The sequence below is a fragment of the Monodelphis domestica genome, chromosome 5, assembly GCF_027887165.1.
Source record: "Monodelphis domestica isolate mMonDom1 chromosome 5, mMonDom1.pri, whole genome shotgun sequence".
In the NCBI taxonomy this organism is placed as follows: domain Eukaryota; kingdom Metazoa; phylum Chordata; class Mammalia; order Didelphimorphia; family Didelphidae; genus Monodelphis; species Monodelphis domestica.
The window spans coordinates 110,699,668-111,172,668 of record NC_077231.1 but is presented as its reverse complement, the minus strand read 5'-3'; the positions used below and the strand labels follow the sequence as shown (position 1 = coordinate 111,172,668).

The following is a 473,001-nucleotide window of genomic DNA, read 5'->3' as shown; positions in this document are numbered from 1 at the left end:
TCATTCTTTATTTCTGAGCAGACACTGAACTTTCCAAATAGAGACAACAAACAACAATGGCTTGCATATGTGTACAATTTTAAGCAAGACATCCCACTGCATGTCTGTTCATTTCTAAGACAGGAAAAATGCTTCAAGCTCTTTGGATTCAAGATTAAGGAGAATGTAGAGCACTGATGTTAGTTTCTTGATAACCTGCTGCCCAGACTAGCTCTTGTACAATATGAGAAGCAACAGAAGAAACACAAAATCTGGACCAGGGAGGTCTGAAAAAATCAGAAAATGTAGGGTTAAATCTTGACTTTGCTGTTTCTTTATGCCCTGGGTGACCGTGGGCAAGTGACTGACCTGTCTGAACCTTAGCTCTCCAGATATACAGCAATAGGGTTGAGCCAGTTGATATCTCATATCCCTTTCCAGCTCTAGATCCTATCAGAGTCTCAGACAGAACCAGAACTATCTGAAGGGCTCTTTCCCCTCTTCCATGATGCCCTCTCACAGAAACTCAGCAATATGGGTTGTGACACACGGTGTGTATAAAGATTTCTGGACTCGATCTGGTTTGAATGCATGGCTCGTAGATTGCTTCCTTCCTCTTCTTACATCTTCCAAGCTCTCATCTCCTGCCCATGCTTAGCTTCCACTAGTTTTTCTCGTCTATAAATTACACGTGTTCTTATTACCCTACTATCATTTCAAAACTGGAAGGGCTTTCAGTCTTATCACATGGTAATACCAAAGAGCCCTGGCAAAATGCCTCCCTAAATGCTTCCCTGGAGTGAACTTTTTTTTTTTATCAGTCATCCCACATCACACATGCATGATTCAGGAATAGGATCTAGGAAGTTGTCTTGTTATCTCATTTTACAGATAAAAACCAGACTCAGTAGGTGAAATGAATTCCTTAGGGCCATTGGCAGATAGGATTCATTCCCCTGCTCTTGTGCTCTCTCTTGGGCCAGGCTGCCTCGATTCGATCTGACACACATTTATTAAGCACCGATTATGTGTGGGGCAGTGGGCCAGGTGCTGGGAATGAAATGATGAAACATGATTCAACAAAAATTTATTCATTGCCTATAGCTTCCGTGTCTCTGTTAAGGATACAAAGATAGAAGCAAAGCAGTATTAGGAATCTTCCATTCTACTGGGGGCAAGTAGGCAGAAGACAGTATAAATATAAAACATTTTGAAGTGGGAGAGAGAACTAACAACTGGGAAGATTAGCAAAGGCTTCATGGCCCCTGTCTGAGTCCTTGAAACAAGATAATGATTCTGAAAAGCAAAAATAAGGAGGGAAGCCTTTGAGGGCATGGAGTATGGTGTGTACAAATGCATCCAGGTGGGGGATGGAATGCTGAGTTCAGTGAACTGCTAGTAATCCAATTTGGAGGGTACTAAAAGAACATGACAGGGGATAATGTAAAACAAGGTTGGAAAGGTAAGCTGGAGCTAGATTTTGGAGGACCTTAAATAGCCATCTGAAGAGTTTATAATTTATTCTAGAAACAATAAGGAAGTTTTTTAGTAGGAGAATAATAGTGAGATTTGCCCCCTTATTCATAGATAGTTATATTGGCTTCAAGGTAGAAGATGGGTTGAAGAAGAAATAAGATGGAACCAGAGAGAACAATTAGATGCCTTTTTACAATAGTGCAGATGAGAGGGAATGAGACTTTATGCTAGGGTGGTAGCTATGTGCATGGAAAACAAGAAGTGGATGCAAGAAATATTGTGAAGCATCTAGAGAAAAAAATCCAGAAGAAAACATGTGATTTATGATTTGTTTATATGGGTTTGTGATTTAGGGTTTTGATTTTAAAGGATTGCTCTTTTACAAAAATGAATAACATGGAAATGGGTTCATGTGATAATCTATCTATCTATCTATCTATCTATCTATCTATCTATCTATCTGGATAATCTAGTGGAACTGCTTGTCAACTCTGAGAAGGGGGAGAGAGAAAACATGAATCATGTAACCAAGGAAAAAAATTAAAATTAATTAATTTTAAAAATTAAAAAAAAAGACTGTGAGGGTAGATTTGGAAATACTTGGTAACATAAAATAGAAGACATGAAGGAAAAGAAAGAGTAAAGGCTAACTCTAATGTTAGTATAGTTAGTATAGAGAAGTTTAGGGATCTGGGTTTAAGACAATTAACAGTTCTGCTGCCAGAGGTGTCCACCTGGTACTTGTCAATGTGGAACTGAGTTCAGGAGGAAGATTAGAGTTGGATATATTTAGACTTAGGAGTCATCTGTGTAGAGATAAGAATGGAATCCATATTGGCTAGCAAAGTCCCCAATGAAGAAAGTATAGAAAGAGAAAGAAAGACAGCTCAGGACAGAACCTCGAGAGATAATCACATATAGAAGGAAGAAGATGGATGGTGAACAGCAAAGGAGTTTGAAAAGTAATGGTCAGATAGGTAAGAGAAATACCAGGAAAGAGTAATATCTCATAAGCCAAGGAAAAAGAGTACATAGAATATTTGGATTGGGAAGAGGGAATAGATCAGAGTGTTAAAAGTTGAAGACATGTCTACAAGGTTAAGGGTGGTTAAGAGGTAGGGGAAAACCATTTGATTTAGCAGTTAACTTAATAATCACTAAAACTTATATAGCACTTTAAGATTTTATAAGAGGCCTTACAATTATCTTATTTTATCCCCACAATAACTCTGGGAGGTAGGTGCTATTATTATCCCCATTTTACAGATGGTAAAACTGAGGCGAAGGAAAGTTTAGTGACTTGCCCAGCATCATGTATTATCTGAGGGTAGGTTTGAATTTATATCTGCCTGACTCCAAGCTCTCTAGCCATTGCTCTCCCTCACTTTCTGACACATTTTCTTTTTCCTTATTTCATTTTTTATTGTGCAAAACAGACTTCCATATTGGTCATTGTTGAAAGAGCAAAGCCATACATAACCAAAACATCAAAATAGAACCAAAAATACACTTGTGTGAAAGACGACTCCAATGGTTCTTTCTCAGGAGGTGGACAACATTCTCCATCCTAAGTCCTTCAGATCATTGCATTGCTGAGAGTAGCCAACTTAACAAATTTTTTAATGAAAGTCCTATGATGTAAGCAGTGCAAGTGGTGTTGTCCCCTTTTGTTGATGAAGAATCAGTCTTAGAAGTAAAGTGATTGGCTGTCACATACCTGAAAGCATCAGGGCAGTGATTTGGAAAACATGGTTCTTCTTACTACAAGTCCAGTACTTTTTCCATTACAGATTCCTACCCTGGCTGTCCACCCTCTCTCACCACCTGCACTATATACTTATATGTTTAATCTGTATTATTAACATTTTCTCTAGCTCTTTCTTAAGTCTAAACAATCAACAAATAAATCAATAAATATCAATATCAATTCATCAAGTGAAATAAAAAATTAATAAATTGTCATATCTTGTAGGTTGGTAATTTTTATTGTATAAATAAATGTTCACATTAAAAATTTAACAATCGGCTCTCCAAGCGGTTCAAGATAGTCCAACCTCTTTCACAAATCATCTCTGCCACTGAGTAGCTTAAAAGTTAGTAGTACTTCTTAATAGGTGAAGTAAAAACCCTTTATAAAACAGAATGAGAAGGGAAGCTAGGTAGCACAGTAGATAGAACACCAGGCCTGGAGTTGGGAGATCCTGGGTTCAAATATGGCTTCAGACACTTCCTAGCTGTATGACACTGGGCAAGTCACTTCCAATTGCCTAGCCTTACCACTCTTCTGTCTTAGTGATTCTAACACTGAATTACCAGTCTTAGGTTTAAAAGGGTTAAAAAAAAAAACCAACTAAATGAGAGTGAGGGAGGTCTAATACCCATTCTTTTGGCTGAGTTCCATTAAACTTTTACTGCATTTAGTTGTAATTATCCAAAGTCAAATCAGGTACTTCAAATCGATCTAATAATGAGCTGTTTTGTAAGGAATTTTGACTCTATAGACACATATGAGCTGTAGTAATTCTGTATTGATTTTTGTTTGGAAGGACTGACCTGAGTTTCCCAAGCTCATTTCACATAGACCTCTGAATTGCCATCAGTGAGAATCAAGTTTCATACATCACCAACCAAAATTGGCCCCGAGCCAGTGACATTGAGAAGAGCTAGATCCCATCAGTCCCCAGAGCAGTACAACTACCTCTGGCATTTTGCCTTTTAGTGCGGTTGAATTTTAGCATACATATGATTAAACCCTTGGCATTCAAACATGCTGAGTTTCACAATGAAGGTGTTCATGCTGGGTTGATTAAGGACTCTTGTCCTTTCTGCAGAGTTCACATTGGCTCTCCATAGCTCACCGTGCCATGTGTGAATCAGAATCTGAGAATGCTAAATAACCCAGTAGTGATTTATAAACTCAAGAATTCCCTAGACATATACATGTGATGAAAAGCCACCACTTGGGTAACTTTCTGTTGCCAGGAGGCGGTGGATTAGGCGTTTCTGCTTGAAAGACTTTCTGGTCCTGGGACTTTAACCTTTCTCTTTTGTCTCTCCGACTGAAGGTACCCCTCCCCGTCCCCCGCCTTGTCTTCAGTACACTGCAGGCATAGTCACAGGATCACAAGATATCAAGGCAGTCGGGGACCTTAAAAGTCATCTCATCAAATCCCTTGATTAGATGAGATGACTTTTAAGGCTTCATTTTATAGATGAAGAGAATGGTGCCTAAAACAGTAAAATTTATCCAAGAACACACAATGAACCAAGATTTTTCCAAGTCCTATATTCTTTCCTCCAAACTGCATAAATTATTATGATACAAGCGAATCCTAGGGTATAAATCAGAATCAGATAGTCTCAGAGTTGGGAAGGACCTCAGAGGGCATCTCATCGAGAATCATTTCTCTGACATACCCAACAAGGGTATCTTAAAGAAAATGCTCATTTTTAGGAACTTTCTCCTTACTTCAGACCTAAATGTATTTTGGGGGGGCAAAATCTTCCCATTGTTCCTGTTTCTTCCTTCTACAGTCAAGGAGAACAAGTGTGATACTGACAAAATACTTGAGTTCCATCTAAGTCCACACATAACTCCCTTAAGTCTTCTCTTCTGGTTCTTTCATTTTATGCACAAATTTCCACTCATTGCTCCTAGTTCTATCTTGAGGGCCAAACAGAAAAGTCTAATGATTCTTACATGTGACAGTCCTTCAGGTAGTTAAAGACAGTAATCATGGCTTCCCTAAGCCATTTCTTTTCTGCACTATTCACTCCTGGTTCCTTCTATCAACTTACAACTTTCATGAACTCAAAGCCTACCATACTAGCTTCCCTCCTCTGGACACTTTCCAGATTACCAATATCGCCTTAAATGAGACATTTAGAACTAAAGACAGTACTCTGGATTTCATCTGACCGGGGCACAATACTGTTCTGGATGCCTCTCAATGCAGTCTAAAATTACTTTACTATTAACTTTCTTGGCTGCCATATAATACTGTTAACCCATGTTGAGTTTGCCATCCCCTAAAACCCCCAGATTTCTTCTCAGATGAGCTACATCTAACTATAGATGTTGGACTCATTTACTTGATTTTTAAAACCAAGGATAAGAGAGTATATTTATGCCTATTAAATTTCACCTTCTTATATTCAGCCCAATCTTTCCATATACACAGAAATGTTTATAGTGTCACTTTTTGCAGCAAAAAAAAAAGAAAGAAATAGGAGGAAAAATAGGTAATCATTCATTGGAGAATGACTGAACAAATTGTAATCAATGAATATAGTGGAATATTATCATGTCCTAAGAAATTAAAAACATGAAGAATTCAGAGAAACTTGGAGAAACTTGCAAGAAATGTTACTGAACAAAAGTTAGAGAAAGGAGAATAATATATATATAATAACCATAGAAAAGGAAAACAAGACTGAAATACTTCAGAATTCTGATCAAAGTAGCAATCCATCCTGACTTTAGAAGACTGGTGGAAAAGCATGATCCCTGCCTTTTGGTAAAGAGGTGGTATACTATAGGTACAAAATGAAGCAAGTATTTTTCAGATATGACCAATATATTTATTTCTTTTCCTTTAATTCCCTTATTTGTATGACTCTGGCAAGTCATTTGACCCTGTTTGCCTCAGTTTCCTCATCTGTAAAATGAACTAAAGAGGGAAATGTCAAATTACTGAAAGCATCTTTGCCAAGAAAATGTCAAAAGGGGCCACCGAGAGTTGGATACAACTGAAAAATGACTAAAAACAGACTAATAATCCTGTGAAAAAAGAAAATAAGGTTAGTCTTGTATGACCTGTTCCTGATGAAGTCATGCTGACATTTTTTGATCACCACTTCCTTTTCTAGGTGTTCACAAACTTTCCTTTTAATAACACCTCTGAGATTGAATTTTAGCAAGAATCAAGGTCAGGTTCACTAACCTAGAGTTAGTATTCTAGGCTTATTCTTTCTTTGTTTCTTCCTTCCTTTCTTCCTTCCTTCCTTTCTTCCTTCCTTCCTTTCTTCCTTCTTTCCTTCCTTCCTTCCTTCCTTCCTTCCTTCCTTCCTTCCTTCCTTCCTTCCTTCCTTCCTTCCTTCCTTCCTTCCTTCCTTCCTTCCTTCCTTCCTTCCTCCCTCCCTCCCTCCCTCCCTCCCTCCCTCTCTCTCTCTCTCTCTCTCTCTCTCTCTCTCTCTCTCTCTCTCTCTCTCTCTCTCTCTCTCTTTCTTTCTTTCTTTCTTTCTCTCTCTCTCTCTCTCTCTTTCTTTCTTTCTCTTTCTCTCTTTCTCCCTTCTTCCTTCCTTCCTTCCTTCCTTCCTTCCTTCCTTCCTTCCTTCCTTCCTTCCTTCCTTTCAAATCAGTACACAATTTCCCTTTCTCTCAGAGATTCTGGTATCTCTGCTAATTCTTTCCTAAAGGACAGTAATGGCTCAGCAGTTACCTCTGGGTATATCTGGGCCATTTGAAAAACTAAATATCAGTATTACAGAAGAGACAGTGGAGAGTTGCATGCACTGTTAATAGGAAGAGTAGATGGGATGATCATGTGAAAAGAGTGAAGGATGACTTGTAGAAATCCAGAATGCTTCAAAGGTATCCTTGTGATTGAATGTTAGTGGACCCTTTATACGTGGAAAATGTTTGGAAGCACTTTTCCATCACTAATCCACATCTGTAAAATTAATATCCCTAAAGTACATGTCTTGACCATGTCACTCTTCTGCTTAAGAATCATCAGTGGCTCCCTAGTGTCTTTAGAATAAAATAGATTCATCTTGGAATTTAAAGTCCTTCATAAGTTCTAGTCTACCTTTCTAGACTTATCACATGTTACTCCCCTGCACAGATCCCCAGAAAAACTGACCTACTTGTGGCTCCTTAAATTTGATATTCCTTCTCTCACCTTGATAGTTTTACATAAGCTGTCTCACATACCTGAGGATACATGTCCTGCCACCTCACCTCTACCTCTTAACTATCTTCAAGGCTCATCTTAGTTGCTGCACACTATGGAAAGGCTTTCTTGATTGCTGTAGTTCTTTGAACTTTATCCCTCCTCAAATCCTGTTTTTTTTTCTTTGTGTTTAACTGTTATTATTCCCTGGTTGACCATAAGCTCTTTGAGGCAGGAGCCATTTTCCATTTTGCCTCTGTGTAGCACAGACTCTCAAACTCACTCTCCTTCCACCCCAAGTTCCCCTAATCACAGAACTCATGGATAAAGTCCCTAGAATGTAGATAGATCTCCTCTCGGGGTTTTAGGGGCATACCTGAAGAGTTATGGGTGATTATCTAGTATTATATCATTCATAAACCTTGCCTGTCCCAATGTGTTTCCAATTATCAGCTATCAATTAGCCAGTAGAACTTAATTAGTGTTTAGAAATAGATATTTAATAGAATGGTTTAGTAAGAGAAGTTGGTATCAATATCTCCCCAAACCAGTGGCACCCTTTTGTACAAGTCCAAATAGAGTTCAGGGGAAAAGTGGGCTACAGCTTGGAAAGCATCTATAACAAAAGGGGTAACCATGGGTCCTGATTCCTAAACGCCTTTAGAGGGCCCTCATAAAGTTGCCTTAGGCATGGAATAGCTATCTGCTGGACTCCTGGTTCAGCCATGAAGCTACTTTTCCTCCATGTACCTCATTTGTTTACAGCTCCTGGGCCAGACAATGCTCCTAGCCACTGCTCTTCTAGGAATACTTCTGGGATTCCAAAGACAAGTTGAGCCTTTCAAAATTCTCAAGCTCATCCCCTGGGCAAGATGGAAAGAGAAGGCAGAAGAAGCTTTCCTCTTCCCTTGCCCACCACTTAGGGACTTGGCTGGACTCTTTCCTCCTCTAGGATGGCTCACCACTGAAAGGCTGAACTCAAACCTGACTTGCTATTGTATACAAGACAACATAATGTGACTGAGTCCCCTAATACATTTCCTTTGTACCATCATTTCATTTTATCTAGTGGCTTGAAGCACTCTATTCTTTCCCAACTTGATTAACTAGGTTCTTCACTCTTAGTTTAATGCTTTAAATTTATTTATTTATTTATTTCTTACAGTAAAATACCCAGTTACCTCCTTCTCTCCCTCCCCTCACCCCCATTGGAAAAGGCATCATTTGACAAAAACATACATGTATATAAAATTATGCCTTATTTATTTCTGTTTATCAATTCTTTCTCTGGAAGTGGTCATACACAAGTCATTCTTCAAACAATATTTCTGTTGCGATATATAATGTTCTCTTGATTCTGTTCATTTCACTCTTCATAATTTCATGTCTTTCCATGTTTTCCCAAAATTAACCTATTTGTCATTTCTTACAACTCAATAGTAGCTCCCAATTCCCCAACTTATGAGTATTTCTTCAGTTTCCAGTTCTTTGCCACCACAAAGAGAACTGTTATAGATATTTTAGAACATATAGGTTTCTTTTCTTTTTTTTCCCCTTATCACCTTAGGAAATAAACTTAATATTGGTATTTCTGGGTCAAAAGGTATACACAGTTTTATAACTCTTTGAGCATAATTCCAGATTGCTCTCCAAAATGATCAGATCAGTTCAGGATTCCTCAGCATATTAATGGTCTCATTTTCCCACATCCTCTCTAACATTTGTCATTTTGCCCTTTTATCATTTTAGATAATCTGGTAGGTGTGAAATGATATCTCAGAGTTGTTTTGATTTGCATTGATCTAATTAATAATTTAGTTCATTTTTCCTATAGTCATATATAGCTTTGATTTCTTCATCCAAAAACTATTTGTTCATATCTTTTGACCCCTAACATCATCAGCTGGGGAATGATTGAGACCTCTATATAAGAAATTGTCCATTAAAAATCCCCCCCCCCAATTTACTTCTTCCCTTCTAGGCGTGGCTACATTCATTTTATTTGTATAAAATCTTTTCAAATTAATATATTAAAATTGTCCATTTTGCATCTTACAATGCTTTGAGCTCTTGTTTATTCATAAATCCTTCTACCCATATATCTAATGGGTAATATATTCACTGTTCTTTTAATTTGCTTATGATATATCCCTTTATGCTTCTGTCATGTATCCATTTTGATCTTATTTTGGTAAATGGTGTAAGATATTGGTCTAAATCTAGTTTCTGCCAGACTGCCTTAAACTTTTCCCTACAATTTTTACCAAATATTGAATTCTTCTTCCAAAAACTTGGATCTTTACTTTTTTCAAACACAAGGTTACTGTAATCTTTTATGACTGCATGTTGAATATCTGTTCTGTTTCATTGATCTCCTTTTCTATTTCTTAATCAGTACCAGATGGTTTTGACCATTACTACTTTATGGTATAGTTCAAAATATAGTACTGCTAAACATCCTTCCTTTACATTTTTCATTAATTCTTTTGAAATTCTTGACCTTCTGTTTTTCCAAATGAATTTTTTAGTTCAATTAATTGACTAAATAGAGGTGTTCTTACCTCATCAAAGTAGTTATTTTAAGTGGGTTAGGATATTTGACCTAGTCATTCAATTAACAGATTTAGTAGAGATGCTTTTGCCCAATAAAGTTCATAAGGCAGACTAATTGATTGATTTATCCATTCTAACTCTACTATTATATTTTTATCCTCACACTCAATTGTGCTTAATAAATGCTTGTTGAAATGAATAAGTCTTTTTTCACTAAGCTTTGATTTTACATGAGGTTAGATTTGCCTTCTTGTTTTAGTATTTTGCCCCAACGTCCACATTATTTCTAATTCAATAACTGGTTCCTTTTTGTTGTTGGTAAATCAGTTCCATAATTTCCCCCTTATTGGTTTTTCTATTTTTGAAGAATGAAATGACCATTAAAGCAAATCAAGAAAATGATAGCTATTCTGCCATTGGCAGAATATCTCCAGGAGATATCTAGATAATTGAGAGTTCCCATTTCTGCCCTCACCACTACCTTTATCACTTGTTGCCAAAATTGAGATCTTTTCCCCAAACATATCATCTTTTCTTTTTGTGCAAGTAGTCTGTAGTACATTCTGATGACAATATTGCTTCTATTTCTGCCTTGATTGTTTTTTTTTGCCCAAACGATCTGTTTCCTTCTCTAACTCCTGAATTTTTTCCATGTGGGTATATTTTAATATACATTGTTTCTTTGCATCCAACCCCATTTTACCTATCCTATTTCTTTTGGGCAAGAAGCCAGAAGGTCCAATTTGCCTTCTTGTGCAAGGATCTCTATTTTACTTTATTACTCAACCAGAATCTAAAAGATGACAAACTTTAAAATTACAAATATGCAAAAGTAACAGTCTTTGTATATTTAGACAGTGTGTCTCAATTTAAAGCAATAATTAACCTTTACCTAGTCTTTCATTTTTTTTCACATTTAAGTTGCCCAGTTGAGTATTTCCGTCCTTCCTTATTAGTCTGTATTTTCCCCTATTCTGCTCCCAGTACTGGATCTTATTTTCTTATGGACAGATTCTTTGTATCTGGGACCTAAGTCCACCTTTGGTTCCAGATAGAAACTATTTTCCTTGTAGCCACCTGATCCTTGATTCAAAAGATATCTTGGTTTCTGACCACAAAGTTTGTTTTTCAGCCACTTAATCAGTAAACACTGTGTTAAATGCTGGGAAACGAAGATAAAAGTGAAACTGTGTCTGTTCTTAGCTAGGGAGATTACATGCATTATATATATATATATATATATATATGCACATATATATTCTCAACATGTGTATATATACATCTATGTATGGTTATATGTGTATATTTATATGTGTGCATGTATATGCATGCTTTGGGATTGTGTGCACACATGCATGCATATATGTATGTATACATGGCTATTTACAAAATGAATGTAAAATAATTTGTGCAGAGACTGTACTAGTAGCTAGGGGGATGGGGAGGGGAGGGCTAGGGCAAGATCAGGGAAAGCTTTATGAAAGAGGTGTCATTTGAAGGAAACCTGGAATTCCAAAAGGTAGAGGTGAAGAAGAAATGCATCCAGGTTGGGATAAAGCCAGTGCAAAGACAGAGACAAAAAGTAAAATCAACCTGGTGTGTGTGTGTGGCATAGAGGAGGTCAGTATGGTTGTACCACAGAGTGCATGGAGCGGAATAATGTGAAGAACACTGGAGAGGTAAGAAGAGGACTTGATATTTGATCCTAGAGGTCCTGGGAAGACAGTAGAGTTGTTTAAGGAGTAACTTGCTCAGTGTCTTGGAAAAATCACTTGGGTGTCTGTTTGGAAGGTGAATTTGAGAGGAGAGAAGGTTGAGGTAGGCAGACTAAAATGGAGGTAATATGTGATGAGAGAGCCTGGACTATTTGGAGGCTGAGTTAGTGGAAAGGAGGCAGTGTGTGTGAGAATTGTAACAGAGATGAAAGTGACAATATTTGGTAACTAATGGAGAGGGGGACTAAGTAAGAGTGAAGAACTGAGAATGATCCTGAATTGTGACCTCATGTGTCTGGAAGGATAGTGGTACCCTTGACAATGTAAGCTTAAAAATTAATATACAATAACTCCAAACATTATACTTAATAAGATTATTAGTAGTAGTAATAATAATAACTAAAATAAAAAGCTAGAGTAAAAAGGGAGCTAACTCAGCCACGGTTACAAGAGAAGAGAGAGACCGTAGGGCAGAGCTACAACTTATTTTTAATGCATAAAGATACAAGTAGGGGATGAAGGGAAAAGGATTCTGGAAGATGAAGTCCAAGGGTTCAAGATTTTCAAATTACACAACAATAATAGAGATGTATGGGAAAGAAGTAGATTTGAGAGGAATGATATTTTGAGTTTGGTTTTAAGATGTCTCTAGGATATCCAGTTCAAATTGTCCAAAAGGCAGGTGCTGATGTAGAAGAGAACATTAGGAAAGATACTAAAAATGGATCTCCATCTTTATTATCTCTCTCTATTGCTATCTCGATTTCCATCTCTCTATATCTAACTAGGAAGGCACTGCTTAGAGATTGTAATTGTACCCTGTGAAGCTGATATAGTTTCTCAATGACCAATAAACATTTATAAAGTGTAGGCATTAGGCTAAGGGAATGGGAAGGAATAAAAAAAAAGCAAAAAAAAATAATCCCTGCCCTCAAGGAGCTTATAGTATAATGGAAAGGGAGATGATATGCAAACAGATATGTACAAGCAAGCTACATATAGAATAAATAGGAATTCATTAATGGAGGGAAGGCAGTAGAATTAAAAGAGGTTAGAAAAAGCTTCCTGTAGAAAATGGAATTTTAGTTGATACTTAAAGCCAGGGAAGCTTGGAGGTAGAGATAAGGAAGGAGGGCATTTTAGATATGGGAGATAGCCAGAGAAATTATGCAAAATTGAAAGCTAAAACTTTAATAGTGCCGTACCACTGGATTGAAGAATATATTGCAAGAAGGAAGGTAGAAGAATACTGGAAAGATAGTAGGAGATTTTACTCCCTCGAAATTCACCAGTCCTCTCTCTCCTGATTTTTAAAAACATTTTATGTTATCTTCTAACTTTTAAATTTCATATGGTATCTTCAAGCTTTGTCCATATGCCCATAGCTGTTTCTTCTTCCTCAATTTTCTAATGATTCTGAGTTATTTCTGTATCAAGTTCATATTTTTTAGAAAAAAAAAATCTTTACTTTTTATTTCTCCATGTTGTTTCCTTTTCTATGTCTGTTATTTCCTCCTAATATGAACAGCTTCAGGAAGTTATATTCCCAATCTCAGGAAGAAAAGAATTAAAGCTAGAAAGAGAAGGAAAAGCTAAAAGGCTATTCTGTGGGCAGCAGCATGCTGGCAAATGTTTAATAACCAATTTTCAGTAGGGTTTTCTCCATCGCTTTCTTTTTTTTTTTAAACCCTTACCTTCAATACTGTGTATTGGCTCCAAGGCAGAAGAGCAGTAAGGGCTAGGCAATGGGGGTTAAGTGACTTGTCCAGGGTCACACGGTTAGGAAGCTTCTGAGGCTGACAGAGACTTTTTCTAGGAGTTCTAGTGAGAACTATTGCCCTTCAGCACCACCCATCATGAAAGGTGACACTTTCCATTAGGGTTCCTTGCTCTCTGCTGCCATTTCAGGCTTAAGAAGGAAAAGCAGAGCAGGATATTTGCACCTGCTTTGGTATTCTGGTGAGCTGACTGGACTGGACAGCACAGCATTCAGTCAGTGAATGTGACAGTGAAGAAGTCAGGCTGATCTGGTCTGTACAGCCCAGAGAGAGCCAAACTGATAAGCTTTGCAGTTCTGTGGCTTAAAGAGAAACACATTTTCTAAATGCCCTTTTAAGGGTGATGGCTCACTAAAAGAGCTTTAAAAAGCCCTGTTTGAGGAAAGAGGAGGAAGGGGTTTCCCCAGCTGAAGAGAGTCAAGCAAGCACAGAAGTCGTGTCCCGTGGTAAAGGATTCCTGAATGGGCAGCTCCCCAGAGGAGGGAATTAACCTAAGCATATGAGTGCTCCTTCTTCATGTGCTTCCTTGCTAGGTGCTTAGACGTAGGGCTCCACTCTTCATCCTAGCTTTTGAGGGGCTTGGTGGAAGAGTCCGATCTGAATACATGTGAGTATTACAATGTGGTTTAGTGTTTGCATATGGTATCTGTAATGTTTCTTTTGCCACATTAAGTAAATGGCGAGGTTTACCATCTAGAGGCATTGCTCTGGGGAGTGCCTTTTTGTTTAAATATCATACATTGCGTGGGTGTGTTATCTTGTGAGAGTCCAGCTGTGGAGGCAGAAACCAAGCTAGAAAACACCTTATAAAGGGGCTGAAGAGTGAGAGTAGGAAGCAGGGAAACACGATTCTGTCCCAAAAGGGTGAATCTGTGAGAGAAAGTGAATGTAAGAATTGTGATGGTCTACCTTTGGGAACTTAGACCTGCCAGAGTGAGAGCAAGTTGGAATGAGTAAGGCAAGCCTAGAAACAAGTAAGGTGTTTGATCTGCCCTGAGAAGTCGCACAGACACACACACCTATTTCTTGTGTGACATCTTGGGGAAGTATCGATGCCTCGCTTGTCTCTGATACCTGACTGGTAGGAACAATGCCCTATTCTTTCCATGCTACAAAAGTAAGCAATTATTAAGCAAAAACAACTACCCCACAGACCACATCTGACAGAACATATAACATTCCACACCCATATTCCCTCCAATTCTCTGCCAAAAGGAAGGAGAATGAGTTTCATCATTTGTTTCCAGGACCAAGATTGGTCATTATAATTACTCTATAATTACTCAGAGTTTGGCTTCCTTTTAGTGTTCTTTTCATTTACATTATGGTAGTCATTGTGTATATCATTCTCCTGGATCTGCTTACTTCACTCTGTGTCAGTTCGTACGAGTCTTCCCACTGCATGTTATTTTGAGGAAAGGCTTTTTTAGCTTATTTATTTGCTGGGTTTTTTCTCCCCACACTACCTTAGTCATAGAAACCAGCCCAAAGGGTGGAACTTATAGAATACAGGTTTTGACTCAGTATGAAAATGGATTTCTTAACAATCGAAGCTGTCTAAAAATGGAATGAACTGCTTTATGAGGTAGTGAGTTTCTCTGCCACTGGAGACATTCAAGAAGAGAGTGGACAGCCACTTATTGGGATGTTTTTCAAGGTAATTCACTAATGGGTAGAGGACTTGGACTGAATGACCACCACCCTTCTATTCTAAGATCCTACATCCCTATAATCATAGAACCATAGATTCTTGGAAAAGACTTAGAGATCTCATTTTGTGGATGAAGAAGATGAAACTCATAGCTATTGGAAATCTGATATCACTGTGAAGTTAACTCATTAAAAAAAGACCTTAGTTCATTCTAACTTTAACTGGAACTACTTTCAAATATCTTGTAAGATTTTTGGTGCTTTACCAATATGTTCAGTAGCCTTGGTGAAAAAAAAAATTTAAAGATGAAATCTTGCCCAGCAAAAGAGTTTTCAGAAGGGCTTTAATTATAAAATAACAGGTTCCACATCACACCCCACCCAGGCTAGCCAAGGTTACATTTCTGAACTTCAACTGAAAGCAAGAACTGGCTATAAAATTCAGTGAGATCATAACCAATTTAAGCTATACTAATAAAGGAAATTTGATCATCAAGCTTTGACCCTAGCATTAATGGGAAGCCTTCATTGGTGAAGAGAAACTTTGGGGGGAAATTTCAAAAAAAAAAAAACCCTCCAGTTAGAGGAAGTCCACTAGAAGCCTTTACAGTATAAATGAATTCCACAGAGAGTCTTTGGAGAAACAATTGGACAAGCAGGAAAAGGAAAAATGTTTCCAGGTGTAAGCTAAAATGGGGAAAGGAGGATAACAGAGCTGTAGGTGAGAGGAAGGAACAGAGAAGGCGGATGAGATTATTTACCTGGGCAGAATAGGGAAGTGAGGTAGGGGGAAAGGAGTAAATGAGCAAAGTGATCTTGGCAGAAAAAGAGGGTCGAAAGCCTTTGAAGGTGTGGAAGTGTCTGAAAATAGAGTAATGGGAATTGTTGACTATGGAGGTTTTAGGTTCACATATGGTATCCAGCTGTTTTGTTGCTATTTGGCTGCCCAGCACTTTACCCAGATGTTTGCTTAGTGCCCAATGCAGTATCTCACTGACTCTCTGAAACTATCTGAAGCTAAAACTACTTCCTACAAGGTAGTTAGCTATGAATCTGATAATGAATAGATGGCATTAATCTTTCAGATAATTAATAGAAAGGAAATAAGACATAACTGAATAAATAGAATTGAATTCTAATTCTCTCTTTGCCATGTGGCCTATACCTTTCTTTGCCAGTTCTGAGCCATAGGAATGTGATAAAATTCCCTTGGTGATGTCATTGAATATAAAAAATGAGTGTTGAACATTAAAAAATATACAAAATACCAAGGGAATTAATTACAACAGAAAATTTCTTCAAGAATATAGTGTGGACAGATTGCACTATTGGTATTCTTTCTTGAATCTATCATCAATTTCAATTCAGTTCAACAAAACATTAGTTCTTTGACAGAAAACTAGTCATGTAGCTTCTCCATATCTCCATTTTTTCAATTATTAAAATACATTTAAAAATGCAAGATGCATTAATCTTGCTGAGATATGATGACCAGCTGGATAATACCTCAAAATATCCTAGAATAAATATAAAGATTTGTAATGTTTTAAATCAATATATACAGTTTTTAGTAATACCAATATGTTTATCCCTTGCTTTTGGCTGTAGTTTGTTTTTATCCAGAAAGATCTGTGAAAGTCTCAGACCTCAGGCCATGGAAGAAAATGTAGCAGCAGACATGACCACTCTCCTCAAGTATTCGAAGAGCTGTCTCCTGGTAGAAGGATTATTCATGAATGTGGCAGAGAGGCCAATATTGCCTTAATGTAAGGTAAAACCTTACAATTAGAGATATATAGAAGTAGAACAGGCAACCTCAGGAACAGTCTTCTTTTTTCTCTTCTACTTTGTATGTGGAATTTAAATTAAATTAATTAAAAATTTAAAAGAAATGTATATTAAAGATGTTTTTCAGAACCTTTTTTAATATAAAAAATGTAAAGGAAAACCTTTTTAAGAATAGTGAAGCTGTGTTCTTCACTTAGCCCTAAGGAACCAATTTCATTAGTAGTGAAATGAACTTGAAAGAAGTAAAAATGTCAAACATGAAAATTAGAATCCTTATGTTAGGAGTATCCTGGATAACTCCAAGAGCATGAGTTGTTGTCTTGAGAATATCACTGTCTATAAAAGAGAATGATGGTAGAAATATACTGTGTGACTGTTCAGATAAATCAGAGAATTGTAGATTAGATCTAGAAAGATCCTTAGGAACCATCAACTGCAGCTTCCTCTTTCTAGAGAATGAGTCAAACTGAGGCTTAGAGAGATTTACCTCTAGCCAGTTAGTAAACATTAGAGGTAGGATTTCAATCCAGGTCATCTTGATTACAAGTCCAGTATTCTGGCCATTGGACCCTTTGACCTTTTATTTGATACAAGGATTTCATATAATCTCCATGGAATGTGAGGTCTTTGATGATTTGGGGCTCTTTCTCTCTTTTTATTCCCAGTGCCTAGCATAGCACATAGAGGGTATTTAATAAATATCCAAGAATTATTTCATGGATTTTTATTCTTATCTTCTGTCTTAGAATTGATATTACATATTGGCTCCAAGGCAGAAGAGTTGTAAGGGCTGGACAATGGGGGCTAAGTGTCTTGCTCAGGATCTCAAAGCTGGGAAGAGTCTGTTCAGATTTGAACCAGGACCTCCCTTTCACACTTTCTAGCTATGTGACCCTGGGCAAGTCACTTAATTCCCATTGCCTACTGCTCTTCTGCATAGAACAAATATATAGTATTGATTCTATGATGGAAGGTAAGGGTTTTATAAATAAATAAAATAAAATGCAAAATCAGGCACAAATCCCAAATGTAAGGAAGCTTGATTAGCTCTCTGTTACTATTCAGGCTTGCTGTTTCTCATTTAGTAGGACACTAGATTGTCTTAGCATAGTATCTTTCATATCAACTGTAAAGTTGTGCTGTTGAAAACTTTTCATTGTAGAAAACATTCTAGGTGATGTGTCTTCTACCCTGATATAAGCAATATGGAAATATTTATCACAAAGAAGAATGGGCATTACCACATGAGACTATTTCGCCACCTGGGGGTGCATTAGGGAGGGAGAAAATCTGAATTTGAAAATGTCAAAAACAATTGTTAAAAAGTATTTCTCCATATAACAAAAAATAGAAGGAAAAATATTTTAAAAAATAAAGTACATCTTCTCAAAGAAAAAACAAACCATTCTATATTAATACTGAACATGTCTGACCCAATATTGATTCTTTCCAAGTGTTTAATTTTCCATTCCCCTTGTCTTTTTATATGCTTTCAAAATTCCCCTAATTTGGGACTCAAAAATCCTATAATCAGGGCAAATATAATTTAGAGTGGCCTGGCATGTGCTTGGCTGATATGTTTCCAAATAAGAACTCATGGCCGAAGACCCAGACAGGAATTTTAAGTTGTTGGTCTTATTTACTGGTACCCTTACCAAAATCTTTTTAATAAACGAAAAATATTAATAGCATAACCATCTTAGCTAGGCTGTCTTTGGGAATGATCAAGCTTTGATTCTAGCTGTCAAGCAGGAAAGCAGAACCTAGGGAGGGAGTTTCAGTCTCTTTAAGTGAAATATTTCTGCTTTTTTCATAATTTAATGTGTTAGATAATAAAAAAAAACCCTAGCATTTATATAGTGCTTTAAGGTTTGCAAAGCACTTTACAGATATTTTCATAGTCATACAAATATAGTCAAGACTAGAAATTGATCCTCACAATAACCCTGGGAATTAAGTACTATTATCCTCATTTTATAGATGAAGAAACTGAGCTTGAGAGAGGTTAAGTGCTTTGGCCAGGGTCATACAGATTGTGTTTGAGGTAGAATTTGAACTCAGGTCTTCTGACTCCAAGTCTAGTACTCTAGCCATTTTACTACCTAGCTGTTTCCTTGTCCTAAGTCATGCTCTACATAAACTTTTTTTTCTCCTTTCTTCCTTGTTTTCCCTCTTTTCTCCTTTGTTTTCTCTTATTGTAACAACTGGTATAATAAGCAGCAAGATGTATCTTTCTCTTAGAAACTGTAGCTCTTCAATAGCTGATTTTCATGTCATCTCCCCATGCTACATAGACTGCTGACCTCTCAGTCTCTCTTCTTGACCTATTTCCATATTTTCAGAATGCTTGTGCCATAATTCTTGCTAATCTTTCCTTCTCTCACCTCACTTCCCCTCCTAGGAGGGGAATGATATAGGAATGTATCTAGCAGGAAACTTAGAAATATGTGTTTTGAGATAGGCATGATTTATTTAATAAATCATATGATAATAAATAAATGATAAGAACTCAAGGTTTTGAGTCAAGATAAGCTTTTGTTAAAATACCTACTATGTGCCAAGCTACAATGTGCTCTGTACTGAGGATACAATGAGAGACAACAAAATAGTCCCTGGCTTCAAGGAGCTCACAGTCTAATGGAGAAACAGCATGTAAACAGTTATGAACAAACAAGATATATGTGTGTTTACATATATATGTTTTGGGGTATGTTTTTCATGTATGTGTATTTATACACTAACTTGGAGATAATCAATAAAGAGAAAGCACTAAATTAAGGGAGATAAGCAAAGGTTTCTTGTAAAAGGTGAGATTTTAGCTAGGACTTGCAGGAAGCCAGGAGATGAGTAAGGAGAGACTTTCAGGAGCGAAGGATAGTCATCAAACAAAGTGTGAAGTCAGGAGGAGTCTTAAGGGAGGAATGGCAAGAAGGCCAGTGTCTGGATCACTGAGTACCAGGAGGGGAGTGGGGTGTGACATAACTGGAATGCTAGGAAGGAGCCAGGCTATAAAGATTTTTAAAAGATGAACAAAGGATTTCATATTTGATCTTGGAGATAATAGGGAGTCCCTGGAGGTTATTAAATGAGGAGGTGATATGGTCAGCCTTGTGCTTTAGGAAGATCATTTTGATAGCTATGTGCAGGTGAGCCTCCTGTGGGATAGATGAGGCAGAGAGATCACCCAGGTAGGAGGCTTTGAGGACATGGGTGTACCAGCGTGAATGCAGTATCAGAGTAGAGAAAAGGGAATCTATGAGAGATGTTTTGAAGGTGGAATGCCCATGGCTTTGCAATAGATTGGATTGGGGGTGGGTGGGGGGGGTGAAGTGAGGAATTGAGGAGGAGGATGAAATTGTGAGTCTGGGTGGAGTGGGAGGGTCATGATTCCCTTTGATAGCAAGTTAGTGGAGTTCAGTTTTAGGCATGTTAAGTTTTAGATAGATGCCTACTGGACATCAGTAGTTTGTCCAGCCTGAGATGTCCATTGGGCAGTTGGAGATGAGAGACTGGAGGTTAGGAAAGAAAGTACACAGAGACTGATACACTGTGGTACAATCGAACATAATGGACTTCTCCATTAGTGTCAATGCAATGTCCCTGAACAATTTGCAGGGATCTAGGAGAAAAACACTATCCACGAGCAGAGGACAAACTGTGGGAGTAAAAACACCGATGAAAAGCAACTGCTTGACTACAGGGGTAGAGGGGATATGACTGAGGAGAGACTCTAAATGAACACTCTAATGCAAATACCAACAACATGGAAATGGGTTTGGATCAAGGACATGTGATACCCAGTGGAATCGTGCATCGGCTATGGGAGGGGGAGGGGGGAGGAAAAGAAAGTGATCTTTGTTTCCAATGAATAATGTTTGGAAATGACCAAATAAAATAATGTTTAAAAAAAAAGAAAGAAATTAGAGCCATATAAACAGATCTGAGATTTATCAGAAAGAAATGATAATTGAATCCATGGGAAATAATAAGTAATTAGCATTTATATAAAGCAAGATGACTAGCTGGTTTCTAAGATCCTTTCCAACTCTAAGTCTTGTGATCCTATAAAAGCAAATTTTATAGCTAATAATCCCTCTCAGTATTATTTTATTATGTACAGGGCAAAGAGGTATAGTGGATAAAGAGCTGGCCTCAATACTAGGACACCTGCGTCCAAGCCCTGATTCTGAAACATGATGGTTGTGCGATCCCAGTCAAGTCTCTTGGCCTCTCAGTGTCCTAGGCAGCTGTAAAATGCAGAAAAGGTGCAGACCTATAAGCAGAAGGAGATTCTGTATTCATCAGTTCCCTACGTCAATTAAATCACAGTTCTGGTCTTTTATGTATAGAAAAAGGGCCACTCACTATACTGAACTATCCACCTGCTTACTACCTCAGTTGTATCCTGATTCTGACTTAGAGACTTCCTGTTAGTAATGCCCACCCTAACTTAGTCAATTTGTGGAAATGGATACTAACATGTTTAGTCATAAGATAATTGTCAGTGAAGTCAAGCCATTGACTAGTTAGAACAAAAGTCAAAATCAGTATCATAGCTGTGTGACCCTGGGCAAGTCACTTGACCCCCCATTGCCTAGCCCTTACCACTCTTGTGCCTTGGAGCCAATACACAGTATTGACTCCAAGACGGAAGGTAAGGGTTTAAAGAAAAAAAATCAGTATCAAATTAGAGGAAAGGATAATAAATTTAAGAAGATGAGAACATTTGGATTAGTTTAAATTTTATCTGTACAAAACTACTATCTGTATCCCAAACTAAAGAAATAAAAAAAACACAAAGATATTAACTTTTATTATCTCCAGTCCCAGCAAAAGTTAACTGATAAAGCAATCATTACAGTGAGGAGGCCAAAAGAGCCTGGAACCAGTTTCAACCAGCAAACACCTGACATTTTTGCCGAGACATGGCAGCCAAGAGAAACACTATTTTAGAATACAAAGTCAGGTATTAAACAATAAGAGGAAGATGGTGAAAGATTACAAGTACTATTCCATAGTAGTAGTAGTAATCTCTCGGTAATTTGTGCGTTTTTGTGCACAAAGACACTTGTGCATGAAGATTTAAGTGGAGAAGTCGATGCACAGAGATAGTCCCACTCTCTCGGCGTTGGAAGCCTGGGTCCAGTGGCACGAAAAGTCGTTACACCTGGAGACTTCCTCAGCTGCATTGGATGGCCGTGTTGTCTTTTGTGCTCCAACACGCCGTAAGCACTCCACAGTGCTTAAAAACCATAAAAACATAAAAACCAGCAAAAAGCAGTGGAGCCAAAAGAAGGTCTTCAGAAAGATTGGCATGAGGTTTTCACCACTGTTGTGGACTTTTAAAAGATCTAAATAGAAGAGGGATTCCCTAAGAATGGTACGGTTCTCCAGATGTGATGTGCTTGTTTGCAGATGATATTATATTATTTACATCAAGCTCCAGAACATTACAGGATTTCCTTGATGATGTTCATGATTTTTTCAGAAGAGACAGTAGAGAAACATCTATGCAAGGAAAATAAATGGATGAAAGGTGCTTATTTGTTCAGACTTGCTATTGAATGAGCTACTAATTGAAATAATTCCTCAGTACATTCGTTATCTCTAAATGGCAGTGAGCTGGGATCAGAATAAATAGGAGTTGTCTGGATTGACCTGTTCTTTCAGTAACCCCAAACTACTCATTGACATAAAACACTTATTCTTCTAACAGAAATGTTTTCCTGATGATGTATGGCTGTGTATATTTGAACACCACAATCATCAAAGAAGTAAAGCTGCAGATGACCCAGAGAGCAATGGAAAGATGCATGGTAGGTGCAAATAGTCTTTAGCATATTTCCAACAATGCTATTAGAAAGGAAATGTGTTATTGGAAAAAGAGGTGGGTTAGTCATATAGCAAGAGTGAAGACTAGTATATAGGAATCATGAAACATCTGGAGGAAGACGTCTGTGAAGGATCATAAATGAGAATGAAATAGGAGGAGAATATATGGATAGGCTGTTGTCTCTACCAATGGAGGAAATACACAAATTCATTGAATTATTACAATAATTATTGCTAGTACTAAATAAACTAGTAGAAACATGATCTAGATATAGCTACTATCCCTTCTACAGTGTGGATTGAAACTTATCCATACTTTCTTATCCTATATGGTTCTTGTCCATGTTTTTCCACCTTTCAGTGGTCCTTTTAACATTTGGTAGGTACCAGTGCAATACTTAGATAATCCATCAGTTATCCTTCATTCTTGATATGTGACTGGCCCACCTTATTTTAATACCTAGAATTATAGGAATGGAGATTTAGAGCTTGAAGGGCTCTTAGAGGCCATTGAATCCAACTCCCTTACTTTGCATTTGAGAGAATTGAAGCTGAGAGAATGTTAAGTAATTTGCCAGGATCACACTGGTTGTTTCTGAAGTAGAATTTGAATTCAGGTCTTCCTGACTAAGCCCAGCACTCTATTTGTGTCCTATTTATGTCCTCCTGCAAATAAAATTGACCACTGGAAATAGGTTGCATTTGATTTTTTTTCCCAACATGCTTTTGTATTACCTGTGAATGTGATTCTTTGGAAGCTATGGTTTTTCAAAACCATGTAGTACTGTTAGGAGAATATCAGTGTTAAAATGATGGCGTTTTGTAACTGGGAACAGATGAACGGATTGAGATCATTTAAAGAGCTGTGTAATTTCTTCAATGCAATTTAGTTCAATGTCTTCCTTCTATTTCATTCTGAGGCCAAATTCTTTAGTGCTTTTCCAAGATTAAGTCAATGAATTACCTATTCAACTGTGTGTCCTAAGAGAGGCAATACGTATTTGGGATCTATTTTATTTCTCCTATTTAGCTATCGAGGCCAATCTCTTTTGAATTCCCATAGATTTCTTTGAGGAGGCAACACAATATCACCTGCAAACAAAAACATCTGTAGATTCTATCCATCATTAGGGCAATCCTCTTCTATTGAACCTGGCACATGTTATCTATGACAGTCACAAATGTTTTTGTTCAGCATATGCCCCTGTTTGCTGTCCCTGTAAATGCAGATGCTCAGGCTTATGATGCTCACATGTTATAGAAGAAACTTTTATGATTTTGAGACATGTTAAGTTCTGCATTTTTCTCCACAGAATCATATTCCTTTTTTTAAAATTAGTAAACAATAAACAAAGTTGTTTACTTTGTATTTTCTTTTCCTCTCTGCCAAATATAACTGTTAAAAGCAAAGTCTGTAGAAAATTAATTAGAGAAGTCTGCTTTCTTCTCATTTTTTTAAACTTTTGTTGAATCTATAGACATTACAGAAATGAGAAAGTAGGCTCGAAAATTGGGAGCTGAGGAGGTCTTCATGGTTGCTTATTATTTTGGTAATAATTTGGTAACATGATTTTTTCCCCTTTTTTTTTACATACTTCCCTTTGACTTCTCTTGAACATTGGTCCCTGTTTGACTTTAAAATTATTTGACCTCCAGCATTGATTAAAAAAAAAAGCAAAACTTTACTTTCTGTCTTAGTAACAACTCTAAGACAGAAGGGCAAGAGCTAGGCAAAGAGGTTTGGTTAAGTGACTTGCCCAGGTCATATAGCGAGGAAGTATCCAAGAGACCATATTTGAATCTAGGTCCTCCAAGACCTAGCATTCTATCCACTATGCTACCTAACTGCCCCCGAATTTTTCTTCTTGAATGAACGAGTCAAACACTTATTAAGGATTTACGATGTACAAAATACTATTCTAAGTGCTAGGGATAGAAACAGTAAAGTAAGACAGTCCCTACTCTTAGAGTTCGCATTCTAATGAAGGAAGCAACACATATGGAAGAATTTAACTGTGAGTCTCATGGTCATTAAGGTACAGCAGCAAAGCAGATGGTAATGCCTCTTCTTCAATGTCATTTCCATGGATAAAATCAAACAAATTTCTGATGTTGACAGTGCCAAGGACTGTGGTGGCAAGAACTTTCCTTTCTGGTTCTTTAATAGATGTGCCTATAGCACTGGCAAAAGCAAAAGCAGTTGGAAGTATTTGCACTAGGATTGCTTCCCAGGGTGATGGCTGAGGACTGAGCTAAAAGTAGTACCATTCTCAGAGTTCTTGGGTTTAGGGTTCTGGACTGTCTCCATTAGGGTCTAGGGAGAGATGTTGGTAAAAGTGGTAGTGGTGGTTTGATCTGCCTGGTCTTTGCTCCTTTCTATCTCTCTTCAGCTAAGCTGATTTACCTTCCTTGTAGGTTGCAATCAGTGAGAATGCCTGAGTCCTTCATCGTAGGAGCTGGCTCCCTAGATGTTGACCATGAAGTCTGGGCTAGAATCTGCTGTGCCTAGGGCTTTTGTGACTATCTGCCTTTTGATGGCATTTGGTTTTGCATAGTGATAAAAAAAAATGAGCTCCTTCTCCAGAATGATTTCCTCCTTCAATGATGGCTATGGTGACTGGGCTACAAGTAGATCTGGTAGTTTGGGGGAACAGATTGTATCCATCAAGGTTCAAAGGAAGAAGGCAGTTAAGGTGGATATGGGGATGGTTCAAGCCTGGCACAAGCTGTCATCTGTCTCTTCCACAGGCTGTCCTGCTGCTTCAGCTAAGCTGGTTTGCCTACTTTGTATATATTTCTTCTGTGTATTGAAACAAATGATAAAAATTTTTACTCCTTGAGGAAAAAATGTTCCACACTTGGCCAAATATTTTTGAAAGGAAATATAGGAAGGAATGAAGGAAGAAAGGAAGGAAAGAAAGAAAGAAGGAAGAAAGGAAGGAAAGAGTAATTCAAATTCCTGATTCATGGTTTGCTACTTCTAACAAATTAAATTCTCTGGAGGCTATATTTTTAGTTTTAAAATATCAATTTATTAGTCTGCAGCTCAAGAAGGTCCAGCTAACCAATGGACTCCCTCATAGTTCCAATAAAAGCCAGATTGGGCCAGAGAGAGAATAGAGAGCCCCAAATTCTGAGCAAAATCAAAAGTTAGGCAGGAGAGCTGGCTAGAAGTTTAAGCAAGAGGAAAATCAGCAGCTAGTCTGAGCTAGGAGAGAGATAGTGGCCAGGAGAGAGGGGTAAAAATGCAAGTGACTAGACAAAAAAGATTTGACTTCCTGTCAGGCAAGCCAATATATATATATATATATATATTCTTTCTGCCATCATCATTCAGTCCCTCCTTAAGATATCTCTGTTTGGAGAGTAGATATGTAAGGAGTGGCCTCAGAGACCTCAACTCCTCCCTTACCATTGATCCCAGGCAGAGGTGGGTCTTAGGAAGATGACAAGAAGCCCTCTTGCCCCCTGCCATGTGGTGGTTGCATACTTCCCCCAATATGGCAGCTGCCTAGCCAATTTCATTATCTAATCAAGCCCTAGTTTACAATGTTATAAATAAAAATTAATTTTGGTGATTTTATACTAAATTTATAAATATTTATTAGTAAAGATAAAGAAAGATAAAAATAAGGTTTTCAGTCTTTTTAACTTAAAGTAAGATCAGATCCTGGATTTCACCCCATCTCTGCTTGCCAGAGATGGCCAGATAGATGACCGGTTACCAAGAAAACTCAGAGAAAGAGCAAGACCAGGGACCCAGGAATGGGAAGGAAGCCAAGAGGAAGACTGAGCTTCTAGGCTGGCTTTTCAAACCATGTCTAAGATCTTCCCCTGGATACTTTAATTGACCAGTGGCCTTCATGGTTATATTTCTTGACCTCCTTGGCACCATGCTGGCAGACACATGACTCTGTGACTCCTATGGTGAGTCTTTTCCTGGATTGGACTGGGTTGGAGGTCCCCCAAATATTTAATTCACACAAAAGATAAATAAGGAACAGGTTTCCACCCTGCCAGTTTTTCCACCTATAGAAAAGAAGGGAGGACCCAACCCATTTCAAAGCCTGGGGGAAAGGTGGTTTTATAGTTTAAAAAATCAAAATTTTCATATGGGCCAAAAGGAGAATCATTTCCCAAAAAATATTCCAATTCATTATTAAATTTCCAGAGTATATTTCATTAGGTGCAGACAGCTTTTAAGCAAAAAAAAAAATCTTTTTAATGATAAAACTTAACACAAACATTCCAATTTTCAAAGAATAAAAATGGGCTCACATATAAAACTGACATACAAACTTCTAATAATTGCCTTATTTGTGATCCCTTGAACTTATTTTTATTTCCTTGATTTTTAAAAATGTTTTATTACCTTTTATTTCTTTTTTTTGCATCTCTCACTCCCCACTAATTCATCTCCCCTCCCTGCAAGCCATCCTTTGTAACAAAAAGCATAGTTATTGTTATAAACAGCCAAATTCTTCCTAATTGCTTTTTTTAAATGCCATTTTAATTTCTCCTCATATAGTACACTTGGAGTTGCTGAGTTCCAGATATGACGTTTCATTATCTTTTCTGGTGAGACTAGATCCTCATAGAAGTGTCAGCAGTTCTATTCCATTTAATTTCTATTTGTTTTTCTCCTTCCAGTTTTAGCCACAAATGTCCTTGGGATATGATTTGATTCACCCTTACACTAAGTTCTCTGCCTGTGCATACATCTTCTTTTCCCATCAAAAACTTTTTCTTTCTCTCTGGTAAGGGGACCACATCTTTATGATTGACACATGGTAAAGGTGATAAATATTTCTGACAACAACAACACTTTCAGATCATACGTTAAGGCAATGACTAAGCATTTTCCTTTGGTGACATGGTTTATTAAACATAAAAAAATTATGAAGGAAATCATTAAAGTGTTGTATTCTAAATTGGTCAAAGAAGTACTCAGGATAATGAAATTTCAGATTCTTAAAGTCTTAGAAAAACTAAGGTGATGGTCTTCTAACATATCCCTTTACATAGAACTAAAAGAATTTATAATTTCATCTATCCAGGAACTTCCCAGTGTGGGAAATTCTTTTTAGTAACTGCATACATAGCTACCTAGGGCATAATTAAAACGTCTTAAGGAGTCCCCTTAAGTCTCAGAGGTTAACAGACTCTCCCAGGGCCATACAGTTCATAAATGTTAGAGGAGGGAAGTTGAACTTAGCACTTCCTATCTCCAAACCCAGCACTCTATTCACTATAACATTTTCCAACTGAAATAGGAATTGATAGATTCCATGACAATACTTAACATTTTTTTATAGTTCAGCTTGTGCTTGCACTTGCTGGGTATCCAAGATGCCATTTGAGGAGCTACAGTAGGAGCAGCATCCCACCCTGGCCACAGGAAGATGGCATGTCTCTTGACCATTGACTAGCAAGGTAACACAGTTTATCATTTTGCCCAACAGGTGGTGCTATACTTGAGCCATCAACCTAGTGCTGTCATCAAGGTCTCCAACCTATGCTCAAAGGCACTAGCCATTTACTCTGCCAAGGGAATTCCTTCAAGAGGCTGTACAAGAAACAAAGCCTGCTGATTCTCAGCCTAGAGCAGGAGAAGATGACATATGTACCTGCTTATTTGAAAAAGTATAGGAAAAATCTACTCACCCTACATCTAGGAAATTTCCCAGTACAATCTTGACCCTGTATATTTATGGTGTGTAGGCAAGCAATTTCTACTGGTTACATTGTTTATTAAACATTACAAATTACAAAAGAAACCACTAAACACTCTCTTTCCTCAGTGCTTATTCCAGGTCTTCTCTTTACTACTCTTTACTTGTTTTAGTTTGAGGGACTGCTTCTGTCCAGAGCCTAGCTCCAGTTGCCAAACTGGAACATTGAAAGCCATTGAAACAGAGATCAGACTGGTTTATTAGGCTTCTCACCCCCAAAGCGGTTTCATAGCAGCTACCAGTCCAGTCCCAATGCATAATTCCCTCCACAAAGCTTTGGCCCTGTCTTTGCCCAAAGATCTCAATGTCTACAGCCCTGTATCCCCCTAAGTGGTCCATCTCCACTTCTCCCAACTTGGGCTAGAGCAGCCATCAGCAGAAAAATGGCCTCATGGCTTCCAGTAGTTCTCTGAAACTCCCTCTCTCTTCTTGTCATTCAAATCAAATTGGAAGCCAGAAGTCCTCCTCAAGAGTAAAGAAAGACAAAGGCGATAGGACCAACCTGTATGACTGCACACAGAATCTCATCTGTCTTCCCACTTGTTACACAGGCAGGACCTTCTTCTGTGTGTATGTGTGATTAAGGTGGTCCAGCTTCCGACTTAGTTCCCTTGGGAATTCTCAGGACCTCTCTGACTCCTACAGAGATAAAATGCATCATAGATCCTGCTATATTCCTATCTATGAAACATAATCTTCCATAAGGTTTTCCAGATATTACCTTCAACTCCCATGTCTCTAAGAAAGCCCTATTCTAGTCATAGGTTCCTAAAGGCTAAGCCAGTGAAGCATAATTTCTGCTATGCTGGGAAGGCTTCAGATTTGGTGCTGGCAATAGAGTTCACCTGTCGTTCAAAAACAAGGCTTGTTGTTGTTGTTTGAGAGTGGCTGAGTGACTTAGTGGATAGAGTACTGGGAATGGATTCAAGAAGACTCATCTTCATTAATTCAAATCTGACCTCAGACACTTACTTGCTTGTGACCCTGGGCAAGTCACTTAACCCAGTTTGCCTCAGTTATTTTAAAATGAGCTGGAGAAGGAAATGGCAAATCATTCTAGATGCCAAGAAAACTCTACATGAGGTCACAAAGAGTCACATACAACTGAAAAACAACAGTTGTTAAAAAAAAAAAGCTAGTTAAGTACAAAATGTTTCATTATCAAAGAAGACTGGCTCCCAAGTGATGGGTTTTGGGTTGTTTTTTTTTTATTTTTGGTTCTGATATCAAATAAAACAAAGAAAAAATATAAATCAATCATAAGTCTTATGAGACCCTCTTCCAGTCAGTCAATAAGCATTTATTAAGTGCCTATTCTGTGCCAAGCACTGTACTAAGCACTTAGATGAGGTAAAAATCTAGTCTCTCCTCTCGAGGAAGTCACAGTCTATTGGAGGAAACAACATAAAACAACTATATGCAAATAAAGATAAATTGGAGATAATAGAGGGAAGGCTCTAACATTAGGTAGAAATCAAAAACCTTCTAGCTTCTATCTATCTATATTATCAACATGGAAATCTAGAAGTCTCCAGTTTATTTAGTTTAAAGATATAAACCCCAGGCTTTGACTTTGTCACAGGAGAGGTTTCCCCCTGAGGGAAGGTCCCACTTCACCAGACAGTAGACATCCACTTCAGCTTTGGCGCAGTAGGTAGCACGTCAGTTGTGCAAGCTGAAGGTCCTGAGTTCAATTCTCTCACCCTCGGAAGGAGGATGTGATATACTGGGAAAGGCTTCTGGAGACAAAAGAGCTACTTGACTTCAGATGGGGTCTACCTCCCCACCTGAAGAGGAATTGAAGTACATGCACGTTTGAAGTACACGTTTTCTTTTGAAGGTGTTTTGAATGAGTCCATACACTCACGCCTTTAGGGTCTTGCCATTAAATTCATCCAAATTTTAAATGTGCCTCAGTTTTCCCACTTTCACTCAAAAGTTCATCCATCTATTGGCTTCTTTCCACAAGACTATCTGGTAATTCGCTCCACCCTCAACACAATGTCTGTGCTTTTCCCCCAGGAAGAGAATGTTGGCACGTGTCCATGTTCTCTGTCATATTAGCTATAGCTGACAGTTGTGTGAACCATTCTTCTGGGCTAATTTCTTTATATTGGAAAATGGAGTTTGTGTTCTTTATGATCAGACAATTTTCTTTGGTTGGAAATGCTACTTCTGTTTTTGATTCTGATGGTAATAAGCAGGACTCCTGTGATCTCTGCACTGTCTTTCTCTCTTTGGAAGTTCATCAGTGGAATAAAGATACAGTAAGAAGGAAGCAGCCCAGAGTACTTCACCTTTCTTGTAAAACCTGCCTAATGTTTCTTTGTCTAAATAGAGATGGATATGACAAATCATATACAAGGTTAAGACATAGCAAAACAAGCTTTTTTTTGTTGTTTGCATATAACTCTCCTTGAAGGAGGAAACTTTCACCATTTGATCTTCTTCCCACAAAGCCTATTCTCTAATAAAAACAAAATTACTAGAGATTATGAAATGGGGAACATTCAATCAAAAACACGAAACACAAATCAGGAACTTGTTGTAAATTACCCCTAAAGGATTTTTCAACTTCAGCTTGGGTGAAGGCTAGGCATTCTGACTTCCCTTGATATTCAAGGCTGTCTCTAGGTGGCATTCTAACCTTAGCCATCCCTTAGAGGTTGGTCCTGGCTAGATCACACTGTCACATTGGATAGTCAACTTACAACCTTTTGCACCCTTTAACGTTTTCATAGAACAAGTCGGATTTAAATAAACATCAAGATCAGCCTTGGAAAAAGAAATCACAAACGGACATTTTGAAGGAGAGAAGTAGAAGGAGGAGAGAAATATCCTGCTCTGCCTTGGTGGTTTGGAGGGAAGAAAAAAACAGAATGCATACATATGACCTTCAAGGTTCATTTTTTTGAACACTGCTTAACAAGCCTGGTTCTTCTCCCTAACTGTTTCAACTTCCAAGCATGTCAGCTTGTTAGGTAGATATCTGCTCTTGGGACAGCTTATAGAGAAGGGATATTCATAACATTTTTTAAAAAGATGCTTAGAATGTCTAGAATGTTGTAAAGAGTATGATCTTGGGCAAGAAATTAAGACCATGGGAGTTCATACAGTATTTTCTTCACTGTTGCTGATTAAAGAGAAAGGAAGATTTGGGGAAGTAAATAGAGACCTCAGAGAACTCCACTAGTACAAGGACCTAAGCAACAATATCCTCTGCGATATAACTTTTAATGGAAAACATTGAGTTATATATAATCATGCCCTAGGAAAAGAGTAGGTCTTTCTATTGTTAATAGGAAAAAATAATTTTTAAAGGATTTGCCAGGGATGTTGATCACAAGAGCTCCTATCAAGAATGACAAAAAACTGAAGACTGCCTCCAGAAATACCAATAGGCAGGGATAATTTTCTAGGGACCTGCATAGAGTATATGGTATTTGTCTTTCTTTTGTGACCAAGTAACTGTTATCTATTCTCAAGATATAGGCTAATTTTCTGGAGGAGAAGGTAAGGGAGTTTGAAAAGTTCCTTTTTAAACTCTTCAGAAAGATTAGAGTTTTAATTTTTTTTTTAAATGGAAGAAGTGTTTCCATGTTAAAACAAAAAATAAGAAGAATCTCAAGAGACTGATGGAGGAATATAGACCCACAGAGGAGCAAGTAGCAGCTTTTTCTTCAAGGAACAATGATGTAGATTCAAAGTTGCTCTTGAGAGATATTCTTTTAAGGGACAAAAAAAATGTACAATAGTGGTTGGTGATTTCCTCTTGTGGAGTACTGATAAAGACTTCCTGTGACATATCCTGTGACAGAAAACTACCCTGTGGTTGTCAAATTAGAAGACTTCTACTCATGCCATCCAAGACATGACAGAAAATCTCCAAAGAATTGTCAAAGCAAATGATTGCTACGCATTCTGAATGAGCAAGATTATATTTCTAGGCAAAATATCAAACACTGACAAAGGGTATGATCTTGGGCAAGAAACTGAAGACCTTGGGAGCACATATGGCATTTTCTTCACTGTTGCTGATTAAAGGCAGGGTCTTTAGAAGACAAAGGTAAATTTGGGAAGTGAATAGCTAGTTCAGAAAATGGTGTTGAAGAAGGGGACTTAGAACTCTTGACAGTTTAAAATTGAGGAAAGATGGACTGCTAAGCAAAGTATACCCAGTGGTTCTGGAGTTAGGAGGTCCTGACTTCAAATATGACCTCAGTCATCTCAGAATATTACCAATGAAGAATTGCATAAATGTAAATAAGGATGCTGTCAAAGAGATGAATGCCCAGAAAAGGAAAATGACCACTTAACTAGCAGGAGAGAATAGTTATTGGAGACCTACTCTATTAGTATACAGTATCAAAAGATCTGAAGTAATTTTTAAAAATTAATTTGTTGGTTACACTAAAATTCTTAGATCTCTCACTCCCTTTCTCTTCTCCCTATACCATTTAGAAGGCATCACCTGACAAAAAAAAATTATGCATAAATTATGTCTTTCAGATTTCTGTTAATCAGTTCTTTCTCTAGAAATGGACATTCAGAAGTTATTCTTCAAATATTAATTCTGTAGTGGTATATGGTGTTCTCTTGGTTCTATTCATTTCACCCCTCATAGGTCATTCCACGTTTTTAAAAATGAACCTGCTGATTGTTCCAGAGCAGTTTTTTTTATTTATTTAATTAATTTAGAATATTTTTCAATGGTTACAAGATTCATGTTCTTTTCCTGCCCTCCTCTAATTCCCCTCCTGTAGCTGGTAGCTGACGTGCAATTCCTCTGGGTTTTGCATGTGTCATTGATCAAGATCCATTTCCATGCCATTGATATTTGCACTAGGGTGATCATTTAGAATCTAGAGCAATTTTTAATCTTTTTTGTGTCACACACATTGGGCATTCTGTGGAAGCATACAGTCTCCTCAGAATAATGTGAATTTTTAAAAAATCACAATTGAAGGAAATGCCAAATTTTAGTTAGAGGTCAATGAAAATAAAGATGGAATATTTTCCCATCTAAATCCATGGATTCCCTGAGATCTATCCATAAACTGCCAATGGGGTCCATGGAGACCAGGTTAATAACCACTGATCCAGAGGAATATTTCCAGCAGATTGGGAAGAGAATTTATCGGAGGACACAGGCAAAAGTACAAGATGAAAAGGCATGGATGGGTGGCAAGATGTCTACACTCTTGGAGAGAGTCCCCAAGTGGATGAGATCACAAATCCATCAAAAATATTTATGGCCAAATATCTTTGATTAGAAGGATGAGATATCTTTTCCAGAGAATCCTCAATGTGAATATAGAATAAGATGTTTTTATAGCACTAAAAGGTATATTATCTATTCTTAATGAATACCCCATTGTGAAACATATAGAAGAAATTTTACAAAATATAGGGAAGGCAAGATCACTTCCCAGTAAGCGCTTACTGGGCCAGTGTGTAAATTGTTAAGTTTTTATAATGTAATCCTTTATATATGTTGTTTTTAATGTTCTTGGGATAGAAGAGAGCAATAGATAAATGCTCAGTAAGGGTGGGAAAACTGTATATAGGGGGGAAAAAAGTCTCTCTGACTAGAGTAGGAACATGACCTTTCACCCCAGAAGCTTGGGAAGATTAAGTTAAATCTCCCCAGTTATCTTCTTTCCTATAGTCACACGATAAGAACCTTTCCTTCAGGTGACCCATAAAGGTTAATGGAAGAATGCTTTCTCCACACATTTGATTCTTTTGGAAAAAATAGTTTTTATAGCTTAGTTCTGGCATGAGGTCAGCTCATATACAGGCAAAGATGTCTAAATTATTTTGAAATTCTGCAATAACATTTTCCATTCTTTTCTCTAATGACAATAAACAAGGTAAAAGATGTGTGAAGTTTGATTAGAGACTTTTTGAAGTGAAGGCAAAGGTCTTTGCCCATTGTGTTCAGACCTGAAATATCCAGCTGGGATTTTTTTTTTCATGAAAAGAGGATTTTAGTAAAACCATTATCAAAGGTTTAAAGGCGGAAAAGCAGTTGGGCTGTAAGTGAGGGGCAGATTAACATCAACAGATTTGTTCAAGCCCTAATGGCAGGGTGGGAAGTCCTTCTCAACTTCTTAGTCTCTCTAGGAGTTTCAGACCAATGCAGCTATGAGATATGTCAAGAGCTGAAATGTGCTGAGGAATGGGAAATAATTGGCTCCAAGGCTTGGTGATGACATACAGAGACTTCACCTCTAGGGTGACAGTTAAAATGGTGGTCATGTTCTCAAGGTGTTGTCTAGAAACCGGGGGAGTCATTTTGCTAATTCCAGGGCACAGCTCACTTAAAATGTGGTGATCACATCAAAGGTCAAAGGAAAACCAGTCCAAAACCAGGAAGCAGACTGAGTCAGATTACCTAATCTGGGTGGTTGGTGTTTCTTTATTCCTCTAGATAATCACTTCTACTTTTCTGGAGTCCAGAGAAAGGAGAGGGGAAGGAAGAGGTAGCAGTGGCCTGCTAAGCTTGAAACTGTACCTAGCTTTCTTTATTAATTTGTCAATTAGTCATTAAGAATTTCCCTAACCTGGTTTATGGAATTTGTTAAACCTGAAGGGTCTGTCCTTTACAAACAGAAATGAAGAGTTTGTGTTGGAGCAGAAACACAGAAGAGAACATATGATTTATCACTTGTTTACATGGGCATACAATTTGGGGTTTGGATTGTAAAAGATGACTCTATTACAAAAATGAATAATGTGGAAATAGGATTTGAGTGATAAGATGTATAAACCAGTAGAATTGCTTGCCAGCTTCGGGAGGGGGGAGGGAGACAACATGGATCATGTAGCCATGGAAAAATACTTTAAAAAAATGAACAGTTTAGTAACATGAAGTAGGAGCTTCTGTCTCCATGTGGCTCATTGATTTTATCAGCAATATAGAATCAGTACTAAATTCTTTTAGAGAACAAAAGGATATTGAAGTAGAGGAATCTGTGGTATGTGGAAGTCAGTTTGAAATTTCTCATGAGGCAGAGTCAAATTTTACCTTGACATAAAGGTAAATTTCCTTACAGTGAGTGAGAACTTTCCATAAATGGAATGGGCTACCTGAGCAGTCCCTGATTGGAAGTATTCAAAGAAAATCTAGAGGACTTCTCAGCAGGTATGGCACCGGGAAATGCTGTTTTACTACTACAGCTTGGGCTAGATGGCCCCTGAGAATTCTTCTGTAATGTAACTCTTGCAATTCTCTCTGCTGCTCAGCTTCTGCTCAGCAAGGTTGACACTTTGCCTACAACAGACGTTGTGTGGCAGAACTTCCTCTCCTCTCTGTCCGAGTGTAAAATGATTAGGTGCTTGTTGTATAAAGTGTTTTCCAGGTTCTGTTCACTTTATTCCCTATCAGTTAATATAAGCCTTTCCAGGTTTCCATCATTTCTTTTTGTCATTATTATTCAGCCATGCCTGACTCTTCAAGACTCCATTTGAAGTTTTCTTGCCAAAGATACCAGAGTGGTTTATTTCCTTCTCCAGCTCACTTTATAGATGAGGACCTGAGGCAGAGTTAAGTGACTTGCCTAGGGTCACACACCTAGTAAGTGTCTGAGGCCAGATTTGAATTGGGCAAGACCTTTTCCTGACTTCAGGCCCAGGACTTTATTGTGCCACCTTGCCGCTGCCCCTCATCATTTCTTTGGGTTACATTTGAAATGTACCAATTACCAATACTAACAGGTTCCACTGAAATCTTATTTGCTACTGGATTTTAAGTGGCCAGCTATGTAAAGAAAGTTGACTTTATTCCTTTTCCCTATAATTTTACATCTATAACAAACAAGACCCTGTGCTGCTAAATATAGGCAGACTCTTCAGAGGATGCTGCCTTGCTAAAGGGGCATTGTCTCTTGATAGAAGAATTATTTTTAATTTTTTTCTCTCTAAGGCAGAGTTGTATCATGATCAAACTTGGTGTCAAAAGACCTGGATTTCTTTTAGATAATGGATTAGCTAGCAACTTTTGTGACTCTGGACAAGGCTGAGTTTCCTTATCTTTAAAATGGAGATACGATAGGTGGCACGATGAACAGAGGGCTAGAACTGGAGTCAGGGGGACCTGTTTTCAAATCACTTCTTAGCTGTGTGACCTTAGGCAAGTCATGTAACCTCTTTTGCCTAGTTCTTGCCCTTCTGTCATAGAGTTATTACTAAAACAGAAAGTAAGAATTTAAAAAAAAATAAAATGGAGGTTAAGAATAGCACTTACCTCACATGGCAGTTGTGAGCAGCAAATGAGATGATGTATATAAAATGCTTTGCAAACTTTAAAGTACATTGCAGAGAGGAATCAATATTAGTCAGTTGTTCATACTTGAAGAATGTTTTAAACTTGCATGATCTCATCTGATCCTCACAACAGTCTTCTCTGTGCTCAATGTCTCCAAATGTATAATAGGAAAAAACTGTTGACTACTAGGTCATCCAGGATACCTCTGAAATGCTGAAACTGAATGACTGGGAAGATGGTAGCGCTCTCACCAGAAATAGGGAAGACTGGAAGAAGGACCAGTTTAAGGAAGGAGATGATGATATATATTCATAAGTATTATATTTATATGCACATATAAATATATAAATATTTCTCCTAATTATTTGTAACCTCAAGCTTCTCATGGCAAAAAAGGCCAATCTTTTGTTTTTATTAATGGCACCTTATCAGTGGGGCTGATTGGCAGCAAGACATTGAATAACACTGTGAAATAAATGAAAAACTATTATCACGCTGAAAGCAATAAAGAGATGTGTGTGAGTAGAGTCCAGTGAAAAACTTCAAATATGAACAGAAGGGAAAGGTGTCATCAAGGAAATGTATGAGAGGAAGAGAAGTGTTTCAGGAAAGGAATGACAGACAAATGGACAGCCAGGATACCTACTGGATGCCTGCAAAATCAGGAAAAAGCAACAAAAAGTGTCCAGTGTGTATTAGCTAGACTCTGTGGCAACTTATGGGAAGAAATAGTTAAGAGACACCAGGCCACTTTATCCCCAAATGTGATCTTCTTTAGAAACATTTATGGTTGAAGGTGGTCTTGGAGCCTCCAAGTGAAGTGAGAGCCCTTGGGTCCAAATCCTATCTCTGACACTGATATCTACAAAAGGAGGGATCTGTACTCAGTGATCTCCAAGATCCTTTCTAGCTCTACAGCCATGATCTTAAGTGCTAGTCACTAAATGGCATAGTTTTAGGTTGACTTTATATATATAAAACGTAAGATAGACTATAAAGCCCTATCCTTAGTTTCATTATCTTTACCTTTTTGGAATGATGAGATTTCTTAAGCTGACATCCTGTTGAACCCTGATACCATAAAAATGATTTCACAAAAAGAAGAGGAAAGCAGGAGGAAATTATTCTAAAAAGATTTAAGATTTTGAATAGCAAATGAATGGCTGCTGAATCATAGGCAATGTTGCCACCTGCTGACAGTAAGCAGAATCCATAGATTTCTAAAGACTTTGATAAGAACTTATTTAAATTTCATCCTTTTCTTTTCTACATTCTTCCAGTTATATCAAGTATTTGAAACTTTGAAAAGACCAAATTTGATCCTTTCTTTAGAAACATCCCCTTCATTTTTAGGAACTGGTAGAAAAGAAACAAGACAGGGCTTTTGGCCACTTCTTTTATTAGTATCAAAACAGGAGTGAAACTAGTTGTCTTGGTGGAGGAAGGAATATGGTAAAGCTATTTAATTGAAGGAGGGGAAATTCATTTTTTCCTTTAGAATAATCTGTGCTCCATCACTAACACATACCATAATTTGCTCAGCCATTCCCCAATTGAAGGGCATCCCCTCCTTTTCCAATTCTTTGCCACCACAAAGAGTGCAGCTATGAATATTCTTGTACAAGTCTTTTTCCTTATTATCTCTTTGTAGAAAAAAAAAAAAATATATATATATATACATACATACATATACCAGCAGTGGTATGGTTGGATCAAAGGGCAGGCAGTCATTTAAAGCCCTTTGGGCATAGTTGGTATATGTTGGTGAGGGAATACTATTGTGCTCAAAGGAATAATGAACTGGAGGAATTCCATGGAGACTGGAATGACCTCCAGGAAGTGATGCAGAGTGAGAGGAGCAGAACCAGGAGAACATTTTACACAGAGACTGATACACTGTGGCACCATTGAATATAATGGACTTCTCTACTAGCAGCAATGCAATGATTCAGGACAATTCTAAGGGATTTATGAGAAAGAATGCTACCCATTTTCAGAGGAAGAACTGTGGGAGTAGAAACACAAAAGAAAACCAACTGCTTAATCACATGGGTTGATGGGGACATGATTGGGGATGTAGACTCTAATGATCATTCTAGTGCAATAATAACATGGAAATAGGTCTTGATCAATGACACATGTAAAATCCAGTGGAATTGCATGTCAGCTATGGAGGGCATTGGGGGAGGGGAGGGAAAGAATATGAATTTTGTAACCATGGAAAAATATTCAAAATTAATTAATTAAATAAAATTTTCCAAATTAAAAAAAAAAACAGAATAATCTGTGCTAAGGTCCTGACTCTTTTAATTCTCCACATGCATATATATTTATAATCTCTATTTCTTTTTTTAATCTTATTTACTTAATTAATTTAGAATATCTTTCCATGTCCACATGATTCATGGAATCTCTATATTTCTGTGATGTATGTTTCAAATTTTCAAAGATTTCAGTGATCCTGAGGCTAGGATCTCCAACCTTAGCTAGGCTGCTCTTTGGATAATAGACATATGCACAGGCTGTCACCAGGTCTGACCTTGAAGTCTTTCCGCCTTAGTAATATAGCATGGCCCAAAGCTGGACTTTACTTGTATGGTCTCTGAAATCCCAGCACCAGCCCCCTATTGTAGTTAGACCAGGATTTGAGTTTCAAATACAGAGATAAAGTAAGGCTACATATAGATCCAGTACTGTGTAAGATATTTCTTTCACTAAAATGCCTAATTCTAGTAAGATAAAGGTATTACTGTATAAAGAAAGAGGATTGGGCAGACTACATTTCTTCAGGTAAAAGAAATGCTCCATTTGTTGACATTTGCCTCTGAGGATAATAATGGAACATTTATCTCCAGATCACTGATTTTCACTAGAACTAGAACATTTTATCCACCCTGAGGTCCAAAAATTGGAGAATATATGTCTTTCCTATATAAAAGAGGTTTTTAACCTGCGATCTTTGAAATTTAAAAAAATACGTTGACCACTATATTTCACTAAAATTTGTTTCTTTTGTAAACCTATTTTTACTTTATGCATTTAAAAACCTTCTGAAAAGCAATCCAGGAGCTTTACCAGACTGCCAAAGGAGTCTATGACACAAAATGGCTAAGAGCCCCTGCTCTAAACTCCTAAAACTTGAAACTCAACTCCTGTAGAGAGAACCTTGATAAAATCACATGAAATGACTATTCCTTTTTTGGACTATAGTAAGGAATGCTTTATTCAGTAGACAGCTGTAATGGTAATCATAGTAATAAAAGTGTTCCTGAAAATTTTGTGTATATCATCATAGTTTAAATTTTCTAGAGAAGACTAGCTGTTTCAGAGAAAAAATAATGAATATTTTTTATATTTATCTTGGTGTAGGGTGTAAGATGCTGATCTAGACCTAATCTCTCCCATACTGTTTTCCAGTTTTCCCAGCAGTTTTTGTCAAATAGTGGGTTCTTATCCCAAAAGCTGGGGTCTTTGTTAAAGCAAATAATTGTCTCCTAATTTATGTGTACTTCTAGATTTTCATACTAGGTTTGCTTAAAGCAAGGCAACTGGACTCTTTCTGCTATTTTAGAGTTGTTGACTGCTAACAAACCTCTGGGAGATTATGGCCTGAGAATGAAAAGTAATGGAATTGGAAAGTTACTTTATTTCTAAGATTCTTGAAATTTTTATTTGGGAGTTTAGTATTATTGTAGGTTTCCTTTATCCCATCTACCAGCATATTTCTTGGTTTAGTAAGTTTGTTTCATATTAGAGCTAATTTTTTTCCCTCCTCATAAAAAATTTGCCCTGACACTCATAAGTTCAGCCTAGGAAAAAGAGGGAGAGACAATGACCAATAGGAAAGTGTTTTGAATGATATTAAAATTTAAATTAAAAAAAAAATAAGAGGTAGAGAGTTGGGGTTAGCTGGGTAGCTTAGTGGATTGAGAGCCAGGCCTAGAGATGGGAGATCCTGGGTTCAAATGTGACTTCAGACACTTCCCAGCTGTGTGACCCTGGGCAAGTCACTTAACCCCCATTGCCTAGCCCTTACCATTCTTCTGCCTTGGAACCAATACACAGTATTGATTCCAAGATGAAAGGTAAGGACTTTAAAAAAAAAAAAGAGGTAGAGAGTTATCCTAACTATAGCTCAATATGATTTTTGAAGCAAGATTACCAAAGGAAGGAAGTATGGTGGGAAATAAGAGATTTTGTTATGGAATTTTATTTCCTAAGGAAAGAGAAGAGGAAGATACCATTATGAAATTCCATCTTAAATGACTTCTTACATCTCTTGTACATAGGAAAGAATTGCTTTCCATGCAGTTATGTGATTTAGAAAGCCATCTTGGGGAAGGATCACCTCCAAGCACTACCCATTTGGAGAACAAATCTATCATCAAAGCTTCATCATCTAAGTAGCAATTATTACTCTGCTAGACCCTGAGCTTCTTTGGGAGCATGAAAATTGAAAGCTAGCATGCAGAAGGTGCTCTGCAATTATTAAATCCTTACAAATTTTAGTCAAGAAGGATTAGCAACAGAATATCTTTTAACAGTCCAAGTATCTTGTGTGTTTGCTGAGACAACGTAACTTACTCCTTCATCTTCTGTTTCTTGGAAGGATAAGGATTACAAGTATTCTGGTATGCTTCTCAGTCTTTCAGAGCAATTTAAGCATGCACAGGATGCTAGTTTTGTGGTTATCCTAAGTACAGACTTCCAGGAGATTCTTCTCCAAATGGAGATGGGGTGGGAGGAAGGAGTTTGTGTTGGCTTAAGTTCTCTGAAGACAACTGGTGGCAGATTTAACACTAGAGGGTACCAATAGCCCCATCTTCCATTTGCCCACTCTCTTAGCATCTCCAGGAGTTGTCTGTGTGCACGAGATGGGGACCACATATGTCTAAGAGAGTCTGCTGCATGCTGCTTGCTGCATACCAAAAATTTTCAGCAATGGCTTTTTCTGTCACAAAAAGAAGTCAGGATGGTATAGTTGTTCTCTCCCCAGTAAAATGGGGCCAATACCCCAGGCTTCCCAGAGATGTTGAGAAGATCAAGTGAATGTGAAATGGGCTTTAGAGCACTATGTAAATGTGGGCCATTAGTAAGTACCATTCTAAGGAGAAGGGGAAGAGGTGGCAGCAGTGCAGTAAAGGAGAGCAAGATCAAAGAACTGCCTGCATGTTGGATACCCTCTGAAGTGGTTATTAGAGCAAGGTTTGGAACAGAGGCTCTAGTAGTGGTCCTCATATGCCCTAGGCACAATCTCTTAACCCTTTAGTGTATCATTTGTCCTATCTGAAGAACTGCCAAAAATATTGGCTACCATCTCATCATATTTGTGAACAAAACCAAAAAGGCAATTCTTTGAGAAGCTTAGAGTGTTCTAATATAACTAAGACCATTCAGTTAAATCATATTCTGGGATACAGTCTCATCCTGCCTAGTCTTGTTATTCCAAATTCTTTGGGCCCTTTGTGATTTTAATCCACTGCTTTTTTCCTTCACAAAAATGTATTTATAACATGTCCTTTAAATCAAATTATAGAAAGAAAAAGACTTTTTCAGTTTATTTTGGGGAGGGAAGATGCATGATTTCTCTTGGAACAGATGGAAAGAGATAAGGATAGGGACTGGTCCTGTGATTTCACTGATCCAGAGAATGCCTAACTGAGACTTCCTTTACCAATGCAGTGTGACACCTTTTCCAAAATTAATCTTGTAAGAGACTTGCCTAGAGTCCTAAAAGTTTAAGTCACTTGCATACAAGCAAAATGGGTCAGAGGCAGACTTCCTAACCCCAAGGCAAGCCTTTGTAATCATTATGCCATGCTGCATTTTCTAAGTGAATCTATCTGAAATAACTTGAGAAAATGCTTTACAAACACCATATAAGTGTGGTGTGATGGAGAGATTGAATTTGGAGTCAAGGGGTCAATTCCAGTTTCTGCTACCTTGTGTCTTCATTTCTCTGGCCTGTTTCTGTATCTGTAAAATGAAGAGGTTTAATTAAATGGTCTCTGTGGAAACTTTCAACTCTAACTTCAATATTATGAACTTTTTATAAAGCTTAAAATAGCACATATTGATGCCACATAAATAAGGTCTTTAATTATATTTCCCTTTTCCATTACCTGAAAGTTAGCTTTTCAGAACAAATGATTAAGATCAGTTTTCACAACAGGCAGTATAAGTCATACTCTTGTTCTTCTTTAATACTTGAAGGAATTGTAATTTCAACAGTGTGGGCCCTTCCTCTGATACAGAACCGTCTTCAGAAGCTGCCTTGGCTAACTTTGTGATGATCCTTTCAGAACTTAGCTACACTGGTACTTGAGCAAGGGTAGGCCCAGCCTTTGAGGATATAGGGTCACCCCCATATCCTCCGAAGGTATGGGAGTAGTCTGTCTAAAGAGGAAAAAAATGCTGATCAGTAGCAATTTCTGCAGCCATTAATATTTACTAATTGTCCAAAAAGTCTAAGAATTGAAAGCCCTTACTTCAAGTGTGCACTTGATTTTGGTTAATTAAGAAATACTTTGCATTGATTCAAATGCTTTTCCTCTAGTTAAAGTACTTTAGCTTTGCTACCCTATATTGACACAGAGGTAAATGTGTTGCTTGAGGCATTTCAGTAGTGCCACACATAAATTTTGGTGTTAGGTTCCTCATTCCAACTCCAAATCCTAGCATTATCCATAATCCATATGATTTTGTCGAAAGGCTTCACTTTCTGACTCCAAAGTGGTTCATGATGGCACAAAATAGATTCACTTTTAAAGAGTGTGATGTCAGATGAAAGGAAGAAAATGAGAATAGACTTGCCATAAGTCCCTTCTTTCTAACATCAGAACAGTGCTAAAAAAAAGTCAAAGGCCAAGTTGGCCTCTCTTTTTCATCTAATTGAGAATCAAAACTTGTTAGAAGCTGAATAAGATCTTAGTTTTGTTTTACCTTTTAATCAAGAGATCCTTTTGGTTTGGGAACAGTAGATTCTTGCTTCAAGTGCCCCTTGACCTTTGAAAACTTGAGTTCACATCCTCTAAGTTAAAATTTGAAAGCATTTATTTCTCTTCCAAAGCCAGCCTATTTTGGGTGGCTCTGTTGAAAGAAAAACTGTAAAGGAAACTGCCTTTTTTCAAATCATTTCCCTCTTTAAAGAAATCACTTTTGATTTTTAACAGTGCTTTTAAAAGCTGACAAGGACTTTAGTTTTGTTAATACTACCAAGCCTGGAAGTTTGAGGGTTTTTTGTTTGTTTTAACAAGTTGAATAAAATACTTCTAGGTACATAGGAAGAAATTCCTCCTTAAGGCTGAGGAATTCAGTGGAGAGGAAGGACTCTATGGCTGGGAACATTATGCAATAGTGCCAACAACCTTGGCTTAGCGCCACACTTGGTGTCCTTGGGGGGCTGCAGAAACCATCTCAGCCATGCAGTTGAGTTTATCGATTACCTTTTTGTCACAGACTGCAATATTAAAGGGATTTTGCCTGAAGAGGTAGGATCTGTTGAAATTGTTCCTGTGGCAATGTGATATTCCCATCAAGGCTATCAGATTTACAAAAATAGGTACTATACCTCAATTTTCGATCAATTTTATTCTAGTTACTACTTGTTTACTTTCCAGATGTTTAAGTTTAGGGCTTCTTTATTTACATCATTTCTGCTCTCGATCTTAGGACAGATTCTGCCCTTTTCCTTTTAACCTACCAAAAATATTTTATCATTGTTTTTTTTCCTTTGTATTGTTCTTTTTCCATGTTTCTTTGCCTTTTTATAGCCACTCACACAGACCTAATCCCCAAAACCTCATGCATAGACCCATATCATTTTTCCTTCTAAAGATTTAAGGAGATGGGGTTTAAAAAATATAGACCATTCAACTTATTAAGTTCAAGTTATTAGTAAAATGTAATGGACTCTCTGTAGCATGGCAACTAGCTTTAAAAAAAATGGAATCACTCAACTTATCCTAAAATGTTTTTAAGAACCAAATTATATTTTAGTATAGATAAAAATTTGGTCTCATTTTAAATCTTAGCTTATCTTAACCTAGTTATAATGAATGTTTCTTTCGATAAAAATATAAAAATTAGATGCATGTTTAGGGGTCCTTACTGGTTGAATCCAAAGGGAAAGAATGCTTGTATAGTTTATTTCTATATGTATGGGAAGACTTCTAAAAATCAAACTGGGCTAAAATTGTTATATAACTCATGAGTCGTAATGTGTTAAATTAGATTTCTGACACTTAAGTTTCTAGTTTTTATTTGGGGTTCACACATCATCCTTTTTTAAAAAAAGTAAGTATTGTAAACTTCTAGCTGGGAAGAGATCCACACCTCCTTCAAAGCAAAGGAAGATGGATATAGTGTCAGGCTCAATTAGACCCAATTGTGCTGGCTTTCCTAAAGGGAACAATGCAGCTTTTGTGATATACTCAAGCAGAAAGCTTGGAAATTTTACAAAACAATCTTACCCTAGCAGAAGCCTAGATGCTGGCCTCTCCCTAGCAAGGGGGCTGATCCAGAGAAGTTTTGTACTCCTCTTCTACATAGATTTTATAATTGTCAGTTCCTTTATCATTCTAAGAACAGTATGAACGTTAGCCAGAAACTTCATATCCATATTCTCAAAGCAACTAGGTGTCAAGATTCAGAGGTAACTAACTCTTCATTAAAGGGGTAGCTGAGCTGTAAAGAGCCCTCATGCACTGTAAAAACACTCACCAGGGTAGAATCAGGGGCCTGCTTCAACAGTGGAAGTGGTTAAAATGCAAATGTACAAGAACTTCTGGCCTCCCCTCCCCCAGGAAAGGGCTTAAATACAGCCAGGCCTGGAGAGGAATGTTAAAAAGAGGGGATGAACTACCCCACTCTTTTCCTTGGGGACCTTCACACTGTGAGAGATTCAGTATGCATGACTGAACAAGCAAGCAAGGACAGCTCTCTCTTAACTTTCCTGAACAATGGCTTGAGCTCCCTCCACCATTTCACATCTCCCCACACCCAATATGAGAACAGTAAGGGGAACCCACTGCTCCTTCCATTCCTTTAAAAAAAATTTTTTTTTGCCCCATAGTAAACAACTTATTTTTATACCCTACTCCCCCTGAAAAAAAAGTTGGCCCTTCTGTTGGGTTTTGTTTCATTTCTTGAAATTCCCATGTGGATAATATTGTATTTTTAAAACAAACAGAAAAACTGGATTTAAACTGAAGCTCGATATATAATTTCTAGGACCTTTCAATGACAACACTAGCCCTTCTAAAAAGTAAACTTTTAAGTGTAAGGCTATTATTATATATCCACACAAAATGCATATTTCCTTTTACTCTAAAGTATACAAAAATCAACACACAGTGCCTTAAAAATAATTCACAGATAGACTGATTTTTTCAAAAACATATTTCATATTTCCTCTTTTTATTATATAAATATCAGTTTAACCTTTTACTGTAAGAATATAAAATGTTTTTAAGAGGATCTTTGTTATTATTTATACAAATTCACAAACAGTACAATTAATCGATAGGGTCTCTGGGTTTGTTTTAACTCTGTGATCTGGCCTATTACTGTGGAGGAGTCTTAAAAAAAAAAAAAGCCCTCCCTACACAAAAAGTAAACATTTTTTAAAGCCACAATTCCCACCCACCACCAAAAACAAAACAAAACAAAACAAAAAACCCTAAACCAAACTCATCTATTCCTCCATTTAGAAACAGAATTTTAAAAAACCCATGAGCTCCATTTTATTGACTGAACTGAGATAAGACATGAATTTCAGTCTCCTCCCCCTTCACATTACAGCCCCTGGGTTCTACAGGCCAGCTCTGCACCTTTCTCTCCTCCCAATTAGGAAGTCTCTGTGACCTTTTTTTTTTTCCTTAGTAGGGAAATTTGGAAGAAGGGTTTGGGGAAGAGGGTAGAGTTTTTGCATATATAATAATCATTTTCAAGACACAATCTGCATCTCACTTTAAACCAAAAGAACAAACAAACAAAAAACAGTCCAGTCGTCATTTTCCCTATACATTTGTGCTATAAATTAAGTCAAGATTCAGAAATAGAGTTGGGTCCTCCAATCACTGTGGAGGAAAGAGAAAATTATAGTCAGAATATGGAAGTGAGATACACTGGATGGGGGCATTTAGGAAAATGAAAACAAAAAAGACTTACAAACCCAAAGGGGGTCTCTTTCCAGTCTAGGCACAAAAATGTTTCAGTCTCAAAATATCTTTCTTGTAAGAATTCCAGGGCTTCAGAAAAAAAGTAAACTAAACGAGGTAGCCAGACATATATAAATGTATATATTATATATATTTCATACACATATATATAATATATAGGATATACTCAGCAGAAAAGAATGGTACCTAAAAATCCACAAGGATTTCAGATGTCTTCCAAAATAAGAAAAAAGCAAGGAACAATAGCATGGATACCAGATTTTCTATAAAAGAAGAAATAATGAGAAGAGACCAGGATTAGTTAACACAAGTGGAGGAGGATGTAGTAGCTGGGTTTGCTTTTTTTATACACTTCAAAATAAAACCAGATCACAGTATTCAAATAAATGCATAAGTGAAGGCAGAGATTCTTCAGCAACTCCCCTGGTTTAAAGAGACTAGTCACTTTACCCTCCTCCACCCTATACTCCCAAATGAAAGGTGGTATGGGTACTGGCAGCTGAATGAGTCTTCAATTCCTATGCAAAAAGGGTGGCTCTATGTGACTGGGTCTGTCCCCATCCTCAGTGTAAAGGAAATGGCTGGGGAGGTGTAGCAGAGGAATGACAAAGCTGGATCTGTTTCCAGCCTCAAATGCCAGGCTAGAATGGGCTTGAAGGGGCACAAGGAAGGGAAGAGAAAATTAATGTGGTGGCTAGTCATCACCCCCCTTTCATCCATTGGGATATTCTGCAAACAGTCCACCAAGGAAAGGAGAAGGGAAGGGAGTGGGCCTAGCACTGTTGCCCTCACCTGACCTTTTCACTCTCAGTCATCTGCCAGAGTCCCAGGTTGAGCACCTTGAGGCAGGGCAGCTGAGTGATTCGCTCTAGTCCCCGTTTGGTAATTCGAGTGCAGCCATAGAGGTCAATGCCGGTGAGCTGGCTGAGATGTTCAGCAATCAGCTCCAGGCCCTTGTCAGTGATTCGAACACACTGCCCAATGTTGAGGGTGCGGAGCCCATGCATCTGCCGAACCATACGATTGATGCCATCATCACTGATGTGGCAGGAGCATAGGGAAAGGGATTTGAGGCCATCCAGTCCCTGGGCAATGTAAGCTAAGCTCTGGTCGCCCACTTTGTCACAGAAGGACACATCCAGCCCAGAGAGGCGCAGGCTGCCCATGGCCAGATGCATAATGCCAGTGTCGCTGATGTTGTCACAGGAACGCAGGTTGAGGCTCCTCAGGCTCCCCATGTGGGACAGGTGCAGGAGGCCTGCGTCAGAAATGCCTCCGCAGAAGCTGAGGTTCAGCAGCCTCAGCCCGGTCAGGCCTCTGGAGATGTGTTTGAGGGACAGGTCGGTAAGTTTCTGGCAGTCCTGCAGAGTGAGCTGCTCCAAACCCAGGCAGCCCTCAGCCGCACTCCGGGTCATGCCCGCCAGGTGCCCGATGCCCACGTCGGAGAGGTGTCGGCAGCTGCGCAGGTTGAGACTTTTGAGGCGCTGCAGCCCCCAGGCGATGAGCAGCAGGCCTGTGTTGGTGATGTTACTGCAGCCCCCCAGCTCCAGCACCTCGAGGCCTTTGAGGTACTGGGCTATACGGCCCAGGCTGCTATCGGTGATCTGCTTGCAGAGGCTGAGGTTGAGGGCCCGGAGGGAGCCGATCTCCTGCACGAACGCGTGGCCCAGCCCGTTGTCCGTGAGGTTGTAGCAGCCGCTCAGGTTCAGGCTCTCGATGTTGGCCATGCCCTGGATCACGTAGCTGAGGCTGCGGCGCAGGCTGAGGATCTGCACCCGCCGGATGCCGCGGGCCTGCAGGCTGGGGAACAGGGACGGGTTGGCGCGGCGCAGGTGCAGCTTGGCCTCCACCCCCCGCCACACCGACTTGTGGTAGGCGGCGTCCCGCCAGGCTGTGCACACCTGCGCCGCGCGCCCCTTGTCCCGGACGTCCAGGTAGCCGAAAATCATGGCCAGCAGCTCTGGGAACAGGCACGAGATGTGGGTCTCCATCTTCCTCCTCCCCCCTCCACGGGCGCCGGGGGGAGGAGGCGCGGGCCCGGGCCCCAGCCGCCCCCGGCCCGAGGAGGGGCCGAGCCCCGCTCACCGCCGCCGCCTCCGCCGCCGCCGCCGCCGCGGGCCCGAGATCCCCCCCAGCTCTCCCGGCCTTCCGGCTCCGCGCCGCCGCCGCCGCCAAAGCCGCCAAAGCCGCTCCTCCTCTGGGTCCGTCCTTCCTGCCTCGCCGGCCCTGCCCTTCCCAGCCCGCCTGCCTGCCCCCGTTCTCTCGCGGCTTCGCGCTCACATGCCGGGCCGCGGGCTTGTTCGCTCGTTCGCTCGCTCTCACTCACGCGGCCCCGCCCGGCTCTGCAGGGCCCTGCCGCTCTAGCCCCGCTGAGCTCGGGAAGCGAGGCTGCCGCCGCTCCGCCGCCGCCGCTCCCACGCCCCCTGCTGCATCCTCCTTCCTCTGCCGCTGCTGCTGCCGCTGCCGCTGCCGCTGCCGCCTCTGCCTCTGGCGGCCGCCGCCGCCTGGCCGGGAAGAGCTCGGGTGGGGGCGGGAGGGTTGGCAGAGAGGCCGGGCGCCTTGGGCTTCGGGCCGCCGAAGAGGCTTCCTGCTGCCTTTGTCTCTCGCCCGCTTTTCAAACCTAGCAGCCCCGGGCCGCCCGCACTCCGCCGCCCAGGCGGGGGGACAAGGCGGCCGATGGGGACAACGAGGGCCGCTCTTTCTCTCCCCCCTCCGCCCTTCGGCAGTTGGGCGCTCCCGGCTCGCGCAAGGAGACCGCCGCCGCCGCCGCCGCTTCCTCCTCCTCCTCTTTTCCCCGTCTCGGCCGCCGTCGCGCGGCTCCCCTCAGGCTTCGGGGCTAGCGGGCGGACTGCGCACTTGGTAGAGTCCGGGACGTCCCCTGCCACTCGGCGATTTCTTCTCCCTTCCTTCCTGGCTTCCCCCGCGCCCGCCAGGACAGTGGTAGGAGCCAGTGCTGCCGGAACAGTCGGAGCCGTTACCCTGGAAACCGAGTTCTTCCCTTTCTCCTCTGCTCAGATTGTTAACCCCGTAGGCGCCGGACTATGAGAGAACCTATGCCAGCCGTCTCTCCTAGCCCGTCCCCCACTGAGACTCTCCCTCTCTTCACCCAGTCCAAATCCCTCCCAGTCTGCCCTGCCGGTAGACAGTTCCTATGTCTATCTACCACTTCCTCCCTCCTTGCCTCCTGTACCTTTTTTTGTTGGGTCCTTCTCTTAGTCTGGAAATCTTCTCGCTGCCACTACAGCTGCCTTGCCGATGCCACCTTGGTGGCCAGGGCAGCCTTCCCCCCATCCTCCCTGTTCCCTCAGCCAGGTGTCATCTCTATTATCTTCTGGACTCTTCCAACAGGACTGCCTGGCATCTCTGCCTTCCTAACCTTCTCCAGGCTCTTCAGCTAACATTAAGATTTTGTGCCTGGCACTGTGCTAAGCACTGAAGACACCAGTGGGCCAGGAACCCAATGGCATGTTCTTGTCCTGAAAAAAATCAACTGTCTCCTGTGCCATTTCTAAAAAATTTGAGCAATGTTATTTAGGACAGTTTACTATCCTAGGATGTATGACATGGAATCTTCAGTGCACATAGAGCACTCAGAGCCTCAGAACTTAACTTTCATTAACTAATTTCAATGAACAAGAATCCACCTTTTCTCCCTGCTATCCACTCCACTACCATTAAAAAAGAAAAAAGAAAACCCTCCTAACATAGTCAAGCAAAACAAATTCCCTCTTGTCATGTCCAAAAAAAAAATTCTTAATTTTAACTCTGTCTGATGGCTTTAATTTTTACCTCTATGCAGGTGTTTTCCCAAATGTATATATCTGACATCAGTTTCTCCTTTGAGTTTCAGTCCTAAATCATCAATTGCCTATTGGAATTTCAGCCTGGATGTTTGAATTCAATCTCAACATGTAGAAAGTAATTCATCCCCACCCCATCACATCTGTCTTTTAAGTTTCCCTATTTCTGTCGATGGGGATATGATTGGGGATGTAGACTCTAAATGGTCACCCTAGTGCTAATATTAATAATATGGAAATGGGTCTTGATCACTGACACACTCCAGCTACTGGAGAGAGTTGGGGGGAGGGGAGGGGAAAAACATGAATCTTGTAACCATGGAAAAATATTCTAAATCAACTAATTAAATAAAATTTCCCCCCAAAAAAATAAGCTCAGGTTGTTGTGGAAAAAAAATGTCCCTATTTCTACCCAAAGAGAGTACCATTCCTATTTCCAAAGTTCATAACATTGGCATTTTTCTCAAATAGCCAAGCTTCCTCCGATGCTATATATCTAATCACTTGCTAAATCTTGTAGTTTCTACTTCTGATCTCTCACATCCAAACCCTTCTCTCCATTCACATAGCCAGCACTGCAGTTCAGACCTTCATCATTCATTGCCCAGGCCATTGAAATTCCCATCTTCCATACAGCTACTAAACTGATTCTCATAAAGAACAGATTTCATGATACTATTTTCTTAATAAGTTTCTAGGATAAAATATAAATGCTATTTAGTTTTTTAAACCCTTCACAACCTGGCCCCATTCTGTCTTTCCAGCGTCATATATTACTCTCTAATATTTTAAGATCCAGCTGAACTGGCCTTTTCTTGATTTCTCACATAATGGCACTCCATCACCCATTTCCATGACTCTATGTGACCTATGCCTGAAAAATGCTTCCTTACCTTTGCTGACAGAATCTCTCTTTATTTATTCCATAAGCTGTACTGGCACCCCAAATTTTATCTCCTTTAGAAACCAAGATAGTCATCAATCAATAAGCATTGATTAAGCACCAATTTATGCAAGGCATTGTGCTAGTTTCTAACACAATTTCAGGTATAAATGGATACTTAAACAACATTTTTAAATGTTAAGAGAAGCTATTAAGGAATTTCAATCTCTATTTTCTATATGTAAGAGCTTTGAGGGTTTGTTAGCCAAAAATGGCATATTTTAGCTATTATTGTACATATTTAATATAAAATATAAAACAGCCTCCATGTCCCTATCTAGATTATATCCACTGCTGGATAGAATGTTACTTTGTCATTGTATAGTATTTATATATTTCAGTGTCATGTCACCTTCCATCTCAATTAGACCTTTAACACTGTCTTCTATTGGGTTTCTGTAAGTTCATTTAAGTAAATTCAGAATATAAAGCCCAAGGGAATTTCTGGTTTGAGGACCACAGCCCAGATGAAAGGGAAAAGGTGAAAGTGCTACATAAGTAAATGAAGTAGAAAAAAAGGAACAATGATCAGAAGAGAGATGGCCAACTTCAATTAACCTACTATTCATGGAGAAAAGAATATGAAGAATGAGTATTTAATGAGGATTTAGAACTGGAAGGTAATTTAGGGATCATCTGGTCCAAACTCTTCATATTTTAGGTTTGAAAACAATCCCAAAGACTTTCCTTCAACTGTGACAACATTAAACTTGAGTTAGGAATTAAAATCTAGATCTTTTTTTTTTTTAAACCTATCTCTGTACTACAGAAATTTAAGTGAAAAGATTTCTAGTACTATAGAATGTTATTATTGAAATGAAAGTAAGAAATCACCCAGAGCCATAACTAGCAGTTTTAGCATAGAACAAACCACCAAATGTGGCCGGGACAAGCTGCATGAAACATGCCCTGAAATCAACTTTTGAAAGACGAATTCTATTAGGGTCAGGAGAGAAACCTTAGGATAAAAGACCTTATGGAGGGGAAGAGACCCCAGGACTCTGTCCCATGATGGGGACTGTTTTCAAGAAGGGACCAGTTCCCCTGGGGTGTCGCCATAGGAAATGGAAAAAGAAATGTCAACTTGGAAAAACACAGAACCACTAAAATAGTCATAAAACCAAATCTTTAATCAGGAACGTTGCATGAAAGTTTTTCTGTAAGTTAGTGAGGCTATCTCTGTTGAGTCTGAGGCAGGCATGAACATTTCTCGCTCTCTAAATCTTTGGGGACAGTCATCTCAAGTCAGTGACTTGAGGCAGCGCCCCACATTTTTCTCTCAATAAATACATTCCATTTTAAAGATTTTTTTTCTTGGTCATTTTTAATCGTGGTTAAAGAGGGCATTTGACATTCAAGGTCCCCTTAATTTCCATTCCACACAATAGGTACTCACTGATACTGGTTTCATCAAGGGAACATTTTTGCATTTGTTTTCAATATAGAGAGAGAGGCTTTTCTGGGCTTGTCTAGTGCAAATAAGTAACTTGAGGATGATATTGTAGCAAGTTTGAACTATGTACTTCCCAGAAGTAAGTACTGGACTTGACAACTATTCTATATAGAATAAAAAATTTGATTCATCCTTTTTGCAACATAAAGGTTAAAACTGTAAAACTCTAGAAAGATATCTTTTTTATTCTCTTTCCCTGTATTCCAAGAAAGACAGGAAAACAATCTTTACACGGATTACTTCTCAGAGATTAATATTTAAATTATCAATTAACGATTCTATAGCTTCCCTGAAAGATACAGGAAGGGTATCTATAGGAGCTGTAGGAAAAGCTATTGATGCTGGTGTTATATTTCTTTCTCACAGACAAAAATTTTTAGTTCCCTTAATATCTTTTGTGCATACCCTGAATCCACATTAATAGTAAATGTAAAATATACATATCATAATGTATAATACCACTTGATTTTAGATAAGGAAAAAATATATACACTAGCAATAGTACTACTACTAGTAGTGGTTAAATATAATAATATTATTCAAATATAGTTGCATATACACATCAAAAAGTACAGAGCACTACTGAATACTGGATATAATTAATTAATAGGAATTACAAATGTGTGCATGGAGTAACCTCTCTTCTCTTTCAGAAATTTGAATGGTCTGCATTGAGAGCCAGGCCTAGAGACAGGAGGTCCTAGGTTCAAATATGATCTCAGTCGCTTACTAGCTGTGTGACCCTGGGCAAGTCACTTAACCCCCATTGCCTAGCCCTTAACCATTCTTCTGCCTTGGAACCAATACACAGTATTGACTCCAAGACAGAAGGTAAGGGTTTAAAAAAAAAAGAAAAAGAAATTTGAATCGTTCTGTTTCTTTGTGACCTACTGACTTTAACACACACACGTGCACACATACACACACAACCTGTTAAGATGGACTGCTTTATAGGGGTCTTTTTTTCACTAGAAGTTTCTACAAATGAGATTTTTAAGCAAGAAAGGCATACTGCCTGCCTGTTCAAACTCCTTCTCAGCCCTACCCAAAGTTATTGGGTTTTCCTCTATAATATCTTTTGTTAAGATTAAAATTCTCTGGAGATTATATATTGATTTGTAATTAGTTATTAAATAGCAAAAAGCAAGTCAGAGAGAGAAAAGGCATTTAATCACACAGCCAGTTGTCTAGCTAACCCAAATTCACTGTTCTGTTCGCCTGCCTGGTCCAGTTCACTCCCACTGCTTGGAGAGAACAGAGAGAAGACACTTCCTTCAGTCATAACTTCAATCCCTGTGACATCACTTTTTCTGGGTCACCCTGATTGGACAGATGATCTTGGTCTGGGTCAGAGACCTGTCTTCTGGATGCCAGGAATCAAGTGGGACAAAAGGCAAGGGAGCCATGAGGCTTCTGGCTGGCATCCTTCTTACAGGAAAAACTTCAGGCCTTGTTCTTAATCCAATTAAAGAATGGGGACTGAATGGAAGCCCAATTTGCTAGAGAAACACCCCAAAAATGATATTAGGATACCAAGGAAAGGGGTTCATTTCTTATACTTTCTCATTAGAAATATCTAACTCTAGTATTCTAGTTACAACTGGTGGGCAGAGGCCACAATGAATGGTTTGTCATCACTTTCTTCTTATCAGACAGTCTTACTAGCTCCCCTATTTCTTTACACTTTTTTATTCCCCCTACTTTATGGTGTTATTCTATGGCAAGTTGCTTAACAATCTGAAAAAAAGTAAATCTCCCGTCTATCTACTAATTTGTGGATTCTTTGAACTTCAAGATTTCTCAGCAAAACCTCATCTATCTGTTAATAGTTATTGGACATCATATCTTTGTTTAGTTATTGTCAGAATTTTTCTGAGCTAAGGGCATAACTAGTAAATAACTTTTTGGAACTTCACTTTCAACCACAAAATACATAAATTGTGGGTAATTAAATCCTTTCTATCATCTGAGTCTGGAGAACATCAGTCCATAAATTTGGGTGGCTTACCCCCAGACATTAGTAAGTACAGCATAAACTTTTAGCAGTGTCTGGTGAAATTGTGTACATGAACTAAAAATGCCACTTTGCTTTAATTGAGATTGTCATTCAGGTTTCGGGGTTGCCAACATGTTCATCAATATCATGGTTTCTTAATGCCTACTAAAAGCTTTCTTAATTCTAAGGAATTAAGTAATTTGCCTTCAAAGTCTCTACGTTGGTCAGAATAAATATCAGCAGGGAAATATTATATGCCAAACAATATTTCTATAATACTTTAGTAATGGATGAAGTTTCTACTTGCAGGTTGGATATACCTGTGCTTATTAAGTGAAATAAGCAAAAAATACAGGGCAGCGAAGTGGTACAGTAGATAGAGGGCCAGGCCTAGAAAGACTCATCACCCTGAGTTCAAATCTGGTCCCATATACTAATTAGCTATGCAAGTCACTTAATCCTGTCTCAGTTTCCTCATCTATAAAATGAGCAGGAGAAAGAAATGGCAAACCATTCTAGTATCTTTGCCAAGAAAACCTCAGACTCACAAAGATGTGGACATGACTGAAAACACCTGAACATGACTGAACAACAACAAAAATATGGTTTGATGCCAGGACTAATAGTCTCCAAACAACCTCTATGAGTCTATACTATTTTCTTTGCTCAAAGAGCATGTTTCACACTTCTCAGTGATATGTGCAGCCATCATGATATCCCATAAAATCTGATTAAGGGTCTTCTCTCACCCTTATGTCCCAAATCTTGTAGACTAGTATCACAACATTATCACAGTATGTTCTAGGTAATACTATGGATTCTGGCACAATTTTTTGCCTTTGTAGTCCCCTGTCTCTCTACCATGAGGGATGAAGAATATTTCATTATCACCAACCTGGACCTCCATTGGTTTTTCATTTGTTTACAGCTCAATTTCCTTATAGTTATAACACATGTTGCTAATATGGTTCTACTAAATTTCACATTGCATTTTTCATGTTTCCTTGAATTTCTAATTCATTATTTCTTACCACATAGTAATATTCCATTATGTCAATATACCATAGTTTTTGTTTTGTTTTGTTTTAGTAATTCCTTAGCAATGCTAGGTCTTTGCTGCTACAAAGATTCCTGCTGTGAATATTCTATATTGGACTCTTTATCTTCAATCTTTGATTTCCTTGAGGTCTTTGCCCAATTATGGAGTCATCGAGTCAAATGATATGGGAAATATAGACATTTTTCTGGAATATTGAATTCCAAATGGGTATCTAGAATTTTTGGACCTAGTCACAACACCATACATTATGTACATATTCTTTTCTCCTCATAGTTCCTCCAACTATTCTCAATTTTTATTGTCTTTGCCATTTTTTAAGGTGGGAGGTGAAATCTCAGAAAAGTTTTTACATGATTCTGTTGCTTTTAGGGATTTATAGCACGTTTTCCTGCGGTAATCTATAGTTTACTATATAGTTTACTTCTGAAAACTTTGTTCATATCCTTCAATTTTCTTTTGAGGAATGACTTTCTGTGTACATATGCATGCACATACATGACACACAGTTTAAATTGCTGGGAATCCATGCAAAGCAGCAACTTAACCCAGATCAAAAACAATGAGCAGACCCCCAGCTGGCTGGGACCTTGTGGCTCAGCTTTGAAGACTAGAGTTTTTATTATAGAGGGCAGCATTGCTGGTAATTCCAACAAGATACTTGTGGTCAGAGATGGCTTTGATGTGATCAGTAGACTGGAAAAATGTGTACACCTGGAAGATTAGAATACTAGTGGACTTTGATGTAGTAACACTTCATCTGGCAGCGATAGTAGGCTGATGCAAACTGTGGGTATGGGGGTTCTCATTAAAAGATAGGAACAATACCAGAGGCCTTTGAGGACACAGGAATAACAACACTGGTAGGCTCAACTAGGCCCTTACTTTAGCTATCGTTTCTTCCTAATTTATATTATTACTATACAGAAATGATGGTGGTTCAGGGTTTTTATTTGGCATCCTGCTACTTTTTTGATGCTATTGTCGTCTCTATTTTGCATCTTCCTACATTATTGAATCAATTAATCTCTTCAGTTAGTTTATTCACCAATTCTCTGGAGTTTTCTAAGTATACCATCATGTCATTGCAAATAGGAATAATTTTTTCTCCTGTTTGCTGATGTTTATGCTTTTAATTTTGTTCTTTTAACTTACTGCTCTAACATGCATTTCTAGAAGTCAAATGATAGGGTGAAAGAGGTGATCTTAATTACTATTTATACTAGGAAAGTGTTTCTCCATTGGCTCTGGATTTTTAGAATAAAATTTTAAGTTGTCCAAAGCCCTATTCCCTTAAGCCTTTAAAATAGTAGAGCCTATCTGTAAGCAGTAGTTAAATGACTTTTCCGGGGTCCCATAGCTAGTATCTGAGGCTGGATTTGAACTAAAATCTTCCTTACTCTAGGCCTAATACTCTATCTACTACCTGCCTATCTATTCTTGAGCTATTCTAGGGGTAACTGCTCTGACTTCTGGTTCCAAGTCCTTTTTTTCTTTTGAGTAGAGGTAGCTCTACTCACTAGGCCATTTCCCAGCATACCTTTCTGAATATCCTTCAGTGGAGTCTGGTACCAGTGGTACCAAACTCAAACAGGAATGGATACCTATCATAGACTTAGAAAGCCACAAATTAATATTGTCAGTGTTCTTTTGTATTTTTATTTATTTTGTTTAACATTCCTCAATTACATTTTAATCTAATTCCCAGAGTTTGACACCTGATTAACCTCACATTTTGCCCAACTGGTATATGCCTGTGAAAATGTCTTGAAGCTTTTTAAGGGGCATTTAGATGATATAGTAGATAGATTGCTGGGAGTCAGAAAGATTCATCTTCCTCACTTGAAATCTGGCCTCAAACACTAGCTATACAACCTGAGACAAGTCACTTAACCTTGTTTACTTCAGTTTCCTCATTTTTCAAATGAGCAAGAGAAGGAAATGGCAAACTACTCCAGTTTCTTTGTCAAGAAAACCCCAAATGAGGTCTTCAAAAGTCAGACATGAGGGGGCAGCTGGGTAGCTCAGTGGATTGAGAGCCAGGCCTAGAGATGGAAGGTCCTAGGTTCAAATCTGGCCCCAGACACTTCCCAGCTGTGTGACCCTGGGCAAGTCACTTGACCCCCATCGCCTAGCCCTTACCACTCTTCTGCCTTGGAGCCAATACACAGTATTGACTCCAAGAGGAAGGAAAGGGTTAAAAAAAAAAGAGTCAGACATGACTGAAAACAACCGAACAACAACCAAATACACTGTTGATCCAACCATTCTGGAGAGCAATTCAGAACTGTGTGGAGTACAAAATTAGTCTTATTCTCAAGTTATTAATGATTATTGATATCTCCAAAAAGTTAGTAGAGACCAGTTTTCCCCCTCCCCATCCATTTCTCTTCTAGTCCCTTCTAGACAAGATTATCCACCCTTCTCCCTGTAGGGCAGTATTTTGAATTGAGTTTTTTGGGTTTGTTTGGGAATATGCCTAAAGCTGGAGTCAAGCTGGCTGAACTGAAGTGCCCATGCCCATACTGTATCTATGGAAGCTTCTTCCAGGCTTAATAGATCCTCACATCAGCCCCTCCTAGGTATTTCAGTCCTGAACTACTCCCCTCTTTATATCTCCCACTTCCTGATCATTTCTTTAAAATATTGATTTGCTTAAAGATATATCCTCCAATTTCTTGAAGATGTTAATTTATTTGAATGTGTCCATTGTAAAGCCATTCAATGTTTTGTCTCCAACCTCTTGAAATGTTCATTCCATTTGGAAGGGTCTTTAGAAAACCAGGAGATATTTTTAGTATCAGACTCTATTCAGCCTGAGTCAGTCTGTCCTCTGGTCCCTCCGAGGCAGACATGGCTAGATCTCGATCTCTCTCTCTCTCTCTCTCTCTCTCTCTCTCTCTCTCTCTCTCTCTCTCTCTCTCTCTCTCTCTCTCTCTCTCTCTCTCTCTTTCTCTGTCTGTCTGTCTTTCTCTCTCTCTCTCTCTCTCTCTTCCCCCCCCCCCTTTTTGGAGGGGTTCTGCTTTGAGTCATTGACTTGAGGTAGTGCCCTCACATTTCTCTCTCTCTCAGTAAAGTATTACATTTTAAGTGATGGTTCTCCCTGGTCATATTGTCTAATGGTGGTTAAAGAGAGTATACTTTGGGTTTTCAAGGTCCCCTCAATTTCCACTCTGAACAGAACTATGCCCAAAAGGTTATAAATCTTTGCTTATACCCTTTGACCTAGCAATGACACTACAAGTTATGTACCCCAAAGAGATATTTTTTAAAAGGAAAAGGATCTATGTGTACAAAAATATTTACAGTAGGTCTTTTGTGGTGGCAAAAAAAATTGGAAATTGAGAGGATGTCCACCAGCTGGAGAATAGCTGAATAAGTTATGGTATATGATTGTGATGGAACACTATTGTGCTATAAGAAATGGCACACAGGATGCTTTCAGAAAAGAACCTAGAAAAGGCATACATGACTGATGCAAAATGACATGAGCAGGACCAGGAGAACATTGTACATAGTGTCAACATGGAAATCTAGAGATCCCCAGTTTATTTAGTTTGAGTGTAGAAACCCCAGGTTTTGACCTTGTCACAGGAGAGGTTTCCCCCTGAGGGAAGGTCCCTCTTCACCAGACAATGGACAATCCACTTCAGGTGGGGAGGTAAATCCCATCTAAAGTCAAGTAGCTCTTTTGTCTCCAGAAGCTTCTCCCAGTATATCACGCCCTCCTTCTGAGGATCAGCTTGAGAGACTGACTACCTGACCGCACTACCTACTGGCCAAAGCTGAAGTGGATGTCCATTGTCTGGTGAAGAGGGACCTTCCCTCAGGGGGAAACCTCTCCTGTGACAAGGTCAAAACCTGGGGTTTCTACACTCAAACTAAATAAACTGGGGATCTCTAGATTTCCATGTTGACAATAGTAACAGCAATATGGTGTGATGATAAACTGTGAATGACTTAACTATTCTCAGCAATAGTGATCCAAGACAAAGGCTCATGATGAAAAATAATAACCACTTCCAGAGAACTGATGGAGTCTGAATGCAGATCAAAATCTACGTTTTAAAAACTTCATTTATTTTTCTTGGAGTTTTTTGTTTTTTCTTCACAACATGACTAGCATATTTTTATATGATTGCACATGGTTATAACCTATATCAAATTGCTTGCCTTCTCAATGTAGAGCATGGGGATGGGATTTGGAAGTAAAACTTTTTTAAAACGAATGTTAAAAATTTTTACATGTAATAGGAAAAACATTTTTTAAAAAACTAAAAAAAAAGAAAAAAAATAGCAATATACATCATCATAATAAGTTCCAAATGGATACATGACAGAATGAGAAGAGGTACCTTTCACTACTTTGTCTAGGGAAAGAATTCTTAAAAAGGGAAAAAAAATAAAACCCAGTATCCTTGAAGACAAAATGGACAAATTCAATCACATACAATTGAAAAATCATGAATAAAATTGCAAATAGAATTAGAAGGGACAAAAACAGCTTATTGGGGAAAATATTTACAACAAATCTCTTGAATAAATAAGTTATGGGATTTGTTTTAGGCATATAGGAATAAAAGCCATTACTTAAGAAATAAATGGTCAAAGGAAGAATTCAGTCTGCAACAACCACAAAAAGGAATGCTACAAATCACTGATAATAGGAGAAATGCAAATTAAAACATTTCTGAGGTTTTACCTTACAGTCATCAGATTGAAAGAAATGATAAATGGCAAACAACAGAGGGGGCATGGGAGGCTAGGCTCCATGGTGTACCTTTGGTATGTGAATAGATCCAGCCATTCTGAACTTTATCCGTAAAGCTGCTTAACTATACATAGCCTTTGACCTAGTGATACTGTTGTTAGGCATATATTCAGGCATATATTGGTGCCAAGTGTGGACTCAAGAATTTACACACCTTTGGAAATTGGCATATGCTATTAATCAGAGCTCAAGTTATTGTCTTGATTGTCTAGACTCACGAAAATGATGGAGAAAATTTCAATAATGTGGACTAAACTTAAAAGAGTATTATATAGGGTTTTTTTTTTGAGAGCTAGTTATTAAACATTTACCACCACAGAAATGCTGTTATAGCTATTTTTTATGTGCATGACATTTTTATCCCTATCTTTGAACCAACCTAATATCAACATTTGCTGGTAAGTGAGTTAGTATAAAGTGGCAATTAAAAAAAAGAACATCAATGAAAATGAGAAGATGAAAAGACAATTTTATTTTTACCTTGCTAGATTTAATATTTACTTAAAAGATAACACATGGTCATAATTTCATATACTCTTTTGTTCTCTTTTATATTGGAATGTTTGTTGGTGACTGTTAAACTGGTAATGAAAAAAATTTCAGACTACCAGACACTTTCTGGCTATGTGATCCTGGGCAAATGACTCAACCCCAACTGCCTAGCTCTTGCTACTTTTCTGTCTTATAATTGGTACAAAGACAGAAGGTAAGGGTTTTAATATATATATATGTGTGTGTGTGTGTGTGTGTGTGTTTGTGTATGATATCTACCTATCTATTATATCTATCTCAGTTTGTCAGCTGTGTATAAGTTAGTTTAGAGAGGGGGAAAACTAGAAGTCAGAAGACAAGTAGAAGGGTATTATTACAGTGGTCCAGGTGAGACTAAAAAATGAGTGTGATTGGTAGAGATGGGGACAATTGAGAGGCATGGGTCAATAGGATGAACAAGATTTGGCAGTTTATGGTAAATGATGAATGAGAGAATGGATGTCTAAGCTTACAGACTTGGGGATTGGAAGCCTGATGCTGGCACAGTTGTAGTAAGAGAGAAGGCAACCTATCTCCAAAGAGTACAGATCCTGTTGGGGGAGTGGGGAGGAGAGAGAAGTTTCCAAAGAGGAACCCCTTGCTCAGTGCCATATAAGGTAACAGGGTCATCCTGTACCAGACCCCTCAAGGTCTGAGAGACAAAGGGATGATGGTCTTTGTACCACTCCTGAAAGAAATCCACTCAGCCCTACCTTACCCCTCCCCCATGAAAGTAAATTATTCTAGAACAAAATTCTGGTTGTCCTGCCTTAGTTAAGGCTCTGCTGGCACCTGAATTAGGTGTCTCTCCCCGGAATCCTATAAAGCCTGAATGCTTGGCACTTAGTACCCTGGATAGGGCTCTTCACTGTGTGTGGAGTGAGAAATTAGTGTGTTATTCTCAAGTTACTAATGTCTTCAAAAAGTTAGTAAAAGTTGGTGTTCCACCCCTTTCCCCCACTCCAATCCATTTCTAAGTGTTCTGGGTTGGGTCTTTTGAAGTTTTGTTTGGGAAATTGCCTGAGGCTAGTGTCCTAGACTGACCCAAAGACCAATTTTTTTAAACTCTTACCTTCTGTCTTGGAGTCAATACTGTGCATTGGTTCCAAGGCAGAAGAGTGGTAAGGGCTAGGCAATGGGGGTTAAGTGACTTGCCCAGGGTCACACAGCTAGGAAGTGTCTGAGGTCAAATTTGAACCCAGGACCTCCCATCTCTGGGCCTGACTCTCCATCCACTGAGCTACCCAGCTGCTCCCCAAAGACCAATCTTGAGTGCCCTCTTGTTTTGGAAGCTTCTTCCAGGAAGACAAGCCCAGATGGCTGGGCTGATCCTCACATCAGCCCCTCCCAGATAACCCTCTTTTCTTTGTAAAATATTCCAGCACTTTTATTTCTGAGTGAAAACCTTTGTCTCCAACCCTTGACCATTTCTTTAAAATATGAATTTGTTTGAATATACCCACTGTAAAGCTATTCTCTAATTTCTTGAATATGTTAATTTCCTTGAATGTGTCCAGCCTCTTAAAATGTAGATTATCTTGTATCTTTCTATAAGTTGGGAGTGTCTCTGTAAACCTGGGAACATTTTGGATTGGGAACATCCTATCTGGGTTGCTCAGTGAGGCTGTTTCTGGTGAGTCTAAGGCAGACATGGCCATTTCTATCTCTGTAAATCTTTGGGGGCAGTTGTCTTAGGTCAATGACTTGAGACAGTGCCCCCATTTCTCACTCTCTCAATAAAGCAATATATTTTAAGTGATGGATTTCCCAGGTCATGTTGTTTAATAGTGGTTAAAGAGGTGAACTTTGGGATTTTCTAAGTTCCCTCAATTTCCACTCCACACAAGTGTGAAATCCCTTTCTAAAGCACTTGGGTCACACCAGTGTTCCACTAAATGATACTTCCTTTTATTGTGCAGTATCACTCATTGATCTCTGCAGTTTTACTTAGATCCCAGCAGATGGTGCCAACAATTCACTTTTTTCAATTATAAGTCCCAGAAAGGAGGAAGCCTTCAAAGTAACTACATCAGCAGGCTATTTAGTGGTTTGTTAAGTTGTTTTTAAGTCACATATGACACCATTTTGGGTTTTCTTGGCAAAGATACTGGAGTGGTTTGCCATTTCCTTCTCTCACTCATTTAACAGATGAGGTACTGAAACAGATAGGGTTAAATGACTTGCCTAGGGTCACACAGATTCCTGACTTAAAGCCGAGTACTCTTTTCAGTACATCACTATCTGTCCTATAGCAGACTCCAAATGCAATGCTTTATGGGTCTCCCTCTAAAATTTTCCTTGTAATATAATTCTGTAACATCTGACCTCTTTTAATGGTAAGAATACATCATCTTGCATCTTCCAAGAAGCCTTCCAAATATCAGGTTAGTTTAAAGTGAATACCATATTCATTTATTCATTCAATAATTTATTCTTTTTTTTTTTAAACCCTTACCTTCCATCTTGGAATCAATACTGTATATTGGTTCCAAGGCAGAAGAGTGATAAGGGCTAGGCAATGGGGGTTAAGTGACTTGCCCAGGGTCACACAGCTAGGAAGTATCTAAGACCAGATTTTAAAACAAGACCTCCTATCTCTAGGCCTGGCTCTCAATCCACTGAACTACCCAGCTACCCCCTCAATAATTTATTTATTTATTTATTTGTTTGTTTGTTTATTTATTTAATTTTTAAAACCCTTACCTTCAGTCTTGGAGTCAATACTGTGTATTGGCTCCAAGGCAGAAGAGTGGTAAGGGCTAGGCAATGGGGGTCAAGTGACTTGCCCAGGGTCACACAGCTAGGAAGTATCTGAGGCCAGATTTGAACCTAGGACCTCCCGTCTTTAGGCCTGGTTCTTAATCCACTGAGCTACCCAGCTGCCCCCTCAATAATTTATTTTTAAAATTCAATTTTATTTTATTTTTAGTTCCTTTCAGTTGAGTTTATTTTTAGTTCAAATTCTCACCCTGCTCCTTCCCTTCACTCACCTATTGAAAAGGCAAGAAAAACAAAGCTCAATGCAAAAACCTATAGTCATGCAAAACAAATTCCCTCATTATCTATGTCCAAAAGAGAAAGAAAAGGAAAAAGAAAAGGAAAGAAAAAAAAGAAAACATTCCTTAATTAGCACTCTGAGGCCATCACTACTCTATTTAGAGGTGGGTAGCATGTTTCATTGCAGCAGTCAGGGTCCAGCCTCATTTGTGACTCCAGGGTTCCCAGCAGGTGGCGAATGATCAGTCAAAATAAGTAAAATAAAATAAATAACAAATGGAAGACAGCTTAATCATTACGACCATGGGATTGCTTTGCATCTCAGCTGCTCTGCCATTCCCAGGCCTGGGATTTATTTTTATACCCATTTTCTTGGCATGCAGGTATATAAAATCAAAGAGAGATAATTGGAGAAGTGATACATTAACTTTTAACAAATCAGTTGATTAACATTCTATATTTTTGTATTGTGATTACAGACAGAATACAAGATAAATGATTTCATCACAGGTGACTTACTAGGGAGTTTGAGTTACTGATTTGTGTAATTGAGTCACTGAGGCATATTGAAGCTTAGTGTACCTGCACTGTACCTGTACGTATTGTATGGGCTTCTATGATTGATTTGTGTGCTGGCTTCATGAGAAAGTTTTGAGCTTGACCTATAAGCTGCGGTTTTGCTGGAAATTATGTACCTAAGTAAAAGTTTAAAAGAATTAGGGTACAGTGTTTTGCTCTTGCATTATTTCTTTTGAGACTAGGGGGTATAATAATCATGTCAATTCATAGGTAAGGGGCATTGATGAAAGAAGTCATACAAGGGGGATAGAGTGGGCAGTCACATCTCACCAAGAACCACTCTGTGGTCTCCCCAGCTAGCATGTGTGACTCTGTCAAGGCATCATGGACTGATGGCCCCCAGCATTTCATCATGAGTCCTTTGAAATTATGGTAGGTCATGGTGTTCTTAAATTTTTCAAAGTTGATTAGTCTTCTCTGGTTTTTCTGAAACCATTCCTTTCCTTATTTCTTACAGTACAATAGTATTCCATCACATTCACATACCATAATTTGTTCATCCAGTCCCCAATTGATGGGCATTGCCCTTCTTTCCAATTTTTGCTACCACAAAAAGAACTGCTATAAATTTTTTTCTACACGTGGGTCCTTTTCTTTTTTCTTTCATCTTTTTGAGATATAGTCCTAGTAGCAATATCTCAGTTCAGTTGTTTTTTTAAGTATAGTTCCAAATTGCTTTTCAGAACTGTTGGATAAATTGATAGCTCCACCAACAGTGCATAAAATATTTATTTTTAGCCCTTCTAGCACTGATCATTTTCCTGTTTTTTCAACTTAACCGATCTGAAGGATGTAAGGAGAAATCCCAGAATAGGCTAATTTTCATCTTCCAAATATTGGTGATTTATTCATATGGCTATTGGTAGCTTAGATTTCTTCTTCTGAAAACTTTATTCATGTCCTTTGACCATTTATCATTTGGGGAATGAATTACTCTCTTCTCATTTTAGCTACAATGATTTTGTTTGTGCAAAAACTTTTAAATTTTATATAATCAAAATTGGCCATTTTATCTCCTATGAACTTCTCTATCTCTTATTATGCAATTAACTTTTCCCATATCCATAGATATGACAGGTAATTGCTTCCATGCTCTTCTAATTTGCTTATGATGTCATCCTTTCATTCTCAAATCATATCCATTTAGAGCCTTATCTTGCTATCTCATGTGAGCTGTTGGTGTATCCCAAGTTTCTATTAGACATTTGCAGTGTTTCCAACACTTTTGTTCAATAGTGAGTTCTTGCCCCAATAGCTGGATTTGAGTGTTTGTCAAATACTAAGTTACTATGCTTATATTGTGTACCTAATCCATTTCATTGATAAATTTATTTATTTGTTACCCAGTACTAAATTGATAATTGACCATTACAGCTTTGTACTGATTTGAGGTCAGGAATTTCCAGATCCTCATTCTTCCCATTTTTTTCATTGATTCTCTTCATATAATTTGTTCTTTGACTTACTCATTCTTTATTATTATGTTATTTAGTTTCCAATGAATTGTTAATCTTTGCTTTAAAAGCTTTGTTGAATGCAATTTTATCAAATTGTAGTTAGAAAAAAGTTACATTTAATATTCTGCTTTTCTGCATGTTTATGAGGTTTTTATTCCCTGATACATGGTCATTTCTTATAAGGGAGCAATACACAGCTAAGAAGTAGGTATACTCATTTCTATTTCCATTCAGTATTTTCCAGAAGCATGATATTTAACTTTGCTAAAATTCTATTTACATCCTTAACTTTTTTCCCCTTATTTTATGGTTAGATTTATTTAGGTCTGAGAGGAATAAATTGAGGTCCCCTACTATTATAGTTTTACTATTTCCTCTGTAATTCTTTTATGTTTCCCTTTAAGAATTTATATGCTATATCATTTGGTGCATATATGTTTGGTATTGATATTAGTTCAATATCTATGATGCCTTTTAGCAAAATCCCTGTTTATCCTTTTTAATTAGATCATTTTTACTTTAGCTTTAGTTGAGATTATGATTGCTACTTCTTTTTTTTTTAACTTCAGCTGAAGCATAATAAATTTTGTTCTAGTCTTTTATTTTAACTCTGTATGTGTCTTATTGTTTTAAGTGTGTTTTTTGTAAACAACCCAGTGTTGGTTGGATTTTGGTTTCTAATCCATTCTGCCATCCTTTTCCATTCACAGTTCTGATTGCTAACTGTATATTTCCCTTCTATTTTATTATACTTCCCCCTTTTTTCCTCTATCCCCTCCTTAATCTTTAATAATCTCTTTTGCTTTTAACCACTTCTTCCCTTTTATTCCCTTTCTATTCTACTTCCCTATTGAATAAAATATATTTATATACCTAATTGTATGTATGTATATTCTTCCCTCCTTTAACCAGGTCATATGAACATGAGGTTCCATTTCTCTCCATGGCCTCTCTGTTATATACATTCCTTCTTGTTTTCTCAATGTATGTGAGATAATTTCCCCTATTCTTCTGCTCTCTTCTTCCCTCTCCCAGTGTATTCCTCTTCCTCATCCTTCCATTTTTTTTTTGAAAGCCTCAAAACACAACAAAATCAAACCTGGACCCTCTGTCTAATTAGACTTCTTCTAAGATGCCTGCTGATAATGTAATGAGCTTCATGCCTCAGTACTTTAATTCTTTCTTTCTGGTTGGTTGCAGTATTTTCCCCTTGACCTGGGACCTCTGGATTATGGCTATAATATTCCTGGAAGTTTCCATTTTGGTATTTCTTTCATGAGGTAACCACTAGATTCTTTCCAATTTTACTTTGCCCTCTTGTGTGAAGATATCTGGGCAATTTTCTTTTATGATTTTTTTGAAATATGATGTCTTGACTCTTTTTCTTTTTGTTCATGGCCTTCAAGTAGTTCAACTATCCTTAAATTGTATCTCTTTGACCTGTTTTACAAGCCAGTTGTTTTTCCTCTGAGATAGTTTACACATCTTTCTATTTTATAGACTTTTGACTTTGTTTTATTATTTCTAAATGTCTTCTGGAGGTGTAAGCTTCCATTTGGCCAATTATAATTTTCAAGGCATTATTTTCTTTGGCAAGGTTTTGTTTCTCTTTTTCCAAGCTGTTGATTCTTTTTTTCATATCTTTCTCCTATAGCTTTCATTTGGCTTCCGCCCCCCCCCCCCCCTTTTAACTCTTACTTTAACTCTTTGAGGAATTTTTTGCTGAACTTGTCTCTAAGCCTCTAAGCTTCATTTTTCTTGAGGCTTTATTTGTAGATGTTTTCAAGTAATTTTCTTTCTTTATGTTTGTGTCTTGAACTTCCCTCTTACCATAGAAGCTCTTTAAGGTGGGGTTCTTGTTTGTTTGTTTGCTCATTCTTCCAGTCTAATTTTTGACTTCAGACTTTGTTTTAGTGCTGGCTCTGCACATTTCTAGGGGGAATATTTTGTTGGTGATCCTTTCAAGAGCCTTAGGAATGAAAAGCCAGAAATCTATGTGGCAGTGGCATCAGCAGTCAGGCTTTCCTTGGACTCCTCAACTTCTTAACTTCAGGGAAAGAGCCTTTTTGTCATCATCTGTTGCCTGGAAGCTCACACTTGGTGGGAGAAGTCCACCTAGTATTTGTGTGTGTATGTGTGCATGCTTGTGCATGCACCTTCAAGTCTGGCATCTTTGGGGATATTCATCTGATGATCAGTATTACCAATGGTAGAAAAGCCCAAGCATCCTCAGTTGCTGTAAGAGAGCAAACTCTATATGATTCTTCAAGATGGAGTTGACCATATTCACAAGACTTCACCTTCCATCTCCCAGTGTGCCAGCTCCTGCCTAATTTCCAATTTTTGGAAGGAAAAAAAGTGAAATAGGGACTCCTATTTGATCATGGACCCTCAGTCTCATGCTGTACATATTACCTGCCTGATCTTCAATTTCCTTTAAGAAGAGGAAGGGTCCTTTCTACTCAATGATCAACATACTCATACCTGGTTATACCCTACACATCCTAGAAATTCTGAACCCTTCTAGATCATCATCTAAACCTCATTCCTTACCCCTCTGTCCTCTCACTTGGTGATAGTTCCCTTGTATTTGATTATCTAGGCTAATGATTCTCCAATCTATCTTTTCTTCCCAACTCTCTGCTGACTTTTTTTTTAAACCCTCACCTTCCATCTTGGAATCAACATTGTATATTGGTAGAAGAGTGGTAAGGGCTAGGCAATGGGGGTTAAGTGATTTGCCCAGGGTCACACAGCTGGGAAGTGTCTGAGGCCAGATTTGAACCTCAGACCTCCTGTCTCTAGGCCTGGCTCTCAATCCACTGAGCTACCCAGCTGCCCCCTCTCTGCTGACTTTTAATCCCATCTCCAAATACCTTTCAGATATCCCAGATTGGAGATCCTCTAGCCATCTTAAACTCAACATGTCCAAAACTGAACTCATTATCTTTCTCCTAAATTCTGTGTCATTCCAAATTTTCCTATCATTATTGAGGCCATCACTATCTTCCCAATCCCGTAGGGCCTGGCAACCTAGGGGTCAGTCTTGATTTCTCACTATTTCTCACCCTCCATACCCAATCTATGGCCAAAGTCTTTCAATCTCAGCTCTGCAACATTTCTTGAAAGCCTTCTCTTCTTACCTCTGATACTGCCACCACCCTGATGCAGACCCTCATTACCTTATGCTTGGGCTATTGCAGTAACCTAATTGTAGATCAGCCTGCTATAATTCTCTCCCCACTTCAATCAATCCTCCATTCAGCTGCCAGAGTGGCTTTCTAAAGCATAGATCCAACCCTCCTACTCAATAAACTCCAGTAGCTCTCTGGCCTCCAAGATCAAATACAAAATCCTCTGTTTGGCATTCAAAGACCTTCATAACTCCACCTCTCCAATCCAGACTTATTATACATTACCTCCCTTCCTCTTTGATCCCATGACAGTGGCCTTCCTGATGTTCCAAGAATAAGACACTCCATCTCCTGATCCAATGCACTTTCTCTGATTGTCCTTATTGCAGATAATGCTCTCCTTCCTGGTTTCTCTGACTTTCTTCAAGTGTCACCTAAAATCCCATCTTCTATCTGAAGCTTTTCCTAACCCCTCTTAATTCTAATGGCTTTCCTCTATTATTTATTTCTGATTTGCCCTGTACTAAGCACTAGGAATGTAAAAAGAAGCAAAAAATAGTCCATGCACTCAAGAAATTCAAAATCTAATGGGGGAGTCAAGAAGGAAATATAGATATAGATATAGATATATAAATAAGCTGTATATAGTTTAGATGGGTTCCATCAACCCTTTCTGAAGTTGATTTTTAAAAGGCAATGAATTATTCTGTTAATTTATCCATGAAGGTTCTTCCTTTACCAAAATATTTCATATCCCTCCATACCTTAGTAGGTAACTTTTATGGGTTATTGGGTTAAAAATCCCTTTAACCAAGCGGAAAACCTTCCATATGATGAACCTCTCCAAACTTTTAAGTATAGTGTCTGTCTTATTATTCCCCTAGCCTCTACTTGAAACCTTTCATTGAACTGTTAGAAGATACAAGACATTCCCACATTAATGATATAAAGGTTAACTTAGAAAATCTTAAAGAATCAGGAAAGAGACAACAATTTAATTGATATTTTCAGTAACAGGATACAAAATGCTCCTCCTCCTTCCCCATTCAATAGCATTTTTATGTAACAACAAATTCTAGGAGGAAATAATAAAAAAATATTTTATGTATTTTGTACTTATTTTCAAAATAAGTACAAAATACATAAAATATATCTGAGAGTCAGTCTACTAAGGCACATTCAAGACTTGCACAGTTACAATTCTTAGAGAAATAAAGAATGATTTAAACAACAATAGAGGGATATTTAATGCTCATGATTGGGCAATACCAGTATAATGAAGATACAAAAACAATCTATTTACATTAAATTAAAAACTTGAAAAATTCAAAACTTTTATTTTAATAAAAATTAAATTTAAAAATCTGTAAAAATCTACTTAGTGCTTTACATAAAAAGACAAAACAAAAACATTAATTTGGAGAAATAGAAGTTAAGGAATCTCAAAAGAATAAAGGAAAAAGTAGGAATGAAGCGAGAATAATGAGACTTCCAGACCTCATATTATACTATAGAGTATTAAACCTCAAAATTACTTATTATTGGTTTAAAAACAGAAAAAAAACCCAGAAAAATAGATCAATGGAATAGCCTAATTAAGGAAAAATCAGGAAAAAATTGGACTCAATCACTGAGTATTTGATAAACCAAATAATATAAATTACTTGAAAAAACTTCCCATTTTTGCAAGAATTACTGGGCAAATTGAAAAGCAATTTGGCAGCAATTAGGTATAGGCCAAAATCTTATACCATGTAACCCAATAAAGTCAAAATTGATATATGACCTGAATAGGAAAGTAAAACTAGAAGAAAACTAGATTCATATCTTTCACAGCTATGACTAGGTGGTAGTATGGAGGGGGTTTGAATTCCTTACTGGACAAAGGATAGATGTGATCACAAAATAAAAAATAAATTTAATTACATTTAACTGAAAAACTTTTCCATGAACAAAGTTAATTTAAGTAGCATAAGAAAAAGAGTCAATTGGGGAAAATAATCTTTTAACCAAATATCTCTAATAATTATTTGATTTCTAAAATATAATGGGAGGGCAGCCAAGTGGCTCAATAGATAGCCAGGTCTGGGTTCAAATCATACTCATACTTTGTAAGTTTGTGACTCTGGGCAAGTCAATTAACCCCCATTGCCTAACCTTTACTGTGCTTCTGCCTTAGTAGGATTGACTCTAAGACAGAAGATAGAGGTTTTAAATATAAATTATATATATATATATATACATATGTATATATATATATATATATATATATATATATAAAACTAATACAAATATAGGTGGTCAAAAGCCATTCTTCAGTGGATAAATGCTCAATGAATATGAACAAAAAGTTTGCTGAATTAGTGTGAAGTATAAATAACTATATGAAAGAGTAATCCAAATCACTAATAGCAAGAGAATGCAAATCAAAACAACTCCAAGATATTTCCAGAAAATTTGCAATGACAAAAGATGGGAATAGTCAACATTGGAAGGATTGTGAAAAGACAGGCACACTAAAGCAGTGTCAGTGACACTGGGCTTTGGGGCAACCATTGTGGAAAGCAAAAATATTCATATATTTTGATGATTCTACTGCTAGGCATATACCACAAAGAGTTCTATAATAAAAAGAAAGATAAAGAATTAAAAAAATAAATATTTGTGGGCAACTGGGTAGTTCAGTGGATTGAGAGCCAGGTTCAGAGACCGGAGGTCCTGGATTCAAATGTGGCCTCAGACACTTCCCAACTGTATGACCATGGGCAAGTCACTTAACCCCCATTGCCTAGCCCTTACCACTCTTCAGCTTTGGAACTGTGTATTGACACAGTATTGATTCCAAAATGGAAGGTAAGGGTTTAAAAAATAAAAAAAGAAAAAATAAACATTTGTTAGGCACTTATTTTATTCTGGACACTGCTGAAAACTGAGGATACAAAAAAAAACAGCACTTGAAGAGCTCAGAATCTAATGATGGGGACAACCCGCCAACAAATATGTACAAACAAGCTATTTACCACAGCATTTTTTGTAGTATCCTCAAATTGGAAACATAGCAGATGCCCATTGACTATATAATGGCTAAACAAACTACATTGCACAAATATAATATAATAATGCTGTGCTGTAACAGATAGTGAATAATGATGAATACAGGGAAGCACAGGAAGATCCAAAATGAAGTCAGAAGATCCAAGGAGAATAAAAATTTATACACACATAAAGTGTGTTTGTGTATAGAACTACAACAATGTAAACAGAAAAAAATAATAACAAAACAATCAAAACTGAATACTGTGACATTAAAATGACCAACCTTGCCCCAACAGATAAAATATGAGAATATTCCTGCTTTCCTTCTTTTTAGGGGTGGGAAACTATGGGAATGCAATACTGCCCAGTAATCAGACTTTGTGTTGGTTGGTTTTGCTGTCCCCCCTCCCCTTCATTTTTTATGACGCTAGGAGAAGAAGGTCCTATTAAGAAATGTAAATGATATATGAGGGAGAGTTGCTTCCTCTCCAGCTGATTTTCTCCCAGAACGAAATCACTGATGATGAAGTGTTAATGGATGAACACATTGTTAAAAAATCCTGTTATCCCTCTTCCCTCTCTTCTTGCTGCCTATCTGAGCATGGCTTTTCTTTGCCCACTCTGCCTAGAGAATGTCTCTCTCTGCTCTTTGTGAGATTCAAGTGTCTTCTATTGGTTGAGTAGCTCCACTTCAAAGTGCCATGATCAATGGCGGGAGGGAAGGAGGAATAGATGTAGGAGAAAATCCCTTCCTTCTCTCATCTGGTACAGGTTCAGGATTTAACTCCATCCACAAGGCTACTCCCATTGTGAATTGTCTCTAAATTTTTCAACTGTACCAAATGGCTCCAGGACTGGTAGGTTTAACTATTAGAGATTTTCAGGGGGTTTAGCCAGTTTTCTCCTCAACCAAAACCATTATTCTTCTGATTCTGTCAGAGAAAGGTGTTCATATTTAGAGAGGAATAAAAGGGTATTAACATATTAATACCTCTTCAACAATGATTATAAGGAGTGGCAAGTCAGTTGGTCAGGAGCCAATTCCTCCTCCAAGAAATGTAGAAAGCAAAAATATATATTAAAAAAAAGTAAAGAAAAATGTAGGCCATTTCCAAACTGCTCATCACCATAGAACTTTAAAAAGTTTTTTAAATTACCCCCTGGGACAGTTAGGTGGCTCTGTGGATATAGAGCCAGGCCTGAAGATGGGAGGTTCTGGGTTCAAATAGAGGCTCAAATACTTCCTAGCTATATCATTTAACAAGTCAATTAATTCCAATTGCCTAGCCTCTACTGTTCTTCTGCCTTGGAACCACTACTTAGTATTTCTTCTAAGGCAAAAGATAATGGTTTAAAAAAACGAATAAATAAGAAAATAATAAAAATTAAAAGTTACCCCCAAATAGGTCATTATCTTTACACTGTAAAAACTTTTGAAAAAATGTTCCTGAATTTAGTCCCTGCTTTTCCCATATAATATCAATTATACTTCCCCCCTCAACCTGTCCAAGACTGAGAGTATTGAATTGTTCAAGGAAGGTTTAGTTCCATGTAGGAAAACTTCTCAAATCTTGTTTAAGAAAAGAAGAAACTGAATTGTTACCAGAGATGTAGCCATGACAGACATCACCCTGAAAGGAACTCCTATGTCCCCTCTGGAAGTGATGGTCATGCCTCCCTGGTCTTTGTTGCTGTCCTGCCCCTGCCTTAGCTTCCTGTTTCATTGGAGAGCTAGGATGGTTCTTTGCACATCAGAAGCCCTCCGTACATGTTGACTGAGTGGAAGTTGGGTCATTTTTCATAATTTGGGTCTGAGAGCAGGAAAAAAGCAATTTTCTCATCATTTGGTACTACAAACTTGGGCAGATGTGGGAAGCCAAAGGAGAACAGCTATATTTTGATGAAGATGGAAAAATATAGTCACTGCATAATTCCTTAGACTATAGTAAACTGGGTTACCTTATCCTTCACCGTATCATACTACATTATACTATGCTATTTGCCATGGAATTTTGGGGGCTATTGATGTTGGCTCTGTGGTGCTCCTTTCTGGTTTCTTCCGACAAAAGATGAATACCTTTTAAAACTAAAATTTTCCTTGGCCTTAAGCTTAGGATTTGTGTTTATGATTAGGTTTTACATTTCTTACTCCTGTTGTGTATTCAAATCATCATCGTTGAACCTAATTATAAAGGTGGTATTGATAGATAAACATTAGATGAAATTAATATGTATTACAGGCTGTGATATAATGAGAGAGACAAAGGATATTTTAGGTAAAAGAAAATAGTTTTTTTTTTCCTGTCCCACTGACTGGTGATCCTGTCTGTGGACAAATAACAATTGTTTGTAGTGGATTAAGATCTCAGATCATTACTTGAGATTTTAAACAGGACTACAGAGTTGGGACCATTACCCTGGAGGTCCAGAGCTCTTTCCCTTGTTCTTTCTCTTTGGTTGGGCTCTGACCCAGCACTTCTACTAATATTTCCCATATTTGAACTCTATAGGAAAAAATCTTTTTTCCCAAGATTTGAATAAGTAAACAAATCTTTTCTCTTGACTTTTAACTCAATTCCACCCCCAGGTCTGTGCTTGTAAGAGAGACTATTTTCTTTGTCATTTGAATCAATGAGCATGTAGTCTATTACCTAGGCAGAAAAGGGTGATTTCAGGACATTGCTGTGGCCACAAAGCTGCTTAGGTTTGGAAAAGCAAGAGGACAAAAATGCCTTCTGATTCATTCCCCGTATGACTTTAGCCCTTCTCTAGTTACATTATTGACAAAAAAAAAAACAAAACACCAGATTTTAAAAAACTATTCTAAGATAACCCTAACATAGTGTTGGCTATTTAAGTTTGAGGGCCCCTTAGTCTCACATATCATTGTTTGTTTAGGGCTCATGTTAGAATATTTATTCATGGAGAAGTAGGAAAAAGCTGAAAGGACCCAGCTGGATTTTCAGGTCCTGGTTGGAATCTATAAACCCTTTCAATTCTCAACTGAGAAAATTTGATGCGGTTGTCACAAAGAGAGAATAAATATGGAACCCCACAATGCTGGGCCTGCAGTCACTTTTATTCTATTGAACTTAACACATAATGAAAGGCAAGCATACTCTAGTAGACAAAGAGCTGAAACAGTAGTTTCTAACCCTTGGGGTCCTGAGCCAGTTGAGCTGGTAACAACCCTGGAAACCCCTTCAGCTCAGTTTTTCCACCTACAAAATGGGTATTAATATATGCCTTTTCTGATTCTACAAAGGAAACAATTATGTGGAAACGAATGAAAAAAAGATGCTTGAAGAATTTTGAGCTCCAAAGCAAACTGTATTTGTTCAGATAGAGTTCTCCTTTCTGGAATTGCCAATAAAGAAATTAGCCAGTGTTGAGAAAGCCTACCAATGATGGATTCTTTTCCTTCAAATGCCTCCCCACCCCCAGAGTCTACCATTGGATGATAAATGGCACAGCCCATTGGATCTGTATAGGACCTTCCCCCAGTGGCCCTTTCCTATTCCCCATCTGTGCAGATTCCACCAGGATCTCCTCTTCCCAACAGACCTAGGCTTAGACTGCTGTAGAAACCTGGCTACCAGGTGGACATGACCTCATATTTCTTTGATAAACAGAGAATCACCAACTACAATCCTTCCAATATGATGGGGACCGCCATATCCTGGCTTACTTGCCCTGACAACATGCTCTAAGGACCATTGCACCCTTTCACCTTTTCTGCCACTGCACCCCAAGATCTATTTGGTCTTTCCAATGACTCTGCAGCCAAACTCTCCTATATATGTGGTCTCTCCAATGTGAGCTCTGAGAGCTAGAGCGATTTTACTCTCTTATTCTACATGCTTAGCACTTAAATGCTTTCCTATTCCATCCTAATGGTGTTATTTAATTCCATGGTTAAGTCTCAGCAGGAACTGGACTCTTCCCACCCCTCATTTTTTTTTGTTATTCAGTCATTTCAGACATGTCCAACTCTTTGTGATTCCATCTTTGGCAAAGATACCAAAGTGGTTTGCCATTTCTTTCTCCAGCCATTTTACAGATGAGGAAAGTGAGGCAAACAGGGTGAAGTGACTTGCCTAGGGTAACACAGCTAGTAAGTGTCTGAGGCTAGCTTTTAAGTTGGGTCTTCCTGACTCCAAGCCCAGCACTCTGTCCTCTGTGCCACACCTCATTGCCAAATTACAATCAAACCCAAATTACTTTTAGCAACAGCGCATCTGGTCTAAGTAAGAAAGGTGAAAAGGTGCTTTAGCTTCCTTTAGTCCCACAACCTTGCAGGTCTTCTTCAGATTAGAGAGACATAAATTGGCACATAGACCCAAGTTCCCCTTGTTACTTAGCTGAAATTTTTTGGCATCTCTTTTTATTGCTTAGTACCATGAAAAACACTACATAAAGCCATTTTGCTCAATAACCTTAAAGACTCAACTTATAGAGATGATTTGACTGACCAGAAGAGGCCACAGGTTAAAATATATTTAGATAATCAGAATGTTCAAGTTAGAAGGAATTTTTAGAGATAATCTAGTCCAGTTCCCTCATTTGACTGATAAGGAAATAGAGAATCAAAATGTTGATTCACAAACCTAGCTAGAGGCAGAAATACAACTACTTGGTTTGGTATGCTGCAACATCAATCTAGTCATTTTGTGGAAGATTGTTTCTATGTGCTTGTCCTCATTTCAAGCTCTCTGATGTTTTCCTATTTCCTTGGATATACTAAATATCATCTGATACTGGAAATCAGTGGTTATAGGATGTAACGATTTTCTCTGTCACTTTTTTAAAATTAACTAAACAGAAATAATTAATCTCCCAAGGGCACACCCATTTTAACCATACAACAACTTTTCCACAACTGAAAAATTCTGAGACATTGCAGAGGCTGAATAAATCTAGGACACAGTAAATGTTGTTGTTGAGAAGGCACAAATCAGGAGTAGAACAAACTCTGTTCTACAACAGACCACGTCTTTACAGACGTACGACTGACCGAAAGGTGTAGAGAATACAAGATCCCATTGTTGTGCCTTTTGGCATTTCATAAAGTAGAGCAAAATGCTATTCCCTTCAAATGGGAAAATCTCTCATGCATATATAAAAAATAGAGAAGGTTCCTTGAAAAGTTTGTTGTACCTAACTGTAACAATAGGGAAAAACACTAATGACCTTAGATTATTTATATCAAAAAAAAAAATCAGAAGAAAGGCAGATGTTTGCTTGCCAAAAGCATAAAATATAATGTAAGCATAATGATGCATTGTCCTTTGTCCATGAAGATGATTCACCATCAAAAAAGAGATACACTTTGAAATATTTTAATAGTGGTAGTGATAGGCTACTCATGCCAATTTATTGGTAATCTCCCATTAGTCTTCTTCATGACTAGTTTTCTTTATGACAATTCATGAGATAATTGCTGAAGGTTAGGGATGTAATCAATAGTCATGGGGTAGGTCCAAAGCTATAATGGGATCAGATCCCTAAGTGTGATCTCACTTGACTTCCCAACTTAATACTTTCATTCACTGAACATTTATCACATAGCCTACAATAATATTCGGAGAATTCTGTGTGCTAGTAAGACAAAGTTAGATAAGGCATAATCAGTTCCGCCTTCATGGAGCCTCCAGAAGGTCATCACTAAAAGCACAAAATTCCAGCAACTTGTTCTTCCCCCAAGGTCATAGAGTAGAAAAATAAAATTTGCTTTCTTTCCTTCTGCCTGCCTAATTCAAGAGAAATTTCACTCAAGCAGGGCAGTGGACTATCTAGTGAGTCTTTTATTAATAGGCTTCTTCCTTCTCTAACACCTGTCAATCTCATTGGAAAAGAATTTTGATTCCCTAGTCCACATTCCTTAGTTTTTGTATTTTATTTATATTATTTTATATTTTATTTTTATAATTAGGGCTCCAGTTACATGAGCTTCTGGCGATTCGGTGAACAGGGTCAGAGATTCATTGAACCTGGATTATTTCTCTCATCTCTGCACATCTAGGTTAGTTTAGTTGACCACTTCCATGGTCTGGTGCATGAGAAATTGCCACCCACTCCATTAAGGGTATTTTCTGCCATACTTGATTATTAAATCAGTCTAGCATTTGTTATCATTAGGACTGACAATGATGAATCCTTCCCATAAGTGAGAGGTGGCGGACTGGTCTTCTCCACTCAGTAACACTAATTACTGCTCTCCTTGGTTATACTGATCTCTATTTCCTACGATATTCGAGTGGTGCAGCAAAGCAGATAGGAAACCATGGGAGCAATTCAGAGGCAGGATGGAAGCCATATGGAAGGAGGCTTGGCAGAATTATGAAAGGAAACGAAAGAATCCATGTGATGAGCCAGAAATTTTCTTCACCTGCCTAGACCTGAGTTTGGCAATTATGTCTTTTTCCCCCGGCTGTGGCAGCTGCAAAAGAGAGCCAATGCCAAAAAACAGAGGCTGATTGGAAATCGAAGGCCTTTTGTCTGAATGTTGTTAGCAAAGAGTGGAAGGCTGAGAGGAACTGGCGATCTTGCCTTTGGAATGCCCTTATTTGTTTAGGAAGCAAAGATGTTGTGACTGATCTCGGGTCTTTTGTCTGTTCTTCTAATTAGAAGGGGCTTTACGCAAAAGCCTCTGAGAGTCAGTCTACTTCTCTCCTAGAAAGCACATTCTGCCTCCCACAGTCTGAGCTCCACTTTGGGCAAATATCTCGGGATTGTACCAGACAAGTAATTTAGAGCCATCCACTTTCCATAAAGTAGAAAAATCAGATTTCAAGCTGAGTCCCCCATTTCTGCCAGAGGAAAGAGAGGTGATGCCTTTAGGGAGTCCCCTAGGCAACCCATAAGTATGCAAATTAGCTCATAAGCCTTTCACTTCCCACTTTCTTCCTTCAGTATTCTTACGGTTTCCATCCATTGCTACTTGCCCAAGCATAGTCGATTAGTTAGTGGAGGGGATTCCAGACTTTTTTGATCACACAGCCTATCAGTAAAAATCAAAACAAACAACCCCCCAAACTTTTAAGCATGTACCCTCTCATGTAAATTACACACACAGACAACTGTTATATATATGACATAGCTTTTACAAAAATAGAACTTTTTAAAAGGATGAGATGAAGGTTAAATAATACATGATCCTAGAGAAAGTGCAGTTTTTTGAGTGGGAAATGACAAGCTAAGATGATGTGCTTAGGAAACTCACTGGCATTTGGAGGGAGGATGAATTGTAGAACAGGAGACATAAATGGATGTGGTGAGGATAAGAATAAGGCAATTTCAATAGTTTGAAAGGTGAGAAAAGCCTGAAATTAGGAGGTGGCTGTCTGAGTAGAGAGAAAGGAAGAGTGGAGAGATGTTGTGGAAATAGAAATGACATGATTTGGCAATTGATTTGGATGTGGGGGGTAGGGAAAGGGAGCAGACAGGGATAAAACAAAGACTGCTTTGCTTTGCCCAAGATAATCTGGGTCAATAGGGAGCCCTTGGAGTTTATGAAGCAGGGAAGTAACCTGGTCAGATGTGAGCTTTAGGAAAATCACTTGAGCTTTGATGGTAGTGCCTCTAACAGAAATAGGAACGTTCAGAAGAGGGGGAGATTTTGGAGGAGAGGTAGTGAGTTCTGTTTGGGACATAACAAGTTTGCAATAGCCGTGGAATATGAAATTTGAAATCTTTAATAGGGAGTTAGTGATGGGGGATTAGAGGACAAGGAAGAGATTAAGGCTGGATATATAGATCTGGGAATCAGTCGCAGCGAATAAATGATATATAAACCCATGGGGATTAATAAACTCTCTGTGAAAAACTACTGAGAGAAGAGAGGCAAGGACAACCTAGGGGGTGTAACTAGAGTTGGGGGCATAATATGGATGGTAATATAGCAAAGAAAATTGAGGAGCAGTCAAACAGGAAAAATGGGAGAGAGAGAGACAGAGACAGAGAGCAAGAGAATGCAGGTATCACCAGAAACCACAGAGGAGAAACTATTGAGGATAAGGAGATGATCAATAAAGTCAAAGGCTTCTGAGAGGTCAGGAAGGATGAGGATTGAGGAAAGGCATTCTCTCCTTACCTCCATCTCAAAAAAAGCCCTTTCTTCCTTTAAGATGAAGCTCCCAAACCACCTTCTACCTGAAATCTTTCCTGATTCCCCCAATTGCTAATTTCCTCCCATAGTACCCTGTATGTATCCCCTTATCTGTATGTGTGCATATATGTGTGTGTTTGTGTATTTTTTAATTTTAGTGGATCTCCCATTAAAATGTAAGCTTGCTGAAAGAAGGGATCATTCACTCTTTGTACTCATCCAGCACCCAATGTGCTGACTCATGGTAAATAATTAATAAATAGTTGATGACTGATGACTTGATTGTGTGAGAAGTCAGAGATTATGAAGAAATTCAGGACAGAGGAGGCTGGAAGGATAGTGGTATTCTCAGTGGAAATAGGGAAGTTTGAATGAATGATAGGTTTAAGGTGAATGAAAATGTAATCACAACCCAATTGTGACTACTCATCTGTGTGCCCTCTGAAAAGTGAAAAGGAGGGTAGAGCTTTCCCACTGGACACAGAGATGCTGCTGAGGAGTACCAATAGCAGCCAAGAGGTGATGGAAGTGGGGGATATAAAGATGGGGAAATGTGGTCTGCACAGCCACTATACCTGCCTGGAGGGACTGGTGCCTGCTCTAGCCCAGGAAGGCTGGCAGTGGGAGGCTTAGATCAGTGTGGAAGGAGATAGTGTTGTTTTGCCAGCGACAGGCTCAGAGTTAGAAGGTGGGATATGACCCATTTTTGTTGCCTTCCAATCAGTTAATAACACACCCTTTGGAGTCGAACTGTGGCTCCCTTGGGATCATTCTATGGCTCCTCAGCATGCCCCTGTCCACACTTGGGAGACCACTGGGTTAGATGTGAAGAGGTAGTATTCCTGTCTACTGCCACTCACCTTTCAATTTATTCTACTGGTTGTGATCTGATAACTCCACTGCCCATAATACCACATTGCCCACACCCTTTTATCCTCCTTTGGTTGTCCTTATATGCTTTATAAATGAAAAGAAATAATCTAAAAATTGCTAATATTTGAAGCAGTTAGCAGTTTCAACTAGAAGTTCAGAAGAGCAAAGAGATTAGAACAGAGGAAAAATCTTGACATTCAGATTTGGTATCAGGGATTTGCACTGTAAAGCCAGGAGAAAAGCAGAAAGAGGTTAAAAAGCATAAAACTCTATTAAAACAAGTATAAATGGGTTTTAGTCACTTAACCCCAGTTGCCTAATCTTTGTTGCTCTTCTGCCTTGGAACTGATACTTAGTATAGATTCTAAGACAGAAGAGAAGGGTTTTAAAAAGATCAAAGGAAAAACTATTATATGAACATTCAAGTTTATAAAACAAACCAAATGAAAGGATAATTATTCATATGGCAAAGTACCTTTATTTATTTTTTTCAAAGTACCTTTAAAAAATCATGCTCCCCTATATTTAAAATATAACACTATTCACAAAAATTCAATTTGTAAAATTATTTGGGAACACGTCTCCTTTCCAAAGCAAACAACATGTGGCGTCTTTGATTTAGAGTCTACTTAGCCAACTCCAGCATAGCATAAAGCTGGGATCAGCTCCCCATCCCTTGGTGGCATGCTGTGAGGGTTCATTCATTCTTTTTATTCTTTATGACTGAGAAAAAATAGGGAAGATATGTGATAGTAGCTCAGAGAAATAAAGTCCCAACTTCTTGCTATCAGCATTCTAGAGATGGAATATAACAAGTTCTCAAAGCTACCATCCCTAAGGTCGAGTCATACCATTAAAAACCATTTTATGTGCCAGATTTAGCTTGAGGGAAATAGAACTTTTCCTCACTGAATTTCTAGTCCTTTTCCCCTTGGAGTAGGAGCTCTTTCTTCCCTAGGAAACTTTGGCTTACCACATCTTTTTGCCCCAGTATTTAGTTCATAAGATCATAGAATCTGATTTAGAGCTAAAGAGAAACTTGGTTGTAGAAACTGATGTCCAGTGACTTCTTCAAGGTTACAAAAGTACTAAACATCAGAGCCAGGATCAGAACTCTGGTACCATGATCTTATGAACTAAATAGTGAGGCAACAGATGTGGTAGGATCAAAGTTTCCTTTTAAAAAAAAAAAAGGATTTTTAGGTAGGAGAGGTGTTTCATTTTGCTGATGCTTGATATGTGTTAGTCTTTTTAGTAGTTCTTTTTCATCCTCGATTGATTATGTTTATACTATTGGAATTGTAACTCTCAAGGACTCCTCTTCCTTGGTCAACTTACAGGTCAGGGAAACCTTTCTATCCCTTTTCTGAATATTTCACGATCCCTCAGTACTAGACTCTCAAAGTACCTTTTAATGTCAAGAAAATATGATGGAGTCATAATATTATTTAGAATTCCTCCTTATACTTCATGCTCCTCTTATTCCTCTGGAATAAGGCTGGGAAATGTTTGAATTAGTGAACTATCTGAATTATAGGATGCTTTAAAAACAAATACCATTTTATTACTTACAGGCACATGCAATAAACTAGTTAACACAAATTCTTTATAAAGTGATGTAAATACACATGTATTTTAGTGTTGGTGCTGAAATTTCTTCAGAAGGGTCATCACAATTTAAAAGTTTGTTGTTTAAAAATTTTTTTCCACATCAAGTGTTGATCAAAACTGAAGATAAAACACTAATGGATGTCGAATTTTCATGCTTTTCGTGTACCTCCTTTTTAGATTTTTTTTCAGTTTGTTCTCCACTATTTTTACCACACTGTCATTTAAATTTCCTACATGCTAACTTTTCATTTGTGCAATTAAAATAAAATCACAATATATACATGTTGCCAAAAAAAAATATTATTGGATATGGAGGCAGGAAGATCTGAATTGAAATCCTCCCTGTGGCACTTACCACCTAGGTACCTTGGACAAATTTCTGAAATTCTCTCTGAGCCTCAGTTTCCTCATCTGAAAACTATGGGTTTAGAATATATTCTACTTATATCAAATACATAATATAAATATGGCATTTATATTAAAATATAAAATAAACAGAATATTTATATAAAATATATAAAATATGTTTATATACTATTTATATACAATATAATATAAAATTCAGAAATGCAACTAATAACCCATCCATGCTTTCTCACTTGTGGTAGCATAGTGGATAGAGTGCCAGACCTGGAGTCAGGAAGACCTGAGTTCAAATCCGTCCTCAGATACATAAGCTATGTGGTCCTCTTCAAGACATTTAACCCTTGTTTGCCTCGGATTCCTCATCCCCAAAATGGGAATAATAGCAGCATCTACTTCACACGGGATCAAATAAGATAATCCTTGTGAAATATTTAGCATATGATTATGAAATATTTGCCTGGCATACAGTAAGCGTTATACTATCTAATTGTTCACTCTAATGTTGATGATCTTCCCATAATTCTCCCATAGAAGACCTACCCTATGTTCTTAAAATCTTTCACAAAATCTCCTATATTTTGTGGGTATCTTGTAGCACTCATTCTGTTGTCAAACTACATCAGCACACCCTCTTCTTTTTCAGCTATACATTTCCTGGATCTTATCCCTCCTTGCCACTGCCTGTATGAGAGTCATTATTGTTAATATACTACAACTCCTTCATGCCCACCATTTCTTTCGATCAACCTTTGGGTCACCTGCAATTTTAGTTCTTTAGAGATTATGATATTCCATGATTCATAGTCTTGCAACATCCCCAGAGAATCCTGGTATAAAAAGATGGGTTTTTAATGTCAGTCAGCAATTTGGGATTGTGAAAAAGCACAGTATAGTTTTCCAAATGAATTCCAGACTATACTTTCCCTCTCATTCAATTCTGGGTGCAGTTCATTGCCTAGCTGTAGTATATTCCAAAGATATAGATAGATAAATGCATATATACTTATACATGTTGTTGTTCAGTTGTTTCAGTTGTGTCTGACTTTTTGTGACTCCATTGGGGGCTTTCTTGGCAAAAATACTGGAGTGATTTGTCATTTCCTTCTCTAGATTATTTGATAGATGAGGAAACAGAGGCAAACATAGTTAAGATATTTGCCCAGGGTCATAGCTAGTAAGTATCTGAGGCCAGATTTGAACTCAGGAAGAAGAGTCTTCTTGACTCCAGGCTTGGCACTCTACTGACTGATGATTGTGTCTATTATGGCATATAAAACTCAATGGACTCATTTAATTGTATATTACATATTATATTCTGACCAGTAGTCAATGTTAAAAGACTGAGAGGAAGATCTCCTTTATGGATAATATTTTAGAAGATAGGGAAAAGCATTGTAGTATAAAAAGTCAATTTAGGAACAGCTTGGTGGCTCAATGGATTAAGAGCCATGTCTAGAGAAGAGAGGTCCTGAGATCAAATGGGAAGTCAGACACTTCCTAGCTCTGTGACCCTGGGCAAGTTACTTAACCCCCATTGCCTAGCCCTTACTGCTCTTCTGCCTTGGAACCAATATTCAATATTGAGTCTAAGATGAAAGATAAGGATTTTTTAAAAATGTAATCAGTTCTATAAGATCATTTGCTTACAAAAGTAAATAACATGGAAATATGTTTTGTGTAATAATACATGTATAACCCAGATTGAATTGCTTTTCAGCTCCAGGACGGAGGAGAGTAGAAGGGAGAGAGACAATATGGATCGTATTGCTTTTGAAAACTTATGGGGAAATTTGTTAATAAAATTTAATAAAGTAAAAAAGAATGTAGTCTATCAGTGAATTCACAGATCCATCAAAATATTGAAGTAGATACATGTTCTCCCTCATCTTTGCTTACCTCCTCCACAGCTTCCTTGCTTTTCACTTCATGGATCATGCCCTAGTGGAATTTCTACCCTGGAGCCCCACTCATGTAAATGATGGACTACCTCTTTTAAAAACCATTTCAGAAAAGCCCCAATCATGGTTCCCTTCTCTCCTTTCTCTCTGACCACCTTGCCTTTCCTCTCCTTCAACCCTCCACAACTCTCTAGTGCTGGAACTATGATCAACTCTGTCATTATTCCTGGATAAAGTGGTTAATCTACTCTCTTGTGGACCCTTTCACTATCCCTGTCACTTTCTACACTGAAGAAACCCTCTATGGCTTCCACTTATGCATTGGCTCCCCCATTAGAATCTAAGTTCCTTGAGAATGGAGACTATCTGCTTTTTGGTATCCCCAATATTTATAATAGTAGTCAGCATCTATTAAATCTAAATACTTCATTCATTCATTCATTTATTCATTAACTTTCCAGATAGGATCCACATGAGGTTTTCCTCTGGTTCTTTAAAAAACAAACAAACAAAAAAACAAACCCTTACCTTCCATCTTAAAATCAATACTACATATTGGTTCCAAGGCAGCAGAGTAGTAAGGCCTAAGCAATGGGGATTAAGTGACTTGCTCAAGGTCACACAGCTGAGAAGTGTCTGAGGTCAGATTTGAACCTAGGACCACCCATCTCCAGGACTGGCTATCCATCCACTGAGTCATCCAGCTGCCCCTCCTCTGGTTCTTTTAAGATTTCATGGTGATGCGCCTCTCTAATTTTACCTAGGCTGTTCCTTAGAAAGGCTGCAGGAGGACTAGAGGGTGCAATTGAATAGAGTGCTGAATCTGGAGTTGGTAAGGAAGACTTCTCTTCCATAATTCAAATGTGGCTTCAGGTACTTACTAGCTGAGTGATCCTGGGCAAGTCACTTAAACCTGTTTATTTCAGTTTCCTCATCTATTAAATGAGATGGAGAAGGAAATGGAAACCACTCCAATATCTTTGCTAAGAAAACCCCAAATGGGATCACAAAAAGTTGGACGTGGCTGAAAAATTCCTCATAAGACACTGGTATGTTGTACTCAGAGCTTTTGAGCCTACACAGAGAGGTACAAATGCCCCCTTCTGTACTCCCCCCCCCCCAAGGAATACCCACATTGAGATCATGGCACCATTGGTGTGTGTGTGTGTAAAACCACTTGGAGGAGCTTGTGAACCCTTTGAGTCTCACTAGGTTGCTATGGTGTTGTCATTTGAATAACCACACGTGTAGTTGAAGACCTCTCTGTTGGACGGCCACACATGTATCGTTTCCTCACATCCCACCTCCCCTTTCAGAAGTTATTTGTTTTGTTTTGTTTGAAACACAGGAGAAAGCCCTGAGTCAGTCTCAATGAATTGGGAACTTCTATTTGCCTACACTGTGCTGATTTTAGATGGCTGCCTTCTTTACCCAAAAAAGGGACGAGATCCAGGAGAATCTGAGTTTTGAATACTTTGCAGGGTTTTTGAAAATCTAACACTAGACTCTCAATTTCCCTCTCTCTCTTGACTCTCCAGCCCTTTTTCTAGAAAAAGAGAATTTCCTTTTCCTCTCTTATCTTGTCTAAACATTAAGTGACATAAAATAAACAGTTTGAATTTTTGTTGGTCAATGGTTTTTTATCACAATGCATGACTTAGAAATGAAAGTGAACATTTAGGAAAAAGTTTAAAACTTCTTCACCTCCTTCCCTCCTCCCTCCTCTTCCAATAGCCTGGCAGGGATGGAGAGAAACAACTAGTTTACTATCAGTAGATAGCCTATGTTTGGTTTCCCCTGAAAGAAGGGGAAGGAAAAAGGATACTACTATTTCCCTCTTCCTGACTTATGTAGGAGGAGTAGTCCAGATTTTACCCACAGTTCATACTCCAATTGTCCTCATATCCTCCCTGGGCTGGCTTGATCTCTGACATTTCTCAATGTTTCCTCTTAGCAGCCACTCCAAGGGTTTCCATTTAACCTACCCACAATAACATACATAGAGGTCATCAAAAGGGATCATTCAGTTACTACTTCCCGAGTTCATGATGCTCCTTCCCTCAACTGTCTGATCTTTATAACTCTCTGTGGAAACTGAGGTGCCTTAATGGACTTATTGGGGGCTGGTATAATAAAATAGCCAGGTTGCCAGTTCAGCTCCTTATAGCTGAGTGAGGGAAAACTTTAGAAGATGTGTTAGTTTTGAAAAGGGCTGCCCTAGGACTGGATTTGCTTATAGTACTAGCATCATCAACACTACCCAACCCAATTGCTTTCTAGTATTTCAAGTCACACTCAAAGATCCTTGAGGGACAGTGGTCACTCTTTGCCAACCTATCAGGGTACCACCCTCGGAGTGTCTGTCAGCACTGACTGAGCCTTGTTTGCCCCACCTACCTCTGTCAATTCTCTATTCTGATTTCACCAGTTAATTTATCTACTCTTGTATGGTTATATGACTAGCACGACCCGTAGGTAAAATCTAATGCTGTTCAAGAAAGTCTTTACTAACAAGTTAGGATCTAATCCCCAGATTTCTCCTTTCCTTCTCCTCTTCCCACAAACAGGTTGGTCATAGGATATAGCACATCTGAAGAGTGTTACCAAATCTATCATACCAAATTTATTCTAGAAACTTCACTCCTTTTAGACCTCCATCAAGCAACTGAATGCAATAGGAATTCATCTTTATGGGGCTGAGTACCCCAATTCCTCATCTTAGGTACTTAAAAAGGAACAAATGACAGCCTCCAAACAGAGCATCTAACTAATTTAAATGACTCTGCAAAAGTAAGCCCTCTGAATGCTTCCCAAGCTAATAGAAGAATTAAAGCAGAGAGAATATATTTGCTCTATTGGACCACGCTCTCAGCAATCATTGCTCTTGGAACTCATCTTTTCCTGCAACTTTCTCAGTTCTTTGATGGTAAAAGTCCCTCTACAGAGGGAAGGAAGCAATAGGATAAAGCCCATTAGATAGTAAGCATCTTGAGGTTAGGGACTGTCTTTATTTTTATTTGTATCCCTAGAACTTAACACAGTCCATGGCACATAATAGGAGCTTAATAAAAGTTTTTACAATTGAATTTACCAGTGGTTCTGAAATCTCATTCTCATTTCCTTCTCAACCTCCTATTTTATAGCCCAGATTTCAGTGGGATACAGCACATTTTCTAGTGAAACCTCTAGTGTGGAGACTCTGCTTCCCTCTTACCGCTTCTCAGTTTCTGGGCAAGGTAGCCCTATCCACTGTTGCATACATCCTTTCACTTTTGCTGTTCATCATTTTCAGTGGCTGCCCCTCTGATTTTATTGTACAGTGCTTAAAAATCAAGAAACCTGCCAAAGCTACTGAACATTTAGGACAGCTTACTTGCAACTTGCTTTTTAAAAACACTTCATTTTATGAGCTTTTATTTTCTTTCAATCAATAAATATTCACTAAGTTCCACTATATGTCAGAATTGTATACTTCCCTCTCCCCAATTCATTGAACAATTAAAAAAAACCCTCACAGTAAAATGTAGAGTCCAGAAAAACAGATTCTCAACATTGGCCATTTCTCATTCTAGTTTTTAAGTTTATCATTTCTCTGGCAGAACTTTCTTTGTTGGCAAACTTTCTTTGCCAACAATTTGGTTTCTCCATGATGGTTAACAATAACCATCCCTGTCAGCCTCCTCTAGTGCCCACTAAGCTCATCAGTGTAAGTGGGAACCTCTCTCTCCCTCTGAAAATACTCTCTATATGCCACCAAAAAGGCTTTTGCCACATAGTATGCATTGCTCTATTTAGCAATGTGATTATCCAAACATACCATCTATATTTGTATCACCCCCAATTTCCACCATGAAAATCTTGATGCCATTATGTTTCAGCTACCAACTTTGCCAATGACAGCCCAATCCCTGATAGCTTAGACCCAATATTGATTGGAACAAAACAAGATACTTACATGTCATTCAACACTTAATAAGTGGAAGTTTACTTAATAATAATAGCTAATGTGTCTGTATAACTTGCTATGTGCTAGGCACTTGTGCTAAGCACTTTACAAATGTTATCGCATTTGGTCTTCATAACTTTGCTGTCTTAAGGTACTATTATTATCTTCATTTTATATTTTATAGATGAGGAAACTGAGATAGATGTTGTGACTTGACCAGGGTCACACACCATGTCTGACGCTAGATTTGACTTCAGACCTTCCTCTATCCTAGTGCTCTATGCACTTTACTATCTTCTGAGCCATGAAAAAGATCTTCAACAAGATTTTGGTACTTAGTTGTGAAATAAGTGGCCTCCCCCATCAGATAGAAGGAAACAATTTGAGGCAGCAGGTATAGATAGTGATTCAAATCTAAATCTAAAGGGCTGTAACCCCTCATGGTTGAGCCTTTTTATGTCCTTAGATGACCAAGATGTCATTGCCCATCTTGAAGCCACTAGGAAACTGACAACAGTACAAAAGCAATGAACCGTAGCCACTTGAGTCAATCAAGTCTTGGAGATAGCAGCTTCTTTGCTTTTTTAAGGAAAGAAATAGCCTAACCGAAGTGGGAGTGGGATGCAGGGATGGGAGACCCTTTTGATTTTGATCTTATCATAGATGATCAGGGAAGAAATTATGAAGATAAATAAGTCTTGACCTGGATCTTGAAAGAAGTTTAGGATTTATATTCCTGGACAAGACAGGGAGTGGTATAATAAATACCAGGGAGGTAGATTAGTATAAGTGTAGGACCAGGAAAAAGCATGACTTCTTAAGGGGAAAAGTCAGGTAGGAATAGAAAGCTTCTGAGAGACAAAGTTAGATGGACAGAGTTAAAGCAGGCTGAGGCTTGGATTTGTTAAGCAGTGAGGAGCGACTTAAGAGTTTTTCTAGAAGCCAGTTAATATAATGAAAATGGTGATTTTGGAAAGAGCCAACTGTCTGCAGGATAGACTGGAACTTAAAAGACCTTTAGCTTCTAGGCAAATGCTAATTAAGGCTGAGAATGGGAAGGAGGTGGCAGAAATCCAGGGGAAGGACCTAATCAAGAATGCTTTTTAGAAAAAAGGCCAAAAAATAGTGTTTTACCTAACACATAATTTTATTTAACACATACTAGAGTATTTTAAATATAAGACTCCCTAATCAAAATGTGGTGAATTCTGGGGTTGGGGATTTTCTCTTCCATCTCCTTCTCACCCCCTTCTGGTATGCAATAATCAAGCAGCCCTTGCATAAATTAACTGTCAGAGTCAAGATTTCTAGGTTAAACAATTTGCACTCCAACTACTGCTAACATTTTTATCTTGTCTAGCCAGAAATGTTAGTGAAATGCAAATTTATATTTAAATTATGGATGAAATGACTCCCTTTGATGGCTGTATTATAAGCAATGGAAACTCTAGAAATGCTATTCACCTGGAATCCTTGTTATTTCTGGTTTGGTTTCTAGGTGTGACTGTGTCTTTTTTGGAGGTAGGAAGCCAGGGATCTCATAGCATTTCCTATCAGGCTCAGGTCTCTTCCAGACTTTAGAAATATCTGACACACAAACTCCTCAGAAGTTGGACCCTTTATGTACAGTGATTAAAAAAAAAAAAGACTTGCTAATCATTTGAAATGTGCTCCTTTAAGAAAAGCTTTCCCTCTAAAATCAAATCATCGTCTAAGTCAGTTCATTTATACTGAGAAGACCCTGCTTTGAGTTGTAAGCATCAAAAGAACAAGAATAAAATAGTCTAGGGACTCAACTTCTTCCCAAGGTCCTGAACTTTATAAAATCTATCCAAGAAGCTTAAGGGATGCTGGGAGTAGTCCCTTCAAGGACACAAACTTAAAATGCTTGTTGAATGAAAGTTGTTTCTTCTTCCATCCACAAAAAAGGAAGAAAACCCCAAAGTTGCAAGTTTAAGACATATGTAAAGGTTTTTTCCATTGTTCAGATATGAAAGTAGTTCATAGACTTAGAGTCGGAGGGGAATAAGCCATTTATTCCAACTCCCTCATCTTATTGCTGATGAAACTGATACCTGAAGAGATTAATTGACTTGCTCTTGCCCATACCATTTGAAGTCAGGTCTTCTGATTCCAAATTCAGTGTTCATTCTACTATACAACTTCAGTATAGGACAGACTATGTTGTAAGAGATTGTAGCTTTGCTGAACTACTTGGATGACATTCTTGTCTTTTGTTGCTGGAATGCATGTCCTAGAGAAAAAGGCAAAAAAAAAAAGTCTAATGGTGGGAAAAGGAAAGGAGATTGTTGATAGGGCAGTCAACAATATCTCTTCCTAATCCCCAAACAAAACGTAGAGGTGCCATTACTCTTGTTCTTATCATCCTTCTGTATCACTGGCTATAGTTGCATATACCTAGTCTTTTAGGGTTGGGTGATTGGACAACACAGATTCTTGAGAATAGGGGTAGACAAGGAGGATAGATATTAAACAAAGTAGGATAATAGAAGTAGGAGCAGACATTCAACCAACTCATTTCTGCCTAGGACATGGTGAGCACTAGCTAAGAATTTCAAATCCACCTTTTATCTCCACTCATTGTTTAAGAAAAGAAAAAAGTCATTACTTGTTCATACACAGTAGGCAATTTTGGAAATCTATTAGTGTTTTCCACTAGGAAACACTATCAAATACTGTATGAAATTTGTAACTGCTCCCATGGTAGCAGGTTAGTTCTCTTTCCCTATATTTTGGTCAGAAAAGAAAAATGTATTTGCATCTAGTCGTAAAACTGACAAGTGTGATCTTGTTTGTCATGAGTTTATCAGTACATCCTCAGATTTCTCCTAAAAATAGAGAGGAAAAGAGTTGGTATTTCTGCCAAGTCTGCTGCAAATCTCTTATCACATTCCTCCACTTGGCCTTTTCTCACCTCCAACCAAAAGAGGAAGTGAAAGAGTGTAATGTGTTTACCCGTCTGGTTTCTGGGTTATTGAGGCTACCTCGAGACTTGCCACATCTGTCTGCCAGGTGGGAGAGCAATAGGAAAGAAGATTTAACTTCAGGTAAAGTACATCTGGAGGACTGAGAAAGAAGCCACACACAAATGCAAAAAAAAAAATGGGGTTGGGGAGTGTTGTTTGTTCATTTTAATGGAATGACCCAGAAGAAAGACTTAGTGGAGAAGAGCTACTTCTTAGTTCTTCTTACTTGCCTCAGTTGTGTTTATAAGGCTAGGATTGGAGATAATAGCCACAGTGGGCTGACTGGAAAAGCTTTCTGCTTCACTCAGTTCTCCTGTCACTAAGCCACCCAAACACAGTTCGATTTGTAATAGTCAGAGTATTTGGTATCTATGTAGCTTTAGTTGGAGCTGGACCACACTTGGGTGAGAAGAATTTGCCAAGCTCTTGATGAAGGAAGGCATGTGACAGAAGGGAGACTGATCTGAGGGGAAGGAAGAAAGTAGAAAGAACTGAAGACTTCATCAAAAGAGAAAAGATGTGGGCAAGAGTTTTATTCATCCATTAAAAAGATAGCAGAAGGGGAAGAATGATAGAGGGTATGTTGGGAATTGAGCAGAGGTGGGTGTCTTCCTAGTAGAAATCTTTTATTGAAACAGAAACAGAGGAAGGACATGAGAAAATGGAAGGAGATTTAGGTAGGCAGCTCTGGCTTCTTAGTCCCCATAGTGTATTGGTAGGTGGAGTCAAGGATGTTTGGACAAGGAAACCCTTTGAAGCTTTTCTCTTGTCCTCCTGAGCTGGACCTGGTCCCCTCCCCTCCATAAAGCCATTAGCTTCTGGTGCCAGCCCTATCTCTGGTCCATCTCTAGTGGTTCCATTTGGTGCTTTCCCAGACCTCCTGCCCTGAGGGATGGGGGATGATTTATTGGGGGGAGACATCCTTTAGAGGAGGAGAGATGGGAAAGTAGGGAATGGGAAGCTGTGAGTTTGCTAGTATAGTGGCCAGACCATTGCAGAAACAGTTCTGCATGACAAAGAGAAGGAGCAAGTTTCCCCTTTGATGTGCCTCCTGCTGGTCCCACACACCTGCCTGTTGGCTTTCTACTCCCCCCCCCAAGTCCCAAGCCTCTTCTGAGACTGAAGAAGAATCACAAGAGGGGGTGGGGAAGAGGCTGTGTCCCAGCTTCCCTGTGGCCAACCCAGGGCCATCTTCCATCTTCCTGTGACCCTGGGACTCAAAAGCTGCTTCACCTCAGAGACTTCTGACCCAAAGCACCTGCTGCCCTCTCCCGGAAGGCAGAGACCCAGAGCAGCTGGAACAGAATGGTGAGAGGGGGTTGGGGGTGGGAGTGTGTAAAACTGAAGGTGTGAAGGGGACCTGGGAAGAAGACTGCTCATTTGGGGATGTGGAGTCCTGGCCTAGAGGAAGGATATGGGAGGGGAGGAGGAGCGGGGCGGGGGGGGGGGGGGGGCGGTGGAGTGAGAAAAAGGGTATTTGCAGGACTTGCTCCAAGTAGGGACAATATGGAGGTTGTGGTACATTCTCGAGGGTTCAGGGCAAGGGGTTTTAGTTTGATGGGGGGCATCTAGAGAGAAGGCAAGGTGCATTTACCTCTCACCAAGGAGCTCCCAAACTGGCCATTAGACAGGTTGTGCTGCCTCTTGGGGCAGGATGCATTTGTTCTGAGGGAGGTCTGGTTCCAGACACAAGCCCAAAACTGTTGGCATTGAATTCTTCAGAGGTATTCCATAGGGGGCCCCAGAGAGCAGAGTGAGGCAAAGGGGTACCCCGAAAGAGAGAAAACCCTCTACTGTGTACAGTCTACACACATCCCTATGTATAGACACACATGGAATATCATGCATTATACCCCCAAATCAAATTCCAACCACATGCCTCTGTGTCTCTGGATATGTGCATGTGTGTGTATTTCCAGGTGCTCTTAGTGCAGCTTTAAGCTTCACTTTTAAACTTTGGTTTAAAGCTGCACTAGGTGTTCTAGCACATGCTTTCTATAGAAAAATAGAGGTATACCAGCACACATCTCTCCACTTGTCCCAGGGCAGGCACAGTATCACTTCTCCTTCAAAGAAGCTGCTCGGTAAAGATTAGAAGGATCCCAGCTTTCCCCTGAATTCTCAGTTTGAAAAGAATTTGGAGTGAAAGGGGAGGAAATGTTCGATTTTGAAGGGGAGGAAGTTTAAGTATCCCCCTGTCTCCTTTCTTGAGTGGGCTTATTAGATATCTCTGGGCTGGAATTAGAGGTATGACATGGGAATGGAAGAGAAAACTCTCCTCATTTCTTTGCAGCTTTGGGGAAGATCTTGTAACTGCATAGAAGCAGTGCTTCACTGCCTCCCAAGCCCTTGCTTCCCCATTCCCTATTCTCTTTCTCATCCTACCATCATTTCCACTAAAGTCAAACCCTAGGCAGCATTTCTTCATTTCAGGCTATGAGTTGAGGGACAAAGATGTCAACCAAGGTTTCTAAGCTAAATAGAGGAAACGGTTGGGGCAATAGACCCATTCTAGGGTGGCCCTTCAGGAAAGAGGAAGTTTGAAAAGACATCATTTTCTTTGGGGGCAGCAAGACTTAGCTCCAGACTTAGTGCTTTCCGCTTAGAGTCTCTCCTCCTCATTCATTTTTTCCCTTTCTCTCTATTCTTCTCTCTCTCCCTCCTTACACTCTCAGCCTTCTTGTGTTGCCTTCAACTCAGCCATATTCATTAAACTCCTTTTCTGTTTCCTCTAGAGAGCTCTTTCTCGGAAATTGCCAGTCCCAAGCATTTTCCTAAGGCATTGGAGTGGGGCGACACCTAGGATGCCTGGGATGCTGCTGCTATTTTCCACTGCTCTGCTCTCCAGCTGTGTTCAGCTACTTGCAGAAGCTAACTCTTGGTGGTAAGTGAACTGACAATAGAAGTCTCTAGTTCTTTTTTCCCCTCTTTTTAAAAATTGTGAACTCAGTCAACAAACATTTCAATATACCAAGGACAGAAAAGAAGATTGTATAAGAAACTGTAAATTGTTAAATATATATATATACTTTTTAAAATTATAACCCGTGCCTTCCATCTTAGAATCAATATTGGATATTGGTTCTAAGGTAGAAGAGTGGTAAGGGCTAGGCAATGGGGGTTAAGTGTCTTGCTCAGGGTCACACAGTTAGGAAGTGTCTGAGGTCAGATTTGAACCCAGGATCTCCTATCTCTAGGCCTGGCTCTCAATCCACTGAGCTACCCAGCTGGTCCCTATATATAATCTTTTAAGGAAATATATATCAACTTTAACAACACAGTGACAGCTAGGTGGCACCATAGTGCACAGAGGAAGTTCTGAATTCAAGTGTGACCCCTTGACCCTTTCTAGCTGTGTGATCTTGGGTAAGTTGCTTACCTCTATTTGCCTCAGTTTACTCATCTGTCAAATGGAGATAATAATAGCACCTCTCTTTTAGGGTTGTCATGAGGACCAAACAAGATAATATTTATAAAGCGATTAAAGCACAATGCCTGGCACATAGTAAACACTATAGAAATGTCAATTATCATTATTTCTGTCCCTTCACTTCTTTTGTGCATTTTAAAATATTTTATTTCTGTTCCCTTTTTCATGTGTATCATCACATAATAGCTCACCATATATTTGCAACAAAATTCTCTCATAACAAAGTATATGTATATATATATATATATATATATATGCATGAAAAATAAATCAATACATTAACTATAGTTGAGGATACAGGTCTCCTACACTCCTAATCCATCCCTTATCTGTTAAAAAATGGAACATATTTTGTTATTAGTCTTTCAAAGTCACAGTTGGTCACTGCTTTGGTTGGGGTTTGGTTGGAGTATTCTTTCAAAAGTTGTTTCCCTTCACATTATTATTTTAGTAATTGTGTAAATTGTTCTCTTGGTTCTTCATCAGATTCATAGGAACCTCCATCCCTGAATTATTGTTGTTGTTGCCTTTTTGATGGGGGGGTGTACTTGTCCCAGGGAGAGCAGGACTTTTACTCTCTTTTCAAAACACCAATATTAAATATTTCCTAGTGATGAAGAGTTATATAAGTGGAATTTTGGGAAATACTAAGGGACTTCTGGGGGATGAAGTCCAAAGGTTCAAAATCTCCATTTATACAAGTCTGTGCCCCTAACTCTACACCCATCCTGCTTGACTTGGATCCTTGTCTTTAGAAAACATTTCCTATTACCCAACATAACCATTATAGCCTCGGTTCTTGTACCTTTTCAGTTCCTCTTACATTTTAGTGGATTTTAGGGTCTTTTCCTTTTTCTCTTGAATCAACAACCCCCCACCTCTAACACCCCCCCTAAGTTTTAACCATTTTTTTCCTCCAAAACTAATTCATTTAAGAACCAAATAGTTGAGACAAAGAGAGACAGGGTATTGTCCTTTCTCTCCCTCTGCCAGTGGCATATCAAAAGGGCTTCTGCAGGGTATTCTTGTTCTACTTTATCTCATCTATGAAATGCCCATTTTTACTCAGAGAGCAATTTCACTGCCTTTCCTTTCAGCCTTAAAGTTTACATCTGACAGGAAATGAGACAGAAGGTTGGGGTCATCCTTATACTATTTAGGAGTAAGGATGATGAATCAAAAGTTGGAGGGAGTAGAGTGTAAACTAAATTTACAGGTAGAAAATTATATTTTCTAGAAATCTGAATTTTCTAGAAAATTTAAAAGTAGAAAAATCTCTTTTGTCCTTTCTCTTGTAGGTCTTTGGCCATGAACCCAGTGCAAAGACCTGAAATGTTCATCATTGGAGCCCAGCCTGTATGTAGTCAACTGCCTGGGCTTTCCCCTGGCCAGAGGAAGCTATGTCAACTGTACCAGGAGCATATGGCATACATTGGGGAAGGAGCAAAGACAGGCATCAAGGAGTGTCAGTATCAGTTCCGGCAGAGACGCTGGAACTGCAGCACCGTGGACAACACTTCTGTCTTTGGGAGGGTCATGCAGATAGGTAAGGAACAAGAGTGCCTGGTCTGAATCTCAAAATAAATCTCAGACATATATGAGTAAATTCACTCAAGACTGGCAGAAAGAAAATTCAAATACCTGTTGGAGATACCTGTTTAGGTTTGGAAGAGGTCTAGAAGAAGGAGAGCTAGAAGAAACCTTGGAGATCATGCAATGCTCCCATTTTATAAAAAGGAGGAAACTGAGGTCCTAAAAGAAGAAGCATCTTCCCCAAAGCCACCCAATTAGTAGGAGAGCCAGAACTAGAAATTATGTCTTCTGATTCTAGTCCAGTGCTCCCCTAAATCTATTAACATGGCATAGTAGAAGGTTAGTATTAGATGTTAGTGAGTGATATATAAATGATATTTATATAGAAAGACTTTCCATTTGTCTCTAGCCCTGTGCCTGGGGTGGGTAGGAGGAGAGGCTCAGGACAGCTGAAGAAATTGAGTTCTGATGTATTTGGAAATCTGCCTACTGCCCTGTGTGTCCTCTCTCTGGTGCTTCCTTCCGGAATTCTGAATATATGCAGCATTCCTGAGCATCTCATAGGAAGGCTCGAAGAAAGGAAAAGCTGTGATTTATTGGTGGTCATAGTTGTCATTAACTGGCCCTCGATTTGGCTGGCCCTCGCTTTTTTGTTTGGACTCATAGGGGGTGGAAGAGGGAGATCTGAGACAAAGTGAAAAGAGTAGCTCTTCCCTTCCTCTAGTTCTCTCCCTTCCATGGCTGGCCAAGGATGCATCAGTTGTCCTATTGCTTAGATAGAGGTGTGATCTGGGGTTTAATTGTCTTAATTCCTTTTGAAATGCAATTCTCCCCCCAGCAAGAAATTGAGAAATCCGGAGCTATTCTATAGGGTCCTATACTTGGGACCATAAAGAGAAGGTGTTAAAAAGCAGTATTAGCCTTTGCTGGCTTCAACCCAGACAGTTTCCCACACCAATAACTGTGTCAGTGGCAGTAGCTTATCCTTAGGAATGATCATTAGCATATCTTGGGGCCTCTGGGTTTTAGTGATCTGATGCTGTGCCTCAGGAAGGTTAGAAGGTTAGGTCCCTGGGAAGGGGCTACCCTTGTCCTTCCTTCATAGTGTCTCCCTCAGCCCACTCTGTCCTCACCTCCCCTGATCTGAAAAAGCACATTCCCCTCTCTGTGCCTTTCCTGCTTCCTTCTGCACAAGGTTAAGATGAATAAATGAGAGTGTGGGAGCCTTAGGAGTCTAGCTCTTCCAAAGGAGACTATCTGAGGATGGGTAATGTCTGTATTCATGGTGCTAGAGTAAGGGTGACATTTCTTGGGTTTTATTTCATTCATTTGGTCACTCCTCCCATCTAGAACATCCAGAGCCCCTTCCCAGGTTTCTGTCTTGTTAGAGGAGTCAGGCTAGGGGTAGAGTTGGGGTTAGTGAGAATGGAGATTTTGGTGAGATCAACTTTCCAGACAAGAATGATTTTTTGAAGGATGGAGGGTTGTAGGGGGTTTTGAATTTGGGAGGTTTGTTTTTTTACCCACCCTACCACCTAAAGTGGAACACAAAGAATAACGGCTTTCTTAAACCTATCTATTAGTATCATGGTGGTATAGTGGAAACATTGCTAGCCTTGAGAACCTGGAGAAACCTGAATTCAAATTAGCCCTCTGACTATGGGACAAGTTACCTCATCATTAAAATGATGCCAATAATACCTTTAAAAAGCTACCTCCCAGAGGTGTTAAAAAGATCAATTGAGATAATGTGTGTACTCTGCAAAGCTTAAAGTGTTATATAATTATTAACAATTATTTTCTGATATATGCCACCCTTTCTTGACTTTACTTACAAAATAATTCTAAGATTTAGGTCCTTGGAGAAATGATCATACCAGTATACTATAAAATTATATTAAGAGTAAGTATAGTAGAAAGAGCTCTGTTAGAAAACTTAGGGTTCTGATCTGGACTCTGATTCTTATTTTTCCTCATCTATAAGGGATTGACCTGGAAAATCTCTGTAAAGCCTTTTATATCTAATAATGGATAAATGTTGTTCTAAGATTATAGTTATTTATCCCAGGTCAATTCCCTTCTCACATGATTTTTCTCCAAGTTGCTGAAAAATATAGACATTATGAAGCAGAAGAACAGCAGAGAGTGGCCCCCTGGCTGCCTTCTAAATCTGGAACAATCTCCCATATTAATTTTAGAGCACTCCTCCAATTCTAAGCAGTGTTAATGTGGCCCACATAGACAGCATTATATTATATATGTTATATTGTTGAGAAAAGGGCAAACCTGACTACTGCTGATCATTCTAGCTTTGATCCAAAGGACAAATAGAGTTGTCTGAAATTTTTAAAAAATGGTTGCTTTCAGAGGTACTATAAGTGATAAATTACTGTTTCTCAAGTCCTTTATTATCTCTTAAATTCCTGAGAGATATTTCAGAACCATATGCTCACCTGAAAATTCCTTACACACTGAACTGCATCCATAAATATAGTGAAAAAAGCCTTTCTCAGTATAACAATTATCCATTTGTCAGGGGAAGATCTGTTACTAGTAGTAACTGATACATCTTGTATAAACTCTTGGAGTGACTTCTAGGAAAAGGAATGGAGTGAACCATTCACATGGGGACCATAACTTTCTTCCTTCTTCTTCTGAGTTTCTCAGGCTCTTTCAGGGGCCCTAGACTGCCATCTTCTCAATCTCATCTCCCATACTCTACTTTCATGAGACAAGTTCCCTAACTTGGGTGGAGCATCATTGCTGACTCAGAGGGAAAAATACTAGTGGTTGAATCCCAAGAGCTGCTTCCTGAAATCATCTGGGTTTTTCTTGGCTCTCTCCCATCCCAGGACTGGCTAGAACTTGACCCTTGCTTAACTTAGGGAAATTCAATAGTCTAGAGTGGTTTGTTGTCAAATTTTACTACATCCTCCTTTCTTCTTGGATAACCAAAAAACAGGGTCAAGCAAAAAGTGGAAAATTATAAGATGTCCATTAATTGATCACAGAACTACATACCTCTTCCCATCTTTTATTAGGTAGTCAGTCATACATAAGAAATTTGGAATAAAGCAGTGGGGATTATATGTAGGTCCTGATCCCTTGTGACCTATGCTAGTAGAGGAGGATGGCTAAGAATTGCATCACAATTTCATTTATGAAATTTTAAAGTGACTCATTGTACTGGGAAATGGTCATGGAAAGTGGTCTAGTTATTCACTGGGGCCATTCTAAGGAGATACTGGATAGTACAGTTACTATGGGTGTAGTCCAAAAATGTTCTAGTTTGCAGTGGGGATAACTTGTGCTTGGAGGTTAGAGAAACCAGGACTTGGCCTCAGGCCACTGAAATTTAGAGAGTGCAATTAAACTCCCTTAAATCCCAGAGCAGATTTGAGAGACCTTTCTAGCTGTTTTCCCTTTTCAGTCTGCTTGCCCTCAGGTAGTCTTCCTTTGTTCTAGTTCACTTTCCCTCTGACTCTCTCACCATTTTGTTGGATTGTAGCAATAATTAAAAAAATAGATCTGCAGTGACACATAGAAAAAACCCAGTTCGTGGAAAGACCATGAATCATGGAACCATGGAAAATATTCTCAATTAATCAATTCAATAAATTTTTTCAAATAAAAAATGGATCTGTAGTGGGGTATATGAGTGAAGGGCTGTGCATGTAAAAAAGATGATCTGATGTTTCTTGATCCATTACCATTCCTTTAGACCTACTTCTCTAGTCATGGAACTACCTATTCCTTCATCTTCCTACAGATCAGTCCTATGAAATCTCCTGAGAACTCTTCATCCACGAAAATGCCTCTCTTTGTATCTGGCAAGACCCAGCCTTACTCCTCTTAACAACAGCATTGCAAACTAGCCTCTTCTTTGGTATCTTGTGACCATCTCCAGGCTGGCTCTTGGATCGCTTCACCCAAATGCGAGTTTCATATGGAGCTTAATTAAGAATTGGTTCTAGTTGACTTTTCTTTGAGTTCTTAACCTTTATGCTTTTTCCTCTCATGATGCAGGGGAGGGAAAGGAGGTGCCATGTCCTGGGATGCAAGACCTACTGTTTAGTGAAGCAAGTTCATTTTTCTTCTCTCTTTAGGTAGTCGAGAGACGGCTTTCACCTACGCCGTGAGTGCAGCGGGAGTGGTCAACGCCATTAGCAGAGCCTGTCGGGAAGGCGAGCTTTCCACGTGTGGCTGTAGCAGGACTACCCGGCCCAAGGATTTACCCCGGGACTGGCTGTGGGGTGGCTGTGGGGACAATGTGGAGTATGGCTACCGCTTTGCCAAGGAGTTTGTGGATGCTCGAGAGCGAGAGAAAAACTTTGTCAAGGGCTCGGAGGAACAGGGCCGGGTACTGATGAATCTTCAAAACAATGAAGCCGGTCGCAGGGTAAGAGAGTCAGTCCCACAGAGGTAGTGTGATCAATAAGTAAAAAATATACCCCAGTATACCTCAGGAGAAATGTGCTTGAAATGAACCGTCCTCTTGGATTTGTGAGCCGATTTTTTTTTCTTCGAGTGGTGATACATTCGAGAATGTTGTCAGGAAACAGGGTTCTGATTTTCTAGCAGGGTCCTTTTAGTGAAACTAAAGCCAAATTAATGAGGTAAAGTTTCCTGGGAAGAAATAGATTTGAAAGTTTGGTGTTAGACCACTGAGAGGAATATAGTTGTGCCTAGCTTTATGAAATAGGTGAATTCTGTTTGTTCCTTTGTTATTTGTTGTTTTTTTTGTGATTTGCAATTTTTATTTAATTAATTAATTTAGAATATTTTTTCATAGTTACATGATTCATGTTCTTTCTCTCCCCTCCTCCCCCGTAGCCAACGAACAATTCCACTGGGTTTACATGTGTCATTGATCAAGACGAAATAGATGAATTCTTAAAATCAAATTTTTAAATAAATCCATTCATGCTTTATAGTCACCAAGGGGATCTTGACATTTAAGGGAATCCCATTGTGAATACATTTCTAAAATGAATAACTATTCCTAATAATTTATTTTTTTGTGTCCTTCAAAATGTTCAGATATTTTCTTGGCTATGGCAAAGTTCAACCATATTGCTACAAAGTAGGTACACACTAGGACTAATAGTATATATACTATTAGATATAAAATTGAGTTTTCCCAATGTTGTTTCTCACTTCAAGTCACAAGAGTTTGAATCTGTCCTGGCTCCAGTGATATAGATCTAGTTTTTAATAACATAAGAAATTGAAGCCTTGTCCCAGATTATCTCTTATTATAAATGAGATCAAGGGAACCACAGCTGACTCTGTCTCTGGAAGAATCACCTCTCACCAAGAGGGCATCTTTTAAACTCACATCCTTCCAGGACTTCACCTATATAGACTGCCCATTTGGTACCAGAATTTGGGATATTGGAATCTTCAGATGTGGAAGCTGGAGTACTAGGAAGAAAGTAGTTAAGGGGATAAATTCTTAAGCTAAGAGCACATGGGGACTAATGGGACCCACCAGTGGCTCCTAGGAAGGAATTAAAGACTTAGAGGGCTATTTCTGCTTCCTGACTTTGCTCTTAGCTAATGGGACAATGCTTAGTCTCTTGGAATGATAGATCTTGAGGGGACTGAGCTTTCAAAGTCTGTGAGATTCTTGTACCACTAGCAATAGAGTAAAAACAACTGCTATTTCAGATATAGTCTTGACCTATCTACTGCTGGCTCCCCATTTTATTGCCCTTAATTGTTTATTTGTTTACACCAGGCTGTTATCTCAGCAGGACCTTTCCTTCCTTCTGCCTTATTTCTCTACTAGCACACCTTCTTTCTCCCTTGACCCCCAGCCCCCAAACCTCTTCCTGGGCTCTTTATCTCGCCCCTAGTCCTTGTCTACTCCATTTTTAGTACTCTTGTTTCTTCCTACTATTTATTCCCTCTTGGGGGGAATTGGCCTCAGCCATTTATCGCTCTGAGGCTAAAGGCCTCAATGAATTCAATAAACATTTATTAAGTGTGAGGTACTCATCTCCTTGCACTGTTTGTTTGAGAAGAAGGAATTTAAAATTCTTAGTTTATTGCACTTACAGCTTGATTTTGCAGTAGATCAAATCTGTGACTTCTTGATTGTGGGTAAATCAAAGGGCTACTTTGCCCATTAGTCCCTTTTATAGATAACTTCTTTTATTCATTGATAGCAGATTACATTTTACATATTACATAGATAGAGATTATTAATAATTGCTTTGGTACTTAAGAATTTTAAAACACCTTCTAGACTTTGAGATCCCTGAAAATTTCAGAACCACCATGAAATAATAGAAGAAAAGAGGCTTTGCTTTCATCAGTGGTGAGTCAGAAATGGAATATGGACCTACCTATCATCTCCTCTCTCAGTAGAATGGCTCCACCAAAGATAAGCCTAAAGATGTTTAGTGATTTCTCTCTCTTCAAATTACATTATTTATATGTTTTAAGAGTCAGAGGGATCATATAGGAAAGTAGATTTAGAGCTATAAGGGAATGAGAAAATGGAAGTCCAGAAAATTAAATGACTTTCCCTATAATCACATAGGAAGAAAATGGCAGAGCAGAGATTTGAACCTATATTACCTGACTGCAAATCCAGCACATTTAACCTTGATATCAGGCTGCCTCTGATGTGAACTCTTTGAGGGCAGAGATTGCTTTGTTTTTTCTTTCTCCCTATTTCTCCAACTATAATATATACTTAATTAATCCTTGTTAAATTGGATGAATTTATTTGCTTTTACTGATAGATACCAAGAAGGGCCAGAGATCTTAGAGGGTTCAACCTTTGAGCTTTTTCTTTTGTTCTCCCTGAGGAACCTATTTATGGCCCTTAACAGTGAGGATAAATTTTGCTTTCCATTTCTTTCTTCCAGATCTCCCAAAGTTAGTGATTCTCAAAGTGTGGTCCAGGGACCCCTAAAAGTTCCCAAAGTAAAAATTATTTTCATGAAAATACTAACGTGTTTTAATTTGTAATATGGCAAATATTGACAAGTATAATCCACATAAACAAAAGATCTTCGGGGAAAATCCTCAATAGTTTTTAAGGGTGTAAAAGGGTCCTGAGACCTACTGCTGTCTCTAGTGTTTATTCTCGTTAGAGATGGTTATCCTGTCTCTGCCCATGCCACTCCTCTCAGTACTTAGAGATAATGTACACAGAGCTCTAGTCCCTTAATACTTCCTTCCCTTCTAGCCCCTCCAGATAGATCCCATTCCTGTGTCCTAAGGACCATTTCCAGTGGAATTTCAGGACTGAGCCCAGACACTAGGGATTTGTTCCAGAAGGAGTCATTATGGTCCCAAGCTTTGAAGTGCCCTATTGATACAGGGTGTCCTTTTCTTTATGCCTTGTGCCTGGAACTTCCATGCCTAAGCCTCTTGTCTTTAACCTTGAATAGTAGCCTAAGTGGTTTCTACCCACTTTTTCTTACCCCAACTCTTTTTTTTACAGCCAGAGATTGGAGAACAGGATTGATATCTACCCTTAAAGCTCTTTCTGGGTGGCCCTGAGTAGGCTGCCTGGCCTTTTATGATCACCAATTTCTGCATCTATAGCCTAATATTCCAGCAGACAGAATTAAGAAGTGTTTTGACAATTGAAATATGAGTCGATGGTGATGATATTTATATTATTTCCTAGCACCTGCTGGATAGGACAAAGGCACAAGAAGAAATCTTAAGGAAAATTTCCAAGAACTCTGACTTTGGTTATTGGATATTTTATTTTTCATCATGCCAATGTGTGCACATTAGAGGTTGCTGTCCTGCCAAAGTTATTCCATTCAATACATCAGTGATTTTTTTTCATCGAAAGCCTTGTTTTAAAAAAATCTATCTTAGAATCAATACTGTGTATTGGTTCCAAGGTAGAAGAGCGGTATGAACCAATGGGAATTAAATAAATCGTCCAGGGTCACACAGCCAAGAATTATCTTGAACCCAGGACCTCCTGGCTCTCAATCCACTGAACCACCTAGGTTTTCCTGAAAGCCCTTTTAAATCAGCTTTCTAGTGTATATGGGCTTTTTTTAAAAAAAAAAGTTTATTTCTTTAATTAATTTAGAATATTTTTCCATGGTTACATGAATCATGTTCTTTCCCTCCCTTCCTCCCACCCCACTCCTGTAGCCAGTGAGCAGTTCCACTGGGTTTTACATGCGTCATTGATCAAGACCCATTTCCCTATTATTGATAATTGCACTAGGGTGATCGTTTAGAGTCTACATCCCCAATCATATTCCCATGGACCCATTGATCAAGCAGTGGTTTTTCTTCTGTGTTTCTACTCCCACAGTTCTTCCTCTGGATGTGAATAGAGTTTGTACATTTGTTTTTAAATTCTGGTCTGGATGATACAGATGTTGATCTAAACCTCTAAATTGTTTTTGTTCAGCAACTTTCTTTTGTTTAAATTATGCTCTTGATATCTATTGGAAAATACCTGTTAGAGGTGGCCAAGGAGGTTCACCTCCTCTGAGAGGTGAATCCAAGTGGACGTGGGATTTATGAGTCTGACCTCAAAGAGAGATGAGTCAGGCTCAGGCTATTCCCACATTTTCTCTGGCTTGTTATACCGCTACTCCAGAGTTCCAAGGGAACATCCGATAGCAAAGTTTAGGTAATGTCCTTGATAGTAAGAATTATTTCATTTTTTGTGTTTGCATCCCCAGTGGCTAGCACAGTATTTGGCACATAGTAGGCACTCAATAAGTGCTTAGTGTTTAATCAATATTAATTGATTTTGATTTGATTGAATTGATAGTGATTGATAGTGATCTAGGGTTTTCCCTAAAAGAGATTAATAGAGACCTTTTAGAAAAAGTACTAAATGGACAAAGGAGATAACAGGTGTAGAATAACTATTTCTTCCACACTAAAAGAAATACCTAAAGTAATAAACTCATTGACATGAATTGTTGTTGTTCATTAATGACATCATGTCTAACTCTTTTCAACTTTTATTTGGAGTTTTCTTGGCAAAGATACTGGAGCATTTGCCACTTTCTTCTCCAGATCATTTTATAGATGAGAAAACTGAGGCCAACAGGGTTAAGTGACTTGCCTAGGGCTACACAGCTAGTAAGTATCTGAAGTAAGCTTTGAACTCAGGAAAAGAAGTCTTCCCAATTCCAAGCCTTAAACTATCCACTGAGCAATCTAGCTCCCCTTTAGCATGTATTACTGAATACTCAAAACATAAAATCCACTGAGCTACATTTTAAATATTTTACATTTTAAATATTCAGATATACACCCCTAAAAAGAGAGAACAAACGAAAAACGATTGTGCTTAAAAGTATTTCCATGGGACAGTTGGGTAGCTCAGTGGATTGAGAGCCAGGTCTAGAGATAGGAGGTCATAAGTTCAAATCTGGCCTCAGACACTTCCTAGCTGTGTGACCCTGGGCAAGTCACTTAACCCCCATTTTCTGGCCCTTACCACTCTTCTGCCTTAGAACCAATACACAGCATTGATTCGGAGGTAGAAGATAAGAGTTAAAAAAAAAAGCTATCTTCATAATCTATGTACATATATGTATATTATGTTTAACATAATAATAATAAAAATCCCCTATTTATTTCCATATCCTTTTCATTTGGCAACTCTTTTACTCTTGCAAATTAATGACCTGTGTTACTATTTTTGATTAATTAAGTTGTCCCAGTGAGTTGCTTTGAGATTCCCAAGGAAATTTTTGCCATAGTCCAGTGGGTTGAGACCTGAAGCTTTATTTACTTCCTTGAAATTTAAAAGTATTGGGGGTAACTCAGTGCATTGAGAACCAGGCCTAAAGATGAGAGGTCCTGGGTTCAAATTTGACCTCAGACACTTCCCAGATGTGTGACCCTGGGCAAGTCACTTTACCCCCATTGCCTAGCCCTTTCCACTCTTCTGCCTTGGAACCAATACACAGTATTGATTTTACATAGTATTGATTCTAAGATGGAAGATAAGGGTTTAAAAAAAAATAAATTTAAAAGTATGTAGCCCCACTTTTCCTTTTCTCAATCCCTGCTGCCTTTAAAAGTGATATCTTGTGTGTGTGTGTGTGTGTGTGTGTGTGTGTGTGTGTGTGTGTAGATTTCTTGATGTGATTCATGGTGCTATTTATAATATTTTAGAATCTCTAATCCTGTGATAACCAGAAGAGAAGATTGTCCAACCTTTTGTAAGGGCCAGAATGTAAGGGGTTGGACTAGATTATTTAAGAGTATGGTCATCAGTAATTGAATCAATTCCAAATGATTTTTTAGCAATTTATAAAATATAGAAAGAGTGAAAGTAAGAAAATCAGAGAGAGGATAGGGTAAGATATCTAACCTAACACCCTACGTATTTTGCTCCAGCCCCTGGCTCAACCCAGGCAGGGCTAATTAGTCCTCAAACAGAGAGGCCTCAGCCTTGAGCCAAGGACCCGGAAATGAATAAAAGCAAGAGCTTCAGTCACAAAGCCTCTCTCAAGAGGGTAGGCCTCTCCTGAGGCTAATCCCTTCAGAAAATCCAGGAAAGGGATCAACCTTTTTCACTCATCCACATGGTAGTTCAAAGGAAGAGATGTAAGACCAGTCTCACCAAGTCCAGGGTCTTAGGTCCAGTAAGCAGATTCTTCACCAGCCTCCAACTTGAACTCAGAACTCCAAAGAAGAATAAAGAACTCCCCAACAGGAAGTTGTAACTCCTTTTAAAGATGCTTCTTTTGTGTCACTTCCTGTGCCTTCCTCCACTTTGATGTGTACCAATTACAGCTAAAGTTTTGCTTAGGACTGCCCAGGGGGCAGTCATTGGGTTCTGATTTATCACTATCGCGCACATGGGTCATAGACCTCCCTCACTCAAGTGTAAGTGGGGTGTATACGCTTCTGGCGATTAAATCTAAAAATGGGCAAGGGAGAGTTAATCCCATCTTCACACTTTCTAACATGTTTCATGTCACTATTGCTCTATTTTTGATCCTAAAACTTAGTTTTACTCTAACCCCATTGTCCCTTCTAGGTACTTAGCTCTCATTTCAGGGATCATAAAGACATGGTTCATTGTTTTCAATTTACTAATCAAAGGATTAGGAAAAGGAAAAAAATCTCTACCCAAGTGGAGAACTTCTAGATAGAGGCTAGCTTGGCTCCAGGGTTGGTTCACAGTATAATAAGTTTTCTCTCTTTGTATTTTTGATCCTCCTCCTTAACTCTCTTCCTTCTTCCCCATTCCATGTAGGCTGTATACAAGATGGCAGACGTGGCCTGTAAATGCCATGGTGTTTCAGGATCCTGTAGCCTCAAGACCTGCTGGTTACAGCTGGCCGAGTTCCGAAAAGTGGGGGACCAACTGAAGGAGAAGTATGACAGTGCAGCTGCCATGCGGATCACTCGGAAGGGCAAACTAGAGCTGGTCAATAGCCGCTTCAACCAGCCTACCCCTGAGGACTTGGTCTATATAGACCCCAGCCCAGACTACTGCTTTCGCAATGAGACCACTGGTTCCTTGGGCACCCGGGGCCGGCTCTGCAACAAGACCTCGGAGGGCACCGATGGATGCGAGCTGATGTGCTGTGGCCGCGGCTACGACCAGTTTAAGAGTGTCCAGGTGGAGCGATGTCACTGCAAGTTTCACTGGTGCTGCTTTGTCAAGTGCAAGAAATGCACAGAAATTGTTGACCAGTATGTCTGTAAATAATGTGGCATGGGGGCATCACTCTTTTGGCCTCCCCTCACCAGCTCCTCTACTCCTCCCCCCCTCAAAAAAAGTTTTTATTATATAAAGCTATATAAATATATTTTATATTTCTATAAATAGATAAATGGTAAATAATTAAAAGAAGAAAATGGAAAGGAAATGCTTATTTAAGAGGTTCTGCTTCAGGATCTCTCCAAGGATTGGACATGGCTGCTTCACTACTCCTTGTGGAGGTTCCAGACATTAGGAGTGGGGAAAACTTTTTTTGTCTCTTTGGTTGGTATTCTCAGGTTGAGTGGTTAGAACAAACCTACTACCACACTGTCTTAAAAAAAGAGAGAGAGAGAGAGGCATGGAGGGAGTGAATTAATGAAGAAGAGGGCTGTCTAGTAGTCCAAAGTACTTGGGGTTGGGTGGTTTTTCCATCATCCCAACTACAGAGCCAAAGGACCCTTCAGAAAACCATCAGATTTTTTAAAAAGTCTAGGTAGGTCCTCAGGGTTTTGTTCCAAATGTAAATTGCATCAGTAAGAATCCTTGTGATTTCTCACTCTAGATGTGTGTGCATTTGCACACATAGCAGCCCTAGGTCAAGGGTAGAAGTGTCCTCTTTTCCTGATGACTGCCTGGCCTCTAGTACCTAAGAACTATGATTTATATACATTCCAGTCTAGACTCATCTTTTTCAAATTCTAGATTATTCCTTCTCCAAAGGTCTCCCACAAATTCCTTGTTCCAAGAGGAAGAAAGGGCCATTGAGTCTGCCCTGCTAGGAAGGACATCCACTCTGTGTGCCTAGACTGCAAAAAATTAGGCACAGCACAGCTGGACTAATGGAACATTTCACTGTGCTTCCTTATGGGAAGCAGAAACTGGTGATGCTGCTGCTTCCCCCATCAAGAAGAGAGGGAGGCCTTTTTGAACCAAGCACGATGCACAGATAAGTCAGGATTGGCTAGCTGGCCTTAATCCTTGTCTTTGTTCCAGATGTACAATTTTTCTTTGGTATTAAATACCCTTCACTGAGATTTCTCGCCACCTTTAATGAACACTATTGATTTTCATTGTCTCTCTTCATTTCAGGGCCTCTATCTTAGAATCTCAACTACAGAGTTTGCTATCTATTAAGCAGGAAGGGAGATTGAATAAGAAATGGAACCTACTCTGAAACTTTTCCTAATCATCAGAGAGCAAGAGGACAGTGACAAAAAATGGTCTCAGAGATGAAATTCGAGCTTCAATTGCACTTTCCTTTTGGGCTTCACTGTGCAAATTATCTGCTAGTTGTTTAATGAATTATTGGTAAAGCACAAATGAAATTAGGGATTCTCTGAATGTTTTCCTAAGGAAGGGAGAATGCTACCCTGAAACCTAATTGTTGAGGTCTAGGGAAAAAGGGAAGCTAGGTTTAGGGAAATTAGATGAGGAGGAATAGTGCTAGACAGAGACAGAAAAGAATGTTGATGATTAGGAAAGGGAAATGGAGTTTTGAGATTGGGTTGGGGATTGCCTAGATTACAAAAGATAAAAAGAGACTTTGGGGTCTGATTGATATCTAAAAATCTTTTTAGGACGTAATGGGACGAGAAATAAATTTGGGGATTGGTTTCCACACAGATTTCTCCATGTGCGTATATGTGTAGAAGGAGGAATTTTATGATGTACATCATTGGGGTCAAAAGATCTTGAGCTCCTTTTCCTACATAGAGATGCCACCCATACTTGTACAATTTTTTTGACCACTAGCCTACAACATTTGCAAGATGGCTGGAGGGAGTTAGAGTATTGGCTATGGCCATATATCAAAGTAAAGGCAATTGGCCCAGGCAACGATAACAAGCAAGCTATGACTATCAAGTACAGTAACGAAATGCTCTAAAAACCATAGATCTTTTTATGGTTCTTTCCATCTCCTTCCCCCCGCTTCCCACTGCCCCACTTACAAGGGTTTGGAAAGCTTAAGAAATGACAATTTTTTAATGAAATAAAGAGGAAATGTGACTTGTTATAGGACTAAAGAAATCATATGAAGGGAGGTGAATAAGTGAATAGTCATATCAAAACGAATCCTGTAGGAATATGGCAGCAGGAGGAGGAAGATGAAAGTTTTCTTTTCTGACTAGGGCAGCAATTTGTTTTCAGGCTCTTGTGAGATTATTGAACGCCCTGACCCAACTGGGCTGGGAGCTGTTTTGCACTAGGGTTGAAAAACTTTCCAATTTTCTTAGACTTTTAGCAGTTATTTTCACAAGCTGCTTGAACCCAGATAGGAATCATCTGTCTAAAAAAAAGGTTAGATGTGACATTGATACCACTAGAATTGGGGCTAAAAATACATAAAGACGATGAAAAGATTTGACCTTTACTCGGGATATTTATTTATGTCCAATCAGGATTCCTTGGAATACGTTCTAGGTCAAATTGAAGACTGAACAAAACCAAAAAATTTATTAGGTATAATAATGCCTAAGCAAACAGACTTGGCCCTTTCAGACCAAATAGTCCTACCCAAATCCTAGGTGGTAGTGCTGGAAAGAAATGTGTGTGGAAGCATTGCAACCAGCCCCAGAATTCATTTCTTGTTCAGAATTCCCATAACCCCATCACTTCCTAACAAACTGGATATGGAGAAAGTCCTTGGGAATATCCCTAGCCTGCTGAGTTAAAAGCATCCTAAGGCCTAATGAAGGCCAAAGGATCATAGATTCAGTGCCAGAAGGGACCTTAGTTGTCATCTAGTCCAGGCCCCTCCTTTTAAAGATGAAATAATTAAGTCCTGACATTAAGTGACTTGCACAAGATCCAGGATTTGAACTCGGAGCTCCTTTTGGCGCAATAAAGGAATATCCCCTTAGTTCTTTGACCAGGTACACTCTCCTGCTTTCTCAGAATGAAGACAGCACTAGGATGAAAAAAATCTTCATTCAAAACAAAACAAATAAAAAGCATGTGAAGGCAAAGTCCCATCTACTTAAGTGTCCTGAATCAGGCATCCTAAGAATTGGAATTCCAATTCTCGGGCTAAAATGGGAGAGTATCTGTCTTCCCCGCCTCAGTAGTAAAAAAGAAAGTTCTTTCTCTATGCAAGACTCGGGCACATTTCCAATAAATGGGTATTGATTTTGAGATCCTGGCCCTGGTCCACAGTGCACTGTATTCTATGCTGGCTGCTTTATAAATATCTTATTTCATCCTCACATCCTGGGAGAGAGGCACTATTGTTTTCCTCATTTTACAGGTGATAGGTGAAGCCATTTGCCCTGGGTCATAGTGTCCAAGATTAAATCTGAACTCCTGGCTTCTTGTCTCCAGGTGCAGCGTGATGGCACCACCTAGTGGCCATGCTTAATTTCTCATCACCATAGTACCTTAGAATATGGTATCTTAAAATGTTAGACCAAGAAGAGATCTTAGAGATGAGGAAGACAAATGAGTCAAATCTCCTTTAGGGGGAGAATTGGGGAAGCCATTTGTCCAAGGATACACAGCAAGTATAGCGACTTGAATTCTTTCCACAGCTTCACATTTGCCTTATTTCATCCTCAATTTCCCTGTGAAAGAAAAATAAAAGACAATTCTCAAGAGAAAGCAGGATGTTTTGAAGTTAACTTTTCCATCAGAGAAGATCCCCTTGGTCCAAGAATTCCCTGGAAAGAGACCTGCAGGACTTTTCCATCACACACTGCCCTGTTCTGGGCAGGGATATAGTTTCAATTATTTTTATCTCTAAAAAATAAAGAGTTTTTTACATGTTGAAGGACCTTTGGTACACATTCTGCTAATACTCTCTTAGAAGGGGATAGAGGGCCATTAAGTGGCTCAGTGGATAAAGAGCCAGGAGGTTCTCCATTCAAATCTGTCCTCAGGTACTTCCTAGCCATATGATCCTAGGCAGGTCTCTTAATCCTAGTTATCCAGCCCTGTTACTGCCCTTCTGCTTTGGAACTGATACTTTAGAAGGTAAGAGTTTATTTTAAAAAAATACTACCTAAGGGAAAAATAAAATGGGTTTACATGTGAGTGATCAGGTGCCTACCAAAAGGGTTTCTATTTTCACATCAGAAAAAATGTTTTGTTCTATTTTTAAAAGTAATTGTTGGGGGCAGCTTGGTAGCTCAGTGGATTGAGAGCCAAGCCTAGAGATGGAAGGTCCTGGGTTCAAATCTGAATTCAGACATTTCCCAGCTGTGTGACCCTGAGCAAGTTACTTAACCCCCATTGCCTAGCCCTTACCACTCTTCTGCCTTGGAACTAGTACTTAGTGTTGATTCCAAGATGGAAGTTAAGGGTTAAAAAAAAAAGTAATTGGCATCATCTTGGGCAGAGAGATTATAGAACATAAATTAACTAGATTCTGAGTTTGAAAGTTCTGCCTCCTTATTGTCTCTTTCTATATGCCTTTGTATCCCCAATACTTAGAATGTTGCCTTGTATGAGAGTAAACCTCTAATAAATGCTTGTTTTCTAGCAGTGTGACCCTGGGCAAGTCACTTAATCCTTTTTGCCTAGCCCTTGCCCTTCTGTATTAGAATTGTTATTAGAACTGAAAGCAAGTAAAATAAGAAAAGAAAGTAAAATAAATAAATGTTTATCTGATCAGAAGTGAAAGCTTTGTGCCCCTTATAGGACCTTAGACTATGAAGTTGGAAAGGATTTTAGAAATCACCTCATTTTACAGATGAGGAAACTGAAGCCGATCCAACTGGAACTCCTGGGTGAACCAGTAGTTGTGTGGCTTGAAAGCATTATATAATAGAAAAGAGCTCAGGATTTAGAGGGATGTTTGACCTGGGCTGAAATTTAGCCTCTAACATATTAGCTGTGGGATGCTGGGCAAATCATGATCTCTTTGAGCCTCTATTTCCTTACCTGTGAAATGGGTATGTCATTGTTTTGTAGTGGGATTGAGAACTAGATTCAAATCTCTTCCATGTCTTGGAAGTCACTGAATGTCTCCAAGTCTCTGTTTTCTCATCTGTAAAATGAAGGTAATAATACTTCCTTCCTCAAAGTACAATGAAAGGGTTTTATAGAATGTTCTTTGTAAATTCTATAGTGATAAACAAATTAGGATTATTTTCTCTCACCATCCCTCTATGACCCAAAACTTAATAAACAAATGATGTTTTGATTGCAGGTTTTTATATCGCAATGATGAACATTTTGCCAATATTTTTGCAAAATCAGAGAATTTTGGTTCATTTAAGTGAGAGCTGAGTATCAGACAACATTGCCTTCTCTGTTTTTTAATCCAAATTAGCTCTCTAGACCAGTCTGGGGGGCAGGGTTATCTTATTGTACCTCTCTGGGCGTCTTCATCTGCAAAAGAGAGGTGTGGGTGAATTGATCTTTGAGGCCCCCTCCAGCTCTGACATCCTATGTATCTACAAGCCTTTTCCCTACTTGGGTCTCCCTCCTGCTGCCCCACCTTTTGGTCATTTCCCTGTTCATTTGCAAGTTCACAAAAAGCAAAGGCAAGAAGATAAAACTTAAATCAGTTCATTTAGGCTTTGCAGGGAGCCGATAAAAAGTTATGTGGGAAAGGAGGTGGCTAGAGTGAAATTATTGATTATCTGTGAATTTAACTGGATATTTCTGTTTGCTCTCACTTCTTCCCTTGATCACTGAGGATGTACTGACACCAGTCCTTAGCCCAAAGCATTGGGAGGGAGAAGAATAAAGACAGTATGGAAATACGGATTTCTATCACCCAGGTGTCAAAAAAGCAGCTTCACTTGTGCAGCAGGCATCAAAGAAGGAGTATTAAAGCACCTGAAGGCTGAGAAGGCACTTTAGAGTGACTAAAGTATTTCTGTTTGGCTCTAATTTTAAAGACATATTGACATGTGCCACTTTAAATGTAGTCAGTTTCCTCCAATCTACATGCTGTTTGGCTATCCTATGCTTCTTCTAGACCTTTCAACTAGAAAACTCTTGGCTATTATTTTTAAATTTAAATAAACCTTTTCTTGAGCTAGAAAGGAAATATACATTTGAAACTCTGATGAAAATATTTATAGAGCTGCCTGGTGCTCATATCCTTGAACATTTAGATATCAATGTATAGGGAATATGTACTAAAGCAAATTGGTCAAATAAACAGACAGAAACTCATACCTTTAAGATGGTGGACTAGACTGAGCAAATCACTTAACCGCTCTCGTTTTTAGCTTCCCTCTCATGCGTAAAATGGAATAGATGACCTCTAAGCTTCCTTCCAGCTCTAGTGCTATGTATGATCCTATAATTTCAAAACATTTTCATGTCTATTCTTCCATTCGAACCTCACTATAAAAGTGGAAGATAGCTATCAGTTTTGATGTAGTGGAAAAACCACTAGATTTGAAGTCAAAGTGTGAATGACCTCTTAGAGGGCATTTTGTAGAGGAGATCATTATTGTTTAGGTCTAGGTTATACTTCTAGCTGCATGACCCTGGACAAGTCCCTTAACCCTAATTGCCTAGCCCTTCCCACTCTTCTGTCTTAGAGTCAATAGAGGGCAAGTGGTTTTAAAAAAATGAGTCGGTTATTTATTACCTCGGTAAGGATTCATGAGAGATGCTGCCTAGAAGTGGGAGGTTAAATGATGCCTCCAGTTTTTTTTTGGCAATCAAGAAAATTAGTTGCTCAGGAATAGAGGTAAAATCAGTACAATCAAATTTTTCTGTATTAGTCTCCACTTAGCAAAAAGTCCTCTTGCAGGACAAAGCAGCAAACATTTGAAAATGTATAATCCTTGTATTTATGATTTGCTTTCTCTATATATATATATGTATATATAGAAAGCATATACACATATATACATATTATGAAAGCAAGTTACATATGTACATATATATATATACAATTTATAACTTGCTTTCCTTTTTTGAGTCCTAACTACCACTCATTAACTGGGACATCCCTGACGTAGTTTCTTCTTTTTTAAGATGGGAGTTCAGATTGCTAGCTCTACATTTTTTTTACATTGGAGATTATTATATAGTTTTAGAGAACTGCCTGGAGCACTGAGAAGTTAAATGACTTACCCAGGGTCACAAAGTCAGTATATGTCAGTGACATATTTGAAGCCAGTTCTCTCCAACTACCAAGTCAGTCCTCAGTCCATTATTCCTATTTTTTTTAACTTTTACTTTCTGTCTTAATAACAACTCTAAGTCAGAAGGGCAAGGGCTAGAAAGGAAGAGTTAAGTGATTGCCCATGGTCATGCAGCTAGGAAGTGTCTAAGGCTATATTTGAACCCAGGTCCTCCTGACTCCAGATCTGGCACTCTATCCACTGAACCACCAAGCTGCCCCTCTGTCTAGTATTCCTGACTGATTCTCATTAACTGCAAGGCTAGAGATGGTTTCCTCACTTAGTTCTCTCTACTGATGAAAGATCCAAGGGTATGCTGGAATCAGATTGAACTCGCTAGCAAAAGCTGATTGTTAACTTTTTGATATGAGCCTTATTCCTTGAAAACTAGCAAATCAGGGCTTGATTTATTGCTTTGCTATTGTCTAGACTTAAGAAAGTGTTGGAAAAAATGTTAGCAATACAAATTAAACTTAAAAGTTTGTTCTGCATTTATTTTCCCCAGAATCTGTTGTTAAACATTTGCCAACATCACTCCCTCAGAGTGCTATAAAAATGTGAGCTGCCATTATGACTTGATGTGAATACAGATGAGTTAATTGATCTCCTGAGGTGCCTTCCCTCTCAACAGAAGAGAGATTTAAGGTCTCAGCTACATAACATAATAGAGTGAGCACTTATTTGAAGTCAGAGGACCTAGGTTTAAATTCTGGATCTATTACTTGCTCCCTATATGACTCGGGGCAAAGCTCTTCATCTCTCTATGTTCCAGTCTTCTCATTTGGAGAAGGAGAGGTTTGAACCCGGTGATGCTCTTAAGGTCTTTTCCAGCTCTAAATCCTATGAGCTCATTAGACTGGGGAAGAGCAAAGTTCTTGACTCATAACATTCAAACGCCCAATTCCATGCTGAGATTCTTTTCTTTATCTGTAGAGAAATGCCCCCTCTATTGTTCCTACGTTTTAAAAAACCAACCCGTCCAGACCGGGTTTCCTCCATCATCCCACCCGGGAGCCAGAAGTGGAGAGCATCAATCTTCCTTTTCTAGTCAAGCTTCAGTCCCAGCCAAGCGGTCACTTCTTCCATATGGCCACATGGTGTCAGCCTACGCGCATCGCTATCTCATCCATTTCTTGCCTAAACAAATTGGGTCTCTCTAGCGCCTGCCTAAGTTTTCTTCTGGGAATGAGCTGCCTAGAGTTGTTTTAGCAAGCAAGAAAACAAGCTCTTAAGAGTAGGGATAAAATCAGGATGTTAAGATCTCCCAAGGGGAGCCTATTGCAAGGGAAAACAGGAGAGAGAGACAAACAGAGAGACAGACAGACAGAGAGAGACAGAGATAGAGACAGAGACGGAGAGACAGACACAAAGAGAGACAGAGAGACAGAGACCGAGAGAGACAGAGACAGAGACAGAGAGACACACACACACAAACACAGAGACACAGAGACAGAGAAGGAGGCAGGGAGGGAGGGGGAGAGAGAAGGGGAGGGGGAGAGAGAGAGAAAGGGAGGGAGACAGGGAGAGGGAGGGAGGGAGGGAGGGAGAGAGAGAGAGAGAGAGAGAGAGAGAGAGAGAGAGAGTCCGCCTTTTACATACTTCAGGGAGTGTTGGGGGGCGGGGGGGAGCACAAAAAAAAAAGGGCTTCTTATCTCCCTGCTTCAACAATTGATTTCTATCCAAAGCCGCTCTCGTTGGGCAGCTTTTTTTTTTTTTTTTTGGTGGTGGTTCTTTTTCCCCTGTCCTCTGTACTTAACTCCAAGGGCAGAGGCAGTGGGGGAGGAGGGGTGTCTCTCACGATGTCTCAGGATGAAGCAGAAGCCTGGGGGATCTGGACATTTTTGAGCTGAGGGAACTTGATGCACTGGAAAAACAGAGATTCTCCAGGCAGAAGTGCGTTGGATGCTGGAAAACCAGGATGAAGTCAATTGCTCTGTTGAATGTGGAGGTAATAATTCTGAAATAACCAATTCAACGTAAGGAGACAGCTGCATTGTCTCACTCTTTCTTCCCCGGGTGTTCCATGGTGGATTTACCAGTGGTAAACAGTGTGATGATTCCCTGGAACTCTCTTCCCTTCCTCTGTGACCACAGTCTCAGTCCCCCTCAAGTACAAAGTGACCCAAGAGACTGGTGCAGCAGATGTGTGTGTCCTGTGTAGGCAGCGGGATGGTGTAGTGGATTGAGAGCAGATGGAAGGTCCAAGGTTCAAATCTAGTCTCAGACACTTCCCAGCTGTGTGACCCTGGACAAGTCACTTAACTCCCATTGCCTAGCCTTTACTGCTCTTCTGTCTTAGAACCAATACACAGTACTGATTTCAAGACAGAAGGTAAGAATTTAAAAAAAAAGAAAGAAAGAAAGAAAGAAAAGAAAACGAGGCATCCTTTGGGTTATGGGCCAGAGCCTTTTATAAAAGATAATATTAAAAGGTTTCTTGTTATGCCTCTCTATACCTATATTACACAGCTGTGTCTTATCTACTCCCTAGTCATGACTCTGTTCTGTAGAATAGGAGGTTGACATTTGAAGCTGCCTTTTAATCTAGGATAATGTCTGATGGCTTTAAGATCATGTCTATAGAGCCCCCAGAAGCCTAGAATCTATGATTTAATCAGCACCAAGGACTACTGGCTTGGAAAATCTCTCCACCAACACAGATATTATAGCCAGACTGTTGATTCATAGGTCAAGTCCTAGGGAAATGTGAGAGACAATTAAGTGACTTTCCCAAAGACAAATAGCTAGTAAGGGTCCGAGGTAGGACTGAACTTAGGTCTTCCTGACCCCAAGCCCAAGATTCTAGGTCTCCAGTATCTTGGCAAAATGGCCAGATTGAGACTTTTTTTTAGGGCTGAGGAATGAGAGACCAAGTAGAAGCAGGTTAGAGTTAGAGATTAATTGATGAAATTATTTCAACAAAGTTACAGAAATATTATCAGTTGATATAAATAATAATTGAAAATGAGAATGAAACCATGGCCACCAGAAATTGCAGAAGGGTTATCCTTAAAGAACAGAGATGTTGGTCAATGTAGATTATGCAAGGAAACAGTAGGGATTTTACAACACACCACTGAAGGTTGCAAAATCTTTGCACTTACCAAATCCTTAGCAAGAAGTAGCTAAAATATTATACATTAAGGTCACAGTCTTTTATAAACTAACAAATTCCCCCCCATACCACTTGAGATAAGTTTGAGCAAATTCAACAAATAAACTATATTGGAACTGGACCGCCATTACAGAAAAAGCCAAATCACCTAGACAACATTGTGCCATAAAAATTTAAGAATATGTTAGATAGACATTGTATAACGAATGCCCAGAATTTCTAAGCTACATTGAGAGGAAAGCTTCAAAAACATAGATGTCTTTGTAGAGGAAATCAATATCACATGGGAGGAGATAGCTAGGTGGCTCAGTGACTTGAGAGCCAGATCTAGAGAAGGGAGCTCTTCCGTTCAAAAATGGCCTCAGATACTTCCTACTGTGTGACCCTGGGCAAGTCACTTGACCGCCATTGCCTAGCCCTTACGGATCTACTCTCTTGGAACTAACATATTGATGCCAGGATGGAAGGTAAGGATTTTAAAAGAAAAAATAAAACCACATGGGAACAGTATAAAGTACATATGATTTCCATCATCCTTTCTGATATTAGAGTTGTTCCCAAGGTACGAGCAGTGAAACTGCCTTTGAAGAGAATTTTGTGTACCAGTATTTTAATTCAGTAACAAAATGACCTCCAAACTGGTTGTTGGCTACGAGAGGCGGTGGGAGGAGGGGAGGGGAAGAACATGAATCATGTAACCATGGGAAAATATTCTAAGTTAATTAATTAAATAAAATTTTCAAATTAAAAAAATTACCTCCACAGAACACTAAATAGAAAAGAAAAATCACAGGATGGCAATTTGTCCCAGGCTAGTTTCTAAATTCCATTTAAAAATGAGAACAAGATTATTATTATCAGTAATAATATTAATAATATAACCCAACACATATTAAATTACCCCAAACCCCCCACCAATCATTTTACTTACTTGCACAATAGTCCTCTTATCTCAGGACCATTTATATCTTATCTCAAACATCACATGGGATGAATGGGAAAAATAACAGCCCACATTTACATCGCCCTTTAAAGTTTGGAAAGCATTTTATATAGATAATCTTATTTGATTAAGCAGTTGTTAGAGAGATGGGATAGTTTGGGACAAAATAGTAAAGTATTAAATATCTAAGGATGTGATTCTAGAAATCTCCATTTGGATATTCTTAGCAGGAACCTGAATGTGTAAACTCTAAAAGAAATAAGTATGAACTTGAACAAGGAAATAATGATCCTCACAGCCTATGCTTGGGAAGGTCCTCCTGTAAATGAGGACTTTGACCCACCTAAACCTGTTCTTAATCCCTGATATTGTGTCTGACATCAATATGACTCCTTTGACAAGACAGAAGGGCACAGGGCACCCTGGAGCCTTAATCTCGGGATCAAGGGACCCACGTGACAGACCTGGCTCTGTCATTTACTTATCCCGTGACATTCAGCAAGATGTTTCACCTCCCTTGAACCCCAGTTTCCTCCTTTATAAAATGAGTCTTACCATCTGCCCTAGCAATCCCACAAGATGGACTTAAGGATCAAATCATCAGCATTTATAGAGTCCTTTAAGATTTACAAAGTGCTTTACAAATATTATTTCATTTGATATTAACAACAGCCTTGGAAGTTGGGCACTATAATTATCCTCATTTAACACATGAGGAAATCCAGGCAGACAGTAGCTAAGTGACTTGCCCAGGGTCACACAGCCAGTAAGTATCTGAGCTGGGATTTGAACTCGGTCCCTTTCTGATTCTAGATCTACCTAGCTGTCTCATGAGAAAATAGCATATTGCATCTGAAAACTTAAAAAAAACAACACCTTTTTATCTATTTATTTTAGAAAAATGTTTCCCTGTTTCCATGATTCATGTTCTCTCCCTCCTCTTCTCTCCACCACCTCACCCCCAGAGCTGACAAGCAGTTCCACTGGGTTATACATGCATGATCACTCACAACCTATTTCCATATTATTCATTTTTGTAATGGAGTCATCTTTTAAAACCAAAATGCCTAACCCTACCCACGTATTCAAGTGAGAAATCAAATTGTGTTTTTCTTCTGTGTTTCTACTCCAACAGTTCTTTCTCTAGCTGTGGATAAAAAAAGTGTGCAAAGTGCCATGGAAATGCAGGTATTATTGTAATCATTATATGTAGTTCTCCTCTATGTCCCCAGATAAGTTCTTTCTTTTCTCTGAGCCCTCTCTTCTCTGCTGCATAAAAGGAAAGAAAAGAGGCTAGAAATAAATCACTCTTCCTCTTAGAGTTTGTAACATACTGGAGTATGTGGTGTTTCCCTAGAGAGGACTCCTAGTTCTGGTCATTTAAGGGGAGTCCAGCCTAGAGGCAGAGCCCTTCCACCCTTCATGACCCTATTTGGGGTTTTCTTGGCAAAGATGCTAGAGTTGTTTGCCATTTCCTTCTCCAGCTCATAGATGAGGAAACTAAGGCAAATAGGGTTAAGTGACTTGCCCAGGATCACACAGCTAGGAAGTGTCTAGAGTGGTTTGCCATTTCTTTCTCCAGCTCATTTTACAGATGAGGAAACTGAGGCAAATGACATGGCTTGCCCAGGGTCACAGCTAGTAAGCCAAATTTTGAATTGAGGAAAAGGAGTCTGCCTGACTCCAGACTTGGAACTTTATCCATTGCACCACCTAGCTGCCCCTCCCTTCTACCCTTGCATTCTATAATTATTAACCTCCTTTATGGGAGTTAGCCAGAAGCATGCTGGTATATGTTTAACCACCAGGCCCTCCAAGGGAAAAAATGTACATGTGAATACACTTTTAAATTTAATCTTTAGGTTTAACATATTTTCCACCACTTTCTTAAATCTGGAGAATCAACAAAACAAGGAATCAAGCCTTCATTTGTAGCATTTACTAATTTCCTGAGTGTAAATCCTCACACTGAAAATTTAACAATTGGCTGCCTGGTTAGTCAGAGCTGGCTCCAGCCTACCCCTGGTTCAGTTAGCTAATTACTGAAGAACACGAAGAAAACAAATTATTTCAGTCCTAGCACCTGAAAAAAAAAAAAGTTGTGTTTTTTTTTTTAACCAACAAGAACCATTATTCAGTCCTTTAAGGGCTATGAGGGACCTTGGAAATTAGCTACGGATTTTATAGATAAAGAAACCGAGACCTAGAGATGTTAATTCACTGGACCAAGGTCAGTCCACCAATGGTGAGTCTGCGACAAGAACCCAGGTCTCCTAATTGCCCATCTACATCATATTTCTATGAAGTCAGGGGGTTTTGAAAAGCATCTTTTGAAAGCTTTTCTATATCTTAAGCTCGGATATTTGGATTCACCAAGTATAATAATAATAGTTTAGTAAAATAGTAAGTATGATAAGTAATCTTATTTAAATATTTAAAAACAAAATATAAATATAAAACAATAAATAAATAATAAGTATAATAACCATTTGCAAAGCAATTTACATCTATAATATAAATATAAAATAATATAACACAGATAATAAATATAGATTTTTGCATAGAATTGTCTGATCTTCATACAAATCCTGTGAAGTAGATGCTATTATGATGCCCATTTTATTGATGAGGAAACTGTGGCTGAAAGCTATTAAGTGACTTGACCAGGACCACTCAGCCAGTTAATGTGAGGGCCCTTTGAATGGAGGCTAACAAGGCCAGTCCAGTGTTGATGCTTGGAAAGTGCTTGTCTGCTTACCATTTGGCCTCTCCTGAGAAGGGGTGTGTGACTAGTCTGCCTGGAAGCTTGGTTGGGGTTATTCCTTGGTGATTCTTGATTTGGTGATAAAGGTTTAGTCCTCCTTTCTCTCTTTTCACTCAGTTAACATGGGTCAGCCGCAGCTGCTCTCTCTGATTTCAAAACTGAACCTCTATCCCCCCCTCCCTCTCTATGAAGAGAAAAGACTGCTGAAGGGGACTCTGCTCCCAAAGCAGAGCTCATTCTTGACCCCTTTGATGACTGAATCACGACAGAAGCCAGTTTTTTCTGGCAGCTGGGGAGGACTCAGGACCCTCTTCAGCTGTTTTAAATTCCTGATTTATTTCACATAAACTATAATGGCTCCTAACCATTTTGTGATTCACATATTTTAATTCATCAAATACAGAGAAATTGCGTAGGAGAAGCCAATGAAAAGCTTATGGTTTAGAAATAAAGAAAGAAGATAAACTTCTGACTGTTGGAGAGCTGCAGGGAAAAAAAAGCACCATTTTCTACCTCCTTTCTGACTGGTGGGATGAACAAATTGAGAATCTTATGGTTTTGATTTTATTCATAACTCACAAGATCCTGATGATGCTGACCCATGTCATTCGGGGCCATTTGTTTCCTCATTCTAATGACAGCTAAGGGGCAGAGTCACAGGCTTCCAGAGTGAGTATCAAAGTAGAGATGTAGAAAGGTCAAGCCTCCTGGGCTGACAAGTGGAGAAAAAAAGGCCTAGCCTGAAAAGAATCTGTCCTGCCCACATTCAAAAGGTGCCTCTCCCTTTGCCTTTCTGCTTTCCGCTTTCAAGCTCCAAACCTTGCCACATAGTACCACCTTCTGGTTATACCTGTTTGTTAAAAAACAACAAAAGTAGTGATGATGGGGATTAAAATCCAGGACATCTGTAAGGAAAGCAATCAATTAACTCATACCGCTGGTACTATACGTGTCTTCTTCATAGGCAATACCCTGAAGCAGCACTCTTATAGTATATATTAAGAATAACCTAGAGCTAGTGGTTCAGTAGATTGAGAGCCAGACTTTGAGACAAGAGATCCTGGGTTCAAATCTGGTCTTGGACCCTTCCTACCTGGGTGACCCTTACCACTCTACTGTCTTGGAACTAATACACAGAACTGATTCTAAGATGGAAAGTAAAGGTTCTAAAAGAAAAAAAATTTTAAAAAGATGAATCTAATGTACCATGTGGAAATGACCATTCACATGCTGAACTGCTGGGACTCACCATGATCACAAAGATTACAAACTGGTAAACTTCCAATGAAAATTTTTCTAGCCTGCCAATGTCTATAAGACTTACACAACTGGGTGATAGGGGAATCCCTTAGAAATGAGGGAGTTGGAAGCAAAATGTCATTTTTTACTGGTGTTATAAGTAAAAAGTTGGTTAAAGGTTAGATATGCATGTCCCAATCCTGATGTTTATTTATTAACTCTGCAGGAGCACAAAAATGGAGCTAGTTTAGACTAGCCCCAGAGGAACACGCCCTGAGCATGTTTTGGGAACGTGTCTTCATTATTACTTCAGAATTATGAAATAAAGAATTCTAGGTGAAATGTTCCAGATTTGGAGTCAAAAAGTCAGAAAAACAAAATGCCCGAGTTGGAAAATATCTTAGGGACCCTGAGTTTCAGTTCCCTCATTAATTAACCTTTCTCACATTGCTCTTATAAGGAAAACTCTTATTTATTGCTATCAGAAATCATTTAATCCAGCACTCATTTCATCCAATTAGGAAATTGAGGTCTAAGAAAATGAAAGGAGTTGCCCAAGTAATAAGGAAGTGATAGCTATATCTAGGAATTGAAACCAGATCTCTTGACTACTAATCCATCTGGTTTCTTAATGTAAAAAGTCTCTTGAATCATTCCAATATGATTTCTCCATTCAGAAATTGTTTAAATGAGTCCAACACTCTGATTTCACAAGTTGGAAACTTCTAACATGGAAACTTCCTCCACTAATGCAGATTGGAAACTGGTTTATAATTATAGTCTTACAATTTCTGGGTTCAGTAGGTTAAATAAGCAATTTGCAATCCTAAGCAATGGCTGTATGTGTCAGAATCAGAAATCTAGATGTTCCTGATTCTAAAAGCAACTCCCTATCACTTTGTCTCCCTTAGGGAGAAGACTGTTTAAAAGCAATCCACTCCAAAAGCAGTATTTGTTCTTGGATCCTTCTGATACTGAATGAGAATAGAAATCAAGGGATTTTCTGCAAGATAGAGTTCTATCTTCTAGGCAGTGATGGTGAACCTTTTAGAGACCAAGTGCCTATACTGCAGCCCTCACACTGTATGTGAGCCCCATTCCTGAGCCCAAACAGGGGAGGGAGGAAGTGTTCCCATTGGGCTGCTGGGAAGAGGGGCAGGTGATAAGACAAATGTCCTTAGGTGGTAGAGAGGGGAAAGGGAGCAGCCCCCTCTGGCACATGTGCCATAGGTTCACCAGCACAGTTCCAGGGGAATCGGGATCCCTGTGTTTTAAAAGTTATACTTTTTAAAAATTCAATTTTATTTTATTTTCAGTTATGAATTATCCTTCTCCTTCCTTTCCTTCTCTCACCTATTGAGAAGGTAAGAAAAACAAAATTCATTACAAATATATATGTATGCATAACAAATTCCTGCCTTAGCCAAGGAAGGAAAACAAAATATTCTTCATTTTGTATTCTGAGTCTATCTGCTCTCTTTATCTGGAGGTCAATAGTATGTTTTGCTCTGAGTCCTTTGGAATTATGGTTGCTCATTGTGTTGATCAGTTACTAAGTGTTAAAAGTTTTTAGTCTCTACAATGTTGCAAAAGCTATAATTTTTGTTTGGAGGCAATTCACCTTTCTCATCTGAGGAGGTGAAACTAGAATTGTGGGTGGAAGTTAGGTGGAAGCAGATTCTGGCTCAGTTAATATGAGGAAGTATTTTCAAATAATCAGTCATGTAAAAATAGAATGGGCTGCCTAGGTAGAGAATGAGTTCTCTGTCACCAAAGACCTGGAAATGCCTTATTTGGAGTGTTGTAAAAATAATTCTTACTTCAAGGAAGGATTGGAGTAGATAACGTCTAAGGTATCCTCTAAATATGAGAGTCTATGGTTCTGCTTATTGAGTCTGGGGAAGGAGAACTAGAATTTTCAGTATACACAACTAAACTAAGCTTTGAACTCTTCTGTTTTGTATTCAGTCTGAATATGAATATGGAACAGTAAGACTATTAAGTAAGTTAAGAAAGCAAACAAAATACAGTGTGGCTTTGAGTTATCAAAAGAATTGCAAATGGCATAGATTCAATTTACTTATGAAGGCTGGTTGCCTGTCTAGGGAGACTGTACAAAGCTTAGAAACTCATATCCCGGTTCTAGGAAAGAGCACTAGATTAGATAAGAGCTAGGAGCTCTTATAAAGGTACAGCAAGTACAGTCACTTCCTACTATTTTGGCAACTAAATGGCAGGGAGTGGGCAGGCTAGGTAGGTCTAGAGACAGGCAGACTTTAGTTCAAATTCAGTCTCAGATACTCAAAAAAAAAAAAAAAAAACAAACCACAACCTTTATCTTCTGTCTTAGAATTGATACAAGTATTGGTTCCAAGGCAGAAGAGTGGTAAGGGCTGGACAATGGGGGTTAAGACTTGCCCAGCATTCCACAACTAGGAAATCTCAGAGGTCAGGTTTGAACCCAGGTCCTTCTGATTTCAAGCCTGGCACTCTCTCCATTGAGCCACTTAGCTGCCCCCAACCTGGGATACTTTTAGTTGGGTAAGTTACTTAACCTTGGTTTGCCTCAGCATCTATAAAATGGGAATAATAACAGCCCCTACCTCTAAGGGTTGTTGTTGTGAGGATCAAATGATGCAATATTTGTAAAACACATGGCACACTGTAGATGCTTAAAAAATGTTTATTTCCTTCTTTTCTTCCTTCCTCTCTAGCCTGAGAGCTGCCAATAAAAATTATGACAATGTATATATTATGCAGCCACAATCATCTCATGGCTTCATATGGAAAAATGAAATCCTGGGAAGCCCCAATGAAATGACTGATGAAGGGCAAAGGAGTCCTTTCTATTCAATAAATATATATTAGGCATCCTCTGAAACCTTGAGATAAAGACAAAAACAAAGCCAGCCCTGCCCTCAAGGAGCTTTTATTCTAATGGGTGAGAAATAACTTGCACATGGAAAATTAGATTCAAAACAAAGAAAGGATAATTTTCTGGTGAGAAAGCAATAACAACTGGGGTGTGTGGGGTGTGGTGTGGACCAAGATTGGTCTCCTAAAGGAGGTGATGCTAGAAATTCTAGAAGGTGAAGATGACAAAGGAATTCATGTCAGCTATGGGAAGATAACCTCAGCAAAAGCTTGGGGACTTTGTGTTCAGGAGACAGCAAATGGTCTCCATTTTCCTGGAGTATCAAGTGTGTGAAGAAGAGAAATGTGTAATAATCAAGGCCAGGCTAGGCTGGAGTGAGTATGATTGTGAAGGGTTTTAAGAGCCCGGAAGATGAATTTGAATTTAATTCTAAAAGCAAGAGAGAGCCATACCATGGCGAGGTCCTTGAATGACCTGGTCAGCTGAACTTGTTAAGAATATCAATTTGGCAATTGTGTGATGTAGAGTCGGCAGCTGTCCTACTCTGATGCCTCATAGTGGCATGGAAGTGACCTTGACTTCTTGTAGGTTATGCCAGTAGATGTAACTCTGGCAGGCATTTCCCCATTACAAAAGCAGAGAGTGTGGTACTGGCAAGAGCCTGAGTCTGCTTTCTGAGGATCAGCCCCCCCCCCCCCGACCCCCCCCATATAAAGAGGCTCATTATAGTCTGACCAGTTGGTGAAGGATGGTTTAGCCATGGTATCCCTGAAACACAGAAAGCTACAAAATGTTCTTTGGTTCTGTGTGACCGCCAACTGCTTCTGCAGTGACATGTCAGACTGGCAGGGTCCGAGAGTGCTAAGAATCACCGTTTATAAACTTAAGTCTGACTATTGTTAGCTCTCATCCTTGTCCAGTGACTCAGTGAAAATATTTCATTTAATTTGTTTTTTTAATTAAATTTTATTTCATTCATTTACATGTAGAAACACTTTTGGACAATTGTTTTCTAACATTTTGCAAGCCAGACTCTCTCCCTTCTCCCCTCTCTGAGGTTCAGTAGTCTGCTATAGGTTAATATAAGTGCTTTTGTGAAACATGCATTTCTCTATTCCCTATATCTTGACTGAAGACACATATCACATGAAGGAAAAACTCAGGAAGGAAATAAAGTGAAGGAAGGAGTCTTTTGATCTGCAATCAGATTCCAAAAGTTCCTTCTTTAGCTGTCGATGGTATTAGGGTGTTGTGTCGGGGTTTTTTTGGTTGTTTTTGTTTTTATCATGAATCCCTTGGGGTTATCTTGGAACCTTGTTTTGCTGAGAAGAATTTAGACCTTCACAGTTGATCCTTATACAATATTTGTTACTATATTCACTGTTCACCTGGTTCTGCTTGATTCACTTCTCATTAGTTCATATAAGTCTTTCCAGGTTTTTTTTTTAATTCATTCAGTTCATCACTTTTTATGGCCAATAGTTTTCTATTACAACCATACACCATAGCTTGTTCAACCAGTTCCCAATTGATGGACCCCTCCTCACTTTCCAACTCCTTTTCAATACAAAAAAGAGATACTAAAAATATTTTTATACAAGTAGGTCTTTTCCCCCTATCTCTGATCTCTTTGTGATATAGACCCAATAGTGGCATTGCTGGGTAAAAGGATATGCATAGTTTTATGGCTCTTTGGGAATATTTCCATATTGCTCTCCAGAATGATTATTTCAAGTCATAGTTGTGTCAAGGAGGAAGAGACTTGCAGGCTAGGCAACATGTGGTCAGGTTACTTTAGGACTAATTGTCTACCCTTTCTTCTTTTTTCTTCTTTTAAATATTATTTTATTAGGTCATTTTCAAACATTATTCATTGGAAACAAAGATCATTTTTTTCCTCCCCCCCTCCCGCCACCCCTCCCATAGCCAGCGCGTGATTCTTCTGGGTATCACATGTGTCCTTGACCTGAACCCATTTCCATGTTGTTGGTATTTGCATTAGGGTGCTCATTTAGCGTCTCTCCTTAATCATATCCCCTCCACCCCTGTAATCAAGCAGTTACCTTTCCTCATTGTTTTTACTCCCACCGTTTGTCCTCTGCTTGTGGGTATGTCTACCCTTCCTAATGTTAAGATTAAAATTTTGGGGAAACTGAGGCAGGAAGAAATTAGTTTCTCTCTGCAAGGAGTATGATAGTTTTAGAGGTTTATTAAAGGTTGAGAATTTAAGAAAAATACAAGTAAGAAAGGCATGTGCCAGGTGGGCCAAGAGGCCCAATTCAATTTCATTCACATCATGAGACAGGTCTGCTTGCCAGCAGAGACAGGAAGAGAAGAGACCCCGCCTATGGCGGAGACCCTTTATATCATAATTTGCTCTCAGCCCAGGTGAGAATTCAGTGAGATTACAAAGCATTACTTCTGGGGATTGAAGTCCTGGATTCAAGTCTCCATTTTTACACTAATAAACTTTTAAAAATATATGAGTAGAAATATTATTTCAGTTCTTACATAGTTCTACCACCATAGGCTCCCAATTTTTCCACATCCCCTCCAACATTTATCATTTCCTTTTTGGTTATATTAGCTACCCTGAGAGACATGAGGTAGTATCTTAGAATTGTTTTAATTTGCATTTCTTTAATCAACAGTAATTTGGAGCATTTCCTTATGTCTATTGATAGTTTTAATTTTTTCATCTGAGACTTGTCTATTCATATTTTTTGGCCATTTATCATTTGGAAAATGCTTTGTATCCTTATAAATTTGGCTTAGTTTTCAATATATTTGAAAAATGAAGATTTTATAAGAGATACTTGCTATAAAAAATTTCCATACAATTTGTTGTTTCCTTTCTAATCTTAGTTGCATTGGTTTTGTTTGCACGGAAACTTTTTAATTTAATGTAATAAAAACTATCCATTTCATTTTTCATGTCTCCTGTATCTGGTTCAATCGTAAAGTCTTTCTTTATCCAAATGTTTGACAGGTAAACTTTTCTATGTTCCCCTAATTCTTGTATGATATCTCCCTTTATTTCTAGATCAATATCCACTTTTAATTTATCTTGATGTATGGTGTAAGATGTTGGCTTATGCCTAGTTTACACCATATTAGTTTCCAGTTTTCCCAACAGTTTTTGTCAAATAGTGAGTTCTCCCCCAATAGCTCAGATATTTGGGTTTATCAAACACTAGGTTACTTGGGTCATTAACTACTATGTATTGATACCTGAACTTATTCCATTGATCCACTACTGTGTTTCTTAACCAGTATCAGAATGTTTTGATGATTACCACTTTATAGTATAATTTGAAATCTACTACAGCTAGCCCTCTTTCCTTCATTTTTTTCTTTAATTCCCTTAATATTGTTGACTTTTTCCCTTCTAGATGAATTTTGTTATGATGTTAGATATAAATTATAAGAAGTATAATGTTAATAATACACTAATAATAAAATATGTAATATATTGGATATTATTACATGCATTATAAATATATAAAAATAAAATTAAATGGTTAATATATAATATATGGAAATGATATAAAATATAAACCAATTTTAAAGTATAAATATAAAAGTTAAAGTATAATAAATTATTTACTATATCCCTAAATAGGCAAATTATGAAATATTTCTGAAAAGGCTGGATTTTATTAATGCTATTCTGCAACCAAAGAAAGAGGTTGCCACTAAATGGAAGACTCACAATGTGCAATCAGTAGCTATTAAGTACCTTCTATGTGCTAGAGCTATGCTAAACCCTGGGTATATATATATATATATATATATATATATATATATATATATATATACATATATATATATATGTATATATATATATATATATATATATATATATAATGAGGCAAAAGACAATCCCTGCCCTCTATGAGATTACAATCTAATGATATTCTTTAGAGTTGGTGGAATGAGTACTGTTGTACATCCAAAGTCAAGAAGAAATATAATTTCATGGGATAGTTGATTCCCTCCTATCGCAGACCAATAAAAAGATAAATGAAACTTATGCCTCAATATCTATTTACTGAAGTTGAAGAGATAGAGAGAACCTATGAAGAGGTCTTTAGTAGACTCTCCAAATTAAATCATCATATATTTAATACTCTTGATTTCAGGGCAAAGGTGGGAAAAGGAAAAGTTGAAGAGATATGTAGGAAAGTGTAGTTCAGCAAAATATTGAAGGAGGAAAAAGACTTAAAGGCTGCTGAGAAGTCACATGCCTTTATGTTGTGTGAACTTTTTTTCAACAAAAGAATTGATAAGTGCTGTGTGGTAGGTACCAAGGAACATTGAAAAAAGTAAAGGTCATTATATTCTAACAGGTAGGAAAAGATTTATTATTCATGTAAGAGCTATCTCTAAAGTAGCTGTCTGTATACTGTCAATCTGAAAATAAAAAGGACAATCAAAGTAGCCAAAGGGGTCTTTAATCAGGGTAGAGAAACTGTAGTTCAGGATCATCATACTACTGGGAGAGTGTCAGTGCACACTCTGATGCAGAGGGAGAAATTTAAATAAACTTCAACAAGGAAGAGTGATCAGAGAGAGCAGCAACAGAGAGGACTGACTAACATTTAATGAGACCAAAGGCTCTAGATATGATTAAGTGGCTATTGCAATAGTCCAGGTGCTGGGAGCCATCAAATCCACACTGTTTGACATGGTCGCAAGTGGAACCCAGGAAGGATGGAAATACCCACTCAGACCCCTCTGAATGACTTCTCTCACTAACATCCCTTGTTATTGGAATTGTTATTATTATTCTTATCCAGTCCCAGGAAAAATAGATGAGAGAAAAATGCAGGCAGTATTGAAACGAATGTCCCACTTTATTCCCCACAGAATATTACCAAAAGATCCTACTTACAAAATGAAATCTAAGGATTCCTATGTACCCACTTAAATGGGATACTTTTTTCAAGTATAAAAATTCCTAACAAAACTGTGCTTGGATTTCCCCACCTCCATGCCAGGGACAACAGGTATATTAATTGCCTTTCAGGGAGAAACTGGTAGGTTCTACTTCACTGATTTTTTTTTGCTAACTGAAGCCTAGGCAATCTGTCTTGGAAACCTCAGTGAAACATTAGAAAAATGAAGGCCTGATATTGGAAAAATACCTAAACTAGGCCATGTTAATTCTACCCTCTGAGCCCCCAACTTGGCAACAGTGTTTTGTTGATTATCTCCTAAGAAATTCTGATTGATTATGTAAGTTTATTAAAGTAACAGATAATTATTCTTAGTTTGACCACATGTCTGATCATCTCACAAGTTAATGATAACTGACCTCTGCCTGTGATGAAAAAACATCCATCTTTTGTAAAGCTTCATGTTTGTTGTTAGAATCTATAGAAACATAGTATATAGGATAATTTTGAAATGTTAATCAAACGATTTGTTAAAAGTTAATGTATGGCTTATCCAATTATCTGTAAGGAAACATGTATGTTGAAAAATGAAACTGTGTGGCAAGTAGATATGTAACTATGAGGGTATAAATTTAAAGCCAAGCCTGAGTCAAGTGGAGCAGTTTCTTATAACACCTAACTGCAGGCGAAAACTTAACTGCTTCCCATATCTTCAATTACACTGATGCCACCATGCCTCCAAAGACCTCCATTCCCTGCAAGAGGGCTGGCCCTCAAAACTCCACAGCATCCAGGCATAAGACGATGAGGGCTTGCACTAGAATGGTGGCTCTGTCAGAAGGGAGAAGGGTATATATACAAGTGATATTGGGAAGGTAAAAATGATAGTGTAGCATCCCAAGCATATTCACATCTATGAAATATAAATGACTGTATGATTACTGTGTCTCCAAGCATAAGGTTATACCAATGAGGCTTGTGAATGTAACCTTGAACTGGCTATGAGGCCCTTGGCTAAGACAAACTCATTAACATGCTCGGACTCAATTCCCCGGGAAAGCGCGGTTTGCAATCTACACGCCCAAAGGTGTTCCCTCTACCTTGCTACCCAATCTTAAGTGTCTATACTTTGTGCTGTGGTTACTACGTGCTTGGGAGTACCGCCCATGCAGGACAGGATTAAATTCAGAGGCAAACCCATGAACTTCCTCTTGGCTTTTCTCTCCCCTTCCATGGAGCTCCACTGGGCTCCTCAATGACTATCTCTCTCTCTCCTCTTAACCTTCTCCTTCCCCGAGGCTGTAACCATCTTGGCCTGCATTCCCTATCTTAATCTCATCCACCTCCTGTTCCTTTGTACTCATACTTTCCTATCAAAGGGAGTATCATAGGGATTGCCTGCCCTATCCAACCACTGACTTGTCGGTGTCTTTCATTTCCACCCTGGTTCTCGGTTCCTACCTCTCCTCGGGTCCCATCTGGGGTGCCAAGTGTGGGATTTTCCTCAATGGACTTCCCTGACCAGCAGGGTCCCACAAGGGAAGGGGCTCACCTTTGTGATGGGACACTGTAGCGTGGGATGCTACAGATAGAATTTGGCAACAGCTTGGATGTGTGCAGTGAGTGAGAGTAAAAAGTTGATAACACCTTGATTGTGAAGTCTGTATGACTAGAGGATGGAAAAGACCTCAATAGTAGGAAAATTGGAAAAGGGGAGAGTTTGAAGGAAAAATGATGAGTTCAGTTTTGTACATGTTGAATTTAAGAGATATATATGATAACTAGTTCAAGATGTTAAAAAATGGTAGCCAGTCATGTGAGACTGGGGATCAGGAGAGGCATTAGGGCTGCAGAAGTAGAACTGAGAATCATTGACATAGAGAGGGCAATTGAATCCAGGGAGCTTATGAAATCACCAACCAAGACAGTATAGACGGAGAAGAGAAGAGGGCTGGGTCAGAGCTTTGGGGGCCCAGGTTTAGAGTTTATGATATATTCAATAGACATGACCTGGATTAAGATTCAGCAAAGGAAAAGAAAATAGTGTCATAAAAACAAAGAAGAGAATATCAAGCATTGTGTGATTTGACTGTGTCAAAGACTGAAGAGAAGTCAAGAAGGATGAGGATTAAGATAAGGTCATTATTTGGAAAAGAGCAATTTTAGGTAAATGATACAGTGAAAAGCCAGATATCAGACTTTTTAAGAGTAAGAGGGAAGCACTGAATGTAGACAGCTTTTATTAAGGAATTTAACTATGAAATGGAGGAGAGATTTGGTGTAATGCTTATCCAGGTAAGTTAGCAATTGAGAGTTGGTTTTTTTGTTTTTTTAAGGATGGGATAAGTATGTGCCTGTTTGTAAGTAGCAGGGAAGCAAATAGAAAACAAGGAGAGGTTTAAGATTAGAGAAAGTCAGGGTGACCTACTGGAGTAGACTGGATGAAATAGGTTAATGTATGAATGTAAATAAGTTTGTTTGGCAAAGAGAAAGGCTACCTCTTCATGTGAGATAGAAGTGACAGAGAAGGTAGTACATTTAATGTTATGAAATGAGGAAGAATTCTAGATAAATGTCTTCAATTTTTTTTCAATGAAATGTAAGACAAGGTTCTCAGCTGAGAGGGAGAGGGAAGTGGAAGATTTGAAGAGGGATGAAAAGATTCAGAAAAGCTGCTGTGAGGAGTGGGACAATAAATCAGTTAGAGAAATGGAAAAAGATTGCCTTGCTTCAGTGAGGGCCCAGGTCCATTCAACATGTGAATAAGAGCAAAGGCAATAGATGATGGGATAATCCAGGACTGGAACTTGGCAGGGTATGATCTGCACTAGGATAAAGGGGCAATGGACTTGAGTATAGAAGTTAACTAGTTAAAAATAGGGCTCAAGATAGAGAAGGGAGGAGAACATAGCCAGTGCAGGGGTAAGGGTTTGGAAAGAATTTAGAGGTAGAAGGTATGGCAATTACCTCAAGGCCTAAAAACAGGATTAGTTAGGGCAGAGGGAAAAGACTGAATAATAAAAGATTATGATTGGGTAAAGAAATTTCAGAGTTCATGAATATGGAAGTAGGACACTTGTAAGTGATGGCAAAATTATAGATATAATCACCTCTGTGCAGCCAAGGTAGAATGGAGAAGTAGATCATAGGAAATAAGTAAATTAAAAAACTAGGAAGGTCAGGCATCAGAGGATTTTAATGCAAACATTTGATTCTTCTAAGCAAAGAGATATGGTAGTCAAGGCAACAATGTTAGATTATAAACTATGTAAAATCTTATGAATAAAGATAATGGACAAATGTGAGTAGTATCATCTTGGAAAGTAGAAAGAAGCAGCGGAAGGTAAAATTAATTTAAAGAAAGCTTGGCAAGAACTTGGAAATTAATTAAAAATCATATGAGGGCATCTAAGGACAAAAATGGAAGGACAACAATGTAAATTCTGCTAAGATTATTATACTGAACTTTATTCACCATCAAGGATTATGGAATCACCATTTTAAGACCCTGATATCATCATCCTACATGTACTTTTAGGGGAGGTAAAAATGGCACTAAAGCAGTGGTTCTCAACCTTTCTAATGCCGTGACCCTGCAATACAGTTCCTCATGTTGCAGTGACCCCAAACCAAAACATTATTTTGGTGGCTACTTCAAAACTGTAATTTTGCTACAGTTATGATTCGGGATGTAAATACCTGATATGCATTATGTATTCTCATTGCTACAAATTGAGAGGTTGAGAACCCCTGCACTAAAGAGAAAGAAAGAGAGGAAAAACACCTAGATTAGTCCCAAGGAACACAGATGAGATCCACATTAGAAAAAACTCAATTTTTTAGAAAATTTTTATTTAATTAATTGTTTTAGAATATTTATCCATGGTTATAAGATTCATGTTCTTTCCTTACTCTCCCACCACCCCCTCCCATAGTGTGCCATTCCACTGGGTTTTACATGTGTCCTTGATCAAGACCCATTTCCCTATTATTGATAATTGCACTAGGGTGATCGTTTAGAGTCTACATCCCCAATCATATCCCCATCAACCCATGTGATCAAGCAGTAGTTTTTCATCTATGTTTCTACAGAGGAGAATCAATTGTGAAAACACAAGAGGATAACTATTCGAGGTATCTGAAGGAGAAGGCACAAAAGATAGAGAAAAATATCTCAGACCTTATTAATACTAGGAAAAAAAGATTACCAAGAAAATGTTAACAACTATCAAACTCACAAAAGACCAAATAAAAACTCAAAGTACTCAGCAAGGGTGAAGACTTGGCTGGATATATCTATTATAATCATAACAAGGGAAAGAACGCTTTAAGGGACGGAGTCTTAAGAGAACTTACTGGAGTTCCATTTAAGTCTCATCAGTATCAGACTCCTTAGAACTTCAGAAATGGAAACTTTAGGAGGCCATATCATCCAATCCATATGGGAATAGGGAATCTTGTCTATTGTATCCATGATCACCCAGCTTCTTCCTAAAGGTTTCAATTAATGGAGAACTCACTCACTACTTATAGAGACAGTCAATTCGCATTTTGGACACTGTGAAGACATTTTCTTTATATTAAGCAGAATTCTAGATTTTTATTTTCCAACTTCCTCTCTAGGGCCAAGCAAAGCAAGTTTAATCCCCTTTTCAAATATTGGAAGGCAGCTCTCAGATCCACCTACTAAATTGTCCTTGCTACTGTTTAAACGTTCCCATTTCTTTAACTACTACTGCTTTAGTGTGTGTGTCTCCTGACTATACTATTCATTTTCCTTTGATTGTGCTCCAACTTGAAAATGTTCCTCCTAAATACTGAACACAATTACGTGATTAGTGTTGTGTCCTGTTTGGGGCAGAGCCCAACACATGCCAGCTGCTAGGTAAGAAAGGAAGGAAGCAAATATTATTCAATATTTTTTACATTTACATGTTTATTATTTACGTTTTTACAAACTGGCTGCAGCAGGAGAGATTCAGGCTGGGCAATATCAGAGGGAAATACAAGGAGCTTCAGGAAGCTGTTCTCTAATTCAATATGCTTTTGCAGACCTTTGTCTCTCTAATGGTAGCTGTAGGTGTGTCCTCTGCCCTCACACTGTATGAGCACTGCCCCTTCCTGCTTCCTCTATGACAGAATACAATATCAGGGGAGAATGCAAAAACCTATCATTTCCCTCAATTCTTAACAAATTATGGAGGAAAAAAGAGTACTTGAGAGAAAGGAGAACAGATGAAGCTTTCCCTTGTGGATGTTAGGAAGAGTCAGTGAGAGAAATGAGTCCATTTTGGAAGAGTACCTTGGAAAATCTCTGAGTCTAGGGGACCCTGAGCCTTTCATTGACATAGACTTCTTGGCTTTTTTTTTTTAAGCCAAGAGATCACTTTCAAAAAATAGTGTCAGACAAATGTAAAACCCAGTGGAATTGCTTGTTGGCTACAGGATGGGGGTGGGAGGAGGAGAGGGAAAGAACTTGATTCATGTCAAATTAATTAATTAAATAAACTTGTAAAAAAATATGTATATTTTACATTTTTAAAAAATGGTGTCAGAGTGGTAGTCAGGTACCTAAATGGAGAGAGAGCCAGGCCAGAAGACAGGAGGTGCCAGGTTCGAATTTGAATTCAGATACTCCCTAGCTGTATGACCCTGGGCAAGTCCCTTAACCCCAGTTGCCTAGCCCTTTCCACTCTTCTGTCACAGAACCAATATTTAGTATTGATTCCAAGGCAGAAGGTGAGTTGTTTTTTTGTTTGTTTTTAATGGTGTTATAGGACATGGAAGTGAAAATACAGGGAGGGGGGCCTCTGAGCAGAATTGGGGGGGGTTAGTGTGGCATTGGGGGAAACACTGTCTTGACTCACCTCAGCCACGTTCCTGATTTCATAACCTTCCTCCTAAAGCAATTACCTTATCCTTGTTTGTCCCCTTATCTGCCAAAACAGCGACACTGATCTGCCTACCGACCAAAAAAAGAACACTTCATTCTTGGCAAAAGTTCTTGGTTGACAACTTGGATGAGAGCCAGGTTACCCTACAGAGCTTCTGCCTGGGTCAGGCCTGGCGGCTGGAGCTGCTGACCCTGCATTGATGTATTCTGAGCCTCCTGGGAGGGAAGCAAGTGATCAGCCCCAGAATAAGTGCAGTCGGCAATATGATCACAGTTCTATTCAGGGCAGAGCAGGGAAATTGGAAACTACCCCACCATGGGTCATGGAAAGGTGGCCAAGAAAAAGAATATATGTCTAATCCTACTTGACTTTCATCTAAAAAGACCTTTTCTTCTTAGAGCTTACTTGGCTGGTAGCCAGGAGTTCTCACTTTGGGCAGAAGGGAGCAGAGCCAGGCTGAGAAAAGAAGCTATAGAGAAAACTGGAGGAAAGAGCTTTGTACAGTATTTTGGTAACTAGCACTCAGGTACCCTCCCTCCACTGGGCTCTGTTCCCCAGTAATGGAGGACTGATAACAGTTGTGAAAGTTCAAGTATGTATTTTCCAGGGGCAGAATATGCAGGACATGTTATTGCTGATAGCCTGATGGTCCTAAAAAGAGTCCCAGACTTAGGATCTATAACAAAGTCCAAATTTGCCCCTTTTGATTGTTTTTCAGTTAGCTTTTATTTTATGTTGCACATGTTAAATAATTATAATTGTTGAAAAGTTCAAATTCAATCTCTGATCCTTAGTAGCTACATGACTGACTGTGGGCAAATAACTTCTCTCCCAGTCTTTGACAACAGTTATGAGATTAGAGAAGGTTTTAGAAAGAAATCAGAACAATGAATAATTCAGTAATAGAATTTACTATTATACATAATATATGTAACTTTATATAACATATTCTATATTATATATTTAGTAATACTATTGTTGTTCAGTCACATCTGTCTCTTGGTGATCACATCTGGGGTTTTCTTGGTAAAGATACCAAGAATGATTTGCCATTTCCTTTTCCAGCTCACTTTACAGATAAGGAAACTGAGGCAAACAAGGTTAAATGGTTTGCCCCAGGTCACACAACTAAGAAGTAGATTTGAACTCAGGTCTTACTGTACAACATAGCCATGCTAATGTAGTATGTTTCAAGTCACATAAGGTGACAATCTCATTCATTCTGTGTATTATTTATTTATTTTTAAGTATTTTTCCATGATTCATGTTCCTTCCCTCCTCTTTTCCCCTTCCCCTTCCCTGAACCTATGAGTAATCCTTCTGGATTATATAGGTATTATCTCTGTGTATTATTTAGGATATGTTAATCTCTGTGTACTTTCTCTGCTTTCCATTTGTTCTTGGTTTAGATAAATGGGTTTATTTGGTATTTACAATGTGTTCATTGCGTAGCTGACTTTTGGGGAGAAGAATTTGGGATATATAGCTAGGAGTATTCCTTCTCTGTCAAGAGATAGTGGTGATCAGGAGTGGAAACTATTTCCCTTGTACTAACAACATTTAAAGAAGCAGACAGATTGGATTCTAGACTAGTGCTTTTTCCTCTGAGAACAGAGTAGTCAGCCTCTGACCCCCAACCTCCTGCTTCCCCTCTTAGCAGGAATCAAAGTCTCCCTTGGAAAAAAGGTAGAAGGAGAAGCCTCTAGAAATATTCTTTTCTCTCTTCAATCCATACCTGGACGGACACATGTAGATAGGGTCTCTGTGGGCAAAATATATAATATGCACACATTCTATGTAGTGATGTAGAAAAAGAAAACAGAATATGGCTCTGAAATATTAACATTCTGGCAGTTTCTGGTACATGCCTAGGAAACGTTCTTCAATTCGGCTAAATCTCTATGTTTTATATGAAGTAGATAATCCACATAGTAAGCAGCCATGTGCATTTAATTGGACATAATATAGTAAAGCTGAAGACACTGCGTTATCCACAGGCAAACAGGGGATAAGGGAATAAGGAAGGAATGGAATCATTAGAACCCACCAAGATAAGCTCTGAAAATAACCAGAGAAAATAGGTCAGATGAGTGCTTGGGATCTCCTGGCCCGATTTCATCAGTTATGAAGTTTTGTAACAACTGGCAGCCTGGTCTTTCCCAGAATACTGGCCCTGCTTTGCAACACTAATATATCTTGACACCACTGTAACTGGTCCAATTCTGCTGGTTTGACACTGCTTCCTAGTCACCATTGCTCTCTAGGATCTGTCCTAGTTTGGCTTTCACTACACCCAAGGAAAGTAAATGTATAGAAGAAAAAAAGGGGGGAAGTAGCAACTCACTCTAGTACCTTTGCAAGAAAACTTCCAAAGAGAGGCGGCTACATGGTTCAGGGGATAGAGAGCTGGATCTGGAATCAGGAAGACCTAAGTTCAAATCTGACCTCAGACACTTCCTAACTTTGGGACCCTGGGCAAGTCACTTAGCCTCAATTGCCTAGTCCTTATTGCCTTCGAATCCTTACTTGTATCCATTCTAAGACTTCAGAAGGTAAGGGTTAAAATAATTTAAAAAGAAGCAAATGTATCAAGTAGCAAAATAGAGAGCAGCAAAGAACTGGCAGCCAGCTACCTATCTCTCATGAGAGAGAATAGAAAGAAATACACAGAAACTACAATGTAAATAGAAAGAACAAGGATACACCAAAAAATCCAAAGTAAATATAACAAAATTATAAAGATCAAGTGAGACTTAAATGAAGAGATATGAGAAGGACCATCCCTGCCCTTCCCCATCCCTCATGGAGGTGGGAGGTCCACAAGTGTCACATATTGCATTTGTTTTCAGACTTTTTCAAAGTATTGTTCAGTTGGGTTGAGGTGCCCCCCCCCCATCTCTAAAATGCTATTTGTTATATGGGATGGCTTTCTAGGATATGGAGAGGGATACAATGGAGACGTTAAAAAGCAGAAAATATCAATAAAAACTTCTTTTTAACAAAAGATATACATTTCCTAAGATCTCCAAGTTTCTGCTTCCTTTGTCCTTGAAGAGAATACTAGCCCACTATTCTTTGCCATTTCTTTCCATGCTGTCTATGGGATGGGTAACTGTTCTTGTCCTTTGGTCATTTATCTATCTATCCAGGAATGGATATTAGTCATATATATGTATATATATACACACACATATTTATTTATTTAAGGAAATTTTTTAAGCCCCTACCTTCCGTCTTGGAATCAATACTGGGTATTGGTTCTAAGGCAGAAGAGTGGTATGGGCTAGGCAATGGGGGTTAAGTGACTTGGCCAGGGTCACACAGCTAGGAAGTGTCTGAGGTCACATTTGAATCCAGGACCTCCCATCTCTGGGTCTGAGCTACCCATCCACTGAGCCACCCAGCTGCCTCCAGTCATATATATTTATTAATTGTTTATATATCTTGTGTCAACATGGAATCTAGAAACCCCAAACTTGTAACCTATTAAGATATAATGAACCCCAAGTTTAGGACAAGTTTTGGTGTCTCCAACTTACAAGCTAGTGCTAAAACTTGGGGTTCTTCAGATCTTACTAAGCTATAAGTCTGAGGTTTTTAGATTCCATGTTGACACATAGAACCAAACCCTTATCAGAGAAATTTGATACAAAGATTTTTTTCCCCATTCAACGATTTCCCTTCTTATCCCAGATACATTAATATTGTCTGTGCAGAAATTTTTTGGTTTCAAGTTCCCTCTTCTGTCGCAGACTGGATATTATGTTGCTTTAGTTACTTTAATCTTTTTTTTTTTTATAAGGTGGCCCTGTTCCCACTGGCTCTCTTCCCCAGATTCATTCCCTTTCAGCTAGTTCTGTTCCTTCGTTTTAAATTTCAATTTTTTGGGCCCCTTTCCAAGAATCATTTCTCTCGCTCTCATCATTATCTGTCTTCTCTTTCTGTTTACTCTAGATCTTCATTCTCTGATTCATGACCCTTATAATTATCCAGTCTTTCTCTTTTCTCTGTATTTTTCATGCAGTCAAAGCTTTCATGGTGTCCATTATAGCCTGTCTCCTCTAAGTGCTTTCTGTATAACTGCCTCCTAGGTCTTGTCCCATTGATTTCTGTTTCCCATTATGCCTCTCTTCTAGAACAAAGCCAATTATCACAGGTGTCAGAGAGGACTCTGCCCCATGCAGGCCCCTATCCCCACCCCTGATTATATAGCACCCCCCACTGATCAATATACTTTCTTATTGACACCCCCCCATTCCTTGGAAGTCTCTTCCTTGTGTACGTGCTCTCCCACTTCTACAGGTGCCAATAGCACTCAGGGATTCTAACTCCCTCTGCCCACCACCCCCAGGACAAGAAGACTTTTCAAGCCCCAAATTCTCCATGTCTCATCCAGCAGAAGGTCCTCATTCTTTCCAATGACCATCTCTCTTAACCCAAAGAAGTATTCATGGTAGAACCTCCTCTTATCTCCTATGTATTATTACCTTATTACTCTTACTACTTTTCCCCCTTTTCAATATTCTTCCCTCCTCTTCACCCACTCCTATGTAGGCTTTTCTCTTTTTGAGATCACAGAGGTCACCTCCCCTCATTACTAGATTTTTATTTGATCCCTTCTCTCCTCTCTATCCCTGGTTCCCTCTTCCCCTCTTATGTACCCTCAAATGTTGTAATATAGTCCCTCAGAAAAAGCATTCACCTATCAGCAGGGAGTCACCAGGTTCTGTAGACTTTTTCACTGTTACCTTTATCAGATTTCTGACTTCATCCTTGTCTTTGTGTGTATATATTTTTAAATCCCTTATTATCTGTCTTAGTTAAGAGTTCTAAAACAGAAGGGGACAGATTAGGCAATCCGGGTTAAAGTTCCTTGCCCAGGATAACACAGCTAGAAAATGTCTAATGTCAGATTTGAACCCAGGTTTCTCTCAGCTGCCCCCGACTCTAGGCCTGGTACACTATCCCCTGAGCAGCCTAGCTAATTCAGTGTGTACATTTAGAAAAATCAGAAAAGATCTGACTGATCTCTCTGTTGTCCCTCTGTTGTTGCTATTCTTACCTGCTGTATTTATCCACTCCTGCATTTCAATTCCTTAAGTTGTTCAAGAGGCAAAAAAATCTATCTTGTTCTTGTTTTCCAAGTAAAAATATTTCAAACTCTTCTCTACCAGTGAATGTCCTATATATTTTGTCCTGTATAGTTAATCTCAGATTTGCAGGATAAGGTACTCTTGAGCATCATTGCACTTTGGAACATATTGTTCCATTTCCTCCTCCTTTTCTAGTGGGTAAGAAATAGTTTTGCATCATTTGACTGTCCATTCTTTTGTATTTGAAAGTCTTTCTCCTAATGATGCACAGAACTTCTTGTTTCTGAACTGAATTATTAAATTAAACCATTATGTGTCTTGGCATTTTGTAGCCTTGGGTTTTTTTATTTCTGGAAGTGATCTGTGACTTCTTTCAATTAGAATTTTACTTTCTATGTTTAGAAGTTCTATACAGTTCTCTTTTATTATTTTTTTCAATTTGGTGGTGTTTTTTTTTTTGTCCTCATATCTTTGATCTTTAAGTTTTCTCTGCAAAGCCTTTCTTTGAGTTCAATATGTTTTGCTTGCATAGTGAACATTTTAAAAAATAAACACTTACCTTCTGTCTTAGAATTGATACTAAGAATTAGTTCTAAGACAGAAGAATAAAGGCTAGGCAAATGAGGTTACGTGACTTGCCCAATATCACATAGCTAGAAAGGGTCTGAGGCCAGATTTGAACCTAGGACATCCTGTCTCCAGTCCTAACTCTCTGTCCACTGAGCTACCTCATGGCCCCCATATTTTCTTTTAATTTTGCTTTTTGCTTTTCTTCTTCTATACCTCCCTTTGCTTCTATGTATCTGTTTTCCCAGTCTGTTATTCTCTCTTTTGTTTCTTCAGTGAGGTCTGCCATTGTACATTACACTTTTTGTGTTTTACCCATTATTTTTGCTTCACAGGACATAAATTCTGCTCTCATAATTCTCATTTCTCTTTTAAACCATGTAAGGGGTAAATTTTAGGGATTATTGACTGAATATATTATACTAGTGGTTGCCAGGGATTAATTCAATCCCAATAAATTACTCAAGTCAGTTTGGGATTTTTATGGTGGTTTTAATAACAATAGAAGGAAGAAATTAAGAAGAGGAGAGAGGAAAGGGAAATTATACTGCTCTGGCAAGCCAGATAGGAGTTGGAGGTCAAGGAAAGGAAGAAAGGAGGAATCAGTCACCTCACCAAGGACGCTCAGGGAAGATACCTCACCTAACTCATGCTACAGAGCTTCTTCCAATCACCTTACTGGCAAGCTGCAAACGCCAAACCGCCAAGATGCTAAGCACTCCGCCACAAGTTCCCATCGCACAAAAGCCCCATGTCTCCAAGAAACAGCAAGAGTGATAGCGAGAGCCTTAGCGAGCGCACCTGCGAGAGGAAGAGACGTGAAATATATAGACCGTTCTTTACATCACTTCCTGTGTTTCACATGTACCAATGGTAGCTTAAGATCGACTTAGGACAGCCCAGGGGGTCTGTCAGTTGTTTCTTATTTGTCACTTCTTAGCACATGTCGGTCATAGGCCATCCTCCTCAACACTTAGTCCTTAAGAAAAGGTGTATACATTCTTGGTTGCTAGAATTTTTAAAGATTAAGCAGGGTGAAGAAAATCTAAAATTCACCCACAACCACTGAGGAATAGCATGTTATAGTTCTATGTTCTCCTAAATTCCAGAGGATTCTCTCTCTTTAAGTCCTGGATCATTTATCTTTATTTTGCAGGATTTATGCATAGATGCCTGAACTTACTTTACTAGACCTGGAGTCTAAATTTGCTTCTGTTATTAATGTTTTTCTTGTTGATGATATATCTGTTTAAATTCAAGGTCTTTTGAGTTTTTCTTTCTGAAATATTTGGTAATTTTGTTTTTTCTTCTCATTTCCTATCAATCAGTTTCTGACTCTGTCCCCACTAATTATGGTTTCCTTGGGGGCATGTCAGAGCATCTTAGCTTCTTTCCCACACTGGTTAAATAACATTCATCAGGTAGGTGTCTGGTCAGAACTGGCCCTAGCGGGATGCTGTGTTCTTTCCCATGCTTGGTAGGGTGTCACACCACTCCTCACACTCAAGGTGTCTTATCTTGGTGACCTATTCCACGGTCTCTGGTCCTTAGTTATCTGGCCCAGTACCAGAAATTCAGAGACTAATTTCCTTGGGACTGGTAGAACCTGCTTTCCTGGGGATTGGTCTTTCCAGGTTGCAGCCCCTCAGCAGGCCTTTTGCTTCTCAAAGGTTGTAGCCAAATTGTCTGCCAAGGACTTAGCAAATCTCTGTAGCTTGGAGCTAGATGTCTCCTTCTCTCTATTAAAATAGACATCACTCTAGTCAGGTTCTTACCATTTTTTTTCCTGAACTATTGGAATGGCCTCTCCACTGGTCTCTTAAGTCTCTTTCCTCTCCAATTCATTGTTCACATCAGCAGACAAAATGATTTTCCTAAAGTGGTCTGGTCTTGTTACTCTTACTCTATAAATCTCTGTGGCTCCTTGTTGACTTTAGGATCAAATATTATTTCATCTCTATGGTATCCTTTTTAATTTCCTTTTTTTGTGCAAGTGTTATAATCTATGTCATTGTTAGTAAGTAGTATATAATTTATAAAAGCAAATATTCATATACCTGTTGTAGGTATGCTGCAATAATTTTAAATAGAGAGGTAAGCAGATCAAAAGGTTTTGGTGATCACTTCTCTAAACAAATGATTTTCCAAGAGTATGCCAGAGTAATACTTGTGTGCCTCAGAATTCCATCCATATTCCTCAGCCGTATCACCAGTTATGGTTTGCTACCTGCTGTTCTTGACTTGGTGGAACAAGAAAGTTCAGGGGCAAGGGAGAAAGTGACATAGGGATGAGGGAACAAGGATCAAAGGAAGGTCAGAATAACAGATCTATCCAAAGATATATAAAGCTATCTTCTACATCAGGAGGCCTGGGTGGGGAATGTGGAAAAAGACAAGACCAAAGGTAATGGGGATGGAGGAGAAAGGAATAAACATTTATAGAGTCTACTACATGCCAAGCACTGTGCTAAATGTTTTACAAATATTATCTCCATTGATTATTAAGATAACACTGTAAAGTAGAAGCTGTTATTATCTCTATTTTATAGCTATGGAAACTGAGGCCAACAGAAATTGCATTACTTGCTCAGGTCATTTTGAAATGAGGAGAAAAGGAGAGGAGCAGGAATTCCAAGAAGTAGGTAAGGACCAGAAGTCAGGAACCCTTCTATGTGATCAGCATAAATGTCCTGTGTGCTGTGCTCTCCTGATAAATAACACTGTCATGAGCAAACAAGTCTGAGAACCACTGCTCTAAACAGTTGCAATACTTCAAGTCAGCTTTAAGGCCAAAACTCCCATTCAACTTCTTGATGGTAGGGTGCTGAACTTCTTGCTTGTATCCTTCACAATATGTTGCACAGAAAAAGAATTAATGAAACATTTATTAATTTGATTTTCTTTCTCATCACTGATATTGGTGTTGTAAGTTAAGGAATAATATTATCTGACTGTTGAGAGATACTGTTGACTCTCAGCCAAGCCCATAGAGTAGCACTTGCCCATCCACCTGACAGGAGGCACTGGGCAACAAGTTCAATAAATATTTGTTGTGTAACAACCATAAATGTAGCTTAGAGAGGATTGAGCTATGCCAGGAAGCCGGGATGTATAAATTTTAGGTAAGTCATGGTCCCTGAATATGTGGTGTTTCTAGTACAGATAGGGGGATATAAGCCAGCAGATAGCATTTATACCAAATAATAACACGGTTAAGGGCATACACAAGAGTTGTGGGAAGCAAAATGTTGTGTGAGGTTCAAGGACAGGATAATGTCATTACTGAGATCAGGGAAGGCTCCAAGATTTCAAGCCTGGGTAGCCAAAAGTAGTAAATGTCAAAAGAATTAAAATGGAAAGGAGAATTAAGATTTGGGAAGCAATACTGATGAGTGGAAAGAGAGCTATATTGAGCATATTGAATGTTACGGACTAGTGTGATACTTAGGAAATGCCTTTGCTAAAAGTTCATTACATTTTCTGGATGATTGTTGATGGTCAGCATAGTGGTAGAAGGTCATTAGCAATACTGTTAGAAGTATAGCGCTACAGGATTATCCCTAGAATTCCAAGAATAGTCAGCCACAGTTAGGGGACCTAAACTGAAAATATAAGTACAAGTTGAGGTAATAGCCCTCTGCAAGGAACCACAGATAACTTGAAAGGAAGTTAGGTGGTAAAACAGATAAGAGTGGTGGGCTTGGAATCAGGAAGACTCATCACTTACTGTATGCATGACCCTAGATAAATCACTTTACCCCATTTGTCTCAGTTCTTTCGTCTGTAAAATGAACTGGAGAAGGAAAGCGTCTTTGCCAAGAAAACCCCAAAGAAGGTTGCAGGAAGTCAGACATGACTGAAGTGACTGAATAACAGATAAACTTTTTGAGGCTGCTGAACACCATCATTTTGGTTCTACACTGTCCAAGGTTCATATCTTTTGGCAAGCCAGGACATAGTCTGGATTCACTACTCTTGGGGCAGTGATCTTCTCTGAGAAACACTGTAGTAGCTATTAGGAAGTACCTCTTCCTTCCAATCCCTGAGACCTCTGAATGGCTCCAGATCTCTTAAATCCACAAGGTAGGTGTAAGGCTGCAAACATCTTAACTCAGGATTACTTTTTGGTCACCCATGCTTAGGGAAAGAAAAACAAAGCATAAGAGGACTTGCGAGACAGTCTTGGCTTATTGAAATGCTCTTTTGCTCCAGGAGATGCCTTTTGTGAGTATTTGTCAAAGCTTTTGGGAGTAGAGGGGAAATCTAAGAGGAGGACTGAGTTCAAAGCCATATGTTAAGAAGAAAAATGAAGAAAATGAGAACAGAAGTTGTTTCTTCCTTTAAAGTCCTTCAAGGGACAGCTACATGGTTCAGTGAATAGAGAGCTGGGTTTGGAGATGGGAGAACTTGGGTTCAAATTTGGCCTCAGACACTTTCTAACTGTGTGACCCTGGGTAAATCACTTTAACTTAATTGCCTAGCTCTTATTACCACTCTTCTGCCTTGGAACCAATATAGGTTCCAAGACAGAGGGCAAGGGTTTAAATAAAATAAAGTCCATCTAGTGAGAGGCTTCTAATGTTTAGTGACCAACTTCTTTGACACATGTCCTCCCTCCTCTTTGTTATGGAGACCAGTTAGAAACCTCTGGCTGTCCAAGAGGTCAACAAGCAGAGTCTTACTGAAAGCCAAGACACAGTGCTTCAAAGGATTGCTCCTTCATGCTTATCCCTAAGCATACCCCAAGGTGTGAACTCTAATCCAAATCCTCTACTATGCTTCAATCCATGGATGGAAATTTGACTTCACTCTTGTTGACTTTTGAAGTTCAGAGTCCGGTATTGATGCAGGTTGCAAACCATCCATCCCAGGCAATTTTTGTCTGACATTTCACAAATCCTGCAGAAGCTCTATTCATGGCACTGACAGCCTTAAAAGAAGTTCTTTAATATTTGTTTAATGTTTTTGCTTGCCTTTTCTAGTTATATCAGTTTCACAGGCAAAGCATTGCTGGTAAAATGCCACTACTATACTACACCTATGTGTTTTTCCATTTTCTTTTGAGGGACCTAATATGATTCTTTTGCGATTGGATTATCTTGTTTCACTGAAGAGTCTGTTGGTGGATAGGAGGATTTGGGGACTTTTAAAGTGCCAGGCAGTTTCTCAAGTGCAACCTAACCTACTCTTTTATGACTTTTTTTCACAAGCCCAGTTCATCATTCATTTGTAATTCCTCTCCATGATATACATACCAAAGGGCTTCCCAATTGGACTGCCCACTTAATTTCATCTCATAATTTGATCATAGGTATTCTTCATTTTCTTGTTTTTTCCTGTATGGACTAACTATTAGGCCAAATCATTTTAAAGTAGTGATGGCTTTCCCTAACAAGATCCTATAATGCTTTGGGCTCCAGGCTATCAGTTTAATACTTTGTACATACAGGAGAATATGTAAAGAGAAGTTTGCTTAACTAGGGCAGGTTAGAAATGTTGCAATTGCATATAGTATCTTATCTTTAATTTGGCATTAATTTTAAACCTTGTTCTAGCCAGTTCTAAGCAATTGTTCTAAATAATCGGATTGCATTTGATTTGTAAATGATTTCCATGGGAGGTTAGCAGTAGAACCCCTGACTTGTGGGCCTCTCTCCTTTTTGGTGAGGATGAAGGCCCTGTTCTATGAGAAGGGAGGCTGGGGTTGGTGTGTACTGAGTCTTCTGTCTTTGAAAACAGAATCAGTTGTTTTTTGTGTCTGGTTAAATTTGTGTTCCTTCATGCTTAGTGATGACTCCCTGAGCAGAGTATTTGTGATATATAGGAATGAGGCTTCTGAATAATTTAATCCCGAATCATTCCACTTATGTTCTATGTACACCTTACCCTGGGCTCTTCAAATCCTAGGCTGACATCTATTTAGTTCAGTGCCTTTTTATTGCCTCCAAGAAAAAAATGAAAAATGCTCTGTTTGGCATTCAAAACCCTTCACAATCTAGCTTCCTCCTCCTTTTCCAGCCTTCTTATACCTTACTCCCCAATTAATACTCTTCCATCCAGGGATACTGGCTTCCTCCCTTCCCTGAAACAGGATACTTCATCTCTTGGCTCCAGACATTTTCTCTGGTTGTCCCCATGTTTGAAATGCTTTTTCTTCTACCCAGCACAGAAATAAGAAACAAATCCAGACCCAGGGTGTGCTGTAGCCAGCCTGAACCAGCTCAGGAAAGCCGATTGTTAATTTTCAGTGTGAGTGCATTTACCTTTCAGAAATCATCAAAGGCTATAAATTGAGACCTAATTTGTTCTGATTATTTTCTGGACTTAAGAAAATGTTGAGAAAATGTTAATTGTCCAGATTAAACTTAGAAGTAGGTTGTCCATACATTTTCCCCTCCTGAAAGCCGGTTGCTAAACATTTACCAGCACAGCCCTACTAGTTCTCCCCTTACAGGGAGTGTCAACATGGACTCTGGAACCCCCAAACTTGTAGCCTAGTAAGATCTGATGAACCCCAAGTTTTAGGACTAGCTGATAAGCTGGAGATCTCAAAGCTTGTCCTTGTTCCCCTGAGAATCCACCCTGAAGGTGAAAGGGAACTAGGCCAACGTACCCGGTGTAGATAAAGCACCCTTCCTAAGCCAAGGAACCCTGTGTGATAACCACATTGATCTCTCCACCCTGTGTGATAACCACATTGACCCTCGGTAAGCTCCATGGTCAGTCCCAAGGATATATAAGCCTGCCTTAAAAGTTGCCAGGGGAGGAACTCCCTTTGGGCTCCTCCCTGCGTGTGTGAAGTGTGTTGCAGTAAACTACCTGTTCTGTTCCTTTGGACCCCTAAATGGACCCTAACAAAGGGAATCTCAGGCTAGCAGTTTCAGACTGAATAATAAAAGACAATCCACTTGAGGTGGAGGCTAAACCCAAGCCAGTGACTTCAGTCTCCAGAAGCTTCTCCCAGTATCACACCCTGCTTCCGAGGACTTAACTCTGGACCTTTAGCTTTAGAGACTGATACACTGCCAAGTGTATCCAGCTCAAGTGGATTGTCTTTATCTTGGGGTCCATTATTCAGTCTGAAACTGCTAGCCAGAGTTTCCCTTCAGGGTGAATTCTCTCAGTAACCTGGAACAAGGACAAACTTTGGAGTCTCCAGCTTATCAGCTAGTCCTAAAACTTGGGGTTCATCAGATCTTACTAGGCTACAAGTTTGGGGGTTCCAGAGTCCATGTTGATACCAGCACCAAGAGGCCTGAAACCAGACTAGTCTCCAGGACCCCAGAAGTCTTTCAAAGGGTCATCGCAGGTGAAAGAACCAATCATCAAGTGGAGATGATGTGAAAAGAAGGAGAGAGTGACCTACCAAAGCCAGACCCAGCAGTGGACCACCAGGAGACAGGCAGTCAGGGCTGGGCTTCCTCCAAATCAGCAATGGCAGGGAGATCCAGACCACAGAGCTAATGAGATCCATCTCATCTAAGAGGGCAAATTGAGGGCAAAAATGAGTTAACCAGAAAGAAACCAACCAACACAACTAAAAACCAAGGCAATCTGGGTTAAAGTAAAGTCTGAGAGGTAAAGCTACAAGAGTCAAACTATGACTAAGCAGAGCTTCCGAGGAGGAAAAGAACAACGTGGCCAAGAGTAGCTAAGAAAAACAAAGTTATGTGGAACATCCAGCTGGCTCTGAGGATAGTGCCAAGCCTAGAGGCAGAAGGTCAGATTCCAAGCTCAGACACTTCCTAGCTGGGCAAGTCACCTGACCCTTGGCCCTTTGAAGCTGTCCACCCACTGCTCAGTAGAATACTCAGAAAGGGGGAGCAGAGACTGAGAGACAAATGGGTGCCAGTTAAAGTCTAAGGGAAGGAGAAAGACACAAAGACCGGAAGGAGACCGACAGCTCTGATAGGGAAGAGCTTAACCCTTAGTCCCACATACTAGTGTTTTTATTGGGGTTAAAGCAGTATGGGGGAAGGGAGAATGACAAATAGACTAGTGGTCCCCTGATACATTAACATTATGAGGTAATCATCCCAAGGTAGAAACTGCCCACGGGATTTCAAGACAACAATAAGAATTGTCTTAAGCCCAGATCTGGAGTTCCTAGGGCCTAAGGCATTGGAGCAGTGGGTTTCCCAGCTATGTGGATCAATTGTTGTTGGTAAAACCATATGAGATATCGGCTCTGTCTTCTGGAGTTTAGGGCTAGGAATCTGATAAGGTTAAGGCTCAATTTAACTCAAGGTTACAGAAACCAATCCTTGGAAATAATAGAGGAGTCAGCTTTTTGAGTACCCCTAAAATATGCCTGGACTCTTGCACCCTTCCCACTCTTCTGCCTTGGAACAGGTACTTACATCGATTCTCAGGGCAAGGAACTAACTGCCTCCACTAAAGCCCCTTCTCTGCTGCTCAAAGGCATCACTGCACAAAGCCCTGAGAGTTGAAGTGATTTGTGTTGTGGGGTGCAGAGGCGAACCCCTGGGGTTCGAGAAGGGTGCTTTTGACAAGAATGTAAGACTCCGAAACTGAGCTTAAAAATAAGAAGAGGGGGGCAACTGGGTACTGTTAGGGTCCGTTTAGGGGCCAAAGGAACAGAACAGACGCTGCAATCAGCACAGAGAGGTGGTTTATTGTAACTCACTTCACACGCGTGGGGAGGAGCCCAAAGGGGGTTCCCCCCCCACCAAACTTTAAGGCAGGCTTATATACCCTTGGAGCTCACTGAGGGTCCATATGGTTATCACACGGGGTGGAGTGGTCAATGTGGCTATCATTCAGGGTGGAGAGATCAATGTGGATATCCCCCAGGGTTCCTTGGCCTAGGAAGGGTGCTTATCTACACCAGGTTTGTGGGCCTAGTTCCCTTTCAGTACCTCAGTGGATTGAGAACCAAACCTAGAGACGGGAGGTCCTAGGTTCAAATCTGGCCTTAGACACTTCCCAGCTGTGTGACCCTGGGCAAGTCACTTGACCCTCATTGCCTAAAAAAAAAATAAGAAGAGAAATGCATGGATTTAGAACATAAAGTTGAGAATGGCCAGGAAGATAGCTGTAGGCAGCGCAGTAGGTCAGTCTCATCAGCTGCAGGAGGCTGTGATATACTGGGAGAGGCTTCAGGAGACAAAAAGAGACACCCAGCTTGGGCTCCTTCTGGAAGGGAATGATCATCCCCACTCAAGCTCAAAATAAGGTCTATTGTTAGTCTGAGACCAGTAAAGTTGGACTTTCCCTCAGGGAGGAACTGTCTGGTGGCTAAGCCAAACCTGAGGCTTTCACCTTTAAGCTAAGTACACTGGGGAGGGGGGGGGAGGGGTCATTAAATCTTTCTAGGCTACAAGTTTGGGGGCCTCTAGATCCTATGTTGATGGTGGAGGAAAAGCTGCCCCCCCAGACGACCTCAATTCTGGGGATTTTATCCTCTTTACAACAGTGGAGACATGACTGTGCCACAGAGGAGACATGACTAGTGGGGTAAACACTGGGGCATTCCGTGTGGGGTTTGGTCATCTGACCAGGTCTGCCTAGAGACCCTGCTAGGACCGATGGAAGTCTGAGATACAACCTGATGATATTGACTGGGAAAAACACAGAACTATTAAATAGTCAAAATCGCTCTTTAATCAAGGGAAAGGGGTTCAATGCAAAAACAGACCTCGACACAGAGCTGCCCGCCACACGCCTGCACAGAATCCAAGGATTGAACTCTGGTCGCTCTGGACTCTGACCCCTGCGAAAGCCAACCTTTGGACAATTCCAAGGAACAAAAGACTTTGGGGAACCTATATACCATTTGGGAGGGAATCCAGGGACAGGGAAAGATGACAGGCATCACTATAGCTACAAAGGAAGTGGAAGAGTTCAAACTACACAGACAGGAGACAATCAAGCTTGGGAAAGGAATCAGAGCCAGACTAGGGTGTTAGGGAAGGGGCTGCTTACAATGAATATTAAAAGGGTGGTCCCAGCCCAGGTGTGGGTCTTCTTGGAAAAGGGTCTCTGATACAAAGAAGAAGATTACCTAAGACAAAAAGAGTATTTAGCATTTGCTTAGCCTCACCTAACTGGGATTGTCATTTACCTTTGGGCCTGCCAATTTGGAAATCTAGAGATCCCCAGTTTATTTAGTTTGAGTGTAGAAACCCCAGGTTTTGACCTTGTCACAGGAGAGGTTTCCCCCTGAGGGAAGATCCCTCTTCACCAGACTGTGAACTTCCTGGTAGTTTGGGTGGGAACAGCTAATCCCCTCCAATATTAAGCATCCCTTTTGTCCCTATGGTTTCTCCCCCTGGGCTAAGGTCCATGACCAAGGTGACCCAGCCCTGGGCTGAGTCTTTCCCTTTTGTGTCCATTATATAATATATAATATAATATATAATATATATTATAATAATATATAATATAGAGCCCCAGCCCCTATTATTCCTGTCTGGAACTCCTCATTTTCCTTTCTCACCATTGAAAAGTCAATCAACTGTCCCTCTAATCCTAAAGCCCCCAGGTAATTTAGAGTGATATATAGATTCCCCAAATTCTTTTGTTCCTCAGAGTCCATCCTGAGTTGGTGGTACTCCCAGGGGCTAGTGACCAGGATGCCTTGACTCTGTGCAGTCTTGCAAAGCAGCTCTGTTGTCTTATTAGTAGCGCTAACCCCTTTCCCCTTGATTAAAGAGTGATTTTTAACTATTTAATAGTTGTGTGTTTTTTCTAGCTGACAGGCCCATTATTCAGTCTGAAACTGCTAGCCTAAGATTCTTTTGGGGTGAATTCTCACAGGAACTGGGGACAAGTACAAACTTTGGGATCTCCAATCTACAATGTAGTCCTGAAATTTGGGGTTCATCAGATCTTACTAGGCTACAAGTTTGGGGTTTCTAGATTCCATGTTGACAATATCAAGGAGGTGTATCTCTTGGTTCATCTCAATGATGATCCAAGGAGAATAATTCTCTCAGGGTCTTGTAGGAGTTATCAGATGTGGGTTAGGAGTCAAAGGATAGAAGGGAGCAATGGAATTTCCCTGCTTAGTTTGCCTGGTTTTGGGGGTACAATGCCCATGCCAATTTGGTCTTGATGTTAATGTATGTTAGAAGCAGGATTTGAAACCAGGTCTTGGTTCCAAAGCTATCCACTATACCAGTTGTACCTTGGGGAAAATCATTTTTTCTCTCCTTTGTGCAGACCTCACATTCATATGGAAAGAACAGAATAACCTATTTGCAGAAAGTTGTGGGAGATGGGCAGGAAACTAATGACGCCCTCTTCCTGAATGGCTCTTTTGTGAGGAGCAGCGGTCCTTTCCCCTTTTCCAGTTCCTCCCTTCACGCTTGTCTCTCTCTCTCTCCTCACTGCCCTAAGCTCTATCCCTTCAGAAAATGAATTGCCTTGAATTTGTGGTAGTGTTGTGGGGGGCTTGAGGTGAACCCCTGGGGTTTGGGAAGGGAACCTTTTACAAGAATGCAAGACTCCGAACTTTAGCTTAAAAACAAAAAGAGAAATTTATCTATTTAGAAGGTAGTGTTGAATCTGGCCAGGAGGACAGCATAGACGGAAAGCTACCTGCCCCCCCCCCCATGACATCAATCATCAGTGCCAGGTCTTTATAACAGTGAAGCCATGACCCTGTGCACTGTGAAGATGTGATTCTTGAGTGGTGGTGGTGGGGGGGGAGGTTTGCCTGAAGACACAGGGAGTGTCAACATGGAATCTAGAAACAGAACTTATAGCCTAGTAAGATCTGATGAACCCCAAGTTTTGGGACTAACTTTGGAGCCCCCAAAGCTGGTCCTAGTTCCTGGTTACCCAGAGAATCCATCCTGAATGGAATCTCAGGCTAGCAGTTTCAGACTGAATAATGGACCCTAAAGTAAATAACAATGCCAGTTAGTTGGGGCTAAGCAGATGCTAAGTACCCTTTTATCTTAGATAGTTTTCCCCATTGTATCAGGGACCCTTTCCCAAGAAGACCCACACCTGGGCAAGGACCACCCTTTTGTATCCATGGTAAGCAGTCCTTCCCTTTCCCAGCCTTTAGCTATGATTCTTTTCCCAAGCTTGATTGCATCCAGTCTGTATAGTTTACACACTGCCATTTCCTTGTAGCTATGGTATGTCAGTCATATTTCCCTGCCTCTAAATCCCCCCAAATAGTATTTAGGTTTCCCAAATTCTTTTGTCCTTCGGAGTCATCACCTAGTGTGGGGTCACTCCCAGGGAAATGTCCCCAGAGTCCAGAGTGGCACCAGATTTTGAGTAAAGGGCCAAATATTGGATTTATCCCTTTCCTGATTAAAGATGGCTTTTCTATCTACTTTGGTACTTCTGTGTTATTTCCGAGTTAACAGGGGTGACCCTCATAGTTTAGAGGATGGTATCGAGGTGTAGCCTGGAGGTGCATCTCTGTCCATCTCAAATCTAAAAGACTATCCGAGGAGGATAATTCTCTCAGGGTCTAGCAGGAGTTATCAGATGTTTTGGGTTAGGAGTCACAAGGATAGCAGGGAGCAAAGGAATTTCCCTGCTTTGTAGTTTGCCTGGGTCAACATGGAATCTAGAAACCCCAAACTTGTAGCCTAGTAAGATCTGATGAACCCCAAATTTCAGGACTACATTGTAGATTGGAGACCCCAAAATTTGTACTTGTCCCCAGTTCCTGTGAGAATTCACCCCAAAGGAATCTCAGGCTAGCAGTTTCAGACTGAATAATGGGCCCTAAGGTAAATGACAATCCCAGTTAGGTGAGGCTAAGCAAATGCTAAATACTCTTTTTGTCTTCGGTAATCTTCCTCTTTGTATCAGAGACTCTTTTCCAAGAAGACCCACACCTGGGCTGGGACCACCCTTTTAATATTCATTGTAAGCAGCCCCTTCCCTTACACCCTAGTCTGGCTCTGATTCCTTTCCCAAGCTTGATTGTCTCCTGTCTGTGTAGTTTGAACTCTTCCACTTCCTTTGTAGCTATAGTGATGCCTGTCATCTTTCCCTGCCCCTGGATTCCCCCCCCAAATGGTATATAGGTTCCCCAAAGACTTTTGTTCCTTGGAATTGTCCAAAGGTTGGCTTTCCCAGGGGTCAGAGTCCAGAGCGACCAGAATTCATTCCTCAGACTCTGCAGCCGTGTCTGCAGCTCTGTGTCGAGGTCTGTTTTTGCATTGAACCCCTTTCCCTTGTTAAAGAGTGATTTTGACTATTTAATAGTTCTGTGTTTTTTCCAGTCAACACCTGAAATACTTCTATAATTTGGGGGTACAATGCCCATGGGGGTAGGAAGACCAAAGGGACTGAACTTGCCTGAAACAAATGACCTCCAAAGTAGAAGACTTCACTTGTCTTATTCTCCTCCTGCCCACTTGGTTGCTTTGGCTCAGGCCAACATCTTTATGGTTCAGATTCACTAGGCCATCCCTTCTGCTGTTGGAGGAAGTCATAAACTATGGGTCAATAAGAATACAGAGATACTCTTCTTTATTTCAGTCTAATTACAAGCCTCTTTGTTTTGCCAGTGAATACTTCCTGGTTTTAATCACATCTATTAATCTCTCACTATATATACTTGGCCCCCAATTCCTCCCTTTCAGCTGAATTTAATCCCAAAGAGCAAGCATGTGGGCCCACATGCCAGCAATATAAGAAAAGAGAGTTTTTCTTTAAACCCTTACCTTTCATTTTAGAAATAAGGCAGAAGAGTGGCAAGGAGTAGGCAACTGGGGTTAAGGGACTTGCAACCCAGGACCTCCTCTATCTAAGCCTGGCTCCTATTCCACTGAGCTACCTAGCTGCCTCAATGAGTTTCTTTCAAATCAAAAAGCCAAAACAAAAAGCAAATTCTCTCTCAACAAACAAGAATTGGGGACCAAGAAGGACTCTTCCCCAGGAAGAATAGAAAATAGATCAAAGGAACAGATTTAATAAAGAAGAATCAGAAACAATGGAACCCAATAGTGTGTTCAATAAGTCTGGGAAAATTCATTGTTTGAGGGAACTTTTTTATCCTAGAATTACTAGGATAATGGAAGAGCACTACAAGAGAAATTAGGATTAGACCAATATTCATTGTTAATTTTTGTTACCATAAACTCAACCTAATCTAACTGTAACCTAAATAGAAAAAGTTGCATTATTTTTAAATTTAAAAAATTAAGATTTAATTAAATTAATACTTTATTATAATTACATTATGCATAATAATAAACAATTGGTTAAAAATTTAAAATTAAATTGAAATTTTAGATTAAAAATTAAAATTATTTTTTAAATGAGCAGACTATAAGATCAAGTGATCAGGTACCTTTTGTGGTTAGGCCTAGGGTAAAAAAAAATGTTTTGTTTTTTTTTCAGTTTAACCTTGATTTATTGAGACTGTGTGCTTCTTAAAAGGAAGAATTTTTTAAACTTTCTTTTTATCCTCTACACTTAGCACAGTGCCATGTTTTTTAGTCATTTTCTATGACCCTTTGGGGAAAGGTTTTCTTTTTTTCTTTTGTTTAATTAAAAAAATTATTGTTATGCAAAACATACATCTATATTGGTCATTGTTGTAAGAGCAAAGTCATACATAACCAAAACCCTAAAATAATACCAAAAGTACACTGATGTGAAAAATTATTCCAACAGTTCTTTCTCTGAAGGTGGATAGCATTTTTCATCATAAATCTTTCAGGATTATCTTAGGTTAAAATTTTCAACCAAAAAAGGTTTAGTTGCAATCACAAAAGACAAAAGGATGATTTCAACTATAAGATGAAAATACTTTTGAATAAGCAAAGTTCATGCATTTAGGACAAGAGAAAACATCACTCAGGAAAAAAAATACTTTGATCAAATATGTCAAATTTAACAAGGGTCTGATATCATATATATGTAGGAATTAAAACAAAAGTCCAACAAAGATGTATTCAGCATGGGATAGAGGTTCAAAGGATATGAACAAAGAGTTTTCAAAAGAAGAATCACAGACTATTAACAACCATATGAAAGACTGGCTCAAATATCTAAAAAGCGAAATAAAAATAGAATGCCTCTCAGGTTTGACTTTACATTCAGAAGATTAGCAAAGATTATTCAAATGCTCAAATGGATTTGGGACTTCATTATAGAAATTCTCTTCAGTGACACAAATTATAACCCATCTATGCATGTTAATTTGGTGCTACTTTTGTCCACATTCCTCCATAAATTCACCTCAAGAATCTATCCAATGTGGAATAACTGACCAAATTGTGATATTGTTGGTGATGGCATACTATTGTGCTATAAGGAATGATGAAGTGTTTGATTTCTGTGTGAATTGGAAAGACCTCCATGAACTGATGCGGAGTGAAATGAGCAGAACCAGGAGAACATTATACATAGTAACTGAGACATTGTGGAACAAATTAATGTAATAGACAGCTACTAATGGCAATGCAATGATCAAGAACAATCCCGAGGAATTTATGAAAAAGAATGTTATCCACAGCTAGAGAAAGAACTATGGGAGTAGAAACAGAAGAAAAACATAAGATTTATCCATTGCTTATATGGGTATATGATTTGGGATTGTGGTTTTTTTTTAAGATTACTCTATTACAAATATGAATGATGTGGAAGTAGGTTTTGAGTAATAAGACATGTATAAACTAGTGGAATTGCTTGTCAGCTCCAGGAGGAGGGAGAACAAGAATCATGCAACTGAGGAAAAATATTCTAAAAAATGAAGAAATAAATGTAGAATGAAAAATAATGTAGAAAAAATAAATAAAAGGAAAAATAAAAAAGAAAGAGTCTATCCAATGTGCTGGAGGTTTTTCTATTTTTCTTCTGACTATGTGAGAAAAGCAGGAACAATATCCATTCACTAGTCATTTCTTGCTCTTGTCACATAACAAGACATTTTTAGTTGTTATTCAGTCTTGTTCCATAGTTTTCAGTCATGTCTGACTTTTTATGAACACATTTGGAGCTTTCTTGGCAAAGAAAATGGAGTGGTTTATTCCATTTCTCCAGCTCATTTTACAAATGAGGAAACTGAGGCAAACAGGATTAAATGACTTAATGACTAGGTTTGTGCAGCTGCTAAGTGTCTGAGATCATATTTGAACTCATAATCTTTCTGATTTCAAGCCTAGCACTCTATCTGTTGCACCATCTAGCTTCCCTTTAAGAATCTATGGCACCTTCTAGAGGACTAATAACCCAATTTATACTTTCAGGTTAGGTGCCCTAGAAGGTGGCTGACTTCTCTTGGAGTTCTAGGGGTAACCCTGTAGGGCAATAATTCTAAAACTATTGCTAATGATCCTCTACCAGTATGTTGACCATCAAGGACCATCCAGAAAACTTAACTAGCTCTTAAAAAAAGCATTTCCTAAGTATCTCACCAGCACTCACAGCATTCAATATGTTCAAAACAGATCTTATTCCTCCCACCAATACTGCTTCCCAAATCAAACTCTCTTTTCAATGTTAACTTTGTTGACATTTACTATTTTCGGCTACCTAGGCTTGAAATCTCAGAGCTCCTGACCTCACCTCAGTAATGACATTGTTGTGAGGTGCTAGAGGTGAGTCCCCAGGGTTCGGGAAGGGTACCTTTTGCAAGAATTCAAGACTCTGAAACTTAGCTTAAAAATAAAAAGAGAAATTTATTAATTTGGAAGGTAATGTTGAATATGGCCAAGAGGATAGCAAGGTAGGACAGCAAGATGGAGAGCTGCTCCTTGGGAGGACAGCATGGATGAAAAAGCTGTCTCCCTTCCCTCCCCCCCTCCAGGACATCAATTCTGTGACTCTAGAGTGGTATGCACTGGAGCTAGGGGTGAGGGTGGAGGTTTGCCCCAAGGCTTGGGGGTGGTTTTCTTGATTTGGAGGATAGATGAATGAGGTGTGTCTCTCTGTCCATTTCAAATCTATGGGACAATCAAAGGAGGGTGATCCTCTAGGTCAGATGTCCTGGGTTGGGAGTCAGGGGGGCCTAAGGGAGCAGAGGAATCTCCCTGATATTAGTTTGCCTGACTTTCTGGGGGTACAATGCCCATGCCAACAGGAGCCTCACTTAATTCTTGTGTATGCCCTTAACCATGCTATTTTTTTGTATAATTGCTATCTGCTGTTATATCCCCCTTGCTGTGCAGGAAACACCACATATCCAGGGTCCATGGCACCTAACATTTATCCATCCTCACCTCCTGGCATAGCTCAGTCCTCTCTAAGCTACATTTATGGTTGTTACACAACAGATATTTATTGAACTTGTTGCCCAGTGCCTCCTATCAGGTGGATGAGCAAGTGCTACTCTATGGGCTTGGCGGAGAGTCAACAGTATCTCTCACAACAGTCAGATAATGCCATTCCTTAACCTGAAATACCAGATTCAGTGATGAGAAAAAAAATCAAGTCAATAAATGTTTAATTAATTCCTATTTTGTGCAACATATCGTCACTAGCCTGAAGAAGTTTATTGGGAATGTGTGCGGTCTTTAAGTTAACTTGAAGTACTGAAACTCTTTACTAGAGCCTTTGTTTGCTCATGACACAGTGTTATTTGTCAGGAGAAATCACAGCACCTCAGCTTTTTGACTACTCCAAGAGAAGACTGAACAGAGAAGCAGCAGAGGAGCTGAGCTGCCTGTGGCCAGGTAAGCTGCTTTTCTTTTCCATACCTTTGATATTTCCCAAAAGGAGATTTCCTTAGTTAGCCAGAACAGAGGAAGAATATTCAGCAAGGATTTTCAGGGAGGCTACCAGAGCACAGCTTCCCTTAGTTAGTTATACTGTTTATCATCAGTCAATCCATGGTCAGAAACCTCAGAGAGAGAACAGGAGCTCTTTGTGGCATTCTGAATGCAGGCCACTGGGAAGCTCCGTACAGAGACAAAACTTTAGTCCCCCTTGTGCCAACCAGATCCTAAAGTTATTTTTAATACCTTTACCGCAAAACCAGCATAGCTCGTATGGGGGAGTGAGCCTCTAAATTCTGAGGGATTTCAGGCTCCATCTGAGCTTAAACAACCCAGAATGTTTTTATTTGACACTGACCTGGAAGAGGTTCTGGGTAAAAAGGGCAATCAAATGAAAGAGAGAGCCGAGAGTGGGAAGGAATGGAGACTAAGACATTTTCAAGTGGGCTGCATGGAGGGGATGTAGGAGGAAGAAAAAATAAATGCATGTTAATAGAAAAAACTTTAATAAAAAATGTTAAAGGGAATAGTGAAGGTTTCACTGGTGTCTGGGTCCTTGACGGACACTTGTATTCATCTTCTATTCAAGCCGTGCTATTTTATGAACATGTAGAACACACTTTTTGTACTTCAAACAGGTAGTTGCTAAACAAGCAATGCTGTGCAATGTCTAAGTCTATTTCAAATTCTTTTAATGTATCTTTGAGATGATTGCCTGCAGTGCTAGGATAATCCCAGCTATTCTTACACTGCTTGTACGGCATTAAGAGAAAAAACAGTTTATTTGAAGACAAAAAAGAATAATCCCTGCCACCCATATCCTTAGAAAGGACAATAAACTGAGAAGAAGCCATCATCCCCTTCTCTTTGCTCTCAAAGTTCATTCTGGCCTTGATGAGCCTCCAGATGAGTATATCAAGTCCGTTTAAGCCCAGACTGATAGCTCACCCAGTAGCATTTGCCCCCCTCATCTGGTAGTTATCAATGGAAACTATGAGGGATTCATATTTTTTCTTTCTATTATCTATAATCAAGGTTTTTCCCTCCTTCCAATATTGCTTCAGTAATACTCTTACTCTGAAAATTATGTTTCTAAACATTAAAATTTTTATTTTCCTTGGACACCTTTGAGTATTGAACTGGTTAGCTTACTTTTTTGGGGGGATGCTAATTTTTAGGGAAGAATTTCTTTTTAAAAACTGTTTTTAAAATTTGATGCATTATTTCTCTTTAAGAAGGGAAGGCAATGCGATACAGCACATAGAAGGAGCTGGCTTTGGAGATAGGAAATCCTAGATTCAAGTGCAGCCTGGGACCCAAGTGCCTGTCCTCAGCCACATCCAGTCTTCAGAATCTTGAGTCTCTTAACTTCTCCGTTTTCTAGACTCTTTCCCAAAACATCAGAGAAAGCATAGATCTGAATTAATCAAGGAAATCCTCACTGGTGGCTTCCTACTTTCAAAAAACCACAGATGCAGTACAACCTTTTTGTTCTTAGTGAAACTTTATAGCCTAATTTTAAAATAAGTATACATATATAACTTATATATTCCATTCCTATTTTTGTTTGATTTTGTTTCTCACTTGTTTTTTATTTCCTTTTATTATTTATTACATTTTATTGCTATATTCATATGTTGAATAAATAGGAAATGTTCAAATCTGCTAATAATGGCATACATATCTATTCATTGACCTAACCTTCTGGATCAGGGATTCTTATTTTAATGATAGGGTTCACCTCTAACTCAATTGTTGGTATATGACTGTGATCTGTGTCATTATTAATTGCATTTATACCTTATTAGTTTTGTGTTGTGTGCGTTGCATGACTCATGGCTCCACTATGTTAGTACATATGACTAATGTGTAAGTAACAAGCGAATATTTAATGCTTACAGCTGCTTTATTGGGTACTTAACTACTGTCATTATGGATCAATATTTTGAAAATATGGAAGCCAAATGTGAAATGTGTTATATAATGGTCATTAAAGTCCATAGGGGTTTTGTGATATTTGAAGTAGACCCTGTGTATAAAGCTAAGCCTATTATGAAAGCAGTGAAAGAGACATTAAAAGAAGTAAGAGGACTATATGATGGTTTAAAAATAGAATAAGGTCAGAAGTTCTTTATGCTCTGTGATGTGTAGGACCCGTTTGATTACTCAAAAGTCCAGTAGGGGACAAGGCACCTGAGAATGGACTTGCTGACTTCTAGTTGAGGAGGAATTCTTCAAGAAATTTGTAGCATTAATGAGCAAAGGGGGCACCTCAGCAAATGGGATGAAGGACGAACTTAAGACTGAACTAGCCTCTTGGGTGCTGGACGCTAAGTAACACAAGATTCTTTCTTCCAGAATTAGATTCTTTATCCATCAGTGAGGTCAATTCTATATTCTCTTTGCCAAAAATAAAAGTCTTACTTGTAGGTAAAGTGAGGAATTGTTCCCCCAATTGTGTCACAAAAAATAGAAAGTTATGAATGTATGTATGCTACCAGACTTTGTTGAAATAAGGCCAAGTAGACCAGGTCACTTTTCCAGCAGTTCAAGATGCCCATGACTGTTTTTTTAAACTGCTAATCATTCTCAGTATTGCATTGAAGCAGTGTTTACTATTAAATTTCTATGGTAGAGAAAGACCAGGAGGAGAATTCTTTCATCTACCAAGCTGGATTTTATAAGTCTAATTATATGGCACAAGGCATCATAGGTTCGCCTGCCACATTCCAGTGATTAATGAAGAAAGAAGTTAGAGACACAAAATACCTAGAAGTAGATATACCTTGGTGACCTTCAGGAAGACACTGGAAGAACATGAAAATATTGAATCAGGGGCTTGTAGGTGGCACAGCGGACAGAGCACAGCCCTGGAGTCAGGAGGAGCGGTGGTTCAAATCTGACCTCAGACACTTCCTAGCTATGTGACCTTGGATAAATCACTTGACCCCAATTGCCTAGCTCTTCCGTCTTAAAATCAATCATTAGTATTGATTGAGTGAAAGAAGATGTGTTAAAAAAAATTGGATCAGCCAATAGCTGTCTAAAGGTGTCAGTTGACAAGGGATTGGGTTATATGACCAACAAGATGATGGATTAGGTATTTTCTCTAAAGATCTCTGAACAAAGAAAACTTAAAGACCATGCGGATTAAACCAGCCAAAGGATGATATTATTATTAGCAGTAGCAAGAAAAAACCAAAACCTAACATTTCTATAGTACTTCCTAAGTGCCAGGCACTGTATTAAGCACTCTATGTTTCTTACCTCATTGAATCCTCCCAACACCCTGATAGGTAGGTACTATTAGCAGACTTGGTCTATTGCCTCAGGCCTGAGCAGATCCAGACAAGCCTTTTGTCCTCTCCATGGTTGCTAGCTTGAAGAGCTTGGGTATTGCCCTGTGTATGGTCACTAGGAATTTACTGCCTTTGCCAGAACTGATTTACACTTGTCATCCCATTTAAAAATAGGAGTTCTTGGCTTTGAAGTAGGTGTAGGGGGAAGGAAAGGAAAGGGATAAGCAATTATATAGCAAATGCTTTGTGCCAGTCACTGTCCTAAATACTTTACAAATAGTTACTCATTTGAATCTCATTTGAATCTCACAACTACCATGGACCCTTAGCAATATCGTGTTAAATCTCAAGCACGGACTGACAACAATCTCCTGATTTATTTTGACTAAGGCAAGATGCTGTTTGCCAGAGATGAATATACATATTCTATGAATTGGGCATTCACTACTATCCACTAAAGACTAAGGGTCAGAAAGGATTTATCCCAGGAGCAGCTAGGTGGCTCAGTGGTTAGAAAGCCAGGTCTGGAGACAGAAGGTCCTGTGTTCAAATTTGCAGGTATGACCCTGGGCAAGTCACTTCATCCCAGTTGTCTAGCCTTTACCACTCTTCTGCCTTGGAACTGATTTAGTATCAATTCTAAGATATCAGGTAAGGATTAAAAAAAGAAAAGAAAAGCAACTCTCTATCTCAGGGGTCATTTGGCATTTCTGGCATATGGGTAAGCCTCATGGAGAATTATGCCACAGACTTTCCACCATAGCTGCTGAGATTTAGGAAAGAGCTAGGTTTTCCTATCGCCATGCAATGGGGAAGAGACTGCAGTTATTCCCATATGGCACATCGATTGATAAACTGAGAGAAACTTCCTACCTAGCTACAATTCTGAGTATTCCGACAGAAACAAAGAACAGTGCATACGGTCATGGTCAAGACCTTCAACAAGGTGATAGTTTTGATAAGTTTTGGGGTTCACAGGATTTAAAAGTTTGATGAAAAACTACTTAATAACTAATGGCAATCCTGGGCAATGTATCTTTTTCTAAAACAGTCCTAGAGACTAGTAGAGCCACTGTAGGAACAATTATCTGCATTATCTTATCACTTATAAGAGGAGATTTAATTAGGCTCCTTCCTCAGCAGACACTGAGCAAAAGAAACCACCTATCAATTGTGCAAAGACTGAACCAGAAAATGGTTCAGAAATAGACATTTCAAGTGCAGAAACTGTGTAATATAACTTAATAACTAGTTCAGATAGCGGAGAGGTTCAAACCCAGAAGGAAGCAACACCGTTCCTCCCTACGTCTTAAGCCACTGAGACTCCTAATGTCCAGATACACCACACAGAGCATAGTGACACCCATGGTTAGCATGAGTTCAGGGGCAGGACTTTAGCCTATAGTTCTGAATGGGGACTGTGATCAGCCCATACTATCAATTAGCTCAGGGATAGAAGGATTAAGAGAATTGTGGAAACTGAGTAAACCAAACTGATTCCATCTTGTGACAATTCTAGATCTAGCTTAGTTCCCTTTCTATTATGGGTTTAGTCCAACTTCTGCCTAGTGAGAGAACTTTATTTAATTACAGGAATTGTAAGAAAACTTTATTACATTGTTGGAAACCTAGTCCTACATGAGTGAGAAACTGGACCCCCTCTATCTGCTGTTTAGAGATGAAGGACCTAGATTATGCTAACCAGAGACACAGTTAGATTTGAAATTGATGCAAGGAATTTTCTTACAGTTATACATCTCAAGCAACCCATTTATCTTATCTGAAAATTGGCTCTGAACAGTTGCTATGTCCTTGTTCCTTTGATTGAATACAGAAACTTGGGGGTTGGGAGGAATGAGACACTTCGTTTTTTCTGATTTTAGGGAATTGTGTCTGTTTTCTCTCCTCCTCCCAACTTGGAAGATCTCTACTCTTTCCTCCAAGTAGAACTCAGATTATCTGATTTTGTATTCTGGTTTATATCCTGCTGATGGTTTTTTTTTTAATGCGTTAAAATTCACCTTTTGTTTTATGGGGTCCAATGCCAGTCTGAGGAAGCCTGGTCCTGATTTGTTATGCAATTGGCATACATTGCTTAATAAACCAGTAGATTCAGAAGCTTGAACCTTTATTTCTTCAGTTATTTTAGATTCTACCTGTCCCAGCAGATAAGTGAATAGGTCAAAGGAGAATGAAGTCTATTTGTCTCGTGACTATACTAATTTATAATGTTGAGACTGAAACTATAACCAGGTTATAACAATAAAAAATATTTATTTATGCCTTACTTGTCACCACATGTTCATTGATACACATGTTAATTGTTGAATATCCTGTATAATACTGCTTTCTTATTATGTTATGTTGTATTTATTTGAATTACTAATGTTATATGATACTATATTTGCATTTTTTCATTGGCTATATATTGTGTTATTTATGTGGGCATAGGCTAATGCTTAAATGTATTCATTTTTAGACCTATTGATATGATATTGTTAGTTTTCAATATTTACTGTTGTGTTTATTTGCCTGTGTTCTTGCAGATGCCCAGGCTAACACACTGCAACTGATTTTGCAAAGGACTACCAAATATTTTATTCCAATTGACAACTGACCATTTTGGAAATCCTCAAAAATAGACTTGGATTCAGAGCAATGGGACAGAGCTGTTTGTAAGCAGATGAGCCCCCTTTCTAGTACTTCCTAACCTTCAAACATTTTTGGATTTTTCTAAGGGAAAACTATGGAGGCTAATGTAGAGACAAAATAGATAAGCATGTGAATGGAAGACAGAGAAGCAAGGAGTGAGAGAAAGATACTATGACCTAAATGAAAAGAAGAGAATGGCAAGGATTTGGAGCTTGTGGAATGTCCCATCCAGAGTTTCACCATACCTTCATAAACTGACTGATTGATTTAAGGCATTGCTGCTCCCCAGAGATAAAGCATCAGAACTGGCGAATGATCATTCAAGATGAAAGAATAGGACTACATTGCAGTGACTTACCCCTGTGTTTACTTAGGGTGGAGACTCTCTGACAAGCTATCCAATTTGTTTATTCCCTTCCTCAAGTGTTCCCTAATGGAGAAAAAAGTGGAGTGAAATACCATATCACTGCTCTTGACTTTTCTCCCCTCTCACATTGTGGCAGCAGACTATGACCATTTAAAAAATTGCCATAACTATAATCCATATGGTTTAAAAAATATTTTCTCAATACATATATCTATTTGTTAAAATCTCAAAGGTCATTTGAAACTGTCAGATGATGTCTAGGCTATTTTTTTAATCATAGCTTTCATATAGGTTAATAATTCTTAAATTTTCTCTCCTGGATCTATTTTCCAGGTCAGTTATTTTTCCAATGATATATTTCAAATTTTCTTCCATTTTTTCATTCTGTAAAATTAAAATTAGATCTCAATAAATGAAATATTATATTTTAGGAGATTTATTAATGATCATTTGAAATAAAGGAATAAAAAGGATATAAAAATAAACACCACGTGCCCATGGCTAATCAGCCAGTTCAAATGTCCACCTTACCACCATCAAGCTCTTTGTCTCCACCTAATATCCCCTGTCTACAAGAAGAATGTAATGACAGGAAGTCAGTGGGTTCCCCAGAAATGTAGTTCTTTTTTAGGGTAACTGATTTTCAATTATACATTCCTCCCCGAGATTCGTGGAAGATTAGCCTCTCTAGTAGATCTTGTAAACATAACCAACTTTGAAATTACAATAATTTGAGGATAAGAGGAAAAGAGAACAAAACCAATGATTGCTAGGCACATTGACAAAAGGCCAGTTAGGGGGCATTCCCCTTTGGCATAAGAGTATACATACAAAACAAATTCATTCAACCCCACACAGTTCAAATCACCACATCCCAAAGTTCACTCTGGATCTTCTGGTGCAGTGTGTGGTCTGTGGAGGCATCTTCATGGTGCCTTCTCCAAACAGTTCACTTTCTGGATTCGGAGAGGTAGCATGTTTCTTAACCTAAAATTACTCTCAAAAGAAATTAAACTTTGCATTTTAGAATAATTATACAACCTCCCTGAAGAGGGTGTTGAAAAACAAGGGATCACTTAGGGATGCATGGCTGAGTTATGAGGTATATGAATCAACTGACAAGAGAAATAAAAAAATAATTAAAAAATCCAAATAAAGAGAAAAATAACTTCTGGATTAAATATAATGTAACAAAGTCTTATGTGTAAAAATTTTAAGTAAAGGAAAAATAAATCTATAACAGGTCCTTGAATTAGGGCCCAATTAAAGTGATTTAAACAATTATGCATTTATCCAATCAGTAGCCAGGACTATAGAAAGTTTGTCACACTATGAAAGATAAAAAAGGGACCAGATTATAGGAGCCAGGTAGAAGCCAAATTTGGGATACTTGACATATGCCTTTGGCATATTTCAAAACAGCTCAAACAAGTTCAAGTCCTCTTGTCTTGGCTCAAAATTTCATCAATCCTGTTGGGATTGGTTGGTCTCTGACTTATTCTCAATTGACACTATGCAGTTTAGCTTTGTGCTTCTTTGGCACTGTGCAATGACTCTTTTTTGTATTCTCTTCTCCTGGAATCAGACAAAATCATTAAGCAAAGTCCCATAATTTTTTTTTTATTTAAAACCCTTACCTTCTGTCTTGGAGTCAATACTATGTATTGGCTCCAAGGCAGAAGAGTGGTAAGGGCTAGGCAATGGGGGTCAAGTGACTTGCCCAGGATCACACAGCTAGGAAATGGCTGAGGCCGGATTTGAACCTAGGACCTCCCGTCTCTAGGCCTGGTTCTCAATCCACTGAGCTACCCAGCTTCCCCCATCCCATAATTTTTTTAAACAATCAATGGCATCATTTTTATAGTCTAAAGGTTTTTGGGTATGCATTAATATTAGAACAAATGTATTTTAAACTTATATTACTGCAAAATCAAAAAAAAATTAAAGAAAAGTCTTCTCAATACTGTTGACATGCACTTCAAATGCCAAAAGGAGAGAAAAAATATAAAACTCCAGTATATTGCACATGCCAGCAAAAACAATAATAAAAAAAGTTTTAAAAATAAAAAATATGTAGCTTACAATCATTGACACACAATGTCAGCTAAGGAAGGGTAGAATACAAAGGTTTTCCACCCAAAAGTGAGATCCATTTCCTTTTCAAACTTGGCCACTATCCACTGTTTACAAAGTAACAGTTATGTAATGCACATTCAAAGAAGTACCAAAGTCCCCAAAATTCACAATAGCCCAGTTAATTACAATAGCAAACAAACCCACTATCATATTTCATATAAGCTGCTATATGACATTAAAAAAAACAAACTATGAACTGATGGATATTTGTCACAATTTTTACAGATGTAGCAAATCTTTCAACCTTGGCAAACATATTTTTAAACAAAGCAAAACTTATTTGTGTCTAGTACATCATCAAGAAATCTAGATTGTTCTGGTGGAAGTAAATTAAACTAAAGATTTTCACAGGAGCTCTTTTTTTGGCTTTCTGCTTCATAGAAATATCTTGGTAGGAACATCTCTTTGATTCTCTACCTTTAATACAACATTTTTTATAATATAAATTAAAAATGTCATCAATTATCTAAAATTATTTCTGAAGATCCCTTAAAATTACAATTTAAATTCTTAGCTCATTAAATTCTTCAAAGTGTAAATCTTGAAATCTCTCAGACTTGTGAATGTTAAAAATTTTCCCATCGGGGAATTCTTAATTTCAAATTCCCTACTGAGAAACATTCCCCATTTTGATGTGAGAACTCGCCAGGATCAGAAATGGGAGGACCTTTATTCCACCAGTACTTAAGAATGCTTTAGGGCAGAAAACTCCTTGCTAAACAAAGAAAGTACTTGGATCCATGCTTATGGTGGGGCAAGGAGTTCTTTGAGCCAGGCCTGTTTTTAGAATTGATACAATGAGATGCTAGGTACCTAAAAGGGTCGGGCAAGTTTTGTCTTAATGAGATTAGTTGACTCAGCTGTGTTTTCACTGGTTCAGACTTACTGAGGAGATTTGTCGACTTAGCAGGAATTCAGATGGGCAGTCCTTTGGAAAGTGTCTACAGTGATTGGTAGATGTAGGGACTTAGGGGAGGTGACATGGGAGAAAAAACCCCTATATAAGAAAAAGCAGAATCTCTTGAAGATATATCCTTTTGGAGAATTCCTTTTGGAGGATCTCTGATGAGGATCGCTTGGGAAGAATCTCTTGAGAGAGGCTCTGGAGAAGGGAAGCTCTTGGAGGACAATCTCTAAGGAGGTCTCGCTGGAGCTCTCTCTGGTAAAGTCAGCTGAGATGGAGCTGGCCTGGTGTTACTAGAATCCTTGTTTAGTCAGACCTTGTGGTGAGTGTTAAAAAAACTGACTGATTTCTCTCTTAAGACTTAGGTCTAGGCCATATTGGCTTGAGGCCCTTCATACTTATTCCTTTCTTACTCTCTCTCTCTTTCTTTGATTACTCATTGTATTGTTAATTAAAATATCTATAAAAGCCAATTGACTTGGGTATTTGAATAATTGGGAATATTTCCCTGGCAACCACCTTATATTTGATTTAAAACCCAAGACATTGTAGTGAAACATATTTCTGCTGTCAAAATTTACTCACCCTCTCTTATATCTATCACAATTTATATCTTCCACCAATTTAACTCACTACAGTTTAAGACCTCAAGCATTTTAAATCTCACAAAAGGTTGTTAGCCAGGTTGAGTCTATCCATCATCTATGTGACACTTAAGAAATGCAAAATGGAAAAAATAAGCTGTTTATGGGCTTTTACAATATTTTACAATATTTTGTTCAGTAGTCATAGGGGGAAGATAACAGAATATATCTAATAGTTAAAACACAGTAGATTAAACTGATTCAGTGTAATAGATTAATATTGAATACATTAATATATGAATTTAATAGAACAAAATTAATCCTTAAACAAAACAATCAGCAAAATACAATAAAATACAGAGACTTTCATAAACAATGGAGTCTGAAAAGACTTCACCTCCAGTCTCTTTAAAGTTCCTTTCTCTATCCATTCAGATTCCTTTTGTAGGGGCTCTGGGATTTCCCATAGTGAGGAAGGACTCCATACTGAGCATAGTGTGAAGGAATCCCAACTTGGATGAATCTTACAGACTGGGCAGGCCCAAATGGCAAAGGGTTGTAGGGAGATGAATTTCTCCCCTGAATCTCAGGCAAAATAAGGGAAAGGATCAGTGCACTCATGAAAAAACATCCTAAAGCTGGAAACTGTTTTAAATAGGTAATGCACTGCTCTTTCAAAGAGTGTGCCATGCTTGTAATTTACTTCCTGTTTGGAAGAGTAACTTCCTTCTTCTCTTTCCCTTCCCTCCTGAGGTAAAATGCTAGGGAGCAGTTTGTTTTCCCAGCCATGTGGAGAGGGAGTTAGGAGGCTAATTATTGCCTAAGAAAAATACACCCCAGTTTTTACCATCTAGCCCAGAGAGCGGCTGCAAATTTGCGAGTTCCAAAGATACAGAGGCAGCTACCAGCAGCTCAGCAGAATCAACAGCATTTAGGACTGGGGTTGGGGATAGGGCTGGGGCAGGAGCAAGCAGTATCAGCAATGACAGAGGAAGCAGTGAGAAACTAAGGAACATGGGGTCAAGCAGATGGCTGAGAGAAGCAGCTTATCTCTTCCCTGGCAAGTCCATGGCTAAGTCCCTCAAACTAAAGCAGCTGGGCCAGTAGAGAGGCGACTGGACAAAAAGTAGGGAAATAGAAAGTAAAGAGTGTGAAGTTCTCAAGGGTGTGTGGGTGGTGAAAAGCCTTGGCAGGAGAAATGTGGCTTAAAATTTTTTTTTATCTAGGCTATCTTAAAAAATTTGAGAAGTTCTTCTCCAATTAGTGGTTGCCATCATGTAAAAGTTAAAATTAAATCGCAATAATGAAAACATTATATTTTAGGACATTTATTAATGATCATTAGAAATAAAGGAATAAAGAGGATACAAAATAAAGACCATGTACCCATGGCTGATCAACATACCAATTTGTTAATTCCCTATCAATTTCAGTACATATTTTAATCAGATATTTAATGCAAAGAACTCCCACCATTCCATAGTTTTTCTTTTTTATTTTGTCTGTATCTAATTTATTTGTAAAAAAACTTTTAAATTTTATGCTATAAAGTTGCCTACTTTTTCTGTTGTGATATTCTAGATGCTATGACTGTTTACAAATTCATCCCCTCCCTAGAAGTATGTAAAATTTATAATTTTAAGTGATTTTTAATATTTAGATTATTTATTTGTTTGAAATTTATTGTGGAATATGGGGTAAGAAGATAATTCTGACCATTTAAAAGGCAAAGAATAGGTAGCTTCTGCTGTTATTCTTAGCTTCTATTGTTCTCTATTCATACTATATTTTAAATCTTCTTGTTCTGTCTCATTTTCCCTTACTCCCCATTTTTACTTTCTTTCCTTTCACCCTCCTTTTCTATTATTCCATCTCCTTTTCTCTCTTTTTTCTTCAAGCCTGCCTGTAAGTAGTATCTAATGGTATTAAATTAAATCAAATTAATTAATAATTTTAATTCAATTCAGTAAGCATCTACCAACTAACTACCTACTCTGCCAAGCACTGTGCTAAGTGCTGTGGATACAAAAAGAGGCAAAAGACAATCCCTGCCCTTGGGGAATTTATAATCTAATAAGGTAGATGAGGTAGGCAAAGAGATATATACAAAACAAGCTATAATAATATAAAGAGAATTTTAAAAGTCAAAGCACTGGAATTAAGAAGAGTTCTCTGGTGGAAGGGTTTTTTGTTTTTTAAATGGACTCTTTCTATAGGACTATAGGACTATAGGACAGGGAAATAATAGTATATGGCAAAGGGACTTTGGGGAAGTCACTGTAAAATGAAATAACCAGATTTGAACTCAGGAAGATGAGTCTTCCATACTTCAGGACTGGTATTCTATCCACTGGGCCATATAGCTGCCCTTATATATTCCTGAGTGTGTCTTGGTAGGTAGATTCCCAGATTTGAATATTATTTTGAACAAAAAAAAGTTTTTAAAAATATTTTTCTGTTAGGTTTAGTTGGCAATTACTGACTATTATAAGGATGATATTAAAAATTAACTCTTGCTATATTAGTTTAGAAATAAGAAGTAGAGAAGCTGACTTGAGAAAGAATTGAAGTTTGAAGCAGATCTAAGACAGTGTCAGTTTCAAATGTTGACAGTGTGTGGGGCAGGGGTTGCAGGTTGTCTGTGGCAATGGGCACTCTCTCTCAGAGTGGTGGGAGCAGGTGACATCTTTTTTTCTCTCTCCTCACTGACTGAGGTAGAAGGAAAGGAGGGAAAAACCTGAAGGAGTTAAGTGATTTTCCTTTTCCTACTTGGGAAACACTAGTGACTCTTCCTCCTTCCTCTCAAATCACTTCACTATCCTACTCTAAATAGGTCTCTAATGTCTTTCTTGGGAAGGCAGTGTGATGGAATAGGTCTTTGGGGTGACCCACGTAAGGTTCAAGGGATCAGCATGCTTCAGCAGCAGTTGTTGTTCTCTTTGCTTCTTTAATCACTGATTCAAAGATGTAAGGAATCTTCTGTATTCAGGGTAAAGGGGCAATGGAGGCAAGGCTCTGGCACCACAGGTTTGGGATCCCAAGCTCTGGTCCTTAGCTCTTGTCTCTCATGAGTTCACATGGCAAAAGACCCCTCTCAAAGCTCTCAATCCCTCAAGCCTTTTCTGCTCCTCCAACTGCCATTCTCCTTCCTGCCAACATTCTAAAATGGTTCCATAGTCTCAGTTTTCCTTTCCACATTCGTCCCCTTTTTATGTTGTGATCTTCCCGAGGTCACTTACATATACCTATTATACTTACCAATGACTACTTATTCTAATTTCTAACTACTCCCCCCAAAATAATAAGCTTCCCTCAATTATTCTATTGCTATTCTATGCTATCCTTACTTATTCTAAGGGATTATTTGCAGGAAAGTTTTGGGTAAGGGTAGTTTTGGGGTATACAATAAAGCCAGTAAAACAAATGTTTTAACACAACAATTATAAAGAAATGTCAACCCTAACAATAATACTACTTATTCTTGCTAATTTTAAACTAACAGTTTTTCTCTCTACCTATCTATGCTTATTTTCAAACTATTCTATTTATTTCTATGAAGACAATTTCAGCATCAGCTTTACAATAAATAATCAAAACTTTAACTAACTCATCTGCAAATGCAGCTTACTTCTATTCCTATGTAAAGATCACATTCTAATCTAAGCTTAACTTAACTTTAATCCATTCCCTACTTATTATAAGCTATTCTCCAAGTTCTTACATTATTCTATACCCTAACCCTATATACAGGGCTTGTACATACTATGTTACATATCTACAGACTGTATAAATGGAGATTTTGAACCTTTCACTTAATTCCCCAGAAGTCCTTAGTATTTCCCAAAATTCCCTACAATCTCTCCTGCATCTCCATGTTGGTGAGATCACGTTATTGGTACTTAACTGGCGGCAACTCCTCCCAAGTCTTCTTTGGCTTGCAGCCAGAGGTCATGGTGGTAAGGTGGGGATTTTGTAATGGCTAATCAGCCATGGGCATGTGGTTTTTACTTTGTATCCACTCTATTCCTTGATTTCTAATGATCATTTAATAAACCTATTAAAATATAATATTTTTACTATTAAGATTAAATTTTAATTTTTACAAGTCCCTATAACTATGTTGCCAACCTATTTTACAAGTATTTACATTTTTAACAGTGGTTATGCACATATGATACAATATTATACATTGTTCCCTAATCCTGATGTTAGTTAGAAATATATTTTGATCTATCTATTTGATTAAGACCTTATGGAACTACCTAATATAACACAGATATACATTTTGCATAGTTGCAAGTTCAGATTCTTGTTTATTTACACGAGGTCTCCAAATATACATCAGTCTGTGATTTTTTGTCTTGTGTCTTCTGTGTTGTGTTGCATGGATATACTTACTGTTCTTCAGATTTCCACTTCTCAAGTTCCCTGATGGATCCCTTCTTTCTTCCAAGCTATGTAGTGTTACATGTTTTCCCTAATATGTGAAGTTAATTGTGTGTTTTCATGCTAACACCTCACCAGTCTTACATACTACTCCTGTTTTCCATCTGTCCTCTTCTTGTATATACAAATTTACAAAGTTCAAAGTCTTAGCTGTCCATTTCAGCTGGCATTCTTTGTTTCTTCTTTCTGGCAGCTTTTCTTGCTGCTTTTCCTCTGGGATACTTTCTCTTCCTTCATTCTGTCAATGTTACATGCTTGACTGTTGTCTGTGTTGACTGATGGGATCTCCTCCTTGTCTGGAACATTTTGTGGCACTACTCTTTCATTGTGGTATATTTTATTTATTTAAAAATCCTTACCTTCTGTCTTGGAACCAATACCAAGGCAGAAGAGTGGTAAGAGCTAGGCAATGGGGGTCAAGTGACTTTCCCAGGGTCACACAGCTCGGAAGTGTCTGAGACCAGATTTGAACCTAGGACCTCCTGGCCCTAGGCCTGACTTTCAATCCACTGAGCCACCTAGCTTCCCCCTTGTGGTGTATTTTTTTATTTTAAACAGTTTTTGTTTTTATTTCTCAGCACTATCTTTTGTCTACCTATCTTCTTCATCTATCTCTGTTATACTGGTGTTTGATTTTTCAGGTTTTATGTGAGAACAGTGGAACCATAACTTTTCCTGCAACTTTTATGGCACTCAGTGTAGTGAGCAAAACTTCAAATGATCCAATCCATTTTGTGTCTGTAGCTGTGACTGTAGCTGTTTTTCTATTGAAGTTTTTAATGTACACTTTATCTCTTGGTTTGATGTTATATAGATTGTAATTCAGGGGTACTGTTTGTGGAATTAAGTCCATTTTGTGCAATTCTGTTATTCTAGTTTGTGAATCTTCAATGTATTTGGTTATCTGACAGTCTACTTCTATCATGGCTGTGTAAGCTGGTTTGCATGACCTTCCCTGCCAAATTGCGTGTCCACATAGCATATCAAATAGAGATTGTGCAGATCTCCACTTGGTCTTGTTCTAAGATCGAATAGAACTATTGGTAGAATATCTATTTATTTTAGGTTTGTTTCTGCACAGAATTTCCCAATTAGTGTTTTAATATCTTTATTTAATCTTTCCACTTGCCCTGAATGTTGGGGATGATACTGTGTGTAGTAATTTGCTTCTATTCCTAGATTTTTATAAATTTCACTTAGTATTGATTGAGTGAAATGAGTCCCATGGTCTGAGTCCAATTTGCTGGGAATCTCAAATCTAGGAATGAGCTCTCATAACAGGATTTTAACCACAAGTGTTGTGTTATTCTTTTTGGTGGGAAAAACTTCTGGCCATCTAGTTAGTTTATCTATGATTACTAGGTAGTACCTAAACCCTTTGTCTCTTGGCACATTTATAAAGTCAATTTGTATATATTCAAATGGAGTATACACTAAGAGACGACTTCCTCACCCTTAGGTCTTATACACTCCCTGACTGAACTGCATACAAATTTCATATTTCATTTACATATTACATTACATTTTATATCTCATATTGAGAAAGTCTCTGCTGTGTGAATGCTTGTAGAAGACATTTCTTCAATATTGACTGTATTTGGTGTGAAGAGTAGACATTAAGTTTTGAACCTAATACCAAATTGGATGATTTTTGAATCATGGTTGCTGTGACTGCAACTTCTCTCAGACAGGGAATCATGTATTTTTCCAGTTTCTAACTCTGTGCTGTAATATGCCATTGGCCTAAAATTGGGTCCTAAAGTTTGGACTAACATTCCAGAAGCTATGCCTCTTGCTTCATGTACAAAGAGATAGAATTCTTTGTTGTAGTCTGGAATACTTAGGGCTATATTTGTTATTATTGTTTCATTGAGCTGTGCTAAGGCTTGGAGATGCTCTTTTGTTAGTTCCAAAGGTTCTGTGACTGTATTTTTGGTTAATCCCATCAGGCATTTTGTTATTTGGATATATAGCCTGTGATCCATTGCCTACAGAAACCTATCACTCCTAAAAAGGCTCTCAGTTGTTTCTTAGTCTTTTGCATGCTAAACTTTTGGATGTTATCTACCCTCTTCTTAGAAATCTTTCTTGTCCCCTTTTCCAAGATAAATCTTAGGTATTAAACTTTAGGCATGACCCATTGTAGCTTTGATTTAGATACTTTATGGCCTTTCTTCTATAGCTCTATGAGGAGATTTTTACTGTCCTGATAACAAACTTTAGTACTTGGTGATGCAAGAAGAATGTCATCCACATAGTGCACGATTTTGCTTTCTTTGAATTTTTTGGTCTCTAGATCTTGTTGTAGGATTTAGCAAAATGCTGTTGAACTATTGCAAAACCCCTGGTGCAGTCTTCTCCAATTTAACTGAGTTTTGTTCCATGTGAAAGTATTGATTTTTTGGGCTTTTCTTTGTAATTGGAGTGCTAAAATAAGCATTACACAGGCCCACGACAGTGTAGAATCTGGATGTGCTTGGGATGTCTGCAATTGTGCTTGACAGGTTTGGAATAACTGCATGGGACTTTTTCAAGAAATTATTTACTGCCCTCAAATCCTGGACAAATCTCCATTGTATTATGCTTTCAGAATCATATTTTGTTTTCTTTATGGGCATAATTAGTGTGTTGTACTCTGAAATTATTGACATGAGAATTTTCTGTTCTAATAGACTCTGGATAATTGGGGCAATTCCTTCTATTGCTTCTTTGCTTAGCTTATATTGTGGTATCTTTGGTGGTATTCCTTCTTTGACTTCTACTCTTATTGGTGCAGATTTTAGAATCCTTACATCTGTAGAATACCTAGCCCAAACCCCTTCTGGTACATCACTTGGTATTTCAAATATTGTACCTTCATTCTGATCTTGTGCATCATCCACTTGCCCCATGAAAAGCAATGGATAATGTTTTAAAGAGTCTTTGGGAAGATGTAGGAAAATTTTCCTCAATTGATCACATGGGTTGCCCTAATTTTACATAAAAAGTGTCTCCTGAGAAGGTTAGATAGGCATTCTGGGATTAACAAAAATGTGTGTTCTGTTGTTTGAGGTCCTACAGTTACCATCTTTGATATTAATTTGGGTACCCTTTGTTTTTTCCCTGTTGTCTTCATGATTTGTATGTAACTTATAATTTTGCTGTCTTCAGGAGGTGTTTTTAGAATATATCTCATTGCCCCAGTATCATGGTAAAATTCTTTCTCCTGGATCTATTTTCCAGATCAGTATATTTTTTCAATGTGATATTTCTTGTTTTCTTCTGTTTTTTTCATTCTTTTGATTTTTTAAAAATTGCATCTTAATGTCTCATGAAGGCATTAGCTTCTAGTTGCCGAATTCTAATTGTTAATAAATGATTTTCTTCTGTGAACTTTTAAGTCTCATTTTCCATTTGGCTCATTTCTTCTTGTACTTTTTTCATTTCTCTTCCCCATTTTCCCTCTGCCTGCCTCTCTTAATTGATTTTTGAAATTCTGAGCTCTTCTAGAATCTGAGACCAGTTCATATTTTTCTTTGAAGCTTTGCATGTGTTTGCTTTGCTTTCATTATCCCCTTCTGTGTCTGTGCCTTGCTTTTTGTCTCCATAAAATTTTTTCTATCCTTAGGGATGTTTCTTTTTATGTTTGTTCATTTCTCCAGCCTTTGTCTTGACTTCTCCCTTTATTTTAAATACAGACTCTATTCTCTGGGAGAATAGAGTGTGCTCTTAAGCTTCAGTTCTTTCTTGATGCTATGCTTAGCTTTCCCCCCCCTACATATTTCAGTTCTTCTGAGGTGGTATGATGGCCTGTGGACTTAGAGTTCTGAAAGACACCTTCCATTGCTGATTCAATCACTCCCTGAGATTTCCAATGGTTCAATGTCTAGCCTGGACTTGAGTGGCAGCTTTTGGTCTCATGCTAAGGCTGATTAGATCTGTGTACTCCTTTACCCTGGGGCTTTGTCTTGAACCCTTTTGCAAGGGCTAGCTAGGTCTGGGCTCCCACAGGCTAGCACCTGGGGACTGTCTTCCCTGGAGATTTGGGGGCCTACCTGGGTTTACACTGATCTTGAGTTCCCCACAAACCACCTGAAACTGGTATTAAAGTCCTCACTACAAGCTTGGGCAGGGGCTGCTGGTCTAGCTCTGGGCTTAGATCCAGGCACATAGCACAAACTGCCTCCGACCTTATTGCAGGTTTGCTTTGAACTTTCAGGCATACATTGGATTGCACTGCTATTGGCTTAAATAGAGTCTCAGGGTCTGGATGTTGGTTTGGGCTCAGGTTCAGGACTTGGAACAGTAGATGGGTGTGGGGCTGGAGGGTAGTTTGCTATTGACTTGTACCTTATTTCTTATTGTAACCTCCAGCTGGCTTTGGTCCATTCTCACCCCAGTGAATGAGATGTTCTCTGTCTACCTTTCAAGATGTTTTCTGCATGAAAGTTGCTTCACTCTGTCTCCTTGTTGGTTTTTTCACTCCAGTATTCATTTTGTGGCATTATTTTAAGATTGGTTCGAGAAGATTTATTGTGGTGGTTTCTAGATTTCCCTGTTTCTGCTCTAACATCTTGGCTCTGCCTCTCCAATATCCCTTTTAAAAAAATTTTTTTTAAGAACTAGGTACTTATTGGTGTGCATCAGATATTTTCTTGATTTTTCCTACAAAATAAATATAACAGGCATTTTTATTTTTTTCAGTAAAAGTATAATCCTAGTTTGTTTTTGAAAATTCTCTGTTCCCAACTTATTTTCATCCCCCCCCCCCAGTTTTCCTTTTAAAATTGAATCTGTATTCTGAATTAACTGATATGGATTAACCTTTCTGAATTGAATGCTAAATTTTTATTAAGTGCTCATTATGCTCCAGGCACTGTGTTAAATGCTGTGTATACAAAGACAAGCAAAAATATTGTTCCTGCTCCAAATGAACTTACATTATAAAGGGGAAAGATAACACATAAAGGAAAGTTGGAAGGGAGAGGGAGGAGACAAGAGATACCTGCTCAGGTTCGGAAGGAATGAAGCCTTGCCAGCCTGGATCTGGTCCCCAAAATGTAGGCCCTGAAAAAAACTTGCCACTGAGAGGAGAGGGCCAAGATGACTGAGGAATATCACAAGGTCTGAAGGCCTAGTCCTAACAGAACTTCTGGGGTGAGACATCATCAAGCATGGTGGCAAAGTCATTAAGAACAGGGAAATGAATGAAACATAGTCTATTTTGGCCCCTTCTTTATTGTGGCTTATACTTTCAGCACTTTTTAAACATCAAAGAGGTACAGTGGTGCTGTGTTGCTCCTAGATGAAGGGTCCAGGCCCCTTCATTGAGTTCTTGTATGGGTCTAATTACCTAGAAGGGGAGTCAAAAGCTGGGAGAATATGGGTGTAAGGTTTAAAGATTAAGGGAGGAATGGCATTGTAAAGGGTAAAATTAGGGTTTTTGACTGAATATATTATATTAGTAGTCCCAATAAAATACTTGTCAGTTTGGGATTTTTATGGTAGTTTAATTACAATAGAAGGAAAAAATTAAGAAGATGGAGAAGAGGGTAAGGGTAGGAGATTTTCTCTGGCCTGGAGTAAGTCAAAGAGAGTTCAGAGGCCTCAGCCTAGGGGCCTTCTCAGAAGATTAAATCTAGCTTGGCTTCCAGCCACAAGGCCTCCTCAAGATGAGGGGTTTCCTTGGAGGATAATGCCTTTCAGGAGGTCAAGGAAAGGAGGAATCAGTCTTGGTTTACTCACCAAGGTTGCTCAGGGAAGACACCTCACCTAAATCATGCTACAGAGCCAAAAGCCGGAAGCACGCCAAAACGCTACCCAGAGCTCCCAACGCCACTGAAAGCTCCCAACACTGCCGAGAGCTTAATCACAGGAAGTGACACAAAATATATAGGCAGTTCTTAAGATCACTTCTTGCATCTCACATGTACTAATGGTAGCTTAAGCTTGGCTTAGGACAGTCCAGGGGGTCAGTCAGTTGTTTCTGATTTGTCACTTCCTAGCACATGCCACTCATAGACCTTCCTCCCCAACACTTAATCCTTAAGTGGTGGTGTATACATTCCTCGTTGTTAGAATTCTAAAGACTAAGCAGGGTGGAGTAAATCTAAAATTCACAGCATAGAGAGAGAGAACACAAGACACACAGAGATCATCAACATCATATCAGTTTGTAACTGCTTTGGTGGTTCTGTGTTTTTCCAAGTTGTCATGAGTATAGTAGAATATTACTTTTACAAATATTCATAGTACAATTGCTATTGCTGTGTACAATATTTTCTTGGTTCTGCCCACCTTACTCTTCATCATGTGTGAAGTTTAAGTCCAAGGGGATTTTGAAAATAACCAGATATAACTTTTTTAGCCACTTTTCAAAGAGATCAAGGAAATCCATCTTTAAAATGGAATATGTTTATTGAAAGAAAGAGAGAGAGAGATGTGGAGCAATGTCTCACATCATATCATGAATCTGAAGCAATGTTCCCCAGATTTATAGAGAGAGATAATGTGTGGCCATGACTCAAGTCATTGACCTGAGACAAAATGACCCTGATTTTCAGAAAAATTCTTAACTTTTAGGAAAATACAATAGACTTATAGCTAGCCTTCAAATTAATATTTTTAAGAAAATAGTCAAGGATTGGAGACAGATATTTTAATCCAGAAATAAAGACAGGAATGTTACATTGATTAACTTTACAGTGGATACAAAGAGAGGAGGAGTTCAGTGCTAGATTATCTGGGAGAGACTGATGTTTTATAATGTGACAAGAGGATCATTCCTGCTGTCAACTGTATTTTTTTAAACCCCTGGCGCTTAGGAACTTGCCTTAAGGGAAGTCCCAAATTGACCTTGTCTTAGACTGAACCATGGACCATCAAGCATCCATTAAGTATCCTGAATAGGAGTGATAGAATTGCTCAAATCCTCAATCACCCTTTCAGTCTTAGAAGTTTCTCTGATTTGATCAGAGATCCATTCCCAAGAAGGCTAGTACCTGGCTGGAACCATCCTTTTGTATCCATTACTCTTTATGGGAGTAATGATAAAGTGGGGGGTTTGAGGTGAAATCCCTGGATTCAGGAAGGATACCCTTTACAAGAATACAAGACTTCATACCTTAGCTTAGAAATAAAAAGAAAAATTTATTAATTTGGAATTCATGTTGAGTTTGACTAGAAGCACAGCATTGATGGAAAGTCTCCTAGAGGAGATCAATTCTGGGGTTTTTATATTCTTTACAGCAGATGATATGTGACTTGAGGAGGTTATGAACTCAGGCATAATTGGAGGGGGTCAGTCATCTGACCAGGGTAAGATCAGTGTCTTATGTCCTGAAGACATATGGGTGACCCTCATAGTTTAGGGGACAAATAGATGTCTTAGGTACAACCCCATGGTATTAAAGCATAGCCTTGAGGTGTATCTCTGTGTTTTTCTCACTTAGGGGAGAATCCAAAGAGGATAATTCTCTCAAGGGACTTTCTCTTGGATGTCTGGGACCTTATTGGTTCTTTGACATTTTAGGGTTAGTAGTTACAGGAATGCAAGGAAGCAAAGGAATTTTCCTGCTTATAGTTTGCCCTGAAACACTTTTGGAGTGCAAGGTAAACCTAGAGTCCCACATCATTGATACCCTAGCCTCTGGCTACAGTCTTTGTCTCAGGCCTGCTTTGTAGCCAGTCTGTATGTGTTTTCTGTTCTTAGTTTCCCCCAAAGGCAGATGAGAACCCCATGTTCTATTATTCTTTGGAAAATCATCTTTGGCAGTGTGTTTTCCCAGAGATACTGTGATCAGAGTGCAGGAGTCTTGGCTCTGTGTGGTATTAAGCACTGACTCTATGTGGTGGCCGAATATCAAGAGTTGACTCTTGTCCTGATTAAAGATTTAGTCTTTCTGACTACTTTAGTGGTTCTGTATTTTTCTAAGTTGACATATCCATGGGGACTGACCACCTGGGAGAGGCCTCTGATACAATGGGAGAAACTTCTAAACAAAAGGGTACTTAAGACTTGATCATTGGGTACTTTAGGGTTTATGGTTCAGTCTAAGGCAAGGTCAGTTAAGGCAAGTTCCCAGACTTATTAACACCTGTTGTAAGGGATTAGCTTTGCAAAAAGCAAGAAGCAAAAGAGATCTCACAGGGCAATGATAGGACCAACATTCCACTCAGATCTCCCAGGAACTGGGACTGAACACAGAGGCAGTTGGCAGTTGGTGGACTTTGGAGGAGTGAAAGACTGCATTTTCTCTAGCTATCAGGATAACCCAGAGGGTAGCTGTCTGGTATTTTCTGAACCCAGAAAATCAGTGATTCCTTTTCCGCTGGCTGTCCTGATATTCTGTCTGTTCCTGCTGCTGGTACAGAGAAGTGGATTTCTGCTGTTGCTGGTGACATCTTACTGGGATGGCTGTCTGAATCAAAGAAGGACTCCTGTGTTGTTAGATTTCTTTGGTCCTTTTTTGTCTTTGCCCCTACAAATCTCTCCTTAACTTTAATTACTACTTTAATTAGTTAGTTTAGGATAATTTTAGAAAGTTTAGGGTTTTAATATCTGTGATGGGTTAGAAGTAAGTTATTCCCTGATCCCCTATCCCCTTCCCTTTTCCCTTTTAGCTAAATAAACCTTTTATTATATATATATATATATATATATATATATATATATAGCGCTAGTTTTAACCCTTCTTTTAACCTGCTCTATAACTCACCTTAAAGTACAAACTCAAAAGAAACATTTTGTATGGTAAAGACACAGTGTATTTCTCAGACCAAGGGGGACTAGGAGGCTTTTGTCCTGCAGGGAGAAGGATGGGGTAGAAGGACCAACTTTCTACTGGGGTCCTAGGTGTAAGGATAATTTAAGGGTTGTGACCTAATCTAAATTAATTTTGGTCACCAGGGAATATCCCAAATAAAATACCCAAGTCAGTTTGCAAATTTATGGTGGTTTAATTAATATAGAGGGAAGGAATTAAGGAGAAGGGAGAGGGAAAAAAGTGTAGGATTTCTTCTGCCTGGCCTGTGCCAGGGGGAGTTAAAAGTCCTCCGCCACGAGTTCTCTGAAGATTAGTGGCTTTCTAAGAGGATACTGTTTGGAAGGTAAAGGATAAAGAATCAGCCTAAACTCCGAGATGGCTCAGTAAAGATGCCTCACCTGAACTAGGCTACTCAGCCTCCTCCAGTATGGCATCAAGGAAAACTCACCGCTAAACCTGGACAATAGTAGCCACCACCCAAGATGCCAAAACATTCAGCATGCTCCACCAGCCACCTCTCTGCCGCCAAAGCGAGCTGGAGAGAGGAAGTGACGAGAAATATATAGATGGTTTTTACATCACTTTCCTGAGTTTCACATGTACCAATAGTAGCTTAAGGTTGACTTAGGACAGCCCAGGGGTCTGTCAGTTGTTTTTGATTTGTCATTTGCTAGCACATGTCTGTCATAGTCCATCCTCCTAAATACTTAATCCTTAAGTATGGGTGTACACATTCCCGTTTTTGTTAGACTAAGTAGGGTGGAGTAATCTAAAGTTCACATAGGCAAATTGATCTTGGAGATATTAGTAACTATTACCCTTATAATATATTGAAGTTACAAGTCAAAATGTTATTCTGAGAATTATACATACATTCCACCTTAAAAATCAGTTCCTATAGGTCTTTCCAGGTTTTTCTGAAATCATCTTGCCCTTCATTTTTTATGGCATGATCAGTATCAACTTGAAATCTGGGGACCCCAAGTTTGCCCTTATCACATGAGAGTTCGACTCCAGGGAAATCTCAGATTCCCCACTTCAGACTGAACAATTGACCTTAAAGTAATTGATAATTCCAGCTTAGGTGGGGCTAACAGAGCTAAATCAAATGTTAAGTACCCTTTTGTCCTACTAGTTTTCTCCATTATATCAGAGATCTTTCCCAAGAAGACCCACACCTGTGCAGGACCATCCTTTTAATATCTATTGTAATTATACCCCAGCTTCTGGATATGGTTTCTTTCCCAAGCCTGTTTACATTCTGTCAGTGTAGTTTGGGGCCTCTTACTTCCTTGTAGCCATGGTAATGTCAATCAATCATACTTTGCTGTTTTTAGTTTCCCAAAGGCATATAAGTTCCCTAAATTCTGTTGTTCTTCTGAGAAAGCATCTAGCACAGTGTCTTCTCCCAAGGATATGTTCCCAAAGTCCCAAGTGTATAGACTGTGAAGATTGGATTTGGCTCTCCCCTGATTTTAACAATGAAGATACTTCGCTCTTCTTTGATTGTGAAGATTAAATTGTAATCCCCTGTCTATTTTTAGATTTTAATCCTCAAAAATGTAAGCACAGTACTTAAAGTTGACTATGGAGATCTACCCATTTTGGGTTTTAACTACAAAAAGGTATGGACACTCATTTCATACATTGAGTGGGAGGTCTGTGACTCATGTGTGAAAGAGTGGGCAGTTCTGGAGTGGAGTGTCGGCTGTGATTGGTAGATGTCAATATTTAGGGGAAGTTACACAAGAGAAAAAAAAGACTTTAAAAGTGGAAACAGAGACATACACAGACACACTTGGAGTGAAGAGGCATACTTGGAGTAGAGACTCACACTTGGAGTGGAACCTCCTGTAAGAAGCAGTTCTACTGGAGTTGAGGCTGATATAGAATCTGTTGATTGAACTGACACGTGGTGAGTGTAAAGGCTGACTTTAGTAATTCATTTTTGGGATTTAGTAATTAAAACCCTGGCAACCAATTAAATATACTGAGACCAATCATAAATTTAACAAGACTCTGTGTAGTCCTTGGCGAAGGGCTCTGTGTAGTGGTCAACTATTGGACCTGTCCTCCTGATGAAAGACTTGGTCTACTGACTACTTTAATAGTTCTGTGTTTTTCCAAGCTAACAATAGTATTCCATTATACTCATGACAACCTGGAAAAACATAGAACCATCAAAGCAGTTATAAAACAACAAATCTTTAATCAGGACAAGGGAGATATTGCTGTTATGGCCACCATATAGTCATGCACATACACACTAATACCACACCAAACCAAACTCAGTCTCTGGGAACAATATCTTTGAGAAAATATACTACAAATGGGAATTTCCACTGAACTGAGGAACTTGGTTCTATATATACTTGAAGGAATATAACCAAAGAGAAATGACTGGTTACCTTGGGGACTTGGGAAAGAGTTCAACCTCTGAGGTTAGGATATTTGGGAGAAGCCTAAATACAAGAGAAACTAAGAAACCAAAAAAAAAAAAAAGATACTTAAAACTTGATTACATCTACTACTCCTATCCAAGGTGGCCTATTGTTCAGTCTGGGACAAGATTTAGTCTGGAAGTTTATGGAAGGCAAGTTCCCATGGGACAAAGTTAAATTTGGGGTTTTATAAAACCAGGATGTGGCTCATTATGTATTTTTACATGTGAATTGGTCTAAACTTTAAGAAAAACAATCACCTATAACATAGTTGTTGTGGGGCCCATATGTTGAAATATATTCAATTTGCCCAGTCACACCTATGATTGTGTCACTTTGAGAATGACACAGTATCCTTAAACTGATCTCTAAGAAGTGGCAATGAGGAAGGTAACAAGTTAAAATTGACAAAGTTGTCAACTAGTTGCTCACAAAGAATTTAATCTGAAAAGAGCAGAGAATTGATATTAAAGTAGATTCTATATAAGAAAAACTCAAAACTGCAAGAGAGAAGCAGCAGCAATATAGGAAGGAATTGGATAGAGGACCATTCAGAGGGCCTTCAGTAGAATCAGTGTTGAGATTATGACTGTCGGAAGAGGTCATCCACTAGGAACTTGTACACTATCTTCTTCTTCTTCTTCTTCTTCTTCTTCTTCTTCTTCTTCTTCTTCTTCTTCTTCTTCTTCTTCTTCTTCTTCTTCTTCTTCTTCTTCTTCTTCTTCTTCTTCTTCTTTTTTTTTAAACCCTTACCTTCAGTCTTGGAATCAATACTGTGTATTGGTTCCAAGGCAGAAGAGTAGCAAGGGCTAGGCAATGGGGGTTGGGAGGCAAACAGAAAAACACACTGTAAATAGTCTGGGTTAAGTATGCGCCTCGGCCTGGTACGAGGGTTAAGGGACCCTTTCGATTTCATGGTCAGATACCTCCTGGGACTCAACCCGCGAGCCTAAGAGAAGAGAAGGTGGCTGCCAACTGTGGGGTCCGCTTGTGGCTCCACACTTCTCCCCGCCTCCGGGTTCCTACTACATCCTAGCAGCTCCAGGGTAAGCGGGAGCCCGTAACCATGGAGACAGGAAAACACTGCTGAGGCAGTCCCGCCCCCTTATATCCCTGGTTTTTCCGCTTCCGTTGGGAGTGGGGGCTGCGCGCGCCCCCGCTCTCTGAGTGGAACGGAGAAAGGCAGAGAAGGGAGAAAGAAGGAACGCGTGCTTCCTTGTTTTCTAAGATTGTTCTCGGGCGAACCACAAATCCCCAGATGCATCGGGGCGGTCGTGAACCTGGGAAAAAGGGGACTTCCGGCTGTAGGTGGTGCGCCTGCGTAAATGGCACTGTCGTATTGGCCCGAGAGATCTCGTGCGATGTGTGTCACAGCGACGTGCAGCCGTGGGGCGGGGAAGACGAGGCAGCGGCGGTGGCGGCGGCGGCGGCGGTCGCGGCGGTCGCGGCGGCGGCGGCGGCGGCGGCGGCGGCGGCGGCGCGGACACCGACGCGATTTCGCTGGAGTGGAGGCAGTGGCTGTAGCAGCTGTAGCGAGTTCTGCCCCCTTCCCTCCTCCGCTCCCCCTCCTTCCCCCCCTTCCCTTCCGAAGAGGCAGAGCCTGGCTCGGAGAGGCAGCGACAAGTTCCGGGTGAGAGGCTTTGGAGTCCAAACAAACCTCCCAGACGGGGGTGACTGGGGTGGGGGGGGGGTGGCATTGAGGGAACCAGCTTCTCCTGTCTGTCACAGGAACTCCAGGAAGGAGGGCGCCCTTCCTCCCGCTGCAGCCTTTCTCTTGGTCGCAGGCCGAGGTCCCGTTATTTTTTCATCAAGGGGTTGTCACACTTCCCTCCCCCTTCAAAAAGGACCGGGGGTGCCTTGTTCCTGTCTCTGGAGCAGATGATTTCCCTATCCTCCTGCCTTCGGTATCGACTTCCCACCTAGTGATCAGCTTGCCCAACTATTGTCTCCCTAGGATGCTTTGTTTACTTACTTGCATTTCCTCTTTCCCGGGAATTTTGTGGTGCCTTTATTTATTTTTGGGAATGACTGACAATATCCTTCTAGAGTTCCTCCCATCTCCTCTTTGAAGCCTCAGAGAAATATATGATCTCAGATCACTTAGAATTGTGTATAGAGTCCTCTGCTTTCTTATGGGATTTGCTGCTTTTCTTGTTTGACAGATTTAGTTTCTCCTTAAATTGCATGATGAGAACTGGGTCAGAAATGTGTTTTCAACAGATTGAGTTTTGTGATTTTTTTGGCTTCCCGAAGGCATTTCTTTTCTCTATAACTTAGGGTAGTTATCCATACATTAGTAGAGTGTATCTTTCTGGTGGAATCAAGATTAAGTGGATTGATATTGGATCCTAGGAGAAAAAACAGTAATCTGGAGATATTGTGGATTTGATAGAATTGAGTTGAGTGGCTTCAATGTGCAGTATTTCTCAACTTTTCTCCCAATCATCTTCATCAAGAGCATTAAAAACAAATAAGGTAGGCTGTCTTCATTCCGTTTTCCATTTCTACTCCTGGAATGGTTAGGGTTTTCTAAAGTTACAACTAGGGAATAAGGTAGAGAATGGGAATAATGATTACAGTTTAGGGAAGGAAGACAGCAATACAATTCCGGTAATATTTGATGTCAGGTAAAAGCTTGTCTTTTGTCTTCCTTTTCGTCATTGATTCCCATTTCCAAGCACTACTTTAGAAAAGACCACTTAACTTTTCTTTCCTACCGTCCCCCTGACCACTCCAAGAACTGGTGTTTTGGGTGCTGAATTTTATACTCTTTGGATGGGTTGGGGAATCATATACATCTTAAAATAACAATTCTGATTATTGAAATGTGCCTTTACCATAGTTGATTACCTCCTTTCCTTTTTTTCATTAATCTCTTTTAATTTAGGTGATAGGTTAATTTGAGATTCCCTTTCAATTAACCTGTTCAATTAACAGCAGTTAACCTGTCAGGAAAAGTTGAAACTATTTAATATACATTGTCCCATGATAATTAATTTGGTTTTTATGAAAATCGATGAAGTTTTGAAGTGATCTTAGGGAGAAAGTTTCCTTTTCCAGAAATAGGTTGAACTTTGAATTCTAAAATTGTAGTTAATTTTCTTTCCTTTTTTTTAAAACCTTACCTTCCATCTTGGAGCCAATACTATTGGCTCTAAGGCAGAAGAATGGTAAGGGCTAGGCTATGGGGGGTCAAGTGACTTGCCCAGGGTCACACAGCTGGGAAGTGTCTTGAGGTCATATTTGAACCTAGGACCTCCTGGCCCTAGACCTGGCTCTCAATCCACTGAGTTACCCAGCTGCCCCCTATAGTTAATATTCTAAGAAAAAGCAAGATATAAAAAACTTTTATGTTGATGAACCTTCCCAATAATTGTGAATAATAAACTGTTATGCATTAGATATCTGAATTTTTCCAACTAGTGGTATAAATTGCACATATTTCCCAATTTAACTATTAGGGTTAGCTGCCTTATTAGATTATTTCATATTCTCTTTTGCATATTTGCAGTGAACTAATAATAACATGCCAGTTGATTTTTAGAGAATCTTAAATGTAATGACATTCAGTTAATTTTTTCTCCCTTAATTGGTATGCCAGCTCAAATAGGTATTTCATATAGTGCCTGATATAGAATTACGGTGGAGTTTTCATCTCAAAGTTTAAAAATTGAGTTTAGGAACACTTTTCTCATAGGAAATTTGTGTTTTCCCTGTTTCTAATCACCCTAAACTGTGTTGAATTTTTATGTCATTTAGTTCTAATTCTGTTTGTTCAGAGTATATAACTAAGATTCTCAAGACACCAAGCTCAGAACAGTAGTTTTGCAAAAAAAAGAAAAAAATCTATTTCATACCTGTTTAATTCTGTAATAACTTATATGATACTTTAAGATTTGGAAAGTGTTTTATAAACATCAAACAGCCTTGTGAAGGAAATAGCACAGGTATTATTGTCCCAATTTTATAAATGAGGAAGTTGTATCCCAGAGGTCAAGTGATTGCTAAGGAGTCCTACAGCTAATAATCAGATTTAGGAATGTATCCAATATGTTTTTTTTTCCTTCTGTGTTCAGTACTTTTTCTGTCATCCTATGCACCTTCATCACTATGTTGATACTCATTATCCATCAGAAGTGGTTACCAGCTCTGAATTTAATAACTTAGTAAAGGAAATTCCTACACAAGAGTCCTGTCACGACCTAGTGGGGTGTGTGTGTGGACTCTAGATTTTCTAAGGCAATTCTGCTCCCATTAAAGCTGTGGTGTCAATTCAGAGGACCACTAAACCCTACATAAGGATCCTTATGTTGTACATTGACTTAGAAAACCATATATATTTATTTGTCTTTTTATTAACACATCAACTCGTTAAAATCAGAGAGGAACTACATTATAAACTGCTCAGGCTGGTATTTGGGATTGTATAGGCCACATTTGGCCCTGCTTTGAGTTTTAGCACCCTTGGCTTAGAATATGGTCACCTATAGAATATACATTTTTTTCCCACCATTCCTTCTAAGTTACAGAGGAGGTACTGTGAATGCATGCTGGAAGATGTGAAAGCAAAAGTCATCCCTATGTGGATAAAAAAAAATCTTTATTTTTGTTTTTAAAGATTCTGGATGATTTTTCACTATTCACTTCTAAGTGGTGTAGTATTTTGAAAAAAAATCTAAATATATTTAGAGGTGAGAAAAACCTTAATCTATTCTAGTCTAGTTTTGCTAATCAAAACTAGTGCAGACTAGTAAAATATGATTTCTGTGCAGTGTACCTTGCTGCTATGAGTGAGAAGAGCAGAGAAATCTTTTTAAAAAAATTATGGTTTTTAAAAAGTAAGAAACTTTCATTGCAAAAGTTTTATGGACTAGGCCTTTCAGTTTGTGCAACATTGTTGAGAAACTGATAGTTTAGCCCAGCTTCTTTATGTATTCAATTATTCATTTTATATATTCACAGATTGTTATAAAAGGAACCTTAGAGATCCAAGAAAGTCTTGTTTTACATACAGGAAACTAAAGCCTGGAGACATTAAGTAATAGCCTAATGTCTTCATCAACAAATATTTATCAGTTGTCTACCACATACTAGGCACTGGGAATACAAATACAAGGAATGAACATTTACTTTCAAAGAGCTTATATTCCTTTCAAAAAAAATGAATTTATTAATTTGTTACATTAAAATTTCCTTTCTCCCCTCCCCACTGTAGAGAAGGCATTATTTAACAAAAAGATTTATGTATATGTAAAACTATGTCTTGCTTGTTTCCATTTATTAGGTCTTTTTCTGAAGGTAGACATATACAAGTTATTCTCATACAATATTTCCATATGATCTTTTGGTTCTTCTCATTTCATCCTTTACAATTTCATATTCCATGGCTGTTTTATTATAAAATATTAACCTGCATGTCATTTCTTATGGTGTAGTAGTATTTCATTACAATCACACAACTTGTTTGGCTATTCCCCAGTTGATAGACATCCCCCCAATTTCTAGTTCTTTGCCATCACAAAGAGAGCTTCTATAAATATTTTAGAATATATAGGTTCTTTTCCTTTTTCCCTGATCACCTTAGGAAAAAGAATTAATAGGGATATTGCTGGTTCAAAGGATATACACAGTTTTATAACTCCCTTGGCATATCTAAATTGCTCTCCAAAATATTTGGATCAGTTCAGTTTCACTAGAAGTGAATTAGTGTCCCCATTTTTCCACATTTCCTTCAACATTATTTTGTCATTTTATCATTTTAACCAGTTTAATAGGTGTGAGATGATATCTCTGAGATGTTTTGATTTACATTTCTCTAATCAATACTGATTTAGAGCATTTTTTCATATGACTATATGCAGCTTTTATTTCATTATCCAAAGACTGTCTGTTCATTGTTCTCTGACCATTTATCAATGGGGGAATGGCTCATTTTTACAAATTTGAATCTATATTTTAGATATGAAACTGTCATTATCCAAGAAACTGTCTATAAAATTTTTTTCTCAGTTTTCTGAAAGAACTTACATTCCAATGGGGAAGACAACAAATGAATATTTAGAGAATAAATGGAAGGTTAAATCAAAGTAGTTTGGGAGGGAGGACACTAGCAGGTGTGGGGAGGGGAGGAATCAGGAAAAGCTTCTTATAGAACTTGAAATAAAGGATTCCCTGCTGTGGAGGCAGAAGTAGTGTTGTCATATGAAATGTGTGTGTTATTTGTGAGAGACAGGGAAAAGTCCAGTTTGGTTGGATTGCTCCTTGTAGGAAGGGAGTAATAAATAATAAGGTTGGAAAGATAAGTTAGTATCAGGTTGTGAATTTAAAGCTGTTTTTGGTCCTAGAAGCAGAGTTTGGGACCTTAGCTCTTCTTGATTTTTTACTTTACTATTTTGCCTGAGGATCAGAGCAACTTAAGAACCCAAAGTCACAGCTAGCCTGCTAATGTAGAACCCAAACTCCTAGAATGGTGCTTTTCTTTACTTGATGTAAATTTGTTAATTTTCTGTTGCTTTGTGGTTATGGGATGACTGTGTGTTATAATGGAAAGACACCTGGGTTTGAATCAAGGCACTGCCATTCTGTAATTCTGTGACAGTAATTGTGTTTAAATTGAGTTTCTTAATTTGTAGAATGTGGTTAGTAATATTTTACTAAAAAAGTGATTTGTAAACCTTATTTTGGAAAGATCTTCAAGGAATTATGAGTATTATGAAAAATTCATTAGGGAATAGAGTTGAAATAAAGACTATAAAATTTATCTTTCTAAAAAATGTAAAGCCTTTAGGAGGATAAATTTGAAATTTTTTGCTGTCTCAAATATTTTTTCCTGATATTTGCATTCTGACTGAGACCAACCTATTCTTTAAAATAAGATAAGAAGATTGATTTAATTCTGGGATATTATTAGTAACTAAGCATTCAACTTCCTAAGTAACTTTGATACATAGGAATTCAACCTTTAACAACTTAAGAATTTTTCTGATTGGAACTTATAGAAGAATGTATTAGCCAAGCAGTGTTACTACTGGGTATTAAGTATCCAGACAAAAGGAGGACCGACTGCTTTTACACATTTTCCTGTGTATCTTCTTTCCCCTCCCAGAGAGCCAATTCTTTTAATAAAGAATAAAAAGAGAAGAAAGTTCAGCAAAACTAAACAATACTTTGGATAAAGGCCACATCTGTAGTCCTCCCATTGCTACAAAGAAGAGAGGAGCTCCTTTTAAAAATATCTTCTTTGGGATCAAGATTGGTCTTCATAATTTCAAGTCCTTAATTTCAGTAGTTCTGTCTGTGGCTATTCTTTCATTTACATTGTTGTGGTCTTTGTACATATTGTTTTTCTATTTCAGCTTATTTTCATTTTCTGTCAGACACTTCCCATGTATTTATGCTTTATCCATTTATCATTTCTTACAGCACAGTAATATTCCATACATTATCACTGTGTCTATATCTCATAGTAAATGAATAATAATTATTTTTTTATGGACTAAATTAATATACTACAGCTTATTTAGGCATTCTCTAAATCACAGGTCATCTACTCTGTATCCAGTTATTTGATACTACAAAAAGTACTGCTATAAATATTTTGGTGTGTATGGGGCTATCTCACAGTGCTGCCAGGCTACACTCTGGCCATCATTCTCATTTCTCACTCATTCTCCTAGGTCTGATAAGTGAAATTTTGTCTGATCTTGCTAGGAGCTAGGCCACTATACCAGTCATTTTATTTCTTTTTTTTCCTTTTAAACATTATTTTATTTGGTCATTTTCAAACATTATTCATTGGAAAATAAAGATCATTTTCTTTTCCTCCCCCCCTCCCCGCATAGCGTGATTCCACTGGGTATCACATGTGTCCTTGATTCGAACCCATTTCCATGTTGTTGGTATTTGCATTAGGGTGTTCATTTAGAGTCTCTCCTCAATCATATCCCCTCAACCCTTGTAGTCACGCAATTGCTTTTCCTCGTTGTTTTTACTCCCACAGTTTGTCCTCTGTTTGACAGTAGTGTTTTTTCTCCACGATCTCTGCAGATTGTTCAGGGACATTGCATTGCCACTAAAGGAGAAGTCCATTACGTTCGATTGAACCACAGTGTATCAGTCTCTGTGTACAATGTTTTCCTGGTTCTTCTCCTTTCGCTCTGCATCACTTCCTGGAGGTTGTTCCAGTCTTCATGGAATTCCTCTACGTTATTATTCCTTTTAGCACAATAGTATTCCATATACCAGTCATTTCTATCCTACTCTACAACCATCCTGTGGCATGTGATCCCTTTCCAAATCCTAATCCAAATTCCTCCTATTTGCATTAGAAAGTAAAATCTTTGAGGACAGTGACTGTCTCTTCTTTGCGTATATTTGTATTCCCAGTTCTAAAACAGTATCTGACACAAAACAGGTTCTTAATAAATGATCTGTTTCTTGATGTGTTGTTGACCTCTTTTAAAGTATGACTAACAGAGTTAATTTCTGGGTCAAAGGGCATAGACATTTTAGTTTCTTCCTTAATATAACTCCAAATTGCTTTCTAAATATTAAGTATCTAATATATGCCAAGCACTAAATTAGGTGCTAGGGAATAAATAAAAAGACAAAGATGAAATCTAAAAATGCGCCTTAAAAAAAAAAGCTAAAACAGAACTTATATTTTATCTTAGAGGCAATTGGGAGCCCCTCGAGTTTAAGGGAGTGACATAATCACACCTGATTTTAAGTACAATCACTTGGGTAGCTGTGTGCAATTTAGACTTGAGTGGAGAGAGATTTTAGGGTAGGGGGACAACAATCTAAGACAGAATTGATGAGAGGCTGAACTAGGGTGGAGGTGGTCTGAGTTGAAAGAATGGGTCAGAAATGAGATGATGTGAAAGTAGAAAACTGATTGAATATATGGACTGAAAGAGAGTAATAAAGGATAATGCCAGCATTAGGAACCTGGTCTGGAAAAAATGGTGGTACTTTATGTAGAGGTAGAGAAGTTTGAATTGAAAGAGGAGTGAGTTTGGGGGGGGATATAGTCAGTTCAGTTTTGGATATGCTGAGTTGAATTGTCTTCAGGACATTCAAGTTAAAATGGCCAATTGTAGTTGGTGATAAAAGTCAGTATAGAGATTGGGGTTGTATATCTGCAAATCATCTGCATAAAGATAATTGCATTTTCTTTCATGTACTCTTTGGCCTAGCCAAATTGGTCTTCTTGTTCTTTACCCATGACATTACATTTCTTATATCTATGCCTTTACATTGACTCTTGACCATGCCTAAAATGCAGTTCCACCTTTACCTTCATCTCTTAAAATTGATAATTTTCCTTGTTTCTATATATTTGTTTGCTTGTTGCTTCCCCCATTAGATCATGAGTTTCTTAAGGACAGGGACTGTTTTTTGTCTTTTTTTTTCTTAATAAGTGTTTATTATTGACTAACTAGTCTCTTTCATGAAACCTTTCTTGATTCCCTTCTGGTTGCTAGTGCCTTTCTTCCACCAAAGTAATTTATTTAGAGATAGGGACTGGTAATGATTTCACTGGTATAAATGAAGTAACTTCCACTACCATTGAAGCTGGTTGGCCCTTTCTTTGTAGTCTTAAAGACTTGTCCAGGGTTACACAGCTATTATGTGACAGAGGTAGAATTTGAATCTAGATTATCTTGTCTTCAAGAATGGCTATTTTGCCTATACATATACTTTGTATATATTTTGTACATACCATATGTGTACATGTTGTTCTCTAATAGAATGAAAGCTCCATAAGGGTATGGGACTGTTTCACTTTAATTTTTATAACACCCAGTGCCTACTACATTACTTGACACATAGTAGGTACTTAACTAAATCTTGTTTATTTGTTGTCAAATTGATAGGTTTTTAAGTCAATAAGTAAGCCATCATTTATTAATTGCTTATTTTGTGTCATATTTTGCTGATGTGAGATATTATGATATAGAATTGTTCAAAAAAATTAGACTGTGATTTGAGCCTTCTTTGAGAGTGTTTTGAGGCCTGGCCATTAAATATAATGGATCCCTATGGGAGTATACCAGTTGATATAATTTACCTTTAATGGGACTAATGAAGCCTCTGTTAATAGGTGATATTTACCTTGAAGTAAAATTTTAGATAATTACTGAGTACAGTACAGGTATTTATTTTAGTATCTACATAAAGGAGATAGTATTTGCTTTTTCTCAGTTTCATAGGGATATTATGAAAATTTATGAGAAGAATTTAAAAGTAGTTTGAAACTCCATGGAACTGTGTTTTAATAAAGTGTTACTATAATTACCTTCAGCCTGTATTCTTATCATTGACTAGTGTTTGCCCTTGTGTCTTCAGTCTTCTAATCACAGTGATGGATTTAGAGCTTTCAATCCAAAAGAAGAATCTTATGGGGTTACTTGGAGAATGTGTTTTTTGCTTTTCTTTTTTTTTAATTAACCCAAGTCTGGGTTGACATTATTGTTTTTGAGTGTTTTGTAGATGAATTATTTAGTTCCTCAGGACATTTTCTGGTTTTATTTTTATTTTTTGTACTTCATCTCTGATTTTTTAGTAGAGGGAGCTCTGAGTGAGATGGCAGAAGTTCAAAGATACCTGTTTTGCAGTTTATAGTCTTAAAAGAGTTGCCCCTGAGAGGTTGAAGATCACATAGCCAAGATGTGTCAGAGACAGGACTTGAATCCAGCTCTTCCTCACTTCAAGGCCATTTCTCTTAAGTCAGGTTCCTTTTTTTGGGGGGGACCAGACCTTTACTTTCCTCTGTGTAGGGAGCTCCTGGTAAGGATTTGCTTCTAACAATGGTTTATAAGATGCATCAGCATGTGTCTATTGTAACATTTACAGTTATAGAGAATTTCCAGGGGCCCTTTCTGAGAGGTTAAGTGACTGGTCTAGGATCATATAGAAGGAGAAGCTCCTTTGTGTCAGAGATAAGACTTGAACCCAAAGCTTCCTGACAGGCCACTTCTCTTATCTACTGTGCCAGGCCACTTCTCATTTCTATAGTAGATTCTCTATAGCATACAGAAGTATGAATAAGGTGTTTTATTAATAGCACATTATCTATTTTTTATATGTTATTTATATATGCAGTAGCATATAAAAAGCAAATATTACTGATTTGAAGCACTTCCTGTTTTTTAAATTATAGTAATGAAACTATCATATAGTTTGTAAAGATACTGTGCAAATCATGATAAACTTAAAGCTAGAGGGGGGAAAATATAATTTAAAAAATATTTTATTACATAGCTGATATTAAAATGGAATCATAAAATCATTAGAGCCCTTAGAAATAATTTTATCTAGTGATGCTTAATTTCATTGATGAGGAAGTTAAACCTTTAAATAAGGAAGTGAGTGGACTTGCCCAAGGTCATTTAGGGAGTTAGTGGGAAAGCCAGAACAAGAACAGGTCTTTGAATTTTCAGTACAGTATTTTTTATGTAGTACCTAGCTTCCTTTTATGATGATAGCTTTTAAAACTTTCAAGTAGAAAAAATTTTAAAAGAATATTTCCTAGATGACTTGGTTATCTTGATAAGGAGTAGAAATTTGAGAATTAGAAAAGTAATGACATCACTGGGATTATGGTGAAGCTGTAGACTTTTATTTGAAAAACATTCTGGTGGTAAATTGTGATGCTATTTACTTCTATTAACTTCTTTCCTTTTCTTTTTGACAAGGTACTTTATTCCATCTTTTGGACAGCTCCAGTTTTTAGTAGAGTATAAGCTCTGTTAGGGTAAAGACTCTCATTCCAATATATGTTTCTTCAGTGCCAACTAAGCATAGGACTGAACTTCACATAACAAACAGATGTTGCCCTTATAATTTTTTTTCATTTAAATTTAAATTTCAGAAAAGAACAGTTAAATTTCATTTCTTCACTAATGATGAGTTCTAAAATAAAGTAAAATATGTAATGGTTAGGCCAGTAAATACATATTATTTTTGTTATGTTCTTGAGCTCTTGAATTTAAATATATAGACCTGAAAATCTTTGATAAAACTTTACGTAAACCTAATTTTAAGTTGAAGAGGACCTCCAATGTGTACTGTAGTTAATTCTTTGTGTAGTTTATTAATGATTTGGATTGTGACACTATATTACTTGAGAACCATGGAGAATTTAAGGAACTAATTGTGGAATCAGAGAGCTAGGAGAAATCTAGAGATCAACTTCTTTGTGGTTGTATTCCACTGGGAGCATATTGACTTAGAAAACCACAGATTAACATTATCTGTGTTGTATTATGTTTTTATTTATTTTGTTAAAACATCTCATTACCTTTTTTTTTAAACCCCTACCTTCTGTCTTGGAATCATTACTGTGTATATTTATTATTCCAAGGCAGAAGAGCTGTAAGGACTAGTCAGTGGGAGTTAAGTGATTTGTCCAAGGTCACATAGATAAGAAATGTTTTAGTAGATTTTAACCCAGAATTTCCCATCTCTAAGCCTGACTCTTGTTCCACTGAGTCACCTATCTGAACCCCTCCCATTTTTTAAATCTGGCTGGGCTCTACTTGGAGTTTTGTTGACCAAAATGGGTTGCAGAATTTGACTTATATGATCTACTTCAATCTCTTCTTTTTATTCTTGAGCAAACAGGTTTAAAGGTTGATTGACTTAACCTGTCTGGATAAGTCCAAATTTTGAGTTGCTTCTACAATTATTATGTTGCCTGTTATTGTAGTTCTGTACCTCCTAAATGACAGATTCTCTTTAAACTTGAACCTTTGTAACATTTGATCAGAAAAAAATTTCTCATTTTGTCACATAATTTGTGTAACTTGTCACAAATTTGGTTTAGTTTCTTTAGGTCACTTAATCTCTTATAATCTTGGTTCTTTTTTAGAAAAGATGAGTTGAGAGAGATGACATCAAATGGCTTTTAAGATTGCTTTCAGTTCTAAATTTTTGCTTTAATGATAAATAATGTCATTTTCAAGATGGAAAGAAATAGCAATAATCCTAGCCAAATTCTTTACTTATGTTTAAGGTTTGTATTTTATAGGCTTTTCTTGTGTGTGTAATGAATTTTGGATTTTCTTTTTAAAAGCCATTTTAATAGGGTTAGGGTTTATGTCATGCTTTAAGGGTTGCAAAGTGCTTAATAGACACTTCATTTTCTCCTTACAACAATTTTGGAAAGTGTTATTATTATTATCCCCACTTTACAGATGAGGAAACTGAGGTAGGCAAAGATTTAAATGATTTTTCTCAGAATCATACAGCTGGCAAGTGTTTAAGGCCAGGTCTTCCTGACTCTCAAGTCTAGTCCTTTGTATTCTTTGGCTTTCTAGTTTCTATTTGTCAAATATAGCTCTCTAAGAAGAAACTTTTTCCAAGTTGAATAAGCCAGTAAAGGTATACTATCCTCTTTTTTTTTAATTGGAGATATTTTAAAAGTTTTTATTGATCTCTTTTTACTGTATTCATTTCCATTTATCTCCATGCCTTTACCTTGCCCCTTGTGTCAGTGTTAGCCTTACACAGCATTTATGTGTGTAGTTCCATGTTGATTATAATCTGCAAAGTGTAAAGTATTTTATGCTATTTTTAGATGCACAGCCTGGTGATTGGTGAGGCCATACCTAACCAAGTGGTGGTCAGTGTATTTCAGTATCAGTCTTAGAACACTGTGAGTGTAGTCCTGAGTTGGCATTGGTATTGAGTTTGTGTAGAATTCCCCAGTGACTTAAATAATGCATTATACTAACTTGGGTAGAGTTGCAAATATCTTGCTAGATAGACTAGAAAGTGACCTCAACTAATTAGAGAAGGTGTTGGTTAATTATACAGTGAAATTCAATAGTAATAAATGCAAAATGTACTTAGAGTTGAAAATTACAGGTTAAAAGTGAGAAATAATTAAGTAAAAAGTATGTAAAAGGACAAAATGTTTGTATATTACCATTTTAAATAGACTATATCCATGTTGTTTTTGTGCTCGTTTAAAAGATTTTTAAATGGATAGTTTTTGTTTGTTATATCACCTTCATTTCCCAACATACCTTTTTCCCAGAGAGCCATCCCTTAAAACTTTTAACAAAGAAGAAAAAAATTCAGCAAAACTAACCAATATCTTAGTTGAGTCTGAAGTTAGGAAATTTTTCACGTCCATAGTACTCTCTCTGTAAATAATGGGAAGCAGATCATTCTCATATCTCTTTTTTTGGGAGGTCTGGATGTTGTAGTTTCATAGTGTCATTAAAATTTTTTTCTTTTTCCATTTACAATCATTAATCTTTATTTTCCTGATTCTCCTTGCATATGTTATAAATATTTTGGATTTTAACAGAAAAGAACAGACAGAAAACTTCAAGATGATACTGAGATAATAGAAGTATAAGCTATGTAAGAATTAAAGACACTTCTCCCTTTATGTTTACCTTTCGCATAGTAGTGTTCCTTACAAGGGTTTTATTTTCTTTTTAAAATTTCTCTCAAATAACATCCATTTTTAGCCTTATTTTAACTGGAAGAGGAGAAATCGGAGAAGGTCTGGAGTAGAGGTGTTAATATTGCAGCCTCCAACATTCCCGAGTATTGTGCAAATTAAAATGTAAACTAGGAAATGTTTAACAAAAATACAATAGAACATAGATAATATTAACTTGTTTTCTAAGTAGCTATAGGTATGTATGGTTTAGGGGTCTCCATTTTGTATTAAGAGATTGACACCAATTTTCTAGAGAAGAGTATTCTCGGAAGCAGATTAAAATGTAACTGGGAAATGTTTAGGAAAATAAAAATATTTTACCACATGGTTCATATTAATTGTGGTTTTCTAAGGTATAGGGAACATTTTTTCAATAAGTATGTAGGATCAAAAATTAAACCTTTGACAAAAGATTTAATGGTAACGGAAGATTTATCAGAAGACGAACAAAGTAAAATGATGGAGCTGCAAGAGACCTTCTATTCCTATATTTACAGGCGAGAGGAGGGTGAGGCCACTGATTTGCCCTAAGGTCACTATTAAGGTAGTAAACATCAGAAGAGGAATTTGAACCTAGGACTTTGGATTTTAGAGCTATTGCTCTTTTCATTGTACTGTGTTTCCTATTGTAATTTGTGGTTCATTATTTTATTGTTTTTTTTTCTCATTGCAATATAAGTTCTTTAAAGTCAAGGGCTGATTTTTATTATATTTGTATTTGTATTTGTATTCAGTATTTAACAGAGTGTGTAATATATAGTAAGTGCTATCAGTGCTTGTTGACCTGACTCGGAGAACAAACATGAAAAAAAATTTTTGGTTATATCAAGCTAAATAAATGAATTTCTTTATAGTAAGGGATGTTAAATATGAGAATAAACTACCAAAGTTGAATTTCTTCCTTAAATATCTCTCAGAATCAGCTTTGTTCTTGGATGCTTTTGATTCAGTACTATTTAATTAAAATTTGATTTAGAACCTTATGAAACACTGAATGATTTTCTGTTATGACTGTAAATTGGCTGTATCATTATGTATGTATGTTATACTCTGTAGTTGAGGGTTTACTCTACTGGGTCCCTTTTTCAATTTTCTCTTTATTTTATTTGGTGATATCTTTGGCTTCTCTGGTTTTTAGTTATCAACTTTAAGCAGATAACTTCCAAATCAAATTTCTTCTGCTTTGGATGAGTAAATCTTTTTAAACTGTTAATTGTTCTTCCAAGGATCTCATTTAGGTCTAGTATCTGGGGTTTGGCTTGAGTCAGACTCTGCCTACAGCATCATATATGCATTCAGTTGCCAAATCTTGTTTCTACCGCCATCTCTCACCTCACTCTATTTTATTTCAAGACCTTGCAAGTACAGTATCTCTCCAAAACATAACAGTCTTCCACATGATTGTCAGAGTGATTTTCTTAAAGGGCATTGCTTTACTCAGTAAATTGCAACAACTCTCATTGCCTCTGGGATCAAATATAGATAGATAAAGCAGTTATTAATTGCTAATATTTCTTAGATGCTAGCATTCCCCCTCCCATTTATCTTAAAAATATTTTGTATACTCCTATTTATTTACATGTTGTTTCTCTCCATTGAATGTAGTTATTTGAAGATGTGAAAAGGAATTGTAGAATTCTCATAAACTCTTAAGACTTAAAATTTTGTTTGAGAAAAAATTTCAGGGAAAGAAGCTTGCTAACTCCTTGTTTGAAGAAGGTGCCATGAAGATGCCTGAAGAAACCCCCATGGTATCAGAAGACCCAGAATGAACCAGGGACCATAATTGGGGGGTTGAACACATTTATTCTGAATGTAAACTCTTATTCCAATGGGGACTGCCCCCTAATTGGCTTATTGTCAATGCACCTAGCAAACATTGGTTTACTCTCTTTCTCTTTCATTTCCCTCTTATCTCTATTGTAGTTTACTCTTAGAAGGTGCAATATTGTGTGCAACTGTGGTTAGAAAATCTTTAGCTGTATATAAATTGATTATGTAAATTGATCCATTGGGGAGATTAGGCTCCCAAAGGATCACAGAGGGAATTGTGAAAGGGAATTCTTTGTTCTCTTTGCCTATTCTGAATTTACACTTGTAAAAAGGGAATCCTGTATTCTCTTTGCCTAGTTGGAGTTAACACTTTGGTTAACAGTAACTTAAGTACCCTTGCCTGGTACCTCACTAAATTGTGAAAACAGGATTAACTCCTTTATCTACTTTTTGATTGAATCAACACAAGCTTGAACTAGGTGGAAGAGCTCAAAAACCACTTAGAATTCACATCCTCAGAAACTCAAATCACCCAGGAAAACTGTGAATCCTTTTGATGAGAATTCACACCATCAGAAGGTGAGAAGTGGATCCCACAGACACAGCCCAGGGCAATTTGGAAGCTGTGATTGGCCCTTGTGAAGAGGGGAGGGTACATGAAGTCATTATATAAGGTCCTGAATTCCTGGGGCTGGGGAGGTCAGCTTTAAGAGAAGTATGGCTTTAGGAAGGAAGTTGGCCTCAGGAGTCACCTTCAGCTTGAGTTATTGTCTTGACCTGCCTCTGGGAGGGAACTTGGGTGAGTGGATAGCTGGCTTTCCCTTCCTGTCTTCTGGAGAAAGCTTAATTATGGTTGAAGGTCAACAACTCCTGGCTCAGTCAAGCACCAGAGCAATATTTACTTAGATAGGCTAATGTCTTCTCTACCCTTTTTTATTTCTCTACTTTTACTCTTTCCACCTCATTTGTAAATAAAAGCTATTAAAGGTCATTTTGACTTTGAGCAATAATACTTTGAATCTGAGAGTACCATTATTATATATAATTTTAATATTTTAGTCAAACCATTAATTTTTAATTCCTACAAGGGCAAGGTTTATTTTCATTTTTTTTTTAACATTTAGATTTTATAGTAGTGGCTTGCATAGTGCATGGCACATAGTAGACACTTAAATGCTTATTGATTGGTAGTTATGTATTGTTGTTCAGGTTTTGTTTATTTTACTCTGTATCAGTTCAGTCAAATGTTTCTTTGAATTCTTCAAATTCATCATTCTTTGGCAAATGCAGGAAATAATTTTGTTATTATTGGAACATCATTTGCTCACTCAATATAAAATATCCTTAAGTAGGGAATTCATTATATATAGCCTCCGCTATTGGGAATTTTTCATTGTAAAATGGATCCACTTGTGTTCTGTTGGCTTTTTCTGCCTATTTTTTTTTTAGATGGGATGTTAGGTAAGAAGGATTAAATCTGTCATAATGTATATACCACTCCAGACTATTTTTTACTCCAGACTATTTTTTTCTAGACCATATTTAGTGTAGGGTATAATAATCACTCAGCAAAAGAGAAGGAACAATGTAAAATAGAAATTGTATAATATTGTTGCTCCTTTTCTCATAACATGAGAAAAGAAGCTAATTTCCAGATGGAATAATTAAATTGATTTGTTGCATGAGACCAGAACCTGTCAGCTCTGAAGCCATAGTTTCTAAAATCCTTTTTATCTTAAGTTAAAAGTAACCCAAGTTGTAGTAGGAGTAGTATTCTTGTTCAAGTTTGGCTAGTTTTTCCTTAATAGGTATTGAGGATATCTTCAAGGCTTGGTTCTGTTCTTTGAGTTTGGTTCAGAGGACTGATGACTCAGATTTTTAATATCATTTTTTGGTTGCCTGAATATAAATCATTTATGAACTCCTGGAGAAGGAAATGGCAAACTACTCCAGTATCTTTGCCAAGAAAACCTCAAATGGGGTCAAGAAGAGTTGGATATGACTGAGACACAATAGCAACAACAGCAGCAGCAATAACAGGCTTCAGCTACAATGAGCTTCTATAAGTTCTTTGGCTGCAACAAGGGAATTCAGCTTAATCAACTTAAAGATGTTTTTAGTGTTTATTCTTACTGAATATTCTCCTGCTATTACTAAATTTCTTTTTGACCTATGAGTCAGTATCTCATTTTGTTTCAATATTGAACTTTTATTGTGCTCAGCTTTAGATCAGAACATTGGAAAATGTTTTGGTTTCTTATCTTCCTGGAGATGAGGAATGGTTAGGTCCCAATTATTGCAAAAAATGTATCCAGGGAAGTGGTCACATTATTTGAATTCAGACTGCATATTTCATTTGGGCTGGAACTAGCTACAATATTTTGCATAATTACAACTTTGAAGAGTGAATTTGAATACAGTTGACTACAATATTTATTATTCACATAAATCATAGGCCATAGTTTGTAAACTTCTGAAGATGTAAAGAAGTTTTTAAGCTTCTGGTGTCAGGTGTCTGTTTTCCTATGCTTGGAAACTTGAGAGTTATTCAGAATGTTCTGCACAGAGGCATAATTATACTCTTTGTAACTACCTTCCAGATTTAAGTAGAATCAAATATGTTGCTGTGTTTAAACTACTAGTTATGAAATTACGTTTTTGAGAACACATAAAATCTATTGAAATTTAATTTCCATAATCTACTCTTTGTCCTTTTTGAAAGAAGAGGAATTCTTTATTATGGTATCCTAAGGATTTGTCAAGAAAGATTTGTAGAGCTGGTGTTTGGCATTTCATAATTGGAAAACTCTGAACTGGCATTTGGAGAGGGTTATCAGATACTTTTTTTTTCTTTTCATTAAAACCTGTGGGCCTTGAGGACTTAACATTAAACATACCCTCTTTTTTTAATCTGGAACAATCATTTCAACAGCCTTTTCCTCTAAAGTCTTTAAATATCTTTTAAATACTTCAACTACCCTTCCCCACCAATACTCTTAAAATTTTATCCCTCTGCTTACCTAACACTATCAGATCTCAAACTATGTTCTCTGGTTCTAGGTAAGAAATAAAGTGGATGATTAGTGAAATAGATTAGATACACAATATGCAGAATTGAATGACCACAATAATCTAGTCTTTGATAAACCCAAAGATCCCAGCTACTAAGGCAAAAACTTGCTACTGACAAAACCTTCTGGGAAATTGGAATGTAGTCTGGCAGAAATGAGGCAAAAAGACTATCATCTCATACTGTATACCAAGATAAGCTCAAAGTTAATATGTGATTTAGGCATGGAAAACAATTACCTGAAAGGTCTATAGATAAGAGAAGTTTCTGACCAGAAGAGATAGAGAAGATCATGAAAGGTAAAAGAAGGTGATTTTGATTACATTAAATTAAAACGGTTTTGCACAAACCCAATGTTTCCAAAATTATAAGAAAAGAAGGAAATTGGGGGGAAATATGCTTTGGTTTTTTCTGCTAAAGGTCTGATTTCTCAGATAGATAAGGAAATGAATATGGCATACAGAACAAAAAAATTGGTCTCTAGATTCACAAATAGATGAATTGGATGAATTAATGCAGGAACCAATGGAAAGTGCATTTGGTAAAACAGAGAGTAAAATAGGAAATGATGAGCCACAAGATTCTAAAAATCAAACCCAGTGTTGACTATAATAATGCCAAAGACTAGTGGTTTTTAGTTTGCATTTGCCTGCCTTATTTTGTTAAGATTAAAAATCTAGAACTTTGACTTTTCTGTAAATATCTTTTTAAAAATATAGTACAAAGAGGTATGAACAGTATCATATACTGACTGTCTCATTTTACCTTTTTTGTGATCCTAGCAAGAAGTATTTTTTAGCTGCTTATAAAATAACTTTTTCTTGGCCCGTTTGGTTTTATGGCACTGCTGGTTAAAAACTGCTCTAAATTACTATTTATTAGAGAAATGCATATTAAAATATTTTGAGAAACCATCTCATACCTATTAGATTGGATAAGAAAAGGAAAATGACAAGTACTGGAGGGGAAATGGAGAAATAGATACACAACTGGTAATTATGCCCAAAGGGTTAGAAAACTACATACCCTTGATCCAGTAGTCCCACTCCTAGGTCTTTACCTCTAAAAAGATCAAGGCAAAGAATTCCTAAGTATGAAAGTTGTGGTATGTGTTTGTGGTGGATTACTTTTGTTCTATAAGAAGTGACTAAAGACTGGTTTCAGAAAAACCTAAAGAGGTTTCTATGAACTGGTGCAAAGTGAAGTAAGCAGAATTAGAACATTATGCACAGTAACAATAATAGTATAACAATAATTAATTATGAAAAACTTAGCTACTCTGATGTTCAATACAATGATCGAAGACAGTTCCATATTCATAATGAAAAATGCCATTCACCTCCAGAGAGAACGAATTTAAGCATGTATGTATTTTTAAATTTTATTTTTCTTACCATTTTCCCTGCAAAATGGATAAGGTAGAAATATGTTTTATATGACTTCATATATACAATGGGTATCATCATTCTTACCTTTTCAGTAGGTAGAGAGAAAATGTGGAATTGAGAATAAAAAAATTAAATATTCTTATTAAAAAAATAAAAAATAACACTATAAGTCTCATTGTCTAGAATTCTTAAGACATATTCAGATATGTAATATATCTTGCTAGGTCTACATGATACCCCAATAAAGGCAGAAAAAATACAATAAAATAGTTATATATGGCCACACTAGTAAATATATTAGCAAACCTGAAAAATAGTCTGTTAATTCATAATATAATGCTCTCAGTTAATAAAAATTATTTACTGTGAAATTTATAAAATTTGATTATTTCTCACTTATTCCCCAAACGAGGTATACTCAAATGCTGTTTCATTACTTTAGAGAGTAACCTCATTTACACATTTGCAGTAGACGGTTTGTGAATGTCTGTGGACAACAAAATTAATCCCCATGATCATCCTTTTTGTGATTAGCCTTTCCATGATTTGATAAAGCTGCTTCTTGACAGGTGGCTTGTTTTATTTCATTTGATAAGCATTTATTTTCTCTCACATTCCCTTACCCCCATTGGAAATGAAAAAGAAAAAGAAAATACAACTCTTGTAACAGATATGCATAAAACAAATACGTTGGCCATGGTTTAAAACATCTCATTCTGCATTTTGATTCTGTTAAGTTTTGCTGTCAAGAGATAGCATTCTTTATTGTTGGTTCTTTGAAATCATGGTGGAACATTGCCTTGATTTGATTTTTCTTTAAAAAAAAAAATTTCTGTCTTAGTCTGTTTTTTTTTTTTAACCCTTACCTTCCATCTTGGAATCAATACTGTGTATTGGTTCCAAGGCAGAAGAGTAGTAAGGGCTCGGCAATGGGGGTTAAGTAACTTGCCTAGGATCAGACAGCTAAGAAGTATCTGAGGATAAGTTTTACCTAGGACCTCCCATCTCTAGACCTGGCTCTAAATCCATTGAGCTACCCTGCTACCCCTGTCTTAGTCTTAATTGGGGCTAAGTAGCTTATTCAGGATCACACAGCTAGGTCTGAGGTCTGATTTGAACCCAGCTCCTTCGTGCCCTAGGTTTGATTCTCCAATTACTGTGTTACCTAGTTGCAACTTTGAGTTGTCTTTTTAAAGCTTTTATGTTGTTATTGTTTAGTCTTCAGTATTTTCTGATTCTTTGTGACTTCCATGGACCATAATATGCCAGGCCTTTCTGTCCTCCCACTCTCTCAAAGTCTGTCCAAATTCATGTCCAGACATGTTTCTAGGACATTGTATACATCACATCCTCTGCTGTCCCATTTTTCTTTTGTCTTCAATCTTTTCCAGTATCAAGTCTTTTTCAATAAGCCATGTCTCATGTGGCCAATGTATTTAAGCTTTGGATGAGTGTTTGACTTTCCATTGAAGAGTCTGAATTAATTCTTTAAATACTGACTGATTTGATTTCCTTACCATCCAAAGGTCTCTCAGAAGTTGTCTCCAGCACCCCAATTCAAAAGTACCTATTGTTTGGGGCTCAGTTTTCATTGTATTTCACATTGCACACCACAGACATTCATTACTGCTAGAAAAAAAAAGATTTCTTTGACTGTAAAGACCTTTGTTAGCAAGGAGATGTTTTTGCTTTTTAATATATTTCCATAGCTTTCCTTCCAAGAAATGAGCGTTTTTAAAATTTTATGGCTGCAATTGCTATCTTCATTGATCTTTGAGCCCAAGAATATAAAATATGACACTGCTTCCATTTCCTGTCCCTCAATTTGCCAGGAATTGATGGGGGATCCAGTTGCCAGGATCTGAGTGTATGTTTTTTTATGTTGAGCTTCAAGCCAGTTTTTTCACTCTTCTTTCATCCTTATGGAGAGACTTTTAAATTCTTCATTGTTGATATTTCTCCTGGCAACCTTAATTCTGGCTTTGTTATTATATAGCTTGGTCTTTGGGTTTTGCTTAAATTACTCTGCATCATTTCATTTAAAACTTCCCATATTTCTTTGAAACTTGGCCCTTCGTTTTGTATGGTAAATTCTATTCCTGTCATATGCCATGTTTTTTGTTTATCCATTTCCCAATTGATGGCTCCCCCCCCCCTTTTTTTTGTTCATTTTGATTATTGCTTTAGCACAGTTGAAGATAGATTTCCTTTGGTATTTGGTGACCCCTGGGCAATTCTATGTTTGTAATCCAAAGTTTATTCTTCCCTTTTCCAAGGATGGGATGGTCCTGTATGGTATGTCATATGGTTGGCCTATGTCACCCCACTAGTCTTGGTATATAACCATTTTATTGGCCACAGCTAGAAATTTGGGCACTTGGTGGCATACACAGAGCAAAGGATCTAGGCCTAATTCAGTAGCCACTTCCTTTGCAGCGCAGATATTTTTCTGGGCTGCTATACTCCCTTACTCCCTTTGAGGAAGATGGCAGTAATAGATTCTATTAGAAATATCTTTGCCAAGCTATCTCCCGAATTTCTAAGACTATCTCCTTTCTCCAGAAGGAGATTGATCCCTTAACAAAGATAGTCAGACAAAATCAACTGTCCTTTGATATGCCTATAAACTGTTTCTGGGGGTGCCTGTGCTCTTATTAATCAATCATGTTGTTCTTCCATAAATAGATCAGGTGAAATTGTTACTAATGTATATGAGCTTCAAAAAATTTTGAATGACATTCAGCATATGTGACATCTGATAGTGGGTGGTGGAACCTTTCATAGTTTTAGGGCTTTGTTGGAAATTCTAGGAATTTTTGTCCTTTTCAGACTCTACCTTAGTTGTTGTATTCAAGTCTTTGCCAAGATAAAATTTTAACATGGGAAAAATTTATGTATATGTATACTGAAAATCATGAATAGGTTATAGAGATATAGATTTTACTTTTAAGTAATCTATTTTTTTGAAATGCATATGTTTAACTGTTACATTGTTTAATGGAGTTTGAGAAATGATCTTTATGATTTTTTAAAGAAAAACTTGAGTTTATAGAATTATGCCTGATATCTGGTATTGAAGAATTAGTTTACATTGTCTGACGCCCTCTGATAAAATTGAATAACCCAAAGCCTGGACTATTGAAACTTACCATTGGTTATTAAATTTTATGGGATTATAACTAATGTTTGAGTTTGATTCCAGGAAAACTATGGAGGGATTGCTAACTGATCATTGCTCATGAACAGATGCATTGCTCATTGATCATGAATGCCAGTAATCCCTGTAGGGGTGATAAATGTCAGTGTCACGAAGTGGGGGAACTGTCTCAGGGAAGAATTGGAAAAGCAACCATTTAGCAAAGTTCTGAAGTAGGCCTTTTATGATTTACCTTTTAAGACATGAGCCCCTGAGACATGAAAATATCAACATTTGGTTCTGACTTTGGCTTGCTATTCTTATGACTCTTCTATGGAGTAAATCTCAGACTAGGGGAACACATTCACCTTTTTTGTCAGACAGCTGTCCTCTTTTTACTTTTGTGTGGAACTTTCTTTAGTCATGGCAGATGGTGGGTAACTGCAAAATGGTTGTACCTGACCTACATGCTTATAGACTATACACTACCTTCACTAGTCTTTGTATATGTATTGGAGACTTGTTATAATTTTTATATGTATAGATATTTTTCCTCTTATTTTTGGGGGAGGTGATTCATATATTATTTAATGCATTCTTAAATTAGTAATCTAGTCATATAGACTTGGTAAAGGATATTGTTTTAAATGAATATTCATTGTGCTGGAACATTATTTTGTGTAATCATCTGGTTATGCATTGTGCTTTTATGTAGGATTAGATTCTGGATAGTATCTCATCCTCCCAATGAAGGATTGTGAAATTATCTTTAAGGTCTATCGACTAAGATCTTTTAAAAAGCAATTTTAGGGAAGGATTTCTTCAATAACCTGGACTAGGAAAGCAGATCTCCTGGAGCAGATGCTGTAAGGACCATCATATGATTCTAGTAGGACTAAAAAGATGACAGTAATAGAGGATATTGCCAGAAATCAAACACATCATAAGACTGAGTGAGCTTTTGGACTGAACTGTGGGGGCTTGGGTCCTTTATCCATTTCTCTTCTTCTCATGCACTGTTATTTTACCTTGCTTGTAAAACCCTTGTGCCAAAAAAGGAAAATGTTCCCTAGTGGCTCTTTGTCAGTGTGCTTATTAATCTCCTTTTAATATGTTAAGAAACAACCAAATCTATTTAGACTCTCCATGAAATATTTAGCATCTCTGGGTCTTTATGCCTCCTGGGGAGACAATCCTGAAATGCATAGATATATTCATGGGATGATTCAATGGGGAGATTAATCTCCCCAAAGAATCAGAGGGGGAGGATTGTGTACAAATTTATATTCAATTCATGCAGTTTTTGTACACATAGGTCCTTTTGGCCTTTCTTTTTTCTTTTAGGGGCATGGATCTAAATAGAGCTATCTCTGGTTCAGAGTTATGTACACTTTCTATCTTTTGGGGCAGTCCCAAACTGCTTTCCAGAAAGACTAGGCAGAGCTTGACATACTGTGCCTAATTGTGCTTGTTTCCTGTAGCCCTTTCTTCAATATTTGTCTTTGGGGGAAGGAGGGGTCAGTATTGCCATTATGAAGTGGAACCTCAAGTTGCTTTAATTTAAATGTCTCTAAATTATTGATTTGGAACATTTTTTTTTCATATTACTATAGTTAGCTTGGATTTCTTCTCTTGAGAACTCTTATCTATTGACTTTATCAATTGGAGACTGGTTCTTATAAAATCAAGTCATTTTCTTATGTCTTAGAAATAAGACCTTTGGGGGCAGCAGGGTGACTCAATAGATTGAGAGCCAGGTCTAGAGATTGGAGGTCCTAGGTTCAAATCTGGCCTCAGACACTTCCCAGCTGTGTGACCCTGGGCAAGTTACTTAACTCCCATTGCCTATCCCTTGCCACTCTTCTGCCTTGGAACCAATAAACAGTATTAACTCCAAGACGGAAGGTATGGGTTTTTAAAAAAGAAAAGAAAAGAAATAAGACCTTTATCACAGAAGCTTGGTACAAAAATTTTTCCTTAACTTTTTCTTTTTTAATTTTAACAGTTTTATACAGAAATTTAAAAATTTCTTATAGCCAAAGTTATCCATTTTATCTGTTTTTCCTGAGCTCATTTTGAATCCAGAAATGTAAAAGGTAATTTTTTTTCTTGATTCATTTTTTTAATTTATTTTTTTAAAACTAAGACATATATCCATTTGCAGCTAATCTTATAGGATTATTTGAGGTGTTGGTATAAACTTAATTTTTCTAGTATTCCTAGTGGTATTTATCATGATGAACATCATTCATTGAACATTTCAATTCATCAAATATTTATTATTTATTCTGGCTAGGTGCTGGGGATAAGACAAAAACAAACTCAGAACTATAATGCTCTAGCTAGGCTACCTACCCTTCCCCATTCCCACCTTCACCTCTTATTTTTCAGTTCCCTTTTTTGTATGTTGTCTTTAACTATTAGAATATAAGCTCCTCAGGGCAAAACTGACTTTCTTTTTGCTTGTGTTTGTATCTCTATTGTTTAGTACTGTGCCTGGCACTTGGTAAGGACTGAATAAATTTTCACCTATTATTTTTCCTGTTCTTGGAAAGTTTACATTCAAATGGGGAGAGATTGGAAGAAAAGAGAGAAATGTTGAAGTTGTGTTCTAAATATGAAATAGGGAAGAAGATAACTCTACCTAAAGCCTTTTTAGTTTGTTAAGACTTGCTATAGTTTAGGCTCTACTGGCATAATTTTTGAAAATGCAAGGTCAGATCCATATAGTGATGAAGGAACAGGGTAGTGATTGTGGAGGATTGATAACAGTAATATTTAGTAATAAGGTTAATTTCTGAAGTGAAATACCTTGATAGTATATTTCCAAAGATTTTTTTTCCCCCTGATTTTATTCTTAGATGCTGACTTTGGTACTCTGACACTGTTGGCCTAAGGCTAAGAAAACAATGTGACTAATACAGTGCATCTTTGTACTCTGTATTAAAGCACTTTAGTCTCTGGTACTGAACATAGTGTTCTCTTCAACTGATGACAACATAACATGGAAATCATGTTGTTTTACTTGTCCAGTGTATATCTTGAGTCATTCAGTGAAAATAGCTATAACTGCCCAAATGTAACATTCAGATAACTGATATTTAAATTTTTCAAATTTTTTCTTATGTTATATTGTTGAACTTGACTTATATTACATTCATACTATGTAGGATTCTAAGAATAGAGTCACAAAGTCTTAAGAATCTTAGTTGTAAAGTACCTTAGCTACCATCTACTTTAATATGTGGGATGAAAGTCTTATATGCAACATACCCAGCAAATGTTCAGACAGCACCTTTGCTTGAAGACTTGTGATGTAAAGATACTCATTACCTTTTGAGGCAATTTCATTCTGCTTTTGAACAGTTCTAATAGTTTAGAAGTTTTTCTTCACATTAAACCTAAATTTTCTTTCTTTCCTTTTTTTTCCCTTCAATTTTCCATTTATTGCTGCTAGTTCTGCCCTTCAGGGTCAAACAGAACAAATCGAATCTCTTTTTACTTGTTGCAGTCCTTCATAAAGTTGAAGATAACTCTCATGCAGTTTGTCCATAACAATAATAGCCTTTACTTAACTAATATAGTATTTTATGAAAAAGTATTTGAGTGATTTAAAATATGAAGTGGGAAGTTTCATTTGTCAGTGATCCACTTAGGACTTTGAACACATTTTATACTTTTACTTGTCTCTTGGTTGGAGAAATTTCTGTCCAGCCATTTTTCTTACAGAGGTATTGGATTTAATGAGTCAGACTTTTAAATAAAAATCTAGTCTTTGAATCTTTCCTGCTGCTTCTTTATCTCTTCTGCTTTTATCTATTAGTCATTTTGCTTTATTAGGATCTTACTAGTGAAAGAACAGAGAAAATGGAGGCTAATATAATTAAAAAACTCAGTTCAACTCAGTCAAGAAGAGCTCAAGTCCCTTCTCTGAAACATAGCAGCAATGTGATTTAAAGTAAGTCACTTAATACCTCAGTGATTTCAAGCTACTTTTTATAATTATATAAGGGTACAGAATACACTGGAAATATCATCTCCCAATTCCAAGAACCCATAGCTGTCAATGTAGCCAAAATCAAATTAGGTTTTTTTGGTCTGCCATATCACACTACTCTTGAATCAGTGAGCTTTTGTTTCATTTAAACCTTTCATAGCACCTGTATATACACAACTCTTCATTTTATAGGTGTGAATGGATTTTTACATTTTAAAAAATCTTGACTCCATCATTCAGTATATTATATATCCTTCCCAGCTTTTTATCACCTGCAGATTGGATGAATATTAAATCTGTGCTTTTGTACAATTCCTTCATAAAAGTATTAAAATGCAGATTCAGGCACTGAACTCTGGGAGGTATACCACTCAAGTACTCTTGTCAGATTGATAGTGAACTTTGAGTATGGTTATCTAGTCAGGTCCTGAATCATTAGGTCAGTCAGTAAATATTTGTTAAGTGCTTGTGATGTGTAAGGCATTATGCTAAGCTCAGGGGATACAGAAAGAGGCAGAAGATAGACTTTGCCTTCAAGGAACCCATAGTCTAAAGGGAGACGACAAGCAAATAAGCTATATGAAAAGGATAAATAGAAAATAATCAATAGAAGGAAGGCACTAGAATTAAGAGGGATTGGGAAAAGACTTCCTGTAGAAAATGCATTATTGCTAATCCATCTATTTCTATTCTCCATAATAAGAATATGAAATGCTTTGTCAAAACCTTGCCAAAATCCAAGTAAGCTATATAAATTTACCTTATTTACTAGTAGCAGTTCTGGAAAAATGGGAAATGAAATTATGGCATGACCTCCCCTCCACCCCCAACCTTTCTGTCTTAGAATCAACACTGTAGGGGGCAGCTAGGTGGTTCAGTGGATCGAGAGTCAGGCATAGAGATGTAAGGTCCTAGGTGAAAATCTGGCCTCAGACACTTCCTAGCTGTGTGACCCTGGGCAAGTCACTTAACCCCCATTGCTTAGCCCTTACCACTCTCCTGCCTTAGAACTAATATACAGTATCGATTCTAAGACTGAAGTAAGGGTTTAAAAAAAAAAGAAGAAGGGAATCAATACTATGGATTGGTTCCAAGGCAGAAAGAATAGCAAAGGCTAGGCAGTGGAAGTTAAGTGTCTTAACCAGGGTCAGCCATTCATCTAGGAAGTGTCTGAGGTTAGATTTGAACCCAGGACTTCCTGTCTCCTGGCCTAGTTCTCAATATAGGCATAACCTACTCGTTTTAAAAGAAAAATAAACTTTTATCTTCCATCTTAGAATCAGTGCTGTGTATTGGTTCCAAGGCAGAAGAGTGGTAAGGGCTAGGCAATGGGAGTTAAGTGACTTGCCCACAGTCACACAGGTTGACCTATGCTTAATGAAGCCTGTTTATTTGTAACTGTTATTTCTCTTTTTAGACATTTAGTAATTATTTCTGTAAATGAACTATTCTATAAAAATTTCAAGGAAACAAGCATTTATTTAAAAAATTATTTTAAAACACTTTTCTTTAAAATTTTGAATTCCAAATTCCTTTATACCCTCATATCTACTGAGAAGGTAAGGAACATGATATCTGTTATACATGTGAAGTCATGCAAAACATATTTATGGTAGCCATATTTTTTTTTAAAAGCAAGAAAAATAAAATGAGAAAATTATACTTTAGCACTCAGAGTTTATTCGTTTTCTCTTTGGAAGATGGATAGTATTTTTTCATAATGAATTTGAGAATTTCTTGCATCCTTGTATTGAACAGAGTAGCGAAGCCTTTCATAGTTGATCATCTTTACAACATTGCTATTAACTATGCCCAGTGATCTTTCTCCTGGTTCTCCTTGCTTCGCTTTGTATCAGTTCATAAAGGTCTTCACATTTTTTTTTCCTCTTCTCACAGTAGAGTAGTACTCTATCCCAATCATGCTACAACTTGTTCAATTATTCCCTAGTTGAAGAATATCTTCATTTCCAGTTCTTTGCCACCACAAAAAGAGTTACTATAAATATTTTTGTAGTTATAGGTCCTTTTCCTTTTTTCTTGATATAGTAGTATTTTTAAGTTAAAAGTATATACATAAGTTTTAAAACTCTTTGGACTTAGTTTTGAATACGTCAGAATGGTTGGATTTGTTCACTATTCCACCAATATTTCGTTAGTATATCCATTTTTGTCTCTTTCCTTTCAACATTTGCAATTTCTGATAAGTATGAAGTGGACCTTAGAGTTGTTTTAATTTGCATTTCTCTAATCCAGTGATTCAGAGCATTTTTCATAGTACTATGATATTTTTTATTACATAGCACTTTGATTTCTTCTTCAGAGAACTGCCTATTTTTATCCTTTGGCCACTTATCAATTGGGGAATGACTCTTTATTTTAGTAAATTTGACTGAATTTTCTACTTGGTCTATTTTTGAGAAATGAGGCCTTTATGAGAGAAACCCAATGCAAGATTTTTGATGTTACTTCATTGTCTATGGTACCTTTTAGCAAAATTTGTTTCCCTGGTAATCTTTTTTTACTTCTGTTTTTGCTTTTACTTCATTTAAGATCATTCTTGCTAACCCAGCCTTTTGTTTTTCAGTTTAGCAGATGTACATTAGATTTTGCTTCAGCCCTTTATTTTAACTGTGCCTCTCTTGTAAACAACATTGTTGGATTCTGGTTTCTAAACCATTTTCCTATCCTCTTCCATTTTAAGGGTGAGCTTATCCCATTAACATTCACAGTTATAATTAGTGTATATTTCCCTCTATCCCATTATCTTCTGTCTCTTTTCTTTTTTATCTTGTTTCTTCTCAAGTCTATTTTGCTTTTGACCACTGCCTTTCTTTATCTGCCTTCCCCTTTATCATCCAAATTCCTACTTTCCCTATTTGGTGAGTTATATACACATTGAGTGTGTATATTTATTCTTCTCTTTTTGAATCAATTCTCATGGGAGCAAAGTGCAAGTATTGCCTGCTCCCAAATTTTCCTCATTCTTGTAAAAATTCCTTTTGTGCCTGTTTTATGTGAGAAAATTTTCTACATTCTACGTCTCCCATTCCACTTCTCCCAGTTCATCCCTTTATTACTTCTTTTTTTTTTAAGGACATTCCAACATAATCAACTTATATCCAATTTATCTGAAACAATTTTTTAAAGACTCTGCCACATTCATTCATTTTCTGCTACCTGGCCTTTTTTCCAACTTCTGAATATTTTTTAAATAAAAATATAAGTTGATTGGTTAGTATCAGGTACATCCTTTACATGAATTTCTTCAGACTACTTCCATTTTTAAAAATCCTTATTGAAATTATTTCTCTTTGTATGTCTAGAATATAGTTTTCTATTACTGGGAGAGAGGATTACCCATTACTCCCGAGTTAATTTTTCCAGTAGCATTTAGTCCGTGGAAAGCTACCTTTCTAAACCTTTTGAAATCTGCTTTCCCAAAGTCAAGGGTGCTTCTTAGGCTATGGGCAGATGTTCTCTCCTCTAGGAGGAAGTGGTTTTGTCCCTCTATGGTTCCCATCTTTTTACCCTAACAACCAGTTGCTCCCTGTCAGTGAGAAGTAGATTCAGGATAGAATTTCCCCCTTTCTGCCCTTTACCTTTTGAAGGATGAAATTATTACTAAGGTAAGTCATGAATTTATTAGTTTTTGCTTTTCACTGGGAGCTCATCAGATTGTCTGAATAATTGTCATCCCATATCATTACCATATTATACCTCTGTGCCAGGCTTGTAATCTGGTTTCCATGCTTCTCATTTTTTTCCTTCAGTCCAGGTGATCTGTAGTATATCCTAATGATAGAATCATGTCTTTTTCTTCCTTAATTACTTACATACATATCCTCTCCAGCTTGCTTCCTCACTTTTTTTTTTTGACAATCTCCTCTCTCGATTATACCTTCTTTATGTACTGGGTTTATTGTCATCTTCTGTTTCTTTGAATAAAATTTCCCTATCAAGAGCCATACTCTGGCCATAAATTTCATCCCACAAAATCTCATTAATGCTGGGCTTTTCTTAAATGCAAATCAATTGGCCACTGATTAAATATTAACTTCCATTAATTTTAAGGGCTAACATTTATATTTCATTTTTGAGGGTTGCAAAAAGTTTTACAAATGTTATTTCATTCTCAAAACAGTTGTGTGAAGCAGGTGCTATTATTGACCTCTTTTTATAAATGAAGAAACAGGTCAAGTAGTTAAGTGACTTGCCTTGGTGGGATTTGAACTCAGATTTTCCTCATTCCAAGGCCACCACTCATCCACATGCTACCTAGCTGACTCAGTTAAAAAATACCTTTAAGAGTTGCCTGTGTCTTAGATCTTATTATAAAAAGCTGTCTACTTTGAAGAATTTGTTTAGACAGCTCTTTTTGTAGTGGCAAAGAATTGGAAACTGAAGGGTTGTCCATCACTTGGGGATTGGATGAACAAGTTGAGGTATTTGGTTGTAATAGAATATTATTGTATCATAAGGAATGATGACTTGACTAGATGATCTGAGCTGTGGGATATCTTACAACCCTAAAATTCATTTATTATTCTGAGGCCAGCTTTTTATACTCTACATTAAAATGAATGAACCACAATTGGGGAAGTTAAGTGATTTGCCTATATATACACAAAAAGTGATGGGGGTGGGGGAAAGGGGGGTTAGACTAGTTCCCTTCTGACTCTAGGTTGAGTGATCTTGGGCAAGTCATTTAACTTTTATAGATCTTAATTTCCTCATTTGTTAAATGTGGTTAGACTAGATAGTTTGTGAAGCTCCTTCCAATGTAAGTATATGCCTGTGAGAATGAATTAAAAATGAACAGAATAGAATTAATTTGTAGGAAATAAATATTTAAATTAAAGGAGATTACTGTTTTTCATCTCATTTCGATCTTTAGAAGTGGCTGCTTAGCATCAGATTTTATTTTTACTAACATGTCCTCTGTTAAGCAACTTCAGTAGCATTTATACAATTAAAGTCATATTTAAAAGTACAGTATCAGATTTTTGACTCTTCCTCCATTTAGAGGTGTTATGCTCACATTGTAAGGGAGAAGTCTAATTGAAATTTTAGATCTGAAACCTGAATGGATGAAACATGTAACATCATGAACAAGCTATTCGTGTTGTTTCATATACTTGAAACAGATTCCTTTTTCCTCAAGCAGGTTATGTTTTATTGCATGTATCATAATCATTTGTGTACATGTTGAATCCTTTCTGTTAGATTATAAATTTCTTAAGGATAGAGTCCTTTTCATCCATTTTTTTCTCAGTATTTAGCACAATACTTGGTAATAGACATAGGTGTTTTTTTTTTTTAACCCTTAACCTTCTTAGAATCAATATTCAGGGGGCAGCTGGATAGCTCAGTGGATTGAGAACCAGGCCTAGAGATGGGAGGTCCTAGGTTCAAATCTGGCCTCAAACACTTCCCAGCTGTGTGACCCTGGGCAAGTCACTTGATACCCCCATTGCCTAACCCTTACCACTCTTCTGCCTTGGAGCCAATACACAGTATTGACTCCAAGACGGAAGGTAAGGGTTTAAAAAAAAAAAGAATCAATATTCAGTATTGGTTCTAAGGCAGAATAACGGCTAGGCAATGGGGTTAAGTGCCTTGCCCAGGGTCACACAGGTAGGAAGTTCTGAGGCCAGATTTGAATGTAGGACCTTCCATTTCTAGGCTTGGCTCTCAATCCACTGAGTCACCCAGCTGCCCCCAGAAGGAGGTTTTAGACCTGTGATTTTAATAGTTTAGAAGAAAATTCTATTGGTGCAGATTGGGTAATCTGGAAGACCTGCCACCATGGGGGCACATTTCCATTCCTTTCCCTTTTTCTCTCTCTTCTTTCTTGACTGCCTCAAACTCACAAGAAATGCTTGACAGTACTCACTAGATTTTATTTTATTTTATTTTATTTTTTTAAACCCTTACCTTCCGTGTGTATTGGCTCCAAGGCAGAAGAGTGGTAAGGGCTAGGCAATGGGGGTCAAGTGACTTGCCCAGGGTCACACAGCTGGGAAGAGTCTGAGGCCAGATTTGCACCTAGGACCTCCCTTCTCTAGGCCTAGCTCTCAATCCACTGAGCTACCCAGTTGCCCCCTCACTAGATTTTAAATGAGATTGGAATCACCAATTTTCTAACAATGGAATTGAGAACTACTAGGACATCATTTTTCCTCCTTCCAAAGTTATCTGACCTGATACATACATACATACACAAGGACCCCTAATCTTTGCCATTTGCTCTGCTGATGTCCCCATATGACTTCTGGGCCTTTCCATTAACCCTGTAGCTTATATCCCTAGAGTGTAAGCTTATTTGGTCCATAGAAAGCAATGAATTTAATAGCTAATAGCAAGCTACCTAAAGAGAATATGTGGCTTTTATCTAGGATTACACATCCTGAATATGGCAGATATGGGAATTGAATTCATGTCTTCTTCCTGGATTGAGTTCACCTCTTTGTTCATTAGGAATGAGTATTTTGCACTTATTTATTTAATCCATGTTGAATTTAGCACTTTTTGACAAATTACAAACTCCAGCATTTTGATTTGGTTCTCTGGAAGTATCTATGAGAGAACAAAAACGAACTCATAGGGTAAGACAAACTTGACATGTGTAGGTGAACGGACTGATAAGACGACAGATCATTTGGAAAATGAAGTAAAAATACAACTAGCAAAAAGGAATCTATAACTATAAACATTCTTGATTATTTTAATATATTTTTAAGCTGGGACAGAACTTAAAGAGATCATTGAGTTTTAGCCTATTTATTTGAAAGATGTAGGAAATTGCGGACCTTGGGACTTGTCCAAAGACACATAGATAGTGGCATATCTAGAACCAGAAGAATTTGGGTCTCAAAGCAAAACTTCCACTTTTCTAGAGGAAATAGTAATTTTTCTCTTTTTGCTTCAAATTGCCCCCCTGACCCCTTTTCTTTCTCTTCAGAAAAAGAGATTCTAAAAATCAAATGTGTATTTTATCTGGTCTCTTAAAAATAGACTCACAGGTATAAATTAATACTTAAGTCAGCAGAAACTATATTATCTTGGAAAAATGCCTTATCATAAAAATGGCTTGTGCTTGCCAAACTTTGGAAAGGACTCCCTTCTGTTTCTCATTTGTTTAAATTAATTTCTTTAGAAAAGGCAAAGGTAATTTAAAACATTTCCAATATTTTTATTTAAAAAAATTATCACTAAGTTTGTAGCTTTAACATGTTTAGTAATTAATTGAATGAACATGTATAGAACACAATTAACCTTTTTTATAGGGGACTACTTTTTTACAGTGCTCTTTGAGTATCCTTTTGGTATAGTTGGTTGAGAGTTTCTAAAACATGATGCAGAGAAGTAGTTTCTTCAAAATGTCAGAAATGTGCATCACTAAAAGCAAACAAAACCCTCACTTGTTTAGATTGGAGGGAAAGGAAAGCACAAATTCAATAACGTTGATTGTACACTTAGTTTTTCATTATTGCCAATCAAAAAATTTGATAGTAGTCAAAATTTTATATTATTGTCATAGAATGAGCTTAAAAATCTAGCTTCTTTGGTTATAGTGGGAGAAACTCTGGAGTTTAAATTTAAAGAACATTTTAAGTGCAGGAATTTGAAGCTTAAGCTTTTTTTTATTTAATACAAAATGAAATTTTAAAAAATCATCAGTTCTTTATTGCATTGTCATGTTGTACCCAAGAATTGTTGGTGGTCTTCTCCCCTTCTCCCCCAGTTTTCTGTCCTGGGCCCTTTTTTCATTTCTCTCTCCATTTTTTAACTTTAAAAAAAATTAATCAGCCTCTATAGATTGTTATTTCAATTTAAATGATTACTAGGTCTATATATCCAGTCTTAGTCTCCTGAGCTCTACCCATGCATCATTAATTGAAGTACATTTATCAAAATTATTAAAAATAAAAATCCCCCAAATAAGGCCATGGACCCCAGGTTAAAAAACCATGGTCTAATAAAGCCTGACATCATAAGCAAGTTAGAGGAGCATGGAAAAAATTACCTGTCAGATCTATGGATAAAAGAGGAATTCATAATCAAAGAGATAGGTTCACAGGAAGGAATATGGACAATTTTGATGTATAAAGTTAAAATGGTTTTACTTAAACAAAACCAGTGCAGCTAAACTGAAAAGAGAAGCAGTAAATTACAGGGGTGGTGGTGGAATATTTGTAGCAGGTCCCTATGATAAAAGTTCTGATTTCTAAGATATATTGAGTATGGAGTCAAATTTACAAGAATAAGCTAAGCCCCGGTTGATAAATGTTCCAACTTTATGAATAGGTAATTTTCAGATAAATAGCCATGCCAAAAAAAATCATAAATGCTAATAAGCAGATAGCTAAAACCAATTTTAAGATACTACCTTTATACCCATCAAAATGACCAAGATGACAAAAAATCCCATAAATGACAAATGTTGTAGAGTTTTTAAGAAAACAGGTACTTTAATGCTTTGTTGTTAGAGCTGTGAACTGGTCCAATTATTCTGGAAAGCAATTATGTCCAGAAAACCAATAAATCTTTTACCCAGTCATATTGGTACTAAGTTTGTACCCTAAGAGAAATCATGGAAAGAGGGAAAGAACCCAAATGTAGAAAAATATTCATTGCAATTCTTTTTGTGATATCAAAGAATTAGAAACTGAGGGGGTGCCCAACATTTGGGGACTAGTTGAACAAGTTATGGTTTATATAGCTGAACAAGTTTATGAATATCATGGAATACTATTATAGGAAATTAGATATAAGGATGACTTCAGAAAAACCTAAGAGAACTTATGTGAACTAATGCAAAATGTACAGAACTAAGGACAATTCATACAAGATTAGCAATATTGTAAAGATAATCAATTTTGAAAGACTTAGAAACTTTGATTAACCCAATGACCCGCCACAGTTTTAAAGAACTTGTGATGAAACATGCTATCCACTTCCAGATAGAGCACTGTTGGATTCAAAGTATTTATGTTATTTTCTTTCACTTCTTTTTTCTTTTCTCTCTATTTAGATTAGAAAATTTTGCTTGATCATACATATTTGTAATGGATTTTTTCCCTTGCTTTCTTAATGGGTGGAAGAGGAGAGTTAGGAGGGAGAGAATTCGGTAATGAAAATTTAAAAAAAATTTTAAAAATAAGCAATGAGAATTATCACTTATGTATTGGGAAGAGAAATGGTGATTGTGGTATGGTATCTGTTCTTTAGAGCTGTGGAGTCAATAGAAGGATCCCTGTAAGCTTCTTGGAAAACCACTTGTTTATATATTTCTTTTTCATTAATTTATCATCATATTAAAACCAAATGGGAGGGGGCAGCTGGGTGGCTCAGTGGATTGAGAGCTAGGCCTAGAGAAGGGAGGTCCTAGGTGCAAATCTGGCCTCAGACTCTTCCCAGCTGTGTGACCCTGGGCAAGTCACTTGACCCCCATAGCCTAGCCCATACCACTCTTCTGTCTTGGAACCAAGAATGAAGATAAGGGTTTTAAAAAACAAACAAACACAACAACAAAAACCAAATGGGAACTAGATTGAATTAATATGTATTAACAAGTATTAACATTTATTGTGAATTTGAAATTTTGTTTTCATTATGTATATATGTATGTACAGATATTTATTACATATATTCATACAAATCTGATAAGAACTAGCTATAAATAAAAAGCCTATAATTTTATGTTTTAGTATTGAATACATTTAAAGTCATCTCAAGATATCCATTTAATAAGTTTTATAATTAATTTAGTATTGCTTGCTTGAAACTTGGCATCTTTTACCTGAAATTATTTTTATCAATATCAGGCATCAGATAGTGTGATAAGAAATTTTTTTAGCATCAATGATAAATGCTTTAATATTACCCTATATGAAGTTTTAATAATCTTCAGAAATGAAGTATCATCATTCATATAGGTATATACTACCAAACTTTAAGATTATGCATACTTACTGAAACCATGAGAACCAAATGACTCAATTGTTTTTATGTGTAGGAAAATGAGTCAAATCATAATATTTTAGTTGCCATTTCTAAAGATAAATTTTTTCTTATGAGGCTTTAGTGCATTTCTACATAAACATCACACCCCAATTTTGACCCCAACATTTCAATTTTTAGCTCATTTAATATACATGTATACATCTAGACCTATCTACAATGAAAGCCAAATCATAAAACCAGTTGTTCTTATGATGTTGTTCTAGTGATTTCCCTTTTCATTTCTAAAATCATTTTGATTTTATGAAGTTAAAAATTATTTCAAAACTTAATGACAGGAAACCTGTCAACTTGTGTAATAAAGTAAACTTTCCTGCTGACTTTCAGTTTCCAAGAGTAATGAAGAAAACTATCATTATTTCAGTCTTTGAGAACATATAAAAATTCATTGCTATCTTAACAATCTCCAGCACACGTTCCATAACAGAAAGTCTAAAGACGAGAAGCAGACCAGAAAGATGAATAAACAATAGAACTTGACCACAAATAGCTACTGGGGTGATAGGGAAAGCCAAAACACAAATTCAGAAGAACTTGAAAACATTTAGAAGCAAAGCCTCAAAGAAAAATGTAGATTACTCACAAGCCCAACAAGAATTCTTAAAACAACAAAAGGAAGAGATTTAAAAAATGCAAACATAAAAAATAAAACAAATAAGAAGAATATGGGGAAAAGAAATTAGAACCATGCAAGAAAATTATGAAGAGAATTAATACCTTAGTGAAAGAGGCACCAAAAAAATTGTAGTATTTAATTCCTTGAAAATCAGAATTTACTAAATGATAAAAGTGGTATCCAAAACCCCCGCCAAAACTGAAGTTCTTGTTAACCAGTGCTAAAAAATAAGAATGAATAAACAGTCATAAATTATTCATTTTCATAGTGACAAAAACACTTTTATAGATAATTTTATGATTTTTAGTTTTAAAATGCAGTATTACCTGTATAGTGTTTTTTATTTATTTTGTTAATATTTTTCAATTGCATTTTCATCTGGTTCCAGCTGCACTCAGGAGTGTTGTAGACTAGATATTTGATACTTCTCCTTTTCAGTAGAAACTCCATCCACCCATTTTGATTCTCATCTGGGGTACTAGGAGTCAAAATGATTTACTTAAATTCACACAAAAAGAATGTGCCAGTCAGCTACAGGACTAATTAACTCCAAGGCTACTCATCTATTCTTATACTTTGCTGTTGCTACTTTATTGTCTCTTGTTGGGACACTAGGCTATTTTTGGTTTTGTATGTGTAAATTGTTAGGTCAGATTCTTTTATTTGTTTATAGGTCTATTTTAGGAGACCTGGCATTTTCTTAGCTTTGACATATAATCAGGACAATACCATCTGAAAACTAGAGTATATGAACCTTCTTTAGGAAGCCTTTCACATGAAATTCTGTCATTTTCTAGCATGTTTCCTTTTTTTTATGCTTGTCCTTATATTTTCTTGAAGGATCCCATCTCCTTCCTCCTTAATATACCCAACAGTCTATGTCTGTCTCTTTATCTACCTATATTTCTCATTACTGCAAACTTTTTATAAGAAGATAGATATAAGTCTAGGAAGCAAGTAGATTGCTCATTGGATAGAGTGCTTGGCTTGGAGTTAGGAATCAAATTCAAATGTGGCCTCAGTTACTAGCTGTATGACTCTGGACAATTCACTTAATCCCTGTTTGCCTTGATCAGTTGGAGAAGGAAATGACAAACTATACCAGCAACTTTGCCAAATTTTTGCCAAGAAAATCCCATGGAAAGTATGGTCTATGGGGCCATGAAGAGTTGGACTTGACTGAACAACTATCAGTATCTATTGTTCTTTTTCCATAGTAATACTGTCTATAATTGTTTCTAGCTATTATCTTCTGATTATTAAAATATCATGAGATCAATGCCTTGTTGCCCAGTGGTCTCAAAATTGTTCTCTCTGACTTGAATCTCCTTGGTCTGATCCAGCTTTTTCCCCCATCTTTTGTTTTCTTTAGTGCCATTTCTATTACTTAGCTCACTGGGACTTTTGGAGCAAGAGAATAAACCAAATAGTTTGTTTGAAATAGCTTTGCTAGAAGAACTTGTTATAGAATTATTGACAGATTATTAATTTTTTTTGTCCATTGGCCTGATATCTTTTTTCAAAGTGCATTTTAAAATATTTTATTTTTCTATCACCTACATTTCCTTTATGCCACCCTTTTCCAAAGAGCCATCTCTTGTAATGAATAATAAAAAGGAGGAAGAATATAAATTTCTGAAGTTAATAAACATGAAAAAGTCTGAAACTTGTTAATTTTAGAGTTGTGACTTAAAATCTAAATTAATTGGTCACCAGGGAAAATCCCAAATAATAAGATATCCAAGTCAGCTGGAAATTATGGTGATATTAATTAATATAGGGAGAAGGAATTAAGGAGAAGAGAGAGAGGAGGAAAGAGTTAATTTAAACTGCTCCGGGTCAGGCTGAGCCAGGCAGTAGTTAAAGGCCTTGGCCAAAGTGGCCTCCCTGAGCCCAAGGGAAAGGAAGTCACTCTTACCCAAGTCACCACAAGACTGTCTCAAGGAAGCTGTCTGAGGGAGCTCCTCTAGGCTGAGTTCTGAATATCTGAAATGACTCCCACCCAGGCTGCTCATATAGATCTTTTTAAAGATCTTTTCTCTTATGTCACCTCCAATCACAGCAGAGGCTTTTCTCCAGGAGTGCCCATTCTTAGTTCTCACCTTCTCTGATTCGATTTTTGAATTACTTAACATTTCTTTGTTAAGTTCACCTTTTGCTAGTTACTTGACCTTTTTGTGATTAATTTAACCTTTATAGGTACTTAACATCTTTTTGTATTAGATCTAAAAATAGACTTGGCATAACAATTCTAGCTTTACTATAAGGTGAGAACTAAGTACCTTCATTGTTCAATCAGGAGTTTACAACTTTATCTTCCCCTAAAATACTGTCTGAGTAGGGTGTAGGAATTTTTAAAGTTTCACAAACTATGTACATTGTTTACATCCATGGTCCTTTATTTCTAAAGAAGTAGTGGGGGAAAATAACTCCATATCTATATCTATATCTATCTATATATCTATATCTATATCTATATCTATAAAGATACATAGCTAAGCTTAGTCCTAGTTTTGGGCATTTGGTCTCATTTGATTTGCTATTCCATTTAATATTGTTGACATTACTTATATTGTTTTTGCTTACTTTGTTATATTAATTTCTGTTTTCCCTTCTCTGAATTTATCTTATCATTATAGCTCAGTAATATTCTATTACATTTGCATATCACTCAACCAACATGCATTTATTAAGAGCTTTGTACTAGTACACAGTTATTAGTACCAGGCTTTGTACTTATCCTGGGGGATCCTGAGAAATAGCAAGTCTAGTCCCTGACCTCAAGGAGCATATTCTCATGGGGAAGAAAACTTCTATACATCAGAACAATTAGTATAAATATAGAATAGATGGAATGATTACTACTAGCTGAGTAACTAGAGGGAATACCAGGAAAACCTCCCTGGAGAAAGTGATAATTGAGCTATGTCCCAAATGAAGCTATGGATTCTAAGAATCAGATTAGGAGGAAAGCATTCTAGGGATGAAGTCAGTATAGAGACACAGAGATGGTGGATGGAGTGTTGTGTGTGAGGAACAGCAAGTAGGCCCATACTCTTGGATTGAAGAATATAAGAAGAGTAGAATGTAAGGCTGTTAAAAATAGGAAGGGACCAAGTTGTGAAGAGCTTTAAATACTAAAGAAAGATCTGGAAGATAACAGAATTAGTGTATTTTATTGTATTGTGTGCTTACATAATCATATCAATACTTTAGGAAAATCACTAAGTAAAGGATGATTGGAGCGGGGAGAAACTTGAGGAAGGGATATCACTTTGAAAACTAATTGCAATATCATAATTTTTTAGCTGTTCCCCAAAGATAGGCATAATTTTTCTCTCTCTGGTTTTTTACTACTACTCCCCAGAATGGGGCCATTAGACAGGTATTTATTTTATGATGTTAGATCTACTTCTTTGTGACCCAATTCACAATTCCTATAACTTTCTTTACTAAAGCACCCCTCACTGGTCATTATTGCCTGTGTTCAGTTTAATTAATATTAAGTGCCTATTGTGTATTATGTACACTGTGCTAATAAGTGCTGTGACAAATAAGAAGAAGAAAGGCATTTCCTGACCTCTAGGAGCTTATAATATAATGGGAGAAGACAACAAACAAAAAGCTTAGAAAGAAGGGGAGAAAAAGGTGACATTAGAAGGTATTCTGCCAACGGGCACCTAATTGTGTAGAACTGAAACCAGGCAGAGCACAAATAGGAAGTGGAATAAGCTGGAAGTCCAATATCTATCCTATAAATGAGGAGTTTAGTACGCCATCCTCCAGCCTTTCAATCAGAGGGGAGAAGAAGCTGGTTCTTTCATTAGACTATAACCTTGAGGGCAGGGAATATTTTTGTTTTTGTATTTATGTCCCCAGCACACCTATCAGAGTACTCAGCACATAGTAAGTTCTAGATAAATGCTTTCACTTTACTAAATTTGATTAATTCAGTCATGTAGTATGAGTCCGGAAGACAGAAGGTGAATTATGCCACCTGCCTCCTGCCACAGGGATGACAGGTTCAAATGCAGAATGAAAAATACATTTTAAAAATGGTCTATGAGGGGATTTATTTTCCTGCACAATAAATATTTATTGTAAGCATTTTGCTTTACTGTTCAATTTGGGAGGGTCATTAGTGGAAGGAGAAGTAATAAATACAAATTAATTTGTTTTAAAAAATAAAATGCTTTCACTCATTTATTTATATTGTTAAAGGATTTTGGTGACTAATAATTCTATTTCTGTAATACTTTCAGATTTTCAGAGCCCTTTGCTTATAATAAACTTAAAATATAGTTATAATAAGTGTGTTTATTCTCTTAAATTTTTTTTTTAAACCCTTACCTTCTGTCTTGGAGTCAATATTGTGTATTGGCTCCAAAGCAGAAGTGTGGTAAGGGTTAGGCAATGGGGGTCAAGTGACTTGCCCAGGGTCACACAGCTGGGTAGTGTCTGAGGCCACATTTGAACCTAGGATCTCCCATCTCTAGGGCTGGTTCTCAATCCACTGAGCTACCCAGCTGCCCCCTTTTCTTAACTTTTTTTAATGTGAAGAAACAGATTTATGGAGGTTAAGTAACTGATAGTAACAAATAGTTAAAATTGGGATTCTAATTTAGATTTTCTGACTCTAAATCTAGCACTTTTCTGACCATACCACATATTCTGACTATATATATATATATATACATATATATATATATATACACACACACACACAATACCACAGTATTTAGGAAGTAACTGTAATATTTAGTTACCCTGAAATATATCCCAAGATTTCATTGTTATACCTGTCTTGATGCTATGAATAAATTTCCACCTCATATTAGCTTTCACAAATTCTTTGTATGCTTTTCTCTTTTTCTTTTTTTGGCTTTCATTAAACAATTTTTACTTCTAAATTTTATTTATTTTTCTTTTCCTTAGGACTACACAATTATTTTGAGAGATCATCCTCCCTGAAGAGGGAATAGACGAAGAAACATTTTTGCAAAAAAGACCTTGGTATATCCCATGAACGAAACAGCAGATCTCGTATCGGGGTGCAACAGTACTCCGGAGCCAGTTATACGGCTCAGAAAAGGTTACCAATCTGATGTTTCTGCAAAAGGTCATAATGATAACCACCAAGGAGAAGACTTGGGGCCTGATTTAGCGGCATCTATTCCCTGTTCCTACTTCAAAAATGTAAGTAGTTGACACAGACGAGTTGCAATTAAAATGGCAGATGGGATCTTATAAGATGATCATTTAAAAAATGATTATGGCTTTGTTTGTAGAGAGGAAGCCATATAATTGTCAGTTTTTCAGGGAAGGAAGATTTAAAGTTAGCATCTTATTAACTGGCTTAGACATTATAATGCCTTTTGTAGGTTTTCCTTTATGAAGACATTTTCAGTTTCTTTTTATAAAAGGTGGAAATGGAAACCACAAGGTTGCCCAGTGTGTTGAATGCTGAATCTGACCTCATATCATGATGAACTAAGGCATATTAGAATGTAAAGCTGGTTGGGCACATAGAGTATAAAAATATTTTTTCATTGTAACCAACCTCTGTTTTGTCCATGTTTTAGTTATGATGTTCATATTGACTTAAAAAAAAATAAACCCCTTACTTCCATCTTGGAATCAATACTGTCTATTGGTTCCAAGGCAGAAGAGTGGTAAGGATTAGGCAGTGGAGATTAAGTGATTTGCCCAGGGTCACATAGTTAGGAAGTGTCTCAGGCAATATTTGAACTCAGGATCTCCTGTCTCTAGGCCTGGCTCTCAATTCATTGAACCATTCAGCTTCCCCCCTTTCTTCGACCTTTTCAGTAAAGTTTCGATGTCGAAATCCATGTTAATGCTAAATTCAAAATAATGTTATTCGTATTTGTCTGTCATCTTTCAATAAACTCAGTATTTCATCCAAATGATTTAATCATTAAACATTTATTAAGTGTCTATGCATTATGCCGTGTATTAGCCATGCTCTCCATCCTCCATTGTACTAGTGGAGAAATAAAAGCAATGTAACTTTACAGCATGTATTAGAACAGCTCAGATCTCTAGACTTACAGGCACTCTTCTATTAAACTGTATTGTGTTACCTTTGCTGTTGTGGTGACTGGTGTTTCTTATATCATAGAATCACAAGCGAAAGTCAGTTGATAACTGCAAGTTAGTCTGAAATATTCTGTTACTTCTACATTCTATTTGTTGTGCTGAGTAAAATTCTATTCAGCAAATATTAATTAAGCAGCCACTATATGTTGTAAAACTCTGCTACATTCTTCCTTAGGTATATGGCTTCATGTGTAAATCTCTCCTTAATACTAAACCTATTCTTTATGATTTTTTTTATCTTTTTACTCATCTGCATTTACCCATTCTGGCTTCACTTATCTTTAATTTCCAGACCTGAACCTGTCAGCTACTTTAATGCTTCTAATCAACTACCACCCCAGAACCTATTATTTCCCTGATCTTGATTTGTTTCTGAACTGCTAATTTTTATCCCATCTAAACTCAGTCCTTCATTGTCCCCATTCCACATGTTAAGTCTTATTTGAGAAGCCTTATTGAATAAAATCACAAAACTGGTCTAATTTAACCCACTCCATATGATACATAACTTGAGTCCTTGTAATCTTTTTCCTTACCTTTTATGGATTCCTCTTCCCAAGTTTTCCACAGTAGACATTTCAGATCTTTTCTATTTTCTTCCAAGCCTCCATATTAAGTACCATAAATAACCTCTAGCTCTCATCATTTACTTTTTACTCCCTGACCATCTTGGTCATTTTTTCCTTTTAATTTTCTGGTAATTCCTTCTTACTAGTCATTATTCTCCTCTGTTGAGCTCAGTAATATCACATTTTACTGCTTCTGCTTTTTTGAATTTTGTCCCCTTTACTGACTCCTTATCTTTCCAACCCATTCAGGTAGGTATTTTCCTCCCTATTTTTCTATTTGTTATAAGTTCTCCTTTGGTCCTATTATACACTCTATTGGCTTCAGCTATCACCTTTAGGCAAATCATTTCCAAATCTATATCTCTAGCTTTGATGTCTCCCAAGCTTCAGTTTTTCTTTTCCAACTGCCTATAGAACATCTCTCCTTGAATGTCTTACTAGTACTCCAAACTCCACATGTCCAAAAACTAGCTTTGCCCCTCTAGCTACTTTTCCTTGTTTTTCTCATTTTTTGTTGCCTCTCCAAATTTATATATATATATATTTTTTTTTGTCATAATTTTTGGTTTTAACAGTAGCTTTAAAAAAATCCTTACCTTCCATCTTAGAATCAATACTGTGTATTAGTGATGTATGTGATAAGGGCTAGGCAGTTGGGGTGGGGGTAAGTGATTTGCCCAGAGTTATACACCTAAGAAGTATCTGGGGCCAGATTTGAACCCAAGAGTTCTGTTTCTAGGCCTCAGTCTTTTGGGCCACCTAACTGGCCTCTTAATAGTAGCACTTAACAAAAATAATTAATTTTATTTTTTCAGTTTTATGTAGAAACAATTTTTAACAATTGTTTTCTGACATTTTAGAATTCAGATTTTCTCTCTCCCTGTTATAGGCTATAGCTGTACTTTCATGCAGTACTTATTCTATATCATTCATATATTAAAAATTTTATGAAGGAACTAAAGTGGAAGATGATTTCCATTGATCTGTACTCAAATCCCCACAGTTCCTTCTTTGACTGTGAATAACATTTTTTAATCATGAGTCCATTGGAAATTTGCTTTGCTGATAATAGTTTAGTTCATCACTTGACCATTGTATAATATTTTTGTCACTGTGTACATTGTTCTTCTGGTTCTCCTCACTTCAATTTGTATCAGTTCATATAAATCTTTCCAGGTTTTTCTGAACTTATCCTGTTAGTTGTTTCTTATGGCATATTAGTATTCAATTATAATCATATACCATTACTTGCTCATCCATTCTCCAAGTGATAGACAACTCAGTTTCCAATTTTTTGCGATTACAAAAAGAGCTGCTAAAAATATTCTGGTATAGGTAGATCCTTTTCCTTTTATCTCTGACCTTTTTGAAATACAGACCAAATAGTGGTATTGCTGGGAACAGTAGCTTTTTTTAAAGACTCATGACCTAAAGTTGACTTATGAACCCTTTGACCAATTAAATATCAGTTCAGCTACTTTGTGGAAGATGGATTGGAGATGGAAGAGACTAGAGCCTGAGAACTCACCAGAAAATTACCACCCTGGTCAATTAGTCAATAAGCAGTAAGTGCTTATTTTATGCCAGGTACTGGGCCAGAATAGGGAATACTAAGAAAGACAAAAGCAGTTCTTGTCTTCAAGGATTTAATATTCTAAAGGGGGAAGAAAACATGAAAAGATAAAGAGAGAGTAGATGAAAGATAGTCTTAGAGGAGAAAGCACTAATATGAATGCTAGATTCAGAGAAGGAGATATTCATAGATTAAAAACGGAATTAAGTACAGTCTTGTGAAGTACGATTATATGAGAAAATAAGTTCACGAAAATTACCGATGAACTTATATATAAAAAAGAATTAAGAAAAAGATAAAAGTAAGGTTACATAGCAAAAAATAAATATGAGTATGGTATGCTGAGGAAAGCAATGGACAACAAAAACTATGGGATATTAAAAAAAAAAAGAACCAAAAATGATAAAATTACTTCTTGTAGGAAAATCACTTTGGCAGCAGAATGGAGGGTGAATTGGAGTAGGGAAAGACTTGTGACAGGCAAATGTACTAGCAGACTATTGCAGTAATCGAAGTGTGGGATGATAAGGCCCAACACTAGGGTGGTGGCAGTAGCAGAGGACAGAATAGAATGTATATGAGAGTGCTGGCCTTGACATTGTTTGGATGGGGGAATGAGAGTCAGGAGTCAAGCATGACACTGAAATTTTGAGCCTGAAGGACTACAAGGATATGGTATTGCCTTATAGTAGTAGTATATAGTAGTAGTAGGGGATAGGAGATGGGGAAGTTCTTAGAGGAAGAGATTATGAGTTATGTTTTGGACATAGCACTGTAAGACCTTATGATTAATGGACATGGGTAAAATGGAATAATAATCAGATAAATAGGAGGACCAGGAGAATTGTTTCCAGAAAATCTAGAGGGAAGAAAGTATCAAGGAGAAGATAGTGATTAACAGTGTCAAATGCTATGGAGAGGACAAGAAGAATGAGGATTGAGAAAAGGCCATTGAATTTGAAAATTTTGAGATCATTGGTAATTTGGTGGAATGATGAGGTTGGAAGCCAGATTGTAAGGACTTGGAAGAGCCTGAGAGGAGAGATAGTGGAGGCACCTATTAGACATAGCTTTTTTAAGGAGTGTAGCCACAGTGGGCAGAAGAAACGTGGGATGATAACTGGTGTGGAAGGAAAGATCAAGTGAGGGTTTTTTGAGGAGAGACACAGGCATGTATTTAAATCATTGATGTTTTCTAAGAAAAAAGTTTTGTTTTTATATTTCAGGAACAGTAATAATATGTCTTTAAGTCAAATACTCCATACTCTTGGTCTCTTACCTCCCATAAAAGAAGGGAGGTTCGCTTTTATTTTGACAATTATATTTTCTGGGAAGATTGAAGAATAAGGGCGTGCTCCTTCCTAAAATTGAGTTGTATAAGGTTTGTTTCTCAATGAAATGGAACTAGTTAAGGTACTACAACTTTCCTGGGAAAGTAGTTCTTTTTTAGGGTAACAGATTTTTCAATTATATACCATTCTGCTCATCATTTTTTATAGCACAATAGTATTTCATCATAATCATATATTCACATGATGGGCATCAACTTTGCCACCACTAAAAGAACTACTTTAAATATTTTTGAATATATATGTCCCTTCCCTTTTTATCTTTTTGGGACAGACTTAGAAGTGATATTGCTATGTCAAAGGATATGTACAGTTTTATAGCCCTTTGGGCATAGTACTTGAAACATTTATTTATGCAGAGGAGCATTGGACTATGAGCTTAGGAAGATAGAAAGAGGTAAAACAGGGTCTCTGAATGCTTATGGATCTGTGTTTCTAGTAGGAAAGAGGCATGATACATATACTCCAACACAGAATACATAATAATCAGTCATCACTGTAAATCAACAAGCAACAAGTACTCGTTATGTCATGTCTAGCTTCAGGATATCTCTTCATATCGATGACCTTCTCTGAACTCTAATAATCACTGTCTTAGTTCAGACTCTCATCTTTTGGCTGTAGGCTTCTAACTGGTCTCCCTGCCTTCAGTTCTTTACTCTCTCTAATTTATTCTCAATATAACTACCCTACCTAAAGGGCCTTTCTAACCATGTCATTCCTTGTTACTTCTAGGACCAAATATATTAAAACCCTCAACAACCTGCCTTTTGAACCTTTATTAACTATTCACTTCCCTTTCCCAAACTGTGGACCAGCCAAATGACACTTTGTACTGGCTGTCCCACATGTCATTCCTTTACCTTTTATTCTCAGAATCCTAGTTTTCTTCAAAATTCAGCTCTGGTATCACCTTTTACATAAACCCTTCCCAGATACTATACTACTATTTGATAGAGGGCTTTCCAGGCATACTTCATATTATTCATGCCTTGTTTAGTTTTTGGATTTAAAATACTTGACCACAACTTTGCTCAGGGCAGATTTCTCTCCTTTGTACTCCATCTCCTTTTTATGGCTTGTCTTCCCCATAAAATATAAGTGCCTTGAATGCAGGTACTGTCTTTCTGTATTTGTTTTTTTCCCCAATGTGTAGCACAGTGTCTGGCACAGAGGAAATGCTTAATAACCGTATATTAGTTGGGTGACTTATAAATGACAGGCCCTGTGGTAGGTGTTGGAAATACAGAGATAAAAATGAAACAGTTTCTGGTCTCAAGGAACTTATATTCCATTGAGAATGCTAGTGAAGGGAAAAAAGATGTACAAGGGGTATGTATAAGGGGCAGCTGGGTAGTTCAGTGGTTTGAGGGCCAAGCCTAGAGATGGGAGGTCCTGGGTTCAAATTTGGCCCCAAACACTTCCCAGCTGTGTGACCCTGGGCAAGTCGCTTAACCTGCATTGCTTAGGCCTTACTACTCTTCTGCCTTGAAACCAATACACAGTATTGATTCCAAGACAGAAGGTAAGGGTTTTTAAAAAAAAAGGTATGTACAATATTAATATAAAGTAATTGAGGAAAGGAAAGGATCAAGCATTTATTAAGGGTCTACTTTGTGCCAGGCACTATGCTAAAGTAGTTTATGAATATTATCTTATTTATTCACATAGTAACTCTGGTAGGCATGTACTATTATTATCTCCATTTTACAATTGAGGAAACTGAGACAGATAGGTTAAGTAACTTGTTCAGGAGATTACATAACTACCATATATTTGAGATAGTATTTGAACTTAGGTCTTTCTGACTCTAGACCTAGCACTCTTATCCACTGTACCACCTATATACCACAATACAAGGTAATTGGGTGTGGCAGAGAGGGGAAGGATGTAAAGGTCTCATGTAGAAAGCTATACTTGAGTTAAACTTTGAAGAAAAGTAGAGGTTCTAAGAATATTCTATTGCACTATAATAAGAGCAATAAGAAAGTATTTTTAAGAAGGCTATTCAAGTTTCTTCACCTGTTGGGAGTATAGAGTAGTGGTCATCTCATTTCTTATTGCTATAGCAAGACAGTCTTAGTCATTAACTTAGAGCTGAAAGGGTTATCTATAGTCTAGACTGCTAATTTAACAGATGAGGAAACCAAGAGGTTGTGCCTGGCCTAATGTCACATAAGTGGCAGAGTTAAAATTTGGAGCTAATTTGAAGTTCTCTGATGACAAATCTAGCATTCTTCCACTTATGCCACTCTTTTTGAAAAAGGTTAGATTAATCAGTTAACAGCATTTATTAAGTTTTTGTATTTGAGCTGGATCTTTTTGAAGGATTGATTAGTAGGATTTTATCAGGTAGTGATGGAAGTGAACTGGGAAGAATAGTAAAGAATAGGAAATTAAAGATACAGAGGTGAGAGACTTGTATCCAGAAGACAGTATTCTTATAGGTGGAAAGTCAAGTAGTCCATTTTTGCCTTGACCTTGCTTGAAGCAGAACATTGATGAGATAAATGTGAAATGAGGCTGAACTCTGAACTAATTATGCTCTTCTTTTGGAACCTTTTCTATATAATTTATAATAATTATGTATTATTAGTCATTCCTGCCTTGTGCTGTAGTGGAAAAAAAAAAGAGTAATTTTATAATCTAAGGACCAGGGTCCAAGTTGGCTATCATTTATCAGTCAACAAAATTTTATTAAATTTACTAACTTTTTTTAAACCCTTACGTTCTGTCTTGGAAACAATACACAGTAAGGATTAGGCAATGGAGGTTAAGTGACTTGCCCAGGGTCACACAGCTAGGAAGTGTCTGAGGCCAGATCTGAACCCAGGACCTCCTGTCTCTGGGCCTGACTCTCAATCCACTGAGCCACCCAGCTGCCCCCTAAATTTACTAATTTAATATGTCTTAAATGCTGGGTATACAATGAAAAAGTAAAAACAGTCCTTGTCCTGAAGTAACTTGCATTATAATAAGAAAGAGGACATTATATATAAATGCAGAGTAGATGGAAATTAACCTTAGAGGAGAAACTTGGAAATAGGGACAGGGTAAGGAAAACCAGGAAAGACTTCTGGTTGCATGTTAGTTGATGCTTAAAGGTATTTCAAGCATGGGGGAAGAGTCATTGAAAAGTCATAGAATCCAAAAATGAAGTTTGAAATGTGAAGAAAAAGTATATCATAATTAATTAAAAGATTAATTGAACTGCATAAAAGGAGTATAGTAGGGCCTTTGTATCTAAAGGGGATACATTCCAAGACTTTCTTTGGATGGCTGAAACCATGGATATAAGTGAACACCTGCTAACCCCTATATATATGTATCATGTGCTTCCCTCATCCTTGCCCCTTGGCTAAGGTACTCTAAGGCCTTCCACCCTCTCACAAAATAAAAACATCCTAAAAAGAAAGTGAAGGGGGAAGCAGAGGAGGCCTTGCCACTGCCACAGTGGGTCTTGAAATGCTTTTTGGGCCTCCAGTGCTTTGGGGTGACTGATTACTGAACAAAACTGTGAGTTAGGGTCCTACTGTATAGGCAACTACCAACTTAATAGGGACAGGTCTGCCTCATCACTGTGAATGGGATACAGGCAGGGATGTGTGGATAAATAGCTCTCCCCACCCCCCAAAATGTATGCTATATATACTTTTTAAGTTTAATCTGCATTATTAACATTTCTTTCATCATTTATTTAAATCTAAGACAGTTGACAGAACAATAAATGTAAAAAATACAAAGGGAGGGAAATACATAATCATAACTAAAAAAACTTACAGCAAGTTTCTCTAATAAAAACAGCATTTCCTCAAATAGAGTACTGAGTCAAATTTATAAGAATTTAAGTAATTCTCCAATTGGTTCTGGAAAGCAAATTGGAAATGTAAAAAGGTTGTAAAGCTGCATGCTCTTTGACCCAGTTAAACCACTACTAAATCTATATTCCAAAGGGATCAAAGATAAAAGGAAAGGACCTATTTATACAAAAATATTTATAGCAGGGTTTTTTTTTTTTGTGGTGGCAAAAAATTGAAAATTGAGGGAGTGAACATCAATTAGACAATGACCAAATAAGTTGTATTTTATGATTGTAATGGGATACTATTATGCTATAAGAAATGACAAATAGGGTGGTTAAAAAAAACCCTGCACTTATATGAATTGATGCGCACAGTGAGATGAGCAGAATCAGAATGTTGTACATATCAACAACAGTATTGTATAATAAAGTGTGAAAAATTTTGCTATTGTAGCAAGACCATGATGTGATCCAAGATAATTCCAAATGACTTAGGATGAAAAATGTTATCCCCTTTTATAGATAAAATTGATTGATTTTTGAGTGAAGCATAATTTTTTCACTTTATTTTTACACACGTGTGTGTTTGTAACATGGTTAATGTGGAAATATATTTTGCATGTCTTCATGGCTTCTTTGATGTTCCAAGAAAGAACTACTCTATTTCTCTGGTTGTCTCCTATGCCTGTAATGCCCTTTCTTCTTCATCGCTGCTTCTTGGCTTCCCAGACTTCCTTCAAATCCCAAATGAAATTCCATCTTCTACAGGAAGCCTTTCCCAGTTCCTCTTAATTCTTCTACTTTCTGACTGTTAATTATTTCCCACTTATCCTATATATAACTTGTTATGTACATATTTGTTTTGCATGCTATCTCCCCCATGTTAAATCCTGAGTCCCTTGAGGGCAGGGACTGTCTTTTGCTTCATTTTGTATCTTCAGTAGTTAGCACAGTGCCTGGCACATAGTAGGCATTTAATAAATGTTGTTAGATTGCTTGAAATAAACTATGTGGAGACAGTCCTTGAAATGATTTATTTTATTTTTAAAACAGTTTATTGAAAGAAGAAAGTAGTAACAGCCAGAGTATCTGCTTATAGGCAGTTTGTGAGCATCTATGAAACGGAATCAGCAAGAAAACTTAAAAATTAAAAGTTTACCTAAAAATAATTCATGAACTTATTTCAATACAATAGTTTTTCAGAACTGTCAACCCAATGTTTCTCCATTAATAAGTTTATCATGATCTAGGTGTGTCAATCTCAGAAGTAACATTGGCAGAACAATCTGGTTAGGTTTTATTTCAAACCTGTTCTCGGCAGGAGCCAAGAAATTATAGATGCCTAATCTCTAAAACCATGCTTTGTTAAAATTTAACTTCTCTAAAAGCATGTTATATTACAATTTTTTAAAAACCCTTACCTTCTGTCTTAGAATTAGCAGAAGAGTAGAAAGGACCAGTGGGGGGGTGTTAGTGATTTGCCCAGGCCACACAGCTATAAAGTGTTGGAGGCCATATTTGAACCTAGACTCTGCCATCTCCAGGCCTGCCTCTCTATCCACTGAGCCATCTATCTGCCCTGCGTTATGTTTCAATTTAAACTTCACTTATCCTTACAGAACACTGAGAGAGTTTGATAATAGTGTACCTACTAAGGGGAATTTATGTCCTTTCAACAAATTCCCTATATTTCAGATTTACAGTGGGTATATTTCTCTGCTTTGGACTTGTATATACTTCCGTTACTGTTATTCCTTAATTTACATACTAGGAAATTTCTACTAAAATAACTCTTATGGACATTTACTTATATTATGTTAAAACTCTACTTTTTTTTTTACCCAGGAAGACATGTTTTTTCTTTTCTTATTTTCTAGGGTCATGATTCTGATGAACTGCAAATTTTTAAATAAATTTACTTCATTCTGTTGGGTTATTATAACTAAAGTCCATGACCTTATTTTGAACATAGTAAAAAACTTATTAACTTATAAGGACACTGTGTTGATTTTTCTGTTACAATTTTATTTCTGGTCTCTATTAATGACTGAAGAAACCAAAAAGTGTTTTTTTTTTTTCTGATTGCTTTGCAGAAGTCTGAGGAGCATGACTGCAATCATGGACAATCTCAGGAAGATGAGGGATTTATGGCCATGTCCCCCCTTTTACAAGCTCACCATGCCATGGAAAGAATGGAGGAATTTGTGTGTAAGGTAAGATTGAAGTTTCTTGCTCATTCTGTGACTTTTGATAATTAAAATCAAGAACTAATAAATACCCCAACTTTTGTATTTACTTCAGTGGTAATCTTTGTTTTTCATAGATTGGGGTATCTACCAATCCATTTCAGAGTACAGTATGTGCATTTGCCTCTAGCACCTCTATTAAAGTTTGTATCAAAGTTGTTTTGACTTGGAAATAAATCTTTCCATTATATGTTCATATGTCCTACCAAGCATTCAAATGAAATAATACCAAACATTTTGGGATGTGGATAATGTCTAAACTCAAAGAACTTTAAAATGCCCAAGCAAGAGCCTCTTTAGAATCTGTTCTGTCAGAGAATATGGAAGCAGTATTTTTCCCCCTAGAATTTTTGCTACTGTTTGAATAGAATTTTTCATTTTTTTATGCCTATCTGGTGTGTTGTATTCAATTGTTAGGAGAAGCCATCATTACCAGACCAACCTAATTATCATTTTCTTCAAGATTATTGGCTCTGAAACTTTTTGTTTCTTTTATTGTTCTTTTGGTTCTTCATCAGATCCTCTTTTGGGGTGTATTTCTTTATAATTAAAAATAGCCAGGAGCAGCTGGGTGGATTGAGAGTCAGGCCTAGAGACCTAGGTTCAAATCTGGCCTCAGATACTTCCCAGCTGTGTGACCCTGGGCAAGTAACTTAACCCCCATTGCCTAGTCCTTACCACTCTTCTGCCTTGGAGCCAATACACAGTATTGACTCCAAGACAGAAGGTAAGGGTTTAAAAAAAAATAGCCCAAACATGGATCATATGGAAAGAGAAGTTGTGTAGTGCAGATAAGGGACACTAGTAGTTCTGAAGTTCTCTTGTTAATATCAGTGTGAAAAAAAGCCTTGGGAGATATAGTTTAAAAATAATCTAGATCTTAACTTCAGAGAGATCATAGAAATATGGAAAGGCCCCCTAACTTAGGGGATGCCCATCAATTGGGGAATAACTGATCAAATATATGAATAGTATATGAATAGTAGTGATGGAGGAGGATGGTTAAGGAGAACCTGGGAATACTTGAGAGTTAATGAGTAGAATAAGGAGAACAACTTATATAATAACAGCTATATTGTGTAAAGTATCTTTGAAACACTTAGGAACTTTAATCAACCCAATGACTAACCGTAATTCCATGAGATTCAGAACAAAACACTCTACTAACCCCCTGAAAGAGAAGTAATAAATTCATTTGTTTTTTGGATATAGCCAAAGTAGGAGTTTATTGTTCTTCTCTAGATGCTTGTAAGAGATATTTGGTTTTTCTTGTTTCTTCTTTTTTTTTCTTTTTTTCCCCCAATGGGTGGGGAAAGGGAGTTGGGAGATATTATATCCAGTTGAAAATTTAATTTAATTAAAAAAAAATAAAAAGAGCCCAGGACTGTGTTGGTGAAACTATGGCATGAGTTCTTGGTTGGAATGGATAGGGCTGCTCTGTTCCCCCTCTCCACAGTGCCTGAGGACATTTTTGCAAGCCCTGCCCCTCTGTCCAGCTGCCCAATGTGGACACTTCCCTTCCTCTGCTGTTTGGGCTATTGCAGGGGGCTCACAAGCAGTTTGAAGTTGCAGTTTGGGCATGATCTTGAAAATATTAGCCAACGCTGGTCTAGGATGATTAGATTTTTTTACCTAGGATGATTAGATTTTTTTTAAAAAGGCACATAACAGTTTCTGCCAGCAATTAATTTTTTATTCAGAATCCTGGAAAAAGAATTTTAGGAGTTTTTCCAAATAGATCTTTAGGAAATTTGAATTTGTTTTGTTAATGGGCAAAAGCTATGCAAGATGATACTTCTTAGTGATTCCTGTCCTAAAACAAAAATACTTGACATACATGTTTCTCTTTCCAGAAGGAAGTTAGTAGGTTACTGAATAGTCCTAAAATTGTACAGTTGAGTTTTTGGGGATCAAAAATTTATAGATCATTTAAGACCTTAGAGGTAAAAATATTTTTAGCTTGGCTGAAAACAATAAATGAAGTTCTTATCCACCAATGGGAGAGTAAATGGAGCATTTGTTTAAACTAATTTAGAGAAGCAGTGCTACATAATGAAAGAACACAACTAAAAGCAACTCTCTGGATTCTAGTCTTATTTATTTCATAAATTGAATGGCTTATTATTCAAATTAGTTCATCTGCCTGGGCCTTATAAATTATATAATCAAGGTGGAGTAGATGATCTGTGGGATCACTTTCTAGCCTTAAGAAATTAGAAATCTGGAAATAAGTGGGGAATAAATTTCAAATGACAATTGTAGTACACGGAACTGAATAGTAGTGCTATGGCTTATATCAATAAAGCAAGAAAAAGAAGTTGAATTAGTATAGGCAAAATTAATGATAGAGAAGAAGATAAATGCAAGATAGAGAGTAACATGAACCCTAGATTTTTAGAAAACAGAATTCAGAGGAAAGATAGGTCAGGTCTAAGATTAAAATTTTATAAGGAAAGTTAGTTCAAGAGGGATATGGGGACTTTTCAGGAATAAAATTCTGAGGAAGCAAAAGGAATCTATTAATGAGGAAGAAAGAAAAAAGTGAGTTTCCTGAAGAGATTGATACAGATGCACATCATCACAAATCAGCTTAGATTTTTAAAAGATACAGACAGAAGGTGGAAGCAAGGATAAGAATGGTCTTTAGATCATGCTCTGGATGACAGTTAACTTTATTTTGAAACCACTACTTTTGGGTAGGTGATTGAAGTCAGCCAGTGCAAATGCACTTGTCCAGCTCTAGACTCTAGGCATATGTAGCACCTGGCATGTATATCTCACTTTCCACCTCTTGCTCAAAGAACAGTAGTTAAATCAATATACTATCATTGCTTCTGGAAAAGACTTGTCAGTTGAGCCCACTATGACCCTATTCATAATCCCTCTGATTTCTTCTACCCAAACATTCTTGGCCACTACTCCCATATATATATATATATATATAATTAGTCCCTAGTGCAATACAGTGCTCCTTGAGGACAGAAACATTTTTGTTTTGTTTTTTATTTCCCACCACATAGCTCCTTGGCAAATAGGAAGAGTCAAACAATTTTTTCCCCATTCATTCATAAATGAATGTGACTTACACTTAGCTACAGTTCAGAATCAGTTGAACTGGCAGGGAAAATTAACAAGTATTTTTGAAGGTGCATCAAGGGAAAGAAAAGATTCAAAGAAGGGATAAAACAGCTGCTTCGAGTGGATGGGATGATGATAACTGATGACATTCAGGAGGCAGACCTGTTTAATTCTTAATTTTGCTTCTGTTTTTGTCAAGGAGAATGACCATCGCATTGGAAATTACAGGAAAAAAAAAGACTAACAGTTGGTCAGTATTCATTTATTAAGCACTTCCTATGTGCCTGGCACCGTGCTAAGTGCTGGGGGTACAAAGAGAGGCAGAAACACAATCCCTACCATCAGAAAATTTATACTTAAATTGATAAGGATATTGTAAGAAAACAAGGCACCTGGTCTAGATGAACTGTGTCCCTGGGTATGGGGGGGGGGAACCCAATGAATTTGAATATGATTGTGTAACTACTCTTAATGGTGAATGCATGAGAGAGGTACTGCATTATTGGAAAAGGAAGACTTGTTCTCATCAAAAAGGGGAAGAAAGCAGAATCTGTAAATTACAGTCCAGTGAGTTTGACTTCCATTGCTATGAAAATTATAGGTTAGGTCATTGAAGAAATTGTTAGTGAATATCTATAAAAGGAAGCAGTGATTATAAAGAACTAGCATGGCTTCATCAAGACTATCATGTGACTCAGAATTTTTTCCTTAATATGATAAAAAGTATCTGTCAGTGGAAAAACACTAGCTTTCCTAATTAATATAGGAGTAAACAATGATGTTCTCTTTCCTCACTACATTTTGGTCTTGTTCTAGAAATATTAGCAGTAGCAGTAAAACAAGAGCAAGGAACTAAAGACAAAGATAGACAAAGAGAAATCAAAACTGTACCTATTTGACGATAATTTGATAGTTACAAAATCTTAGGAAATCTGCATAGAAACTAGTTGTGCCTAATTTATAAAAATCAATAGCATTTTTATGATAGAAACAAATGTAGAATAAAAATTAAATATAAATAATAATAAAATTTAGAAATCAGTAATAAAGAAGTCTCATTCAAGATAACTTCAAAATACCTAAAATATGTGAAAACCAATATACTAAAACACACTCATTTATATAGATAAAATTATACAATATATCTTTAAAAGAAATAAAGACCAACTTAAGTAATATTCCATAATTATGGTTGGTTGGTACAAATATAATAAAAATGACATTATTTTAAAAGCCATCTACAAATAGAGGGCTATGACAAAGTATCAAAGACTTATTTTATACTACTCTAGGCAAAATGGTAGCAAAATGTATTTAGAGGAACAAAAGACCTAGGTACCAAGGGAAAAACTGTATAGATGTAAGTCAGGAATAGTATTTTTAGGTTTCAAATCTATATTATAATATATCTATATCATATCTATATTCAAATCTATATTAAAAAACTTGGTAGTGGTTAAAATAGAAATAAAGATTAATAAAACATACTAGACAAGGATTGAATTCAATAACTCATTATTAAATAAATCCAAAAATGTAAATTCTCTTAAGATAGAATTCCCTATTTGTTAAGACTGCTGAGGAAACAAAAAAAAAACTGTCAGTAATTATATTTAGACCAACATCTTAAATTCAAAATGAATAATGATATGAAAATTTAAAATATTAGAAAAACATCACATTTATGAATATGAAAAGCTTTTTCGTGAACAAAGTTAGTGCAGCTAGAATATGAAGTGAAAGTTAATGGGGAAAGCTTTTTTAATTAACTATTTCTAATAAGGACATGACATCCAAGATTTATAGATAACTAAAATAAAACTGTAAGAAGAAAGGTTATTTTCCAGTAGCTAAATGGTCAAAGCGTATGAACAAATACTTCTCAAAAGAAGAATTGCAAATTATTAGGAGCTTTAGGAAATAATTCTACAAATTACTAGTAATAAAAGAAATGCAAATCAATAAAACTCAATCTTTATCTCTCACCCAGTCCAAGCTGTGTTTTTTCTCCTCTCACATATTTTAAGATAAAACAAATTAACAACATTTTATAACATTTTTCTTATGTATTAATTCATAATAGTGGGAGATTTCAATGTACCCTTTCATATTTAGACAAATCTAACCAAAACATGAACAAGAAAAAAAGTTGATAACCTAAGTAGGATTTTAGAAAAAATACAAATGATACATCCCTGACAATTATTGAATGAGGACAGAAAGTTTACATACCTATTTAACATGCATGGCATTTTTAACTACAAAGTTAATTCTTTGTTGGGGAATAAAAACATCATCAACAAAATGGTAAAATAAAGGACTTTTGAAGATATAAAATTAATTAAGACTAAACATAAGATCAAATTATAGAAATGATAGAAAAGTTCATCAAAGAAAATTATAATAATGAGACAATATACTAAAACTGGGTTGCAGCTAAAGCAGTTAGAGGAATTTAGCAAAAGAGTGAAAAAAAAATTAAATAAATTGGGCATAAAACTAAAAATCATAAACCTAGCCAAACAAAAATCAAGTAGAAATTCTAGGAGATAGAAGAAATTATTGAAATAAGGAAAGGGAAAAAAACCCCATTAAATTGATAAATCTAGGACCTAGTTAATTAAAATACAAAGAAAATAGAGAAAGAACTAATCTTATTTAAAAATCTTAAAGTTTATATGAAAAGTGAAAAAGGTGAATTTATAGCAATTGAAGGGGAAATAAAACATTAATAAAATAAGAAACAGACTTAAATAATTCAATATTAGAAAAAGAAATATAATAAAAATAATATTATAAAGAAAAGGAACTTTTTATTTACTTTTTATCCTTACCTTCTGTCTTAGAATCAATATTGTGTATTGGTTCGAAGGCAGAAGAGTGATCAGGGCTAGACAATGGTGGTTAAGTGATTTGCCCAGGGTCACATGCCTAGGAAGTGTTTGAAGCCAGATTTGAACCTAGGAGCTCCTGTCTCTAGGCCTGGCTCAAGAAAAAGAACTTTGAAAAGACTTTGGAACTCTGATCCTTAAATGACAACATAATTCTAGAAGACTGAAGATGAAGTAGGCTATCCATTGGATTAGGAGAAAATAAATCCTTGTTAAAAAATAAGAACAAAGTGTTCATTTGCAATTAAAGTTATAGTCACTTTTGTTATAACACTTGTTTTGAAAATGCAGATTTGTTCCAGTGCAAGTTGATATAGTAAAGAATATCCTGACAAAACAGGAATTTTGTGTTTGCACAGTTTTGTCCCTTAGAAATTCATAAAAGCTTAGAGGTTGCAACCATTCTGATGCCCACTTCCACAAAAAATCTTCTCACTTACTGAATGAAAAACTGCATGTAGGTTTCCTAAGATGAGTCATTATAGGAATATGGTTTCAATGACAAGATTCTATTTGCCTTTTTTTTTTTTGAGGAGCTGCGTAGCTAAATATGGAGAGACTTCACATTAGTAGGCATATTAGTAGATAATAAATTCTTTGACCATAGCAACTCATAAAACACACATTAAAACTCCAATATCAGAACTGTAAGGCCCCCTTTTGTTTCTGCAATGATAGTTTCAGAGTGACTTAAAAGGAAACATTCAGGGGAGCAGTGTTGTATGAGGGTCAAGGAGAGGTTCTAAGAATTTTTTTCAATACTATCTAGAAATTAACTTGAATATTGGACCATTAAATGTAAAAATCCTTGTCCATTGAACTCATATAACTAGAGGTATTGATTCATAACAGAATTGACATTCTTGATTGGCATGAAACCAAAGAAATAAGGGCATTGTAGATAAAGTAGAATAGTGGCTCACAAATGATATTTAGAATTAAAGGAACTGGTTTTATTATAATGTTCACAGGTAACAAGGAATACCATTTCATGGAACATTTGGTCATCTTGCTAATGTTAAGGATGAGCAAAAAGAACACCATGAAGATAATTGCATTTGTGTATCATCATCTGTTGCAAAAGATGGGGTAGAAAAATTTTATGATGAATTTATAATTTAACATATGGGATCTTAGTTTCATTGAATAGAGATTGAAATAATTTCAAAGCTTTACAAAAGAGGAAATTGAGGCAGAGAGAGGAAGTGTTTGAGGATCTAAAACGAAGTCCTTTGATTCCAAATGCAGTGATCTTTCCCACTGTATTATATTCTAGTCCAAACCATTTATACATAAGTATGGCTGAGGAAAGTTTAATGTCATAATGTCACACACAGGTACTAAGATTCAGAGGGTGGTATTTGAACACTGGTCCTTTGATTTTAGAGACAGTGCTCTCTCTGCTGTTTTCTACTTGCTGCCCTATCTTTTGTTCTTCCATTGTCTACATTCCTTAATCTATCTTCCCCTGCACTCCTCTTCCTTTCATTTCAGAGCTATTTCTTATAATAAGTTTTATAAGGATGAGGTGGGAGTTCAGTAAAAATTAATCCAACACATTGAGAAAGAAGGATGGGAGGTGCCTAGGGACCAAGTTTCCTTATAATTTCACAGAATGAAGTTCATTTAAAAAAAACAAAACCATTACCTTCCATCTTAGAATTACTTTCAAGATAGAAGAGTGGTAAGGGTCAGTCAATGAGGGTTAAGGGACTTACGCAGGATCATTCAACTAGTAAGTGTTGGGGACAGATTTTAACCTTCCCTCTGCAGGCCTGGTGTTTTATTCGCCAAGCCACCTAGCTACCACATGAAGTATTATTCTTTCTCTTTACAGTGTTATAGTAAGTGTGTTTATTGTTTTTCCTTACTCTCCTTTGCATCAGTTCATTATAATTTTCCTCAGATTGTTTAGTATTCATCATATTAATTGTTGTTATAATGTAATATTTATACCTTTACATTCACATACCGTAATTTGTTCAGCCATTTTCCTATTTCCAGCGCACCATTGGTAAGTATCTACTATTTTTCCAGTGCTTTGCTATTACAAAAATACTGCTATGATTATATTTGCCTTTAAAAAAAATCATTGGCGCCCTTGGAGTATATATAATCTATAATAATGGCATCTCTGGTTCAAAGAATAAAAACATTTCAGTAATTTCTTTAGCATAATTCCAGAATGGTAGGACCAATTCACTGGAACTTTGATTTTAGTAGTGGAGGATGCAAGAGCTTAAAGAAGAAACAGAAAATAAAAAATGATTTTTTTGAATGAAATTAGAGAGGTTGAGGAAAAAAATGGGAAAAGAAGTTAGAAGTATAGTAGAAAGTTATGAAAAGAACAATAACATCTTGGAACAAGGTACAAAACTTTACCTAAACAGCAAGGTGTCACTAAAAATTGGAAATGACCGTATAAAAGCTAATGACTCCATGGGGCATCAAGAAATACTAAAGTCAAAATACTGAAAAATGAGACTGAAACAAAACACAAACCTGGAAAACAGATCAAGGAGAAATAATTTAAAAGTAAATAAATTATTTAAAGCCATGACTAAAAAAAAAAAAAAGAGCCTAAGCATCTTATTTCAAGAAATCATGAAAGAAAACTGCAAAATTCTCTTAGAATCAGAGGGTAAAGTAAAAATGGAAAGAATTTGTTGGTTACCTCCTGAAACTTCAAAATGAAGACTTCCATGAACATTGTAACCAAAATCTGGAGCTTTCCAGATATAAGAAGAAAAATACTGTGAATAGAAAGAAAGAAATCAAACACCAAGGAGTTACAGTCAATATCAAACAAGATTTAGCACCAACCATCATTAAGAAATACAGACCTTAGAAAATGATATTCTAGAAGAGAAAAGATCTAGGCTTACAACCAAAAATTACTTGGCCTGCAAAACTGAGTATGAAACTACAAGGGAAAACCCTGAAAAATAGAGAAGTATTCCTGATTAAAAGCCCAGAGCTGTATAGATAATTTAAAGTGCAAACTTTAAAAGACAAGAGAAACACATGATGTGTAGATGATCATAAGGGACTACATAAGGATAAACTACATTTTAAAATGGAGAAATAATACATATAGTCCTTCCAAAGCCTAATATCATCAAAGCTTATAGAGGGAGACTAATTAGCCAAAGGGAAGAGAATAACCATTTATGTTACTATAGGGCTCTGTGCTAAGTGCATTACAAATGTCTGATTTTATCTCCTGAACAACCCTGTGAAATGGGTGCTGTTCCCTTTTTTTTTTTTTTAGTTTAGAAAACTGAGGCAAACTGGTTAAGTGACTTCCTTAGGGCCATACAACCATTAAGTGTTTAAAACAGGATTTGATCTCTGGTCTTCTGACTCCCAGTGCTACCTAGCTGCCTCTAGAAGAACAGAGCTTGTTATTCTTAGAAGAATTTAAAGATTAGAGTAAAGAAATGCAATGGAAGAGGAAGAGTGGGGGAAATTATCTCACATAAATGAGCTATGCAAGTCTGTACAAGGAGAGGAGGGAATGGGGGAAGCCATTAATGCTTGAACACCATTCTCATCTGAACTGCTCAAAATAGAGAAGAGTACACTGACCCAGATGAGTATAGAAGAATCAAATTGTGATTTGGAAATTAAAAGAGAAACTGTAGTAGGTCATATTTAGCCCAAAGTTTCAGATTTGACCCTCAGGCATATGATATAGGCAGACATTTTGCTACAGGAGTGGGCCAGGTACATATACTCTGTGCCTACAGTTCTGAGCTAGACCAACAACAGCACAAGGAAGCTCAGAGGTACCAAAAATTGTGGATTCAGCAACTCAAGGAGCTGATCTCATATTTAGCCCCTGTCCAAGACCAGTGGTTTAGTGTCCTAAAGAAGCCATAAGTATAGCCTCAGTGTCCAAAACCTGGAGCCTCTAGAGAGTTGTCTGATATAGATCTCTGAATGTAATCTCCCAACCAGAATAACATTTTGTCAGAAGGTGTGTGAGGGAAGAGTCTGCCCAGAGGGCCTGGGGTACACTCCCAGTAAGACTTATGATGCTGGGTTGCTAAAAGTATGGCTATTACCTCCTCCCCCCCAAAAAAGATAACTATTATGAGTCCAAAGATACAAATCCACAGTAGGAGGATAACTCCAGATTATTTAAAAGGAAAGGCTCAAAGAAAAACAGTTTGTTCACAAAGATCAATTCAAATTCCCTGAAGAAATGTTACTAGAGTTGAATTTTCTAAAAAATGGAATCATAAATGAAATGGGAATAATGATATAAATTGATTAAAAGTAATAGAGTTAAGAAATGAGAGCTTTGGAGGAGGGACTAGAAAAGAGAGTTAATTGCTTAGCTCAAGTGTTACAAAACTGTTCCCAAGTAACAGACTTTCTTCAAAATGTCAAAAGATTGGAACAAAGAGAAGAAAATGTAAGATATTGCATTAAAAACATTTCACCTGGAGAATATATCAAAGAGAGATAGTTTAAGAATAATTGAAGTACCTGAAAGTCATGTCCAAAAAAGGGGAGCATATACATTGTTTTTCAAGGAATTCAGAAAGAAAGCTGCTTATTTGCCTTTGCTAGAGGGCAAAATGAAAACGGCAAGTACCTATCTAATACCCTCTGAAAAAAATTCCAAAATGAAAACTCGTAGGTATGCCAAAGCTAAAGTGCAGAGCTTCTAGGTAAAAACAAAATTACTACAAGCATCCAGAAAGGAAGACCAGTCAGATCATCTATGTTTTGGTGTTTTGGTGGTTACCACTTAAAGTATAGAATATGGTGTTCCATAAAACAAAATATGTAGATTTTACAACCAAGATTAACCAACAAAATAGTGTTTAATACAGTGGATTGGGGAGGTGAGGGAAATGAACCTTTACTGAAATAGAAAACTTCTTAGCATTCTTGATGAAAAGATTCGGAGCCATAGGAACTTCAGAATACAAACACAGGAGTAAAGAACAACATATAAAAGTAGCAAACAGAAAAAAACAACACATTTTTTTTAAACCATATGTTCTATCTTGGAGTTAATACTGTGTATTGGTTCCAAGGCAGAAGAGTGATAAGGGCTAAGCAGTGGGGGTTAAGTGACTTGCCCAGGGTCACACAGCTGAGAAGTGTTGAACCCAGGACCTCCAGTCTCTAGGCCTGCCTCTCAATCCACTGAGCTACCCAGCTGCCCCCCAGAAAAGAATTTTTAAGGATGAAGTATTTGTATTCTCTCATGGAGGCAGAGAGAGATGATACAAACATACTCTTGAGTGTAAACTAGGTCCTGATGTCAATATTTGTGATTATCTTAAAAGAAGAAAGAAAAATGAATTGGAGAAGGGAGAGATTTGAGGCAAGGAAGTTGAATATTGCTGTTGACTATACTACGTAAGAAGTGAAAAGACCTAAACTGGGGACAAATGTGAGATATTAGGAAGTAGAACAGAGCTTTGGAAGTGACTGGACATGAAAGTGAGAGAGATGGTGAAAAATAGAGAGTAACATCAAGATTATAAGCCTACCTTAGGTGACTTACATGGGAATAGAAAATTTAGGTGGATGGGGTTTTTGGTTTATTTTTGGAGAAAAGCAGTGACCTATACCTCAAAATATTTATTGTCATGGAAAAAATTTTGGCAGACACCCTACAAAATTGCATTACACTTACAGATTAGACATATAGTCTAAAGGAATCCATCTTGTAGAACTATAGAACAGAATAATATAGAGCAGACAGGTGCCTCAATGGGAGAATTCCTTCCAACTAGAGTCATTAAATGAGAGTCTAAATTCACAGATTGACTTATTTTTTAAGAAAAGGGGACAAAAAAAACCACTTGATTAAAAATTTTTTTCCCTTTTAAGCATTATTTTATTTTGTCATTTTCAAACATTATTCATTAGAAACAAAGATCATTTTCTTTTCCTCTCCCCCCTCCCACCACCTCTCCCATAGCTGACACACGATTCCACTGGGTATCACATGTGTCCTTGATTCGAACCCATTTCCATGTTATTGGTATTTGCATTAGGGTTTTCATTTAGAGTCTCTCCTCAGTCATATCCCCTCCACCCCTGTAGTCAAGCTGTTGCCTTTCCTTGGTGTTTTTATTCCCACCATTTGACCTCTACTTGTGGGTAGTGTTTTTTCTCCTAGATCCCTGCAGATTGTTTAGGGACATTGCATTGACATTAATGGAGAAGTCCATTACGTTCGATTATACCACAGTGTAGCAGTCTCTGTGTATAATGTTCTCCTGGCTCTGCTCCTCTCGTTCTGCATCACTTCCTGGAGGTTGTTCCAGTCTCCACGGAATTCCTCCGCTTTATTATTCCTTTTAGCACAATAGTATTCCATTACCAACATATACCACAATTTGTTCAGCCATTCCCCCACTTGATTTATTAAGATGAAATGCATTCTTTAATGGCTCTCCCCCCAACAAGATGGTTCTTCTGTATGAATGAAAATTATGCAAAATGCTTTGATGGAGTCAATTTAGTAAAAAAAAAAAAGATATAAAACCAGTAAACAAACCTTTGCCTAGATGTTAGCTCTTCTAATAGTTACTGTCCAGCACAGAATTTAAATGAAAGGGAAGATGCACATAATCTTGTTAACAACATATGACCCTGTACTTGTTGCATTATCTTAGAAAATTAAAATCTCTTAAATGATATCTATAATCAATAAAAAGTGAAGCCTAGCAATTGATATTGGAAAAATCAAGTGGTTGAAGGATTCTTGTTATCTAGACTATTATTTGCAAATATATAACCAGCCCATTGAGATTTCTCTTTTTAAAAACAAAAATTTTTTTAACATTATTTTATTTGGTCATTTCCAAACATTATTCATTGGAAACAAAGATCATTTTCTTTTCTTCCCTTCCCTCCCTCCCACCATCTCTCCCATAGCCCACGGCGCGATTCCACTGGGTGTCACATGTATTCTTGATTCAAACCCATTTCCATGTTGTTGGTATTTGCATCAGAGTGTTCATTTAGAGTCTCTCCTCAGTCATATCCCCTCAACCCCTGTAGTCAAGCAGTTGCTTTTCCTTGTTGTTTTTACTCCCACAGTTTATCCTCTGCTTGTGGATGGTGTTATTTAGATCCCTGCAGATTGTTCAGGGACACTGCATTGACACTAATGGAGAAGTCCATTATGTTCGATTGTACCACAGTGTATCCGTCTCTGTGTACAGTGTTCTCCTGGTTCTGCTCCTTTCACTCTGCATCACTTCTTGGAGGTTGTTCCAGACTCCATGGAATTCCTCCACTTTATTATTTCTTTGAGCACAATAGTATTCCATCACCAACATATACCACAATTTGTTCAGCCATTCCCCAATTGAAGGGCATCCCCTCATTTTCCAATTTTTGGCTACCACAAAGAGAGTTGCTATGAATATTCTTGTACAAGTCTTTTTCCTTATTATCTCTTTGGGGTACAAGCCCAGCAGTGTTATGGCTGGATCAAAGGGCAGACAGTCTTTTATCGCCCTTTGGGCATAGTTCCAAATTGCCCTCCAGAATGGTTGGATCAATTCACAACTTCACCAGCAGTGTATTAATGTCCCAACTTTGCCACATCCCCTCCAGCATTCATTACTTTCCATTGCTGTCATGTTAGCCAATCTGCTAGGTGTGAGGTGATACCTCAGAGTTGTTTTGATTTTCATCTCTCTGATTATAAGAGATGTAGAACACTTTTTCATGTGCTTATTAATAGTTTTGATTTCTTTGGCCGAGAATTGCCTGTTCATGTCCCTTGCCCATTTATCAATTGGAGAATGGCTTGATTTTTTGTACAATTGATTTAGCTCTTTGTAAATTTGAATAATTAAATCTTTGTCAGAGGTTGAGATTTCTCTTAACACAGTATCTGACACATAGTAGGTATTTAATCAAGTTTACTGATTGATTAAATACATATGTCTTGGACAATTATTACAGTTAGGCAATGAGCTGGGGCTAAAATAGAATTAAAGGGAGCAGGTTAGATTTCACTTGAGAAATTGTATGGTACTTTTCAACAAATTACAAGCTTTTTTCTCAAAGCCAGAACCCCTATTTAAACATCATTGTTTTGGTGTTGCGGTATGGCTGTGAATCATGAAATACAACAATCTCTGAAGAATATAAATTGGAATAGTTCAGAGAGCAATAGAGAGCTGCATTGGATGTAAACAAGACACAACTTATTGCCAGTGACATTTTTACTCATATCACCAATAAGATGAAAAAGATTTCATTAAAGAGATATATGGAGTAGGGAGCTAAGATGGTGGTGGAGTAGTAGGAGCTTTCTGAATCTCTTTCCAACTGATCATTACAAATTGTCTCAAAAGGACAGAAATCAAAATCAGATGAGTAAAGATGCTGTCTTAAAGGTAGGCAGTGTTTGGAGATTTCCATGCTATAAGGGGGCAAAACTACATTTATCAAATCACAAGCTGATCACCCCTCCCACACACTACCTACTAATACACTTCCAGAGTCAGAGTGAGGACCTGAGCTTGGGGGGGGGGAGGGGGGAGGTAGGGGGAGTGGCTGGCTGAAAACCCCACAGATTTACTCCTGAGGGCAGTGTAAGACCTTGGCAATGAGACTTTTGACCAGAGGCTGAAGAGCATGCAGCCTAAGTAGCAGAATATGGAGATTGGGCAGAAATAAGGCTGGCCACAGCAGAGACAGCAGGGACTGGAAAAATAGCCAAAGGGAAAAATGCTTTGAAGCATGCTATACAAAGAACTGCCTGCCTTCCTCACTCTTCTGACTGAAGGGAAGATACTACCAAGGCAAAGCCCTATGAAACAGAAACTAAGAAAAGCAATGTCCATCAACATGCAGGAATCCCAATCCACTAGTAGCAAAAGGAATAAGCTGCAGCAAAAAAGAAAAGCTTTTGACCCTAGATAATTTCTATGGAGAAAAAGAGCAAAATACATAAGTAGCAGCAGAGCTACAAGGAAACACATCCAAACTTAAAAAAAAAAACAAAAAGGAAATTGATCACAAGCTCTTGAGGTACTCGGTAAAGGAGTTCAAGTAGATAAGATAGAAGTAAGAAAGATAGAAGAAAAATAGAGGCCTTAACATTATACTACAAGAAATTATCCAAGAAAACTGCCCTGTTATTCTTGAACAAGAGGGTAAAATACACATTGAAAGGATCCATAGATCACCCCCTACATTAAATTCTCAAAAGACAACCCCCAGGAATATAATAGCCAAATTCAAGAACTTCCAGGCCAAGGAGAAAATATTTAAAGCATCCAGAGAGAGTCAATTCAGATATCAAGGAGCCCCAGTCAGGATTACACAGGATTTGGCAGCCTCCACACTAAAGGACTGCAAGACTTGGAATATGATATGTGGGAAGGCAAGAGAATTGGTTCTACAATCAAGAATCACTTATGCATCATATACTATATACTTTGAGGGAAAAGTATGGGCATTTAACAAAACATATTTCCAAGCTTTTCTAAAGAAAAGACCAGAACTAAATGGAAATTTTGATGTCCAAATACAAAATTCAAGAGAACCATATAAAGGTAAACAAAGAAGGGGAAAAAAATTTAAGAGCTTTAGTAAGGTTAAATTGATTCTATTCCTATATGGAAAAATGACATCTGTAACTCTTAAAAATTGTTTTCATTATCATAGTAGATAGAAGAATTATTCATAGGCAGAGGTTGTGGTATTAGGTTGTTTAATATGATATGTAAAAAAAAATGGGGGGAAGAGGATAGAACTAAGAGAAACTTGAAGAAAGAAGAAAAATAGGACAAATTATACCACATAAAGAGGCTCAGTATTAGGAAAACTATCCACATAATTGCCCATATCAATAACCAAACTAATAGAAATCACATGATTATCTCAATAGATATAGAAAAAACATTTGACAAAATACAACATCCATTCCTATTGAAAACAGTAGAAAGTATAGGAATAAAAGGACCTTTCCTAAAAATAATAAACAGTATTTATTTAAAACCATCAGTAAATATCATCTACAATGGAAATAAGTTAGATGCCTTCCCAATAAGATCAGGAATGAAGCAGGGATGCCAATTATCATCACTACTATTTTATATTGTAGTAGAAATGCTAGCAGTTGCAATTAGAGAAGAAAAATAGATTGAAGTGATTAAAGGAGGCAGTGAGGAAACTAAATTATTAGTCTTTTAGATGGCATGATGTATACCTAGAGAATCCAAGAAAATTAACTAAAAAACTATTAGCAACAATAACTTTAGCAAAGTTGCTGGGTACTAAATAAACCCACATCAGTATTCCTATGTTTCCAATAAAACCCAGCAGCAAGAGTTAGAAAGAGAAACTCCATTTAAAATTACTCTAGACAAGATAAAATACCTGGGAATCTAGTTGCCAAAACAAATTCAGGAATTATATGAACATAGGTACAAAATACTCTTCACACAAATAAAACTAAATCTTAACAATTGTAAAAACATCAATTGCTTATGGGTGGGATGAGCTAATATAATAAAAATGACAATCCTACCTAAATTAATTTTCTTATTCAGTGCTATATCTATCAAACTACCAAAACACTTTTTTATAGAATTAGAAAAGATTGTTATAAAGTTCATCTGGAAGAAAAAAAGATTAATATCAAGGGAAATAATGAAAAAAATGTGAATGTAGGCTTAGCTTTACCAGATCTGAAAATATACTATAAAACAGTGATCATCAAAACTATGTGGTACTGACTTAGAGATAGAAGGGTGGATCAATGGAATAAACTTGGTATAAATGCCCTCAGTAAGATAGTGTTTGATAAATCCAAAGATCCCAGCTTTTGGGACAAGGACTCACTATTTGATAAAAACTGCTGGGAGAATTGGAAAAGTTTGGGAGAAATTAGGCTTAGATCAGCATTCTTATACCCTATACCAAGATTAACTCAGAGTGGGTAAATGACCTAAATATAAAGAGGGAAATCATAAATAAATTAGATTAACATAATATAGTATTTTTGTCAGATCTGTGGGAAAGGAAGTAATTTAAGACCAAACAGGAGATAGAGGACACTACAAAAAATAAAAATGAATAATTTTTATTATATTAAATTAAAAAGTTTATGTACAAACAAAATGAATACAACCAAAATTAGAAGAGAAGCACCGTATTGAGAAAAAAAAATTATAACAAAAACCTCTTGCAAAGGTCTCATTCCTTAAATTTATAAGAAACTAAGTCAATCATACAAAAAAAAAATCAAGCCATTTCCCAATGACAAATGGTCAAGGGATATGAACAGGCAATTTTCAGAAAAAGACATCAAAACTATCAATAAGCTCATGAAAAAGTGTTCTAAATTTCTCATAATTAGAGAAATATAAATCAAAACAATGCTGAGGTACCACCTCCCACCTATTAGATTGGCCAATATGACAGTAAAGGAAAGTGATAAATGTTGGATGGGATATGGCAAAATCGGGGCACTAATGCATTGCTGGTAGAGTTGTGAATTGATCTTGCCATTCTGGAAGGCATTTTGGAATTATATGCAGAAGACTTTAAAAGAATGCCTGCTCTTTGATCCAGCCATAGCACTGCTGGGTTTGTACCCCAAAGAGATAATAAGGAAAAAGACTTGTACGGAAATATTTATAGCTGTTCTCTTTGTGGTGGCAAAAAATTTGAAAAAGGAGGGGGGTCCCTCGATTGGGTAATGACTGAACAAATTGTATATGATGGTGATAGAATACTATTGTGATGTAGATTGATGATCTGGAGGCTTTCCATTTGAACTGGGAGAACCTCAGTGAACTGATGCAGAGTGAAATTAGCAGAACCAGAAGAACATTGTACACAGAAAATAAAGCATCACGGAAAAATCCATTGTAATAGACCTTGCTACTGGTAGCAGTGCAACAAGCCAGGACACTCAAAGAATGCTATTCACATTGAGAGAAAGAAATATGGGAATAGAAATGCAAAAGCAAAACATGACATCACTTATCACATGCATATATGGGTATGTGATTTGGAGTCTAGACTTTAAAAAAGTCACTCTATAGCAAAAAATGATTATTATGGAAATAGGTATCAAGTGACAACATTTGTACAACCCAGTGGAATTGCTTTTTGGCTTTGGGAGCAGAGAGGGAAAGAAAATGAATCATGTAAATATGGAAAAATATTCTTAAAAAAAAAAGATATATAATTGGAAAAGGATGTATATCATTCATCACCACAGATTTTGGCCCATACTGTATTTAATAAATTTTCTTTCTCCCCTCCCCTCCCCTCCTCCCCATCTATTACACATATAAAAAGGTGTTAAAGCAGGCCTCTCACAATGAATTTGACCCCTTAAAAAGGATTTATGATAATAAATGAAGAAAATTAGTACTGGATATGTTGACATATGTACCATTGAAGGGGGTCTTTTGCACTCTTTGGTTATTTAGGAATGTGTGTTATTTTATGCAAGAGTTACTTGGGCTAGATCTTTGGTGTCATTGATAGCATTTTGCGAAATTAAAATGTGTTAGGTCCCAGAATAACGTAGCCAAATTTGCCCTTACAACTTTTAATATTTGGACCAGATTATTGGATTCACCAGCTGAGGTGAGAGCTTATCTCATACCTGCAAATGTGACTTGATCATTAAAATCACTTGTGGTCTTTGTAAATAAAAAAACATTTTAAAGAAATATTGTAGTCTGGTATAGTATAGTTTCTTTTCTGGAAGCAGGAATACATTATGTGACTTAGGCCATATTAAATAGAGTTTGATTACTCTTTCCTAAGAAGATATTTCTTTCTTTGTTATCATCATTTAATATTTTAAATATTCTGAATATGTCTCAGAGGCAATGGAGTGGAACAGTAGATAGAGCACGAGATAGAGCAAAGCCTAGAGTCAGGAAGACCTGAGGTCATAATTCTCCTTAGGCATTTATTAGCTGTGTGATCCCAGGCAAATCACTTAACTTCTATTTGCTTCAGTTTCCTCATCTGTAAAATGAGGTTAATAATAACACCTACCTCCTGCCAGGGTTGTTATGAGGATCAAATGAGATACTTGCAAAGTTCTTAGCATAGTGTTTGGTGCATTTAGTAGGCACTAAATACATGAGATTTTCTTTAATGAGAGCCTTTATAACCAACATTAATAGATTAACACACAACTTGTTTAACAAGCATTTTCCTTACAGGTATGGGAAGGCCGATGGAGGGTTATTCCTCATGACGTACTGCCCGATTGGCTAAAAGACAACGATTTCCTTTTGCATGGGCATAGGCCACCTATGCCTTCCTTTCGAGCCTGTTTCAAGAGCATCTTCAGAATACACACAGAGACGGGCAACATCTGGACACATCTCTTAGGTATTTGTGTTAAATTGTGATTATATACTTTGTGCTTTTTTATTTTTTGTCGGTTTAAGGATAGATATCAGTGTAAGAAAAAGTATTAAAATTTCTTTTTTTAACTTAATCATCAGACAAATAAACACTTAATATACAAACAAGAACAAAAGCAAAGGTTATATGATTTTTTAAAATTAGCACCAGTGAACTTTTAATGCTCATTCAGTACTCCTTAGTTACTGTGTGTCTATGACAGGAATATAATAAGCAGGATTCCAGGCTTTATGAAGGCCCAAACCTAAGAGTAGTTTTAAGTTCCTTGTACTTACTGTTCTAGTGATCAAACTTCTTCAGCTTCATCAATGAAGACACACACCAATTTTTTTCAATAACATGAAGGATAAAAGAAGAGATATGTTTCTGACCCATTTTTGGTTGCTTAAGTTTTCGTTAGTTCTGGTGTAGAGAAAGTCACTTAATATAGTTTCTCCTTAAGGTTCTGCTCTTTTTTCAATCAGGTAAATCATTTCAGATTTTTGCTGGAACAAATCTAAAGGAATTGGGGCACAAAACCTTGAACCAGACTCTCATATATAATAGGAAAAGAAGCCAATAGAAAAGCCACCAGACACCAGCAAAAGCAACAGTCTGCATTAGCAGATTAGATGGCAGCCTTCCAATATAACCAGAAATGGGCCAGACACACTTGGAAGCTTCCATGTCCTCATAAAACAAGAGCAGAGGAATCCCTAAAGAAAGCTCCAAGGTGGGGACTTTGGAAGCCTCAGAGTATAACAGAGACTAGTATAGGGCAGGAGTCTTTAGACTGGGATAGCATAGGAACTTAAGTTCCCTATATGTATTTTGAAATACCATTGAGGATCCTGAACAGCTGAATTCTGAACCTCAAAGATCCTTAGGTGGAATGGAAGTCAGGGCAGATCCCAGATGAGGACTAGTGGGGCTCCCTACTAAAACTAGAAGCACAGCAGGGAAGAAAACCTGGCCAGGGGACAGAGCTCCAAATCAGTAATGAAGGCTAGAGAAATGAATGAACACCAAGGCCTACTTGCTGGAAACCAGGATTTAACTTTTTTTAAAAAGCCTCTATGGTATATTTGAAGTAATCATGAGAACTGTGCATGGATACCTAATACATGTTAGAACCAGAGAGCAAAGTAAAATAGAAAATAGAAAAAATCCATGGATCATCTCCTGAAAGAACCTGAAAAGGGAAAATTCTAGTAATGTCATAGCCAAAAGCCAGAGTTCTAACATTAAAAATACCACAGGGATCCAGAAAGGAGTTCAAGTGGCAGAGAATGACAGAATCCCATAAGATCTGGTAGTTACTGTGATAAACAAGAGGAGATTTTGGAATATAATATTACAAAGGCAAAAGAATGACTTGCCCTGAAGAGGTAAATATAATCCTACCAGGGGAAAAAAATAGATCTTTAATGAAATAGAAAATTTTTAAACATTTCTGATGAAAAGCTGAGTAGGAACTTTAAAATACAAACACAAGAATACTGTACTCTTGAAGCCCCCTTCTCTATTCATGTGTTCTTCCTGGAATCTCCATTTTGGAAAAAGGACCCGTTCTTCACTTTTTGGACTTTGTTATGCCCTCACATTAGTACCTTTTTCAGCCTCTCCTTTCCTTTTCCAGCTTCCTTTTATGTGTTGTCTTCCCCAAGTAGAATATTAGAATAGTCTACTATGTGACAGATGATGTAAATGCTTATATCTCATTTGATGTAAGTTCATCAAGGGTAGGAACTATCTTTTTGCTTGTTTTTGTATTCCTAATGCTTAACACTGCTTGGCACATCGTAAGTATATAATGCTTTTCATTGTAGAACTATAAGCCTGAATAGAGAAGCATTAACTGCTCATAGGTAGTTTGAGCCATGTAATAAAATGACCATACATTTAAATTAATTTACTTATTCAAGTGCTATACCAATCATCTATCTAAAGAATATAGGTATAGAAAAAAAAAATTAAATTTATTTACAGGAACAAAAGATCAAGAATTCAAAGGGTAATAATGAAAAAATTTGGAAAGAAATAGGTCTATCAGTATTATAGAGCTATAGTCATTAAAATAATTTGCTATTGGCTAATAAAAAAGAGGTCAATTAGTGGAACAGATTATGTATACAACATTCAGAAGGCAAACAGACGCCAAACATAGTGTTTGATAAACTCTAACACCTCAATTACTGGTGGAAGATTCTGTTTGACAAGAATTGTTAGGAAAATTGGATAGTAGTCTTATCAGAATTAGTTTTAAACCAACACTTCTCATCATATAATAAGCTTAGCTTCAAATGGATACAAGGAAATATAAATGTTCTCATCATTAATTAAGAGAGAAGCAAGGAAAACATTATTTTTTTCTGGATATGGATAGGAAAAGAGTTCCTGACTAAACAAGTGATAGAGAGGATTACACAATTTTAAAAAGGGACAGTTTTGATTTTATAAAAAATTTAAAGTTTTTTTACAAACAAGTCTAATGTAGTAAAAAAGTAGAAGGGGAAAAATCTTTGCAGCACATTGCTCTGATAAAGTTTTCACTTCTAACACATATATACAGAAATTATTCATATGTAGAAATAATAGGCATTCCCCTATAGATAAATCATAAATTACATTAGTAAGTGCTCTCAAATCATGAATAACTAGAGAAATGTAAATTAAAGTAACTTGGAGATTCCATTTCACCTATCAGACTGTCAAATATGACAAAAGTTTCTGTGTGGGCAAAAAAGGTACAATAGTTGGTGGAACTGTGAATCATTCTGGAAAGCAGTTTGGAATTTATCTCAAAAAGTTATCAAAATGCATATACCCCATTATGTAACTATACCATTACTAGGCCTATAACTCAGAGAAAGAGAAAGAAGATCTATAGTTACAGAAATATTTCTGCAACAGGGCCCAGTTATCCTTGGGATTATATTCCTTAGCCTACTGTGGATGGCTAAAACCTGTGATGTAAGTGAAGATCTGCTGACCTTATGTATGACATGATTTTACAATTGAGAAACACACAATAAGAATACTGATGTGTAATGAATAATAATAAAGTACATTGTACATTATTAAACAGTATCGCATAATACTGTGTTCTCTCTCCCTGTAGTCACCTCCCCCCACCCCCACCCCCCGCCCCCAGAAAAAAAAAATCCCAAAACCTTGTCAAGTGAAAGCAAAAGAACTGAACAGCCCTCTAAACAAAAGTGGAATAACTGACATACCCTGGGTGAAGATTAAATTAAACTCTCCCCTGATTGTGAAAATTATTTTTGAAATTTTATTTGAAATTTAAATTTTTTTCCATTTGAATTAGTTTAGTCAATGTAGAACATTATTTCTTGGTTACAACAATCACATTGTTTCCCTCCCTCCCCTTCACCCATCCTTCCCACAGCCAACGTGCAATTTTATTGGGTATTGTGTTCTTGATCAGAACCTATTTCCATGTTGTTGTTTGCACTAGGATGTTTTTTTAGAGTCTACATCCTCAACCACATGTATTCAAGCAGTTGTTTTTCTTCGGTGTTTTTACTCCCACAGTGTTTCCTCTGGATGTGGATAGTGATTTTTCTTGTAGATTCCTCCAGGTCGTTTGGGGTCATTGCATTGCCACTAATGGAGAGGTCCATTACATTCGATTGGACCACAGTGTGTCAGTCTCTGTGTACAATGTTCTCCTGGTTCTCCTCCTCTCACTCTGCATCACTTCTTGGAGGTTGTTCTAGTCCCTATGGAATTCCTCCACTTTATTATTCCTTTGAGCGCAATAGTACTCCATCACCAACATATACCACAATTTGTTCAGCCATTCCCCAATTGAAGGGCATCCCCTCATTTTCCAATTTTTGGCCACCACAAAGAGAGCAGCTGTAAATATTTTTGTACATGTCTTTTTCTTTATCTTTTTGGGGTACAAACCCAGCAGTGCTATGACTGGATCAAAGGGCAGACAGCATCGCCCTTTGGGCATAGTTCCAAATTGCCCTCCAGAATGGTTGGATCAATTTACAACTCTACCAGCAATAAATTAATGTCCCGACTTTGCCACATCCTCTCCAGGATTCATTACTTTCCATTGCTGTCATGTTAGCCAATCTGCTAGGTGTGAGGTGATACCTCAGAGTTGTTTTGATTTTCATCTCTCTGATTATAAGAGATTTAGAACACTTTTTCATGTGCTTATTAATAGTTTTGATTTCTTTGGCCGAGAATTGCCTGTTCATGTCCCTTGCCCATTTATCAATTGGAGAATGGCTTGATTTTTTTGTACAATTGGTTTAACTCTTTATAAATTTTAATAATTAGACTTTTGTCAGAGGTTTTTGTAATGAAGATTGTTTCCTAATTTGTTGCTTCCCTTCTAATTTGGATGCATTAGTTTTGTTTGTACAAAAACCTTTTAATTTGATGTAATCAAAATTATTGATTTTTACATTTTGTGATTTTTTTTTTCCTAGCTCTTGCTTGGTTTTAAAGTCTTTCCTTTCCCAAAGATCTGACAAGTATACTATTCTATATTCACCTGATTTGCTTATAGTTTCCTTCTATATTTTGTCAATAAATTGTAAATTAATCTCTTTGGAATAAATTTAATTCCTGGCAACTCTGTTCTTAAATAACCCAGTCCAACCTTTTTTATAATTAACCCCTTTTTCATCCTTTCACCTGAGAGACTATGGGCCAGAACTTCTGTGATCTTTACCCAATTCTACCCTCCTAGGCCAGTATCTGCCTGCTGTAAAGGGGAAAAAGGGTTGATTTTAAAAGCATTGGGCTGGATTATTTAAGAGTGTGGTCACCAGGAATTTAATTTATTCCAAAGATATTTATTTACAATTTATTTACAAAATGTAGAAAGAGTGAAGTAAGAAAATCAGAGAGAGGATAAGGTAAGATATTTAAGTCTCTCCCAAGAGGTAAGTCTCTCCTGAGGTTAGTTTTTTCAGAAAATCCAGCAGTTAAGGGACAGCTTTTCACTCACCACATGTCAGTTCAAAGGAAGAGATTTTTAGAACAGCCTCACCAGGAACAGGGACTCAGGTCCAGTTGTCTCCAGTCTCCACTTCCAAAGAATGAAGAACTGTCTCCAGTCTCCACTTCCAAAGAATGAATAACTGTGTCTCACAGGAAGTGACAGTTCCTTTTAAAGATGCTTCTTTTGCTTCAGTTCCTGTGTCTTCCCCCAATTTTACTTCTACCAATCACAGTTGAAGCTTTGCTTTAGGACTGCCTATGGGTGATTAGTTTAATTCTGATTTGTCACCCACTATTGCACTCATCAGTCACAGACCTCCCACTTAATGATTAAGTGGGCTGTTTACACATTTGGTGATTAGATCTAAAAATGGGCAGATCTCCATACTCAGCTTTTAAGTAGGGTGTTTACACTTTTAGTGATTAAATCTAAAAATAGGCAAGGGTTATAATTTCAATCTTCATAATCAGGTGAGAGTTAATTTGACTCTTCACACTTACCTCCTGTCTTTCTTTGATCTGTCTGACTATGCGTGGTCCTGGTGGTTGAACAAGTGTAATCGAAACTATAGAAAGCAAAACCATGGATGAGGGTAGGCTGGGGTGGCTAATGTAGTAGCTTCAAATTGGAAATTAAAAGGGTGTTTACCTGCTGAGACAAAACATTGTAGCATGTGAATGTAATAGAATATTATCATAAAATGAGGAATGATGAAATGAACAATTTTAAAGGCAGCTGGGAAGATCTTTATACACTGAGGCCAAATGAAATGAACAGACCTAGGGAAACATTATACAATAATTTAGAGAGAAGCAACTTTGAAAGATTTTAGTTTTCTGATAAACAGATTGAGGAACTATGAGTTCAAAAGAATGAAAATGAAATACACCAATTGCTTTCTGACAGAGAAATGATAAACTTAAAATGCAGAAAGAGATATTTTAAATATGACTAATGTATTAATTTGTTTTGCTGTACTGGACTATGCAGTTATTGAAGAGGGAAAATAGAAGGCTCAACAAATGGTTTAATGGAATAGAATATTATTGTGCCATAAGAAATGATAAAATGTTGTCACAGAATGCTAAGTAGTATTAAAGAGATCAATTGAAGTAATCAGAACAGGAAACAATTAAAAAATCAGTGTAATACTCAACCATGTCCCTAGGGGACCTGTGATGAAACATGCCCCATACCTTTTGAGAGAGAAGTAGTGAACTCATGGTGTAGAGACTTTTTTTCCCCAATAACTACTGTGTGTATTTGTTTGCTTGACTATGCTTATTTGATAGAAGTGTTAATTTTCCTTTTGTTCTATTTTTGATTTGGGGGTAGAGGAGAGGGGATTTAGCAAGAGAGATGTGAAAAAAGAAAGCTATTGAAACATTTTTTAAATGTATAGAAGAGAACAAAAGGAAGCACAAAAGGTAAGATAGACAAGCAGGATAGTTTTGAAAGTAATGGTGGGAGATTTATTATATATGTGTTTTAAGAAGCAAAATGTATGAAGTGATGCTTCAGAATTTTGTTCATGATCTACTTTTTGTTTTTTAAACTCCATTCTACTTTCCACCCTCTATCAATATCATTCATACTTTTGCTTTCCTATTTTATGCTATTAGTGAAGAAACAAGAGGCAAACTTCAAGAAACATCTTGTTGACGCACTGATTGAAATATATTTTGAGTAGAGCTAAAATTAAAATATTTTAATTGACTTAAGGATTTTAAAAAAATCCTTGCGAATTCTTTCTGAATTTATTTCAATTTCTGTTTCATTCAGCTTTATTTGGAGGTTTTATTAAAAAAAATTAGTACTTTTTTCTTTAAATAATTGACTAACCTCTAATGAAGAGGAAATTGAAGCAATTATTAGAAGCTGTTTTTTCCCAATTACATGACAATGAACCTGATAATCTAGGTGAATGGATGAATATTTACAAAAATATAAATTGCCTAGATTAACAGAAGAGGAAATGGAATGCTTAAATAATCCCATCTCAGAAAATGAAATCAAATAAGCCATCAATGAACTACCCAAGAAAAAAAACCCCAGGGTGAAATGAAATCACAAATGAATTCTATCAAACATTTAAAGAACAATAATCCCAGTGCTTTACAACTTATGTAACAAAATAAGCAAAGAAGGAATCCTACCAAGTTCTTTTTATGACACAAATATAGTGCTGATACCTAAGCCAGGAGAACCAAAAACAGAGAAAGAAAATTACAGATCAATTTCCTTAATGAAGATTGATGCAAAAATCTTAAATAAAACATTAACAAGGAGACTATAACAATATATCACAAGGATTATTCACTATGATCAGGTGGGATTTATGCCAGGAATGCAAGGATGGTTTAATAGTAGGAAAACCATTGGAATAATTGACCACATTAATAATCAAACTAATAGAACTCACATAATGATCTCAATAGATTCAGAAAAAGCCTTTGACAAAATACAACACTCATTCCTATTGAAAACATTAGAACATATAGGAATAAAAGGACCTCTCCTTAAAATAATAAATAGAATTTATTTAAAACTATCAGCCGGTATCATCTGCAATGGGGGTAAAATTAGAAGTCTTCCCAATAAGATCAGGAGTGCAGCAAGAATGCCCATTATCACCATTATTATTTAATATTGTACTAGAAATGCTAATTTTAGCAATTAGAGAAGAAAAAGAAATTGAATTAAAGTAGGCAATAAGAAAACTAAACTATCACTCTCTGCAGATGATGTGATACTTAGAGAATCAACTAAAAAACTAATTGAAATAATAATTTTTAACAAAGTTTCAGGATACAAAATGAACTCACATAAATCACTAGCATTTCTGTATATTTCTAACATAATTCAGCAGCAAGAGTAATTCCGTTTTAAATCACTCTAGACAATATAAAATAATTGGGGAATCTATTTGCCAAGACAAATGCAGGAATTATATGAACACAATTACAAAACACTTTTCCCCTCAAATAAAATTAGATCCAAACAATTGGGGAAAACATTAATTGCTCATGAATAGACTGAGCTAATATAAAAATGACAATCCTACCTAAATTAATTTACTTAATCAGTGCCATACCGCTTAAACTACCAAAAACTATTTTATAGAACTAGAAAAAAATAACATCTGGAAAAACAAAAGGTAAGAATTTCAAGGGAACTCATTAAAAAAAAATGTGAAAGTTGGTTTTCTAGCAGTACCATATCTTAAATTGTAGTACAAAGTAATAATCAGAAAAACAACCTAGTACTGGCTAAGAAATAGAAGGGTAGATCAATGGGATAGATTAGGGAAAAATGACCTCAGTAATCCTAGTATTTGATAAACCCAAAGATCCCTACTTTTGGAATAAGAACTCATTATTAGACAATATTGCTGGGAAAATTGGAAAACAGTATGGCAAAACATTAGAAGGGAAACAACAAACTGGGAAAAAATTTTTATAACAACTTTCCCTGATAAAGGTCTCACTTCTCAAATATATAAAGAACTAAGTCAAATTTATAAGAATCCAAGCCATTCCCCAATTGATAAATGGTCAAAGGATTGAATAGGCAGTTTTCAGATGAAGAAATCAAAGCTATCAATAATCATATAAAATTATCTAAATTGCTCTTGATTATGCAAATTAAAACAATTCTGAGTACCACCTCACATCTATCAGGTTGGCCAATATGACAGTAAAGGAAAATAGTAAATATTGGAGGGAATGTGACAAAATTGGAATTCTAATCACTTGGCTGGATTTGTGAATTTATCCAGCCATTCTGGAGGGCAATTTGCAATTAGCCCAAAAGGACTATAAAAGAATGCATACTTTTTGATCCAGAAATACTATTACTAGGTCTATATCCCGAAGAGATAAAAAAAGGGGGGGGGAGGACCTGTTTGTACAAAAATATTTGTAGCTGTGCTTTTTGTGGTGGCAAAGAATTGGAAACTTAAAAGGATGTCCCGCAATTTGGGAATGTCAGAACAAACTGTGGTATATGATGATGATGATGGAATACTATTGTACTATACGGAATGATGAACAGGATGATTTCAGAAAGAGCTGGAAAGACCTGTGTAAACTGATGCAGAGTGAAATAAGCAGATCCAGGAGAACATTATGCACAGTAACTACAATATTGTTGATGTGGTAGACTGTGTGGTAGACTTTGCTACTAACAGCAATACAATGACCCAAGACAATTCTTAGAGACTTATGAAAAAGAATGCTATCTATTTCCCGAGAAAACTGTTAGAATAGAAATGCATATGAAAGCATATGAGTTATTACTTGTTTATTTGGTTTTGTGATTTGGGGTTTTGGCTTTATAAAATTATTCACTTAACAAAAATGAATAATATGGAAATGTTCTGTGTGATAATATGTGTATAATAGAAAAAGTGGAAATTTAAACAATGATTGAGTAAATTTTTTCTTGTAAAATTATTGTAGGTCACTGATATGTGAAATAATTCTAATAGTTTGAACACCTGTTTATAAATCTTTTCAGACTTTTAAAATAGAAAGCTCACTGTTTGAATTTAAGTGATTGCTGTCTTTGGCTCCCTTTTCTAGTTTACTTTTTGGTAGACATTAAATCTCATGCCAGTCAGAGTAGCAAAAGACTAGATTAAAAGAATCAACCTAAGCATAGCATAAGGTTTTAACTTCACATGGGAATAATAAAAAAAAAAGAAATAAATAGCAGGATCTTACAAATATCACTTTATATTTGTACAATTGTTGTTTACATAGTTAAACACTTCATATATTATCTCACTTAAGATACTGAGTCCTAAGTCCAGGAGCAAGAAATATAAAGAGAAATTCCATTTAAAATAATTATAGATAACATAAACTATTTTGAATTCTACCTGCTGAGACAAACCTAGGAACTATAATGAATACAGTTGTCAAATACTTTTCCCATAAGTAAAGTCAGATCTAAGCAATTGGAAAAATATTAATTGCTACATCAATATAATAAAAATAATAATTCGGTCTAAATTAATATAGTTATTGGTGCCACATTAATCGGACTCCCCCAAAATTATTTTGTAGAGCAAGAAAAAATAGTAACAGATCTGGAAGAATAAAAGTTCAAGAATATCAAGGGAACTGATGATAAAATATGTGAAGAAAGGTGGCCTAGCCTTAATAGACCTCAAACAAAGTAGTAATCATCAAAACAATCTGGTAGTAGCTAAGAAATCGAGTGGTAGATTAGTGCAATATATTAGGTTCATATTATACAGTAGGAAATGACTATAGTAATCTTGTGTTTGATAAATGCAAAGATCCAATCTTTTGGGATAAGAATTCACTATTTGATAAAAAATTGTTGGAGTAACCAGAAAGTAGTTTGCTAAAAAGTAGGTCTAGACCTGTGTTGGCAAAGGCATGGCATGCATGCCCCAGCATGCCAATGGGGTCTGCTTCTTTTGCCCTCTCCACTGTGCCTGAAGACAATTTTCATATGCCCCACCCCTCTATCCAACAACCCAATGTGAGTACTTCCTCTGCTTTCTGGGGTCATACGGGGAACTCACAGGTGGCTTGAAGGTGCATTTTGGCCATATGATCTCTAAAAGGTTTGCTGGTGTATTCCAACATCCCATACTGTATATCAAAATAAGATCAAACTACGTATATGATTAAGATATAATTGGTGACACCATATGTAAGCATAATTTAGGGTTGTGACCTAACCTAAATTTGATTTTTGGTTGCCAGGGGATATCCCAAATAAAATACCCAAATCAGTTTGGAAATATATGGTGGTTTAATCAATGTATAGGGAAGAAATCAAGGAGAAGAGAGAGGGAAAAGGTATAGGATTTCTCCTGGCCTGTGCCAGGCGAGTTCAAAGTCTTCCACCACGAGGTCCTTGAAGATTAGAGGCTTTCTCTAAGAGAATAGTGTTTGGAAGGTAAAGGAGAGAAAAATCAGCCTAAATTCTGAGAGATCTCAGAGAAGAGCCTCACTGAACTAGGTTACTAGGCTTCCTCCAGTATGGCATCAAGGACAACTCACCACTAAACCCGGACAATAGCAGTCTCCACGCCAAGATGCTGACATGCTCAGCAAGCTGCCGCCAGCCACCTCTCCACTGCCCAAGAGTCTGGAGAGAGGAAGTGACATGAAATATATAGATGGTTTTACATCACTTTCCTGCGTCTCACTTGTACCAATGATATCTTAGGCTTGACTTAGGACAGCCTAGGGGTCTGTTAGTTGTTTCTGATTCGTCATTTTCTAGCACATGTCTTATCAAAGGCCATCCTCCTAGATACTTAATCCTTAAGTATGGGTATAGACATTTCTGATTTGTTAGACTAAGTAGGGTGGAATAATCTAAAGTTCACAATTTCCTGATTTTTGTTAGACTAAGTAGGGTGGAGTAATCTAAAGTTCACACGTAAGCAAATTAGGGGAGCATGAACTAATTTCTGTCAGATCTTTGGATAAGGGAAGAATTTATGACCAACAGGAGAGCAATATGGAATGTCAAATGGATAATTTTGATTACATTAAATTTATAAAGTTTTGCACAAACAAAACCAATGCTGCAGAAAACTGGGGTGAACATTTTTATAGCAAATTTCTCATTTAAATCTCTCAAGAAAATAGAGAACTGAGCCAAATCCATAAGAATACAAGTCATTCCCCAACTGAAAAATAGTCAAAAGATATGAACAGGCATTTTTCAGGAGAAGAAATCAAAGATATCTGTAGTTAAAGAAAAAATGCAAATTTTTAGAGAAATACAAATTTAAAGAACTCTGATTTACCATCTCATACATATCAGATGTTATGACTGAAAAGGAAAATGACAAATATTTGAGGGGATGTGGGAAAATTGGGGCACTAAATACACTATTAGTGGAACTGTGAACTGATCTGACCATTCTGGAGAACAATTTGGAACTATGCTCAAAATGTTATAATATGTGCATACTCTATGATCTATCACTACCAGGTCTCTATCTATTAAAAAGGAAAAGGACCTACATGTACAAAATTATTTATAGCATCTCTTTTTGTGGTGGCAAAGAATTGGAAATCTAGATGTCTTATCAATTGGAGAGTGGCTGTTGTGATGGAATACTACTGTGCTGATGTGCAATATGATTTGAGAAAACCTGGGAACTGATATAAAGTGAGATTATATACAGTAATAGCAGGATTGTAACAATGGTCAGTTGTGAATGACTGAGCTATTTTCAGCACTACAGAGATACAAGATAGTTCTAAAGGACCTATGATTAAAAATGCTATCTCTTTCCAGAGAAAGAGCTGATAGAATCTGAATGCAAGTCAAAACATACTGATTTTTTAACTTTATTTTTCTTAGGGGTTTTTTGGGTCTGTGTTTTATTTCACAACATGACTAATAGGGAAATGTTTTTATGACAGCACATTTTTATTCTAAAAATTTAGGTATCTAAATTCTAATTCCAGAAGAGTTGGTAGAGGCACAGTGACTACAGTGAGAGCAACAGTGTAGAAAGGTGAGGAGATTAGAAAACTAAATAGGAGAACAAGTACATTGGTTGTGTGCAATAGTTTTATAATGGTAACCCTCCAAGTTTTTTTTTTAGGTTACATTGTTCAATTCATTATATTTAAATAAAATAATGCCTCTTGAATTATTGAATATTTGATATTCTGGATTTCCATAATGAAGAGATGTTTTGGTTGTTGGCTAGAAAATTAAATATGTAGAACACACCAATTGGATAAGATAGATACTGTAATTAAGTAGGATTGATGCTATATCAAGATGGTATTTTGGAAAGAAGGTTTGGAGGAAGAAGACTTGTGTTGGTTCTGTTGTCTATTATCTAGTCTTTTACTACTCTAAATTCTATTCTGACATATAATTAATTGTGCCTTTTATGGAGATAAATTTTGTTGTAACAAAGCAAACATGTAAACCTTGAGCACATATATAAAAACAATAAAGCAAACCTATGAACTCAGAGAATGTTTTGTGCCTTATATATAATAAAATAGTACTAATAATGAATCTTGATTACATATAGAGCTAGAGTTGTTGCTGTGTAATAGTTTTTTTTTTACTTGTAAAATTACTAATAATTTCCAAAGTGATTGGACTGTTTCATAGTTCTACCAGCAGTGAATCAGTGGGCCTGTTTATGACAGTTTTTTTTTTTGGGGGGGGTGTCTTTTTGAAGGCCTTAAATTCATTCTTCCACCTTCCCGTTTTATTTCTCTTCCCTAGGTTGTGTTTTCTTCCTATGCCTGGGAATCTTCTACATGTTTCGACCAAACATTTCCTTTGTGGCTCCATTACAAGAAAAAGTAGTTTTTGGATTATTCTTCCTGGGAGCCATTCTCTGCCTTTCCTTCTCATGGCTTTTCCACACTGTTTACTGCCACTCAGAAGCAGTCTCCCGGATCTTCTCCAAGTAGGTATCTATAAAGGGTCTATAAATTTGTTCTTTTAAAAAAATTTTTATATTTGTATTTCTATATAATTGGTTCCCTTTGTAATCCTATATTTTTATTTTATGCATTTAAAAACATTATTCTGAACATACATACATATATATTAGACTGCTAAAGGGATTCCTGATGCAAAAAAGGTTAAGAACCGTGCTATAATGCCTGATTAGTTACATAGGAATTTCAGTACCATTTGGCCTAGGGGAATGTATTTAGCTGTATTAATATTACTTACTTTAAGGAAGCCACTTCCTCTAAATTACTGCTGATAATTCAGAGCTAATGGAGTTAATTAGGACTCTGGGATTAAGATTTGTTTTTGGTATTAAACTAAATATTTGTACTATTCTAGACTGGATTATTCTGGCATTGCCCTCCTGATCATGGGAAGTTTTGTTCCTTGGCTTTATTATTCCTTCTACTGTAATCCACAACCCTGCTTCATCTACTTGATTGTCATCTGTGTGCTGGGGATTGCAGCCATCATTGTCTCCCAGTGGGATATGTTTGCCACCCCTCAATATCGGGGGGTGAGAGCAGGTAAGGGTACTGTTAGGTTTTTTAACTATTTTAGCAATTGAAGAACTTTTAATTGAGAAGAGATAATGTGTAATGGTCCTGTACTTTTGTGGTGTAGTACTTAGGGAATTGGTGGCAGCTATACACTGTTTTGAATGGCATTTATTTAAATTTTGTAAAATGAGGGAGGCCTTTAATTCTCTTCAGGGAAGCTTTTTGGGTGAACTAATTGCTGTGAAAACTTAGCTAGAATTCTCTGTGGTGACTCTTCATAACCATTCTGCTTGTCTAATCTTTACAACGTGTGTCTCCTTTTCACTACTTCTGCTGTAGAGAGACATGAGGTACTCTGAGTCATGACTTCAATCTGAAGATGATATGGAAAGTCTTTTGGATTCTTTTCTTATAGGTACTATACTAGAAGTGAAGCAGAAAGAATTAAAAGGAAGGGTCAAGGTTGGGGAAGGTACTTCTCAACTATGTTTTTGGGTTTTTTTCTGATTTGGAAACTTAAGAAGAAAACTCTAGCTCATTTGATACAAGTAAGCAGGTTGACTTTGAAAAGAAAGTGGATGTCTTGCCATTCTCATGTCAAAGGTGTTTCAAGCAAGAAAATGGATAGTGCTTAGTGCTGGTCTCCAAAGCTAGAGGGTGTGTGCATGTGTGCATGTGTGTGAGATATCAAACATGGACACATTCAGGAGCAACTTCATTGCTAGGGGAAGTTGACTTTGTACGTAGCATAAAATCCTCACTACAGGCCTCTGACTAGAGAAAGCAATTCAAGAATACCAGGAGTCTTTAAAAAAAATTAACATGTTAAAATTAAAATCAAGGCATTAGTTGCTTTATTTGCAAGTGATGTAGAGGCTAGTTAATATTTTTTGTTAGTATTACTAAGGTTGTGTTTAATAGCACTTCTCCCTCTTTTTTTATTTTCTTTTACATAGAAGGGTACATATCTTAAAAAAAAAACCCAAACCCTTACCTTTTGTTTTAAAATTTATATAAGTATCAGTTCCAAGGCAGAAGAGTGATAAAGGCTAGACAGTTAGGGTTAAGTGATTTGCCCCAGGTAGGAAGTGTCTTGAGATCAGATTGGCACACAGGTCCAGGCCTAGCAGTTTATCCACTGAGGCACATTACTGGTCCTGGTTATTCCTTCCTTCCTTCCTTCCTTCCTTCCTTCCTTCCTTCCTTCCTTCCTTCCTTCCTTCCTTCCTTCCTTCCTTCCTTCCTTCCTTCCTTCCTTCCTTCCTCCCTTCCTCCCTTCCTCCCTTCCTCCCTTCCTCCCTTCCTCCCTTCCTCCCTTCCTCCCTTCCTTCCTTCCTTCCTCCCTCACTCCCTCACTCCCTCCCTCCCTCCCTTCCTCCCTTCCTCCCTTCCTCCCTTCCTCCCTCCCTCCCTCCCTCCCTCCCTCCTTGCCGTCCCGCCGTCCCTCCCTCCCTCCAGATTTGAACCCTGGACTTCCTGTCTCTGGGCCTGGCTCTAAATCCATTGAGCCACCCAGCTGCCCCCATAATATAAGGTTTCAAAATGTTTCTCATCCCATGAATATTACTGAAGGCTGTATGTCTTAGTGACAGTGACAAACTATTTCCAAGTACTACTGTTGTTCTGGGGCCCCATGCTTCTTGGACTCTAAGAAACTTAGATTATCTTTTTTTCCCCTCTTCTGAATTTACTCTAAGCACAAGATCTTGCTATATGATGATTCCATGTGCTCTTTATTTTATTTTATTTTATTTTTAAATCCTTACCTTCCAAGGCAGAAGAGTGGTAAGGGCTAGGCAATGGGGGTTAAGTGATTTGCCCAGGGTCACACAACTGGGAAGTGTCTGAGGTCAGATTTGAACCCAGGACCTCCCGTCTCTAGGCCCGACTGTCAATTCACTGAGCTACCCAGCTGTCCCCTCCATGTGCTCTTTAGATGAGGAGTTTGACTTGCTTTCGAAAACTTTTAAATTTTATTGTTATTTTCTAATTCTTTAAGTTACCTCTGTTCTGGGCCACTTAACTTCCCTTCATTTGTGGAATGTACTCCCTGTTAATCTCTACTTAGAATTCCTATTTTCTTCTATTACTCAGCTCAGATGCCTATGTAAGTCTTGTTTCCCAAACTGCTGATATGTCTTCCACAAAGTGACCTTATATTTACTTTGAATATACTTTGAATATACTCATACAAAGGGTTAAAATGTGATGGCTATAAATGCTATAACCAAAGAGGGTATGTGTGCCTGTTGTTCTTCTCATGATAGAATGTCAGCTCCTTGGGCCAGGACTGTTTCCATTCTTCTTTTTGTATTTCTGCTACCTCATACAGTGCCTGGCATAAATCATTGATTAATTATAAATCAGTTTAATGGCTCTGTGGGAATTGATTGAGAGGTGAGTCTTGGGGATAAGGAGATCAGTTGAGAGGCTACAGTAGCTAAGCAGAAGTGGATAAGGGCCTGGACTTAATCTGAACAGTGTTGTGAGTGGAGAGAAAGGGCCAATTGTGAGAGTTGTAGAGGTAGGATCAATCAGGTTTGGCCCTTGATTGTATTTGAAGGGTAAGGGAGAGGAAAGAATTGAAGATGCCACGTCAGAGGTCATTGAGGGAGTCTATTAAAACAGAAAACCTGGGGAAAAAATCAGGATGGCCAGGAAAATAGTGGTGACTTTAATAGAAATATAAAATTTAGAAGGGAAATAGAGTTTGAGATACATGTATGGCATCTGGGTAGAGACAATCAACAGGCAGCTAGAGGTTCCAGGATGGAGTTTAGGTGAAAGATAAGTAGGCATCTATTAATCACATAGGAGAAAAACCAAGTGAGAACAATGTCACAGAGGCTCAGGGTGAGAAAAGAGTGTCTTGGAGTAAAGTATGGCAGTATTTAAATCTTCAGTGTCTGAATCTTTAGAGGTCAAGTAGAATGAAGGTTGAGAAAAGGTGATTATCAGATTTGGATTGAGATTATAGTTCACCTTGGAGAAGGCACATTCTATAAAGCTGTGAGATACGAAGCTTGATTTTAAGAAGTTGACAAATGGGTGATTTGTTGTAGTGAGATTAATTAATTTTTAGGTGCTTGACTTTGAAAGGGAGGACACATATAAGGGGTAGCTTAAGAGGATAGGACATATAAATGAAAGTTGTTTCAGGCTTTGGGAGACCTAGACACCTTTGTAGGCAGGAGGAAGGAGACTGGGAAAAGGGAGAAGAAGGAGAATGATCTTTGGGGCAAACTCGAGCCAGGGATGATTCATCTTCCAGAGAACTTTGTTTATACAAAGACTAAACAATGAAAAGAATTTGAAATGGAAGTCAGAGGAAGATATGGATTGTATAGGACTGAGAATTCCAGAGAGAAGAGAATGAGGGAAAGAATTTGCATCTCCATACATGGAAACTCTGGGACACGGTTATTGGTGGCAACAGGGCATGTTCTTGCAGGACTTTCAGGTCAGCAAATACTTAGTGATCAGATGCCCTGGGCAGAACTAGACTTGTGTGGAGGCTCATCCAAGGTAACAGAGGTGAGATTCAACTATAGCACACCCCACACCAGAAATAAGCACCTGTCTGCCAAGTGCCTCTGGTGTCCTGCAACTTGATGTCTCTGATGAATCTGCTCCAGATCTCTTCAGGTGGTTCTGGCTTCCCAAAGTGCAGAGTTCATGGATGTCAAAGTGTTCATGCTTCTGTTGCTTTCTCTTGTAATTCACATCTTTTAAGAGACTGCTGCTTGAAGTTCTCTACCAATGTACTCCAAACTCTTTGAAGATGGACAGCTAATCAGGCAATGCATCACTCAGCTGGGAGGAGCATAGTGCACTTTTATTTCTTCTTATAACACAGCTTCACTGCCATAAAATAGAACTTCACAAACCCTTTTGTCTCTTTCTAAAAGGGAAACCAGTATCGCACTCGGTGTACTTTGGATCCTCCCATTTACAAAGTTGAAATTTCCATGTCAACCCAATGTGTTCCTTATCTTTTTTTCCATGTTTGTGTTGATTTTCCCCCTGTTTGATTCCTAGGAGTGTTTCTGGGCTTGGGCCTAAGTGGGATCATCCCTACACTGCACTATGTATTTTCGGAGGGGTTCCTGAAGGCCGCTACTATTGGACAGATAGGCTGGCTGCTGCTCATGGCCTGCCTGTACATCACTGGAGCTGCACTGTATGCTGCTCGGATTCCAGAGCGCTTCTTTCCTGGAAAGTGCGACATCTGGGTGAGTCCTTAGAACCTGTTTATTTTGATAGTATTGGTCTATGGTAGTAGATAAGGGATGGCTGGATGTGTGCTTGCCTAAAATTTTGGATTTTAGACTGTTAAGGAGACAGTATAATAGAAAAGGATACTAGAATGGGAATTTGGACTGTTTAGTCAAGCATGCTGTTCACTAAGCCAGACTCTTGCCTCTTTGAGTCCCCATTTCCTTAGCTATAAAATGGAGAGGAATGTTAAAACTGAAGGTCTCTCATCCTTAAGTTCTTTTTTTAAAATTTAACCCTTATTTTCTGACTTAGAATTCATATTAAGTATTGATTCTGAGGCAGAAAAGTGATAAATACTAGGCAAATGGTGTGAAATGACTTGGCCAGGGTCACAACTAGGAAGTGTCTGGAGTTAGATTTGATCCCAGGTCCTTCTGACTCCAGGCCTAGCACTCTATCCACTACTGAGTCACTTAGCTGCTCCTCATTCTTGAGGATTGAAGTGCTTGTAATGAATATGAGACCTAGTCACTTGAATGCCATTTCTTGCCAACTTTATAATGTTAAATCTTCAGTAAGCCCAGTTTATCAGTCTGTAAAATGAGAACAATTCTTTATTTTTGACCCTTAGGTAGTTGTTCTCAATTCATGATTTTGTAGTATTTTTCATTGGTGCAAAGGCATTCCCATAGCATGTATGTCATTGAACCTTATAAGTCATGTTTTACAATCTCCCATATGCAAGAGTTTCTTCTTTAGCAGCCCTCTAGGATAGGTGGTCAGTATGTAACCTCAGGAGTGATTTGTCCATATAGAAATCATTGGCTATAAAAAGCCTCTAAATGCTATGATGATCCTATGTGTGTACTTTATTTCATTTTTAGGTATAAAGGAATCACTTGAAAAGAAATCTTGGTATTATGGCGATTTCTTTAGTTGAAGAATTAATAGATAAATTTAGGTGATTTGCCTGAGGCACATAGAAGTTGACTTAATTCAAAGTCACACTAATAAATGTCAGAGGCAAGATTAGAGCCCAGGTCTTGTTTTTATAAGGCTAGTACTCTACCCATTATACAGTATATACTACACAAATCTTGAGTCATTGTTTCCTTGACTTGTGCTAAAAGAGGCTCTGTCAGATGACAGGTGGCATTGAGTTCACCCTGACAGATACTCTACTGTGAAGTGTATTAGTGATTTTTGGACCTACCACTTGTAGATTGCCTTGGCTGCATTAGGGTATGTGTTAGTGAAAGTAGGTAGTGGGAGCTTTGATTCCATCTTCTGTACTTCAGAAGCATTTTTAGAAACAACAAAAGTTAATGTTTTAAGTTCTTTTACCTAAATCATAGCATTTTGTTTTGTTTTTTTCCCCTTTTTGTCTTCAGTTTCACTCCCATCAGCTCTTTCACATCTTTGTGGTTGCTGGGGCTTTTGTGCACTTCCATGGTGTCTCAAACCTCCAGGAGTTCCGTTTCATGATTGGTGGGGGCTGCAGTGAGGAGGATGCATTGTAAAACCTGCCAGTGTCCCTGGATCATAACCCCAAACCAGGGCCAGCAGCGGCTGTGAACCACACTGACTGGCCATTGATGCAAAACACCAGAAAGAGCCCTGCAACTTTGAAACCCATCTGGGCATCGAGGCTTCCCAGGGGCTGGACATGGTACACGCTAGAGAAGAGAAAAACAAAAATAAATCATACCTCAAAGGATGGAGTGCATCAATTTGGAGAAAAAGAGATATACACTCAAACTTAACTTATTCTTAGGAATCTGCAGATTGAGGGCCATGGAGGACCCTTGGCAAACTGGCTTCTGTTCAATGCCATATTTATTTGTAGAAGATGGGGGCATCTTAGTTGGCTGTTCTTCCCTTCCCTCCTCTCCTGTCTCCTTTTTTCTCCCCACCTCTCCCTTCCTCTCCCCTCCTCTCATTTCCTCTCTTCTCTTTCTTCCCTACCCACCCCTTCCCTTTTTTAAATCAACCACAATTTGGGGTAAACATTTATATCTTGCTAAGGGACAGGGGTGTGATTTTAGATGCTCTTTTGGGAAAACAAAGACATTAATGTAAATAAGATTTCTAACTTTCTGTTTAAATAAGAATTTATATAAATGTTTAAAACATGGGGGTGGGGTGGGGAATTTTTGTAAAGAATGAAACATGCAAGTACCACACACTGTTTCAATTTTGCACAAAGGAGACTGAAGTACTTGGTGAGCACCCTATCACAAACAATACATTAATGGTATCAAGGTGCCTCTGTAAAGGCTTGAATACCTCGGGCTATATTGAGACAGAAGCTGTGGCAGGCCTAGCCCAGTAGTCTAGTGACTACTCTTATACCTGGGATTCTTGGGGCAGTGAACTAGAGGGTTATTGTATGTGTCTTTTTAGTGGGAGCAACATGTAAATGGACATGATAGTGTGAAAAGGTCCAGAAGTACTCATCTGCATAAAGTTTGGATGCCTTTTGTGGGATCCTGCTTTCTTGTCTTAGCAGATGCTGTAAATGACACTTCTAAGAACTAAAAATCACTTCTTTGAGAAAGGCTGTTCAGGGCTGCATTCAAGCAATATATATGCAAGCGCTGTAGGAGATGATGGGTAGAAAAGCTTTGGATTTAACACTGGGGCAATGTGAGTAATTTCTTGGCAGCCTGTCTGATATGTGTGGTATTACTTATCTTTGGATGATGAGCTACATCAGTTTCCTATATCCTTTCTCTAGGAGACACTTAAAAAAACCCTTCTGTATTGAAATCACTGCTCTAATTCTACCTTTCTTCCCACTAAGAGTGAGTACTTCTCCCTGATGTCTTGGTTGATAGAAGAAAGCCAGCCATCAAACCAGGCTTCATCTTGTCCTGGTGCCTCTTAAACTCATTTGCATAAGTTGTGAATACCCTTCAATTTATAAAGATGGTTTTTTAACCTTTGGCATACTTCCTTTCTGATCCCCTTTCTTGAAGAGGAAAATCAGCCATACCATCTTAAATCCAAGTTTAATACCCACTTTCCCCCCTGGGGAACAACTTGGCCTCTGTCTTCAGTACTTGTTAAGCCTCTATTTTTAGGGGATTATAAGAGGAAGCTTGTTTGGGAGATTGTATAGGATCTTTGGGATAATGTCCTAAAAAGCAATTTGATATAGAAAAAAAAATTATTTATGACTCCTCTTCTGGCATGAGTGGTGTCAAGGAGAGTGGTTAAAGTTCTAAGAAACTGGGGCTTCAGTTTCAAGTAAATTCTGAAGTGACTTGTTTAACAGATAGAAACCTTAAATTAGTTATAACCTTGGGATCATGGGTATTGGGAACCAAATGATGAGACACCAAGCATAGCAGCTCACTTTCTGTATTGATGTTCAGTGAAACAGGAAAGATTCATTTGATAGAAAGTTTTTTTCTGTGTAATTTTGCTCTCCTCTTCCCTTCTGACTCCTGGATCTCTGAAGATGCCTTATATAAAGTGACCAGAAACTGGAGGCCAAGGAGAATGGATCCGTGGTAGGACTTGGGAGAGGATTAAAAGTATTTGGTTCTGGGTGAGGTCATTGCCCTGTGTGCCACCAGGACTGAGCACAGAAAGCTCAGGTGAATGGCATATGTCCTGAAGGGATGAAGAGCAGTATTAATCCCTCTGAGGAAATGGGATCCATCAGGACTACAGCCACCTGGGAGGAAGCTCAGTCAGTTTCATGGAAGCAACAGTACATGACACAAGCCTGATAAGTTCTTCTGTAATGCACTTTGGGTTACAGTATAACAGGCCCCTGTGTCACATAGTCACTGGTGCCAGTTACCCTGTGCACCTTAAAAGGAGGAAGGTGAGCCTGATCTGATAGAGCACAAACCCTTGGGGGGAAAAAAGTTAACTCTACCTAAACTCAATCCATTGGAAGCTCTCCCTCATTAGGGGATGTGTGTGTGTGTGTGTGTGTGTGTGTGTGTGTGTGTGTGTGTGTGTGTGTGTACGTGTGTACGTGTGTACGTGTGTACATACATATGCATGTGTATGTGTGCATTACCAAGAGCCTCCCTGTGCATTTTGTTCTACTGTGCTAGCTGAGAACTCTCACCAGGTTGGCACCTGAATGCCTTACTCTCAGCAATCAGAGGCTTCCTTGCTCTGTGTGAATCTTAATTTAATTTTCTTTTGGTCATAGGTTAGGACCTCTATGGCATCTTTTCCCCATTAAATAGTGGCCTTGTTCAGTATGTTTCCCCCCCCCCCCCCAATTAAATTACTGAAGCCACAAAGCACATTCTTGGGGATCATGGAGGGTTGGGGTTCCAGAACGGCATCTGTGATATTTCCATTCACCATGGGATCTCTCAACTTGCTGTATTCTTAACTTCTGCTAATAAAACAATAAAATGAAAATAGATTCAATCGTGCATTCTATACCTTTTTCCTTGTCTGTGCTGAGTTCTGAGATATTGCAGAATTAAAGTTCTCACAGATCTTCATGAATGCTATCTGCTACTCATTCCCCATTTTTATCTCCATTTTAACTGGACATATTAAAAGAGGTTCAGCAGGGCCTCCATTATGGGGGAGTAGATTCAACAAAGAAAGGGAAGGGAATAAGGACTTCTATAGCACTTACTATGTGCCCTGGCACACTGTACTACGTACTTTTACAAATATCATCTCATTTGATCTTCCCAACAACTTAGCAAGTTAAGTGGTATTATCTGCATTTTACACTTCAGGAAACCGAGGCAAACAAGTAACTTGCCCCAAATCACAAAGCTAATAACTGGTTGTGGCTGAATTTGAACTTGGAGTATTCCTGACTCAAGCTTAGTACTCTATCCCCTTCCTGCACTATTTGTCTCCAAACTTTTACCAAACATTTGTTAAGTGCTTACTATTTTCAAGCCACTATGTAGATTGGGAATTCAAAGACCAAAAAGAAACCCTCCTTTCAAGAAGCTTATATTTTACAGGCATGATTTAATATACATAGATGAAAATAAAGGACAAAGCCAGATTCTTGGGAGGAAATGTAAGGAAGTCAATATCGTAACTGGAAGGACTAAGAAGGTTTCATGGAAAATGTGAAATCCAAGTAGAACCTTGAAGGAAGTTGAAGGATTCTGCAAAATGTAGATGATGTAGTAGGGCTTGCTGCAGCTACATGGAAGCAGGAGAAGAGACATGTGAAGTTGGGGAACAAATCAAATTTGGTGGTGTATAAAGGGCAGTAATGTGAAATGAGGCTGCAAAGTTTGGAGACCATGTGGAGAATGTGAACAAGAGCCACCCATGATGAGACTATATAGATGGTTTAAATCCTACCCTGGAGGAGTACCCATAACTATGTCAAACTTGCAACATGAATCAACTGGAGATTGGAGAAGAGGTGGTCTCTAAGGGTTCTATAATTTATTAGTGTGTTTAGGTGCACTTTCATTGTCCACTAAGGTAGACTGAGTAATAGTTTTATCCTTAAATCACCTGTTCAGGTAGATCTAGTGAAAAAGTTATAAAAAAATAAAAAACAAAAAATATATCATTTGCTTATGTAGATACAGTTTCCCTTTTCTGACAGGGCAAAAATTCTCTTAGGTGAAAAGTTTTTTTAAGTGGTGGTGTAGGGGGAGGGTGAGAGACCTAATAATCTCCATGTAATTCTCCATAGATTATTTAAAAAAAAATTATTGAGATTTTTTTTTTTAAACCCCTACCTTCCATCTTGGAGTCAATACTGTGTATTGGCTCCAAGGCAGAAGAGTGGTAAGGGCTAGGCAATGGGGGTCAAGTGACTTGCCCAGGGTCACACAGCTGGGAAGTGTCCGAGGACAGATTTGAACCTAGGACCTCCCATCTCTAGACCTGGCTCTCAATCCACTGAGCTACCCAGCTGCCCTCGAGATTTTTTTTTTAATCACCTAGATTCTACCCTTGTCTCAGAGAGCTATCCCTTATAAGAATTTTAAGAGGAGGAAAAAGAAAATTGCACCAAACCAAATCAATGATAAATCCCCAAATATCTGATGTTTGCTGTGCTCCAACACCGATGGGTCTTCAGGTTCTTCAGAGCAGTGGTGCAGTCAGGCCTATTCTATGATAAGTTCTGAGGATACAAATAAAAGGCAAAAACATGGTCCCTCAAGTTCACAGAGAATATCCAAAAAAATTTGTGCATAGACACTATAAGTCATTGGAGAGAGGACTCTAGAAAATGGCATTTAAGCTGAGTCTTAAAGAGGAGGGAGTACATTCCAGCCATAGGGTTCAGCCAATGAGAAGGTGTAGGTTTGAAAGAATGTAGTATATGAAGAACAGGAAGGTAAGAAGTCAGAGGGTTTTTTAATTTGATCCTGGAAGTAATAAGGAATTGCTGGATTTTGAGCAAGAGCAGGGTCATATGGTTAGACCAGTGTTTTTGTGGTTGAGTAGAAATAGGGAGATAACAGGAGGCAATAAGATCATCCAGAAGGGCATTTCAGTTGTGAGTAGAGATGCTTATGAGATGTGACAGTCGAAGTGACAGCACTTAGCCCTAGATTAGATATGTTTGGTGACTACAAATGAGTCAAGAATGGCTTTGAGGTTGCTAGCTGGTCTTAAGAGATCATTGATAACTTTGGAGAATGATATTTTAGTTGAATAATATCAGAAGCCATACTGAGAAGAAAATGAAAGGAAAAGTGGGAGCACCTGGTGTAGACAGCTTTCTCAAGTGGTTTTGCCAAGGTGGAAAGAAGACATGTTAGCTGGGAACAGTAGAACTATAAGGTTTTTGGTTTTTTTTAGGATGAAGTGAGACATGGGTACATTTGCAGGCAGTAGGAAGGAGCCTGGAACATTAGGTACTGAAAATTAGAGAGGGAGGATGATAGTGGTGGCACTCTGCTGGAGATGATAGGAAGGGATAGGATCGAGAGTGCATGTCTACAGGGCAGCTAAGTGGCTCAGTGGATTTGAGTAAAGCTTTTGCGGACTTTGGCAGTAGAACTTGACTTGGAGCTTTAGTGTGGGACCTCAGCCTGCTTCCCTTAGGCGACTACATGGTGAGTGTTAGGGCTGACTCCCCTTTCCCTTGACCTTTTTTTTTTTAAAGACCCTTACCTTCCATCTTAGAGTCAATAAATACTGTGTATTGGCTCCAAGGCAGAAGAGTGGCAAGGGCTAGGCAATGGGGGTTAAGTGACTTGCCCAGGGTCACACAGCTGAGAAGTGACTGAGGCCAGATTTGAGCCTAGGACCTCCCATCTCAAGGCCTGGCTCTCAATCCACTGAGCCACCCAGCTGCCTCCATCCCTTGACCTTTCTGAAGGCACCAGCCTCCAAGGAGGCTCCTCATCTCGGAGGAGGCCTCCTGGCTGGAAGCCTAGCTAGATTTAATCTTCTGGGAAGGCCCCTTGGCTGAGAGGTCTTTGAACTCCCCCTGGCTTAAGACTATGCTGGAGTAGATCTAACTCCCTTTTCCCTCTTCTTCATTTTTAATTTCTTCCTTCTATTGAAAATAAACCACCATAAAATTCTATTCTGACTTGAGTATTTCATTGGGATTTAGAATATAAATCCCTGGCAACCATTAAAATTATATTCAGTCTCAACCCTAAAATTTAATCTTAACAGTCTGGCCCAGAGATGGGAGTCCCTGCGTTCTAGCCTCAGATATCTCCTAATTGGGGGATCCTGGGTAAATCACTTAACCTCCATTGCTCAGCTCATACCACTCTTCCACCTTGGAACCAACACACACATAGGATCTGTGGTGAGTGGGAGTAAATCTATTATGGAGTGTATAAAGGATTGTTGGGAAACTGATTTGAGATTATGTAACAAATTTGTAGGGTACCCAATCTGAATAATTTGGGGACTTTCTCTACCTTCAGTATGTTATTTGGAGTGAAGGCAGCAGATAATGGGAATAATTCAAGGCTCAGGTTTGAAAAGGAATAATGAGATACTGTAGACTTAAATGGGCTGGGGACAGGCTTGTGGTGGAATGGGGCTTGAGATAGGTAAGAGAGAAGCAGAGCTGGGGTGATGGCCTGAGGCGAGGAGGAATTGGAGGTCAGTGAGACACTGAAGAACAGGGATAAGGATCATACAGTGGAAATTTGGAATAGTAAAATATGATCAGGTGAAAATTTTACAAATGAAACATGGGCGTGGAATGCTTCTAGGTCATGGCAAGATGACATTTCTGTGTTAGTTGAGATGAAATGGAGGAGTAGGTCATGGTAACTGAATAGATTGAAGAATTAAGAAATAAAGGTATTAGCAGTAGTGTGTTGAAATTCTCCAATATGAAGGTAGGAGTTGGTTTGTAGAGAAAGATGCTTTTTCTTTGATGCCAACCTTAATGGTTGTAATTTTGCAATGTTCTTTTTTGATGATTTTCATGATGTATGTTTTTCTTCTACATCATTGCAGTTGTGTGTTGTTTCCACAATTTTTTTGCAAGTATAGACATAGTTGTGTTTGTGTCTTGTAGTCATTACACTTCTCTTATGCTCTCAATTCAGTTTAGAAAACCGTAGTCTCAAGAATCCTAGAGATTCAACCAAAAAGCTAATTGAAATAATCAACAACTTTAGCAAAGTTGCAGGATACAAAATAAACCCACATAAATCATCAGCTTTTCTATATATCTCCAACACAGCTCAGCAGCAAGAACTAGAAAGAGAAATCCCATTCAAAATCACCTTAGACAAAATAAAATACCTAGGAATCTATCTCCCAAGACAAACACAGGAACTATATGAACACAACTACAAAACACTCGCCACACAACTAAAACTAGACCTGAACAAATGGAAAAACATTAACTGCTCATGGATAGGACAAGCCAATATAATAAAAATGACCATCCTACCCAAACTTATTTATCTATTTAGTGCCATACCCATTGAACTACCAAAATACTTCTTCACTGATTTAGAAAAAACCATAACAAAGTTCATTTGGAAGAACAAAAGATCAAGGATATCCAGGGAAATAATGAAAAAAAACACATACGATGGGGGCCTTGCAGTCCCTGACCTAAAACTATATTACAAAGCAGCAGTCATCAAAACAATTTGGTACTGGCTAAGAAACAGAAAGGAAGATCAGTGGAATAGACTGGGGGAAAGCGACCTCAGCAAGACAGTATATGATAAACCCAAAGATCCCAGCTTTTGGGACAAAAATCTACTATTCGATAAAAACTGCTGGGAAAATTGGAAGACAGTGTGGGAGAGACTAGGAATAGATCAACACCTCACACCCTACACCAAGATAAATTCAAAATGGGTGAGTGACTTAAACATAAAGAAGGAAACCATAAGTAAATTGGGTAAACACAGAATAGTATACATGTCAGACCTTTGGGAGGGGAAAGGCTTTAAAACCAAGCAAGATATAGAAAGAATCACAAAATGTAAAATAAATAATTTTGACTACATCAAACTAAAAAGCTTTTGTACAAACAAAACCAATATAACTAAAATCAGAAGGGAAACAACAAATTGGGAAAAAATCTTCATAGAAACCTCTGACAAAGGTTTAATTACTCATATTTATAATGAGCTAAATCAATTGTACAAAAAATCAAGCCATTCTCCAATTGATAAATGGGCAAGGGACATGGATAGGCAGTTCTCAGATAAAGAAATCAAAACTATTAACAAGCACATGAAGAAGTGTTCTACATCTCTTATAATCAGAGAGATGCAAATCAAAACAACTCTGAGGTATCACCTCACACCTAGCAGATTGGCTAACATTACAGCAAAGGAAAGTAATGAATGCTGGAGGGGATGTGGCAAAGTAGGGACATTAATTCATTGCTGGTGGAGTTGTGAATTGATCCAACCATTCTGGAGGGCAATTTGGAACTATGCCCAAAGGGCGACAAAAGAATATCTACCCTTTGACCCAGCCATAGCACTGCTGGGTCTGTACCCCAAAGAGATAATGGACAAAAAGACTTGTACAAAAATATTCATAGCTGCGCTCTTTGTGGTGGCCCAAAACTGGAAAACGAGGGGATGCCCATCAATTGGGGAATGGCTGAACAAACTGTGGTATATGTTGGTGATGGAGTACTATTGTGCTAAAAGGAATAATAAAGTGGAGAAGTTCCATGGAGACTGGAACAACCTCCAGGAAGTGATGCAGAGCGAGAGGAGCAGAACCAGGAGAACATTGTACACAGAGACTAATACACTGTGGTATAATCGAACGTAATGGACTTCTCCATTAGTGGCGGTGTAATGTCCCTGAACAACTTGCAGTGATCCAGGAGAAAAAAACACCATTCATAAGCAAAGGATAAACTATGGGAGTGGAAACACCGAGGAAAAGCAACTGCCTGAATACAGAGGTTGAGGGGACATGACAGAGGATAGACTCTAAATGAACACTCTAATGCAAATACTATCAACAAAGCAATGGGTTCAAATCAAGAAAACATCTAATGCCCAGTGGACTTACGTGTCGGCTATGGGGGGTGGGGGGGAGGAAAAGAAAATGATCTATGTCTTTAACGAATAATGCTTGGAAATGATCAAATAAAATATATTTTAAAAAACAAAAAAAAAAAACAAGAAAACCGTAGTCTCTCTTCTCCAAAAGGTGACCTCAAAAAATCCAAAGGTTCCTCTATCTCTAGATTTTCTTAGGAAAACATACTTGCTTCTCACCCATTATACTTATAGTTTGGTGACTATGCAAACTATAGAAAATTGGATGGATTTTGACTTCATGAAAGCCTGAAAAAATATACATATGCATATTTGTATACTCTACTGCAGGGTTCCCCAAACTTTTTACACAGGGGGCCAGTTCACTGTCCCTCAGACAGAGGGCCAGACTATAAAAACCTAACCCTAACTGGGCAGCAGTATACATAGTGCAGAATCCCCTCCCCCAGATTGTCACCATGCTGACATTTTCCATTGTGCAGCCACATAATTCTTTGTGCGGTGCCTCATTCTAAGGCTCCATGGAAAGGATTATGTCACCAGAAGTAGTACTGTACATCAGTGATGCTTTGTGGCACCACCACATACAGTGCTCTTCTCATTGACTACCAATGAAAGAGATGCCCCTTCTAGAAGTATGGTGGGGGCCAGATACATGGCTTCACGGGGCTGCAGTTTGGGGACCCCTGCTCTACTGGCTTCTTTTGCAGGATGGCCTTTAAATCATTCTAGAAAAAGACGGTCTCCTCCCCTTGATACACAACTATGGCTCACATAATTTATGTGAAGCCTTTGAAACTCCCCTCAACTCCCATGTTTCATTTGTAACTGGGAGAATAAATTCAGAAAACTTAAGTCTGTTCCCTCAGGCTCAGTGGATTGAGAGCCAGGCCTAGAGACGGGAGGTCCTAGGTTCAAATCTGGCCTCAGACACTTCCCAGCTGTGTGACCGTGGGCAAGTCACTTGACCCCCATTGCCTAGCCCTTCCCACTCTTCTGCTTTGGAACCAATACACAGTATTGACTCCAAGATGGAAGGTAAGGGTTTAAAAAAAAATGGAGGCAGCTGGGTAACTCAGTGGATTGAGAGTCAGGCCTAGAGATGGGAGGTCCTAGGTTCAAATCTGGCCTCAGACACTTCCCAGCTGTGTGACCCTGGGCAAGTCACTTGACCCCCTATTTCTCACCTTCCCACCCCCCAACACACACACACACACAATCTCTAGTAGTTGGCAATTTGCTTCAAACCAATGTAAAGGATAATTTTAGGGTTGTGACTTAAAATCTAATTTGGTTGCCAAGGAAATCTCATAATAAAATACCCAAGTCAGCTGTAAGTTTATGGTGATTTTAATTAATATAGAGGGAAGAAATTAAGAGAGAGAGAGAGTTAATTTAAACTGCTTTGGCTCAGGCTGAGCCAAGCAGGAGTTCAAGGCCTTGGCCAAGGGGGCCTCCCCTGAGAGCCAAGGAAAAGGGAGTCAGTCTTATAACTCACCACGTGACCATCTCAAGGAAGCTGTCTGAGGGAGCTCTTCCAGGCTCGAGTTCCAGGATCGAACTGGTGCCCAGGCCTGCTCACAGGAAGTGACCAGCCAGAGCCATCTCTCCGGGGAAAGAGACCCAAGAGAGGAAGTGACGCCATATATATATATAGATGGTTTTACATCATGTTCCTGCGTCTCATCTGAACCAATGGTAGCTTAAACTTGACTTAGGACAGCCCAGAGGTCTGTCAGCTGTTTCTGTACATGTCTATCAAAGGCCATCCTCCTAGATACTTAATTCTTAAGTATGGGTGTAGAAATTCCTGATTTTGTTAGGCTAAGTATCTTCTTTGTTACAATTAGGAGATAGCTAAATCCAATCTTCACACCAACATGCACCATTGTTATATAATAACCATAGTTTGATAGATGCATTTTTGGTTTCTGGTCACCACTTCCTGACGATGACTGAATTCCTGCTTTGAAGCTACTTCTCCCAAAACTAAGGATGATGTCAAAGGGAAGAGAACCAGCTGGTGTTTCTACCTGAGCCAGACTGCTGCATGGTATCCCTTGGTGGCAGTCTATGGGCCCCCAAAACCAAAAGAGAAGTGGCATCCTCTTTTGGTTGTCTTGATCGAGCTGTGAAGAATCAGAACTGGGGCTGAGGGGAAAGTGAGTAGGAGAGTAGTGAGTACTTCCTGACCTTTTCCAGTTTCTAAATTTGCCTTTGACACTTTGGGTGGGTGGAAAGATAAGACTTTGAAATGAAAACAGACTTGATAAAAAGAGAAGAGTGGCAATGGCTAGCTGGAACTCCATAGGAGGCAATCCTTAAATTGAGCTTTGATTTAGGAAGTTATAAATTGGAATCAGGATAGTTTACACCAGGAGAAATTAAAGCAAGAATTTTAAATCTTTCAATGGCACACCCAGTTAGGTCTTTGCAATGACTTGGCTATGAAATAGTAAGCCAATGATAAAGTAGGCCTCCTTCCTGGAGGTGAGATACTATTTGCTTGCTATTTTTAAACATGTTTTAAAAATAAATGTTTATTAATGTCTTGTTTTCACATTTCCTAAATTTCTCCCAGTAACTGACCCCCAGACCCCTTCCCCCACCCCTGATCCCATCCCATCCTGGACCATTCTATATAATATATTTAAAAGAAGGGGAGGGGAATCTTTGATATTGATATACTGCTGCCTTTTTCTACCTTCTCACCATTAATGATAAGCTATAAGGTTGAGTTAGCCTTGGGGGAAATTGATCTTCCTTCAATGACTTTTGGGATAGTGTATAACTGCAAATATTAAAGAATTGCCTCAAGTTCTAGGAAGGTGACTTTGCCTTGGTCATTCTGCCAATATACAGATGTAATTCTTGATTTTGGTTTTTGTTCTGAAGTCAACTTTCTATCCACTATGCCATGCAAATATATATATATATGTGTGTGTGTGTGTGTGTGTGTACACACATAAATGTATGTAGGTATATGTATTGTGTGCACATGCCCAGATATCCAGTAGCTAGATCAATAAAGGCATATACATCTATATCTGCACACACATAATTATAGACATATTCAGTTGCTGGACTTTCATGGCTTATTAGCATTGCCTAACTGATGACCTAACCCTGAGAATGAATCTCCATTTTTTCATAGACCTTTGGGGGCACCAACCACTCTGAGTACCCAGACTCCTTTGCTCTTGTAGTGGATAAATGTGTCTGGGTAAAACGTGAGTTAGTAAATTTAGACCTGAATTTATATGCAGATCTTCTGATGTCGAGTTCAGGACTCTTCACTGTACAACATTGCCTCTTAGTGTCCTAATAAAATCAGTCAGGACTCAGGACGCATCATCTCCCCTACACTATAGCCTGTCTCACTCTGTACCAGTCAAGGGCCAAAGACTCCTTCATCTCTCTCTCCTTGTTAAGTCAGCATTATCATTGCTTTAGAGAGTTTGACGATTGACTGCCTTAAGATCCCTGTCATTGTGAGTTGCAGACTGCCTGGGCTGAAGCTCCCACCTCGAGCTATCCTCCCCTGGCCTTGTGCCCAGGGCAGCCCCATCCTTTTTGGGTATCTGCCCCACTCTGCTCTGGTCTTCTAGACCCCTTGGTTTATTATTAACAAACAGCCTTTCAAATCAGACGCATGACCACCTCTTGGAAACGTGGGCATATTTTGTATTTGATTGACCATATGCAAGGCATTTCTCTCACCTAATCACCCTTGTCCTGTAGTTTGTTTCTCAAAGGCAGAAACGATTTCATTTTTGTCTTCGTACCCCTAGATCCTACTTCATAATGAGTGTTTAATAAATGTTTATTGGATTGAAGCTATGTTTGGAAGTTCTTCAACTATTCTATCCTGTCATTTGTTGTGGTCTAGCCATTACCCAAAGGAATTCCATATTTTTGCCTTTCCTACACCTTGTCACTCTTCACTGCCTACATAAACATACCCTTCCATGCCTATGTCCATTGGAACTTGGGCAGTCCCATGGGGAGCAAGTAGAGTCCACTATGATCTTCACTTCCCTCGATGGATCTGTGGCCATTTTGTCTTTTCCATATGGTTTCTTCTGTGTCTGCATTCACTTCCCAGAACCTAGAAACCTGTGATATTCCTCTCTGACCAACCTATTAAGCGAAAGTAGTCAATTCTTCCCTTAGCCAGATCAAGAACCTGGCACCAATGGGAATTAATGGAAATGAATTCTCCAGTGTTTGATCAGGATCTGTTCATGCACAGCTAAGGAAGAGGCAGTCGGGAGCTACCAGAATACTGCTCTGAACTTTGAGGCAGATAGTATTAGTTCCCTGCAGAGTTTCTTTGGGAGAGGCTTCTAGGAACATGATTCTAGTTCTTTTTCTCCCAGCCAAACAATTTCTGCAGAAAGTAATTCCCCCCAGGCCGAAAAGGGATGCTGCAGTGGCCCAACTGGAAAGGGCTGGGTTCCACATCATTCACTGTTTTCTGGAACATCTGTTCAGGGAAGAGCCGGCCTTGCCTACTCCTTTGAATTTTAAGTTGTTGTAAGCTTCACTGAAGCAGCTCCCAGGTTCCCAGGGGTAGCAGGAGCAGGAATATTGAGGCTGAGTTCTCTACAGCACCTCCACAGTCCTGGGCATTTTCCTGTAAAAATAGAAAAAGATGGTCAGTGTTACCCCAGCTAGAGAACTCTCTAGATTGGAAAATTGTGTTATCTGTATTTCAAGGGAGACTTTGAAGTGTCATTGTAATACAAAAGATCTTAGGGCTTAGAACTAGAAGGGAATTTCAACCTAAGAAATTTTGTAGAAATACCCGTATGCAATGGAAAGTAGAACTTTGTGCTTTATACATATATACATTTTAAAAAGCATTGCTAACTTTCCTTCCCCTGTGTCTTTTCACCCCAGATGTTTGCTTACCTTGCTTACCCCAGTCCCAAAGCAATTCACCAGCTGTGTATTATCTCCTTAAAAGCATTCCAGTAATATAATCCAAAGCCAGAAAAAAAGAAGGGCTTAGCAGAAATTTACTGCCTATCTTCAAGTATGCACTTTGTTTGACTAGAGGGGGTAATGGGATGGAAATTATAGAAAAACAGATTTTGACTCAATTGAAAGAAAAACTAACCAACAGAGCTACCCCAAAGTAGAATAAGCTACTCTTTAAAAAAAAAATTTTTTTTTTGTTCCCTGGTATAGGGAATTCTGTGTAAGAAAGTTCAATTGCAAATAAACAGTTCTTTAAATTACAGTCTTAGTGTTTCTTTGGGCACTGAGAGAATAAGTGACAGTGACCCATGGTCACACAGCCCGGGGGTTTGGTGATACTTGAATCCAGCTCTTCCTGATTCCCAGGCTCCTCTCTAAGCCTTGTTGTCATTTATGTGATATACATTTTGGAGAAGTGGATTCTGTGAAGAAAGGAATTTTCGAGTCTTCGTGTGGAGTTTGGTGGCTCTTATTGAAATGAGAAAGTCGTTCTAATTCTGAGACTGATGAGAGCATTGATTAAATAGAAATTCTATTTGGATTATCAGTAGCTTTGAGTTATTCCTGACCCTTCTAATGATTACACAGATAAAAAGAGCTGAGTAGAGCCTGGAAACAGCTGATTTATTGTTTTTTTTTTTTTAAATTCTAAATCTTTACTTTCTGCCTTAGTATTAATTCTAAGGCAGAAGAGTGTTAAGGGCTGGGCAATGAGGGTTAAGTGACTTGCCTAGTATCACACAGTAGCAAGTATCTGAGGCCAGATTTGAACCCAGTGCTTTTGAACCCCAGGTCTTGAATTCTTGTTAACCTCCCAATCAGACCCAGGGAGATCTGGTATATTATGTACCAGTAACCTTTTGGCCTTTTTTCCTCCCTATGTTTATATGTGGAAACAGATATACTGATATGCACAAACATCTATGGATGAATACATGCAGTTATACAATTGTACACATACACGTTTATATTCTTCCACAAGTTCATGTATATGCATGGATGCATATGTGTGACTACATCCAGCATCACATCTCCAGCTGAGAATTTCCATCCCACCTATCTCCTAGTTTCTGTTGGCCCTATCCCAGAGTCTTCTCCAGCACTAGGCCCACCTTGTACCACTATCTCCCAATAGGTCTCCAGAATCTCCTGTTCCTGTTTTTTTGGGAGGACGCAACTCTCACCACCTGCTTTGAGGGAGGACCTTGAATCTTCTCTCCCTCAATAGTTCTGTCTTAACTATTACTCTTCTTGGACTCAGTCCTTGTTAATTAGCATACTCCTGCCTTCTTTCACTCTACCCATTCCAGTAATTCTGAAACTTGACAGCTGATGCTCAAATACTAAGCCCCAACCCCAAGTGCCTGCTCCCATCACCTTTCTACTAATGTGCTACTCCAGATTTACTGCCCCATCCCATTGATTTCTGAAATGTTTTTCATCATAAACCTCTTTCCCCCTTCTTTCGTTCCTTCACTCCTTTCTGGCACCTCCTAGAGGATATGTCTCTTGCTACCTTTTCCAGTTCTGGTCAACACGGGGGAGTTGCAATACTTGCTCCCCATTCCCATTTACAGATTTTCACATGAAACATTCTTCATTGAAAATTGTTCATTGCTTCTCTCTGCCCAATTTCTGCTCTTACTGAAGAATTTCAACATACATTTTAATGCTTCCTCAAATTCCCTAACTTCCCAGTTCCTCAATATGATTAATTCCCATGATCCTCCAGTACACACAGAGATGATTATACCCTTGATCTGTTACAACCTACAAGTGTTGCTCTTCCATATCAATGAACTCCAAATTTTCTCAATTTGATAATGATCTTTTTTTGTCATTATACATTTTCCTATGCCATATTCCATTCCCTTAATCATATTCTTCATCATCACTATGGTCTTCATTTTGTGAAGATTGGATTTGGCTCTCCCCTGATTGTAACAATGAAGGTACTTAGCTCTTCCCTGATTGTGAAGATTTAAATTGTAACTCATGTCTATTTTTAGATTTAAATCCCCATAAGTGTAAATACCCTACTTAAAAGTTAAGTATGGAGACCTGCCTATTTTTTAGATTCAATCACAAAAAGTGCAAACGCGGCACTTAAAGTTGAGTGGGAAGATCTGCCCTTGTTAGATCTAATCACCAAAGGTGTAAACATAACACTTAATCATTTAGTGGGAGGTCTGTGACCCACGTGTGAAATAGTGGGTAACGAATCAGAATTGGCCACCTTCTGGGCAATCCTAGAGCAGAGCATCAACTGTGATTGGTAGAGGTGGAATTAGAAGGCACAGGAAGTGACACGAGAAAATGTCTTTAAAAGGGGCTGTCACTTCCTGTGAGTGTGAGATCTTCACTTTTGGAAGTAGAGAGGGGAGGGAGATTCTTCATGCTTTTGAGTTGAGGCTGGTGAAGAGGGACAGAAGGATCTGCTGACTGGACTGACACGTGGTAAGTGGAAAATCTGACTCTTTCCTGGATATTTTCTGAAGAGACTAGCCTCAGGAGAGACTTCCCCAGGTCTTCCGCTTTGCTGAGGCCAGCTAAAGACCATCTCTTCCGGTCCTGGTTTTGCTGGTTCAGGCTAGATACCTTACCTTATCCTTTCTCTGATTTCTTGCTTCACTCTTTCTACATTTTGTAAATAAATTGTAAATAAAATCTCTTTGGAATTAATTAAATTCCTAGTGACCAAACTCTTAAATAATCAAGTCCAACCCTTTAAAAATTAACCTCTTTTCCCCCCTTACAATTTCCTTCACCTTTCAGATATTTTCCAGGAATCCCTACTGCACTGGCTATACTCTCCTCTCTTACAAATCTCAATCCTGTAATAAAATTTTATACTGTCTTCTGGTCTGGAATTCCTTGTTCTCCCCCCAGCCTTTGTCACTAATCATGCCTTACCAAACCCCAACACTAGATAATTTCCTGGCATGTGCTGCTAAACAGAACTGGAGAAGATCATTAAATAGTGCTGAATGAGTAGTCTATAGATTTATGGTATCTAATCTCAGCTAGGCTGTCAATGCAGCAAGGCAATTCTTCTATTCTCTACTTGATTCTTTACCCCACTCACCACAGTGGCTTTTCCAAAAAATTTTGTATCTAGTAAAACCTTTTTGGGCACTCTTCATAGTAAAAAAAATTGAGGCCATTGCCTAATGCTTCCCTTTGCCCTCTTCCTCTCATTTGCATTACTCAGACACCTTTTCCTACTATCTCCTCCTCTACTCCTGTCTTGAATGAAGAGATCTTTCTTCTTGCCAAGGTAAATCCCCTTGATCCCATTTTCTGTCTTCTTAGTAGATTGTCCCCACTCTCCCTTTTTCAGTCTCTCCATATTTGCTGAAACTCCTTTCATTCTATTTACAAATGCACCCATATCTCTTCCATCCTTAAAAAAGTCCCCTCTATCCTACCATCCTTGCTAGTGATCCTCCTATATCTCTTCTTCCCTTTTCAGCTAAGCTCCTTGAGAACACCATCTACATTAGGGGACTCTACTTCCACTCTCACTTTCCTCTTTACTTTCTATACTGTGGCTTCTAATCTCATCATTCAATTTAAACTATTCTTTCCAAAATTGCCAATAATCTCTTAACTTCTAGCATTCAATCCTCATCTTTGTTGACATCTTGATAGCATTTGACACTTGATCAACTTCTGGAAACTTTCTACTCTTTAGTTTTCATAGCACTGCTCTCACCTGGTTCTCCTCCTATGTATCTGATTTCTATTTAGTCATCCTGGCCACTTCTTCATGTTATCCCACTAATCATGAGCCCCAAGGCTCTATTCTGGGATCTTTTCTCTTTTCCCTCTACGGTATGTTATTTCATGATCTCATTTACTTCCAAAAGTTCAAATATAATCTCTATGAAGAAGAGACCTGGAGCTCTATACCAAATTATAGTCTCTCTCCTGAGCTATAGTAATGTAGCACCAACTGCCTGATGGATATTTAATGTTAGATATCTCATAGGCATCTCAATTTTGACATATCCAAAATAGATGTCATTTCCCTTCTCTAATTCCTTCCCTAATCTCTGCTCCTTTTCTCAAAATTCATTATTACTTTACCATCCTTACTATTAACAAGCTCTCCTCTCACTCCACATATCCTGTCTATTGCAAAATCTTGTTTTTACTTCCAGAACAATTCTCATGTACATCTTTCTAATTGAATAGCTATCACCGCAATTCAGACCCTCATCACCTGTTGCTGAGACTTCTAATTGGTCCTCCCTGCCTTGTCTCTCCTCATTCCAATCTGTCTCCCATTCAGCTGCCAAAGTGATTTTTTAAAATGTCAGAAAGTAGAAGTGCTCATGTCACCCCTCCGCATTCAGTAAACTCTAGTTATACTCAATAAAGAGCAATGAGGTGATACAGTGAATAGAGTACTAGGCTTGGAGTCAGGAAAACTCACTAACCTCAGACACTTATTAACTAGATGACCCTTAGCAAATCACTTAACCCTGTTTGCCTCAGGTTCCTCATCTATAAAAAGAACCAGAGAAGGAAATGGCAAACAAAATCTTTGCTAAGAAAACCTCATATTGGTGCACAAGGAAATGGATACTACTGAAATGACCAAACAGTGACATACTTGATAAACTCCTTAGTATTTCCATGTTCAAGTAAATAAAAGCTTGCTTTTTGGCATTTAAAACTCTTCTCAACCTGACTCCTTACTCCCTTTCCATTTTCTTTACTCCCCTCTAAACTCTGCTGTTAGCTACACTGATTTATTTGCTGTTGATTGAACATGACATTCCATCCCCCATTTCTGTGCTTTTGTTCTGGCTGTCCCCTGTACCTGGAATGCTGTCTCTTTTCACCTTAGCTTCTTAGTTTCTCTGGCTTTCTTCAAGGCTTAGTTCAAATCCCAGTTCCATCCATTCTTCTTCCAATTCCCTCAGCTGCTAGTACTTTCCTCTCTTAGATACTTTATGCTTACTCTGTATATGTTGTGTAGGTACTTAGTTATTTACATGTATTCCCCCATGAAAATATAAGGTTCTTGAGGGCAGGATTGTTTTGGCCTTCCTCTTGTTATAGGGAAATTAGCAGGAGCAGGAGATCATCTTATGAAATGTGCTTTGGACATCCGCCATTGCAGGCAAAACCTTGTAAGGCTGTTTATACATCTCTCTTAGGAGGAGATTATCAAATTACTTCACATTTAAGTACATTATAACAATGACTTGGAGAACTGCATTATATGGGAGTATTGATCCAATCTGGTCCATTGAATTATTCTCTTCATAATTTTCAACAAGGTGATATGGTGTATGTGAAAAATTTTACAAAAACATATACAACACAAGAGAGTTGGGTAGGTCCTTATACAATTGTATTAGTTTCACCATCTTCAGTGAAAGTATTAGGAAGAGATTCATGTATCATTGTTCACATATTAAATTAGCTCGTGGAATTGATAATGAAAATAGCAATTGTTGAAGAAGAGTTCGTGGAAAGCTGAGATTCATCAGTCAAATAGAATCTACAGTCAAACAGATCAGTAAGGAGAGGACCATTCCAGCGGAAGAGGACATTGTTGAAGAGGAGGATTCAGAAAATTGATGGACATTGTACAAAGACTAAAAGACTTATAGATGTTAAGAGGATAAAGACTTTGAAGAGAGTGTTCAATGAAGAACATCAAGTGATTGATGGACTAATGGTTCTAAGGAATTTGGGTAATATAGCAACATAATATATATTTATAAGCATTCACATATGACTAACATGGAGAGGAAGAGTTCTTCAACCAAGATGAGAAGAAAAAAATCTGAAGTTTTGGTAGGTATATTGCATGCAATATAACATAGCATGAATAACAACATAACAAACACATATACAGAAACACATAAACATAGGATACATTGATTTACTAGTTGAATGAGTGAAACAATGTATAGCTAGGTACTAATAATGTTATAATTAGTTATAAAGTAGTTAGTTACTAACAAAGAATAGTTAGCTACTTAGTATAGAATTTAGTATAGGATTTAGTTTAGAATAGTAATAGTATAGGTAGATAGTATTAGTTTTAGGACATTTTATTAAGATAGGGCTGTAGTTTGATAGATTGGAGTTTAAGGTTGATAAGATAAGGTAAGACACTGAATTACATTACAAAATACATTGCAACATACATAGTACATATGACACAGCAGATCACATATCACACAAAAATGTAAACATATGTAAATAGTACATATTCTAGTTAGGATTATAGAATTGTTTTATAGTGTATGTATACATATATGTACCATATATATAAATATGAAGTGTATATGTGTATATCTATACCATACACACATATATCACATTCATGTATTATAGGTATGTATGTAAAACTTATGTAAATCATTAACATTTTGTAAGTTCTTAATATAGAATAATATGTTTATTTTTCATCTTTTGTTAAATGTATTTTACATTAGTAAGTATGATGGATTGGTTTAAAATTTTTTGTAAAACTTATGCAATGTTGTGTTTATTGTATTTTTTTAAAAAAAATTCTGCCTAAGTTTGCCGTTTATACATTGCAATAGTAATAGAATTTTTGTATTAGTTGATAAGAGTAGAATTTTATGCTTATTTTGCTTTTGCATATGTTTGATCTGTATTTTGAACTTTGTAATTGTTTATTGTATGATTTCCCTTTTCCCTTCCTTGATTAAACCCCTAGAGTAAGATAGTATTAGATAGGATAAGATGGATGAGTTAGGTTGTTTATTATTTTGGTTAAGAATTTTAGTTTAGGTGGGGTATAAGTTTATTAGTGCACAAATACCAAAATAGTGTTGTTTGTGCAAAGGGGGGGACTCTTTTTTTTTTTTAAACCCTTACCTTCTGTCTTGGAGTCAATACTGTGTATTTTGGTTCCAAGGCAGAAGAGTGCGAAGGGCTAGGCAATGGGGGTTGGGAGGCAAACAGAAAAACACACTGTAAATACTCTGAGCCACCCAGCTGCCCCCTGGGGGGAACTCTTATAGGGAAATTAGTAGGAGAAAGAGCTGCTGAAAAGGCAGAAGCAGGAAAGTTGAGAAGTGACAGGACTTGCTTCTTCTAACAGACAGTGAAGCAGGAGGTTGAGTTTTGTCTAGTCTCCTAGGGTGTAACTAGTGAACTAGCTATTCTCTCTCCTGAGGCTTCCTTGTGATCCATCTTACAACTACCTGTTCTTGTGTGTCCTGTTGATGCTAAGAGATATTCCTACAGAGCTGCTGGAGACACATAAAGCCATCTATCAGTGAGACCTCCCCTTTGAGCCCTGTTCTTGCTTACCTTCCTAACTTACTACCTCTGGCACCATCCAAGGCGGGATTTGGGTTAGTGAAGTGTACTGTGTTATAGGAACTGGGACTTTTAGGTAGAGAGGTAACTGACAGCGTAATACCATCTCTCTTAAGCTACCAACTAGATTTAGTCGGAGGTTTATTTATAATTTAAGATAGATCATCCCAATTACCTTTCCTTCCTTCCCTCATCTTAAATAAACCCCGTTTAATAACATTTGGTATCCTGTAAACTTTATCCTGTTGGCCTTCCCAAACCCTGTGTCCTTCTGATACTGATCCTAAACAATCATTCCTCGAATAAATCCCATTACCATCAGGTATCATTCTAGAAACAATTATTTCCGTTTATCATTTCACTCTAAATCCTCAATGCTTAGCACATAATGAGTGCTTAAAAAATGCTTGTTGACCAACTGATTAACCTTCCCACTTCCCCATGGCACACCTCTGGATGAAATGCATGGCAGCTGTCTGGTCGCCTTCGGAGCTTCTGGGAGCGCATCCTGTTACACTTGACAGTTGCATTATGTGTACCGATGTTAAGGTCAATAGTAAGCAGGTCAGGGGCCGGAGGGAGATGTGGAGTCTAAAGTGAGTATTGAAGATAAAGGCTCCAAAGAGCACTGGCCCTTGTGGTGCCAGTCCTGCCTTGTAAGGCAGCAGAAGGTAGCAAGAGGAAGGATATATTTAACTTCTGTGGCCTCCTGCAGGACAGGTGGGAACATGCTGCAGTCACAGGTGGAATCAGTCACTACCAGAAGGAGGTTACTGTTGGGAATCTGTTGAATCACGAACATCCTGTAGAAGGAGTGACAGTGTGATCAGATGCCCAGTTCAATGCACAAACTGCCAGGATGCTGGATTAGACTTGTGTGATAGAAGAAATAAGTAGCCACTTTTAAAATTTGAAAATTGTTATTTAATTAATTAATTTAGAATATTTTTCCATGGTTATCTGATTCATGTTCTTTCCCTCCCCTTCTCCCACCTTCCTCCCATAGCCAATGAGCAATTCCACTGGGTTTTACATGTGTCATTGATCAAGACCTATTTCCATATTATTGATATTTGTACTAGGGTGATCGCTTAGAGTCTCCATCCATGATCATATCCCCATCAACCCATGTGATCAAGCAGTTGTTTTTCTTCTGTGTTTTAAGTAGCCATTTGTGAATGTTGTAGTTGATTTTTATGTTGGCTTGAATCCTGATTTGGGGAACCTGTTTTGTACTTCCTTGTTTTTTTTTTCATTGTTGGGGAAAGGAGGAGGGCAAGTTATCTCAGTGATGACTTAAGGAATGAGGACAGAACACTCCAAACTTACCATGCCATCAGGAGCCTTCCTCATTGGTTAAGAGTGTAGGGAGAGTCATAGAATGGGTGACTATAGTGACTAAAGGGCCAAACCTCAAAAGCATCCTGGGGAGGGGATGGGCAGAAAAAGACCACAAAGGAGTGAAAATGCCACAAAAAAGTAAAATCTCTATTAGAGTAAAAACATAATGAAACTAGGTTTGGGGATCTTAGGCCTTCTTCACCTCCTCCTCCTCCTCAGGTAGTAAAAGGTGGAAGTGAAAAGAGAGGCCACTAGAAATTTACAAGCCTTCATCAACTTGCCCCAAATACCCTCATAGAAAGCTCCCTAGTCTTGAGGGTTGAAAAATCTTGCCTCACTGATGCTTCCACACCCCATCCCCTGCTCCCCTAGATTTTCAGAGGAGGGAATCTGAGGGGTACCCCTTCCTACCCCTTTGCCTGGCAGACAAAGCTCACTCAAGAGTTCTGCATCCCCACCTCGGTTCCATGGTCTTACTTTCTACAGCCTCCACACTCCATGATCCCATTGGTCTCCTGGACAGTGTCCTGGTACACAAACACAGGGTACTCTGTGTCACAGGGCTGCAGCATATCTTGCTTCTTGTGCTTGTGGGCTGTGGGGAGACAGAGAGAAAGATGACAAGACAATGCATGAATTGGAGCAAAAAGGAAGAGAAGAGCAGCATGGGGTGGAGGAATTAGAGGGGGAGATTTAGGAAGAGAGCCATTGAAATAGTCCAACAAAAGTAGTAAGGGAAGGGATTTAGGATCATCTTTCCTCTGCAAACTAATTAATGAGCTTTCTCACCCCGGGCAAAGCATTTCTTTGGGCCCAGTTTCCTCATATATGTACTGGGTATTGGGGAGGGCTGTCTGAGGATTTGTGTTTTGTGACTACAAGTAAAGAATCCTGTTAGAGAGGGAGAAATTTTGAGGAAGAAGGAGAGCCCTAAGGAAGAAACAATTATGATAGCATCCCATACATGAAGCCTTCTTGCTCCCTGCCAGGGATAAAATGGAGTAGAGAAACAAAAAAAAGATCTCCTAGTGTGACTGATGTCTGGTTCTAAACTGGCATACAAGTTGAGAAATGCTGAATGGTTAAACTTCCTCTCCCATACCAGTCCTGCATGCAGAGCATTGAGAAAATGAGGCTTTGCCCTAGAATAATTACGTCTTTGGGGAGAGTGTGTTATACATCAAACCCAGTGATTTAGGAGTTTTCTGGAATGGGATAAAAAGTGGGCTGCATTTGTAAAATATATTCGAGTTAGATTAAATGATCTCTAAAGTCCCTTCCAGGTAGCTATACGGCTAATGGTGGATGCTTTTTTTTTCTTCTTCCAATCATGAGTTGGTTTAGGTGGGCATTGAGGCTCCTTTGCCTCTTAAATTCTGTTTGGGCCATTTTTTGGTTTTAGAAGAGCTGAAAACAGAATAGAGTGGGCTGAAAGCTAAGCCACTAGGTGGCAGGGAAGAGTCACCAGAGTAGGCACATCTCCACCAGAAATGGTCAGGACACTTTTCAGGAGCACTTGACCGTGGTCCTATGCCTCATGGCTCTCTTGAGTTAGAACATGGAGAGAGAGAAGGCTCCCTGATTAGTGTTGGTAAGATACTCTTCAGCTTTCTAAAGAAAGGGCCAAACTGCAGCGTATGGAGGCATAGTAAGGAGGAAAAAGTGCCTTGGAGAAACCATTCGTATAGGGACCTTTTTATTCAAGCAGTTCTTCAGAGTAGCACCAACTCCCAGGTTAAAAAAAAAAAGGAAATTATTATTAATATTCTCTGTTAAAATTCTGTACTGATACCTCATCATAGTACAGAGGTGACCCTGAGTTCTTGAATTCTATAGAACTTACCAAGATAGAAAAGCTTTAAATATATCCTTTTAAGTATCAGTTAACTAAGGAGAAGTCTATCAGAAGATGGGCCCAAGGTTGGGGCACCTTTGAACCCCTGCACTGGTAGCGAAAGTGCTTATTTAAGGGAAGTTATGATTATTCAGATTTTATCATCATCACCACCATTATCTTATTCTCTTAGCTTCAGATAGAAATAGGCCAAGTATAAGTTGCTATTTTTCTTACATATTTGATTTTCTATAGACCATTGCACAGATGAATAAAATTATTGGTTCTTTTGTAATTGAATAAGTATATTAGATGTATTATATTCTTCTGTAGTCTCATTCACTGAAGGCATCTTCAGAAAAACTCTAAAGGAGACAGGATGACAAGAATGGCATAAATCTCATCATATTCTGCCATGGTTTTATGTTTTCCAGGAGGATTCTAGAATTTGAAAGCTTTTCATTCCATGTAAAGGCAATTAGGTGGGATTTGGAGTCATGAGGACTGAGTTCAAATCCTGCCTCAGACACTTACTATATATGTGACTCTGGGTGACCCTAACCCTAACCCACTTAAAGTCCATGAAGAGAGATGATTGCATACACCAGAAGTACATTCTTAAACTTCTCCCAGTGGCAGTGGCAGTGTTCCCCTGGTGAGGAACTGTGGCCAAGGAGAAAGAGGGTGGGAGGGACAGTAGTAGCCATTGAATTTCTGCAGGAATCTTGCAGTATGAGTCCTTGGACCAGAGAGGAAGCAGATGTTGGCTTCAGCAGCCTAGCCTTTGCCAAACAGAGCAAAGAACTTGGACTGAAGCTTCTAAGCAACTTAGCCTTTAAGAATTGAGAAAACTGTGGGAAAGTTGTACTTTCTCCCCCTCTGCCCTTGTACTTCTGTCCATAAGAATGTTTCAATCTTAAGTTTCCTTAAAGCTATTTACTTGCTGTTTTTAAGGTATTTTGAAACTGTGAATAAAGATAAAATCAATCTTAACTGTTTCTGAGTCCTCATTGTCTTTAATTGTTTAGAGGGAATGCCAGTAGAGATGGAGGGGACATACTAGTTGTAGGCTTGAATATATGAGAACTTAAATAGGTCAGTACTAGTCCTATTCTGGTGATTAGATTTCAGAATCTGATCTAGCAGTCTGTAAGATGGTTTATTAATAACATGTATTTTTTAAAACTCTAAAATTACAGAGAAAGGATTTCACCTGGATTCAAGCCTTTCTTTGCCCTAAGGCAAATGAGCTATGATTGGTAGGTTTGGCTGATCGGAATTCAGGAGCTCCAGGCAACACCTTCAGCCTCTGATGTAAAGAGAAGGGGAGTGGAGAGAGTAATGATCAAAGGAAAGGCCACATCCTTGAGCTAGCCCAGAAGAAGGAAAGAGGCTTTGGGGAGAGAAATCAGTGCCTCCCCCTTCCTTGCCGGATGTCTTAAAAAAAAAGAAAAAAAGTAAGTGCCCAGCCTGCCCACTGTCTGCTTTGAAGCAACATCTACTAGTTACGTTTTACACTTAAGCCCAATCAATATTTTAATATCATTGGAAAAAGTTTTCATAAAATGAAGTAGCTTTTTAATGTGCTTTCAAGTGGAGCTATTAACATGATGTTTTCTGTGTTTTCTAAGTATTTAATATGCTATTTTGGCATGATTCCCTCTTTGACTTAAAAGCCTATACTCAGCTGTGAATGCTTAATATAAAGTACATAAACATAATTGCCTATATTTGAATAAGTCTCTGCTGTTCTCATGAGTGATAAATAAAAATGCCTTCACATGTAATAAAAATGAAAAGAAGCTCAAACCAGAAAGATATATGGAAAAATGCTTTACTAATAGTTCATATACAAATGTGAAACACTTGAGCCAATGATTAGGATCTTGCTGGTCTCTCTACTTTCCAGTGTTTCAGAAAAGGTACCATTTTGGTCACTTCTCTTGAAATGAACAATTTTATTTATTATCTAATTGTACGAAAGTTTTCTATTTCACATTTTGGACTTCTCTTAACTATAAACACGATCAGAAAATTTCCATATCCTCCTTTTGGGTCTCTGTCTCTCTGTCTCTCAATTCATTTGTTCTCCAAGTCTCTACTGTGTAGTTTTGGATTGCCACTTGTTTGCTTTACTCTTTGTGCTGATTTACTCTGTGTATCACTTTGGCCTTTTGGCTTTCATTTTTAATTATAAGGGTGTCAAGAATTTCTGGTATATTTTTGTATTCTGAATTCCATTCTGCATATTTTTCCTTTGTTGCCTTTGGGTGATATGGTGCTCAGGTTTTCTATTACATATACTAGTTTGCTATCAACTTCATTTTCTAATGTCTTTCCATAGGTCTTTAAGAATTTTCTACAAATGCTTCTGCCATGATAGTATTCAACATCTGTTCTCCGGAGAGAGCTACCATTCTTTCCATAATCTTTCCTATGTCAACAACTGCAGCATATATAGTTCTGTACATGTGTTAAGATTTGTTTTATTCTTGCTTTCAAATATTGTTGGAAAATGCATTTAAACATGATGGTTATTGCAAATAGCCATTTAAAAAAAATTATCCTACTTTGCTGTAGTTCATCTATTAGCTGAATTAGTGCCATGAAACTCAAAAAGGAGTTTTGAAATTCCAGTCTACATATGTCCACTTTTTTCAAAATTATTTTCATTTGTTTTATTATTAGTGTTTCCAAAGTAGAAGTTTTCAAAGACATTAGGTTCTTTAGCTTTTTTCCCCTCATTAATCAGCTCTGCAATTTCTACTTGTAATTTCTCTAATCTGATTTTAGGCATGAAAATATTTCTTGTGATTATCTTGTAATGTGTTGTATAATATTGTAGACAAAAATTAGTATGGAGTATTTGCCTATAACTGGTAATATCAGTTTCCAATTCTGTTGGTTAGTAGTGTAACTTTTTTTGTAAGCATTCAAACCTTCAGTTTATTTCATTCATACCACTGGTTTGTCCACATTAGTGGGTTTTGGGCATGCTATATTGAAGCATTTCTAACAGGCAAGCTATTGGTATTTCTCTTTTGTTATGATTTATCTTGCCTTTTTGTGGTACCATAACATGAAGGAGTACCAGTCATTTCAGTTGGAAGCTAATTTTCCTAATGGTCCCAAGTAGGTCCAGCTTGAAACTCTATGCCACTCCATCTATCTCTTTCATAGGAACAGTTACATGACCCTGCCTGAGATGGTAACCTAATCAATAATCTCACCAGTGTCTAGTTGGATATTTAAGGGTTTTTGCAGGGCATTCTCAACTATGGGCAGAGAATCCTGCTGCACATCACTCTGACTAGCATTCTTTTATTTTGCCATTGCTATGATCCCAGAGTAGATATTGGATTGAGTTTTGATAGAATTGTTTCCATTATTGCTACTCGTAACAATAATGGTGAAACCCCTTTGCATTTGTACAACCCTTTACTTCAGTATCCTTTTAAATCTGTAATCTCAATTTATCTTCATAGCTTATCTAAAATAGACATTTTTCTCAAAGGGAAACATGGGCTTCCTTTTTAGAGGCTAAATGACTTATCGAGGGTCACTGAGCAACTGAAAGAGCTAGGTCTCCCAATGTTCATTCAGCCCAGGATCTTTCCAATAAAATTGTACTCAAGAGAGTATGTCAAAAGGCAGTCAAGTAAGGTGCTAATTAAAAGCCCACAATGCATATGATCAGCCTGATCATCAGGTGTAGAAGTATGAGTGTTCCCTATACAGATAAAATCAGGTCCAGCCAAAATAGTAAGAGTTAGAGATAACCCTAGATTGTTTTCTGTCCCCAGCACTTGTTAATCTAGTGACAATGGTAATGGCTGTGAAAATACTATGACTGTAAGGTATTATTACTAATATCTGCTCTGCATACATTGTATGTATGTAAGTATACATTGTATACTTAATTCTTTGCTGACAGAAGATGGGTAGGATAGGGATGATCCTCAGGAAGGGAGTAGTTGGGGAAATATTTGGTCAGGAAGTCAAAATCCAAACAAGCCCAAAGTCATTTTTGGTGTGGCAGTGATTATGGTGATGATGATGATGACAGCTGATATTTGCACAGTGTTTTACAGTTTGCTGAAAAGCACTTTACAACCAAGATCCGGTTGGATCATCCCCCAAACCCTGTGAGGCAGGTTCTTTGTCAGAGGAAGAATTGGAAGCCAGGCCTTCCGGATAGTCCAGTGCTCTTTCTGTCTATTTTGGTGGTGGTGGTGATGATTGCAGAGGGAGAGATGGAATGATCTGTTACTGTGCGATAGTGGAAAGATCAATGGATTTAGAGTCAGAAGAACTAGATTTCAACTATCAGCTCTGTATTCATGTACAAATCCTTTCATTTTTCTCAATGTCATTTTCTGTATCTATTGAAAAATGGGGATAATAATACTTGCGACAATACCCAGGAACTGCTACAGGAGGCTTAGGGAACCTTCTATTTTTCTAGGATTTTGTTCTGTTGTGTGATACCACTTAGAATGTTCTTGATTTTTGTGTCTTCCCTCTTTTACTTTTTTGTTTCCTACAGAGCTTGTTTGTATGTGTTGTTTATTTGTTGTCCTCCATTAAACCATGAACTCTTTTGAGGGCAGGAACTGTACCTCTAGAGCCTAGCACAGAGTCTGGTCCTTAATGGATACTTAAAAATGTTGATTGACATAGGATTAGCCAAACATATGAAATGCTTCTCTGCAATTTGAACTAAGGGCATTCTCATCTCTTGACATACTATCCTGAACTGGAACATGGGTAGGGTCCCCTGTCTGAGGAATATTCTAAAAATAAAGTTCAATCTTTTCTTCTCTAAGCTTTTAGTCTGCAACATGCCCTTAGCATCTTATTGGTTGGCTTTACTTACAGTGATGGAAGATGGCTTTGGCTGCTCAGATTGTGTGACCAACACAAGGTGGAGATGGAATCATGGAGGCCCATTTCACAAGATGATGGTACAGGAAGGGGGGCAAAGTCAGGCAGAATGAGGGTATCACAGGATGGAGTGATGACAGAATGAAGTGATATCACATGGTGAGGTCCAGAAGCAGCAGGGAGATGATGTCACACAGGGAAGAGATAGGATTAGGGGTTGGGAGGAAGGGGTGAGAGAAATCTATGAGGGAGATGGTATAAAACATGGTCTAGCGATCCCTCTCCCCATGGAACCCCACCTCAGTAAGTTGTCAACAAACATTCCTTTAATATCAAAGCAAAAAGCTTCTGCTTCCATATTTCTAGCACTGACTTCTCCTGAAACACCAACATTTTCAATTTAATATGCCCCAATTGGAACATATCAATTCTGTGACTCCAAAATTCAAGATCCTCTTAACTTCCTTATTTCTGAGTTCAAAGCTTTGATTTCCACCCCCTACCCCCAGATCCTACAGGGTTATTTAGTTCCCAAATTCGGTCCATTTTTCCTTTGAAGTAAATCTAGAATCTGTCCCTTTCTTCCCACTGTTAGTGCTGTCACCCTAGGTATAGTCAGCCTCCTAGCTGTGCAGTAAATAGGATATGATGGGATGCAGAAACTAACACATCAAAAGACCAACATTACATATACATGCACATTTATCTGTGTATGCATGCATATTCAAACATGCATATATATTCACATGTATGTATATATACACACATATAAAGAAATGTGTTATATGTATAGATTTCCTACTTCTGTCAAGGAGCAACTTCAAATTTCTTGAAAAGGCTGTCTCTGTTCAATGCCTCCAATTTCCCAACAGTCATTTATATCACACAATTCCTTGCATCTGTACTTCCACCCCAATAGAGAACAACTTTCTTAAAGGTCATGTGTGTGCGTGTGTTCAGTTCTCCCCGTTTGACCTCTCTGTAGCATTTGTTGCTTTGGATACCTTTATCTCGCATGCCTTCTGAGCTGCTTTGTTCTCTTGGATGTCTTCTTCCCTCTCTAGTTGCTCCTCTGTTTCCTGCACTGACTCCTTCAGCAAGCAGATGTTCTCAAAGTTTCTGTTCTGGGTCCTTTTCCCTACACTCACTTCCTTGGCAATCCCATGGTTTCAACTTTCACCTCTATGCATCTGATTTCTAAATGTACATATCCAATTCTTTTCTTCTATATTCCAGATGTGCTTCTCCATCTGCCTACAGGGAATCTCTCTCTGTTCAAATGTGTCAAAGGCAACATGTCCAAAACCAAGTTTGTTATTTTTCTTTTTTTACAAAGAATTAGTGTATAGGCCCTCACGATGATCTATTTGGTTCATTGCCAGGCCTGTCTAAAAGTTCTTTTGACCTTTGCTCTCTTCCCCTTTTTATTCCATTCTTAATACACTGTGAGGTTTATATTTATGCACAGACTTGGTCAGTTACTACTCTGCTGAAAAATCTTCAGCATCTCCTTTTAGCGTCTTGTATAAAAGTCTTATTCTTTAGCATGGCATTCAGAACCCTCTTTAACTTCATTTAATATTTAATAATCCTATTTTGACAGCTTTATTTCACGTAAAAAACCCAATTCAGGGGGCAGCTGGGTAGCTCAGTGGATTGAGAGCCAGGCCTAGAGACAGGAGGTCCTAGGTTCAACTCTGATCTCAGACACTTCCCAGCTGTGGGACCCTGGGCAAGTCACTTGACCCCCATTGCCTCCCCTTACCACTCTTCTGCCTTGGAACCAATACATAGCATTGATTCCAAGATGGAAGGTAAGGGTTTATAAAACAAACAAACAAAAACTCCAATTCAAATGTTATCTCCTCTAGGCAGACTTCTCTGACCCCTTGGACTTCATTATAGCATTGCTTGTGTCTTTTTAAATAGATTGAACATATATGACTTTCTGTTCATGTTTATGTATATGTAATTTCCCCTTACTATAAGCTTCATAAGGGCAAAGATTTTATCAAAACCTCAGCTATTCCTCATTGTCTAAGTAAGTGTCGATGCTTCTCAGAGTAAATGCTTAATATGCATTTGCTGGGTTGTTTTATCTGCTTTTTTTTTAGTTATCATATCCCAAGTGGCCAGCATTGAATCCTTGTAATTATAGGTAATTAATTAGTGTTTGTTGACTTCAATTGAAATTCAGGCATTTGATGATGATCTGGAAAAATGCCTGAGATTATCTTGTACTGTCTTTGTCTTCCCCATCCCCTAGAAGTGCTGTGTACTCACCCTCTGCCCTGCTCTCCCACTGCCAGCAGCCCCATGTACCCCACTCTAAGAAGAACCTGTAAAAAAAAATACGGGAGTGGTGTGTATGTGTGTGATGGGGACGGGGGTGGTAATGAGTGGGCAGTTTTAGTGGTCTTCTCTCACCCTTCTTAAATGATATCGTTTCTCTCTGCAGCTTTGGGAAGGGACAGTGGTTCAGGAGAAACAAGAAAGTTCTGTCCACCCCCCAGTAGCTGGCAGCCAGCCCTCCGCTCCTCTTTTCCTTGGACACTCCTAAGTCTGCCCTTCTGCTTTCTAAGATCCAGGTTACAACAATGCACAGTGCTGCTTGGTTGCCTTCTTGGGCCTCAGCAGAGCAGCATATTTTGGAGATTAATCATATTGAGGGAATACCATCTATAGGTTGGAATTCCCACATGACTGGGCTCTCTTTTTCTTCCCACGGTTTTTTGTATCCATGAAAGTCCCTAGAGAGAGCCAGAAAAGGGTCCCCATTGGGCATAAAATCTTCCTCACTTCTCCCACGGAACACCCACACTCACATGAAGAGCTCACTCATCAGCCATTTGGCAGCAGTCACAATCACATAGATGGGCTGGAAAGGTAGAAAACATCATTAAGGTTCAAGGTCAGATTCCCCCTTAGCCTCTAGGTGGAGACCTTGACATGCAAAGCACACCAAAGAAGGCACAGCTTAAATAACATGCAAATTACCCAAATATCTACCTCCTCAGCTTCCATTTTACGCTCAAGAAACAACCCCTGCACATCAATCGCTCCACGGGAGGAGACACTTGGGGAGGCAGCATGATGCAGTAGAAAGAATACTATATGGAGGGTCAGAAATCCCGACTTCAAGTCCTAGCACTGCTATTCACTAGTTGTGTGGCTCTGGAAAAGGAACTAAGCCCTTTCTGAGTCTTGGTTTCCTTTATCAATAAAATGCTGGTGCTGGTAGAGTGCGGTCTAGAGTAGATGTGACTAGATGGCCTTTAAGGTCTTTCCCAACATTATTAATAAAAGGCTTCTGAGTAATTCCTATTAGGGTTAGATGCTTATGGGAAGTTGGGAAAATTCCATATTGATCATTAATTGGAACTTCTAAGGGGATACTATTACTGGATGTTTGGGATAACCTATCACCTGACCAGGAGGGGGTGCTAAAAACAGGGAGGAGATAAAGGGGATGGCAGACAGTGGTTCAGGAGGAAAACATTAAGGGCTTTAGAAAGCATCTCTGATCTCAATCAGCCTGAGTCTGGTAACCAAGCCGCTTAAGAGCCTTGTGGTCTAAGAAACACAAAGTAGTTTCTATAGGTTTTAAGTTTTAAGTAGAAGGAAGAGAGAAGAGGTAGGTAAATGGATCTGATTAGATTAAAAACCTTGCTGAGTAATTGTTTTCCTGTTGGAGACCTTCATTATGAAACAGTACAGCTGAGAGCAACTGTTTGCATTAGTACTTGGCAGGAATCTGAAAATGGCTAATCAAACAGCTCATCCATCTAGCATTCCATCACAAAAAGGCTGGAAACCCAAGATAAATAAAATAATTAGTAATTTAATCAGTTAGATCTTGACTTGGCTGCACAGCTTGGGAAGTGGGTGGGATGGGGACAGTACAATGAAGAGGAATAGCCAACAGCAATTGCCTTAGGGATAGGAACTACCAAAACGACAAAGGACAGAGAAGAGCTTATTTCCAGAAAGTAAGGAGGGCAAGTTGGAGTTTTACAGTGATTTAAAGAGACTGCGCTATGTTTGTCTTTTCTGAGAGGGGGGGAGGGGGTGTAGCAGGCTCCCAGGGATTCTCTATATTGGTGCTAAACTTAGTATGAACACCAACTGGCTTTATCCTATTCTAGTGCAGAACTCCAGAGTTCAAGAGATCTACCATCTTCAACCCTCACCCAGTAGCAGGAGTTAGAGGCCTCTTCTGGTTTTAATTTGAAAATTATCTATGCAGATGACTTCCTGCTCTTTCCAATCTTTTCTCTCCTGAGTTCCAATCTTGTTTTACCAACTGATTATTGAACATTTAAAACTGGACATCCCATAGATATCACAAACTCAACATATCCCAAACAGAATTTATTGTCTTTTCCCAGAAGCCAACCTCTCTTCCCAAATCCCCCATTTCTGATAGATCCCACCATGCTTTTAGGCTTCCAGGTTTAAAACCTCAGAGTTATCCCTGATTCCTTCCCAGACAAATCCACTCAGTTCCCAAATCTTATCATTCTAACACCCTCTCTCTCATGTCAGACTCCTTCTCTCCTTGTGACCATTGGGCTTTCCAGGTCTTTCCAGGTCAGGCATCTATCACTTTTCACATGGATTAGTGCAGTAACTATCTATTTCGTTTCCCTTTAAATCTTTTCCCAACCCAATCCATGTTCTGGGTGGCCAATGTGATTTTCCTAAAATGCAGGTCTGATCCTATCACTTTCCTGCTCAATAAATTCTAGTGGCTCTCTTTTAAAGCCTTTCACTTCCCAACTCCATTTACCTAAATTTCATCTTATCTTTCCACAAACTATATACCTCTTTGTCACCTTACATATCCCCTCCCTGACATTTATCTATCTTATTTTACATTATTTCTGTTCCTACACATTATGGTCCAGCCAAACTGCTGTTTTACAATTTTTCACACAACATTCTATCTCCCACTTGGTGCCTTTGCACTGGCTGTTTCCTGTACCTGCATTAATCTCACTCTTTTTCCTCTGCCTTTTTAAAACTCTTGTTTCCTTTAATACTCAGCTAAACAAACACTATCTCCATGAAGACTTTATTGATTTCTCTGATTACTTGTGAATGTTTTACATATATTTGTATAGAGCCATTTGTTGAACCTATGGCATGTATTCCAGAGGAGGCTGCTCCCCTCCTGCTCTCCACATGTACAGGAGGACATAGTTTCACCCTTTCTCTCCCCTGTCTGGGGTAAAAAGATGACTCATATGTGGTATAAGGGTGCAGTTTGGGCACTTGGTTTCTAAACTGAATAGTTGGTATAGAGGGAAACCCCTCTCTTAGGGCAGACCAACAACTTTACTGCTTTTTATAGACCTTTAGAGAGATGCCTAGAATACTGAGAAGTGACATTCCCAGACTTACATAGTATGTGCCAGAGATGGGACCTGAGTCTTCCTGGTCTAAAGACCAGCTCTCTATACCATGCTTTCGCTCATTTATAGCTTCTATATACTTTATTTATTTATCTATTTATTTGTTTATTTATTTATATACATATCTGCTGCTTTTCTGATAGAGTAATGCATTTGAGACAAGTACTCTTTTATATTTGGTGTGTATGTGTTATCTGTGTGTGCCTGACATACAAGCTGGATAATAAAATTTTCTTGATTGATTTGGTTTTTCTCTGACGTTGAGTTGGAAAAGCTGGAAGAACACCTGCCTGGATTATCAGAAAAATTGTTTTCTTTGAAAATCTAGAGCAAGTAGTTCAGAAAGAAAGAAAATGTATGTGTCTGTGGGGAGGAGAGTTGACTTGACAGGAGGATTAAGGCTAGAAAAAATGACCCAGAGGAGGAAAGAAAGAAGGAAAGAGTATTTGGAACTTAGTAATAGTTATGAGACATCTCTAGAGGAGGGAGTTGGTTTCTTTCAGGAGAAAGTAGCTTTATGTGCCTTAAGGCATAATGATATGCATCCACAGGTAGGTACTATCAAGAGTGGCCATCCAACAATGTTCATAGGAAGAAGAAATTCATAGTATTGGTTGGTGATTTCCACTGAAGGGGAGCAGGGTGACTGGATGTTTGTTTCCTTGCCTTTTCAAACTTGATAACAACTGCCCTCTTTTCCCATGATTTTCCAGAAAGAATTCAGGAAATACTGCTTGATTATGGAATCTTGGGCAAGAGTGTATAATTTAGGAGTCACTGGTGTTTTGTTTTCTTTTTTTAATTGAAATTTGATATATATGTGTATATATGTTATATATATAATAAAATATATAAACATATATTTATATAAATATACATATTTAAAGTTGTTGCTGACTAAAGCTGTGGACTTCAGGTGAAAAGCTAACAGACTTGGTAATTGAACAATTATTGAAGAAGATGGCATCTGAAAACAGGATCTAAAATTCTCAGTCTTGTTGCTCTGGGTATGTAGTCTCCGGAGGGCTGGTAAAAATATTTTTTCCTGGATGGAGTATTGCAAGTTTGATCAAGAAAAAAAGAGGAAAAGGAGCCGGGAAGGACCTTTCCATTATCTAAGGGTCAAGCCAGATAAAATACCACAGGAGCATGGGCATGAGGAGACAACATTCCAAAAGAGAGCCAGTAATAACCCTCCAGGACTGGCAAAGCTTAACACAAAACACAAGCCCTGAAACTTCCCAGGTATTGTTGGGATTTGGTTGGCCCTGCAAGGCTAATAACAAATTCAGAAAGAAGAAACTTGCCCAAAGAGCATAGAGATCAGAAAGAAGAAACTTGCCCAAAGAGCATAAGCGTAGAGATCCAGGAACTGCTGAAGTAGAAGAAACATGGTGAAGAGTATTTGTCTGTAGGAGAATAGGAAGAAGGAATGTGTGTGCACCTGCGCACTGACTCTCCACCAGTCGCGCCCACAGAGAATTTGGAGGACCATAGATGGTGCAGAGAACACACACGAGCTGCCCTTCCGGTAGCCTTCAGGAGGAACTTCCGGCTTGGAGGGGGACTACAATTTGCCCGAATGCTCGTGCTTTTCCACCAGGGATCTAGGAACTCTTTCTCTGCGACCCGCAGCACACAGTGGGGCAGAGAGGAGCCAAAGTGGATATAGGCGTGGATAAGCAAAGCTCATCCCCTGCACCTGCTAGACCGGTGGAAGGAAGCACGGGGGCTGGTAGGCCTTACAGGCCTTGCTTCTCCGCCCACAAAGCTTGGCGGAAGTTCTTCCGGAAGTGTAGTGTTTCGGCGTTCTACCTCTTTGGTCCTCCACCGACTCTGTGGCATAGGGGAGGGAGAGGGTGCTTCTGTGATCGGGCTACGCTCCGGGCGTTCTTTTAGCAAAAAGCGGAACGGCTGATCGATAATTTCATTATTCCAAAGGTGGAGGAAGTGACAGAATTCTTACCCAGGACCCAATAGGACCGACAAATGGGGAGCAACCATTGCTAGGTTGGGGGATGGGGAGCATCCTATAATTTGTAACGCGTTTCAGTTGCCACCTCCTGCAACTGAAAGTATCCCTTGAAGGTGTCTCAGTACTTCCTCCGACACTTCTGGCCCTGTGGCCCTGGACAATTCGTTTCACCTCCAATGCCCTGAGACCAAATTGCAGAGAGGTTTGGGACCTGTTTTTTTTCTTTTGAGTTCCCTATGCCAGTCAATCAATAAACATTTACCAAATGCCTACTATGTGCATTGTCAATCACAAGTCCAGTCCTTATCTCACATAAGTTTTAGCATTCTGGGAAACTCCTGGTTGACTTTCCCATGTGTTCTGTGGGAGAATGGGACAGGAATCTTCATTAATCTTTGATACTGTCATCATTATTTATCAAAATCACTCCAAGTGACACAACAGTGGCCAAATTAATTGGAGGTAGATTGCTACATAAATAAAATGGGGTTTTCTCATGCCTGGAATGCACCTTCCTCATCTCTGCTTCTTGGCTTCCTTAAAATTGTAGCCAAAAATCTTATCTTCTATGGGAAGCCTTCCCCAATCCCTCTGAATTCTTGTGCCTTTCTTCTGTGATTTTTTACTATTCATCCTGTACATAGCATATTTGTATTTATTTGCACGTTGTCTCTCCTATTTATGAGCTTTTCAAGGACAGGGGCTATGTTTTCTAGTGTCTAACACACAACACTTGGCATAAAACAGGTGTCTAATAAATGCTTACTGTGTCTCTGATTCTATTTGTGAATGAGAAGACAAACATAAAAGGAAATTATTGGTCCACAATTTAAAGATAATATTTAGGTGTTTTCCTTTAAAAATTCAGGACTGTGACTTAAATACAAGGGAGGAAAGACAAGGCAGATACTATAGGGACATCAAAACATTTTAGAGTTGATATTAATGTAGTTTTGCACTCTTAGCTTGGGAGAGAGACAAGATAGACATAGAAATAAAGAGGGGGAATAGTGAAAGAAAGCAGAGGCAGAATACTGACTAGCTGCCCTTTCTTCAAAAACCTAATCACTGGCAAGTGACCGGCCAATACTTCTAATTGATTTAATTTTTAATTTACATAGCCAAGGATGAAGTATAATCTTTGTTAGATAAACTTTTAATCATAGAAGCAAGCAGTTGCTGTTGCAACTGCAGGAGGAAAAAGTACATTGGGTAATTATATAGAAAATTGTTGATTTTCTTTTCAAAATGTTAGTAATAGGAAAATATATTATTTTTCTTCCTAAACCCTCCTCTCTTCTGAATTTCCTTTTCACCTCCTCATCTCTCAGGTTAAAACCTTAGCCTTTTCCCTGAACTCCTTTTCATTTCTCACCTGGCTAATTGGCTGCTTTTCTAACTTTTCCTCCCTGCTCCTAAAGAAGCATATTTTGGGAAAAAGCTCATCATCAAGTGAGATCCTATCAGCTTTGCTACTCTCTACTGCCCTCAGCCTCTCTGATTGAAGGGAGGAGTTAAGAACTCCAAATTGTCCATTTAACAAGGGAGCTCTGCTCAGACATCTCATTTCTCAGCTGGCTGTAATTCATGCCTCCTGGTTTCTTTCCCATACTTCCTTTTCCTTTTTTTGTGTATCGTTTTCCTTCTTTGGATTGTAAACTCCTTGAGGACAGGGGCTCTAGTGACCCTAGCACTCAGTACAGCTCCTACCACATAGCAAACACTTAGTAAATGTTGTTTGATTGACTGATTCCTTACTGTTACTCACCTATGTTGCCTTCTCACACAGTTACCACCCTATTTTAGGTTCTCATCACTTTTCAACTGTATGATAGCAATTGGCCTTTTTCTTTTTTAGTTCTTTTTAATAAGTAAAGTCAGTAACAGTATTACAGAAAAACTTTGGAATTCTGACCTTGGTCTAGGCTCTATCCTCAAACAACTATTCTTAAATGATAACACATACAGTGGTAATGTTGGTGATTCTCATTTTATTTTTCTATTTCAATTACTTTCTAATCAGTTTCCTTGCCTCAAGTTTCTTACCACTTCAATACATCCTCTGCTGAGCTGACAAACTAATATATCTTCTATCCCTTTCTTTACCCCATCTTCAAATTTCTTTTGGACTGGAAAGGCAGGGAAAAACAAGTAGGTCTTAGGGCATATGTGTCTATGAGTGGCAATGCTATGACGGATGGGCCAATTAGATTTATAGAGAAAAGTTGCTCCATAGACAAGAAAATATGAATCCATTATCTCAGAACAATTCATACTCCTATCTACCAACTCAAATTAATGCAGATATGAAATTGGGTGGAACAATGAATTCACTGAATGACAGAATTTGGACCCAAAAGATTCTTGACAGAGCAGAACAATGAGCTATTTGAGCTTAAAAAATCAGCTACATAAATATGAAAATGGGAGATGGTTAGACAGCAAGTTGAAGGGAACTAAAACGAGTATTTTAATTGACTACACCAGAATATTGATGGACTAGAGACTATGCCATATAAGAATTAGATACGTGAAATAGAATTGTTTTAGGCTGAAGAGAAGAAAACTTATATGAGATGATACATAACTGTTTTTCAAGTATTTGAAAGGTTTAATGAATCACTCAATGAACAAGCATTTATTAAGCATCTATTTTGTGGCAGTCTCTGTGTTCTCAGAGAACTTACTATTAGGAGAAACATGTTCTCATATATACATACATACACACATACAAAATGTATGCCAAGTAAATCTAAGGCATTTTGGAAGAGCATTGGTAGCTGGCAGCTCAGGAAAAGCCTCATGTAGGAGGTAACTTTTGAATTGAGCTTTGAAAGAAGCAGGGGCAAAGCCTTGCAGGAATGAAGACAGCCTATGCAAAGGAAGAGAATTGGTATTCCATGGAGTCTTATTCTGAATGGCTCCAGAAGGCAGAACTGAGAGCAAGGAGTTTGCAGACAGGCAGATTTTCTTGTTGCTATAAGAATTAGTTGTTTAGTCATTTTTTAGTCTTGACTGATTCTTTGTGACCCTTTTTGGGGTTTTCTTTTCTTTTTTAAACCCTTACCTTCCATCTTGGAGTCAATACTGTGTATTGGCTCCAAGGCAGAAGAGTGGTAAGGGCTAGGCAATGGGGGTCAAGTGACTTGCCCAGGGTCCCACAGCTGGGAAGTGTCTGAGGCCAGATTTGAACCTAGGACCTCCCATCTCTAGGCCTGAATCTCAATCCACTGAGCCACCCAGCTGCCCCTTTTGGGTTTTCTTGACAAAGATACTGGAGTGGTTTGTCATTTCCTTCTCCAGCTCATTCTAACAGATGAGGAAATTGAAGCAAACAGATTTAAATGATTAGTCCAGGGTCACATAGGTAGAAAGTATCTGCTATAAGAAAACATCCTCTAAGGATTATAATGATCATGGCATGGGTTGCTTCAGGAGTTTATGAGCAGGTCTTCTAGAGACTAGGTTGGGTATTCTGTAGTAAAAAGTTGCTGGAAAAGTAATGATTGGACTAGATGGTGGTTGTATTCCTTTCCATCTCTGGGATTCAGTGACTCTAGTCAATCTAGCTTAGTTGGGATCATCTTGGTATGTATAGGTATACTATGTAGTATACTATACATATGCATACTGCCAATGGAGAATGATGGTTTAATCTACTTTGGTATTTCTAACTGAAAAAAGTGTTATTAATTGGGAACAGTTTAATGAATATGCTGAATATTCAAGTTTTCTGTTTGGATATCTCAAGTGGTGCTTTGAATGCAGCTAAGTGATGCAGTCCATAAAGTCCTGGGCTTAGAGACCTGTGTTCAATTCCTGTAGGAATTAGATGATACCCTAGGCAAGTCATTTAACTTATCTCAGCCTCAGTTTCCTCATCTGTAAGAGGACAGTTTAAAAAATGAATGGTGATGGTGATGGAGATGAATTCAATGACCTTTATGGTCCCCTTAGCCCATGGCTGTGACCCCATTAAATTGTCTTCATGAACTTAGGAATAATCTGATTGGGGAAGAGCAGAATTTAAAAGGTTCAGAGGAGGAGTAAGGGAAGAGGAAAGGGTATGATTACCCTAAATTGTACAGGAGAAGCCTGCCCAAGATGATGGAAGCTTTCAAAAATGAAATTCTGAAGGAGTAAAGATGAAAAGGGGGCAATATTTAAATAGATCAACATTAAACAGGGAATTCACTGGCTTTGGGGGAAGCGAAACTTGGGTTCCAGTTCTGCTTCTCTGATACATAGTAGCTATGTGACTAGAGAAGTCATTTAATCTATTTGTTCCCCCCACACCCCCAGGCAATTTTCCTAAGAATTTCTAAAATTACAGGTTAGTTTCTAATCTTCATTCGGGCTGGGCACACTCCTACCCAGAAGATCCCTACATTGATAAAAATCATAGTTCTAGAGTAAAAACAAAACTGAGGGGTGGAGGGAGTGGAAGCAAGGATGAAGGTTGAATAAAAAATACCTGACAGCATTTGAATACAAAAGATTAGAATAAACTGAGACCTGTAGTGAATGAATACTAAGGACAACAAAAAGGTTTTCTTAAATTGGAGGGAAGAACATGAAGGGATGGGGCCATTAGGTGGGCTATATGAAATAGGGAAGAACAATTTAACTAATTAGTTTCTATTTTTTCCAAGGACAATGCTTTTACCATTAAGAAGGATTAAACATAAATGATTAACTTACATTTGAAGTTTACATATAGAGATAAGTAAGAGAGTACCATCCTCTTTAATGAGTTATCACCTGGACTGAGCTAGCTATAATCCAGGGTTCTGAAAGAACCTGGTAAAGTGAATATTAGGTAACTATCAGAACCTTTGAGAATTGTGGATAATGGAAACAGGGTCTCAGGATATAATGGAAAATGTTGTCCTGAGTATTTTAAAAGAGAAGAGTATGGCATTTGGAAACCATAGACCAGTGAGTTTGACTTCTCTTTCTGATACAATTCTAGAACAGATTAGAGAAAGGGCTTTGGGGCATTTAGAAAGGGTATTGGTGATTGTTAAGAGTAGCTTCATCAAGAAGAGTTTATGCCAAACTAACCTCATTTCCTTTTTTGAAAGTTTTAGGGAATGCCACAGACATAGTAGACCTCGATTTCAGTGAAGCGTTTGACAAAATTTCTTCTGTTCTCTTTTGTGGACAAGATGAAGTGTGGCCAGATAATAGCACTGGCAGATGAATTTAGAATTGGTTGGATGAGAGGACTGAAGGCTATAGCTTATGCGAGTCAACTGAAGGATCTTTAGCTTAACAAGATCTGGGTTGGGGTGAAGGGGTAGAAACAGGGCAGAGAGATATGGGGGGAAAACCAAGTATTTGAAAAGATGTCATGTGAAAGAGGGATTAAAATTTTGAAGACCGTTGGGACCAAAATGGGACCTGTGGGTCCAAGTTTCAGAGTCAGATTTAAGATTGATATAAGGAGAAACTTTCTAACAATGAGAACTGGAATGTGCTGCCTTAGGTAGGTGGTGTGTTCCCCTCAGTGGAGATATTCATGCTGAAGTTAGATGACTATTTGTCAGGGATGCTATAGGAAGGGATTCTTGTTCAGGTACGGATTGGACTCGATGATTTCTGAGATCTATTCTAATGACTTTTGGGCATTCTACACAGAGTGGTGAGATGGAAATAGTTGCTAAGACAGCCAATTGGGTATATTCCTTGGCCACAAGGCATTAGTGATATAAGATTATTGTCAGATTAATCCTTTGAGTGTGTATTATGCAAAGAACACTTTTCCTAGAGTGATATTGGGTCTCAGTTTCTTCATTTGTGAAATAGGATATTGATCTGGATCACACATGTCAAACCCACAGCCTGTACATTCCCCCAAATATTAAAATGCAATTGGGAAATTTTGAACAAAATAAATAAAACACAACATAGATAATATTAAAATGTAGATTTCTAAGTCAATAGGCATCCTGCAGGTATCTGTTTCTATTTGAGTTTGACACTACTAGTCTAGATTATCTCTAAGGTCCCTTTATACTCTTCTCTATAAAACTTGTATATTCTATGAGTCCAGGCCCTCCTGGGTAAAATTTTCCCCAAATTATTAGCTTCATTTGGGTATAGTAACTGAAAAGGGGACTAGAAAACCTGATACTCACACTGAGAAGGTGCCGACCCCCACTGTGGTGATGGTGGGACATTTTGCACATGGCCTGGTAGTCATACATGGTCACTCTGTAAAACAAGAGAGCAGTGTGTGAAGTGAGAAGTAAAATACCTTGGGTATTCCATTCTGATTTCACCAGCTCTCATAGGCTTGGTTTTCATCCCTGTTGAGATGGTTTTCAGACCTCTTTATCTAGTCATAGTCTCTCTTAGAAACAAAACAAAATAAAATGAAACACCCTCAACCCCCATCTTGGAATCAATATTGTATATTTGATCCAAAGCAGAGGTGTAATAAGAGCTAGATAATGGGGGTTATAAGTGACTTCCCTATGGTCACACAGCTAGGAAGTATCTGAGGTCACATTTGAACCCAGGTCTTTCTGTCTTTGGTCTTGGATCTCTATCCACTGAACCACCTATCTGTTCCTTATGGTCTTTCTTCTTTTAGATATCTCAAGATGTTCTGTAGGCATCTCAGACTCAATATGATAAAAATGTTCCCTTTCAAATCCTTCCTTCTTACCAACTTTCTTATAATTATTGTGGGTTCCAACATTCTCCCAGGCTCAGTACCTCTCTCTTACCCTCAACTCCTCACTCTCACCCACCATATTCAATATGTGGTCAAATCTTGTTCTACCTTCAAAATCTCTCTTATATAAGCCCTTCTCTCCATTCATATGGCTCCCATACTATTTCTGGTTGGTCTCATTCTGCATTATCTCTTTCTAGTCCAATCCCATCTCCACTCAATTGCCAAAGTGATTTTCCTAAAGTACAGGTCTATGTCACCCCCTACTCAGTGAACTCCTATGGTTCCCTATTATCTTCAGGATCAAATGTAAAATGCTCTATTTGGCATTTAAAGTCCCTTACAACATGGCTTCTTCCTAGCTTTCCAGTCTGCTTATATTTGGCTCTTCTTTACATAATCTCTTATCTAGTTAAACTGGTCTACTTGTGGTTCCTTGAACATGGCATTTAAATCTCTTCTCATTTTATACCTTTTTTGGTTTTCCCCTATATCTGGAATGTCCTCCCTCCTCTTCTGCTTCCTAACTTCCCTGACCCTCTTCAAGACTCTGCTTCAAACCCCAACTTCTGCAAGAAGCTTTTCTTGATCCTTCCCATTACTAGTGCCATCCCTATTAGACTGCCTTCCATTTATAAGTATATCTTGTATGTATACTAGAAGTCTGGTATATGCTTGCTCAGACAGCATTGTAGTGATGAGTTAGGGAAATGCCTGTCTGAGGGAAGGGTCTCAGGAACTTCTACCACCCCCTCCCACCATGTCCTCTAGCAAAATGGAGTGTCTTTGGCCTTTTCCTTACCCTTTTAGGATTCTGTGTTCAGGGAATAGAATCTTCAACTTGTTCAGGAGGACCAGCCATAGGAATCCAGGCATCAGAACCCATGTTGGAGGTTGCCTCCAGCACAGCATCAGTGCCCCAAGGAGTGGTATTCAGGAATGACTTTCTAGACCCATGTCCATGTAAGTTAAAACCAAGGTCTCATCCAGCTCCAGTGCTGGATGAACTGGATATGAACTCAGTGGGATCATGCTACATAGGAACTGAGCTAAGTTTTGAGCCCTACCCCACAGACTGGACTGTTATGGAGGAGAATATTTCATGAAATAATTGGGAGAAATGTTTATTCATTTGTTCTTGTTATAAATGTGAAGTAAAATGCCCCCTTTAAAAGCTATCCAGGGTTCGATAGGACGAGGGTGTGAGAAAATTACTGGTCCCCTAGCAAATGGTAGTAATGCTGTTGTTGGGGGCTTGATCTGATGAAAGAAGAGAGATTATAAATTCCTCAGGGGAGAAACTTTGGGGGAAGAGGAGTAATACCATAGGCATGGCTCTAAGAAAGTAGAACCTGAGTGTACCTGTTATAGAGCACATAGTTATTTGCATGTTGTCTGTACCATTACAAGGGAGCTTCTTGAATGCAGGAATCATATTTTTGCCTTCTTTGTTTGTATTCCCAGCCCTTAGCACATAGCTGTTTAAGAAATGCTTATTGACTGACCAATACCTGTGCCATTTGTTTGTTTTTTTAACTTGATCTGACTGAACTTAACTTGCTGCTTTGAGAGGAACATGCCTACACTCTCTGAACTCTACCCTAGAAGACCTTTTCAGTTCCTTGTAGTGCAGTTCACCTTTCTCCCTTAGTAGAATGTAAACTCCTTAAGGAATGGTTTATTTTTATCCTTGTATCCCCAGCCCCATGGGATTGCCCCATTGTAGTCTCTTAAACATTTGCTGAACTGAATTGACTATAGGTAGCACATCCATTCAAAGTGAAAGAGAAGAAAGCAGGTGTTTAAAGTAGCATTTCTTTAAACCCCAGGTAGGGGCATGGAGAAGTCAAGTTATAAAGAACCATTTAGATTTGAATAAATTTGGAAAAAATGAATTAGTCAATATAGATCTTGGCAAATAGCCACAGCAAGGTAGGCTAAAGTGCTTTTGTAAACCTTAAAGGGCTATGTAAATATAAGTTTAATAATAACTTGGGAGATCTGGAGAATTTTACACCACCTCAATGATTTTTTCCTCTCCCTTTCCACACTCCTCCAACATTCCCATTCCCTGACGTCTGAAAAGGAATTTTTGGACTCTTGGGGCTTTCATCAGTTTTTATCAATGACTCCCCATTCCAGGCTTTTGTGGACTACTGGGGCCCTTAAACATCATACTTATCCATCTTTTTAACCCAAGATGAGGAAAAGAGAAACATGCCCTCAGGGTTAAGGATGCTTCCCACTTACTGGCTAAACACCCCCATGTTGAGCAGGTAGGTCATGACTGAGCCATCCACTTCCCCCAGGAATCTTCCAATCTACAAAAAGAGGAGAAAGAAAATAACAAGAAATAAGGAAGAAAGGGTGTATTTGGAGGCATCAGTAAAAGTTTGCTGAGTTCCCCAGCAGAGCTATTCTCTAGGGGCCTCAGGCTCAGTTCTAAAATTAATTTCAGAACTGGAGAAGCCCATTTCCCTGTAGGGATGGAGTAGGTAATGAGGGGAGATGGCTTAAATGAGGAAACCAAAACAAGGAAGCATGAGGGCTGAGAAGGAAGGTATATTTAAGGCGGTATTATTATCATTCCTCTACAAACTCTCTGAATCTCAATTTATTTATCTATAATGAGCAAAGCCCTTTGTAGACCAGAAATGTGAATATAAATGAGGATTATTATTATCGTTGAAAACCTTGGAGTATGGAAACAATCTAGCTAAGTTTAGAAAGTCTCATCACTAGAAGGCTGGTTACTAAGTGATAATTAGGTCATTTTGGGGCCCATTTTGGGGCTATTATTAACAATTCATTCTATTGTTTTAACTAGACTTAGTAGTAGGGTGCCTGTGTAGGGTTTACTGGATGGATGAAATCAAGGCTCTTTAGAAATATATAGGTAAGTCCTGTTGTTGTTATGGTTGTTATGACTGCTATTACCACTGCTACTACTATGCTTGTTACCACTGTAATAAGGCAAGCGACCCTGGCAGTGGAACTGAGGAAATGTAGGCAGGAGAAGCTCTGCTAGTAAAGGCAGTTAGTATCTGGGTTATCCCATGTGCTTTTCACTTAAGAACATAAGGATTTATTATTTTCAGTGTAAAATCAAAATGCCAAAGAAATTTACATTTTGAGGTAGAGGATGATTATTGACTGGGTGGACATAACAACCTCCTAGTGTTATAAATGCAGGGGATAAAGCATGGGCTTGGTGTCAGGAAGACTGGGAGTCACCTCCCTTTTGAGTACCTTTCTAGGATAAGGAGTTGTAAACAAGGTGCCAGTCTATCAGAGGAGGGAGTTTTTATAACAGGAATTCTCTACATAGATGACTTTAGTAGATCGAATCTTGAATCCCAGAACGACTGTGGATCCCCATCTCTGTACTTGATAAAACTGCCAAAGCTTTTGTTCTTAACACAATTACAGGTACCCTCATGCCACAGTAGGGCATCAGAACAGAACTTTAGTAGAGGGTCCACGGTTACGTAAGTTACATAACTAGTATATCCTGCAGTCAAAATGAAGACCCAAGTCTTTTAGCTTCTGTTCTGATATTCTTCTCACTATACCATTTTCCCTTTTCTCCAATACATCTTATAGACTGCTGACTCCTAAATAGATTGTATCCCCAAATTTGCATAGGAGGTCAGGAAATGCCTCTCTAAAAATGAAGCTAGCATGAACCAAGGGCTAATAGAAGTAGTTGTGATTTGAAGATCAATTATTCAGATTAAGGTGCTAGGAAGTAACCACTCTAAAATGTAACTGAATATATAATATATTAATCATATAAATATTTTATACTTTATGGTGCATAAGCTCATTTGAGTCTCATAACCCCATGAAATAGGTAATCTATTATAATTCTGATTTTACAAATGGAGAAATAGACTAGGAAATATGAAGTAGTTTGTCCAAAATCATGTAGTGGCAAATGTTACTTTTCAGAGTTTTTCCAAAGAATGTTTCCATGCTTTTCCAAAGAAAGCTTTTTAAGTTTAATTTTAATTGATATCTTTTGTTTTTATATCACCTTCATTTTGAAATATATTTTCCCCACCCATCTAGGTACCCAGCTATCTTTCATAACAAATATGAAGAAAAAGAGGAAAAAAGCCCAGTTCAGTGAAACTAACAAACACATTGGCAAAGTCTGACAACATGCAGTGCACCATGCCCATAGGCATCTTTACAAAGAAGGGACATATTTCCCTGCTTCACAAACTATAACTTTGACATTTGTGATACAGCAAAGATAAAAGCAAATTCATTGTATTTTTTCAAGGAAAGAAGTTAGAAAAGGGGAATTGGGGAATATAACTTTGTTATTGCTTTTCTATTGCTGTCTAATAGAGAGACTGGGTTTATGGTCATTAGAAAAGTAGATCCTCATCTGTCTACCATAATCTGCATGAGGCATCTTGCAAGACTATCTAATTTCCTTTGCTTTTATTCCATGGTCACCATAACCCCTAATTTCCAATTTTATTTTTAAAAAATTGGTAACTTAAATAGAAGATATGTATATCCTGGACACTAGAAAGCATTTACATTCCAAATGAATAAATTATCTTTATAGTTTATTAATTTCTTAAGTGCTTGATTAGGATGTTTTACTTTCCCCAAAGTATGACCTCCAAAGATAAAATTGAATTTTTCAGTCTGCAAAATGAATGCCCATGTGTGATGAGAAGTCCAGACTTGAAATAGCCAGCTGACTAGTAGGCCAAAATCTCACATTATAACACATTTAAGTTTAAAAATAAACAAAACAGGGGGGCAACTAGGTAGCTCAGTGGATTGAGAGTCAGGCCTAGAGATGGGAGGTCCTGGGTCAAAATCTGGTCTCAGACACTTCCTGGATGTGTGACCCTGGGCAAGTTAGAACCCCCATTGCCTAGCCCTTACCACTCTTCTGCTTTGGAGCCAATACACAGTATTGACTCTAAGACAGAAGGTAAGGGTTTAAAAAAAAACCCTTATTCTGATGTCAATAGATTTTTTTTGTATGGACCTGTGATTTCACTGATATGTGGTACTTGCTCTACCAAAGCATATTGGCAATTATTCTGCAATTTCTAACTTTAGATTATAAAAAGATACCTAGACCCTGAAAAGGCAAGTCATCCAGGGTCATATAGTCAGTATGAGTCAAACAAAGGACTTAAGCCTGCTCTTCCTTCACTAGCTCATGCTGAATCTGACAATAGATGCATCTATATTTCATGAATATGGATTCTTCCTTTCCTAGTGCAGTTAGCCACCCCTTTAAGTCTTCAAAGAATAACAGAATCTCAGAGACTATCTAGTCCAATCTATACTTGAAAAAGAATCACTTCTATAATGTCCCCAACAAGAAGAGCTATCTAGCTTCTGCTTGAAGAAATCTATTCCTTATTTAGACATGTAGAGTTAGGGAATTTTTCCTTATGTTGAGTCAAAATCTGCCTCTTAGTCACTTTTACCCACAGGTTCTAGTATTCTGCCTTTGTAGAACAAGCCAAACAAATCTCATCTTGGGTCATTTTTGTTCATGTGTTCATAGTCCTCTATGAAAGATCTGCCCAAAGCCCTAGATGCTTGCTCTCTTTTAATATTTTGTGGGGTATCAGTGTATCAGTGTCTATTGGTCTTCCCTTCCTATTACTATGTGACCAGCCCATCTAATTTTCTAGATAGACATGCTCTTGATGAGTCACTTTACATATCTGTGAAATGAGTTCAAGATTTCTTTCAACACCAAGTCCAATAGTCCTATACCATTTCTGCATTCAAGAGATCAATGGCAGTATTTTTTGTTCTGCTTAGATCTAGCATACATTTTTTCATTATTTTTTAGGTTATCAAGAAGGCACTAAAATAAAATACTCATGAAAAAGATGGCATACTTTCTTATTACAAGAGAGCCAAAAAGTCTTCCTTTCTTCCTTTTCAAAGCCTATGCTATTGAGAGCTTCCAGATAGGTCTGCCAGGGAAAGGGACCTAATCATGCTGCCCTCAATTCTTTACTTAGTTGGAGATAACCAACTGAGTAAATGAATTTTGATTAAACTAGATAAAAAGGACCATAGAGTATATTTGTATATGGCATATATTTAGCCTAAAATGAATTAGCCTAAAAAAATGGAAATTGGTCACAAGCTCTGGAAGAACTCAAAAAGGAATTAAAAAAGCAAATATGATAGGTTGAAGAAAAATGGGAAAAAGAAACGAAAGTAATGCGATAAGAAAATAACAGCTTAAAAAGCAAAATTGGTCAAATGGAAAAAGAGGCACAAATCACCAATGAAATAAGCAGCTTTAAAAAATCAGAATTGATGGAAAAAGAGACAAAAAAAAATCCAATGAAGAAAAGAGGGCCATGAGAGGTAGAATGGACCAAATGAAAAAGGAGGTTCTTCATGGAAGAAACTTAGTCTTTAACAATTAGAATTGGGCAAATAGAAGCTAATTATTTCACAAGATATCAAGAAACAATAAAACAAAGTCAAAAGAATAAAAAAAAGAAGAAAATATGAAATATCTCATTGAAAAAACAACTGATCTGGAAAATAGATGCAGAAGAGACAATTGAGAATTATTGGACTACCTGAAGATATTGGCCAAAAAACAAAACAAAACCCTAGACATCATATTACAAAAAATTATCCAAGAAAACTTCCCTGATATTCTTGAATAAGAGAGCAAAATAGACATTGAGTGAATCCATAGATCACCTCCTGCAGTAAATCCCCAAATGACAACTTCCAAGAATGTCATAGCAAGTTCAGAAGCTCCCAGGCCAATGGGAAAATACTATAAGCAGCCAGAAAAGAACAATTCAGATAGCATGGAGCCACAATTAGGGATATCATGGAGCCACAATTAGGATTATACAGGATTTGGAAGCTTCCACATTGAAGGAATGCAAGGCTTGGAATATAATATTCTGAAAGGCAAGAGAACTGGCTTTATAGCCAAGAATCACCTACTCATCAAAATTCACTATATACTTTTAGGAGACAGTATGGTCATTTAATAAAATAGAAGATTTCCAAAATAAGGCCAAATTTAAACAGAAAATTTGATGTTCAAATACAAAATTCAAGAGAACCGTAAAAAGGTAAATGAGAAAGATAAAAAATTTAAGGGATTCAACAAGGGCAAATTGTTTATATTTCTATATGGAAATATGGTATCTGTAACTCTTCTTTTAAACGAAAACCCTTACCTTCTGTCTTAGAACCAACCAATACTATATATTGGTTCTAAGCAGAAAAGTAGTAAGGGCTAGGCAAATGGGTTAAGTGACTTGCCCATGGTCACACAGCTAGGAAGTTACATTTGAACCTAGGACCTCCCATCTCTAATCCTGGCTCTCAATCCACTGAGCCACCCAGCTGCCCCCAGATATCTGTAATTCTTAAAAAGTGTTATGTTAGAGACATATACATAGATAGAGGGTGTGATATTAAACAGTTTAGAATGATATGTAAAAAAAAACTAGAATAAAAAAAGAAGAGGATTGTACTAAGAGAAATGGGAGGGAAGAAATAAAATGAAGTAAATTATATCACATAAAAGAGGTGCATGGGGGATGGTAGAATACTGTTACAAGGAAGGGAAGATGAGGGTTGTGACAGGGATTACTTAAAGTTTACTCTCATCAGAATTGGCTCAGAGAGGGAAGAACAGCCAGATTCGTTGGGGGTGTAGAAACCTTTTTTACCTTATAGAGAAGTAGAAGGGGAATAAGGAAGTGGGGTGTGGGGAGGAGAAAAAATCGGTGTGTGTGTGTGTGTGTGTGATTAAAAGACCCTAAAGAGAAGTAGGAGGGAATAAGAAGGATGATGGCTGGAAAGGGAGTAAAATAAGGGAGAGAGAAAGGGGGAGCGATTAAAAGTAAAACACTGATATGGAGGGAAAGATTAAAAAGAGGTAGGCAGGATTTGGGAAGGCTGTGGGGCAAGAAAGGGGGTCACATGAGAATGCCTGACTGAAGCTCTACACAAACAACCAGAGGCTGGGAGCAGATGGAGAACAAGAAAGAAGTCAAAGCTGATTAGCATTTTTGCTGTCCCATTGCCTAATTCCCTTTAGGCCCTAGGGATGGGCTAATTTGCATGCCTATGCCATGTGATGAAGACCAGGTCTCTTTTTTAGCAAATTTAGGAAATTCTGATGTGGGCTAGAGAAACCAGAGGTTTAAGTCAATTATCTTAACTTTACTCCCCCCCACATTTGCAAAATAAACTCCCTTACCCTGGTCAACTGCCTGAAAATATCTTCTTGGGTACAAGGAAGGAACAAGCTGAGAGTGGATCTGAGTGAGAGCTTAGTACCAACCCGTAACCACTCTTGGAAGATTACCCAAAGTTCATGTCCTACTGGCAGATGGCTTTTTATTTTTTGACAGACCAGTGATAGTTTAGTTTCATGGTAGCCATCACTTATGCTAATACTCAAACTTTAATGAAGCCATGATTTCATCAGTGTGCATTCTTTTGGTAGCTCTCATAGCCCATTTAGACTTCTGATACTGTAAAATTTTTAATAGCTACATCTCTCCATCATGAAGACCTTTCTCTTAAGTCCTTTAACGTTTTGTGGGTACCAATTGTGTATCCATCTGTTAACTCTTGCTCTCACCACTAATTGGCCCACCTCCTTTCCCAATAATACATATCCTTGATGTCTTCTATGCTAGTTCTTGCTCCAGCTATCACTGCTAACATGCTGCAGTCGGCTTGCATCCGCCATGTGTCTCCATTGCTTTTTTGAGTCATCCACAATTTTACTTCTTTTGTGATGGCGATATGACATGATTTGTAGGAAAATAGTGGTGTTAAAAAGAGAGGCTTTAGCGACATCCACAGTCACTGAAAGGAGATCAGCCTAGCAGTCCCCACAGGAAAAATAAAACTGATGAAAAATATGTATTGTCCAGAGTAAGAGAGGCAGTTGGACAATTTAGGTACAGATATTCTGGACAAATAGCAGGAGGCAGAGAACACATTGGACTGCACCCGGGGAATTTGTTAGGACTTTTGATGATCCCAAGCTTCTCCCTCACATAAAATAATACTAACAATACTAGTTTACAGTTCTGTAACACTTTAAAGCTTACAATGTGTTTTTTTCTACAACAGAACTGTGCAATAGATACTATATCACCCCCATTTTATAGAAAAACAATTAAGATCATACACCTAGTAAGTGAGGTAAAGTCACATAAATCAGCCAATACTATCTCTAAGAAAACAACAGACAAGGCTAATGTATATGACAGGATTAAGAAAAAAATATAGGAGGCAATGGACTAGAGAGGCAGTCAATGTGCTCTTTTGTTTTGTTGACTACATCTATTTGTTATAAGGGTAGATACTTCTCCTGGGGCTGGGGGAGCAGGAAGTTAGTGGGTAGTGATTTTTATGTAAAAAAGAGCATCAATAAAGCTTTGTTTTGCACAAAAGAAAACAAGTACAAAAGGGAACACATCTAGAGCAGTTTTGTTACTACTTTGTTAAATGCTCTTTATCCTATCTATGGTATATAGACTTTTTTTTTTAAACCCTGGCCTTCCATCTTGGAATCAATACTGGGTACTGGTTCCAAGGCAGAAGAGTGGTCAGGGCTAGGCAATGGGGGTCAAGTGACTTGCCCAGGGTCACATAGCTTGGAAGTGTCTGGTCCCACACTTGAACCCAGGACCTCCTGTCTCTAGGCCTGGCTCTCAATCCACTGAGCCACCCAACTGCCCCCTATATAGACTTCTGAAAAAAAAAAAATGAACAAGTTCACTGTTTCTTATACAATATTCTTTCCCTTCATATATTGAAATATTTATTAATAGTTATTAAGATAATGATGAAAAGAAATTAATTAACTATTAAAAGTGTAGGTGGCATTGGGGGAGGCCCTTGGAAAGATGTCAGTTCTTAATAAAATTGTCTGGAATTGGAGGAGGTGGAAAGGAGGGAAGGATAGGGAGCAGCACACGATGCTATGTAGCTAGAGGTGGAAGAAGGTCTTTCCCAGGCACATAGAATGATATGAATGACAGCAAGAAATGATGAGTGGGAGGAGAAGACATAGAGATCTGGGGAAAAGGTGAGGTGAGGGAAAGGAGTGGGAGAAGCAACACAAACAGCAACTGTCACAAAGTTTGTAAGCTCTGACCTCAGAGTGGAAAGAGCCCTGGTTGAGGAATCAGAGGGCAGGAGTTCAAGGTCCAGCTCCAGAAAATATTAATTAATTAACATTAATTAATTATTCAAGCCATAAATTCCCTAAATATCAATTTCATCGTATTTAAAATGGAATTGCCATGAGAACAGTAGTAATAACAGTAATACTCCTACCTATTCTCTGCCTTATAGGGTTTTATAGGGAATACTTGGATGAATAGGAGAAAACCTCAGTGCAGATACTCCTGTCCATGGTACAGATCGCCATTTATCCACATCTTCATGTCGTAGGAGATTCTTGTTCATGTTCTCACTTAAATCCTCCAGAGAGGACCTTTCTAACTGATGGAGGCTTTTCTCTAGAGAATTGGCATTTCATGGAACATTTAGACGGTCCTCCTTCATTCTTGCTATAGTACCAGCCCACCTCTTTTTCTGGTCATTAATTTCTTGGAAGATACTTTAATATCTCTTAACAACCCTCTCTGCCCCAATCTTACCTAAGATAGAAGAGTGGCAAAGGCTAGGCAATTGGGGTTAAGTGACTTGTCCAGGGTGACACAAGCTAAGAAGTGTCTGAGGCCAGATTTGGACCCAATTCTCTTGATTCCAGACTTGGCACTCTATCCACTGTGCCATGTAGCTGCCCCTTTGACATCACTTCTTAAACAGGAGGAAGAGACCTGGTTGGAATGCATTTGGGAAGATGTGTGGCACTTTTAGCTCTCCCAAGATGCTGTCTGATAAAAAAATTTTTTTCCAGCACCAACATTCTTTCAAAATGTTGAGTGGTCTGTCTGTGGAGCTGGAAAAATATAGACAAGAGTAATGAGGACAAGATCCTACAAGTTGAGCTGGAACTAGATTTTTTTGTCAGTTGGGCTGTGATATGTCCTCTCCATGCACAACCTGGCTCCTTGGTTGGCTGGTCAGCATTGGCATTTACTTTTGTTTTGTTTCTTAGACCGTTACCTTGTGTCTTAGAATCATCCTGAGTATCAGTGTCAAGGCAGATGAGCAGTAAGGGCTAGGCACTGGTGGGTAAGTGATTTGTCCAGGGGCACCCAGTTGGAAAATGTCTAAAGCCTCTCATGTGTATCTCTCATTTCCAGCCTGGATCTCTAACCCCTGAGCCACTCAGCTGCCCCCACACAGTCATTGGTGTGTCACTGTCACTGTCACAACTATAGATATGTGGTTCCTTGGTTCCTTTCCTACTGAACCTTGCCCCAATGGCTCAATTATAGCCGTTTGTCCCATGTCGCTTTAACTTGTGTATCCTTTAGGGCAGGGGTCCCCAAACTTTTTACACAGGGGGTCATTTCACTTTCCCTCAGACTGTTGGAGGGCTGGACTATAAAAACCTAACCCTAACCCTCACCAGACAGCAGTATACACAGTGCGGGATCCATGTCTTCCATTGTGCAGCCACATAAGCCTTTGAGTGGCGCCTCGTTCTCCTTCAGTTACTCTCAGAACAAGGTGCCACACAAAGAATTATGTCACTGGAAGTAGTACTGTACATGAGCAATGCCATGCTTTGCAGTGCCGCCACATACAGTGCTCCTCTCACTGACCACCAATGAAAGAGGTGCCCCTTCTGGAAGTGCAGTGGGGGCCAGATACATGGCCTCAGGGGGCCCAAGGGCCATAGTTTGGGGACCCCTGCTTTAGGGCAATAGGAAGGTGGTCGGGGATGGCGGAACCTAAAGACAGGATAAGAAGCTCAGGTGATCAGCCAAGAAGGCACCAAATTTTATGGTTTGGGATGGGTGGCACATTGTCGACTAGACAAAGACTCAGAAGCCTGCAAGAGCCACCAGGACTATTTGGTACCTCCAGAGGTGGTATGTTCTTCCTTGTCAGTCAAACATAGACTTGATGGCCGTGTGTTGGGGTACAAAATGAGAGGGTTGGAAGAGGTGGCTTCTGTGTTTCCTTTCAGTTCTAAATAGATGATCCTATGATTCTAGATCAATCAGGATGTATATAGGAAGGAAACAAACATTTATATAACTTTTACTAGGTACCTGGAACTGTGCCAAATTGTTTATTAATATTATATCACTTGAGTCACAGTCACCCTGGCATGTAGGCATTGTTTTACCCCCATTTCGTAGTTGCAGAAACTGAGACAGGTTAAGTGACCTGCCCAGGGTCACACAGTGTTTGAGGCAGGGTTTGAGCTCAAAATTTTCCATCCAGATCTCTCTCAAGCTCTTGGTAACTGTCAAGAATAATATAAATTCTGGCTATCATCCCTTGCTTCTGGTTCTCCCCATTAGCTACCTGCCAATCTATTCTCATTCCACAAGCAGAATCTCTCTGCTGGCATTTCACAAAGGGTTTTGCATTTGATAATGGAGACAGCTGTCTCTTTCAGGGAGGCCATAACTGTTCATTATAGGGTTGGTCACAGATGTTGTATCAGATGGTAATTGCATTCTTTCCTATCACCACCTGGGTGGCCCCTCTCACCTTCCTCACTACTACCCTTTGGGGGTAGATGGTGCCAGCCTTATTATCCCCACCTTATGTAAGAAGAAACAGGTTCAGGAAAGCAAGGTGATCTGGCCAAGGACAAGAGCTAGGAAGGAAGAGAGCCACTGGAGGTTAGCCATCTAAAAATAGCCTTCTTGTTCCTTTTGGAGAAGGAGGATGAAGAGGGAGCAGACAGGACCGATTTAATTGTTAAGATACAGAGTAGACTGAATGACAAAAGGGAACCTGTACCTATCACCTGGCATAAAGACCACACTTTTAATGCTGATTTTCTGGCAATTAAACAACTGATTTGGCGGCCACTGTTAGAAACTTTCAGTGGACAGTGAGATATGTGTCAGGAAGCAAGGAGCATCTGGCAGCAGGCAGGTAGCAAGGAAGGAAGAGGAGAGAGCAGCGAAGGTGGTAAGAGGTGGAAGTAACGATGATAAAGTGAAGATAAAAATGGCAAGGGGTAGAAGACAAGGGAAGGTGGAAAGGAAACATTTCCTTGCTTAATAAACACATTTATTCAGCCTGTTTTTTGTTGTTGTTGTTGTTTTTTTTCACCTAGCTCCCAAATAAGAATGGGGCAATGATGTAAGAATGATTGTTATACAAGTAAATAGAGGATATCTAGAGAAGAGTTTCCAGAATCATGGAATCATGACGTTGAAAGGCATCTAAATGATCATTTACTCTAATCCCACTCAAAACCATGATTATCACCCTTGACAGCTATTATCCAGTGTCTGTGGTGTCAGAGAACTTAGTCCCATCTGTTATTGTTGTGGCTCAGTCATTTCAGTCATGTCCAGCTCTTCCTGACCCCATCTGGGGTTTTCTTGGCAAAGACACTGGAGTGGTTTACCATTTCCTTCTCCAGCTCATTTTACAGATACAAAAACTGAGGCAAACAATGTTGACTTGCCCAATGACACATAGCTAGGAATTGTCAGAGGTCAAATTTGAATTCAGAAGATGAGTATTTTTTTGACTCCAAGCTTGATTTTCTATCCACTACACCACCTAGCTGGAGAAGGAAATGACAAACCACTCTAGTATCTTTGCCAAGAAAATCCCATGGACTGTATGGTCCATAGGGTCACCAACAATTAGACACAACTGAACACCAACAACAATTACATTCCTATAAGAACCCTAAATCATTGTATTTTAGGATTTTAAACTGGAAGGGACTTCAGAGATTATCTAACCTAAGACCCTTGCTTTGCAGATAAGGAAACTGAGGCTTGAAGGAACAAAGTGGCTCATCCTAGTATATGGCAGAGTCAGGATTCAAAGACAGGATCTCTGATTTTAGTAATTCATCTGCTTCCAGATAGCCATTTTATGAAAGACAGCCCCTGTAAGGAACCATAGGGGCCATCTGGACCAACCTCTTCATTTTGTCAATGAAGAACTGAGGCCAAGAGAAGTTAGAGTGACTTGTTCAGGGGCACACAAAGCTAGTCTCTGAGGAGGGATTTGAATCCGGATCTTGACTTCACATACCATGTTTCTTCTGGGATAGGTCGTGCAAAGACTATTATTCAGTTTAGAAATTTGGAAACTGAACCATATCAGAAGACTATTAATTATTGAAATCATTAGCAAACAGTAATATTAGGTGCCAGGTTGAGACTTCAGTTGAAGGTCCTAAGGGGCAGAACCATTGAAAAGTCAAGGAAGCTCTCAGATGCAAAGAAATCTTTCCACACCCAAGAAAAGTTGGAGGCTGAAATAGCTCAAATGCATATGAAGAGAGCAGCAAGGCACTGAGTTTGTCCCTGCAGATTGCTTTAATAGCACCTTTCTGCCAGAGCTATTCACAAGTACCAAGATGGATTGATAACTTTTTGTTGCCTGTGCCCTCCTAGAGAGCAGTGAAATAAATAGTCTAAAGGAGATCTCTAGAAAGAAAAGGAAGACAGAAGGCAAAGAACTTAGATGCTCTATTATCTGTGTAAAACAAAACGTATCAGCAGTGCCATAGCTAGCTCCTTGCTAGTGAGTAAAAAGAAAATGAGCTTTTCCTTTACCTATTCAGATAGCAGAAAAGATCACATTTCACCTAACTGGTGATTTTTTTTTCAAGTCACTGAAAGGAAAAATCTGCAATCTCTCTAGTTCTCTCTCAAAGAGAGAGAGAGAGCTGAAGCAGGATGTGAACAGCACAATATATTGGGAAGAATACAATGTCTTTAAGCCATTGATAAAAAGTGTTAAATACCATTCAACATCAGAGACAGGACATCTTTATTTGAACCTAGCTTTGCCACTTCTCAATGGTGTGATTCCGTGTAAGTCACTTAAACTTCCCTGAACTTCAGTTTTTTCATGTATAAAGTCTCTGTCTGTCTGTCTGTCTCTATCTCTGTCTCTCATCCTTCCTTTCTCCCTCTCTTTTTCAGCCACTCACAGACAGAGCATTGATCAATGGGAAGCTTTAACCTGCTCTGCTTTTTCAACCTGGCCTGGTTCACCTCTCCAAAGGTAACCTAGTAACCTTCCATTCCCAAGGGCTTGCCATATTTGTGTCAGACTCATTGCAGAGATTTGATTGGGTTTAGTTCTATTGTAACTCAGAATTCTGTAATGCAAGGGATCCACCAGCTCCAGCATTCTGCAGGTGCATTCTCTACTACACTGTCTGTCCTAAAATGGATCTCACAAAGATTCATGAAAGTTCAGTCTAAATATTTTCACAGAAAGAGCCAAGTAGATGAATAGATAAGGACTGTAGGAAGTATCATTTGGCAGGAGTACCCATGTAAATGAAATAACAAACCCACTGAGGTATCCCCTGTAAAAAGAAGATAGCAATACTTACCTTCTCTACCTTCCAGGATGATAGGAAGAAAATTGCTTTGCAAACTCTAAAGTGCAGTTGAATGAGAGTGATTATAATTTTTTCCCATTGTTGCCAAATGGTCTTGCCACTTGGTGGCAGGTAGATGGGGCAGGACAGGCATTTTGTTTGTTTACAAAGGGTTGGAGGGAGGGACTTAATAAGAAAATCTAGGGAAGGAAGAATATAAGACTTACTGAAAGGAAAGAAATGACTAAACAAGATCCAGTGGAGAAAAGGAGTTATAAGAAATCAATTGGAAGGAAACTGGGGATTGCTCCCCTGGTAGGTTCTTTGTTTTTATTCATATATTGATAGGGGCAAGACTTCTCTTTTGACTAGACTAGAGCATTGGCTCAACCCAGCACAAAGATGATTTTTGGTCAGGACTTGGATACATAGGAGTAAGTAATTCTCAGTAGTTCTCTTCAATTTAGGACACCAATAAAATAGGGCCAATAAGCCCAACTGGTTCCAGTTTGGCTTATGTTCAGAGAATGTTTTGATTCTCTGATTTTTGTCAAATTCAGTGATTTTAGATTTAAAGGTTTGGGTCAGCACGGTTAATTAGGAGCAGTGGGTTTACTTTCTTTGACTCAGGGAATATTTGGTTCTCAGTTTAGATCAAGCCTCTGCTCCCTCTTTGCAGTCCCAAAAAAGGAATTCATATTTAATAATTTCCTGGGTCTAGCATGAACAAAAAGGTACTTCCAATGAATATGCAGAAGTTGGTGGAAAACACCTCAACCTCCATTCTCTTCCCTCACTTCCCTCCTCTACCCAGATTTCTGCTTCCTCTTCAAGCTTACCTCTTCCGATCTCTTGGAGATGAGAATGAATCCATTGTTGTCTATGACAAAGCAGTCCAGGTCCTGGTGGAGGGAGAAGAAATATTCAATGATGGTCATACTTGGGTAGGAGAATCCTGATTTCCCAATTCTTTCTGCCCTAATATGACTTTGGAGTTCTAGAAAGGAGCTATATTCCTTTCATTTCATTCCCCTAACTATCATTGGGGAAGTGGTAGGGGTACTCAAGGAGGGAACTTCCTCTCTTGTAAGTGCTTGGGTCTATGTATATTCATAGCATTTCTCTTAGCAATTCTATAAAGAGTTCTACTACCCTTTATGTTCTGTGAAATTCATGGGAAGAACTCACACTATCCTGACAGCTCAGTGGGCAGATTCCATCCACTTGGTTGCACTAGGAAAAAAAAAAGAGAGAGAGACACACACATATGTGCTTGCACTCCTTCAAGTGCTATACAGGTGACACATTGAGGGGCTGGGGGTGGTAAAATGAGGCAAAAGACTTCCCTGGTGAAGCCTATCCAACTCTAGGGGATCAGTCTCCTCTTAAACCACACTGGCCCATCATGAAAAGTGAAGGTGGTATCTACTCATCAGCTATTCCCAGAGACTAGGAAGGACACATAGCATCAAGGTGACAATACATGACATGAAACTGTTAGGAACTAAGACTCTTTCCCCTGCCATTCAAGGCTGATGGGGGTGACCATATCTCAGTTAAAATAGACTGTTTTACCTCCCCATCTCTGCTGCCCCCAATCATGCTTCCCTGTTCACTTCCCATACCTTTGACCATTTTCCTATGGTACCAGAGACTCAACTTTTCCCAGCGTGAGGACTAGAAGCAAACACCTAGAGAATCTTGTATTCTTTGGATCAAATGAAAGAGGAGAAGGAGAAAACTGATGGGGAAAGAAACAAGGGCTAGGAGGAAAATGGAGATGGAACAAGAAGGAAACCCTGTTGTATTGAAGGAAGATGAGGAATATGAAAGTTGAGGGGAAATAAAAATAGGAAAACAGGTCAACTGATAAAAAATGTGGAGGACATCAGAAAGGGTAGGGCATATATATCCTTGGAAAGTTAAATGGAATATTTTTACTGTCACCACCTTTCTCAGGAATGGAGATGAACCTAGAGCAGGATTATTAATACCTTGTTTTTATTGTATAAAGCAGTAATGGGACATTTTCATGCTTATAAATTCCATGTGGAAAAGATCTAGGGTGAGATGTAAGACAGAAAAGAAAGGGGAATTCAAAGCCCTTAGTAGTTATTTACTTACATCCAAGTTACCAGACTGGGTAAGAGTAAAAGTATTCAAGGCAGGCATCAGATCAGAGACCAAGACCAGAGAGAGCCGGAGAGATGGGAGAGAGAGAAAATTCATTAGTAACTCCCCAGGGAACTCCTGTCTGAAAAGCACTGGAAGAGAATAAAAGTCATCCCAGCACTAAACTATAAGAAGAGAAGAGCTGAGCTGAGAGAGGTAATAACACAGAATAAAACCTGAAAGTGGACTTTGCATCCAATGCATGTCCTACTCTCTCCACTCCAGTACTTAGGAGATGATCATGATGATAAAATTCCAAATGCAGGTAAGATCCCTCCCCTCTCCACATTTGAGACTGACTCAGGGGATACCCACCTTTCCCCTCAATACTGGCTTCCTTATATCCCTTAGGAGGTAGTATAATTAGTTTCCACACAGAGTAAAGATTAGTCAACCGTGGGTAGCCTTGGGCACAGTAGCCAGAGCCACAAGACTCTCAATCTCCCAGTGATGGTTCACAGGCTGTGCTAGGCTATGGATGGCCTATATTTTCTTCAGACTTGGAGCTTATCCATATTAGATATTTCATTTCCTCCCAAAATGTTACCCAAGCATTTCCACTTACGAGTGTCTTTCACCATGAGTCAGAGCTCATTGACCAAGTGAATAACAGCTAAGACCTCTGAGACTTCTAATAGAAACATAGAGTTGAAAATGCAGAAAGTGGGCAAGCTAGTACCAGGCCTGAAGTCAGGAAGACTCATTTTCATGAGTTCAAATCTGGTCTCAGACATGTCTTAGCTATTTGACCCTGGATAAGTTACTTAGCCCTATTTGCCTCACTTTCCTCCTCTGTAAAATGAGCTCAAAAAGGAAATGGTAAACCATTTAAGTAAAATGGGGTCATGAAGAGTTGGAGATGACTGAAAAGCAACAGAAACAGTAGAACTGGATCTCAGAGGTCATCTCGTTTAATTCATAGATAAACAGAAATTCCCTCTACAACATCCCAGATAAATGGTTATCCCATTCCTAGTATTTTGCCTCCTACTTTAGAAAACAGAGGATATGAGCTCCCTCTTCTTAAAACCATTTCTAACAGCATCCACCATTCTTCCTTCCTTTGCTTTAGTTTCTGAGAAAGATGTGGCCTTTGACCTTGGCAAGACTAAACTTTCTTTTTTTTTTATTTTGTCAATTTAGAACATTATTCCTTGGTTACAAAGATCATATTCTATTCCTCCCTCCCCTTCCCCCACCCTTCCTGTAGCCTACATGCAATTCCACTGGGTTTTACATGTGTCCTTGATCAGAACCTATTTCCATGTTGTTGATGTTTGCACTAGGATGTTCATTCAGAGTCTACATCCCCAGCCATATCCCCTGGACCCATGTAATCAAGCAGTTGTTTTTCTTCTGTGTTTCTACTCCCACAGTGTTTTCTCTGGATGTGGATAGTGTTCTTTCTCATAGATCCCTCTGGCTTGTTCAGGGTCACTGCATTGTTACTAATGGAGAAGTACATTCCATTCCATTATGCCACAGTATATCAGTCTCTGTGTACAATGTTTTCCTGGTTCTGCTCCTTTTGCTCTGCATCACTTCCTGGAGGTTGTTCCAGTTCCCATGGAATTCCTCCACTTTATTATTCCTTTGAGCACAATAGTATTCCATCACCAACATATACCACAGTTTGTTCAGCCATTCCCCAATTGAAGGGCATCCCCATATTTTCCAATTTTTGGCCACCACAAAGAGAGCAGCTATGAATATTCTTGTACAGGTCTTAAGACCAAACTTTCTATATGACTTGGGAGCATGCCTCTTTGATCATTCCTTCCCCTCCTCCCCCAACAATTGTCAATCTCTTCTAATTTTCTCCTTCCTTGTTGCCTACAAACAAACCCAGATCTCTCTTTCCATAAAGAATCCTTCACTTTATCCTACTGTCCCCTCAAGTTTCTTCCCTTTGATCTCCCTTTCATAGCCAGACCCCATAGATACTCACTTGCTTCTTTTCTTTTCTCTTCCCAATTCACTCCTCCGACAATTGTAATCTGGTTTCTGACTACCACCAGCCCACAGACTTCTCTCTTTAAGGTTACTAACAATTTAGTTTAAATTGATAAATGGTGGCAGTTTATTAATACTCATCCTTCTAGACCTTTCAGTAGCTTTTGACATTGTTCTGCATTCTATCCTACTTTTCCCTCCCTTGGCTTTCATATTTGTTACTTGTTGGATTTCCTTCTATCTTTGTGATGACTTGTCCCATAGGTATGTGGATCTCCTAAGGTCTTATCTTAGGTCCTTTCCTCCTCCCCTCCCCTCCCCTCCCCTCCGATCCCCTCTCCTCTCCTCTCCTCTCCTCCAGATGACTCTTGAACCTATATATCCAGCCTCAATCTGTGTGGAACTTCAATCTTATATCCTCAATTCTCTGCTGTACATCTCCACATAGATGGCTTGTAAGCATCTTAAACTCACATGTCCAAAAAGAGATCATTAGTTTTCCCCTTAAACTCACCATGTCTTTTAACCTTCTTTCTGTCCCCAACCCTACTTCTACTCCTTGGGTCTGATCTGGGTAAAGTTCTATCTCTAGTTCTTTCTAAAGTCCTTGGGAACAGTGATTGGCCTTACCTGTTCCACTGCTGCCCAGAATTTTCGTTGCAGTAATTCTAACTTCATTTGCACACCCACAGCTACAGCAGCAGGAAGAGGGAGGGAAGACAAGAGATGTATTTGTGTATAGTTGGGGGATTAAGGGAAAGGAAGGGAAGAATTGGGGTTGGTTTGCAGGCAGTTAGTTGAAGAGAGGATAAGAGAGAAAAAAAGAAATGGAAAGTCAGAAAGAGAAGTGGTTCAAAAGTACTAGATAAGTTCATACCCTGAGATGAAATTTATAAGGAAAAGCTGAGTCAGACTGTTGAGTAAAAAGGTTGGTGCTGATGGGTAGAGAGAAGCAATGAAAGCCTCCAGTTCCAGTCTGTCCTAGCTAAAAAGGGATGATTAGGACATTTTCTTTAGGAAGACAAATGAGAAAAATTAAAAAAAAAATTAATTAACATAATGTGAATCTTATCATCACTCTGGTAGCTCCTAACTAAAAGTTAAAATTATGGCATTTTAGAGCCAGATGAGGCTTTACACATCATCTAATTTGGCCTTCTCCCCCTTTATTGTACCATTGAAGAAACTGAAGTCTCTATAGGTTATGTGACATTGAAACTTCCCTGTTTCTGTTGAGGACATTACCGTCCTTCTAGTCACTGAGGGTCCAAACCTTGGAGCCATCCTCAACTCCTCATTCTCTAGAAAATCCCATACATAGCCTTAATAGTTTAAAACTTTTGGGAAAAACAAAGTAGGATTTTCTGCCTTTTCTTTTAGGGTCACAACTGCAGCATGGAATTGAGGAAAGATCACTTTACTAAGAGTTCAGAGGCCAGAGTCCTAGATTCACCTCTAAGGTGCCACAGTGGGAAAATCCCATAACCCCCTCTGGGCTTGATCTGCAAAATGAAGGGGTTAGGTTAGATGATTGCTGATTTAGAGCTGGAAGGAACTTAAGAGGCTATTGAGACCCACTCCATCTTTTTATAGCTAAAAAAACTGAGACCAGAGAGGTTATTTGTCAGAGACATAGGACTAGAATGGGTCTGAATTGGTCTCCTTACCCCAAGTCCAGTCACTTAACCACCACACCATGCTGTCTGCATCTCTAGAGTGCTAGGAGCACTAAGGATGTTTAGGAGCTCTAACATGCTACGATTCTCTTTAGTTGCTAGGCAGAGAGATCTATACCTATATTTGTGGGTAAATTAAAGTTAATAGCATCTGGGGAATCATTACAACTAACCTTCTTATAACACTGTAAGGTTTACAAAGCACTTTATAACAGCTCTGTAAGGTAAAGAGTACAAATATAGCCATTTTATAAATGAGGAAAATGAGTCGTCACAGAAAGCATCTGGGATGTGTCCATTAATATATAACTAACAGGTTTTAGAGATGAGATTTGAACTGAAGTCTTGACTCAAAATCCAGCATCATAATAGTCTTGTAGTCATTGGACTTGATAGGAAGACAATTTAATAAATATCCCATAAGGAGGATTTTCAGAGTTGGGTGTTCTTTGTCTTCCCTCTTGCCCAGGCTCAGTTCCCCTAAAAGAATGGTCAGGTCAAGTAACCTGTAGAGGATTTCTTAGAGGAAAATTCATCCTTGTTGTTCCTTGAAGAAGACCTGCCATCTTCACCCTCTGGGCATTTTCACTTATGCCTTATGCCTTCATCTCCTTCCTCATCTCTCACTCCTGATTTCCCTCAAGTTCCAGCTAAAATCTTACCTTCTATAGGAAGTCTTTTCCATTCTTTGATACTCTAGGGCCTTCTCTGTTGATTATCCATCATTTATTCTGTTTGCTTGTACCTACTTACTTGTAAAGTTGTCTCCCCCATGAGATTGTGAGAACATGGACCATCTTTTACATTCTTTGTAACCTCAGCGTTTAGCACAGTGCCTAGTGCCCAGTAGATGCTTCATAAATGTTCTCTGACCAACTGCCTGAAAATATTAAACAGCCCAGAGCCAAGTAGAGTTACCTAAGATACTGTACTGGATACCTCCTGCCATATTGAAACTGAACCATAAATAACTACTCTTCAAGTCCAGCTATCCAATCAGTTATTTTTTAAAAAGTATTTATTTATTCAGGACCCAAAAATCCTTTTTTTCATTCTCTTGGAATTTTTTTTTCATGATATGAACTTTGACATTCAGGTTATATATATTTTGAGTTTATTGGTTATATGATGGAAACTGTTTATCTAAATCGAATTTCTGCCAAACTTCTTTTCAATTTTCCAAGAAGCTGTCATCAAAAAAGAGTTCCATTTTCCAGTAATTTACATCCTTGAGTTTAAGAAAAATTGGGCTACTGTTGCTTTCTTTTCTTGTTTGTCTAGTCTATTCCACTGATTTACTTTTTTTCCTGGTTTTTAAATAAGTAGCAAATAGTTTTGATGGCGATTACTTTATATTATAATTTGGGGTCTGGCAGTGTTATACCATCTTGATTTTTACTCTTTTCTCATTATATCCTAGGAGATACTAAAAATTTTGCTCCTCCAAATGTATTTAATTATTCTTTTTTTCCCAGTTTAAAAAAGTATAACATCAGAAATTTTATTTGCAAATGTGCAAATTATTTTATGATGTATTATAATTTTAATTATGTTAACATGGCCTAACCATGAGTTATTAATATTTCTATAATTATTTGTGCCCTTTTATTTTTGTAAAATTATCATATTTATCTAAATCTAGTGTGTATCTCCAAAAGTAAACTTTCACATGCTTTATACATTTTTTAGATTATTTTAAGTGGAATTTATCTTCTTGTTTCTACTTGGTTATTTTTAGTATATGTAATTGTCCTTCTGGCAAGCTTTACCCAACTGCCTTTCAAAGAGGCTTAAGTCTCCAAAGACCCTGAGAGTTGTATTTCTTCCCAACGTAAGAAGAGAATGTTCTTATGTGGGCAGTGGGATCAGAACTATAGGGTCAATAAAAATGTGAAAGATGGAGGCCTAGCAGTACTAGATCTTAAACTGTACTGTAAAGCAGTGGTCATTTAAACAGTATGGTACTGGCTAAGAGACAGAAGGGAGGAGCAGTGGGACAGACTTGGGGTAAATGTCCTTGGCAAGATAGTATATGATAAATCCAAAGATCCCAGCTTTTGGGACAAGTACTCATTATTTGACAAAAACTGCTGGGAAAATTAGAACACATTATGGGAGAGATTAGGTTTAGATCAACATCTCAAACTGTATACCAAAATAAATTCAGAATGGGTAAATGACTTAAATAAAAAGGAAACTATAAGTAAATTCTGTGAACATAGAATAGTATACCTGTCAGATCTATGGGAAAGAAAAGAATTAAGATTAAGCAAGAGATAGAGAATATTACAAAATATAAAATGATTAATTTTGATTTCATTAAATTAAAAAGTTTTTGTACAAACAAAACCAATGCAACCAAAATTAGAAGGGAAGCAACAAATTGGGAAAAAAATTTATAGCAAAAACTCTCTGACAAAGGTCTAATTTCTCAATTTTATAAGGAACTAAATCAATTGTAAGGAACTAAATAAAAAATCAAGCCATTCTACAACTGAAAAATGAGCAAGGGGCATGAATAGGCAGTTTTCAGATAAAGAAATCAAAACTATCAATAAGCACGTGAAAAAATATTCTAAATCTCTTATAATTAGAGAAATGCAAATCAAAACAACTCTGAGGTATTACCTTACACCTAGCAGATTGGTCAATATGACAGCAAAGGAAAGTAATAAATGTTGGAGGGGATGTGGCAAAATTGGGACACTAATGTATTACTGGTGGAGTTGTGAATTGATCCTTCCATTGTGAAAGGCACTTTGGAATTATGCCCAAAGGGCTTTAAATGAATGTCTGCTCTTTGATCCAGCCATAGCATCACTAGGTTTATACCCCAAAGAGATCATAAGGAAAAAGATTTGTACAAAAATATTTATAGCTGTGCTCTTTGTGGTAGCAAAAAATTGGAAAATGAGGAGGTGTCCATTGATTAGGGAATGGCTGAACAAATTGTGGTATCTGTTGGTGATAGAATACTATTATGCTCAAAGGAATGATGAACTGGAGGAATTCCATGGGAACTGGAATGACTTCCAGTGAGAGGTGCAGAACCAGGAGAACATTGTACACAGAGACTGATACACTGTGGTACAATCGAATGTAATGGACTTCTCTACTAGCAGCAATGCAATGATCCAGGACAATTCTGAGGGACTTATGAGAAAGAACCCTGTCCACACCCAGATCTATAGGAGTAGAAACACAGAAGAAAAAATTTGCTTGATCACATGGTTTGATGGGGGATATGATTGGGGATGTAGACTCTAAGTGATCACTCTATTACAAATATTAATAATACAGAAATGGGTTTTGACCAATGATACATATAAAACCCAGTGGAGTTGCTTGTTGGCTACAGGAGGGGGAAGGGAGGAAAGGAGGAAAGAACATGAATCATGTAACCATGGGAAAATATTCTAAATTAATCAAACAAACAGACAAATAAATAAAAGAACCATCAAGTTTTCTAGTACAATCGAAGTCTAAAATATCTCTCTGTAGAAGGACAGGAGAGAAGAGTTAGAGATGGAGGACTCTTCTCAGGAAACTAACTCCAACTCTCATAGTGCTAAAGACTTTCCTGACTTGCATTTCAGCTTATTGAAGGAATCCAAGAGAGTGACTAAATTCTGGCTTCTTGGAGAAATTGCTGGAACAATGGTAAATCTATCTTACTTTCTGTTTTTCCCCTTTGTTTGATCCTACCATCCCCATAAGAAAACTCTGGAATGAAAAGCCAAGGGATGGGTAACCTATTAAACTCATATTAGGTTCCCAGAGGTAATGCTGACAACAGCAGCATCTCACCACAGCAGGGACAACCCCTCGTTCACTCCAGCTCCTGCTTGCATGGGCTCCCAGGCAAAGATGCTGCACCCCAGGTTCTGATTTGGGACTCAGACCACATGCTGTAAGATATTTGTCAGCATCCGAACAATCATCCTTAGATACAGAGCTGATCACATCACTTCCTTGCTCAAAAGATTATGATGATATTCTATTGCCTCTAGAATAAAATATAATATTCTCAGCCTGGTACTGGCAACCTTCCTTTTTGGTTTATTTTATGTTGATTTTTGATTCCAGTGAAATCAGCCCACTATTTCCCTTCCATATGATCTCTTCCTCCCTCAGTCTTGCAGGTGGTCCTCCGTGTCTGGGTCAGATGTATTCCCTCTACCTTTTAGAATCCCTAATTTCTTTCAAAGCACAGAACAAGTGTCACCTTCTTTGCTGATTCCTCTAGTTCTTAGCTTCTCTCCTTACTGAAATTACTTTTAGACACTTTGGGTTTATTTATCTGGGCATGTTTATTTATCTTGGGGACAGAAATTGTTTCATTTCTGCCTTATACACCTAGTTCCCTGTGCATTGTTGCTGTTGTTTTCAGTTGTGTCTGACTCCTTTTGGGGTTTTCTTTTCTTTTTTAAAATTTAAACTTTAATCTTCTGTCTTATAAATAGTACTAAATATTAGTTCCAAGTCAGGGAAGCAGGAAGGCCTAGGAAATGGGGGTCAAGTGACTTGCCTAGGGTCATACAACTAGGAAGTATCTGAGCTCAGAACTGAACCCAGGACTCCAGTCTCTAGTTCTGGCTCTCTATCTTTTGAGCCACCTCATTGCTTCTTTTTTGGAGTTTTCTTGGCAAGATGCTGTAGTGATTTGCCATTTCCTTCTCCAGCTCATTTTATAGATAAAGCAAACAGGGTTAAGTCACTTTCCCAGACTTATACAGCTAGTAAATGTCTGAGGCCACATTTGGACTCAAGTCTTTCTGACCCTAAGCCCATCACTTTATATGCTAGGCTACCTAACTATCCCAAGCTTGCACACAATAGGTACTTAGTACCTATTTATTATTTATTCAGTCATATCCAAGCTACAGAATGATATTATTCTTGGACTAAAAGATGCCCAATAGAAATCTTTTAATTTATCCTTCCATTTCAATATTTGAACTTAAGCCTTCTTAGCTTCAAATGCCCATAGCACCAATGTTAGAGCTACAAGGACCTTAGAAATCTTCTAGTTCCGTTTCCTTATTTTTCAGAGAAAACCGAATCTTGAGCGAGAGAGAAGGAAAGTCTTTCCCAAGGTCACACTGCTAATTTACAGGATTAAATGCCAATAACCTGGCTGCAAATTTAGCCTTTTGATTTTGGTCTCTCTTCATCTTGGGCTCCTGAGACTGCCCTGGGCATGTGGAAACTGAGGCATAGAAAGGATTTTGCAAGCTTATCTGGGTAGTCTATATCCACCCACTTAATGGCAATGCATCTGAGATCCTGGGATGGCTCTTCTCCTCTCACTCCCAGGAACCAAACGAGCAATAACACGCTCCTATGGGAAATAAAGGTTAAACACAAAAAATCTAAAATTCACAGTCATGACAATTAGATTTTTGAATTGGTGACCAAAATGGAGTGGAATCAGCCAGGAGCTATGAGAATATTAATTTTTGTTTTTTAAACCTTTATCTTCCATCTTAGAATCAATACTTAGTGTCAGTTCCAAGGCAGAAGAGTGATAAGGGTTGGGCAATGGGGGTTAAGTGACTTGCCCAGGGTCACACAGCTAGCAATCATCTGAGATAAAATTTGAACCCAGGACCTCCCATATCTGTGCCTGACTTTCTAGCTACTGAGCAACCCACCTGCCCCAAGGATATTACCTTTGAAAACAAGATATTTGTTAGTCTGGGCATTCTTTAGATGGGACTTTTTCTAAAGGAAAAATGTTAGAGGAGAGGGAGTAGGGTCCATTGGAAAGACATTTAGATTTGAAATCAAGGGATTTGAGTTTTAGTTCTATCTTTATCACTCTATTAACTGTTTGACCTTGGGGAAGTCATTTAATTATTCTGGACTTCAATTTCCTCATCTGTAAAACCTAGCTATGCCCATTTCTAGGTGGTTTTGTACTAGATGATCCATTCTTAGCTCTATGATGCTATGAACTCTTGGAGAAAACTTCCTATCTGGAGGTTTTCTCTATTCACTTGGATTCTAAAAGTCTATACTTATCAACTCCTAATCTCACATTCCAAATCTTAATTTCCTATCACAGAAACAGGCAAGTCAGATATGTCTGTCCCAACAGCACCATCAGGAGACAGCTTAGGAATCTGCCCTGCTTCATGTTCTGTTCTGGGTAATTTTCAGACTTTTCATAGAGCTGACCACCAGAGAGGCATCCAAGGGTGTGTGTGTGTGTGTGTGTGTGTGTGTGTGTGTGTGTGTGTGCGTGCACACGCACGTGCGTCCTTCCTCTTCTTACCTTCGGTGTGTCTTCAGTGTAGGGTAGAGATGGAATACATCATTTCATTATCTTCAGAGACAGGCGAATAACTTTTGGTGCAAGAGAAATCCAGTTTCTTTGGCAAAAGGACTCTTGGGAACATGAGGTACTTTATCTTTCTGGGTCCTGTTTTCTTCCACCCCCAATGAGGTATTAAGAGATCGATTTCTACAGCTCAGGCGTGCTCCTGGCAGGGTTATCGGTATTCCAGCATCAGTTCCCAGTCTGTCCATGTGCTGATGTGGGAGGACAAATGTCCAAGATTCTTTTTCTCTTCCTTTTCCTCCCCAGGTTGCTCCTCTACTCAGGGCATTTGTTCCCAGCCTACCCTCACCCTTCGGCCTCTCTTGGACAATTCTCATGCCTTCATGTGAAGCAGCTTTTCCTTAAGATTTCATCCCACTCCCTGACAGCTTAACAAAAGCCTTGATAAGACCAGAGGCGGCAGACTGCTTATCAAGATGTGCTTCTTTGCTCTGTGTCCTGGCTGTCACCTCTGTGTTCTGTTGTCATTGTAGATGACAAAACAAAACAACTGGGCTTGCACCCAGAGAAACAACTTCTGTCAGAGCTGATCATGGTGGGAAATAAACTCTTTTTCTCTCCCTTTTCTCTTTTTATCTCCCATGGTCCTCCCATCCATTGTTTGTGGGTAAACCAGTTCAACCATTGAGAGATCACAAGGTTATAGTCTATAGGGCAGCTAGGTGGTACAATGGATTGAGTGCCAGTTCTGGAATCAGGAAGACTTATCTTCATGAGTTCAAATCTCATCTCAGACACTTACTATGTAACCCTGGGCAAGTTTCTTTTTGCCTCAGTTTCCTTATCTGTCAAATGAGCTGGAGAAGGAAATGCTAAATATCTTTGCCAACAAAATCCCAAGTGAGGTTGTGAAGAGTTGGAAATGAACAACAATTTCCTCCATCTCTTATACAGTTAACAGTACATCTCCAGGGCAGCTAGTTGATTCAGTGGATAGAGAGCCAGCCCTGGAGACATGAGGTTCTGGGTTCAAATTTGACTCCAGACATTTCTTAACTGTGTAACCCTGGGAAAGTCACTTAACCCTGTTGTCGAGGGTTCCTCATCTGTCAAATGAGCTGGAAAAGGAAATGGCAAACTATCCCAGTATCTTTGCCAAGAAAATCCCAATGGAGTCACAAAGTGTTAGACATGATTAAAATGACCCAACAAAAACAACGTCTAGTTAGTTTCCTTGTAGGCAGAGATTGTCTTTTTTATATCCTTATAGGTGCCTAGCATACTGCTGAACACAGAGTACATACTTAATGAACACTTGTCCATTCATTCCATTAATAAACATTTGTTGAATACCTACTATGTTCAAAGTTAGGTACTACAAAGAATATAAGGGTGTCTTTGCCATCAAGGATCTTATAAGTTAGCAAGGGAATAAATACATCACTGTAATCCAAAGTTAAGCATGCCAGAGTGTCATTAGTGGTGCACACCAATGTCTGTGGGCATTCAGAGGAAGGTGGGCCACTTCTGGATTAGAGTGATCAGGAAAGGTTTTACTGAGGAGCCGCCATTTGACTCAGAATTTACGGAAAGCATAGCATTTCAGTAGTTGGAGACAGGTGAGGAGGATATTCTGGCTGGAGGATACAAGGAGCTGAAGAAGGAGAACTATGAAAAAAAGAAATTTGAGAGGGCTTTGGAAATAAGAAAAAGGTCAAAGATGGAAAGCTGGGAAGGGGAAATTCAGAAGGGCTTAAGGAAAAGGAAAAAGAAAGGGAGAAGGACTCAATTTTTAACAAAGCATTTGGTAAATTCAAATGAAAAATAGGAAAAAGAGAAGGATTGCCTTGCTACAGTGAAGGCTTGTTTGCTTGAGACCACATCTGGGGTACTGGGCTTAATTCAGGGTGGCACATTTTAGAAAAGACATTGATAAGTTAGAGCATGACCAGAGGTGGACAACCAGGAAAGTGAAGGGCCTCAAGGTCATGGTATCTGAGGGTGCATTGAAGCATGAGGGAATATTTAACCCAGAGAAGAGAATTTTTCAGGGGAATGTTGAGCTGGGTTCAAGCATTTTAAAAGCTCTCATGTAGAAGAATTAGTCTTGTGAGCTAGAGGCAATGGGTGAAGTTGCAAGGCAGATGTAGTTGGGAAAGAAAGCTCCTACCAATTATAGGAATCCTGGAGTAGAATGAGCTGCTTTGGGAGGCAGTGGGTTCCACCTCTTCAGGGAGAGGTCTTCAAGTAAGAGTTGGATGAACCCTTGTTAGAAATGTCATAGAGAGTATTCTTGTGTAGTTATGATTCAGACTACATGGCCTCCGGAGTCCATTCTAATTCTGAGATTCCGTGAAGAACATGAGCAAAGACACTGAAGTAGAACATTTTGAGCCTTCTTCAGGGAATGGAGAGCAGTCCAGTTAGGCTATAGTATAGTAGATAGATAGATAGAGCACATGACTGATTCAGCAAGGGCTAATAGACATACCAAGAAACAGAAGACAGAAGGAATCTTCATATCCCTCCAGTACCCACCCTTCCCTTTCTCCAGCCAAATTATAAACCAGCAAATTATACATATTCAATAGAGATCAGGGAGTGGTGGAATATCTTAGTTTAAAGAGAGTGTTGCCATCTTCCACCTACTCAGGTGATATCCCTGCCTCATGTTTCTCTGAAAAAATTGAGGCCATTCACTAAGATCTCCCTCTTCTTTCCTCCTTTGCCTCTCACTTCACTCAGATGCCTTTTCCTCACTATCTCCACCTTTGCACCCGTCTCACCTGAGATGTAAGTGGCCCTTATTCTTGCCAAGGTTAACTCTTCTACATTCACAAATGACTTCAGTCTATTCCATCTTCTTCAGGAGATTTCCCCTCCCCCTCACTTGTTTTCCTCTCAATTTTCCCCACTCTCTTTCTTGTTTTCAATCTTTCCCTGTGTGTCAGCTGCTTCCCCATTACCTACAAACATTTTCCTGTCTTCCTCAACCTCAGAAAACCTCCACTTGATCCATCCATCTCCACTAGGTATCATTCCATACCTCTCCTCCCTTTTGTGGCTATTCTCCTTGAGAAGGCCAGTTCACAGTCAATACTTCCACTTCTTTTCCTCTTACTTTCTTCTTAACTTCCTGGCTTCCAGCTTCATCATTTAACCCAAACTGCTCTCTCTGAAGTTATCAGTGATCTCTCAGTTGCCACATCTAATGACCTTTTTCCAATCCTTTTCCTCTTTGATTTCTTTGAAACCTTTGACATTGTCAATTACCCTTTTCACCTTGATATTCTCTTTAGGTTTTGGTGACACTAATCTATCCTGATTCTCCTCCTACTTGTCTGACTGCTCTTTCGTAGGTTCCTTTGCTGGGTCTTTATCCAGATCCCATTTACTAACAGTGTTCCCCAGGGTTCTGTTTTGGGCCCTCATCTCTTCTCCGTCTATACTATATGCTTGGGTAATAACAGCACCTATGGATTTAATTATTGTCTCTTTTTGCTGTAGATTCCCAGATCTACATATTTCTCTGCTCTAACCTCACATCTCCAGCTGCTTATTGGACCTCTCAAACTGGATGTCCCATAGACACCTTTAATTCCTCTTAAACCATCTTCCCTTTAGAATTTCTTTATGACTGTTGAAGGCGCCACCATTTTCCTAATCTCCCAGGTTCACAACCTTGACTCCTTCCTCTCTCTTCAGTCCCCTCCTCTGGTCCCCCTCTCCACGACATTTGATCTCTTTCCAAGTCCAGTTGATTCTACTCTTAAAGCATCTTCCACACTTGCCCCCTTCTCTCTTCTGACACTGCTGCTACCCTAGTCCAGGTCCTCATTACTTCACATCTGGATTGTGGTGATAGCCTGTTGTTTGATTTCCCTGCTGCCACAAATCTTTCTCTACTCCAGTTCGTCCTCCACTCAGCTGTCAAATTAATCTTCCTAATTGCAGTATCACCTGCCCTATTCAATAAAGTCCAGTGGTTTTCTGTTACCTCCAGGATCAAATAGCATATCCTTTGTTTGGCTTCCTACTTTTCTGGTCTTACCTTGCTCCCCTCCCTCCCCCTAATATACTTGGTGATCCAGTAACACTGACCTCTTGGCTGTTCCTTACACATAATACTCCAGGGCCTGTCTTAGAGCATATTTTCTGGCTGTCCCCCAAGCCTGGCATCCTTTCCTTCCTCATCTCTGCCTCCTGGCTTCTCTAGCTTCCTTCAAGACATAGCTAAAATCCTGTCTTCTTCAAGAAGCCTTTCTTAACCTCCTTTATTGCTAAATATTTCTCTCCAACTTGTCCTGTAAATTGCTTACTTGTCCATATTTGTTTGCCTGTTCTTTTCCCATTAGACTGTGAACTCCTTGAGTGAAAAGACTGTCTTTTGTCTTGACATTTCACAGTGTCTGGCTTGTAGTAGGCACTATTTTTTTTTTTAAACCTTTACCTTCCATTTTAGAATTGAAACTAAGTATTGCTTCCAAGGCAGGAGAGCAATAAGGGTTAGGCAATGGGGGGGGGGGTGTTAAGTCTAGGGTCACACAGTTAGGAAGTATCTGAGGTCAGATTTGAACCCAGGACCTGTTTCCAAATATGGTTCTCTATCCATTGATTTGCCCCTAGGGGGTACTTAATATATGCCTTCTGACAACTCCAAATAATAATAACAGCTAACATTTATATAAGCATTTAAAGGTAGCCTTTCATTTGGTTCTCTCAACACCCTGTGAAAGAGATTCTATTATCACTCCCATTTCACAAACAAGGAGAGACAGGCTAAGTGGCTTACCAAGGATCACAGACAGACCTAGTAAAAATACCAGAGGCAAGATTTGAATTCAGGTCTTCCCGACTCCAAGACCCAGAAGACAAAAGTCTGCAGATATAGAGAAGCTGACTAAGAGACTGAGCAACACCAACATATAGCATCGATGGTATTAAAAAGGAGAAAAAGGGCTTAAGGATCAATGCCCAATGAACTCTGGGGTCCCATTTCTGGTTAATGCACTGATTTATTTTGACCTCACAGCAGTATACTTTACTACTTCTAAAATTCCCACACTTGTGTCAGGATAATTGAGATTCTTGGTATTTTCTCTCCCTTTTGTCAGCTGCACACCTTACTCCCCTTCTCCATGACACAACCTGTTTGTTGATGGAGACAAACTGGAATTCAAACATGAAAGAACCTGCCACCATTTCTGGAGCTTCTCAGTAACCCAGAGCACTGAGTGGCTGCCAGGCTGCCTGGACTCACCCATGACAAGCAGATCGGGGCACATCTGTCTCTCTACCACAAGCCCACAGCTCTATAGCCACAGTGGTCCCTGCCACAAAGTGCAGAGCCTGGCAGTGTGGTGCAGTGGAACCATCCCTGGGTTTGAGGTCAGAGGGCTTGAATTTGTAGTTTATCTCTGCCACCTACTACCTGTGTGAGACCTTAGGCAAGTCCCTGAAGCCTTCTGGGTCTCAGTTTTCTCAACTGTCTAATAAATGGGTAAGGCTAATTGGTTTTTGGAGTCCCTTCCAGCTCTCAGTCTACAGTCGCCTGAGTCTGGGAGCCTGGGAGCCTGGGAGCCTGGGAGTGGTCAGGTTTTGGAGTAGCCCGACCTATATATGACCTAGAGCCTTTGTTGGGTTCAGGCATTGCTTTCCGAAGAGGGGACTGACTGCCCTTTGGTCCCAGCTCTCGCTTTACCTCTCTGTGGCTCACCGCAATTAGACTCTGTTGGAAGATGAGCTTGCTTCGGCCGAGAGAGAGGGAAATCAAAGCTGAGGCCAGCCTTTTCCTCCCTCCTGCGCGCCTCTCCTTCCAGGACAGACTCCCTGTGGACTAGAGTCAGCTCCTAGGGCTGTTATTTGGGGCTTGGGCACCTTTCTCCCAAACAAGCAGGGTGGAGGGAATCAGAGGGGGAGCGGAAGGAAAAAAGGAGACTAGGGGCGGGGGTGGGGGGGTGGGGGGAGTGGAGGCTCCTGGAGAGGGGCGGGGAAGCAAGATGAGAGGTAAACCCGCTCCCTCCTTCCGTGGACTTGGAAAGAATGAAAACCCCGCAGGCTTGTTGGAGCCCAAATGTGACCCTTTTCCGAGTGAGCCTCGGATGCGTCCTCCAGCCCTTGGATGCCGTGTGTGTGTGTCTGTGTGTGTTCATGCGCCTGTGTGTCTGCGCGTGCCTCTGTGTGCTGCTGTTGCTGTCATCACAGATGTACCCCCAGCTGTCACTCCATTAGCCGGTCTCTTTCGCTTGAGCACACGCGTTCTCGCACTCTCTCTCCCTCCGTGTGTTTGTTATTGACCCAGGAGCCCCATCCCCCTAGCACGCTGAAAGACCGTCATTCCATCTTCCCCGTGCTGCGTGCTCGGTGCCAGTGTCCTGGTCCCGTGGCAAGGGTGGGGAGGAAGGCTGCTGGGTCGGGGAAGACCCTGGCATCAGTTCTGCCCAGGCTCGGGCTCAAGGTGCCATTGGGGTTTCTTCAGGTCTCTGTCGAAGGCTTAGCTGGCTGCTCCGAGGAGACAGTTGGAGGACCGTAAGTGCCGGGGCTGCACGGTGGGGGTGAGGGGTGGGGACGATCGTCTCTACTGTTTATTCCCACTCGGCGGCTTCCTGCCCTTGGCCACCTGCTGAGACTGGTGGAGCCCAAGGCCACTGGACCCCAGAGGGCAGCTGAGGGAGCCCTGAGACCCCAGGGCCCCCGGGGAAAGGGAATGGGCACCATGGATGAGCATGCATGTTGATGGTGACAGTGGCAGCTGTGGGAGTTGAGGAGGGGGGAGAGCAGGGGAGATGGCAGCAATCCCTGCCTGCCCTGGGTGGCATAGAAACTAGTCTCTGCAGCATAGAGAGACAGCCAGGAGCTGTCACAGACTGCACACTGGCTTCCAGCATAGAGGAGCCCTGAAGAACCTGGTGCTGCTGAGATGGATGAGGAAGTGGGGGGCTATGGGATAATCAGGCTGCTAATGCCAATGTCAAGAGAACAGGGAAAGTCTTGGGACCAGATGAGGAATAGGATGGAGACAAGACCACTGAACTCTGAGGGACCCTGCAGTCTGCACTGGATGTGGGTCTTTGCTTTCTAAGTGGTCTGAATTCTGATTCTGGAAACAGGAGGAATCCTCCCCTGGCTAGACATGACCCATATGGCCATGCCACTGGAGAAGCCTCAAATAGATAGGGCCATGACTATAAAGGGATCTGGGAAACAGAATCAAGGCTCTCTGCTCTCAACTCTTAGCCCACCAGGAGAGGGAGAGATGAGTGATGTATATAGGCATGTGTTCAAAGGGGCACATAACTATGCCAAAAGGGCTTTTTATCTCAGAGCCAGCCCACCTTTAGGCTATGAAGACAACTCAATGGGCCCATCTTGGGATGGGAGGTCATGCTATACCCAACTTTATGTCCTAGCAGACCACAATGGATTGGAAAATCAGTCCTGGGGGGTGGTCTCTGCCAGTGCTACTTGGCTCTTTTGGCACTTGCCCAAAGAGAGAGTGGGCCAATACTGATTTCTCTGGTTCACATTCCCTTCTTTCCCCTTGACTTTAGGTTGGGTTCTGTTCCAGGTGGCCACCTAGGCCTCCTTTCCCCCTGAAATGGTTTTCTTTTAATGATAACGTCCATCTGGCACAGTTCACTGGATGATGCCTGAGTATTTCTGATTGTGTATACTTCTCTGGGGAGCAAAGAAGAAAGGTAGAGGATGGCAGTGGGGCTTATAGGTGTGGAGAAATAAAAATATGGGGGGAGAAATTTAGCTGGCAGAGAAATTCAGTAGCAGCTTCTGCCTCAAGTTCTACTATACCACAGAGGGCCTGGGTCCTCCATTTGGCAGGGAGCTCTCTGGAGCTGCCAAAGGAGAGAAGCCAAGAAAGCTGGGGATGGGGGTGGAGAAATAGGATTTTCTCAAACAGCAGAGCTGGCTTCTCTTGAGGGTTGGCTAGAAACCATCTCTGGGGCCCAGATGAGGAAACCCCTCATCCCATCCCTTCAGTTCTAGTTCTGTGTGTAAGTAAGCAGCCTTATGTGGATTGTGGATCATGGAGGACCTTAGAGCTGATTGTATGTGGTCAGGGAGGAAGAAATGAAGGCATTTGTATTTTCACCTGTCATCAGTGGAGTGACATTTCTAGAGTAAAGAAACAAGTTCCTGGAGGAAATTTTCCCTTCCTGCCGATATCTCATCCACCTTAGATAAGGATCCTTCCAACTTTGGCCTTAGTCTCTCCTCCTGAACACAGGACTCAGGTAGTGAGTGAGTGGGAGTAATGTCTGAACTGCCTTCACAATCACATGGAGTTCATTCATAACAGAGATGCTCCCTACAGCGGTGAGTGACTCAGGGGTACTTTCCCCTTCATTCCTGCTGGGTCTGGCTTGTATGGGGACAGAATTATTTATGGAGGGCTTGAGACAGGGAACTGGGGCTGGGTGGTAAGTGATAGTTTCAAGGAAGAACCATATAAGAAGTTAGCTGTACTTTTCAGGCCATAGATATACTTAAAAAAAAGTTTTTCCACTGCTCAAGAACTGGTGTGTATTTTGAGATGAGGAGGAGGGGGAGATTTTGGGGGTATCCTGGTAAGATGCCTATGTCATGCAGCTTAATTCTTGGTGAATGCTAGGGTTTAACTCCCAGAAAGGTGTATCAATCTCATCTCTGGGCTTCAGGCAACCCCAAGTGGGATATGGGGCCCAATTTCCCCTGGAGATCAAAAGCTTCTCTTATTGCTTAATCAGTCCAGCCCTCCTCTCAATCCCTAGCTTTGGCACAGAGACCTCTGCCTGATCCAGAAATATCTGACCAATATTAAAAACCAATGGGGATATAAAACACAGTAAGAGCAGTATGAGTCAAGGGAGAGATCACCGCACTGGGGTGGGAGTCAACAGATGGGGCACCTCTGAGTTTTCTCATTTGTATGTAAATTGACAATTGTCCTAGAGTCTAAATTCTATATTCTGTGCTCACTGCCCATATATTGGGGGAGAGGAAAAGAGTTTCTCTTTCCTCCTTCAGATTGAAGGGCTATGAGCCAAGCTCAATTCCAGGGGTTAATCTGGCTGGAAGAAATGAAAACTGAGGGATAGAAGGTTGAGAAATAGATTATGATCTTGGAAAGGACAAGAACAAAGCAGCCACCCTTGCTCCCTCTGCTTTCTATATGTCAATGACAAACTCTATCCCACTCTTACCCTTTGCCTTAGCTGGGGGCGGGAGGTTTTACTAGGAAATCTATTGCTTGGTCCTCTTTCCTCCTCTCCCTTCTACTCCATGAAATTCCCTCTGGGTCTATGGGAAATTTATATAGTCTACTCAATTTCATGCACATTAGAGCTCCCTATTTCTGGTCTTCTCTTTCTCCTGCCCTTCTCCCCCTCATTGTTTCAGTTTCCATTTCTCTCTGGTGCACTTCAGCAGTTCTTATGATCTTTAAGGTCCCGTCTAGCTCTAAATTATATGATCCTATCTCCTCTCTAGGTGCCAACTTCTAACATCTCCCTTTTCCTAAAATTTCTCCACTTTAGCCATGTGGTTCTAGGACTCTTCCATCTATATTGCCTCCAGCATTGCTGGCCTTCTCAATCATCCTCTTCTTCTGCGTCCTTTTTTTGATCTCTCTCATCCCTGACCTTGAGGCAGAAGGGAAACCCATTATTACTACTACAAATTCTGGGAAGTGAGAGATTTTTCACTATAGTTCCTGTAGTTCCTCAACCTTGCTCTTCTCATAACTCTGGAACCCCCAAAAGGAGGTTAGTTTAGGAACAGACTGAGATTAGGAGTGTGCTTCTATGCCCAGAGTATCCCTCAAAGACTATGGTACATTCAGGCACCCCACTCTAGGTTTCAGATGGCTTGGCAGGCTCCATCTCTGGGACTTTGCCAAGTCTGTGACACATTATTAGGGTGACACCAGGGATTTTTGAAGTTGCTCCAGGGTTCTATAGCCTGAGGAGGGCACTCAGCCTGCCTAAAACTACTTAATCTTGCCATCTCTGTGCCTTCCCTTAGTCTATCACTCAGGCTTGAATTGCTCTCCCTCCTCAACTCCTCTCCTCAAAATATTTATTTTCATTCATGGCTTTCTAAGACATCATTTTTCTAGAAGCCTTTCCTTATTCTATTCTCTTTCTCTCTAGCTTCTAGGGCTTTTTCTATCCTCAGATTACCTTGTGTTTCTTATCTAGATATAGAGTCTCTTACATGGAATATTAACTCTTTTGAGGAAATGATTATATTGTTTCTGTCTACATATCCCCAGTTCATACACAGTACCTTTTACATAGTAATTGGTTTTTTTCTTTCAACTGTTACCTTGTGTCTTAGAATAAATACTTTGTCATGAGGGTTAAGTGACTTGGCTAGGGTTACACAGCTAGGAATTTAAACTCTGGACCTCCCATCTGCAGGTTTGGCTCTCTATCCATTGAGCCATCTAGCTGCCTCCATAGTAACTGTTAAGAAAATGTTTGTTGAATTGGATGGAATTGATTCAACCAGTCACCACTTGTGCCTTAAAGCTCAACTGAAAGAGGCACAGAATCAATACTGTAGTGGAAGTCTTCCCCCATTTATCATAATCCCTGGCACCCAGGTACATGAAATTAGAATTTTGGCATGCCCGAGGACTGGAAGCAGTTAAAAAAAATCTTAGAGCTGCAGAATTTGAAGGGAATGGAGAGGAGAGACTCTTGTGGCAATAACCCCCAGATCCTGTGCCCTAATCCCCACTCTGGCTGTGGATTCCCCCCTCAGACTGTTAATTTATTTCAGCAGCTGGTCAGCGCCTGCTGCAGCAGCTGTTCTCCAAGCCTCCCCAATGTAGGTCACCCCCTTTACTAATGAGGCTGTATAATATTGGGGGAGGGAGGGTCCTCTGGCAGGAGGCATGTGGGTGTTCAGTAAGCTAGGAAGACATGGATTTCTGGGTTCTATTTCTACATCTCTCCAAGGGACATTTACACAGTGTTGTCCTCTGGCATTATCCCACTTGGAGATGAGTGTTAAATTCTTTACCATTTCCCCATACCAGATAAGTCTAGATGTCTAACCTTAGTTCACTTGAGGTATTTGAGTTAGGCTGCATCAGAGGTAAGCTGGATATTTCCCCAGGTGCTTGTGGAGGCATTTTGTATTTTCTATATTTTTTTCAGAGGAGGGAAAGGTTAAAAAAGTCACTTGCCATCACTACCTAAAGGTTTGGCATCATGGGATTTACTTAGCTTGCTGTATATAGGTTTTCACATTTTTCGTGTGTGTGTGTGTGTGTGTGTGTGTGTGTGTGTGTGTGTGTGTGTGTGTTTAGGGGAGAGGGAAGAATGTTAACAGGAATTATGATTTAGTGGCAAGTCTTCTATGACTAGATGCCCTCTGCTCATCCCCTTTTGGGTCTTTCAGTTTTTCTTCCCATGGCAGATCACCAGGGGCATGAGAGAGGCTAGTTAGAGGTTTGGAATTCCTCAGGCAAATAGAACAGACCAGGAAGAGTGAATAATTCCAATTTACTAGTAGGGAAAATGTTTTCCTACTACAGCAATCATTCCATTACCTAGACCTAAGCTTGAAGCCAGGAAGAGTAAGAAGAGAAGTTAAATGAGAGAGAAGATTCTGGTTCGTGGCTCTAGTCTGAGCTCAGTGATTTTTCTCTGGCTCGAAATCATTTGTAGGGGTTTTCTTTGGACCTCCTTTGCCTGGTAGCTTGCTGATTCTCTCCTTATTGAACTCTGGGCTGGAGCTGGCCCTGAATACCTGCCTGCTGAGAGGATTTAGAAAACTGGGAAGCTCCTTTCTTTGCTGTTTGAGTGTTGTCATCTAAGGATGGGTGTCAGAAATTAGCTAGCAAGTCAGAGAGAGAGAGAGAGAGAGAGAGAGAGAGAGAGAGAGAGAGAGAGAGAGAGAGAGAGAGAGAGAGTATCTGTAGCTTTGTGTAGGTGTGTGTTTGTGTCACGTGCTTTTGTACAGAGCTGCAAGCACGTGTCTGGGGAGGCCCATGTGTGCACCCCACTCTGCAAAAGTTTTACAGATGCCAGTAAATGGTGATAGGCAAAGGGGGCATATGGCATATGCCAGCTGAGCTATGTAGCTGTGGAGGGGCTCCCTGGCTCTGTATCCTGAAACTAATTTCCAGTTCCATCCTTTTAAAATGGAAAGAACAACAAACTGCAAGTTAATATACCTGATTTCTGTTCCCAGCTCTTTTACTAACTAGCTGTGTGATCTGTAACTTAGTCTTTCTACATGTTGATTTCCTCATCTGTAAAATGAGGGAGTTGAACGAATATTATCTTGAATGTGCCTTCTAGTTTAAAAAAATTCCATGAAATATCTTACCTCCCTGTATGATCATGGATAATTCTCAGATTTTGTGATCCTGACAGTGTCTGACAGGTGATGTAAGTATGGATGCTTGTCACTCAGAGTATTCCCATAGAAGAAACTTGCTTTTTAATCCTCCTGTGCTTGTCTGTACATGAATCAATATGTCCTTGAGGTATATCTGACACATATCCATGCATATATCTTTTACAGTTTCCTATAGGGAACACATTATTCTAGGAGTCCAGATGTGGGGAGGTAGGTGACTCCATGTTTTGTGCCCATATCATCAAGCTTGGGTTATTTCTTGGTCTGGAAAGACATGCCTTAAGAACATGCTATAATTCGGGATTGGGGGCTACAGCTTTCCTGCATTTCTTGAGACAGAGAATTCTCAGAGGAAGGAAGACATGTTCCTGGGTGCTGTGGGAGGGGAAAGTTGGAAAGCTCAAATATTTCCCTAAATCTGCTGTTCTGTGGATGCTGGAATGAGGTGGAAGGCTGTGCTAATGGAGCTCAGAATCTAGACTCTGTACCTCAGGGCAGAATTTGGATAACAAGGGTTATAGACCAGGGGAACATATCTCATTGCTACTGCTACGCAGGAGAATCCTTTTGTAGAGAGAATAGATGTTGGGAGATTGCTTTCCTAAAGAAAGGGAAAAATAAGAGAAGGGGAAATGGTTGGTTACTGGAAGCATCTCTTTTCCAGTGCTAATCAAGGGCTCCCTCTCTAGAACAAAACCAAGCTATCCAGGTAAGATTGTTCTCAGCCAAACCACTGGTGGCAGACAAGGTGGCAATATTACCAGTAAAGGCAGCTACACCAGAGGTTCAAGGAGCAGAGCTATCTATTTAACTTGGCAGAGGGAGAGGAGGAAGGAGAACAGAGGGAGGGAGAGAACTCTAGGCAGATCCTAATGCCTTGGGAGAGATAGGCTTGCTAGATGCTGGGATTTCTGAGATAAGACTCAAGCTTCCTGGCTACTGGATCCACCTCCCTGAGCTGGTTGTCAGCTCAACTCTGTTGTTGGCTCTTCAGGGGTAGAGAATTAGATAGGGCTGGAAGGAGGAGTAAAAGGAACCAGTAGCTGGAGCCAGAGAGGGGGAAGCAGCAGCCAGGCAGCCCCCAGGGATGTATAGACCTGGCAACCAGGGAACTGGACCCTTTGGGGTAAGTGCTCACCTGCCTCCTTTTCTGATGCACTTATTTTTACTGAGATCTGGAGGGGAACTGGGAAAACTAAGCACAGCAGAGCTATATTTGTGCAATATTACAAGGCTAGCCTACTTTGGGCTGGACTTTCATTTTGGGAGAACAATAAGGGAAGGGAGAGAGAATTTTAATATGGACTCTATTCTTCTTTCCTCATACCTAACTTCACACACATATCATACATATTCTTACACATAGACATATCCTATGTCAGCTGTAGTTATTTGTCCCTGCCATATTCCTGTAGAAAACCACTCTGGAAGGGGGAAAGGGGGGGCAACAGTAATGGTGCACCTGTTATCCCTCTTACTCAACTCTTATTGATAAGGTTGTTGATATGTAGTATCTGAGTCTCTAGAAAAATTGGGACAAATATTCTCTTCCCTCCTTTCCTATCTGAAATGGCAATATTGCCTCTGCCTTTCCCTTCTCCCCATTTCCTAGTCCTCTCTTTGCCCTGAGACTTCTTCTTTTACTGTGTGTATGTGTGTCTGTGTATGTGTGTATATGTATCTCTCTCTCTCTCTGTCTCTCCAGAGTGTGCAGCTGTGGCAGCATGAACCCTTAAGCTGATGAGCCTTATTATAGACTTGCTTTTGGAAGACAGCAAATTCCAGTTCACCTCCAAAGAGAAAAGGGGAGCTGGAGGCTGTCCGTGGGGCACACCTCTGTCCCCCTTTTCCAGCAGAAGCCCTGGGAAGGGCTGAATCACTGCCATCTCAGTGCACATGGTAGGAGAGACATTCCAGGGGTGAGAAAATGTAAGGGGTGGGAGTGAGGAAGAGGGGGAGGGGCAATCATAGGACCCCCCAGTCTAGGTATCACAGTTTTTTGTTTTTTTTTCCCTTTAAAATAGAGATGCTCCAAACCCTGGAGCATTTGTATAATCCAAAATACATCCTACTAAGGGGTAAATTGAGAACTAGTCAGTGCTTTATAAGCACAAACCATGATACAAAGTCACAGCACCTCTTCAATGCCCAGAAGAGTAAGTAAGTAATCAGCCTGCTCCCCTTCTCTTTCCAGTCCCTCTACCTTGTAGTGGCCTAAAGATTCTGATACCAAACCTGGGCATTCTATGCTTTCACAGATTTTTCTACCCTCAGCCATCCATCTTCATGCTGCCCTCAGAGCTACATCTTCTAGCAGCAATCTTGAGATCCCCCTTCTTCCCCCACTTTATCTCCCGGAGCTGAGAACTATCTAATAAATGGTTCTTTGAATAGAGTCTGATCAATAGACCATCCCACTTGACTGCTCTAAAGAGCTGAGTCTTGCTCAGCCTACTCTGAGATGTCTGAGAGAGGTCAGACACATCTCCCTTATGTTCCCCATCCCCATCCCCTAGCAAATAAATAATGATGGGGAGTGTAAAAAGACACCAGGGTTCTCTCCTTAACCCTCCCCCAAGCATCAGTGCCAGAAAGACGCCTCCAATTCCCTCCTCTGCTCTTCTCTCCTTTAGGACTGACAGGCAGGACAAACCAGGGCTCTCCTGTCTTCCAAAGGATCAAGGGCCAAGAGAACCTGGAGGGTTCAGCATCATGCTGCCATTGGGCATTGGTCCATGGTGGAGAAACAAGCTTTCCCCAAGGTGGAGGCAGCTCTCCTGTGAGTATGATCCTTATCCAGTGGAGAGGGGCTGGTGGGGAGAGGTGTGGGCTTGGTGTGGTGTGATGCTTTTGACCTTAGGCTGAAAGTGAAGTCTGAGCAGGAGCTACCCTGAATGTCCTCAGCATTGGTCTGGAAATTGGGAGCTTGCCCAGCCAGTGGCCCTCTTCTGTTACAGCACATTGTAACTACCATACCCAAATTTCACAAATGTGGGGCCTCTGCCTCAGTAGGTAAGTTGAAATAAGTCCTTTCCCCTCTCTAGACTTCAGCTTTCTACACATGCAGAATGGGGAGAATGACTTTGCCAGCTTCTTCTCCATGAATGACTGCACTACACCACACCACACTGCCCCAGGTCTGCTTCTGGGCTGAACTTTGGGAGTTTGATACCAGAGATACAATGGAGGGGGTCTATCTAGCTCCCCTCCTCACTCTGGCCCATACCACAACATGCCAAATATCCTTGTCTTATAGTTCAAACATGCTTGTTTAATTGGGAGTTCAGAGACTTCTAGAACTAAGATAGTTCTGGTTTAACTACTCACTGGAGAACTTATAAGCTCTTTGTACCTCAGTCATTCCATCTGTAAAGTGGAAGAAAATAGTAATAGGATTTTAGATGGATAGACTCTTAGAGATAATATATTACAGATATATGGAAATAATATAATATTGCCTCATTTTATAGTTGAGCAACCAGAGGTCAAGAAAACTTAAGTGACTTACCTACCCACATATCTCCCTGCTAGTCCCCACCCCCAAAAGCACAATAAAGCCAAAGACAGATACCTGGGAGTTCTCTGGAGGAGAAAGAAATCTTGGATGATTATATTATTTTTCTAAATGACCAAGGTGCAGGAGCAGGGTATGAGTGAGAGGGTGTCTTGTCCCAGGTGAAAAACAACAGTCTACATTTATACAAAACCTAACAGTTTACAAAGTGCTTTCCTCTCACAAGTCCTCTGAGGTAAGGTCTCACAAGATTATTATGTCCATTCTACAGATGAAGGAATTGAGGTTCAGGAAGCTTGATAACATGCCCACATCCATACTACAGCTGAGAAACAGCAGGCTCTCTCAAACTCAGGTCTTTTGACTACAGGCACTAGGCTTTTTCCATCTCCTGGGTTACATATGGCTATGGGATATATTTATATATATATATACATATATATATCCCCCCCCTTTCTCCCTGGGACTAGCCTTTGTAGTCCATTTTCATTGCTCCATGAACAGCATGAATTATTCACTGAGGGATGGTTGCTGATCTCTGAGCTAGCCAGATCCTCTTTCAGCCTCATTTTAGGATCACTAAACCTCCTGCCAAGCTGCCTCATGCTTTCCTGACACCAGAGTTTGAGCCTCCTCTCTTGCTGCCCTGCCTATCTAGCGGAGGGTTGTGGGGAACAAAGTTTAGTGAACATTCATCCCCATTTCCTGGCAAGTAGCCTGAAGGGTGGACACTCAAGCCTCAGCCTGTGCTCAGTTCTTATTTTTCCTAAGGTTGGGAAGTAAAGATTTCCCAGGGATTATAGTAACAATATCAGAGGAGTAGATGGAGTCAAGGGCATAGAGGTAAATTGATGAGCAGTCCAAGAGATGAGGTGGTTTCTAGAGATGCTCCATTTGTCTAGAAGGGTGTGATAAGGTGGGAGTGGGGAACAGGTGTCCCCAGATGGCCTAAAGAAGGCCTTCAACTGGCTAACACTCCCCCTGCCCACTCTTACTTCTTGCTCAGGACAAAGAGGCTCAGGTGTCAGCCTCCTGCTGTGGCTTCCAGGCTGTCATCAATCCTCCCTGTTACACAGGCAGGAAAGGGAGCAGGTCCCATCCTTCTCCTTCTAACCCCTGCTCCACCCTCTGCAGGATGTCAAGGCAGCCAGTCTCCTCCTGGTAAGGGCTTGCTGTATTATCCCCACCTACACACACACACACACACACACACACACACACACACACACACACACACACACACACACACACACACGGAAAGGGTTCATTGCCTCTCCTTGACTGGGGTCAATAAAGCAGGGAGGAATTAAAGCTGCCCTTCTCCTTGTGCCTCCCATCCTGCCCCTCTCTGGCCAACATGGCTTGTAGAGGAGAGACATGGGGACCAGCAGGTTGTGGGTATATGCTGACTATGCTCAGTACAGGGAAAAAGATGAAGAGAGACAGACAGATGGTTTCTACTTTCAGGGTGGAGGGTGTCATTTTTGTACATATTTATTATCACTTTATAGTTTGGGTTATTCTAGACTAGGGTCCAGAACTAGGACTAATGGGTTATGGTTGAATGGATATAGATTTTGGTTCGACATAACCTTTCTAGTAATGTGAGCTGACCAGCTCTTGGTAGCTGTACAAAGTAATGAGCTTCCCTTCTGATGAAAGTATTTAAGCAGAGGTGAGATGACTATATGTCAGGGATGAGTAGGAGAGCCATTCTGATTCTGAGAATCTATGGTTCCATGGGCTACTTCCCAGCCCATTTTTGTCCATATCTCATCATAACTCCCTTATAGGGAGCACTGTGAGAATGCTTTCTGGATAAGACTGTGAGGTGGATAGTGCAAGTATTATTACTCCCATTTTACAGATAAGGAAATTGAGACTTAAATGTTTGGTGACTTGCTAATAAAATGATACCACTAGTACATTTTGGAGCAAAGTTTTGAACATAGACTTCTGAGCCTTGCACTCTTTCCAGGTTCCTTCATGGATGACCAGCATTGTGGTCCTATAATAGTTGAGTAAGATATAGAGAGTGGAAATGAAGGAAACTTCATTTGTAGTCCACCTATTGGGAAATTGCCCAGATTTTCTGGGCTGCTTGTATTGTAGGATGTTGGAAAAAGCACTAAGATTGGAGTCAGATGACTTGAATTTGAATCACAGCTCTACTAGTTACTAAATAATGGTAATCTTGGGTGAGCCTAATTTCTCTCTGGTCTCAGTTTCTTAAATGAAGGTTTTGGACTACAGGATTCCTATGGTTTCCTCCCAGATCTAAGTCTTATGAACCTTGCTTAGAAGAGTCTTATCCCCCCAAGCATTATTTGCTCAGTGAACCACTATGCATGTGTCATTCTCATGACTCTGAAGAGTGGATCTTTTCCTTAGAGGAAGGGCTTTACCTATTCATGAGTATAGGAGGCAATTGGCCTCCCTATTGGATCTTTCACAAGTTTAGCAGCATTGGGCTATGTAAATTTATTGTTGCAGGCTCCTGATTTACCTCTCCATTCTTTGCATAGCATGCCTTTGGGTGACCATAGGGGGAAACAGCAAAGTGGTGAGGAGATACTAATTTTCTTTTAAGCAAGTATTCCCCCTCTGGCAGTGATTTCTAAATGACATTGGGAAATAAGCAAGAAGAGCTTTTTTTTTTTCTAATATCTTTAAGTCTTTTACTTTCCTTTCCCTGAGATAGGGGTTTGAGATAGGTGACCCATGGAACTCAACTTGGTTGAGCATTTATGAGACTGGCCCACATCCTGTGGAGCAGTTTTGACCTTTCCTCCATGGCATCTTTAGATATCATTTTAATCATTGCTTGCTTCAAGCTTCCCCTTTACCTTTATGAGGTAGTTCACCCTACCTGTAGCTCTCCAGGGCCCTCTAGGAGGTGACAGTGTTTGAGGCTTTGAGGAGGACATTCTCTGTTGGAACTTGTGCACTAGAAACAGTGAAAGGCATGGTTGGGCTACAGGATACAGGTCATTATGGCATGTTGATTCTTCCTTTTAATATTTCCTTCATCCATGGCAAAAAGAGTACTGGATTAAGAGTCAAGGGATCTGAGTTCAAGGACTAGTTCTGCTACTTGCTATTTATAAAATCTTGGGCAAATCTTTGAATCTCTTCTGATCTCAGTTTCCTTAACTGTAAAATGAGAAGGCTGAACTAGATGATCTCTAATGTCCCTTCTAGCTCTGTATCTATATTCCTAAGATAGCCCTTAGTCATTTTCCTTTCCTTTCATTTCCTGATTCTACTGCTATAGTCCAGATCCATATCATTTCACTTTTGGATTAAAACAGCTCTCTTACCAGTTTCCCACTTGAATAAATCCTACATGTTGAGACCAGTCCTAGGACAAAATCACTCTCCTGCTTAAAAACTCTCAGTGATTCCCTGTTGCCTGCAAGGTTTGGATTTTTTTAGTTTAACGTTCAAGATCTTTCACAACCTGGCCCCTAACCTGGCTCACTTGTTATCTCCCACTGAACTCTAAATAAACCCTTTGCTCTAGTCAGACCCATCTGTTCACAGCCCATATTCCCATGTACTGTGCCTTGCCTCGCACCAATCTCTCTCCTTGGAATGCCCTACTTCTGCCTCTCTAGCCCACCACCGATCATGTGATAGGCTGCCGGGAGACACTGAAAGAACCCTGGATTTGGAGCCCACATACCTGTTTTTGAATTCTAACTGCCACATCTAGGTGATCTTAGGCAAGTTACTTAGCTACCTAGAGACCTGGAGTTCCTTATCTATAAAATGGGCGTGATAAAACGTGTACTACCTGCCTTGCCAAGTCAACAGGAGGATGAAAGGAAAAAAAATGAATACAGAGCACTTTGTGAATTGAAAAGCAGCCTATAAAAAGCAGCCATTAGGATGACCGGGAGGAAGCGCCACCGGCAATGAGGCTGTTCAGCTGGGAGACACTTTCCGGGAGGTTCTCAAGTTCTGTCTGTTTCTGACTCTGTTTCTCTGTCTTGCCTGTCACTTTCTCTTTAGGACTTTGAGTCTGACTTTTCCTTTCTGCCCTTTCCTCAGGGATCGCCTGCTGGATTTCCCTGTATGCTGCCGAGACTCTCCCCACCTGCCCTTTCTCGTGTAAATGTGACAGCCGGAGTCTGGAAGTGGACTGCAGCGGCCTGGGGCTCTCCAGCGTGCCTCCGGATGTGCCTGCCGCCACTCGAACCCTTTTACTCTTGAATAACAAGTTGAACGTCTTGCCCAGTTGGGTCTTCTCTAACCTGTCGAGCCTTCAGAGGCTGGACCTGTCCAACAACTTCCTGGACCAGCTGCCTCAGGCCATTTTTGGGGACTTGGCCAACCTCACCGAGCTGCAGCTGCGCAATAACAGCATCAGGACCCTGGACAGGGATCTGCTGCAGCACGCGCCCCTCCTCCGCCACCTGGACCTGTCCATCAACGGGCTGGCTCAGCTGCCCCCGGGTTTCTTCGACGGCCTCCTGGCTCTGCGCTCTCTCTCCCTCCGCTCCAACCGCTTGCAGAACCTGGACCGCGTGACTTTCGAGCCCCTGGTGAGCCTGCAGCTGCTTCAGGTGGGGGACAACCCCTGGGAGTGCGACTGTAACCTGCGCGACTTCAAGCACTGGATGGAGTGGTTCTCCTACCGGGGTAAGCCGCCGCATGGGCTGCCAGGCGCCAGCTCGCCTCTCCTGAACTAGGCTCGGTTACTCAGGGAAGCAGCCATCAGGGAGGAGGTGGTTTTGCCAGCTGGTGCTAAAAAAGAGCTGAGGCTCATCCCGCTACAATCAGCCTCTCTTCCCTCCCCGCCCCCCTGTCCGCCCCCCCAGCCAGGCAGCAGGGAGACAAAGGAGTGGGACTGCCCTTCTGCCTTTCTCCCCTTCCCGTTTCAGGCTGCTGTTTCATTCCTTTTGCCTCTTGAAGGTTTCCCTTGAAGTTCAACTTAACCTGATTTTACCTAGTTGAGGCTGTGTGGCAGAGACGGTGGCAGGAAGCTGAGAGGACTGAGGCAGCTTAGCGGGGTGGAAAGACCACGTGACCGCGGGGAGCTCTTTCTCTCTAGCTCGCCATTTCCTTATTTCTAAAACGAGGGCATTCAGCTGGACGATGCCTAAAGTCCCTTGGGTCTCGGAGACCCCCCAGGAAGGGTCGCGATTCGGTCACTGTCACACAGCTAGTTAGTGGCAGATATAAGACTCAAACCCAGGTCCAGGGCAATCACCAGAGCTGCTCTCTTTGGGGGAGGGGCAAGGAAAGGATTCTGGGTTGTTGTGGGGCAGAAGGACTTTTTGTTTTGGGATTACGTTAAGGTGGAATGTAAAGGGGAGGCAAAGAGGAAAGATGACCGTCTTCTGCCTTAGAAACAATGCCCTCAGTTCTCACGTAGCCAGAAAAACAGAAAACAGGATTTAAATTCTATTGCTAGCAGCTTCTGCCTTCTCTCCGAATGCACTTTTCTATCAGATCTGTAATAAGGAAGCAAATGGTTCAAATTTTACCTACTTTTTCATCCCTTTCCCATACTTTGAGTTTAGAAGAAGGAAATAGAAATAAAACAATTATTTCCTAGGAGAAGTTCCAAGGTGTTTCAAAATTATCTAAAGAAAAGAGAGGATAAAGAAGTTCTTGATACCAATGAAATCTCAGGGCCAGTCCCTACCCATGTTCAAATAATGAGGAAGGTTGTTTGGACCTATTCCTTGGATGAGAAACAATCCCATAATCCCCCAAAGAACCTAGAGTGGAGTTCACACCACCAGTTTGGAGAAAGAATGATGTCTATTGTTTGGAACACCATCAGCTGGGCTCAGGGAGAGAGTGCCCAGGACTTGGATTTGGAATCACTTGTAGGTTGTTCATTATTTAGGTCTAGGACTTCACTGAAAGTAAGAAGAAGGGAAAATGGTCAGATCCCAGAATTTAGTCAAAAGGAGACTCAAGTGCCATCTAACCCAAACAATGCAAGATTTCTTCCCAGAACGTAGTCAATCAATGGTTGTCTAGCCTCCTCTTGAAGATCCCCAAAGAGAGAAACCCAGCATTTCTCTAGACAGCCCATTCTATGTTTAGTCAGATTTAATTGCTAGGGAGTATTCCTCTAACATCAAGCTCATTTTTCCTCTTTGCCACTACCTGGATACTCCTGGTTTTGCACTCTGGGGCCAAATAAAATCCTGGTTCTACCTTCACATGCCTTATATACCTGAACACAGCTATCATATCCACCTTACCACTCCCACCCCACCCTTTCTTTTCCAGTCTAAACATTCTTATTTCCTTCAGCTGATCCTTATCTAAAGTGAACCCAAGGCCCTTGATCATTATGACCTCTTCTGGATACTCCTTCCTTCCTTCTTCCTTCCCTCCTTCCTTTGTCTTCTCCTTCCTTCCTTCCTTCCTTCCTTCCTTCCTCCCTTCCTTCCTTCCTTCCTTCCTTCCTTCCTTCCTTCCTTCCTTCCTTCCTTCCTTCCTTCCTTCCTTCCTTCCTTCCTTCCTTCCTTCCTTCCTTCCTTCCTTCCTTCTTCCCTCCCTCCCTCCCTCTCCCTCCTTCCCTTCCTTCCTTCCTTCCTTCCTTCCTCCCTTCCTTCCTTCCTTCCTCCCTTCCTTCCTTCCTTCCTTCCTCCCTCCCTCCCTCCCTCCCTCCCTCCCTTCCTTCCTTCCTCCCTCCCTTCCTCCCTTCCTTCCTTCCTTCCTTCCTTCCTTCCTTCCTTCCTTCCTTCCTTCCTTCCTTCCTTCCTTCCTTCCTTCCTTCCTTCCTTCCTTCCTTCCTTCCTTCCTTCCTTCCTTCCTTCCTTCCTTCCTTCCTTCCTTCCTTCCTTCCTTCCTTCCTTCTGACTTGCCCAGGGTTACAAAGCTGGGGAGTATCTGAGGTCAGATTTGAATCTAGGACCTCTCATTTCCAGGTCTGGTGCTCTAACTACTGAACTACCCAGCTTTCCCTTATCAATGTCTTTCTTAAACTTTGTGTGCAGAACTTAACCATACAAGTTGAGGTTTGATAAAGGCAGGTTATAGTGAATTTATCACCTCCCTATTTTTAAAGTTATGTTCCTCTTAATGTGACCCAAGATTAAATTAGCATTTTTGGCTGTCACACTTGGTTGATTCATATTGACATTTAAATCCACTAAAACCCCTAGATCTTTTCAGAACTATTATTTTTGTACATGTCTCATCTTATATATTTGTGAAATTGATTTTTTGTACCCAAATGAATGAATTTACAATATTCCTATTTTTTTTAAACCCTTACCTTCCATCTTGGAGTCAATACTGTGTATTGGTTCCAAGGCAGAAGAGTGGTAAGGGCTAGGCAATGGGGGTCAAGTGACTTGCTCAAGGTCATACAGCTGGGACATGTCTGAGGCCAAATTTGAACCTAGGACCTCCGGTCTCAAGGCCTGGCTCTCAATCCACTGAGCCACCCAGCTGTCCCCTACATATTCATATTGAATTACATTTTATTAGATTTATTCAATGCCTTTGCTCTATTATCCACCATGATTGCTATCCTTTCTAGTTTTGTATCATTTCATGGAATATCCAGGCAGATATTCTTACTGTCCACACTGTCCTCTATCCACCTTATTTATAGCTTTTACATGTATTCATAATCCTCATCAATGACATCATTCTTTCTAGACTGTTACCTTGGGCAAGTCACTTCACTTCTTAGTGCCCTCGGCAACTGAATCTATAAGTTATAGAGCAGGGGTGGATCTGCATCAGTAGAGGGAATTTCCTCAGTGGGAGTTTCTTATATCAGTGAAATCACAGACTTATTTCCTCCTCCTCATAAAACCTCACCATCAATGAACATTTACTGAACATCTATCAGCCAACTGATATCCATATCTACTCAACAAAATGGCATGCTTCACATTTGTAAGCATCCACTCATTTCTACAGCAATTTCTGTCAAAGTGCCTTTAAATAAAATTAAAATTACTTTGGTGGGGCCCTGAGAATAAGTTTAAAAAGAGGAAGGAAACTAAGATTTGAAAGCCCCTTTCTTGTTTTCCATCCCTCTTAAAGAGCTAGTATTCAAAAACTCTGCAAAAAGGTCAATATGTGATGGCAAGAGATAGTTTCATGGCAGAGAAGGCCACTGCAAGGGGAAGAAAGAAGCCCAAAGGATAGAATTGAGCAACCAAAACCACATAGGCAATAGGAAAAATAACAGCAACAAGGTTGTTAGTTGTCTTTGAGAAAGAAGTGACAAAGGAGAGAGTTCCCACCCAGCTTTTTCTTTCTTAGTTCCTCCTACCTAGGAAGGTTAAAGTTGGGGGTCTTATTCATTCAAATAGTATTTATTAAGCAGCCACCATGGATGTGGCACTGTGCTAGGTGCTGTCTTATATATCCAAGTGGATTATAAAGATAGCTTTCTCATATCAGTCTGGATTAGCCATTTTTTCCTTTTCAAGCTGATACTTTTAAGGCTGCCACAGTGCTGGTCAGTACTTGTACCTTTTGGGTCTCTCATTCTGGGAACTTTGAAGGTGGGAGAGGGGTTCCTTGGGCATAGAAGGCTAAACACTCCATTCTTTTCTCTTTCTTTTGCACAGGGGGACGCCTAGACCAGCTGGCCTGTACGATGCCCAAAGAGCTAAGAGGGAAAGACATGCGGATGGTTCCCATGGAGATGTTCAACTATTGCTCTCAGCTGGAGGAGAGCAGCTCAGCTGGGTTGGAAGTGTCTGGGCCTCCCTGTACCAAGGCCAGCCTAGAGCCTGTTAAACCGAAGCCTGGGGCTGAGCCAGAACCTGAGCCCAGCACAGCCTGCCCCCAGAAACAGCGATATCGACCAGTCAGTGTCCGTCGGGCCATTGGGACTGTCATCATTGCTGGTGTGGTCTGTGGTATTGTTTGTATCATGATGGTTGTGGCTGCTGCCTATGGATGCATTTATGCCTCCCTCATGGCCAAGTATCATCGGGAGCTAAAGAAGCGCCAGCCTTTAATGGGTGACCCAGAGGGTGAGCATGAAGAGCAGAAGCAGATTTCCTCTGTGGCATGAGACCTTCCTACCCCTATGGCCTCAGTAGAAAGGGCTGGGAGAGAGAGCCAGGGACTTCAGCAAGCCTCTCTCTTGGGCAACTCTCCAGTCCCTCTTCCTGTTGATCCTGAGTTTCTATTACTCAGTTCCTGTCTCAGTCTGATCACAGAACACTGCTTGCCTCAATCCTACTTTCCTCCCATGCCCTTTCTGGCAAAGAAACCATGGCCCAGCTGCCTCAATGAACAAGAGTGTTTGGAATTTCACTGGAAACTCTCCTGATTTGCCCCTCAAGCATACATTTGTGGGGATTATCCAAAGGTTCTGGCTCATAGGAAGAACAGATGAGGGCAGAGGGGACGCTTCTTGGGAGGACTTTAGAATTATGTTTTTACCATCCTCTTCCTCTCCTCTGGGTAGAGTCATGGTGATGATTCTTCTGGCTGGAAGAAGGGAGTCATGGTGATGGGGGTCAGAGGAAGATTTCTGCCAATTCTTTTAGGGGTGGGAAGAGATGCTTAGCCTCCCTTCAGGACAAAAGCTGGTTCTATCTTTTCAGCTATGGTCTGGCCACAGGAATGAACCTACCCTACTCTTATGAATACAACTATATGAGAATATAGACACTTCTTACATTGCAGATGTAGTTATGACCCTTAATCTGGCACAATCTGCAAATACTCTCCTTTTTCATTGCCCCTGAATTCACAGAGACAAACTCACGTGCTCACAGCAATATCAGCAAAACTTGATTGATTTACGCACATACATACACACACAGAGCGTAGTCATGCATACACATTCACACAAAGATGCAGACACCTAGAGTCTTAGAGGAGCTGAGATGTCACTTCCCCACAACAGACAGTCAGCTGTTCAACTGTAGAATTTCCTGCTTACTGTAGCCTTCTACAGCCAATGAGGGAGAGAAACCTAAATCCGACAGCACAAGGATTCTTTTGCTATCTGCTAAAGTGGGATAAAGTATTGTTTCTGGACCAGACTGCCCATCTCCATGGTAACAAGCTCAAACCTAGCATGCTGGATATTCTGGGGACCCACCTGCCCCAGAGGCCTCTATCATGCTTGTGACTGGTGCAAGGCTGGGAGCTCAGGCTCCTAGTCACAGAATACTTGCTCAGTTCAGAGCCTGCACAGAGCATCACTACTAGGCACAGTTCGGACATCCACCTCTGTACACTGAAGCCCAATTTTCCCTCTAGAGTCTGAGTTCTGAGGAAGGAAACTAGCATGTCTCTTACTTCCTTTATATTCTGATCAATGCGATCTTGGGCAAAGGAGCAGAGGTGGATCACCCTTGGACAATGCTGTTTGGCTTGGTGACACTCTTCTGGTGTCGGGGAATATGGGGCAGGGACCTGGGAAAGTGAGTGTCAGCAAGAGAGAATCATGTTTCTCACTGAAGCTCACTTCTGGCCAGAGTGCTCCAGGGGGCTCTTCCAGGCATAGGTAAGCAAGAGCCCATTGGGGAATCTGCTTGGTCCTGTTCCAAAGAGTCTTTGATTATAGCTAAACAGAGGACCAGAATCTGAGCCAGGCACCTACAGATTTGGGTTTTAAGTGTAGCCAATAATAACAGGATATATATTGCATTAACGAGGTACAAGGAGAGTGGGAATGGAAGAGGAAGGTCATGGAGGAGTTGTGGGAACCCTAGTCTTTCTCCCTGGTTTTCCTCTCCTTCCTCCTTTCTTCTTCCTTCTCATTATGAATCTGATGGCTGGTGGAGTTTCTCACCATGCCCTGGGAATACCTGGGTCTGATCTTTGGATCAATGGTTTCCCAAGGAACAACTGAGGGGCTGTTAGGCACCCAAATGGGTTCTGGTTTTAATGGGATGTCTCAGGAGGGAAATACAAGGAAAAAGTGCAGCCAAAGCACTGTCAAGAAGAGGGATGGGGAGAGATCATGGGGTATGACTGGGCTGGTCCTGGTTGCCTTTCACCTACTCTCCCAACTCTGCATATGTAGGCCATTGGGAAAAAAAAAGGAATGAGATGGAAGATGGGCCTAGTGGGGAAGGTATCTTTGAGAAGGTACTTCTCCCAACTAAATTGGAGAGTGGATACTACTTGCTTAAGCCCAATAGGTCAACCCTTCCCTTGTGTTGGTAGGTGTTCCTTCTTCTTTAAGGGCTGGCTGTAAACCTGGTTGCTGTTATTATTGTTTTTAATAGGGGTCCAGGGGTGGGGGAGGGGATTCAAAATGGTGGTGTCTTCAGCACAAGGCAGGAGATTTTTAAAGGCAAAATTATATTTCTTGTTTGTTGTTTCAGAAAAACAATAAAGACTGTATTTTCCTATAGTCCTCTTAGTTTCATTGGCTAGGGAGGGAAGGTGGCTCCTGGAAGGATTAAGGGACATGTAAAATGGCTTTCTCCACCTTTTTTCTCTCCTTCTTTGACCTTTATTTTCTGTTCCTTCATGTTCCCCAATGCATTTATATATATATATATATATATATATATATATATATATATATAGCTAAGGGCTATCACACTAAAGTATGAGACAAATGGAAACCCAAAGAAAGCCTTAAGGTTCACAGTGTGCCCAAATCTGGAGCACATCTAAGGTATGGTAAATATTTGTTGAACATGTCTGGTATTGTGCTCAATCAGAGGAATATAAAGACCAGAAACAAAATAGTTTCTGCCTTCAAGCAGCTTACATTCTGCTGAGGTACTTGGTGAAGAGTCCTGGATTTAGACTAGGTAGCAGAGGCAAGTTGATGGGAACAGTTCCCAGGTATGGGAGAACTTGGGGTAATAGTTTTGAAATAGCTCACTCCTCCTTCCTGCAATCACAAGTGGTTTTCCTGGGCTATGGCACAGTTTTTCTGGTACAGATGCTGGCTTGGGTACTGACAAATATATAGCTGGGGTTGAGGCAGGGGGTTGGCACTCTGAATCCTGAGATTTAATCGAATTTGTCATGCCAGTCAAGATCTGATGGTCCTACAGGACAAGAAGTCATTATTTACTTACAAATTCCTTCCCTATCATGGGAACTAGGTAACTTAAAAAAAAAAAACCCTTACCTTCCATCTTAGAATCAAAACTGTGTATTGGTTCCAAGGCAGAAGAGCAGTAAGGGCTAGGCAAAGAGCGTTAAGTGACTTGCCCAGGGTCACACAGCTAGGAAGTGTCTGAGGCCAGATTTGAACCTAGGACCTCCCATCTCTCTGCTTGGCTCTCCATTCACTGAATCACCCAGCTGCCCCCAGAACTGGGTAATTTCTAAGATAGGTCTAAATGCCCTCACTATAAGAAGGGATACCTCTGGCTAGATTTTATTCCTCCTAGAGGAAGTTGGCAAACAGAGTAGGAATGCTTGATGACTGTGGAGGACCCATATGGAAATCAGCACGAAAAGATAATTGAAGGACTCCTGACCATCCAGCATTTCAGAGATTTACATTAGGTATGGATTCCCTGAGCTCTGGGTTCAGCAGAGTGGAGAGTCAGAATGTGAAGGTGAAAACGAGGAGCCCCTCGTACTGCTAACGGAGATCGAGCAGTCTGCTGGCTCTCTGGCTACCTGATTAAATAGTGACTTCAGCTTAAGGGGCTGGAATTGGCCTCTGACTGATCTTGTCTGGGCTGCCTTTGCAGCCTCAAGTCTTGCCCTTTTTCTATTTGTTTGTCCTATTTTCAGAAGAGCAGTTTTTCTGTATGAAAACTTAGACAGCCAGAAGCTGACCCCAGGGAAAGGCATGAAGGGACTGCATGACCATTGCCTGATTCCTAGAGGAAACAATGCTTTCCAGTGTTTCCCAGTGTTCCATTTTTTAAAAAGTGAGGTTGAATGTTGGGTTCTCTGCCTTCCCTGCTCCCATGGCTTAGTAATAATTCCAGATGGTACCAGAAGATTTGAAAGGGCAGCTTGCTCTGAGCCCTGCTCAAGAATCAAAGTAATGACTTCCCAAACACTCCACCAATCTCTAAAAGCTCTGTATATACCATGCAGACAAGGCATGCAGAAAGACGGCTCTAGAGCCTGCAGATGCTGCTGCATGGATGTATGGGGAGCACATCTCCATCTCAGCAAGAATCAGGGGCCAAATGTGGATAATTCCCAGAGTGGATGCGGCTCTTTCCCTGTGGAGAATGATTCACATTTCTAGAGCACTTTCAAATTGCCAGCTTCCTGACCCCACACTCTTCTCACAACAACCCTGTGAGGTAGGGAATGGGAAATAATAGGAATCATCTCGCCATCTGTCAGTGGAAGGGACCTCAGAGGCTCTCATCTCATTTCACAGATTAGGAAACTGAGGTAAAGAGAGACTAAGGGTTTTGCCCAAGGTCACAAGTCCTAGTGGGTGTCAGAACTCCAACTTAGGTCTTGGATGCCAAGCCCAGTGTCCTTTCCCTTGAACATTGCCATGTATATTCCAGTGTAAGAGTGCATGTGAAAACCCACGTGTGTCTATAGACGTAAGAGCAAACACAATTTGTACTGCGGAGTGATGCTGCTATTATTTCCTGGGATGGGCCATCGTGTGGGGCCAGAAGTCATAGGCTCTCAATGGGATTTTAGAGACCGTCTAATCAAATCTTCCCTTTCTCCTCAGCTTTTTTACAGTCGAGGAGTCTGGAGCCTGGAAAAGGGGACAGGGTAGTTGGAAAATAGATCCGTGGTATGGAGTCAGGTTTCTGGGAGTTCAAAGGCTCATAGGAACATAAATCTAGAGCTGGGAGGGCTCTCAGAGGTCCTCTAGTTAGGACTAGGTGAGGAACCTGAGACCCAGAGAGGTAAAGAGGCTTAACAAAATCACTGGGTGATCAGGAGCCTAATTGCTTTACGTGTAGACGAGATTTTCCCTTCCTTTTTCATCTGTCTTTCTGCACAAGCACATATGTTCCGCACAAAGCATGCTCCCGGTTCCTGGGCTTGGAGCCCCCTCCCACCCCACACAGCTGGGTGCAGCATCCCACACACCTACGGTCCCTTCCTTGGGGCACCCAGTGAAAACAACAATTCAAAGGAGCGAACAAAGCCAAAGGCATGAAGAAGGCAGAGATGGGCTGGAAGATAGAATTTACAAAGCAGGGGGAAAAAATAAGTTGAAAGTACCGAGCACATGATCTTTCTCCTGTCACATCCAGGAACCCTAGAGTCAAGAGCGATTGTCTGCAGTGAGTCAGACCAGAGGGACCAGGGACACTGTTTCCATGGCAACCTCCCATGGCTCTTCTTCAGTTCCGAGTTATAAAACATCACCAAATACTTGAAGGGCATAAGCGCCTGACCCCGGAGGACTCACCCTTCCCTTCTCCGGCAGCTGAGGAAGGAGCCACTCAAAGGAGGGTTTGGGGTAGCCCCTGGGCAGACAAGGCCTTTGAGGCCAAATTCTGTTCCAGGAATCAGATGGGACCAGTGTGTGACAGCTTAGGGGGAGGAAGGGGCAGTACAGAGACACTGAACCAGCCTTCCAAGCCTCTGTAGTGCTGTGTTGTGCCAGCCTGCCTTTATACCCCAGGAGAGAGGGCAGCCCAAGATTGGGACTCGCTTCTGGTGCCTCTTTCTAGGTTCAGATGATTTCATCTTTCTCTCTTTAACTCACAACTCTGAATGAGTCCAGGAGAAAGGAGTATATAGTACTGATGCTCAGGTTCCCTTCATCCCCTTCAGCCCTCCAGCTTGGGGAGTGTCCATTAGAGAGGCCAACAGATCCTTCTCCTTTCCTGATCCTACCCCTCAAAAAAGGGCACGTTATTCCCTAAGTCTAGGCAATCCCAGCTTGTCTTCTGGAGCAATTCAACCCTGCCTGAACCCTCTGCTATGTGGAGGTGAACCAATTTCACTGTATCCAAATCTTCCTCATTTGCTATCTCTATTTAACTTGGCCAGTGTCTGGTGGGCACCTGCATGGGTCTGGAGTCTAGGGTCCTATTTGTGAAATCAGAGGTGGTGAGGCTGCTGTACCAACCTCTGCCTTAGCATTAACTGGAGTTAGTAAAGAACTGTCAAGTGAGAACCATAAATGCCAGGGGGTTGAACAGGGTGTTTTCATTTTCTCTCCCAGGAAATAGGCCACAGAGGAGGTTTGATCTTCGGGTAGCAAGACTCTCATCTCCTCATTGAGCTGTACTAAGGCCTAAAATATTTCCTTAGATACTTGGTTTAATGTGAATCCACAATTCCAGGTCCTCACAGAGTACCAGCCAGCTCAGAGTTCAGTGCAATTTAGGAGTAAGGCAAGGTGGGTGTTGGTAGGGGTGGCCAGTAGGCTGGGAGTCAGGACTTCTGATTTCCAGTGCTGACTCTACTGTCAACCAACTGTATCATTGTGGTCATTGCTTGACCACTCTGACTCTCAGGTTCCATTTCTGAGAAATAAGAAGACGGGGTTGAACGATGTCAGGCCCTTTATGATTCCAAGATTATCTGATGCTTGAAACAGTCACCTTTCCTCAGACCGAGATGGAGGCAGCTTGGGGTCTTGTGCCCCAAAGCCCTGCGAACAGCAAGACCTGCCAGACCGCCATCTCTGCTTCCAGCCTCTCCCCTGCAACCATCATCTAAAAGATGAAACCTGGCAATTTGGCAGGGGCTAAGGCCCTGTCTTCTTAGCAGCCACAGCTACTGAGGACTCAGAAAAGAAAGGACTTATCACCAAAGTCCTTGGCACCATCAAATGGCTTAACATTCGACACAGATATTGTTTTTATCGATGGAAATAACATTACAGAAAGTGCATTACCACATGCTTTACCACTGATCCCTAAAGACCATGGGGGTCTTTCCATTTGATTTGTGGCTATGGTCTATTATATGTCCCTTTCCTGCCCATCCTCTCCCACCAAAAATAAGGGGTTCTTGAGATAAGGGACTGTCTTGCTTTTTTATTTGTATCCCTAACTCTTAGCAATACCCCAAGCGTGGTAAGTGCTTAATAAATGCTTTTTCATTCATTTATCTTCTCCTGATCCCCCAAACTTTTAATTAAAGAACTAAAAAAGGCACTCAGTCTGGGAGAAGGGAAGGTGAGTTGCACCTAAGGAGTCAGGTAAAGAGTTAGGAATCTAATCCCAGTATCCTGGTTCCCAAACCTATGCTTTATCCCAGAATTCTGCAGACATCTCCATGGTATTCTCCAGACACAAATTTGAGAGCTGGGGAAGGAGAAGAGCTGGGGTGGAGAAAGAGATTAGGACACCAATTTCCTGGAAACACCATGAGGGACTCCATGGAAATTTTAGTCCCTAGCATTAAGAGTCTGGGGTCCTTTTCCACCTCAGAAACTACAACCAGAGAATGGGTACCCCATAGACTCTGCCCAGCTCCTTTGTGTGCCAACCCCCTCCCCCCCCATCCACAAACACATTCCACTGAGCTCGGCTATTGTCCTAGTCCTCAGGAAGGCAGCTCCTACCTGCGGCAATGGCTGTCTTCTTGTCCACTGTCACAGCCACAGCTGTGCTCACTGTCACAGATCCTGGGGAAACACAAAATCATCACTTAGTCAAATTCTCATCAACTGGGAAGGATTGAAATTAGCCAGAGATTTTGGCTACCTCTCCTCATCTCCCTTCAGGGTTTGGTGATGAGTGCAAATGCCTAAGGTTGAGGTCTAAAACCCCTATAGGGACAACATGAGATGATTTGTGGAGCCCCGAATTTGTAAAGTTGCCCTTCAGTACAGCAATCAAAGCCTCCCTGCTCAGCCCCATCCCATTTCAGTTCAATGGAGCAAGAGCTCAGGTTTCCTGACGTCACACATCCTCTGCCTGTGTCCTACCCTGAAGACTCTGTTTCCCTTGATTGTTGGTTATATTCTGGGGTACTATGGTTGGGGAAGTTCTGTGAACCTTTAAAATTAAGTACAAATGTTATGCAATGCTGTCCAAGTGTAGGAAGAAGTCACATCCGATCTCTTTTGACAGGCTGAGATCCTAGCAGCCGTTAGGGAGGTTGTGCAGTATTCCACATAGTGAAATCCATTCAGCGAACCTTTGTTGATAAAAATGAAGGGCATCACTAGCACTATCATTCTGTGATGCTTTTAGCTTGACTTGAAGCTTGATGCCACGATCTCTCTGCCAGCCTTATGGGTGGGAAGAGAGATTTTTCTTATTTATTTTCTTCCTCATCTTTGTTTGCCATTAAGCTATGATTTGCTAGGGGAGCAGAATTTAGGAGAGAACTATGAGCTCTCCATTGCCATCAAAAACCTTGTGTGTGTGTGTGTGTGTGTGTGTGTGTGTGTGTGTGTGTGTGTGCTTATTGCCTCCTACTGATCATGGTCTTCATGTAGGATCTCATTTGTTTTCTGAGTTAATATTTGTAGTGTAATTCACAATCACTTGCTTATGGGTCAAATCTCATAATAACAAACTCTAGGGAACTTTGCTTGTATGGGAATTTTGTTGCATACTATTATTGCCTGAAACAAACAGCTCCCAGAGAGCTTTGCTATTAAACACTAAATATGGCTTTTATGGCATGGGACATTGGAAGGTTGGGCCACCATTTTCCTAGATTCACTGTGTAGTTAGATTAATGCCCATCGTACCACTTTGTAAGAAGGCAGGACAGTGTTATAAGACAGAGGCCAGGAGATGGGATTGGGAAGACCCAGGTTCAAACTTTGACCTTGAAATTTACTAGCTATGTAGACCAAGTAAGTCAAGTCATTTAATCTCTTGGAAACTCAATTTCTTCCATCTATAAAGTGAGGATAATGATAGCTGTAGCATCTGCTTACTAAGGTTGTAGGACTCAAATGAGATAGAGCATCTGAAGCTCCCCAAGAACTTTAATGTCATACACATGTCAAATTGTTATTTAATATTAATATTGTATCATTTGTTGTTATATTTACAGTACTGAATATGTAAATATAATCATTACATGATTAATTCTTAATCCTATGATAGTGAGCTAAAAAGTGCTTTGTCATTGAAAACACTGATTCTAGAAGTTCCTAGTTAACAAAGTTGGTCCAGAAGGTCTCTTTCCAGGATCCCATCATTGATGGAGAGCTCGTTCCAGAGAATTAATTCCAGGGTCATTGCCAAAGTTAGTTCTTGAAAGTGGTGGCTTTGAAATCTGGCGTTTTCTATACTACCTGTCGCAACAAACGATAACAAGTGTTTCCATTTGGGATGTAGCCATTTAGGAAATGTTAAAAAGAAGAAGATAAGAAATTCTTGGAACACTTCTATCTAGGGATCTTGGGGTGGCCCTTCATTTTTCAGATACCCCAAAGGAGTGTGTGACCACAGAAACATTGGTGTAAATGATTTGCTCCAGGGCTGATGCTTCCTGGACCAGAGGGACAAGAGGTGAATTGAGGATGGAGAGTAAAAGGCTTGCTGGTATCAGCAAGACCTTTTTGGTGTGTCTGGCATCGACAGCAAAGAACAGTGGTTTAGATAGTGGAGAGACATCAGAGCATGCTTCTTCTGACCCTAGGGCCATGGTCCCCTCTGCAGTTTTTTACTGGAAGGTGCTCATCTTTTCCTTCCTTTGGAATCTCAATCCCATTCAATAAGCATTTATTATCTAGGTAAGTATAAACCAGATTTAGAGCTGGAAGAAATTCTGGAGGTCAACTCTTCAAACCCTTTCATTTTAAAGATGAGGAAACTGAGGCTTAAAGAGCAACTTGCCCAAGAGCAGAGAGGTAGCAAATGACAGAGGCAGCATTTGAAGTCAGGTCCCCCGACTCAAATCTCGTGCTTGTTCCACCCTGCAATGACGATGTGCATGGCTAAGGGTGTAGACATGCAGGTACTTAGGTGAAGAGAGGGTTCTTCTCCCCTTCTCAAGCTTTGCCATTCCCCACTGGCCCATTTTTGGGTTGCCAGCCTCACTCTTTTCCTTGCTGCTCAGTTCCCCGCCCACCTGCCCTCCTACCTCAGTGCCACAAAAAGCTTCCCAGGCAGTCAGCAGGCAGCGTCCTGGTGACAAAGCGCAGGTGGAGAACTGGCTTCAGGGACAGCACTTGGGGTGTGTGTGTGGGTAAGGGACTCAGTGCTGTCACTGGAAGAACCCCTGGGTGACACTACTGTGAGCCACCCTTTCCTAGGGATGCCTCCGCAGTACCAGAGGAGGCTGCCCCAGGGGGTGGCTACAGTGCTGGTCTTCTGACTCAGGAGCAGAAAAGGGCTCCTTGTCATCTCTACCCCGGGATTGCCACCCACAAGAGTAAGAGCAATTCACAGGGAATTGAAGGAATATCACCAAGAATCCTTTGAGACCCCTGGAAAAGAGTTCTCACTTACCTTTATTTTTTTTCAAACCCTTACCTTCTGTCTTAGATCAATACTGTGTATTGCCTCCAAGGCAGAAGAGTGATAAGGGCTGCAGGTAAGTGACTTGTCCAAGGTCACACAGCTAGGAAGTGTCTGAGATCAGATCTGAACCCAGGACCTCCCATCTCTAACTCTCAATCCCCTGAGCCATTCAGCTGCCCTCACCTACCCTTACTTTTGATGGAGTAGGGCAAAGGGAGAGAGGAGTGGGGCTTAGGCACAGACCATCTGGAGGCAGAAAGGATTTGGGGTGGAGAGAAGGAGGAAGGCTCATGTGGAGACATGGCTAGGCACACCACTGGTACAAAGTAAAACATACTTTTTCTAACCATTCCGAGCATCTGCTTGATATTCAATTCCAACCACCTCCACCAGTTAACAACTTAATTTAGGAAAAAAAAAAACTTTTTAGCAAGATTGAGTAGCTTCCTCTTGCTGGCTCAGAATCCTGAGTTAGCCCATCAGCCACCTGAAGTCTTCTAGAGGGGGGCACCTCTTCAGTATATTTTTTCCTTGAGCATTTTGCATTTGGCTGCCCCTTGGGTAATCTGAAGAGTAACTTGGTAGTGAAGGATGGAAAAGACCCAAATTAGGGTGCATGGCAGCTTTCACCTTGTTGTCCCTGACTCTGACAACCCAGTGAATGTCAAATGTCTTTCATTCATTCACTGGTGCAAAATTGATTGTAAAAACTCTGTAAGTTTTTCTCTTTGGCTAATTACACCCTTCTGTCTCAATCTTAACTGTACCTCGCCACCCCCCAACTTCAGTCCCGAGTCCCAGCTGCCTCTTTCCTTATTCCAAGGACTCCTTGATCATCTGTGATTAGTGTTGAACTAAGGAGAGAGAGAAAAGAAGAAGAAGGACTTTCTCACATCTGGGAAATTTGCTGGCTCTAGGTAATTTTTCAAGGAATTCTCAGTTATAAAAAAGCTCAGCCCTATTTTTGCTGTTAACTTTAAGCAATTCAGTTAATCTCTACAGACTCAATTTCCTCATCTCTAATATTATGAGGGGATTGGACTTGATCTTCAAAGTCCTTTCCAGCTTTAACTATGTACGATTAGCTGCTAACCTGCTGGTGCTCCCTGATTTTGGTCATTTCCCCAGGCTAAGGAGGGGGGCATAGTGATCTATTGATTCTCCAAATTGCCCCAGTGGTGGATATTATAGGAATTTCCTTTGATGGAGTGAGTGGCCTCTGACAGCAGGATTTGTTGAGATCCTTACATCCCTTAGATTGGGTAGATTGTGTAACAATTACATCTATGGGATCACACTTTTGAGTTGGTAGAGATCAGTGAATTTAACACACTAGGGAAGTCAAAGTTCCTAAGGATCACCACCAGTCTTATTTAGTGTCAGAGCTGGAACTAGTTCCTAGATATTCATGGAGAGTCAGACATGACTGAAACAACTGAACAACAACATTTAACTCTGCCATGTCTGACTTTCCATGACCCTATTTGGAGTTTTCTTAGCAAAGAGAGTGCAGTGGTTTGCCATTTCCTTTTGCAGCTCATTTTCCAGATGCAGAAACTGAGGCCAATAAGGTTAAGTGACTTGCCCTAGGTCACACAGCTAAGAGGTGTCTGAAGGGCAGATTTGAACTCATGAAAATGAGTCTTCTTGGCTGTCTCATTGAATAATTAATGTTAAATCACAAAGCATCAGAAGAAGAGTTTAAAAGAGGACCTGAGAGTCCTAAGTGCTCTTCATTCAGAGTTTTTTAACTTTCTTGTTCTTTCCATTGAATAAAGAAGAAGAAGGAAATCACAGTGGTACTAGGATTAGAATTACCTGCTTCCCCTCCAGAAGGGATGCTGAAGACAAAGCTACCTTCTGGCTGTTCTGAAGCCTGCCGGTACCAAAGGGGGAAGTGGTCCATAGTGAAGATGCTTGACTTGTCTTCGAGGGTCAGGAACTTCCTGTAATGAGGGGGACTTAGCATCTTTTCAGAAATCTGTGAGACTCTCATCAGTCAATCAACAAACATTTATTAAGTATTTGTTTTGTGACAGGCATCTTAGAGACCTTCTTTGGGTTAGGCACACCCTAAAGTTCTGAGAATATGTAGAAAGGCAAAAAGAAAATAGTCCCTGCTCTCACGTTGCTCACAGTCTAAAGGGAAGATAAAAGGTAAATAGCATATAGAATAAATTAGGGATCATCCCAGAAGGAAGGCACTGTGATTAAGGAAGGCTGGGAAAGGCTTCTTGTGGAAGGTGGGGCTTTTGTTGAGACTTGAAGGAAGCAGTTTATTATAAAAATGTTTTCAGGGCTTTTCCTTTTTATCTGTTTATTGTCCTATTTTTATGCTTAAATGACTTGGGATAACTTTATTTAGTTGGGTCTTTTTGAGCCTTTGATGGATTTTAGTTAGGATTCTAATTGGTAAAAATTTTAACTAGAAAGCTCCAAAAACATAATCTCTGCGATAGAAGAGAATTTTAGATTCTAGCCACTATGTGAATAAGAATCCCCTTTACAACATTCCTGACCAATGTTCATTCAGCTCTTAATTAAAGCCCTCCAGTGATGGAAAATCCACTGCCTCCTGAGCAGAAAATGCCACTTTTGGACAGTGACATCCCCACCTTGCCCCAATATATAGCTAAAATCTGTTTCTTTCAGACTTCTAGCCCCTATTCTCCCCTGTGAAGCCAAGCAGAACAAACGAATTCTTATTTTAAATAATGGGCCCTGAAATACAGGAAGATAATATTATGTTTCTCCTGTCTTCTCCACGTTAAACTTTGTTAGCTTTTAAAAACTGTTTCTTACATTGCATGGTTTCTAGTCCTCACATTTCATCCAAGGATCACTTGAAGAAACTTGGGATAGAACTGGCTGATTTAGGATATTACATATTCAACTCTATTATCCACACTGACAGAGAGGAACAATGGCAATGATAAATTCAAATAGTGGTTAATTTTTAAAAAATCACTTTAACTCTCTCTCTCCCCTCTCTCTCTCTCTCTCTCTCTCTCTCTCTCTCTCTCTCTCTCTCTCTCGCTCTCACTCTCGCTCTCCCTCCTGTCTCTCACTCTCCCTCTGCCTCCCTCCTCTCTCCTTCTTTCTCTTATTTGATCTCTGTTTATCTATCTCTGCTTATCTCATTAAATATTGTGCTAAAGTTATCTCTACCAGATCAGTTCTCTATACTAAATGAGAGCAGGGAAGGCTAGCTTAATAGCCTGTAGTAATGAAAGAAGTTGACATGGGATTTTAAAAAGATCTTTGGAGTCAGCTAGGTGGCTCAGTAGAGGGACAGTCAGGCCTGGAGACAGGAGGTCCTGGGTTCAAATGTGACCTTAGACACTTCCTAACTACGTGACCCTGGGCAAGACACTTGACCCCAACTGCCCAACCCTTATTACTCTTCTGCCTTGGAATACCCAGTATCAATTCTAAGACAAAAGGTAAGGGTTAAACAAATATCTATGCATAGTCTACCAAATGGATGGATGAGAGTTTAAGCTTAACTCTCAAGGTGGAAAGGGCCTAGATTTCCTCAGTTTAATTGTGAGCATTGAGATCTCATCCCTTTTGGGACATCAATGTTAATGAAAAATTGAGAATAACAAGAATTTCTATATCTTCCTTTACAGTATCTACAAATCCCTGTGCAGCCATCCAGCCCAGCTCTTGTTACTCAGTGAGTTCTCTGTGCCCCCCCCCCCCACTTTGACTAGGGGCGAAAATGATTCCAAAACATCTGGAATCTATAAAGTGAAGGGATTAAATTAAATTATATGTAAGATCCCTTCTCACTCTGAAGTTCTAGGACCCATAACTATAAGTCAGGTGGAAGGATGGACTGGAGATAGGGGAGGAGGATGATTACGGTTGGAGAAGTCACCACCAAATTAATCAGTTTCTTGTTGATTGAGTTCACGGATTGTGTTGAGTCTTGGTTTAGAAAAACCAGTTGCTGACTTTCTGATCTCATTCTTCTTAAAAGTGGCATAGTGGGGGATATCAGCACATCCTTAGGAAATTCTTTTAGGTAGTCTTGCTCCATTATTCATTCTCTTTCTTTCCAATTAGGGCACAAGTAAAACAATTTTCTGTTGGCTATCATCTCCCACCATGATGGAAAGAAGTGAGATGGTCAATGAGTGCCACACTAAGGTTGGTTCACTAGCACTCTTCAATTTCATTAGGATAATTTGAGTCCTGCTTTGGGGGTTTTAGTATAACCTTAGCAATGGAGCTTCATATTCCAAGGAACCCTAATTTAAAAAAGGAAAAACAGGATGGGTATAATGACCAGAGAAAGTAAGGAAACTAGTGGCACATTGACCTCTAAGCCCTCTTCTTACTTTTTCCTTAAATTCTCCAAAATTTATGAGTCTCATGTTTCTGATGCAAAGCCACCAGGTGGCTCTGCTTCCCACAGCACTCTCCTTGTTTGGCTTGGGCCTTCCCATTGCCATGGCAACAAGTTATGGAAGGCCACTTTGATGGTGGCATTATTAAAAACTTTAAGTCATTTGGAGGACAGAGATCCTTAAATCCATAACATATTCCATTGATCTTCCCAGATTTTGGGATCCTCTAAATGTCTTTTAGATGAGAGAAAGAACTACCCAACCTCCAAATATATCTAAGGAGATAGGGGATTGAATGATTGCCATAGGGCTTGAGGGAAAAACTCTGAGAAAGCTCAGACCATAGAATTTGGCAGAAATTTTCCCTTTTAGGGTCTGGGAATAGTTCATAAAAATGAAATAGAGGACCCTGACCTACATTTTTTGTGATTATATTTTCAAACAAAAAATTGGTGACATATTCTGATCTTTTGGTTTATGACATCAACAGGACAATGGTTTCTATTTGTCCCTCAGCTTCTTAAAACATAGCTTGTCACTTTGAGATAAACACAGTTAGACCCAAAGGGGAAATTCTCTTGATTTTCTACACAGTAGTAGATGACCTCCTTTTTTCCTTTCCCTGATGGCAGGATTCTTAGGTTCTCATTTTTCATCCATACTTTCCTCATCCTGACTAGAATCAAAGTCCATTTTTTTGTTACTGCCCCTACTCAGCCTAGGAACAAAGTCTTGGTCTCTTCTGTAGGAAACCTCTGATCTGTGAGGTTGGGCAACCCAGCTCACCTGTTGGAGACTTTTTCAGGGCTCACAAATAAGCTGCTTCTCATTAGGCCAGCCCGGGTGCCCAGGAAAGCCATGTCCACTACATCCTCAGATTTACTGTGGAAAAAAACCAGGGAAGGAAGAGATTAATTCTTAAAGTTGGGACAAAGTCTTTGCTGTTTCTGCTAATGTCTGTGAAAGGGGAAGAAAAGAATATGGTGCAGGAAGGCTTTTCTGGGCCTTTTCTTTTCCTCTTTGTTCCCAAATCTGACTTTTGGAGATTTTTTCTTAGGGAGTTCTTTGATGACTTGTTCAATTTCTTTTTCTGATATGGGATTATTTTTATTTATTTATTATTTATTCTATTTCTTCTTCTGTTAATCTAGGCAATTTATATTTTTCTAAATATTCATCTATATCACCTAGATTGCTGTATTTATTGCCATATAGTTGGGCAAAATAGTTCTTAATGATTGCCTTAATTTCCTCTTCATTAGAGGTGAGGTCTCCCTTTTTTTTATCTTTGATACTGTTAATTTGGTTTTCTTCTTTCCCTTTTTTATTAGATTAACCAGTACTTTGTCTATTTTATTTGTTTTTTTTCAAAGAACCAGCTTCTATTCTTATTTATTAATTCAATAGTTCTTTCGCTTTTGATTTTATTAATTTCTCCCTTAATTTTTAGGATCTCTAATTTAGTTTCCATCTGGGGATTTTTAATTTGTTCTCTTTCTAGTTATTTAATTTGCATGTCCAATTCATTGTCCTATTCCCTCCCTAATTTGTTAATATATGCACTCAAGGATATAAATTTCCCCCTGAGTACTGCTTTGACTGCATCCCATAGATTTTTGATAGGATGTCTCATCATTGTCATTCTCTTCAATTAAATTATTAATTGTTTCTATGATTTGTTCTTTAACTAACCAATACTGGAGAATTATATTATTTAATTTCCAATTAATTTTTGCCAAATCTGACTTTTTTGGAAGGTTCATTAGGCAAACTTTATTCCTAGTGAGTTGCCATTGCAAACCATTCAGTATAAGTCTAGGCTTCCTTATAAAATTCCTTGCTTTCCTTGTTCATTTGATTTCCAGGGCACTGACCCTTTGAACTTCCTTCTTTAGCTTACCCTTCCCAAATTGGTCACTTAGTTTTGGGGGAGTTGGGACTTGAAAGGTAATAATCAAGAGAATCCATTAAGGGACACTCTATTCCAGGTCTAAGGGGAATGTCTTTAAGACATATCTAGAAGTTTTGATAGTCTTGTGACCAAGATGTAAAAACACCTTCTAAAAAGGTATATTTTCACAAACTTCTTACCATAATCTCTGTGGGGTGATTTTGTCACTTGAAGAAGTCTAGTGCCAGGTCTGAGGGCTACCACTTACAATTTTAATCAACATTCTCTGTTGACTAGAGCCTGATATTGTTTAGGTTCTACCAATTTCTTTTAAGCTCTAACTTGATGGACTCAAGTAAACCAACATTCAAGATATTGCTGATAAGAAGATATTATCACTTAAACTTCATGTGTTTAGGTTATTTAGGTTTTGATGGTGTCATTGCTTCCTGTCATAGCATGACATACTGAAGACATCCTTCTTGTAACATCAGTAACCTACAAAATGGACCAATTCTTACCCTCAGGGGTAAGAAAGATGAATTTGTTTCTGCAGCCTCCTTAAGTAGTTCTATGGGGAAAGCTGCTCAAGATGGAGAAGCACCAAGTAATACCATCTGGTAGCAATGAGGCAGATAGGACAGGAGTTAAATTAAAACCTACCAGTCTGAAAACTGGAAGAAGTAATACAGGTGAACCAGGGGGGATTCTCTACTCTTCCTACTCTCCATATCTAGCCATCTGTGTATCTTTTTTAATCACACACACACACACACACACACACACACACACACACACACACACACGCCCCTGGAAGCCATTCTCCTCCTTTTCCCTAGTACCACTATCACCATCATTCTCAGATCCTATTCCTCTGGTCAAAATGGCCCATTCTGAAGAATTTCTGAGTGCCAAGGTATGACAAAGATGTCTTCCCAATTTACTGAATTTCCCCTTCTTGGAAAAGTTCTTTAGGCTGCTTAAATTTACTTTTCTGGGACATGGTGGCCAATTAAGCTCTCATGATTGGTTCAGGAGGATGACACAGAGAGGTCAACTGGCATCTTTTACATACTCCCAGGTAGACTCACCCAGGGGATAGCTGGCATGTGGTCTTTGGGGGCCAACATGTCCTTTTTATATTGTCAAAGGAGAGGGATGGTTGCTCCTAATAACTTTGTCTGGAGGTCTGTAATCCTGGAAAATTGCTTAACTTGCTATGTGGAGGGAACTTCTAAACTTCCCATCCTACTCTCCTATCATATTCAAAATGGGGGCAGCTAAGAGGATATGAGTAATTTTCTGAGTAATCAGTTAGGTAGGAGGTCCCAATCTAGGCATAATTGGTTTTGGGGAGACTGAAACATCCCCACATTCTTGCTTGGGGCTTCACTTCTTTCCCAGGACATACTCAGATATATTGAGGGCCAAAGCTGTCCAGTAGGCTTCCATTGGAGCGGTCACCACAGCATCAAACAGGACCTCTTGCACCAGTTCCTCATCACCTAGAGCAAGTAAAGTCACCGCTTTACAAAGTAAAAAGATACTAGATCTCTCCCTGCTCTCATTCGCCACCCTGACTATCCTGACCAGAGCCATAGTCTCTTTTTGCTCCTTCAAAGGTCTTCCTCCAATTAGGAAGCAAGAATAGAATGGGCCAGGTTAGGTTAGGCTAGAAGAGTTTTAGCTCTACCTTACTAGAACAGAACACCCACATTTTAAGGAATATTTAGCCAAATGCACTTATTTTTACCCAGGTGGATGAAGAGCCTTGCCCAAGATCATGTTGTAAACTAGTGGCAGAAAGTAGACTGGGAACCAGGATTCCTGAGTCCCATTCTAATGGGCTTCTCATAATTCTATATAATGTTTGTGTGTGAAGTTGATCAGAACATCCTTAATTTAATGACAGATGGAGCAGGTAACAGAGACAGCAGGGAATTGATGTCTTAAAGGAAGGTTTTTAAAGCCCTTATCTTTTGTTTTAGAATTAATACTATGTATTGGTTCCAAGGCAGAAGAGTGGTAAGGGCTAGGCAATGGGGGTTAAGTGACTTGCCTAGGGTCACACAGCTTAATATTCACATTTCAGGTCAGGCTCTTTGCTGGTCAAAAATTGGACCATGGCATTCATCTAGCTGAGCTTCCGATGATGTGGATTTATATCTGTGTGATCTGGATCTCTATGTATGTGTGCTTCTAAATTCCAGTGGCTGCCTATTATCTTTAGGCTCAAATATAAACTCCTCTTTCTGGCACTTAAAGTCCTTCACAATGTGGTTCCAGCCTGCCTTTTCCTACCTTTTCATCCTTATTATTCACTGCCTTTCATGCACACACAGAGTCCAGTTAAACTGGTTCTTGAAGATAATGTTCCCTCTCCCATTGCTGCCTTTGAAACGACTCTCCTTTGTATTTGCAACGCATTCTCTTCTCATCTGGAACTCTCAGAATCTCTATTTCTTGGGAGACTCAGAATTTGTGACACTCTCTGCATGAAGCTTTTCTTGATCCCCAGAGCTTCTAGTCCCTTCCTTTGTCCCTCCACACCCTCCATCCTCCAGCTGTCTTGTGTTTATTTTGTATATGGTCCCAGTTCTGACACATACTGGCAGTGTGACCTTGGACTAGAAACTAACCTCGTAGAACTCAAGGCAACTCTATAAATTGTAGGAAGATGTTAACATGCGTCGTTAGGAGAAATTTCTCTCTAATGATGCATTATGGGTCCAATCTCTATTTCTTTATTTTGTGGAGATGTTTATGTGCACATGTCTTTTCAAGTAAAATGTAAGCTACTTGATGAAAGGGATTTTTTTTTGGGTGGCAATTCATTAAACCTCTAGCACCTAGTATAAGGCCTGGAACATAGTAGGTATTTAATAAACGTGAATTAACTTCCTTGGTTCTCAGTTTCCTCAACTGTAAAATGGGGAAAAATAATGCTTTTTACAACCCGAGAAGGGTTTTGGTGAGGAAAGTACTTTTGTAAATCATGAACTGCTACAGAAATGTTAGTGATTGTTATTTTCTTGTTTCGGGAGAATTCTTAAAAAAAAAAAAACCCACAATATTTAGTTTTTTCCCATTACATGTAAAAACAACTTTTTAGCACTCATTAAAAAAATGTGACTTCCCAATTCTCTTCCTCCTTCCTACCCTCCTCCCTCCTCCATGAGATGGTAAGCAATCTGATACAGATTTTACATAGGATCAGCATGATTTTTAACACTCACATTCTAGGTCAGGCTCTTTACTGGTCAGAAACCGGACCATGGCATCCATCTGACTGAGCTTCCGATGATCTGGATCTATGTCTGTGATGCAGTAAATCCTGGAATACAGGAAAATGGAGCTTGCCCAGAGAGATTCCATTCCCTCTCCTTTCCCCTTTCAGTATTCAGGAATTCAGTAGACTCACCAGCAATGTTTCCTACTTACCACTCATTGGCCAGAGTCAAGTCTGGTTGTAGTAAGTCATGCAGTCCTGAAATGAGAATTAATGCTCAATATAAGAGAAGAGGAATGAAAGATGGGAGGGGCAACTGGGTGGCTCAGTAGATAGAGAGCCAGCCCTGAAGATGGGAGATCCTGGGTTCAAATCTGGCCTCAGACACTTCCTGGGCAAGTCACTTAACCTCCATTGCCTAGCTCTCACTGCTTTTCTGACTTAGAAGTTACATTTTAGTTTTCATTCCAATACAGAAGGTAAAGGTTTAAAAACATGAAAGAAGAGAAGTGGAATTAATTGTTTTATGAAAATAATTCCATTGACCCACTTGTTGACTCAAGAAACATTTGTAAAACATCTATTAAAGAGTTTCAGGCACTGTGCTAGTGGATGGGGATACAAAAACAAAAAATAAGGGACAGTTTCTTTCTTCAAGGGACTTACATCTGTTGGGGTAGATGATGCTGTGCAACATATACACAAAAAAGTAGAATACAAAGTTGGGAGGCAGCAGGACAAAGAAGAGACCTAGACAAAGTGTTCCAGGAAAATCTGAAGAGGAACAAACACTTTTTCAGCTGGCACTTTCAGTGAAAGTATGACAATGATGATGATTGCAGCTTCAAGCTGGAATCTGGAAGCCACCCTGAACAAAGAAGAATTTGGTAAGTACACCCAATGTTCAAGTATCATACCAAGCACCAGGGATATGAAGACCAAGGGAACACAGTCCCTGCCCTCTTGGGGTTTATATTCTAAAATAAACTCTAATGTAAGATTACATTGAATCATTGGGTAAAGGCAATGCCTACAAATAATGTGGTCTCCTCTAAGCAAGCCACCCTGATCATTAAGTTATTTATTTATTAAAACCCCTACCTTCCATCTTATAATAATACTATTCATTGGTTCCAAGGCAGAAGAGTGGGAAGGGTTAGGAAATGGGGTTAAGTGACTTCCCCAGGGTCACACAGCTAGGAAGTGTCTGAGGTCACATTTGAATCCAGGATCTCCTATCTCTAGACCTACCTCTCAAGTCACTGAGCTACTTTGCTGCTACAAAAAAAAATGTTGTTTTTTTTTTAAATGCTGCTATTCCAAATATTTTCTAGGAGACATGGAATGAAAAGCTTTCAAAGTATAGACTTGGCAGCAGAGGAGACCCAAATCATGGGAGCAGGATGAAACACATATCCCTTTTATTCTGTACGTCACTGGTGATGTTCTGGGGACACTTTCAGTGAGTGTATAAAAGGCAAACATATTCTAAGACTTTTATTCAACTGAAAAAAGGAGTCTTTTTCTACCTCTGCCATAGTCTATGGAATATTAAATATAAAAGGATAAGTAAGCAGATAAAATGGAATGGAAAAAGAGACTAATGTATGATAATGGATCTAGAAGGCATCCAAAGAAAATCCTACATAATGCTTATGAAACATCCCTCCAGCAGAGAAAGGTGAACACTTCCCCAATAAAAAATTAGAAGAGAATTGATAGATGTTTTCAGAACAGAGGATAAAGAGATTTTCTATATATAGTCTATATATGTGTGTGTGTGTCTCTCTCTATATATTTATAGATACATCATGCATACATACTTACACTTTACAAAGCTATGCACCATTAGCTTTATCAACTGTGACTTGATTAGTGAGTAAGGACAAATTTACCTAAGTATCTAATTGGCCCCAGGCTATATTCAGATCCCATCCAGAAAACTACATGTACATACACATATTCACTCTCTCTCTCTCTCTCTCTCTCTCTCTCTCTCTCTCACACACACACACACACACACACACACACACACACACACACCCTAGTTATTCCACTCAGTTTTGGAACTCTCCAGCCTGGGGTTGGCACTAACCCCTAAATATATAGACCTAGATAAGATCATTCCTATCTGAACATCTGAACTCTGGAAGTGAGATAAGAATTAGAGACCAATGATAATAATAGCTGCAACTGATAATACTTTAAATTTGCAAAATATTTTATATCTGGTATCTCATTGAAGTCTCTCAACCATCCTACGGGAGCAAACTGTACAGAGGGGATGGCATCTGAACTATCACTGTGGGTTCTGATGCTTCCCATGAAAAATTGCTTTCTATTCATTCTGTATAAATTTAGTATATCCTTCTAAATGTATTTTAATAATAAATATATACTTAATATATATATTTAATGATAAATATATATTCCTTCCCCCAATGATTCGTAAACTCCTTGGGGACAGGATGGACTAATTTTTGATATTGTATTCTCAGAGACTCACATAGTAGAAGTTTAAGAAATGTGTGTTAGTTGATTAAACTGAATTTTGCCTGTCTTTGAACACCTGGTGCTTAGCCCAGGTCCTGGCACATAGTAGGTGCTTAATAAATATTGATTGATTGTTTAAAGGATAACGATGCTAACAGAAACAGATGAGAATATTTAAGGCTTGGGGAAAACCTCCACAAATGCGTGGAGCAGAAGATGGCTCTTGGAGTTTTAGGAGCTGTTAAGAGTCTAGTTTATCTGGAGCATGGAGTGTGTGAAAGAGATTAATGTTATATAAGGCTGGAAAGGTGAGGTTGCTTCCCTTCCAGTGTCCTGTAATGTATTATAATTCACACATGTCCAATTAAGTGGATTTATAGATTATATTATCCATTTAAATATTATATATACAGATTATTCTTAATATTATATTATATATTCGATTTACATACATTATTATATATCATATAATCCAATTTTAACTAAACTAACTTTCATAAAATAGACAAATAGCTTAAAAAGATTATAGCAGGAAAACCATACACCAATAATGCAAGAAACAAGAACCATAAAAAAAAGCACAACTGCTGCTTCCTTTACTCCAGTGGTTCTCAACCTTTCTAATGCCATGACCCCGCAATATAGTTCCTCATGTTGCGGTGACCCCAAACCAAAAAACTGTTTTGGTGGCTACTTCAAAACTGTAATTTTGCTACAGTTATGATTCGGGATGTAAATACCTGATATGCATTATGTATTTTCATTGCTACAAATCAAACATAATTTAAACATAGTGATTAATCACAAAAACAACATTTAATTATATGTTGAGAAATATTAATCCAGCAGGAGGCAGCCTGAGCGCTGGGGTGGGAGGTAAGTCCTGCCTGGGGAGGGGGTTCACAGATGCTGCCTTCTTCTTTCTGTTATCTCCCTCCAGCTCGAGCTGAGGCTTTACTTTGCTGGGGTTACTCGGATCCATTATCCGCTCCAGGAGTTATTCGCTCCAGGGCTCCTTCTTAACCCCTCTGGAGCCAGCACCAGGGTGCTCTCTCTGGGTTTCTGTTTGAGTCTGGTCTCCAGGCAACAGGGTAAATCCATCGCTCCTCATAGGGGGAGGGCTGCTGATAGGTAACTAATATTAGTACAATGTGCAGGCAGCAGGGTCTCCATTCTTTCTGAGATCTTACTGTAAAGTAGTGCGATTTCTCAGTGGCTAAAGCCATTGGAAATATGTATTTTCCAATGGCATTAGGCGACCCCCGCCGGGGTTGCGACCCACAGGTTGAGAACTGATGCTTTACTCTTACTACAACCTTTTAATTAACCACAATGTGAGGTGTTTCTAACACAGGATACTCCGATTTCCAGCCTTCTTTTTTTTGCAGAGAGTCCATTTCTGTGTCCAGATTGTACTCCTTCCTTATCTCCACATCACAAAATCCATTCTTTTTCTTTAAGATGTAGTGTAAGTAAGCTTTTTCTCCAAGAAGCCTTTCTTGATTCCCCAACTGCTCATCCAAACTATCTGATATTTAACTATTTTGCAGTTTTTTCTTATATTTATTTTATAAATACATATGTATGTGTTTGTTGTCTTCTCCAATAATAGTTAAGTTCCTTGTAGGGATTATTTCCTTCATGTAGTTGTATCCTCAAGGACGTGCATAGAGCTTGATACATAGTAGGTGCCTAATTAATGCTTATAATACAATAAAGTGTCTTATATTTATACATTGAAATCATTCAAAATTCTTCTAGAAGATACAATAGAAATAACCCCATCCTTTTAAATTGACATTTTGGTTGTGAATTTTAGAATGACAATAATACATTTTATCCTAGTAACTGTAATACTACTATTGTTATTGCTGATTATAGTAGTGATAATATTGCAATAGTAATAATTTTACTGATGGGGTGCAAGACGAAAAAAGGTAGGAGAACACTGTTCTGAGAGGCTCCAGGTCCTAGAATATGGATATGGATATTATTTTGTGTGTCCAATGCCAGGGGCCAGCAATGACAGTGCCACATCACAGGAGGTAGGGTACAAGGGGTTGTGAAGCCAGACTGAAGAGGATTCTCAATAAAATACCTTTTCTTGTTTTCTAGGTTACATGCGATAATTCTTTTTCTATGTCTCTTTCTCTGTCTTCCTCTCTCCCTTCATCCCTCTTTTTTTTCTATTACCTCCCTTCTCCATTTCTCTCAACCCCCTAAACTAGAGATAATGTGTTTAAATGATGGAATAAGAAGCATATTCCATGGAAGCTCATAGGAAGTCATTCTCCTTTAACAATTTATTTCTTATATGGAACATTCTGTCTTCCTCAAATTTTATGAAATTGGACTATTGACAGTTGGCAAGCCTAGTACTTAATCAATTGTGTTGCCAGGCTGGCTGACTGATTCTTCATGTCCTGGTAACCCAGATATCATGAAACTTGCAGACACCTCCTCACCAGACAGTCACTGCTCTTAGAATCTGTTCCAAAGCAGGGAATTCTGTGCAGCTGCCAAATCTGTTTACCCCAGGGCTGGCCCTGTCCATTATTCCAGAAATGAAGGAAAGAAATAAACATTGCTTTGACCCACCTTCCTCCACTGAAGTATTTCCCAGGAGGATGTACTCCCCATGGCCCCTGGACAACACCATTCCTAGACTGCATCAAAGAGGAAAGAAAATTATTATTCATCAGCATTAAATAGCCATTAGTCTTCCAAGAGTATTTCAAAGAACCTCAGAGTTGGAAGGGAGAGAAGAGGTCATCTAGTCATTCAATACTTTTTTTTCTGATTCAGATTTGTGACTTCATCTATACAAGTGTAGAAACTACCATTAGCAATGAAGATCAATAGTTCCTCTGTAACTTAAAATGCTAGAGAGTTTCCTGGGACATGGAGAGGTTAACAGACTTGCCTAGAGTGTGTATCAGAGGCAGGATGAAGGACTTTCAGACTCCAAATCTGGCCTTGTGTCCTCTGTGTTATGGTACCTCTCCCCTTCTTTTCTCAGCCTACGAGTTTTCTCTGTCCTTGGCTCTAGCATTAAAGGTTTCTCCTACTAGAACTAAAGTGGTCTGCCCCAAATTCTTAATACTCCCTCACCTCCATTTCATCACTCCTTTACCTCCTCTTCTAGAAGAAGGCACTTGACTGTCTTTTCTTATGAGCACCCCTTCCCCTGTTATATCTGGATCCTACAGAAAGATCCCATAATTGAGTAAGTTTTTATAATAAAAAAAGTCTCCCAAAGACTCCTTGTCTCTTTCCCCTATAATTCTATTGACCTTATCCTGATCTGCAGGAAAGGAGACCTCAACTGAGACCTTACATGCTCTCTTCATCCACAATATTCCTTAACTTTATCTCATTCCAAGTTCTTACTGAAGTGTAAATCTAGTGCCACTCTACTAAGATAGATATTATGGTTATACCTAACATTCCCCTCCTCCCCCCAAAAAAACCCATTACCAACAACTGTCTTCTTTCCCAGAAACTCTTCCTGCCTATAAACAAATGAGGAAGTTCTAAAGAAAACAAGTTGGGAGGAAAAGGTCATTTCAATCAATAAGTCTAGAATCCTGTGAGTCCTTATAACTATAGGTTTGGGGAGGTATGAAAGAGCCCCCAAATTCAGCTAAATGCTCACATTCTATAGATGAAGAAACTGGGGAAGGAGATATGAAATGATGGCAGGTTGATGGGAAAGATGACTAGAGACCAGTTCTAACTTCTGATTCAATGTCTTTCCACAACACCATTCCACCTTGTTAAATCAGGAATCCTGCAAATATCATTTCAAATCATTACAGTGCCATCTGTCCCCATCAGGAAATTGCTGGCAGTCATGCTTCCCACCTAGCTTGGGTCAACTCAACTCACCTGAAAGGTGTATCACTGATGTCTGTAAAGAAGTAATCATTGGTGAGGAAGAGGACTCGCCTCTGGAACAAGAGAAAAGAAAATGGAGCTTGTTGGAAAGAAAGAGTATGGTAATACCTTTGGGAAGTTTCACTGTTGATAAAATCTGATTTATTGAAACCATATCTCTGCACAAATTATCCAGAGGCTTTTGACCATTGAAAGGTTTGGAAAATTCTGTTTGTTTGTTTGTTTTTCATCTGCCTCTTCCACACACCCATCTCCTTGGCTTCCATTCCTTATTGGCATAGCCAGAGAAATTTTCAGGATCTAACAAATGGAGTCCCAATCCCATCCCTAGAAAGTGATTCAGAGATGGAACATGAGGTCAGGGTGAGCAAATGAAGTGCTTCCTATCTGGTTCTAAAAATATCTGAGGCTTGTAAACATATAACCAACCTGTAAATACACTTCTATATATAGTCACCAAGGGAAACTAGTTGAATGGTTCCTTCTTCATGCTAGATACCCATCTTGTGCAGGTTGTTCTTTTGAGTTTTTTTCCCATTCAAAGATTCTGTCTTTGAATATCAATTTAACCATATTTTCCTTGTATAAAAATTCAGCATAGAGAATTAGCAGGAGGCAATAAAGTTCATTTTATGTCCTGCATTCCCAAAGTCTTGCCCATTAAAAAAAAAAAAAACAAACTTTTTGTTTAGTACAAAATGCTGCAAAGGGCCAAACTCTGAACCTTACTCAGTAAATGGTCTCTCTCCTCTGTGTAATTCCACAATTCTAACCTATGGTATTACTTTCCCCTGGTCCTTCTTTTCCCTCTCATTCCCTGCAACAAAGTTTTAGAAACTCAAAAATCCCAGAGGGAGAGGAAGAAAGATAAGGAGGAGGAGGTTTCAATCTGTTAAATTTAGATTTCTGGGCAATTGCCTTCAGACAAAACCAGGTTCAAATTTGTGTAAAATTCCTCTCATGCATTCTTGGATGTTTCAAAAATTGTTTCCTTTATTGATCAGTTCTGCTAATCCAGTATTTCCCCTCTTAGTTTATCTATTCCAGTATTTCTCTTCACTAGACAGTGTGGGAGAGGTGAGAGGAACAGGGAAGGAGGTGATCCTATCTTGTGCCACAGGAGTCCTATTTCAGTTAATACATGAAAGTGGCAAAAGGAAGGCAAAAGAATCCCTAAGAGAAAGGGTTGTTGGTAAACTGGGACAGGCTGAGGGTGAAACACTGAGGGCAAAGTAAGGAGACATCTACAACTATAAGAGTAATCCCAGAATGCCCTGATTACTTGGCAATATTCAAGCCAGCCCTGGCTGTAGGAGCAACTTTAGGCCATTCTGGGTGGTTCCAGCATGGCACTCCCTGAGCCAAATATAATTAGAGTCAGTCTTCCACAAGACCTTGGCTAGCTTCTTGAGCCCAGCTCCAGCCTGAGCCAAATAGAGCCTGAGGCTGGTTCAATCTCAACAGCAACCTAGTCCATTCCTAACCTAACCCAGAAAAAGGCAGCTCTGGGGTGTTGCAGGTAGGTTCCATTATGGTGCCATTATCATGAACTCTAGAAAGGTCCTAGACAAAATACAACCCAGATAGTCCCTGAAGCCTATGGCAAGAGTTTGACATGGATGTAGCCTCTTAGTCCAGCAGTGGGAAGGACTCCAGATAGAGCCTTTAGCTGGAGAAATCCTAGAATCTTGTGACAATCCTATATATATATATATATGAAATAAAGAATGGAAAAACTACTGAGGAAAGAATGGTAAGGAAAACTGACACCTCAAAACAGATGTTAGAAAGCCTCACTCAAGAACTGAATGCCCTAAAAATTAGAATAGGCTAGACAGAAATAGATTAAATGAGAGAACAAGAAATATAATAATAAAAAGAATTGAAAACAGAATAAAATCTAAATCTAAAACAAAATAAAATCTAAAAAATATAATATCAAAGACAACTGACCTGGAAAACAAGCAAGGAGAGATAATCTAAGAATTATCAGACTATTTGGAAATTGTGATCAGAACAGGTCTGGATACTATATTTTAGAAAATTATAAATGGAAACTTCTCAGAACTTTTAGACCCAGGAGGTAAAGTGAAGAGAGAAAGAATCTACCAGCCATCCTCAGAAAGAAAATCCAAAATGACAAATAAGATCCAGAGCTCATAGGTCAAAGAAAAAAAATACTATACACTGCCAAAAAGTAGTTCAAATACCAAGAAACCACAAAAAAGGATTACACAAGACCTAGTTGCTGCCACTGAAAAGATGAGGAGAGCTTGGAATATGATATGCAAAAATCAAGAGAGAGAAGTTTACAAGCAAAAACAACCTATCTGACAAAACTAAGTAAAATCCTATGGGGGGGTGGTGGGAGAGAATGGACTTAATAGAAGGTGATTTCTAAGCATTCGGATGAGAACTGAGTAGACATTTTGAAATGGAGATGCAGGTGCCAAAAGAAACATAGAAAGGCGCACATATGTTTTTTAAACAGCTATATGTTAATAAGGAGATAAGAGAACCCTAATAACTTTGAATGTCACACAGAGAAAGATTAAAACTATTATAGTGTGTATATATATGGTTTTGTTCTGTGTAAATGGTCTTGGAAGAAGGAAAAAAAATGAGAGATCTAAGGAATTATATTGGGGAGAAAAGGAGGAAGAATGCAAGAGAAATTACTTTTATATTTTAAAAGTACATAAGATGGAGAGTTAGTACAAAGCAATGGAGGAAGGGGTGGGGAGAACAAGCACCCCATGTACCTTGTTTTATATGAATTAGATGATGGAAGATTGAGCACAATTATATACACCCATGCCCACATATATACATACAAAGATTTCAATATAGAAAGACATTAAATTCAAAAGGGAGATAGAAGGAGACAAGGACAAGAAAGGTATGGAGAGAGGTCTAAGGGGGAAGGCATTACCATTAGGGGATAATTATAAGCTAAACAAACTCAAATGCTGGAGGGAGGAATCCAAAGGGAGGATTAAAAGGAAAGATGAAAGAATAAGAATTTGGCTCAGAGGTGGGGTAAGGAGAAGAAAGAGCTGCTTATTGCATCTTTATTAGATGAAACCAACTGTTTTGCTTATGAGATCATAAGCATCAGGCAAATTTTTTTTCAACCACTTTCTTATTTGTAAAGAGGAAGGTGAGGGCAAAGATGGGAAAAAATACAAGGGAAAGGATAGAGGGAAATATACACCTAATAAACATAAGCATGAATGTGAATGGGATGAACTCACCCATAATATGGAAAAAGCAGAATAGAATTGGAAAAAGATACTAGAATGGATTAGAAGATGGAATTCAACAATATGTTGCTTATAAGAAACATACTTGAAACACAGAGTCACATAAAGTTCAAATGAGGGACTAGAGCAAAATCTTTTTGATTTTACTGAATTCAAACAAACTACGATAGACAAAGTTATTAATTATTTTGCATGACTATGTGGCTATGTATTTAGGTCTTTATATTTTAAAAAATTACTCAGCAGAAGTGATAAGTATTTATATAGTACCAACTATGTACCAGGCACCGTGCTAAATGTTTTTCATAAATATTATTTCCATTGATCCACACAATAGTCTTAAGAGACAGGTGCTATTATTATTATTATCATTTTTGCAGTTGTGGAAACTGAGACAAGCAGAGATTTAAGTGACTTGCTTAGAATCACCCATTTAGTCAGTGTAATTCATCTTGAAAGATTAAAATTTTAAAAAACATGCTTGCTAAGTGAACCCCCCCAAATAATAGACTATTTTAAAATGAGAAAAGGAATAATTACCCCAAAACAAATAACCTTGACTTTTAAAAAATAGAAATGTGATATTGAGGATTTATAGAGGCAAGAAGGTGGTAAAACAGAAAGTACCAGGCCTAGAGTCAGAAAAACTTGTGTTCAAATCTAGCCTCAGACACTTATTAACTGTGTAACTTTGGGCAAGACACTTAATCCTATTGCCTCAGTTTCCTCATCTGTGGAGAAGGAAATGACCAACTACTCCAGCATCTCTGCCAAGAAAACCCCAGATGGAATCACAGAGTTGAATGTGAATGAAACAAGTGATTAACAACAAATCAAAGATTGATGAGGCAGAGAATGACCTGTTCTTTCAATGGTTCATGACAGAATTATCCATAGATATGTGGGTATGAGTCAGACTGTGGACACTATAATGCCTTGTGTCCTTACTATGTGGCTGGAAATTGAATTTATAGGCACAGAGGGGACAAAAGGTAAGATTTCCTGGTCTGTTGGGGGAACCCAAAGCAGCTAGGTTAAAAGCATGGAAATCAGACAATGGGGGAGCTCAGCTTTCTGTTGAGAAATTTCCCCAGTCTACCTGGTATAGGTAGGGAATAGCTTGCAGAATTCAGATGCTTGAACAAATAGAAATCAAGGCACGGGTTTAAAAGGGATATCTCTCTTCTCTATTATTTTTTTGTTTGCCTTTCATGAAAATCTGTTTGTGGAGGAACTTTGAGTCTAATTGTTGCAGGCAGATGCTTGTGCTCTTTCAGCTTAGTCAGATGGGAAACAGCAGGAGGAGGAGGAGGAGAAGAAGGAGACAAGAATAGCTCTGGGGGAGGGGTGATGTTAGGAAGGGCCGATGCTAATTCTTTGAGCTGAGTAGACTTAAAAAAAAAGGAGAGGCAAGAGCAGAGTCTAATGATTTCTTAAAATGATATTTAATGCTACCAAAATTATAATATACCAACCATATACATTTATAAAGTGCTTAAAGTTCAAAAAGTACTTTTCCACAGAGCTATTCTGCAGTGATTGGGTATTAAAGAGGTTCATTTTCTCCCCCCCCCAGATTAAAACAAAATTTACTAATCACATAAAAGCTAAAACTGAAATACAAGTAGAAAATACAATATTCAAAAAATTTGTCAGAGGCACCAGAATCAGTCTCCTAAGTTTCTCCCCCTCCCCCCCAATGGAGCCAACAACAGTTTCCCATTGGCATGCAAATGATTATGCAGTGGGAAGGCTACAGAAAGAGTGGAGTGAAGGTATGGCAACCCTAACATTAGTGTACTGAACAATGGGGAAAGTTCCCATTATCTGGAAGGAAGGACAATGGCATGAAATGTTCTAAGAGAAACTGAATTTCATCAAAGGATGCTAATTTTGGCAAAATAGATCTGTGATATAAAGACTAGTCATCCCTAATGGACAAGGGTCCTTTGGGCGGGGAAAATATTTAATCTATCTTTGTGTAGATCTCAGAAACTAGTACATTGGTCTACATGGAAAGTACATGGGAAAAGATAATAGAATAGAATCGGAAAGAGATAGCAGAATGGATTAGAAAACAGAATTGAATAATATGTTACTTAAAGTGTTTGTTTCTGTTTCCTTTAGACTGTACAGTGGTTCCACTAGCCTGTTATGAACCAGCACCGACCCTTTGAAATACTTGACAGTTTTCACTTTAAGTTCCGGTGTGGCATCTTCATCACACACAAGTACTGTTCAGGGATGCAGCAGGGAGGCAGATACTGTCCATGTGTGACTTACCCCCCCCCCCCCCCCAATGGCTTTGTCCAGTGCAAATGGCGTAAGGGTCCCTGTAATTCAGATCATGACCTCCCTGGCATCCCTGACTGTGCCCACACCCACAGTCAGAGCCATCGTGGGGACTTTTGAGAGTTTCCCATAGAAGAACTGGGCATTGGCCAAGAGGGTATCCGTGGCCAGAGTTTTTACTCGGGTCCTAGACACCAGAGGAGCCAGGCTCATTGAAGGTGACCTGCCCATCAGGGCTAATACCTCCAACAAAGAGTGTGATGATCCCTCCAGCTTCCCTGATCTCTTCAAAAGCATCACATTCCGCCTGCAGATCAGCTGCATTCCCATCCAGGATGTGGGTGTTATCAGGGCTAATGTCAATGTGCTTGAAGAAGCTGTCCCACATGGAATGGGAGCTCTCAAGAGTGGTCCCATGTCTCCCTGCCCACGGACTCATCCATGTTAAATGTCTTCACATACTTGAAGAACAGGCTCCCATTCTTACAGTACTCGATCGGCTTCTGGTAGCAAGCGCCAAGGTGAAATACCTAACTGGCCCTGATTGAACCTGGATGATTGGGTTTCTGATGTATTTGGCAGCCCATTCACTGGCCTGAGAGTCATTTCCCAGGATGATGAGTTTCATTGTGCCTCAGCAGCTCTGGAGACTGAGCTTGTGCTAAGAGGCCAATTCTCGATCATCTAGGGTTATAGTCGCTAAAGTACTTCTATCAATTGCAGAAGGTTAAAGTTTCATTCTGATACCTTCTGATAATTTAGTGGCCCCAGTGTCTGATGGCATTGCCACCTCCTCAAAGACTCGAGAGCCAAGCTAGTCCCCTTCAATACCAGTAAAGACATACTTTGGAGATATTGTGAGTTTGGTTTCAGACCACTGCAATAAAGTGAATATTATGATAAATTATATCCCAAGAATTTTTCAGCTTCTCGGTGCATATAAAAGTCCTGCTTATACTGTACTGTAGGCTATTAAGCATGCAATGGCATTATGTCCAAAAAGCCCCAAACCAATGTACATACCTTAATTATAAAATACTTTACTGCTAAAAAAAAAATGCTAACCATCACCTGAGCCTTCAGTGAGTTATAATCTTTTTGCTGGTAGAGGGTCTTGCCTCAATACTCATGGCTGCTGACCGGTGAGGGTGGTGGTTGCTGAAGGCTGAGGTGCCTGTGGCAATTTCTTAAAATAGGACAGCAGTGAAATTTTCCATGGAGATTGGCTTCTTTCATCTGAACACTTAGAGGCTATTGTAGGGTTATTAACTGGCTTAGTTTCAATATTGTTGCATCTCAAGAAATAGGAAGAGGGAGGAGAGAAGGGCAACAGTCGGATGGGTGAAACAATCAAAACACCCAGAACACTAAGTTCCCATCTGATATGGGTGTGGTTTGGAGCACCCCCAAACAGCTACAATAGTAACCTCAAAGTCCACTGATGACACATCCCTTGCACAGATATGATAATAATCATGAAAAAGTTTGAAATATTGTGCGAATTAACAATATGTGACAGAAATGATGTGAGCACATGCTATTGGGAAAAGAGCGCTGATAGATTTACTTGATGCAGGGTTGCCACAAACCTCCAATTTGTCAAAAACCAAATGATCTGCGAAGCACAATGAAGCAAAATGCATTAAAATGAGCTTTGCCTGCACAGAAAGACGTCCTACAACATTCCTGATAACTATTCAGCTAGCCTTTCCTTGGAGAACTCCAGAGAAAGGGAAACTACTATTTTCAAGGCAGCCTGTCCAACTTTTGAACAGCTCTGACTGGAATTTTATCTTTAAATTAAGTCTAGGCACCTTTTGGTAGCTTCTGCCCACTTGCTCCTGGTTCTGCCCTTTGGGGCAAAGTAGAACAAGCTTACTTCCTCTACTACAGGACAGTCTTTCAGATACTTGAAGGCAGTTTTTGTCTCTCCCTTATTTCTGATCTTTTCTAGATTAAACACCCCTGGCTACTCCAATTCATTCTCATATAGCATGCTCTTCACCATTGGGTTTACTTTACTTTGGACATGTTCTGGATTGTCAAAATGGCCTTTTAAAAGTGTGGTACCCAGATCTATGGAGAAGGAAATGGCAAACCACTCTGGGATCTTTGTCAAGACAACCCCAAATGGGGTCACAAGAAGTTGGGCCTGACCAAAAAATGACTGAACAAACCTAGAACAAGAACAGCATAAGATGCTACACCGACAACATTCCTCTGTCCTATCAGCCTATTAAAACAAAAAGAAATGAGAGCAGTCTGAAATGACTTGGGTTATTAATATTTCTTACTAGCTCTTTTCTTATCTTTGGTTTAAAATCTCTATTAGCCATTTTTATTTTGTCTTTTCCAGTACAATGATTATCTTTTTGGCAGAGAAAATAGAAGAAAAATAAAGAATTGAGTAGTTCTAATTTCTATTTTCTCTAATCAGTTCTATCAATGTCAAGTAGTCATCCTATCCTTTCTTTGATCTTCTTATCCCTAATACAGCTAATTTCCCCCCTAGCGTTCCTTAACAGCCTCATCCTTCTGATCTCTTCTCCAAAATAAATATCTCCAATTCCTTCTCCCTATCTTCATTGGGCATGGTTTCTAATTTCCTTATGATCCTAACCACCTTCATCAGTATGTACTCCAGTTAACCAATATCCCTTTTAAAATATGGGATCTGGTCTGGGACCCAATACTTCAAAAAGTGTTCTGTGGAGAGTAGAATAGAACCAAAGTTCCATTTCCTGATCCAGTTTTATTCTCATTACTCTGCACCAGTAGGAAAAGGTTCCCCATCCCATCTGGGACTCCAAGTCTCTACCTATACCACCTTACCCCTTTGTCCACAGGAACTTTCACATCCATAGTGAGGGAGCCAGTTTCCCCATTGATCATGGCTGTTCTTAGCTGCAAAGAGAAGAAAAACATTGAAAGGTATCCCCTGGCTCATATTGGAGTCCTGGAGAGGATGGAGGACACTAGACATCCCAGCTCTGCGGCAGTGACAAAATTGCTCTGTTCTCTTTTCTATACATACATGCATACACGTATGTATGTATGTATGTATGTATGTATGCTTAGACCATACACATAGAATCCAGAACCAATTCTAGGATTCTTGGAGTTCATCACAATGATTTAATTCAACTAATACTCAGGAAGAGCTTGCTACAAGTTCCATAGGCAATACATCCTTGGAGAACTTACAGTGCAATTGTGTTACACACACAAATAATTATGTTGCAAGGTAGAGGGCATGAAGGAGAAAAGGAGACATTTGGAAAATGTTCTAGAATAATCTGAGGTGGGAGGGATCACTTTAAACTGGGGTTGGGGGAGAGTATGTGACATAGAGAACAAGGGAAGAGAGACTATCTCTGACCCCCCAAAATGAAGAAAAAGGATCAGAAGGGGAAGAAGACATCTGTGTTGGGGTGGGTTGATGTGCATGAGGCATGGATTTTGTTTTGTTTTCTTTTCATTGTTGTAGTAAGCTCCCAGTGAAGAACTTCCAGAATACAAAACAGAACTTCTCTTCAGTTTAGAGTTTTAGAAAGCTGCCTAAACCTTTAGAGATGAGAAGAATTTGCAAGGGTTGCACAGGCAGTATGTGTCAGAGGGAGGCCTTCTGAATTCTAAGGCTAGCTCTACGTTTACTCAGCCATGATAACAGCAAATGTTATCATGACCAAATCCACAGAATATAGTAGAAGTTCATACTTCTATGGCATTTCCCCCCCAAAACCTTTGCCTTCCATCTTAGAATCAGTACTGTGCATTGGCAGAAGAATGGTCAGGGCTAGGCAATGAAGGTTAAGTGACTTGGCTAGGGTCACCCAGCTAGGAAGTATCTGAGGCCACATTTGAACCTAGGACCTCCAAAATCTAGGCTTCCAAAATCTTAATCCAATGAGCCACCTGGTTGCCCCCACTTTTATAGCATTTTAAAAGAGCTTTCCCTATAACAATCCCAAGAAGACAAAGTATTGTTATCCCTGTTTTACAGATGAAAAAACTGAGGTTTAGAGGGTTGAAGTATTTATCTACTGCTAGTATGTGGTTTCATGTCTTGAAACTGATCTGACCACAAATTTAGTGTTCTTTCTATTATTCCACATTATAGTTCACACATTATTTCATTTTTATTTTATTTAAAACCCGTTCTTTCTGTTATAATAACAACTCTTAGAGAAGGGAAAGGGCAAGGCAATGGGGGTTAAGTGAGTTGCCCAGGGTCACAGAGTTAGGAAATATCTGAGGCCAGCTTTTTTATCCAGGACTTCCCAACTCCAAACCTGATGCTCAATCCACTGAGCCACTTAGCTGCCCCTCCCCACATTCTTTTAGATCACTGATAGGTAGGTGAGCTGCTGATATTGATTGAATTAAGCAAAAATATAGTCTGAAGAGAAATGAGGAAAGATTCCCACTTGTCTCCCATAGCTAGATCCAGCAATTGCTGCAACTAGCTGCAGGATGGGTTCAAGGGTAGGAGATTATAACTGTGATAAAAAAAAAACCCCAAACATTTGGACAGACTCCAGGTCAATTAGTCACTTTGCTTTTGGGTGAAAGGAAATGCCTCGTGTCCAGGAAATGGACTGAATTATTCATTATAATCATGAAAATGAAGAACACTTTTGATTTTTATCATTCTTTTCCTCTAAAAGGCTCATGAACATTCTGTCATTCCTTCTCAGAACAACCTAGTGAAAGAGGGAGGAGAGAGAGATTTTGATCTTCATTTCACAGCTTGGGAAACCAAGCATTGCGGTGTTGGGCTCCAAGCCATGTGAAATGTCTGGGGCAGAGTAAGGCAAGCCTGGAATCGAGGTATCCTCCTTCTCCTAATCATGCCACATTGAAATAGCACATTTAGACCATGCCGGCAAAATGCTTTCCCCACATCAGCCCCCACAGAAAGAAGTGGTGCAAGTGTGATGATACTGCTTTGGTTGACACATGAGGAAGCATGGGACCAGGTGGCTGGAGGACTTTGCCTACCATCCCATAGTTAGAAAGTCTCCAAGACAGGATCTGAATCCAGGTTTCCTGACTCCAATTGCTGAATTCTATCCCCTACACTATGATACCTCACATTCATATACTTATTTCTTTAGAACATCCATTCCTAAATTCAGATCTTTTTTTTTCTGCTTTGACATAAAAAAAATACTGAACCCACTTTGCTTTAAAGTGGAAATCACAAAGACTTGCTGTCTGCCTGTCCTTCTATACAGCGGAGGAGATTGAATATAAAGCTTGTGTACATAGGAACAAGGTAGTTTTTAGACATTATGGAGCAGCACAGTGAGACAGTAGATAGAGCAGTGGTTCTAGAGTCAGGAGGACCTGAGTTCAAATCTGGCCTTAGATACTTAGCTGTGTGACCCTGGGTAAGTTGCTTAACCCTTGTTAGGCTCAGTTTCTTCATCCATAAAATGAGAATAATAATAGCACCTACTTTCCAGGTTTGTAGTGGGGATCAAATGAAATAATAAGTGTAAAAAACTTAGCACCTGTTATTTAGAAAGTATTCCATAAATGTTAGGTAACTATTAGTATTGTTATCATTATTGTTGTTATATCTGAGCTTCTCTACCTTCCCCCTCCCTTTTTCTCACTCACAATTTCATCTTGGTCTTCCCATTCAACTTCAGAGAGATCCACACTATTGTAGTTGGGCTTGGGTTTCAACTTCGTTCCATCCCGGTACTGGAGTGGGCAGCAAAAAAAAAAAATCACAAGTAGGATGAAATCCTACCTTCCTGGAGCCTCCCTAGTTACTCATGAAAGCAGAGACTCCAAAACTTTGAGAAGTCAACAATTTGATCAGTATTCATTTAACAGCTACTCTGTGCAAGACACTTTATGAAGTACTGAAATAGTCTTTCAGTCGTTACACCAATATTTATTAAGCGTCTACTATGCACCAGGGACCACTAAGTGCTGGAGATACAAAAGGTGGCCAAAGGTAGTTCCTGTCCTCAAATGTTTAAATAAGAAATGGTCCCTCACACCTTTGCCCTTTATTTGGCCAGCATTATGGAGTTATGAAAAGCCTTTGTTTTAGAAAAGAAGTGAAATGAGGCTCTTTTTTTTTGTGGTGGTAAAGAACTGGAAGCTAAGAGAGAGCCTGTAAGTTGGGGAATGGTGGAACAAATGGTGATGTATGAATGTAAGGGAAAACTATTGTACTATAACAAATAATGGAAAGGATTTTTGTCAGGGAAATTGAGAAGATTCATATGAATGGATGCAATGAAGTAAACAGAACCAGACAAATTAAACAATTAAAACAACCTTGCAAAAAACAACTTTGAAAGAATTAAGAATCAACATAATATATAACTATATGAAGAAATGCTCTAGATCATTATTGATTAGAGAAATGAAAAACAAAACAATTCAAAGTTCTCATCTCATGCCTATCAGATTAGCTAAAATGATAGAAGGGGAAAATGACAAATGTTGGAAGAGATGTGGAAAAATGGGGACACTAATACACTGTTGGTAGAACTCTGAACTGGTCCAACTATTCTGGGGAGCAATCTGGAATTATGCTCAAAGAGTTATAAAACCATGTATACCCTTTGACCTAGCAATACCACTATTGGGTTAATTTCTTAAGATGATCAGTGAAAAAGGAAAAGACCTATAAGTTCTAAAATATGTATAGCAGCTTTCTTTGTGGTGGCAAAGAACTAGAAATTGAAGGGATGCCCATCAACTGGGAAAAGTTAGGTCAGCTAGATGGCTCAGTGGATAGAGAGTCAGGACTGGAAATGAGAAATCCTGGATTAAATATGACCTCAGTTTCTTGACTATGTGATCCTGGGCAAGTCACTTAACTCAAATTGTCTAGCCTTTACTACTCTTCTGCCTTGGAACCCATTCTTAGTATTGATGAAAGAGGATGATCTCTTGAGATGACCAGTGCCTGAGGGCCCTGGTGAATGTCATTTGTCTTGATTAGGGAGAATGCCCACAGACCAATTAGCTCTACAGCTGTATATAATATGCCTTCTCCCTTAGGGGTAGGACACCCTTCTATTCCAGAAAGAAGAGCACATACCTACTCCCTAGAGGAGCGGAGCCCACAGGGTGTCTTGCTCTCAGACCACAATAAGGTACTGTTTTACTGACTATGGAGAAGGTTTGAGGAAGAGTTCTTTCAAGAATGACACTAATCAACTCTTCGCCGGCATCAGTATTGATCCTAAGACAGAAGGTAAGGGTTTAAAAAAACACTATAGTCATAAGGAATGGCTAAACAAGTTGTGGTTTATGATTGTGATGGAATATTGCTGTGTCATAAGAAATGACAAGCAGGTTGATTTTAGAAAAGCATGGAAAGACTTACATGAAATTATGAAGACTGAAACAAGCAGAACCAAGAGAACATCATATATATATCAACACCAACTCTCCCTCTCTCCCTCTCCAGTGCAGAAAGAGATAGTTAGGAATTTTAATGTTAAAAACAAATTAATTCATTAAAAAATAGTCAACTCAATGACCAACCATGATTCCAGAGGCCAAATAATGAAAAATAGCCTCCTCATGACAGAGAAGTTATGAATATAATGTCTTGGACATTCTCAGATAAGAAGACCGAGCTATAAATTCTTAGCTATAGCCTGTATGGAATTTGTTTTGTTTTGCTTCTAAGAGTTTTGTTTTTATCTTTTTTTTTCTGGTATAAGATAGTGTAAGGAAGAAAAAAGAAATGCTCATTAATTAAAATGGAAAGTAATTCTATGCATAGGGGAGATTAATCTGACTATAATAGTGTTACACTGGAATGACCTAGAGGCGGGGAAAATTGTAGAAGAGATTAATGCCATTAGTTGAATGGTAAGTAGAGCCTGTTAAATAATCCATACTTTATAGTATTTCAAGGTTTACAAAATACTTTCAAGGATCACATGTGGCATCTAATGGAATTACTATTATGGCTGTTTTGCTGATGAGGAAACTGAGATTCAGAGCTCATTCCATTTCCTCTTGTTTATATAACTAATTAGTGCCGGAGCCAGGATTTGAACTAAGTCAAACACTTTCCCTCTCCTCCTTCCCCTCATGCTCCAGGACACCACATTAGAGTGGTGGCAATGAGAAGAGAGAAGAGAACATAGATTGTGAGCACTAGTTCTGCCTAAACTGAATTAGCTTTGGGGGCAGTACCATCACTTCTTTGGCTCATATTGAGAAAGAATTTGACAGGCTGCAATATTGGGTCAAAATTAGGATTGGGGACTGGACCTTTGATTTCACTGATATAGGGAAGTCTCAGAGGAGGAAACTCCCTCTGTCAATGCAGGTCAGCACCTTCTCTTCAATTTCTTATCTTCAAGAGTTGCTTAGAGCATTGAGAGATTAAGTGACTTGCCCAGGGTCACCCAGCATGTGTCTGAGAGAATTTATTTTTTATATAGAATTATCTCAATTTCTGAACTCTCTCTTTGAGGCTCAGATTCATTGCTCATTCCTTTGTTCCTAGAGAATTCAGAGAAATGCCTAACCTTGGAAAATCTCTCATTGTAGACAGGGTGGAGACCTGCTCCTTTATCTATAATCAAGAACTCTCTCTGAGGCATTTGAAAGTGTAAGCTTTTTTTTTATCCTTGCTAAATATATCATCTAGATTTGGGGTAACCTGGTTCTTAAATAAGAGAGCCACTGAAAAATCTGCTTGAGTCAATTTCTATTTTTTTAAAAACCTTTTCATCTTCTACTCAATATCGTGCATTCGTTTCAAGGCAGAAGAGTGGTAAGGACTAAGCAATGGGAATTAAGTGACCTGGCCAAGGTCACAGGATTAGGAAGCGTCTGAGATCAGATTTGAACTGAGGACCTCCTGTTGTTGAGCCTGACTCTCAATCCGCTGTGCCACTTAGCTGCCCCCAATTTATATTTTCTAGCCAAAGATCGCTGGAGCAACCTGGGCTTCAAAAGCTCCCTGACATCCATTTGCTTTTTTGTTGTTGTTGTTGAAAATTTTATTTAATTAGTCAATTTAGAACACTTTTCCTTGGTTACAAGACTCATGTTCTTTCCCTTTCCTCCCCCCACCCCTTCCTGTAGCCCACGCACAATTCTACATTGATCAGAACCTATTTCCAGGACATCCATTTTCTTAACATGCCAGAGAGGGTATGCTGTCCATGTTTCTCTAGTTGTTGGACTTTGGCCCATTTGAAAGTATGGTGGCTAAGCCATGTTTCTCTGGCTGGTGAAAGCTGGGGGTGTCCTTATTTAAGCAAAGACCCACCTCCCCTGGGATAAAGTAATGAGGGAAGAATTGAGGTCTCTAAGTCCACCTCCTTGTTGGAAATATCCACCTATAGACTTAAGGGCCATGCTGTCTGGCCAATCAGAAAGAGGAGGCAGCTTCCCATAAAAGCCAAAGTCAGGCTGGCCTGAGCACTTTTGTGGAAGAAGCTGGCGAAAGATGGGGTCTTTGTTAGCAGATGCGTCTGTAAATAATGCCATTCTGGGGGGAGTGGTCTCACATTGGATACTGGTTAAAATCCAGATGCAACAGTCAGAGGAGGATTGAACCAGGTCTTCTTGGCTTTGAGACCATCTCTCTAATCACCACTCTGTCTCTCATTCAATCAAATGAAATCTAAAGGGATCAATGCAAAGTCTTGAGTTAAAAAACCTCCCCTTTATAAGTTCAAGACTGGGGAGGCATGGCTAGTCAGTGATTCTGTGAGAAAGATCCAGACAATTTGGTAGCTTGTAAATGCTATAAGTAGGAGGTTAATGCAGTTTCAGGCGGTATTAAGAGAGGAAGAGCATCCTGCAGTAAGGATAATTTCACTGTTCTCTTTCCTGGTTGGATCACAAATAACATAATGTCCTGTTGCGGGAGCCATATTTTATAGCAAAGAAAGCTGCAATGAAGATGATGGAAGATCATGGGCAAATGCCAGATTTGGGGCATCTCTGGGGATCCCTATGAAAAGAGAAGACGACTGGGCATGGCTTTACAGGGGGCTTAGACCTGGATGGTTTGGCTCCAGAGCCAAGAACTGGAAGAAAAGAGTGAAAGTTAGAAAGAAGAAAATTTAGGGTTGATACCAGGAAAAGCTTCCTAATAATTCCAGCTACCTGGAAGTAGAATGATCTCAGTATTCCCTTTGTGAGGTCTTTTTAAGGAAAGGCTGAGCATCCTTCTGCCAGTTATAGTTTGGAGAGAATCCTTTTTGAGGAATAGGTTGTACTAGATGGTCTCTGAATTCCCTTCTAATTCTGAACTTGTGTGATTCTGTGGATTTTCAGACTATTAAAAAACTTCCCTGTCTTTGTCATGGGCTGCCTCTGGACCGATGCATGTATACTGAATATTCATGACACAGGAACATTTTCCCCACAGAATGGCAGCCCTCCCAGGGCATGTTCTGGTTATATAATTTCTGGATTCCCAGAGGGAAGTACAGTGATGTAAGTAGGTTATGGAAATAGAAGCATGAAGAGCATAGGGACTGCTTGCTAGGGGATGTCTGCATCTTGTCATTTAGCATTTAGGTATATAGTCTCTTGAAAGGTTCATTGGTTTGTTGTTTTTTTTTATGCTCTAGTCTTATATTTAAACTAGGTAATTAGCTTCTAGAGGGAAGGGTCTATGACTCATATTTTCTTATATCCCTTACAGTGTTTAGTGCAATATTGGGGACATGATAGTTACTAAAAAAACACTGATTACTTGATTCCATGAACTAACCCAATTGCCCAGTGTGGGTCTCAAAGCACATACATACATGTACCTACCAAGGGTCGGAGGTCAGGATGTGAAAGGATGTAGCCATTGTTAGTGTTGAGAAAGGCATAACCGTGCACCCCTAGCTGTAAAAGAAAGGTGTGACATGTATTCATCTTGCTCTTTCATTTGGGTAGTTGGGCTGGGTATGGACAGCACCACCGTAAGAGGAAAAAGAGCTCTTGATGGAGTAGACCTATTCCTAGCTTCTTCTTTTCATGTTCTATACATAGATATAAGGGTAATAATGATAATATTTTATCTTCTCCTAAAAACTTTCCTGCCAGGAGCTCCAAGAACTTGTGGGCTATAATTTCATTCATTCTCACAATAGGATTATAAATTAGGGAAAAGAAAGTGATGAAATGGGCACAGAAGGGAAAGAACTTGCCTAAATTCTTGCAAGTCAGAAGCAAGTTAGCCCCAAGTGCTAATTCCCTGATATTTCTTTAGATAAATAGATGGAGGGGAACTTAGTTTTTGCCTAGATCTGGCTGCTTCTGCTTAGAGATATTGGTAGAGTCCAAGGCTGCAAAGTCAAAATGGAGTGATTTACACAATAGTTGATTATTTTTCCTACGGGGAGCCAGCCTTTTGCCCCAGCCCAGGAGCTTACCTTATATCGGGGAGCCAGCTTCAGAAGCTCTCTAAGAGGCACATCTGAACCCACCACACCTAGGAGGATGCCATGAGATCTCTGAAAGGGTAAACACTAGATTTAAATTTTGGTTCAATTCAGGAATACGTGCTAAATCTCTATGATGTGCCAAGCACCATGGAAGTGGAGCTTGGGGTAGATACAAAATTTAGATAAGACACAGTCCCTGCCTTCAGGGGACTTATAGTCTAATGTGGAGATTGGAATGGTCAGTTAGTCATCTTGGACAAAGTTTAGACTAGAAACTTGGCTCTAGAAGAGACTTTTGGAGACTTAGTTTTACATTCCCAGAATTAAATGTAGGGGCCATAATTAGGATCAGCAGAATAAGCTCATTTCTTGTGAAGATGGGGAAAAAATTAATTACACTTCAAGAAGAATTTTCTGGCTGGTGGAAAAGAAAGTGAGGTAGGATGTGGAATTTTGATTTTTCTTGGTTGTGGGTTCCACCCAAAAGAGGGTGTAGAGATGTTTATTAGGTCCTAGTAATTGAATAACTAGCTGCAAAATCTGATCAGTAATCCACTATGGTCATTTCAGTAGACCTGCCCACCATAAGCTCCACTTGTAGGCATCCTAGGACTGCTACTTACTGTCTCATTCTTTTTGCTGAAGACTGGCATGGCCACTGTGGTCATAAGCAATAGACTCTGGGGCTGCAGTGCAAAGAGCTGCCAGGGAGAAGAGAGCAAAAATCGAGAGGTTAGGACTGAGAAATTCCACAGGTGCCCAAATCAAGAACATTTGTGCTGCTGCAGAGGAGATGGCACTGATGGCGATTACAGAGGTGCCACCTCTACTATGGATGAGGAAGATAGGAAGTAAGTCTCATTCAAGAAGGTGACTGCCATCCTGCTAATCAGGAGTGATGGAACCAATGCTGCATCTCAAACAAATTTGAACTTCTTAGTGAGGAAATGTCAATAGATCTGAGATTCGGGGGGAGGAGGGAGATCATTTACAATCTGCTTTAGTCAAAGCACAGACACAAATCTTAGAATCTCAGTACTCTCAGCCAAGCTCGCATCCCAACTGTTGAAAGCCTTCTGAAGTACTGGCAACATACAAGTGATTTTTGTGGAATACAGATGGGACATGCATATACAGAAAATAACAAAGATGTACCACCATGTGAGCACCCAAAGAATTCCATATTTAAGTGTAGATCAAACACATGGACATTCTGCAGGTACAAACCACAGCACGAACACAATCAAAGGAAAAATAGTACCAACACTGGCTTGGGAACTACCTATTAGAGAGACCTACTTATATAGTAAGCCACAGCAACACAAATACATGTCACTAGACAGTCAAGTGTTCCACTAATCACTCAGTCATAAGACATACATATATAAATACCATCTCTTTCCCTCCACTTAGGACCCAAGATTTGGGGTCTCCCTTAACAAACCAGACTGTATCAGGGAATGCCTGACTTTCCATTTCACCTGCCATACTAACACTTCACTGAGGTCCCTTCTACTATGCAAAGAAAGAAATTCACACCTTTTTTTGGCAATAGAAAGATTCTTAGAAAGTTGTGTGTTGGGAGACTTCTTACAAATGGAATCACATTCTGAATTCACTAGTAGTTAATTCTTTGAGGAAATTGCTGTGAGTTCTTTTGGAAGGTAAAGAATCCTTTGTGATGTGTCTCCCTAATTTCTGTTTTGTAGATGAATGATTTCCATACCTGGCTTATTTTTAATTGGTGGCACATTTATACATCATATGGCCTGGTCTAATGTCAAGGGACTGGACTATGAATCTATGAAAAGGAAGCATTTCTCTCCTTTTTTAGTTTTTGATGCATTTGTTCAGACAATATTAGCTTCATTCTTCCTCTTGTCTGGCCCTCTCTAATGGGATTAGGTACAAAAACCCATGTTTACTGGCACCTGATCTAAAATTCTAATCCATTCCTTTCCCTGCTAACTATGGACATCTGCCAAAGTGGGGGCATATGTGTGCCTCCCTTTTGTCAATACAGAGGCAAAGCCCTAGAGTTGCATTAACTAAGGTTACTCCCAAAATTCACAGAGAAGACTCAGAAAAGGAAGGCACAAACCAGAGAAAGAAGAGAGTGGGGTTTCCAGGAGAAAAACCCAGGAGAATTAAAAAAAATTGTAGATAGGTAAAGGAGGAGAAATGGCTATATTTTAAAGATAAAGGCAGAAGAAGGAAAAAGGAGAAACACTGATAAGGAACATGTTTAATACGACAGAAAAGCTTGGGCAGACAATGTCTAGAACCATCTCCTTAAGTTATAAGGCATCATAGCTTCCTTCTCTGACATAGGGCCCCATCTTCCTGAGTTCCTCTCCTGATTCACCTCAGGGGCTGGCCACTGGCTGCTAAAGAGCCTACAATTCCAACTTTGCCCATCACAGTCTTTCTTTGACTCATTGTTCATGAACCCAGGGACAACTATTTCCTTGACAGTTCCCCCATCACACAGACAGACAGACATTCACACAGGAAGGAAAAACCACACTTAGTGCACTACAGAGGTTGTTACCTCCTCAGACTGTGGCAGCTTAGGTACAGCATGGATGAAGGGAGGAGCAAATAATGTGAGAAAATGGAAAGCATGAAATATGGTGGCAGAGGAGACTAAAGCAAAATGAAGGTGCCTTCAATGAGCCAATAAGTATTTATGGAACACTTCCTGTTGAGCAACATCAAAAGATCAACAATTTAGGGAGAAACTGGTCCACATGGGGTGTCTCTCCATCCCAAAGAAGAGTGCACCATGGGAACAGCAGATGAACAGTTTTAGGAAAACATCTTCAAGACCCTCTCCTTTGGGATGAGTGTCTTAAAGGTAGATTCATCAGACTTTGGGGTAGAATAAACAACTTTATTCACAATGAACAAATAAGAGGCAAAACTGAGGAAGAGGCAAGAAAATCCTTGCCTTTGGTCAATTAATCAAGTAATTACTAAATGTACCAGGTGCATGTTAGGAAGACAAGTACAATGCAAACTACTGCTAAGGAACCTATTTGTAGCATGTCGTAAATAAAACTGGGTGGAAACCTGGTGATTTTCTCTTTTACTAATACAACATGGTAAGTTAATCCCTTTCTCTAAGGAGGAGGCTGCCTAGGTATTAGATCTGCCTTGGAAAGATCCAAGAAGTATCTCCTTCCATACTTCAAATAGCTCCTCCACAACACCACTTGAAATTTCAGCCATAAAGATTTTTTTAATCTTCTAGTGGAAAGAGAAAGGAACTTCTTTTAAAATACTCTTAGAGGGGGCAGCTGGGTGATTCAGTGTATTGAAAGCCAGGCCTAGAGATGGGAGGTCCTGGGTTCAAATCTGAACTCAGATACTTCTTAGCTGTGTGACCCTGGGCAAGTCACTTAATCCCCATTGCCTAGTTCTTACTGCTCTTCTGCCTTGGAGCCAATTGGCTCCAAGACAGAAGGTAAAGATTTTAAAAAATAAAATAAAATATTCTTAGGAAGAGCTGACATCTGGCTCTAACTCCTTAATGTCACTTAATTTATCTAATATGAGAGAACACCTAGGAGAATATGAATTTTGATGAGGGGAAGAGGTAGAGAACAATTTCAGTGCAAGGTATAGCTTAGAGAAGATTAGTCTGAGTGGCATGCTAGGGTAGTAAACCTCCAAATAGCTATAGAGCATCATTGGATGCTCTTCCCTAGATTCCCTAGAATCTTGGGGTGGGAAGAAATACCAGGAAGTATAAGAGGAACCCCAATGAGAGGAACTGGAGAGCAGTGATGGCAAGCTTCAAAACTTTATCCAGGGCAAACCCTACTCACCTACTTCTTGTTTTGGGAATCCAGATTTTCTGTGTGTGGCTAAGTGGAAGGGATAATCATGAGCCTCAATTCACTGCCTTTGAAATAGTCTCTATTCTCTGAGGCCCTTTACCTTGCTGTCCATGTATGCTTCAGTCCAGATGATGTCATGGTCATGGTTAATGACCATGGGGCGGCTGAGCACATGCAAGTACTCCATCACGTTTTCCTGGACGTCTGCCAGGGTGGAGATCTGGGTGTAGTAGCCTAAGGAGAAGGAAGAGCCCCTCAGTCACCTCCAGCCTTTCTCACCCTGAACATTACCTTTTTATACATCTGGTTGGGGATTAGTTTGGGCATGGAATGGAGAAGGAATTGGGGTACAACTGGACTCAAGGCAGTCTCTGAAGATGGCAAAGGCAGAGTTTTTATATGAAAGGTAATTCTAAACAGAATGGAGACTGTGGTTGCCCTTTATATTGCGTTCTGAACCAGAGAAAGTAGGATAAATTTCATTAACCAATTAATCAATAAACATTTATCAGGCATCTATGAGCATTAGCTAGATGGCACAGTAGAGAGAGTGCCAGGCCAAGGATCTAGAAGACTCATATTCCTGAGTTCAAATCTTGTCTCTCTCTGTGTGTATATTATTTTGCATATATAAATATGCATGTATGAAATATATACACATATGTATGTGTTGTGCATGGATATATGTATACAGCTAGGTATGTGTACATATATGTATATATGTGTATATATATGTGTGTATATATAAAACCTTAGCTGTGTAACCTTGAGTAAAGTTCACTTAACCCTGTTTGCCTCTGTTTCCTCATCTGTAAAAAAACAACAATGGCCCCCATTAAACTCTACTCATTCCCACCTCCTTTGATAGGTCTGTTCTTACCATTTCTGCTTAGTGGGCTGATATTATGGCTGGTCCCATGTCTGATCCCTAATATAAAAGAACCTTTCATTGCTTGTGTTGATTTGGAGACCCTCTAATAACTGGCTACATACCTTTGTTGTTGCATGCAATCCACTTCATCCTGTCAGCAAAAGTGACTTCTCTTCCAATGAGATAAGTAAAAACTCGGACCTGATCAAGAGGAAGAAAAAAACCAAAACACCTAGATTGCCTGGGTTTTCTGAGTTAATCAGTCACTAAGAGAACTTCTGGCTTTATTATTATGATTGCTTACTTACTTGGCACTTAAATATTAAGTAAAATGTTTTATGATTTTTAATTCCTCAATGCTTCTCCTGTCTTCTCCCATCCCCTTCTCCCATTTCCCCAATATGGAGAGTAGAAAACTGAAACATTGAAAAAACTGGTGAAAAAGCTTCTGACTAAAGAAGAAATTGAGGATGGGGAGCTAAAGGGAGTTAGCAGCAGAGCTGCAGATTGATGGCCTTTTGGTTTTGAAGCCCTTTACCTTACATCCTTTTCTGTTCCACCTTCTAGACCAGCATCCTCTAGATCAAGGGTGGCAATTATTCCTCTACCCCTTCCCCATTTAGAAATTAACCTTGCGATCAGGCCAATTATACTTTTCAAATACAATCTCGTAGTCCTCCACTGCCCCATCAGTGATCAGCATGATGGCTTGGTTACAAAGGCCTCCTCGTCCATCTTCTCGGAACTGTAAGGACAAGGGCAAGGGAAGGAAATGGAAAACCCACCATATTATGTTTCCTTTGTTCTCCCTGGTTTCTTTTCCATGTTTCCCACTCTCCACCCCACATACAACATGGCGCCTCAACCTGCATCAGGATCTTGAAGGCTTCACTCAGGGCCTTGTCCACAATTCCCACACCCTTGACCATCAACTCTTCCACAAGCTGCTTGAAATGCTGGCAAAAGAAGAGGGAGATAGAGAAACCACACCAAGTTTAATCATATGGAGACAGCATGAGAATAGGGTAGGAGAAAGCAAGCTATCTACTACTAGCCTGGGTGAGGCAACACTGGTATTGAGGCTAAGGCTTCACCAGTGACTAGTTAAATTGGCTTTGATTTATGACCATATTCAAATAGCCATTTCCCAAATACATTGGTCATGAGAATGAGGAGTGAGGGTACAAATGGCTCATTATAAACACTCTACTAAGAGATGGCCAGCCTGAGTCAGCATCAACTCACCTTTTATGTAGTTTCAGGTCAATGATAGTCATGACATCTCCAGAGCATTCTCTGTGATTATGGTCTATTATAGAGAGAATTTTCTGAGGCACCAAAGGGCTTGATAATGGGACCAGGTGGGAAACAAAGGTACAAGGAAGAGTAAAACCCAAATCTCTTGTCCTTTAATCCACTGTTTTCACTACCAAACTTGTGAGCAAACTCATATTTGGGAATCAGGCCAAAGTCCCATGTGGTTCATCCCCCAAAATGTAGTTTTAAGCTTTAATGACTTAAAACTGTACTAATATTTTTGGGACAACACACATATTTGTATATATGTACACACATACATACATATGTCCACATATTTATAAATATACATTCATATTTATATTTATGTATACATACACACATTTACCCACATACACATTTGTGTATATGCATATATATTAATATTTTTAAACATGCATGAACATATACATATGTCATATATCTATATACACACATTTATGTATAAAGATGTATCCAAAATTGTACCTAATTTTTTTGAAAGTTGTTTATGCATTTTTTAAACCACTGACATTTATTGATCTCCCAGTCCCTTTTCCCTCACTAAAAAACTCTCACCACAAAGAACAATTAAGTAAAAATGACACAGAGACTATATCTGGCAGGATATGCAACATTTATCATCTATAGTCCCTCCTATCCTTCTTCCAAGAAGAACATCATCTCTCTACCCTGAACTAAGATTTTAAAGAGCTTCTCTCAAGAGTCCAAAATTAAATAGTTTTAATTTCTCCTGCTCTCTTTTATCCTTAGGTGCCCTTATTTAGAGATTCATAAAAATCTTAAGAGCTGGAAGGGGCCATAAATTACTATCTAGTGCCATCCTTTCATTTTATAAATGAGGAAACTAAAGGTCAGGGACTTGGCCAAGTTGCACTAAGAGAGGCAGAAATGGGACTGCATTTTAGGTCAGTGATTATATTTTGACAAAAAAAAAAGACTAAAATGGTCCCAAAACCCAATTCAGGAAAGAGAAGGTGGAGTGGTAAGGGCTACCTAGATAATTACAAATTGGACAATCAGTCTGTTAGTTCACTGATGTATTCAACAAATATTGATTAGGTACTTACTGACTCTATGCAAGGTATTCTTCTAGATACATCAAAATATCTCTAATTTCATAGAGTGAATATTTTCTCCACCTTAAGCCACCCTCAACCCCCATACAGAGTACAGAGACACTCAAAATATATATAATTTCATGGGAGAGGGCATAGGTGCTTTCTCTACCATCCCCTTCAAACACAGTGCACAAATCCTCTAAGCCTAGAAGATGATACTTATGAGATGCTGAGATAAAGAAATTCATCATCAGTGGTGATGAGGTCCTAGAACAACAGAGCCTATCACTGTGCCCATACTTGGAGCCTTTCCAGAAGCTTGGGGCCCTCTGCTAGACTTTGTGTTCCACTTTGAGAATACAGCTGGGGGAGATTTAAGATTAAACAAAACTCCACATCCTACTTTGGTGGGATTTTTAATCTCATAGTCAACTAGTATCTTACAAATTGACTATTCTAATTAAAGAATGATTAAAATTTGTCTTCATTTCTTCTCTAGAGAAGCATTTGATATTTGCTTTGGGTAAATGGGTAGTTGGTTTGCCAAAGAGCAGTGTTGTATTCTTTTCCAGAGAATTATACAACCTTTTATCATATAAGAATAAATGCAAGTTTGAGAGAGAAACAGAATCTCCACTGATCTAACCCTACAGAGAGAGCATTTGCCCTAGTCTGGACACTGTGGGTAGCTGAGAAAGATAAAGCAATTCCATGTTGTCCATAGTTCCTCTGGTTTGCTTTTGACGCTGTTTGTATTGCAGTCCCAACCCTCTTTACTGCTGAAACAGCAAGGACTGTCCTATCTTCTAAGGATTAATGAAAAATAGTGAACCTGAAGAGCCTTTCCTGCCCAACAACAGGCTCTATCCAGTCAATGGATAGATACTCTTTCCTCTTTTCCTATCTTGGGGGGCTCCCAGCAACAACCCTGTCTAATCCTTGAATTCAAGCATAAATGTCTGAATGTTCATCATCAGTAATTCACCATTTGAGTGAAATGCCAAGAACTACTCAAAGGGAGTATAGAGGGCTGAGAAATGTTACAGATGTCTGTATCTGGGAACGTTGTGGGGATAACCTTGCATTGGTGAAGGTAGGATCCTCTTCACTTGGTTTCCCCATTATGTTATTTCCTTTTTGAACAAGAATGTTTTCCTGGTGGTTATGCTTTAGGGCTCTGGTTTGGTTTATGGTAGCACTAACAGTTTGACCCACAACACTCACCTCTCGATTGTCTCTATCAGCCTGGACGAGAATCCCTTTAAAACAAGGTTCCACATAATGAATATAATCATTATACTGTAGCCAGTAGGAAGGAACAATGTAGAGGAAAGGAAAAGAATGAAACAAGGTCAGTTGAATCAATCTCCAATGAAACTAAGGTGGTCTGCAGAATCAAACTCGGCCAAGTAACCTGGGGATACTTGTGCCTTACTGCCCTTTGCCAAACTTTGCTTGGCATGTGAGTCCTGGATATTCTCTCTCTACCCACCTGACATCACAGAAATTTGCCTTAATATGGATGTTGTCTCACCTTGGAAAAACTGAGAAAAATAATTCCTGTGGAGCAAATTTACCTGGTCTTTATAGCAATGACTCAAGAGGGAGGCATCATGATATAGTAAATAGATGGTTAACCCTTAGATTCAGAAAGACCACAGACCAAGTCCTGATTTGGACACTTTGTGACCATGGACTTAACTTCTTAACTTCTCAGTGTTCTGGCAACTCTTTAAGGCTATTGCAAATAGCTTGTTAATCTGCAGTAACTGAGGGAATTCTCTCTTAATGAAATCACAGAGTTGAACTAAAAGGGAAAAAAACCAAGCAAATTATTAGAGTAGCTTTTAACATTAATGGTAAAGTACCCTTCAATTAGCAATCACTTAGCAACATATATGAAGAGCTAGAAGACCCTAGAGTCGTCTAGTTCAGTGGCATTAAACTTAAATAGAAATGGAACCACTAAACCATACATAAGGATCCCTGAGCTATACATTGATTTAGAAAAACATTTTTACATAATCAATTTTCTATTTCATTTTAGTTATATTATTTTTCTAAATATACTCCAATTACATTTAAAACTGATTCTGGCAGCACTAAGTACATTTCTCTTCCCCTCATATTTGATACCTCTGATTTAGTTCAATCCTCTCATTTTTTAGACGAGGAAACTGAGGCCAGAAATTTTCCTAAAGTCATTCACATACTAAGTGACTAGGGTAGGTTATAAACTCCAGTCCTCTGACTCCTATTCCAGAGCTTTTTCAACCACACCATAATCTCAAAGCAATTTATGTGCAATATTCCAGTTATAATTATATGGGCTTAAGTATAGTTGGCAGCATGTGACTTACCTATTTCTGCTTCTATCTAATCTTAAGGATAAAATCTTCAGATGAAACATGGTCTAGGCACTCTTACTTCTTATTCCTCAAAGGCTAAAGTAGCCCTGCAATAATAGGGAAGATGACTTCTCATCTCTTTCCTAATCTCCTATTCTGAGTCCATCTTTTTTTTTTATTGCTACAGATTTGAGGAACTTTTGTTTGTTAAATAGGGAAGGGAATATGAATTAACCTTTTCTTATACAGAAAAAATTTAATTCTGAGTCACTTTGGTATTTTTTATTTGTTTTTGGCCCAAGTCAGAAAAGGGGAGATATCCAGAAATAGTACAATGGTCTACATTGATTCTGACTAGTATCAGCAATGATAATATCAAGAATGAATGCTTCCCTTTTGTATTGCTCTTCCCATCAGAGAAGGCTAGGGATGGAGTGGAGAGGAGACCAACTGAAGTTCTATGATAGGAGTATATATATATATATAAAATATACACTCCTCATCATCAACATCAATATATATATATTCTTTTTCTAGTGAATGCCAGAAACTTGATGAGTATATCCTTTCCGTGACTACTACAGTCACAGAAATAGGGATACAATATGGGCTTGGGTGTTAGGACTTTAAAATGATAAAAAAGCTGGAAAAGGTGATGTTTGAGGAAAATATCATAGATTTGGAGGATCTAGTCATTCTCTGCCCAATCAATCATTCAACCTAATATAAGACTAACCAGAAGGAAGATTCTGAAGTCAGTAAGATTTGATTTTGGCACTCTCTTCCCTTACTAAATACCCAATGTTTCCATGATACCAATAATAACTATTATTAGTATCTAATTAGTACTTAGTTATTAGTATCTAACTAACTCTAATAATGCTGATTATTAGTATTACAGAAACATGGGTATTTAGTGAGTCAGTTTACAGAGTGTTTTCTTCACTATTGCCCTTTGAGAAAACTAGGGCATGATGCTCCTTAGCTTCCTAGTATTGTGCTACCTGGAGCTGACTTCCTCCCATAGGACCCCTCCTCTGAATGTTTCTCCTCCCACTCCTATTCCAATTATTTGTCCCTTGCTCCCTCTTGCTGGTATATGTGATAATGAACAATGGTATTAATGAGTCAATGTCTTGACCCTCCTGGGCAATATATTTATGCTTCATCAGGAACTTTTTTGAGACTGCCTTTTTTCAAAGGACGGAATCTTGGGGCGTTCAGACACTATACTATGGTGTAGGAAAGCCTTCCAGTAACTTTTGTTAAAGGGATGGCTGCCTACTAGGTCCTAGTTCCTCTCCCCCATTCCTTTGCACATTTATCACAACTGCTCTGTAACTCTTCCTCCCTTCCTTTCTTTTTCTCTCTCTCTGTGTGAATGAAGGTCCTTAGTCACAACACCATTGGGAAGTTCTAGAACACAGACACATTGAGGTTTTGCCTCTTATAGGCTCCTTATTCCAGGATGGCTAGACCAGATAAATAGTAAAGGAAATAGGTTTTGGGATGGAATCATTCTAAATCAGGAATATGACATCAGTCTAGAGGACAAGGGACGGGAAACTGGGGGTGAACTGAGATCTATTGTAGAGGTGTCAGGAGACATGCTATAATAATGGGTTCTTATATGGTCTAGACATCATTCTAGAGCAGGGAGGGCAGGACTGTTCTAGAGCAATTGGGTAAATGCTGTTCTAGAACAGGAGGGTATAGTCACCGCAATGATATTGACAAAGTCATTCTCCCCCAGGGTGTCCAAGATAGTGGTGATGGTATGCTTGGCAATGGCCATCTGCAACCCCTTCATGCTACCACTCACATCCACCAGAATCACAATATCCTTGGGAGAAGTGGCAGCTTGGATGTACCTTTGGAAAGAAGATAGAAGGAGGAAGAGAGGGGAGGAATACAGAGGGAAAGACACACACATGGGAAAACCAGAGAGCTATATGCATCAACTGAGAAAGGACTATGAATTGTTCTTGTTCAGACACTGTCCTGGTCCATAGAACATCTGGACAAGATGCTGAACAACAGTACAAGAGATTATGCTCCAAAATTACTAGCATGGATATTCTAGTTTAGAGTAATTGGGAACATGGGAATATACTAAACCAAATTGGTCTAAAGCAGCGGTTCTCAACCTCTCAGTTTGTAGCAATGAGAATACATAATGCATATCAGATATTTACATTCCAAATCATAACTGTAGCAAAATTACAGTTTTCAAGTAGCCATCAAAATAATTTTTCGGTTTGGGGTCACCGCAACATGAGGTCATGGCATTAGAGATTGAGAACCACTGATTTGGAGAATGAAAGAAAGGACAAACCCAAGCAACGGTCCTGGATCTGTCTGGTTGAGCTTGGTGTAAGAATCCCATTGGGGTTCTTATACATCGTAAAGGGAGAGGGCAGCTTTTTGAATGAAAAATTTTAATTCTACTCTTATTGATGCTAAAAGGCAAAATCCTGTCCCAAGAATCTTTTCTGTTCTTTTCAGCCTGAATCTGATAGTCTTTTCAGAAGGCACAAAAAGGGTGGGTGGGGAAGAAGTATGTAGGGGAAGATTCAGGGTCCAGCTAGGGAATATTTCAATAGAGATAGTATGGGTGGGTGTTTGGGTGGAGATCAAACCATGTGAGTGAGAAGAGGCTACAGTAAGAAGAATTTCATGGGTGAAAAGAGGCAGTTGGATGGGAATTCTTATCTCCCTCTCTTCTTTCTTAATGCAGGCACCATTTGAATATAAACTCATTACGAGCAGAGACCATGAATGTTGCTTTTGTCTTTGAGTCTCCAGAGCAAAGTTGACAGTAGGTGCTTAATAAATGCTTGTTTATTGATCAAAAAATGGGGAAGCTAAATGCATAAGGCTGTTGGAGATAAACTAGAAGGGGGATAGAGACCTCTCCTAAGAAACAAGCTCTCACCATCCTCGGTTCCTGCAATCGAAGGTAATGACTCCACTTTCCTCAGGGGTCCACTTTATACCTGGAGAGAACAGAACTGGGGCTCTTTCATCTGCTCAAGGAAGCAGACTCAGAACCATAGCTCATGCAATGACATTCAGAATATCCATTATCTTCTTTATTTAGCAATGGTCAAGCTCGAACTAGGACTTAGCCTTTGAATTGCAAATGATGCACAGGTGGTAGCCCTGTGGAGAGTGACAATGGATGTAGAAAAAAATGAAGACATTTTCCTTTGCTACTGACTTCTTCCTCTCCCAACTACCAGACACAGAATGTCTTGACTTCCCTTCTCTGGTTACCTTGTATAAGAATTGCTATCTTTTAAAATATCAGTATGTAATCTCTCCTCCAATAATCTCCTTGAAGGAAAGAATCATATTTTTGTCTTTGTATTCCCTTGGAACTTAACAGTCACTTACAACATATTAACTGATCCATTCTCTGGTTACTGAAAGAATTAATGTCTTCTTGGACTAGAGAAAGACATTATGTTGTGATCAAGAGGTTACAGTCCCATTATATTTTGTCCTTGTCAGATCTTCTTATATTCTGTTCAGTTCTGGTGCTACATTTTTAGGAGAGGAATATTGATGAACTGGGCTTAACATAGAAGAGGGCAAAGGGGATGATCAAATGTCTAGAAACCATTTCAATAATGGTCACAAGGACTTAGGATCATGGGTGTAGAGCTAGAAGGGACTTGAGAGGTGATGTAGTCTAACCTCCCACATTTTATGGGTGAGGTAACTGAAGCACAGAAACATTAAGTGACTTACATGAAGTCATTCAGGTAGACTTGTAATACCGAGTTCCTCAGTTCATTGTAATGTTCAAGATGAGGCTTTAAGATGGATATTTTGCAGTAGAAGGGACTTCTTAATTAACTAGAAGGTTGTCCTAGATTTCTTTTTTTAAAATTTATTTTATTTAGTCAAATTAGCACATTATTCCTTGGTTACAAGAATCATATTCTATCCCTCCCTCCCCTCCCCCTACCCTTTCCATTGCCAACATGCAATTCCACTGGGTATTACATGTGATCTTGATTAGAACCTATTTCCATGTTGTTGGTGTTTGCAGTAGGATGTTCAGCTATATCCCCTCAATCCATGTAATCAAGCAGTTGTTTTTCTTCTGTGTTTCTACTCCCACAGTTTTTCCTCTGGATGTGGATAGCACCTTTCTCATAGATCCCTCAGAATTTTCCTGAGTCATTGCATTGCGACTAGTAGAGAAGTCCATTACATTCGATTGTGCCACAGTGTATCAGTCTCTGTGTACAATGTTCTCCTGATTCTGTTCCTCTCACTCTGCATCAGTTCCTGGAGGTCATTCCAATTCCCATGGAATTCCTCCTTGTCCTAGATTTCTAAAGTTCCTTTCAATTCTTTTTAGTCTATTGACTATTCATTCAGGTTTAACATAAAACAAACCAAGATGTGGGCAACTGCCATTTCTGGCTCTAGTTCTGAAAAATGAGGATAAGCTTCTGTTTTCTAATAGGTCAAGATATTAAAATAAAAATAAGGGGGGTGGGGAACGATGCTTTTAAAAGGGGCTAGAGAGGAATCATTTTCCCAAATAGCAATTTTTTTAGGTGAGGTTTTTACTCATTCATGAATTTGGAATAAATAGAGTAACAGCTTTTGCTCTCTCTCTTTCTGGCATTTAGATATCTCTTTAATGTTTGTAAAGCATTTTATAAATATCCTGCTTCATCAACCTATGGAGGTTGGTTCCTATCATTCCCATTTTATAGATGGAGAAACTGAGGTAGGAAGAGGTTAAGTAACTTGCCCAAAGACATGGAGCTAAATGTCTGAGATGATTTTGAAATCATGTCTTTCTGACCCTAGATTGGGTATCTCTTTAATACTATTGTCTGCTATTATTTTCAGCATTTCATATGCTTAAGTCTTTCTCTTCAACTAGATTCTAAAGTCTTTGCTGGGAATTATGCCTTATTTTACATCATCAATTTCCCATGGGGCTCAGTGTCTGACATTTACTTCGTCCTTTAAGGTTTACAAAAGAGTTTAAGAACATTATCTCACTTAAGTCTCACAACAAGTATATGAGGTTGGGATTATAGGTATTATTGCCACCATTTTTATATCTCAGAAAACCAAGACTTAGAGGTGAGAAGTAATACACAATTAGTTACTGGTCACTATGGCCACAATTTAGAACCTCGATCTTTGTGGTTCCAGCACTCCACAATACTTAAGAAATTTCACTGGCCAAGTGCTATACTTTGTTTTGAAAGGAACATATTCAGTGGTGTCGGAAGGCTAGATATGGGATATGAAAGATTTGGGTTTAAATTTGACATTCATGAGAAGTGGAATCACAAGCAAAACACTTCATCTGAGTCTCAGTTGTCTCCCTTGTAAAATAGTGATAATGATGCTTATTTCTACTACTGTCACAGCTATATGTGTTTATGGTACCCACTTTCCAGGGCTACCTATACTCACTTCACATGGCATGATGTAAGCTAAGTGTTTGGTTAACTTTAAAGGCTATATAAATGTCCATTCTTGTTATTGTTGAGTATGGGCGCCTCAGCATGGGTGGCACTGGGCAGTGATATTTGTCTGGGTTTTGCCCTGGTTTGGATGTGCCTGAATGCCAAGGATTTATCTTTGCTACTCATACTCCAGTGACCTCAGAGGAGAATCTTTGCAGAGAAGCATCGATCTGGAAAGCATGTTTCAACACCCTCCCCCTCCTTACCATTTTCCTACCTGGATAGAGCCTGAAGAATCCAGATGAGCTGCCAAAATACTGCCAGGTCAGTGTTGGATCTTTCTGGAAATTCTCCACAAAAACAGGATTTAAGGCTTCTGACATGTAGACTCCATTCAAAATAATTGGATCTGAGGTGTAAGGGAAAGAGGGAGGAATGTGACCCCAGGACATGGTGCAGGAGTCAGATTAGAGATAGGTTAATGGAAAACAGATGACCAATCAGTCATCCAACAAGTACTCTGTCCCTATTTTTGCTAGGCACTGTACTAGATAGTAGAACACACAACAAATAAAACAATCCCTACTCTCAAAGAGAACACAAAACCATTTCCAGTAAGACATGTAGTTCAGAGCCGCTAGAAGAATACTGGACTCCTGCTGGCTATAAACTTTGCCATGTTTTGATTACATCTGAGAGTTATGTTCATCTCTGGGCACCATGGTTTAGAAGGAATGCTGAAGAGGATCTGGAGAAGGGTTAGCAGCATGGGAAGAGCATCGATGTCAGCATTTACAGACCAATTGTAGGAACTTTGTTTGTTTATTCTGGAGAACAGTAGACTTGGAGGGGAGAGGAGGGATATGATCATTGTCTTGCAATATCTGAAGGGTTGACGTGGGAAGAGGGGTTAGATTTGTTCTCTTTGGCTCCAGAACCAAGAACAAAAGGTAGAAATGGAAAAGTGGCAAGTTTGAGCTTGGTGTCAGGAAAAATCTTCCTAATAATTAGAAATGTCCAAAAGTGGAATGGGGCTGCCTTGAGAGGCAATGGTTCCCCCCCACCCCCCCTTAAAGGTCTTCAAGCAGACCTTTTTTCCTATAAGTGATACAAGGTATTCAGGTTTAGATACAGATGAGACTAGCTGGCCTCTGAGCATTCTTCCATAGTTGAGATTCTATGATTCTGCTGTGGCTGCTCCTTGATAGTAGTGAGAGACATTTAGCTGTGTGTCTTTGGGCAAGTTACTTAACCTCTTCCTACCACAGTTTCCCCATCTATAAAATGGGAATAATAGCAACTAACCCCCATAGGTAGATAAAGCAGGATAATATTTTGAATGGAAACAAGGAAATACTGCTCTTGAAGGATTTGCTTCCCTCTATCTATGCTGGCTTTTTTCAGACACTAAAACTCAGAAAGTCTTATTCTCACTGAGTCAAAAGATGAAGAGGGTTATCCCAGCCTGGTCAAGCACAGAGTGATCCAGGTATGAGGTGGGGAGAATAGAAAAGAAAACTCATTTCCAGTCCCAGTCTTAAAACAAACACTTTTTATTTTCAAAATCTATTTTAGGACAACGAGAGAAGTTTTTATTAAAAAAAAATCACTGTGAAGGTGAAGTAGGGGAATAATGAGATATTGAGATTTTTAAGTTTTAAAGTGCTATATAAATGTAAGTTATATTATTTTATACCCACTTTTTGATGGAGTTTAGAAAGGAACAGTCTGTTGTTGACCAGGCAGTCTCTTGCTATTATTCTTTTATATTTAATGGCCATTATATTCAAGGATAAAATGACTACGTTGGTAACTCAATAAGAGCATTGTGATATAAATACATCTTCTGAACACTTGCTAAAAGCATAAAGACAGTAGCAAAGAGGATAACAGAGATGACATGCACGTTGCCCTATTTCTGCAAGGTTTTTGCTTTTCTACTAAGTCTTTATATTTTGAAGGCTTTTAATTCCATATAGTTTGGAGATGATGAATATTTGTTATGGCAATATCTGTCAAACACATTCTCAATTTTTATGGCTCAAAGTTAGTAGGCAGCAGCTCTGTCTATAATGATCGTCTAGTGGCAGTATAGTTTATTCATTGAATTCTCAAGTTTTTTATGTTTGTTTTTGAGGTATGAGGTTTTACTGTCTGTTAGTTTATAAAGGACAGAAAGCTTCTGCTGTCTCTGAATAATTTGTACCAAACATTAAGCTCAGACTCCTTAAGAATACCATTTCTGTAATTTTTGCTGACCATTATTATTATCAAGAGAATTAAGAAGACCCATCTGTTTGAAATAGAATGAAGAGACCACGGTTTGGTTACATGAAAGGGAGTTTTTAGTGAAGAGAATTGGAGGAAAGAGATTTTTAAAAACTTTTTATTTTTTCAGTCAGAAGAAATATGCTTTCTCCTCTCTTCCACTTTCCCAGTTAAAAGAGAAAGAAAAAAACATTGCTACAAATAGATGTAATTAAGAAAACAAAATTCCACATCAGCTAATTACTCCCTATCCTTCCAAAATATGTCTCATTCTACAATTCTTTGTTTTTTCTTTTTTTAAAAAACCCTTACCTTCTGTCTTAGAAACAATACTGTGTATTGATTCTAAGGCAGAAGAGCAGTAAGGGCTAGGCAATGGGGGTTAAGTGACTTGTCTATGTCACACAGCTAGGAAGTGTCTGAGGTCAAATTTGAACCCAGGACCTGTCCCTGGGCCTGAAATTCTGAGTTTTCTACTTCCTTCTTTCAAGGTTAGGAACATATTTATTATTAGTCTTCTGAAATTCTGGTTAATCATGATGCTGATCAGAATTCCTACATCTTTTAAAATTGTTTGTTTTAAAAATATTATTGTAATTGTGGAAATTATTCTCCTGATTCTGCTTATTTCACTTTGTATCATTTCATATAAATTTCCCCATATATTTCTAAAATTATTGCTTTCATAATTTCTAATAATACAATAGTATTCTATCATATTTAGATACTATATCTTCTTTAACCTTTCTCCAATTGATGGGTACCCCCCGGAGGAAAGATTTTCACAAAATTTTGCAAACATTGTATTAATTAAATCATCCACTAATTAATTCAGGCTACCTTTGTTGTAGACATTGGTGGGAAGCTGCACGTTACTGATGGTTGTGTTCACCCACAGATTGTTGAAGTGTTCATTGAGATCCAGAATAAATTCATCCCCAAGTTCCACATATCTGCCATTTGCATCTTTCTCATTGATGAGGACTGAATTGTAATAGTTAAACTAGAAATGAAGGGGAATGAGAGACAGAGATGGACCAGACATCGATGGAAACACGCAGTGTGAGAGAGGAAAAAAGAGAAAAATGATCTAGATCAGAGGATTCAGAAAAGATGAACAGACAAACCAAGGCTATGTCCGCATGTATGAAATGAAGTGGATAGTTCAGACCAGATGATTCATGGCCAACACATGCTTTATTTTAAAATACACGGAGAATTGTAACAAATATAATTATTCGTTGGGGGAGGAGAGGAAGGTGGGTCAATGGGAAAGGATTTTGGCTCGAATTACCCAGATGACCTCAATTTTCCTTAGTGCATGTAGACATAGCCAGAGACAGTCAGACACATATTCATGGAGAGAGGAGACAGATAGAAAGTCCATCAGTACTACCCATTTCTTCTCAAGTGACATGGTTCACAAGAGCTCTAACAGTTCACTTTTTAGGAAATGGGTCTTATCCTGTCTGGGAATGACCTTCAGTCTTTGCCTCAGGCCAATGACCATAGAGCCTTGGCAGTGAAAACTTCTCTCTTTGGTGTCAGTCACCAATCCTTTTACCTTTTCTCCCACCCTCACCCCGTAGACACTATGTTGTCAGAAGAAGCTCACAGAAAGCTATCATCTCAATCGGGGTTATGATCTTCCCCAGACTCTGTTTTTATTTCACCAATAATTCCTGGCATTTGGATTTGGCCCCCAATCTCTCACTTAGCTCCTTACCCTAGAGCCAAAATATGTTAAGTTTACCATTTGAAAATGATTTAAACTGACCTAATGTGGCTTCAGGAAAACTTCATAGAAACTTAAAAAATCCAGATAAAAACAGATTTAAAAATCATCCTGTGTCTATATCTCCCGCATGGACCCTTGGTTAATTCCCCGGGGCTGTGTTCGCCATAGTTTTGGCATGGCTTTGGACACAGGGGGACATGGAAGCCACAGCACAGACAGAGTTTGGACCTCCTGACCATCCAATTCTCCAAACACTCCCAATGTTACCCTTACAGAAATGGCATTGGAAATGGGGGACTCACCATCAGAGAAGCATTGTATTCATGATTGAGGTCAGCTTCCTCAGCTGCTTCTACGAGCCTCTAAGGCACACACAGACACAGAAAAAATCACATGGGTGATAAAGAACTGGGCACTTGCACAGACTCTCACATACCTATATCTCATTGTCCTCTGCTCTGACCTGGTCTTGCAGCTGAAATAGTCAGGAAGGACACAGAGATGCTGGAGATCATTCAGAGGAGGGGGACAAGGATGTCTATAAAGCACCTAGGACAGTGCTACACAACAGTTGCCTGTAGGACCTGGAGAAGTTGAATCTGTAGACTTAGTGGGGGTTTGAGAGTTGTCTTCAAGCATTTGAGAGTTTTTTTTTTTAAAACCCTTTACCATCTGTTTCAGTATCACGTCTAAGACAGAAAGAGCAGCAAGGGCTAGGCAGTCCAAGTTGGCAACTAGTTGCCCTGGGTTTTATTTTTCTTTATAATTGCTCAACTTGTTGAGTAGGAAGTAAGATAAGAAATGCTTTTAAAAATGAAGAAACACAAAAATAAAGAAATAACAAAGAAACAAAGAAATAAAAAAAAATTGCAGGGGTAATTGGGTAGCTCTGTGGACTGAGAGTCAAACCAAGAGATGGGAAGTCTCCAGGGTTCGAATCTGGCCTCAAACACTTACTAGTTGTGTATTTCTGGGCAGGTCATTTAATCCCAATTGCCCAGCCCTTATCATTCTTCTGATCTGGAACCAGTACTTAGTACTGATTCTAAGACAGAAGGCAAAGGTTAAAAAAAAATTGCAGACTCTTTATAACTTTTCCTAAAGAACTGGTAAGTCAAAGAACAAATAATAGAAGTAGAAATTTCATTAAAGAGAATAAAATAATGAGGCAATATACTAAAATTTTGGGGAAATAAAGCAGTTCTTAGGGGAAAATTTATAGTTCTAGGCACTTTCTTCTATAAAAGAGAGAACAAATTAATTAGGTGCATAACTAAAAAACTCCAAGAAAACCAGCAATGAAAAACATCTCAATAAATACCACAATAAAAATTCAGAAAATTGAAGAATAAAGCAAAATTGAAAATAAAACTCCTTTGAATTAGTAAACCAGGAATAGGTTTTTTTTTTTTTATAAAACCCATACCTTCCGTATTGGAATCAATATTGTGTATTGGTTCCAAGGCAGAAAAGTGGTAAAGACTAGGCAATAGGGGTTAAGTGACTTGCCTGAGGTCACACAGCTGGGAAGTGTCTGAGGCCAGATTTGAACCTAGGACCTCCTGTCTCTAGGTCTGGCTCTCAATACACTGAGCTACCCAGCTGCCCCCCCCCCCAAATAGTTTTTAAAAAGAAATAACCAAAAATAACAGAGAAACTATTAGCTAATTTGATTTACATAAAATAAAACAGATCAGCAGTTGAAAATGAAAAAGATAAATTCAAGTCAAATAAAGAAGAAATATGAAATAAATGAGTAGAAACTACATCCAGTTATATGCCAATATAGCCAACAACTTAATTGAAATGGATGAATATTTTAAAAAGATAAAATGCCCAGATTAACAGAAAAATGAGGAATTTAAATAACCCAGTCTTAGAAAAAAAATTGTACATGTCATAAATTATTTCCTAAAGAGAATCCCTTGGACCAGATGGATTTATAAGTGAATTCTATGAAATATTGAAGACAATTCCAGTATTGCACAAATCGTTTGAAAAAATTGGAAAAGGAGTTACGGCATATTCCTTATATGAAATAAGTATGATTGTGATATTTAAACCAAGGAGAGTCAAAGATAGAAAACTATGGACTAATATCCCTAATGAATATTGATGGATTGAAAAGAAATTTAAAAGAAACAATAGCAACAAATCACAAAGATAATATACTGCATAGTTTGTGTTTTTACCAGAAATACAGGATTGATTCTATGTTAAGAACATTATCAATATAGTACTATATTAAAAATAAGAACAAAAATCATTATTATTGATTATATAAATAGATCCAGAAAAAGCTTTTAATAAGACAATAAAACCAATTCTGATTTTTTAAAAAATAGAAAATATGAGAATAAATAGATTTTTTTCTTAATACTAGAAGCACTATCTATTTAAAATTAGGAGCCAGCATTATATGTAAAAGGGATAAACCAGAAGCCTTTTCAGTAAAAATAAGCTCAAAGTAAAGCAAGAATATTCATTATCATTATTATTATTCTATAAAATGCTAGAAATAATATTTATATTAATAAGAAAGGGAAAAGTGGAGGAATAAAAGGTCAGGAATCTTAATGGAATAATAGAAAAAAGTCAGAAGGAGGCAGACCCATCTCCACTCAGATGAGTGATTTAGGCATATAAGACATATAAGGAAATTAGAGAACAAGGGAGAAGTTGCCTTTCAGATCTAGAAATAGGAGAAGAGATCCAGGCCAAATAAGAGATAACGATGAGCACACAAGATAAAGGATTTTGCACAAACACAACAAATAAAGTTAAAATTAGAAGGGAGACATTGATGGAAAAATCTTTGCAGCAAATTTCATTGATAAAGGTATCCTTTCTAATGTATTGAGGGAATTATTTCATTAATCAGAATAAGATAAGTTCCCCAAGAGATAAATGGTTAAGGAATATAAATAGCTAATTCTGAAAGGAAGCCACCCAAGCTATTCACAGTCATGTGAAAAAAGCTACAAATCTCTCATAATTGGAGAAATGCAAATTAAAACCACTCTGAAGTTCTGCTTTACATCTGTCAGATTGGCAAAGATAACTAAAAAGGAAAATGACAATTATGGAAGGGGATATGGGAAAACATGAACATTGATGCACAATTTATTGCTGGAGTTGTGAATTGGTTCAGCCATTCTAGAAAGCAATTTGGAACTATGCCCCCAAATTACTAAAGTGTACATAGTCTTAGATCCAGCAATACCACTATCAAGCTTATACCTCAAAGAGCTGAAAGAAAGAGGCAGGAACCTCTATGTAATATTTGCTGTAGTTCTTTTTGTGGTGGCAAGGAACCAAGGGGGTCCCGTATGCCCGAGAAATGGCAGCTGGCAGCTTGGTGGCTCAATAGAGAGAGTGCTAAAGGCATTACTAAGAGGGGAAATTGCTGCGTATATATGAAAATATTCATAGCAGCTTTGTTTGTAATGATTAATTGGAAATAACATGAATGCAATGCCTGGGAGAAATGGCTGAATAGATTGTATTATTTGAATATAATGATTGTATTATGTTATTAGAAATGACAAATATTGGAAATATATAGGAAATAAGAAAATATTTAGAGAAAAGGAAAATAAGAGAATAAGAATAATACATATTATGATTACATTTTTAAAATAGTCACAAAATCAAGAGAAAAAAACAAATTTAAAAAATCCAAAGGGAATGTGAAAGCAGAGGATGTATATTAGCATACATATGTAATTTACATATTTTGAAACAAATTGTTAATTATGTGGATTTTGTGGTTTGGCATATAGTTTTCATGCATTTGTTTGAATGTTCTTTGTTGGTGGTTGCTAAGTATATAATAAAATAAGTTGAGAAATATAATAAAAGAAAAGGCATTATGGTTATGTTAAACCATTTAGAATAGAAAAAATAAAATAAAGACAAATATCAATGTAACAAATGATATACACAATTAATGATTTCAGGGAAAGACTTTCTGGCAGATAATGACTCAGGGCAGAATGAAACAAGTATTTTTGGATATGATCACTTTGGAAATTTGTTTCACTTGACTATGCATATTATTATAAGGATTTTTTTTTTCAGTGGGGCTAGAGGAGGTAAGAAAAGAGATTTTTGTTGATGGGGAAAAAATAAAATTTAGATTAAAAAATTTCAGAGGAAAGCCTTGAAATATCAGTCAGTCTTTGGATAAAAAATAATCTTCCCCATCCCCGCTTGGCTGGGAATTTTAAATCTTTTTTTTTTTTTGGTTATATGAACCTTTGTGGCAATCTTGTGAAACCTATGAATCCAGTCTTTAAAAAAGAAAAGAATAATAGACTAGGAGTTAGGAAGACTTGAAATAAAATCTCACTTTGAATTGGATGTTCACTAGCAGTGAGACTGAGTATGTCACTTATTCTTTCTCAGCCTCAATCTCCTCATCTGTGAAATGGGTTGTTGTTGGGCTCAAATTAAAGTGTTTTCTAAACCTTAAAGCACTATATCAATGCTGGTTGTTTTAAAATTATAATAGAAGAACGTATTATGTTTTAAGAAATGACAGAAAGAATGGTTTCAGAGAAACCTGGGAAGATTTTCATGAACTGATACAGTAAGGTTAAGAAAACTCTGATCAATGTAATGACTAACCTTGGAGGACTGATGAAAATTATGTTGCCTACCTCCTAACACAGAGGTAATGAATGCCGAATCAAACTTAGATGCTTGGATGTGGCTAATGTGGGGATTTCTTTGGCTTAACTATACATATAATTTTTATGAGAGGGTTTTAGCTTTCTTTCTTTCTCTTTCTTCCTTCTTTTTTTCTTCTTTTCTTTCTTTCCTCTTTTTCTCTTTTCTTTCCTCCCTCCCTTCTTTCCTTCCTTCCCTCCCTCCTTCCCTCCTTTCTTCTTTCCTTTTCTCTCTCTCTCTCTCTCTCTCTCTCTCTCTCTCTCTCTCTCTCTCTCTCTCTCTCTCTCTCTCTCTCTTTCTCTCTCTCTCTCCCTTTCTATCTCTCCCTCCTTCCCTCATTCCTTTTGGAAGGTGGAGGGAAGGAGAAAATGTTTGGTAATTGAAAAACAAAATGAAAAATAAAGACAAATATGGTTTATTTTTTATTGGAACACTATAGCCCAGAAAGAACAGCCCAGCCATTAGAGAAAACCAATAGGGAATAAGGAGTCCTATTTGGAACATTTCAAGAGGTAATTAATCATTTGTCTTGTAATCCATGGAGAAACTTACATTCCACTCCCACCCCGTACTTTTGGAGGTAGGAGAAAGAGAAAAATATTAGGAGAGCCCTTGTATAATGTCTAATAGTCTGATGATGTAGGGATTTTATTAGATGGATCTGAAGTACTTTCCTTATCTGTTAGTCAATGCCTGGAATTCCTCTAATAGAAACTTCATTTGACTATTAGAAATATGGCTTTGAGATCTGTCACATTAGTACCTCAAGGACATGTGATATCATTCCTGTGGGAACTCCCTCCACCTAAAAAGATCACCATCAATGCTAAGTATCAATTCCAAGGAAAAAGCTCAGTTTATGCTAGTCAATTGGGACTAAGTAACTTGTACAGCTAGGAAGTATCTGAGAGCAGATTGGAACCCAGGTCCTCCTGACTTTAGCCTTGGCTCTCTAGCTACTGGGATACCTAGATGTCCCTGATCATCTCCTAGTTCTAAATTGTAGTCTTACAGAATTACTTAACACTCAGAAAGTTTTAGTAATAATCATAATAAAGAACATATTCTAGCACTTTGAGGTTTGCCAAGAACTTTACACATTTTATCTAATTTATCTTCAAACAATTCTGAGAGATTAGTACCATCACTGTCCCCATTTAATGACCTTTAGGTTAATGTGTAAGGGACTGATTATACATCTTTGAGGACAGGATTTTGGAAGTAGGGCTGGAATAGGAGTTAAAACAGAGAAGAAAATGACACATTTTGCTTATTTTGTCATTTTACCTGGGGCCTGCCTTGTTATCAGGCACCTGGGGACCACGACCTGCCTGTCCCATCATGGAGCCCACCATTGATATTGGCGCACAACTGTGCACCAGACATATCTTGGCTCTCTCTCTTGTCAGGTCATATTCTCTGAATGCCTCCATGTTGGGTCTGGGTCATGCCCTAATCTGTTGATTATCCATCCTTCTGTATTTAGCTATCTGTATCTAGGCTACCTGTGTCAGTACCATCTTTGTCATACTCCATCCAATTGAAGTGGGGGCTAGAGCTATGTGATTTGGTTTATGTAGTACTTAGCATAGGGTCACAGAGAGAAACTTAAGTGAAAATGGATGAAGGTTGTGTATTTGGATGCTCCAATCTTATGTATCTAGACTAATTTGGTCTGGATACAAAGTCACAGTTTTCCCAGCTCTTATGCCCCAACACTCCTTCTCCTTTGCCACTGTTTCCAAACATTTGGGAGTCCATGAAAGAAAAGAGTTTTTGGTGGAAGAGAGCTTTTTTCTTTTATTTTCTTAAAAAAACAAACAAACAAACCCAACCTTAACTTCTTAGAAACAATATCTTCTATTGATTCCAAAGCAGAAGGGTGGTAAGGGCTAGGCAATGGGGTTCAGTGATTTGCTCAGGGCCACAAAGGAATTTTCATCAGAATTTCTCTTGCATTTATTAATTCATTTATCCAATAAACATTTATTAGTAAATGCCACTGGCATCTTTGCTTATACTCTGGAGTAACCCTGTAGCACTTGAAACCATCACTTTGTCTTCTGTATCCTGTTTTTCTGGGGTGTGAGTTGGATAAGCAGAGAACAAAATCTAAGGAAGACTAGAGGAATGCAAATAGGTTCTGTATGCTTCTGATTATATTTGAGACAATGACATTAATTACATGTAAGGGACAGGAAGTGGAAGAGTATGGGGGCAGGCGGCACAGGAGTCAGAGATTTCCTCCCAGATTTTAGTATTACCTTCACAGCTTCCACTTTCCTTCGTAGCATGCTTTCCATCTCCTCAGAGAACTTCTTCACAAGTTCTAAGCCATCCACTTCTTTAATCTTCAGATTGGATTCCACATCCTTGTACTTCTATCCAGAGGAAAGCCAAGAAGATGGTTGGGATATAAGAATTCTTATGACAGATGGTGGGGCAATGGATGGAGTGTTGGATCTGAAGTCAGGAAGACTTGAATTTAACTCTACCTTCAAACATTTATTAAATGCGTGACCCTGAGCAAGTCACTTTAATCACCATTTGCCTCAGTTTCCTTAACTGTAAAATGGAGGTAAAATAACACTTGCTTTGCAGGGTGGTTGTGAGAGTCAAATGAGATATTTGAAAAAGGCTTATCACAATGCCTGGAAGAATAGTAGGTGATACAGAAGTGCATATTTCTTGCTGTCACCATAGTCTACTGGACTGCTGCCCTAACTGGGGATACCTAGACTCCAACTGGGAGCACCCACCTTGGTGACTAAGATTTAGCTGTGCTCCCTAATTATTTCTCAGATTCCATTACTATGAAGAGCCTAAACTTAGCTCTTAATTACACACATGCTCTCCTTCATACTTGGAAGAGGCTCTCCTCTCACTTCTGCCTTTATTTGTAGCCTTCTTCCTTTAAGACCTAAATCACACGCCACCTCCTTCATGGCCAGATTGTTGGGGCTATTTTTCTCTGCTCTGATCCTTTGAACAGCTCCTCAAGAAAGCTGCAGTGAATTCAGCCCAATGATTATAGAATCATAAATTTAGAGCCATAAGAGAGAGATCTTGGAGATTAATGAATTCTTCCCATCTGCATTTAATCATTCCATTTCCTGAGGCTATGTTCAGGCACAATTATGACATTAAATACAAAAATATGTTTAAAAAAGATTGAACCAACATTTAAAAAAGAATGAGAAAACTATTGCTCCTGCCTCACAGTTTTGGAAGCACGTTGTTGGAACCTTTCTTGTACCTTTTTCACATTCTGTCTTGCATCATTTGTGTACAACTTGCATTGATTAGACCATTAGACTAAATTAACCTCAAGGGTATTTTTTTCATCTTTATATCCTTAGTTCTTTGACTTGGCATTCCATAGAAGCTCCAAGTCAGGAAGATTTGTGTTCCAGAACTGACTTGACATTTATTAGCAGTGTGGCTATGGGCAACTCAATTAACTTCTCTGTGCCTCAAGGAACGTGTTAGGATTTATCTATTGCACTGATGAAGGGTGCTGATGCACTAGGAATTTTCTTTGTTTATGGAATTACAGATCCTTTTGGAGATAAATGTCTTTAGTGCCCAGAACATTTAACACTGCCTTGTATCCTTCTTTAATTGCTTCATATTTGGGGGGAAAAAAGGCTTGTCTCCTAAAGAAGTTATAAGCTCCTGGAGGACAAAGTCCATCTTGTCAGTTTTTAAAGTTCTCTTGTAATACAAGCACATTCTAGAGATTGAGACTGATTTCACTGGTATAGGGAAATCCTTAATGCAAAAGCTCTCTTTGTGGGGCTATTTGCCACCTTTTTTGCAATTTATAATCTTAGAGAGTTGCCTGGAGCACTGATGTTAAGAGATTGGGTAAGGTTACCCAGCCAGTAGGTATTAGAAGTCTACTTGAACCTAGGTTTTCCTGGCTCTGTTATCAGGTCTCTCCACTTTCCAGCCATACTGTCTATTGCTCTACATTGTACATTATATATAGTAATGAAATCTCAAAAAACATAATTTAATTTTTCTTTAATGATTTCAGAAGGCACTTTAGAATAATGCAGTGCCTTAGGATCCCAGGATTGGGACCTAGAAGGGACCATAACTTAACATATTACTAAAGCTGGAAATTAATTTAGGTAATAATTTAATTTTTATGTAATACTGGCAAGTCCCAACCATGAGCACTGACTATCTAATTAAATTTTTTCTTTTCTAACTGTTTCCAAACAAGTTCCTTGATAGATTGACTCTTAGATATTTTGTGTATTTTGTAATTACTTTGAATAGGGCTCTCTTTCTATTATTTTCTCCTTGGTTTTGTTATAAATATAGAAGTAGTATTGATTTTTGTGGATTTATTTTCTATCTTGCTGTTTTACTAAACTATTAATGGACTTATATAGTCTCTTTGCTGATTTCCAAAGGGTTTCTAGGTAAATCATTATATTATAATTTTTCCTTTTTTGTCTACATTTCTTTATTTTCTGTTTACATTTCTCTATTTCTACTATTACTTCTATTACATTACATTTCTCTATTTCTACAACTATGTTGAATAATAGCAGGAGAAGAAGGAAGGCTTATTTTGTTTCTGTTTTTATTGAGAAGACTTTTAGAGAAAGGGTTCTTAACTTTTTTGTGTCATTGATTTCTTTGGTAGTTTGGTAAAACTTAGGGATTCTTTCTCAGAATAGGACATCAATCACATTAAAACACAGTTACCAAAATATTAAAAAAAAAAACCCAAACAAGTTCAAAGACCCCAGACTAAGAAATCTTGTTTTAGGATTTCTCTGTTGAAAATAATGTTAACTTTTGGTTTTTGATATATGCTTTCTTGATCATTAAAAAAAATGAATGAACAAGGGGCAGCTGGGTAGCCCACTGGATAGAGTATTGGCCTGGAGGTGGGAGGATCTGAGTTCAAATTTGACATCAGTTCTTAGCTGTGTGATCCTGGGCAAGTCATTAAATCCCATTTGCTTAGCCCTTGCCTCTCTTTTGCCTTGAAATCAATACTTAATATTGATTCTAAGAGAGAAGATAAGAGATTAAAAAAAATGAACAGAAAGAACCTTGAAGACCATCTAATCTAATCCTCTCACTTTTATGGATAAAGAAACTAAAGTCTTAGAAAAGTCAATGGCTACTTACTAGGTCATGACCATTGGCAAACCACTGAATTCTCCGAGCCTCCAAATGATGAAAGAGTAGAGTTAGAAGGAACTCCAGAAACTGTCAAGGCTCCCTGCAGCTGGCCAAATGTCCTTCTACAAGTTGCTCAGCCATCATCCAGCCATACCTTTCCCATCCTAACTTTAAAGGGTGATTTTTTTCAAGTCTGAATACAGAATTTTACTGTTTCCCCTCTAAACGTTATCTTTCCTTGTCCGAGGAGGAAACACTAGATAGTTTCTAAGGTCCTCTCTACCCCTAAATTCTATTATCCTGTCAGCTCCTGACCTGATGCTGGAGAGAGATGGTGTCCCGCCACAGCATGCTGTCAGCAACAGAGAAGAGGCTATCTTATAGATCGTACATAGGGGAAGAGGGCAATTGCTATATGTGGTGTTTTTTAAAAAGTAACAGGAACTTCCTCTCCCCTAAGAGAAAAGAAAATATCCCATATTCTAGTATCACATTCCATAAAGACTGATTTTTTTTTTTTAAATTTCAGAGAAAGGAATAAGCATTTATTTGTGGCAGCTGTGTTCCAGGCAGTGTACTAAAACTTTACATTGGATCCTCCCTACAACAACCCTGAGGCAACTAGGTGGTTTGGAGTGCTGGACTTCAACGCAGGAAGACCTGAGTTCAAATCTGACCTCAGACACTTATTAGCTATGTGACTGGGCAAATCTGTTTGCCTTAATCCATAGGAGAAGGAAATGGCAAACTACTTTAGTTTTTTTTGCCAAGAACCTCCCCCTGCCCCAATAGTATTAGCATGCTGTGTTGTATGGGTTCAAGAAGAGTGGCAAACAACTGTGTTTGCAGATCCAAGACAACAACCTTGCAAAGTAGGTGCTGTTGTTATTTCCATTTTAAAGTTGAAGAAACTGAAGCAGACAGAGGTTAAGTGATTTGCCCACAGTCATGTAGCTAGTAAACGTCTGAGAGTGGATTTTGTTTTTTGGTTCTACATTAGCCATGTTATAAAATGTAAAAAAGCAAGAAAAATAGAATTTAAAAACATCTGCTTCAATCTGCATTCAGATTTCATTGGCTGTCTCTGTGGAAGTGGACAGCATTTTTCATTGAGTGGAGGCTAGATTTGAACTCCAGTCTTCTTGACTCCAAGCCTAGTGCTCTATCCCATGTATCACCTATTTGCCAATGTGCTTCTCTTTTGCTTTGGGCTTCACATCCTTGGTTGGCTACTCCACTTCCCTTGATGCCTGATGTGCTCTCGTTAAGAATGTGGTCCTCAAACCTTCCCATCCTAAGGACTTTTTCTCACCCTTCACACACTTACTTTCTAGCACACTTCACCAATTTCCTCTGTACCTATTCCTATGAATTGGTCTAGGGTGGGAGTTACCTTCTTTAGTAGGAGTGATCCAGAGTATTTTGTCACCAAGGCATAGAGGTCCCCACCAAATGTATCTGCCCAGAGCTTCACCCTGTCAGGGAAGAGCGATAGATTCACACCCACAGAAATATGCTCTACCAGGGGGCAGCTGGGTAGCTCAGTGGATTGAGAGCCAGACCTTGAGATGGGACATCCTAGGTTCAAGTCTGGCTTCAGACACTTCTCAGCTGTGTGACCCTGGGCAAGTCCCTTAACCCCTATTGCCCAGCCCTTACCACTCTTATGCCTTGGAACCAATATTGGTTCTGAGACAGAAGGTAAGGGTTAAAAAAAAAAAGAAATAGGTTTTACCACCTCTAAGAGAATGGTTCAGAGAAAGGGGACAAAACTTGAGTGATAGTCTATAGACAAAGCCCATGTGATACCTGCTAAGAGATGGTTCTCTCTGGAGACCAGCTCTGAGGGAAAAGAGAGAGAATCCTGAGTGGATGAGAAGTTGACAGGGTCAAGGGGGCCATGAGTGGGATCATGGATTCCATTTTATTGAGCATATAGTTCCAATATTCATTCATTCATTTATTCATTCATTTACTTACCTATCTATCTATTCATTCATTTATTTATTGACCATCTAATTGAAACATTTTATTTAATTAACAGAATATTGTTCCATGGTTACATGATTCATGTTCTTTCCCTCCCATCCTCCCCCCCCCTTGCAGTCAATGAGCAATTCTACTGGGTTTTACATGTATTATTGATCAAGTAGGTCCAATATTTATGCAGTTTCTACACTCTATGATCAAGGGAAATTAATATATCAGAGCCTATATTCTTGGTGCCAATTAGAGTGTCCATTTTGTCAATAATGGAGATTGTCAGCTTTTTAAAAAAAAAAACTTATTTTTTTAAAATAGGCTTATTTAGGAGGCTCTATGGACATTGAGATATTAAGAGACTTGACCAGGGTCATATATCTAGGAAATATCCAAGTCAAGATTCAAGTTTATCCAAGTATTTCCATTCTACCATGATTCTTCTGTTGGCTTTGGATTCAGAGAAGAGAATGGAGGCCTGAGGAAGGACAGGAAGGAAATGGGACCAATATGAGGGCACTGTAGAATTATAGGTTAGACTTGACAGGAGCCTTGGAGATTATCTAGTTCAACGCTCTTACTTTACAGGTGAGGAAACTATGGTTTAGAGAGACATGGAGTCACAAAATCTCAGAGCTGTAAAGGACTTCAGAGACCTTCTAGTAGAACTGATACTTGAACAAAAATTTCCACTGTAGGATATCAAGCAAGAGTCCTTGAATTCAGAGCAATGATGTAGGCTTTTGAGGGCATAAGAAAGGAGTTCAGTGATTGAACCAGAGACTTTTGGGAGAAAGTAAGACCTTGGGCTAAAGGCAATCACAAATTCATTTAGTCATAGGCCCAATGAGTTTGTTTCTTTGTATATATTTGTTATAAGGTTCTATTGGTGGTGTGGTGGAGAGGGCTAGGGGATAGAGTGGGGAAGTCACTGGGAAATAGGACTTAAAAAAGAAAGCCATCAACATTTAATAAGGAAATAGCTCATCCTCTAGTACTACAGCCAACTCATCCTGGTCCAAATTCAAAGGATGAAAGTATAAGCTTTAAAAATGCTGAGTTGGACCTGTATGCTATATTTGGTATGCAAGGATGGGCATAGTGGGAGAAGTTGTCCATAGAAATGGGTCTACCATTCCTTGAACGATTGGGATTAAACATAAATACTTTTGAGATTCATATTCAGGTGAAAATAAGTGATTATATGCTTTTTTTTTTTTTTTGTGAGGAAGGAAGAAGGAGAGCTCAAGTGTACTGCCACCTGAAGGCAAAACTGAGAGAGGGAGAAGAAACTGATGTAGACTTCAAGAACTCAGGTTCACTTCCATACCATAAGGGACAAAGGGGAGAAGAGAAGAGCTTTATTTTGGACTATGAACCATAATAAAATTATTAAGAACAACCTGACCAATAATTCAAGGTGCTATGTGATTATTGAGATTAAATATATTGGCAGCCTTGAGTAGAAGATAGAAAGTTGGCCACAGAGCCAGGAAGACCTAGACTCAAGATCCAGCCCAGGGTTTTTCAAGCTCACACTATTAGCTCTTGACTGTGGACCAGGATGAGTTGGCTGTAGCTCTGGAGAATGAGTTGGTTGGATTCTTTTTCTTCCTCTCAAAATGTTGTTTTGATGCATTTCTTTTTCGAGTCATGGCTGGTGGTGCTGGGCAAATCACTTAACTCTGATTCTCTCGAACTAGAAATTGCAGGAGGTGCCAAACGACACTGGGAGAAGTGGAACTTCCCTATTCTTGTGCAATCTCAGGGCTGGTCTTTTTTTCTGTGATTTCGTTAGCAACAAGGGCACCATTACCCCTGAACATCACTCTCATGAGCTTAGAGTGAGATAGATGGGTGCCATAGTAATACAGATGAGGAGTCCTGGGGGTTGGTTACTCCTAGTACCGTTTGTTGAAGACGATTCCAAATGTTGCCCCCATGACTCCAAACGGATGGAATGTTGAAGCAAGGGGGAGGTTAGAGTATGGGATGGGAGCCTCTAAAACCCATTGAGGAAGAGGAGCAAAAATGGCATGTAGACTGGGAGAGGAGAGAGGAATGGATCTCAGGGATTTTGAGAGATCATCTAATCCAAATCCTTACTTCACCAACAAAGAATTTGAGAGAATAGCATAGTATTGAGAGAATGTGGACAGAATTGATTTAGGAGGCTGTCCACAGAACAGGAGGTATGGATTAGGAGCCATTTTCCTTGACGGCAAGATTCCATCATGGACCCATGAATACAGAAATGGTTAGTCCCAAGGCTATCCAAGGGAATACATCCTGGAGCTGGGATTGCATAGGGCAAAAAGATTTATAGGGTGAACGGGAGAGTAACACTTACGTTTCCAGAGGGATCTTCTTTTGGCCCTGGGTGGAAGGCAGAAAGAGGCTCAGGAGCAAATAAAGGAAAACCACCTTCTTTCGCAAGAAGGTCCGGGTCACCAGCATTGGAGGGCAGGGAATTCTGGGCGAATCACAGAAACGCAGGATGCCAAGCATAGTGCTCCTGCCAGCGTGGCTGCCGTAGAGAGCAGTGGGACCCATTTAGGTCTGCATTCTGGTATTCCCCTTCAGCTCTTGTATGCCAAGTGTACCAGTCCTGCCTCCTTCTAAAGGACTTCAAAGTTTCTCTCATATGCCCAGAGCAGCAAAGCTCATAGTAGTCAGCCAAGGACTAGGACGGGTCAGAGAGAGCAAAGATTCTCCTGTCTTCATTTTTCATTGGGTAGTGAGGAGGGGAGGGAAGGGGAAGTAGCAGGGGTCAGTGAGGGAAGCTCAGTGATGACGACAGCCTCTTAATCCTCTGCTCCAATCTGTTAATCCTCAAAGAAACAGCAGGGATGGGGGAGGGAGGAGAGCACTCACCAGTGCCCTGATTTCAGGAGAAAGGATTTTTCCCTTCAATCCAGGGGCATAACCTGCCCTCCTATAGCCTAGCCTAGCTTAAATGGCACCGTGTTTTTTTTTTTTTTTTGGTGGTTGTTGCTTTTTTTTCCCTGCAGAACCTTCTTCTCCAACCAAGTTCTACATTTCTATCCCTCTCTTCGCTGTCATTCTGTGGATAGCAAACTATTCACATTTGCTTGTAGAATGATAAACATGATTATTTATCTGCCACAAGAGGGGCCATGATCCTAATCATGTTCTGGGATGCTTCTGAAGGAAGGAGAAAAAGGAAAGAAAATGATCTGTACACTTTGGGGATTGAAGGTAGTAGTATCTTTTTTGAAAGGTATCATGGCATGGTGGGTGGAGAGCTGGCCTTGTAGTCCCCAATACCTGGGTTCAAATTCCATTTCTAATACATTCTGGTTGTTTGATTTTGGGCAACTCACTTAACCTCTGAGCCACTCACTCAATTCTCTCAGACTCTCTAAATGCAGAGGTATGGCCATTATGTATTGTTTGAAAATTTTTCTTTATCAGGATTTTCTATGCCAGTGAAATGACAGGTCCAAAGCAAAAAATGTATTCTTTGATAGATAAAAATTACAATGTCAACACCCTCTAAATCATCACAATATAAAAGGGAAAAGGTTTCTATATTATCATCTTTGACATTTATTTTGACTTTTGCTAATAGGGATGAATGGTGGGTCCATCATTTGGTTTGGAAAGCTACTTATACTTTAGTTGTGTGAGTGTCACTATTTTTCCACATCCTCTCCAACATTTGTTATTTTAGCTAATTTGAAAGGCATGGGATGTTATTTCAGAATTGTTTTGACTTATAGTTTTCTAATCAGTAATGATTTAGAGCATTTTTCACATTGCTACATGCAACTTTGATTTCTTAATCCAAAAACTGTTAGTTCAGATTTTTTGACCATTTATCAATTGGGAAATAGTTCACAGTCTTGTGAATTTGACAAAATTCCTTATATATTTTAGAAATGAAACCTCTAAGACACTGATTCCCCCCTCCCCCAATTTACTGATTTCTTCCTAATCTTGGTTATAGGTTTTATTTGTACAGGATCTTTTTAAATTTAATGTATTCAAAATTATCCATTTTATCTCTCTCAATGCTTTCTGTCCCTTGTTTATTCATTAATTCTTCTCATATCCATAAATCTGAGCAATAATATGTTCCCTGTTCTTCTAATTTGCTTATGATAGTTCCCTTTATGCTTAGGTATGTATTAAATTATGTATGTAAGTATTAGGTTACGTATATTAGTATTTATTTTGATCTTATCTTGGTAGATGTTATATTATTCTATATATAGTTTCTGCTAGACTGCTTTTCATTTTTCCCATCAAGTTTTACCAAACAGTGAATTCTTGTATTATTTCTTGATCTTAAGTGAATAAGTGTTAGAATAGATTCTAAAGATTGGAAGAACAACTAGAGATTCAGGAACTGGAAACCATATCAGAATCTTTTAGAGAGAAGGATAGCTCTGAAAAGCAACCTGTTGGGTTCTGGCCCAGCACAAAGTGATAACCAAAAGGTCATGTCCTGAATCAACAGAGTGACTTTATTAAGATTTTGATTAGATTACCTTTAAGCAGTCTTAACCCTTCTTGGTATAAATTTAAAGTATTCCCTGCTCCCTTTTTGGCTCACTGTCTCTGAATTGAATTGTTAAATTTAGCAATCATATATCTTGGAGTTTGTAGCCTTGAAATTTCTTTCTAAAGTCAATCCATGAATTCCTTCAATTGGAATTTCATTTTCTATGTTTGGAAAATTTGAAAAGTTCTCTTTTTGTTATTTCCTGCATTATAGGGTTAAAGTTTTTTTGTGGTGTTATTTTTTTCCCTGAGAGATCTATAATCCTTAGGTTGCCTCTATATATCCTGTTCAGTATATTCTGCTTGTATAGTGAGAATATTTTCTTTTAATGTTATATTTTGCTTTTCTTCTAGATTATCCTTCACTTCTGTGTATCTGCATTACCAATCTATTGTTCTCTCTCTTTTTTTCCTTTTTTGAAGGTTGTCACTGCAGATTCTAGTTTTTCTATTTTACCCATTATTTTTGCTGTGCAAGACATAAATTCTGCTCTCATGATACTCATTTCTCTTTTGAACCACTCTGTTGACAGTGTGCTGTGGAATTTTAGAACATGGAACCACAACACTGAGATAGCAGAAGTTGCTTTATCTTTGATGCATAACTTTTGTTTTGGAGAGATTTGAGAAGTCCTGGGGATCAGAGAAAATGTCTAATCCTCTATTTTGTTGCTCACATGGTCCAGAGCTTCTTGGTTCACCATCACTGCCACTTTGTGGCTGCACAAAACCATTTACATTTATCTTCTTTGGGATGTTGAAGGAACTCTAGCTGTTCCCCTTGTATCATCTAAGGGAGCAGACACAAAGCTCTCTGTCCATCTAGCAGATTCCCATTGTGGCATGCCACTCATCTTTCCCTAGACAAAAATCTTATTCATACTTTTGGGTGTTATACTATTCTGATCCAGCATGCAGACTGTCCTTGGAAGCTTTGCCCTCAAAACCAGCCAAAGTGTATTACTCACTGTCTTCTTTACACACTCCGCTGTCTTGGTGTTTATGTTTTTCCCCATATCTTCCCCACATTTCTCTACCATTCCAAACCTACTTTCCATCTCTTCCTCTAATCCGCTAGTTTTCCTCTTCATTTTCCACTATCTCCACCTAACCATTAAAGCCCAATTTATATCCTATCTTCTCTAGGAGCTGACTATTTTTCCTCCTCAAATTTCATCTTGCTTGAATCTTTTTTATGTACTTTTGACACCTGTGGACTGTATATGGCACTCTTTGTTTAGAGTACGTGATTCTCGGAACACAATAATGGTGCAAGCACCCAAAACTGGCGGATATGCTATCTTTCTTAAGCCTACAAGAAAAATTATACCAATAATCTAATGGGTAAAATATTTGATCTGCCTACCAGATGGTCTCCATTTGAGCCACTAGCCAAGTGGTCTCTCCAAAGTTCCCTCTGGCACATGGGTATGACAGCTTTCTCAAATGCTACAGTATTGCCTCTGGTAGCAGTGGATGCTCAGCTTGGAAATGCCTAGTTGCCTCCCCCACAGAAGTAGTGTAAAAAGCTTCAAACAGTGGTGCTGGACAGATTAAATCCATGCCAGCTATATTCAGAATTTAGCTAGAGGGTGATATAGAATATTGCTCAAAATATTATAAATGTGAAACTTATTGCTCTAGAGCTCTATTTCATCCGGGATTTCTTCTCTCAGTACAAATAAGATACCACATTGATAGAACACAGACACTCAACTATCTTTGACCACATAATTTATTGAATACAGCAAAAATGAAAGGCCAAATGATAAACGTTTACATGGAACCGTCTGCCATCTTCCTAAATTTCTGCTTAACCTCTCAGTTCTTCAGGTTCACCTGAAGGATTCCTCATATTCAACAGCCTAAAAATTGGGTAAAAGGAGTAAGGAATAAGGAGTTTGTGTCTGGGAGTTGGCCCATTGAGTATAACTAAAAAGAAGGAAGGGAATGGTGAGGAAGGAGATTGGTCTCTCTGTCTCTAGCTCACCAATCCATGAGATTCATAATAGCAGATAGTTTTAATATCTTATGACCCTTTCTCCTCAAGATCCAATATGTGCTTCTACTACAGGGTTTTTGGGTTTTCTCCATGGTTCTGGCAGGAGGAAAGGAGTTGTGCTCTTCCTTCTGTGCTTTTGCTGGTCAAGTTTTGTAAGGAACAGGAAATATTCCTATCACAATTCCCTCTCCCTAGCATAGTCACCAAAAGTCTGCTTCAATGTTCATGGCGAAAAAAGGCATGAATTTCAGACCCAAGGGCACTACTAAATAGCAATATGAAAGCCTCACATATGGCTAAATAGTGGTTATATGCTAAATGCTAAATGATGTGCTGTAATAAATGAGGTAACTGATTATTTCAAAGACATATAAACATGCTGGGAGAAGTAAACAGAACTAAAAGAACAGTTTACACAATAGTTATATAAAAATGAATGATTTTGGGGGCAGTTGGGTAGCTCAGTGGATTGAGAGCCAGACCTAGATGTGGGAGGTCCTAGGTTCAAATCTGGCCTCAGCCACTTCCCAGCTGTGTGACCCTGGGCAAGTCATTTGACCCCCATTGCCTAGTCCTTACCACTCTTCTGCCTTGGAGCCAATACATAGTATTGACTCCAAGATGGAAGGTAAGAGTTTAAAAAAAATGAATGATTTTGAAGATAAACTGATAAAGAATAGTTTCTCTCTGTGTGTATGTGAGTACATACAGTCAATAAAAAATGTTTTGCTTGACTATGGATAGTTTGTAATAATTTGTGATAATTTGTAGAGATTTTTGTTAATTAAAAAAATTTAAAAATAGAGAGGTTGGGAGATACTGATATGTAGAATGTTTCTTGTTTTTAGATGTGGTCATTGAATTACTGTTAGTTTGCATTAACTGTTTTATTTTGTTACAAGAGAACTATACTGAGTTGAAGTAATCTGGCAATGTTTGGAAGATAAAGTAAAAAAAAAACTTTAAAAAATTGAATTAGTCAACTAGCTATTTTATTAGTTTAAAAAATAAAAAAAATCTGCTTATTTAATGTTTTAAACATTTTGTTTCTTTTCTTTGATTTTAAAAATTATTATTTTTGTGTTGAATTAGGACTTTGATTTTTTAAAGGGGATTTTCTATTTTTAAGTTGCATGCCTAATTCATTGATGAATTCTTTCATTTTGTTTATGAAAATGTTTAGAGATGAAATGCCCCTTATAGACTACTTTGGCTATATTATGAAGGTTTTGATATATTATCTTTTTGTCATGATTTTTGATAAAATTTATCTATTATTTCTATGATTTGTTCTTTGGACCACATATTTGATTAGCCACCATTTAAATTTGAAGTCTTCCTTCTGACTTTATGCATTAGTTTATGAATTTTTTGTGCTTCGGCACGACCAATGTTTACAATTCATATTCACCTAAGCTTCTTTTGATATTTGTTAAACAGCTAGCAGGTCTATCATTCTAGATTTTTAAAAATTCTATTTTTGTTTTGTTTTGACCAGATTTTATCTAGGTTTGAAAGGGATATATTGTGATGCTATGAGGTTTTTTTTTTTTACATTTCTCCTTATAGTTTGATTAGTTTTAATTTTAGGTACTTAGTTGCTATGCCCTTTGGTACATATATATTAAATATTGCATCATTCCATTTTTATGTTGCTTTTAAGTATAGCATTAGTTTTCTCTTGCTTTTAACAATATTTATTTTAATTGTTTTCTTGTCTGAGATTATGATTGCCACCCCTGATTTCTGAGGATTTGCTTTATGTATAATAAATTATGTTCTAGTCCCTCTGTTGAATCTATGTAACTGTTTCAAGAGTTTCTTTTAAATAACATATTGTTGGATTCTGTTTTCTTATCCATTCTGCTATCCTTGGTTTTACGAGTAAATTCCTTCCATTTACATTCAGTGTTATGACTATTAAATGCTTTTCCCCCTCCTCTATGTCCTTTTAGAATTGTTTGCCCCTTTGCTCCTCATTTTCTTTACAAAGAAAAAGTGTTGAAAGAAAATAAATTGTATTAATACTATTAATCTATAATTGAAGTGGTATGATCCTTCTTTGCCCCTCCTCTGACCCTAATCAATAGTTCTTATACTTTTCCTCTTTTTCATCTATCCCCTTGATGATTTTGGGTTGAAGCTCATTTTGCTTGTGACTATTCCACTCCCAAATTTACCCTATCTCTTGTAACCCCTCAACATCCTCATCTATTTCTCTATTGAATTTCATGTATTTCCACACCAAAATTTTTGTGTGTATGTGTTCAACTTTCTTTTGTCCAGTTCACACAAAAGTAATGTTCATGAGAGACCTGTTCTCCCATTGGTTTATATGCTCCCCCTCCCCCAGTGGACTGTAGTTATAAGAAATATTAAGTTCTCTCTTTTTAATTTCCTGCCTAGTGTGTTCCATTTTCTCTTTTCTTTCTTTCTTAAAACCAACAAAACATGACAATACTACACCCAGGCTCTGGATTTCTCTTTCTTTACTCTGCAATACTTAACAATATAGTGGGATTCTGAAAGGACATGTGCCTCTTGTCTCCTTATTAGAATGAACATGATTAGCCCTTTCCTAATGCTCAAGTATAATTATATTTTTAGTTCTCTAGCCTCCTGTTTGCATTTTGAAAATTTTACTTGTCAAACATTAAACATCTTTGAAAGTCTTCTATCTTATTTAAGGCCCCTTTCCCTCCCCCCACAGGAATATACTCAATTTTCCAGGATAAGTTATTCTTGGATGTAAGCCTTTTTTCTTTTGCCTGCTGGTATTTTATGTTGCAAGATGTTTTGCCTTTTAATAGTTGTGATATAGTCCTGTGTGATACTAACTGTGGTTCCTTAGTACTTAGTGTTTTTTTTTTTCTGGCCATCTACCACAGTCCCCTTTGATTTCTAAGCCCTGTATTGTGGCCAAAGCATATCTGGGTATTTTCAAATTGGGGCTTCATTCAGGAAGTAATCCTTTCTATTTTCCCTTTGCCTTCTGGGTCTGGTAGTCCTAGGCAGTTTTAAAAGTGATTTCATGAAATATGTTATCCAGGCTCTTTGGTTGCATTCTTCACAGAGTCTGTTAAATTGCCTCTCCTTATCCTATTTTCCAGTTCACTTGTATTTGATAATAAATACTTTTGTTGTCAGGTTGTTCAGTTGTGTTCAACTCTTTGTGACTTGATTATGGGTTTTTGGGGCCAAGATACTAGAGTGGTTTGCCATTTCTTTCTCCAGTGAAGGCAAATAGAAGTTAAGTGACTTGCCCAGACTTACATGTTCTTATAATTTTTTTTAGCCTTTTGATTTCCTTCTGTTTTTGTTTGTTTCATTGAATCATTGAGTTTTCTTTAGGCTACTTTTTCAAAGTATCCACTATTTTGATTCCGCTTTCTATTTCGTATTCTAAACTAGTTTTTCTTCTTCCAAGTGTTTCCTCCAAAGATCTATTTTTAAAAAATCTTGCTATTTCCCGCCCCCCCCCCCCTCCATTCATGGAATCCTTGTGGCTAAGCCATTCTTTTGCTGTAAGTTCTACGTGTACTTAATGTGGAATTATTCTTTTCTTACATTTATTGGAATAGAACATTTTCAAGCATTTTTCTTTTTTGGATGAAAAGACCAGAGCTAAGTAGAAACTATGTAAGACAAATGCAAGAGTTTGGGGAAACCTGGAAAGGGAAATTTATCTGAGCAATGGGCAGAAACTGTATGATGATGGAGTGCTGACATTTTAATAAAAAAAGGAAGAAACAAGTGTCCTTTCAGAGCTTTAATGACTTCAAAGGGTATCATAAGATAAACAGGATGCAGGGATGAACCAAAGTTATTTTGAGGGCATTAAAAAGAGAATGGGGGGAGGGTGCTGAAAAGAATACACTAGTGTATAAAGAAAGTAACAGAGTTGATTTTGTCATTTCTCATAATTGGGGTTCAAGAGAAGACGAGTATGAAAACATGAGGAAGTTTGGGGAATGATTATCAGATGAATTTATCTGAACTGGATAAATAAGGATTGAACTACATAAATGCATTTTTCAAAGAATTTCATGTATTCAAGGAATTTAATGCAGAGATAGATCAATTAGAAGTAGAGAAACATTGAGGAATGTTTGTTGAAGAAGGATAATAAAGGAATCTTACTATTACTGAAGGGGGGATTAAAATGAAAAAAGAAAAGGAAATAAGAAGGGTATCCGTTAATTGAGGATGACTGAAAAAGAATACAATGGTATATTGATATAAGAAATTATGAAAGAGATTTCAGAGAATCCCAGGTAGCATAAATTGATGCAGTGACAAGATCAGAATCAGAGGAAGAATTTATACAATGACAATAATACTGTAAGGAAAAACAACTCTGAAAGACTTAACTCTGCTCAACCATGTCTCTCTAGAAGAAAATATGACTAAGGATAGTATCTACTTCTTGATAAAGATGTGGTGGTCTCAAGGTGCTTATATAAGCAAGCACTTTTGGACATTGTCCAAATATGGGTTTATTTTGCCTGAATGTACTTGTTACAAGTATTTCCCCCCTTCTATGTTCAGTTTTGTGGTTATTGGGAGGAGGGTGTGGCAATTGTGATGCAAAAAAGAGAGTAATTTAAACATTTAAAAATAGATGAGAACAGAAGGAAGCACAGATTAGCTGGACAGTTTTGAAAGTGATGTATAAAATTTATTGGGTACTTTTACTTTTTAAAATTTCCAATTTTATTTTCAATTCCAAATTCTCTCTCTCCCTCTTTCCCCTCTCCCACTAGAGGCTAGAAAACCAAAATTAATTACAAATGTATAGTCCTGTAAAACAAATTTCCATATTAAAAATGTCCAACAAAAAAGGAAGAAAAAGAAAGAAAAGATGCTTCAATTTGAACTCTGAATCCATTAGCTCTCTGCTGGAGGTGGGTAGTATGTTTCATCATGAGTCATTTGGAAATGTGGTTGGTCATTGTGTTGATCAGTTACTAAGTCTTTCAAAGTTTATTATCTTTATAATATTGTTATTATTGCAAAAATTATTCTCCTGATTCTGCTAACTTCACTTTGTATCAGTTTATACAAATCTCAGGTTTTTCTGAAACCAGTTCCATCCTTAAACCTATTTGGGGACCATACCTATAGAAGTATACCTATGGATATATAAGTACATTTATATAGATTTTATCTAGAAACACATGTATATGTATGTAAATGTGTGTAACTTTATGAAGTTTGTATATAAAGTTTTATATGTTATATATTTTAGGCTATTTTACAAAAAGATATTTACTGATAAGATATAGTAAGAACAGAAATACAAACATTTGTCCCCCAAATTCAGGCATATACTTTCCTTTCTACAACCTTGGTTCCTAGGAAAGGTAGGCTCAATCTTAAATCAGTTGCTATACAGCTTTTGTCCCACCAACTTCACTTCCAAATATAGCACCGCTCCTGGATAGAGTGGTTCCTTTGATTATAGCACCTGATACCTTGGCTTTGGGATTAACCCACTATTCATTCACTAGCTGACTGCAAACTCTAGCCTAGACTCTGGTTCCTGGACCTTCAATGACTCGATCTTTTTGAAGTTCACAATGTCATAGAAGAGTCCATTCTACTACTACTACTCCTTCACTTGACAGGAAATAATACACAATAAGGATAGGAATAATTATAAATCTATGTGCTTATGGTTTCACATCCATTCAGATAGGGAAAGTAGGCTGCTGCTTCTCTCTCTCTCTCTCTCTCTCTCTCTCTCTCTGTCTCTCTCTCTCTCTCTCTCTCTCTCTCTCTCTCTCTCTGTCTCTCTTTCTCTCTCTCTCTCTCTCTCTCTCTCATAGTCCAGTGGATCCTCTTGCTTTTATGCCATGGTTTTTGCCATGGTTAGTGACAGTCACACAGACTGGAGAGTAAAGTGTTGCTTTTTGTCCATGGATAATCTCTCCTTTCCTTGACCAACCCCTGGATTTGGTAATGTTTCCTTGCTGGCACAGCTTCAAATACTGAGATGGTATATATTATCCTTTGGAGAAGAGGAAGCACTAAAACATAACCATGGGTCCCATTAGAAAGTTTCATTTTTAGAATGATGTAACCAGATTTGACTGAAGTAGTAGGTGTAGTTTTGGACAAGCCCAGTAGGCTATAACTGGCCCTGTTTCCTTGTGGGCAGCCACAAGGGAGTAGCCACTCTGCTTTGCTCCCATCTCCATCTTTGGGGGGTCCCCAGAAGGTCAACTGGGCTTGCATAGAATTCAGACTTAGTTATGGTGGAAGATCCCAAGAGGCATTGGAAGTTAATTTTGGAGGGAGTGTTAAGTAGTGATCAATGTCAAGAAGTGACCATCAACATGTGTGTATGTGCATGCATGTGTGTATATGTAAAGCTTGTTGTGTGTGTGTGTGACTCTGTTCTAGTATCTTTGGGTACTGGTTATTCACCCCAGCACTGGCACATGAGAGAAAAACAACCCAAAGACTCCTCTTGTGAAGGAGCCCAGTGGACAGTTAAGACACGGCCCAGGAGAGTTGTACATTATGAAAAGGCCTTAGAAGCAAGTAAAAGAATTGAGAAAGGAAGCACATCAGGGAAAACTTTCCCTTTAGCAAATTTTCTTCTTTTATCTTGAACATTTTTTTCCAAGGCTCTTACTACCCTATTTAATGCATTTAAAATGCTTTAAGATTTTCCAGGGGGAAGCAACAGTTATACAAATAAATATTGAGTTCTAAAGGTTAACTAATCCCTGGAAAAAGTTTGAAGACTGGCTGATTGTATGAGGAAATGAGAGTATGGAGGAAGACATGATCTTGAGGTGGGCCAAAGGAACTTTGACCAAGAACAGCAGACAAGTCTCTAGTTTGGCACAGAAGTCTTTGAAGGATAATGGGAAGCACAGCTCTGAATTTGTAAACTATAAAATAATTTTTATTGAATTGAAGACCTAAATAATTGGAGAGCTATTTACAATGTTCATAGCTGGGCTGTACCAGCACAATAAAAATAACAATACTACCAAGTTAATCTACAGATGCACAATATTAGATTATTGAAGTGGATACTTTACAGAACCTGATAAAATTTTCAAATTTATTAGGAGGAACAAAAATTGTGATTTTCAACATAATGAAAAAAAAAAGGAATTTAGGGGACCTAGTATTACCAGATTCTGAAATTATATTCAAAGCAGTTATAAGCAAAACTATTTGGGACTAGTTAAAACATAGAAAAGTATATTGGTTGAATAGACTAAAACAAAACTTGGAAGCAAACAAGTGTAACATCCCATTGTTTAAAACCCCCCAAAAGATAAGTTACTGGCACAGGACTCTTTTTATTTGACAAAAAATTGCAGGGAAAAATGGAAAATAGATTTAGACCAACATCTTAATTGTGTAGCACCATAAATTCCAAACAGATAAATGATCTAAATATAAAAGGTTATAGTATAAAAGAAATTAAAGAATGGCAGATTATATCTTTCACAACTACGGTTAGGGAGAAAAATTCATAACCAGACAAGGAATAAGGGAAATTGTAAAAGACAAAAGTAGAAAATTTCAATTACACAAAATTAGAAAGCTTTTGCACAAATTCAGTTCTGTAGAATAGAAAGAAAAGCTTGGAATAGGTAAAATATTTTTGCATTTCTGACAAAATTCTAACATCCAAAAATCTAAGGGGAATTGACAAGAATTTGTAAGATTGAGACATTGATGATTACAGAATTAGAAGGGGACCCCTAAAATATCCTCTCTCTTTTTTGCGACTTCCAATCCTTCTTCTCCTCATTTGTTTCCCAGGTCATCTCGCCTTCACTGGATCATTATTCTCCCTTCCCTATGTTCCCTATTTACCCTTGGTAAATCAAAACAACTTCATAATATCCTTTATCCTTGATTCCTTTGCCTCCTATGTCCTATCGCCAATCATACTTTGCCAAGCCCCAACCTTGGATTCATCTACCACCTGCATCCTTTACTCCTATTTATAAGCTGTTAAACAGTCTTGGAGTAAATTACAAAATTATGCTGACTGAGTCCATTACAGCAAAGTTCAAATGATGCAGCAAGGTAAAATTTTTATTTCTTTCTAATTGATTCACAATTCCATACAAGTAACTGTTCCAAATTTTTTACCTTTCTTCATGCCTTCCATGGTAACGCATCCTCTCAGCAGAGGACCTTGCTTCATGCTTCTCTGTAAAAATTGAGACCATTGTCGCTCTTGCCATTCCCCTCTTCTTCATTTTATATCACACAGATATTTCCTTCTGCTCTCTTCATTTATGTCTCAGAGGGAGATGTGTAGAAACGTGACTAAGTCTCCCCCATCTTTAAAAAAAAAACAAAAACCTCCCAATCATACCCGAGTTATTGTTTGATCTCTCTCCTCCCCAACATGTATAAAGTCCTCTAGAAAACAACCTACAATTGGTAGTTCCAGTTCTTCTCTCTTTCTTTTCTCAACTCACCATAATCTGGCTTTTGATCTTGTAATGCAACTATAACAACCCTTTCCAAAGAAACCAATGATATCCTAATTGCCAAGTCTTATAGCTCTTTCTTTCCCAGGGATTCTTGGCTTTCTCAGCATCTGACATTGTCAATAACCTTTTCCTTCTGGATACTTTCTTCTCTATAGATTTTCCTGACAGCTTTCTCTTGTTTCTTCTCTGTTTTCTCCTCATATTCCTTTGTTGACTCTTATCTATGTCACATCTACTAAGTTTTTTCTTGGGTTGTGTCCTGATCATCTCTTCTCTATTTATTCTATATTATCTCACTTGGAGATTTCATAAGCTCCCTTGAGTTCAATTATTACCCCTAAGTGGATGATTCCCAGATTTATATACCCAGCTCTTAGTTTCTCTGTTGATCTAGTCACTCTCATTCCCCAAATTGCCCCTTGGATGTCTTGAACTAGATATACCAAAGGCACTAATCACCCTCTCCTCCTGGATGTTCTCTTCTTCTCTGGTCTTTCATGATACTCTTCTGGTTCTCCTTCTAAGTCTTCTTTGCTGGTTTTTCATCCATATCACACCTCCTGATTGTGGATGTTCCTCAAGGTTCTCTCCCAGGTGCCCTACTCTTCTCTCATTATGCTCTTTTGGTGCCCTTATCAAATTCCATGAGTTTAATGATCATCTTTATGCTAATCACACACACACACACACACACACACACACACACACACAGCCTCAGTATCTTCCCTGAGCTTCAATCTTGCATCACAAATTGACATATGGACATTTCAAACTGGACATTGTGGAGGAATTGTAAACTCAACACTTCCCAAACTGAAATTAGTATCTTTTCCCCAACCTGCCTCTCTTCTAAACTTCCCTCTGTTGAACAGCAGTTCCTGGCACATAGTAAGTGCTTTATAGGCATTTGCTGATTTGAGGCGCCACTATCCAGGCACCTAAGTTTATAACCATGGCATTATTCTTGACTCTTCACTCTCCCTCACCCCACATATACAATCAGTTGCTCAGTCTTACTGTTTCTCTTACGGTATCTCTCAAGTATTTCGGGCCCCATTTTCTTACTCATACAGTTAGCACCACTGTTCAAATCTTCGTAGCCTATGTTACTGCAACAGCCTCCCAAAGAGTCTCTTTGACTCAAGGCTCTCCCCTTCTTAGTCCAGCCTACATAATGCTACCAAAGTGATTTTCCTTCACTGCATAAATGATTATGTAATCCATCCCCACCCCCACATAATCCACACCAGTCACTCCCTGTTGACTCCAGGATCACATAGAAATATCTCGGTTTAGTTTTCAAAACCTGGTCTTGACCTACCTTTCCAGCCTCATTAGATATTATTCTCTCATGCTCTCCAATCCAGCCAAACTGGCCTTCCCATTCCTCACCCATGACATTCTATCTTCTATCTCAGCGCCTTAACATGGGCTGTCCTCTGTGTCTGGAATATACTCTCTTCTGCCCTTGCCTCACAGAATCACTTGTTTCCTTGAAGATATTGCTCAAGGACCAACTTCTAATTCCTTCAACTTCTAGTACCCTTCCTTCTTATTTAGTTATTTTTAACAGTTGTATTTATTTGCTTCACATTTATGTTGTAAATACTTAGAAGTTCTCGTCCTTTGGAGTATAAGTACATTGTGAATTGGAATTGTTTTAGTCACAGTGCCTGGGATGTAACAGATGTTTAATAATTGTTGATTATTGATTGCTGTCCAAGGTCACAGAGGTACTAAGAGTTAGAGGCAGGATTTGAACGATGCCATATTGCCTTAAGAGATGGATAACTGGTCAAATGATATGAACAAAGTTTTAAAAAGAAATGCAAATTATCAACAACTATATGAAAAATGATCCATATCACCAATAATAAGAGCAATGCAAATTAAAGCAGCACTTAGATATCATTCATCCATCAATTTGGCAAAAGTGGTAAGAGGTGGGTATGCAGTCAGTGGTGGAGAAACGTTGGGAAAATGGGCACAATAACATACTGGGTGGTGGAGCTGTAAATTGGACCAAACATTCTGGAAAATAATTTACGATAGTGCAATAAATATTGCTAAACCTCATATTCTTTGATTTAAAATTTCTACTACCGAGTCAAGAAAATTTGACAGAAATAAAAGTCCCACATGTACCCAAAGATTTGTGACAATATGATTTGTAGTGATGAAAATCTGGAAACAAATTGGATCTGCTCTTGGGAAATGGCTGAACCAAGTGTGGTGTAGGAATATAATGGTATATTATTTCTTTGTAAGGAATGACAAGTATTAATTCAGAGAAATATGGGAAATTTTGCATGAATTTGTAGAGTGAAGAAAGCAGAGTTGAAATAAAAACCAATCCTCAGATACTTCCTAGATGTGTGATCCTGGGCAAGTCACTTAACCCCCATTGTCTAGCTCTTACCATTCTTCTGCCTTGGAACCAATACACAGTATGGATTCTAAGAAGGTAAGGGTTAAAAAAACCCAAACAATATAATAGAGTTAGCTACAATAATATAAATGTGGACATTAGAAGACAATAGAATTCAGGTAAAATGCAATGAACATCATTGGTTCTAGATGACTTATGTTAAAAAAACCACTTCCTCTCTGTTAAGAAGAGGTTAGCTTACAGAGTATAAAGTTTCATGTTTATCATTTCAATAATTATTTTAGATGGCTTTGCTTGCTTTTCAAAGGAAGGTACTATGACGGGTTGTTCTTTATTGGTTAGTGACTGTTATGTCAAAACAATAATAAAAAACGTACAAGATAGAAACAAAGAAATATAAGAAAGGAGGAATATAAAAGTGTGGCATGTGTGATCCTGGACATATACTAAATATAGTGTCAAGAGTTAAAACACAGACAGAGCTGAGGCTGGTAAGGAACTATATGGAAAAAAAGGATTTCTTTTAAAAGCTCTATCAAGGAAAAGGGGATTATCAAAGCAGAGATTGCCCTATTTGAGACTGGTGATAGTAATGGATGGTAGGCAGAGGGGTACTGAACTCTTATTTTACTATTATTTTCTCTGCCAATGAGAACGAAAAAAATGAGCAAAGTTGAGTGGACTGAACACTGGATATAGTCAGAGGAACGGGGTCCAAATCCTGACTCTGCAACTTACTATCCATGTGACCTCAGCCAAGTTACTTCAAATCTATCTGGGCTCCAAGTTCCTTATCAATGAAATGGGGGGGGGGTTAGATTAGATTGGATGACCTCTTAGATCTCTTCCAATTCTATGATTCTCTGACTGGAAATGACAAAATAAAACTGTATATAAGGAAGTCTGATACTCCAGAGAAGCTGAAAATGCCCAGCCATGCTTGATGAGTTAGTTGGGTTCAGTTGAAATCTGTTCTAAATAGGGAGAAGGGGATCGACATTTATGAAGCGCCTACTCCGTGCAGCAACTGGGTTAAGCACTTTCCAATCACTCTCATTTGATACTTGGTTTTAGGATAGAGCACATCAAGGTTTCAGGCTTGGAGCACAACCAGATGCACCTGTTGGGAAACTGCAAACAATGGCGTGATGACCATTTGACAAGACTGTTCCACTGTGTTTTATAGCTTCCACCAGAAGCAGCTAGAGGAAAACAGCAAGTATGCTGCTCTAGCGACAAAGGGGACATGAAGAAGCAGGGGCTTGGGTTCCGTTCTTGGCTCTGCTACTAACTAACTGAAGGACTTGAGCAAATAACTTCTCTACGGGGTCTCAGTTTTCTCATCTGTAAAAAGGGTTTGGATTAGGTGGATTAGGTCAGAGTGAAAGGAAGGGCAGTGTGGGCTGGTGTAAGCAGAAAAGCCAGAGAAGGCTTCACGGAGGAAGTGGTCTTTGAGCCAGGGGACAAAGTCTGGCTCAGGGGACAAAGGAAAGAGAGGGAAGTCCTTTTAGGCTGGGGAACAACATGAGTGACACCCCCAGAGGCTGTCCTGTTCACCCCAGCACATTCTGGTGTCCATCTTTTGTGTAGTATCTTTTGCTCTTCTATGCTAAAATGTAGTACAGGGCTGAGAACACTCAACAAATCAGTTTGATTAGGCTATGATTCTAGCACACATCTTTAATAACAGAAAGATGAGCAGCAGCATGATTTAGTGGAAGCCACACCTGAATTTGGGAAGACTGTGTTCAAAGTCTTGCCTTTCCTCTTTCTGGCTGTGTGACCCTGGACAATTAACCAGACCTCTCAATGCTGCCCCCACCCCCCAGCAACATATTAAAAAACAACCTATAAGTTAGTTACAAACAAGCTGCCAGTCATCATCAGATGAATTTGGATATTAGGGAATCTGCCTAGAAATCCAGATTCCCTTTGTCCCCCAAAAGATATAAATGGCCTTCATCTAAGAACTTTGTTTTATCTAATTCAGCCTGAGAAGGAGATCTGTATTCTTTGCATTTTATTGACAAGAAGACACAGAAGTGTCTCATGCAAACATGAAAAGAGAAACAAACCTCTTACCCTTGGTTACAACCGAACCTGCTTCTTCTCAAAACTTTCCTATACATGTGGAGGTGCTGTAATGTCGGAATCATCCTTTCCCTCATGCATTCTGTTGTATGACCTCCCTCCCTCTCTCTCCAATCACATAACCATTTGTTGTAGTTCTGCAGTTTTTTCAGTTGTGTCAGACTCTTCTAGGTCTCATTTTTTTTGGAGTTTTCTTGGCAAAGGTATTGGAGTGGGATGAACTGCTCCAATTCAGATTCTCATTCTCTTTCCTAGACAATAGCCTCCTAACTGATCATCCAATTTCCAATGAATAAGAATCAGTTTCATTTAAAACTTAAAATCAGTTATTCAGGGGATAACTAAGTGGCTCAGTGGATTGAGAATCAGGCCTAGAGATAGGTCTTTGGCTTCAAATCTGACCTGAGATACTTTCTAGCTGTGTGGCCCTAAGCAAGTCACTTAACCCTCATTACTTAGTCCTTCCACTCTTCTGGCCTGAAACTAATACACAGTATTGATTCCAAGACAGAAGATAAAGGTTTTAAAACCAACAACAAAACAATCACTCAGTAGAATATTGCAAAAGCCCACCAAGGGGCTCCATGTGATAAAATATCTGTTAATAGTCTGTTGACTGCACATTATAAATTTAACTTTTAAGATGACCCATTATTCTAAAGCTGAAAAAAATAGGATTATGAAAGAGAGGGAGAGGGGGAAGTAGAGGGAGAGCGATCAAGATCGAGCTAAGTAGACTAGGTACTGAAGAAAAATAAGAGCTACTTCTTAATAGAAGGGCTGGATCTATTTTCCCACAAAGCATGGTGGTAACTTCACCCATAAGGAACTAAAAAATCTCATAACTCCAATGGGGCACTTCAATTCTGGGCTATCTCTATTGCAAGCCTCAGTACAGATCAAATTTTATGCCTGGAGAAGAGCTGACATGCAGCATGACGCATGAGCCCAGGACATTTAAAAGTATTTTCTTTGGCTTGACATTACTTATTCCATGCATCACATACTACAGGGACAAGGGCATTTACAATCAAATCTCTTAAAAGCAGAATTCTTAGTTGGAGAGCCAATATCTCTCATTCCTCTGCTTCGTACTCAAAACAAAAAGGAACACAGTTTAAAGATTGTCCTAGAATTTTGTTGTAAATGAATTTCCATTATAATAATTACAGACTAAAACCCAACACTGGTCTGCGACTGATAGTTTTTTGTTTTGTTTTTTGTAAAGTTGTCAAATTTGGGTGGGTGAGCTTGAGTTCTAGGCAGGGATTATGCCCAACTCATTTTGTACTATGTGGAGCATAGACATATAGGAGAAAGGTGGTGGTTACAGTGGAGAAAAAGATGTTGAATATATATCACTTCATAAGGCCCAATAAAAAAAAAGGGAGGCCTACCTTTAAATTCTTTACCTATAGTACTATATTTAATCTGATCTCCCTCCTTATCCAGGAACAAGAAAGGAAAGTGTTTTTCTAGAGGTTCAAGAAATACAGATAATCTTAATTGTGACCAAAAGATAAATATATTTGTTGAATTCAAAAATTTTTACTTTCATGACAAAGGCAAAGATTGGAACTCTTTTTCCCTGATTCTGTCTGTATGTTTCAGAAACAACAGAATAATTCAATTGTGGGAATGCTTTTTACAGATAGGAGCAATGTACAAGTAGTAACCTAAAGAATATACAATTAATATTGGTTGACTTTCTTTGCCCCCAATCAGTAGGATCACAAAACCATTTGTTGGAAGGGACTTTAGAGGATCTCTGTGTGTCTGTGGTTATTTGTAATGTGAGTTAGGTTAATGGCCGAGCATGGAGGCAAGACCAATGAATACCAGGGATAGCAAAAGTTAATCTCTGCTACTTAATTTCTGGGTGCCCCAATCAAGCTTTGTATTTATGTGAAAAGGGGATGTGAGCTATCTAGGCAAATCCCCTCACTTTACAGATGAAGAATAAGTCCAGAAAGGAAAAGTAATTTCCTCATGATTATACAAGTATTACGCAGAAAGACTAAGATTTGCACCTAGGTGAGATGATTCCAGCCCAAGTGCTCTTCCAATTATACCACACTAACAATGATCTATGTGGAGAATGAATGTTCTTTTTGGGAGGAAAAGCATGCCTAGACTATAAAGTCTACTAAATAATTCAGCCTTCTAGAAATTAAAATGGTGCTTTACTCATGAATATGGAAGGCAGAGAGGTGGTGCTGGGTGTATGCTAGGGGAATTTACTAGGTTATCTTTAGGTTATTACTTCAGTGCCTTTTCAGGAACTCATAGTAACTTTCTCATCTATTATTTTAATTGTAGAGAGAGGCAGGTATTACTATCTTTGCTGATGGAAAATAGAGAAGTAAAGTAGTTTGGCCAAAGGCACAGAGGTCAGGGATTGTATGTGGCTTATCGTGTGTGTTAAGTTCTCCTCCATAAAGTGTGCCTATAGGGGACACTAAAGAACATCTATTTAATCCCTTCCAAATGACTGGAGGAATCCCAGAATGTGAAAAATAAAAAGTTTTCACTATCTTAAAAATGTTTAAGTCGACTGCACTAGATTATGGGGTCTTTAGTAAATGAATATCGTGCTTTTTGAATGCAAGCTGATTCACCTAAAAGTAGTAAAGTAAACAGTTGCCAAGGGGTTAATGAAACCTATCTGGTTAGAGGAAACTGAACTAATGGCAGAGCAAGAATAGTGATGGGGCAAAAAAAGTTCATCTTTGATCCCTAACTTGGGGTACCCCAAACAAGAGTTCAATCTGTACCCTAAGCCTTGGAATGCAGTGTACTCAAATGTTCTGGCTTGCTTTGCTAGATAGAAGGAACAACCTTTTCGTCACCTCCAGACCTTTAAAAAAAACCCAAACCAACCAGTATTTGGCCTAAATGAATCAGTGCTGACATTTTAAAAGTGATTCATCCCAATAAAAGATGGAGAATTTAGGATTTTAAAAACAGATCGTTGGAGTGCTGACCTAAAAAAGTCCTGGTACAGCATTGAATGTAGATCTGACAATGCTGTGCCCATAGTCTTTTATCTTCACCTTGCATATAGGCACCTTTTAGGATATGTACTGCAGCTAATGGTGGTTTTTTTTTTTGTCTATTCAATGCTTATGAAAAAAATTCTACAGACACATTTTATGCCCAACTTTTTCATGGATTTGAATATTTAGCTCATAATATTTTTCTCTACCCTAACTCTTTCCTCCTTGGAGACTTCAATATTTATATTAATGGTTTCTTTAGAAACCTGAACACATTCTGCCTCTCATCACTTTTTTTTTTAATCTACTGTCTTAGTATCAATTCTAAGACAGAAGAACTGCAATGGCTAGGCAATGGGGGTTAAGTGACTTGTCTAGGGTCACACAGCTAGTGTCTGAGGCCATATTTGAATCCAGGTCTTCCCTACTCCAGGTCTGGCAATCTATCCACTGTGCTATTTAGTTGCTCTCACATGACCTCTTAATTTCTCTATCCTCCCAGTTTCAAATCTCCTCCACCCTGATTTAGACACATACAAATACATTTAGACCTAACCATTTGTATCACTTTCAAGATTCAGAAGTCTAAAGTTCCATTCCAACCACAACTCCTAACTACAATTCCTTCTCCTTCTATTTCAGTCTCCCATTAAGCCTGTTCCTCATTCTTACTGCAATAGGAGAGAACTACTACTATTCTCTTGATTCAGGTTTCACTTGCTTCCAATATTCACCCTTGACTATCCAGAGTTTCTGTCTAGCATTCAAGATCTCCTACACCCTGCCTTTAGGGTATCAGAGACAAACCAAGCTTGGGGCTTGGGAAAACCAGGCAAAGGTCCAAGCTTTGTGAATAATATTCCAGGTCTAAGGACAAAGATTGGAATGTAAATATCTCCCCTACTTTAGTAGTCAAAATATCTTAGGAACTGGGCACAGATGGCCAGAAAAAGTCTTGAGAAAAATGTTTTGGTACCCATTTAACCATGAACTTGCTGAACTGGAATACTCACACTTCTCCCCCTCCCCCCGGCTCCCTCATTCCTGTGTTTTTTTTCCCCTTTATAAAC

General features: G+C 38.6%; 5 protein-coding genes, 2 long non-coding RNA genes and 1 pseudogene across 18 annotated transcripts in view; 3 read left to right on the top strand and 5 right to left on the bottom strand.

Annotated features, from left to right (window-relative positions):
* Positions 1 to 115,155, top strand: part of WNT5B (Wnt family member 5B) — a 160,576-nt gene extending 45,421 nt beyond the window's left edge. For 3 of the 6 annotated variants that reach the window (XM_007503823.3, XM_007503819.3, XM_007503821.3), the window contains exons 2-6: positions 22,550 to 22,649; positions 95,125 to 95,273; positions 97,118 to 97,365; positions 101,459 to 101,751; positions 108,574 to 115,155. In XM_007503823.3, coding sequence (XP_007503885.1) covers positions 22,563 to 22,649; positions 95,125 to 95,273; positions 97,118 to 97,365; positions 101,459 to 101,751; positions 108,574 to 109,032 — 1,236 coding nt within the window. In that variant the 5' untranslated portion in view covers positions 22,550 to 22,562 and the 3' untranslated portion in view covers positions 109,033 to 115,155. Of the gene's footprint in view, positions 1 to 13,066; positions 14,003 to 22,549; positions 22,650 to 88,835; positions 93,698 to 95,124; positions 95,274 to 97,117; positions 97,366 to 101,458; positions 101,752 to 108,573 lie in introns of those variants that run through there. The other 3 variants (XM_007503820.3, XM_056800756.1, XM_001373396.5) reach the window with 3 other exon arrangements.
* Positions 45,946 to 48,984, bottom strand: FBXL14 (F-box and leucine rich repeat protein 14). The gene has a single exon (XM_001366624.4). The coding sequence runs from the start codon at positions 48,836 to 48,838 to the stop codon at positions 47,636 to 47,638; it is 1,203 nt and encodes a 400-aa protein (XP_001366661.1). The 5' UTR covers positions 48,839 to 48,984; the 3' UTR covers positions 45,946 to 47,635.
* Positions 100,371 to 108,006, bottom strand: LOC130454759 (uncharacterized). The gene is made up of 2 exons (XR_008912572.1): positions 107,935 to 108,006; positions 100,371 to 101,978 (listed from the first exon to the last, which is right to left on the bottom strand). It is a non-coding gene; the product is annotated as an uncharacterized LOC130454759 (long non-coding RNA).
* A 45,654-nt stretch (positions 115,156 to 160,809) lies between the features above and the next one.
* Positions 160,810 to 282,800, top strand: ADIPOR2 (adiponectin receptor 2). Of its 6 annotated transcripts, XM_056799092.1 has the most exons (9): positions 160,810 to 161,117; positions 167,005 to 167,133; positions 230,132 to 230,392; positions 240,700 to 240,819; positions 260,015 to 260,186; positions 273,445 to 273,631; positions 274,021 to 274,208; positions 278,220 to 278,413; positions 279,791 to 282,800. In XM_056799092.1, the coding sequence occupies exons 3-9, from the start codon at positions 230,219 to 230,221 to the stop codon at positions 279,917 to 279,919; spliced, it is 1,164 nt and encodes a 387-aa protein (XP_056655070.1). In that variant the 5' UTR covers positions 160,810 to 161,117; positions 167,005 to 167,133; positions 230,132 to 230,218; the 3' UTR covers positions 279,920 to 282,800. The 6 variants fall into 6 exon arrangements, with proteins under 6 accessions (XP_056655070.1, XP_007503879.1, XP_007503878.1 ...); XM_007503817.3 differs by lacking the exon at positions 167,005 to 167,133; XM_007503816.2 differs by lacking the exons at positions 160,810 to 161,117; positions 167,005 to 167,133 and adding an exon at positions 188,131 to 188,362.
* LOC103093143 (uncharacterized) lies at positions 223,756 to 232,362 on the bottom strand. Its single transcript, XR_472717.2, has 3 exons — positions 231,850 to 232,362; positions 225,523 to 225,674; positions 223,756 to 225,416 (listed from the first exon to the last, which is right to left on the bottom strand). It is a non-coding gene; the product is annotated as an uncharacterized LOC103093143 (long non-coding RNA).
* An 8,558-nt stretch (positions 282,801 to 291,358) lies between the features above and the next one.
* On the bottom strand, positions 291,359 to 461,196 carry CACNA2D4 (calcium voltage-gated channel auxiliary subunit alpha2delta 4). Its single transcript, XM_007503831.2, has 38 exons — positions 451,800 to 461,196; positions 448,863 to 448,944; positions 444,586 to 444,702; positions 437,953 to 438,012; positions 436,753 to 436,915; positions 433,922 to 434,053; positions 431,133 to 431,193; positions 429,918 to 430,068; positions 427,074 to 427,148; positions 424,359 to 424,448; positions 424,124 to 424,237; positions 423,615 to 423,693; positions 422,722 to 422,855; positions 419,403 to 419,480; positions 418,768 to 418,848; positions 418,163 to 418,237; positions 413,012 to 413,098; positions 410,219 to 410,290; positions 401,823 to 401,884; positions 400,533 to 400,600; positions 395,654 to 395,699; positions 395,449 to 395,546; positions 393,624 to 393,717; positions 391,108 to 391,203; positions 387,785 to 387,912; positions 383,101 to 383,163; positions 343,496 to 343,557; positions 340,865 to 340,879; positions 339,929 to 339,973; positions 339,580 to 339,642; positions 325,519 to 325,589; positions 322,727 to 322,802; positions 312,023 to 312,075; positions 311,481 to 311,536; positions 302,957 to 303,074; positions 301,829 to 301,941; positions 301,589 to 301,671; positions 291,359 to 293,474 (listed from the first exon to the last, which is right to left on the bottom strand). Exons 1-38 carry the CDS (start codon positions 452,000 to 452,002, stop codon positions 293,382 to 293,384), a joined length of 3,357 nt encoding a protein of 1,118 aa, XP_007503893.2. The 5' UTR covers positions 452,003 to 461,196; the 3' UTR covers positions 291,359 to 293,381.
* On the top strand, positions 356,374 to 378,024 carry LRTM2 (leucine rich repeats and transmembrane domains 2). Of its 2 annotated transcripts, XM_007503828.2 has the most exons (5): positions 356,374 to 357,352; positions 364,899 to 365,092; positions 365,827 to 365,972; positions 370,761 to 371,351; positions 375,269 to 378,024. In XM_007503828.2, the coding sequence occupies exons 3-5, from the start codon at positions 365,906 to 365,908 to the stop codon at positions 375,718 to 375,720; spliced, it is 1,110 nt and encodes a 369-aa protein (XP_007503890.1). In that variant the 5' UTR covers positions 356,374 to 357,352; positions 364,899 to 365,092; positions 365,827 to 365,905; the 3' UTR covers positions 375,721 to 378,024. The 2 variants fall into 2 exon arrangements, with proteins under 2 accessions (XP_007503890.1, XP_003342033.2); XM_003341985.4 differs by lacking the exons at positions 356,374 to 357,352; positions 364,899 to 365,092 and having other exon boundaries at positions 365,181 to 365,972.
* LOC103096245 (glucosamine-6-phosphate isomerase 1-like) lies at positions 406,674 to 408,875 on the bottom strand (annotated as a pseudogene).
* Positions 461,197 to 473,001: the final 11,805 nt, after the last annotated feature.

Bases quoted from the DNA above. Each gene is read 5' to 3' on its own strand.
- FBXL14 (XM_001366624.4), bottom strand. From the start codon at position 48,838: ATGGAGACCCACATCTCGTGCCTGTTCCCAGAGCTGCTGGCCATGATT.
- ADIPOR2 (XM_007503817.3), top strand. From the start codon at position 230,219: ATGAACGAAACAGCAGATCTCGTATCGGGGTGCAACAGTACTCCGGAG. The intron at 274,209-278,219 runs GTAAGGGTACTG...TTTGATTCCTAG, and splicing joins ATATCGGGGGGTGAGAGCAG to GAGTGTTTCTGGGCTTGGGC. The intron at 278,414-279,790 runs GTGAGTCCTTAG...TTTTGTCTTCAG, and splicing joins CTGGAAAGTGCGACATCTGG to TTTCACTCCCATCAGCTCTT.
- LRTM2 (XM_003341985.4), top strand. From the start codon at position 365,720: ATGATGGGGAGTGTAAAAAGACACCAGGGTTCTCTCCTTAACCCTCCC. The intron at 365,973-370,760 runs GTGAGTATGATC...CCCTTTCCTCAG, and splicing joins AAGGTGGAGGCAGCTCTCCT to GGATCGCCTGCTGGATTTCC. The intron at 371,352-375,268 runs GTAAGCCGCCGC...TCTTTTGCACAG, and splicing joins GGAGTGGTTCTCCTACCGGG to GGGGACGCCTAGACCAGCTG.
- CACNA2D4 (XM_007503831.2), bottom strand. From the start codon at position 452,002: ATGGGTCCCACTGCTCTCTACGGCAGCCACGCTGGCAGGAGCACTATG. The intron at 419,481-422,721 runs GTAAAGGGCCTC...TCTCCCTGGCAG, and splicing joins AAGCATACATGGACAGCAAG to CTCTTTGCACTGCAGCCCCA. The intron at 418,849-419,402 runs GTAAGTAGCAGT...TTACCCTTTCAG, and splicing joins TCAGCAAAAAGAATGAGACA to AGATCTCATGGCATCCTCCT.